The sequence below is a fragment of the Leopardus geoffroyi genome, chromosome D4, assembly GCF_018350155.1.
Source record: "Leopardus geoffroyi isolate Oge1 chromosome D4, O.geoffroyi_Oge1_pat1.0, whole genome shotgun sequence".
NCBI lineage: Eukaryota > Metazoa > Chordata > Mammalia > Carnivora > Felidae > Leopardus > Leopardus geoffroyi.
The window spans coordinates 62,250,251-62,758,532 of record NC_059342.1 but is presented as its reverse complement, the minus strand read 5'-3'; the positions used below and the strand labels follow the sequence as shown (position 1 = coordinate 62,758,532).

The 508,282-nt window shown below is 39.0% G+C and overlaps 5 protein-coding genes, 1 long non-coding RNA gene, 1 other non-coding gene and 1 pseudogene across 18 annotated transcripts; 3 read left to right on the top strand and 5 right to left on the bottom strand.

Moving 5' to 3' along the window:
- Positions 1-5,808: 5,808 nt before the first annotated feature.
- On the bottom strand, positions 5,809-34,597 carry MSANTD3 (Myb/SANT DNA binding domain containing 3). 5 transcript variants are annotated; one of them, XM_045470356.1, is made up of 5 exons: positions 34,180-34,290; positions 33,817-33,958; positions 27,729-27,806; positions 18,708-19,158; positions 5,809-10,931 (listed from the first exon to the last, which is right to left on the bottom strand). In XM_045470356.1, exons 4-5 carry the CDS (start codon positions 19,123-19,125, stop codon positions 10,522-10,524), a joined length of 828 nt encoding a protein of 275 aa, XP_045326312.1. In that variant the 5' UTR covers positions 19,126-19,158; positions 27,729-27,806; positions 33,817-33,958; positions 34,180-34,290; the 3' UTR covers positions 5,809-10,521. The 5 variants fall into 5 exon arrangements, with proteins under 5 accessions (XP_045326312.1, XP_045326309.1, XP_045326308.1 ...); XM_045470353.1 differs by lacking the exons at positions 27,729-27,806; positions 34,180-34,290 and adding an exon at positions 34,343-34,597; XM_045470352.1 differs by lacking the exon at positions 27,729-27,806.
- A 35,068-nt stretch (positions 34,598-69,665) lies between these two features.
- On the bottom strand, positions 69,666-70,431 carry LOC123592721 (annotated as a pseudogene).
- A 31,236-nt stretch (positions 70,432-101,667) lies between these two features.
- TEX10 (testis expressed 10) lies at positions 101,668-163,996 on the top strand. The gene is made up of 15 exons (XM_045467792.1): positions 101,668-101,870; positions 106,393-106,581; positions 108,073-108,785; positions 109,176-109,419; positions 115,653-115,765; positions 135,056-135,294; positions 136,049-136,184; positions 137,725-137,900; positions 139,916-140,093; positions 144,301-144,389; positions 146,239-146,372; positions 155,791-155,871; positions 157,816-157,997; positions 162,098-162,308; positions 163,771-163,996. Exons 2-15 carry the CDS (start codon positions 106,402-106,404, stop codon positions 163,882-163,884), a joined length of 2,790 nt encoding a protein of 929 aa, XP_045323748.1. The 5' UTR covers positions 101,668-101,870; positions 106,393-106,401; the 3' UTR covers positions 163,885-163,996.
- An 814-nt stretch (positions 163,997-164,810) lies between these two features.
- INVS (inversin) lies at positions 164,811-320,536 on the bottom strand. Of its 7 annotated transcripts, XM_045467788.1 has the most exons (21): positions 320,425-320,536; positions 317,543-317,672; positions 300,245-300,411; positions 240,867-241,040; positions 236,561-236,728; positions 232,028-232,208; positions 230,476-230,558; positions 230,299-230,377; positions 229,997-230,122; positions 229,449-229,558; positions 225,950-226,121; positions 221,802-221,957; positions 221,070-221,299; positions 216,746-216,852; positions 209,574-209,786; positions 196,613-196,887; positions 181,128-181,238; positions 180,521-180,617; positions 170,209-170,438; positions 169,400-169,474; positions 164,811-166,236 (listed from the first exon to the last, which is right to left on the bottom strand). In XM_045467788.1, exons 2-21 carry the CDS (start codon positions 317,646-317,648, stop codon positions 166,085-166,087), a joined length of 3,012 nt encoding a protein of 1,003 aa, XP_045323744.1. In that variant the 5' UTR covers positions 317,649-317,672; positions 320,425-320,536; the 3' UTR covers positions 164,811-166,084. The 7 variants fall into 7 exon arrangements, with proteins under 7 accessions (XP_045323744.1, XP_045323740.1, XP_045323745.1 ...); XM_045467784.1 differs by having other exon boundaries at positions 180,521-181,238; XM_045467785.1 differs by lacking the exon at positions 164,811-166,236 and having other exon boundaries at positions 169,465-169,577; positions 180,521-181,238.
- On the top strand, positions 178,889-178,994 carry LOC123593940. Its single transcript, XR_006710615.1, has one exon. It is a non-coding gene; the product is annotated as a U6 spliceosomal RNA (small nuclear RNA).
- Positions 320,537-320,675: 139 nt separating the features above from the next.
- On the top strand, positions 320,676-418,345 carry ERP44 (endoplasmic reticulum protein 44). The gene is made up of 12 exons (XM_045467793.1): positions 320,676-321,039; positions 358,381-358,453; positions 360,419-360,458; positions 364,558-364,673; positions 384,890-385,074; positions 386,280-386,395; positions 389,001-389,058; positions 390,878-390,994; positions 396,438-396,549; positions 397,494-397,635; positions 414,724-414,826; positions 416,943-418,345. Exons 1-12 carry the CDS (start codon positions 320,746-320,748, stop codon positions 417,042-417,044), a joined length of 1,458 nt encoding a protein of 485 aa, XP_045323749.1. The 5' UTR covers positions 320,676-320,745; the 3' UTR covers positions 417,045-418,345.
- A 1,438-nt stretch (positions 418,346-419,783) lies between these two features.
- LOC123592583 lies at positions 419,784-423,096 on the bottom strand. The gene is made up of 2 exons (XR_006709846.1): positions 422,499-423,096; positions 419,784-421,481 (listed from the first exon to the last, which is right to left on the bottom strand). It is a non-coding gene; the product is annotated as an uncharacterized LOC123592583 (long non-coding RNA).
- A 1,228-nt stretch (positions 423,097-424,324) lies between these two features.
- Positions 424,325-498,615, bottom strand: STX17 (syntaxin 17). 2 transcript variants are annotated; one of them, XM_045467794.1, is made up of 8 exons: positions 498,555-498,615; positions 490,130-490,315; positions 477,336-477,401; positions 447,563-447,788; positions 439,615-439,730; positions 439,484-439,534; positions 431,574-431,660; positions 424,325-430,833 (listed from the first exon to the last, which is right to left on the bottom strand). In XM_045467794.1, exons 2-8 carry the CDS (start codon positions 490,250-490,252, stop codon positions 430,594-430,596), a joined length of 909 nt encoding a protein of 302 aa, XP_045323750.1. In that variant the 5' UTR covers positions 490,253-490,315; positions 498,555-498,615; the 3' UTR covers positions 424,325-430,593. The 2 variants fall into 2 exon arrangements, with proteins under 2 accessions (XP_045323750.1, XP_045323751.1); XM_045467795.1 differs by lacking the exon at positions 498,555-498,615 and adding an exon at positions 498,451-498,538.
- Between the last annotated feature and the right edge of the window lie 9,667 nt (positions 498,616-508,282).

Genomic DNA, 508,282 nt, shown 5'->3' with positions numbered 1-508,282 from the left:
TTGAGAAATTTGAATGTAGATTACACATAGATGATATTATTGAGTTAATATCAGTTTTCTTAGGTGTGATAATGGGATCATGGTAATGTAGGAACACGTTCTTAGTGCATGCATGCTGAAGAATTTAGGGGCAAAGTGTCATAATATCTGCAGCATTCAAGTGCTTGAGAGAGAGAAAAGCCATTAACAATTGGTAAATCTAGGTGGAGGGTAAAAAAAAAAGATTTTAAAATACTCAATGCAGTCTATTTCTTCATCAAACTTTTTTTTTTTTTGCCATGACCTTGGGTAGCTTTATGCTTATAAGCATAAACTGTGCTTCTTAATGTGCTAAATTAAATTAGATTGAAATCTTTAAAAGCATCATAGCAAGAAAATTGCTCTGCAAAGCTTTTTAGACATAAAAGAACTTCTAATTTGTGTAGGAGTATAAGTGAAGATATGGTAAAGTGGGAGAGAGAGCCACAAAATAATAAAAAGAACACTTTCCTAGGAGTCAGAAGACCTTTGAGTCCAGCACTTAACCACAGGAGATGTTAGATTCTCTGTCAGCAAAGTGGGGTTAATGGTATTGCCTTCATCATCTTGCTGTAGGTACAGGAGAAACAGAATGTGAAAAGGCTTTATCAACTGGAAAGGAGTATGCAAGTGAAGTGATTTTTATTATCATGCCATGCTGATGTCCTATTAGCAGTGGTTCCAGAACTGTATTATACCTAACAAGCAACTGGAAAGCTTGTTAAAAGTGTAGATCTACAGGGGCACCTGAGTGGCTCAGTCAGGTAAGTGTCTGACTCTTGATCTGGGCTCGGGCCATGATCTCACCTTATGGTTCATGGGTTTGAGCCCTGAGCTGGGCTCTGGGCTAACAGCGTGGAGCCTGCTTGGGATTTTGTCTCTCCCTCTCTCTGAGGCCCCCCTTCTCAAATAAGTGAATAAACTTAAAAAAAAAAAAAAAGTATAGGGGCATCTGGGTGGCTCAGTTGAGCAGCCGACTTCAGCTCGGGTTATGATCTCACAGTTTGTGAGTTTGAGCCCCATGTCAGGCTCTGTGCTGACAGTTTAGAGCCTGGAGCCTATTTGGGATTCTGGGTCTCCCTCTCTCTGCCCCTCCCCTGCTTGCGCTCTGTCTCTCTCTCAAAAATAAACATTTAAAAAATTTATTAAAAAAAAAAAAAAAGTGTGGATTTCCAGTCCGGCCTTCAGGGATTCTGATTCATTAGGTCTGGGTTGGGCCCAGAATTTGCTTTGTGAAAGCACCCTCACTTTCTCTGGTGAGAGGGATCTGAAAACCACACTTCACTGCCGTGGAGGTTACCATGATCTAAAATCCTTGGACTCAATGTTTGGTTCGTGGATCAGCAACATCACCAGCACCTTGGGAGCTTGTTAGGAATGCAAAATCTGGCTCCACCCCAGATTTACTGGACCAGAATCTGCAATTTCAACAAGATGCTCAGGTGACTCCCATGCACACTAATGTTTGAGAAACACTAATCTACATGGCAAAACTGATCGGTGACCTCTCTTCTTCGTCTTGGTCCTGATTCTCCGCTTGTTGTCAGACAGAATTGAGCTACTAGCTTTGCTGTTGCTGACACCCTTAACCTCATTTAGCTCTTCTTTCAGCTTCTCTTTGTTTCTGGCTCCTCAGTGGTGGAAGATATTCGATAAACATAACCAAAGTTGCTTATCTTCTCACATGCTGTAAACGGACAATCAAAGTAAACTGAGTTGGTATCTAAATCTAGTTGAGCTATTTACCAGGTATGTGATTTTTTTTTCTTATAGTGACATAAAATTTACCATTTTAACAATTTTTTAAGCATACAGTTCAGATATGTGATACTGAACAAGTCACTTAACCTCTCTAATCTTCCATTTCATTATCTTTAAAATATAGGTGATATTACCTACTCCTGCAGAGTATTTTAAGCATTAAACGAGATTTAAAAAAAAGAATTAAATGATACACATACAGGCCTAGAACCCACAGAAGATGCTCAATAAATGCTAACTCCCTTCCTTTCATTCTAAGTAGATTTCAGACAGCGCTGATTTTACAACAGATGTCATCTACTGAAATCAACTGATAAGAATTTCAAAGCATATATAAAAATGTACATATTATTACCTTAGAACAGGGCAATTTGTAAAATAAAACCATTCTATAATCTATAGCATTGGTCAGTTTGAAATAGCTAAAGGAGGGGCGCCTGGGTGGCGCAGTCGGTTAAGCGTCCGACTTCAGCCAGGTCACAATCTTGCGGTCCGTGAGTTCGAGCCCCGCGTCAGGCTCTGGGCTGATGGCTCAGAGCCTGGAGCCTGCTTCCGATTCTGTGTCTCCCTCTCTCTCTGACCCTCCCCCGTTCATGCTCTGTCTCTCTCTGTCTCAAAAATAAATAAAAACGATAAAAAAAGAAAAATTAAAAAAAAAAAAAAAAAGAAATAGCTAAAGGAAAGAGTACCCAATTGCATTTTGTTGGGAAAACTACATTTTGGGAAGCAGCAACCCTTTTGTGCCCATTATATAGAAGTTCTTGCACTGACTGTACTTAGATTGCTTTAGAAACAATTCAAGTACAATCATTATCCTAACATCAATAACTTTTACAAGTGGAGCTTTCAACCTTGGGGCTGATCCACTTGGATGCAGTATTTGAATTCCATTTATGTGCACATAATCTTTTAAAGAGATGCTAAATTGAAAACTTGGGTTACATGCAGTAAATTGAAAAGATTAGTTTACCTTGAGAATTAGACTAATTAGAACAGGGGAAGGGAATTTAGAGATTCTCTCCTCCAACAGCCTTATTTTACAAATAAGGAAATTAATATCAAGAAAGACCTAGTAACTTGCCCTCACTCACATGATGAGTTACTAGCAAACCTGGGACAAGAACCCAGGTTCCAGGAGTGTGTCCTGGTGTCACTTGACTTTGAAGAATGGGTGACACTTCAGCAGCATAGGTGATGGGAAGGGGTTATGGAGAGGCCGACAGCACTCCTGGTAGAGGGATCAATGGAAGTAATTTCACAGAGCCAGGCTCTGAAATGGAGAGACTGATGAATGTACTCAGGAAGTGTCAGAGTGGGGAGGCTGGAAGGAGAGATTAAGATGAAGTTTTGTGATGTTAGAAGAAAGTCCCGGATTCTCTTGTAACACGGAATATCAGAAGAGAGTTTTAGGGACTCTTTTTTATAGTTTATATGGCTCTTCCATATTTGTAGTCTCATTATAGCAATCTTGGGAAATTGATATTACACAGATGATGGTCTAATATTCAGAAGGTCATGTTCTTTGCAAAACTAAGATTTGAACTAGGGCTCTGAATAGCAAGGCGGTGTATTATGATCCTTTTTTTGTCTGTTTGCTTGTCTTTGTTTTTTGTTTTTAAGTAATCTCTGCACTCAATGTGGGGCTCAAACTCACAACCCTGAGATCAAGAGTCGCATGCTTTACTGACTAAGCCAGCCAGGTGCCCCATGTGTATTATGATTCTTAAAAGCATAAGTTCCAGAGCCAGGCCACTTGGGTTTAAATCTGTCTGGCCCCATTTAGAAGCCATATAAACTTGAGAGAAAAAAATAATGGCTAAAACTTAGTGTTTATTATGTGCCAGGCTCTGTTCTAAATGCATAGAACTAAATACATATTACTCATTTAATCCAACATCCCTGTTATCTATTATCATCACTACTTTAAAAGCTCTCCTCCAGGAGAAAGAGGAGTGAAAGAAGTAAGGAAGGAGTGCCTCAGTAGAAGATGAAAAACAGGGAAGCATTTCCTCCTAGATTCTCTGTTATTATATGGTCTCAAGTCTGGTATTCCACTGGTTCCCTTCGACTTGTGATACTGTGGTAGATTAAATTATTGTTCAAAATATTCACCTCTTCACTTCACCTTCTTAGGAGGACTCTACTTCCCTCTGCTTGACTTTGCGCCCAGCCATATGACTTGCTCTGGCCAAGGAAATATTAGCAGATTTAACACCAAAATTTGAAATAAAAATGCTTCTACAGTTGGGCTTGTCCTCTTGTACTTCTGCTATCACACTGAGAAGAGCTTCCCCTGAATAGCTTCTGCCCTGCTACTCCCTAGACTTCTCAGTGGTTAAGTGTGAAGTAACCACCCTCCAATCCTACAGAAGATCTAATACTAGCCCATCCAAAGACACTCTTCGAGATTCAAGTATAAGAGGGGCGCCTGGGTGGCTCAGTTGGTTGAATGTCCGACTTCAGCTCAGGTCATGATCTTGGGGTTCATGGGTTCGAGCCTCACCTCAGGCTCTGTACTGACAGCTCAGAGCCTGGAGCCTGCTTCAGATTCTGTGTCTCCCTTTCTCTCTGCCCATCCCCTGCTCATGCTGTCTCTCTCAAAAATAAATAAATGTTAAAAAAAATTAAGAGGTGCCTGGGTGGCTTGGTGACTCTTGATTTCAGTTCAGGACATGCTCTCACGATTCGTGAGTTCGAACCCCATGTCAGGCTCTGCACTGACATGTGGAGCCTGCTTGGATTCTCTCTCTCTCTCCCTCTCTCTGCCCCTCCCTTCCTCTCTCTCTCTCTCTCTCTCTCTCTCTCTCTCTCTCTGTCTCTCGCTCAAAATAAATAAATTAAAAAAATTTTTAATTAAAAAAAAAGACTCAAGGGTAAGAATTTTGAGGCACCTGGGTGGTTCAGTCAGTTAAGCATCTGGCTCTTGGTTTCAGCTCAGGTCATGATTTCAGGGTTCATGGGATCAACCCCCACATTGGGCTCTGTGCTTACAGCACAGAGCCTGCTTAGTGTTCTCTCTCTCTCCCTCTCTGCCCCTTTTCCACACATGAGTGCTTGTGCTTTCTTTCTCTTTCTCAAAATAAAGAAACTTAAACAAACAAACAAACAAAATACTCAAGGATAAGAATCTAGATCCGTATGTATTTCACCAGCAGAGCAACAACCACTGAGCTTCCTTCTTGGTTACTCTGGAAGCTGAACCAGAAGAATGGGACAAAACCTGACACCTTCTACTTCTACTGACTTCTGCTACTTACAGTACTTTCTCTATTAACAAGCATTCTTTTTATCAAAAGTAACCTATCTCTTAAGTAACAGGGTTTGGAATCTCCCCCCCACCTCAATAAACCCACAAAAAGAAAACTCAGAACAGAACCCAATTAAATCTCTTGGCAGTCACCAGGAGAAGGAAGCCCATATTTATGGATGGAGAACCTCCCGCCCTGAGCCCTTTAATAAAGGTACAGGTTAATCTTACACACACATGCGTGCACGCGTGCACACACACATACACACACACACACACACACACACACACACAGTGGCAATGCTGTCAAGGCATCTTGCAAGCAGAACTAGAGCTTCTGATCCTCTCATTCAGAAGTAGTGGATCACCATTCTGTCCATTCCAATGAGTGGCAACAGTGAGGGAACCCTCACACAGAATCTGGGTATCTGGATAATGTAGGAATATAAGTTTTCCACCTAATGATGATAAACTGCACTGTTGGGGTAACAGTCAGCTTGCAATTCTGACAGTTACAGTGGGTTATGGAGGTTCAATAGGTATGTTCTTTAAAAAATTTACTTAAATCACCCTTCTATAAATTGAACCTCATTCTAAATGCACCAAAGGGCTGTTTTAGGAAATGTCATGTTGAAATTTTTCACAAAGAAAATAATCTCACTCTTGTAACTTTATGTAAGTTTTCTACACTGGGTGTTCCTGAACCATAGTCACCTGGGTACTTCCCCTATAAAGGAGTTTCTCTACAGGAGGGCATCCATTCCACAATGACAACAATAATGTTAAAATGCTTTACATCACTCTTTATTTCAAAAGTGCTTTACTAACATAGACTAATCTTCACAACATTTAAGGGAGGTAGATAAGTATTACACCACTTTCACAGATGGAGAAACGGAGGCAAAGATTAGTAAATTGTGTTGAAGGGCATAATATATGGCACAATTAGGAAAATAATTTGTTGCAGTCACGGATCACTGGTGATCTTGCCCCATGACTTCTGAGTCCCACCAACACAAAAGTAGCAGATGCAGCATGGAAGCAGGTTGTCCTCAGTTTGGCTAGTCTAAGGCTACGCTTCTCCTTGTTGACACCAGATGTTGAATGTGCTGCCCTTTGGCCAGTATTTCCCTCACACACATTCTCACATGACTCCACCTCTAAAACAGGGGAGAGTAGGAGCTATGGTGGGTACAGGAGGAGGGGCTGGAGGAACAGGGCTGGGAAGGTGGAAGACAGAAAACACGAACTGGTATCAAAGCAAGGGCGAGGAAGAACAGGAGGAGCCACGGGAGGCAGCCCAACGAAGAAAGCCAGAGCAGAAAAGAAGTGTCACTCCATGTGAAAAGCTCAGACATCCAGAAATGCTACTAAAAGGGTAATTCTTCACAATGACATTACAGAGCCATTCCTCGTGGCTTTGCCAAATATAATTATCAGGTCCTTCTGACATTCCCAGGAGGCAGAGCCATTCCTCTCCCCTGGTCCAAACCAAGTGCTGATGTAATTGACCTGACACTGCAGAGGCTGTTGACAACTCAAATGCACTCTCCCACCATGCTGCCTCTTCTAGTCTCTTTCTTCCAACAACAACAACTACAAAACAACAACAACAAAGTCAATGCCTTTCAAGATTCTCTCTGCAAAATTCCTAAAACGTTCCCTAAAACTTTGATGAGTAGGGTAGAATTCCATGTTTGACTTTCATAAAGGGGCTGTAATAGGCATACATGGGCATGAACAGCCCCTCTCGGCCAATGCCCCTTTATACAATGTGGGACACTAAAGAAAGGACCTTTTCTGATCTTTCTAGGGCAAAGCCATTGTAAGTGATGGTGACATGCACCACCACCTGCATTGGAGGTACTGGTGGCCGAGGCAGCACCAAATGAGGGGGCTGACGAAGACCCCGGGCTAAAGTGTCATCGGAGGGACAGGTGCAAGAAGTCAGAGCAAAGAGAGGCCAGCCACGGCAGAGATGGGTAGAGGTGCTCCCTCCCATTCCATGTTCGAGGCTGCATGGAGGCAACAATGTTAGTTCATCTCTCGGCACCTCCTAGGTTGGGTCAGAGCCAGAAATGCATCCTTTCTTCATTTCAATCGGCAGCATGGTTCTTTCTGGCACATAGCTTTAACACCTCACCCCTCCTCTCCAACAAGAGCAATCAACTGCCAAGCCTGACTGATTCCACCTCTGCAGTGCCCTTCACGTTGGTCTCCCTGTCTGACGACAGCCTCCTGTAGATCCTAGCATCTCATCCTGACCAGGGCAAGACCCTCCTACCTACCTCATCTCCTGCACTCCAGTCTTCCCTAAACTCAGTTGCACCTTCTCATCTTCCTCTTGGAGCACAGCGGTCATGCTGCTGCCCAATTTGGAAATTCACCATGTTCTCACTGCCTCCCAATTATGTGTCTCATCATCTTGAATCTTCAACAGATTGCATCTGTTGCATCTAGCAAAGGTTCTCTTCTTTCTGAACCTCCACCTGTCCAAATGCCAACTCTAAAGACTTAGCTCAGATACCACCTCTCCCAAGAGGTCTTCCTTCCCGGAGGAGGTGGCATTTCCTCTGAGCTACAAATGCACTTGAAGACATGCACTAATGGAGTACATGACAACTGCGTTAAGTCTTACCTCCCCGACTGGGTGTGTCCACGATTTGGCAGGGTGGGGGATGGTGAACTGTCTTAAAATTTGTCTATTCCCTACAGCACCTACCAAGAATTGGTTATTGCATATCCACCTCAGTAAGGAACTGCTCAATGGTGAAATGAACATATACCTGCCCATGAATGAAGACACCAAAGTACACTGCAGGTGTGATCTGACTCTCAGGATAAAACAAATCCATGATATAACTTTGAGGGATGGGATAGGGGCAGGCAGGTGGGACTATCTGTTTTGGAGTCGAGAGACCTAGGACTGAAGTTCTGCTTTGCCATCTACCAGCCACTGGTCTGGTACCAGATGATTCTTCTCTGAGCATCATTTCCTGACTTCTGCATGACCTCACAGGATTAAGGATCAAATGAGACATAACTGAACTCTACACCACTGGTTCTCAATCCCAGTGATGTATCATAACTTCCAATAAACCTTCTGAAAAATGTAGAGAACAAGGCCCCAACCCAAGTCAACTGAACCAGAATCCTCTGGGATTGGGACCAGGTGGGACTAATTATTTATAAAATACTATTTTTATGCATAGCCAAGGTTGAAAACTACTGTTATAAACTCATAAATACCGTTAACAGTAGAGCACGGTACTTTAGGCTTCGGTTTAATTATCCTTTATTTGGTTAGGAATTCATTCTGTTTTTATAATTTCATTATGTGTGTGAGCATGTTTTGTGTTGTTCTGCATTGCTGTTTGTGTGCTTAAGTGATAAATTCTGAGAGAGGATAATGTCCAGCACACTGCTATACACAAAGTGTACCTAACCCAATTTGGGAGAGTCTGGGGAGGATGATAAGTAAAAACTTCACAAAGTCCTCTAAAAAACCTTGCTACGCGGAAGTGTGGGGACCAGACAAGCAGAACTGGCAAAACTGGGGAGCTTGTAAGAAATGCAAAATCTCAGGCCCCACTCTAGAAGCTGCATATTAACAAGATTTCCAGATGGATCAGTAGGTGAAACAAAGGAAAACTTCACTCTGTTCACATCTGTGTTGAGGGCCTGCCATTCCCTGCCCTAATCCTGAGTGGGTAGGAGGGCATGGAGAGTCAAGTTCTGTCTTCCATAAACCATTTAACCTTGGGACTTTACCTAGATGTGTCTTCTCTAAAGGGTCCATTTTGTAAACATGAAATTAAGAATACAAATCCTTACAAAAGGATCCTTTCTTTCAAATCTAGTCTTTATAGCTTTCCTTCAAATAACCAGTGCTTCTAAGATATTTAAAATATGATCAGAGTATAAATTGATATCCATTTAAGTTTTATGTAGTGCGTAAATTAAATAACAAGTATATGTTTATCTTACTCAACTTATAGTCCCCAGGACCCAAATTCAAAACTTAGGAAGGCGGGAAGTTTAGCCAAAGCAGTAATCAATTGTTCCCTAATGACCCAGACCTTCTGGACAATTCGGATGTTAGCAGTACCCATTCAAGACTATGCAGACCACACCACAGTCAAGGAGTTGCAGAAGATTCTAAACATTATCTAAACCAATGCCTTACTTTATTACAGGCACTGATTAAAAGGAGTTACCCCAGGTCACACAGCACTTTGAGGCAGAGCCAAGATCAGAATTCAGGCCGTGGCTTCTCACCCTACACCCCCCTACATAGCCTCTGCCACACATACTTTTCTTTCCCCAGCACGTGGCCTTGAAATTTCATGCTCAGAAATTGCTGACCTGCCTTGACACGTGTCACTTTTCTTGTTCCAGCTACTGCTGTGCCCAACATCCCAGAACTGGTTTTAACACTAGGCTACAGGAGAAGCGATCTCAGAACTAAATCAAAATATCCATTTGCCAATCCATAGTTCCAAATATGCTGGTAACGGGTTCTTAAAAAGCCAATGCTAACTGTGTGATGCAAACTCCACAGCATTACTAATAGCTAGCACCATGAGCATGGTGAGGGAAGGGCCTTTCCCTAGGTGGCCAATGATTAAAAACAGGGCACCCATTAACTCAGTAGCACAAAGTTGGGAGGAAACTACAGAGGGAAAGCAAAAATGAGCACAGTGGGGTTGGCAGCACCTTTAAAAAACATACACAGTGTGACTATAAAATTGCAAGTCTTATCTTTTAATAAAACAAACATGATAGGTTATAGAAATCTAAATGAACATTTGTCCCTCAAAGCAGTTACATCCTTAGTTCCAACAAAGCTACTGCTTTTGGAGCCATTATTTGGAACCCCTCTTTGGGGAAAGGCCTTCAAAGGCAGTTCATGAGCCACATGAGAAAATATCCTTCCAAATGTTGGGTGTTTAAAATCAGAAAAGCCACTCAAAGAATGACACTGCGGGTGGGGGGAAGGAAAAAGGCTCTCATGGAGGTTTCCCTAAAGACCTCCAGCGAGTTCTGAGCAATAGCATCACCCCTGGAGAAACATGTGGCCTCCAGGGACTTTCAGCCACTTTCAACGGGAACGCGTTCACTTGGATAGAAAAGTTCCACTATTAAAAAAAAAAAAAAAAAAATCAGCCACACTCCTTTATAGTCACACTTGCCTCTGATTAAAAAAATACAACAACAACACTCACACGTGGTTCTTGTATGAATTCTAATTAAGAGACATTACATTCAGAATCATAGCACTCATAGTGATAGTTTTCAGGAGACTGGATCAGCTTCTTTGCCAGTGAAGGGGTACATGGGGTGCAGCAGTTTACCTGAATGTATTCTTAAATACGTGACTACTACCGCTCTAATTTTCCTAGTTGTAGCTCTGTTACAAGTTACTGACCGCAAGTTCATGTTCCAGGCTTTCTTTGCCGACACAGATTGGTTACAAGGGAGCCGCCCCCACAGTCTTAGGGTGAATTGGGAAAGGGCCGGTTAAATGAGGAGACAGGCCACTCCTTGGTGAAAGTTTGTAGCTTCCTTTCCCAATACATCTTCTTTTTATTGAGAACTTCCATTTTTATCCTGTGTTCCTCCTCTGCCATCTCACACTCCCGCTCTATCTGCTGGATTTTGGCCACATGCACCTCATTCATCTGTATCAGCTGCAGCTGTAAGATGGACATTTGTTGATGGTGTTCTTCCTCATGCATCTTTTTTAAAGCACCTTCCTGAGAGGTTTTGCTCCTGTAGTGTTTATTGGCTGTTATTCTGACAGCTGAACACGAGGGTTCAGGTTGAGAGGTCCCCTCACACACAGGAAAATGTATGAACTCTTTCTCATCATCGCACAGTTCTCTATTTGAAACAGCAAATGATTCTGAAAAACAGTAGCAGAAAACATACGTTCAAAGATTTTACAGGCAGAGAGTGTATCAATCCTATTCCAAATGACAGGTCCCCCATCACAGGATGTAGCGGAAACAGTGTCTGCTTTGGCCTGCTTTGTCTATGGGTACTCTTGCCACACCTGACTTTTCAAAACCCACAAGTCAAAACCAGTGTTCCCTCCAGAAGCAATGATAAAGGGTTTCGTCATGTGGTTTCTAGAACTGTGAACTATAGGAACAGTGGTCCGAGGCTGTGCTTATCAAGAACTGTTGACCTAAGGTCTAAACCGAAGTGTGCACAACTCCGAATAAGCAGAACACCATGGTACGAGAGCAATGGTGGGTTTTCAGATTAAGTTCTCCGTCAGTTTGACCTCCCTGTCTCAGTTTCTCATCCGGCCATGAACACTTTCCCTAGCCCTTGACAATCCTTCCTGAAATCTCTTTCCTCTGTTAGCTTCCACACCATGGCTGTCTCCTCAGTTTTCAACACCTCCTCTCCGACTGCTCCTTCTCAAGCTTCCTTCCAGGACTCAGACTCTTGCTGCACCTGCAACTCACCTCTTAATATTCCTCTGGGGTTCCCATTTTTGGCTCAGTTTTCACTGCAGCCTAGTAACCCTCATAATCTGGTTTCTGACCTTCCTTTTTCTCGCCTTACTCCAAAATACCCTGGGTGCCCTTCAATCGTACCAAAAACTTCACATTCTTTAAAGGCCATGCTCTTTTTTATAATTCTGTCTCTGTTCCTTCAGCCTGAAGTTGGGCTAACTATTCATCCCTCTTCCCTCCCCACCCAGGACCCCACACTCACTCAAGCATGCACTCTTATTCCAGACTCTCCTTTTCAACCTCCCCACAACCCCCACTTTGTTCAGCATCTGCAAAACCCCAGATCGCTCCTTTCTCTATGAGTACTCCTCTGTAATAGCACTTACCATGTTCTAGTATTACTTTGGGACCATGCCTTATTCATTTCTTTTATCCTTGGGCACCAATTATTTTGCTTGGTACATAGAGGATGCCTAGTAAATATTTATTGACTGAAGCTTTGAACACAGGGGAGAAGAGCTTATGGATACAAAAGGATGCCAGTTTTGCTGGTGCCACATTCATACTAGTATTTTTATAGCGCAATGACATTTTATCAATTAAGGAGTTTCAATATGGAAGACACTAACTCCACTAACCCAATGAGTCTTCCAGCTGTGACTCCAAGGCTTTCTTGGGAAGCTTTATGTTCCCAATAATGAGAATTGTCTCCTTGGAGAAAAATAATATCAATTTATTAACAGAGTTGATTACATTATTACGTCCACTCCATTATTCCAGAAGATGGGATGCCGGGAATGTTAATGGCTACTGGGGGAAACCTAACTCGTAATACTCTGTTAATAAAAGGAAAATGGCTACTGTTTAGATTATTTCACTCCAAGGGGTTAGGTAACAACCATAACTGGTCCCTAATTAAGATTAAAGAGAAAGAAGGTAGAAGTCTCACTTTTGAAAGAGAAGGTTAAAAGTACTTCCGTGTCATCCAGAGATAATGAAAATATCTCCCTAGGAATCTTTCCCAACTCCAAGGGCTATGCCTTAATTAGATGTCCTTCCTTCATGCTCCTGCTGCCTCCTGAGCATACCTCTGGCAGAGCACTTGTTAAAACTGGTGGCTTAACTACCTCCCCATCCGGTCTCTGAATACTCTGAAGATAGAAAGTGTCTCTTATTCATCCTCGTGGAGAATGCATTCCAGGGCCTGGACGATGCTGGCCACATCAGAAATGTGTGGGAATGAACTGGTTGCGGTGGGTCACATCCCTCCCAACACAGCACAACTGTGTAGACAGGACAGTGTTCTGAGTGGAGCCAAGGCACAGGACAAGGAAATGGGAAAGGCTTCACCCTGGGAATAAGATCCCTCGGGTGTGAACAACGGCAAAGAGGTTACTTCATCTGTGTCCCATCTAGCCTTAGATCTGAAAGTATCTTCTCTGAAGACTGGACACATAGGCATTTTTTGGCACTTTTGGCCTCTGTTTTCTTTGATTTCATTCCAGAAGATAGTTCTGTATGCTCCTCTAAGTCTTTAAAGTTCATGCCCTTACAATGCTGCACATCTCTTCCCATTTCTAAATGTTCATTTTTGTCTAAAGGATTCCAAGTTTTAGGGGCCTGATGATGATGATGATGGTGAAGGCAGCTACCATTTTCTGAGTAGCTAACCAGGCACTAGGCTAGTGCTTTGCAGCATCACCTCATTTAATCCTTAAACAACCTTCTGAGGGAGGTATTATTAGAGAAAACCAAATACAATATCCAAAGTCATTTGGCTAGCTAAAAGAGCCAGCACTCTAATCCAGGTCTGCACGACTCCAAAATCCAAGCTCAACCATTACAATGCCCAGCCTCTCCCTCCTTCCTTGCTCAGCTGACCACTTATGCATCTTAAAATGCTGCCTCCAAGTTGTATCCACTACAAACCCCTTTATTATTAAGAATATGGGTGCATATTCCAAATTTTGATCTCCAAATTTGTCTCTATAGAGCTGGGAACATGAAGTCAAGTACGGTCATGTCTGGGAGCAGAGAAATAAATGACTCTACTTTCAAACTGTTCTTTTGTAGTTTAAATGTGTACTAATATATAAATATTTTAAAAAATCCAGGCCTCTTAAGAGGCAGAAGCTCTTAAAAATCCAGGCCTCTTCTGGCAGAAGCTGGAGCTTAAAACTAGAGGAGCCTGATGGAGTAGTTACTTAACTTTCACACAAATATTAGCTCCAATGAATGGAAGCTAGTGTTCAGATGGGGAGAATCTTCTCCTAATTATTAGGAAAAAGACTATGCTGGGAATGGCAACCTGCTAAAAACACACACCATGTAATCTGTCTCCCAGGTAAAACAAAGCCACCCAACATAGAAAACAACTCAGTCTTGTGCAAAATGGATAGGATGGCCTAAGGGCTTTCCTGGGGGCAGAGGACACTGCAAGGAGGTATTCTTCCACTTGGGCAATTTGAGTAAGTTTAATATCAGCAGGAAAATACCTATTATGGCGATAAACGGATGGAAAGGAAACTGTGCACAGGCCAAACCCCAGCTCTTCTCCCCTGTAGAACAAAGGGAATAGACCTGACTAGAAAAATGGATTAATAAGATGCAGTGAGTGCATACTACAGAATGTCATGCATCAACTAAAAGAAACAAATTTATGGGAACAGATCTTAAAAACATTCTAAATGAAAAAAGCAAAAAAAAAAAAAAAAGAAAGAAAGAAAAAGAAAAGAAAAGGAATGTTATCTAAAGCACAATTTTCAATCTATGTAAATTTAAAATATATGCACACAGGAGCCCCTGGGTGGCTCAGTCGATTAAGCATCTGGCTTCGGCTCAGGTCATGATCTCATGGTTTGTGAGCTCGAGCCCCACGTAGGGCTTGCTGCTGTCAGCAGATCCTCTGTCTCCCTCTCTCTGCCCCTCCCCCACGCACATACTCTCAAAAAAAAAATAAAAACATTAAAAAAATTTTTAATAATAAAATAAAATAAATGTACACCAAACACCAACACCTGCTCTCAAGAATATGTGAGAGAACGCACGAGCACATTGTTATGATTAGGGGGCAGAAGAAAAGAATAAATGAGGTGAATGGTGACAAATGACAAGGGAATCAACACATAAGGAACACAAAATAGGGACTTTTCTCAGACCAATGATTGTTAATGTGCCATGACTGGATACGTAACTCAGTCTCTGTACTGGAGTTCCCATCCCCAAAAGAAGGGGATTGGATTAGAAAGTGATAGTAGTGGAATTTATTTGCTTATTTTTAGTGTTTCTTTTTGAGAGAGAAAGACAGAGTGTGAACAGGGGTGGGGGAGGGACAGAGACAGGGAGACCTAGAATCCAAAGCAGGCTCCAGGCTCTGTGCTGTCAGCACAGAGCCCAACACAGGGCCGTAACTCACGAACCGTGAGGTCATGACCTGAGCCAAAGTCTGACGCTTAACTGACGGAGCCACCCAGGCACCCCAATAATAATGGAATTTATTAATAAACATTTGCATTATTTAATTATAGCTTTGTGTACCCATGTTTGCATTATTTGCTTATATAGCTTTACAGTAAATAATAGAATATGAAATTAAGTGGAAGTTCTCTTAAGATAGTTGAGTACTTGAAAGCTTAGTTTTCTTAAATGTATTTGATGTTTAGTCATCCTACCCCCCTGACCACCCCTATAGCACATTTTGTTGGCTCCCTTACTTTGTTCTGCAAACCTGTTCCCGCAAGATAACGGGAGAGAGGTGTCACAGCCAAATGAGCCATATTATAAATCTATAGGGTACAAATTGTTTGAATGTATTGAAGGGGAAAATACTGTTTGTTTGTTTTGTATAAGAAAATACATTCCTTAGTATTAAATCTTAAGACTACTGTGTTCGGGGCGCCTGGGTGGCTCAGTCGGTTAAGCGTCCGACTTCGGCTCAGGTCACGATCTCGTGGTCCACAAGTTCGAGCCCCGCGTCGGGCTCTGGGCTGATGGCTCAGAGCCTGGAGCTTGCTTCCGACTCTGTGTCTCCCTCTCTCTCTATCCCTCCCCCGTTCATGCTGTGTCTCTCTCTGTCTCAAAAATAAATAAACGTTAAAAAAAAAATTAAAAAAAAAAAAAAAGACTACTGTGTTCAAATACAGATGCAGATTTCAAGAAAGTTGTGGACAAAGCTAAGAACATCCAGGGAATGGCGATCAAGATGACACAGCTGAAAGCACCTCGCACAAGCGATAGTTGGAGGGAGGCCTCTAGTGGAATCCTGCCAGGTTCCATCCTGTTCAATGAATTTTCACAAATCTCTAATCACCTAACTCTGTAATAGGCAATGTGTAAGGTGTTAGAACAGCACTGTCCAATGGAAATATAATACTAGCTACATGTGTAATTTAAAATTTTAAAAAGTAAAAGGAGATAAAATTAAAATATTTTAATAACATATTTTTATCAATATATTTAAAGCATTATCATTTGACATGTAATCAAAATATAAATTATTAGTAAGATATTTTACATTCTCTTTTTGGTATAAAGTCTTCTCGAGGGGTGCCTTGGGTGGCTCAGTTGGTTGAGTGTCCGACTCTTGATTTTGGCTTAGGTCAGGATCCCAGGGTCGTGGGATCAAGCCCTGTGCCAGGTTCCACACTGAGAATGAAGCCTGCTTGGGATTCTCTCTCTCTGTCTCTGTCTCTGTCTCTCTCTCCCTCTGCCCTTCTCCCCCACTTGTGCTCTCTCTCCCTCTCTAAAAATAAAAAAATTAAGTTAAATAAATAAAATTTAAAAACAGCATTTCTATTTCAGTGTGAATAGTTAGAGCATATCTCAATTCAGTCTACCTATGTTTCAAGTGCTAAAGAGCCTCCTGTGGCTTGTGACTACTGTATTGGACAGCCCAGGGTTAGAGACACTAACTAAACTAACACACACACACACACACACACACACACACACACACACACACACACCACAGAGTCCACATGTCAAATGAAATACAACAAAATGAAAGCCATACCCTACAGCAAGTTTTCAACTTATTCCCCCAAGACCCTGAAGGGATGACTGACAATTATAGCTTTCTTCTTCTTTCTTGAAAGTAATTTGAAATAAAAAATGAGTAAGGTAAACTCAAGGCTGTTTTAATGTACAAAGAGAGTTCTAGCACCTTAACTACTAGTGTTAACAGATTACTTTGGACACACTCCCCAATTGACAAAGCACCCTGGTTCTCCACGGTGTGACCCAGAAACGGGAATAGTCAGCACAGGCTATACTTTAATAATCACTAGCAAAAAGAGAAGTCTCCTGTGTCATATCAGTACAAACACTCAATTCTAAAATAAATCCCTTTTACAAGTGAGTCTCTAGAAATGTCACTACAGAAAGACACTGAGAATCCACATTCATTCCCTTCTTGCTGGAAATTTAGAAGTTGTGTTTTAAGAGTAAATGAATTACATCAGTTCCTCTGAAAAGAAAGAGAAAGGGTTTTTTGAAGTGCACTTTCTAAATCCTACTCTAGAATTTGAAAATGGGGAAATAAGACTGTCCCCTTAGAATAACCCTATGAAATCAATACCCAGTAATCCAGATCAAAGATCTGCAAAGTTAACTGAAAGTGGTCTACATCAGCATCTTCCTCGGCAACATCTCCCAGGGAATGAAGCTATTTGACAAGCAGCCCCGCTGATTCACCTGCCTCCCTCCCTCAGCACCCACTCCCCTCACCGCCTGCAGAGAATGAATGGCTCTGAGGCCAGCAAGATGGAGAGTAACTGGCTAACTCTAGGGATATCTCCAAAGCATGGACACTGTCAGTTAGCAGTGGGCCCCATCCACCACAGAAGTAACATGGAAGGGAGGAAAGAGAGAATTGGCCGTGTCCATATAAATGCTGTCTGCTGGGAGATACCCAGCTTGGGAACTCAAGAATCAAAACTCACATAAGGTTTCTACACTGGAAAACAGTATGTGAGGTTCATGACACTATGGTCATCTAACTGGTTCCCTGGGCTTAATCTTGGTAAATGATCAGCAAACTTTTGATCACAATGCAGCTTGCCAGGATGATTTGCCTACAGGGCGAAAAAACGTGCTAATCAAAAACATGTATTCAATTCACTTGGTTATTATCTTTTTCACTCCACGTGGATAACATTCTTGGTTTCAGACAGTTTCTTGTGACTTTTAATTAACCACTGCCTCAGAGCTCAATCTACTCTGGGGACGCTAATAAGTGAATTTCTCATCCTGCAAGCCAAGGATCACAGCTTTCCTAGACAAGTGCTTGCTGGGTCCTTGGAGCAGCCCTCTGGCCTCACCAGGAATATTCCTCTGCTTCAAGATGTGCCTTCTGCAAACTGCACTGAATCTTTATATAAATTGGCCGTTTCAATCTTAAAGGAGGCAAGAATTATTGGCAATTTATCTATATGCATTCCCACCCTCCCCTTGCTGAGTCATTTCAATAGCCTTTCCAAGCTATGACACACTATCATAATATCCTCGATTCCATGACAGTCTTTTCCTTCCCTAAGAATTACGTATAACCTATTTTTCTTTTTCAATGAAAGTATATTAAATCTAAGATGAAAAAAAGCTAAAATGAATTTTTCCCAGAATTTCTCAAGTTAGCTGGAGTACCACAAACCAAAACTGTGCATCACAATACTATAATGGGTAGGAAGGCTGGTTTTTAACCCAGATGAATGTTAAATAGATATTTGCTATACTGTTTTCTACTTAATTCTTAAGTCTGAAATAGTTCACTTATTTTAATGTGGCCTCTGAGTGACTTAATGCAGTGCTCTGCACCTAATAGGTCCTAAAAAAATCATTTTCGCGAAAAATAAGATTGAGTGAATAAATACAGATTCTCAAAGAAATTCCCTTTAATATACATGACATAGGCTGAGATAAGCAACAGGGGTCCTTCATTCATAACTATATGACTAGAGCCTCTTATTTTTCCTTATTCTTCAGAATAAAGATGAGAGATCTCAGAGAGAGCGAGAACAAGGATATTAACAAGTCCTTTTGTTTTTTTATGCGCCACACGACTAGGATGTTCCATATAATCTGGAGGTTTTGACTTGGGAAAATCAAGTTTGACGTGAAAGTTTCTCTTTACTAAACTGCCTCAAAATTAAAGATTTTAAAATCACCAAGTCCAGCAGGTACCCAGGGAGGACACGCACACCGGCCTCAAGAACCAGTACCTTGGGCTGCACTGTCAGGGTGGTATTCGGGCTCCTCTTCCGGGGGGCTCTGCAGGAAGTAGAGCTGCTCTGGCAGCATGTTGGCAATCTTCTCCTTCCCTAGGACGTGGGTGCTCAGAAGAGGGCTGACACTCCGTTTCACCTTCTCTCTCCTCTCATGGGCCATAATCTTTTTGGTCCGAGCCTTGATGTTCTCCCAGCACTTCTTTAGCTGTTTGAAATCCCGCAGTGACACACTTGGCTGAGAGTTGTATTCATGGGCAAGCGCCTGCCAGGTACGCTGCTTGAGGGCAATAGTTCGCGCGTCGCTTTTCTTACATTCCAGCACATATTTGTACTTTTCTACCAAAGCAAGCAGGATGCTCTTTTCCAATTCCGAAAAGTATTTGGCAGGTTTTATAATTTCGTTGTTTTGCATTTTCCACTATATTTCTCCTGGCTGCTAGCTATCCTGTAAAAGGAAGTTCAAAACAATAATTACTAACCCCAGCAATAAAAATGTCAGCAAATCACATAATCTTAATCCCTGGCTTGATTCCCTTGCCTGAAATACAGTACTTTCTTTCCCATTAGTATTGAATTATGATATTCTCAGGAAAACATTCAGAAGTTCACTAGGAGTGGGGTTTTACTTCAAAGAAGATTTTCAAGTAGGTCCTTTGTTGTAGTTCTTGGCCATTTTGTGAATATCTTGTATGCCACGGCAAAAAAAGAAAAAAAGAAAAAAGAAAAGAAAGCTTGAACATCTAGGCAGAATTCTTAATTTGTTAATTCATTTCTGCTCAATATCAGGGAACTGATCATTCCCCAAATTCATGTTAGGCAGCTTTTCAACTAAACAGCTTTCTCAAAGTTTTGTCACAGCTGAAAACAAGAAATGCCACCGAGTAACCAAACAGAATGGATAATATAAACATCGAGATTTCAGAATCATCAGGAAATCATCTGAAAAAGAAGTGACATTTCCATCACTTCCATCTGTGACCTTGGATAGGGCCATGCTCCCAATAGGAACCTCAGTTTCTCTTCACCTTTAAAATGAGGGCTTGGAGTCTATGATCCCTAAGGTCTGAGACCACTTTTAAGTATACAGTCCTATGTAAATAATTCACATAATTTCAGAGGTGAAAGGGCCAGTACCCTTCTTTTCTTTCCTTTCTTTAAAAAATTTTTAATGGTTATTTATTTTTGAGGGAGAGAGAGACAGAGACAGAGAGTGAGTGAGCAGGGGAGGGGCAGAGAGAGAGGGAGACAGAGGATCCAAAGCGTACTCTGTGCTGACAGCAGAGAGCCTGATGTGGGGTTCGAACTCACGAACCGTGAGCCGCGTGACCTGAGCCGAACTCAGACACTTTTTTTTTTAGTTTTTTAAAACTTTTTTAAATGTTTTTATTTATTTTTGAAGGAGAGAGAGAGAGACAGAGCATGAGTGGGGGAGGAGCAGAGAAAGAGGGAGACACAGAATCCTAAGCAGGCTCCAGGCTCTGAGCTGTCAACACAGAGCCCGATGTGGGGCTCAAATTCACAAACTGTGAGATCATGACCTGAGCCAAAGTCGGATGCTTAACCGACTGAGCCACCCAGGCACCCCTTTTTAATTTTTTTTAAGCTTTATTTATTTTTGAGAGAGAAAGAGAGAGACAGAGCATGACTGGGGGAGGAGCAGAGAGAGAGGGAGACAGAATCTGAAGCAAGCTCCAGGCTCTGAGCTGTCAGCACAGAGCCCGACATGGGGCTCAAACTTACGAACCGCGGGATTATGACCTCAGCTGAAATCGGATGCCCAAATGACTGAGCCACCCAGGTGCCCCCAAAGTCAGATACTTAATTGACTAAGCCACTCAGGGGCCCCTACCACTCTTTTCAAGTGAAGGAACTAAGGGTGAGTGAACTGGACTGCCCAAGATCACAAAGATGGTACCTTGGGAGGTCAAGAACCTGGACTGTCCTAATAATCTGGTATCCTTTTTTTTTTTTTTTTGAACACACCAAATATCCATTTTATTATGCATATTCCTTTAAAGTCTTTGTTCCATATTATAATTAGTTACAATTATATATTATTTATAATTTTTGAAATATACATTTTCTCCATTATCTTTTAAGAATAAGTCTACATACCTTTTTATGTTTAGTTAAAAAATAGATATTTAACATACATAAATTTTGACAGCCATATACATAATGAAATAATTACAAGCTAATTAACATATCTCACATGGTTACCTTTTTTAAGATCTTATGTATTATATATTTATTTATTTTTAAGTGTTTGTTTATTTTGAAGGAGAGAAGAGAGCAAGTGAGTGGGGGAGAGGGGAAAAGAGAGAGAGGGAGAGAGAGAATCACAACCAGTGCAGAGCATGACACAGGGCTTGATCACACAACCCTGAGATCATGACCTGAGCCAAAGTCAGGAGTTGGATACTTAACTGAGCCACCCAGGTGCACCAAGATTTTATTTTTTAAGTAATCCCTACACCCAACATGGGGTTTGACATTAACAACCCTGACATCAAAAGTCACATGTTCTACAACTGAACCAGCCCAGGTGCCCCAAAATAGCTACCATTTTTGTGTGTATGCCAAGAGCCCTGGAATCTACTCTCTCACGTATCTCCAGTATTCAATACAGTATTAGTAACTTTTGTCATAGACTTATTCATCCTACATAACTGCAACTTTGTACCCTTTGTCTATTATCTTCCCATTTCTCCCACCGCATCCTCAATCCCCGGTAAGGTGTGTTTAAATAGTCTGGTATTGTTTGTGTCATTTCACAACTATCTCTTGGACTCTCACGTTGGATGATTCCAAATTTCTCAACAACCATGATTACCTTAGGTCATCTTACCATCCTCCCCATTACTGAGCCAGGATCTTTCAAACAAAAGGTGCTTAGTAAATGTCTTATTCCCCTGAACTTAGGTGTGTTTTGTGACCCCACACTTTTTCCACTTAAGCTTCCTACAAACTTAATCTCTCAAATACTCAAATACAGTGTTCCTAAGTAACACTGAATACAGCAATTGAGCATTGCATATTTCCCTTTGTGGAAAGAGCCAAGACACCTCAGTCCTTTTATTTTCCAAGCCTCTGATTTTTTCAGAATAACAGGCAAGCATCAAGATTCTGATGATGTAGTCCATTTAAAACCGATCGACTCATGGGGCGCCTGGGTGGCGCAGTCGGTTAAGCGTCCGACTTCAGCCAGGTCACGATCTTGCGGTCCGTGAGTTCGAGCCCCGCGTCAGGCTCTGGGTTGATGGCTCAGAGCCTGGAGCCTGTTTCCGATTCTGTGTCTCCCTCTCTCTCTGCCCCTCCCCCGTTCATGCTCTGTCTCTCTCTGTCCCAAAAATAAACGTTGAAAAAAAAAAAAAAAACAAAAAAAAAACGATCGACTCAAATCAAAAGAATTAGGAATCACTTGAAAAGAGTCCCACTAGCCAAAAAATGGAATATCTGAACATCAACAAGGACGATGGGTACACAAATATTCATTAAATTATATATCTGTGTATGTTTGAAAAGTTCCACAATAAAAAGTTAGGGGGATGTGCCTGGGTGGTTAAGCATCTGACTCTTGGTTTCAGCTTAGGCCATGATCTCATGGTTCATGAGTTCAAGCCCCACATAGGGCCCTGCATTGACAGCGTGGAGCCTACTTGGGATTCTCTCCCTCTCTCTCTCTCTCTCTCTCTCTCTCTTTCTCCCTCTCCTGCTCATGCTCTCTCTCTCTCCCTCTCAAAATAAACTTAAAAATTTTTTTTAAACGTTTATTCATTTTTGAGAGACAGAGCACAAGCACGGGAGGGGCAGAGAGTGAGGGAAACACAGGATCTGAAGCAGGCTCCAGGCTCTAAGCTGTTAGCACAGAGCCCAACGTGGGGCTCAAACTCACAAACTGCAAGATCATGACCTGAGCCGAGGTTGGATGCTTAACCAACTGAGCCACCCAGGCACCCCTCTCAAAATAAACTTAAAAAAAATTTTTTTTTAAGTTAAGGAACAAAGGCAGTGACTTTTAAATACATGGTATACTAATTTAAAATCAAATTATTACAAGCTAGCTATTCACATACTATGCCTGGGGAGAGGTTACTAAGAGAGTTGTGAAGAGCTGAAATCTTAGACCTGAGGCTGGAGGAGATCCTGCCATATCAGAGAGCCTTAAGATTGAGGCCAACGAGCGTGGGCTTTACATGAAGGCAACAGAACCTGATCAGGGTCTCTCACTATGCACCACCTCATCCCAAAAGGTAAGATTAGAATGAAGGACTAGTGTGACTGGCATCTCCACATACCAGATACCCTGCCTCACATTCACTGTGGGCATATCAGTATCACAGATCAAGAGATTCAGATACATGTCAAAGTGCTTTGACCCTCAGGTCTTGGACAAAGCTAAACAAGGAGAAATGTATCTTTGGGGATGTATCACTGAACCCTTAATTTCCCAGGCCTGTATTTTAATGTTGTTCAGGGCGCCTGGGTGGCTCAGTCAGTTAAGCATCCAGCTTCGGTTTGGGTCATGATCTTACAGTTGGTGAGTTCAAGTCCCACATCGGGCTCTGCGCTGACAGCTCAGAGCCTGGAGCCTGCTTCGGATTTTGTGTCTCCCACTCTGCCCCTCCCCCACTCACATTCTGTCTCTCTCAGAAAATAAACATTTAAAAAATTTTTTTTGAAAATCGTGTTGTTCTAATGTCCCCTTCCTCCCCAAAGGTCCAAAACTTTTTGCCTACATCAATATTCCTATTCCCTATTAACCAACATTCCCCAAACGGAAATTTATTAATACACACCTGCTACAATATAACTCTTCTGTAGTATCTCTAACTGCCAAGATATCTATATCCAACTTTATGTAGTTTTTATTATAAAATTAATAGGTATACTGAATGTTCTTAAACTGCACAGCTCCTAGAGCAGACTCTGATTCCCCCCATCCCAGCTTTTCTGCACCAGATGTCAATATGCCTACCTTCCGTCACACTCCCACTTTTTTATTTTAATTTTTTTAATGTTTATTTATTTTTGAGAGAAAGAGAGAGAGACAGCATGAGCAGGGAGGGACAGAGAGATAGAGGGAGACACAGAATCCAAGGCAGGCTCCAGGCTCTAGCTGTCAGCACAGAGCCCGATATGGAGCTGGAAGTCACAAATGGTGAAATCATGAACTGAGCCGAAACCGGACACTCAACCAACTGAGCCACTCAGGTGCCCCCACACTCCCACTCTTTTTAAGAATCATTGCTCTTGGGGTGCCTCGGTGGTTCTGTCGGTTGGGAGACCGACTTCAGGTCAGGTCATGATCTCGAGGTTCATGAGTTTGAGCCCCACGTCGGGCTCTGTGCTGACAGCTCAAGAGCCTGGAGCCTGCTTCAGATTCTGTGTCTCCCTCTCTCTCTGCCCCTCCCCTGCTCATGCTCTGTCTCTGTCTCTCAAAAAATAAATGTTAAAAAAAAATTTAAAAAAAAAGAATCATTGCTCTAAGGATTAAGAAGTCTGATTCACAAATGAAAAAAGACATTGTTCCCTATATTTTTCTAACATAGGTAATGCTATCTTACTTATATGTATCTATATTTTTTCTAAGAAAACATTTTTTAAAATAACTTTATTTCTTCAAGATAAATTCCTAAAAGAGGAATGGCTGCCACAAAAGATGAAAACACTTAAGACTTTTGTTACATTGGGGCACCTGGGTTGCTCAGTCCATTAAGCATCCGACTCTTGGTTTCCACTCAGGTCATGATCTCATGGTTTGTGAACCTGAGCCCTGAATCAGGCTCTGCGTTGGCAGCTGGCAGCACAGTGCCTGCTTGGGATCCTCTCTCTCCTTCTCTCTCTGCTCCTCCCCTGTTCGTGCTCTCTCTCAAAATAAATAAACTTAAAAAAAAAAAAAAGGACTTTTGTTACATCACCAGCTGTCCTCCAGCAATGGTGTACCAATTTACATTCCTACTAATAGCACATGAGCACTTCTGTTTCCCCACCCCATTTACTCTTGCTGTTAACATTTTTTTTATTCTATCTCAGCTGTGGAGGTGCAAAATGTCGCTTCACTGTTTAATGAAATATGAATTCCTGCTCTTAGGCAAATAAGCCACACTCTAAACAAAGTCTCTGTGGTAGTTGGTGGAACTGAAACCCCATAGAATTAATTTCAAGCAATTAAACGATTCCACCTTACAATGTATGCAGTACCGCAAGGTACCACCAGGTGGTGGTGCGTTTGTGGGAAGTCTACTGATGTGTGTGACCACTTGAGTCTCTAATAACTACAATAACAGTGGCAGATAACCATTATTGAGTCCTTACTGTGGGCTAGACACTATACTAAGTGCTTAATATGCACTCTATCATTTAATACTCCCAAAAATAGTCCCTGAGACTACCATTTGTTACACTACAGTATTTTCTGTTAAAAAAAAAAAAGACTTTATTAAAGTACCAGAAGAAATTATACAACTGCTCTCAAAAGCAAACTCAGAATTACCAACACCTGGGGACCATTAATAGCCTATTAACTAAACTGTTATTTAATCACTAGCTAAGTAAATCCAGAGTTACCAATTTACTTTGCTTAATTTTGTAGAACAGCAGGCCTCCCTGGGCCATGTGGTTGCATTCTGCAGGGCTGTAAAGGATTCTGGTACGAGATGGTGTACCCCAAAGGTCCCCTATGGGTTCCCAATAGCTTCATGAAGGAGGCTGTTTATTCCCAGTAACCACTTCCATTTCCCAGATCAGAAAAGTGAGGCTCAGTAACTTGCCTGTGGCCACACAAAAGTGGCAGAACCAGGATTCTGCACTCCACCCTGCTTAGCTCTCCTCTTCAGACCTAGTGACTGCTTGTGTCCCTGCTCGAATTACATGTCAATTAGCAATCTGTTAGCAGGGAAAGGTCCTAGGGTAAAGCTACTCAGGAGATGTTCCCGTCTCTGTCCATTTCCTTTTGGGGCCTCTTCCCCTCCCTCCCATCACCTCTACCTCTATGTCTCAGACCTAGGGCCCACAGCCACCCCGCCCCAGTGTACGGTTCTCTAACCAGAGCTCTGAAATAATTTCTGCTGTTGATCTGATGGGAATGTATGTTTGACACGTAACTGTAGAGATGATATGGAGCTTGCTTTTTAAAATTTTTTTTAAATGTTTATTTATTTATTTATTATTTTTTTTAATTTTTTTTAACGTTTATTTATTTTTGAGACAGAGAGAGACAGAGCATGAATGGGGGAGGGTCAGAGAGAGAGGGAGACACAGAATCTGAAACAGGCTCCAGGCTCTGAGCGGTCAGCACAGAGCCCGACGCGGGGCTCGAACTCATGGACTGCGAGATCATGACCTGAGCCGAAGTCGGACGCTCAACCGACTGAGCCACCCTGGCGCCCCTAAATGTTTATTTATTTTTGAGAAAGACAGAGACAGAGCGTAAGCAGAGGAGGGGAAGAGAGAGAGAGAGAGAGAGAGAGAGAGAGAACAAAGCAGGCTCCAGGCTCTGAGCTGTCAGCACAGAGCCCGATTGGGGCTCGAACTCAAGAGATGATATGGAGCTTTAAAATTGTCTAAGCCCCAGGGGAACATTAATATTTAGCTTAAGCATCTGACAGTCCCAAGTAAACAAACTTCCCAAAGTAAGAAATCTCCAGGCAAAGCTTGTTAATAGAAACGTCAAGGCTAGAAAATACATTCTAGCTTAAAACTACTCAGTAATGTCCATAATTAGTTATAGACGACAACATAACAAGGCTTCTCTGCTGCATCAGCTTTTATTAGAGAAAGATGGGCCTCCCCTGCCCCCCAACTCTGCTCAATATAGATCATCTTTTCTGTCTGCTGTTCTGGAGACAACAGTGCTACTGGTCCTGATGCGTGGTTGTGGTTCAACTAGCAGCCCAGTGACCCTCACAGAGTGGGCCTTCATTAAACATTTAATGAATGAGGGGCACCTCGGTGGCTCAGTTGGTTGAGCATCCAACTCTTGATTTGGCTCAGGTCATGATCTCATGGTTCATGGGTTTGAGCCCCACAATGGGCTCTGCGCTGACAATGCAGAGCCTGCTTGGGATCTTTCTCTCCCCCTCTCTCTGCCCCTTCCCCGCTCAAGCTTGTGCTCTCTCTCTCAAAATAAATAAATAAACTTAAAAACCATTTAATGGATGAATACATTTTGATATAGGCATAAAACTGCCTATGATGCACAGAATGAGTATCATACATAATAGTCTGTACATCAAAAGCTGCATTCAAGTAAAAGTGGTCAAAAAAATAGCAAAATCCAAATGCAATGAAAGTTGCCCTTGGGCCAGGCAAAGACTCATAGACAGGACTAAATAAGAGCATGAATCCAATACCAAAAAAACAAAAACTAAAAAAACCCCCCAAAAAACAGAGAATACAGCACAGTTCTCCAAACACTACCATTGACTAAACCACCAGAAGATTATAATAAGTACATTTAATATCACTTTAAAACAAAAATCCATCTGTTATGGATTGAATGTTTGTAGCCCCCAAATTCATGTGGTGAAGCTCTAACTCCCACAGTGACTGTATTTAGAGACTGGGCCTTTAAGGAAGTAATTAAGGTTAAATAAGGTGATAAACGGGGGGCCCTAGTTCAAGGGGATTTAGTGTCCTTACAAGAGACATCAACATTCTCTTTCCCTTTGCCTTCGTCTCTCCCTCCTTCCCTGTCCCCTTTCTCCCTGTCTTCTCAGGGGCTCACAAAGAGGTCACGTGAGCACACAGAGCGATGGCAGCAGCCTACAAGCCTAGAGAAGAAGGTTCACTCAGAATGAAACTTACTTCGCTGGCACCTTAATCTTGGACTTCCCAGCCTCCAAAACTATGAGAAATACATTTCTGATATTTAAGCCACCTAGCCTGTGGCATTTTCATTATGACAGTTCAAACTAACACACCATCTAATGATATTTTACGTCCACCAAGGGTCAATCTAAGTCCTAAAATTTGAGCCAAGACGAGAGAAACTTGGCCAGATTTTAGTATTACCTTTCATGGAAAAGGGAGTTCTTTGAAGTCAGTACTCAGAATAGGAACCGTGGCTGAAGATCTGTGTAGAGCTGAGACCTGGGAGAGATGTCAGGACCTTTTAAACCTTAATGAGTTGTTGCTCGTGAAGTGACATGAACCAAGACATTGAATGCAGAAAACCTGGGCTCAAATCCTGACTTGAGCACTCACTTAGCTGTGTGGCTCTGGCCAAGTCAATTAATCTCCAGTGTTTCACTGTAAAATGAGGCTAAACCCCTACTCTGTCTCACTCCCTCTGCACAGCTACCCTTCAATGGGTGTAAAGAAGAAACACAGACTAAAGCTGCAATAAATTTTAGTTTCTTCCACCCCTCCCACTCATATTAAGCTGCTTCCAAAAATAGAATAGTGGTCTATATACAAGATATACTCGAATACTTATTGGCTCTTTTATTGCACAGACACACAATTCAACAAATGTAATGAATTCCTGCCAAAGGCTATGTACTGTCCTAGAGCATGCAGGAGACACAAAAACAAGCTGAAGCCTACAGCCTGGAAAGAACGCTGGCATGCCTAAACTGATAACAGACAACAACAATGACACAGACACCACAGAAGAGGACAAAGCACCTTGGGCAGTCAGAGACGGGAAGAGGTTAATTTGCATTCTTCATGAACAAGAGGACTTTGGAGCTAGATCTTTAAGAACGTAGAGGATATGAACACAGAGAGTTGAAGGAGATCATTCAGATAAATAATTGATAAGGGCCTAGACTCTGAGTGGTGACCATGTTAATGGGAAGGAGAAGGTGCACACCAGAGACTGTTTCAAAGTGAGAAATTACTAGGGCATGTGTGTGTGTCTGCACGAGGGTGGGGGGATCAAGAGGAAGCAGAAGCAATGAGGGTACAGGAACCCCCACTCTGTGCAGGCACCAGAAAGAGAGGTATTGTTTAGGATCGAGGAGGTCATACATATTTCAATGAAGACCTAACATAGTACAGCTTATTGTGTGGGGCAGGCTGGTGACAGTGATAAGCACAATGACAGAGATGTGCCTAGGGACCCTACTCCAGGACTAGGGGGGATCTAGATTAAGAACCTTAATTCCTACTAGAATAGACTGGAATTAGAGTTAGCACTGGAGCAAAGGAGGGCCCCGACTTGGGAGAGACTGAAGGAACGCATACAGATGTGTGGGTGAGCGGAGGGGAGGGAGATGTGGCACCCATTCCCTTAAGAGAGGCTTGGCAACACGTTATGCATGATTATTTGGCTCTGAAGAAGACGGATGACAGGCTATTTCCTAACCTGGTCTGTTGCCTCGGTGTCTTCACTCGGCATCCCCACAACACTGATCCTGACATGTTAAAACTAAGTCCAATCCTCTCATTTTACAGATGAGGAAACTGGGGCTCATAGCAAAATAGGGGGCTTCCTGGGATTCTAGCAACAGAGGAGACTAGAAGCGAAGCTTCCTCATTTGTTTTCAACCCCTCCCCCCCACATCTCCTCTTTGGGACCCTCTCATGGTCAAGATGTCCTTTTGTGAGGTGCCCTCAAGCCTTCCCCGCTATCCATCCTATCCGGGAACTTGAAGGAAACTGCTCTCAGCTCTGACATTAAATTTGTGACAATTAGGACAAGTCCACTTTCCTCCTTGTCAATTCCTCATCTCGAAATTATGAAGCTAAAGTGGGTGTTCTCTAAAGCCCCATCCAGTCCTGGCAGTTCGTAGTAACTCTGAGGCTATGATGGGTTTTCTGCAACCTAATTTCCACAGTTCTCTGCCAAATACGCATCAACGGTATCTTCTGATTATTTATGAAGCTGGTGGTGCTACTGGCCAATGAAAGAGAACACTGAAACAACAGAGTAAAGCGATTTCAGCACTTTATGAACACGGGCCAGTGAAGGCCCGTACACAGGTTTAACCTAGATGTTAAGTAGTTCCAGGTGAAACAGGTGATTGGACCTCGTCACTACAGTAGCCCCAGCAACTAGAATGTAGCTGGCGCACAGAAGGCGCCAAATATTGATAAATATTGATAAACATTTGTGGGATATATGTTGAAACCTGCTCGCCATTTGCATTTTTTTTTTACTGATTATATCTAATTGTTCTACTACCTAAAATTTGTCCTTTTATAGAGGATTTATAATAGAAATTACTTCTTTGCTTCTCCCTGTAAATGGTATTGTACTGTATGCCAAATTTCTAAGAGCTGCACTATGACGGTGATGGCTTCATGATTTCATTCTATCCAGAGGTAGGAGTGATCAGACCTTACGGTGCCTGTGCCCACCTCCCCGTATACCTGCTCTCACAAGTCCAGACCTGACCACCCCAGATGGCCACTCACCTGGGCCCTCTCCGCCTCCTTCCTTCAGAGGGCTTTACGGTCTTAAACGTTGCCATGAACTTGCTTCCTCTAATGCTTGCCCTCGTCTTCCCCTTCACTACCCACCCCAGGCGGCCATGTAACTTGGAAGTGTTTATTTTTACCATCTGTGTCTGAGTGTGACTGCGACCAGAACCAGCCTTGTGTTTAAGGCATGAACTTACACCTCCTGTCTTTCCACCCTCACACTTTCCTCTATAGACCAGATGAAGGTTCCTATAAGTCCCTACCCGTACCTTCCCTCCCTCACAGCTCCAACCTAAACCGTCTCCCCACCCCAACCCCAAGCTCCCTGAAATTCCCCGCAAATCATTTTTAAAGTATCGTCTACACAAAGCGCTTTTATAATACAGTAAGTTCCCATTCCAGCCCACTTCTTGCCTGTGGGTACTCGCTCCTCTCCCCCCAACTACTTCAAAACAACCAGGGGCTCTCAGATCTCTGGGACAGGGATCCCAAGTATTTACCCCTCTGCAGCACTCAGAATTACTCAGTACTATGATCTATCCATGTTCTCAAGGGTCACCAATATCTGAGGGTGAACTCTTGAGGCTTGGAACTACATTTTATTTGTATTTTTAGCATACCACAGATTCTCAGTGTTTGTTCAAAAGAAAGTAAGGAGGTCAGGGAGAGCCTCTCTCCCCAGCTCCATTCTCTCCCCTCAGCACCACACACGTCTCCACTTGTCCACCAGCTACCTCTGTCTAGCTGTCCATTGTGGGCACCTCAGAAATCTCCAATTCTCCGTGTACAAAAAGCAATGAACTATTCCCCTACTCCTAAACCTCCTGATCGCCGATGATTTCAGCCACATTAACTTGGGTCAAAGCAGAAAACTCAGCATGTTCTTCCATCACAGGTAACCAATCACTAAGACCTAGTGTACATTTTACCTTAATGTTTATTATCTCCTCTCTCATCCTTATTGCCTTATATTCCTGAGGTCAGGCCCCAGTTCTCAAAACCATCTCCCACCTTCCAGCCCCTCTTCCACACAACTGCCAGAGGGCTCTTCCTAAAACTCAGTGATCATGCCATAACTCCTGCACGTAAACCTCTTACATCTCCCTCACTCCTCAGTGATCAAGTCCAAACTCCACATATAGCATTCGAGGCCTTTTCAGATCTGGCCCCGATTACAGTACCCGCTCCACCCCACCCCTCTTTCCCTATATTTTTCAACCCAGCAGACCAAACTCACCTTCATGCCCTTGAATATGCTGTATTCTCATGACTCTGTACATGGGGCTTCCTCTGGCTGGAATCCAAGGTCCACCAAGAGTTCATTTTCTTTCTTCCCTTTTCTTTTTTAAAGATTTTACTTTTAAGTAATGTCTACACCCAACATGGAGTTCGAACCCACAACCCTGAGATCAAGAGTCAGATGCTCTACCAACTGAGCCAGCAGGTGCCCCACCAAGGGCTAATTTTCATCCCTCAAGATTCAACTCTCATGGCATTTTTATGACATCTTCTTCAACTAAAGTCCAGGCTGTCATGTTAATTTACAATAGTTTCCTTCTAAAAGGAGTTTGAGGTGGCTGACAAACCATGCACAAACTGCAAATATGTATGTGTATATATTTATATATTTGTGTGTGTGTGTATACATATATATATATATATATATATATATATATATATATTTTTTTTTTTTTTTTTTTAAGGGAGAGAATATCAGGGCAAAGATAAGGCAAGGGTTAAAAAAAACCCAGAAGCTAGGGAGTGGTGTAGCATTCAAAACTTCTATCATAATGTCTCATACTTCCCTTGTTAGAGATAATTTGACCCTGAGTTTTCTATCCAAAATGAATTAGTTACTCCTCTGTGAGCTCACTGCCAGTTGTATATGACTATACTGTAGCACTTCCCATATTTTTTTGTAATTTGCTCTTTGTGTCCATCTCCCTCACTGGACTGAGAAATTCATAAGGGAATACATAATTTCTGACTCATCTCTGTATCCCCAGCAGGAAGCATATGACTCAGCAGACAACTGGTACTCAGCAGACATTTGTTGAATGAATGTCACCATGGACAGGGAAGAGGGTACTAGGGTTGGGTGAGCTCCCTACCAGGCATTTGAAAAAACATTGTTTTATCCTCATAAAAAAAAAATTACATGGCTGAGAAATGGCAGAGCCAGGATTTGAACCCCAAACTATCTCTCCAAAGCAACTGCTCTTTCCATTAGCACACTGCTCCCTACCTTCACCATCACTATCTACTCAAATATCCTCTCCTTCAAGGTCTGGTTTAAAAAAAACCCTTCTTGGGGAGCCTGGGTGGCGCAGTCGGTTAAGCGTCCGACTTCAGCCAGGTCACGATCTCGCGGTCCGTGAGTTCGAGCCCCGCGTCGGGCTCTGGGCTGATGGCTCGGAGCCTGGAGCCTGTTTCCGATTCTGTGTCTCCCTCTCTCTCTGCCCCTCCCCCGTTCATGCTCTGTCTCTCTCTGTCCCAGAAATAAATAAACGTTGAAAAAAAAAAAAAAAACACCCTTCTCCAAGAAGTCTTTCCTACTCATTCAGGTCCAGCCCAGACCTTCCACAACACTCAAGTAAGAAACAGCCACAATTCAGGAGAGGAAAGGGCACCTTCTCAGTAGGGGTAGGTGAGAACTGAGCAGGCTGCATAGGTATTCTGCAGATGGTGTTGTGAGGTCCTGGGCTCCCCCTGCCAGTCCCTTTCCCTGGGGTACAGCCACTAGGCCTTCGTGCCTTTCTCTCCAGTCTTCAGGGTCCAAAACCTTCAAGTTCTCCCCATTTCAAACTGAACCCCAAGTGAACCGTGTTCAAAACACACTCCTTCATTACATTGGTCAGACCTTTGTATTTTAAGTGTCTTATCAACCTTTAGCGTCTGTGAGTACCCCAATCTCTTGAAACACATGAAAATAATTTCAGGAATCACAAGAAGGGACAATGACATTTTAGGAAGCCCAATCATCTGGCTCTCAACCCATCTGAATATTTTGGGGTGGCCTGGGTGTAAGAAAAGACAACCTATGATCTCATCCCAGCATCCCTTTCCCCTCCCTGGGAGCAGGATGCCTGGTCTCTAAGGGCAGGATGGAATCTTGGTCCAGAATGCTTCTGGGGTAGTGAACTCTGGTCCCTTCCTCAACATCTTCCAGAGCTTCAGAATTCTTCTCTCTCCCCCTCCCCAGTCCACCCCTTTCTCTCCCTGGTCCCAAACTCCCATAACAGCCCTCAATCTTAACTTAGGAACTATGGTTTTGAATTCATATTCAACAATTCCCTTGGTAACACAAACTCTCATCTGACATGCTGAAATCCACATCACTGGCTCTTGTATTTTTCCACCTGGTTTTAAGTGTGTGACAAATAGAGCTCTGCATCCAACCCCTCTCCTGTACTGCAGGAACGTTTGTAATCTTAAGTGTTACCACATCTAAGAAACAACCAATCTCTCCGATCAGAAGAGGTAGGCTAAGTAAATTCTTCATGGTTTCCTACTCCTAAATAAAGATTATTCGTGCAATTTACAGTATCTACCTCATAGCACTGGTGTGATGATTTAGATAACTCATACCAACTGTTTAGTACCTGGGGCCTGGTACACAAAAAGTGCTCAAAATTTGGCTATGATCATTTATGTACACTATCTCTCACAATAGTATCAGGGGGTGGGTATTATACCACGCATTCCCCAAACCCCAGCACCCCCTCCTCCTTACCCCATTCACAGTAGCAGCAGCCCAGGCTCGGAGTAAAGAAGCTTTCCCAAGGTCAGGCGGGCACCGATATGATGATGCTCGGCCCTCGGCCTCTGACTGAGGGACCCCTCCCATTATACCCTCGGACGGGGCACCGGGGGGCCTTAAAGGACAAGTATGGAAAAGCGCTGAGCACAGTGCCTGGCAAAGAGCAGGGACCCTGGGATGCGAAGACCGCGGCACTGCGGTCGCCTGGACTCCTCCCTAGCTGCTCCCCCGGCCCGGGGGAACCAGAGTCCTCCCACCCCCACCCCGGGTGCGCCGCCGAATCACCCCGAGGTCCGCGCCCTGGGGCTTTGTACGCCGCAGGCCGGCCCCACTCACCGAGTCCCAATCGCGGCGCGCGGAAGCGGCCGCCTGGCCTGCGGGGCTGGGGTCGCGGTGGCTCGGCCCGGAAACCCGCCATGCCGGCCCGCGGCCCCCGCACGCCGGGCCCGCGCCCCCGCCCCCGCCCCGCTGCGGCCCGCCCGGCGGGGGAGCTTCCTACCTGCAGCGGCGGCGCGGCGGCCGAGGCGACCGGGGGAGGGGCCGGCGAGGCGCGAGCGCGGGCGGCCTCGGCTCCTCTCGCAGGCGGGGCGGCCGGGAGGGCCGCGGGCTCCGGAGCACCGGGCAGCGGCGGCGCGCCCCCGGCCGGCCAGGCCCCGCCGCGCGCGCCGCGGCCACAAAGCCCGGGAGCCGCCGCCCCCTCGCGGGCCGGCCGCCGGCTGCGGGTCCGTCGGCGCGGAGCAGGGCGGGAGCGCGGCCCCGCGCAGTCCCCACCTCCCTGAGCTGCGGCCGCCGGGCTCCCCCGAGGCGCGGGGCGGGGCACGGGGTGTCCCCCGCCCACCCGACCGTCTTCCTCCGTGCTGACATCCCAGTGCTGATTGAGTTCCCTCTTCCCACCTCTGCGGAGGGGCTCCTGGAGGCCCCGAGAAACTGTGTTTCATCTCCTTGAACAACAAAAGAATCCATTTGTCACAAGGGATTTGGCGGCCATGGACACGAGTTAGCTCCGTCCAAGTCCTCTGAAAAGGGCCCCCTTTTCCCCTTTTCTTTTGGGACTCCCTGCTACTCGAAACAGCCGGCCCTCGTGTGCTTGGTTCATCACGGAGTTTTGTTTTGTTTTGTTTTTTTATTTGCGGGATGTGTCTCCCCCTAGGCTGCGCGCTCCTAGGGCAAGGACTGTGTGTGCCCTCTGGAGCCCAGGACCTGGTTCAGACACTTTGTGCTGAATAAGTGGAAATTCACGCGCAGATCAATGAATGCACAACAGATCAAAGTGTAGAACAAGGCACGTTTTATTGCACCTCCCACAAGGATGGTGGCTAGGTGTTTCTTATGTCCTGTATCCGTCGAGAAGATTCCAAGCTCAGAAGGGCGGAAAGGGCTGAACTTTTTGTTTTAATTAAGGTGAAATTCACATAACCTAAAATTAACTACTTTAAAATGAATAATTCAGTGGCATTTATTACATTTACAATGTTGAGCAACCAACATGTCTGTCTGGTTCTGAAAATTTTTTATTACCCATCAGTGACTCCCCATTCCCTCCTCACCACCCCCCCCCCCCCCCATCTCTGGGCAGCCACTAATCTATTTTCTGTCTCTCTGGATTTGCCTATCCTGGACATTTCATATACATGGAATCACAATATGTGGGCTTTTATGTCTGGTTTCTTTCACTTAGCTTGATATTTTTAGGGTCATCCATCTTGTAGCATGTATCTATCAGTACTTCATTCCTTTTTAAGGACAAATAATATTCCACTGTATGTATACCACAATTAGTTTATACATCATCCATTGATGGATATTTCCGTTATTTCCATCCTTTGTGAATAGTGCTGCCCTGAACATGCCTGTAATTGTATTTGACTGGGCGCCCGTTTTCAATTCTTTGAGATATACATACCTAGGATTTCCCAGGATCAAAAGCGCCAGTAAAAATGAAGATATTATAAGAGTTTTACTGCTTCTTATTATCATAACAATAATTTGTCTAGTATCCAAGTGGCTTCGAAATTTTCCAGAGAACCTGGAAACTAAGACCAGCCTGAGGGAGTTGCTATTGATAAACAAACTTTATGACAATCACATCCCTGGAACCCAAGGCAAAATACCATTTCTACTATAGTTTTCCACCCCAGTGCCACATTAGACATCCATGAATATTTCCTTCTTAAATAGGGATATGGTCCAGAGAAAACTACTGGGGTGTGAAAATAAGTGTGTCAATTGGGATTAGAAATGTGATTGACGGATGGCACAGAATGGGAAAAACGGTGGATTTAACAGATAGATTCTGGGTTTGAATCCTGGCTTTACTGCCTATATCTTTGTGAACTAAGTTAAACTCCTTGAATCTCAGTTTTCTCATTTCTAAGGTAGGAATAATAATACCTAACTTGGCAGGGTAGATTAACCTACTTGACTTCAGTAAATGACCAGTATCATTATTGTTATTTTTGTTTATTTAAAGTAATGATGATTGACATGAGTCACATGCTGAAATGCTGTTAAGGAAACACAGAAAACTCATATTTAAATTAAAAAATATTTTTGAATGTTTATTTTTAAGAGAGAGAGAGAGAGCGTGAGTGGGGTAGGGACAAAGAGAGACAGAGACACAGAATTTGAAGCAGGCTCCAGGCTCCGAGCTGTCAGCACAGAGCCGTGAGATCATGACCTGAGCCGAAGTTGGACACTTAACCAACTGAGCCACCCAGGTGCCCCAGAAAATTCATATTTAATCATGTGTCTCCTCCCCGAATCAAGAGAGCAAACGTTCTCCAAAACAAACATGACCAGGGAATCTACTCAGACCTGTAATGTGGTCACTGCCCTCCCAGTTCTCTCCGTGTCCCTGAGTTCTCTTCATGTTCCTTTCCCTTGAACAAACTTCTTTAATCTGTCTGAAACTTCTCTGGAAAGTAGAGTAGCAATACCCACTTAACAAGATTGTTTGATGACTCAGTACTGTAACTGTCTCTAAAGGGCTTAGCACAATGCAAGTTTCATAGAAAATACTTAATCAATGTTAGCTGTTATTTCATTATTAATAATAAAGCTGTTATTGGGGTGCCTGGGTGGCTCAGTCTGTTAAGTGTCAGACTTCGGTTCATGAGTTCAAGCCCCACATGGGGCTCTGTGCTGACAGTGCAGAGCCTGGAGCCTGCTTTGGATTCTGTGACTCCCTCTCTCTCTCTCTCTGCCCCTCCCCTGCTCGCTCGTGCTCTCTCTCTCTCAAAAATAAACATTAAAAAAATTTTAATAATAATAATACAGCTGTTATAACTTCTCTGTAGAAAATGTTAACAGAAGGGTAGGGTCCACATATCTAGTAAAAGGAAGTCCTACAGAAAGAACACATCCAGGTGACTCGTCTCTTCCCCAAGAGCATGGGGCTTGCCTCAGATGGTCCATCCCCATGCCGGAGGCACACGATGCACTGCGCTCTGATAGCATGTGGAGAACAACTCTGCAAATGGTCTCCTCTACACTCAGATCCAGTCTCACCAAGCAGTCGACATAGGAGTTGGTTTCTACACAAGTTTCCTTACAGGAGGAAAAATAGACGGATCATCTAACCTGAACACTCTAGAGTTCTGAGAAAGTACAGTTCTCTTGAAAATTAATGCACTGGTATTTCATTTATCCATGTGCCTGTTTTGATTTTGACTGGCCAGATCCAGTCTTCCTAAAATGTAATGAAGTATAGACGTTAGCGACTTCTTTCATCTGGCTCTTTGGGGGGTAAGGAGTAGATTCATTCAAATTTGCTAAAGAAAAAGATGTTTATTGAATTACAGGTGAATTGAAAGACAAGAACCCAAGTTGAGCAGGGCCTCACAGGCACCTAAGAGCCAATAGGAACATTTCTCTCTCTTATTTGAGGTGTATCTTTCTGTCTCTGCCTCTCTTTTTCTTCTTGTCTCTCAGTCCCCTCTCTTTGTCTTGGCCTGCCTTTGTCTCCCTCTGTCCATGTACTCCCCTATCTCCCAGCCTGTTCCTTCTGCTTACTTACCTGCACTTGACCATCATGGGTACCTCGGCCTAGGGTAGAAACCTCCTCCTTGTCTCTTGGTTCATATTTACCCACACAAAAAATGTGATTGGTCTAGCTTATCATTTCACGCCAGGACACAAGCTGGCAGCTTATGAATTGACTAGTTTGGGACTAGAAGTCCATTTCTGACTCAATCGACAGTTGTGGGATATAAGGGAGGTATCATCTAGTACAAAAATAACCACCCAGCACAACGGACACTGGGAGTGGGGGTATTCACTGGATATGGGCGTGGGTGGATAGATGCACCAAAATCATACTTTCTGAGCCAAATATCAGGATAAGTTGTACTAAGAGTATTTGCAATCCATTCTCTGATGGTAGAGGTAATCTAGGAGATATAGTTCTGATGCTAAAATATCAAAACTTCTGAAGCATTTTGAAAGCTAATGACAATAATAAACACAGATTTCTGAACTTGAGACTTTTCTGGAAAATATTAGTTACTCTAAGATGGTGAGTGATTTTATAAAGCAGCATACGTACATCACAGAATTGTTTAGAGGACTGAGGTTTGTATATAAAAATCACTTAAGTAGTTCCCATATAATACAAGCTATTATCACATAGTGGAAGACCTATCTGTAGTGATCCTACTAAGGTGCAACTATACTATCAGGCAATCCCTGACTGTTGGTCCATCTGTCTCTTGGCACATTTCTCTTTAAATACAATATTAAGCACAGATAAGCAGGAAGATAGTTTTTAGGAAGCTTCAGGGATTCCTCCTAGGATCTTACCACTGAGGGCATTGAGTTAATATTCTATCTGAACATCTCCTTCCCTAAGTTAGAGAAAGGTAGGCTATTATTCTTCAATGGCCACATACATCCAAATATCTTTCATAAGACGTAGGCACTGAGATCAACAAAAATGCCTCAGTTTACAGGACCTATCTGTCGAGGGAAGGAATGAGGGGCACAGAGCATGGAGCTGAACAAGAGGCTACAGGAGAAGCTGTTAAGAACAAAAGCCAGTGTTGATGGAACAATCTAGAGGAGTGTCGGATCAGAAAGTGATGGGGGGAGAGGCCAACGTGAAATCCAGGCTGCCTGAAACTTCCAGGACTCAGGGAGTTCAACCTGAGTTGAACACTGCCCTCTACCTTTCCCTAAGACCCACCTTATCTATTTTACTTTATTTATTAAAAAAATTATTTTAATGTTTGTTTATTTTTGAGAAAAAAAGAGACCGAGCAGGGGAGGGGCAGAGAGAGAGAGAGAGAAAGAGAAACAAAATCCAAAGCAGGCTCCAGGCTCTGAGCTGTCAGCACAGAGCCTGATGTGGGGCTCAAACTCACAACCCACAAGACTATGACCTGAGCCAAAGTTGGACACTTAACTGACTGAGCCACCCAGGCACCGACTCCCTCCCCCGCCCCGTCTATTTTATTTATTTATTTATTTATTTATTTATTTATTTATTTATTTATTTTAATGTTTATTTATTTTTGAGAGAGAGGGCTAGGGCAGAGAGAGAGGGAGACACAGAATCTGAAGCAGGTTCCAGACTCTGAGCTGTCTGCACAGAGCCCAATCCAGGTCTTGAACCCACGAACCATGAGATCACAGCCTGAGCTGAAGTAGGATACTTAACTGTATGAGCCACCCAGGAGCCCCACCTTGTCTATTTTAAAGTGGCTGGATTCACAAGCTGCTGGCCACTAAAATTGCTGGTGCCATAGTAATTTGACGTTAACATTGAAGTGGTTTTGGGGAACATGTTGTTGGTACCTAGGTGTATTAGTTATTTATTGCTGTGTAACAAATCACTCCAAAATTTAGAGGCAGAAGCCAACAAACATTTATTATCTCACAGTTTCAGTGGGGCAGGAAGCAGCTTAGCTGAACAGTTCTTCCAGGTCTGTCAGATGGTTTCAGTCAAGATGTCAGCTGGGGCAAGAGGCAGATTCCAATGTTCTTTGTAGACCCGAATTTGTCCTCACAGGTGCTCGTCTGTCCTTCATCTCATCTACATCCAGGCTCAACACTAGACTCGAGGCAACAGCAGCCTGAACACACTGTTCCACAAGCTGTCACAATTACGTCAGGCCTAACCCCTTGAAACTGTCCAAAGACACTGGGGCAAGCCTGCATTACTTTTCATAAAACTGCTTGACACTGTCTTGTATTTCTAGACCTCCTCTGCCACTAATAGGCTGTGAAACCTTGGGAGGGAGGTTTAGTGCCTGAAAAATGAAGAGTTTGGTTTACATCCTTGATGGCTGTTTTGGCATTATTCACCACTCCTGTCTTCCTTTCACTATCCAATTTCTAACACAGCAATTCCACTGCTAGGTGTCTCTTCTAGAAAAATATTTACCTGTGGTTACCAAGAGGCATGTTCACTGCAGCTTTGATGATGGAACGTAAAGGAAGGCATGAGGGAGAGAGGCAGAGAGAGAGAGAGAGATGCAGAAAGGAAGAAGAACAAGGAGGAGGAGAGGAGGAAAGGATGAGGAAAGAAAAGGATAAAGGGAGAAGGAAATTTTGGAAAATACCTAAGGGCCCATCAATAGGAGAATACTTCAATAAACTATGATTTTTTTTATAGGACAACAAAGCATTCTATTGATGTGGGGTTTTTTGTTTGCTTAATTTTGGTTTTGTTTGGTTTTGCCCAGTCATTTTGACTCCACAATTTTAAGCTGGTACATATTTTAGTCTTGGGCATATTTTCACCCAGGACATTGTGATCTAAGGATATTGTGATCCATTTTGATGCAACTAAAAAGTTAGCTTGCTCTTAACTCTACAGCGAATATGAATAGCTGGTCCTGTAAGCAAAGGTAAAAAAGCAATAGACCAACAGAAGATGACAAGGAGATTTTACTCCTCTGGAACACCTGAAAGGATTTCCTTCCATATTCTCACAAATTAAGAATTAGTATAAACTGTCAGTATTTTATCCAATTCATAATAAATATTTCTGGTGGACACAATACAAAATTAAGTTGACAGTGGCTAAAAGTGCACATGGCAGATGTCAGATCTGCCAACTTTGACTTGCAAAAACAGGACTTACTAGAAATACTAATTATAAACTAGAACTCAAATAGCAGAAAAGCTAACCAATTAGATAGAAAATAGAAACTTTTCATAAAGGAATTGATTTTATTAATCCTCTCAGTTATAATTTCAGTAAAATAAAAATGTAAAAATTTGGACAAGGTCAAAAATTTGATGACCAAGTCATTAAAAGAAGGAATATATGAGAAACTTTCATAGCCAAGAGGAGTTGAAGGGGACATGACAATTAAATATAATGTGCTGTGTGGATGAAACCGGGAACCAAAGGGGGGCATTAGGCAAAGGAAATCTGAATAGAGTATAAGCTTTTGTTAATAATAATGTATCAGTGTTCCTTTTCCCAACCTCAGGCTGGACATAGTGGGGAGAATGCTGACTGCAAGATAGAAAACAGATTGGGTTAAAAAAAATAATGATGATAATGATAATAATCAATAATCAATAATCAAATAATAATAATGATGATAATGATGATGATGATATTAATGATGATGTATCAACACTGGTTCATTCATTGTGACAAAGGCCCCATGCTAATATCAAAGGTTAACAATAGGAAAAATTGGGTGTGGGGGGTATATGCAAACACTGTACTATCTTTAGTTTGGAATGACTTTCACGGTTTCAGGAAGTATTAGGTATTTTATAGGATGTCCCTCAGTTTTTCTCAATATTAGATGGGGGTTATGGATTTGGGGGAGGGAAGTAACTATTAGAATTTTTAATTGTGAAATTCTGCGCATCTAGAGAAATACTACTTGCACATATGGGAAAAGGGTACAGACAAGGGTTTTTGGAGCATTATTTGAAAAAAAGTAAAAGGGGCACCTGGGTGGCTCAGTCGGTTAAGCGTCCGACTTCAGCTCAGGTCACGATCTCGCGGTCCGCGAGTTCGAGCCCCGCGTCGGGCTCTGGGCTGATGGCTCAGAGCCTGGAGCCTGCTTCCGATTCTGTGTCTCCCTCTCTCTCTGCCCCTCCCCCGTTCATGCTCTGTCTCTCTCTGTCTCAAAAATAAATAAAACGTTAAAAAAAAAATTAAAAAAGAAGAAAAAAAGTAAAAAACATCTATTGATAGGGAAATGATTAAATAAACTATGGAATAGCCATAGTGTAGAACACCACATTTCATTGACTACAGGCATCATCAATTATAGACATCATTATTTTATGTATCACTAAGAAAAATGCTCCTAATTATGACACACTTATCACTCATATTTTTTTCATACTTATTCAGAAAGCCAACTAAGACTTAAGGCATGGATTTTTTCAAAATTTCATATCATCCTTGTGCATACACTAAAAGGAAAGTATTCACAAAATAAAGACACATCTAAATCTTCTTCTCAGAGCCTGAACCTTCTGAATCATGTTTAGACTCCGAATCATCAATATTCCAGGCTGCTAACATCCATTCTGCAAGTTTTGAAGCATATCCAGCAGGCAATGACGGCTACATCACTATTGCTGCCTAGCTGACAGCAATTGTAAGGTGCATACCAATTTTAAAGATCATAAAATGTGAATGAAAATGTGTGCCTTAGAATAATGAAACAAGGATATCAGGCCACAGCTAAAGGGACTGAGGCAGTTTCATATATGCTACCATGCAAAGCTCTAATTCATATTGCAAAGGAAAAACAGCTAGTTGCAAGAAATATATACACTATGAGCTCATTTATGGAAAAAGCAGAATCAGCCTCTACATTTCTGTAGCAGACACTGAAAAGTTGGTTACCTAAAGGATATTCACAACTTGCTTTTACTGTGCCATTCTATACTTCAGATACTTGCAAGGTAAATTACTTTCCTAGACTCCCTTGTTGATAGACGGGTCATGTGATACAGCTCTGGCCAATGAATTACAGGCAGATGTTCTGGTAGGCTTCCTTTCCTGAATAAAAATAAAAACTTTGCAAGAAGATGACTTTTGTCCTTTCCTGTCTAGTGTGTGGACACATTCTTAGAGGAGCAGCAATCACCTTGTGGCTTGTGAGGACAAAAGCCAAATGCTGTGGATGGTGGAAATGAAAGAAAGAGCCTGGGCTCCTGATGATATCACAGGGCTGTCCTGCATTGCTAGCTCTGCCCTGTCTGCCCCTGAGCTTCTTTCTGGAGACACCAGTGAACTGCCTTCTTTTGTTGGGTATTCAGTTGGCTGAATAGAGTCCTAACTGCCACGAGTCATACAAGTGTGGAGATAGATTTAAAAATATCTGAACAAAGTGTAGACTAAACTGATAAAAGACAACTGGAGGTGGGAGTGGAATGGGGAGGAGATGTTGGGAGGCTTTAGCTTCATTTTCACTTTTTGAATCTCTTACAACATAAAGGTATACACATATTACCTATGTAAGTAAAAAAACATTTTTTGTATAAGACTGATGTCAAATGGAAAGGGACTTGCTGACAGGGAAGGAGCTTACAATGGGGTAGCACCTCAGGCTATTTTTTCAGATGACTTAAGCCCAGGAAGAGAAAAGATTTTCCGCTGAGCTATCAGATTACTCTCCATTCAAAAAGGTTAGTATGGATTGATTTATTCTTTTTTTTTTTTTTTAAATGTTTATTTATTTTTGAGAGACCGAGAGAGCACACTTGCACATGGGAGAGAGGCAGAGAGAGAGAGAGAGGGAGAGGGAGAGAGAGAATCCCAAGCAGGCTCTGCACTGTCAGCATAGAGGCACACAGCAGGACTCCATGTGAGATCATGACCTGAGCTGATAGCTTACTTGACTGAACCACCCACGCACACCTGGATTGATTTATTCTTACTGCAGACTGCTGCATAATGAACACCAGTTCTTTTTCTAAATGCCTACAAATTACCTTTGATATGATCCATTCTGGGTGTGTATGGGTGCTCAGTAAAAGTCAAGATTACTAGATGGCATTTTTCAAGATTACTTTTTTCTCCTTTTTAAAATCAGAACATGTTCCAGTCTTGAATTTCCTGTTACTACACACATACTCTGACATTTTCCAAGGATTACTAGCATAGCAGTGGCAAACAAAAGATCCTGGCACAAAAACCACAATATGATGACTATTATGCTATTAATAATGATAATGATAATAATAGTACTTATCACTTATCGGGGGTTTTCTGTGTGCCAGGCAGAGTGCTAAGCAATTTACACACAGTCTCATTTAATCTTCACAAAAGCCTGTTCAGTCCATGACTATTATCGGTTCCATTTTATCTTATTTTTTAAATAAACATTTTTTTCAACGTTTATTTATTTTTTTGGGACAGAGAGAGACAGAGCATGAACTGGGGAGGGGCAGAGACAGAGGGAGACACAGAATCGGAAACAGGCTCCAGGCTCTGAGCCATCAGCCCAGAGCCCGACGCGGGGCTCGAACTCACGGACAGCGAGATCGTGACCTGGCTGAAGTCGGACGCTTAACCGACTGCGCCACCCAGGCGCCCCTTATCTTATTTTTTAAATGTTTATGTACTTATTTTTGAGAGAGAGAGGGGGGCAGAGAGAGAGGGAGACAGAGAATTCCAAGCAGGCTCCGCACCCTCAGCGCAGAGCCCAACCCAGGACTCAAACCTACCAACTGACATCACAACCTGAGCCAAAATCAAAAGTAGGATGCTCACCTGATTGAGCCAGGTAGTCTCAGGCGATTAACTTGCCCAAAGGCAAGTTATACAGGTAGTCTCAGGCGATTAACTTGCCCAAAGCCACAGTCACACTAAGTCATAAATGGATTGGAACCCACAAAGCACGAGCTCTTGACCATTAAATTTAACTGAAAGGCAAAATCAACAGACTTCTACAGTTAGCGGTAAAAGGCACATCGTGTGCAAACTGAGGTCAATCTCCAACAGGTACTCCGAGGAGCCATAGCCGACTCCTTTTCGGTTCCTATCCGTATTTTCCTTATGACCGCAGGCTGAGTTCCGTAGGCCCCGCCCCCCAGCCGGGGGGGGGGGGGGGCGCCTCCAACGCAAGCGCACTATAGCCCGGAATTTGACTAAGGTTCCGCGCCTCGAGTGCAAGGGACAGGTGCTGAGGGGCGCTTGGTGCGGGGCCACGCCTGGAGGTGGGTGGGGCCTCTGTGTAAACTGCGAGAGGCCCGGGCTTTGGGCTTGCGGAAATAAATGGTGGGGAGTGGGCTTCTTCCCGGGAAGGAACCTCAGGATGTTTCCATGCACAAGAGTTTCATCATCCATCCATTTATTCCAGAAATAAGTCTTAGTGACTACTGTGTGCAGAAGCCCACCTGGCATGAATACTGTCCTCCCTTGGCTCCCGCATTTGACAGATAGAACATGCGAGAGGGACAGACTAGGAAATGTGAAAGATGTTCCTTGAAATCCCCCTCCCCCCTCCCTCCCAACACCCATGCATGACAATATCTAACGCAGTAGGAGGAAATATAGGCCTAAGTCAGGGTTCATATCTACACCTAAGAGGGAGATGGTAGTCAGATTGCTTCTAAAGCCTCCATTACACTCTCTTCTGTTCTCCATGGCACTTGTACTTACTCCGCACTTAATGTCAATCTTGCTTTCTAGAAGCTTACACTCTAGTGGGCTTAGAACACTCCACCACAATATAAGATGAGGAAAGCCTGCACTCAACGGAGGGGCAAACAGCTGGAGAGGGTTTGTAGGAGACACACAATCCTCACACTGGTCCCCAGGATTATCACTGTGGTTCAAAGTAAGTGGGTAAAGACAGGCCTGACATATTCAAAATACTTGAGAAAGTGAGGCGCCTTCCTCAGGAAGCTCACTATCTTTGACAAAAAGAAAAATTAAAGAATGGAAACAGCATGCTGTGCTGTTAACTAGGAGAAAGGAAAATAAATAAGTAATGGATAGAAAAATATGATTTCCCTTGCTTATTTGTATTTTTGTGAAAAACTATTTTTATTGCAGTTCTATTTTGTCCAAAGTTTTAGTTTCTCAAATCTGCAGCAACTTGAGCCATTTTTGCATAAGTTCCTATTTTTTCACTGTCTACTTCATGTCACCCCTCTGCCCTCCCTTCCAGTTCTTCCTCCTCAGGCTATCACATTCCCCTAGTAATTAACAAACCTAAATTGTAGAAATAGTTTCTGCTCCCATTGTTCAGCTCCTAAACTGCCTTACTTTCCAGAATATAGAGGCTTTCACTCATTAAAAAAAGCAGCCAAATCTTTTTTTTTTTTTTTTTTTTTTTTTTTTTACTTATATTGACTTAAAAAATTTTTTTTCAGTGAGCTCTGCACTCAATGTGGGGCTGAAACTCACCATCTGAGATCAAGAGTTGCATACTCTACCTAACCAGTCAGCGGCCCATATTGACTATTTTATAATGTCCCAGTTCCAGAAAGCTTTCCATCTTTCTGGTCTTACAATCAAGAAATCTCAGAATTTTTGTAATTGTCCCCACTCCCACACCACCATGTCAGGTATATTACAAAGTCTTCTCAATTTTATGTCCCCCCATATTTCTCAAACTTTTCTTTGTCTCTCCATCACCATCCACCACCTTAGTCTAACTTCCCACCTGGATTACTGCTATCTCCACCTCCATTTCATTTTTGGCATCCCTGACAATCCATTCTCCCCTGAGGAATTTTCTTTCTTTCTTTCTTTCTTTCTTTCTTTCTTTCTTTCTTTCTTTCTTTCTTCTTTCTTTCTCCCTAATGTTTATGTATTTTGGGGGGGGGGGGAGCAGAGAGAGAAGGGAAAGAATCCCAAGCAGGTTCCACAATCATCTCCCAGCTGTTGTGGGGCTCAATCCCACATCCTGAGATCATGACCTGAGCCTAAACCAAGAGTCAGATGCTCAATTCACTGAGCCACCATGGTACCCCTCCCCTGAAGAATTTTCTTAATTCACAAATCTAATTTGTCATTGAATGCCTAATACCTATCAATGGTTTACTTTATTTTTTAAGGATAAAAACCCAAATCCTTAATGGAACCTACAATGTGCTCCTGCCAAAATCTTCACTCTCTTTGACTCTGTTCTCCCCTTTTGTCTTTCTGGTTCATCCATTGTCCTTCCAATACCTTAAACATGCTCTCCTACCACAGGAACTTTGTACAAGCTATTCCTTCTGTTTAGTATGTTCTTTTTCTTATTCATTACATTCTTTAAAAATTTTTTTTTAGTTTTATAACTTCATTGAAGAATAATTAACAAATATGTATACTTTTAAAGTGTACAACATGATGGTTTGATATACATTGTGGAATGATTACCAAGATAAAGATAACACATCCATCGCCTCACAAAGTTAACTCTTTTGTACACACTCTTTGTGTGTGTGTGTGGGGGGGGGGGGGTGGGTGTGTGTGTGTGTGAGAATACTTAAGATCTACTTAGTAACTTTCAAGTATACAATACCATGTTAAGTGTAGTTGCCATGCTTGCTCTACATTAGATCCTCAGAACGTATTCTTCTTGTAACTGAAAGTTGTACCTTTTGACCTACATTTCCCCATTTCCTCTTCCCCCACAGCCTCTGGCACGACCATCATTCTATTCTCTGATTCTATGAAACTGGCTTTTTTTTCTAGATTCCACACATGAGTGATACCATACAGTATTTATCTTTCTCTGTCTGGCTTATTTGACTTAGCATAGCACCTTCACCTATGTTGTTGCACACGAAGAGATTTTCTTCTTTTTATGACTGAAAAGTATTTATTTTTATATTTATTATGAGAAATAAATATTTATATTTATTATGAGAAATATATATCTCATATTTTATATATATTTATATCTCTGTCACATTTATCTTTTATTACATATTACACATTATTACCTATTATCGTATATTTCATTTACTTGTATATGAGGTATATATATACACATTTTCTTTGTCCATTCATCTACCAGCAACATGTAGGTTGTTTCCATGTCTTGGCTACAGTCAATAATATTGCAATGAATGTGGGAATGCATATATCTCTTTGAGATACTGATTTTATTTCCTTTGAATATATATCCAGAAGTGGCATTGTTAGATCATATAGTAGTTTTATTGTTAATTTTTTGAGGAACCTCCATATTGTTTTCCATGATGGCTATACCAATTTACATTCCCATCAACATAGTATAAGAATTCCTTTTTCTCCACATCCTTGCCAACATGTTACCTTTTGTCTTGATAACAGCTATCCTAACAGGTGTGAGGTGACTTTCCATTGTGGTTTCAATTTGCATTTCCCTGATGATTAGTGATGTTGAGCACCTTTCCATATACCCATTTGCCATTTGAATGTCTTCTTTGGACTCATCACATTCTTAACACCTACACATCCTTTAGATCTCAGATTCAACATAACTTCTTAAGAGAAAACTTCTCTTGGGGTGCTTGGGTGGTTCAGTGGGTTAAGCGTCTGACTTCAGCTCAGGTCATGATCTCACGGCTCATGAGTCTGAGCCCAGCGTCCGGCTCTGTACTGACAGCACAGAGCCTGGGGCCTGCTTTGGATTCTGTGTCTCCCTCTCTCTCCACCCCTCCCCCTCTCACGCTCTGTCTATGTCTCTCTCTCAGAAATAAACAAACATTAAATAATTTTTTTAATTTATTATTATTATTTTTTAAACGTTTATTTATTACTGAGAGACAGAGAGACACAGAGTGTGAGCAGGGGAGGGGTAGAGAGAGGGAGACACAGAATCCAAAGCAGGCTCCAGGCTCCGAGTTGTCAGCACAGAGTCCGACGCGGGGCTCAAACTCACAAACTGTGAGATCATGACCTGAGCCGAAGTCGGTCGCCCAACCAACTGAGCCACCCAGGCACCCCCCCCCCAAAATTTTTTTTGAACAGAAAATTTCTCTGACTCACAGACAAGGCCATTACAGAGAGATTTCCATTTACCCCTCCAGATACATTCTCCACCTTTTCTACCATGCTTTGTTATCTAAGGAGGCCAACCTGTAAGGACCACACCAAAGACTCCCTGGCCCTCTGGCTTATGACTGGGGAAAACAATCTGAGCGGGGAACACAGACAGGCGTTCAGAGCCAGGTGGGGTATTTTGGCATTTATTCCTCTGATCTCTCTTTCAGGATTGCTGCGAGCAGTCTGTTCCCTTAACCAAGTGCCTACTACAGCTTAGACCAGGCAGGGGTCTCCACCAAGTGTTCTTTGTTTCCACATTCCAGTAACTGCCCACTCCTCCCTCCTCTTGCCCAGTGTGTCACATACTGCATTATTACTTGTGATTTCCCTAATCCCTACCCACTCCTTTCTGAATAGATCTTGTGTTAAACACTCTTCAAATTACTCTCTTGAAGTGTGCCATCTGTTTCCCCCTGGGACCCTGACTGAGACATTGCCCCAGGGAATTTTTCGTGTAACTAAAATTTACATCACTGGTGTCAAGACTTTTCTTATAGCCAACAACAATGGATTTTCTAATCAGTTATATTTACAGAAATTGAATGCTATTTGTTTATTGAAAAATTACGTTTTTTAAAAAAAGAAAAAGGATACAAAATATATGTTGAATTTGATCTTAATTTTATAAAACAAAACAAATTAAAAACAGATGTGTATATATACAAAAGATTCAACATATTAATGCTCCAAAATGGTGACAGTCAATTCTGAAGTGACAGGATTATTTTTTCGTTATAATTTTCTATGTTTTCCTTGCTTTTGGCAAAAATGCTATATTATTTTTACAATGGAAAAATATATATAAATGTTATTTTAAAACATTTTATTTGATCCAATCATACAAATTATAAAAATTGCTAATTAATTAAAATGGAAGTTAAATAAGACAATGAAAGTGTATTACCTAGGACATTACTTGGCACAGTAATGTAGACATTCAATATGTCAATAGTAATTTTTTGTTACAAATCAATGTGTTACATACTTTACCTAATGAAACAAAATACAGAGAATAGAAATTAACCTTTTCTGGATGACTCAGGAACGTTAATTATTATATTGTACTTTAATAACATGATGCTCTGAGCTCAGTTCAATCCTATCATTTAAAATGCAAGAAAATCTGTAAAATGGAAGCATCCCTAGAGAGATTAAGTGACTTCCCTGAGGTCATATACAGCTAATTAGTGCTCTGGGCTCACCTTTTCTCTCTAGAGACTTCCTTCAAGATATCCCTCCTTCTCTCTGGAGAAATACTTCTTTCCCTGTATTTGTCACTACCTACAATTTAGTTAATTCTATTAGAGCCTTTTCATTAAGTAATTAAATCTATTTCTATCTTTATCATAGTACATCATGTACAACTTTTTCTTCTCTCTCCTTGTCTCAGTTCTATTTTATTTCTGGAAACGGAACTAACCAGGTGAAATGAGTACTAGTTATAGACACAGGGAAAGGAAATAAAAGAGTTTCTGAGTAAAATTAAATAAAGAGTAAATACCATCAACTTTTAGAGCCCATTGACATGTCCTGTATTCCTCTTCAGAAAACATACAAACGTCCATTCTCCAACTCTTTATCCTAACAGTACTTTAGTGGTGTATGACTTCAGTATTAAAAGATGGACAAGTTAATCAGGTGGTTCAGTCAGTTGAGCTTCCGACTTCCGCTCTGGTCATGATCTCACGGTTCGTGAGTTCGGGCCCCGCATCAGGCTCTGTGCTGACAGCTCAGAGCCTGGAGCCTGCTTCAAATTCTGTGTCCCCCTCTCTCTCTGCCTCTCCCCTGCTCATGCTCTGTCTGTCTCTCCCTCTCTGTCAAAAATAAATAAACATTAAAAAAAAAATTTTTTTTAAGATGGGTAAGTTTAGGGGCACCTGGTGGCTCAGTTGGTTAAGCATCCAACTCTTGATTTCGGTTCAGGTCATGATCTCATGGTTCGTGTGATGGAACCCCAAGTCTGGCTCTGCACTGGCAGTGTGGATCCTGCTTGAGATTCTCTCTCTCTGTCTCCCTGTAGCCTTCCCCTGCTTGTGCTTGAGCTCTCTCTGTCTCAAAAATAAATAAATAAGCATTAAAAAAAAAAAGATGGACAAGTTTTGTGTAAAGCTTTATGAATTTTGACAAACATGTATACTTGTGTGACCATTGTCTAGGTCAAGATAAAGAAATTTCCTTCTCCTCGGAAAATTCCTTCATGTCTCCTCATCCCATGCCCTACAGCCCCCATGCCCTTCCCCTGGCACATTACAATCACTGTTTTTTTGTTTTTTGTTTTTTTTTAAGTAGGCTTCACACTCAGCATGGAGCCCAGTGCAGGGCTTGAACTCACAGCCCTGAGATCAAGGCCTGAGCTGAAATCAAGAATGGTTGTTTAACCAATTGAGCCACCCAGGTGCCCCTGTTCTTGAACTTCTTATAAATGGAATCACACAGTGTTTACTATTATCATTCCTCTATACTGCTGTGCGATATACTACGGTATTCCATTCTTTATTTATTCTTCCTTTGATGGACAGCTGTGTTGTTTCCATTTTGGGCTTCTATGACTAAAGCTGCTATGAATATTCCTGTACAATTTTTTTTGGACACGTGCACTCGTTTCTTCTGGGTACATGCCTAGAAGCGGAATTCCTCTATCATGGAAATTGCTTTATTATGGTGGACATTTTACTGTAAGAAACTAATGGAAGGAAGAAAAATTTCTTCCTCCACCCCTCAAGGTCTTCTAGCCAGACTAAGAATTAAATTTGCATGAAACAGATTAACAGGAGAAAAAAGCCACAGTTTTATTAGGTGAGCACAGAGGCCCAATAATGAAATTGAAACCTGAAGAAATGACCGAGTCAGGCAGTTTTTATACTCTTTAGACAAAGAGACAATAAATCTATGAGGAATTGACAGGACAAAGAAAACCTAGCTTTGGGAGCTACAATTACTTAAAAAGAAACAAGCATTGTTGATACAGCCTTCCTAGCTCTAAATTTCCCACCTCTGGTGATAAGGACATCGCTTTATCTCCTAGTCCAGGGAGGGTAGCTTTCACAGAGGAGACTGATTTCCTGATTTCAGGGGGACAGAGGAGGGTCTGAATGTCCTTGCACAGCTGTCTCTTAAGTAACTTTTATTTAACATAATCAACATGTTAAAGTGGCACATTTTAAGGCAGCCTGCCTTAGGCCCTTACACTAGGAAACAGTTTTCTAAAGTGGTTATTCTCTTTCATATTCTCTCCCATTACCCCACACCCATACCAATACTTTGATTTCCTCGTCTTTTAAATTGTAGCCATTTTGTGAGTATGTTTTTTGTTTGTTTATAGTTTTTAAATATTTTTTAAAATTTTATTTAAATCCAAGTTAGAGTATACAGGTGTCTTACATTATGATTTTAATTTGTTGAGCACATTTGCATGAGTTTAGTAGGTCATTCAGAAATCTTCTGTGAGGCTTTACCTCAAGAGGCCCATCACCTAAGTATAAAAAAATCAACTGAGATTGTGCTACAGAAAGCTGTACTATGTTGTTGAAGCCTCATTAACTGAAGATGATATTCAGAATATCGATCTTTCCAGCCAGGCAGGGTAGGGGAGTAGGGAGACACGTCCCAGAGGAAACAAGAATGACCCTCTATTACAGGAAGGAAGCAGCATTTTTGTAAGGTTGTAGTTCCCACTGAAGGTTTCAAGGACTGTCAGAGGGAAATGGGGACCAGTTCTAGATTGGCTGTTGTTTCTGAGGCTGAATCAAATGTGCGATCGATGAACCAGGGATTGGATGCTATCTGTTGACAGAGTATCCTTCCTGGTCAGTCATGTGAGCACACTGCAAAATGAGCAGACATGGAGGGGGTGGGACCAGACGATAGGAAACAACAAAAAGAAACATCCCACAAGGAGGGCCTGGGTGGCTCAGTCCATTAAATGCCTGACTCTTGGTTTTGGCCCAGGTCAAGATCTCTCGGTTCATGGGATTAGCCCCGCAACATTGGGCTTTGTGCTGACAGCAGGGAGCCTGCTTGGGATTCTGTCCCTTTCTCTCTCTTTGTTTCTCTCTGCCTCTCTCTTCCTGTCTCTCTGCCCTTCTCTCTCTCTCAAAAAAAAAAAAAAAAAAAAAAAAAAAAAATCCACATTAAGAGCTTGCAAACTAAAGTTCAAAGTACAAATGGCAGGGTGGCTGGTTCAATTGATCGAGCATGTGACTCTTGATCTCAGGGTTGTGAGTTCAAGCCCCACACTGGGGGCAGAGATTACTTAAATAAATAAACTAAAGAAAAAAGTACAAATGGAAAATGTACTCCTGAGGAAACAGATGACAAAGAAAAAAGTTTATAATTCTCAAAGAAGTAAATGAAGGACATCCAGAAGAGAACAAAATCATGAAACACTACTGCTGAAAAGGAAAACTGCAGTGAAACAAAAATCTCAGCAAACAAGATAAAGCCTAGAATGAATACTATTAAAAAAAAAAACAATTTGAGAAATAGCGCTGATGAACTCATCTAGGAGCACCACAGAGATGAAAAGATTATTTTGAAAATATGGAAAAGCAGTTAACAAACATGGAGGATAGTTTGACACATTGCAAAATATATTTCACAGTGGATGAATGATTATGTGCGTTATGGGAATTATATGTAAATAAAACTATTTTAAAATCTATCTAGATCTAGGGCGCCTGGGTGGCTCAGTCGGTTGAGTGTCCGACTTCAGCTCAGGTCATGATCTCGCGGTCTGTGAGTTCGAGCCCCACGTTGGGCTCTGTGCTGACAGCTCAGAGCCTGGAGCCTGTTTCAGATTCTGTCTCCCTTGCTCTCTGCCCCTCCCCAACTCATGCTCTGTCTCTCTCTCTCTGTCAAAAATAAATAAACATAAAAAAAATTTTTTTTAATAAATAAAATCTATCTAGATCTAAATCTATGAGGAATTGACAGGACAGGATCTAGATATATCGGAGTTCCAGAGGAGAATAGAGGGAAGCATGGTAAAGAGAGAGCAGCGGATAGTTTTCTAGAACTGAGTAAAGTCTTGAGTTCTTAGAAAGCCCTAGGTACAATAATAAATCTGTAAAGCTGTAATAAATAAGAAAAACTTAAAAAACTACAGTACAGAAGTATAAAGTGTATGCATTTGAAGTCCCTCATCGCTCACCACAGTATCACTTCTCTCTCCGTGACTCATCCCTATTTTTCCTCTTTAAAAATTTTAAAATTTGTTTATTTAGCTATTTATTTATTTTTAAGCAATCTCCATGCCAAACATGGGGCTCCAACTCTCAACCCCAAGGTCAAGAGTCACATGCTCCACCAACTGAGGCAGCCAGGTGTCCCTAATCATCCCTGTTAACCAGCTTGGTGCATCAGTGTACATCTATATCTGTATCTATATCCTTCTGTAGATCTGTATTATACAAGTATTTAGTTCAGTGTGTGTGTTTGTTTTTAATTAATAAAGAGGATCTTATAATACATTTGCTGTATAGCTTTCTCTTCTCAAGTGATAAGTCATAGGGATCTTTGCATACAACTATCAGATTGTTTTATTTTTTATTATGAAATTTTTCTTCCTTTAAATGTTATTTTAAAATGAGTTTTGTTGGGGTACCTGGAAGGATCAGTCAGTTTAGCATCCAACTCTTGATTTCAGCTCAGGCCATGATCTCATGGTTCGTGGGATTGAGTCCTACCTCGGGCTCTGTGCTGACAGCATGGAGCCTACTTGAGATTCTCTCTCTCTCTCTCTCTCTCTCTCTCTCTCTCTCTGCTCCTTTCCCTCTCTGTCTCTCAAAATAAATAAATAAACTTAATAAAAAATAAAAAATAAATAAAATAACATCTGTTATTTTCTTTTCAAATTCAGAGAAAAATAAAGAGGAGCCCATAATCTCACTTCCCATCTATTGACATTTTTAAAATAATGAAAGAAATAAATATTCATGGCTAGAAAATGAACACTCCAGAAAAGAACAAACAACATGATAGTATGTGACTCTTCCCAAAAAATTATGTTTATTAACATATGTCATTTATATAGATTTTTTTAAAAGTTAATACAAAAGGAATCATTATAATCATATGATATATAATGACCATATATCAATGTTGTTCCACACATTGATTTTTCACCTAGTAATATACCTTGATCTACCCATTAACATATATAAAACTATAGTATTATTTCCTTTTTAATGGATTCATAATATTCCATAAAACATAACATATTATACATAAGTACAATATATATGGAATATATCGCATATACATTCTCTAATGTGCCCTTACTATTCCTTTAATGACAATCATTTAGGTTTTTTACAATGTTTTGCTTTTGGTAAACATCCTTGTTTATACATCTTTGTGCATGTGTGTGAATATTACTGTTCCATAGATTTCTAGATTTGGAACTCTGATCTAAGGCACACAGGCACTTAAAATTTTGCTGACTACCGTCCACTTTCCCTCCCCCAAATCTACACAAGTTTACACTTCCTTTAACAAAGTATCTGAGCGATTTTTTCTCTCTTCTTGTTAATACCAAGTGTAACCAATTAAAAAAAATCTTAGTCTGCATGGAAACTAAAAATGCTATCTCATTATTTTACATGGCATTTTCCTAATTACTAGTAAGAAGGACAATGTTTCATAGGGTTAATGATCATTCGAATTTCTTTTTCAAGCCCATTTTTTGGTTAGAGTGAGTGTGTGTGCGTGTGTGTGTGCTGAAATAATCTTGCTTGTCTTTTATCTGTCATGATATCTTTTTACTATCAAAGTTTGAAATTTGAATGTTTGTTTGTTGTTTTTTTTTAATTTTTTTTTCAACGTTTTATTTATTTTTGGGACAGAGAGAGAGACAGAGCATGAACGGGGGAGGGGCAGAGAGAGAGGGAGACACAGAATCGAAAACAGGCTCCAGGCTCTGAGCCATCAGCCCAGAGCCTGACGCGGGGCTCGAACTCACGGACCGCGAGATCGTGACCTGGCTGAAGTCGGATGCTTAACCGACTGCGCCACCCAGGCGCCCCTGAATGTTTGTTTATTTTTGAGAGAGAGAGCACGAACAGGGGAGGGGCAAAGGATCCAAAGCAAGCTCTGTGCTGGCAGCAGAGAGCCCAATGTGTGGCTCAAATTCAATTCATGAGATCATGACCCAACCCAAAGTTGGCCACTTAACCGACTAAGCCACCCAGGCGGCCCTCAAAGCTTGAAATTTTAATAAAACCTAATGGTCAATCTTTTCCTTATGGATTTCAGTTTTAGTTATTTTCTTGTAAAGGCCTTCTACATGCTCAAGATATTTTCTTTTAAGGTTTTTAAAAAAAATATTTAGGGGCACCTGGGTGGCTCAGTTGGTTAAGCGTTTGACTTTGGCTCAGGTCAGGATCTCATAGTTTGTGGGTTCAGGCCCTGCGTTGGGTCCTCTGCTGACAGCTCAGATCCTGGAGCCTGCTTTGGATTCTGTGTGTCCCTCTCTCTCTGCCCCTCTCTTGCTTGCACTCTGTTTCTCTCTCTCTCAAAAATAAACAAACATTAAAAAATTATACAAAAGTATTTAGATGTTAGGTTGGGATATAAATAAAACTTTGCTTTTCAAATCCATAGCCAATCATCCCAGCATTATTACATCATCTTTTTCTTCATTGGCTTGAAATATCATGTTCATCATATACTTCATTCTGATATATATATATATATATATATATATATATATATATATCTCATATATAATTGTGTGTGTGTGTATGGATGCCATATATGGAGACCTCAGATCTCTACTGCACCAGAATAATTACCAGTGGCTCCAGGTCTTACACTCCGAAATCCATCACTGTTTTTGCTCTGAGGTCTCACCTTACAGGGACTGCTCCCAATTAGTGATGAAGATCTGAACTAAAGCACTGATACAATAATTGAGAGGAAGGCATAGCTATGAGAGATATTAAGTTGATAGACTCTAGAATCTACCTGTAGTTCCTGATTGGAGGTGAAGAGTGAATGAAAGCTAGGGATGTGCAATCATTTTGGATTTCTGGCATTGGTCACAGGTGAGGGGTAGGATCATTCAGGGACTATTGGAAGAGATTCAGTTTTGTATATGATAAAATGCAGGGGAAAATCATGACAAAGATCAAGAGATGTGTTGGAGAAGCAGCAATGGAAAGTGCTGGAAAAGTAGGTTGGAGTAAACCTGTGAAAGACCCTGATACTATGTTTTGTAGGTCAGTTCTTACTTTTCAGTCAATGGAGAATTTATTAAAGGACAGCTCCACTCCACTGGCAGCATGCATGATAGACATTTACAGTAAAATTTTTATGATCATAACCACCAGCAAATATTTATTAGGCCCTTGCTATGTATATAAGATTCAGACCCAAGTTTCAGAATATTTACATTCTTTTTGGAGGGTGACAGGAAAAGTGAGAGGTAAATATGATGTAAAGGGAAAATTAGAAGTACAGAAAATCAATGCCACAGAATCCAAAGGAGAAAGAGAACATTATAGGCTGGAGTAGCTGAAGAAACTTATCTTGAAGAATTAAGGTTTGAACTTGATCTTGAAGGACAGGTAGGTCTTAAGTGTGGAACGGGTGGGATGAATTCTGGGAAAAGGGGTTAGCAAAGTGGAAAATCACATCAGGACACCAAAGGAAGAATTAGTAAGAGGTAAGTTAGTTGAATAGGTGGATTGAAACCAATCTATATTATTTTGTAGACAGGTGAAAACACTCAAAGTTTAAAAAATATATTTTTTTTAAATAACACTGGATACTACAAAGTCGTGTTTAACATGATCTTAATTCAACATTGCTTCTGAGAGGCTGCAGATTGATGGCAGAGAGAACAGTCTGGCCTGAATGAGCAATTCATTAAGGAACTATGATTGACCAAATTATTAATTAGGAGTGAGGTTTTGTGTTATTGTACCACCTAACAGAAAAGTCAAGTAATATTGGCTTAAATAACATAGTCTAGAAGAAGTTTCATCTGGGCTGGTGAGCAGCTCAAGGATTTCAAGGCCAACGTGTTTTAGTTCTCTTACCTAAGGTTCCCATGTGCTATAAACTGTGATGTGTCCTTTCCAAAGTCATATGTTGAAGACCTAGCCCCCAATTTGACTATATCTGGAGATAGGAGCTTTAGGAGGTAATTAAAGTTCAATGAAGTCATAAGGGTGGGTCTTAATCCAATAGTACTGTGGAAGAAGGAGAAGGAGAAGGAGGAGGAGGAGGAGAAGGAGAAGAAGAAGGAGAAGGAGAAGGAGAAGGAGAAGGAGAAGGAGAAGGAGAAGGAGAAGGAGTAGGGGAGGAGGAGAAGAGAAGGAAGGGATCAATCTCTATTTCTCTCTGCCATATGAGAACACAATGAGAAGCTGACTGTGTCTCCAACCTGGGAAGGGAGCTCTCACCAGAAAACGACCATGTTGGTATACTGATCTTGGACTTCCAGCCTCTAGAACTGCTAAAAAATAAATTTCTTTTTTTAAAACAATTGTTTAAAAATTTTTTTTAATGTTTATTTAGTTTTGAGAGAGAGAGAGAGAGAGAGAGAGAGACAGAGTGTGAGCAGGGGAGGGGCATAGAGAGAGGGAGACACAGAACTGGAAGCATCTCCAGGCTCTGTGCTGTCAGCACAGAGCCTGACGTGGGGCTTGAACTCATGTACCATGAAATCATAACCTGAGCAGAAGTTAGATGCTTAATCGACTGAGCCACTCAGGCACCCCAGAAAATAAATTTGTTATTTAAGCCAACTAATCTATTGTTTTTTGCTATGGCAGCCCAAGCTAATTAATACACCATGTTTGTTCCCAAGTTAATTCCCATGATTTGTTGTAAATGGATGCTGTAGCTCTAGGTATCATGTCTATATATCAGACAAAAAAAGAAGAAAACATACCAGTGGAGTCTGTTTCCCTTTAAAGATGCCTTTCTGGAAGTTCTACCCAATGACACACACTTAGATCTGATATACAGCCACCCTTATCTGCAAAGAAGGCTGATGAATGTACTTTTTTAGCTAGGCATATCACTGTACCTAATAAAACTGGGATTTCTGTTAATGACAAAGAAAGGAGAATGGATACTGGGTAGGCAACTAGCTATCTCTGACATAGCCAACAAATATATGGGGGAAAAGTACAATCTTGATAAATAAATTCAAATTAAAACAACAATAATTTTTTTTTTAATCCACTAGGGTAGAAAGGATTTTTAAAAGTTTGTACCTAGTTTTGGCAAGGGCACAGAGGAGGCGCATCATTATTGCTGGTGGAGGGGCGAATCTACTCAATGTTACTAGACATATCTTGAAATGTGTATATCCTTTGGCCCATTAGTTTCAATTTCCAGAAATTTACCCAAAATTAATACAAATCTGAATAGAGATTTTTTTCAAAGAAGATATGCAAATGGCCAATAAGCACTCAAAGAGATGCTCATCATTATTAGTGATCAGGGAAATGCAAATCAAAACTGCATTGAGATACCGCATCACACCTGTGAGAATAGCTATAATAAAGAAGACAGATGATAACAAGTATTAGTAAGGATGTGGAGAAATTGAAATTTTCAAACACTCCTGGTGGGAATGTAAAATGATTCAGTGCCTTTGGAAAATAGTTTGGCAATGCCTCAAAAAGTTAAACATAGAGTTACCATCTGATCTAGCATTCTACTCATAGGTATATTCCCAAGAGAAATGAAAACATTTCCACACGAAAACTCGTACATAAATGCTCATAGCAGCATTTCTCATAATAGCCAAAAGTGTAAACAATCTAATGTCCATCAGTTGATAAATGGATAAACAAAGTGGATATTATCTATATGATGGAATATTATCAGTCATGAAAAGGAATTAAGTTCTGATACATGCTACAACATGGATGAACTTAAAAAAATTATACTAAGTGGGAGAAGTAAGTCACAAAAGTCACATATTATATTATTGCATTTATATGCAGTGACTAGAACAGACAACTCTATAGAGACAGAAAGTAGATTAGTGGGTGCCTAGGGCTGGGAAGATAGGGGAATTAAGGGTCATAAATAAAGGGCATAGGGTTTCTTTTTTTTAATGTGTATTTATTTTTGAGAGAGAGAGATAGAGCATGAGTGGGGAAGGGGCAGAGAGAGAGGGAGACACAATCTGAAGCAGTCTCTAGGCTCTGAGCTGCCAGCACAGAGCCTGACGTGGGGCTTGAACACACGAACTGTGAGATCATACCTTCGCTGAAGTGGGCACTTAACCAAGAGCCACCCAGGTGCCTCTAGGGCATGGGGTTTCTATGAGGTATGGAAATGTTCTAAAATTGATTATGGTGATGGTTGCAAAACTCTGTGACTATCCTAAAAACCACTCTATTTTTACACTTTAAATGAATGAATTATATTATGTGTAAATTATATCTCAATATAGTTGTTACAGGAAGAAGAAGGAGAAGGAGAATAAGAAGAAAGAATTATCCTTAAAAAGGAGAAAGAATTCATTAAATTGCGGCCACATTAAAAAAATTAATGTTTATTTATTTTGAGAGAGAGAGGGAGATAGCAGGCAAAGGCATACACAGGGGAGGGGCAGAGAGAGAGGGAGAGAAGGAGAGAGAATCTTCAGCTGGCTCCTTGCTGTCAACACAGAGCCTGACGGGGGCTTAAACTCACGTACCATGAGATCATGACCTGAGTTGAAATCAAGAGTTGGACGCTTAACCAACTGATCCACTGAGGTGTCCAAATTGCAGCCACATTTGATACAAATATCCCTAAGGTCATGTTTCTCCTCTGTACTCCCATGGACCTTCTTACATATAATTTAGTTTCAACTTTCTTCTACGTCAGCTAGAGTCTTGTTATTTTTTATGATAATACTTTCATCTCTGTGAGTCTAGTGTACTTGCTGGAAGCACAGAGTTTGAATTCCACCTTACATTCTAAGCCTCAGTTTCCTTGGCTGCAAAATGGTTTTGTCTGCAGAATAGCTAAACTCTTTTATGCTATGTGAATTTTTACTGGCTTCAGTTCAGAGGTATTGCTTTTCTTTTCTTTTCTTTTCTAAAAATGTTTTTATTTATTTTTGAGAGAGAGAGTGTGCACAGGGGAGGGGCAGAAAGAGAGGGAGACAGAGGATCTGAAGGGGGCTCTGTGCTGACAGCAGAGAGCCCGATGTGGGGCTCAAACTCAGGAACCATGAGATCATGACCTGAGCCAGTCAGACACTTAACTGACTGAGCCACCCAGTTGCCCCAAGACATTGCTTTTCTAAACTTGTTTCTAATTTATAGAATTGTATTACCTTGAGCACCGCTACAGCCACCATTGAGAGTGCATAAAAAAAATAATTGGCAGGGTGCCTGGCTAGCTCAGTTGGAAGAGCATACGACTCTTGATCTTGGGTTTGTGAGTTCAAGCCCCACGATGGTTGTAGAGATTATTTAAATAAGTAAAACTTGTTTTTTAAAAAAAAGATAACTGACAGATAAAAGAATAAAACAATTAATTTCTTAAAGAATAGAAAAGTGTCATGAAGAATATGTACTTTACCATGCCTATCCAGACTTGCATCTTTCTTTAGAACTTGTGGCTTGGCAAGATGCCTGGCTGTCTCAGTCCGTAGAATATGCGATTTTAAATCCTGGGCTTGTGAGTTCAAGCCCTGCATTGATTACTTAAAAATTAAAAAAGATTACTTAAAAATGAAAAAAAAAAACCTTTAAAAACTTCGTGGTTTGGAAAGGAAATGGAAAGGGAAACAGTAAGGATGTTCCAGAACTGGAGATTGGGTCTGAGATAAAACAGCAGTACACTAAAGGCATCCCAGATGCCAGAGGAGGCAGAACTCAGGCAGTTGCCATAGCAGTAGTCAGCACTGAGCAATTGATCACGTTAAATGTGGGTGTTGCTAGATGGAGGCTTTGATAGGTGAAGAACCTTCGTGTTGGGGTTATGAAAACCTTGCAGGTAAGGAAGACTGTGATTAAATGAAGCAATCTCAGAGTCTGAGAAAGGCAGGATATTGATGCATGGCTCTTAGGGAAAGAGAGCTCATGGAATCAAGGATTTCACATGGAACAAGTTTTATTACTCGTTTGTGGTAAGTCCATTTCATGTATATCCTTGCTTCACTTTACACGAGGAGCTCTGAGAAAGGACTGGTTAAGAATCTCATATTATGTGATTGTTTTAGAATAGAAACTAAAATTGGAATCTGTTTCTCATCCTAGCCATTGTCCCCAAAGCATGACCTGTCTTTCTTTGCTGATATCTGGTCCCTCTCTGTGCACCACAAATGACTTCCTTCCATAGTAGGTTAGAGAGAGGAGTAGCTCCTAAATGTCAGTCATTCTTCTTCCACCTTCACAGGGCAGATCCAAAGATTTTGTAAGATCCCAGTATAAAAGTAGGATGTAAATAAAGAAACTATTCAATACCTCTGCTGGGTTATCTGTTGGCAAGAGGAGACCAGATCTTCAGCAGGGCTGTGCGGAAATCACTATGTTCCTGAATGCAGTAACTGGGTAGAACAGAATGTTAGAATGTCCTCTTTGGTTAAGTGTTGAGTGTGTTCTGTGTTGTCAGGGAGACATGATATTTGAAAGAGACTGAGGCTAGCTGGTTGTTTATCAAACTGAAGGGATTAACAGCGTATGAAAATTACTCTAACCTGGAAACATCTCAACAGTCAGCAGCCACAGAAAGAAACATCTAAGCTTAAGCAGAGCCTTCCCAAAATACGGTTGCCATTGACCCTTCTTGAAGAGAGTTTCCCACTTGGAAGAAGACGGACTCTTAGCTCGAGGAAGTATTAATTCAGCTGCCCATAAGTATAAAAAAAAAAAAAGCAGGAGAACCTTCCTTCCATACTTTCCCATTGCAGCCCTAAACCACTCTCTTTTATTTATTTATTTTTAATTTTTTTATCTTTTAATTTTTGAGAGAGACAGAGAGCATGAGTGAGTAAGGGGCAGAGAGAGAGAGAGAGAGAGGGAGAGAGAGAGAATCCCACGAGGTACAGAGAAAGAGGGAGAGAATGCATTGGGATTCTCTTTCTCTCCCTCTCTCTCTACCCTCCCCTCCCTCTCCCTCTCTCTCTGTCTCTCCTTCACTCTTGCTCTCTTTCTGAAAAGAAAAGAAAAGAAAAGAAAAAAAAAAAAAAAAACCAGTGCCTCAGTGCCTTACTTAGCTGGACACACAGATGAATTGTTTCCTGTATTACCCCTGTAGCTGTAGCCATGTGACTGAATACAAGCCATGGAACATGAGTTTTGAGGAAATACTTAAAAATAAATTTCCTGCCAACCCAGAAAACACCTCCACAAAGGTAGATAAGAAAGAAAAAAAAAAGTTTTATTATTGAACACATATTAAACAATAGTGTGATGCCCATCACAGGTAATGGCTAAAGAAAAAAGAAATCTCATCCTTTTATATATGCATGTTAATTGTCCTTATCCAATGGGAAAATAAAACTTCTCATACCTTTTCAACAACCGGGAAGTCACATCTCGGAGTCAAGCATCTGGGCTAGAACAGGTAGATGGGGTGTCAGGCTCCTTGAGGTTCATATTTCAGAAAGGTGGCTGTGAGAAAGAGGTTCCTTAAATGCAAAACTGGCAAGAGGCTCATTGAGCTTTTAAAGAGATTACATACATTTCCGGGAGAAGGGGAAGCATTCAGTTTCAAGTTTTCTAAAGGAAATGCTAAAGAAGAGGGAAATGGGGAAAGTTCTGTCTGTTTCCCATTTAAAATTTTACATTAAAAAAAAATTTTTATTTTCCATCTATTGACCCTTATATGAGCAGAGGTGATGTGCATCTCCTCTAGGCCTTGCCCATGAGGATGTCCCACAAGTGATTCTCCATACCCTCTCTTTCTAACATCTTGATATAATGAAGCTCAGACGCCATATTTACACAGCTCTTCCAGTTGTTTGATGCTAATATATGTAACATTTCTTGTTTATATACAGGTTATATACACACATGGACAAAAATTTCAAATATTAAAGGACTCTGTAGTCAACACCGTTGGTGCCCACGCAGGTCCTCTGCCAGGCCAGCGCACCCATTCGCGGCTGCTGAGTCTTGGCTGCTAGGGCTCACAGCTGCAACCTTCTCCAGAGAATTGCTCTTGGCCAAGTGGGATCTGCTTCCCGGAGTGATTGCCTCCCACCCCCAGGTGCAACCCACAGCCAATAATTGACCCAATGCATGGGTACAAAAAGCTGGCTCTTCTGCCTCAAGGTGGGATCAATACTTGGTGGCAATTTGTGCTCCTGCTTCCACAGTGTGAATAGGTAGAGACAACATCCTCGCTTAGCTACTTCTCCAGCTTTATCCTGCTTTCCTTACTCCCTGGCTCCTGGAAGCATTCCCTCAATCAACCACATGCATGCTATTTCTTGTTTCAGTCTCTGCTTCCAGAGAATTTGACCTCAAGCAGTAATGTGGCTGACCCTTGTTCAACCCAAGTTTGAACTGTGAGGGTCCACTTATACGTGATTTTTTGTGTGTGTGAAAAATACAGTAGAGTACTGCAAATGTATTTTCGCTTCCTTATGATTTTCTTTCTTTTTTAAAAAGTTTTTTTGTTTTAGAGACAGAGACCATGAGCAGAGACAGGAGCAGAGGGACAGAGAGAGAATCTAAAGCAGGCTCCATGCTTAGCACCGAGCCTCAAGTGGGCTCATTCCCACAACCTGGGATCATGACCTGAGCTGAAGTCAAGCTGGACACACTACCAACTGAGCCACCCAGGTACCCCCTTATGATTTTCTTAATAGCTTTTTTCTTAATAGCTTTTTCTTAATAGATTTTCTTTTCTCTAGCTTACTTTAAGAATACAATATTTAATACATGTAACATACAGGGGGGCCTGAGTGGCTCAGTTGGTTAAACGTCTGACTTTACTCAGGTCATAATCTCACAATTCGTGGGTTTGAGCCCCACAATGGAGGCTCTGTGCTGACTGTGTGGAGCTTGCTGCTTGAGATTCTCTCTCTCACTCGCTTTCTCTGCCCCTGTCCTGCTTGCTCGCTCTCTCAAAGTAAATAAATAATGTTTAAAAAAATGCATGTAACATACAAAATGTGTCAGTTGACTGTTTATGTTATCGGTAAGGCTTCTGGTCCACAGTAGGCTGGTTTTGAGAATCAAAAGTTATATGCAGAGCTTTGACTGGGGAGGGGCAGATCGGCGCCCCTAACCCCTGCATTGTTCAATGGTCAACTGTACAATTAAATGGGGATGTCAGTAATGGAAGCAGTGATCTCTCAACTTGTTTTGGACCGGCAAATTTTCTCTAAGATACACTGTGGAAAAAAAGGAAAAAGACTGGAAAGTCACATACACTTGTGTTATATGAAACTGCCTGTTTTAGTGTATTGCTAGACATAGCATACAGGTTTCCTCTTGTGTCCCAACTACCACATATGTTGTACTGAGAGGACCCTGAAGCCTAACCTGGGCTTAGTGTAAAAGAGTGCTGACTGATATTTTTGCTGTAGGCAGAGATAAGGGTGTTCACGAGGAGATGATGAGAGATAATTTTGGTGTTTTGCTGTTAAAACAAATTCTTCTCTTTTCTTAACATGATTACATTTTCAGTCCTAATTTTGGTGCCAAACTGAATGTTGTAAATTCCTCAGTAATTCAGTTTCAAAACAAGTGTGTAAATGCTACTTGAAAGGCGTGTTACAATACTGGTTAAGAACACAGGCTCAAACACAAATGGCCAGGGATGAAATTGTGACTCCTCCACTTACAAACTATGTAATTGAAAGAGGACTTCAACTACCTACCTCTATTTTGACCTCAGTCTTTGATGAGGGGTCATGGAGCCCAACAGTCAAGAAAGAATTCCTAAGACGTTTTTATAGAGCAAAAAGGTGTTTTTACAGGACCCATGGGCAGAAAGAGCCACACTGATTGTGAGGAGTAACTAATTTTATGGGGTTTTCTATCCTATGGGGGTGACAGTGACATTAGGGCTCCAGGAAATGGAGTCTGGGGGTCTATTATTAAGTTTGTGTTTTTCCAGTAAATCATTAAGACAGTTACAAACTATAGTGCAGTTTCATGTCCTACGTGACTTTGATCTTTATCAGTTCACCATTTGTTTCCCCTCGCCTTTGTTCTTAGGCAGTCACTAGTGTCTGAGGAATGTTACACGTGTCTCACCTTAAGTGTGTGTGGTGGGGGAGGTTTCTAGGGGTGTCAGCTTGCGTTTTGCCCTCAGCCTTTGGTCCTCTCCTCAGTCGGTACTTTCTGATTAAGTTCTTTCCAGCTTATCTCTTAATTCAGGCAAAAGACCCTGCAGGCAAAGGATCCTGAGAGGCAAAACTACCCCTCAAGCAATAGGGACCACCGTGGGCCAGCAAGACCCTACTGTGAATGACCCCAAGACACTGATCTGACCAGACCTTTTCTGCCCACCTGCACGTACCCAACGACCCCTGCCCCACATTTTCCTTACATAAACCTGGAAGTATTTTCAGCACTTTGGAGGCAGTCTTTGAGCCTAGTCCCGCTGTCTTCCCAGGTGTTGGCCTCACAGAAAGAAATTCCTTACCGCTGCTGGTATCTCTGCCTTTGGATTTTGTCAGCAGGGAGTGGTGGAACCTGGGACTGTATGGAACCCCAGAGCCAAGTGCTCTTGCACCCTTGAGTCCCAGTTATATAACTTTGACCAAGTTACTTGACTTCAGTTTGAGTCTGTGAAACTACAATAATAGCTTCCTCAAATAATTTTTATCAGAATAATTAAGTTGATTCATGTGAAACTCTTAGAATGGTGCCTGGTACATATGAAGTGCTCAAAAATTGTAAGCTTTTGTTATTATTTATCAGGAATCTCTACACCCAGCATGGGGCTCAAACTCACAACCCTGAGGTCAAGCATCAGTTGGTCCTCTACCAACTGAGCCAGCCAGGCACCCTGCAACTTTTGTTATTTTCACTTAATGATTCCAAAGTAGTACAGGCTTCATCAGTGAGTGATCATTCTTTACTTAAAATATGTGTGTGTGTTTTAATCACATAACTGGTCATTCATGCTAATTTTAAAAATATCTTATATCCTAGAATTATAATTTCTAGGTAATGGAGTACAACTACTTAAGCTTTTAAAAGAAGAAACTGTTTAATAAGGCTGTTTTTTTTTTTTATTTTTTTTAATGTTTATTTATTTTTGAGACAGAGAGAGACAGATCATGAACGGGGGAGAGTCAGAGAGAGGGAGACACAGAATCTGAAACAGGCTCCGGGCTCTGAGCTGTCAGCACAGAGCCCGATGCGGGGCTCGAACTCACGGACCGCGAGATCATGACCTAAGCCGAAGTCGGACACTTAACCGACTGAGCCACCCGGGTGCCCCAATAAGGCTGGTTATTGACCTTATTATCTATGAGTGGTCAGGTTAAGGTTGGGGAACGTGATTACTTCTGTCAGTTACAGATGCTAATCCCCTTAAGGGAAGGCAGTGAAAGAGAAGGTCAAAATGGAAGAGATGTAAAATTAGAGGTAGAAGCTCTTAGAAATATTGATTCGAAAAAGAACTTTTTTTTTTTTTTTTTAATTTTTTTTTCAACGTTTATTTATTTTTGGGACAGAGAGAGACAGAGCATGAACGGGGGAGGGGCAGAGAGAGAGGGAGACACAGAATCGGAAATAGGCTCCAGGCTCTGAGCCATCAGCCCAGAGCCCGACGCGGGGCTCGAACTCGCGAACCGCGAGATCGTGACCTGGCTGAAGTCGGACGCTTAACCGACTGCGCCACCCAGGCGCCCCGAAAAAGAACTTTTTAACAAGTTTCTTTTTCACCTTTGGAAGTTACTTTGTTCATTTCTTTAATTCACTATTTTGGGCTGCCATTTGAATAATATGTATTCATCAGAAAATATTTCCTAGAGGCCTTGAAATCAGGTATTGATAAATATACCAAATATGAATGTTTTGTGAAGATCAAAATCCTACGATTTAGGATAGGTGTCCTCTATTCATTTCATGAACATGTTTGCGCAACGTGCAAGAAACTGGAAATAGTGATGACAATGTGAAAATACTGTAATGTAGGTGGGTTAATGGGTTCCTAAGTGAAACACGAAACTGTAATCCCCAAGAGAAACCAGAAAGAACTCAGGATGCTTCTGTCTCAGAGATGTGCTAACGTGGCTATTATTAGTCTGAGGAGGGAGGCACTGGAAAATTATTGCAGGAATAGTTTATGTTTAGGGGTGGTTGTTTTTCAAGCTACATTTAAATTTTAAATATGGTGAATATTTTAATTGTACCTCGTCCTTTGCAAAAAAAAAAAAAAAAAAAAAAAAAAAAAGGGCTACATTTACATTAGCATAGCCCAGGTAACACTTTACCCAGAAATTTCATTGAAAGGCAACATTCTTAATTTATTAACATACTTGCCATGAGGATTCTGTGATGAAATAATTAAACACATTTCAAACAAGAGTTAGGGGCAGCTGGGTGACTCGGTCAGTTAAGTGGACTGACTTTTGATTTTGACTCCGGTCATGATCTCACAGTTTGTGAGTTGGAGCCCCTTGCTGGGCTGCTCTGTGCTGACAGGGCAGAGCCTGCTTAGGATTCTCTCTCTCCCTCTTTCTCTGCCCTCTTCCCCCCACCCCACCTCTCTCTCTTTCTCTCAAAAATAAATAAGAATTAAAATTTTTTCAAATAATAAGAGTTAATAGATAAGTTTATTGTGCTAGGAGAATTGTGGGTTCAGGAAACAGTCACAGAAAAAAAAGTCAAGTTCTATAATGTGCCGTTTATTAAAAAAAAATTTTTTTAATGTTTATTTATTTTTGAGAGAGAGAGAGACAGTGTGAGTGGAAGAGGGGCAGAGAGAGAGAGAGAGAGAGAGAGGGAGACATAGAATCTGAAGCAGGCCCCAGGCTCTGAGCTGTCAGCACAGAGCCAGACTTGGGGCTCAGACCAACGCACCATGAGATCATGACCTGAGCAAAGTCAGGTGCTTAACCGACTGAGCCACCTGGGCACCTCATGTGCCATTTATTTTTATGTGCATCATAACTGATTTAAAAAGGAATAGAAGTGCCTTTTTCCTTAACTGAAGATAGTCTAAATAGTCCTTTATATTGATTGAGTTAATTATAACCAGATCTATAAAGTCATAGTAGCTAAACATTGCAAGATTAATGAGTATATTTAAGTTTAATTTCCCTTAACATGCACAGGGAACAGATAAAATTTCCTACACCAAACAAGGAAATATGAATTATAATCTTAAGGTTAAGAGTTACTTAACAAATGACTCTTGATATTAAAGTAGACTCCCACATGGGGTTTGGCATGTAATCACTCTTAGCAAATGTCAATTTTTTTCTTTTTGTCTTCTATTATATTGAGTTCTTATTAAATATCCTATGTTTTCAGCTTATCTTTAAATAAGAAGTAAAATTCCAGCAAACACTGGGCACACCTATAAATATCAGCCAGTCTTCTAACCCTCCTGGATGACCCAGGCTGAAGAAAACACAATTTAATGCTTGGGAAAGAGGGAAATAAACCATAGAGTAATAGGTGCAGGCAATTGTCTCAGGTAAATTGCAGGCAAAAGTCAAAAGATCTAAACCCTCCCTCCTGCTCCATTTTAATGTAATTTTATTATTCACACTAGTTGATAGTGTGAGGAGGGAAGAGAAAATATAGCTAAAATTTTACTTTTTTTGTTGTTGGATACAGTATCGTTTATTGATAGTACCTGATAAGGTAGGACTCCCCAAGCCCCTCCCCTTCTTCAGGGGGTCTGGGATGGAAACTGGAGGTCAGGGGATTCTCAGTGTGTTTGGGGATGAGTTGGGACAAGGATTCCCCAGCTGCTGAGGGTCTCTCTCTTCCTCTTGCTGAGGCTGGTAGTCCAGGGGGCTCTTACTCTTTGGAGGCCACGTGGACCATAAATTCCACTACCCAGTTGCTGTAGCCAAATTCATTGTCATACCAGGAAATGAGCTTGACAAGGTGGTCATTGAGAGCAATGCCAGCCCCAGCATCAAAGGTGGAAATAGCAGAAGATGACCCAGTCCTCAGTGTAGTCCAGGATGCCCTTGAGGGGGCATCCCGATGCCTGCTTCACCACCTTCTCGATGTCATTGTATTTGGCAGCTTTCTCCAAGCAACAGGTCAGATCCGTGACTGATACGTTAAGGGTGGGGACACAGAAGGCCATGCCAGTAAGCTTCCCATTCAGTTCAGGGATGACCTTGCCGGCAGCCTTGGCAGCTCCAATAGAAGCAGGGATGATGTTCTGGGAAGCCTGTTGGCCATCACACCACAGCTTCCCAGAGTGGTTGTCCACAGTAGAAGACTGTGGCAGTGATGGCATGAACTGTGGTCCTGAGCCCCTCCACAATGCCAAAGTTGTCATGGATGACCTTGGCCAGAGTAGCCAGGCAGTTGGTAGAAGGCATTGCTGACAATCTTGAAGGAGTTGTCATACTTCTCATGGTTCATGACCATCACAAACATGAGTGAATCAGCAGAAGGGGCAGAGATGATGGCCCTCTTGGCCTCACCCTTAAGGTGAACCACAGTCTTCTCCATGGTGGTGAAGACCCCAGCGGACTCCACAACATACTCTGCACTAGCATTGCTCCCACCCTGCATTAATAAGGATGACTACATTGACAGAAAAAAGTAGACCTCTGAAAGAACAATAAGTTCATTTCTCATCTCATTTCAGAGTAGGTTTCTAAGTCAGCAGGTAACTCTCCTCTATGTAGTGATTCAGGGATCCAAACTCCTCCCATCTTGCGTTTCTGTCAACTGCTAGGAACTTTTCTTTATTTGTGCAGTAGAGGCAGGGTCACCATATGCATATTGCAGCTGCTGGAAAGAGAAAGTAGAAAAAGGTTCAGCCTAATGTGTACTGATGTGGGTTTGGTGCATCTCACATTGCTTTGGATAGAGCATGCTTGCATAACTGTACCTAACTTAATAGCGGCTGGGAACTCTAGTATAGCTGTATTCTCAGGAAGAAAAGGAGACTGGATTTTGATAGATACCTCTCAGCCTTGTTCATCCTCTCCCCTATCAATGCTAGCTATCTAAATCCTAAATATGATCATGTTAGTCCCTCAGTTAAAACAAAAATAGGGGCGCCTGGGTGGCTCAGTCAGTTGAGCATCAGACTCTTGATTTTGGTTCAGGTCATAGTCCTGGGGTCATAGGATCGAGCCCTGCATCGGGCTACATGCTGAGCATAGAGCTTGCTTAAGATTCTTTCTCTCTCTCTCTCTCTCCTACTCTACCCCTCTCCCCTGCTTGTGAGTGTGCCCTCACTCTCTCTAAAATTAAAAACAATTCTAGTAAAAAAATACGTAGTGGTTTTCTACCAGTGAACAACAAATATCTCACACTAAACTATGTGTTGAATACTGTAGATACAAGGATAAAGAAAATAAAGATTTGGTATTTATCTTCTTGGAGCTTATGGAGGAGCTAATATCCTAGGACTCTTATGTGGTTTTTTTTTTCTCTCTCACCCCTACACCGCATCCGTCATGAAGACCTGTGAATTCTACTTCCATCCAAGGTACTACACATCCTTTCTCCTCTGGTTCCCACCAGCATCACCACGCTAGATCTTTTTTAAAAGCTTGAATTGCATAGCTCCTATATAACCAAATTTATAGAGGGTTTTATATCAAATGAGCCATGAATGTGCAGAGTATAGAGAGAAAGGAAGCATTTAATTTTAACTAATTTGTTGACATTATTTTATACTTATTCTCACTCTACTCTTGCTTGAAGCTATGAGGGAAACCTTTTCCAGAAATGCTATTCGATGCTTTTCTTTTGTGTAATGCTTTTCTTTTGTGTAATGACTAGGTTTGTTACCTGTGGTGGTGGTCCATGAGATTTCCTCTGATATTCTTAAAAAAATTTTTTTAAGGTTTATTTATTTTTGAGACAGAGACAGAGCATGAACGGGGGGGAGGGTCAGAGAGAGAGAGGAAGACACAGAATCTGAAGCAGGCTCCAGGCTCCGAGCTATCAGCACAGAGCTCTACGCGGGGCTTGAACTCACGGACCATGATATAATGACTTGAGCCAAAGTCGGACGCTTAACCGACTGAGCCACCCAGTGCCCTTTCTCTGATATTCTTACAACAAACTCCCTTCAATTTGGATTGCTTGAGAGGTGCCTGCGTGACTCAGTTGGTTGAGCATCCGGCTCTTGGTTTCGGCTTAGGTCATGATCTCACAGTTTGTGGGTTTGAACCCTGTGTTGGGCTCTGCACTGACAGTGCAGAACCTGCTTGGGATTCTCTCTCTCCATCTCTCTATGCCCCTCCCCTGCTCACTCTCTCTATTTATTTTTGAGAGAGAGAGAGAATCCCAAGCAGGCTCTGTGTTGTCAGTGCAAAGCCCCATGTGGGGCTTGGACCCACGTACCATGAGATCATGACCTGAGCCAAAGTCAGATGCTCAACTGACCGAACCATCCAGGTGTCCCAATATATAAAGGTTGAAAACATTTGGATTGCTTGAATGACTTTGTGCTTCTAGGTACCAAAAGATCCTTTAGTAAAATATTTTTTTATTTTTCAAAAAGTGTATTTAACATTTAATGGGGATATTGCATGGTGCTAGCTGTTTGAGGGTTACCATATCATCCTGAATGGAAGGGCTTTGGCGGTGGCTGATGCGCAGGCTGAAGAAGAGCCAGACATCTGTATTATTTTTCTATTGCTGCTGTAAGAAAACCACAAACCTAGTGGTTTAATACAATGCCCATTTGTTACCTCATAGTTCTTTAGGTCAGAAGTCTGAAATTATGTCAAGATTAAAAAAATAATTCTTAAAAGTACATGTAATAGTGAACTACAATTAAAACAATTTGTTCTAGGGGCTCTGGATGGCTCAGTCATTTAGGCGGGCGACTTCAGCTCAGGTCATGATCTTGTGGCCTGTGGGTTGGAGCCCCGTGTCAGGCTCTGTGCTGGCAGCTCAGAGCCTGGAGCCTGCTTCTGATTCTGTGTCTCCCTCTCTCTCTGCCCCTCCTCTGCTTGCTCTCTGTCTCTTTCTCAAATAATAAACATTAAAAAATTTTTTTTTTAAAAATGATTTGTCCTAGTTATGGGATTGAATCATAAGCTTGTTCTGAAATAAGGAAGGGAGGAGAGCATTGTAAGTGATAAGACATCTGACCCTAGCAGCATCTTAGTAGCTGTGGGAGTTAGGTTAAGTTACTTAAGCTTTCCCAGCAATATATAATATATTTCTATATAATAATAACACCTAAATCTTAGACTCATTATAAAGTTATAGGAGAATACTTGTAACAAAGCATATGTAAAACTGTTTGGCATAAAATAAATGATCAATAAATGTCAAATAAAAAAAATTTTTAAATAAAGGAGATGATGTAAAATAGAACTCTTCTTAACTTTTACAACTGTGAAATGCTTAGATCTTAAGAATATAGTTTGATGAGGGGCACCTGGGTGGCTTAGTCACTTAAGTATCCAACTCTTGGTTTCAGCTCAGGTCATGAACTTGCAGTTTGTGGGATCAAGCCCTGAATCAGGCCCTGTGCTGACAGTGCAAAGCCTTCTTGGGATTCTGTCTCTCTGCCCCTCCCCTGCTCCTGCTCTTTCTCTCTCTCTCAAAATAAATAAATACACTGAAAAAAAAAAAAAAAAAGAATATGGTTTGACGAGCGTTGATAGATATTTATGTCCCTGTGTAACTCACATCCCAATTAAGCTGTAGACCTTTGCTGTCACCTGTCACCCCTGAAGCTTCCCTGTGGCCCTTTCAGGTCCCTTTTTCCTACTCTACAAGAGGTAACTTCTGTTTTATCTCTAAAAAGTAGTTTGGCCTGTTCTTGAAAGTTATATAAATAGAACTTTACAGTATGTACTTTTCTAGTATCTGGCTTCTTTTTTAATCAGAATAATGTCTGTGGGATTATCTATGCTATTGTGTGCCCCAGGTATTCGTTCCTTCATCTTGCTGAGTAGTATGAACATATCACAATTTATTTATTCCACTCTTGATGGATATTCGGGTTGTTTTCAGTTAAGAATAAAGCCGCTTGGGTTGGTTGAGTGACCGACTTTGGCTCAGGCCGTGATCTCACGGTTCATGGGTTCGAGCCCCCCGACAGGCTCTATGCTGACAGCTCAGAGCCTGGAGCCTGCTTCAGATTCTGTGCCTCCCTGTCTCTCTTCCCCTCCCCTGCTGGCAGTCTCTCTCTCTCTCTCTCTCAAAAATAAATAAACATTTAAAAAAAAAGAATAAAGCTGCTTGGGGTGCCTGGGTTGCTCAGTCAGTTAAACTTCAGCTCAGGTCGTGATCTCAGTTTGTGGGTTTGACCTCCACATCGTGCTCTGTGCTGACAGCTCAGAGCCTGGAGCCTGCTTCCGATTCTGTGTCTCCCTCTCTCCCTGCCCCTCTCCCACGCACGCTCTCTCAAAAATAAATAAACATTGAAAAAATTAAAAAGAATAAAGCTGCTCTAAACCGTAATGAAAACATTTCTGGTGGATAGGAGTTTTCATTTCTCTCAATACCTGGGAGAAGAATTTCTGGGTCATGTAGTAAGTATGTGTTAAATTCAGTAAGAACAGTTTTCAAAAGTGGGCACACCAGCTTATAGTCCTACCAGTAAAAGATAAGAATCTCGTTACTCTACTTCCTTGCCAGCACTTAATCCTGTCCTATTGTATGACAGTGAAGGAAACCAGAATATGTCACCCAAAATATGCCACTTTGGCATATTTGATTATTTTGAATTAAGAGCACTTAAGAGTAGGTGCAAGGACAGTCTGACCCTTCTTTTTCTTGCTGAAAGCAGGAGATAAAACTCCCGTGTGAACCATACCTTCCCTGTACCAGGAGGATAGAAGACCTTCTTGTCAGATCAGAGACTGGAGGAATCTGTGAACAAATCTTACTCCATTGTTCTTCTCTCATATGTTTGTCTTTCTTCAGTTTGCTGACTTGGGAAACCAAAAACTGATTTTCTTTGCCTTTCAGTTATTACCTTTTTTGAAAAAATTTTTTAATGTTTATTTATTTTTGAGAGAGAGAGACAGAGACAGAGACAGAGTGTGAGCAGGGTAGGGGCAGAGAGAGAGGGAGACACAGACTCTGAAACAGGCTCCAGGCTCTGAGCTGTCAGCACAGAGCGAGATGCTGGGTTCAGACTTGGGAAGGGCAAGATCATGACCTGAGCTGAAGTCATAGCTTAACCGAGTGAGCCACCCAGGTGCCCCAGTTATTACCTTTGTTGAAGGTGCTACCTAAGCTGGAAGTCTAAGCTGCCATTTTCAGTTACTTTCCAGTAGAGTTTCTGGAAAGTATGGTAGGCGCCATGCTCGTCCATGTTTTTCTCTTGTTAATCTGTCTTTTTATTAGAGTCTCAGCCAGAAACCTAAGATGGGTAAAATTTTTCCTCCTTTACAACAGGGACTATGCCCGATTCTCTCTCTGTCTCCCCGTGTCAGCCTCACAATGACCCAATAAAACAGGTGCTAATATCACCCAAATTATATAAGATAAGGAAATTGAAGTACAAAAATAAGAACTAATTTGCCCCAAATCACACAACTTTCAAATGGTGGTGCAGGAAATTTCACAGGGTAGCCTGCCTCCAGCACTGCTCTCATTCAGATACTGCCTCTCCAGATACAGCTTAAAGAGAGAGAGCTATAATGTATATCGTTCTCATATTTTATATATAATAGATTACATTTCATTCTTATGTACAAATGAAAAGAGTTGACCTAAGTAGATGATGTTGTGAGTTTATCACTTGTGCCCCCTACTCTTACTAAATTTCCTGGTTATTTTTCAAAGCTTCGATGTTAAGGTGTATTTTTTTCATCCTGGGTCGTGCAAATGATTCCAAGGAGGAAGTCAGGACTAAATTATAGCTGTTGTATGAGAAAGACTATATGGTTAGGCAACAATACTCTTAGGTCTTCTTTCAACATCAAACATCTATTTTACAAAGAAAGTACCTGCTGTATCCATAGGAAATATCTGTAAATCATTTGCTAAGAAGTTAGCTTTTTATTTTGTAATTTTTAGTCCCTGTAATCACATTTCATGCAAAAAGAATAAGTGGTAGAGAAAAGAAAAAACATTAATTTGAAATATTTTTTCCAGTTTTAGGATGCAACTGTTATAAATATAAATGTGTGTATATTTGTAAGTGTATGAATATGTGTGTATTTACTTAAACATATTTTACTCAAAGATTTTCTTAGTCCTTTCCTACACTCTGTGAAGACAAAGGAGAGCATTTCTATTTTCTATTATATGAGGTCCACACTGCAAACAATCAAAATTTAGGATTTAGATATAGTGGTAGTAAAACTTAAAAATCTATTAAAATTCATAAATTGTAAAGATGGTTTTCTTACAAGTCCTCAGCAGTTCTGAGAATGTCTTTTCTTACAATAAAATCAACATTTTTGCCTGAATATTCAAAAAGAAGCTTTTACAGTCCCAATCCTAACTTTATATAATTGTAAAATTAACGGTGATGATCATGTAATAGGGGCAGATTTATATATGTGTGGGCATGATAGGGATGGGGAAACCCAAATACTAATTATAAATAAAGGAAATAAAATTCCATCTTTTGAAGTTAATTAAAAAAACGATATATCCTGATTTCAAATAGGGATGTCACTTAAAAAAAAAAAAGCTTTCAAGGATTGTAAGAGGCTAAACTGAATTCATTAGCTAAAGAACAAATGTCAATCAGAAGCGGAACTGATTATCCTTTAAAACAAGAAAAAGGAAATTCCTAAAGAAAATTTTAGCTGTGCTCATTCGACATTGCTCAGAGAAGAAACTTACTTGCAACGCTTGAGAAATCCCTTCTCTGGGGCAAATCTAACCCATGTTTGAAAGTGAGCTCATCAAGCTCTCTTACTAGCAATCATTCAGCGTATTTAACTTATTCCCTTTGTTCCATTTCCCTGTCCACTATTCAATCTTGTGATCATGATTTTTCTTTCTTCCCATGGAGGTGTGCCCATTGGAAAAGAATGTTCAGGCATGTTAACTTGAGTATCTAGTCTCTGTACAGGTGTATTTTTAAATGTTTATTTTTGAGAGAGAAAGAGTACGAGCAGGGGAGGGGCAGAGTGAAAGGGAGACAGAATCCGAATCAGACTCCAGGCTGTGAGACTTTAGCATAGAGCTGGACGCAGGGCTCGAACTCACAGACTGTGAGATCATGACCTAAGCCAAAGTTGGATGCTCAACCGACTGAGCCACCCAGGTGCCCCAGTGTATTTTTTATTATAAATCCAAACGTTGACACTCAGTCTTTATGCACTAGCCCCCTTGAACTGATTAATCTGAACCTACTTAAGCTAACCTTGAAGTTTTCAGGGCATAAGAGTCAGATTCTGCAGGCATTTGAGTGAAATTATCAAGGTAATGGCACACGTTACCAGCATTTTCCCCCAAAGAACTCTGCGTCACTGAGTGCTGTTTTCTTTCCAAAACGTTGCAGCTCATCTCAAGAATCCACTGAGGCATTGTAAGATAATTGACAGCTTTTCTCTCCTAGAAAAAAAGAAAAGATTGAGGTTTGTTAATTTGCAGAATGGAATTAATAGGAGCACAAATTGTTTTGTTCTGCTGTTTATAAAATACCTTTCTGTCTTGCAGATGGAATGACCTCTAATGATGAAAAGGGAAACCTTATCTCCAAAATGGTCTTAAAATTAGATGAAGACAAGGGTGGGTGGGTGGTTCAGTTGGTAGAGCATCCAACTTTGGCTCAGGTCATGATCTCGCAGTTTGTGAGTTCGAGCCCCGCAGCGGACTCTGTGTTGACAGCTCGGAACCTGGAGCCTGCTTTAGATTCTGTGTCTCCTTCTCTCTCTGCCCCTCCCCTGCTCCTGCTTCTCTCTCTCTCTCTCTCTCTCTCTCTCTCAAAAATAAAAGCATTAAAAAAAATTTTAATTAGATTAAGACAAAACTGACAAAATATTCAAAGTCTTAACTATTTAAATTGATTTCTTTGTCGGCTACTAAAAAGAAAAAACAAAGAAATCAGTTATTTGGGAGGTAAATGGTTTTCAAAAACTTAAGTATTTTGAAAGGAACAGATGAGAAATACCAAAATCAAACTATTTTGCAGTTGCTAAATAGAATTTTTAAAAAACATATTATAAATATCCCTAAGGTTAATATAAGAAGTTGAGTCTTAAAGAACAATCCTATTCTGTGTGAGAACCTATAATAGGTTTGTTCATGGGAGAAAAAGTAAATTTGTCAGAAGTTACTCGGAAGTGCCATGCTAATTTCAGGTAAAATGAAAGAAGTAACGGTAATGTTAATTAACATTTAAAATTAATGCTCTCTCTGTGTCTCAGAAATGTGATCTTGGGCGCCTGGGTGGCTCAGTCGGTTAAGCGTCCGACTTCGGCTCAGGTCATGATCTCACAGTCCGTGAGTTTGAGCCCCGCGTCGGGCTCTGTGCTGACCGTTTAGAGCCTGGAGCCCGTTTCAGATTCTGTGTCTCCTTCTCTCTCTGCTCTGCTCCCTCCCCTGCTCATGCTCTGTCTCTCTCTGTCTCAAAAATAAATAAACGTTAAAAAAAAATAAAAAAAAAAAAAAAGAAATGTGATCTTTCTAATAGTCTTTATCTGTAGATGAGATACCTACTCAAAACTGGTAGAACCACCCGAGCTTAACTCCAGAGCTTTGTTCTCTGATCACTACAGTGTGTCCTGGAACAATTGATATTTACCTTAAAATGCAATCATTTGGGGGCACCTGGGTGGCATCTGACTCTTGATTTCGGTTCAGGTCATGATGTCACGGTTGTGAGATCAAGCCCAGAGTTGCACCAAAGTTGGGCTCAGGCTGGTGTGGAGGCTGCTTAAGATTCTCTCTGATTCTCTCTGTCTCCCTCTCCCTCTGCCCCTCCCCCTGCTCACACTCACATGTGCTCTCTCTCTCAAAAAAAAATGCAGTCATTTGAACCCATGTTTCGGTAGTGTTACATATGAGAATTCTAGGTAAAGAATTGTTGGCTGAGCTGTTAAGTACAGCTAAAATTTCAAGTAGGAACTTGAATACTCTGACAATCCTTATGACTGTTGGTGAATCAATTCAATTCTTTACATTTAATAATACAAATAAATATGTATTTTTTAATGTTTGTTTATTTTTGAGAGAGACAAAGACAGAATGCGAGTGGGTTAGGGGCAGAGAGAGAGGAAGACACAGAATCCAAAGCAGGCCCCAGGCTCCAAGCTGTCAGCACAGAGCCCGATGCAGGGTTCAAACTCACAAGCTATGAGATCATGACCTGAGCTGAAGTCAGATACTCAACCGACTGAGCCACCCAGGCACCCCTACAAATAAATATTTTAAAAAATAAGTTTGAAGTCAGGGCCACCTGGGTGGCTCAGTCGGTTGAGCATCCGATTCTTGATTTGGTCTCCGGTCATGATCCCAGAGTCATGGGATTGAACTCTGCATGAGGCTGCATGCTGAGCCTGGAGCCTGTTTAAGATTCTCTCTTTGTCGGGTGGCATCTGGGTGGCTTACTTAGATGACCGTCTGACTCTTGATTTCGGCTCAGGTCATAATCTCATGATTTGCTGTCAGCACGGAGTCTGCTTGTGATTCTCTCTCCCTCTCTCTCTGTCCCTCCCCATATGCATGCCTTCTCTCTCTCTCTCTCTCTCTCTCTCAAAATAAAAATTCTTTCTCTCTCTCTGCCCCACTCATGCTCTCTCTTAAACAAAACAAAACAAAACAAAACAATCCATGCTCATGGATTAGAAGAACAAATATTGTTAAAATGTCAATGCTACCCAAATCAATCTACATATTTAATGCAACCCCTATCAAAATAACACCAGCATTCTTCAGAGTTAAAACAAACAATCCTAAATTTGTATTGAACCAGAGAAAATCCTGAATAGCCAAAGCAATCCTGAAAAAGAAAACCAAAGCTGGAGGCATCACAATTCCAGACTTCAAGATGTATTACAAAGCTGTAATCATCAAGATAGTGGTACAGGCACAAAAAACAGGCACATAGATCAAAGGAACTGAATAGAGAACCCAGAAATGGACCCACAAACGTATGGTCAACTAATCTTTGACAAAGCAGGAAAGAATACCCAATGGAAAAAAGACATCTCTTCAGCAAATAGTGCTGGGAAAACTGGACAGCGACATGCAGAAGAATGAACCTGGACCACTTTATTATACCATACACAAAAATAAACTCAAAATGGATGAAAGACCCAAATGTAAGGCAGGAAGCCATCAAAATCCTGGAGGAGAAAACAGGTAACAACGTCTTTGACCTCGTCTGCAGCAACTTTTTACTAGACATGTCTCTGGGGGCAAGGGAAACAAAAGCAAAAATGAACTATTGGGACCTCATCAAGATAAAAAGCTTCTGGTTAATGAAGGAAACAATCAGCAAAACTAAAAGGCAACCAACAGAATGGGAGAAGATATTTGCAAATGATGTATCAGACAAAGGGTTTGTATCCAAAATCTATAAAGAAGTTACCAAACTCAACATTCAAAAAACAATCCAGTGAAAAAATGGGCAAAAGACATAGACACTTTTCCAAAGAAAACATCCAGATGGCTAACAGACACATGAAAAAATGCTCAACATCATTTATCATCAGAGAAATACAAGTCAAGACCACAATGAGATACCACCTCACACCTGTCAGAATGGCTCACATTAACAACTCAGACAGTAACAGATGCTGACGGGCATGTGGAGAAAGAGGGACCCTTTTGCTCTGCTGGTGGGAATACAAAGTGGTGCAGCCACTCTGGAAAACAGTAAAATAATTAAAAATAGAGCTACCCTATGAGCCAGCAACTGCACTACTAGCTATTTATCCAAGGGATACAGATGTGCTGTTTTGAAGGGGCACATGCACCCCTATGTTTATAGCAGCACTATCAACAATAGCCAAGGTATGGAAAGAGCCCAAATGTCCATCGACAGATGAATGGATAAAGAAAATATATATGTATCTATGTATGTATGTATATATATATACAGTGGAATATTACTTGGTGATCAAAAATAATGAATTCTTGCCATTTGCACTAACATGGATGGAACTAGAGTGTATTATGCTAAGCGAAATAAGTCAATCAGAGAAAGACAAATATCATGATTTCACTCTTACATGGAATTTAAGATATTAAAAAGATGAACATAAGGGAAGGGAAGGAAAAATAGTATAAAAACAGAGAGGAGACAAACCATAAGAGACTCTTAAATATAGAGAACAAACTGAGAGATGCTGGAGGGGTGTTGGGTGGGGGATGGGCTAAATGGGAAAGGGGCATTAGAGGGGACACTGGTTGGGATGAGCATTGGGTGTTATAAATAAGTGATGAATTACTAGATTCTATTCTTGAAATCATTATTACACCATTTGTTAACTAACTTGGATTTAAATTAAAAAAAAAAGTTTGAAGTCAGAAATCCCAAATGTATTTGCCTACTTTCCTTATTTTTCCCTTGACAGTTAGATTTTTGCCAGAGTATTGGGAAATTCTTTTTTTTTTTTTTTAATACAATGTCTTTTTTTTTTTTTTAATTTTTATTTTTGAGAGAGAGACAGCAGGAACAGGGGAGGGGCAGAGGGAGAGGGAAAGAGAGAATTGAGCCTGACCCTCGGGCTCTGTCTCACGACTGTGAGATCATGACCCGAGCCAAACTCCAGAGTTGGATGCCCAGCTGACTGAGCCACCCAGGCACCCCAAAAGGCATAAAGGTTTTAGAGAAAAAAATATCCTTTCACCCATTTCCTAGCCTCCTAATCCCACTCCATGAAAGAAATGTTTCTAGCTTTGTGTGAATTCCTCCAGAGATATTTTATGCATATGGAGGCAAAAATGTAAAAACATTATCTTCTACTTCCTACCCACCCTCCCAGTACAAATGCTTAAGCTTCCTTATGGAAGGTAGTAAGAGCCTCATAATAAGAAAGACTCTCCTAGTGCTTTTAATTTCTGGGTGTTTGCTGAATCTATTGACACCCACACCAACAGTAAAAAACGAAATAAAACAAAAAAAACCAAAAAAAACCCCCAAAAAACCCTTAATCTCCATTTTTTGAGTTGATTTTATGCCTCAAAATTTTCCTTCCAACCCTAGTTGATTTCAGAATTAACTATTTTCAGGCTAACTACTCCTCACTGCCAGCTCCCATTCTATTTACTCTAGGGATTTTTCTACTGAAAAGAAAAAAACAAACAAACCGTAGTGACTCCCAAAGTAGGAATTTATAACTATTTCCCTAATTGGCTGTGTATGTATACCATTTTTTTTTCTTTCCCATAATCTGCTAGCTATTGTTTGCCCAACACTTAAGGAGTAGGAGGTAGTTGTGTTTTAAAGCAATTAGGTAAGCTGGCAATGACTAGAAAATGATGATTGTAAACCAGTTTCCTCCTTCAAATTAAATTGACTTTATCCAGATTAAATAATTATTTGCTGGGTGTCTGGGTGGCTCCGACTTTGGCTCAGGTCATGATCTCGAGGTTCGTGGGTTTGAGCCCCGCGTCGGTCTATGGGTTGACAGCTCAGAGCTTGGAGCCTGCTTCAGATTCTGTGTCTTTGTCTCTCTCTGCCCCTTTCCTGCTCATACTCTGTCTCTCTCTCTCAAGAACAAACGTTAAAAAAATTATTTGTGCTACTTGCCTCTTTACTTTTCTGTCTTCCCTAGCAGATAATTAATGGACAGGACTGTGCCCCCAAAACCTATCACAGAAGCCTGTCACATTTTAGGGCTTCGTAAGTGTGCATGAAATGAAAGAATAAACAACTCTATCTACCCAGGTGATTCTAAACAGATCCAGAAAATCTGCATTTTTCTTCTTAAACTTGAGTTACTTGGGAGAAAGATTCTAGAGTGAACTAAATGAGGATCATACTTAATTTCTAGAGGAAGACCTTGTTTAAGGCTCTGGACGAGGAATGTTTGGGGTTAGTGCCAATGATTTGGGAAAGATTTGCCTTATATCCTGAGAATGGCAAAGTTTCACAGGCATTAGTCTTTAGTCTTTTCACTTGATCATGGGCATGATTTCTATATTGATGTATTTTTTAAATCCAAATTCATGATATATAACCTGAAAAGGCAATTTTCCCAGTATGTGAATTTGTTTATATCAAAATTTACAGTAGCATAAGAGTTAAATATAGCTATTTATAGGTTGTTTATTTATTACAAGCTATAACAAATATGGTCCAGGAAATCTCCTTACTCTCTCGCAAGTCTACTGGCCTTTTTTTAACTATGAGTCTATAGTACTAGTTTTTTTTTAATAACTGTATTATAGAAGATTACACGTACAAAAAGAGACAATGAATCCTCATATTCCTATCCTCCAGCTTCGATAGTTATCAGCTTGCAGATAAACTTGTTTTATCTAAGCCCCACTCATTCCCCCTTCCTACAGGGATATTGGAAGCAAATCCCAAACCATCACTTCATATCATCATTTTATCCATAAATATTTCAGTATGTTTCTCTAAATAATAGGAATTAAAAAAATAATTGACAATGATACATTAGTTTTAAGTGTACAACATAGTGATTCAACTTCTCTATACGTTATGCTATGCTCGCCACAAATGTAGCTACCATCTGTCACTATAGGGTGCTATTACAATATCATTGACCATATTCCCTATGCTGTGACTTTTATTCCCGTGACTTACTCATTTCATAACTGAAAACCTGTACCTCCCACTCTTCACCCATTTTGCCCATCTCTCCACCCCCTTTTTCTCTGGCAACCATCAGTTTGTTCTCTGTATGTATAGGTCTGATTCTATTTGTTTTGTTTTGTTTATTCTTTGTTTTTTAGACTCCACATATGAGTAAAATTGTATGATATATGTTTGTCTTTCTCAGTGTCATTTATTTCACTTAGCATAATACCTTCTAGGTCCATCCATATTGTTGGAAACGGCAAGATCTCATCCTGTTTTATGGCTGTGCAAGATTATATCATATATACACATATCACATTTTCCTTATTCATTCATCTATCAGTGGACACTTGGATTGCTTCTATACCTTGGCTATTGTAAATAATGTTGCAATAAATATACAGGTGCATGTAACTTTTTTTTTTTTTAAGTTTATTTATTTTTGGGACAGAGAGAGACAGAGCATGAATGGGGGAGGGTCAGAGAGAGAAGGAGACACAGAATCTGAAACAGGCTCCAGGCTCCGAGCTGTCAGCACAGAGCCCAATGCGGGGCTCGAACTCACGGACCGCGAGATCATGACCTGAGCCGAAGTCGGACGCTCAACCGACTGAGCCACCCGGGGGCCCCACATGTAACTTTTTTAAATTGGTGTTTTTATTTCTTTGGGTAAATACCCAGTAGTGAAACTATTGGATTCTATGGTATTTCTATTTTTATGAAAAATGTTTATTTATTTTTGAGAGGGAGAGAGAGAGTGTGCATGTGTGCATGTGTGAGCAGAGCAGGGGCAGAGAGAGAGAGAGACGGAGAGAGAGACTCTCAAGCAGGCTCCATGCTCACCATGGAGCTCGAGGAGGGGCTCTGTCCCACGACAGTGAGATCACGACCTAAGCCAAAATCCAGAGTTGGACACTTAACTGACTGAGCCACCCAGGTGTGCCAATATTTCTATTTTTAATTTTTTGAGAAATCTCTGTAGTGTTTTCCACTACATTGCCAATTTACATTGCCAGCAATAGTGCATGACGTTTCCTTTTTCTCTATATCCTTGCCAATACTTGTCATTTCTTGTCTTTTTTGTTTGTTATTGTTTTAGCCATTCTAACAGGTGTGAGGTGATAGCTCATTGTAGTTTTGATTTGCATTTCTCTGATGATGAGATGATTAGATGATTGCATTCTCTGATTTTGAGCATCTTTTCATGTGTCTGTTGGCCATCAGCATATCTTCTTTTGAAAAATGTCTATTCAGGTCCTCTGCCCATTTTTTAATTGGATTTTGCTTTTTTGGTGTTGAGTTGTATAAGTTCTTTATATTTTGAATATTAACCCCTTATCAGATATATCATTTGCAAATATATTCTCTCATTCAGTTGGTTACCTTTTTGTTTTGTTGATGATTTTTTCACTGTGCAAAAGCTTTTTAGTTTGATGTAGTCCCAGGAGTTTATTTTTGTCTTTGTTTCATTACCTTAGGAGACATACCTAGAGAAGTGTTGCTGTATATGGCCAACGTCAGAGAAATTATTGCCCGTGTTCTCTTCTAAGACTTTTAGGTTTCAGGTCTCATATTTTAGTCTTTAAAATCCAGTTTGAGTTTATTTTTGTGTATGGTGTAACAAAGTGTTCCAGTTTCATTGTTTTGCATGTAGCTGTCCAGTTTTTTCAGCACCATTTGTTGAAGAGACTGCCTCCTTTGTCATGGATAAATTTACCATATAAACCTGGATTTATTTCTGGGCTCTCTATTCTCTTCTATTAATCTATGTGTCTATTTTTGGGCCAATACCATCCTGTTTTAATTACTACAGGTTTGTAGTGTATCTTGAAATCTGGATTTTTGATAATTACAGCTTTGTTTTTCTTTATCAAGATGGCTTTGCCTAGGGGCGCCTGGTTGGCTCAGTTAAGCGTCCTACTCTTGGTTTTGACTCAGGTCATGATCTCATGTTTCATGAGTTTGAGCCCCATGTTAGGCTCTGTGCTGACAGTGCAGAGCCTGCTTGGGATTCTTATCTTCCCCTCTCTGCTTCTTCCCTGTTCGTGCTTGCTCATGCGCTCTGTCTCATTCTCTCTCTCAAATAAATCAACTTAAAAAAAAAATTTTTAAAAGATGGCTTTGACTATTTGGGGTCTTTTGTGGTTCCACACAAATTTTAATATTACTTCTGTTTCTGTGAAAAATGCTGTTGGTATTGTGGTGGGGATTGCACTGAATTTGTAGATTGCTTTGGGTAGTATGGACATTTAAAAACTATTAATTCCTCCAATCAATAAACATGGACTATCTTTCCATTTTTTGGTATCATCTTCAATTTCTTTCATCAGTGTTTTATAATTTTCAAAAAGTACAAGTCTTTCACCTCCTTGGTTAAGTTTATTCCTAAGTATTTTATTCCTTTTGGTGCAATTGTAAATGGAATTGCTTTCTTAATTTCTCTGTTTCTTTGTTATTAGTGTATAGAAATGCTATCAATTTCTGGGTATTAATTTTGCATCCTACAGCTTTACTAAATTCATTTATTGCTTCTAGTAGCTTTTTTTTTTTTTTTTTGGTGGAGTCTTTAGGGTTTTCTATGTATAGTATCATGTCATCTGCAAATAATCAGTTTTATCTCTTCTTTACCAGTAGAGATGTCTCTTATTTCTTTTTCTCTCTGACTTCTATCCCTACAACTACCAACACTATGTTGAATACAAGTGACAAGAGTGGAAATTCTTGTCTTATTCCTATTCCTAGAGGAAAAGCACTCAGTTTTTCACCATTGAGTGTGATGTTAGCTGTGGTTTTGTTTTTTTTTTTTTTTAATGACCTTTATTATGTTGAGGTATGGTCCCTCTAAACCCATTTTGTTGAAAGTTTTTTATCATGAATGGGTGTTGATTTTGTCAACTGCTTTTTCTGCAACGATTGACTTGATCATATGATTTTTATCCTTTATTTTGTTGAACTGGTATATCACACTGGTTGATTTATAAATTGAGCCATTCTTGCATTCCTGGAATAAATCCCACTTAATTGTGGTGAATGATCCTTTTAATGTATTGTTGAATGTGGTTTGCTAATATTTTGTCGAGGATTTTTGAATCTATGTTCAGCAGGGATATTGTCCTGTAGTTTTCTCTTTTTGTGATGTCTTGTCTGGTTTTAGTATAAGGAAAACATTGGCCCTTAGAATGTATTTGGAAGCTTTCCTTCCTCTTCTATTTTTGTAGAATAGTTTGAAGAGAATTGCTCTTAAATCTTCTTTAAATGTTTGGTAGCATTCATCTGTGAATCTATCTGTTCTTGGACTTTTATTTTTTGGTGACCAAAAAAATCTTATCTTTTTACGACCAATTCAATTTCTTTACTCATTGGTCTCTTCAGATTTTCTATTTCCTCCTGATTCAGTTTTGGAAGGTTGTATGTTTTTAGGGATTTATTCATGTCTTCTATGTTGTCCAATTTGTTTGCATACAATTGTTCATGCTATTCTCTTATAATCCTTTGTTTGTCTGTGGTGTCAGTTACTTCTCCTCTTTCATTTCTGATTTTATTTATTTGGGTTCTTTCTCTTTTTTTCTTGATGAGTCTGGCTAACAGTTTATCAATTTTGTTTATCTTTCAAAAGAACCAGCTCTTGGTTTCTTTGATTTTATTTCTTTTTTTTTTTTTTTTTTTTTTTTTGCCTCTAAGTCATTTATTTCTGCTCTGATCTTTATTATTTCCTTCCTTCTACTCACCTTGGGCTTTGTTTGTTCTTTTTCTAGTTCATCTAGGCCTAAGGTTAGATTGTTTATTTGAGCCTTTTTTCTGTTTGTTTCTTGAGATAGGCCTGTATTGTTATATACTTCCCTCTTAGAACTGCTTTCTCTGATTTTGGACCATTTTCATTGGTCAAGATAGAGTTTTTCCCCCCCAAAAATAATTAAAATTCCTTTTTTATTATTCATGATTTCTTAATATTATAAAATATCTACTTTTCATATTTCCCTGATTGCCATATGTATATTTTACAGTTTCTTTATTTGAATCAAGATCCTTGGGAAGTCCACACATTACAATTGGTTGATCTATCACTTAAAATTCTCTTAATCTATAGCTTTCTATTTAGTCTCCTTTTATTCCTTCAAAATGACCTTTTTTAAAAATAGAAACCAGGTTGTTTGTCCCACTGTTTTTCACATCTAGATTGTGCTGATTGCGTTGCCATGGTGGAGTTAATATGCTCCTCTGCTTTTTTTTTTTTTAATTTAAAATGTTGTAATGTTTATTATTTTTGAGAGAGAGAGAGACAAAGCACCATTGTTGGGAGAGGGAGACATAGAATCTGAAGTAGGCTCCAAGCTCTGAGCTGTCAGCACAGAGCCCCATATGGAGCTTGAACCCACAAACTGTGAGATTATGACCTGAGCTGAAGTTGGACACTTAACCAACTGAGCCACCCAGGCACCCCCATTTTTTTTTTTTTATTTTAGAGAGAGACTGTGAAAGCAGGGGAAAGGGGCAGGGGTGGGGAGAGAGAGAGAGAGAGAGAGAGAGAGAGAATCCCAAGCAGGCTCCACACTTAGTGGAGAGGCCCACACAGGGCTCAATCCTACAACCCTGGGATTGACCTGGGATCATGACCCCAAGCTAAAATCAAGAGTCAGATCAACCAACTGAGCCATCCAGACACCCCTCCTCTACTTTTAGTTTCCCTAAATTGTTAGATCTAGGTTTGTTTTTTTTAAGTTTGTTTGTTTATTTGTTTATTTAGAGTGCAAGAGTATGAGCGGGGGGGCGGGGGGGGGGGGGAGAAAGAGAGAGAGAAACCCAAGCAGGTAACACGTTGTCAGTGTAGAGCCCAATGCAAGGCTCTATTCCATGAGCCCCAAGATCATGATCTGAGCTGAAATCAAGAGTTGGAGGCTTAATGAGCTGAGGCATCTTGATAACAGATTCACTTTTGAATTTTTTCTGCAAGACTTTATTTATTTATTTATTTATTTATTTATTTATTTATTTGGAGAGCGCGCACGAACTGGGGGAAGGGTAGAGGGAGAGAGAGACAGAAGATTCCAAGCAGGCTCTGCATTGATAGCAGTGTGTCCAATGCGGGGCTTGAACTCACAAACCATGAAATCATGACCTGATCCAAAGTTCGACACTCAACCGACTGAGTCACCTAGGTGCCTCAGGAGAGAGAGAATCTTAAGCAGGCTCCAAGCCCAGCACAGAGCCTGAAGCGGGGCTTGACTCAGGACCCTGAGATCATGACCTGAGATGAAATTAAGAGTCAGATGTTTAACCAACTGAACCACCCGGTCACCCTGGCAAGACGTTTTAAAAGGTATTATTGTGGACTTTCATATGAAGGTACATAATGTCTGTTTCACTCTCTGTGATTTAAGCAGCTATTGATAATCAATATGCCTAGATCCATCTGTTTACTAAGGGTTGCAAAATGGTGATTTTTCCACTGAAGATTTCCCCTGATCCTTAAAAAAAAATTGTTAATGTTTATTTATTTTTGAGAGAGAGAGAAAGAGAGAGAGAGCATGGCAGAGGGGCAGAGAGATGGAAACACAGAATCCTAAGCAGGCTCCAGGCTCCGAGTTGTCAGCGCAGACACGAGCACACGGGGGCTTGAACTCATAGACCACAATATCATGACCTGAGCCACCCAGGTGCCCCTCCCCCAATCCTTAAATATTCTTTAAAAATAGTGTTGTTGTTGTTGTTATTGTTTTTAAAGATTTTAGTGTATTGTTTCTTAAATATTTGTCATACTTATATACACATTCCCTGACTGCTGGCCATGTAGACTTTCTGAGTTTTCACTCTATAAACACTGATGGGATCACCATTCTTGTACATTTCCTACGCATAACTCATTATTTGCATATCTGGTTATTTCTTCAGAACAGTCTTAGTAGGGGAGGTCCAAGGCATAAACAGCTTTATGGCTTCTTCCTACGTACTTAAGTGTCTTCCTCAAAAGCAGCAGTTCATTCCCTCCACTGATAAGAATGCCTAGTTCCTATATATCTTTACCATTCTCACATATTTAATGTGTTTGTATTCCATGTTTTTTATTAAATGTAAATCGTAATGTGTGCATTAGGAATGTATCTACTATAAATACACTAAGAAAATTCAAGGTTTGTTATTTCATAAAATGCATAGAAGTTAGAAAAAACAGTTGTTCACATATAAGAAAATAAAAAATTAATCTGTAGAAATTTCAAAACTGTGAAAAATTTTTGAAATCCTTTGTGGGCCTCATGTTTATTCACATATTTTTTTTCAGGAATTAATTGTAACTATAGACTAGCTTTGTGTGTGTGTGCAATTTAATGTTCTAAAATTTTCGAAGTAATGTTTTTTAAATAAAAGTAAATTTCTGACTATAAATATAATATGCTAATTGCAAAATGCTGTTCTATGGAATACTATCTTAGAAATAATGCCTTGGGTTTTGTGACTCCTATTTTATAATTAAAAAAAATTTTTATGTTTATTTATTTTTGAGAGAGAGAGAAAGAGAGAGAGAGAGAGAAACAGCATGAGCAGGGGAGGGGCAGAGAGAGAGGGAGACAGAATCCAAAGCAGGCTGCAAGCTCTGACTGTCAGCACAGAGCCCGACGTGGGGCTCGAAGTCAGCAACCGTGAGATCATGACCTGAGCTGAAGTTGGTTGCTCAACCGACTGAGCCACCAGGCACCTTGAACCATTTTATAATTTTAAAGTTTCCTTTAACTGGCTATTATAAGGAAAATTGTCTGATCTCCTCCCCTATAAACAAACTTAGGGGTTTTAAGATGTGGATTCAGAGTTTACCTTTATGATTTACCATATATGTATATCCTTGTGCCTTAGTTTCTTTAGGGCTGATATTCAACTGGGAGGCATTAGGATGGCTATTTCAGTAGGTGAAAGCTGTACCAGTTGTGAAACGTTCTGAACATCATCCCCGAGAATATGAATGTCAACCCGGTAGTTACACCTTCTGACTTTCATTGTGGTCTCAAAGATCCTCATCTGAAATCACAACAGAACCCCTTTTTCACTCTGTACCTATGGAAATTGTTAAACTTTTCCTGCTTAGCAAAATTGCTGAGAGGTGCAAAGTGATAGATACCCTGTGTGGGGAAAGTGTCTGTAGTGACTGTGGATATGTGTCAGATCTGCAAGGTGGTAATTTAACCTCTGCAATGGTCATGTGACTTTTAGCAAACAATTTCTTCAAGGATGACTTCCTTGCATACATGGTCTGGTGTTTTTTAGTCTTTTAGGAAACAAAATTAGTAAGTTCACTGCTTAAGATGAGTCTTCCTCAGGGGGCACCTGGGTTGCTCTGTTGGTTAAGTGTCTAACTTCTGCTCAGGTCAGGAGCTCACAGTTTGTGAGTTTGAACTCTGCATCAGGCTGTCTGCTTTCAGCACAGAGTCTGCTTTGGATCTTCTGTTTCCCTCTCTCTGCACTCCTCCCCTGCTCACACATGCTCTCTCTCAAAAATAAATAAACATGAAAAAGATTTAAAAAAAAGATTAGTCTTCCTCAGAACTTTGTAATGGGACTTATAGGTATGTTATTATAGGGTTTATTAAAGTCTAAAGTTTGAGGAAATGGTGAAGCATGCATTTAAAAATCAATACTTGGACAAATAATGTATGATTCTACTTATACGAGGTCTCCGAAATAGTCAAACTTAGAGAAGCAGAAAAGAGAATGGTGATTGCCAGGGGACGGGGAGATGGAAGTGGATGTTCAATGGGCATAAAGTTATAGTTATACAACATCTGTGAGTTCTAGAGATCTTCTGTGGGATGTATTGTGTGTAATTAGCAATATGGTGTTGTGCACTTAAAAACTTAAGAGAGTTTCCGATTCTGTGTCTCCCTCTCTCTCTGCCCCTCCCCCGTTCATGCTCTGTCTCTCTCTGTCCCAAAAATAAATAAACGTTGAAAAAAAAAAATTAAAAAAAAAAAAAAAACTTAAGAGAGTAAGAGTACCTGGGTACCTCAGCCAGTTGAGCGTGTAACCTCGGCTCAGCTCACGATCTCATCGTTGGTGGGTTTGAGCCCCACACTGGGATCTGCACTGATTGCTCAGAGCCTGGAGCCTGCTTCAGATTCTGTGTCTCCCTCTCTCTGTCCCTCCCCAGCTTGTGCTCTCTTTCTCTGTCAATAATGAAAAAAAAAAAAAAAACCTAAAAAAAATTGTAAAAAGAACCTTAAGAGGGCAGTTTTCATGTTAAATGTTCTATAACAGAAATTTTCTTCTTTTTCTTTTTTTAAAAATTTTTAAAAAATATTTATTCATTTTTTGAGAGACAGAGAGAGACAGAGCATAAGTAAGGGAGGGGCAGAGAGAGAAGAAGACACGATCCAAAGCAGCCTTCAGGCTCTGAGCTTTAAGCACAGAGCCCGATGTGGGGCTTAAACTCATGAACTGCAAGATCACGACCTGAGCTGAAGTCAGACGCTTAACCGACTGAGTCACTGAGGTACCCATCTTTTTTCTTTTTTTTAAGTTAAAAAAAAAAGTTTTTTCTTTTCAGAGAGAGAGAGAGAGTGAGATCACAGGGGCAGAGACAGAGAGAGAGAATCTTAGGCAGGCTCCACTCTCAGCATGGAGCCCCACACCCTGGGTTCATGACCTAGGCCTAAATTAAGAGTCAGACACTCAACCAACTGAACCACCCAGGTACCCTTATTGTTTTTTGTGTTTTTTTGTTTTTGTTTTTTTTAAAGCAAAGGGGCACTGGGAAACTTTTAGAGGTGATGGATGTGTTTATTACCTTGATTTATGGTGATGGTATCATAGGTGCATACATATGTCCAAACATCACGTTGTATACATCAAATATGTGCAGTTTTTTTGTGTATCAATTATACATTAATAAAACTATGAAAAAATCAGTGCTTGTTATAAAAACTGATCAAACCCAAATGTGATCAGCACCTGAGTAAATAGTATTGTACCAAATTCAATTTCCTGGTTGTGAAAATATACAATATTAAGGGGTGCCTGGGTGGCTCAGTCAGTTGAGCCTCTGACTCTTGATTTCGGCTCAGGTCATGATCTCATGGTACATGAGTTCAAGCCCCACATCGGGCTCTACACTGTTAGCAGAGCCTGTTTGGGATTTCCTTTCTCCCTCTCTCTCTGCCCCTCATGTGCGCTCTCTCTCAAAATAGATAAATAAAACTTAAAAAAAAAAAAGAAAATGTACTATGTTAAAATAAAAAAAAAGTTTGACATTAAAGTATTAAATATTTTATTTTAATTTTGATAACCATTCTTTCAATCATCTCTTTATGCTATTTACACATCCCTCTTTGCTTCTGTTCCTTTCAGGTAATTAATAACTTTCTGACCTGTGTTTACATATTTCTCCGTGTTTACATGGCTGCAGACAATACATGGATTTTTGGTTTATTTCATAAATGTGATTACTTTATGTTTACTTTCATGAAGGTTGTTATTTTTACTTGAAAATACATTGGGAAAGAAGTCTCTTCAAACAAACTAACTGATATAGAGGGAACTCAGTCCTTTTTTCTTCTTTCTTTTTGTTTTCTTTTTTTTTTTTTTTTGAGAGAGAGAGCCCTTGCGTGTGAGTGGGGGGAGGGGCAGGGAGAGAGAGAGAGAGACAGACAGACAGAAGGAAGAGAGAGAGACATAGAGTCTTAAGCAAGTTTTAACTTGGTGGGGACTCCGCCGAGAGGCTCAATCTCACAACCCTGGTATCATGACCTGAGCCGAAATCAAGAGTTGGATGCTCAACAAACTGAGCCACCCAGGTGCCCTAGAACTCAGTCCTTTTAGTGGCTTCACAATAGTCAATGTATCGCAGTTTATTAAACTGTCCCCCTACTGATTGATATCCCGTTGTTTTGCTACTCAAATATTGTTGAAATAAATATCTTACAAATACAGTATATACTTTGGACTGATGCTTTTATGTCTATGGGGTAAATTCTTAGGGGATGGGATTACTAGATTTAAAGAATATGAATTTAAAGAAAACTTTGGGGGCGCCTGTCTCTGCACTCAATGTGGAGCCTCCTTGAGATTCTCTCTCTCTCTCTCTCTCTGACTCTCCCCTGTTTTCATTCTCTCTCTCTCTCTAAAAAAGAAATAAAACTTTGTTTAGATATTTCCAGACTTCTTTCCAAAATGGCTGCATTATTTTACATTTTCAGCAGTAAAGGATGAAAATACACTTTTCCTTATATCTCTACCAGCAGTAGGTGTTCGATTGGTTTATAACTGTTGTGAATTTGATAAATTAGAAGTTATATCCCATTGTTATATTAATTTACATTTCCCTGACAGTTGTCTGCTTGAGCAGGCTTATAAAAGTTTATTGATCATTTGGATTTTTGTGTGTTTGAATTGCTATTCATAGCTGTAGGCCTCTTTCTCCATTGGATTGTTTTTGTCATTTTCTCAATAATTTGAAAAAGCTTCTTGTATATTGCAGATATTAATCACTTATCTTTCATATGTGTTACATTTCTTTCCCCTGAGCTACTTTTTTTGCCTTTTGTCTATGTTTATGGTATTTGCCATGTCACATTACATTTTTTTAATGTTGTGAACTCTATATTTTTCTTCAATGGCTTCTAGGTTTCCTAACTTTTCAAAGAAAAGTCTCCTTAACCCCTAAATTACACATGCATTGTACTCTATTCTTTCTGATGCTTTTGTTACTTTGTTTAGTTGTTTACAATTTTTTATTATTTTTTTTTATTTATTATTATTTTTTTTAATTTTTTTTTCAACGTTTATTTATTTTTGGGACAGAGAGAGACAGAGCATGAACGGGGGAGGGGCAGAGAGATAGGGAGACACAGAATCGGAAATAGGCTCCAGGCTCTGAGCCATCAGCCCAGAGCCCGACGCGGGGCTCGAACTCACGGACCGCAAGATCGTGACCTGGCTGAAGTCGGACGCTTAACCGACTGCGCCACCCAGGCGCCCCACAATTTTTTAAAGTTGTAGTGCTGATTATTAAGTAATTCCCTCTTTCTTCAAACTCACCCTTCTATATTCTGCTCTGTGCTTCTGCATCTGGGACTCTGCAAATCTTGTTTGAGCTTTGATAGCTGGCTCCCTGCTAGGCTCTGCCAATGGGAGGCAGGACAGGGAGACTGGAAGGATCCAGGAAGAAGAAGGGACTCCCTTATTCTTTGTTTTTGTTCTTGTCAACAGCACTACAACAATGAGTATTCACCCAGGAGCAACTTGCTTCCAGAGCATTATTCCAGTTTGCAGTTTTTCCAAAATGTACACCAGAAGACTTATTGCACCACCTCAAAGGCATCAGCCAGTTGGTACCCCCCAGTTCTCTGGAGGTCTCACTTATAGCTCTGAGGGCCCCATCTACAACCTTCTAAATTGTACTAATCCCCACTCCTTCCTTTGTTCTTCCAGCCTTTGGGGATAGTGTCTGCTTCCTTCAGTTTTCCCTCTGATATCTCACATCCTCTTTCTGTACTTTTATTTCTTGAGTATGTAGTTAATAATTCTTTCTATTGAATTCTCTCTATAAAAATAACTGACATGGTTTCTGTCTCCTGACTGGACCCCAGAGGTTGCTGTGGAATATTTCAATTCTTTCCTTCCTTCTTTTTTTTTTTTTGTATGTCATGTTTCTGAGGTTAGGAATTTTATGGAGGCCAGTTTCTTATCCCTTCAAATGGCTCACCAATTGTCCTAACAGCATTTATTACCTAATCTATCTTTTTCCTACTGGTTTTGTTTAAAATATTTTTTGATATAAAAATTTAAAAATTTTTACCAATTCATCCCACCAGATCATTCTTCTTTGTTCTTATGCTTTCAAAAGTCCTTTCCACGTAGGTCGGAAGAATAATCATGTCTATTTTCTTCCCGTGTTCTCGTAATATATCATATCACTTCATTTAGTTTTCAAAGTTTAAAAAATTGAGACCCACTAGAAGAATATTTTTGGCTTTGTCAAGGAATATACATATACATGTTTATATAAAATTGAAACAAAAATTTCACAAAATCATCTTTGTGGCAGTGATTTTCAGTACTCACAAAAAGTCTCTTCTGTTTCTCAGTTCTTACACAGTTAGATACAGTCTGTGTTCTGCCAGAAGGATGTGAGCAGAAGTGCCGTATGTAACTTCTAAGAAGTCTCCCCAGATAGAGAGACCATGTCCTCCTCGTTCATTTCTTTTTGCTTGCTGGCTAAAACGTGGGCATGATGGCTGGAGCTACAGCATTCTTGAACCATGAGGTGACTTTGGGAATGGAGCAATGACAGAGAAGCAGCCTGAATGAGAACTTCCTGGAACAGACACCTCATGCTTAGCCTGCCTACACCTTGATTTTAATGTGAGTAATTAACTTCTCAACTTTAATGTCAGAAATTATTTTTTGTGTGTTTTACTGTGACTCCCAGCCAAACTTAATTCTTGCAAATACACCTTCCATAATTTACACTTCTACCAACAGTATGTGAGAGTGCTGCTTCTCCAGTGTCATCAACAGGTATGTTGTCAAAGTTCTGAGTTTTGATAATCTTAAAAATAAGAAAAATAATCTGACTTTTAATTTGCATTTCTCTTATTGTATATCAGGTTTGAAATCTTTTATTTAGGGTGATTTATATTTCTTTTTCTACAAACTCTTTGGAAATAAATATTTTCTTATTAAGTACATGATGTTTTTTATTTGTTTCTAGGAGTTCTTTATATATGAAGAAAATTAATCTTGGGGCACCTGGGTGGCTTAGTCAGTTGGGTGTCCGACTTTGGCTCAGGTTATGATCTCAGTCTGTGAGTTCAAGCCGCACATCAAGCTCTGTGCTGACAGCTCAGAGCCTGGAGCCTGCTTCAGATTCTGTCTCTGTCTCTCTCTGCCCCTCCCCTGCTCTCACTGTGTTTCTCAAAAATAAAATAAAAACATAAAAAAAATAAAAAAAAAAAAGAAAATTAATCCTTTACTTCCTTTTCCTGTGATATGAGTTGCAAATATTTTTCCAAATTTGTTATTTGCCTTGTAACTTTACTTTTTATTTCCTTTTTTTTTTTTTTTTTGGTCTTGCAGAAGATTTCTGAAAGTTTTGGGAAAAGCCTATAATCAAATTTTTGAAACTTTCCCCCCTGGTGTTTAGATTTTAAGTCCTAGGACAAGGTCAAAATCATAAAATAATTTTGTTTTCTGAGACTTTAATGAATTTTTAAAATTTATATCTTTGAAGATAGTATGTAAAGTATGAACCCAACTTTATCTTTTTCCAAATGGCTTCTTATTTGTGCAAACCATTTATCTTTATACTATTGATAGGAGATATTGACCTTATAAGTACTAAATTCTTGTTTTTATTTGGGTTTATTTCTGGACTTTGTATTTTGTTCCATTGATTTGTCTATTCATATGCCAAAATCCATATTTTAAATTATTGAGGTTTTAGAATATGTTTCTATATTTAATAAGACTGCTCCCTTCTTGCTGCTTTTTTTTTTCAAAAATTTCTTGCTATTCTTAGTTGTTGGTTTTTGGTTTTTTTTCATATTCAGATATTAACCAGCCTGTGTAGGTCTAGAAAAAAAAATTCTGTTGACATATTTATTGGGATCTCATTCAATTTACCAATAAATTTTGGGAGAATTGACACCTGTAGGATATTGTATATTTTAATCTGATTTCTTATTCAGTATTAGGAATTTTTTATTAAAAATATTTAAAGTTTATTTATTTGTTTTTTAAAGTTTATTGATTTGAGAGAGAGAGCAGGGGAGGGACAGAGAGAGAGAGAGAGAGAGAGAGAGAGAGAGAGAGAGAATCCCAAGCAGCCTCCTTGCTGTCAACACAGAGCCGGATTCAGGGCTCGAACCCATGAATGGTGAGATCATGACTTGAGCCAAAATCAAAAGTAGGACACTTAACCGGCTGAGCCACCCAGGTGCCTGGGTACTAGGAATTTTTTTTTAAGTTTATTTATTTATTTTGAGAGAGAGAGAGAGAGCGGGCGCACACAGGTGAAAGGGGGAGGAGCAGAGAGTGAGAGGGAGAATCTCAAGCAGGTTCTGCACTATCAATGCTCAGCTGAAACCAAGAGTCAGAGGCTCAACTGACTGAGCCACCCAGGTGCCACTCAGTACTAGGAATTGTATCTGTTTTGATTGCTATTGTAAATGGGACTTCCTTTTCCATTCTATTGTCTAACTGGTTATTGTTTGTATATGTGAAATCTATGGATTTCTGAATGTTAATTTTATACTGACTCACTTTTTCTGAATTCTTGTTTGTAGTAGCTTTACAATTGATTTTTTTTTCCAGGTATACAGTCACATCAGTAAATGGAGATGATTTTATTTCCTCATTTCCAATTCTTATGTCTTGAACTGATTTTTGTGGTACAATGGTGGTTGTATTCTGAGCTCTTAGCTTGTGTTCCTCCTTCCTGTCTTTTTCCAAGTTGTCAGCAGTCTTCCTGGCCATCCTATGTGTTGCCCAGTATCTCAATCAATTCCTTTTAAAGTCAGAACTGGTTTCTTGTTACTTTCCTACCTAGGAGACCTAACTAAAAGTTTCATTTTGCACAATGATACATTGTCAATAACAACATTTGTTGCCATTTATTGCCCTTTAAAATATACCAGGCAAGGACACCTGGGTGGCTCAGGTCATGATCTCACAGTTGGTGACTTTGAGCCCCGCATGGAGCTCTGTGCTGACAGCTCAGAGCTTGGAGCTGCTTCAGATGCTGTGTCTCCCTCTCTTTCTGCCCCTCCCCTGCTCACACTCTGTCTCTCTCTCTCTCTCCTTCAAAAATAAATACACATTTTAAAAAATTAAAAATATATATACCAGGTCGTTACCTGAGTAGTTTGCATATATCCTATAAGTCAATTCCTAGAGAATGTATTTTGAATTTTTGTCTCTGGTTTAGCACCAGATTTGAAGTTCTCCTTTTCAGCTTTCTTCAAAAAGTCTCTGATTTTTGTGTGTTAGCAGTAGCTTTGAAACATAAGGTAAGAGTTTAATATGTTTATGCTTTTATTATTTGCCTCAACATTATAAAGTCAAGTTTATTAAACTTTTTTTTTTTTTTAAGGAGTGGTACCCTATTTCCAAAGCAAACATTAACTGGAAGTCTGGTATAAAAAACAGAGAACCTGAAACGGTTATACAAATTGTGTAGAAGTTACTTAATCTCGGCTTTTGTGATGTGTCTGAGCATAGACAAAAAAAGAGAGGTCGTTCAGATTAAATACAGATATTTCTGGACACAGATCTTCGTGTCCCATATGAGTTGAATTGTGTCCCTCCGAAAAGACATGTTGAAGTCCTAACCCCCAAGCAACCCAGAAGGTGATCTTATTTGGAAACAGGGTCTTTACAGAAGTAATCAAGTTAAAAATGAGGTCATCAGAGAGGGCCCTAATCCAATATGATTGGTGTCCTTATAAAAGAGGAAATTTGGACACAGACACAGATACACATAGAAGGAAGATAGTGTGAAGACACAGAGAAATCATCTACCACCCACTTAGAATTCATCTAAGACCACTAGAAGCTAGGAGAAAGGCATGGAGCAGTCTCCCTCAGAGCCCTCGGGAAGCACCAGCCCTGCCAAACCATGATGTCAGACTTCTAGCCTCCCAAATTAATACATTTCTGTTGTTTAAGCCATCAAATTTGTGGTACTTGGTTACAGAAGCCCCAGGAAACTAATACTGTAGTTTCTGTGGCCAATTGGACAGAATTTTGAAAATGAAATATACCACGGATTCTAGAATGCATGTTCACTGTGTACGTGTTTTTTGGCGTGGGTCCAAGACCTTGATTAGTTATATTATTGTTATTTATCAAAGGTCTGTTCTGGCTGGGCTAAGCAGATGATCCTTGCAGTTGCTGAGTTCATCATTTAGAGTTGGAAAAAGCTAAAATACATTAAAATACATATGGATAAAATAAATACAATGGATAAAATACATTATCCTAATGTATATATTTTTCATGTCTTTAACCAGGGGTTGGAAACTGGCAACCGGCTTGTAAGTATTTTGTTGGCCTACACAGTGTTTTGTTGTTGTTGTTGTTGTTTTAGGTTTTATTTTTAAGTAATCTCCACACCCAACATGGGGCTCAGATTCACAACCCCAAAATCAAGAGTTGCATGCTCTACTGACTGGGCCAGCCAGACACCCCAGTGTTTTAAAAACAGGAAACAATGTTCTTCTTCACCAGTATTTAAAGATCATACTTCTTACAGGGGCACCTGGGTGGCTCAGTCAGTTAAGTGACTGATTTCAGCTCAGGTCATGATCTTACAGTTCGTGGGTTTGAGCCCCACATCATGCTCAGAGAGCTGAGCTCAGACATGCTGACAGCTCAGAGCCTGGAGCCTGCTTCGGATTCTGTGTCTCTCTCTGTCTTTGCCCCTCTCCTGCTTGTGGTCTGTCTGTGTCTCTCTCAAAAATAAATAAAAACATTAAACATTTTCAAAAAAAGGTAATATTTCTCATAAAAATTTCTGGATTTCTGTTTTCCTTTATTCTTGAACATGAGATTTGCATTTCCTCATGGTAATAGTTGGCTGAAGACTGGCTACTTCCTTTAGCCAGGCCAAGCACTTCCATCAGCTACATCACCACCAGCGACACTTTGCTACAGGCAAAGAAGCAAGGGTGGCTGGAGTAGAGTGAAAAAGGAAAGTCATTGGAGTGCCCAGAGGTTCAGTAATAAGTCAGAATATGGCAGATCTTGAGGCCATGATAAGGACTCTGGATTTATTCCAAGTGAAGTGGGGAATTAATGAGGGGTTTTGAGCAAAAGAGTGACCTGATCTGAGATTTGAAATTAATCACACAGTTACTCTGCTGATATTAGAATGTAAGGGGAAGACATGCGAATGCAATGGTGGAAATGGCAAACCTGTTCAGAGGTTTTCTATAATGATCATGAGATGCCTTGGACCATAATGATAGCAAGGGAGGTGATGTTAAGTGGTGGAAACACTTGATGTCAACAGAATCACCTGATGAATTAGATGTGGGATGTGGGAGAAAGAAGACTTTCTTTGGGTTTTTGGCCTGAGTAACTAGAGGGGTGAAGTTGCTATTTGAGATGAAGAAGCTGTAATAGGAATAAGTTTCAGGGGGGAAATAGGGAGATCCATTTTGGACATGTTCACCTTGAGATGTAGATAGGATGTTCAAAGGAAATGTTGAAAAAGCTGTTAGCCAGGAATCTGAAGTTTAGGGGACATGTCTGGCTGGCAATAAATCTTTCCTCTTCTGATCCAGTCTCATAACTTTTAATGTCACGTAATACCATATAATGCTGCTGACTCCCAAATGTTTATGATGGATTCAAGGCAGATTGTGGTAGTATGGCTCTGCTGCCAGGGAAGGGAAAGGTGGGTATTTGAGTCAGCTTTGTCTCTGATCTTAGAACAGGAATGGTTTTAGTCCCTGCGTTTGGGTCTCTGCTCATAAACTGAGGCTCATATGATTGTCAATTTTACTGTTTTATATCTGGTAAGCTGTAGAGGCAAATTTGGATCAAGGTCTCAGGTCCACACCTGGGGTTCTTTTCTCCACTCCACCAGCCAGTCTTTGGCAAGGCTATCTTTCAAAGAACCACTCTCCTTGCTTTCTCAACCCTTTCTAGGCATTCGATTTCTCCCTTAGCTTCCCTGGGCCCACTTAATTTCAGCAGTAGGAATCTTAGTGCTGAGCTATTGAAATATGAGGGAAAATCCTCGAATAAGACTGTTAGGTTCCAGCTACTAGGTGTACTTTGCCCTTGGTCAAGTGATTCTTAACTTCCATCCAGGTTAACGTCCTCAGGAATTCTGTGGTTCTAGCAGCTTGAAACTTTTCCCTTTCCCAATTCAGTTCAACTTCTGTTCTTTGAATGTGGCTGCAGGTCTGGGGAATCGTGGTCTAGCGAAGGGAGAAAAGGCATGCTCTCAGGCAGCTGTAACTAGGATGACACCCCCCAACATGCACGCCCTTGCTGTTCAGGGCTGGACTTAGGGCCAAGCTTTGTCCCCGGATCCTGCGCTCCCCTGCCTGGGCTTCCCGGAGAGCGGGGGGCTTCCGGCGGGCCCCTCCTCCCGGGGGCGGGGCCTACCTCTCCCACTCCCGCCTCCCCGGCTGCGCGCGGCTGCGGGCCGCGGTCACGTGAGCGCGGCGCGGCGGGGGAGGGGCCCTGATTTCCGGGCGGCGGAAGGAGACGCGGCCGCGTGAGGACGAGGCGATTTGAAAACACGCTCCGGGAGCTAGAGGCTGAGGCAGGTGGCGCACGCCGTCGCCTCGTGGGCTTCTGTTCGGACGCTCCTCTCCTCTGTCTCCGCGCCCCGGTCCCGGCGGGCCTTCAGGTGAGCGGCCGCCGCCCGTCGGGCCGGGCCCTCCCGGGGCGTGGGACGGCGCGCGGGGCCGTCGCCCCCCGGTCCGCGGCCCAGGCGGGCCGGACCGGCTGTGGCCGGTCTGCGCGTCCGGAGGCTGTCCCGCGGCGCCGCGGCGGAGCGGGGCCTGGGTGCGGAGATGGGCTGTGCGGGGGCGGGGCGCCCCGCGGGCGTTTGAAGCGCCTCAAGTGACTGGGCGGGTTCGCGCGGTTTCGCGTCCCGGAGACTTTTAGGCCGGGGTGTGTAGGTTGGGCCCCACTTCCCCGACTGTGGCCCTGATCGCCGTCCGTGGGAGTAGAAGGCACGGTAGTTTCTACAGCCCGTCGGCTCTTCACTTGTGGGATGCTGGACCGAAGTGGGGCGGTGGGGATGAGTGGGCGTCTCCTACTCGGCCCCGTCGCCGTCCAGGTGTGGGGGTTTAGCAGTCTTGCGGAGCAGAGTGGGTTCGGCGACTGTCTGGAGGCGCCCCTGTGTGGGGCATTTACTTTCTGGGAAGTCTGGTGTCTCCGATTGTCCCCCTCAGGAGAGTTGGGAGGAACTCGTGAGAGTAAGGGGTTGGCGGGGAAATTACCAAAGGTCGACTGCAGTGTGCATTTTTATTTATTTATCTTTTGGAAAAGAAGCTGGAAATTAAGGTGGTAGACAAAGTAGCTGAAATTTGATTAGGTCGAAATTCTGACACGCTGGAATCTTCGTTTGGTTGAAATTAGAAGACCTGCAACTGGAATGTATGAAATTCACTTCTAAAACTTTAGGGGCTCACCCGCGTAGGAGGTCCAGTGATGTGAGATTTCAACCCCTGACGCCTGAGTTTCTAGCTACTATTCAGTGTTGGCTGCTGTAAAAGTGGCTTATTCAGAATATTTGCTGTGCTATGAAAATCTTTATTTTTGTTTTATTTACTTATTTTTAAAGATTTAATTTTATGTAATCTTCACACCCATGATGGGGCTTGAAATTGGAACCCTGAGATCCAGGATCCAGAGTTACATGCTCTACCGACTAAGCCAGCCAGGTGTCCTTGAAAATCTTTATTTAACTTACTTAAAAAAAAAAAAAAGTTTTTTAAAAAGTTTATTTACTTTGAGAGAGGGAGAGATAGCGTAAGCAGGTGTGGGGCCGAGAGAGAGAGAGAGAGAGAGAGAGAGAGAGAGAGAGAGAGAATGAGAATGAGAATTTCAAGCAGACTCCCTGCTGATAGTGAAGCTTGAACTCACAAACCTGAGATCATTACCTAAGTGGAAATCAAGAGTCAGAGGCTTAACTGACTGGGCCACCCAGGCATCCCCTTTATTATTTTTTTAAGTTTATTTATTTTGAGAGAGAGAGAGAGACAGAATCCCAAGCATTCTCCAAGCTGCCAGTGTGAGCCCATTGTGGGACTTGATCCCATGAGCAGCCAAAATCTAGAGTCTGAGCTTAACTTACTGAGCCAGCCAGGTGCCCCTGAAAATCTTTATTTTATTTTATTTTATTTTATTTTATTTTATTTTATTTTATTTTTAAAAATTTTTTTAACGTTTATTTTTGAGACAGAGAGAGACAGAGCATGAACGGGGGAGGGTCAGAGAGAGAGAGGGAGACACAGAATCTGAAACAGGCTCCAGGCTCAGAGCTGTCAGCACAGAGCCCGACTCGGGGCTCGAACTCATGAACCGCGAGATCATGACCTGAGCTGAAGTCGGATGCTTAACCGGCTGAGCCACCCAGGTGCCCCTGAAAATCCTTATTTTAATGTGAAAGTAACAAATTGGTAATAGGACTTTAAAAATTCCTAGTATATAAATGGTCTTTGTGTACCATAAAATAATATTATTAGCTTTAAAAGTCAAGGAAGGGCCATCAGCCCTCTTAGTTTCTAATAGGGAAATTACTGTGACTAATATAAAGTGATGCATAATATGGTATAAGCTTGACTGACTGTATATTGGACACAGGTCAGGTAGTTAGTGGCTAAAGATAGCCCAGAGGATTGGTGAGTGGGGGTTAATTCATTTTTTGTCTCATACCGTTTATTTTCATCTCTAGTACTAGCTAATAATAAAATTGTAGGGAAAGTTCACAAAGAGTGCTTGCTTAATTAAAAACTTTATGTATTAAAAGAGGCCAGGTGAGGGGCACCTGGGTGGCTCAGTTATTTGAGCGCCCGACTTCAGCTCAGGTCATGATCTCTTGGTCCATGAGTTCAAGCCCCACTTTGGGCTCTGTGCTGACAGCCTGGAGCCTGCTTCGGATTTTGTTTCTCTCTCTCTGCCCCTCCCCACTTGTGCGTGTCCTCTCTCCCTCCCTCCCTCCCTCCCTCCCTCCCTCCCTCCTTCCCTCTCCCTCTCCCTCTATCCCTCCCTCTCTCTCCCTCCCCCCCTTCTCCCCCTCTCAAAAAAGTAAATATTTAAAAAAAATTTTTTTTAAATAAAAAGGCCAGGTGAGTATTCTTTTTAGGTTTTGCTTATCTGTTTTTTAAAACTAGAATAACTAGAGGTGTGGGTGGGGTGAAAACTTGGAATTGGTATAAATGAAATAAGCCATTTTGCCACTCAGGTTTCCAGTCCTCACCTTAATTCCAGTGTGTGTAACATAAAGCTGATTTTGCAGAGCTCTGTTTTGTAAGTCCCTCTTCAACTCCCTAACACAGGACTGACAAATCTTTCTGAGGCTCATCTTTAATTTAGTGCCACCTTCCTCACTTGGTTTTGTGAGAATTGAATGCCAGTGTACATAATGTGTCTCATATTGTGCTTGATAATGTTCTGGTCCTAAGAGTTTGACGAAAATGTACGTGTTGTTATACGTATTGAACAGTGCCAGGTGCAGTTCTCAGTGTTTTACAAATAGGAACTCATTTGCTCCTTATAAATCCTATCCTGTAACAATTATATGAGGTAAGTATTATTATCATCCCTGTTTTGATAAAACAGATAAAAACTGAGGCACAGTTTTAACTACAGCTAGAAAGTGGCAGTCTGAATAAGAACTGAATCAGTCTGGCTCTAGAATCTGCTTTTAACCTATGTTGCCAAATCCTACCTAGCTTAAGGGGCTCTAATGTGGTAAAACCTTGCAATCATGTGAATTTGGATGTAATGTTATAGGGGATTGGCTTCTGGATTCCTGGAACTTGAGCTGCTTGGTCTTGCACAAGCCATTTTATTTCACAATAATGTAAACCTTCATTTTATTCACATTTTTTGTGAAGTCACATTGTTGTGACTTCTAAAAAAAATTCTGGACATAGCATAGTTACGATAGACGAGAAGTTTTATTTCAGAGGTACTTACCTGTTCTAGTGGGTGTATAGTGGTGAGCAGAATTCATTATTTTTGTAGTATGTGGAAAAGTTTTCAAGAAGGGTTGAGCTGATTCCAGGTATAGGAGGCTATATTTTAGATAGATGTTAGCTTATGAGAAGATAAAGCTGGAGGGGAAGTTAGGAAGGACGTGAAATGTCAAGCTATGGAGTTTTTACTGTAAGGGAGTGGAGGAACAGCTGAAAACTCCTGAGCCAGATCTGTGTTTAGAAAGAGCTCTCTCGTGATTCTAGCAAATGGACTGGGGAGTAGACACTAGAAACGAGGCAAGCATACTGATGGGGAAACTAATAACAGTCTGGGGTAGAAGTAAAGGATTTAAGAGGTGGCCTGGGAATGGGTAGGAGGCACAGATCAAAATTTTTGTGTGGGAAGTTTTGGATGTAAACTGAAAGAATGATGAAGAGGGGGAAGTACAAAATGACATATTTGTGCCCAGGTTATGTATTACAACAGTGGCCTAGCTGGTTTTTGTTCCTTACTCCTCTGTTTTACTATACTCCCTTTTATATGGCTTTTATTTCCTGGTTTGGATACTGTTTTCTGTTTAGTCTGAACCTATCCTGGTGTTCAAAATGCTGATACTTCATTTTTGCCTATACCAGGCTTATTCTCTACCCCTGAATCATACGGTGTTTTCCTTACTCAATGAAATGCCCATTAACTCTCCTTGCTACCTATCTCTGAATCTTACACATTTTTCAAGCACCAGTTTAGATTCATGAAACCTTTTCTGGCTGTTAAAGGCTGCGTTAGATAAAAACATTAGTCTTCAGACTTAGTTTTGTTTCATTAGTAGAGGTTCCTCAGGGACTTTGGGGGGCCAGGAACAGATATAAGGTATATTTAGCAATCTGTGTGCCACCCCCTCCCCCAGCCACCCACCCCAAACCTGGACCTGGTTATTTCAAAAGGTTTCCATTCCACAGCTAAAAACGCTTGACAGATTTGTGGCAGGGTTGTTGCCTTATTGTTGATGACTTCTCTTTATATGTGTCTTGACTAAGGTGTACCTGTTGGTAAAGGTATTCTCCATTTAATACTTTGATCCTTTGGCACAGTCACTGTTGGCCTTGATTCTTGATTAGCTTTGAAATAAATTTTAGAGTAATATAAATGTTGGAAAATACCTTCTTTATTCTTTTATAGGTTATTTTCTTTATCCATTTTTAAAATTCTTTTCATTATAGCACTCAAGAATGACCAAAAAAAGAAAACGCCAAGATGATTTTCAAAAAGTAAAACTAAAAGTTGGTAAAAAGAAACCCAAATTAGAAAATGCTACTGTTACAAACTTTAAAACGAAGACTATACATCTGCCTGAGCAACTCAAAGAAGATGGAACTCTTCCAACGAACAATAGAAAACTTAATATAAAGGTAAATCATAAATACTGTTTTGATAAAGTAAGATTTTTCTTTGAAATCATCTAGAATGTTTTTTGTGAAAAGTTGTATTGATTCTCAGGGTTTATTGACGGCTTAAGTTCGGAGTTTGTCCATTAATCAAATCTGAGTTGCCACTGCAGCTTTCCCATCTCCTCCAGAAAGACTTGCTCAACTAAATGCACAGTGATTTCTGTTATATACCTATTTGATGTGTTAATATATGATCTGGAAGAAATTCTGTTTAACTTTTCAATGTAACAAGTTTTTGATGTGACAATTTTCTAGCTGTTTTTATAGTTCATGAAGATGTTTTCTTACTGATTTTTTTTTTTTAAGAGAGAAAGTATACGAACTGGGGGGAGGGAGGGAGAATCTTAAGCAGGCTCCTCACCCAGTGCAGAGCCCGAAGATCTTGTCTTACTCATTTTGAACCCACATAACTTACAGGTTCTCAGTAATTGTGTGAAGTAATTCAAGTTTGAGCAATAGTTTTGTTTAAAATTTTAACAGCTTTATTGAAATGTAATTTATGCATAATAAAATCAACCCATTTAAAGTGTGCAATTCTGTAACTTTTAATGTATTTATAGTTATGCTATTATCCCCACAATCTAATTTTAGAACAGTTTTATCATGCCAGAAAGAAACCCTATATCTATTACAGGTCACTCCCCATTCTTCTCCCCTAGCTCTAGGCAGCCATTAATCTACTTTTTGTCTGTGTAGATATGCTTATTCTGGTCATTTCATATAAATGGAGTAATATGATATGTGGTCTTTTGTTACTGGTCTTTTAGTTAATATGTTTTTGAGGTTCATCTGTGTTACAGCGTATCTGTGAGAACAGTACTTCATTTCTCTGTACTGTTGAATAGAGTTTCAGTGCATCACTCATCAGTCGATGGACATTTGGTTGCCACTTTTTGACTCCCATGTGTAAAGCTGTTATGAGCATTTGTGAACCAGTTTTTGTGAAGATCAACATTTTCTAGTTTTGCTTTTAAGTTCTGAAGTTAAATAAAATTGAAAAGGTACTTGAAGTTACTTTTTTTTCCCCACAGATGGTATAAAGTATTCCACAAATAAAATTGTCAAATGTTATACTCAGAATACACACATATCCTGAAAGACTATTTAAAATAAGGAGAATGCATTTGTTAAATTAAGAGTATATAAACGTACCTACCATATGTTTGGTACATAGTAGGTTTTTCAGTAGTGATGATGATTGTTGTCACTTTAAATGATAGCCTACATGCAGGTTAATTTCAGAAAGAAGATTCTGACCAAGAGTTATGTAATGTTTTTATTAAGCTAAATATATTTTAAAGATAAAACAATCTTAGTAAAAGCTAAATAACATTTCAAAAATACTTACTGAAGTAGTTTCCTCAAGGAGGGTTAATTTATTAGCATAGTTTTAGTTAGCATGTTTATTTGAAAATGTTATAATATAGCTAAATCCTGTATTTTTATTTTTAGGATTTGCTGTCACAGATGCATCACTACAATGCTGGGGTTAAACAAAGTGCTCTTCTTGGACTTAAAGACCTTTTGTCTCAATACCCATTTATAATTGATGCACACCTTTCAAACATATTAAGTGAAGTGACTGCTGTGTTTACAGATAAAGATGCTAATGTACGATTAGCAGCAGTTCAACTTCTTCAATTCCTGGCCCCCAAAATACGAGCTGAACAAATTTCTCCATTTTTTCCTTTGGTAAGTGCCCATCTCTCTAGTGCCATGACTCACATTACTGAAGGAATTCAGGAGGACTCTTTAAAAGTTTTGGACATTCTGCTGGAACAGTACCCAGCCTTAATTACTGGCCGTAGCAGTATATTGCTTAAGAATTTTGTAGAACTTATTTCTCATCAGCAGCTGTCCAAAGGACTGGTAAATAGAGACAGATCCCAGTCCTGGATACTTTCTGTAAATCCTAATCGGAGACTCACTTCTCAGCAGTGGAGGCTGAAAGTCTTAGTGAGACTCAGTAAATTCCTTCAGGCCTTGGCAGATGGATCCAGTAGGTTGAGAGAAAGTGAAGGACTTCAGGAACAAAAAGAAAATCCCCATGCCACTAGCAACTCCATTTTTATCAACTGGAAGGAACATGCCAACGACCAGCAGCACATCCAGGTTTATGAAAATGGGGGTTCACAGCCAAATGTCAGTTCACAGTTCAGGCTACGGTAAGAAGGATTTCAGTTATGTCCACACTCAGTTTTCCTATATTGAATTTTAACTGCTGATCATTGATGGCTAATTGTGGGGAGACATGAAGTTGTCTTTTATAGTTTTCATATAGTTACTCATGATTTGATTTTATTTACTGATGGGAGGAGTCATCTGAAAGTATTAATTTGTTCATTTCTTACAAAGCCTAATAAGAAATAAAACTTGATGGTCTTTTTTGGCTTTGTCATCTTAGAATTTTATTTTCTTACTAGTCTTGATCAATGTAATTGTCAATTCAGGGAACTTCATTTTACTGGTACTTTACATTTAAGATTTAAATTAAACAGGGAGTGATATTTTTTAATCATTAATTTTTATTTTTCATTCTTACCTTTCCTTATTAGGTACCTGGTTGGAGGACTAGGCAGTGTGGATGAAGGCCTGTCATCTACTGAAAACTTGAAAGGATTTATTGAGATAATAATTCCATTGCTAATTGAATGCTGGATTGAAGCTGTGCCTCCACAGCTAGCTGCTTCTGTTGGAAATGGTATAGAAAGAGAACCTCTGCAGGTTATGCAGCAAGTTCTTAATATTATTTCCCTTCTGTGGAAACTCTCCAAACAACATGATGAAACTCATAAATTGGTGAGAACTTAATGGATTCTTTATTTTCTAAGTAATGCCTTTTATCATAAATGGGCAGGTTAGAAATTTACTAATTGCTACTAATTGATTATGCATTTTCCAATTCTAGTGGTGTAACTATAAGCTGGTTTCTTATTTTAGCCTCAAAATGCAAGTCAAGATAGTCTTGTGAGATGATTCTGAAATTTATTTGTTTGTTTATTTAAGACCGCACAAGTGGGAGAGAGGGGCAGAAAGATTTTTTTTTGCGCGCACACGAGGGGTGGGGGGGGGGGGGAGGGAGGGAGAATATCTTAAATAGGCTCCATGCTCAGCTTGATCCTGTGGCCCTGGGATCCTGACCTGAGCCGAAATCAAGAGGCAAGATGCTCAACTGACTGAGCCACTCGTGTGCCCCACTCTGAATATTTTTAATTTAAGTGAAATGTGTAACTGAATGAGCTTGTTTTCATTTGCTTTTATTAGATGTAATCACAGTAGTGTTACCATGTATTGTTTATGGCAGATTGATTACGTAGGAGCATTCTAGTTTCTGGAGGCCTCTTATGGGATTAAAAAAGTTGCTTATTAAGGAGTTTCTTCCAGTGTATGCCACATTGTCAATTTTAGCAGAAATGGACCACAGTGAAGATCTTGTAACTAACCTACTGTGATTTAGAGAAGAAATTACTTACAGACTTGATTAGTGCATGCTGTTTTGTTTTCTCTTGGCAAGGGATATAAGATCAGAACACATTTCTAAAAGTCACCTTTCACTGTAGGTAAGCTGTAGTTCTAGGTATGGTCTGCGTGAAATTAACCTAAGATTCTAAGTTGTGTAGTAGTTTTTTACTAGAAAAGATGATAGTAAAGACGAGTTTCGTGATGATTTATCTGCTGTGTGGGGGAGAGTTGAATATTGGCAGCCTTTTTGAAGTGCTGTGGTATAGAGAATATAATGTATAGTCCATGGTGTAAGTAAGGAAGAACAAGATCTAAGATTAATTGGTATTAAATTAATATGATAGCACACTTAAAGGGCAGCTGCAGGAACAATAAAGCTTAAAGTATCTGGTTTATAGAATTTCTGCAAGGATTTTTGACTAGGCAGGTGTGAATCCTTGAAGTTGCCTGCATGTGTACAAAACTGACAAAGCAGCTTTTTGGTTTTGTTCAATTTTTATTTCAAGCTGGAATTTAGAATGAGTTAATAGACTCCATAAAATAAGATGAAGGATAAACTAAAAAGAGTATTCGATGATCCTGAAAAGCATTGTGGAATCATACTAAGGTGTGTGTTTCTTGTAAGAGCTTGCTCTAGCACTATTAACCCATTATCCATCATCTGTAGGGTTGTTACATGAATTGCTTTTTCAAATAGGATGGCATTTTATTGACTACAGTTTTGAGCCTGTCTCATGATTCATTGCATACATTGGCAAGAAATTGATCAGGGTTGGGGGTAGAGTGTATAATTTTATGAAAGCAAAGCTTACTGTCCTTTATGGCAATTAACCTATGGTGTAAGCTAGTGACTAACAATGCATACAGGTTTTTGGAAAAGCATGTTATTAGCATTCTTGAATGGATTTATCTGAAGCTGGGATAGAAAGTAAAAGTCATGATATCAACATAAACCTTAAGTACCAGTCTTTCCTTCATTTTTAGAAAACTAAGAAAAATTCTAAGCATTTTGGTGTTTGGTGACACACAGGCACTAATTGTTAATCCTTTAGTAATAGTGTTTGTAACCAGATAGAATGGTAGGACCAAATGCAAATTCATTAATTATGCTAATTTTATATTATGCACTATTCAGATAATACTGTGAAAAGATCTAAACACTGCTTTAATTTTATGGATATTTCAAGTTGTATGCCTTAGAACTATTCTGTGCTATTATAATACGACTGTTTATTAACAGTTCATTAACGTAGGACACTATATTCAGAAGACTGTTTTGTATAGATTGTTGAACGCTATGTAGAATACTGAACTGGGATACTATTTAAAATTCAAATAAATTGAAGAAAGTTTAATTCGAATAGAAATAGTATTTAAAAGCATACACTGGTAGAATTCTCTAATTTACCTTGGCAAATTGGTTATGTTGAATTGTAATAACTGGATAAGATAAGAGCTATTATTTTGTTAAAAAATTTTTTTTTAATGTTTATTTTTGAGAGAAAGAGCGTGAGCGGGGGAGGGGCAGAGAGGGAGACACAGAATCTGAAGCAGGCTCCAGGCTCTGAGCTATCAGCACAGAGCCCGGTGGGGAGCTTGAACCCATGGACCACAAGATCGTGACATGAGCTGAAGTCAGAGCTTAACTGACTGAGCCATTCCAGGTGCCCCAAGATTCATTATTTTAGAGACAAAGCATGAATATGTATGCGAGCTGTACAAGGTGACATTAAAATGCGTTAATTTATTTTTTGTTACCATTATGTTTGTCTCACTCATCTTCAGTTATAGCTTAGTAGTTAAGATACTGGATAACCTATAACAGCTCAAACTTTAAAAGAGGAATGAAATGGCATTCCTTGGTCTTAAATGCAAATTGTGTCCCACAACCTAAATTGTAGCTCTTTTCTCTCAGAAAATGTGAAGGTCTTCTGGAGCACCTGGGTGGTTCAGTTGGTTTAGCATCTGACTCTTGATTTCGGCTCAGGTCATGATCCTAGGGTCATGAGATTGAGCCCCGCATTGGGCTCCATGTTGAGCGTGGAGCCTGCTTAAGATTCTTTATCTTTCCCTCTGCCCTTCTACCCTGCTTGTGCGTGTACTGGCTCGCTCTATAAAATTAAAGAAAAGGCGGGGGAGAGGGGGCACCTGGGTGGCTCAGTTGGCTGAGGGTCCTTCTTTGGTTCAGGTCATGATTTCACGGTTCGTGGGTTCGAGCCCCATGTCGGGCTCTGTGCTCACAGAGCCAGGAGCCTGCTTCGGATTCTGTGTCTTCCTGTCTCTCTGCCCCTCCCCCACTCACGCTCTGACTCTCTCACTCAAAAATAAATATATATTAAAAAAAATTTAACAGAAAAAATGTATAGGGCTTCTATTGATAAATTGGCATCTAGATTAGGTGCAGCCTTGGGACACTTGCTTGCTTTTAGGTTTTGCTAAATGTATTTATTTGCTGCATAGTTGAGAAACTTCATTTTAATCCAGGTTTTATTATTTATTAAAGTTTATTTATTTAGAGACAGTGTGCACACATGCATGAGCAGGGAAAGGGCAGAGTGAGAGGGAGAGAGAGAATCCCAATCAGACTCCATGCTCAGCATGGAGCCTGACATGGGGCTTGACTGTGAGATCGTGTCCTGAGCTGAAATCACAAATCGGATGTTCAACCAACTGAGCCACCCAAGTGCCCCTTAGCTTTGTATTTTAATGCTTGCTGTTTTTAGTTTACATACTTCATTGCCCACGTCTTTTTTCCCATGAAGATTGGAATTTGTACAACGTGATGCAATTATGCATCAGGATTTGTTGAGCATCTATAAATATGGCTGTCTAAGTTAATTAAGATTCAGTTCCTTAGTCACACTGCCACATTTCAAGTGCTCAATAGCTACATGTGGCTAGTGGCTGTGGTATTAGAAAACACAGATGAGTAATAATTCCATCACTGCAGAAAGATCTGTTGAATAATGTTGCTGTACAGAGTCTCAGGTGTTGTTCTAGGCTCGGGGAATATAGAGATGAACATGACTGACAAGGTTGCTTGCCCTCCCAGTACTTAACTTTTGGTGAGATTGGTGGATGGTAAACAAATATATAATGTCAATACTAAGAAGAAAGATGAAAGTAAAGCAGGGTAAAGAGAACATGTACTGGAACAGAGTGAGTGGGAGCTGTACTATTATGATGATGATGATGATGATGATGATGATGATGATGATGAAGGTTACTTATTTATTTTGAGAGTGAGAGAAAGAAAGAATCCCAAGGCTATGCACTGTCAGTATAGAGCCCAATGCGGGGCAAACTCATGAACTGTGAGATGACCTGCGCTGAAATCAAGAGTCAGAGGCTTAACAACTGGGCCACCCAGGTGCCTCAAGGGGGAGCTATTCTTTTTTTTTTAATTTTTTTTTTTCAACGTTTATTTATTTTTGGGACAGAGAGAGACAGAGCATGAACGGGGGAGGGGCAGAGAGAGAGGGAGACACAGAATCGGAAACAGGCTCCAGGCTCTGAGCCATCAGCCCAGAGCCTGACGCGGGGCTCGAACTCACGGACTGCGAGATCGTGACCTGGCCGAAGTCGGATGCTTAACCGACTGCGCCACCCAGGCGCCCCAAGGGGGAGCTATTCTAAATAGATAGTCAGGAAATGCTTTCATGGCTTTTAAATGTCACTGAATAAAGTTAAAGGAGCAAGTCTTAGACCTGTGGGAAGAACCTTCCAGGCATAGGGAACAGCAAGTGCAAAGCCCCTGAAGTGAGAACAAATTTGGCATATCTGAGGAATGGCAGGAAAGCCTGTGCAAGTGAGGTACTAAGAGAATGGTGGAAGATAAGGGAAAAAAGTGACAGTGGCCAGATCATGTAGCACCCTATTGTCCATGGTAAGAAGTTTGGATTTTAACCCAAGTGTGGTGAAAAGACATTGGAGAATTTTCAACAGGGAAGTGGCATGATCTGAATTATGTTTATTTAACTTTAATATGACGAATTGGTACATAGAATACTAGTGAACTTCTCTGTGATCAGCATCCAGGTCTAGCAAAACTGTGGAACCCAAACTCACACCATCTTTCTTATGAATGACCAGTCCTGCCCTACATACATACTTACTCCCTTTCTTCTTTCCTGTGTTATTTGGAAGTATGGTTTATGCTTTAAAAGGCCACCTGGGTGGCTCAGTCGCTTAAGCATCCGACTTCAGCTCAGGTCATGTTCTTGCAGTCTGTGGGTTCGAGCCCCACATCAGGCTCTGTTCTGACAGCTCAGAGCCTCAAGCCTGCTTCGGATTCTGTGTCTCCCTCTCTCTCTGGCCCTGCCCTGCTTGCATTCTGTCTCTCTCTCAAAAATAAACATTTTTTTAAAAAATAAAAAGATCACCCTGGCTGCTATGTAGAGAATTGACTTTTGAGAAGGGCAAGAGGAAAAGTAGGGAGACCAGTTGGGAGGCTATTGCAGTAATCTTGGTAAGAGTGGTGGATTAGAATAGAATGGTAGCTAGAGTTGAAGCGATGAGAAGCAGCTGGGTTCTGATAAAGTCAGTGGGACTGCTGATGTGTATAGTGAAGGAAAGAGGAGCAAGAATGGTGCCTGCGTTATGATCCAAATGACAGTGTGACTGCCGGTGGGGAGATCAGTTTATTCATGTTAAATTTAACATGCCTGTTAGAAGTTCAAGAAGACATGTTGAGTATACAGTGATAAATTAGCACAAAGAGAAGAATACAGTAAAGGATACTAAGGAGCTGTAGGGTAACCAGCTAGTCCTACATCCCAAGAAACCTTTTAGTCCCTGGAAAAATGGAATGGTTGGTTCTCTGGATAGGAAAAAATAAGAGTGTTGTAATTTGGAAAAAGTGTTTCAGGTAGGAGAGAGAGATTCATGAGTACTGCAAGAACTTTAGAAAATTGCATTGCTTTTTGACAAATATTTTTTTTTTTTAATTTTTTTTTTTAACGTTTATTTATTTTTGAGACAGAGAGAGACACAGCATGAATGGGGGAGGGGCAGAGAGAGAGGGAGACACAGAATCGGAAGCAGGCTCCAGGCTCTGAGCCATCAGCCCAGAGCCCGACGCGGGGCTCGAACTCGCGGACCGCAAGATCGTGACCTGAGCTGAAGTCTGACGCTCAACCGACTGAGCCACCCAGGCGCCCCACTTTTTGACAAATATTTTTAATGGGAAATAATAGAATTGCTGGGAAGTAGAGTTATTGTGTAACAGAACACTAGTACAAAGACTTTCTGGTATATTTTACAAATATTGCACTAGTGGTTCAAATTCAGAATTTTCTTCTTAATTAGTTTCTCCCTTTTTCTTTTAAACAGTAAATAAAATACAAGTAATGATAATTATTAAACACCAGAAAGATCTGTGGGTGACATTTGGGTGCTCTAATTTATTTTGATTTTAAAATTTATTTGTATCTTCTGTCATAAGCAAAAGATGTATTATAATGGTAAATATATAGTTGAATATTAATAAGTGGTCCCATTTCTGCTTAAAGTTTTATTGGTTATTTTAAATTGTTTCTTGTAGATTTTCTAATTTTTATTTATTTTAATAGGAGTCGTGGCTTCGAAAGAATTATCTTCTTGATTTCAAACACCATTTTATGAGTCATTTTCCGTATGCCTTAAAAGAAATAACCAAGCACAAAAAGAAAGAGACAAATAAAAGGTATTGTGATTCCTTCCACTGTATAGACTTGAAAAAATTTTTAACCTGAAATTACCAGAAGATAATTAGCCTTAAACTGAAACGTTCTAAACTGTGAGGGGTTTGTATCTAAATTTTGTGAGATAAAAGTAAAAGTAGCAGTAGTATGGCTGATCTTGAACAAGTAAGTCACTTTAAGCCTTGAGACTTCCGTTTCTTTTAATGTTTAAAAATCTAAAGTGAATATTTTTCACAGAGTATCAAGTTATATAAATAAGAATATAATAAAATTTGTTGAGGGGCTGATTTATTTAGGAAAGAGGTACTATGTAATCCCTAAGCAAGAAAGTATCTTAAAGGTCATGTAGTTGTGTCATTTATATATGAGGAAACTGGTAATGAAACTATTATCAGTATCAGGAAGAAGGATAATTGGAGAGAAATAACTTTCTAAGACAGAATTTATGGATTAGAAGATGGAATTTAAAATTGTAAGCCTGAAAACGGTTTAAATGTTCACCTCAAGTGAGAGCAAGTAAGCGTAGAAACAAGTTATCTAATAAAATTTGAGAAGCAGGTGCAAGCTAGAACGCTAAAAGTGGCAGTTCCTCAAATGAGTAAATGCCTGAAGGGGTCTTAGTCTGTCAGATGATTGTTATATTTGTCAAAGGGAAGAAACTACCTGGAGAATCAATGAGGCTCTTTGAGCAGGGTTTAGAGGATATGCTTAGAAGTGACAGGGCTGTTGGAGGCCGATAAGGTTTTCATTTCTTCATTAAATATTTTGGTTGCTTACTATAAAAGTATCATAATAGAGATCATCAGATGTTTTCTTGTTCTAAGCAATTCATAAAGTTGTTTAAATCAGTCAAAATACAAAATTGGTAAAAATATGTCGGGGAAGAGTTAGGAGACAGAAACCACCCTAGTGATTTTAACAGCATTTAAAAAAAAAAATTATTTAGTGCACTCAAACAGGGGAGGGGCAGGGGGGGTGCAGAGGATCCAAAGGGGGCTCTGTGCTGACAGCAGTGAGACTGCTGTGGGGCTCAAACTCAGAAACCGTGAGATTGTGACCTGAGCCGAAGTTGGACATTCAACTGACTGAGCTACCCAGGTGCCCCAAAGAACTGAAAAGGCCAAAGGAAACATAATATGGAGATAGCCACTCAGGAAAGTAGGTACTATCTCTAGAAGTGGGAGAAAGAAGAGAGCAAGAAGCTTGGAGGAAATGCTTTGTGGCACCAGAACTCTGACCCCTGGGAAAGTGGTTTTTCCTTAGTGGGCATGAATGTTTTTGAGATCTGAAGAGGGGCCTCGAGCTGGGGCTCAAAACTTTGCTAAGGGAATTTTGGCTGGCTGGTGCTTCTTCGGGTCATGTTGATGCTGGTTTTGTGTCACAAAAACTGCAAACTGGATTCAACTGTGGCTACTAGAATAAACTGCTTCTGGCCTGAGGAAGAGTTGTTGAGTTGAATTGGCAGCAAAAGGAACCAAAAACAGGACTGGGAAGCAAACAGAAAGGAGAGTATCCCATCTTTCTCCTACAGCTTTCTAGTCTCTTACTAGGACCCCTTCATTGGCAGAGCTTAACAAGAAGCCAGCTGCAAAGGAAAAATGTGGCCTAGAGTCCCAGCTGTAGGATGACAAAGCATAGTATAGAAGGGTGGGTTTGAAGCTTAAAAACAATAGTCCAGTAACTGGCAGGAGGAAAATTGAATTGTATGTAGCAGAAGGCAGTTTATTTAAGGGTTATTAGAATTGTATAATTAACAAGCGCTGTAGGAATTTATAAGAAGAGAAAGATCCTTGATGGGATGAACAGATAAAGCTATATTGAAGAGTAGTATTTGAGCATGGGTATGACTTTAGCAGGCATAAATGATGCAAGGGATGAGAGATTATACTAACTAGAAGAGGTAGCATGTGAGAAAACCATAGGATTAGGTAATGGAGAGCATGGGACAGATCTGGGTCAAATCCGATTTCTGCTGTTTACCAGCCTTGATGCTGAGAGACGTTCCTTGTCTGTGAAATTCAGTGCCAAAGGGTCAAAGCTGAAAGATAAATGAAGACTTTTGGTTGGATCAGAACTACGTCTTTGGAAGATTAATTTAGTGAGTTTCTGGAGTTGGAGGGGACAGTCAAATAGGTAGCTACTTTCTTGAGTAAGGTATTAGGTTCCCCACCTCCCATCCCTCAACAAACGTGATTTTTTATTAGAGCAAAACTTTTAAATCTGGTCCATGGATAAACTTCAGAAAGTCCTAGAACTCTTGAAGAGTTTTATGTGTGTGTATTTTTCTTGATAAGAGCTTTCATACATAATTTTCATCAAAATGAGATTAAGTAGTGGTTAGGAAGTTTGGCATTTAGTAGACCATTAAATGCAAGTAAATTATCCAAGAGTGTATGGGTGTGCTGTCATTATTCAAAACATTTATTGAACACTTAACATGTGGAAGGCAGTTACTGTACTGTGTGCTGAGCATTTTGAGGTAAAGGCGTGATGCTTTGGAGTACAAGCTAATGGGGGAGATGTTTATTTCTGATTGTTTAATCTGTGACCAACTGTGATAAAGTTAAGGAACAGTTTAGGGTAATATGAGAGTATATAATAAGGAGCTTGTCCTGATCTTTTAAGAGGGAATAGAGTTGTAGGGAAAGCTGCCCTGATGAAGTGATTTGTACCAAGATATAAAAGGTAAAAAGGAGTTAACTTTATGAAGATGTTGAGGTAATGAAATTGTGGAATTTTTTTAAAAGATTTTATTTTATTAAAAAAAAAATTGTAATGTCTATTTTAGAGAGACAGAGATAGAGCGTGAGCAGGGGAGGGGCAGAGAGAGAGGGAGACACAGGATCTGAAGCGAGCTCCAGGCTCTGAACTGGAGCCTGATGCGGGGCTTGAACTCATGAACTGTGAGATCATGCCCTGTGTTGAAGTTGTACGCTTAACCGACTGAGCTACCCAGGTACCCCCATGTGGAATTTTGAAAATTAAATTGAATTTTATTTCATTACAGTAAGTGTACTCTTTAATCCCCATCCCCTTTTTAACCCATACCTCTACCCAACTCCCCACTGGGAACCGTCAGTTTGTTCTCTATAGTTAAGAGTCTGTTTCTTGGTTTTTCTCTCCCTCCTTTTTTTTTTTTTTTTTTTTGTTGTTCTTTTTTGTTTTTTGAATTTCTCGTAAGTTTCCACATTTGAGTAAAGTCATATGGTATTTGTCTTTCTCTGACCTATTTTGCTTAGCACTATCCTCTTTAGGTCCATCCATGTTGTTGCAAATGGCAAAATTTCATTCTTTTTTATGGCTAAATATTCGTGTGTGTGTGTGTGTGTGTGTATGTACAAACATATGCAGTACCTTCTTTATCCATCCATTCATCTTTCGATGGATACTTGGACTGCTTCCATAGTATGGCCATTATAAGTAATGCTGCAATAAACATATGTGTACATGTATTCCTTTGAATTAATGTTTTTGTATTTTTGGGTAGATACCCAGTAGTGTGATTCTTGGATCATAGGGCAGTTCTATTTTTAACTTTTGTTTTTAAGTAGGCTTCACACCCAATGTGGAGCCCAACGTGGGGCTTGAACTCACAACCCCAAGACCAAGACCTGAGCTGAGATCCAGAGTCTGACACTGACTGAGCCCACCCAGGCACCCCTGTTTTTAATTTTTTGAGGAACCTCCATGCTGTTTTCCACAATGGCTATACCAGTTTGCATTCCCATCAGCAGTGCATGAGTGTTCCTTTTTTTCACATCCTTGCAGCACTTGTGTCTTCTGTTTTTGATTTTAGCCATTCTGACAGGTGGGAAGTGATACCACATTGTAGTTTTGATTTGCGTTTCCTTGATCACGAGTGATGTTGAGCATCTTTTCATGTGTCTGTTGGCCATTGGCCATCTGTATGTCGTCTTTGGAGAAATGTCAGTTCACATATTCTTGTTTTAAATTGAATTATTTGTTTTTTAGGTATTGGGTTGTGTCAGTCTTTTATATATTTTAGCTACTAACCCTTTATTGGATATGTCATTTGCACATATTTTCTCCCATTCTGTAGGGTGGTATTATTTAGTTTTGATGATTGTTTCCTCTCTGTGCAGAAGTCTTTTATTTTGATGAAGTCCTAGTAGTTTACTTTTGTTTTTATTTCCCTTGCCTCAGGAGAACTATCTAGAAAAATGTTGCTATGGCCAGTGTCAGATTACTGCCTGTGCTCTTGTCAAGGATTTTTATGGTTTGAGGTCTCACATTTAGGTCTTGAATACATTTTGAATTTGTTTTTGTATATGGTATGAGAAAGTGGTCCATTTTCATTCTTTTTGTGTATAGCTGTCCAGTTTTCCCAACACCATTTGTTGAGACATTTTTCCATTGTATATTCATTTCTCCTTTGTCCAAGATTAATTGACCATATAATAGTAGGTTTATTTCTGGACTTTCTATCCTACCCCTGTCTGATCTACATGTCTATGCCAGTAGCATATGTTTTAATTGCCACCGCTCTGTAATATAACTTGAAATCTGGAATTGTGATACCTCCAGTTTTGTTTTCCTTTTTCATGATTGATTTGGCTATTGAGGGCTTCTGTGGTTCTATACACATTTTAGGATTGTTCTGTGAAAAATGCTGTTGGCATTTTGATAGGGGTTGCATTAAATGTATAGATTGATTTTGGGTAATATAGACATTTTAACAATATTTATTCTTCCAACCCATGAGCATGGAATGTTTTTCCATTTGTTTGTGTCATCTTCATTTTCTTTCATCAGTTTTTAAAAATTTTTCAGAGTGTAGGTTGTTCACCTCTGGTTAAGTTTATTCCTAGATCTTTTATTGTTTTTGGTGCATTTGTAAATGGGATTGTTGTCTTAATTTCACTTTTTGCTTGTTTCATTATTAGTGTATAAGAATGCAACAGATTTTTGTACATTGATTTTGTATCCTGTGACATTACTGAATTCATTTATCAGTTCTAGTATTTTGGTGGAGAATTTTGGGTTTTCTGTGTATAGTCTCCTGTTATCTGTAAATAGAATTTTACTTCTTCCTTACCAATTTGGATGCCTTTTATTTCTTTATGTTGTCTAATTGCTGGGACTTCCAACATTATGTTGAATAAACGTGGTGAGAATGGACGTCCTTGTCTTGTTCCTGACCTCAAGGGAAAAGCTCTCAGTTTTTCACCACTGAGTAAGATGTTGGCTGTGGGTTTTATTATATTGAGCTATGCTCCTTCTAGACCTACTCTGCAAAGGGTTTTTTATCATGAATGGATGCTGTACTTTGTCAAATGCTTGTTTGCATCTGTGGGACAGAATGCATCATCTATATGGTTTGTATTCTTTTTCTTACTGATGTAACGTATCACATTGATTGTTTTGCGAGTATTATTTTTTGATGTTTATTTTTGAGATAGATCCTGAGTGGGGGAGGGACAGAGAGAGGGAGACACAAAATCCAAAGCAGGTTCGAACCCATGAACCGGGAGATATGACCTGAGCTGAAGTCTGACACTGAAACCAACTGAGCCACCCAGGTGCCCTGTTTTGCACATATTAAACCACCTTTGCATCCTAGAAGTAAATCCCACTTGATCATAGTATATGCTTTTTTAAATATGTTGTTGGATTTGGTTTGCTAATATTTTGTTGAGGATATTTGCATCTGTAAGAGATAATGGCCTATAGTTCTCTTTTTTGTATCTTTATCTGGTTTTGGTATCAGGGTAGTAATTGGCCTCATTGAATGAATTTGGAAGTTTACCTTTTTTTTTTTTGTAATAGTTGGAGAAGGAGTATTAACTCTTCTCTAAATGTTTGCTAGAATCTGCCTGTGAAGCCATCTGGTTCTGGACTTTTGTTTGTTGGGAGTTTTTTGATTACTGATTCAATTTCATTGCTGGTAATTGATGTGATCAGATTTTCTATTTCTTCCTGCTTTAGTTTTGGTAGGTTATGTTTCTAGGAATTTATCCATTTCTTCCAAGTTGTCCAATTTGTTGGCATAGATATTTTCATAATATCCAGTTACAGTTGTTTGTATTTCTAGGGTGTTGGTTATTATTTCTCCTTTTTCATTAATTGCATTTGGGTCTTTCTCTCCCTCTCTTAGGTATTTATTTTATTTTTTAATTTTTCTTTACTTAGTTTTTTGTTGAGTCTTGCAAGAGGTTTATCAGTTTTTGTTGATTTGTTAGAAGAACCAGTTTCTGGTTTCATTGATATGTTCAATTATTTTTTCTAAATTTCTGTATCATTTATTTCTGCTCTAATCTTTTATTATTTTTTTCCTTTTGATGGCTTTGGGTTTTGTTCTTTTTGTGGCTTCTTTAGGTGTAAGGTTAGTTTGCTTATTTGAGGTTTTATTGAGGTTTTTTATTTATTTATTTATTTATTTATTTTTTTTCAACGTTTATTCATTTTTGGGACAGAGAGAGACAGAGCATGAATGGGGGAGGGGCAGAGAGAGAGGGAGATGCAGAATCGGAAACAGGCTCCAGGCTCTGAGCCATCAGCCCAGAGCCTGATGCGGGGCTCGAACCCACGGACCGTGAGATCGTGACCTGGCTGAAGTCGGACGCCTAACCAACTGCGCCACCCAGGCGCCCCAGAGGTTTTTTATTTTTTACATTTATTTATTTTTGAGAGACAGAGACAGACAGCATGAGCAGGGGAGGGGCAGAGAGAGAGGGAGACACAGAATCAGAAGCAGGCTTCAGGCTCCCTGCTGTCAGCTCAGAGCCCAATGCGGGGCTTGAACCCACGAACCATGGGATCATGACCTGAGCCGAAGTCGGACACTTAACCGACTGAGCCACCCAGGCGCCCCTTGAGGTTTTTCTTCTTGAGGTAGGCCTGTGTTACTATAAACTTCTTCCTTAAAAATTTTTTTAAACCATTTGAAAAAAAATTTTTTTAATGCCTGTTAATTTTTTGAGAGAGAGAGAGAATATGAGTGGGGGAAGGGGCAGAGAGAGAGGGCAACACACGAAGCAGGCTCCAGGCTCTGAGCTGTCAGCGCAGAGCCCAATGTGGGGCTTGAACTCACGATCCACGTGATTATGACCTGAGCCCAAGTCAGATGCTTAACCAACTGAGCCACCTATATAAACTTCTTTCTTAAACCACTTTGCTACAGCCCAAAGATTTTGGACTGTTGTGTTTTCATTTTCATGTAATTTTTGATGTTCTCTGATTTCTTGGTTGACCCATTCATTGTTTAATAGCATGTTATTTAACTTAACCTCCATGTATTTGTGCTCTTTTCAGATTTTTTTCTTGTGGTTTAGTTGTAGTTTGATGGCATTGTGGTCAGAAAAGATGCATATAAAACATTGATTTTTTTTTTTTTTTTTAATTTGTTGAGACTTGTTTTGTGGCCTAATATGTGACCTATTCTGGGAAATGTTCTGTGTGCACTTGAAAAGAATTTGTACTCTGCTGTTTTAAGATAGAATGTTCTGAATATGTTCAATCCATGTGGTCCAGGATTTCATTCAAAGCCACTATTTCTTTGTTGATTTTCTGTTTGGATGACCTGTCCATTGATATAAGTGGACTTTTAAAGTCCCCTATTATTATTGTATCACTATCAGTTATTTCTTTTATGTTTGTTATTAACTGTTTTTTGTATTTGGGTGCTCCCATGTTGGATGTGCAAGTACTTACAATTTTTATATCCTCTTGTTTGGAATGCCCCCTTTATTATTACGTAGTGCCCCTTTTTGTCTTTTGTTATAGTCTATAACAAGTCTTTTTAAAGTCTATTTTGTCCAGTATAAGTATTGCCGCCTTGGTTTTCTTTTAACATCCATTTGCATGATAAATATTTTTTCATCCCCTCACTTTCAATCTGCACATGTTGTTAGGTCAGAAACGAGTCTTTTGTAGGCAGCATATAGTTGGGTCTTGTTTTTTTAATCCACTCTGTCACCCTGTGTCTTTTGATTGGATCATTTAGTCCATTTACATTCAAAGTAAATATTGAATAGATATGTATTTACTGCCATTTTGTTACTTGTTTTATGGTTGTTCCTGTAGATTTTCTCTGATCCTTTTTCTTCTCTTGCTCTCTTTCATAGTTAGTTTGCTTTCTCTAGTGATATACTTGGATTCTTTTCTCTTTATTCTTTGCATATCTATTACTGATGTTTGATATGTGGTTATCATTAGGTTTGCACATAACATCTTCTACATGCATATAGCAGTCTATATTAAGTTGATGATCATGTAAGTTTATACTGTTATTATTCACTCCTCTCCCTCCCATGTTTTACGTACATGGTTTCATATTTTACATCCTTCTATTTTATGAATCCCTTAACTGAATATTTACAAATACATTTATTCTTATTGCTTATGTGTTTTCTACTTTTTGTACTCTCACTTATGGTCTTCCTTTTCATTCAGAGTCCCCTTTAAACATTTCTTGTAGGGCTGGTTTAGTGGTCATGCGCTCCTTTAGTTTTTGTCTGAGAAACTCTTTTATCTCTCCTTCTATTCTGGATATTCTTGGCCACAGATTTTTCCCTTTCAGTGTGTTGAATATATCCTGCTGTACTCCTTTCTGGCCTGCAAAGTTTCTGCTGAAAAATCCACTGATACCCCTGTAGGGTTTCACTTGTATGTAACTGTCTTACTTTCTCATGGTCCTTTAAAAATTTTTTATCACTACTTTTTGCCATTTTTTTTTTAATTTTTTTTTAAAGATTTTAATTTTTTTCCCAACGTTTATTTATCTTTGGGACAGAGAGAGACAGAGCATGAACGGGGGAGGGGCAGAGAGAGAGGGAGACACAGAATCGGAAACAGGCTCCAGGCTCTGAGCTGTCAGCACAGAGCCCGACGCGGGGCTCGAACTCACGGACCGCGAGATCGTGACCTGGCTGAAGTTGGACGCTTAACCGACTGCGCCACCCAGGCGCCCCTACTTTTTGCCATTTTAATTACTATGTTTGTTGGTGTGGATGGCCATGGTTTGAATTGGGAGTGGGGGGAGGGTCTCTTTTTCCTGAATCTGGATCTCTGTTCCTTCCCCAGACTAGGGAAGTTTTCAGGTATTATTTCTTCAAATAAATTTTCTTCCCTCTTATCTCCTCTTCTGAGATCCCTATAATGCAGATTGTTACTATACTGGATGGAGTCACTGAGTACCCTAAGACTATTCTCAGTTTCCATAAGTTTCTTTCCTCTTATTTACTCAGCTTGGTTACCTTCCATTACTCTGTCTTCCAGGTCATTAATTCATTCTTTGCTTTGTCTAGCCTGATATTTATTCCATCCAGTGTATCTTAAATTTCATTTTCTGTGTTCTTGATCTCTGATTAGTTCTTTTTATTCTTTGACAGTCTTACTGATGTTCTTCATTCTTTTCTCCAATCCAATGTCTTTTTTTTTTTTTTTTAAGTAAGCTTCGTTTTCAGTGCAGAGCCCAACATGGGGCGTGAACTCAGGACCTTGAGATCAAGGCCCGAGCTGAGATCAAGCGTCAGTTGCTTAACCAACTGAGCCACCCAGGTGCGCCTCTCCTGTATCTTAAATTCTCTATCAGGCATATTACTTATTTTCACTTTGGTCTCTTGCTGTGGCTTGGTCCTGGTCTTTCATTTGGGAGATGTTTCTCTGTCTCCTCATTTTGCCTGACTTCCTGTGTCTGTTTCTGTGTGTTAGGGAAGTCAGCTGTTTCTTTTGCTCTTAACAATAATAGTCTCTTAAAGAAGAGGTCCTGTAGTGCCCGGCAATGCAGTGTCCCATTTCCCAAGGCCTGATGCTTCAAGAGAGTGTCTCCTATGTGTTTTGTGTGTGCTCTCCATTTGTGTCTTGGCCTCTTTTTCCTTTAGTTTACAGAAGCTCTCTTTGCTCATTGTGTACAGTGTTTGATCCTTGGCAGGGGTGGGACACTGTTTATTTGTTTAAATGTTTATTTGTTTGGCGGGGGGGTGGGGGGTGAGTTAGGGACAGAGAGAGAGGGAGACACAGAATCTGAAGCAGGCTCCAGGCTCTGAGCTGTTAGCAAGAGCCTGACATGAGGCTTGAATACATGAACTGTGAGATCATGACCTGAGCCAAAGTTGGACGCACAGCTGGCTGAGCCACCTAGGTGCCCCCAGGTGGAACACATTTTAATAAGTGGTGTAGTGGTCTGCTTATGAAAGGAGACCTGCCACTACTGCTGCCAGAACTGAGGTCCTGCAAAACATGAGTGTCAGGAGATGTGGCATTGGCAGAGTTTGTGCTGGGTTTCTTGGGGAGGGGCCTGCAGCAATAGGACTCAGGCCTGCATGTGACTGGGAAGGGCATATCTGCTGAATCGTCATGGGTTGGGGGGTGTTGGGTATGGTGGAGGGTGTCGGATGTTTTGGCAGGGGTGGGATGTAAGGAGGCTTGGCAAGTTAGGTTAGGAGTGGTAGCACGGGGCTGTTTCCTGTTGGTGGCTATTTATGCTGAAGGGAGAAGAGGGAAATGACCCTTGCCAGGTCCTTTGTTCCTAGAGGGGTCTCCCTGTGACCTCTGCCTCTCTGGGCCATGCTTTGAGATGAGCAAATCGCAAATCACTCTCCCTCTTGTCTGCTCTTGAGTTTTCCAGTTGCTGATACTATGCTGTATTTGCACGGGCTGTTTGTCCTGCTCTCTTTAATTGTGGGAACTCTGCTTCCTAATGTCTTCTGGGCTTTCTCAGAGCCAAGTCTGCCGATTTTTAAAATTTCAGGCTTTAAGTCCCGCTGGTTTTTGAGAACTGCACAATTCAGCCCCTCTCATTTTCAAAGACAAATATTCCAGGGATTCATCCTCCCTGTTCAAGGGCTCCCCTATGTGAAGTCTGTTTTCTGCCCTTCTCTATGCCACCATCTCCCTCTCCATTGTGTCAAATAGCCATGGTCCATTTTGCTTCCAGACTGTCTTTGCCCTTCCTACCTTCTTTAATATGTCCCCTTCCCTGCCTTTAGTTGTGGAATTTGTTCTGCCAGTTTCTGGATGGTTTCCTAGGTAATTTACACTGATACGGGTGTTATCTAGTTGTATCCGTGGGAGGAGGCAAGCTTAGGGTCCTCCTACTAGTACTGCCATTTTCCCAGACAACTTTGCAGTTGTGGGATTTTTAGCAAAAATAGATTGGCAATATAACTGGCTTATTTTTTACAAGATTCCCTAGGGATTCATTTTTAGGGATTTTGGGCTGCTCTTTTACTTCCATAAGGAGCTGCATTGAATACTTAGATAACCTGTGGAGGGCAACACAAGTTAAAGTTGGGGGGACAACGTTGACTTTGGCCAGTGGTCTTCATTCTTATTCATATAACCTCAGTTAATTTTTCACCTGATGTCTAAATTTGTTCATCTTTGGTTCAAATACAAAGGATAGTATTGATTTTTATTGTGGTAAAATATACATAACATGAAATTTGAGCTTTTTAAAAAAATGTTTATTTTGAGAGAGACAAGCGTGCATGCAAGTCAGAGAGGGCAGGGAGAGAAGAAGGTAGAGAATCCCAAGCAGCCTCTGTACTATCAGCACAGAGGCCCTTGTGAGGCTTGATTTCATGAATCATGAGGTCATGACCTGAGCCAAAGTTGGATGCTTACCTGACTGAGCCTCCCAGGTGCCCTTTACCTTTTTAACTTAATCACTTGTATGTGTTCGGTTCAGTAGTATTAAGTATATTCACATTGTTACGCAACCATCACTACCATCCATTTCCAGAAATATTTTCATTTTCCCAACTTGAAAGTGTATCGGTTAAAAAATAACTCACCATTGTCCCCTACCACCAGCTCTTGGGAACCACTGCTCTACTTTTTATCTCTAATTTGACTCTTCTAGGTATCTCATAGAAGTAGAATCATAAAATACTTTTCCTTTTGTATCTGGTGTAATTTCACTTAGGAAAATGTCTTCAAGGTTCATCCGTATTGTAGCATGTACCAGCATTTCATTTCTTGTTTTTTTAAATAGGTTTTATTTTTTGGAGCAGTTTTAGTTTCAAAGTAAAATCGAACAGAAAGTACATACAGAACTGTCGTGTACTCCTCCCAGAAATGCATAGCCTTTCTTCTATCCTGCACCATAGTTTTACATTTGTTAGAATCTATGTACCTGCATGGACACATCTCAAATCTGTCGTTTACCTTAGGGTTTCCTGGTGGTAGTAACATTCTGTGAGTTTTGACAAATGTAAAATGATGTGTATCTGCCTTGTTGGTATCATATAGGATAGTTTCACTGCCCTAAAAATCCTGTTCTCTGTCTATTCATCCCTCCCCATGTTTTTTTCATGACTTGATAGCTCTTTTTATGTTTGTTTATTTTTGAGAGAGTGTGTGAGCATGCACAAGTCAGGGGTGGGGCAGAGAGAGAGGGAGACGCAGAATCTTAAGCAGGCTCCAGGCTGTCAGCGTGGGGCTTGAACCCATGAACCTGGGAGATCTTGACCTGAGTCAGATGCTCGATGAGCCACCCAGGCACCCTGATAGCTCTCTTAAGTGCTAAGTAATGTTTCATTGTATGGGTAGGTCACAGTTTATGTACGCACTCGCCTACTTCCTGAAGGATCTCTTGGTTGCTTCCATGTTTTCCTTCCTTTTTAAGGCTAAATAATACTCCACTGTATGTATATACCATATTTTGTTTATCCATTCATCTGTCAATGCACTTTTGGTTGGTTTCCACCTTTTGGTTATTGGGAATGATGCTGTTGTAAACATTGGTCTTCAAATATCCATTTGAGTTCCTGCTTTCAGTTCTTTCCTGTATATCAAAGGATATAATTTTGTCATTGAAAATACAGACATTTAAAAATGCATTGTAGTCATCTGTAAGAAAACTCTTTTTTTGCTCAAAATGTATGAACCTATGTGGTGATGGTCTTTAACAAGGTAATTCTAATATGTACTGGGAACAGATACTATAACTGAACTAACATGAGTTTATTCCTTGTTGAGTTCTAGAGATGCAGTGGTCACACAAAGAAAACCATTTGCTACAAATAAGGAGATTATGGGGAATAGCTTCCAAATCCATGATTCCCTGAATATGGGTTGAGCAGGTTCTTTTTATTTGGGGTTTAGGATGAATATTCAGAAAGGGGGGCTTTGTCATCCCATGTACAGGCAGGCATAAATTTGCACAGACATACTTAGACTGTTTTTGCATTCCTTTTGTTCCCTTAAAATCCTTAACTACTAAAGTTTTTGCATTTCTTTGTACTTCTGCTAGGAAGTTTTGTAAAAAGTGTCCTTAGGCTTAGTAGAACCAGTGGGGCATAGATCACAGAAACTAGCTGGGGCCTAAATGACTTCTCTTGTGTCCTGAAAACTGTGTCTTTCTTTTACTTGGGACTCCAAATATTTCTGTTCACAACAGCTAAGTCTTGCCTTTGGTGTATGAATCGGCTTGTGAGAGAGCTAGTTGGGATGATTTTCTAGTATGCTGGGAAAATTAGTTTCTTTTTTGAGTGGGAATGGAGAGCTTTGATTTGGCAAGTTGTCATTAAGTGGTGGTTTAGTTGTTGGGAATTTAGTGCAAAGGGTATTAGAAAAAGATTGATTTTCTGCTTATGGCAGTGACAAAGTTTTTTTAGAAATTTTATTTTTTTTAATAGGTGTACTTTTTCCTTTCTCCTTTTTTTTTTTTTTTTTTGTTTAAATTTTATTTATTTTTGAGGGGGGTGCATAGAGAGAGAGAGAGAGAGAGAGAGAGAGAGAGAGAATCCCAAGCAGTCTCCACACTGTCAACACAGAGCCCGACACGGGGCTTGAACTCCTGAACCATGAGATCATGACCTGAGCCGAAATCAAGAGTTGGATGCTTAACCTACTGAGCCACCCAGGCACCCTTATTTGTTTTAAAAAAGTGAGCTATGTTAAAGAAACATAATAAATACTAGTTCAGACTGTATATGAATGATTAAATTTTAGAAAAAGTTACTGGCAAATAAATTTATTTGTGGGACCCTGAAGACAGAATAGAGCCCAGAGAAAGAGTGCAGCAGGAATTGAGTACTTAAAGAAGCAGAATTCAAAAGGAAATTGACTTGCAGTTACATGTATAGAAGAAATCTGAGCCTCCTATAATTAAAACTGAGTAGCAATGCCTGTTAAGGCCAAAAGAAAAGATATTTGGAAGAGTATAAAGTTTATTTGGTAAAAAGGAAGTTTATTGGATGTATTATATGTAGAAAGTTTTCCTAACTAGCTTGTTTGTTTTTTTAAGTTCATCTTTATTTATTTTGTGAGAGATAGAGAGCAAGCGGTATAGGGGAAGAGAGAGAGGGACACAGAATCCCAAGCAGGCTCTGCACTGACAGTGCAGAGCCTGATGTGTGGCGCAAACTCAGAACTGCAAGATCAAGAACCCAACTGAAGTCAGATGCTTAACTGACTGAGCCACCCAGGTACCCCTTCTAAATAGTTTAAATAAGGACTCCCATTGAATATCCAGAATCTGAAATTTTTAGGGGCAGATACTACTTTGGGAGAACCCTGAGATAACAAATTAGGTTGGGAGTGGGAAAGAACCTTACGGGGATATCCTATAAACAGTAGATCATAGTTGCTATTGTGAGACAGTTTGTTATAGTTAGCTGGCTTACTCTTATGTCAGTTATCTAAGACAGCGGTTCTCAAAGTGTAGTCTGTGATCTTTGGGGTCTCCAAGGCCAGAACTATTTTCACAATTATATCATTAAGACATAGTTTGCCTTTTTGATTGTTCTGACATTTGCACTGATGGTACAAAAGCAGTGCTGGATAGGACTGCCGGTGTCTTAGCATGAACTAGGGCAATGGCACCAACTGTACTAGTAAAACATCGTATTCTTCACCACCATGCACTCACTTAAAAATGTCCTTAATGAAGCAGTTAAAACTACTAATTTTGTTAAGTCATGACCCTTGAGAACACATTTTTTTTATATTCAGTGTGACAAAGTGTGTGTAAAGTAATTTGAATGCATACCATGGGATGATGGTTGTCTCAAGGAAGTACACTTTTGTGATTATTCTACTTGGGAGTATTTTTCTGTGATGGACATAATTTTAACTTGAAAGAATGACTACCAGACGAACTGTGGATTCAGACTTGGATATTTGGCAGTTATTTTCTCAAAATGAACAAAGAGCCTATCAATTCCAAGAAAACGGCTGACAGTATTTATGCCAGTGACAAAATTTGAGCTTGTTTCAAACCAAAATCAGTATTTTGGAGAACTTGTATCCATCACCTAAGTTCTGTCCATGTATTTCCTATGTTTATGCTCATTTTTTCATATGTCTGTTTCCATCTATCTGGGACCATTCAGAATCTGCTGGAGGTTATTTTTGCTTAATTGTTTTGTCTAAAAAATATATATACATATTTTTCATTTCTAAAGAGTGTTCGAGCAGAGCATAGTACTCTAGGTTTGGCAGTTTTCTTTAAGCACACTGAGAATAACACTTTACTGTCTGCAGATTTTCATTTTCTGTTAAGAAGTCAGCTATGAGTCTAACTGTTGTTACTTTAAAAGCTTCCTATTCACACTCCCCATGAATTTTCTTTTTGTTTTTTGCAGTTTCACAATGATGTATCCAGGTGGGGTTTTTGTTTTTTATTTTTTTTTATTCTCCTTGGGATTCAGTGAACTTAAATCTGAGATCTTAAATCTTGATTAGAATATCTTTAAACAGATCTGATAAATTCTCATTATCTTAAAAAAAATTGCAGTCACATTTCTCTCCTGTAAAGACTGATTAAACATGTTAACATGTTAGATTTACTTACTGCATCTTTCTTCTTTCTTTTTCTTTCTTTCCTTAAATCTCCTATGTTCTAGCTTTTAATTCTTCAGTTTTGTTCAACTGAGCTCAGACACAAATACATTGAATTTTTGTTTTTCATTTGTAGAATTTTTGTCCATTTGCTCCTAGCACCTTTTGTTGAAAAGACTTCATTCTCCACTGAGTTGCTTTTGGTCTTTTGTCAGAGATGAGTTGATTATATTTTTACGGGTCTATTTTGGAGCTCTTTGTTCCATTAACCTACGTGTGTCTGTTCTTTCACCAATTCCATGCTGTCTTTGTTAGTGTAGTTGTATATGGTAACTCTTGAAATTGGGTAGAATAAGTCCTCCAGCTTTGTTCTACTTCTATCTTGGGTGTTTTAGGTCTTTTGCCTTTCTGTATAAACTTCGGAATCAATTTATTGATAACTACAAGTAGCTTGCTGGGATTTTGATTTGAATTGTGTTGACTCTGTACAGCTAATTGGGAAGAATTGTTACTCAAACCAGTGGTAGAAAGCAAAATTGGGATTACGTTTTATCTAAGAGCTGTTTTTATTTCTGGTTTACCTTTACCCTGGATAACATGAAAGTTCCGGTGTTTGGCAGGCCCTGGGCTTTGACTTTTCCCTGTGAGGCCACTAAAAGGTTACTTCAGTTTTGCAGTTTTTTCTTTGGAATTGGCAGCTGCCCTAAGGACAGAGCCTTGAGTGCTAGTATCTTGCTTTTTTCCTGGTTTTTTGGGCCCAGTAAATGTTTATTATCTTAGCTCGTGAGCTTTTGAGTTTTTTTTAATGTTTATTTATTTTGAGAGAGAGAGAGAGCACAAGTGGGAGAGGGGCAGAGAAAGAGAGGGAGAGGGAGAGGGAGAGGGAGAGAGAGAGAGAGAGAGAGAGAGAGAGAGAATCTCAAGCAGGCTCTGTGCTGTCAGCATGGAGCCCGGCACTGGGTTCGATTCCATGACCACGAGATCACAATGTGAGCCAATATCAGGAGTTGGGCACTTAACTGAGCCATCCAGGTGCCCCTGTTTTTGAGGTTTTTAAAAAATTTCATCTAGTTTTAAAGTTGTTTTCAGGAAGGGGATTACCTACATTTATCATTATTGAAAATTGGAGTATCCCCAGTGGCCTGCCTCCCTCATAGAATTGATGGTTGGTATATTTACTCTTAAAAATTTGTATAAATTATTGGAGGAGCAGAATGAATTCTCCCAAATTTGTAGTGTCCATTGAGACCTTCCAGACAGTAATAAATTATGCTGCTTGAGATAAACTTATGGTAGATCTTGGAAAGCTCTACTTGTGAAGAAATGGGGCAGTTGAGTTTTGAGTGGTCTAATTAATGTTAAAATGTGCCTTGGTTTTAGGCACTGGGCCGTTTGGCGAAAAACCTTGTAGAAATTTTGGGTTTGTGGTACAGACTGCTAGTTGTCTGTCCCAGTTCTCATTCCTTTCTTAATTTCCAGTGTTTAGGAATATGACCGTGCAAAATAAAAACTAGATTTCTCATCCTCTTTTGCAGCTAGGAGTGGTTATGTGAATAATCTGTTAAATAGTTTGTACTTTTCTCTCTGTTGTCAAACTTGTACATTGAGCTGTCTGTTGTCCATCTCTGCCTGGATTTATACCAGAAACACTGCAAGCCCAACATAATCAAAAGCAATATTTATTTTCTGGGGCGCCTGGGTGGCGCAGTCGGTTAAGCGTCCGACTTCAGCCAGGTCACGATCTCGCGGTCCAGGAGTTCGAGCCCTGCGTCAGGCTCTGGGCTGATGGCTCAGAGCCTGGAGCCTGTTTCCGATTCTGTGTCTCCCTCTCTCTCTGCCCCTCCCCTGTTCATGCTCTGTCTCTCTCTGTCCCAAAAATAAATAAACGTTGAAAAAAAAAATTAAAAAAAAAAAGTAATATTTATTTTCTGGATCTCTGCTACTTCATTTATCCAGTCACCAATGCTAGAACTTCTGACTCCTCCAAATCCCACTGTCCCCAAACTCACACACATATATATACTTCAGACTTCAAATCCAGCTAATTTTTATTCTTTCTAAATGTCCTGCCTTCTCCCAGTCTATACCCAGCATTGACCCTGGTTCTTGCACTTGTCATCTCTTGCCTAGATTGCTACAAGAGCCATACAATTGCTTCTTTGTTTATAGTTTTTTAAAATTTATTTTTTTTAATGTTTATTTATTTTGAGAGAGAGCACGTGCACATGCACCCAGGAGAGGGGCAGAGAGAGAGGGAGAGAATCTCAGGCAGACTCTGTGCCGTCAGCACAGAGCCTGACACAAGGCTCCATCTCATGAAGTGTGAGATCATGACCTGAGCCAAAATCAAGAGTAAGATGCTGAACCGACAGCCACCCAGGCGCCCCTGTGTATAGTTTTGTAACTCTCATTTTTCCTTTTCCATCCACAGAATCGCCCATCTGAAATAAGTTTTCAGTCATGCTTGCATAATTAATTTTAGTGCCCTTAGCCTCCCAGACTCTTTGTAATGTGGTTCCATTTTACCTTTCCAGCTCATTTGTCATTCCTAACCCTACATTTGATGCTCTAATAGCACCAGATTTCTTTTTTTTTTTTTAATTTTTTTTAATGTTTATTTCTGAGACAGAGACAGAGCACGAGTGGGGGAGGGGCAGAGAGAGAGAGAGAGAGAGAGAGACAGACAGACAGACACAGAATCAGAAGCAGGATCCAGGCTCTGAGCTGTCAGCACAGAGCCCGATGCAGGGCTTGAACCCATGAACCGCGAGATCATGACCTAAGCTGAAGTCAGACACTTAACCTACTGAGCCACCCAGGCACCCCTAGAGAGATTTTTTACTTTAATTAACTTTACATTTTTCTAAACATGAAATAAATAGGGCCTGCTGTTGAATATACCATATTCTGAAATAGGGATTTATAGTCTAAGTCACAAGTTTTCTTTTTGAAGTACTGTATTTGAGATATCTTTTTTGAAATTTCTTTCAAAGTCTGAAAGAAATGTTTTATTTGGCTGGGAAAAATGATTTTCATATGTGTATCATATACGTTGTTTCAGAACATTGCTTATCTGGACCAGTCTCCTTCTGTCACACATACGGAAATTGTGGCCAGGAGAAATTAGTGATTATGTTGATGAGGTAGAAGCAGAGTCAGGATCTGCCGTGACCTACATCCAAATACAAGTATCTGCTTTAAAAAAATCTTCAAGCATGTTGAGGTTCTCAAGTCTTATCTCCAAATTGCATTTAGGATTACCAAGCATTGTTACAAAGACCTTGACCTTTTGTGTAAAGAGTAACTTGGGTAATTAACTGAGCAGGATACATTGTAATTCGTGTCTTATTAACAACCTTGATTCTATAAGGAATGGTTTATTTACAAAACAATGGCCTAAACCTTGCCTCCATACCTGTCTTGGCAGTTTATTTTAGAAGGAAATATTTTTTGACCCATTGATAGATTATTTTTAAGTATTCTAAGTGAAGCAGGCGTGGTAGATATAACATGTTATAGATGTATTTGTCTTTGTTTGTTTTTAGCATCAAGCATTGCACAATTCTCTCCAATAATGTAGATCATCTCTTACTGAATTTAACGCTGTCTGATATCATGGTCTCCTTGGCAAATGCCTCAACTTTACAGAAGGATTCCAACTGGATAGAAATGATAAGGAAATTTGTGACAAAGACCCTTGAAGATGGCTTTAGGCTAAATAGTAAGCAGCTAAACAGATTGCTTGGAGTATCATGGAGATTAATGCAGATACAACCTAACAGAGGTAGGTGTTCTTGCTTTGTCTTTATTTAAGAGAGGAGCTCTTATGCATGCTATTAGGGTCTAGCTTTGAATTGATGACTTTCACACATTTCATGTAGACAAGTTAATTACATTCAAACCTTGAAAGTTAGCTAGTATAATTATAAATGGACTATCTGCTTGAACACTGAAATGGTTAATACTCAGCGCATCTCTTTCTCAGGTGAGTAGGTCCACTGTGAAGCAATATGATTAAATTTCTAGTAGATTACAGACTTGAGTAAAAGGAGGTAGGTATTCCTTCAGAATGCTATTGAGCCTAATGATAAAGAAATACACTTTTCTGGTCGTTTGATTAGAAATTGAGCACTTTCCCCTTTTATCCATATAGAATGAGTTGAATCCTGCCTGTCTCTACCTTTCTGCTAGCCTGAAGTTATGTCACATAAAGTCTATTTTTAGTGTGATTTACGAATTCTTTCCATTCAAAAACAAAGCTTTCCTGTTTGGTTCCCATCTTATTCATCTTTCTAATATCTTGGTTTTTGTCATCATTACATAGGTTTGTTGTCCCTTACAAAAATTACACTGTAGTCTCAGGTTGCAGTCTGACTTTTATATTAACTCATTACTATTGGACTTCAGTGGTAGTATCAGTTTGTGACTAAGATCTGCTTTGTCATAGGAACAAAGTAAAGTGCTTCTGTGCTTTTAGAGGAATTTGGGAGCTGGTGAAGAAACATTTTTGATTAATATACAGTTGTTTTTGTATTTAGAGGCTACAGAGTCTCTTATCAAGGCAGTTTATACATTGTATCAGCAGAGAGGCCTTCTCCTTCCAGTTCGAACTTTGTTACTAAAGTTTTTCAGTAAAATCTATCAAAAAGAAGAACTGAGATCTTACAGAGTCAGGTAAGGTTTCATATATTTTACCTTTCTTTTTTGGTGGAGTTATTTTGTAGTCTGGTAAAAATCTTTGGAGATGTTCATTCTTTTTATTTTGTTTGGCTGCATATAAGAAAAGATATAAAATTGTATATAGAAACATGCATAGTAGTGCCAGTAATCTTGATGTGCACCACCAGCAGATAAAAGCCTCTTTGAGCTTATATTTCCACTTGTCCACTTACAACTTAAGGTCAGTTGGAGTAACCTATAGCAGCCTCAGCTTTTTCTTTTGCTTTCTGTAAAAACTGTGGAGGTTGAACTATTAGCTATTAGTGGCATATTGGGGCATACGGTGTAAGAATGAAGACAGTAGAAGATGAAAAAGTTTCAGGCTTAGTTTGGTGCTATCAGTTGAGATGGATAACACAAAGTGTAGAACTAAGGAATTAATTTTTTGATATGGTGAATTTGAGATATAGTTTGGAAGTCGGGAAGATATGTTTAGGTGGAAGATAAGGTTTGGGGATACCTGAGCATATGTAGGTAGTTGTTGAAACATATTTGAGTCTTTAGTAGAAGCCGGGTGCTTTTCATAATTTATCTGAATCTCATATTCCTACTTTGAGGTGTAGATACTGTTACTTTCGTTTTGTAGGAGGAAACTGAAGCTTAGTTTAATAAGTTGGTGAGTGTCCTATAATTAATGGGAAACAGAGCTGAGACTTAAGTTTAGGTCTGACAGCAAAGGTCATGCTTAATTCACTAAGCTCTTGGGGTACAGCAAAAGTGATTGCCGTTGCCTGAGTGAAGAGACATTGGAGCTTTAGCAAGTATAAGTACAGTTGATCCTTGAACAGTGTGGGGATTAGGGACACTGACCCCCCTCCCCATTACAGTTGAAAAACTGTAACTTATGACTCCCTCAGAACTTAACTACTAATAGCCTACTGTTGACTAGAAGCCTTACCGATAAGTTGATAAACATATTTTGTATGTTATAAATATTATATATTGTATTCTTACAACAATACCTAGCTTAATGTTTTCAGTGTTTCTAGGGTGTGCAGTTTGTGAGGTTTTCACAAAAAAATTTCCAGTATATTTATTGAAAAAAACCTGCATGTAAGCAGACCCATGCCGTTCAAAACCATATTGTTCAAAGGTCAACTGTATACTGAAGAACTAAAATAACACAGGTTTGAAACCATTTAGTGTGAGAGCACCCTACATTGAATGCATTATTGAGTTAGTATAACAGCTAATACTGTAAGGATAAATAGAACACAAAGAGCAGTAGTAGTGTCTGTTTTTGAAGATAAACATGCAGTTTAGATAGTGCCCCAAATTGCATGCTCTTTTTAAGTGAGTGGTTAAAACCTTGGAAAATGCTACAGCTGAATAAATGATGCATCTGGTCTTATAAACTCTAAAATGTTTAAATGAGTACATGTTGTGTTCTTGGTAGATAATAATGTCACTCTGTGGTATATTTAAGTTAAAAATTTTTTTTGTTTAAACTTATTTCTCTTTATACTTTATTTTGTTCTTCCTTGGTGTTTCTTAGATATCGTAGTAAGGTGTTATCCCGTTGGCTGGCTGGTTTACCATTGCAGCTTGCTCATCTTGGCTCCCGAAATCCTGAGCTCTCAACACAGCTTATTGATATCATCCATACTGCAGCAGCACGAGCAAATAAAGAATTACTAAAAAGTTTACAAGCTTCTGCTCTCCGAATCTATGGTAAGAATTTAACTGTGTAGGTAACCATTGATCTACCCTGCATTAGGAAAGAAGTTTCTTTTTTTTTTTTTTTTTTAATTTTTTTTTTTTTTTTCAACGTTTATTTTTGGGACAGAGAGACAGAGCATGAACGGGGGAGGGGCAGAGAGAGAGGGAGACACAGAATCGGAAACAGGCTCCAGGCTCTGAGCCATCAGCCCAGAGCCCGATGCGGGGCTCGAACTCACAGACTGCGAGATCGTGACCTGGCTGAAGTCGGACGCTCAACCGACTGCGCCACCCAGGCGCCCCAGGAAAGAAGTTTCTTTAAAAAAAAAAAAATTTTTTTTAATGTTTGTTTATTTTTGAAGGAGAGAGAGACAGAATGTGAGCAGGGGTGGGGCAGAGAGAGAGGGAGACAGAATCTGAAGCAGGCTCCAGGCTCTGAGCTTTCAGTATGAAGCCATATGGGGCTCAAACACACAAGCTGTGAGATCATGACCTGAGCCGAAGTCGGCTGCTTAACTGACTGAGCCACCACCCAGGCACCCCTAGGAAAGAAGTTTCTAAGCGGAACTCTTTGGGTTTGCCTTTCCTTTGAATTATTATAAATTATTCACACCATGGTTAAAGTGCCAGAACAGGGGCGCCTGGGTGGCGCAGTCGGTTAAGCGTCCGACTTCAGCCAGGTCACGATCTCGTGGTCCGTGAGTTCGAGTCCCGCGTCAGGCTCTGGGCTGATGGCTCAGAGCCTGGAGCCTGTTTCCGATTCTGTGTCTCCCTCTCTCTCTGCCCCTCCCCCGTTCATGCTCTGTCTCTGTCTGTCCCAAAAATAAATAAACGTTGAAAAAAAAAAAAATTTAAAGTGCCAGAACAAAATATCAAATAGTAAATTCATTTTCAATAGTAAGTATTTTTTATTAGGATACTTTTAGAAGGTTAATGGTTGTAGATGCTTCTTGGATTCTTAAATTGTCTTTTCAGCCACATGCTGTTTACAAATTCAAAACTGATCAGGTATTTAAAAAAATTTCCTTTGAAGCTTTGTCAGCAAATTAATCATAAAGGATATTTTGTATGACTTCTATATATTTATACTTTTTTATTCATCCTTGGAACTATTTTATATTTTAAGCAAAAATACCAATAAAAGCATATTGGGAGGTATTACATATATGTAATATGTATTTATTATTGAGATGTAATTCACAAACCATAAAATTTGCCCTTTTACAATGTATATTTCAGTGTTTTTAACATATTCCCAAAGTTGTGCAGTCACCACTGTCTGATTCCAGAATATTTTTATCACCCCAAAAAGAAATTAAACCCATTAGTAGTCCCCCAGCTCCTGGCAACCACCAATCTACTTTCCTGTCTCTATGGATTTGCCTGTTCCGGACATTTGTTATAAATGGAATTATATAATGTAGAGCCTTTTGAATCTGGATACTTTCACTTAATGTACTGTTGGCAGTATACATGCATATTGTAGTGTGCATGTATCTGTACTTTTTTTTTTTTTTTTTTTTTTTTTGCTGAGTAGTAGTATTCCACTCTATGAATCTGTCACTTATATTTACCCATTCATTAAGTGAGGGACATTTGGTTTGCTTCCATCCTTTTTGGGTTATATTTTTAAGTCTTTTTTTTTCAGTACTGCTTATATGTAGATGTCTTCTGCTTTAAATTAGGTTGATATTGTAATTGTCACTGTTTAGCAAAAGCGCTTGTTTTTTACTGTTTTACTTTGGTTCAATCCCTTTACCCCATCAAAGTTATTCAGACATTGACTCTTGGATGTTGTGGAATTATTACAGTGTTAAATAAATATATCTTTAATAATGTTCATTGTTTTACTTTAGAAAATAGTTTAAGTCCTACATATACTTTATGATAAAACTTTTTTATGTAGATGATAAGTTGAAATTCAGTTTAATACAGTAAAAAGTAAGCAAGCACTCAATCTGCTTTACTAATTTAATCTCTGTATATCTTTTATAGTTGACTTTAATATGTGTTACCTACCCCACTAGATCCACAAGAAGGCACTGTGGTGGTTCTTCCAGCAGACTCTCAGCAGCGTTTGGTCCAGCTTGTATATTTTCTACCAAGTCTGCCTGCTGATTTACTTTCTCGGTTAAGTCGTTGCTGTATTATGGGAAGACTCAGTTCAAGTTTGGCTGCCATGCTTATCGGGATACTGCACATGAGGTAGCATCCTCAAGTGAGCTATATTTTAAGTATATAGTTTTTTCTCCCATGCCTTTTACTGGCAGTGTGTAAATTACAGAAGGCTTATACTGCTACTAACTTCATTTGCTTCATTTGCTCTTAATGCAACATTTAAAACTCTTCATCCTATCATTGCTAGATAAAGTTCACTGGAGTAAGACTGTTTCAAGTTTTTTAGTGATTTGTATAGATAGAAATTATCTATAATTTGTACATAATGTACAGATTTTAAATTCTCAAAAGCCTGTAGTAAGGGTTCAGTGGCAGGTGAGAGTACTATGCTTAAATAAAACCTTTGGTGTTAATGGGATTGTGATACAGACCTTCTTTTCAGGGACCTCCAAATTTAACGTAGCTGGTGAAATAAATATGTTTGTGACTCAGGCGAGGAATCATTTGAAATCTCTTTTTGTGTGTGTGTGGTTAAATGTAGATAACATAAAACTTAACCATTTTAACCGGTTTTAAGTATACAGTTAAAACTGTGCAGTGGCATTAAGTACTTTCACATTGTTGTGCAGCCAGCACCGCTGTCCATCTCCACAACTTTTTTATCCTTCCAAACTGAAACTCTGCATGCGTTAAACAGTAACTCCTCATCTCCCTCTCCCCCGGCCCTTAGTAACCACTGTTCTATCTTCATGATAAAAAAAAAAAATAAATAAATTAATGTTTATTTTTGAGAGAGAGAGAGAGATCACGCGATGGGGAGGGGCAGAGAGAGGGAGATACAGAATCCAAAGCAGGCTCCAGGCTTCAATCTGTCAGCACAGAGTCCAGCGTGGGGCTTGAACTCACAAACTGAACTATGAGATCATGATCTGAGCCAAAGTCAGACTCTTAACCGACTGAGCCACCCAGACACCCCTTCATGATTTAGAGTATTCTAAGTACCTCATGTAAATGGAATCATACTATATATGACCTTTTGTGTCTTGCTTATTTCACTCAGCATAACTCTTCAAGGTACATCCACATCGTATCGTGTATCAGAATTTCCTTTTTAAGGTTGACTTAATGTTCCAGTATATGTATATACTACATTTTTCCCTTGATGGAAACTTGGTTGTTTCCATCTTCTAGCTTTTGTGAATAATGCTGCTGTGATCATTGGTGTCTGTTTGAGTTCTTGCTTTAAATTCTTTTGGCTATATACCCAGAAGTGGAATTGTTGGGTCACATGGTAATTCTCTGTTTAATTCTTCGAGGAACTGCTGTAACATGTCCACAGTGGCTGCATCATTTTACTGTTAAATGTTTTATAACAGTGTTCGTATTGTGGGTATTCAAAGTATCCTTAAACACCTTGTGTTTGTATCGTTAGGCAGAATATTTTTAGTGTTCAGTAAGATTTATTATTGATTGTGGCTCATAGGGTCTAATATGGTTTTAGGGAGAAATTGAAATCTAGGTGGTACCTGAAAAGTTTAAAGACTAATAACTTCCTTGTGACTTGTACAATACAGATCCTCTATCCTGGTTAAATAGGAGTAGCTCACTTTATTGGTAGACTTCCTTTAGCTTGTTTGACAGTCACCTCTTACCATTATAAGACATATCTTGGAATCAGTCACCTAAAGTGTGATTTACCTTTCTTTTTAGCTAGCAGAAGAGAGCTATCGGCAATGTGTTTGTTTATATGTGAAATTCACTCTTATTTCTTCTGTGTGCATGTGCATTAGAGAGACTTGGTCTTACCTTTAAGTGTTTTAAGCATATATTAGTTTCAGTGTTTTTCTTTTTAAGGAAAAAAAATCCTCGTCTAGTAAGCAGTTATTTAGCAGGCCTTTAAAAAAATTAAATGTGGTTTCTTTTTGTTACTGAAGTGGTTTTGTTTATTAACTTCCAGTAGAGGGCACTCTGTTCCTTTGATATAACTGGTGAAGGATCTGTTTTCACGTTGACTTAAAATCAGTTTTTGAACACTTCTTGAAACTAATTCTCTTTGGAAGCTATGTTTATATCTTTATCAATATCAGTTATGATTGACTTGATAACTTTTGCCAAGGATGTTTTCAATTTTTTTTTTCTTTCTGTGGAGATTTGTGGTAACTATTGAGAAAATATATTTACAAATAGTCGGGATTCATAATCACCAAATTAAAAGCATATTGTCAATATAGTTAAAAATCCACCAAGTTAAATTCTGTTTTTTAGCAGAGTCTGTTAGTAGACTTCTGTCTCTGTAGATGTATTGTTCCCATTCAGATGAATCTCTTTTTTTTTTTCAGATGAATCTCTTTTTAAAAAAATAATACAAAATTAGGACTTTTGAACTTTCTTAGGCCAGTGACATCATTATATCACTTCCTAGATTCAGAATTTAACACTGTTTGTTTCCCTCAGACATACACTGGGTTATTTCATATCTGGTTTTTTCAAAATACCCCCTTCTGTCCTCAACTATGACTATACACAAGCCAGTTGCTTTTCATAATCTTCCACCTGTACTGTTATAATATTCCATCTAACTTTTGCACTTTTGCCAGATTAATTTTCCTTAAATATTACTTTAATTCTGATTTTTGTCTGTTACACTAAGTGTATTATGAGATCAGGTTCTTTTAGGTTTTATAGTTCTGATGTCCTGTTTGTCTTTATCCGAGAGAGTTAACCCCAAAGAATAGTTTGTTCCATATGTGAAAAACCCATCAGCTAAAAACTGTTGGTATTCATCTTTTTAAAAGTGCAATTAGAGTTGTTGCCCCTATCTAATTTTTATCACCCACTTAAAGTCTTTTAGAGTTTGACTCCCCCTCCCCCCCATACCATTCTCCTTGCGTTTCCCCCCTTACCTTTGCTCATTCCTTATCCTTTCTGCCCCTAGTTTATTTACAGCTGGATTGGGAAACATAAGACATAAATGTGGAGAGAATCCACACTGTTAGAGAAAAATCTGACAAGGGAGAAACTTGGGACTAAATTTTGCCTGGTTTTTAAGTAGGGTAAATACATGACCTCCTCTGTCAGGAACAGTTTGAGTTTAGTTCTTTTGTCCCAGCTTACCTCAGAAGGGTTCTGGCTTTGACAGTATATATGGTCATCATAATTTTAAGGGCAGTATGATATATTGCTTGTCATTTGTTGAAAGCAGTCTCTTAAATGGATGTTGCTACCTTTTTTAGCCACTGGATGGCACAGTTGTTTTCTGTTTTCACTGGGTTCAAAAGCATATTAGTTTGTTTTCTAATTACCATTTTGTACTCTTTCCCATTGTGCATTTCTGGCTTTTTAAAATAACCTCTCAGTTTTTGTTACTCCTTCCATAAGTCTTTTGCTTATTGTGGGAATAATACTCACAAAAGGGTGTTTCCATTATTTTAACTGCCCAAATTTAAAGAATGGTAATAAATATTAGCTATTTTAACAGTAAATTAAGTGCTTCTAGTTGAATTAGAAACGCCCAATTTTGTCTGACATTTATTCAGATAACTGAAAAAATTTGTAGCCTCAGCTTGTTGGATCTGATCATTCTCAGCACTCCCCCCCCCCCCCCCCTTTTTTTTGGCCATATCTGAGACTAATATTTGTTGTCTTTTCCCTTAGCCTTAACTTGAAGAGAGTTTTTAAAGGAATCACTGGAAACTGATCCCCTACCAGGAACCACATAATCCTCATTTAATGAGAAGCTGCTTTACATTTAGCTATTCCCCTAAGTATACCATGAATACTTAGCTGTGCTATTATGACGTAGACCCACTTACAGCTTTGCACAGTATAGGAACACATGATTATCCTAGAATGACTTTACATGGAATATTCTTTGCCTAACTAAGATACTTTTTGCTTAGTTAGGAAACGAGCTTGTTTAAACTTAGCTCATTTAAGTAAGCAAGGTAAGACTTTATGAAAATCAAGTAGCCGCCAAACCTGCTACTGAAAAGCAAAGCTTCATCTTGGCTCCTTGGAATCTGATTTTCGAATGGCATGGAAATTTTCTAATTTATACCATATATATGGATCAGTTATGCTTTTTCATGGATATTTTGCATAAGTATGTTAGAAGTTGAACTTCCTATATTCTGGTACTTGAGCCCTTATATTTAAAGTGAATATATACTATGGGTTTTTAAGTTATTAGTGCAGATTTGTTTTGAATAAAGAAAAATAGTTATGTATTGTGCTGTTTTTCAAAATCTTCCAAGTTGGTCACCTCTGGTAATAATTCTCCTATTGTTTGTTATAGATCATCATTTTCTGGATGGAAGTATTCAGCTAAAGACTGGTTGATGAGTGATGTGGACTATTTCAGCTTCTTATTTTCAACACTTACAGGTAAAGACATTCACCTGACAAATTAAGGAAAGGAAAAATCTGGTATAAAAGTTCCCCTAAGATTTACTGTCTTATCTGTTTGGTTCTAAGTTTTGAAGATGGTAAATAATCTATTTACCTTGAAATGATTTTTATGGCTAATAAGTGGGGATCTTTGAAGGAATATTTGTATTCTCCAGTGTCAGGCTTTTGAGGCAGGGATATACATGATTCATGTTTTTTTTTGTTTGTTTGTTTTCTTTTTTAATTTTTTTTTAACATTTATTTATTTTTGAGACAGAGACACAGCATGAACGGGGGAGGGGCAGAGAGAGAGAGGGAGACACAGAATCGGAAGCAGGCTCCAGGCTCTGAGCCATCAGCCCAGAGGGCGAGGCGGGGCTCGAACTCGAGGACCGCTAGATCGTGACCTGAGCTGAAGTCGGATGCTTAACCGACTGAGCCACCCAGGCGCCCCACATGATTCATGTTTAAATCTCTCAGAGTACAAATACTCTGGAGATGATTTGAATGTCACATGATTATATTTTCATTTATTTCTAAGTCTGATTTCTCAACTTGATTATCTTGCTTTATAGTGAGTTGGACATACTTGACTCTTTCAGATAGTCAGGTGCAAACCTCATTGCATACTTTAAAAAGTTGATGAGCAGAATATCCATTTTAAAAATGTTTAAAATGTTCAACTTGATAGCAAGTACATCAGATTTCAATTAGCCATTTTCTACATTTCATTGCTCAAAAGCAAAGTTAGTAAAATGAATCTACAAATAAGTTAGATGTGTAAGTATTATTACTTTTGTTTTAAATGATTGTACCGTTTCAACATTTCTGTTGTGTATTTGGAGGATGAAGATGACATTCTTTGACATTTTCTGAAGGCTTAAAATTTAGATTTAATGAATAGGTTAAGATACTCCAGAAAAAACTTGACAAGTGCTGATAATGAGCTGAATCCAAGATACATATTACATACACGGATAAATGAGTGTTTATATGATAGTTTTGGATGTACCCATTTGAGATAGAAGGCAGGGATTTTATGTTTTAATAGTGGTAGGAGTCAAAAGGTTTAGAAATGGTTTTAGAAAGCTCATTAGGAGTCTGTACTGTGATGTGGCCATCAAACTAGATGGTGACTCTTTAGGCTTAATGTCATGGAAATACAGTGATTTGAACATCAAAGCAGGCCACATCGCTGGTATTCTGATCCTTCTGAGCACTGTCAGGAGATACTGTCAAGTTGTCTATGTAGGTCAGACCAAGTGTATGTAATAGGGGTGGTAAGAGGATCAGAAATTTTGCTGTATAAGGTGTAGTTGGAAGAACTACACATGTATTATCAAAAAAAAAAAAAAAATCCAGAAGGGTTTAGGAGGGAGAGTTTTTAAACATTTGAAGGGCTATTAGAGCTCCTGGGTGGCTCAGTTGGTTAAAACATTTGAAGGGCTATTATACAAAAAAATATATAGATAGTATACATATGAAGGAATATATCATTTTACTTGTTGATTTGCTTTTTTAAACCTGCCATTAATGGAAAAGCTTATGCCTTTCACATTTTTTAAAGTAAAAGTGGTATGGTTCCCAGTATAAGGGGTAAAACTTAACTTGTTGCTGCATCATATATTAGGTCAGATCACATCCTTTGTGTACATAATTAATAGGAATTTTACTGCCTCCATTGCTAGCAATTCGTTTTTTAAAATATGTGAAAAGCAGAAACTCAGAGAAAGCAGAGTAGCTAAAGAATTTAAACTTGAAGGTACATGTCTATTTTTTAAAAATAAGAATGTCATTTGTTTTGTGATTTATTTTTTAAAATTAACTTTCTTTGTACCTAAATTAGGGTTTTCAAAAGAGGAGTTGACTTGGCTTCAGAGCCTTCGAGGAGTTCCTCATGTCATCCAGACACAGCTTTCCCCTGTGCTTCTTTACCTTACGGACTTGGATCAGTTTTTACATCATTGGGATGTTACAGAGGTAATAGTGCATTTTAAAAGAAACTTATGATTATTAAAATTCTGTTCATCAACTACCAATAGTTACTATATATTAGGATTGCCTTGTAGGAGATCCTTTCAGAGATAAAGAGTAGTATAAGAAATGATCCACATTTTGAGAGCACTTATCTTGGATAGGAGATACATGTTTCTAAAAGAGGAGTGTTTTTCATTACTGGTTGCACTACTAGAACAGAATAAATTAGCAGTCTGAATGGTGGAGATAAATTTATTTTCTTTTATCTAGTATAGAATGGATAGGATAGATGCTTCTATGAAAAGGGAGAATTTGACTTAAGTCTTGAAGGATGCGTAAAACTACTTGGATTTGGTATCTTTGAAGGTGACGTTTTTTAAAAAAGATTATTCTGCAATTCTTTTGGTTTTGAGTATTAGTACATAGTATATTAAAGATAATGTAAAGCCCTGTTTTTCATTAAGTTTTAAAGTTCAATCTACAAATCTTATTTTTAAGATAAATACAATAACTTTAAGCAGTCTTTTAAAATAGGACTTTGATTATCCTTTTATAAACTTAGTTAAAATTTTAAACCATTTAACCTTTGTTTAAAGTTTGTTTATTTTGAGAGAGAGAGAGCATGAGCACGAGCGGGTGAGGGGCAGAGAGAGAAGGAAAGAGAGAATCCCAAGAGGTTCCGCATCATCGGCGCAGAGCCCAGTGTGGGGCTCGAACTGTGCGCTGTAAGATCATTACCTGAGCGAAATCAAGAGTTAGATGCTTAACCAACTGAGCCACTCTGGTGCCCCATCAAGTAATTCAGTTTTCTGATAAACCTTCACAAATGTTAAAATATTAAATATAGACTAAATTAAGCTTTATAAAATATGATAAACCTTAAAGTTATTTTAATACTTTATTTATTTTGAGAAAGAATGAGTAGGGGCAGGGCAGAGAGAGAAGGAGACAGAGAATTCCAAGCAGGCTGTGCACTGATGGCACAGAGCCTGCCATGGAGCTTGAACTCCTGAACCATGAGACTGAGACCTGTGCCAAAGTCAAGAGTTGGATGCTCAACTGACTGAGCCACCCAGGCGCCCCTATAAATATAATAAATCTTAATAACTTAGGCTTTGGTACTGCTTATAGTAAAAATCAAATTAAAATCATAAGTTTTAAATTGGAATTACTAGGCTGATCTTTTACTGTAACAGAAATAAATTGTGTTAACGTGTTACAGATTTGTAAGCTAAATATGCAAAAACATAAACATTGATACAAGGTTTTGATTCTCTAAAACATTTCTATAATAATTAATTTTTATTATTTATTTTTTCATTTTTTTATTTCCTACATGAAAAATGCTTATGCAGTAAGAATGTACTAATATCATCCCAAGTAATTTTGGTTTGTACCTCTTTTGCAAATTCTCAGGTTATGTTCTCTGCTGGCTAGTTTCTTTTAATGATTTGGAAGGCCCTTGGTGCGAACACTGACTAATACAGTCTTTCCTTAAAGCTTATAATAGCTAGTCCAAAAGCTTTTTTTTTTTTTTTTTTTTTAAAACCTCTTTGTCATTATTCTCAACAGGGTAGTCTCTAGATTCAAGTTACATCCTACTTTTCTATTTTGTGGCTATAACAATTGATTTTACTCAGCTGATCTATTATTTACTTCTTTTATTCTGTTCTCAATATGCTTAATATTTTCCCATCTGTTAGGACAGTACCTTTTATAGATTACTTTTCACTTTGCATTGTTTGACTCTGATCACAATTCTTAGGTATGCCAGTGAATTTATCTTCACTTTATTGCCCTAATGCCTGGTACTATGTTTATATGTATGTTCTCCAACAATACTGGACTTTATTTTTTTTATTATTTTTTTTTTTTCAACGTTTATTTATTTTTGGGACAGAGAGAGACAGAGCATGAACGGGGGAGGGGCAGAGAGAGAGGGAGACACAGAATCGGAAACAGGCTCCAGGCTCTGAGCCATCAGCCCAGAGCCCGATGCGGGGCTCGAACTCACGGACCGCGAGATCGTGACCTGGCTGAAGTCGGACGCTTAACCGACTGCGCCACCCAGGCGCCCCAATACTGGACTTTAAAAAAGTGAAAAGAAATAATGAATTGGTTTAACATCTGAAATTTTATCTTACTTCATAGTAAATGAAGAGAGCTAAGATCTCCTGAGGTTAAGGCCTTGAATATTAGATTGGAGGGATTGGGCTTGCCAACAGTAGTGAGAGTAGTTTTAAAGGACAGACTGTAATTAATGTATGTAAACCATCATGATGTATTGGAGAAAACACTGTATGGGATTATTGGGCTCCAGATTCCAGGCATAGATTTACCAGTGTCTAGTTTGGTAACTTGGACAAGGCATATAGCCTTTATCTGATTATTTAAATTTTTCATAAGCACATCATCTGTGTAAAGCCAAAATAAAATTGTCATGAAAATGTTATCAGCTGTATTTCTGAAGTGAACATTTCTCAAGGACGTGTATTAAACTTCAAGGTTGCTGTCTTTGAAATGTTAAGTCATAATTAGGAAAAATCTGAAAGTCTCATTTTTAGTTTGTGAACTTAAGTGAAGATTCCAGTTTTTTTTTGGATAAATTTTATTATTTAAGTTGGCCTTTTCATGTGAAAATATTTGACATACACATAGTTTTGACATCCTTAATGTAAACATTTATTTTTCTAATTATTTCATTTGAACAAGTTATTAGGACTGGAATTGCTCAGTTGTTTTGTAGTTTCATCTGTTTAAGCCAAAGTGATTCTTTTTCAAATCAGACTTTTTGTTTTTGTTTTTGTTTTTTTGAGTAGGTATTCACAAAATACAATTCATAACAGAGGATAATATTAAAAAAGTCTTCTTCCACTCCCTCTCAACTACCCATTTTTCCTCCCTGGTTTCTAAGTAAACGTGTTCTTTCAGATATCTTCTGTCTTCACAAATGACTAAATATATTGTCTTTTTTTTTTTTTTTTTTTACAGAAGTAATATCCTTTATACGCTAACCTAGACCTTGTCATTTTCACTTATATCTTTGTTATTATTTCTGAGCACTAAAGGAAGAGTTGTATGACCTTCCTGTTAATGATGGAAACTATAGTTAACAGGGAACGATCAAAAAGAGAACAGGAATCTGTGTGCAGAGATACGTTTTAGAAATGGAGATTTCTACTCCAGAGCCAATGAAAGGTTTTAAGGTTAATGTTAATTGTCATTTACAAAATATTGATTAGTTGTAAAAGAATGTTTTTTAACATGGATAAGCTCAGAATAATAATAATTATAATATATAAATTCAGCTTAAGAAATAAAAACATTTTTGTTTTTGAAACCCCTGTGTCCCTTTCCCTTCAGAGTAACACTGTCTTTAATTTTATCATATTTTTGTTTCTTTACAGTTTTATCATAATTAGCATGTAACTCTAAACTATATTGTTGAGTTTTACGTGTTTACAAGTGAAACATTTTTTAGTAATTTTCTTTTTATTCAGTGTATTCTTAAAGGTATCTATGTTAATGTGTAAGCAGTAATTCATTGTTTTCGTTGCTGTATAGTATTCCATTGCAGTAAGATACCATAATTCATTGCTTTTGTAGTTTGAGTATTTTTAGCATTCCATTTTACCTCTACTTTGGCATATTAGCTATGCCTCTTTGTTTTGTTTTTAGGTGTTTGCTCTTTAACTTAATACAGCCTACCTTCAAACTATACTACTTTATACCATAATATAATGTGTAATGATATGTGAGGTCATTCTTACGTTTTTCTGTATGTAATGTTTTTTTTTTTCCTCTATATGCTTTTTTCTTCCTACATGTTGTCAAGATAATCTTTTTTATCACTTTCTTCAGCAGTTTGATTGTATTAATTAATACCTTGGTGTTACTTTCTTAATTTTTTTTTGTTTTTAAGCTTGATATTTGCTGAATGTTTTACTAGGTTTATAGTTTATTGTTTTGGGGAAAAAATGTCATTCATTCCTTCAAAAGATGTTTTGGTTCTCTTCTTTGGGACTTAATTTCCTTGTATGTTAGACCACTTGACATTGTCCTGTAGACCTTTGAGACTCTTTAACCTTTTTTTGCCATCTCTTGAGAAAGTATGCTGTATCTTCAAGTTCACTGATCTTTCCTGCATTATCTAATGTGCTATTTAAATCTTAAAGATTTTTTTAAAATTAAGATTTCTTTTAGAGCAGTTCTAATTTGACAGAAAAATTGAAGGGAAGGAAAAGGTGTTTCCCCTGTATAATCCCTTCCCCCACATTTGCATAATCTTCTCCCTTATCAACATCCCCCACCAGAGTGGTATATTTGTTATAATTAATGATTCTATGTTGATATAATTACCCAAAGTCCACAATATACATTATGGTTTACTCTTGGTGTTACACATTTTATGGATCTGGACAAATGTATAATGCCACATATCCATCATTATGATCTCATGCGAGTGTCTTTATTACCCTGATATCCTCTGTGCTCTGACTGTTCATTCTCCATGTCCCCCAACCCCTGACAACCACAGGTGTTTGTTTGTTTTCACTGTCTGTAGTTTTACCTTTTCCAAAATGTCATACATTTGGGAGTATGCAGTATATTGCCTTTTTTAGATTGGCTTCTTTCACTTCATAATACTCATTTAAGATTCCTTCTTGTTTTTTCGTGGCTTCATAGCTCATTTCTTTTTATTGCTGAATAATATTACATTGGATGTACCAGTTTATCTGTTCACCTGCTGAAGGACATCTTTGTTGCTTCCAAATTTTGATAATTATGCATAAAACTGTGTATATAGGTTTATAAACATCTGTGTGTAGTTTTTGTGTGGACATGTTTTTAACTGCTGTGGGTGAATACCAGGGAGAGCCATTGCTGGATTATATGGTCAGAGTGTGTTTAATTTGTAAGAAATTGTCTTCCAAAGTGGTTATACCATTTTGCAATCTTATCAGCAGTGGATGAGTTTCTGTTGCTCCAGATCCTTGCCAGCATTTGGTGTCAGTGTTTTGAATTCAGCCTATTGTAATAGGTATGTAGCATCTCATTTTTTAATTTTGATTTCCTTGATAACCTGTGATGTGGAGCATCTTTTCATATGTTTATTTGCCATGTCTTCTTTGGTGAGGTATCTGTTATGGTCTTTGGCCCATTTGTTAATTGGGTTGTTTTCTTTTTGAGTTTTAAGTGCTCTTTGAATATTTTGGTTAACAATCCTTTATCAGATATATTTTTGCAAAGATTTTCTCCCAGTCTATGGCTTGTCTTTTCATACTCTTGACATTATCTTTTGCAGAGAAAAATTTTTTAATTTTAATGAAGTCCAGCTTCTTTGTTTCTTTCCTGAATTGTGCCTTCAGTATTGTATCTATAATGTCATCACCATATGTAGGTCGTTTAGGTTTTTCTTCTAAGTCATTACAGTTTTGCATTTTGTATTTTACATTTAGGTCTGTTATGATCCACTCTGAGTTAATTTTTGTGAAGAGTCTAGATTCGTTTATTTGTAGATGGATTGTTAAAGCACCATTTGTTGAAAAGACTCCATTGTCAAAGATCACTTGACTATGTGGGTCTGTCTTGCTGGGCTTTCTGTTTTGTTCCATTCATCTATTTGTCTATTCTTTAACCAATATTGCAGTGTCTTGATTAGTATAGCTTTACTGTAATTTATGAAGCTGTGTAATATCAGTCCTTTAACTTTATTCTTTTCCTTTAATATTGTGTTGGCTATTTTGGGTCTTTTTCCTGTTTAAATAAACTTCAAGATCAATTTGTTGATATCCACAAAATGACTTACTGTTTTTTTGTTTTTTATTTTTAATGTTTGTTTATTTTTGAGAGAGCGAGAGCAAGCAGGGGAGGGACAGAGAAGAGGGAGACAGAGAATCCCAAACAGGCTTCACACTGTCAGCACAGAGCCTAATGCAGGGCTCAAATCCATGAACCATGAGATCATGACCTGAGCCAAAATCACGAGTTGGATGCTTAAGTGACTGAGCCACTCAGGCCCCCCTAACTTACTCATGACACTGATAGCAAGAGTAGTATGTACTGGGGCGCCTGCGTGGTTCAGTCAGTTGAGTGTCTGACTCATGTGGCTCAGGTCATGATCTCACAGTTCATGGGTTTGAGCCCTGCATCGGGCTGTGTGCTGACAGTTCAGAGCCTGGAGCCTGCTAGGGATTTTGTATCTACCTCTCTCTGTCCCTCCCCTGCTTGTTTGTTCTCTCTCTCTCTCTCTCTCTCTCTCTCTCTCAAAAATAAATAAAATTAAAAAAAAAATAGCATGCACTACCAACTGAACCAGCCAGGTGCCCCCTCAACAGTGTTCTTTTTTAAATTAATTGATTTTTAATTTTAGAGCAGGGGAGAGGGGCAGAGAGAGAATCCTAAGCAGCTGACGCAGGGCTTGATTCCACGACCCTGGAATCATGACCTGAGCTGAAATCAAGAGTCAGACCTTCAACTGACTAAGCCACCCAGTACCTCTCAGTAATGTTCTACACACCCCAAATTGTTCATCGTATTTACTTGTAATATCTGTTTTGTTTCCTTCAATTTGGTAAAGTTCCTCAGTCTTTCTTTGTCTTTCATTGACCTTGACACTTTGAAGTACATTGGGACAGTTATTGTGTAAAATTTTCCTCCCATTTGGATTTATGTTCCCTCATGGTTAGATTCAGGCTATATGAATTTGGTAGGAATGTGACACAAGTGATGCTGTGGTTTTCTGACTGCATCCTGTCAGGTGGTGCATGGTTTTGATTTGTCCCATTAGATACTCACTTTGATTACTTGATTAAGTGCTGTCTGTCTACTTTTGCACTGTTTACTTTTTCCCCTTTGTAATTAGTAATGATTTATGAGGAGATACTTTGAAACAGTGTTAATGTCCCAGTCATTTTTATTAGTCTATTTATTAATTTGTGTTAATATGGTTTCCTATTTTATTCAGTGGGTCACTATAGAATATAGTGGTTTCTTTGTTCTTCTGACATGTACTCATTTTTTTCTGAGTACGTCTTTACTTCCTTGTACCACAGATTGTTCTAGATTCATACGTGATTTTCACTGTCCCAGCCCTGCAATCAGGTATTTTTCGAAGAGGCCAATTTTCCTTTAAGTGGAGAATGGTATCTTGAAACCAACTTCAGGACTCGGTGTGGTCATTGCTTTTGGACCCTGGTGCTCCCAGACTGTCGGTGGACAGAAATCAGGAATTTAACACTACAGGGTTCATTCTAGTTGTCTTCTTTTCCTCTTGTACCTGCCTTTTCTGAAGGTTAAGAACCCTGGTTTCCGTTATACTTAATTTACTTGATCAATTTCTTTGTCCATAATTGATCTTTTGGTGCTATCCCTCTCCTATGCAGGCATCTTCTTTGTTTTGTTTTTGTTTTTTTTCCCCCATGCTGGCATCTTCACTCCATTTGAACTCCCAACTCTGTGGGGACAGTCTACTTCTATTTATTCATGAATGGCCTTCTCTGGGCCACTGCAGCTCTCCTACCCATTCCAGTGCTGTTTACCTAACTCAGCCCCACCCAGTGGCTTTAGAACTGAATTGTTCAGGAAGGGAAGGGGTGGTGGAAGGGAAGGGATTAAATCGTTATTTATTGGGAAAGAGCCCTTTTTTTTTTTTTTTTTTTTTTGTTTTTTTTTTAGTTAGTGCTCGTTCATGCATCCATGAGCAGGGTGGGCAGGCCAGAGAGAGAGCTTGCTTGCAAGCAAGCAGAGGACAGTCAGCAGGGGAGAGAGAATCGAAAGCAGGATTTGCTCTGTCAGTGTGGGGCCTGACGTGGGGCTCGAACTCAGGAACCATGAGCTTATGACTTGAGCCGAAACCAGGAGTCAGATGCTCGAGCCACCCAGGCACCCTGAATGGGCCTTCTCAATTGCAATTTACCTTTTATTAATGAAAATATTCACTGCTTGTTTTTGAGTAGGAAGATGGTATTAGAAATACGTTTTTTACATTGTTACTTATAAGCATAAAAGAGAAGAAAAATTGCCATGTCTAAAGTCTGGGTGGTATTAATTTACAAGAGGTTTTCCAGGGAAATAATGCATAGAGCTGTTGATTTTTTTCAGAGTTGACTGACCATTCCCTTAAATTTAGCTGGACTGTCCTCTTTCTAGATTGATATTCTTCTTTTCCACCAGTCTTTTCTTTGTCTTTCCAATGTGATTCTTTTCACATATTTCACTTTTGGCACTCCCCTCAGCTTCTGGAATGGTGTAATGAAGTCTCTGAAGGACTTGATGTTGGCTTCCCTCCTCGTGTTTCCTTGAGAACTTAGAAAATTAAAAATACTAAGGATTTGACTCTCACTTCCCTTATATTTTTCTTCTTTTCCTGTGGACTGTTCTCTTCCTTTTGGGGAATAGGAGGCAGTGTTCTATTAATTTGAACAGGGTATTAGTATTTTCTGGATCATAAGTGTTTTTCTATTGTATGTTTTCTCACCAAATGGAAAAAAGGCTTTTCAGTCCTTTGTTCACATCATTCAGATTTTTCTGTTGTAGCACTTATTAATAGAAATAGTCTTTACTTTGGTAGATTGAAGCTACTCTTTTAGGGCTGTGAGAAGAGTTTCTCAGTCTTTCATTCCTGTACCTGGTACCTAATAGGACTAGTTCAGTGCTTAGTAAATGTTTAAATAATGAGTTGTTTGGAAAATTAGCCCATATATGAGATGTGATTGATTGACCTTTGATACTTGCATCTTCAAAGTCATTATTTTCAAGAAACTAAAATTAGAACTGTGTTATGATCCAGCAATTGCACTATTAGGTATTTATCTAAAGGATACAGAAATACAAATTTGAAGGGTTACATGCACCCCAATGTTTATAGCAGCATTATCAATAGCCAAACTATGGAGAGAGCCCAAAAATGTCCATTGACTGGTGAACAGATAAAGAAGATAGGGAAGAGGTGGTATAGATAAACAATGGAATATTACTCAGCCATTAAAAAGAATGGAATCTTTCCATTTGCAATGATGTGGATGGAGCTGGAATGTATTATGCTAAGCGAAATAATCAGAGAAAGACCAATACCATATGATTTCACTCATGTGTGGAATTTAAGAAACAAAACAGATGAACATATGGGAAGGGGGAAGAAAGAGAGAAGAAAACAAACTGCAGGAGATTCTTTAATGATAGAGAACAAACTATGGGTTGTCAGAGGGAGCGTTAGATGTTGTATGTAAGTGATGAATCACTGAATTCTATTCCTGAAACCAGTGTTGCTCTTGTAAACTAAAATTTAAATTAGGAAGAAAAAGTATTTTTTTTTTTTTTTAAGTGTCCTGTTGTATATAGGGTGAGTAGGTTAAAAAAAAAAAGTCTATAGAACTGATTTGATCCTGATTTGGTTACTGGTTTTCTCCTTTTCTGACAGACAGTTTGTCACAGTTTATTGGTTATCCCTGCCCGAAGCCAGAGTTTTGACATCCTGCAGAGTGCCATCAGTAAGCATTTGGTAAATATACTTAAAAAATTTTTTTTGTTGCTACTTAAAAAAGCGTAGAGAATCTTTGGTTAAAAGTGGGTTTGCCATAGGCAAGGAGAGAGTGTCTAGACTGAGAAGTCTTGATGTTTTTCTTGGCTGTTACTAATTAATTCTGACCTTGGGAAAATCCCCCTTTTCCAGGACCCTACTTTCTACATCTGCAATGAAGGGCCTTTAAAAAAAAAAAAAGTTTATTTGGGAGAGAGCACGCACAAGGGAGGGGCAGAGAGAGAATCCCAAGCAAGCCCCGTGCTGTCAGTTCAGAGCCCGACAAGGGGCTTGATCTTACAAACTACAGGATCATGACCTGAGCCAAAATTGAGTCAGATGTTTAACCAACTGAGCCACCCAGGCACCCCTGCAATGAAGGGCTTTAAAAATATACCTCAGGTTCTTCTGACATATAGTGCTTTAATGAACACAAACCTGGTGTTTGTGTATTGGGAATCCAGCATCCAGACTGGGGTCTGATTTCCACCTTGAATATTTGGGTTCTAAATGAGGGATATAGCCTAACAGGTTCAAGGCCTGGCCACTAGAAGCAGCAAGCTAAGCCTTGCGACTGTTTGGTCTTCTGGCTAGTCGGTGTCTCTTGTTCCCAAAAACCTGGGATTTTGCTTTTTAGCTTCCTCCAATGTTTATGTTTAGATTTTTGGCTTATTATAATTATCCTTAGTGCAGAGGAAACTCCCACAGTTTTATCTTTCAGGCACTGTCACTTTTTTGGTTAATTTTATAGGTACATTCCAACCCCCTTTTCTCCTTTAAAATGTTACTTCCCTTGAGTTGGAAGAGTACTGCTTTGAATTTCCAGTGCTCTTTTCTCTCTGTTGTCAAACTTCTAATCTTTATCCCGTGTGTCTCTAAAGATCTCTACCACTTTTCTTTTCACCTCCACTCTGGATATTTATGCCCTCCTTTGACTACATTCATTATTCTAGTAAAAGATTAACATGCCAGTCTTGGGCACTATTTTCAAACAGCCTGATCAGAGCCTGCAGACTTTTTCATGATGACTTAACAGTAGTTTCCAGGAGATGTAAACCATGCATACATAACAGTTGTAAGTTAGAGTCCACCTTAATGACAGATAGTAGAGTCCAGATGAATACACAAACCATGATGTCCCTTATCGGGGTTTTGAGGCAGTGAAGCAGTCAAGTGTTAAGTATAGTAATGTCTTACTCCAGGGTGTTTTACTTAGTCATGTCTGAATGACTAGCTAAATTAAAGGGCAGGGGTAGGCTAATTGTAAAATGAACTTCGGTTTGTACATTTAATTACCTGGGACGGAGGTGGTGCCAGAAATTAGAGTTTTCTAGTCTGAAGAATCTAAAAATCATGGAAATGTGGTTGGTTGTTATCAAGATTTGGGGCGGGGGGAGGGTGCATAAAGTAATCCTTTCAAATGATATTTCTGACCATCAGAAATTGTAATGTCTTAAATTTTAGTAGACTCATGGAGGGAAGGCAGTAGATTAGGTTAATAGTATTTCTTGAGTTGGCATGTTTTCAAAGTTATTTAACGTAGTAATTAAATTCTTTTTTTTTTAAGTTTATTTTGAGAAAGAGAGTGCGTGTGTGCATGCAGGAGAGGGGCAGAGAAGTGAGGAGAGAAATGCAAGCAGGCTCCATGCTCTAAGTGACACAGAGTTCAATCTTATGGTTTGTGAGATCATGACCTGAGCCGAAATCAAGAGTTGGATGCCTACTTGACTGAGCCACCCAGGCACCCCTAGTAATTAAATTAAGGGAAAACAGGACCTTAAGTTGTGGCAGGTTGTGTGTATAATGTATGCGCTGTTTTTCAGTAGAAGTGATGTTAGGTTAACTCTCCAGTTAATGGGATTTGTTTTTTTCATGGAGAGAAGGACGGTTGTGAAGAGGTCATTAATCTAATTTTTCTCTTCCTAGGTTGGGCTGACTGTAATTCCTGACAGTACAGCTGGCTGTGTTTTGGGTGTTATCTGTAAACTCCTGGATCATACGTGTGTACTTAGTGAGACTCTACTACCATTTCTGGCTTCTTGTTGCTACAGTCTTCTTTATTTTCTGCTCACTTTAGAGAAAGGAGAAGCAGAACATCTAAGAAAAAGGTAATAGTTTTTGTATTCTTGGACTTTAATTTTTTTCTACCTATTCCAGTTTTCCCCACCAAATAAGTAATTAAGAATAAATAAAATCAAAAAATTTTTTAAAGAGGAAAGAGTGAAAGAAAATTAGATTTAATAAATACCCTGAATTGTCTTTCAGAATTTGTATAAACCTTAACTGGATTTCTCTTTATTGTTTCATAAATTCCCTTTGTATTGTAAGAGGATTTTTAGTTTTTGTTTTTCTTTTAAACTACAAATTTGAAAAGTTAGATGGCATTTTAAAATTTCTTGGGAGCTTTTCATTATTAATGTTGCTGTAGGTCTAGCAAGGAAAAAAAAATCTACCTTTACAAGAATGCAATCACTAATAAATACAAGCCTTTATTAAAACTAGCCAGAGTAAAAATCTTTAAATTCTTGGATTTAAGGAAATTTCTAAGATACTGGTGTTTATATTAGTACTTTAGCTCTTACATACTATTCATACTAAAGTTTCTAGCATAGTTTGGAACATTTCACTTTAGTTTAAAAAAGTATTCTCATGCTTATGTTCTTATTGGTAATGCCTGTTAAAATTTTGGGGCGCCTGGATGGCTCAGTCAGTTAAGTGTCTGACTTGGGCTCAGGTCATGATCTCGTGATTTGTGAGTTCAAGCCCCACCTCATGCTCTGTGCTGACAGCTCGGAGCCTGGAGCCTGCTTCGGATTCTGTGACTCCCTCTCTCTCTGTGTCCCCTCCCCTGCTCATGCTCTGTGTCTGTGTCTCAAAAAATAAATAAACGTTAAAATTTTTTGTAGAAGGTTTTTAAAAAAAATCTAACAGATGAACAAAGATCAGAAAATAAAAATTATTCTATTGCCTGTTAACATTTTAATATTTGTCTTTCTAGTTTTTTTAACTTTTATATATCATAAGAATAAACACATATATAAAGAGTAAGTTTAAACTGAATATCCATTTAACCAACTTCCACGTTCAGAAATAGAACATCATCAGCACACTCTCTGTGTAACCTCTAGTTAGATTTCTCTTCTATACCCCCCCACTTTTGCGTGTTAAATAACAAAAATTCAGCCTGGTACATTTTAAACATCTAATTGGGTTTATTAATTGATTCATTAATTGGGCAGCATCCCATTTAGCAAGTAGAGGGGAGCTCTAAAGGACTACAGAATAGGAAAGTTTTTTTTTTTTTTTAATTTTTTTTTAACGTTTATTTATTTTTGAGACAGAGACAGAGCATGAATAGGGGAGGGTCAGAGAGAGAAGGAAACACAGAATCCGAAACGGGCTCCAGGCTCTGACCTGTCAGCACAGAGCCCGATGCGGGGCTCGAACCCACGAACTGCTAGATCGTGACCTGAGCCGAAGTCGGACGCTTAACCGACTGAGCCACCCAGGCGCCCCTAGGAAAGTTTTTTAAAGGTAGACAGGGAGTTGAAAGAAGGAAATTATTAGTAAAGAATCCATTGTTGCGGCAGGGAGACTCTCCGGAATCATAAGGATCTGTCAGTACGTTTTTCCTAGTGCTGATCAAGAAGTTCCCATGTTGACTGGTTAAAGTTTCTTGGGGGGTTGAAACTGCAGTTAGGTTAGGTATTAAGTCTTGGTTTACTGACTTAGGGCTTTCACCTGAGTGATGCCATTTTGGGTCTATAGGTTTTTTGCTTTTGTTTTTTTTCTTAATGTTTGTTTATTTTTGAGAGAGAGAGAGAGAGAAAGAGAGACAGAGAGACAGAGTGTGAGTGGGGGAAAGGCAGAGAGAGAGGGAGACAATCTGAAGTAGGCTCCAGGTTCTGAACTGTCAACCCAGAGCCCGATGTGGGTGGAACGTAACCAACTGTGATACCATGACCTGAGCTGAAGTCAGATGCTTAACTGACTAAGCCACCCAGGTGCCCCTGTAGTTTTCTTGTTAAGTTGCCTTCTAATTAAAAATTTTGTGTGTATCTGTAAACAATATAATTTTTGGCGTTTTTTAAGAATATCCTGTATGTTTTTGTGATTTGATTGTAACCATTGTTGTCATTCATGTTGATTGAAAAACTGATTTCATTTTTGTTTCTCCATACCAGGGCTAAGCAAACTTTTCTGTAAAGAGTCAGATAATAAAATATTTTAGGTTTTTCGTGCCAGTAAGTCTCTTGTCAGAGCTGTTCAACACTGCCCTTGTAACACAAAAGCAGCAACAGATTACATGTAAATGAATGCATGTGACTGTGTTTAAATAAAACTATTTACAAATATGGGCTCTGAGCACAACTGGCTCCAGTACAGGTGCTCTACAGTATTTTGTCATGTGAATGTACCCCAACTTACCAATTTTGCTGTCAAAGATCTTTTATATATACACACACACACGCACACACACACATATACACACACATATATACACATATAAATATGTATATATACACACATATAAATATATATATACACACATATGTACACATAAATATATATAACAATATATTACATATTATAATATATATTAATATAATTGATTAACAATTAATTATGTAATTATATTAATTATAATCAATATTAATATTTATATAATATATAATTATATATATAAATATATACACACATACACACACATATATACACTCTTAGGAAAACCTAGGAATGGCTGTTCGTACGGTATTTCTTCTGTTGCTTGTGGTACCCAGGTCTCTTGTATTTCTCTTTGGCTTGACAGTTTTCTTTAATTGTGTTGTGTGAAGGTGGAGTACTAAACTTTATTGATCCATTCACTGTACTTATATTTAGTATTATGTAGAATCCATGAGCCTTTTTAGCACAGTTTTGATCAGCAGTCCACTCAAGTTAAAGTAGGCAATGAATATATTGGGTCATTACAGGAGTAACTCATAAAACCCAAGGGCTAGGAATTTTGGAGGCAGGAATTGAAACCCATCAGGAACCAAAGTGGTTTTCTCTACTTTTTCTTCTGGATTGTGTAGTCTTTATCTCTGTGCCTTTGCCTCATTATTAGCTATGTCTGCAGACTGGCTTTTTTCTCCTTGCACGTGGCTATCCTAGCTTGGCTGTGCATGAGTCAGTACTCCAAATATAGTCTCCAAAAAGAGGATCTGGTTGGCTTAGAATGGAGTCAGTATCCACCTTTGATGGAGATGCTGCATCATGGAGGTGGAGTTGGGGAGGTTGATCGATTGTGAAAGGGTTGCTGCTTCGACATCTAGAGGTAGTCAGATTCTCTTTGAAGGATCTGGGGACCACTCCTAATACGAAAACTATAACAGACTAAGGTCAGAGCCTCCAGTGGATTCTTTGTCCAAAGGGTATTGCTCCATTTAATGTGGTTGGCTAGCTACAAGTCCATTTACCTTCATCATAAAACGTTTTTGTTCTGCCCTGTAGTGAAACCAAGGGAATGGTGCTTACTAAAATTAGGATTTACCGTTTCTGGCCTTTCGTGATCTAGTAACATGGTAGCAGTCCACTGACTGGCTTCTTTTCTGAAATCCATTTTGGTTCCTTGTGAATACGTCTTTCTCTGCATATCTGCCCTGTTTAAAACATTGAAGAGGCTCAGAATCCAGGGCACAGCATTAAAATTTCATGAAGTTTGTTTTTGTTTTTAAATAAACTACTTTCTAAGTGGGGCTTGAATTCATGACCCCAAGATCAAGAGTCGCATGCCCTACTGACTGAGCCAGGCATCCCAAGTTTTTTTTCTTTCTACCAGTGGGATATTCTGATTTTACCAGTGGGATTTTTGATGGTATGATAGTTGAATAATGTTCATTGGTAGAAAACAGTATGCATATGTAGATTATTGTGTTCTTTGGCTAATTCTGTGTTATATATGATCACCAGAGCTTTAAGAATGTCCTGGTAAGCCCAGGAAAGTTGATTGCTAGGCTTCCTGGAACTTACCAAGTAGGGGAGAACAGCTGATTCTTCATTGGATTTGCTTGTTCAGCTGTGACGAAACCCAGTTGTTAGTTTTGATTTGTGGGGTTTTATCAGAAAACACCACATTTCTTAAAAGGACATTTTCAGTTTTGGAAAATACAGAAAGGGTACTTCTGTGTGTGTTGGCTCACTGACTCATTTTTGTCTGTTACTGTAGGGACAAGCTGTGGGGGGTCTGTGTCTCCATCCTGGCTCTCCTGCCTCGAGTCCTCAGGTTGATGCTGCAGAGCCTGCGGGTGAACAGAGCTGGACCTGAGGAGCTGCCTGTTGTGGGCCAGCTGCTTCGCCTGCTGCTTCAGCATGCACCCCTCAGGACTCATATGTTAACCAATGCCATCTTGGTGCAGCAGATCATCAAGAATATCACGGTAAGCATGGAACAAGGCTTTGTATTATTACTAGAAAAGGGATTCATGAGGAGGGCATGGGTGGGGTTCTCTGGGGAGGCTAGGCCTCCAGTGCATTGACTGACTCCTGGAATGCAGCCCACTGTGGTGATTTCCCAGGTTTTCCCCTGCTGACTAGCACCTGTCACTTAGCCAGAGGGAGGTCTTTGATCCAGAGTCAGTAATAAAAGGCTTAAAATATTCAAATTGAATTGGTAGCAGGCAGCTTAGAACAGGTACAGAGCATCAGAATCACTCCTACCAGGATTCTGGTACATAACTGTGCTTATTCAGCATGTTTTTAAACCTGAGTTGTTTAAAAAAATTTTTTTTTGATGTTTATTCATTTTTGAAAGACAGAAACAGAGCACAAGCAGGGGTGGGGCAGAGAGAGGGGGACACAGAATCTGAAGCAGGCTCCAGGCTCAGAGCTGTCAGCACAGAGCCCGACGCGGGGCTTGAACTCAAGAACTGTGAGATCGTGACCAGAGCCAAAGCCCGACGTGCAACCGACTGAGCCACCCAGGAGCCCCTAAGCTAAGTTGTTTTACTTAGCTGTAGGAATAGCAACTTCATTGAGTTTTGGTAACCATAAAGTGAGATCATTCAGGTAAAGTTTTTAGTGAAACTGACATTAAGTGCTCAACAAATGTTAGTTGTCACTGAAAACATTGTTTAGCAGGAATAGGCTTACGGCCAGTTCCTAGTCACTTAGTTCACTGGAGAATAAGAGGAAGTTAAGAAGTTGCAGGCTTCTGCTTTGTGTAATGGCTGGTTCTGCATTCATCTGTATCTGTTTTGCAGGGGCAGCTCTGTCTAGGATTCCTTTGGTGTTTCTGGTTTGGAAGAGTTAGAGGTTTTTTCTATAGGTATTTGGGGGTTTATTAGTTGATACCTGTAGTAGTACTTCAGAGTAATAGAGCTTATACGTGTATATAACATAAGTTCATGTTCTGAATATTCTCAGTAGGCTTGTAGAAATAAAGAAGCAGCAGAATAATTCAGAAATAGAAGGGAAGAAAAGGCAAGAATTTGGATTGTTCAGAGGTTGGAGAATCCGCTCACCTCTATAAGGAAGAGAATGACAGATTGTCAGTCGGCCTTGCAGAATTATTCTCAGTTGATGTTAATGCAAAGATTGTGAGACTCGAGCATACCAAGGGAAGTCCAGAGTGTGGAGATGGTTGATGGTGAAATGTCATTAGTTCCTGGCAATATTTGAGAAGGAACAGATGAAACGAGAAACTGGTAGCACTTGTACTTGAGGTTGTACCCAGGAATTTTCACTACCTGTGGTAATGCCCAATTAACAAATATCCTGTGGTGATTAATAAATGGAGGAGATAGGATTGCGGTGGTTCTGAGATCTCGTTTGGGTGTGAAAAATACTGTCAGGTAGCGTAACAACTTTGATATAATTCTCAAATTACTTTTTTCTCTGCAGACATTGAAGACTGGAGGTATTCAAGAACAGTGGCTCACAGACTTACATTATTGCTTCAATGTGTATATCACTGGGCATCCCCAGGGGCCCACTGCATTGAGTGCAGTGTATTGAGTACAGTAAGAGGCACCATGGTACCTCCTGTTTGAAATTGTTTATTCACGTCTATCTAATTTTGAAGAGAAACTGATGTAATGTTTGTCATTAAAGCTGAACTTTTAAAGAAGTTGTTTATGAACCTTCCTTTGCACTAAGGTAGGAAAATAACACAGGCTGGCTTCTTGGACCAGGACATTATACTTGGTCACAGGTGGGTAGAGTATTTTGCATTTCATAGAAACTAAATATTTACAAAATATGGAATGATCCAGTACCTTCTGTTATTTACCAAGAACGAATCTTTGTGGTCTCAGTTCTAGTTCATTCATACAGCAACAGAAACCAATTTTTTATTTGGGAATGGTTGCCTTTATCCATCATGACATTCAGCTCCTCACTGTGGAGTTCTGTTATTTACAGAGGTTTTCTAGCTCCTTCTGCAGGAGCAAGATTTCAAGATAGTACTACAGTTGTTTGAGGTTTTCCTCAAATGGTACTTGGTTTGATTTAGATAATTCTTCTTTCAAAATTACTTTCTACTAATGACCATTATAATTCTTCTAAAATTATAAGCCATATATAGTGATTTATGCTGACACCCACACCCCCAGTCAAAAAATCCATGTATAACATTTGACTACCCCAAAATTTTACTACTAATAGCCTACTGTTGACCAGAGGCCTTACTGATAATCAATTTACACATTTTTTTCTGAGTGAGAACGGGGAAAGGGAAGAGGGAGAGAGAGAATCTTCTAAGCATGCTCCACGCTCAGCGTGGAGCCCAACACGAGGCTCAATCTCATGACTGGGAGATCATGACCTGAGCTGAAGTCAAGACTCAGACGCTTAACCAACTGAGCCAGGCGCCTCTACACCTATTTTGTATACGTATTATATACCTAATTCTTATAATAAAGCAAGCTAGAGAAAAGAACACATTTGCAGTACCATGGCTATATTTATTGATACTATATACATTTATTGGAAAAAAATCCATGTTAAGAGGACCCACACAAACCTGGTTGTTCAAGGATTAACTATTTTCATAATTATGAAATAATTAGCAAATTGTAACAAAAATCAAGGTAACTAACACTTTATTGCTGCTTATCTCTACCTGTCAGGACAGGGGTGGCAGTAATCTTAAGAAAATGGAAATGCTCCTACTACAAATATTTGGGCCTAACATGCCACTGTTTATGCCTTCTGTCTACAATCCTATGGTAGCTTTCCTCTTAAAAATGTGAAAAAACTGGGGCACTTGGGTGGCTCCGTTGGTTGAGTATCCGACTTCGGCTAAGGTCATGATCTTGGAGCTTGTGAGGTTGAGCCCCGAATCAAGCTTGCTGTCTGCGCAGAGCCTGCTTCCAATCCTCTGTCCCTTCCTCCCACTCCACTCCCACCCCTTTCCCTGCTTACGCTCTCTCTCAAAAACAATTTTTTTTTTAATTTTTGAGAAGAGAGAGAATCCAAAGGGGAGGAACAGAGAGAGGGAGACACAGAATCCAAAGCAGGCTCCAGGCTCTGAGCTGTCAGAACAGGGGGCTCGAACCCATGAACCATGAGTTCATGACCTGAGCTGAAGTTGGACGCTTAATCGACTGAGCCACCCAGGCACCCCAGATATAAATAAAACTTTTTTAAAAATGTGAAAAAGCCTATAACCACTGAAATTTATGCCAGGTGTTCTTATAGCTTGAATGTATGTAGGTTTAGCAGTTTTCCCTGCCAATAGGAATGGCATTTTGACAAGCTTGCTCACCTATAGGTCAGGCAGAAAATACAAGTGAATTGGTAGGTTATGCATGAATGGTCTGGTCCAACTGATAAAAATGGCTGCTATAGGACAGACTCTTCCCCCTCTCATGTAGGTTCTTCCCTGGAGCCAAAAAACCAGGCTTGCATCAGCTGGCTGGCAGAAATCTCATGTTAGTGCTCATGTTCTTAGTTTGGCTTAGACGTTACTGTTAATTATGTGTTCTACTTTATAGCTATACTGACGAAGTGAGGGCAGACAGCTAGGAAGTTTTGCACGGGTATAGTCTACTGTGGTAGTTGTAGCACAGGCTAACAGTGCTGTATAAGAGCAGAAAGAAAACATCCTGACATTGTCATTCAGTTGTTACCATGTTTTCAGGCTAATAAGGCTTGAGGCATGAATATTAAAGTTTTCTCAAGATGGAAAAGTTAATCAGAGAATTAGAACTCTGCACTAGCTATTCCAGCTCCCCCGGACACGGTCTTCCTCCACAGGTGGTCGAAGCTTTGTTTTGGTTTTTGATTGAGTAGCTGATTGCAGGTTATAAGAAAAATTCTTTGATCTTCCACTATTCTCAAGGAGGTGTATACACTGCAAGTTTCTCACTGTTAAAAGCAAATACCAGAGAGATATTTGTTATTTTTAATACTGAAAAGTTCATTGCTGGTGAGGTAAAGGGTTTAGATATAGACTATCCAGGGAGCTAGGAAGGTGACAGCCAGTTTGTTGTAGAGACAGGTGACTTACCAACCTTGCATTTTACATCATCCTCCAAGATACAGGACATTTTTAAAGATTGAGAGCGAAAGCACAAGTGGGGAAGGTGCAGAGAGAGGAAAAGAGAGAATCCCAAGCAGGCTCTGCACTATCAGTGCAGAGACTGACTCAGGGCTTGGACTCATGAACCATGAGGCAGTGACGTGAGCCGAAGTTGGACACTTCCACCCAGGTGCCCTGATACCTGACAGCTCTTGAAGAACCTTGACTGGGAGAGGCCAGGTACTTGAGCTGGGACTGGGACCTAGGTCTTCAGTCTGTCTAGAATAACTGGTATAGCTTTCTTTATGTAGGTCATACATAACACAAACACATATACACATGTATTTCTCAATTTGCCATGTACCACACACTAGGCTATATAGTACATTCTAGAAAACCATTTCATTTGAAAATTTACTATCTTCAAGGATGACAGACTGATAGGCATATCAACCTTGAAATGGGTATTTTTAGGCCTTTTTATGACTTTGAAGTTACTTATAGGATGAAAACTTTTAAGATGTCACGGTTGGAAAACAGTGATGTATTCAACCCTCTTGCTGAGGCCAAATTGTTCTGTTTTTCCTCTCTGTGGAGCAAAGGAGCAAACATGAAAGGTGAGTAGTTTCAGAAAGTTACAAACATGTCTTCCTTTTTCTCTCCTGGTTTTATTATGGTTATTTAAAGTGAACTGATACTGAATTCTGTTTCTGGCTGCCTTTACTGTATCAAGTCTTGAGTTAATCTGTATACCCATCTGTAGATGGGCAGGAATATTCTGCATTCATACAAAGGGGTTATCATTAGTAGTAATCACTTGAGCCATGGTTATTCCATTCATTGGAATGGGCTTTTTAAAGGTAGTTCTTTTATATTTAAAAAGAAGGGCTCCCAAATTTAGGAGTGTGAGGTGTGAGCCCAAGCAAGGGAGAGAGGCAGAAGGGAGTGGTTGGGGGGGGGGGGGTGGGTAGAGAATGAATAAATCTCAAGCAGGCTTCCATGCTCATCACAGAGCTTAACACAGGGCTTGATCTCACTACCATGAGATCATGACCTGAGCTGAAATCCAGAGTCAGATGCTTAACTGACTGAGCCACCCAGGTGCACCCTGGAGGTTATATATTTATATACATATATAAGTTCTATGTAAATGCTCTCTGACCAATACTATGCTGCTATTTTGTGGGTGGTATACGGGGGTTGCTGTTGAAGGACTAGAGAAAACAGGGATTGTGGAGTCTCCCAAATGCATGTAGAGAAACACAGGCCAAGGAGGCTATATACTTTGCTATATCCAGCTCACTTTGTGCTTCCTCTTTAAAGAGGTAAAGGCACTACTAAAGCCTCTCCTATGCTGGAAGTTGGGAGCAACAATCCTTGCTCAAGTATTTGAGCACCTACTGTGTGCCAAATAATTTCCAAAAAGTGAATAGGACAGTAAGCAAATCAGAAGATCCTTAACCCCATGGAATTCTCAAAGCAAAAAAATGAACTAACATTTTTATTCATGGAGAAGACCAAAATTAATGTTCTCTTTTTGGTTCAGTTGGGCACAACTGACACACAGAAATTTCTGCAATGTGGAATCACAGATGCCCATTTCCATGGAAACTATTTATAGATGCTTTCTGTATGAAACATATATGGGCTCCAGCTACACTAATTAGCAGCTGTGATAATCAGCTCACTGGATAGTGCCTTAATGTACATGTGTAGACTTAACAAAACCTTGTGTTCCCCCATTTAGGGTTAGGAAAAGATTCTCTTAAGACCTTGTCTGTTTTCAAGCCACTTAGAATTACATGTGTGGGACAAACAAGCTACTTGTTCATGTGAAATCCCAAAAAACCACTAAGTATATTTGAGTTTGTTTATTCGTCCCTTAACTGTGAACCCTTTGACTAAAAACCTTTTGTGTTTCTAAACACCTCATTTTTATGATTTCTGATGGTCTCAAGAGAAAAATCCAGGACTAAGTAAAAAAAATGTTTTATTTAAATGCTACTTTCTGGTAGTTCTGTCTGACCACTGTTTTTGAAACTAATTTTCAATTCATTCAAGTAGAACAAAAGCTTTTTTTTTTTTTTAAACATGGAAAGTTTCAAAGGAATCAAGGCCCACAGTTGTAACTACCCTATCCGCTACTCCCTGATCAGCCTGCCTATATTACATGAGTTGCCCAACCCATATTAAAGATTGGGCAGTAATTACACTGTCCCCTACCTCCAGGTTCTCCCCCCCCCCCCCCAATCAAAAACTAAATGAATGTTAAAGTTCACGCTGACAGTCATTGTTCACCTTCCAGCTGCACTCTATTCCTGCAGGATGACTGGATCAGCAAGGGTGGGGTGGGGGGAGCTTGTTGCCATAGCCACCCATGAACAACACTGGATCTGGCATTAACTGCTGACAGCACTGAACTTATCACCCAGATTTAATGCTGGTGTGAATGAAGGGGGCCCAGCGTAAAATACTCTTGTCTTGTGGCTGAAAAGAAAGTTCCCTGAGCATGAGTGAAATTGTGCACGGTGAAGCCTGAGCAGGACATGTTATTAAATATTACATGTCCCCTTCATGGGGCTGTGAAAGGCAAAGGCCAGAATTTGTGGTTAAGGAACCTCTCAAGTTTGGGAAGGAGATGAAGAATCTTAATGTGAAATCAATACAGAACAAGAATTCCCAAGGTATTACTTTGAAGAATGACAGTATTTTCATTTTCCCCCCCTTCATGTGAACAAGTATGTAAAAGTACCATTTATTGTCTCTACTGGAGGTAATGTTAACAATAACTTGTGGTTGTGAAAATAACTTGCCTGTTAGGGAGGCATGTTGGTTGCAGTAATAATTCCACGAAAGGGGAATGAAAAACATGTACACCTCAAAGGAAATGACCATTGGAAATCCCTAGCAATCTCTGTCCTCATGTCTTCCATCTTTGAGGATGAAACAAGGCAAATGCTCAGCACATTGTCTTCCCAATCTGCTTTGCCAGTGCAGTGGCTACCTTACCTGAATTGAGACGCAGCACAGGATGGGCTTTGGAAGATCTTGTGGGATGAGGAACTTTCCCTTCTTGAGAACAACCTGAAATCAACCAACAGTGACTATTCCTCTCTGACCAAGGTTAGCTGTGGCCTCACCAAATTCTAAGTTCCTTTTTGAGGTAAAGGCTTGAGCTTGTTGATATCTGCCAAGAGAAATTAGGTATGGTGTGGAAATACCATGTAGGCCCAGAGTAAAGTCCTGAGATTTTGCTGCCTGGGCTGCAGATCTATTTCTCAAGTACCTTGGCTCAACTTTTTTCTTTTGGGGAGCTATCTAGGCCTCTTCTCTGCTGAGTTTATTTGAATGGGTTCTTTCCAGAGCTGAAAATGTTCCAATTTAAAGCAATTCATCTGCTGAGCAAGTATTTACTGTTGTGCGTGGGTCTGGGGCATTCCCACAGATGGGCAGCCCTGTACTATTTTAGCATAAGGAAGGTCAAAGTGAGGCAGGCAAGGTGTTCCTGCTTCTGGAGCCCTCCAAATGGGTAATATAAGGGGAGGACCCAAGCAGTGGTCTGGAGGGGTTTAAAGGGTAATGAAGGCCAGCAGAAGACCTCTTGATTGAGATGCCAGAATGCATCATCAAACCAGTTCTGAGCTAGAATTGCTGGAGGGGAGGCATTAAATGTGTGTTGAAAATTCTCTTGGTTCTTGGAAGTAAAGTTCCTATCTGAATGGAGGTTTGCCCAGTGTAATTAAATCCCATTTCAGATTCTGATGCAACACTCTGGGGGTGCTTGTTGTCAACTACAACGTGCCCAGAAGGACATTTACCGTAGATTTGCTTGAGTACTAAGTGTCTGGTGGACTTTGTGCCTGAGCTGCCCTTGGATGGACTCTTCGTGGTCCTGCTTACTGCAGTGGTCTTTGGGGGGGTTAGTTCCAGTTCTTTCCTCCAAACTTGGAGCAGCAATGCCAGGCACTCTCGGTTCCATCTGTCCACATCTCTGGTTCCAAGCTGCTTCATGTGCAGAAGGTGGGACAGGTGCTTCCTAAGCTGGTAGCTGGTGAGGTCAGAAGAGAGGAGAGACTTTAAGATCACAGTACTGAGAAAAGAAAGTTTCCTTAGGGTTCCTAGAAGCTATAGGTATAGTTTGCTGAATTGGGAGATTCATTTAAGCTCCCATTCCTAATTTACAGTGGCAGTAGGTTTAATGTTGAAAAAAAAATCATTATTTTTAAAAATCAAACAGTTCCTGAACTAGGAATCAGATGAGTCTGCCCTCAGGGTGGGTTGGGCTAATGTGTAAATAAATGAGAAGTACTATGTAAAACCAAGGAGCTAGATTGCATGAGATCATGTGAGACTGATAATTCCTGGTGGTCTGGTAAGGCTTTATAAGGCTGATACTTGTGCTGGGTTTTAAAGGATGCATAGGAGCTTACTGGGCAGAGAAGGGTACTCTAGGCAGAACTGGCATAAGTGGAGATATGGACATTTGTGCCAGGAAAGTAATGAGAGGTGTACGAAGCATTGTGTATTTTGTGAAGAAGGATGGAAGGCTAGGCTACACTGAAAGGAGCCAACATTTGTTCAGAGCCTGTTACGTGTCAGGCACATTCCTCATGATTAAGGTGAAAATCCATCAAGTAGACAGGGCTGAGTAGATGGCACATCACACCAGGATGACAACATAGGTTGTTCCTTATTCCCTTTACCAAAACAACAACTAACAACTATTCACGGATAAGACACCACTGAGAAAGTCCTAGAACATGGGAGAGAGGCTGCAGCCCCATGCACCACAGGGGCCAAGACAGACTACAATGGGATATGAGGAACAGCTACATGCAGACTGCACTGCCCCTCCATCAGGCTGGTGTAACACCACACCAAAATGACTTTAGCCTATGGTTCCTCAAATGGGAAAAGGGAACCCGGGGTGGAATCCAGCACCCCCAGCATTGTAGGTAGCTTCTTGGGAGCCCCCACTCTGGTCTCATCCCATGGGGATTGCCAGGGAATCTGTGGTGGGGAAGGTAGGGGCTTGCAACAACCAGTATGTGGGTCTTTGCAGACCAAGTTCCTACCTGCAGTGTCCAAGTAGTAGTTCCCATCTTTAATTTGGTTCATCTGCAGAGCCAAAACAGAGGTGCGATCTGACCAGGGAACTCAGCAGGGTGCCTGAGTGGTTCTTAAAAGAGCCTTGTCAACCCTGGAAGTCTGGTCTGCTTCAACTCAGGCAGGGGAGCTGAGGCATAACCTGGCCCACACATGAGTGTTGCTCCTGGCCCTGCCTGACCAAAGCCTGGACAGACCACCTGGAGAGGTATAGCAGGTAGAGCTGGTTATCTGCAAAGCAAAAACCGTGGCCCTGTATAGCCAGGGACCTTGGGGTGCAGGTCAGCTTGAGTCAGCCACAAAACTTTAGGCCTTGGAGCTGGTGCTCATGCTCTCCATAAACAGGGAAAGTGATTCATAGCCCTAGCCATTGCTGAATAGAGCCTTCAGCCCATCTGACCAGGAAACCTAGCCAGATCACACAGGAAGCTGTGTAGCCCTTTCAAAGCCCTTCTTATAGTGGCACTTGATGAGAAAGCACAACCTGGTACTATCCCTGTCTGCACTGAAAAACTGGTGGCCCCACCTGGCCAGGAAACTCCATGCACAATCTTGTCTGACTCGAGTGCCCAGACAACCTGTGCAGGCCCTATGGCCTGTCCTGCTGCTCTGTCAGTTCAGGGAAGTGACTTCATAGCCCCACCTACTAGTAAGCCTGACTAGAAAACCCAGGCAACTGCAGAGCCCATCCTAAAGCCTTGCTTGGGCAGAGAACCAACTCAGCAGTCCTATTCAACTATTCCCAGCTAGCAGCACACCCCACCCCTTGCCCCACCCCAACCTCAGCACTTGCCCTGCCCAAAAACAGACTGCCTTAAAAGCAACCTTCATCTGCCCAAGAATGTTACTAGTAGACATGTCCAGAAACCCAAACTGAGCTGCCTGGTGAAGAACTCTTGGTTAAAGCAAACCTATGAAGTATGGAAGAGTAGACCACTTCTTCAAATGTGGAGATAGCAGCATCAGAAATTAGGAATCACAAAAGAATCAGGTAGACATGACCATGCCATAGGAAACTAATAAAGTTCTGGTAACTGACTCTAAAATAGAGATCTGCGAGGGGCACCTGGGTGGCTCACTTGGTTAAACATCTGACTTTGGCTTAGGTCATGATTTCGTGGTTCATGAGTTCGAGCCGCATACCAGGCTGTGTGCCGACAGTGCAGAGCCTGGAGCCTGCTTCATATTCTGTGTCTCCCTCCCACTCTGCCCCTCCCCCACCTGTGCACGCACGTGTGCTCTCTCTCAAAAAGACAACATTAAAATTTTTAAAAAAGGACATGGAGATCTGTAAACTGTTCTACAAACAATTCAGAATTCTTTAAAAAAGTTTAGTGAATTACAAGAATGCACAGACAACTAAATAAAATTAGCAAAATAATGCATGAACAAAATGAGAAATTCAACAAAGAAAAATGGGGGGGGGGCGGTGCAGAAAAAGAAATCCTAGAGCTGAAAAATAGAACGTCTGAACTGAAGAATTCAATAGAGAACTTGAAAATCAGACTCGACCATGTAGAAGAAAGAATCTGTGACCTAGAAAACAGGGCATTTAAAATTATGTAGTCAGAGGAGCGAAGGAGAAAATGAAAAAGTGAAGAAGGTATATGGGACTTATATAGGACATGCTAAAATGAACTGCATTATGGGAATTTGAGAAGAGAAAAAGAATGGGACAGAAAATATATTTAGGGCAGTAATAGCTGAAAGTTTCTCAAACTTGGAGAGAGAAATGGACATTGAGATCCATGAAGCTGAGACACACTATATTGAGACACACTATATTGTCATGAGTCTAATGTTGAAATAAGCAAAAGAAAAGATATATAACTATGAATGCACTTCTCAACAAAAAATTTTCAGGCCAGGAGAGAATAGGATGATATATTCAAAATATTAAAGGAAAAAACTGTCAAGAATTCTATAGTTGGCAAAACTGTCCTTTAGAAATGAAAGAAAAAACAAACTAAAACTGAAGTAGCTCATAATCTTACTAGACCTTCCTTGTAAGAAATGCTAACGGGAATTCTTTGAAAGTAAAAGATGCTAGTTAACATCATAAATACTTAAGGTAGCCTAAAACTCACTGGTAATAGTAAACATATAGTCAAAATTAGAATTTGTAATATGATAATGGTTGTGCATTATGTACTTTTAAAAGTTTAAAAACTTAAGGGGCACCTGGGTGGCTTAGTTGGTTAAGTGTCCGACTCTTGATTTCAGCTCAGGTTATGGTCTCATGGTTTGTGAGATAGAGGCCTGCATCCAGCTCTGTGCTAACAACATGGAGCCTCCTTGGGATTCTCTTTCTCCCTCTCTCTGACCCTCCCCCGCTTGTGATCTCTCAACGTCTCTCAAAATAAGCTTAAAAAAACGTTAAAAAAGGTAATAAAAGTAACCATAACTACAATGGCATGAAACTAGAAATCAATTCTAGGAAAACTGGGAAATTCACAAATAAATGGAAGTTAACATTTTTCCTGAGCAACCAATGGATCAAAGAATGAATAAAAGGAAAACAAAGTATCTTGAGACCAAAATGAAATACAACACACCAAAACTTATAGAATGCAGCAACAACAGTTTTAAGAGGGAAGTTCAGAGTAATAAATGCCTACATTAAGAATCAAGAAAGATCTGATAACCTACTCTTTAAGAAAGTAGGAAAAGAACAAACTAAGCCCAAAGTTAGCAGAAGGAAGGAAATAATAAAGATTAGAGCAGAAATAAGAGCAGGAAAACAACAGAAGATTAACAAAACTAAGACTTGGTTCTTTGAAAAGAAACAAAATTGACAAAACTTTAGCTAGACTAACCAAGGCAAAAAGAGAGATGATCCAAATCAAAATTATGATTAAAAAAGGAGACATTACAACTGATCCCCAATAGAAAGGCAAAGGACCATAAGATACTACTATGAACTGGAACAACCATAAGATGCTATATGACAAACTGGACAACCTAGAAGTAATGGAAGTTATTAGAAACATGTAAGACTGAATCAAGAAGAAACAAAAAATATGTAGTCAATGTTCTACGTCACGTTAATAAAATCATACGATTATCACAATAGAAGCAGAAAAAGCATTTTTACAAAATTTGACATCTGTTCATGGTAAAAATTTAACAAATTAGGTATATAAGAAATGTACCTCAACATAATAACGGCAACATGACAAGTCCACAGTTAACATCAGTGGTGAAAAGTTGAAAACTTTTCCTCTGAGAATAGGAACAAGACCAGGGTGCCCACTCACAACTCCTATTCAACACAGTACTGGAAGTCCTAGCTAGAGCAGTCGGGCAAGAAAAAGAAATAAAAGGCATCACATAAAGAAAGGAAGAAGTGACTGTGTCTCTATTTGCAGATGATTTTACATATAGAAAAACTTCAGGACTCCAGAAAGTGTTAGAGCTAATGAACTCATTCAGAGTTGTAGGATACAAAGTTAACATACAAAAATAAGTGACATTTCCATACACTAAAAAATTATCTGCAAAACTAATAAAATGACCCCCATTTACAACAGCACCAAAAACAGTAAGATAGGAATAAATTCAACTGAAGAAGTGAAAGATCTCTACTGAAAACTACAAAACACCGATGAAATAAATTGAAGACACAAATAAATAGAAAGATATTCTGTCTTCTCGGATTGCAGGAATATTATAACATCCATAGTACCCAAAGTCATCTATAGATTCAGTGAAATCCCTATTAAGATTGCAGTGGCATTTTTTATAGAAGTAGGAAAAAATTATGAAATTTATATGGAACCATAAAAGTACCCAAATAGCCAAAGCAATCCTGAGAAAGAAGAACAAAGAGAGAAGTATCATACTTCCTGATTTCAAGCTTTATTATAAACTCATAGTAATCAAAACAGTATGGTACCAGCATAAAAATAGATGCATAGACCAATGGAAGAGAACTAAAATCCCAGAAATAAACCCATGCGTATATGGTCAATTATATTTGACAAGGGAGCCAAGCACACTCCATGGAGGAAAGACCATTTGTTTTATAGATGGTGCTGGAAAAACTGGATATTCACACGTAAAAGAATGAAACTAGACCCCTATCTTACACCACTCACAAAAATAGACTTGATATGGATTAAAAAGCCTTAAATGTAAGACCAGAAATTCCTAAAAGAAAACCCAGGAAAAAAGCTCCTTGACAGATACATTGTCAGATTTGTTTTGTTTTTGTTTGTTTGTTTTGGATAGGACACTGAAAGCACAAACAAACAAGCGGGGCTACAAAGTAAAAAGATTCAGCACAGCAAAATAATCAACAAAATTAAAAGACAACTATGGAAGAGGAAAAATATTTACAACTCATGTATCTGATAAGAGGTTATTATCTAAAATATATAAGGAACTCCTACAACTAAATAGCAAAAAACCCCAAATAATCCATTGATAAGAATGGGCAAAGGACCTGAATAGACATTTTTCCAAAGAAGATACATGAATGGACAACAGGTACACAAGAAGGTGCTCAACATCATTAATAATAGGGGAAATACAAATCAAAATCACAATGATATACCACATCATGTCTGTTAGGATAGCAATTATCAAAAGACAAGAGGTAACAAATGTTGGTGAGGGTGTGCAGAAAATGGAAGTCTTGTGCACTGTTGATGGGACAGTAAATTGGTTTGGCCACTATGGAAAGCAGTATGGATTTCCCTCAAAGAGTTAAAAATAGAGCTACCATATGATGCATCAATTCCACTTCTGGGGATTTATATAGAAGGAGATGAAAAACTGTTGAGATACCTGCATCTCCACGTTCACATTAGCATTATTTACAATAGGCAAGACATGGAAGTTTCCACCCATGGGTGAATCAATAAAGAAATGGTGGTGTATATATACAGTAGAATATTATTCAGCCATAAAAAGAAGGAAATGCTGCCATTTGTGGCAACACGGATGGCCCTTGAGGGCATTATGCTAAGTGAAGTCAGAAAGAAATACTGTATGGTTTTACTCTTACGTGTAATCTTAAAAGATCAAATTTGTGGTTACCAGAGGCAAGGGGTGAGGGGAGGAGGAACTGGGTGTAGATGATCCAAAAGATACACACTTACAGTTATGAGATAAATAAGTGCTGGGGATATAATGGACAACATGATAACTATAGTGAACACTGCTTTAAGGTCTCTATGAAAGTTGATGAGAGTAAATCCTAAAAGTTCTCATCACAAGGGGAAAAAAAAAAAAACAATTTAAGTATCTCCCTGAGATAATGGATGTTAACTAAACTTATTGCGGTAATCATTTCATATGAATCATATATGTAAGCCAAGTCATTATGCTGTACACCTTATACATACACAAGGCTGTAGGTCAGTTACAGCTCAATGAAACTGGTGGGGAAAGAGGCTGAGTAACTTGCAGAAGGTCTCACAGCTCGAGCCAGGAGAGACCAACATTCAAACTCGGTGCTGTCTGGTCTAACAGCCAAATAGTGCTAAGGACTTTGATCTGTACTATGTACTTAGTGGGCATCGGCAAAGGGTTTTAAAAAGGATGGCAAAAGTAAGAGCTGTATTTTACTAGGTTCATTCTGTTGCAGGGTGGGGCCTGGAGTGGGAGAAAGGTATGGGACATGGGGATGATGGCTGTCTTTACATCTAACATTGGGTTGATGGGGTCTATCCCACATGCACTCTAAAACTTACTGAACACAGCTGTTTTGGAGCCTCTCAAGGAAACCTGCATCACTGTTCATTATTGGGTTGGTAGCTGATGAGTTACTAGTGAGCTTATAAGGTGCTGCAGAAAGCAACAGGCCCCATGCCTGATTTTACCATACACCAAATGGGAAATGACGTCTTCCTGAAGTCTGCTGAGAAGTCTTTGTGGTACTAGGCGCAAGTACTAGGTACTTCTCTCTTGCCCTAAAGGCCGATTTCACTCAAACTGCATGACTCTTCTTTTTCCTGTAGTATGCCAAACCAGGCACCTCTCTACTAGAGTATAGATCACACTTCCAAAAAGCCAACTATGGAGAAAAGCTGAAGATAACGGGGCAATACTGCTCCATAGTTTGGCTTCTTTGGTTTGTGGGCAGAAAACTCACTGGGAAGCCCAGGTGTTGGCTTTCACTGTGTACAGCTTCCACCTAATCGATAGCGGAATGCAGACTTTTGAGTCTCTGTCCAGATGATAGGATGGTGCCAGGGGTTAGAGTAACAGCCTCTGTTCTTCTATTTTCAAGGAAAATAGCACTTCTGGTTTGTTGAGAGTCCTAAGATGCTCAGTCATCTCTATCAGCCCAGGGCTCACGGCTCTCCTTATGGTCCAGCCCGGCCTTGCTTACTGACCTCACAACATGCTAGAGAAGAGCTGATAGGAAGGTAGTTTACAAATGTTTAGATTAAGACGGAAGTGTTTAACAAAACAACTGCTCTCAGCCACAGCAACTCTCCAGCCTCACTTAGGTCATCCAGTATCCAGTTTCAACATTGAAAATAAAGTCTTGATTGGTAATAAGATTCACACGTTAAGACTAAGCCTCACTCACCGCCTCAGGGCCCAAGCTTCACGCTGCTCGCCCTACCCCTGCCCGTTTCCCAGTCTGCCCGTCTCCGTCCGCAACATGTCTCCTATGATAGTCTGCATTTGTGGAGCATGCGTGTGCCAAGCCCTGTGCTCTACCCCACCCCTCGTTGCTCCTTAGGTTTCGTGTCAGACACCATACCCTGCTCCAGGACAATGCTGTGAGCTCCCGTACTTAAAACAGAAGATGCACAGGCTGTATAACAGAATCAATGGGACTGTTTCTACTGTCACCAGACATGCGACTTCCCACAATGCGCAGCATCCCACAATCCCTTTGGGAGTCAAAGTCCCATCTCAGAATTGCACAATGGTGCAGCCAGAGGGCCTGTGTAATTGCCTCCCCAGATGGGCCTACAGACTATGAGCCCACTGTTCCTGGGGGGATGACTGAAGGCTCATTTGCTGCTATGCACACTTACGGACAGGACCTGTCAGCTTCTGACTCTTCAAAGGAGTCAAAGAAACAGCTTGACTGGAAGGCATTTCAGCTAGGGAGCAGCTGTGGGGCCTGATATGGTACACCTTGTTGGCTTGTTTCGATCCCAAGTTTCAGCTGAAATACTTAAAAAGTTCCTCTGGGACGGTAGCCAGTGCACATCCTGGCAGAACTCCCCAAGGAGGGAGAGCAAGGACCATCCCCATCTATGGCTTCAGAGTCAGACTATCTCCGCTTCAAGCCATTACAGCACTTATTAGCTCTGCAACCTTGGTGGGTTGACTAAGTTCTCTGTGCTTCAGTTTCCTCATCTGTGAAATGGGGGATAAGAACAGTGCCTCACACGGTTATTGGGAAGGATTAAATCCATTAACACAGTGCTCGCTTCGGCAGCACATATACTAAAATTGGAACGACACAGAGAAGATTAGCGTGGCCCCTGCACAAGGATGACACACAATTCATGAAGCGTTCCATATTAAAAAAAAAAAAAACAGTTAACACACATAAAACTACTTAGAACAGCATCTGGCACAAGTGCCTAATAATGCCAAGTACTAGTATTAATGACAGTAATAAAACATCCCCCTGTAACAACATTACCTTGACGAGCGGGAGCACCATCCAGGCAGCCCTTTTCCCCCAGCCTGTTCTAAGGTGAGGAGCGTGAGGCCAGCTTCCGCTGCCGTTATCTTGACCACTGCAAACACTGCCTTTACTGAGAACATATGGGGAAGGCCCTTGAGTCCGAGCTTCAAGTGCCTGATCTGTATCACCAGGACAAGTCATGTTTCCTGAGACCATTTGCTTGCCTGAAAAATGGGAACACTGATCCCTATCGTGATGGCTTCCTGGGATGGCTGGGAGAGCAAAGGGGTTCAGGCAGGAGGTGACTTTATAAGACCAGCAGCTTGAACGGACACGAGGACCCACTGTAGCAAAGGCCGTGCCAGCATGGAGCAGATCGCCCGGCTTCCGGCCAGGCAGTCCTTGGCACCACAGTCCCTGAGGCCTCTCCCTGGATCTCACAAGAACCTCTCCCGCTCTCTCCTCTTTCTCTGCCAACGTTAGGGTCCCTCTGCCCTTTTATCTCCTGACAAGGGTGTTGACATGCGGCACACCTGTGCTCGCAGTGATTTGCTTGCTTTGTTCCCCCCGTCAACCTTCCTCTCTGGCGATGGAGGCCACCTGACCCCCAGCTGTGGGCAGTGGTTCCAGCCCTCCCCCAGACGCTGGTCATTACTAAGGCCTAATGTAGATTTAAGCCTTAGTGGGGCCTGCAGATAGATGGAGGAGACTATGAAATATGTGAAAAACTGGTCGCAAAGGACTCCTCCAGTCCTCCCGAGATTCCTGCCTGGAGAGATCTGTCTCCATATTTCAGGGAGCCTCCACCACTACTCCTAGCACCTACCCAACATTCCGAGCTTGGCAGGTGCTCTCACAGGTTGTTGCAATATGTTTAATACTCAGCCCCTCAACCACACCCTGGCTTAGGTACTTGGGGTGTGACTAATTTGTGGGTAGTAAAAACATAAAAAGAAAAATAAAATATCTTCCACGGGTAGTACTTTAGAAATTACGAAGTGCACACTATGTCACTCAGCAGCCTGCCGTATAAACAGGATGGGTGCAGCGATTACTAAATCCTATTTTACAGGTGAAGAAACTGAGGGTCAGGGAGGCCACGTGATTTGCCCGAGGTCAGATAACTTGTCAGAAACCCAAAACTCAGGCTTCCTGGTTACAAACTGAGGCTTTTTCCCTTGACTCCAGGCTATCCTGGATGCTTCCTACCTTTCTTGGCAAAAACATCTTCCAAATAGCTCCTCCAATGTAAATAACTAGGACCTACACGTGAGTGAATTTTATGGGCGGGTTCAGTAAAATTGGCCTTGTGCCAGCACGTGGAATTCACTAGAAAATGCCACTTGAGCACAGGGCGTGTCATGTTAGGAGCATCAGGACAACCACAGAATCAGAGACTCGTGGCACCCCCATCGTCCTACCTTCTCCAGGCCCGCTGGATGACCGCGGCCGCCTTGTTCTTCTTGCGAAACAGCTCTTTCCTGCTCCTTTCTCTCTGGATTATCTGCAGCCGCAGTTCTACGGGGAGAAGGTCAATATTGACACTCTGCCCAGAGAGGGGACCAGGTGCTGGATCAGTCTCCTTGGATAGCTGGGTGTCCTCAGACAGGGCAGATGTTCCCAGCTTCCTGACTCCCGACCTCAACACCTCTGTGCTCCGTGGCAAATCTGAGTAGATCCCTCCTGCGAGCTTGTCCTGTGTCACTTTGTTTCTTGGTGTCCGATGGTGGAGAGGATGCTGCCCAGCGTGGACCACCTCCCCCTTGGCACTGCCAGGCCGGCTAGAACCAGCCGGGGAGCCCCTTCCTCCTCTGAGCTCTTGAATGCGCCTCTTTTGGGAAGCACACCTGGCCTTGGGTGCTGGGTCCTGCCGCCTGCCGGGCTTCCGGTGGCCATCCTGCTGTGGAAGGCTTGCAGCTGCCCAACCGGGGTCCTCTCCTTCCTCATCAGGCCCAGCCGCCCTGATACAGGAGGGCTGCTTCAAGAAGCCTTTCCCCTTGTCACACCGCCGCTCACCAACTGTCTCACCTCCGGACTTCTCAACAGAGGAGACTCCCGGATGCCTGTTTCCATCCTTGCCTTTACTGGGGCTGAAGTGGACACAGGCAGATCGGCCTTTAGAGTGTTCTCTGGATGATTCTTGGGGAGATAAGGAAAAAAGGAAAGAATATTTATTGTCCCAAACTTACATAGTTGGGCAATTCTGCCCTTTTGTCACATAAAATACTCACGCTCGTCCGATAGCTTCACCATGATAGTAGTGATTCTAATCAGAAAAAAAACGTTCAACTTCTATTTCTAGCAATGGAATGTTAGATAACCTGAAATCCTTCCCATTACAAGAACCTACAAATGCTGGGGCGCCTGGGTGGCTCAGTCGGTTGAGCGTCCGACTTCAGCTCAGGTCATGATCTCGCGGTCTGTGAGTTTGAGCCCCACGTCGGGCTCTGGGCTGACGGCTCGGAGCCTGGAGCCTGCTTCCGATTCTGTGTCTCCCTCTCTCTCTGCCCCTCCCCATCCATGCTTTGTCTCTCTCTGTCTCAAAAATAAATAAACGTTAAAAAAAATTAAAAAAAAAAAAGAACCTACAAATGCTGACTAAAGTACAATAAACACTCTCTTACAAGCACCATAGTGCCTTCAAGAAAATAAAGGAAATCCTTGGGAGGCCAAAAATAAAGAGAAAACTGAAAATCTGGGTGTTAAGCGTGTGAGCTGATCCAGCAGCCGTCTGGGCAGATAGTAGCGGTGGAGGGGCAACAGTTGGTCTTATTAAATATCTGGCTGTGCACATCCTGATAAGGACAGAAAATGAGGGCTTGCAGGCAGATAGTTAGCTAGTACCATGACCCTGCATGAAGCCAGGACTCCTGAGGGGGTAAATCCTTTGGGAAATGATAGTGCAGATTAAAAAAAAAAAACATCTAACTGCCAGCACTGGGAAACAACAAGCAAGGTTGTCTTAGCCTGGGTTCTGGATGGGGGAAAGAGTCTCCTTTGAAAATTCGAAACCCAAGTTCTCTGCCTCACGTGGTTTCATTTTCATTTATTCTTAACCCATAGGAAAAATTCATATAAGAACCAAGATGGTGGTGCAAGATGCTTTGTAGAAGCAAACACAATATTGCTTTAACATGGCATTCCCTCAACTCAGGCCACACAGAGGGGTCCTTCTGAAAAGGACTTCATAATCCGAAATTATAAAATGCATGAGGAAACAATCTACCATGAATGAGTTAACAGACACAATAGCATTATTAGACTGGCAAGAACTTAGCTAATAGAATAGTGCGCGCACACACACACACACACACGCACATGAACTGATTAAACACACAAAAGAATTTAAAAATTAGAGGAAAGAACACGCCTATTTGAAAAATCAATAAATACAACATCTAAAATGAAACATTTTAGACTCAATGTAAAAAGGAATGCAGGAACTTCTATAATGGCAGAATTGAGGCATACTCACCACTGAGGACAATAGAAAAGCCTAACAAAATATTACAAACCACCTGTCTGAAGACATCAAAAGGCTAACAAGTCAGGAAAAATAGGGGGCCAAGACACAGGAGAAACAGGTAACCAATAGAGATGAGCAAGGCATCTGGGGCCATATGTTCCTAGGGGAATCATTTCCTCAAGGTCTAGAGGACAACACTTGGGAGTCCAGAACCTTGCAAGAAGCATTCTTTTGGACTGGAACCCTGGAGGGCTCTATTTTAGGAGAAAAGGGGAATGCGTGGTAAATTGACCCTTGCAGCGACTGAGTGCAGCTTTGCATCATCTCAGTTCTGGAGACTGGGTTAATGTGATCTCGGGTTGTTCATTCTGGAGACCGGATTAAGGTGATCTTGGATTGTTCACACTCCTAAATGCCTGCTGGGAGCCAATGCAAATCCTTTCTGGAGGAATTAATATCATCTTAGGTCTCAAGTTATTTCTATAGTTCTTTATATTAAATGTCTACCACTCAATCAAAGATATGTAGGCAGATAAGAAGACAAGACAACAAAAATGGACACACAGGGTATCCAGATCATGTGTTTTCAGAAACAGACTTTCAAATAACTATTTTGCAGTGCAAAAAAGTATCCAAACTAGCTACTCTTCATGTAAGACAAAAGGGGATATAAGAAAATATCCTTGTATCTCCTCATTTGTGTTTTTTTAAATGTTTAAATATTTATTTTTGAGAGAGAGAGAGAGACAGAACACAAGTGGAGGAGGGGCAGAAAGAGAGGGAGACACAGGATCCGAAGCAGGCTTCAGGCTCTGAGCTGTCAGCACAGAGCCCCATGTGGGGCTCGAACTCATGAGCCCTGAGATCATAATCTGAGCAGAAGTCGAATGCTTAACCAACGGAGCCACCCAGGCGCCCCTTTGTATCTGATATAGAAAGGATAAACCAGAAACTGCAGAGATTGGGTACTTACTGGGATGGGTCAGGAAAGGGATAGAAAGAAGAGGGAAATGGGAATGGGTAGTGGGCCTGGGGGAGAGCAATGCTTCTCTGCTCATATCTTTTTGTACAGCTCTGACTTTTAGAACCATTATAATGGTTCACATACACCAAAAAAAGCCCCAATTAATTAACAAGATGCCACTACACACCTATTAGAATGGTTGAAAACCCAAAAACACGGAAAACACCAAATGCCGAAGAGGCTGTAGAACAACAGGAACTCTTCACTCATTGCTGGTGGGAATGCAAAATGGTGCAACCACTTTGGAAACAGTGTGGCGGTTCCATACACAACCATTCTTACCATACAATCATGTAATTGTGCTCTGTCATTTACCCAAATGAATTTAAAACTTATGCCCACCCAAAAAAACCTGCACGTGGATGTTGAGGGTAGCTTTATTCATAATTTACAAAACGTGGAAGCAACCAAGATGTACTTCAGTAGCTGAATAGATGGTTAAACCGTGATACATTCAGACAATGGAATATTATTCAGCACTTAACAGAAATGAATGGAAAGGAAATAAGTGCGAAACAGGAATGAGCTATCAAGCCATGGAGGATACTCCCAAGTGAAATATTACTTCCCTTGCACGAATATCACTAGTGCATATTAGTAGGCGAAAAAGAAGCCAATCTGAAAAGACTACCTGTTGTGTGATCCCAACTAAATGACCTTTTGGAAACAGGCAAAACTATGGAGATAGTAAATGGATCAGTGGTTGCCAAGGGCTCATGGGAGGGAAGGATACTTAGGCAGAGCACCGGGGATTCATAGGCCAGTGTGATAGTTAATTCTGTGTGTGAACTTGACTGGGATAAGGGACATGCAGACAGCTGGAAAACATTATTTCTGCATGTGTCTGTGAGCGTGTCTCCAAAAGAAATTAGCATTTGAATTGGCAGACTGAGTAAAGGAGACCGACCCCACCAATGCAGGTGGGCAACATCTAGTCTACCGAGGGCCTTAATAGAACAGGAAGTTGGAGGAAGGGGAAATTTGCTCTCTTTGCTTGAGCTGGGACAGTGTCACCTGCCCTTAGACACAGGAGTTCCTGGTTTTCCAGCTTTCAGACTTGCATCAGGACTTTTGCCATCAGCCCACTCATCCCCTTGATTCTCAAGCCTGGGGACTCGGCCTCACACCATCTGCTCCCCTGGTTCTCAAGCTTTCAGATTCACTGAATCATACCGCCCGCTTTCCTGGTTCTCCAGTTTGGAGGTAGCAGATCGTGGGACTTTTCAGCCTCCATAATCAAGCGAGCCAATTTCTATAACAAACCTCCTCTTTTATATATATCCTATTGGTTCTGTTTTTCTGGAGAATCCTGACTAGCACAGGCAGTGAAACTATTCTGTATGACACTGTAATTAATGGTGGATACATTATACATTTGTCAAAGCCTACACCAGGCATGAAGTCTGATGTAATTTGTGGGCTTCATGTGATAAGAATGTATCAATGTAGGTTTATCACTTTTAACAAATGTACCACTCTGGTATAGGATGTTGATAGTGGGGGAGTATGCATGTGTTGGGGGCCAGGAGTGTATGGCCTTTCTGTTTCAATTTTGCTGTAACCTAAAACTGCTCTAAAAAGTAAACTCTATTTTTTAAAAACATTTTTAGTTATTTTATTTATTTTAGTTTTTAAGCTTATTTATTTATTTTGAGAGACAGAGACAGAGAGCAAGCAGGGGAGGGGCAGAGAGAAAGGTAGAGAGAGAATTCCAAGTAGGCTCCATACTGTCAGCACAGAGTCCGATGTGGGACTCGATCTCATGAGCTATGAGATCATGACCTGAGCCGAAATCAAGAGTCAGACGCTTAAGCGACTGAGCCACCCAGGTGCCCCTAAAAAGTAAATTCTATTAAAAGGAAAAAAATTAAGAGGTACAAACTTCCAGTTCTAAAATGGAAAGTACAGCAGAGGAAATATAGTCAATAATATTATAATAGGGTTGTATGGTGACAGATGGTAGCTACCCTTGTGACCAGCACTGCATAAGGTACAGAACTGTCCAATCACTGGGTTGTAACCCTGAAACTAATGTAACATTGTATGTCAACCACACCTCAATACAGAAAAGGAAAAATAATGGAGACAGATGATATTAGATACTATTAACTAGTAATAAAATAATGTGATTTGGGTATTAATATAGATAGATTAGTGAGAAAAAAGACAAAGCTAAAAATATACCCATTTGTAAAAGTATATAATAAACATAGTATTAATTTTTTTTAAATGTTTATTTATTTATTTTTGACAGAGAGGAGAGAGAGAACAAGTGGGGAAGGGTCAGAGAGAGAGGGAGACATAGAATCTGAAGCAGGCTCCAGGCTCCGAGCTGTCAGCACAGAGCCTGATGCGGGGCTCAAACTCACAAACCGTGAGATCATGACCTGAGCCTAAGTCGGACACTCAACCGACTGAGCCACCCATGCACCCTTGATAGCATTTTTAATTTGTGGGTGTGGACCCAGAGAGGGATGCTGTACCCCTCCTGAAGCCGTCATTCACAAAGCCCACTGCCAATTTTGCAGCTGCATGTATATGGCTATTACTCCATGAAGATTATTCCATGTATATGGCTAGAACAACTGCCTATTATCTAAAAAGAAGTCATTAGATTCCATCCCTATGTAAAAAATTAAATTTGAGATAATAAAAATTGCTGTGTTTGTTAGATCTTGAAGTTGGAAAAACCTTTTCTTTTCTTTTTTTTCTTTTTTAATGTTTATTTATTTCGAGGGAGAGAGAGAGACAGAGTGTGAGAAAGGGAGGGGCAGAGAGAGAGGGAGACACAGAATCCGAAGAAGGCTCCAGGCTCCAGCACAGAGCCCGATGTGGGGCTCGAACTCGCCAACCACGAGATCATGACCCGACCCAAAGTCAGACACTTAACTGACTGAGCCACCCAGGAGCCCCATGGGGAAATCCTTTCTTAGCATAAAATCACAAGAAGAAAAATCTCAAAAGAGAAAATTAAACAGAATTAAAAGGTAAAATGAAAAAAGACATTCACTATCTATGATAGACAAAGGTTACTATTTTTATTATGTAACAAACTTTTAGAAATATTAAGAAAATTGGGGCTCCTGGGTGGCTCAGTCGGTTAAGCATCCGACTTCGGCACAGCTCATGATCTCGCGGTTTGTGAGTTCGAGCCCCGCATTGGGCTCTGCGCTGACAGCTCAGAGCCTGGAGCCTGCTTTGGATTCTGTCTCCCTCTCTCTACGCCCCTCCCCTGCTCACGCTCTGTCTCAAAAATAAATAAACATTAAAAAAAAAGGAATATTAAGAAAATGAAAAACCAATATAAAAATTGACAGAGGACATCTGTGAACAGTCCAGAAAATAAATACACAAAGCCAATGAAAATATGACAAAATTCTATCCTGCTAACTAGGATTCAATAAAATCATTATTTGCCTAAATGTGTGGAGAGAGTTTGGTTGTTTTTGTCGTTGTTGTTTCTTTGCTTTTTAAAGGGTATGACTTGGGAATGCAAACTGGTGCAGCCACTCTGGAAAACAGTATGGAGGTTCCTCAAAAAATTAAAAATAGAACTACTCTACGACCCAGCAATTGCACTATGAGGTATTTATCCAAGAGATACAGGTGTGCTGTTTTGAAGGGACACATGCACCCCAATGTTTATAGCAGCACTATCAACAATAGCCAAAGTATGGAAAGAGCCCAAATGTCCATCGATGGATGAATGGATAAAGAAGATGTGGTGTATATATATATATATATATATATATATATGTGTGTGTGTGTGTGTGTATACACACACACACACACACACACACACACACACAATGGAGTATTACTCGGCAATCAAAAAGAATGAAATCTTGCCATTTGCAACTACATGGATGGAACTGGAGGGTATTATGCTAAGTGAAATCGGTCAGTCAGAGAAAGACAAATATCATATTACTTCACTCATATGAGGACTTTAAGAGACAAAACAGATGAACATACAGGAAGGGAAGCAAAAATAATATAAAAACAGGGAGGGGGACAAAACATAAGAGACTCTTAAATGTACAGAACAAACAGAGGATTGCTGGAGGGGTTGTGGGAGGGGGGATGGGCTAAATGGGTAAGGGGCTTAAGGAATCTACTCCTGAAATCATTGTTGCACCATGTGCTAACTAACTTGGATGTAAATTATAAAAAATAAATAAATTACAGGGAAAAAAAAGGGTACGACAACCTTCTGAAACCTTCCCGGAATGAAATTTGACAGGATGTTTAAAGAGCCATAAAAATTAGAGATGTACATAAAAATTTATATGAAAGTCTATTTAACTTATATGTCCTACAACACAGACATGAATAAACAAGTCATGTTGTATTCATAATCTGATATAATACTAAGCAGCTAGTAACATTTTTGTTGAAAATAAGGAGACAATGTAAGAAGATCTCAAAACAGGATGCCCACAGTTTTCTGAATTAAAAAAAGGAAAGTTCTAGGGGTGCCTGGGTGGCTCAGTTGGTTAAGTGACTGACTTCAGCTCGGGTCATGATCTCACAGTCCTTCGTTTGAGCCCCACATCAGGCTCTGTGCTGACAGCTCAGATCCTGGATCCTGCTTCTGATTCTGTGTCTCCCTCTCTCTCTGCCCCTCCTCTGCTCATGCTCTGTCTCTCTTCATCTCTGAAAAGTGCATATATGTTAAAAAAATTAAAAAAAAAAAAAAAGGAAAGTTGTAGTAGATGGAATGGAACCAAAGTTATAAGAGTTGTTAAGATTAAGGAAGATTTTTATTTATTTTTTGTTCTTTTATGTTTCAAAAATTGTTTTGTAATGGACATTAACTAATTTTGTAATTAGGAAAAACATCATTTCCTGTTTAAATAAAAAGTACCCAACTACAAAAAAAAAAGGCCTAACAATTAAAATCAACTAGAATGTGGAAAAGAACTCAAAATGGAATATAAATAATAACAAACAAACCTAACTATCTTACAAATGAATTAGGTAACCACACTAAAAGGTGAAGAAGAAAACTGACCTAAGTAACTTCACAAAAACAGATTTTGGCTGAATACTGTAAAGACAAAAAGGACAAAAAGTAATGTCTGTAAATACCGTGCTCTAGGTAGTAAGTTTGTCTCTTGCAGGGGTATGGGTTAGCAATTCTGAAACTGCTCTGCTGTATACTAGGACTGAACAAATAAACATATACATCATAGATGAAAGGAGCCGATCTTTCACTGCTGGAGGGAGCACTTCAAATAGAAAAAAATAAACTCTGTGGTGTTGAATAGAATTGGAGGTATCATAAATATGAACTCATGGAGTGTGTGTGTGTGTGTGTATGTGTGTGTGTACGTGTGTGTGTAATACACATACACACAGCTAGATGCAGAAACAAATGTAAATAATTTTTAGCTCTGTCTGCTGAAAGGGCTTAGGAGCAATGGTACTCCAGTAGTAATATGCCTACCTAGCACTCAGATCTTGATTTCTTTAAAAAGATTTTTTTTAATGTGTATTTATTTTTTAGAGAGAAAGAGAGAGACAGAAGCAAGAGGGGGAGGGGCAGAGAGAGAGGGAGACACAGAATTAGAAGCAGGCTCCAAGTTCTGAGCTGTCAGCAGAGCCCCATGTGGGGCTCGAACTCACAGGCCATGAGATCATGACCAGAGCTGAAGTCAGCTGCTTAACCCACTGAACCACCGAGGCACCCCCCAGATCTTGATTTCTAATACCATTCTTCAACAAAGGGAACCAGGATTCACTGGAGAAGTGGTTAATTCCAGGGCTTTAAGGCGGGGGTAGAGATATGATGAGGTTTCATTTCTGAAGAGACCAATCTGTTCACAGAGAGGAAAATGGATTAGGGGAGCCAGAGCCGATAAGTAAAACCAGTTAGGAAGCTACTATAATAGTCCAAGTTAGAGATGAAGGTAAGAAGATGCCAGGCAGAATATATGGTGGTAGATGAGAGAGAGAAAATGGGTTTGAAAGATATTTAGGAAGTAAATGAGTTAAGACCTGGTGACAGATGGGGCATGGGTGGTAAAGGAAAAGGAGATAAGGATTACTCCTGGACTGAACGTACAGATGGACGAGTATATCGTTAACTAGTACACAGAGCAGGTTTGCATACAATTTTCATCTGTCCTGTCTTGGATGGGTTGGGTTTGCGACGCCTTTGAGACATCCAAGTGAAGACATAAGTCAATCGGAACAAGGAGAAGAGGTCAGGGAGTCTTTGGCATATAGGTGGTAACTGACATTTCTGCCTTACCCATTGTACACGTGCCGAATGTAAGGGCCCACGTACTCCCACCAGTCATACCCACTAGCTCGGCAGCCCATATGGTGAGAAATAAGATAACACCAGGCATGGCCCTTAAAACAGTGAGTTTCTCCTCCACTAGACTCTCCTGAAAACCACACTGACTCAAAGACAACTTTATCTTACCACCTCCCACAGGCCATCTGCTGTCAAGTCCTCTCAATTCTACTCTCCAGACCATCCTCTACTCTTCACCCTTCTGCTACTGTGTCTTAGTTAGGCCCTCTAAACCCAGCCTCCGCTCAGTGATCTTCCTAAATATTATGTCTCCTTCCTTCCCTACCTTTTATTTGAAATAATAATGAGGTTAATTATAATAACAGCTCATATTTATAGAGTGCTTTAGGCACTGTGTTTAAATCTTTTCATGGGTTATCTCATCAATGTTCACAAATTTCTAAGACAGGCAGTATTATCATCTATTATTATTATTATTATTATTATTATTATTATTATTTTTACAAATAAAGAAATGGATGCTTCAAGAGGTTAAGTAACTTGATCAAGATTATATAGCTAGTAAGTGGTAGGGTCTAAATGTGAACCTAGTTTATTTGGTTCTAAAGCTCATGCACTTAGCCATGATGCTCTACACACTCTGTAAACAAGAGAGGAAGAATTACTATGTGAGAGAAAAAAGAAATCACTTACTAAGAGACCTTGGGCAAACTCCTCTTCCATGGCCTCAGTTTCCTGACTTGTGTTGAGAAGGCTGTACTAGATGCTTTCTAACAACCCTCAATCTCTAACATCGTCTATTTCTATGAGACAGGATGAAGGAGAAAAAGAAGTGGCCCACATTTCCCATCTCTGGGATCCTAGTGGGATGCCCACCTCTCAAGGTCTACACTGTGTGAGTACTGATTGGCTGAAGCAGCTGAGACCCTTCTTCATGACCCTTCTTAGCCAAACACAAAGTAGCTCGGGGTGCCATCTGCCCAATTATGTTGGGGTTTCCCAGGAATACTGTGCTAGAGAAGCTCCAGTCCAATGGCCAGTCCCGATTCCTAGATGTATCTCCCAATTTTCCTTTGCACTCTGGCCTCTTAGGCAGGTAAAGGAGGGCAAAGGCTGCCCGTGAAACTGCAGCTCCCTCTCCTTACACCTGAATCAGGCTCACTGGCCTCCATTCCTCTTACTTTTCCCCCAAGTTTGGATGCTGGGCTTCTCTGAGGCACTGTCCATATATTTGAATCTGGCTCTTCCCAAAGGTTCTTTATTCAGGACACCAGTTCCTGCCCTCAGATAAATGAGGAGCTCCCCTGCTTCAGAAGTGCTAGGTACACACAGAAATAAGAGACACATTGCTCCTTGTGGCCAAAGATTCTTTCCATCCCAGTGTAGAATGTGATTTTGCAACATCTTCAAACCAGAGATGGAGTCTATGCCTCCATCCCCTTGAATGTGGACTGGCCTTGTGAGTTGATTAACAGAAGGTGGCAGAAGTGATGCGAAAGTTTTGGAACCTAGGCCTCAAGAGAGCTTGTCACTTCTGGCTTTCTCTCTCTTAGAGCACTGCCCTGAGAAGGATATGCAAGGAAGATGGTCTAACCTCCTGGAGGCTGAAAGGGCATGAGAAGGGAACTGAGACACCTTAGCCAACAGCCAGCACCAATGGGAAGGATGCCATCTTGGACTTTCTGGCCCAGCCAACCTTCCACCAGCCACATGAGTGAGCCATAGCAATCTAGGAGAGGAACTGCTCAGACAACCCACAGAATTGTGACAAATAATAAATTGTTGTTTTAAGTCACTCAGTTTTTGGGGTCTTGTTATGTCACTAGAGATAACGAACACAGAAACCAACAGCCTAACAAGAAAGAACCCATACATGGACTCGGACTGGTTAGTGAACAGAAGCTGGAAAGGCAGTGAAGAGACTATTAGCACAGGCTGAAAGAGCAAAGAGGAAATCACTACTGGAGTCTGGAGAATGGTCCATTGTATTATTCAGTGGCAGAATAAAGGGCAAAATTGGCATAAGTCACCTGTAGTAACTTAGAAGACAGAAAACATACCTAATGAATTTATAAACATGGTTGAGGAGATTTCCAGTTTCAATCACCAAAGAAAATGTCAACTGGCCTTTTTAGCTGTGTATGATAAGGTGTGGGGAGAAAGAAAGAAAATTAGGAAAGAACTTCTCAGTTTGCATGTGGAATCTAGAGGAAATATACAGAGCCTAAAATGTGCCGGGTTAGAAACTGTTTCCCATTTTCATTCTTTCCAGCCAGTGAAAGAGTCTCGTAGTAAAATACAACTTATGGATAAAGATCAAATCAAGAGAATTACTGTGCAACCCTGTATTAAGACCTCAAAAATATCTAAGATGGTGTGTTGTAGGCACTCTAAACTAAACAAAAGGACTTTAAGAACTTCAAGGGCATTTTACTACAGCAGCCTGAGCCACCCAAAATAGAGAGAGGCCTGTCTGGGAAATAATTATGGATGTAGTTTTTTTTTAATTAAAAAAATTTTTTTGTAATATTTATTTATTTGTTCGTTCGTTCATTCATTCATTTATTCTGAGAGAGTGCATGAGCGAGAGGGGTGCAGAGAGAGAGGGAGAGACAGAGAGAGAGAATCCGAAGCAGGCTCCACACGGTCAGTGTGTGGAGCCCTACATGGGGCTCAAACTCACAAACTGTAAGATTATGACCTGGGTCAAAGCCAAGAGTCATATGCTTAACCGACTAAGCCACCCAGGCACCCCTGGATGTAGTTTTAGAACATGGAGTGAACCCAATCAGATTCATAGGAAATCCAGAAAGTTTCTGGGGTAATTGCATCACAAAGAGTATCACCAGCTTGAACTGCTGAGGCAGTTCAAAACAAACAGGAGCCTTTGGAACCTCAACCTCCTATTGATCAGAAATAGGCTGAGAAAGCTATTTAACTGCAAACATGGGCTATGTCTTATGGAAAGGAAGATGTCTCAGAGAGCAGAACTGAAAGCCCAGGTGGAAGAGCCAAGTGACAAGGAGAATAATGGACTAGGAAACCACACACAGGGGTAAAACCATAGCCTAATCAAGGAACATTCCATACATACTTCAGAGTAGGGGACCTGCTAAGGTATAGCCAGCTGGCTTTCAGAATTGCTATGGACTAGTGACTGTTATGTGCCTCTCATTTCTCCCCTTTTGCAGCAAGGGTGTCTACTATGGTTATTTTGTCCCTGCCTCACCATTGCTTGTTGGGTGTGTTTGGGGGTTGATAATGTGTGTGTTTGGTTGACTAGTCCCTGAACTGGAATGATTCACACCTGGGGAAACTTGACAACATCTGGACATGACATATGTCTCAAGAGCCCAAACTTCAAGCTTCATGTGGTGACTGAGATGACATTTTTGGGTCCTGAGAAAACAGTGAGAATATTGTGCCTGCGGGAGGAATGTGAATAATCTGTGGCCATAAAGGACCTGTGCTAGAGTGTTCAATAGTCGAAAACTGCTTCCATCTTAGTGTGCACAAAAGTAGAGTACATTTCTAAATCACATTTAGTGTCAGGCTGGTCATATAACTTGCTTTGATCAATAGAATGCAGCATGCAAATTTTAGAGCCTATTCCTGAAGAGGTCCTGTAGCTTCTGCCTTTGCTTTCTTAGAATGATGCCCTGTGACCACTGTGTGACGAAGCCAGTCTAGCCTAATGGAGGATGAAAGACCACGTAAAGCAGAGTCAAGGAATCCCAGCTGATAGCCAGCATCAACTGCCAGACATTCAAGTCAGTCTATCGTAGACTGCCCAATTCAAGTGACCGTCCGCCTGTATATAGTCACATGAGTGACACCAGGTGAAACTGTAGAGGAACTGCAGTTCCAACCCACAGAGTCATGAGAAATAATAAATTGTGGTCCTAAGCCACTTAATTTTAGTGTAGTTTTTGTTTGTTTTTTTACATAGCAGCAGATAAATGAAACAACCCTGATCTTAAGATCTTATAATCTATAGGAAAAAATAGACAAATAAGCCAGTAATAATCACAATAAAAGGTGATGATCTTTCTAATATGGAGGTGCAGAAGGCCTATGGGAGCATATAGCAGGAAAATGAAGGCTTGTTTAGTGGGGAAGTATGGCTGTATAGAGGGAGGAACATTCATCCTGAGATCTGAAAAATAAGAGGCATTTTTATCCATAGGGATGGAGGGAATGTAATATGCAGTGACCTCAAGCTAAGAAGGCATTTACTCAAATTCAGCATGGTTGTTACATCATGGGAGTCTAGTTAACACTACCTGAATGAATATATAACAAGGCATCAGACCTCCTTAAAGTATACCTTGCTGATGCATTATCACTACAAAGTGGGTTATGGAATTATATTCTGGGTATGTTTATGATAATTCATGTGTGCTTTTATGTAGTTGTTTTTGGCTAGATCATCAGTGTGGTTTAATAATAGTAGTTACTGAAGACCTACGATGAGTCGTGGGCTATGATACATTTTCTACATTAATTATTTTATTTCCATTTATAACTGCCTTGCAGGGTGGAGTATGCCCTCATTTTCTTTCTTTTTCAAAATTGAAGTATAGCTGATACACAACATTACCTTAGTTTCAGGTGTACAACACAGTAATTCTGTCATGCTATGCTCACCACAAATAGCTGCCATCTGTCACCATACGGCACTATGACAATACCATTGAGTATATTCCTTATGTTGTACTTTTCTTTCCCATGACTTACTCATTCCATAACTGGAAACCTGTACCTTCCACTCCCCTTCACCCGTTTTGCCCATTGTTCCACTCCCCTCTTCTCTGGCAACTATCAGTTTGTTCTCTGTATTTATGAGTTTATTTCTGCTTTTTTTGTTTATCCGTTTGCTGGTTTTTGAGTATGCCTCCCCATTTTATAGCTAAGGAAATTAAGGTTCAGAGAGATAGAATGAATTGTCCAAGCCCTGAATCGGGTCACCATGAGATCTAATAGACTTGTTCTGGGGTCCACAAAGTCAGAACTATGTTTATAATAATACTAAGACATTAATTGCCTTTTTCACTATGTTGGCATTTGCACTTAGATTCCTGGAGGGCTCTCACTGTTCCCTAATTTATAAGATTGGCTCAATATACTTAAATTGCTTCGTGTAAATATTATAATATACACCGAATACCTGTCTTCCTTCTGGGAAGTTGGAGTCGCAGTATATGCTAGAGATGTATGGTACCTATATCCCTGACCCCATAAAATTCCTGGAGTCCTAAGTTTAGGTTTGCTTTCCTGGTAGATAAAAGGCTAACTGGTTGTCACAATTCATTGCTGGAGGAAGAACTGAGCATGTCTTATGTGTGATTCCACTGGGAGAAGACTCTTGGAAGTTTGTACCTGGTTTCTTCCAGACTTTGCTCCATGTCCCTTTTCCCTTTGTTGATCTTGATTTATAGCCCTTTGTTATGATAGATCCCACCTGTGAGTACAAACGCATGCTGAGTCTTGTGAGTGCTCTTAGCAAATTACTAAACCGGGTGGGGGCGGGGCGGGGTCTTGGGGACGCCCAACACACTAAGTGAAATCTAAACAGGATAAACTCCCCAAAATCCATCTCAAGACACATCTTATTAAACTACTCAAAACTAAAGATAAAGAAAAATCTTGAAAGCAGCCAGAGAGCAGGGACACGTTACCTGGAAACATTACCGAAGAACACCCATTCGAAAGACTGGATTTCTCATCTGACACCATGGGGCCTAGAAGAAGGGGCACGGCCCCTTTCAAGTGTACATTCTGGATCTGGCTCACCAACTTGTCAGGAATGAGACAAAAACCTCCTCAAAGGAAAACTCAAAGAATTTGTTGGTAACAGAGCTATCCTTAAATACTGACTAAAGAAGTTTCTTCAGACAGAAAAGAAATGATAAAAGAAGGAATCTGGAGCACGAGGAAGGAAGATGAAACAAGAGGAAAACAGAACCCTGGGTACAAAGAAGAGAGTGTCCTTTTCCTCATGGCTTTTATAAATTATATGTGATGACTGAGACAAAAATTAGAATGCCATCTGATAATCAATGATATTTAAAAGTGGGGAAGGTAAAGGTACCTAAATGGATGTAAGGTTTCCACATTTCACTCAAAGTGGTAAAATGTCAGGGCGCCTGGGTGGCTCAGGTGGGTGAGCATGCGACTTTGGCTCAGGTCATGATCTTGTGGTTTGTGGGTTTGAGCCCTGTGTTGAGCTCCACACTGAGTGCAGACCCTGCTTGGGATTCTCTCTATCTCTCCTCCCTCTTTCTCCCACTCTCCCACTTGCACACACATGTGCTCGCTCTCTCTCTCTCGCTCAAATTAAATAAAAAAATAAACTTTAAAAAGTGGTAAAGTGTTATTAGTTATAAGCCATATATATATATAGTTATAAGCCATATATATATATATATATACACACATATATATATACACATATGTATATATATGACACATGTAAGTATATGGTAATACTCAGAGCAACCACCACAAAAACTGTAGAAAGAAATACACTCAAAAACACTATAAATTAATCAAGATGGAATCCTAATAGATGTTCAAGTAGTCCACAGGAAGGGGAAAAAAGAAACACAGGAATGAGAATCAGAGGAAATAAATGGAAAATATATAATAAAATTGCAGTCTTAGGTGCTGCCATAATTACCTTAAATGAATTGGAATAAATACATCAATCAAGAGAGCCCACAGTCCACGGGTTGGCATCAGATAACAAGGGTACCTACCATTTGGCTTTCTGGGCTCTGTTCCCTGCACATCTGGGGGGCTGTTCCCAGCCTCCCTCTGGGGGGCTCTGCCTGGAGATCCTCGACAGGCTCTACCCTCAGGGTCCTGGGCTGCGCTGCTGGTGGGATGCTGTTTGCTGGGGGTCCAGCTCTGCCTGTGGGGCTCAGCCTGGGTGCTGGCCACACAGGGAGGGGCTTGGGATCTGCAGGAATCTGGGCTCAGCCTTCCCTTCTGCTGTTCTGCCTCTCTTCGTTTGTTTTCTTCCTCTCGCTTCCTGGAAGCAAAGCCAAGGGGAAAGAGGAAAAAATTAGAAGAGCGTGACCCATTCAAATATTCCTGAGTGTGATTTAAATTTTATGAGGAGCTACCACATCACAGGAGGGATTTGGAAATTCATGATTACCACAATGTCACAATTTTCAGTCTTTTCTGCAGACCTTAGAGCTCAACAGAAGATGAAGCGGAGAAGAATCTTATAGATCAGCCTTTGCCCAGCTGGGGCACACATGATGGAAAACTATGTTTGTGAGATATGACAATCCTAAGGTGTGTGCGCCCAAGCTTGTGTGGGATCCCTGCCTGTGACTCCACGCCTTTTTCTCCTATTCCAGAAAGCACATCAGAATGCTGCTGAGAGTGCCAGTCACAGGGATGACCTTTAATCTTCTCTATTTCTTAAAAAAGACCATCGGCAAACCTTAGGATTATATGAAACGATTACTTACAAAGCCCCTCATAACTGATGATAATACACCTGTGAGTTGCCACATGGCTATCCAGAGCTCCAGCTAAGGAGGCAAAGCCACTCATTTTGCAGATGAGGTCCAGAAGGCAGAAGGATTTTCAAAAAGTCATACACAAGTCGTGGTGGCGAGGCTGGCACCTGTGGATAGCAACGGACTAGAAGAGGGCTGGCCAGGAGAGGCCAGGAGGAGAAACGAGAGGCAATGGGAAGAGGATGGGTCTGTGACAGCCCAGTTCCAGAAAGGGGCAAAGGATGAAGGAGCTGAGTTAAGGACAAGGTTTGTGTGACCAATAGCATCAACTGGTAGGGATTTCCAGGGGAAAGAAAGGGGGAAGAAAACTAACATTTATTGAGCATCTTCTGTACTGGGTACTGAGGACCATGGGGTTCGAGCGTCCCTAGAGGAAACTTCGATTCAGAAGGGACACTGAAGAAACAAAGACCTAACAAATAATGGAGGAAGTGCTCTGCTAGTGTGCTTGCACAGAGCAAGTAGCGATTAGTTTTGTCTGGAGGAGTCCGGAAGCTCCCAGCTGGGGCTTCTCAAAGATGTGAAGTCTGCTGGGGCACATTGGATGGGAATGAGGAGTTCCGGTGGGAGGGAGCAGTTCGGGCGAAGGCAAGTAGTGTGGAAAACTGGGTCTGTTTTGCCTCTTCTCATCTTTGAACGATGCTTGCTATACCCAGCAGGCACTCAATGCAGATTTGCTGCCCAGATGACTCAGTTATTGCTCAGGAAGAGAATTAGGTGGCCACATAAGGTTCAGGTTCAAGTAGAATGAATGATTCGGTGTAGTGGAGAGAAGCCCACGCTGGGAAGTATGAGAAATGTTCTAGTCCTGCCCCTGCCAATAACTACATTGAGCCGGTCACTTTCCTGTTCCTGAGACTCAGTTTCCCCAGGTCTGACACTTGTGTGATAGTTTATAACCTGGAATTGATTTAGGGGTCTGTTTAGAAGCCAGATGTCTTTATAAAACCTGGGCTATCTTTTGTAACGAGAGAGATGTCTTTTATTGTTATAGTTGGTATCAGAGTCCCTCTTGGGGGAGGGAGGACCTTGTTTAGACAAATATTGCAATCAGCTTCAGAACAGACCTGAGTGCTGGCAGCAGGTGAGACGTTTGGGACCTAGGTGGTGAGTGGCCCTGAGGCTCCAGGGTAGGGATATTCTGTGGTGACGACAAAAAAAAAAAAAAAAAAAAAAAAAAAGAATGTTTGAAGCTCCTGACAGGAGGGAGGAGATGAAAGAACCAGAGAGAGAGAGAAAGGAGGGGGAAGAAAGAGAAGATGGAAGTCTTAGCATTGTGTAGAGCAAGGGCCAGGCCAAAGAGAATCCTCCATGGTGAGATGATGGAGAAGGACTTTACATCTGTGCTCGTCACACTTTAACCCACAGAGTCTCCTGACATCTCATTAAAATCTAGGTTCTGATTTAGCAAGCCTGGAGTGGGGCTCAAGATTCTGCATTTCTAGGGGCATCTGGGTGGCTCATTTGGTTGAACTTCTGATTCTTGGTTTCAACTCAGGTCATATCTCCTGGTTTGTGAGTTCAAGCCCCGCATCAGGCTCTGCATTGACAGTGCAGAGCCTGTTTGGGATTCTCTCTCTCTCCCTCTCTCTCTGCCCCTCCCCTGCTCACATGTTCTGTCTCTCTCTCAAAATAAATAAATAAACTTTAAAAGAACAAAAAAAGGCTCTGCATTTCCAACAAGCACTCAGGTTATACAGATGCTGCGGGTCCCTTGAACCACACCTTGTGTAACAAGGCTTAAGAGAATGGAAAAGTGTCATATGGACTGTGAACTATATCAAGATGGGCTAGGAAGTGCGTTTCTCCTCAGTGATGCAACTTTTTGTAAGGTCTACTAGGCTCATACCACTTTTTTATAAGCACCCTGACAAGCTGCAGAGCTAAGATACCAGACATGGAAGCAAGAAGCAAGAGTGAGGCAGAGGCACTAAGCCTCTGCAAAGTCACAGAATTCAGATTTCCATAGGCTGTGGGATTTGAAGCAATGCTTGTTTAGATCTCAAGGGACAGAGAAGACCCAGATGTAACCCGCTATCTGGGTTACACTCTGATATAAAGCCTTGTCCACTTAACTTCCCCTTCTGAAGGTTTTTTGTCCTGTGGTGAAAGCTCCCTATCTGGGGTCCACGCTTGCTTATCTAATGGGTTCCCACCGGCTCCCATCTGAGCAGAAGTGGCCAGATGGGTTGTGCTAACTCCTGTGTCGCTCTGATGTTTTCACTTGACTCTGGTTTTGTTCCACGCTTTGCCAACTGCTGACGCCCGAGTGTGCGGCCCTGCAATCGACAGGCTGGCTGGACGGCCTGTCATCATCAGTGCCTGAGATTCGTATGGATGCTAGCAGGTGCCAGTTCAGTGTGAGCTGTGTGGGAGAAGGCTGCTTTTCAGAAGGTGGAAGCATCTGGGTGGCTGAAGTGCCGCTAATTGATCTAACAGCCTTGCTCCTGGCAGGCAGGGGGACGGCCTCTCTGTTTATGAGCACCGATGAAGAGAACTGCTCTAGGAGAATATTGGTCATTTCGACAGACACACACGTGCGGTTGTCTGGCTTGGCAGCCACATGGATCTCACTGCCATTAAGAAGGGCTTTGAGGTGATAAATTAGACTTTGTTGTTTGAGCGGTCATTTCTCTTTCTTTGGGGAAAGCAAACAGCTTTCCTTTTCAATTCCAAGAAGCCACTTACAATCAGCCCCTGGGCAACCCTTGTTACTGCACACCTTTCTGGGCCTCCAACAGAGACAGCCACAGGGCACACAAGGGATCCGGCCTTTTAGAGTGATCAGGATGTCCAGAAAGCAGGGGCGCTGGGCCTTCTGAAGACTTCTTTGGAAGGGGAGGTTTGCAGGAGGGTGTTGTTTTGTTTTGTTTTGTTTTCATTTTGGTAGAACCAAGTAAAGCAGATTTGGAAGAAAGAATGCAATTATCAGAATATATCATTAGACCCTCAGTCTGTGAATAGAAATTAATGTTTAAAAAATTTGACTCATTAACAAAAAAAAAATCTTCCGGGCGGCACACCGCCCACAACTGTGCAGTTCTCCAGAGCTGTGGCCCTTGATGTAAAAGTAGTGATCGCTGGGGAAAAGGGGGGCGGTGGGATTAGAGCTGGGAACGATGCATAACCTGCATCCTATTTATATACCTGCTGCCTTAAAACAAAAGCAACAACATGGGGTGCCTGGGTGGCTCGGTCAGTTAAGTGGCTGACTTCAGCTCAGGTTATGATCTCACGGTTTGTGAGCTTGAGCCCCACGTGGGGCTCTGTGCTGACAGCTCAGAGCCTGGAGCTTTCTTCGGATTCTGTGTCTCCCTCTCTCTCTGCCCCTCCCCCCACTCACATTTCATCTCCCTCTCCAAAAAGATTAAAACAAACAGAAGCAATGACAGCAACACATATGCACACACAGGATACAGCCCGAGAGGAGAACATGAGCCTATGCATATCCCTGGGGAATAAGGTCCAGCGCCACTGTTCATGGCCCAAGTTCAAAGGAATTTCAGGTGATTCATTTTTATTTGGTAGATAAGGGAAATGAGGCAGAGAGGTAAGTGATTTACCTATGACTACATGGCAAACTACATACAGCTGAGCTGGAACTCAGCTTTTTCACCCCTCCCTGTACAATTTACCTCTGTGACTGAGTCGTTTTTTTTAACATTTCACTTCACCTTTTTCTATCATTTAAAAAATGAACTGGGTCATAAGAAGAAACTGCTAATATTGCATCAGAGTAGCCATTAACAGCATTTCAACCTAGCCCCGGATGTAGCCTTTCATCCTAAAACTCTCAGATGCAGTAATTGTCCTGAAATTTAAGTGTTTTTTCTCCAACTAATTTGTTACAGAATGTGTAAGTTCTAGTAATCTTCGTGGGGATTATGTTATAAACTCGACCTATTTTGGTCCAATTTAGCAAACAAACACTAGAAAAAGAATCAGTGCTATTCTAGTTTATATGAAAAACTGAAGAAAAAAAAAATCCTGTCTATGACACAGCAAGTAACATTTTAGCAGGAGATTTATTAACATGGCGGAATGTTCACGCACAAAATAGTCCTACCTTGTCCTCTCCTTTTTTCTATTATCTTAAGGGAAACTGACCAGACAGCAGTTTTCGAAGGACTGCCGATTAGTCTGGTTTGTACAGTCTTTTCTAGAGCAATGCTTATAGCTCCCCAGAGGCTCAGAGTATAAAAAAGGGAGAAAGTCAACTGAAGATGACATCATTGGCAATGTCCATTTTGGGTCCTGTGCACCACAGAGCAAAGAAAGTCTCCCAACTGTAGGCTGAAGGACCTGGGGCTGTTTCCCCCAGGGCAGAAAAGATTTAAGGGACACATTGCTGCTGCAGATCTCTGAGGTGCTATTGTGAGGCACTGGCGTGCCCTGCAAACCCTCCAGATCACACCTAAGTCCCAAGGATGGGGATTTCTCCAAATTAGTGGCCTAGATGGCAACTGCAGAAATGGGCCAATAAGAAACTCAGTAATCAAAAGATTGCCTGATGTGCAGAGAATCAGATCAAGGGCAATCATTTAAATGACTTGGCCATCCAATGGCTTAGTATCTCAGGACTGGGAGTGTTTGTTTGCAGTGTGGCACAGATCTGCCTCTGGACCTGGACAGTTTGAGTCCTGGGAGGAGATGATTTTTTTTCTACCCTCCTATGTGGCTTCCATAGAGAGCTGCATTTGCCCAGTTTTTTTTTAAATATATATTTAAAAAAATTTTTTTTTCAACGTTTATTTATTTTTGGGACAGAGAGAGACAGAGCATGAACGGGGGAGGGGCAGAGAGAGAGGGAGACACAGAATCGGAAACAGGCTCCAGGCTCTGAGCCATCAGCCCAGAGCCCGACGCGGGGCTCGAACTCACGGACCGCGAGATCGTGACCTGGCCGAAGTCGGATGCTTAACCGACTGCGCCACCCAGGCGCCCCTGCATTTGCCCACTTTTGACAAGAAGAAACTAGTTCTGTCAGACACCGCAGAAAGAAGCAGGGTCTTTCCCATTCGAGTGGAGTATTCAAGTTTCCATTGCCATGGATGTAGGGCCTATGAGGGGCTTAAAAGATGTGATTAGAATGGCTTCACAAAAAGGCACATCTAGTTTGTTTCGACGTCCTGTTGTTGGACCAATTCAACTGGGCTTTGCCCTAATGACATTCTTGATTATAGTCTTGGTGTAGGCTTGCAACCAACTAATCTTCTTAATTTTCTCAAAAATTTAGGAAGAATTTGATGTGCTCTGCCATGATAGTTAGCTTTGAGAGTAATAGGAAGAATTTTTTTATTAAACTATGTTGCAGAATTGTGATGGTGGCTTGGCACCATTTTTTTTTTTTTTTTTTTTTTTGAGAGAGAGTGAGAGTGGGGTAGGGTAGAGAGAGAGAGAGGGACAGAGGGAGAATCCCAAGCAGGCTCCATGCTGTCAGCCCAGAGCCTGATGCCAGGCTCGAACCCATGAAGTGTGAGATCATGACCTGAGACAAAATCAAGAGTTGGACGCTTACCAACTGAGCTACCAAGTTGCCCTAATACCATTATTTTTTTAGTTTTTAATTTTTTAAAAATGTTTATTTATTCTTGAGAGACAGTGAGAGCAGGGGAGAAGCAGAGAGAGAGAGAGGGGGAGACACAGAATCCAAAGCAGGCTCCAGGCTCTGAGCTGTCAGCACAGAGCCCAACACAGGGCTTGAACCCACAAGCTGGGAGATCATGACCTGAGCCAAAGTCGGACGCTTAACCGACTGAGCCACCCAGGTGCCCCACAACACCATTCTTTTAACAACAACACTGGAACAACTGAACAAATACTGGGTTAAGAGAAAAACTGATTTAGGGCCTGATTCTGGTTACACTTATAAGTATAAGAAAGAAAGAAAGAAAGAAAGAAAGAAAGAAAGAAAGAAAGAAAAAGAAAGAAAGAAAGAGAAAGAAAGAAAGAAAGAAAGAAAGAAAGAAAGAAAAAAAAGAAAGAAAAAAAAGAAAAGAAAAGAAAGAAAGGAGAAAGGGAGGAAGGGACGGAGGAAGGGACAGAGGAAGGGAGGGAGGGAGGAAGGAGGGGAGGGAAGGAAGGAAGGGAGGGTGGGGGGCGGGGGGTGGGGGGAAGCAGGGCTGATGCACGCTGGCCTGTCCCAACGGATGCTGGCACCTGGAGACAGCCTGCAGCCTAAGTGTGGTTGGTAGGAGTCCTAGCTTAGGGCAGGACTGAGATTCCTGTGCCATCTTTCTCCTTTACTAGCTGTGTAATTTCAGGACAGTTAACCTCTATGTGGTATTTTCCTTATCTATGAAATGAGATTAAAGATAGTTGCCCTGTGTCTACCTTACTGAATGACTGGATGGACTTAATGAACCAATATGTAAGAACTTTGTAAGCTGTAAAGTACTATATAAATGTAATTGGTCATTACTGCTTTTTAGGGAAAGCTGTTAAGATAAAGCTGCCCCGTGACAGGATCTGGTTAGAAGTGAAGAAATCAGTGTCTGTCATGGGGTCCTTGCAGTCTAAGAGCCACAGGGCTTGGCCTGATGATACTTTCAGAGATGCTCATTGATGAAACCACACAACTCCCTTTCCTACAAGAGCCGCTTTAATCATCTCTCTCCAACCTCTTGTGGGTCCTGCATTCATGGCAATGGAAATCTAAATACTCCACTGGAATGGGAAGGAGCCTGTTCACTGTTCTGCAGTGTCTGACAGAATTTTCCTTTCTTCAGCACTGGGCAAACACAACCCTTTGTGGAAGCGACACAGTGGTTTCATGTTCAAATACATGCAGTGGTGAGCCCCTTTGCTCTTACGTTTCTTTTAAGAATCAGAATAAAGAACTGTCATAAACCTGTCAAATGGTAATTGGCTCATGAGAAATATCGAGGGAGCTAGGAAGCCAAAGGCACAGATACAGAAGCACCAGTGTGTGTTGTGAGGATAAATGGTATGTAAACATAGTTCCTGCCTGAGTAGGGCAAACAATTAAAGTGGTACTCTTACAGAGATCCACAGAATTGAAGGAGACCTAAGAGAGTATCTGGCCCAAGCTTCCCACTTGGCTGAGGGGGACACTAAGGCCGAGAATGAAAAATGATACATGTAAGGTTTCAGACCCACTGTAGGGGCAGCTATTAAACATTTAGGATTTTATGATTAAATGCTTATTAAATCTCAGGTATTTTAAGAGACTGGACATATGGAGACACACAATATAATCCCTGTTCCCAAGGAGTTGACAGTCTAGTGGGGGAATGAGGCCCATTCACTCCTGCAGATGGTTCTGCGTATAATGGCTTCTGGATGTGATGAGGGCCAACATGGAGGGATCTACACGGAACTATGGGGGGTGTGGGAGGCAGTGACTACACTGGAAGAAAAAACAAACACCTAGAAAGGGTGTCAAATGAGAAAGAGGGAAAGAACTGAGAGGTTATAAGAGCGTGAGCGAGGACATGCAACCCAGGTCTCAGAGAATCTTTGACTCAGAAGAAATCTCAAAGACTGGCTCTTCATACAGCTGAAAGAAATTCCTTGTATATCACCCCGGCGAGATGATAATTCAGTTTCTGCTGGAATATTTCCAGAGAGAGGAAGCTGATTACCTCACAAGGCATAAAAGGTTCCGCTCTAACCTTTTCAGTTGGTGTTGTGTGGTATGTAATGGGGTCTTCTGTACGATTCTGTCTCTTCATTGTCACTGAATAACAGGCTGAGTAATATCTGGTCTCTGACTTCCTCTCAAGGGAAGAAGAAAATGTCACGTGTCTTAGGACCTTTGACTTATAGAATGTTAGAGCTGAGGAGCGGGGAGCTCAGATATCACTTAGTCTAATGGTTTTTAAAAGTCTCTTTGTGACTCATGGACTTTTTTTGACATTGTGATAAAAATATGTAGGTCTCCTCCCCCAAAATGTCCATATGCTCATGATATACAAACCGTTGCATACAGTTTCAGGGCATTCATGGAGCCCCAGAGCCCATCCTGGATTAAGAAATCTTTTCATTTCTTGGGAAATGGGAAACTGAGGCTCAGAGAAGTGGGATGAAATGGAGTGGAATCATAGGAGTGATTTCCCATGGGTCAGACGACAACGTGAGCAGAGGAGTCGGGCTTATGGATCAACCCTGGAGAAACTCATTGCCAGACTGAAGATGTTAAGGGAAGCAGGCAGTAAGCGGATCTATTATAAATTGAAAAGGAGACTTGGGGTAGGAGTGGGGGTGCCAGGAGCACTTTCTTTATCTGAAAGTTGGTTTATGGAAAAGGGTGTAGACTTTTCTCTTTTGCTTTAAGGGGTATCTCAAGACCAAAAGGTAGAAAAGAACTTCTGACAGAATTGCACTCTACCGGAATGTGCTGTTTGAATTCTTTGTCACTTGACTTTTTTGAGGACACAGAACAACCTCCTTAGAAGGGACTTCAGCATCACAAGAGTTTGAACTGGATGACTCAAACTGGACTTGATTATGTTAACTCTAGGAGACATATGCAATCTCATAGAGTAGCCAGAAGGCAGCTCAGGTCTCCCAAAGAGTATGGTAAATTAAGGAAAGGGAAATGTGAGGAAGTGAGGGAAGTTTAGGATGGCGGAGCCCTCAAGTGTGAGGGTGTGGGAGGGAGGCAGTCATGGAGAGAAATAGGACTTGGAGACAGAAGCGGAAGCAGAATGATGAAGGGTCTTATGTGGGACCATGGATGGTATTCAAGAACAATGGCCCGTGTAGCATGGTGGGACATGAGAATGGAGGCAAGAGGACATTTCAAGAGGAATTAACAGAATCAATGGTGGCATCACTAGCAGGGAAATCAGGAGGCGAGAAGAAAGGCTGTGCTGATGAGGTGTAGGTTTCACAGTGAGTCTGAAGTGACAGTGACAACAAGACACAAAAATGGAAAGTGTTGGCAAGTCACAAAAGGACAGCAAAGTGGAAATGCCCACTAGGCAACTGATGATGTGGAATCAGAGTTCCAGGAGGTCAGGATGTGAGACAGATTAATGGGCTATCTACAGAGATGAAGTCACTGAGGTTTCATGAGTAGACACCTTTCCAATGGAAAAAATGTATAGCATGAGTAGAAGTCTAAGGAGCGAGTCTGCAGAGCTGACCTCAGTGTGGAGATGGTATAATTAAAAAGCTGTGAGAAGGAAGAGATGGAGAGATAGAAGAGAGCTGGGATTAGAGAGTGAAATAAAAACCCAGCAAAACGGAAGCTTCCGGGGACAAGAGTGATCAACATAAATACAGTCTTGTCTAGTGTGCATTCAACTGTGTGCTATGGCAGGTAAATTATAGCAATGTTCCTTTTGGCAACAACATAGGTGGTGCAGTGTGAGTTATAAAGTGCTTTTAAGTGGATTATAGGTATTTCTTAAATAGTATTTTCTGAAAGACATGCCTTGGAAAGCATGACTAAAACTTTGCTCTCTCCCAATTTCTCTATCAGTAAATGAGAAGTCATTTGAAGTTTAATAAGTTCTTTTCACATCGTTGCTTTAAGGATGGTGATCTGTGCCATCTCGATGTGCTATGCTGGGAAAGGTAGACCGAGGCGGTGCCATGTGCCTGGGTCACCTTGGCCAGCGAGGCGGTAGCAGCGAGGACTGAAGTCAGCATTCTGATTTTTGTTCCCTAAAGCCCAAACCACATCCAAAGTTAAACACTGACTCAGATCTTAAGAAATAACTTTTGAGAAATAAAATTAAAACAAATGAAATCAGTTTCTTCTCCCTTTAAATATTTCTCTTGGAGTCCTATGCCCACAAGCACCGTAGGAGGTGATGGTTAGACTGTAAGAAATTTGTTTACTTCCAATAATGACACCTAATAGAGGAAAGATTGTGACTGAGAAAAAGGAAAGAGGTTACCGTTCCCAGTTTGGGCCATTTCAGATATTATCTCAGTAAGCACAGCTCCCACATAACAGGTTTTTAAAAATGACCTTCAGGGGTGCTGGGGGGCTTAGCTGGTTGAGCATATGACTCTTGATTTCAGGTCAGGTCATGATCCCAGGGGCGTGAGATTGAGCCCTACATTAGGCTCCGTGCTGAGCGTGGAGCCTGCTTAAGATTCTCTCTTTCCCTCCGCCCTTCCCCACTTGCTCTCCCTCTCTCTCTCTCAAAAAAAGTAATAAAAAAGTTTTTTAAATGAACTTCAGAAACTAAGAACTAAGAAGAAAGAGGACCCATTGTCCATAGCTGTGAAACCAACCAGGATAACAACGAAGGGGGGGTTGGGCTAGATGGTCCCTTAATCCCCCTACCTTTTCAAACCCTCAGGACTTGGAGTCACAAAAGGCCTGGTTAGGAAAAAAAAATATTCTAAGGCTCTATTTATGCATGTCCTGAAGTGAAAGCCCTTCCTCTCTATAGGAGATCTTCTGACAAATGGATTCTTCGTTCTCGGCTCTATGCTGACTCAGCAGTGCCTGTCCAAACTCTTGGCCCCCAGGGTATACGGCCACTAGGCAGCACTGCAGGCAAAGGAGAGAAGGGGCTGAGATCATTAACAGAGAAGACTGGGGCGGAGGTTCCACAGAACTGGAGAGTGCCTACAAGTCAGCTGGTCTAGTTTGTCATGTTTCATAGATGAAAAAACTGAGGCTCAGAGGACGGATGCTGTGTTACCCTACAACCCCTCTATTCTCCTGGAAAGGGAGTTTGGGGACTTCAGGGCCCCCTCTCTATGCTAATGAAGTAGAATGTATTTGGACTAATACACTCCTTTTTCTTTTTTAATTTTTTTGGTGGGGGGGGGGTGTGCAGGGTGGGGAGGATATACAAAGTCGTTGCCTTTGTACAGTCCCACCAACATATTCAGGTAGGTGTGACTTCAGATTCTGAAAACAGATTCTCACCCATAAAAACCTGAGTTTATGGAAACATCAGATGGAAGGAAATATAGCATTCCATCCCTTACAGAGAATATTTAACTTACGACTCAGGATAATTTGCCATGTGTATTAAGTAATATCTACTTAACAGTTGTCATTCTCATGCAAGGAAATTTCCTAATAAGGATAGAAGAAGAGGCACGTAGAGAGGCCTCAGGTTAAACTGGATTCTTTGGCAAAAGCGAAGAGAAGAGAACTTCATAAAGAGAACCGTGCAAGATAGTATTTCCTAGGATGCCACCAACTGCGGTAGCTTCAGTCACAGAAAATGATGTCTTCCTGTCAATCTCATCTACCAAAGGCCACCATTATGGTTAGCATCCCAGTTCACAGTGGCATTTAACTTCTCACTAAAATGGCTTATCCTGCCTTTTATTATTATTTCAAATTATTATTTATTACACACATGCTTCCCCCTTGTGGGCAAGAAATGGAAGGATTCAAGATTTAGAAACATTCACGATCCAGCCAGGAAGTTAAGATTCTGCCTGTTATCTTCCGCATCAGAGGTTTGGGGACATATACCTCCTGATGCAATAGTCCCCTGATAAATAAAGCATCCCAACAAAGGTATCCAAGAAAAGGTAAACCAAGGCATAATCTAAAATCAGTCACTTCTGGTAAAATAATCACACTGTGTATGTAATAGGCACACATGACTATTTTACATAGTCTATAAAAATAGTGTGAGGTCCTTGAGGCAAAATCACTATTTTCTCTAAAGGCTCTAGCCAAGAGTTTTGTATGTACAGTAAGAACCCGGTCAGTATTTCGTGAACACATCACATGAGTTAGTACAGATTTGATAAGGAATAGGTGGGGAGGGCAAGTTATTCACACAACTTGGTCGCTTTAATCAAATCAAAACTAGACGCTTCTCATGAAGTAGGTTAGATACTGGTGTTGGTTTCCTGTGGAAAGGCAGGAAAGGAAGGAGGAGGAGCAGTTATCTCTCTGTAGCTTCCTGTAGGTAAGCTCCTGCCCCCCACTCCTTGCCATCGTGGCTGTGGGAGTGGTTTGTCCCTGGGTTGGAACCAGAGGGGCTAACCTAGACGAACAGCCAGCCACCAAGTAGAGACTGGGCCTTGGTCCTTCCCTGTAGCCTCAGTGCCCTGTAGGCCTGGTGGGCAAAAGGGGGTGGGGTGTGACACAGGGACAGGGATCAAAATTATTTCTTTCTGATCCTCTTCGGATTCCTCCTCCTGGCCACTGCCCACCCCCCCACCCCACGTGCCCCCTTCCACCCTGATTCTGGGCTGTGAGAACATAATGTCCACAGCTCTCACTTACTTGGCAGCAGCATCTTTTCTCAACTGTTCGTGCTTCATGAGGAGATTTTTCCGATCTCGAAAAGCTTTTCTGACCTTGTACCCTTTGTAGACCGCCTGGATTTTGAAGGCAGCGATGTCTTGTATGGCTGCGATGGACAGGGCGCCGTGCTCCAACATGAACTGGATCACTTCATGGCGCTCACCGAGCAAGGCATAGTCAAGGGGAGTGTACCTGAAGAAGGAAGGTATTTTGTAAGTGTTGGCATGTAACCTGAGGTACAGTTCAGCTGGCAACATTATGCAGCAAAGGAAACTTCATTCTGAGATGTGGACTCTTCCTCAGGCAAGGCTATCTTGTGTACTCCAGGGCTGTTCCTTTTTTTTCTGAGGGGACAAAACAAGGCAGGAGCTGGGGTCAGGTGCTTTGTGTCACTGACCATTATGGTTCCTGGGTCTTGCTTGCTGGCTCACAAACTGGGGGCTATAGGAACACATGATCATTTTTCTTCTTCCCCATGTGCCAAATAATACCCTGCTCCTCTCTGAAAAAGTACTGCAGATAATTTCCTGTGGGACTCATAAGTTTAAGCCTGGGACTACTGATAGTTAATGCTTGTGAAATAAAAAATACATCTCCAAATGGACAGATTTAGTATATGAAGAGGATGGCCCTTTAAATCAGAAAGCATTTATTAAGTAGTTTTGGGACAGCTGCATAGCCATCTGGAAAAAAAAAGAAAGGTTCTTATATCACATTTTACATGAAAATGAGTCCTGGATGAAGCAAAGACCTAAATATAGAAAAAGAAACTGTGGAAGTACTAGAAGAAACCAGGGAAGACTTTTTAAAAAATTAGAGTGGGAAGGTCTTTTCTAATAAAAATAGTACAAAACTCAAAACTGTAAGAGAAGATTGACAAATCCAACTATATAAAAATAACAAAATTTTGCAGGGCAAAAAACACCAAAAACAAAGATAAAAGAGAGTCCTCAGAACAGGAAACACTGATGGCTCCTAAATATATAAAAATATGTGCAGCTTCACTCATTTAAGAGAAATATAAATTAAGACTAACAAGGAGAGTTAGGTTAGCTAACCAATGAGCAGGTTAGCAAAGATTAGAAAGTTTAATAACCCACTGTGCTGGTAAGGATGCAAAGACAGGCTCCCTATGTACTACTTTAATCTTCAGAGAGAACAATTGGGCAGTATCTATCAAAATTGTTCCCACGTCTGCCCTATGGCATTTCACTTGCAGGCATATATCCCAGAGACCTGCTCTCGTGCATGCGTGTGTGTGTGTGTGTGTGTGTGTGTGTGTGTGTGTGTGTGTGATGCTTTCTATGTAAGGATATTTATAGAGGCACAGTTTGAAATAGTTAAAGAATGGAAACAACCTCAGGATCCATCAACAGAATACTGCTTACATAAAGTACAGGCCATTTGTGTAACAAAGTCATTTCTATAATGCAGCCATTACTGTGGCATATGAATAAAATAAAGAACAATGTCCAGGATGTCTTGTTAAATGAAGAAAAAGAAAAACAATTAAGCAACAGAACAGTATTATGGCATGCTCCTTTTGAATAAAAAAAGAGAACATATCCCTGTATTCTTATTGATGTAAAATATATCTCTAGAAGTTTACCAAGAAACTGGTTGACAGCGACATCTCTGGGGAGGAAACCGGTTGTCTCAGAGGCAGGGGTAGGAGGGACATTTAGTTTGAACTGAATGCTTTTTTATGCCTTTTATTTATTTATTTTTAATGTTTATTTATTTTTGAGAGAGAGAGAGAGACAGAGTGTGAGTGGGGAGGGGCAGAGAGAGAGGGAGACACAGAATCTGAAACAGGTTCCAGGCTCTGAGCTGTCAGCACAGAGCCCAACACGGGGATCGAACCCACAAACCATGGGATCATGACCTGAGCCGAAATCAAGAGTTGGATGCTTAACCAACTGAGCCACCCAGGTGCCCCTTTTATGCCTTTTTATACCTTTTAAATTCTGTACACTGTGCGTACCTTTTTGATAAATAACATTATTTAGAAAAGATGGGTTTTATTGTCATATAGCTATATATTTGAATCTCAACTGGTTACTTTCTAGATGTATAATTTTGGGCAAATTCCTTTCTTAAAATATATCCTTTCTATTTCTGGAAATATAAAATAATTGGATAAATACACAGAAGAAAATAACAGTCATCTATATTCCCCCCCCCCCCCCCTTAGAATTAATCAGTGTTATCTCGGCAGGTATGTTTTTTAAATGATTACTTTGTAATAATGACACGTATTTTAAGTATTAAAATAATGCAAAAAAATACAAAAATTGAAGTAAAATAAAATCCCAACTCCACCTTCCAACAATGGTAATGCTGACTGTCACTTCTTAACCAACTTACCTCTCCTCACTACAGATTTGGAATGAAGAATAAATGAAATGATAAATCCAAAGAATATAACACTGTGCCTGGCATAAAAGAAGCAATTAATAAATGTCAGCTGTTGTCGTTATTATTATAGGATATGCACTGCATCAGGGTTTGTGATACCATGGTCACATGTCATCGATATTGTTCCCACAGGACCCAAGCTAGGAGTTATGGCCACCTAACGACTGCTACTGATATGATTCCTCTCTGGGAGACTGTTACTAATCCAACACAATCAGAGGTGTTAGGAAGAAATGATCAGCTGATTTATGAGGTGGAAAAACTGATGATTATCTGGATGCATGATTAGACACAGAAAATCATCCAGTGATTATAGAGATTTTCTCTCTTCAAAATTCACCTGACAGTATAGTCAGACGTCAATGGAGGAGATTTTTCAGGATAAGCAAAGGGTAGTTTGGTCACTTTTATAAGGAAACTGAATTCAGAAGCAAGTCTGTATGTTAAAATTAAGAAACTCTCATTTTTAGGACATCTTGATCTGTCTTCGCTGTTCAGGGACCAGAAGGCCCTATGGTAGAGGTGCCAACATAAACTTTAAAAACATTATCTATAAGTAGGTAGCGTCTTGTAAATTCAGAAGAACTTTAAAATTTTTCACTATATATTCTATTTAAAAATTTTATTATTTTAAAAAATTTTAATTCTAGTATAGTTAACATACTGTACTGACTCAGTTTCAGGTGCACAATACAGTGATGAAGTGATCAAGATAAGTGTAATCACTACGTATTCTAAAATATCTTTCACGACCGTACTCTCTCCCAATGGAAAAAATGATCAGAGTCACAGAACTCTATGACAGTAGAGCTAAACTGAATTTTGGAGGTCTTTTGGCTTAACAGCTTCATTTCATAAATGAGTAAATAGATTCAGAAAGTTTAGGCAACTTGCTGAAGGTTATGTAACTAGTTCCCTGCAGAACCCAGACCTGAACTCAGACTGTATGACTCCCTGTTCAGTAATCCTTCCATAGCACATCTATCAGTCCTGGAATATAATCCTCGTACAGGATGAAGCTGCTTCTCAAACCAACGTGCAAATTACGTATGCATTTAGTAGGTTTGATCATCTTTTCTAGAATTACTAATAGGAGTGTCTTTTTCACACAGTATACAAGCAGGATTATCAAAATCTGGTGTGTGAAAGTAAGGCCCAACCTCTGCCTTTGCTATATCTCTCAGGCCACTTGTGGATGGAAAATTATATTTTAAATATCTTTATCATGAAAACTGTATTTTTATTATGAGAAACTTCAAGCATAAAAATAGCATAATAACCATTTATATGCTCATTACCCAAATTTAACAATTAGCAAGATTTCTGCCACATTTGCTTCCTCCAACTCCTTTCTTATTATTTTTGCTGAAGTGTTTTAAAGCAAATCCTAGACCTCCTATTATTTAATCATTCTGCACTGCGGTATTGATCCATAAATAATGTGGACATGAGCACAACGTCATTACGGTATTCAGCAAAATTAACAGGAATTCCTTAGCAAAATCTAGTACCCACTCCAAACACAGATTTCCCCAATTTTCTAAAAAAATGCCTTCTTTATAATTGGCTTATTCAAATTAGGATTCTTGGTCAATATTTGACTCATGGAAACACAGTCCAAACATCCAGAAATATTTTAAGACCGAAGTCTATGCCTAGTGTTTGGGCACTGACCATATTGCAAATTACTACTATTGAATCTTTCTTCACCCCAAATTCAATTTAGAAACACTCAAGTGCTGTGAATATTCCCATCGATGCCGGAGGGTGGCTGTCAGATAGTTATTGACTGAAAGTCAGCGGTAGTTGGCAAAAATTATGTCTATACAGTACACATCAAGTGCTTGGTGTCAGTGCATGAGAAGTAAAAATTAGCACCACGTTGATGGTAACCAGTCAAGAAACAATGTAGATAAAGCCAAGAGACAAGATACAATTGGCCTTGCCTGTGCAGGAATGGTCTGATGGGATGAGTGGAAGGCCTAAACTGGAATGTCAATAAACATCAAAGGCAGAGCCGGGTTCTGACATTTGCACGTCAAGGTGCACTGCTGATGAAACATTAAAGGAGACTGGGATATTGCCACTGTCTCTTTTCATCTAAAGATTGGCAAGTACAGTTAGGAGGATTTTTCCTTCGGTCTTTTGGTCTGTAATTAACATATGTTTACTCGAGGAGGCAGTAAGCACCTTAATTCATACTCTTACTTAGGCCTGAAACTTAAGGCTTCCCCTAAAAACGGGAACTGAGTTACAACAACAAATGTTTTTACTGTTTCCTAAGAAAACAGCAGTCAGGCAGTAAATACTGTTATAGAATAAATCCTTTCTAATGGACCTAATAAATCACCACAAATTCCTTAGGATTCTTAACCTTTCCCTTTTGCCTTTATGGGATTTCTAAGAGCGAAATCTTCTCTCTCACATATCTGCTTTCATGTCAAAACCTCAGCCTTGAGGATTCTGCTTGGCTTTCCAGCTTCCTTCAATGTCTAAACCCCTAAATCTTCGAGTCTTCTTGGTTTTGCAGTTGTCATTTGACTATAATAGAGACAGTGAGTTCTTTATACAACCCCTTCCAAAGTAAGACATACTAGTCTGATTTACCTAATACTGTATGTACTCAAAGAATTCCAGAGTTTCTTTCTTTCTTTTTTGTTTTTTTTTTTAAAGTTCATTTATTTTGAGAGAGACTGACACAGCACAAGTAGGGGAGGGGCAGAGACAGAGGGAGAGAGAATCTCAAGCAGGCTCCACACTGCTAACGCAGAGCCTGATGTGGGGCTTGAATCCATGAAGCTGCGAGATCATGACCTGAGCCAAAACCAAGAGTTGGATGCTTAACCAACTGAGCCACCTGGGTGCTTTAAAGAATTCCAGAAATTTCTAATGCAGGTGTGAGGCAGGGGAAGCTACTGGGAGCCTGAAAGCATCAACTCAGCAATGCAACAGTTATTTACTGAGCACTTACTTCCTGAAAAGCACTGTGAGCAACACAGAGATGACGATTCTCTTCAGGAGTTCTCTGCTAACACGGAAAAAGGATTACATAAAATTATCAGATAAACTGAAGTGTGCTAAGTGCTATACAAACACACAGTGTGGGGGAGAGCTTTGTTTGGAACACCTGCCTCGGGGATCAGAACAATCTTCTTAGATGGGACTGCATTTGAATGGAGGAATGACGTGACTGACAATTATATTAGAAATATGATTTAGGGAGGCTACTTGGGAAGCAAATGAACTGAAGGAGGGAAATTTCAAAGGGTGCAGAACAGCAAGGAGGCATTGCGATAGTCCCGGGAATGAGTCAAAGAGGGCAAGATTTAGACAATGGTGCTGGTAATAAAAAGGAAATGACAGTGTGAACCAAGGAGAGACACTGAGTCTGAAAGACGGATTTAGAACTCACTGGCACCCAGGTGATTACTGAAGCCTCCGTGGAGATGGGCTGAAAGGAAAGATCTAATCCTTGAAGAATGTTTATATTTAAAAAATTAAAAAATGGAAAAGGAGCCAAAATAAATGGAGAAGGAGCAGACACAATTGCAAGACAATCAGGAAACTAAACTGTCACAGAAACTTGGAGAAGATAGTCTCAGTAAAGGTAAAGAAGAGGGGTCAGCAGAACCAGGCAATGCAGAAAGGCCAATGAGAGTAGACAGGGGGACCAACATATGATTTCTCAATGAGGAGTCTGTCAGAGACCACTCAGACACTGTTTCAGCGTAAATGTGAGGCTAGAAGGCAGACAGCAAAGGCGGGAACTGTGAGTAAGGGTAAACGGAGCAGTGCAGGCACTCTGAGAGCAGGAGGGCTTTATAGGCAGAGAAGACAAACTTCAGAAAAGAAATAAATTGGAAAATAATAGGCGGAGGCTATCTTTAATGGGGAGGGGTTCTGAAAGTAGTGGGAGAGATGAAGGGGTTCACCCCAGAAAGGAGGAGCAGTTTTCCTGACACAAACAGGTGGCCTAGAAAAAGTCCCCCCTTCTCCACAAAATCTCCCACAGAACTGGCAGTGGTTATGGAGGTGGGGCTGGTGTCATGGCAGGAAGCACTGCAGTTATAGCATCCGTGAACAATGGTTCCAAAACACAGACCTGGCCAGGCAGAGCTCAGGTGTGGAAGTCACATGTTCAGAATCTTCGCAGATCCAAGATGGCCAACACTGTCTCCTGCTTAGACTTCACACTGTGTCTGCTCCTTTTTATTGGGCCTGGGCCCTGGGGCATAACTCCAGCCTAACTCTGTGAATCTTACATTATTCAATCCTCTCACCTTCTCGTTATTTTTCATGCCACATGATGGCACCTCTGTCCACTAACTGATAATAACCTCTTTATCAGGAGAAATTTCTTGAACATAAGACACATTCTACTGTCCTGACCAAATTCCTAGGTCTGGTCAGTCAGGACTCCCCTGACTTTATGCCAGCTACAAGCCGCAAGAACCTAAGTGTCCTCATCTGTAGAATGTGAGCTTGCCAGAAGTAATATCTAAAGTTCTGAATAATTTTAAGATCCCATGATTCTAAATCAACACTTTTCTTTAGGTTTAGGATTTCTTACTGTAGTGTGGTGTTTCTTTTTGAGTATACTTATTACTTCCGAACTAGTATCCAAATTTTTTTTATATAAATTTTTTTAATATATTTTTTTATATAGAGATTTTTTCATATAGCAGAAAGGATGTGAGTTGAACAACGATATATTCTTTTCATCAACAGCTTACCTTTCTTCATTATTTTCCATCTGATTAGGAAAAGCAGCAAAGTCTAACAGTAATTTAATGGCATCAAGATATCCGTTGTTACAGGACCAGTGCAAAGCTGTTCTTCCCTATAAGCATAAACAAAAATCAGGTATATCTGGAGTAGGTATTTTTGGACACATACTTAATTATGAAAAGGGAAAATATTAAATATACAGTGGAGAAAATGGATGGTATCTTAACCAAGTGATCAAAATTAATACTATGTTAAAAGGAACGATATGTTTCTAGAGGTGATACCCTGAGAAGGATTCAATATCACTTGTATAATATTCTAACCAAAAATGTAAAACTTAAGTCTAATTATGAGGAATCATAAGGCAAACTCCAAATGAGCGAGATTCTACAAAATAAATGACCTGTATTCTTAAAAAAAAATTTAATACCATGAAAAATAAAGAAGGCATGAAGCATTGCCAGAGATACAAGGGGGATATTTCATAGTTTTAAAGAAGTCAAAGAGGAAGATATCACAACCCTAAATCTGTATGCCACAGCTATTAAATATATAGAACAAAAAATGACAAAATTAAAAGGGGAGATGGTCAAATCCATAATCACGGTGAGAGATTTTTAACCCATCCTTTATAATAGTTCATAGAACAAATAAATAAAAGAGCAGTGGGGCGCCTGGATGGCACAGTCGGTTAAGCGTCCGACTTCAGCCAGGTCACGATCTCACGGTCCGTGAGTTCAAGCCCCGCGTCAGGCTCTGGGCTGATGGCTCAGAGCCTGGAGCCTGTTTCCGATTCTGTGTCTCCCTCTCTCTCTGCCCCTCCCCCGTTCATGCTCTGTCTCTCTCTGTCCCAAAAAATAAATAAACGTTGAAAAAAAAAATAAAAAATAAAAGAGCAGTAAAGATATAGAAGACCTGAACCATACAGTAAAAAACTTTGATCTAAGTGATATATAACATTGCATCCAACTATGACACAATTAGTATTCTTTTCAAGTGTACATAGAACGGTTACCAAAATCGATCATAGGCTGGGCCACAAAGAAAGCCTCAAAGGACTTTGAAGGATTAAAATAATTCTGAAATAAAGTAAAGTAAAATAAAATAAAATAAAATAAAATAAAATAAAATAAAATAATTGTGTTATTCTGATTGCTTTCTGACCACAGTAGAACTGAAGTTACAAATCAGTGTGGTAGACAGAATAAATGCATGCTTTTGCAAAGATGTCTACATCCTAATCTCTGGAATCTGTAACTATGTTATGATATTGGAGAGGGGGAATTGAGGTTGTAGATGGAATTAAGGTTGCTAATCAGCTGAATTTGAGATGGGGAGATTATCCTGGATGATCTGAGCAGGCCCAATGTAATCATACGGGTCCTTGTAACTGAAGGAGGGAGATGGCAGGGTGAGTGTCAGAGTGATGCAGTGTGAGGGTGACTCAGCTAGTCATTGCTAGCTTTGAGGATGGAGGAAGGGGGCCACAAGCCAACAAAGGAGGGCAGCATCTAGAAGCTGGAAAAATTAAGGAAACAGATTCTTTCCTAGAGCCTTCAAAAGGAATGCAATCTTGCCCACACTTTGATTTTTAGCCCCATGAGACCCATTTTGGACTTCTGACATCCAGAACAGTAAGATAATACATTTGCGCTGTTCTAAGCCACTAAGTTTGCGGTAATTTTTTTTTAGCAGCCAGGAAGAAACCAACATAATCAATAATCGAAAGATAATGAGAAAATGCCAAACTGCCTAGATATTAAACAATATGCTTCTACATGATCTATGGGCCAAACAATAATCAAAATAAAAATTAGAAAATGTTTGAACCCGAGTATAGTGATGGTGCAACTTTGTGTGTGTGTGTGTGTGTGTGTGTGTGAGAGAGAGAGAGAGAGAGAGAGAGAGAGAGAGAATCCGAAGCAGGCTCCATGCTCAGAGTGGAGCCGGATGCAGGGCTCAATTCCACGCTGTGATCATGATCTAAGCCAAAAATCAAGAGTTGGATGCTCAATTGACTGAGCCACCCATGTGCCCCAGTGATGGTACAACTTATCCAAACTTTCAGGATAAAGCTAACGCAGGCTTAGAATAAGAATCATGCGTAAATACATACATTGGAAGTGAATACTAAAAAAAAAATCAATGATTTAAACTTTCACCAAAAGAATCTTTAAAAAAATAGTAAATCAAACCTGAGGAAAGTAGATGGCAGGAAATAATAAAGATAAGAGTAAACACCAATGAAATAATAAATAACTTCAAATATGGAAAATTAACAAAGACAGTAAGTCCTTTGAAAAGATGAATAAGATGAAAAAATTTTTTAAAAAAGAAAAGAGACAACACACATTACCAATATATGAAATGAATAAGAGGAAATTACTATAGGTCCTATAGTCATAAAAAAGGTAAGAGAATATGTGACCAACCTTATGCAAGACATTTGATATTTTTAATAAAATGGATCAATTTCTCAAAAAATGCAACTTACCGTGGCTGAAAAGAAAATAATTAGAAATCTGAATAGTCTTGTATTTATTAGTGATGCTGAGTCAGTTATTAACACCTTTTACACAGAGAATACCTCTAGATAAGATGGCTTCACCAGGGAATTTTTCTGAACATTTAAAAGGAAGTAATACCAGTATTACACAAATTCTTTAGGAGAATAAGAGGAACTACTTCCTAACTCCTTTTAATTCACCATGTAAACAGCAAAGAGGTAAAAAAAAACATGTTGAAAGATGCAGAAATAGTATCTAACAAAAATTAAATGGCTAATTGTGAATAAAAAACCCCCAATTCTTGGCAACTAGAAATACAAGGAAACCTATAGCAAACACCGTATTCAATGGTGAAACAGTTAAAGCTTTCCCCTTGAAAAGCCAGAATGAATTAAGGGTGCTAACTATCACCAATTCTATTCAACATTGTATTGGAGGTCACAGTTCAATAAGGCATGATATTCACAGATGATATGGCTGTATATGCACATAATCCAAAACAGTACATAAGACCTAAAAACACTAGAAAGTAGCTTGGTATACTACTTATGTAAGAAACCAGCAACTTGTAAAAAAAAATGTAGAAGATACTATAGATTGCAAAAGATGCATTTCTAATAACATAGGTACAAGAACCATTTTTTACATATTTTTCATTATGTCACTTTCACATATAGGAACATTCCTGATAAATATATATTGAGTGAATTAATAGAAATTATATTTTCTGGCTTGGAAAAACATAATATGCCAGTATTTTTGAAGACTTAATGCAATTAAACTAGCAAAAAAAGTCCATAGTGGCAAAACTGAGAGAAGTCAATACAATCCTATATGGCTAGGGAAGTGGATATTAACCCACATGGGTTAGAAAGCAGTTTGGCAGTAATATATAAGAGCTGAATCATATTCATATATCAATAATAAATAATCTCACTTAGGGGAAATTATTCTAAGGATACAATTAAAAAAAAGTTAAATGCACTTTGATGATTAATGAAATGTGATTTATACTATCACGAAAAACTATCCAGCAATAGGAAGTTACTTATTTAATTTTAAAATTGGGGTTACAAACATAGTTTGGATCCTGACTCTCCACAACAACGCTGGCCCTGTTGTCACCTTAGGGTAATTATTTAAGCTCTATGAGCTTCGATTTTCTACCCTGCAAATGGGAATAATAATAGCAACTCCTTTAGAAAGTTGCTGTGAAAGAAAGCCAAAGCATAAGAGACTCTTAAAAACTGAGAACAAACTGAGGGTTGATGGCGGGTGGGAGTGTGGGGAGGGTGGGTGATGGGTATTGAGGAGGGCACCTTTTGGGATGAGCACTGGGTGTTGTATGGAAACCAATTTGACAATAAACTTTCATATACTGAAAAAAAAAAAGAAAGTTGCTGTGAGAATTGAATGAGTTATGAAACATAAAGCTCTTAGAACTTTGGAATATTCAGCATCTATGATTATGTGGAAAATTATATACCAAAGGAGAAAATGCTGGTGATAATTTTAAGTGAACAAAACAAAAATGTGGTTTATGAAGTATCATATATGTATGTATACACATACACCATGTATGTTTATTTTAAGAAGTTATGAAATTATTCCCATTCTGTATTATGACTTTATTAAATTTTATATGGCTATAGAGACAAGAACTAGAAGGAAAACAGGGAAAAATAAGACTCATTTTTAATTAACACATAAATTTATAAGTGATCTCTTTACTTGGTAAAATGTTGTTTTACTTTATTTTAGTTAATGAAGAATAAATAAACACCTTGGAGCAAACAATACAGAAAAGACTTAGAATTTCTACCTCTTTGTCTTGAATGTTAGGGTCTGCATTGTTTTCCATGAGCACTGCCATGCAGTTGATGTAGCCGCCATAGGCAGCGCACTGCAGAGGGGTTCTTCCCGCGTAATCTTGCACATTTGGATTGATCTTATTTTCTATCAAGATCTGGCAAACATCAGCATTTCCTCCCAGTGCTGCCCAATGTAGGAGAGAGTGTCCATCTTGATCCACTAGATCTACCCTTGCTCCACCTGAAAAAGCAAAAATATCAGTAAAATGTTGAACATAGAGAGCACTGATCAAAAAGGAGTCTGAAAACAGCAGTCCCTTAAATGCTTTGCTCTTAGCATTGTATACTATCTGCTTTGGATTTTTACAACAAGCCTGTAAGTTGGTCAGGGTAGGAGTCATTTTCCGTTTAAACGAAATCAAACTGAGGATCAGGCAGGTGAAGTGGTTTTTCCAAAATCACACGACTACCAACAGGTGGAACTAGGAGTGGCCCTCAGGTTTCCTGATGCTTGTGTGTGCATGCATGCGTGCGCGCCTGTGTGTGTGTGTGTGTGTGTGTGTGTGTGTGTGTGTGTGTGTAGGTGCGCATGCATGTGTGCATGCATGCGTGTATGCGTACGTGTGGGCACTCCTCCCTCCATCTGTCCACCCGGGTGGCCTTCTGCCTATAAGCTGTTTCAGCGAATGCAACAATTCCTACCTTCTGAGAGAGACTTAGTAGGAGCACTCTCAATAACTAACCTTTAATAAGTGTCTGGATCACATCTTTGTGTCCCATCTCACAGGCTCGGAAAAGTGGAGTGTGCTTCATGACATCAGTGGCATCTACTTGAGCATTATTTTCCAACAATAACTTCACGGTGCTGACGTGGCCAGAAAGGGCCGCGGCATGTAATGCTGGAAAGGGAGCAAAAGAAAGCAAAGAACTCTTTGATAACAACGTCACCTTTTTCTTATTCTGTGTATCTTTTCCTCTTCTGATGTCTTCATTTTGGCTAAATGCAATTTAATCTTAAGGATTCTCTATTGTTCACTTCTACAGATTTGAATCTTCCTTTCTATTCATATGTACTACTCACATTTCCCCCCTTCCTGTCTATCTTTCTCATCTCATGGTTTCTTCCTTTCCATCCTGTTGCTCTGAAATGCCTTCCTTTCCTCAGTTACGACTTTATTATCTTTTCCTCCCTCTTAGAGGGGAAGGGAACAAAAACATGACAAAAGAGAAATGATTTAAACGAGGCAGGCAATTCTGCCCACCAACCCACTCAATAAACATCTGCCCCTGAGGGTTGGTGTGATGGGAGGTGTCAATCTACCAGCCCTTCAGTGGCTTAGCCGTGCTATTCCTGCCATCGGTCTGCATACCCATGTGGTACAGAGGGTATGTGCATCCCACTGTATTCAGTGCATTTTTCATACAACATGGCTCCAAATGCAAGCCATTGATTTCCTCAGGGCCCAATTTAAGAAGCAGCAACTTGTTTCAACATTGGAGAAAACACCTGAGAAGGAATGGGGTCTGCCTTCAAATGGGATTTGAAAGAGTCATTTTGACTATATATAAGTTTCATGTTATGCTGACCTGTGCCTATGTTACTTCATTCTAGCACTTGACTTATGTCATTACTCTTTGGATTACTCTTTAAATTCTATTTAAATACACCACTGCTTAAGTTCTGAGTTTGCCAGCATAAGTGCCTAGAGGTCTGGGCCAGTTCTTCCTAAGTATCATGGCTCTATAATGCCTAGAACAATGTTTCTTTCATAAGGAGTGATCCATGGACCAAACCTAGGATGCCTATAAAAACACAGATTCCCGGGCATTTACTGAGAACCTGCTACGGGCTGGGTATTAACGTAAGGGTGGGAATTCAGCAGAGAACAAAATACATAAGGTTACGTTCTAGTAGGAGAAGCAAAATAAAAATGGAATGGATAAGCAAGAAAGTGTCAGATGGTGACAGATGGTATAATGGGAGTATTAAAAGGTACCTTGATATGCAGAGTGACTAGGAGACCACTTTAACGGATGGTGATGGAAAGCCTTGCTAAGGAGCTGATATTGAAGTTGAGACCTGAATCATAAAGAAAGAGGGAGCAATGTAGAGATCTCGAGAGGGAGGAGTTTGGGCAAAGAGAACAGTTGGTCCAAGGGCAGGAGTGAATCTATGTGTTTAAGGAAGGCTAGGAAGCTGCAGCACAACGAATAAAGGCAAGTAAGTCGGAAAGGTAGAGAAGGCCAGGTATAAGTGGCCACATAGGGCCCAGTGATGAAGATACTGACGGACTTTACATAGGTGAGTGATAGTATTTGACTTGTGCTTTAATCAGATTGCTCTAGCTGCTCTGAAGAGAAGGCACTGTAGTAGGTTAGAATGAAAGCAGGGAGACCAGCTAACATTATTGAAGAAGACTCAGTAAAAAATGATGGTGGCTTGAGCTAGGGTGGCAGGAGTGGAGATGAAGAGAAGCAGAAAGATTTAAAATATAATTTAGGGACACTTGGGTGGCTCACTTGGCTGAGCATTGGACTCGATTTTGGCTCAGATTATGATCTCACGGTTTGTGAGGTTGAGACCTGCTTCCGGCTCTGCGCTTACAATGCCTAGCCTGCTTGGGATTCTCTCTCTCCCTCTCTCTGCGCCCCCGCCCCCCCCCCAACCCCCGGCTTGTGAGCACATGTGTTAGCTATGGATTGAAGAACTGAAAAAGCAAAAAGGAAACACTGAGGTATCACAGAGGTAGTAAATGCAGAAGACAGCCAGCAATTCTAGGACTAGGGGAACATAAAGAAGAAGATGGAATTGTTAAAACCTATAAGCCTAGAAGAGGAGCCCTGTGGAGTGGAAACTCAGACCTCTGAGCAGGGCTCTGCTTGACTGGTTTTGGTGCTCTGGGGCTGGTACTGTGAGTGTTGGAGAAATTGGAAGAAATTAACCATCACCACTGGAACAAACTATCACTGCTGTGTTGAAGAAGACTGACTAGGGTGATGCTGACAGGAACGGGAAACCAAAACAAGAATAGTAAGCAAACAGGAAGGTGTAATCCCATTCTTCTAGCTTCCAGTTTCTCTCCACTGCCCCCTATGGGTGGATTCTAGCAGGGCACCTGCTGGCAAAGGGGAAAATGTGGTCTGCAGAGCCCCGGCCCTGGCATGTCAAAGACAGGAGAGTCCCGTTATCATATCTAAAAAACATTAGCAAAAATTCCGCCATATTGAATACACAGATAATGCCCATATTTTCCTGATGGTTTTACATATTTTTTTTTCAGTTTATTTGAATGAAGATCCAAATAATGTCTGTATGTGGCTGTTGATGAGAACTCTTCTTTCATGGGAAGCAAAAACAACCCTGTAGAGGGATGATGGAGACAAACTACTCTCGTAGAAGAGAAATGGCAGGAAGGCATGTCTGACATATAATAAAATCCCCTTAAGAGAAAGAGCCAGGGAACTGACGAATCTGAGAAGAAGTTATGTCTGAACTCGAACCATGGGGCACGTCAGAAAGACACCTTTGGTCAAAAGGATGGAAGTATCCTTGCCCATACTTTATTAAAATACACGACAAAGTTAAACTAAAAGCAAAGCTAGTGATGGAGTGAAGGCCTGCATACTATTGGGAGTCTGACAAAAAATGAAACATTCAGACCATTTATAAACTCAATGTCCCACATATCATGTCTGCAATATACCCTTCTTTAAGAAGCTTAAGGTCAAGAGACTCATAAATACGGAGAACAAACGGGTTCTCCCGTTACGGGAGAGGTTGTGGGAGGGGGGAGGGGCTAAATGGGTCAGGGGCACTAAGGAATCTACTCCTGAAATCATTGTTGCACTAGATGCTAATTCATTTGGATGGAAATTTAAAAAAATAAAAAATAAAACAAGTTAAAAAGTAAAAAAAGAAGAAGCTTAAGGTCTACTGCGAAGCACTGATAAAGAAATACTCTTGACAAAGTCTTTGTTAAAATTGATATTACCTAAAATTCTTTAAAAAACAGTTTAGAAGGGGTGGTGGCATAGGGATAGAGAGGGAGATTGTTAGGTATAACCCTGCCTCCCCACCAAATGCCACATCAGTAGTTCTGGTGGGTGCAAACAGCTCTACTGTGTTTCCACAAGTAAGAAAACACTGAGAAGCTTGTAGCTGAGTTTTTATTCTGGTCTGTGTTGTGCTAATGTGAGATTTTCTTTCTTTTTCTGACTTGTAATTAGGATATAGTACCCAAGGTAGAGACTTCCAAGTTGAAAACGAAAGCTAAAAAATTCATACCTTTCTTATTAGCCAAAACACAGTTAAAGGGGCCTCTTCTTAGAAAAAGAGAGCGTAAGAAGGATCTACTGAAAGCTTTGGATGCAAATCTAACATGAAGCTCTGAAGCTTCAAGAGTCATGTGGGGGTTATCTCTAAAATGGGAGATTTGGGAGGAGGTGATGCTCTTCAAATCTGAGAAAAGAGCACATTAAATGAGACATACATAGATATGTGCATTCCTTAAAATAGAATCCTGTATTTTTGAAGTATGATCGATAACTACTAAATATGCATAGTTTAAGTACAGGTTTATTTATTTATTTTTTTATACCAAGATAAACGACATGAAGAGTTCTCATAATCATGTTTAAGGGGCAACCAGGCTTTTAAACCAAATGCCACCATTCACCTAGTAGAAACATAGGCTAATGTGAGCCATCAAACTTGGAGAAAATAAAACTTTTGGAGTGATATCCTGGTAACCCAAACTTAAAATGTGCCAATGGAAGTCAAACAATATTAGATTAGGAACAATGATTTCAGGCATTACTGTACAACTTGTAGGGCACCTATACACTTTGGAACCCTAAAGAAAGCAAATGGAACAAGTCTCCCAGTTCTTACCTGTACCTCCGTATTTGTCTGCCATGTTAATATCAATGTCAGATTTTAAACTCAGCATAGTCCTAAGGACATCATCACTGCCTTTTCCAGCAGCCCACATAAAGGATGTTCTTCCTTCCAGGTCTGAATCATCTTTCACTGAAGGATGTTTTAAAAATACTTTAACTGTTTCCTGTAAGAAAACTTGATTAAAAAAAATTGAGACAAGAGGGTAGCATTTTCTATGGTAATAAAGCCAGTGTTATATGTGACTTCCTCTAAGATGCGAAGTATTTTTTCCCTGCTTTCGAATCAAATGAAATTATCTTTTTATGAATAATGAAACTACAATTTCCATTGAAAGTAACAATCCTCTTTCTTTACATATTAGTTTTAGTTTCCATGCATTTCAAACACACAACCTAACTCTCTCATTAAACATCCTCATAATTGAGGATGAACATCCACAATCAAGTTTGAAAACTTTATAGGTCACTCTTTGAGAGATGAAGTGATGGTTAAAAGACTCATGGGGTGCCTGGGTGGCTCAGTCAGTTAAGCGTCTGACTTCAGCTCAGGTCATGATCTCACAGTTCTTGCGTTCGAGCCCCGCGTTGGGCTCTGTGCTCCAGCTCAGAGCCTGGAGCCTGCTTTGGATTCTGTGTCTTCCTCTCTCTCTCTGCTCCTCCTCCACTCATGCTCTGTCTCACTGTCTCTCAAAAAATGAACAAATGTTAAAAAAAAAATTAAAACACTCAAATATTCAGTGTCATGACCAACATTAAAACGGAGGTTTTTCTTGGACATTTTACATGCAGAGACCTGTATACTCAGCCATGCCTCATACATTCTCTTGTTGTGTGTTTTGCCACTATAATTAAAAAAATATTTAATGCACTTACTGAATAATGATGTGTAACTACTGACAAATAAATGCAGTGTTCAGTTCATTTAAACAGATATTTATTTATCAAGTCCTATATTCCAGGTCCTTCCTCTATGGAATCACACTAAAATTAGGACCTGCAATAATCCTAACAGGGCCTGACAATTTTAATGGGGGTTAATATTCACAGCTTTCTAAATTGCGTCTTTCCTTAAGCCTCAGATGTTTACACACATTTAGGGAGATCATAGAAACTTTAGCTTGAATGGAAGTAAAATAGTTTCAGGAAAAAAAAAATTATGAAGGTTGTGAGCTGGCCAAAAGTGTCTAAGTGTTGATGCTCAATATTCTAAAGCAAGATGAAATTCAAGGGCAGCCCTTCATTCCCAGATGAAGAAATTTAGGTTCAAGGTCATACAAAGGTGGTAGATATAGGAGTGGAGTCCAGAGCTAAATCACAGCACCCTTTCCACTGTATACACCGTATGCCACTGTATACACCACTTCCTAGTGTTAAAACTCACTGAGCTACTGAGGTGTTAGAGTGGAGTGCTCTTAGGATCTACTGTGTATGCTTAGTACACACAAGATTGGAATAAACAAATGGATTTTAAAACGTGGTAGTTTTTTGGTCTGTTTTCTTTTACTAATTTGTAAACATTTCCTTGTTGAGTATGTTTTCTTAATGATGAATGTTCACAGAGGTTTATGGATTTTTGTTATTATTTTCTAAAAAGGGACTTATAGCCTCCTGTGGGTTAACAGAGTCCAAGGAGATCAACGGGCTTGAAACTGAGCTTAGAAGATTTGCATAATTATTAAAAAATCATCTCCGTAATTGGCAGATTATCCAGAGCAAGTATTTCTTTGGATAAACACCCATAATGTTCTGCCATTCTTCCTTATTCCCAGTAGCTTAGTCACTTAATTGCTGGTATCTGTGCACATGTTAAATTTGGAGTCTAAGATGTGGGTTCAAGATCTTGGGCAAGTCATTTAATCTCTTGAAACCGTGGTTTCTTCCTCTTTAAGTTAGGGATACCACGTCCTCTCACAGGCTTGTGTTGAAATATGAATCGAGTTCTGATTTCCATAGGTTTAATAGGCTGGGCCAATGAATTTCTTATCTATCTGTAACAAGAAAGGGCTCCTCTTCAAAATATACTTTGTCTTTTTCTGAGACAATAGAATAATGGGAGACAATAGAAGATAATGGCTTGCCAAAAGTCTAGGTGATACATTTATAGAAATGCCAGGAAGGAGAGACCATAGCTATAGTTGCTCTAGGTACCAGAGACAAAGAACGATGGGAAAATAAGATATTTTAGGAATCTGAGCATTAAATTTATTCAGTGGTGCATTTGGGAAGGTCAGGAAGATGGGATTACACTATGCTGATGATGGCATTCTTATAACGTTTTTAGGTTTGTTTATTTTGAGAGAGAGAAAAAGAGAGAGAGAGAGCGAGCGAGCAGGGGAGGGGCAGAGAGAGAGGGAGAGAGAATCCGAAGTAGGTTCTGCACCATCAGTGCAGAGCCTAATGTGGGGCTCGAACCCACCAACTGTGAGATCATGACCTGAGCAGAAATCAGGAGTCGGACACTTAAGTGACTGAGCCACTCAGATGCCCACATTCTTATAATTGAATGTAACCAAAGTTTCCACTACACACACCCATGCAGAATACAGTAAAATAAACTCTGACTGCTTTGACATGTGCCTTTTTGGATAAGTCTCTAGTTCTTGGAGGCCACTTACTCAGGAAAGCTGAAACAGCCTAGCTGCTATGTTACTGGCTGGACTGAGGGACATAAAGGATGCAAAAGTGCTTTGTAAAACTGTAAGGGTGGCAAGGGAAGAATTATTAATAATATTCAATATCTTTAGAAATAATTCACATTTTTGCTTTCTCAGCTATATAATACACAAAATTATTAGCACTAGCAATAGAAGGAATGCATCGCATTTCTTGAGTCCCTGCTCTGTACCAAGAACCACATTAGGCACTGGGCACAAATTTTCTCTGATTCTTACAACAATCCTGAAAGGAAAGGTATAATTATCCTCATTTTACATGTGAAGAAACTAAGGCTTAGGAAGCTAAGAAACTTGTTCCAGGTCATACAGCCAGCCGATGGCAGAGTCAGGATCCCAGCCAAGGTTAGACCAGTTGTAAGGCCTTGCCACACAAAGAAAATACTTGAACACTAAATGCATATAAAACCTTAGTGCCATAAAATTAACCAGAAGATGAAACATACTTACATAGAACAAAATGTTACACTGAACAGTTAATATAAAAACTGTGTTAAAATTTCCCATGACTTACAACTATCCCTCGCTTTACAGTCAGAGTTAACAGTGTGCGCAATTGTTAAAATATAATCGCTACACAAACACAAACACTAGTACGTGTAAAACTGAAATGTGAATAAGGTGAGTGGATTGTAGGAATATCAATTTCCTGTTTATGATACTGTTTCATACTTTTGTAAGCTGTTACCAATGGGGTAAATGTGGCTGAAGGGTACATGGGATCTGGCTGTTTTATTTCTTATGACTGCATATGAATTTGTAATTATGTCAAAATAAACATGTAATTACGCAAAAAGATAACTGTCACATTTTACTTACGGCAAAGTTACTCTGAGCTGCATAGTGCAAGGGTGTTGCTCCTTGGCTGTCGGATGGGATGGTTCCAGATTTATTTCTTTCTAAAAGGAGATGGACAATCTGTGCATGGCCTGAAAATAGACACAAGGCAGTTATCACGTAAAAGGACTAGTTAATTTATAATCTATTTTAAGGAAAGTTTTCTGAATAGTGGCCCCCAGTATAGCTTCTTCTAACTTCTCACTAAAATACTATGATCACGTAGAACAAAGGTGAACACTTACAACACTGAAATCTTAATGATTCAATCAGAAAGGAAATGATATGAATTACAATTGCTAGATTGAGAAAGAGTATATTAGGTATCAGCCCACTGCATTCCCTCGCTCTGTTTTATAAAACTGTCCATTAAAAACAGGAGGGAAGCCACCCTGTCAGCCATCAGGGTCCTTAGTATCCAGGTCCCACTGTACAGCTGATCAGAACCGCACAGCTTTTTGGGAGGACAAAGTATAATAGAGCCTCTTGTAACCTCTGAGGCCTCCTATCAGTCCGCTCTACCCTCCCACCTCCACTTTTTTCACAGTAGGTGGTGATTTCAAATCCCAGAAAACGTGTGGCAGGAATGATGAGGTGGTGGCAGAGAAAATACTCCGCAGCGCATTCTGGGGGATGTGGTTTCCGCAAGTGAAGAGCTGTAGAAAGGATCAAAGAATGAACAAACATGGTAGCGGCATATTAGGGAGGCCTGAATATCATGCATTCTATTGCTTCCGTGTTCTGGGGACCCGGGCAGCTGAAGAACATGGACACACCGCAGGAGAAAAGCAGGCAGAAAAGGGGAATGTGGGTGGGAGTTGTGCTCATAGACCTGCTCCCAGGTATGACGCAGATGGAGTTCTCTGAGGTGGGCAAAGTGAGATCACAGGCAGACTACTGAGACATGTCATCTTGTTTGAAAGATAAGGAGAAAAATTCTGTAAAGGCAGTATGAAAATACACTATAGGACAGGGAACTAGGAACACCATCAGGAGACGAAACGCATACCTCAGAACATGATCTAGAGAAGGGTCCAGAGGAAAAGCTCAGGAAACTGTTTGGCATCCTTGACTTGGGCAAAGAGATGTCCTCTATGGAATGAAACAGAATATCCTAAGAAGGAAATAATCTGAAACGTAAAGGTGATGGAAGGAGGCGAAAAGGAAAAAAGCCGAGATACAAAGAAATTGGGATGTGGGAAGGGAATCAAAATACAGCCTAAAATACAATCTATGAGAGTCAGAAAGAAAACAGAACTAGGGAACAAAAAGTCACTTTAGTGACCTGGAGACGAATTTGCGAAGTCCTCCCAGAATGCACCAGGCAAAGAGAGAGGGATGAAACTGCACATTGAAGTGAAATCTAAATAATAATTATAAATCTGATAATAAGACAGAATGCAAATGCAAAAAGTATTCTGAAAAGACACAACGTGTAATTTAAAAACGAAGCCTGCAATAATAACTGGGGAAAACTTCAGATCATGTTAACAAATACTAAAAAAGCGATAAGTAAAGGCGTGCTAAACTCCTCATTTTAAATTCGGTGGAAATCAATAGATGCAGTTTTGCTTTTAACTCTTGACTTATGTTTTAAAAAGTTTTCGATAAATTTAAAAGTAAACACTAATAGAACCTGAAACTCTCCTAAAACACTAGGCAATTCAAAACCAAGTAACAACAAACCTAATCTATATACCAAAAGGCAGGGGAAAAAAAAACCCAAAACATCAATAATACTCAAAGAACAGAATAGCAGAAAAAAGACCAAATCATATATCTTATAATAGTGACTATTAATGGGTAAAACTCCTTCACTGAAAGAGAAAGACTCTCAGATTACACGCCCTCCAAAGCCAGACACAGACACATTTTTGCATTCTCTCATCTAACAAAGTGATCCCCAAAAAGGTTAAGTAAAAGGCATATCAGGAAAATATGAATAAAAAAAAAATCACATATCATAGTATTGGCACAAACATAAAATTAAAGCCCTCCTCCCCAAATACACAAACATTGAATGTGAAGATTATTTTATATTTACATTTGTCAATGAATGTACATTACTCTTAAAATAAAAACATGTTAAGATACGATGTTGAAATTAAAACCGATATATAACAGAGAATACATTTATATTACTAAAATTTAAGCATACAACAGAGGGATAGAAGATGCCACATATCAACTAAAAATTAAATTAAGGGCACCTGGGTGGCTCAGTCAGTTAAACACGCAACTCTTGATTTCAGCTCAGGTCATGATTTCAGGGTTCAGGGATTCGAGCCCAGCGTGGGCTCTGCGCTGACGGGCAGAGACTGCTGGAGATGGTCTCTGCTCCTCCCGTTTGTGCGCATGTGCAAGTGCGCACGTGCAGATGCGCATGCGTGCGTGTGCCCGCGCGCTCTCTCAAAAGAAATAAATGAACTTAAAAATTAAAAAAAAAAAACCTTAAATTAATTAAACAGGAGGTGGAAGCTGACAGGTGAAGGGAAGCCATGGAAAGTTTCTGGTACTCATTGCAGTTCCTCCTACCGTTGATCCTTTGACTGACAGCTCACCTAGCAAAGCTGCCCAGTGAAGTGGGGTTCGAAATAAGTTGTCGTAAGACGTTATATTGCAGCTTTCATATGAGGTCAAGACATCAACCACTGTCACATTCCCATCAGCGACCGCAAAGTGAAGAGGTGTCCGACCCTCGTAGTCTTGCCAGTTCAGTAAGGACTCCGTGGGAGCAGCGTCCTATTTTGAAGAAACCAGAGACTTCAGACACACGTGGAATTCTCAGTAAATCACATTTGACATAAGCATGAGCTGAGCCATTTTCTAAACCTGTATATTCATTCTCTGTTAGTACAAGTGATAAAACTCAGAAAAAAAGTATACGTTCTAAACCTTTAAAAATTTCTTGTCATGTTTAACTATAAAAAATGCAGAAAAGATATAATAAGTACCATTACTCACTATCCAGATTAAATAGGTGTCAATATATTGTCTAATGCGCTTTTGTACCTGTTATGGATTCGGCTAAAGCTGTATGTTTTATACTTTTGTTCCATATGTATGCATCCATAAACAATATGTAAATTATATATGTGTGCTTTCAATATTTATACCTCTGAGTTTATACTATGTATATCCTTTGGCAGTTTTTTTCCTTCAACACTATACTTTTGGGTGTCCATGTTGATACTAGTTCATTTGTTAAGCCACAATTTACTTATCCATTCTCCTTGTGAGGGACAGTTAGGTTATTTACAGTTGTTCCATTATTAACAATAATGCTGCAATGAACATGCTTCCTTTACATGTCCCTTTGTAGCAAATGTGTGAGATTTTCCTCTAGCCCAGACACCTAGAAGGGGAATTTCTGGGTACAAGGATATTTACATTATCAATTACGTATTATCAAACTGCTCTCCAAATGGTTACACTAATTAACACATCCAGGACAACGTGTAAAAGTTTTTATTTCCCCACATGCTGGCACAAATTAACCCTTTGGTATTATCAAGCTTACTACATTTTCCCCCCTTACAGGAATGAAAGCATTTTGCTGATGTTGTAATTTTATTTATTTTATGAATGAGGTTGTGTTTTATCATATGCTTATTGGCTGCTCTGTTTGAATTGACAGTTCACATTTACTCATTTTTCTCCTCGGTCTTTGTATCTACTGCGAGGTCCCCTTTCAAGAATAAAGGATGTATTTCCCTAGCTGCTGTGAGTGCTGCCAGCAGATGACCCTCAACTGTCACACTTTTACAATTGCTTCAGCTAAAGACAGTTGCTTCACTCAAGGTCATATCCCTTCTTAGATTAGGTCACAGCCAAAGCCAAGCCTTCCTGCCCCAACCTGAGAACTCTCTGAAAGGCCACACAAGTTTAGAGTTGCCTGTGTGGTCATCCTATTTTATATAAAAAAAAGTATGAAAGGTATTTTAAACACTTCAAAAAAAGTAGTAGAATTTTACCATGGTGGCATTTTAGGCCTTTGAGTCTCCAAAGGACTGAGATGTGTTTACAAGGAAAAAAAAAAAAAAAAGCCAAATCTGTGAGGAAACAAGATACGAAGAGTGACAAGTCTCCTCCAAGGACTCCAGATATTGGAGTTGACACATAAAGAATATAAAATAACTATCTATGAACATGTAAAAAAATTAAAAATGAAATAAAAGGTGAATAAGGTAAAAAAAACTATCAAAATGATGAGGCAGACTTAAAAAAAAAGAAACAACAAAAAGAACTTTTAGATGTAAAAATATCGGATTGAGCAATGAATAGGGCAAACGAGAGAGTGGACTCAGGTGAAGAAAGGCTGAGTAAACTGGAAGGCGTGTTTGATGTAATTACCCAGAACATGGCAAGAAGATGGAAGGTAAAACAGACAAGACATGGAGAATAAAAGAAAAATGCCTAAAATATGTGTAACTGGGACCATAAAGGCAAGAGTGTAGAGAATGAAAGAGAGGTAATATTTAATTTTTTTTAACGTTTATCCATTTTTTCAGAGTGAGAGCGTGAGTGGGGGAAGGGCAGAGAGAGAGGGAGACACAGAATCCGAAGCAGCTCCAGGCTCTGAGCTGTCAGCACAGAGCCCGATGTGGGGCTCGAACTCACGAACCACGAGATCATGACCTGGCTGAAGTCGGATGCTTAACCATCTGAGCCACCGAGGTGTCCCAAGAGAAGTAATATTGGAAGAGATAATACCTGTATATTTTCCGGAATGGACATGAATTGATAGTATACACCAAACATGACAAAAAACACCCCAAAACCAAAAACCAAAATAATGCACCAAAAAACAAACAAAAAAACCACCCCCAAACAAAAGAACCTCCCCCCGCCCCCACCGGACACACTGTAGTGAAACTGCAGAATGCCACACAGACAAGAATGTAAAAGCAGCCTGTGAGAAAAGATAAATCATCTCTAAAGCAATGACATTTACACCAATACAGAATGCTCCACAGGAACAATGACAGGCAGAAAGCAGCAGAAAAGCCTGAAAGAGTAGAGAAAAAGAAGTACTTAGAAGCGTGTATACAAAAAAACTATATATTCAAGAGCATGGTAGAAATGTAGACATTCCTTTTTTAAAAAATGTTTATTTATTTGTGTTGAGAGAGAGAGAGAGAGAGAGAGAGAGAGAGAGAGCATGCATACAAGCAGGGGAGAGGCAGGAAGAGAGGGAGAGAGAGAACCCTAAGCAGGCTTTCTCTTTCAGCGCAGAGCCTGACATGGGGCTCAATCTTACAAACCCTGAGATCATGACCTGAGCCCAAATCAAGAGTCAGACGCTTAACTTACTGAGTCACCCAGACGCACTGAAATGTAGATATTCTTAAGAGCAGAGAGCATTCACCACCAATACATCTACCCTAAAGGTAGATCCCTAAAGGGAGTTCTTAGAATTATATTTCAGGAAGTAAGATATTAACTCCAGAAGGAAAACTTGAGATTCAAGGAGAAATGCAGAGCAAAGGAATCAGTTAATGTGCAGGTAGAAATAACTATTGCATATACAAAAGAATATTATCTTTTAAAGTCCAATTTGTGTGTTACAAGCAATTAGGACTAAATACTAGACTACCATAGCTTATAAGCTGGAATTTGAGAAGCACTGATTAGAAACCTCAAAGAATCCACTGATAAATATTCAAAATTAATAAGAAAGTAATAAAAATTAATAAGCAAGTTGGTTAGATTCATATTCAATAAACAAAATATCAACTGCATTTCCATGTGCCTGCAACTACCAGTTAAACATACATCTTAGGTACAGTAACAAAAAATAATAAAAGTTCAGGGGCACCTGACTGCTCAGTCGATAGAGCACTCGACCCTTGATCTCCCTTGAACTCACGTTCAAGCCCCATGCTGGCTATAGAAATCACTTTAAATAAAAGCAGTACTATTTTTATTTTTTTAAGTTTATTTATTTATTTTGAGAGAAAAAGAGACAGCATGAGTCGGAGAAGAGCAGAGAGAGAGGAAGAGAGAGATAATCCCAAGCAGGCTCTGCACTGCCAGCACAGAGCCAGACATGGGGCTTGAACTCACGAAACTGTGAGATCATGACCTGAACCGAAACCAAGAATTTGATGCTCAACTGACTGAGTCACCCACGCACCCCATAAAGCAGCACTATTTTTAAGTAGCAAAAAAAAAAAAAAATAGAAATAGTTCCAAATGTCTGTGAATAACTGAATAATGTATGGCTTGTTCAGAAAATATAGAATACTACATAATGGCAAAAAATAATATGTTACAGGTATACACAGCAACATAGATAAAATCACCAGCATAATATTGAGCAAGAAAAGCATGTTGCAAAAGAATACATTCAATGTGATTCCATGTATACAGAATTCAAAAGCATCAAAAATGAAACAATGTAGTGTTTAGGGATACGAATATATGTGGTAAAACTATAATGAAAATCAGGAATATAAACACATCATTGAGGATTGTGGCTGCCTCTCAGAAAGGGGAAGAACAGAATGGTGTTGGGAGGTACCCAGGGAACTTCAAAGGTAACGGTTAATGTACTTGTTCTTACGCTCAGAGATGAGTACATGAATATTTGTGGTTTCTATATTCTTTACAACTTTTTTGTTTTTTAAGTAGGCTCCATGCCCAACAGAGGGCTTGAACTCATGACCCTGAGATCAAGAGTTGGGCGCTCCATGGACTGAGCTACCCAGGTGCCCCTTGTATTCTTTATGTCTTACAAGCATTTTACAGATATCTCTACGCAGTGTTTAATAGGCGCAAGTATAAAACAGAGCCAGGGAAGGATAAATACAAATTCAGGAAAGTAGTTGATGGAGGACAGGGCAAGTGTGGCTTAAGTAGAGAGGATGTGTTTGGAAACCGGCATGTCAGAAATTCTGTGTGGTCTTAAATAGCAGCATAGCAGCACTACCGTGTTCTATTTCTTGAGTGATGGGTTCACGTGTCTGTTTTGTTTCTTCTGGTTCATAATTTGTTTGTGTGTCGTATATACGCTTTCGTATCCTGGCTATTTCATAACAAAAAAGCTGTTTGTCAGCAAGGCTGCCCGGGGCCAGCAGCACCACCGTACTCACCAGGATGCATCGCACCGTATGAACAGCACTGGGATCTTTGTGGTTAGCTGCCCAGTGAAGTGGGATCTTGCCTTCGACGTCAGGGATTCCGATGTTGGAATCGTGCTTAATGAGCAGCTTCACGTGCTCCGGGTTATTGTAATAGGCACTCCAATGCAGAGCCGTTTGCTGCAAAATCGCGAGAGGCTCAGAAACACAGCAACAGTAACACAACAGATTTCCCCCAAGCTTTTATCGTGTGACGGGCACTGTTGTAAGAGCTTTCTGTATTTTACCTCATAGAGTCATCGTGATAACTCTAGGCAATGAGTACTCTTGATTCTGCATGTGATTGATGAGGAAAGGGAGCGCAAGGTGGATGAGTGCTCTGCTCAGGGGTATGAAGGTAGTAAGCGGCCGGATCGAGATTTAAATCCAAGCAGTCTGAAGAGGCAGTCTGACCTCTTAATCATGACAGGCATTTAGGTCATCAGGTACTAATCAGTGGTAATACTGAGAAAAAGAAAAGCAGGCCGGTGGTTTATGAATAATTACCAACAAAGTAAGTAACAATCTTGATATCGCACCAAGCATTTTAAGAATTTGATAGAATGTTTTGAATTTCAGTATCTATCAAAAAGAAGATCCATGCATAGGAAATCATGGATTTGGAATCCATTTCTTATATCAAAGTACAAATTTAAATTTAACTATAATTTTATAGGATAAATCGTTAGACTTACTACTGATGTTAAGATACATGTTGCAAATGCAGTGATATTGGCTATATTTTGGATAAAAGTTAAAAGTGAACATCCTGTTGGGGCACCTGGCGGGCTCAGCAGGAAGAGCATGCAACTCTTAATCTTGGGTCATGACCTCGAGCTCCGCACTGGGCGTGGAGCTTCCTTAGAGAAAGAAATAAGGGCACCTGGGTGGCTCAGTTGGTTGGGCTTATGACATGATCTCACGGTTTGTGGGTTCAAGCCCTGCATCAGGCTCTGTGCTGACAGCTCAGAGCCTGGAGCCTGCTGCGGATTCTGACTCCCCCTCTCTCTGCCCCTCCTCCACTCATGCACTCACACACTCTCTCTCTCTCTCAAAAATACATAAACGTGGAAAAAAAAATTTTTTTTAAATGAATATCCTGAACTTGTTGGCATTGCTTTAAAATCCCCTCTGCCGTTCTCATCAACAAACCACAGTAAGACTGGTCTCTGTATTAAAAGAGTCACTGAGCAAACACAAAGAAATTGTTGGGCTGTACATTATCTCTTATGAACAGCAGTATCATCAATCCAGTCTAGAATCAGATCATTCGCCAGTAGGAACCAAGCTCACTTGCTACACTAAAAACTTTAACTGTTGACATATGTGGAATTTACGTACAGTGCACCTACAGGCATTTAATACGAAGAGTCACTCATTACTTTTTATTTAGTAATGACTGTAGAACAAAAACAGTCACAAATATAATAGAAAATAATTTCCTACAGCTACATTTTCTTCCTTCTTCCTCTTCTTCTTTTTCTTCTTCTTCTTTTTAATTGTTTTAAATGCTTATTTATTTTTGAGAGAGAGACAGAGTGTGAGAGGGAGAGGGGCAGACAGAGAGGGAGACACAGAACCAGAAGCGGGCTCCAGGCTCTGAGCTGTCAGCGCAGAGCCTGACACAGGGCTCAAATTCACGAACTGTGAGATCATGACTTGAGCTGAAGTTGGACGCTCAACTGACTGAGCCACTCAGGTGCCCCTCTTATTTTTTTAAAGTAGGCTCTATGCCCAATGTGGGGCCTGAACTCACAACCCCAAGACCAAAAGTCTCATGCTCTACTCACTGAGCCAGGCAGGTGCCCCTATAGCCACATTTTCAATAAACAACATATACAGTTTCTGTAATTCTTTTGTTATATTATGTTTGCTCTGAATATGTTTACTGAAAGGTAACACTAGATCTATTGGATCTAATAGTACAAACTTTGGGATTGTACTTTCTACATCTTTAAGCAATTTTTTCTAGTAATTATTATTTTTTTACTTTGATAAAATGTACATAACACAATTTATCATTTTAACTGTTTTTAAATGTACAGTGCAATGGCATTAAGCACATTCCCAAAGCTGTGCAACTTCGGCGCCTTCCACCCCCAGAACCTTTTCATCTTCCTAAACTACACTCCATACCCATTTAACAGTAATTCCCAATTTCCACCTGTTCCCAGCCTTTCACTTAGCATAATGTCTTCAAAAGTCATCCATGTTGTAGTGTGTGTCAGAATTTTGTTCCTTTTTAAGGCTGAATAATATTCCCTTGCATGGACTGCATTTTGTTTCTCTAACCATCCATCAACGGACATTGGGATTGTGGTCATCATTCTCCTACTGTGAATAATGCTGCTATGAACATGGGTGTATAAATATCTGCTCACATTTTTGATTTCAGCTCTTCTGGGTTGATACCCAGAAGTGGAACTGTTGGATCATGGGGTAGTTCCATGTTTAATTTTTTGAGAAATTGCCATCCTTTTTTCCATGGTGGCTGCACCATCTTACATTCCTACCAGCACTGCACAGGGTTCAAATTTCTCCACATCCTCACCAACGCTTGTTATGTTCTGTTTTGGTAATGACAGTCCATCCGAAAGCGTGTAAAGTGTTATCTCATGGGGGTTTTACGTTGTTCAGTTTAAATACATGATACAAAACTTTGGGTCTGTGAAGAGTGTAAATTAGAAAAACAAACAAACAACGTATCCTTCCTGTCAGTTTGAGAATCGTTGCTTTGGGCTTTTGTCCTGTTCTCGTCTCTGTGCCTGCCTGGACCTTGCAGATCTGTTTTCCATCTGTCTGGCCGGATAACCTCCCATTCCTGTTCAGTAACAGAACAGAAAAGTACTGGACAATAGCAGGGAGTTCCTAGAAGATTCTGAGGAAGACATCATGGTGCCTGAAGACATCTGTGCCTTGGTAAGTGATTCATGGGGCTTTGTGGACTGATCAAAGTGCTTTTTCAGTGAAATATTAGCACTACAAACATGGTATGAGTTAGGAATAATACTGGTTTACAGTAGTTGTAAAATAAGGTCAGAGTTGATTTCAGAATGCAGGGTTATGTGAGTCATGGGTAAACAAATTCTGAAAACTACAGGAAGAGCCTGTGAAGGGCAGTGTAAGGGTCACTGGACATGAGCCCAGCGGGTTTAATCCCAAGAGTTTTAGTCACATATGGGCGTGCTGAAGGTAGCAAGAACTCCATGATTCGGTGCCTCGTGGAAAGGAAGAGGATTTTTGCACTTGTCTAACTGAACACCACATTTTTATTTCCTGTAAAGAATGATCAAAGCATTGGTCAAAACAGTGGCTGGCGTGTTCAGTATGTTAAAATTCAAGATCCGGGAGGATAACTGATCCTGGCAACAAGTGCCAGAGCAGATGTCAGAGCCAAAATGAAACGAATAATATTTATTGTATAGCTAACATTTATTGAGAGTTATTTTATGACGATGCTATGGGAATTGTGTTAAACCCTATTTATATGGGTTTAACCCTGTATATATTTATATACCTCATTTTATCTTCAACAACCCTATCATCTCCTTTTCACATATGAGAAAATGGAAGAGCAGAGGAGTTAAGAAAATTTGCCCAAAGGCACAGAACAAGTAAGTAGTGGCTTCTAGACTGAAACCCAAGAAGTCTGATGCTAAAGCCCAGACCATTATACCACTGTGCACTTACTACATTGCCCCAGGCATTTGGCCACAAGGAAACTCACCCTTGGTAACTATCGCTACTAGCTGTCAAATATTGGGGTTTGGAGATAGACCTGGGTTGAATTCTAGTCTTGCCTCTTGGATCTCGGACAGAATTTAAATCTTCCTGAGCTTCAGTTTCCCCATCTGTGAAAAGGAGATGATACTACCTACCACACACGGTTCGTAGGAGGATAAAATGGCACAATTTAAATGAAATTTTTCACTGGGGAGTATGAAGACCAGAACACATTCCACCATGTGTAGGAGCAGTAGTTCTTCCTTGAGCTTTCACATCATAAAAGGATGTGAATTTGCTTTTTGCTCTTAATTTGCCTCCTGATTTTGGCAGTCCCTTACCTTTTTTTTTTTTAATTTAAGTTTATTTATTTATTTTGAGAGAGGGAGAGACAGAGAGGGAGGGAGGAAGAAACTCCTGAGCAGGTGCCGCACCATCAGCACAGAGCCCGATGCGGGGCTTGAACTCACGCAATCATTAGATCATGACCGAAGCTGAAACCAAGAGTTGGGCCCTTAACCGAATGAAGCACCCAGGCGCACCCCCTCTCCCTTACCTTGTTTTTATCCTGTGTATCCACTTCTCCTGGTGCCATAAACTTCAGCAGAAGCGCCAAACACTTGGGGCTCTTGTGCCGAGTGGTCAAGTGCAAAGGGGTCATCTCTTCCAGATCCTTTTGCATCCAGTTTGCTCTGCGTGTAAGTAAGAGTTTCATGAAACGATAATTTCCCTAAATAAATAAATAAATAAATAAATAAATAAATAAATAAATAAATAAATAGAAACAGTAAGAAGAAATTTAGTTTGGGGCCAAGGCATTTTCTAAATTTTAAAATGTTTTAAGTAGTTTAATTATTCTGCTAGAGTAAAAATATTCAGATATATCAATTGATCAAAGGAAAAATACTTAAAATCCCACTACTCTATCAATTGTTTTACTATGAAAGTTCCCTTCCAACCACTTCCTATATGCATATAATTTACACTGCATGCATATAGTTTACAATAGTTTAAATAGCTGGTCAACGTTTCATTTATTGAACCATTCTAATTTCCAGTATTTTCTTTTATAGAATATGATACAATGTACATTTATTTCCACATAGTTTTCCTTAATTTTTTCATAAGAATAAATGATCAGGAATCAATTTAGTGTGCCAAAGGAGTTTATACAGTTTTTGGTGTATTTTCCAAATTGCTATCCAGTAGCAGCAAAGTATATACTAGCACATTCTGATCCATACAGCACCTATTATTTATATTCAAAGTATAATAACCTTGAGAAATGATCAGAGATTTAAAATCCCAATTTACAGGTGAGGGAGGTGAGATTCACAGTGGTTGAACATTTTGTTCACGGTCATCTGGTTACTAAAGTATAAAGTAGGTGGTTAGTTTTCTTGCAGAGCTACGTAGAGGTACAACTGAGAGAGATGAATCTTGTTTGGAGTTTGGGTCCCAGACGCATCTGGTCACCTAAACACCAACCTAGAAGTCACTGGAGGCCATCCACTTGCAGGCAGTACTCTCCACAGCAGTTAAACCCTCCAATCTGGTAGAATCAACCCATTCAGAAAAAGCAGCTTAGCTACAGGGGTTAGAGCAATCCACTGGTGGGGATCCAGGTCAACCGTGTGTGTGTGTAATATGGTAGCTTTGAAACCAAACAAAACCCTCAAAAAATTGTTCTTTGGAGCTCCTTCCTGAGATATAGTTCCATATTTCCAATTCTTGTTGGAGCCTTCAGTTTGCTTGGTACCACAGATATTTGAAAGTCAATATAACGAAACTGTACGACATAGTCAAGTTCTCTGCCTGCTTCATGCCTGTTTATCTCTCCCTATTCAAAGCAGAATGGCAGTCAGGGTTATCTGTCCTTTTCATCTTCTGAGATCCTCTACATCCTTAATATTGTTGGAAATGTGGGGTTTTTTTTAGCATTATAATGTATTGATATTCTACCTTGAGTGGCTATGAGTATTAGTAAGAAAATATTTAGGAGTTAAGCAGCCCCTCCCCCCATTGTGATGAATGTGAGGCTCTAAGGCAAAGGGACCGTCTAGGGAGACAATGAAGTGCAGAAGGATGATGGTTCCCTGCTCATACCCACAGGGACAGAGATAGGAGTCAACTCAGCTCAAGGGCCGGGCCACAGATAAGAATCAGAGGCTAAAAAAGTGTCCATCAGGCTGTCTATATTAGATGGGCAGACTTGGAATGGACCAAAAAGCAAAGTGACTCAGCTCAATTATTTCCTTTCAGAGAGGCTTTCCTTGACCACCCTAATGGACTTATTTTGTTGTGCTTTATTCTAGTAACTTTCCATTTCCTTCATAGTACTTTGCTAAGTTTGTAGTTACTTATATTTGTTTATTTCCCTTCCCTGTGATCTCCTTCATGAGCTATAAGCTTCATGAAGGCAGAGACTGTGTTTTACTGGGCATGGTGTTTGGCTAGCTGCTGGCACAACATAGGTGATTACTTGAAGGACTGAGTAAATGACAGGAAATAAAGTGGGTGGGGGGATGGGCTAAATGGGTGAGGGGCATTAAGGAAGACACTTGTTGGGATGAGTACTGGGTGTTATACCTAGGTGATGAATCACTGGAATCTACTGCTGAAATCATTATTGCACTATATGCTAACTAACTTGGATGTAAATTAAAAAATTAATTAATTAATTAAAAAAATACCTTCCAGAGGTTTCTCTTTTTGTTTACAAATTCTTAATGTTGCTGTATTAGATCATAACAGTTAAGAATCTTAATTCTCAGATGTCTGGTATTTGGTTACTCTTCCTTTTTAATGTTTTGTTTATTTGAGCATCATTCATCGGGCTTTCTCATGTCATCCAGTGCCAGCTTTTGAGAAAGTAAGGTGCTAAAACTTCCTCAAGAGGGCACCCTGCTCTAAATCTCTTGCCATCTTTTCTTTGAAAAAAGAAATGGTGCCCAGGAGAAACAAATCTATGTGGTACTTCTTACCAAAAAATAAAGCATGACCTTTCTGAGTATAACATTTCAAATATTACAGAATAATTCATCACGACCTTTTAAAGATATTCAATCAGACAATCATCTTGATTCTGGAATCCAGAGGAAAGGGGAAGGAAAAAGAAAGAAACAAGAATATATTGGTGAGGGTGACTACTGACTTACAGACACAGTGCTTCGTGTATTTACACCTTACATTGTTCTGGGGATTCTACCTATAGAAAACATGATGCACTAGGTAACAACATTTATTTATTCACCCCTCAAAAAACATTCATTGAGTCTTGTTATAAAGCAGGCAAGAGTGAAACGTTTACACTAAGCTTTATTTATGACAAAGCTCTAGGATGTATTTGCTCCTCACAGAAGTATAATGGAAAGGTTTTACAGATGAAATAAAGTATCTTCCTGTGCCTCTATTTCCTCATCTGCAAAACAGGGATGGAGTACCTGAGATTATTGTGCATATGAAATGATAAAGATCATATTTGTACTCAGTGCACAAAGTAAATGCTTAGTAAATGTTTGCTGGTTTTATTATGAACAGTTTTCCAATGTGGAGGAGGCAACAAAATGTAGCTAATCAAGTAGAAACAAGAATGGCCCATGATTGACAGCATATAGATAGAAAGATCTGACCACACATAGCATATACACTTCAGCTAGAGAAGTGTGGAGAAAACCAAGGTTAGGGACAAGTAAAAGTGGAAATAATTGGGATGTCATAAATAGTGATCTTCTGATTTTTTTTTTTTTTTACATTGAGAAAGATGCCTGTACTCTGCCTACAGAGAATGATGACACAGGACCAATAAGGGTGTACCCAGTAGGAAATCTGCGGGAACCCTGGGGAGATGTCAGCTTCTCTTCCCAAAGGCAGAGACACAACAGATATTATCTATAAATGCTGGGACTGGAAACACTATAATCCATTTGGACCACCTCAACTTCCTGGTCTCATGAACAAGCATTTATTAGATGCCCAGGGCATGCAAACTCAATTCTGAGGATGAGCAGAGGCGGCAGAGAACTCTAAGAACTAAAATCAGGAGAATATTTCTAGTGTCAGTGGAAAAGGGGAAGATACCAGTTCGAAACAGGAAGCTAATTTGATAACCTTCTGAAGGTTGTTATGACTGGGGACCCCTATCCTAGACAACTTTGCTTCCTATAAAGCCCTCTCAATAAAAAACAAACAAACACAATGTTTAAATGTTTCCTTAATATTGCTTAAAATTCAGACTTCTTAAGTTTTCAGGTTTATTCGTAAATGCAAGAATAAGGAGGATTTGGAGTTAATCATTTAGCACCATCTCTTAGGGGCACACAGAACTTAATCCTCAGGTGAACACTGTTTTGGGATCTGTTTTTATAATTTCCGACTGAATGGGAAATAGTATAAGAGTGCAGGAGATAATAGAGTATATGTTCCTAAGAAAACTCATGGTAGGGGGGCGCCTGGGTGGCTCAGTCAGTTAAGTATCCAACTTGATTTTGGCTCAGGTCATGATCTCATGGTTCGTAAGATCGAGCCCCATGTCGGGCTCTGTGCTGACAGTGCGGAACCTGCTTGGAATTCTCTCTATCCTCTCTTTCTGCCCCTTCCCTTTGCTTGTGTGCGCGTTCTTTCTCTCTCTCTCTCTCTCTCTCTCTCTCTCTCTCTCAAAATAAATAAATATTAAAAAAAAAAAAACACTGATGGTAGTGAGCACAAGTTGAGAGAGCTGAAGTTAGAGAATGTCCTGATTTAGTCACCAAAAGGACATTAGCCCTGATCTGATCTGATGTTATGCCACCGAAGTGAGAAAACATTTACTAATGTCTCTGAAACATTGAATAAGATGTTTTGTTTTGCTATGTAGCCATAATCCTCATCTTAACCTTCCCATAATTAACAGGAGCTTCTTTTGTCTGTGATGTAAATGATTATGACATTTGGATTTCCCCCAAATGCAGGAAAAGGACTACAATATCTAAAAGGGTAAAAGAGGATAAAAAAGTTCTCTGACCTGGAGAACACACTTAAAAGGAATCTGGGAAATAAATCAATCCAAAATGTGACTTTTAACCTTATATATATTTTTTTGTCTGTCCAGTTCTCTAAAATAGGCTCCATTTTTAGAAAAAGCATATAGTCAGTTAATCTTAATAACAATAATATGGGAGTTTTGAGTGAAATGCCTTGATATTTTCCTTCAGATTCTCAATTTATTATTATTTTTTAAGGTTCACATTTGAGAGAGAGAGAGAGAGAGAGAGAGAGAGAGAGAGAGAGAATGAATGGGGGAGTGGGCAGGGAGAGAGGGGAGAGTTTCCAAAGTGGGCTCCGTACTGACAGCAGAGAGCCTGATATGGGGCTTGAACTCATGAACTGTGAGATCACGGCCTGAGCCAAAGTTGCATGCTCTCCTACTGAGCCACCCGGGTATCCCTAGATTTTTTATTTTTAAGAAATAAAACAGAACCAATATGGTTCATGATCCCTCTGTGGCCCTCTCCAATTCTCCCTTTTTAGAGACTACTATCCTGAATTTGGAGTTTTTCATTCCAATGAATGCTTTAATACATTTGTTTCTTACACATATATGTACCCATAAGCTACATAGTATTGTTTTACATATTTTTAGTCTTTATATAAATAGAACTGTATGATCGCTTGCCACCTTTTTACTCAAAGCAGTGCTTTTTTGAGATTTATCCAAGTGGCTCCGGTTCATACATTTTCACCGGAGAAAGTATTTTGATATGAAAATAACTGTATTTCTTTATTCTCTAGAGGAATATTTAGCATGTTTCCCATTTTTCACTATTGTCGACAATACTGTCTGGACAATTTTCTTCTACATGTCTCCTGGTAAATGTGCATGAATTTCTGTAATGCTGGGTTGAAAGTGCTCTTTAAAGCAGCTAGTCCAATTTATATTCCCACCAAGAATGTATGAGAATTTTTATTTCTTCACATCCTCGCCACACTTGGTTTTGTCACACTTGCTAACTTTTGCTAGTAAAATGGATACACAATTGTGTTTTGCCATGGATTTAATTTTCATTTCCCTGACTGAGGTGGAATGTTTTTATATGTTTATTGGCCATTTGCTTCTTTTTCTGTGAATAGCCTTTTTGTGTTGTTTACTCATTCCCCAATTTAGCTCTTTGTCTTTTTCTTAATGATCTGTAGGAGTTATTTACATATTCTGTATACTAATTCTTGGTTGGTTTTGCAAATATCTTCTCTTTGTGTGGATTGTCTTTTTGCTTTGTTTATGCTCTTCAGCTAGGAATGAATTCATGATCTGAATAATGATATTGCTAGCTTTCTTAGCATTAGAGTTCTTCATTTATTTTGGAATTTTTGTTTGCAGGCTCATTCATTCATTCATTCATTCAATCATAAAAAATGTTTAGGGTTTCCTGGGTGGTTCAGCCAGTTAAGTGTCTGACTTCAGCTCAGGTCATGATCTTGTGGTTTGTGAGTCCAGGCCCCACATCAGGCTCTGTACTGACAGCTCAGACCCTGGAACCTGCTTTGGATTCTGTGTCTCCCTCTCTCTCTGCCTCACCCCTGCTTGTGTGCTGTCTCTCTCTGTGTCTCAAAAAGGAATAAACATTAAAAAAAAATTTTTTTTAATGTTTGTTTGTTTTAAGAGAGAGAGCGTGTGCACTAGCAGGGGAGGGGCAGCGAGCGAAGGAGTGAGAACCCCAAGCAGGCTCTGTGCTGTCAGCACATAGCCCAGCAGGGGGCTCCATCTCATGGTTGGTGAGATCATGACATGAGCCAAAATCAAGAGTTAAACACTTAACCAACTGCACCACCCAGGTGCCCCTGCAGGTTCATTTTAAAGAGAAGATTGTTTGCTGTGTTTTTCTTTTTTCTCCCTCTCTCTTCCTCTCTCTCTCCTTTCTCACCCTTACAGCTGCTAACACCTGCTCCTAACGCACTAAGAATCTGTTCTTAGAATGCTCTTTTGCAGCCTCATCTCCAGCGATATGAGGGATGTCTTCCTGGTCCTGAGGCTTGATCTTTGTCCTGCTCCTGCCACTTCTCTAGACTAAGAGCTTCCTCTAAAGCTATAGCTTCATATTAAGGTAAACAATACCCCCCAATTCTAAGTACTTTCTTGGCTTTAATGTGACCACTTTTCACTCACTTAGTGGGGAAAAAAGGGAGTACCTTCCTGAGCCAGAAGTATTTGAAATATTCTCCAAGATGGCTCCCTGTTCCTGGTAAGTGCCTTAATCGTTAACTTCTAGACTACTGGCAGCTGAGCTTCAAAACATTCTGAATCCCTACCTCTACATTTCTTCTCCAAATGGCTACCATATTTTCTATATCTGGCTCCTTGGAACCTTTGCTATTTCCTTCCTCTTCAGTTGAAACAATTACTTTAATAGACTCCAATGCTTAAGACTTGGCTAACCCTGCCTGTAGCTGCCCCGTTCCCTACTGAAACACCAAAGAGAACAGATAATTTCCCCAAACCAATACAGTAGTTTGGGACCTACATGTTTCTCAATTATGATCTTTGCATTCTTGTTCCATGTCCTTAGCATTTATATTTACTTTCAGTGTAGTTGAATCGAAAACAATTGTTCACTATGTATACAAATGTTCACTACATTTTTCTGTTCATTTATAGGTTTGTATATAATTTTGTCCTGGAAAATATTACAACTATATATGTGTATATAAAATAGCACATACAGATGCAAGGTAGGCATTCTGCCATATTTCATTCTAAATCTAATCATATTATGTACCAAAATATATATTATTTACAATCGAAATGGAAATAATAGAAACATGAGTTGTTATTAAGTCCAATGATGTCTCTATAATTATATATTTATAAACCCTCAAGGCATTTAAAATATTAATTTTTAAAAAGAATCACTATCCTTGGGAAGTATTTAGGTCACAAATATCACTGATCTCATTACATCAAACTTTTCTGTAATGGTTGCAGACATAAATGAGTCTTGGAAATAACACAAGAGTGCTGGGAGAAGCAATCTGCCATGGGTCCTGAGTGTCCCTGCATGTATTTACTGGGTATGCTAAGAATGCAAAGTCTTGACTCCTCTTTACTTAGGCTGTCCCTCAGAGTTGGGTTTGCAGCAAGCAATCTTAAAGGACATTAATGTCCTCCAGGACATTAGACAAGGAGCAGGCTTCTTAGCACACACTAAAGTCTGGGGATTCCCAAAACTCAGCATTTCTCAGATGTCATGCAAACCCACTGTGCACCCAGGATCCACCTAGGTCCTCTGTGTTCCTCCCACAGTCCTTGGGGGCAAGAGAAACTGATGTAAGCATGCAAATGCTCATGTTACTGTGGCATCAGTAATAAAGCTTTTTTGTCTCTTTTGGTAGTCTTGTGTCTTCTGCTGGTACGTATGGGCAACTTACTGCCTTGTAATGAGTTAGGGCACATTAAAGGAAAAAGTAGGGCAAAATTAAATCCAAGCCTCAACAGTACAGGCAATGAGGAAGGGATGCTGACAAAGATACATTTTGCTTGAAAAGTAAGGACAAGGGCCCTGCAGGCCAGGTTCAGGTACAAGAAGACTCTCTGAGATGGTACCCAAGTGATGGGCAAGGTGGGGGAGGTAAGAGATCCCACTGTCCTATCTGTTAACACATCTCAGTGGTGGCAAGTAGAACTAAAACAAGCTGCCCAAATGGTGCCTTGGTCTCTGGTCACTGTCCTCTGGGCAGGCAGAGGAAGAGATGTTAGCATGACAATGCGACAGTGAGCTGAAGGCAACGTGGTTGTGGCTGCTGAGCCAAGGACTCCCTAAAGTGGAAACTAATGGTGAGAACAACGAGGAATGAGCAGCTGTTCAAAAGTGAAAGTAAATGCAAAGACTTGTCTAATAGCACAGAGCCAAGTGCACCATGTACCTGATCCTGGCTGTAGCTGTATTTATCTGGCAATGAGGATAAAGGACTAGGTATAGAGGTAGTCACTGTCTGAAGCAAAGCTCCTGGCTTAATGGTGCCCTTGATGCATGGAGGTTCCTCTGAATGCCTTGGCCTGGTTTACTGATAATTTGGCTAAGTTAAAACCTGATGGTGTCCATTGGGAGACAGTCCAACCTCAATGCTGACTCTGGAAGACTGACTATGGTAAGGGCAAGTCAGCCCAGGGGGCTGAAATGAAAGCCGTCATTCTTACCTGAGACAATACTCCTAAGGAAGGGGCATGCTTTTACTACCCCTTGGGTTGTTGCCAATGTTCCAGTCATCTGATCTGCCACCTGGAAGACTATATATGGAGGTGGATTAAAAACACCCCTCTTTGTGGCTACAAATTATGGAAACAACTGTGGCTGCCGACTAAACAGCTTGGGTCACTCATGTAGATGCCCATAGTAAGGGCTCATTCTCTTATAAGACCAACTGGAATCAGGTTGCTGAATAAGGCTGCTTTGCCCAGGTTATTGGCCATTTACCATCTGTATCCATCACCACACTAAACATGGCGATGAATCCATCATCCTAGACTAGGCTCAAAGTAAAAGGTAGGTGTTTGATGTAGAAACTACCACTGCACACCAGACTTGTATATTCCCCTATGTAGGCCTACTTTTGTGTGTGTGATGAAGGAGGTCACGTTAACAGGGCATTGCTCCTGCCTATTCCTTGCAAGGACTTTTGATAACTCCTTCTCATGGTCACCTCATGCTTCACCATTGCTGACATTTTTCAGGTTATAGTATTGTTGTTCCAGTCTGATCAGCTTATACCAGCCACACCACTGAGGCACTGAAACTAAATTATTTCATGCTTTGGTATTTCCAGACCATCTGACTGTCATAGTCTCGTTACAGTGTACCTTTTGTTACAAAGACTACCCAACAATGTGCCACTAGTTAAGGTATTTGATGGGCATTCTATGCTCTCTACCACCCTTAAGAATTTGAAATTGTTGACAGCAGGCATGGCCTCCTTCAAAATAAACTCTAAAAGATTTCTGACTCTACCTGTTACCTCCTCCTGGTCCACACACCTAAGAGAGGCAATTAGGCTACTGAATGTGGCCACCCCTAGAAAGAGCTCATATCCTCAGGACAGTCACCTGGTAAATAATCAGAACAAAAGGAGTGGGGACTATATACACCTATTTTGAATATTTGGTTTTCTTCCTTGCCCCTCCTGGTTATGATGCTTATTTCTTTTCCCTAAGAGCCATCTCAGGCTGGCTTTGGTACAGCCCCTGGATGGCAGTCCACCCAAAAGGGGGCTTGGAGATTCAAATTTAATTCTAGCTCAGCCACCTAGATTTGTTTGATGGACAACATTGATAGATCATCAACGTACAAAATGACCACTTGATTGAGTACACTGTTTACCAAGTCTTCCTTACAGTGCCCACATGGGCCAAGATGGGGGATATAATGAGTCTCTGTAAATTTGTTCCGTATCTACCCTTCTAGATGAAGGACATGAGTGCAAGCAGTAGATAATTAGATAAAAGGCGAAGAGTTATAGATATTTGAATGGGGTACCCTAATTTTACAGCTATTTGGATGAGATAACACTTCAGCACCTGGGAAGGGGATACGTTAGATCTTGGTAGATGCAAGGAGGGAGAGGATAATTAATGCTCTTTTTGTCCTCTGGATCCAGCACTGCATCCTGGATATTGTTTGTTGCCTGAATCAAAGAGCAGCTGAGGATAGCAATCTGATCTGCTTCTTGTGTTTGTCATTGCCATTCATGTGCTATGAAATAGAAAAATCCAAGTGGACATGGATGGTCCTGAAGTCTTTTGCTGTGCTTGACACCATCAACGGCAGCTCCTGAATGTGGATCCCCTTGTACATGTAGAAACACAGGGACTGGCTCAACCTTATTTTAACCTAATGGATACAAATTCATAGGTCTCTCCTGATGTGTGAGAAGCTTTGGGTTATGCCATGTATGACAATCAACTACTTGGTGATACTGCCCATGTGGCTTAGCCAAGTCATAGTAATGGTGATCCAAGTTTAACAGCAAATCCTAGCCTAAAGTGACTTGTGTCTTTTCAGGTTTTATGTTTGTATGTAGTGGGAGAAAGGGCCATGAAATATTCCTCCATTAGTCCGTCTGGTGCTTCCTATACTTATTGGTAATCACACCAAAGATCAGCAGGTCAAACCCCCTTGCTTAAGTCATAATAGATAATAGACTAGTCTTAGAGTACATCCTGGTTGTGTAAGGTAAGACCTATTGTTTCCCCTGGTCCTTACTAACAGTTGACTTAATCCAGGACACTGAGGGGGCATAGTTGAATTAATACTGCAGGTTGTTCTCATACTGCTGCTTTGAGTCCTATTAATTAAATGTCATATGAGACATATTAAACAGATTTGTTTTCAGGCTCTGTTGGTCAGATTAATCAGAGTAACTGATGGAATAGCATGCTTATGTCAGGAACATGTAGGACTAAGTGATGGATTGTTGGGAGAGGCAATTCACCATGGACCCTAATCATCTCTGCATGTTCTTATGCCAAAAGTCCAAAGTCCTGATCATTTTTGACTTACACAAGTTCTCAGGGGTGTGTTAGCAACAATCAACTTGAGAGATGAGGTCATTATTTTCCTTTGTGCTTAATTACTGCTTACTATAAAAGCAGTAGATCCCTCAGTTCTGATGGAAACCTACTATGTGTATATCATCCATCTGGGCCTTCTGAAACTCCCTCATTATTCTTAGGGGTAAGGGAAATCAATGTAAATGTATAGGTGCTGATGCTTTTTGCTATGCTGTGAATAACAAACTTCTTTGTCTCTGGCCCTGGAATCTCTTGTCTATTGTCAGCATCCATGAAACAGTAATAGACCAACTTCTTACCTTGTGTAAAATTTCAGACGCTGAAAATAATTCTATGTTATTGTAATATGAAATGAGGTATAAGAAGGACTGAAACAGGATTGGAGAGGTGGGCAGGGGATAGAAAATGGAAAGCCTAATACAGCAGGAGAAAGAGTCTAAAACTTCTTGTGTAGGTGATGGGGAGCCAATGAAGAGTTTAAGAAAGAAATGACATGAGTGGATTTGTGTTTTTTAAAAAATACTCTGGAGGCCATGTGAAGCATCAACTTGAGGGGGGCAGATCTTTAATGATACCAGTCAGAAGGTTACTACAGCAATTGAGAATAGAAATGTTGAGAGCTAAATGAAAATAAGAGGACAGATTAGTGAAATATATAAGGACTCATGCATGGGTACAAGATGGAGAGTAGTGTCAGCAATGGAAAAGATGGAAAGAAAAATAGGGTTAGGAATGAAGATTTTGAGTTCCATTTTTCTTTAACGTGGGGTTTGGGGCTTCTGAGGGATAGCTACATAAAGATGTCTAGCAAAAAATGAAACGGATATATATGGCTCTAAATATTGGAAGAGATGGCTAGATTCAAGATATAGGGTTATGAATCATCCATATTAATAGCTGCTTCCACTGTTCTCCAAAGCAATAATTCCTAGCATAAACTACATAAAATTAGAAAAATGAAACTCTACATATAACTGAAATGTAAACATAATTTAAATATCCACATAAATAGCTCAGTACAATGCAATCCAATACTGTTCTTTTTTCTAGACCATAAAAAACAACTACCACATCAAATATAGAGTATAAGTGGATTGGAAAAGAATGGCCCTTCCATATTATTCTTGTTCGCTTGGCTCATTTTCTAATTTCAGTTGATGTAGGTATCTTGTTGTACTCTGGTTTCTTGGTCTTTCATTTAACCTGACTCTATAGGAAAGCAAACAGTTACAAAAACCAAGTTTTTGAACGACATGAATTCACTGAGTGTTAGAACTGAAATTAAACCTGCAACTGCTTTTCTCCAGTTTCGGATATTCTCCCTCTTTCCGTAAATTTCTGATAGTCCAGTCTAAACACTGCGCTTTATAGCTAAGAATTTCTAATTATTCAACAACTATGATGGTAACATCACTAACCTGTCACCTTCAGCAAAACTTTAAAACATTTTTAAAAAGCTATTTGAGAATTCTCTGAGCAAAGTCTAAGAATGGCACTTCGAAGACAGAATAGGAGCTGTATTTGTTGTTTTTCCAGTTTAAGATGTTCATCCATCTGGCAGAGCAGCTAGACAATACATCAGCCAAGAACATCTCCCTGGCTTGAAACAGATTCTGGCTCTCAAAGACGATTTGACTGAAGGAAAGGCAACATCTTTAGTTGCTCTGTGGCTGAACTCTTCTAATATTTCTCCCCAGTGCCTCCTCCAAGCTTGGCTCCATCCACTAACTTGGTTTCCATAGGAATAGACAGAGCTATCAAGTGGCACACAGTCAAACAGCATAACAGAAAGAGAAAACGTTGCTGTCAAACACACACATACACACACACACACACACACACACACACACACACACACACACACATCCTTGACTCTGAGGCTTCCTTATCCAGTGCTGGATTCATCAGGTGCTTCTTCTGTCTATTATAGCCTATTTTTTAAATGAGTCCCTTCAGTACTGAGCATGTCATACCAAAAATAAATGTTAAAAAACAGTTATAAAAAGTTGTGATGCATGTTTCCACAAGTACAATTCTGTTGGGCTTGTGAGGTACCCTTCTGTATTTAGAGTGGTGCTTTAAATTAGCACAACCTTTTGGGATGATTGTAAAATGCATTTTGTTTCCCATAATTGATATTGTTTGTAGGAAAACATTAATTTTTTCATAAATCAGTAGTTCTAACTCTAGCATGTACCAGGATCACTGGAGAACTTGAAAACACAGATTGCTAAGGTCTTCCCTCAGAGTTTTCATTTACTAGGTCTGGTGTGCGGCCTAAGAATTTGCATTTCAGACAAGTTTCTGGGAGATACTGGTGCTGCCAGTCTAGAATTTCACACTTTAAACCATTGTTTAAAAGAAGAATGTAATGTTGAAGTTCTCAACTCTGAGAAGCTTAAACAACAAACAATAGAAAAACCCAAATGAAAACAGAACATCTGTTCTATCCCAGATCAATGCAACCAGAATTTCTGGGACTTTGGAATTATTACTTCTTCAATACTTTGCAGGTGATTAAAAAAATGATATCAAGATTAAGAAATGCTGACCTGATCCAATCATTTGTTCAATATTAGTTATGTACTATATGAATGTTCTGTATCCAACACTGAGTAAGAGGTTTGGAAGTTTTAATTTTTGTGTTTTTTTGAATCATATTTGGTACACAATGCTACATTAGTTTCAGGTGTACAACATGGTGGTCCAACAACTCTATGTATTATGCTGTGCTCACCATGGGTACCTATCACATGTCACCCTACAACCCAACCTCAATACCAGGGACTTTATTCCCTAGGCTGTACCTTTTACTTCCATGACTTATTCATTCCATAACTGGAAGACTGTATCTCCCACTTCCCTTCGTTTGGTCCATTTGTCCATTCCTCCACCTCCTTCCACTCTGGCAACCATCAGTTTATTCTCTGTATTTGTAGGTTTCATTCTGCTTTTTGTTTGTTTATTCACTTGTTTTTTAGATTCCACATATGAGTGAAATCGTATGATGTTTGTCTTTCTCTGAACTACTTCACTTGTGGTAAATGGCAAGATCTCACCATTTTTTATGGTTGTGCAATATTCCATTGTGTGTATATGTGTGTGTTTACCACTTCTTTATCCATTCATCTATCAATGGACACTTGTGTTGTTTCAGTATCTTGGCTGTTGTGAACACTTTTTATTTCTTGCCTGTTTGATTTTAGCCAATCTAACAAGTATAAGGTGATATCTCATTGTGGTTTTGGTTTGCATTTCCCTGATAATGAGTGATGTGAGCATCTTTTCATGTGTCTGTTGGCCATCTGTATGTCTTCTTTGGAAAACTGTCTATTCAGGTCCTCTGTCCATTTTTTAAAAAGATTGTTTGTTTTTTTGTGTTGAGGTATAAAAGTTCTTTATATATTTTGGATATTAACCCCTTATCAGATAGATCATTTGCAAATATCTTCTCGCATTCAGTAGGTTGCCTTTTTGTTTTGTTGATGGTTTTCTTCACCGTGCAAAAGTTTTTTATTTTGAAGTCTCAATAGCTTATTTTTGCTTCTGTTTCCCTTACCTCAGGAGACATATCTAGAAAAATGCTGCTAGAGCTGATGTCAGAGAGATTACGGTCTGTGCTCTCTTCTAAGAGTTTTATGGTTTCAGGTAGAGTTTTGGAAGTTTAAAAAAATAATTAAAACACACATGTACACTCATATACAATATAAAAAGTATAAGCAAGGAAGGGTAAGTACATAAAGAGTAATAAAACAGACCACAGAGGCAGGCTGGATAGAGGATGTACTTTCAGCCCTTTGTGGGGAGGGGGAAGGGTTAGATCAGGAAAGACTTCATGAAGGAGATGACAGTTGAGCTGGATCTTGACTTAGGAGCATCAATACTTTAGCACTTCTCCGTGTCTCCATTTCATTCCCCTTGCCCATTTCTTTGATGTGGACAATAGGTATTTTCTTTTTCCCTTTTTTAAATTTAAATTTTACTTAGTTAACAGAGAATGCCATATTGGTTTCAGGAGTAGAATTCAGTGATTCGTCACTTACATACAATACCCACTGCTCATCACAAGTGCCCTCCTTACTACCCATTACCCATCTGGCCCATCTCCCAACCACATCCTTCTGTCAAACCATAGTTTGTTCTCTATCATTAAGAATCTCTTGTGGGGGCGCCTGGGTGGCGCAGTCAGTTAAGCGTCCGACTTCAGCCAGGTCACGATCTCACGGTCCGTGAGTTCGAGCCCCGCGTCAGGCTCTGGGCTGATGGCTCAGAGCCTGGAGCCTGTTTCCGATTCTGTGTCTCCCTCTCTCTCTGCCCCTCCCCCGTTCATGCTCTGTCTCTCTCTGTCCCAAAAATAAATAAAAAAATAAAAACTTTAAAAAAAAAAAAAAAAAAAAAAAAAAAAAAAAGAATCTCTTGTGGTTTGTTTCCTTCTCTTCTCTTCCCCCCCACCCTTCCCACGAGTTCATCTGTTTTGTTTCTTAAGTTCCACATATGAGTAAAATCATATGGTATTTTTCTTTCTCTGCTTGACTTATTTCACTTAGCTTAATATATTCTAGCTCCATCCACATCATTGCAAATGGCAAGATTTCATTCTTTTTAATGGCTGAGTAATATTCCATTATATATATATATATATAATATATAATATATATATATATATATTTATATAAAATGATATATATAATGATATGTGTCCATTCTCAGTCAATGGACATTTTGTCTCTCTCCATAGTTTGGCTATTGTTGATAGTGCTGCTATAAACACTGGGGTGCATGTACCCTTTCAAATCTGTATTTTTTTGTATCCTTTGGATAAATAATAGTGAAATTGCTGAATTGTAGGGTAATTCTATTTTTAGTTTTTTGAGGAGCCTCCGTATTGCTCTCCACAGTGGCTGCACCAGTTTGCATTCCCATCAACAGTGCAAGAGGGTTTCCCCTTCTCTATATCCTCACTACCACCTGTGGTTTCTTGTGTTGTTGATTTTAGCCATTCTTACAGGTGTGAAGTGGCATCTCATCATGGTATTGATTTGTATTTCCCTGATGATGAGTGATGTTGAGAGCATCTTTTCATGCATCTGTTGGCCATCTGGATATCTTCTTTGGAAAAGTGTCTATTCATGTCTTCTGCCTATTTCTTAACTGGGTTATTTGTTTTTTGGGTATTGAGTTGGATAAGTTCTTTATAGATTTTGGATACTAACCCTTTACCAGATATGTCATTTGCAAATATCTTCTCCCATCTGTAGACTGCCTTTTAGTTTTGTTGATTGTTTCCTTCACTGTGCAGTTTTTGATCTTTTTTAAAAAAATGTTTATTTATTTTGAGAGAGAAAGAGGCCAACAGAGAGAGAGGGAGAGAATCCCAAGCAGGCTCCAGGCTGAGCATGAGATCAATATGGGGTTTGATCTCATTACCACAAGATCATGACCTAAGCTGAAATCAGGAGTTGGATGCTTAACTGACTGAGCCACCTAGGTGCCCCCAGAAGCTTTTTATCTTGATGAAGTCTCAATGATTCATGTTTGCTTTTGTTTCTCTTGCCTTCAGTGACATGCCTAGTAAGAAGTTGCTCTGGCTGAGGTCAAAAAGGTTGCTGCCAGTGTTCTCTTCTAGGATTTTGAGTTTTCCTGTCTCCCATTTAGGTCTTTCATCCATTTTGAATTTATTTTCTGTATGGTATGAGAAAGTGGTCCAGTTTCATTCTTCTGCATGTTGCTGTCCAGTTTTCCCAACACCATTTGCTGAAGAGACTGTCTTTTTTCCACTGGATATTCTTTACTGCTTTGTCAAAGATGAGTTGACCATACAGCTGTGGGTTCATTTCTAGGACTTCTCTTCTGTCCCATTGATCTATGTGTCTGTTTTTGTGCCAGTACCATACTGTCTTGATGACTACAGCTTTGTAATATAACTTGAAATCTGGAATTGTGACGCCTCCAGTTTTTTCTTTTTCATGATTGCTTTGGCTATTTGGGGTCTTTTGTGGTTCCATACACATTTTAGGATTGTTTGTTCTAGCTCTGTGAAAAATGCTGGTGGTATTTTGATAAGGATTGCATTAAATGTGTAGATTGCTTTGGGTAGGATAGACATTTTAACAATGTTTGTTCTTTCAATCCATGTGTAGGGAATGCTTTTCCATTTCTTTGTGACCCTTCAATTTCTTTCTTAAGTGTTCTGTAGTTTTCAGAGTACACATCTTTTACCTCCTTGGTTAGGTTTCTTCCTAGGTATCTTAGTGTTTTTGGTGAAATTGTAAATGGGATCAATTCCTTGATTTCTTTCTGTTGCTTCATTATTGGTATATAGAAATGCAACAGATTTCTGTACATTAATTTTATATCACGTGCCTTTGCTGAATTCATGTAATAGTTCTAGCAATTTTTTGGTGGAGTCTTTTGGGTTTTCTACATGGAGTATCATGTCATCTGCAAATAGTGAAGTTTGACTTGCTGATTTGGATGCAGTTTATTTCTTTTTGTTGTCTGACAGCTGAGACTAAGACTTCCAGTACTATGTTAAATAGTAATGGTGAGAGTGGACATTCTTGTCTTGTTCTTGACCATAGGGGAAAGGTTCTCATTTTCCCCACTGAGGATGATATTAGCTGTGGGTCTTTTGTATATGGCCTTTCTGATGTTAAGGTATGTTCCATCTATCCCTATTTTGTTGAGGGTTTTTATCAAGAATGGATGCTGTATTTTGTCAAATGCTTTTTCTGCATCTATTGATAGGATCATATGGCTCTTACCCTTTCTTTTAATAATGTTGTGTATCACATTGATTGATTTGTGAATATTGAACCAGCTCTGCAGCATAGGAATAAATCTCACTTGATCATGGTGAATATCTTTTAATGTACTGTTGAATTCAATTTGCTAGTATCTTGTTGAGAGTTTTTGCATCCATGTTCATGAGGGATATTGACCTGTAATTCTCCTTTTTGTGTGGTCTTGTCTGGTTTTAGAATCAAGGTAATGCTGGCTTCATAGAATGAGTTTGAAAGTTTCCCTTCTGTTTCTGTTTTTTGTTTTTTTGGGTTTTTTTGGAACAGTTTGAGAAGAATAGGTAGTAAATCTTCTTTAAATGTCTGATAGAAATCCCCTGGGAAGCAATCTGGCCCTGGACTCTTGTTTTTTGGAAGATTTTTGATTACTAATTCAATTTCTTTACTGGTTATGGCTTTGTTCAAATTTTCTATTTCTTCACATTTCAGTGTTGGTAGTTTGTGAGTTTCTAGGAATTTGTCCATTTCTTCCAGATTGCCCAGCTGGTTGGCATATAATTTTTCATAGTATTCTCTTATAATTGTTTGTATTTCTGTGGTGTTGGTTGTGATCTCTCCTCTTTCAATCATGATTTTATCTATTTGGGTCCTTTCTCTTTTCCTTTTGATAAGTCTGGCTAGGGGTTTATCAATTTTGTTAATTCTTTCGAAGAACCAGCTGTTAGTTTTGTTGATCTGTTCTATTTGTTTGTTTCTACATCCCTTATATCTGCTCTAATCTGTATTATTTCGCTTCTGCTGGCTTTGGCTTTATTTGCTGTTCCTTTTCTAGCTCCTTTAGGGGTAAGGTTAGGTTGTACATTTGAGACCTTTCTTGCTTCTTGACATAGGCCTGAATTGCAATATACTTAGGACTGCTTTTGCTGCATCCCAAAGGTTTTGGACTATTGTGTCTTCATTTTCATTGGCTTCCATGTTTTTCGTTTTTTTTTAATTTCTTCTTTAATTTCCTGGTTAACTAATTCATTCTTTAATAGGATGTTCCTTAACCTCCATGTATTTGAGGGCTATCTAAATTTTTTCTTGTGGTTGACTTCAAGTTTCATAGTGGTGTGATCTGAAAATATGCATGGTATGATCTTGATCTTTTTGTACTTATTGAGGGCTAATTTGTGACCCCATATGTGATCTATTCTGGAGAATGTTCCATGTGCACTGGAGAAGAATGTATATGCCACTGCTTTAGGATGAAATGTTCTGAATATATCTGTTAAGTCCATCTGGTCCAGTGTATCATTCAAAGCCATTGTTTCCTTGATGATTTTCTGCTTAGGTGATCCATCCATTGTTGTAAGTGAGGTGTTAAAGTCCCCTACTATTATGGTATTATTATCAGTGAGTTTATGTTTGTGATTAATTGATTTATATATTTGGGTGTCTCAAGTTGGGGCCATAAATATTTACAAACTTCAGATTCTGCACTCTAATTTTCATAGAAAACTGGTGGTATTGAAACCCTCTCCTCCCTCCCTCCCCATCAATGGTTTTGGGGAACAGGTTTCTAGTGCATCCCCTGTGTGTGTTTTCACTCTTTCTCTCTAGCTGCTTTCAGGAGGAGTGCTTTCTCGTGCAAATCCAGTGCCCTGCTCTCTCTCCTGCTCTGTCTTTCTCCTCTCCATGAAAACAGCTCCCTTCTCTTTGGCACCATGGCTCTTCTCTCCCTTAATTCACCTTTCTGCAACAGGTGCCTTCTGCCTTCTCTCCCTCTAATTATGCAGATCATTTTGTTAATCCTCATATCAATTTCCTAGGTGTTCAAAATGGTTTGATGTTGATGTAGCTGTATTCAAGGGATGAGACAAGCCCAGGATCCCCTTACTACTCTGCCATCTTAAATCCTCCTCCACAATAGGTATTTTCTGAATTTTATGTAGTCTTACATAAAAATAATAGCTTTCGATCTTACTCCCACCCCTTCCAATCTGACTCAGAAGCTCCTCCTATGCTGAACTTTTGAAGCCAACATTAGTTAACTTGCATAGATCATGTCTTTTGTATTTGCTTATTACATGGTGCAGTAATTCCCACACTATCCCTTAATCTGGTCATAATAGTGAAGTCATATGTATATGTTATTCACTACTGTAATATGGCAAATGAGATCAGTCCCATATAAGGCCAGACAATAGTAAGAACTCTAAAAAGGGGCACCTAACTTGGCCTTGAGCGGCCAGTAAAGCCTTCTTGGAGAAATGGTACCTGAGCTGCATATATACAATTAAATTTGTTTAAGTGGTAAGGAAGCTGAATGCAAGGGCACTATGCATGCAGAATGAGGGTGAGGAAAAAGTAACTAGAATAAAAGTTTTAAGTAGTTCATATGCCTGAGGATACAGTAGACAGGGGGACATAGGAAGTAGAAGCCAGAAAGGTAAGTAAGGCCTAGAAAGATGATGAAAAGTGTCAGACCAAGGCATTTGGACTTTTCCCGTTGGGTTTCTGAAGCAGTACCAAAGGATTTAAGTAAGGCAAATCAACTTCACATCTGAAGGCAAATCACTGAATTTCTCCTAGACTCAGTTTCCTCCCAAGTGAAAAATACGAAGGTCAAATAATAATCTACGGGCTCATCCAGCTTTATAGTCTTTGGCTATGATTCTAAGAAGCAGAAAACCCACACTGCATAGCTACTTCAAAACTCAAGTGTTTGTTTTTTTTTTTTTATTCAAGCTGCCTCAATAACAACTTAATTTCTAATAAGGTCTATTTTTCCTGGCCACAGGGTATAATTTTTGAGTCTATTTCCTTTTTCCTGATATGAAAATTAATTTTCCTAGCATACTGAAGCTTTAGGGAACCCCCTGGGAGTCAGCATGGTATAATTAAATGAGAATATATTTTGGAGCCAGTCAAATCTGGGTACTTCACTGGTTATATTAACTGTGAGCATGTTGCTTCTCAAAACCTCAGATTTCCCATTGGTATAAGAGAAAACAACAACAACAACAACAACAACAACAACAACAACAACAACATAGTGACCAGGTCACAGAAACTGCCCAATAAATACTGGTTTCTTTCTCAGATACCATTATTGTTCTCTTCTCATCATAAAAGTAGTCTTTGAAAACAAAACATCTTTTATTTGGCCATGTTTGTTTCGAATACAGGAAAATAAGAAAGTATTTGCTTCTAGTGTTCTCATTGTTTGATGTCCATTATAACCTGCCTGGACTGTTCTCACTGTTCCTTCAGCTTTCTGAGTTATACTGCAAGTAGTTACCTAAAAAATCATATTTTAATATTAAATTCAAAAGCTAAATGCAACAAATCTTATTTACCTCCTGGTTCCTTTGAAGCACCCCAGATCTTGTGGTAGCCTCTAACTTTAGTTTTCCAAGAATGTACCTTAGTTTTATTGATTCTAACATGCAGTTTAAAAAAATCAATTCATCTACTCGGCTAAGATATGTGCCTTGGGGGAAACTGTTTCAAACAACTGATTGAATCCATCTGTTGACTTTTCTACTTTAGTCCCACCCTATGAATGGGATTTCTTGACAGTGGAAAAAGCAAATGTGCAGATAAATGTATAAAAAATTCAATTAAACTCAAAAATCTTTAATGAACCTACACATTAAAGGTTTTCATTAAATGTACTAACTAGTAATCTGACTCAGGAACTATGACCCATTTTCAAAATGGTAGCCAAGGTCCTCACAGTGATGATGCTTGGATTCAAGCCTGTATCCTCTACTCTCAACTACAGCCATCTCTTAAAAATCATATCACAACCTACCCTCTATCTGCTAATCAATCCCTTAACTCTGTACTGTTCCTTACCTTTCTGCCACTATTCTAGACCTTTTCTCTTTGAAACTAAGACAGAGGAAATGGAATTGGTAAAGACGAGTGCCCCAGTTTAGTGGTAGGAGTAGGGAAGAAAGGTTGGGAGATCAAAGGCTAGTTTAAAGGCACCATTTTATAACTGAGCTCAGGTAGGTGTCCTGTTTGCCACAGCTCTGTTTTTAATTCTAACCTAAAGTTTTTCTTTTTCTTTTTTATTTTTTAAATGTTTATTTCTTTTGAGAGAGAGACTGTGAGCAGGGGAGGGGAGGGGCAGAGAATCCCAAGCAGTCTCCAAGCTGTCAACAAGGAGTCTGATGCAGAGCTTGGATCTCCAACTGTGAGATCATGACTTGAGCCTGAATTAAGAGGCAAAGGCTTAGCTGACTGAGCCAAGCAGGTGCCCTCCTAACAGTTTTTCTAATTCAAGAATATCACAATTCTTAAATCAACATTTTAGTATTTCCTGCAAGCCCTTTGTGGATAATTCAGAAATAATCATCCATTATAGAAAGCCATTCAAAAAGTATGAAATATATATTTTAGATGCATTGAGAAATTTGGAAAATTATTGAAAATTGTGAAAATAAAGTATAAATTACCCAAAGCCTAAGATAAACTCTGTTAGCATTTTGGCACAATCTCTTCTACTTCCTTTTAGCTTATTTGTTTAACATGGGAGGTGATTTTTACAGTTTCCATCAACCTATATACATTTAATTTTATATGAGGAAGAAGCAATGATTTAAACAATTTTTTCATCTTATTTATTTTAGAGAGAGAGAGAATGCGAGAGGGGGAGAGGGGTAGAGGGAGAGAGAAAGAAAATCCTAAGCAGGCTCCATGCTCAGTGCAAAGGGCTCCATCCCACAACCCTGGGATCGTGACCTGAGATGAAATCAAGAGTCGGCGCTCAGACAGTTGAGCCACTCAGGCACTCCTGGAAGGAGCAATGGTTTTAAAAATAACTTCTACCATTTGGCATCCATCATAATAATAAGTAATTCAGGTGGGAGTGGTCAAAGGATGCTAACAATAGTGGGTGAAAGTTTGAGGAGCAACAGGATATTTACATAGTTTAAAATCTAAAAGCTTTCCACAAAATGCTTACCAATTACAAAGGAGAAAAATAACATTATAGTGAAGCAACCTGGCAGTTGCCACTTTATCCAAGTGATCAATGTGACTATCACCAGTAATGGGACAAATCAACAGCATGTGCTTTCTGATATGACGTACTGAGAAGAGCACAACACCACTGCTGTGGTATTCTTACCGGAAGTGCATAATCTGAATCTAATTATCAGCAAACATCAGACAAATCCAAAGTAAAAGACGATATAGCCCACCTCTTCAAAAATGTAAATGTCATGACATGTGCATGTGTGTGCACACACACACAACTGAGGAACTACTGCAGTGATGGAAGACTAAAAAGACAGAATTGGATACAAGGGTTGAGCCTGGGGTTTTTATATGGATGACATCAATGGGACAACTGGGACATCTAAATAAGGTTAGGGGATTAGATAATAATATTTATGTTAATTGCTTGATTTTGCTCATTGAACTGTGGTTATATAATGTCCTTGTTTTTAGGAAATTACACTAGAGATTTGGGGGCAAAGGAGTATCATGTCTGCAATTTACTTCAGATGGTTCAGAACACAATATCTACACACATATACGAGAGACGAGGGTCAAGCACAATGTGATTAAAAGTGCACATTTGGGGAATTTGGGTGAAGGGTACATTCTTGCAACTTTTCTGTAAATCTAAAATTATGCCAACATATAAAGTTAGAAGAAAAAGAAAGAAACCCTTAACTTTCATTATAAAAGTAATACTATATTCATTAAAGAAATTTCAAAAATAGGGGCACCTGGCTAGCTCAGTGGGTAGAGCATGAGACTCTTGATCTCAGGGTCATGAGTTTAAGCCCCAAGTTGGGTGTAGAGCTTACTTAAAAAAAAAAAAAAAAAGACATTTCCAAAACAAAAAAATATATAAAGAAGAAAACAATAACCAGCTTTCAATGCACAAACGTGAGGTAACCATGTTGACATTTTGATATACTCTCTTTCTGTCTCTTATCTATCAGGAATGTTTCTTATCCTCAGATTGCACTTAAATTTTGAATTTCTCTGTAATCATGCCTTAGTTAATATTCACAATACCCCTGTTGTAAAAGCTGGAATTACTGTCACTTCACAGAGGAGAAAACACAAATTCAACAAGATTAAACTATGGGTTTACTTTAAAAAGATTATCAGATAACATATATAGCAGGAAAAAAAAAGTCACTATATAGCTGGTTGACTTAGTTTCATGAACTGTCAGTTAGTTTCCTATAAAAAGATAAGTGTGGAGATGATTTTTGGAATTCTTTCTAATACTAAAATGTTATAATTCTAACCTTTTCTATTATCATCAACATTTTCTTTTGTATACAGACTGCAGTGCTTAGTGAAGTACCTCATATATAGCAGGCAGTAGATAAATATTTTTAAATGAATAACAAATGCATTACAAATTATAAAATGGATAGCTATGTCATGGAGGCTATGAAGTTAAAAAACATAAAGTGGTTTGTAAAGTATCACACAATTATAATTGATTGTTATCGGTTACTTGTAATAGAAAACAATATAAAAGTAACTATTCATTCTAAAATAGAGATTAAAGTTAAGAGATGCCAGCTTTAAAAACAAAGATGTCACCTTTTTGTAGGAATCTAAGAAATTTACTATGAAGTTTATTTCTGTATTACTCTTTGTTCAAGTATAATTCACCTGATTCGCATCAATAACCAATTTAACTGACTGTTTACAGACAGATGGAGAGACAAATGACAAATTAGTACTCCCCAGGTTTGTGGCATGGACATAAAAAGTGAATTTATTTTTCAAATACCTTTTATAGCCATAGCCTTGCAAGTAGAAGACATCTTATCTGGTTTGCTATTGATCCAGATGACAAGGCTGAGCATCAGATTAAGGATATGTCAGAAACCTGAAAGAAGGACTACCAACGGATGCAGCAGGATATGGTAGCTTCTTTCAAAATGATCTATTAAGGCGACGGTGTTTACAAAGGCAGTTGAGAAAACACAGCACAATACACTGGGTCATACCAAGGAACCCACAGAGTGCCCATAAAAATTTCAGATACGAATGTGAACCCCCACACACCAATCATGACACATGTTTATTTCCAGCAATAAAAACTATGCACAGATTTCTGATGGCAAAAGATACCAGGCTTTTCCTTCACTCTACGTCCTTTTTCTGTTGCCACTGTTTCTTTCTTGACAAAGAGTGGCATTCCTAAGAGATGATATCTGTTTTAAGATAAGGGTAGATATTATCTAACTTAAACTGTCTACCAACTAGAGAGGTTAAACGCAATTCAAGAATTTAATTCTGGGGCGCGTGGGTGGCTCGGTCAGTTAAGCCCCAACTTAGGCTCAGCTCATGATCTCACAGCTCGTGGGTTTGAGCCCCACGTCGGGCTCTGTGCTGACGGCTCAGAGCCTGGAGCCTGCTTCGGATTCTGTGTCTCCCTCTCTTTCTGCCCCTGCCTCAAAAAGAAATAAACATTAAAAACATTTTTTTTAAATAATTTAATTCTAAGATATCTTTGGTGATAGTGCAATATGACTTGCTAAATGTGGTAATGACCAAAAAATATCATGCTAAAATGGAGTCCTGAAAAATAAAAATTTCAAGAGTGTTTCTTATATATAATATGATATTTTGTGTAAAAAGAAATGTCCTGAGGATAAAATACCAAGCACGCTAAAAAACAATGTAGCAGAACAAAAAAAGAAATCTGATCAGAGGTGGGAAAATCTGTCTTTTATGATCACCTTGGGATTAGCACTTCTTTAAGGAAGATCCATTACTTTCTAGACTAGAATGAATTGAAGAATTTTGTGAGAATCATGGGAATAGAAAAAGCTTCAGAAAATTCCCCTTTCAGATGACTTTAGACAGACTTGAACTGGTTTTTCAAAACCCAGAGTGCTCTAACCAATTTCAAGAGACCAACATTTGACATTGTTATAGACTAAAGACAGAGCGAGCTCTGACCTAAACTATTTAAAACATCAGCAAATCACTCAACTTTTTAGTTAGCATGTAACACCTTTTGTAACAATAATAAAATATGTTTGTATTTATTACCAGATTAAAAAGTAGTGAATACGAGTTTCACTGCATTATCATTATTAAATGTTATAGATTATTAAATGTTATAGTTGTTACTCTAAGAACAACTGCATTTTGGTCCTGGCTCTAACTAGTTACCTAAACATGAGCATATCATTACTAAGCAACTACTCTGTGTAATATAAGGCATTGTTTTTATTTTTTAATTTTTACTTTTTTAAAGATTTTAGTTTTAAGTAATATTTATACCCAATATGAAGCTTGAATTTACAATCCCAAGATCAAGAGTCTCAGGCTCTACTGACTAAGCCAGCCAAGTGCCCCACGGTATTGTTTTTAGATGTGATGGAAACAACTTTCCAATTTCCAAAGTGTGTTTTTTTTTTTCTTTTCAAATTTTTATTTAAATTCTAGTTACTTAACATACAATGCAATATTGGTTTCAGGATCCAAAGTGTTTTACCAATCACCAGTTCCTTATGATGTTACTAGTTAATGCATAAAAAAAAAAAAGTATTGAGATCAAACAGTTATGAGAAATCCTGGCTTAAACAAAACAAAAAAAAACAGTCTTCATTGTATGTCTTCTCAGAGCCTTTAAGATGCTAATATGCATTGTCAATTTCCAAGAAGGAGCACGCAGTATTTCCCAAACTTATTTGGAACCCACGGGACCCATTTGTCACACAACATTTCGTGAGAATATTGTTCTAAGGAAGAAGCTTTGGGAAATGCTACACAGAATGATTTTCAAGGTCCTGTTAAGCTTTTATAATTTTTATTTATTTTTTTAATAAGAAACATAAAGCTGCTTAATACCTAACTTCATTTTTCTTGGGTAGAATAAACTTGGGAAAATATGCTTGGAAAAAAAAATCTCACAAAGCCAAGGAGAAAGTTACATGAGACTATAGCTATCAAAAAAAAAAAAAAAAAAAAAAAACAAAAAACAAAAAAAAAAACCACAACAAGCTAGGGTAATAGGTAATATAAAACACTGAGAATGGATGCCAGAAAATGTGGCAGGATAACAAAATTGCAAAAAATTACAAAACAAAACAAAACAAAAATACCTCCAGCCACGATTCTTTCCAATCAAGCCTTCTTTCAATCTACCTTATCAAGAGTAACCAGTATATACTTCGCAATGGCTAACCAAATGCTATAGGTGCTAAACATCAACTATATATTGGACTTTATGTTTTGCACCTTAGGATATATGATTTGCCTATAGCTATGCTTCACCATAGCTTATTACCTCCCACATGCCTTGCATTTAGCCTCTTCAAGCCCACCACATTACTTTTATGCTCAAACTCCCAATCACATCCTTAACTCTCCTCTGCCAATGGATAAGAAATATTGCTCTGGTTAGTACCAGGTGACAGTAAAAGCTCAGAGCTTCCAAGTGCAGTCATGCACAACTGAGGAGGATTTCTGGTAGCCTACAATAAATCTAGTTAGTCCAAGGAGACTAGATTTATGAATGACTCTGCTCAGTAATAGAGCCGAGTTCAAGAATGACTCTGCTGACCCAATAGTGGAATAGTCAATGGAAAGGACAAAACTTTAGAGATGTAGCAACTTCTTTAACTCTGAAGGCCACCAAAATAAGTAAGCAATGTCTGTAGATGGGACTGTGAGAAACTGAAAGATCTAAGCTATAGACGAGTTACATGGGGAGAGAAAGGACAGGGAAGAGAGAGAAAGATAGGAAGTGAAATAGGAAAGGAGAAATGAAAAGAATTAGGATTGGACAGGAAAGAAAAGTTTGTATGAGGGAAACACTAATCCATCTCTCATTCTTTTTTGTAATGAACTTCTTCAGTGTTTCTAAAAAATGCCATGGCCATTCCGCCTTTCAACCCTTGCTCACTCTATTCCCTCTGCCTGAAATTCTATCTCCCACTCCCATTCTTTGTCTAAATTTGACCATTTCATTAGAGCCCACCTGAAATTTCAATTCCACCATGTATTAGGCAGGTTTAACAGGGAACATTAGCTATTTTAGGTATTCTAGGCAGGAAGAATTGTAATACAGGGAATTATATGCTTATAAAATAATCAGAAGCATTCTAGCTAGGCTTTGAGGAATGACTCCCTGAAAAATGCAAAGTCACCATTGTGATTACAATATAAGTTCAATGCAGGCCTGTAGCTGCGTCAGGAAGTTAGAATTTAAGCTGCTGTAGTAACTGCCCCTCAGCACCTAGGAGGAAGAAGAATAGACACTAGAATGGCCCATAAAAGCTTCCCTTGATGACTGTTCCCACCTGAGAAGCACTTACAAGCCCAACTTGCTTGTAAAGGACACTCAGCATACTAACACTGTCTTGTAAGATTAAAACATAGGCCCATTCTTGTTATCTTGGGTATAATACCCTTGCAGCAAGAATTACAGTGTATATCTCTAGTCTCTTTCTCCTCTGATCAAATCTAACTCAATTTCTTTGGATAGTTGTTCAAGGTATCAATAAGTTGCTAATTATGACAGATAATGCCTTTGCAGACCAGACCTTTCCAGTTTAGTGTAAAGGAGTATAAGTCCAAGACTTTCAATTATGATTTTCAGCCTTATGTCTGGTTGTGGGCTGAAAGGTTTAAAATCTATTATAGAAAATTAAGACTATAATTAGCTTGTAGTTTTTCCTTTGTAGATGGAAAGGAGAAGCACAAAATGACATTTCTGGTATCTCTAAAATCACTCTCAAAGCTTGACCAAAGGTAAGTTTGATTTTATCTTTTACTTCTTTGGAGGGATTCTCTGTAGTGTTTCTACATGTCTATTAACTTGGACATCTTTTCAAGGAAATCTGCACAGTAAGTGGCCTTGGAAGCTAAGGATATTATCTCCCTTCAGGTTGGAGGATAGATTTGTTTGCTGGCCAGGATGATAAAGATAATAGGGCCAAAGTTTGGGCCAGTTTGCTCCAAGTCCTGATGTAAGATTGGGGGTTTTTGAAGTTCAGGTTTCCTCAGGTGTGACACAGGTCTACTTCCTGCGCAGAATCTACCTGGACCTGTCTCTACAACACCCCTATAGGACTTGGGGGCAAGGAGAACCAATGCAAACATAAAGCTCATGCTGCCTGCTGTACCACAAGTAACGCACTATCTAAATAAATTGGGTCTTGTGGTCTCTTTACCAGCTGAATTCGTGTGGCAAGCCAAACTAATAGCTACAACAGCTTGACTGCTTGACAGGATTGCCTTTTGGGTGAGTACTCATCAACTATTTGCCAAATGAATAAATGAGTGAATGAAATCTGGCTGTGGCATGGAGAATGGTTTGAAGAGAAAAAGACTTGAATCAGGAAGACTGATAAACTAGTTCAATTCTTTAGAAAATAGATTATGATGGACTGGGTTAGAATAATGCAATAATAAAGATGGAAAAAAGAGCGAGAGCAGGAGACCTCAACTATGCATATAGACTCCTCTAAAACCCTCAGCTGACTCATGAATTGCAAACACATGGGAGACTCCAAAAAATCTGTAGAAACCAATAAATGGAAGGTTGAAAAAATTGGTAAGATATTGCAGCTACTACCCAATACAGAGGAGACAAAATTTGGAGTTTGAGTCCCACCTAGAGGACTTGACACTTTTGGTTGAAATCTCAGAAGAGCCGGGGTGCCTGGGTGGCTCAGTTGGTTAAGCGGCCGACTTCGGCTCGGGTTATGATCTCGAGATCCGTGAGTTCGAGCCCCGCGTCGGGCTCTGTGCTGACAGCTCAGAGCCTGGAGCCTGTTTCGGATTCTGTGTCTCCCTCTCTCTGACCCTCCCCCGTTCATGCTCTGTCTCTCTCTGTCTCAAAAATAAATGTTAAAAAAAAAAATCTCAGAAGAGCCATTCCTTAAAAGAATAGACAAACAAGGTATAACAGACTCAACTAAAGACTATGGGAAAAACTGAAACATTCAACAAATTCAGTGTGATTAACCAGTTTTAATTGCCTGATAAAACAACAACACAAAAAAAATCAACATTCCTGAGAGGAAGATAACAAAATGAAGACTCTCTATGATATATAATCTGAAATTATGAGTCTCCAATAAAAAATGACTACATGTGGAAAAAAATAGAAAAATTAGAGTCAGTATTATGAGAAATACAATTAATATAAACAGACCTCAAGGTGACTCAATGTTGGAATTAGCACACAAGGACTTTAGAGCAGCTATCATAACAGCTTAACTGAAAAGATGATTATAATGATCAAACAGATGAGGGAACCTCAGAAGAGAAAATGAACATATAAAAAGAACCAAGTAAAATTATAGAACTGGAAAGTACATCTGAAATGTAAAAATCACAGACTACACTTAATACTAGCCTAGAGAGCAAAAAAAAAAAAAAAAAAAAAAAAAGTCAGTTAATTTCAACACAGATCACAGAAATTATCTAATTTGAAGAATAAAAGTAAAAGATTTTTTTTAAAAAAACAAAAGAACTGTACTGACCTAGAGGACAATGTAAAAAAATCTAATGTATGTATATTTGTCCCATGTGAAGACAAGAATGAGATAAAGTATTTCTCAAAGGCATGCTTGATAAAGTTAATATAAGGAAATATTAGGCAAATTTAGTTGACAGTGGTGTTCAAATCTTTTATGGACAAATTGACTTTAATAATATTTTTGAAACATGTCACACTTACAGAAAAATTGCAAGTTTGGTACAACTAACATTTTCCTGAACCACTTAAGAGTAAATTGCTGACTTGATCCCTTACCACCTCTAAGTATTTTTGTGTGTATTTTCTAAAAATTAAGGACATTCTTCAGCACTATCATAAGTGCATATATAAACATCAAAATCAGATAATTGACACTGATACAGTACTACCATCAAATTTTCAGATTCCATTATTTTCCAATAATATCCTTAAGGATTAAGTTCAGAATCATATATTGCATTTAATACAAAGAAAACTACTGCTAGGCACATAATAGGCAAACTGCTGAAAAACCAAAATTAAAAGTAAAATACTGAAAGAAAAAAGAACAACAATAAAAGCCATTACACACATGAGAAGAACAGGAATGATGGTAGATCAGAAACAGTGGAGGCCAGAAGACAATGGAATGACATATCTAACTTACGTCTTATGAGAAATAGTATACTATACCAATGTGATAAGTAAAGGATGCATAAGGTCAACCCTAGAGCAACTTCTTAAAAATAATACATAGATGTAGTTAAAAATCTAATGAAGGAACTAAAATGAAATATTAAAAAAATATTTGATTCCAAAAAACTACAAGAAAACAGGTTGAGAGGAACAAAACCATATGGCTCAAACATAAAATGAAAATAATAAAATGGAAGACTGAAACTCAGCCATATCAATAATTCATTAAATGTAAATGGACTAACATTACAACCAAAATACAGGTATTGTGTGAGTAGATTAAAAAAAGCAAGAAACAACTTTATGGTGTCTATAAGTAGTGTATGTTAACTCTAAAGACACAGATAGGGTCAAAATAATAGGATGTAAAAACTTATGCCTGAAACAATAATCATAACAAAGTTGGAGTGGTTACTTTAATATCAGATATAGTACACAATAAGATACATGGTTTAAAAATATCCCCCCACAAAATATTCATTAATTACAAAGATGAAAGGGTACATCTAGAGTAGAGAAAAAGCAAACGCTACCTTAACCAACAATAAGTGAATATCATCAGGAATGGGCAAATTAAAAATTGTGTGATACCTGATAGAATTCAATGAGAAGAACACAGAATCACTTCTATGGTATCTCTGCCAAGATGAATAACACAAATTTAATTATGAGAACATATCTAACATATCCAAATTGAGGAATAAAATAAAATATCTAGCCATAAATTTTCAAATGTATCAATACCATTGAAGTTGAGAAAAGATTAGGAATTTTTCCAGATTGAAGGAGATTAAAGAAACTAGACAACTAAATGCAACGTGTGATTCTGAACTTAATCTTTACGGATATTATTGGAACAATAATGGAAACTGAAAATTTGATGGTAGTACTATATTAATGTCAATTATCTGATTTTATGTTTATATTAAGGTATATATATATATATATATAGGTATATATATACACACGAATGTATAAGGTACGAATGTCCTTGTTTTTAGAAAATACACACAAAAACACTTAGAAGTGGTGAGGGATCAAGTCAGCAATTCACTCTCAAGTGGCTCAGCAAATACAAGTTTGTTGTACCAAACTTGCAATTTTTCTGTAAGTGTGACACATTTCAAATAAAATTATTAAAATCAATTTGTTCATAAAATTTGTGAACACCAGGGTCAACAACGTTTGACTAATATTTTATAGAATACCACACCCAACAACTGCAGAATACAATTGCACATGAAATGTTCACAGAATAGAACATATCCTGGGCTGAAAAATAAATCTTAACAAATTTAGAAAGATTGAAATCTTACAACACATTCATCACAACAGAGTAAAATTAGATAATACAATATCTATAGGAAAGCTCAAAATATTTGCAAATTTAAAAAGTGTTTATTTATTTTGAGAGAGACAGAAAGAGAAATCATGAGTGGGGGAAGTACAGAGAGAGAGGGAGAGGGAATCCCAAACAGCCTCCATGCTGTCAGCGCAGAGCTGACGCAGGACTCAAATCTCAAGAATCGTGAGATCCCGACCTGAGCTGAAATCTAGAGTTGGACGCTTAACCGTCTGAGCCACCCAGGCACCCCAAAATATTTGTAAATTAAATAGTACTTTAGAAAATAATCATTGGTTCAGAGAAGAAATCATTATGGAAATTAGAAAGTATTTCAGATTTAAGGACAACAAAAATACAAAACATCAAAATTTGTGAGTTGTAGCTAAAGCAGTACTTGGGGAAATTTCATAGCCTTAAATAAGTATATTTATATATTTAATTAAATCACATATATACATGCTTAAGTAATTATATATATCATATATAAATACTTAATAATATTTTACTATAATTTGACAGTAATTATTATTCTATAAAATCATTGGCCTAAGATTCCAGGATAAAATGTTAGAAAAAGATGAAAAATTAAACCCAAAGCAAGTAAAAGTAAGGAAAAGTGAATAGAAATGAAGAAAATTAATTGGAATAGGAAACTGACAAATTATGGAGAAAACAAACATAGCTAAAGTTGGCTTTTTGCAAAGATTAACAAAATTAATGTCTACTTAATCGATGATGAAAGAGAAAAACCCCACAAGTTACTAATATCAGCTATATTCATTTTCGACTGCTGCTGTAACAAATTATAACAAATTTGGGGGCTTAAAATGACACAAATTTATAATAATTACAGTTTTGTAGATCAGAAGTCTAACAAGGGTCTCAAGGGCCTAAAATTAAAGGTTCTCTAATAAATTAGAGGTTCTAAGGGAGAAACTGTTTTCCTGCCTTTTCCAGCTTCTACAGGATGCCCATATTCCTTGGCATGTGGCCCTCTTGCAGCCATCAATATCCTCATTCCAAGCTTCTGTCATCACATACCCTTTGGTGAGTCTCCTGCCTTCTTCTTTCCCTTGTAAGGACCCTTTTGGTTATACAGGCCCCACCCAAATAACCCAGGATGATCTTCCAATAACAACAATATTAACTTAATTACATTTGCCAAGTCCTTTCTGCCAAGTAAGGAAACAGATTCACAGGATCTGAGGATTAGGAAATAGACATCTTTGGGGAGTCAATAATCTGCCTACCATATCAGGAATGAAAAGAGGGGATATCACTACAAACATTAAAAGGATAATAGGAATAAATGGAGAACAACTACATTTTAATAAATTTGTCTGGCTACTCAGATAAAATGGACAAATCACTGAAAAAGACAAGGTATCAAAATGGACATAAGAAGAAATATAAAATCTGAATAGCCTAAATCTATTAAAGAAATTAAAACTTTCCCACCAAAATTAGGAAGTTAAAAACCATGAGGTCTAAGTGGGTTTACTGGTGAATTCTATACAAAACTTGATAAAGAAAAAAATACCATTTTCTCAAGTCTTCAAATAGAAGAGAATGAAACAGTTCCCAACTTATTTTATAAACACTACATAATCCTGATGCCCAAACCTGACAAAGACATCAGAAGAAAAAAAAAAACCAACTAAACTATAGATCAAAATTTTTTAGGGGCATCTGGGTGGCCCAGTCAGGTAATTGTTTGACTTCTGCTCATGCCATGATCTCATGGTTTGTGAGTACAAGCCCTACATTGGGCTCTCTGCTGTCATTGGGGATCCCACTTCAGATCCTCTGTCTCCCCGTCTCTGCATCTCCCCTGCTTCTGCACACTCTTTTTCTCTCTCAAAAATAAACATTAAAAAATTATACATATAAAAATTCTTTAACATTGTTACAAAAATCCTCAAAATATTAACAAATTAAATGGACCAATATATAAAAAGCATAATACTTCATGACTAAGTGGGACTTAACCCCTGGAATGCAAAGTTGGTTTCACACTTACAAATCAATTGATGTAATGAGTAAAATTGATCAAAAATAAGGAGAAAAATCATATGATCATCCCCAACAGATGTAGAAAATGCATTTGACAATGTTTAATGCATACTCTTGGTATACATTTTCAGCAAACTAGAATCAAAAGAAAATTTTCTGCATCAGTGTACCAATTATCAATTATTTGACTTTCAACTTCAAATCAATCCTTTTTTACCCTGTTTTGTGGTGCTGGAGTTAGTAACCATTTCTCCTTTACCAGCTGCCCCCAAATTTGGCTTTATCAGTACAAGGTGCAGCAGGAACACTGTAAGTTTCCATCTGGTATGATTTCCTTTCAGCCTGAGGAACTTTCTTTGGTTTTTCTTATAATGTAGGATTTTTTTGAGATAAATTATCTTAGTTTTATTTGTCCTTATTTTAATTTCATTATGGAAAGATAGTTTTACTACATATAGAATTGTAGGTTGTTTCTTTTAGCATTTCAAATTCTACTGTCTGTGTCTATTGTTTTTGCGAAGTATGCAGTCCTCTGAATTCATGGTTTATCTTATTAGATTGTGTCTTTTTCTTTGGCTGCTTTCAAGATTTTCTCTTTTATTTTTGGTCTTCAATAATTTGACTACGGTACTTCTAAGTGGAGTTTTATGTCTCTTTATCTTTTTGGGGATCGCCAAGTCTCTTGAATCTTTAAATTTAGGTCTTTACCAAGTTTGGGCAACTTTTGGTCATTATTTTCTCAACTGTTTTTCTGCTCCATTGCCTCTTGTTTCTCCTATTAATCTCATTGCAAGTATTTTGCCTCTTTCAATATTGTCCTACAAACCAGTTTTGAGCAAGTCCCTGGCTGTGATTTCGTTTTGACCTTTCTTTTAGGGAGAATGCTTCCATCTTGTCATTTTGGCTAAGTTTCTGTCTTTTGTGTATTTTGAAAGCTTATTATGTTTCCTGCACCTGGGAGTAATGCTGTATTTGAAAGGGGTTATGCACTGTCCAGGGCCTGGCACTTCACGAAATGTTTCTGGTATATGCTGTGTATGTTCTGCTGTTGAGTTTTGGTTGCTCTTTCCCCCAGGTCAGTCCTCTGTAGAGCTCCTCCTTGCTTGCAGTGGGGAGTGTTTGGACCTATATCTAGGTGCACTTCGATTTGTTTGTTAAAATAAGCCTTGCAGCACTTGCCACATTGTCTCCCTCCAACCTTGAAGATCCTTCTGCTAATTAGTCCTCAGATCGATTTCCTGGGCGTTCCAAGTGATCTGACCTGAAAACAGCTGTGTTTGAGGAACAAGAAAAGCCTAGGGTTCCTCTACTCTTCTCTGCCATTTGAACTCCTCTAATGTCCCACAAATCAGTGAAACATCATTCTTTTTTTTTTTTCCTCTTAATACATTCTTCTTTTTTTTAGGTTGGATAATTTCTATTGGTCTATCCTTTAAATTCATTCACTCTTTTGTCATCTCCAGTCTGCCAATAAGCCCTTCCAATGAAATTTTTATTTAGATAATCTACTTTTCAGTTCTAGAATTTCCATTTAGTTTTTTTATAGTTTCTATTTTTCTGTGAGACTTTCTATTGGTTTATTCATTTAATTATACTTTTCTTTGTATCTTTGAGCAGAGTTAAAATCGCTGCTTTAAAATCTTTGTCTGCTAATTATAACATCTGGATAACCTTGAAAGTTGTTCTCCAAGATTTCCTTTTCTCTTGAGTATGCATCACAGTTCCCTGTTTGTCCACATGTCCAATAATTTTGGATAATATTTTGGACATTGTAAACAAGAGTCTGGATTCTGTATGTTACACTGAAGAGTAATTTGTTTGTTTGTTTGTTTGTTTGTTTGTTTTAGAAGGTAGTTCATTTGGCCGAACTCAGATTCCAAAATTTGTTTCTCTCACATAGGCAGGCAGCTGCTAAAATCTCTGCCTAAAAACTTTGATGAGTTATTTTAGCTTTAGCTTGGCTCCCTGAAGTTTTCTGTATGTATGTTTGGGTAAGGGATCAGGCAGAGATTTTGGCAATTTATATGTAGAATTTGGGGCTTCCCTTCTGTGGGTCCTTCTATTTGGGAATATCTCTCTTGACTTTTGGCCATTGGCCAAAATGCTGTCCTCTGACTTTTCAACTAGTGAGTATAGATTTCTCTTCAATTTTCCTCCCCCTTGAAGAACTGACTAGACTCTACCATAAAAGCAGAAATTCAACCAATGCCATTTCTTTTCTTTTTTTCTTCTAAGAAGTGATTACTCCCTAATTTCTGCCTGCCGTTGGCTACTCTTCAGTTCCTCTAGATAGCTGTTTTTATATTTTGCCCAGAGTTGAAAATGTCATTTGTTGGAGGTTGATCCAATATGAGCTAGTTCGCCATTACCAAAAGGCATTGTTATTTTTAGAAAGCTCTCTAGATAGTTAAGAACCACTGTACTAACCCTGGTGATGGAAGGAGTATTTAGGTAGTCTCCACCATCCTCATAAGTACCACTTGACTGTCTATTTTGGATGTCATGCTGCCAATAGCTGTCCTTAATTAGTGGCCAACTATAATCTTTTACACAATTCAACATTCCTTCCTACTGAGCTCCTATAACCAGCTGGGTAACATATATTCTCTCGGAGTTTTCCTTGTAGAAGCAGGTGGGACCAGTATCAAGCTTCTGTCCTTTTTCACCATTAGTCAAATGCTATACTTCACTAATAAATCCTAAAATTAGAATAAAAGGGTTTCTACAATGAGTGGTGTTTCTCTGCAGAACTGAAAAGAATAGATTGATTCAAGAATGTTATTAATTCAGAGCTAATTCTGACAATACCAGCATAAGAATTCACTGTTTCATGTCCCCAAACACACAAATATTTACTTAGCACCTATTATTTATATTTGTACTTAGCAATGAATTACAAGGGGATACAAAAATAAATTTGAAGGGACTCTGCACTCTTGGAGCTCACAGAACACCAGGAGCGGATTTGTTCATGAATAGCCATAATATAAGATAAAAAGTGCTAAGATCCATAACAGAGAGTCTAACGGTATTCTCAGAACTGTTACTGATTGCCTTGGTCACTGAGGCATTACAAAGCGTTACAAACACTGTACAAAGTGTTACAAGAGCAAAGATTTTGATTATAGGTTATAGACAGTATGTTCTATTCAAAGACCTCAATGCAAATCCAGCTATTTAAACTTTGAACTTCTTTTCCCAGGATATCAAGTTTGTCTCTATCATTTCCTGTGAACAATTTTGCTTAAGAAAATGTGGTCATAATTTCACAGATACAGTTCTAGAAGAATTACATCAAATCTGAGAGAAGATTTCTGCAACCGTGGATAGGTGTTTTGAAACTTTAAATTTTTCTTGTTTAGATCAAGCAAAACAAGTACTTTAAATAACCACAATGCAAACGTTTAGTCTGCAGTACTGAGACTTGTGTGTATCTTCATTGTGGACTACAAAGTGAATAAGATAGAATCTTCAAACCAGCTGTGAAATAGGGAGAACTTAATGAAATATTTGTAATGGTAATGAATCTTAGAATTTGAAGGGCGCAAGGTCACTGGGCTCATCCATCCAGTATCTAGTTTGTACATCCATTCAGTTCTTTTGGAGTACTTTCTTGAGTCATTTCAAATTGGTTGGCTGGGTTTTTCTAAATGGCTATAGAAAGGAGACCGTATGGATATAGAGATGGGCTGAATGCATAATCCATAACCTAGGAATGCTTATTCACACACTCTGAACATTACTGTCAACTCACCTTTATTCAAAGTATTCATTAAAATATACTTACCTAGCTATACATAGATGATGCTTATAAGTGCTCTCTGTGCCTGGTATATTTTTATGCGTTTTTTTTTTTTTAATTTTTTTTTCAACGTTTATTTATTTTTGGGACAGAGAGAGACAGAGCATGAACGGGGGAGGGGCAGAGAGGAGGGAGGCACAGAATCGGAAACAGGCTCCAGGCTCTGAGCCATCAGCCCAGAGCCCGACGCGGGGCTCGAACTCACGGACCGCGAGATGGTGACCTGGCTGAAGTCGGACGCTTAACCGACTGCGCCACCCAGGCGCCCCTATGCGTTTTTTTTTAAGTGTGTTTTTTTTTGAGAGAAAGAGAGAATGCGTGTGCGTGTAAGCATGAGTGGGGGAGGGGCAGAAAGAGAGTGAGAGAGAGAATCCCAAGCAGGCTCCATACTATCAGCACAGGGCCTGACTTGGGGCTCAAACCAAGAGATCATGACCTGAGCTGAAATTGAGAGCCAGACCCTTAACCAACTGAGCCATCCAGGTGCCCCTGTACCTAGAGTATTTTAACAGCATGTCAAAAATTATATATGCTTTTGGATAACAGCAATGCATTAAATTAAATTAAATTAAATTAGTACATAGAGACCGGATATATAAGGAAAATCATAAATGTTGCTTATAACATCATATTTAGCATTTATCATTGTTAACTTTGTTCCATAGAATTTAGTGGAATTTAAAATCATATACTTGGCCATGAAGAGGTGGTATTAAGAGCTCTGAACACTGGAGAATAAGTCAGCTGAGTTTTTCCAAATATCTTCTCCATTCATACTCCAAATGATCGCATTGTAATATAAGTATATACAGGAGTACATAGAGAATAGCATAAGTATGTGTGGGGATGGAGGAAGAGATTTTGAGACTGCACTGGATACGATAGCACTGGTATAATTTAAATCCAATCCTGTTACTTGCTCTAATTTGCTAAAGAAAAAAAATTAAGGCATTCCTTGGAAGAAACAACTTAGCCAGTGTATAATAATTCTTTAGGTTAGCAGGAATAAATGAAAGATTTTGTTTTATAAGGAACCATATTTCTAAATGGGTATGGGAGAAAAATATCATCAAATATCCACACTTCATTATTAATTCATCTATCCTTTTAATTTAATGTCTCACTATTTTTTTTTTCTAATAATAGTGTTAAAGATGCTTACCACTTGTTAATTGTGACAACGAGATGGTAACTTAGGCCATTTCTCCCCTACAGTTTCATTTTTAATCTCCATTTAAGTGGTTTACCTTCTAGCATGACCAGAGGCAAAAGGAACCAATCTGGATTTGCACTGTGTGTATATACATGTGTGTGTTTTGCACATCCAGGCTTGAAGATACCATTTAGAGTTACACAGATTTATTATCCAAAGGGGTATCTAATTAAATAAAGAAGGGAGCATATGTTAGCTGCGTTGACTTCAGGATCTGTTCCTTTGTATAAAAGGGCTCTCGCATGCCTTCCTCCTCAATTCTGAAAGCACACGGTTCCTTATTCCCTTCACCATGAATAAGGCCGACATTTGACAGCTTCACAAGGCTGACAGGGTTACCCAACAGCCCACCCTCCCTATTCTCAATCCAATTAGACCTCTAATCCTCCAGATGAAAGGCCCAACTGCTCACGTTCCTCATGACAACGACAGCTATTGATTATTTGTCACTGCAGCTAACACCTTCCCTGTCGAGGCTGCTCTGACAGAAGCAAACCTACCAAATTAGACAGCACTTTATCTGCCCTGGAGGCCAAATGGCACAACAAGTAAAGGCTAATAAATGGTATAAAAATGAACAAATCATAACATTATGACAGGCTGATCGTTGCCAGCAGCCTCCCAGCTCAAGTTTGATGTTCTGTTAGACTTGCTCCTTCTCTTTCCCCTCTGCTCTAGCTCCAACTTTGACTGAATTAAAGGCCAGAACAATTAAGGCATTTGACCAGCAAAGATAAGCCAATTGAAGTATCACCAAGGGACATAAATGTCAATAACTGACTGCCATTTGTCAATACAAACATTCTGGAGATGCAAATGCTCAGGCCTCTGCTCTCCACTAGCCTGCACTGACTCGCTTTCCAACGAGAGTCAGCTCAAATGGCCAGTCTGTGGCTATTTAACCAGAAGGGGGGAAAAAAAAGAAAAGAAAAAGAAAAATACAGTCCCAAGTGAGGAAGGATTCTATGAAGAACAAGCAGGAGTCATTGGGTAGGGGTGGAGAGTTGCATGAGAAAAAGAGAGATAGCAAAGCAGAGCTATCCTTCCTTAAAAATACATCTAGTATTAGAGTATCATCATATGTTTTTAGGCAAGAATACATGCAGAATGTGAGAAGTGCTAGACCACCTGGGAGAATTAATAAAGCTGTAACTTCAGAAGTAGACTCATTAATTTAATAAATATATATGTTTTTTATTAATTTTTTTTTAATTTGAGAGAGAGAGAGAGCGTGAGCAGGGGAGAGGGAGAGAGGCAGAGGGAGAGAGAGGCAGAATCTTAAGCAGACTCCACACTTAGTGTGGAGTCTGTAGTGGGGCTTGATTCCATGACCCTAGGATCATGACCTGAGCTGAAATCAAGAGTCAGATGCTCAACTGACTGAGCTACCCAGGCACCTCAATTTAATGAATATTTTTTGAGCACCAACTGTGCACCAGGCACTGTTCTAAGCAATGGGGAGAAATATTGGGGGGAAGGACCCCCAAATCCCTGACTTTATGAAGTTTACATTGTAGTGGGGCAAAAGACAATAAGCAAGGCAAACAAGTAAAACATAAAGTATTTTGGATGGTGTTAAGTGCTAAGGAAAAAAAGAAAGTAGAGTAGGGGGAATAAAATGTGTGAAATGAGGGACTATCAGGAGAGCCAGGGATGGCTTCACTGCGACAATAACCTTTAAGTAAGAACTGAGGAAAGTGAGGGAGTTCAACACAGAGATAGCTAATGGAACAGTATTCCTAGCAAAGGGAAAAGCAAATGCAAAATAACCTTGAGGCAAGGCCATTCTTTTCCTTTTAGAGGAACAGCACAGAGGCTAGAGCAGGCTTATACTGAGAAAACAAGGGTAAGATTAAAGATAAGGTCATATAGGTAACTGGAGATTTAAAACATATGGGGCTTTATAAGGCATAGGAAGTGCTTGGGCTTTTACTCTGAGATAAAGAAAAAAAACAACCCTTAGAGGGTGTGGCGTGGAGAGTGACATGATTTGACTTGAGTTTAAAAGGCTCATGCTGGGGCACCTGGGTGGCGCAGTCGGTTAAGCGTCCGACTTCAGCCAGGTCACGATCTCGCAGCCCGTGAGTTCGAGCCCCGCGTCAGGCTCTGGGCTGATGGCTCAGAGCCTGGAGCCTGTTTCCGATTCTGTGTCTCCCTCTCTCTCTGCCCCTCCCCCGTTCATGCTCTGTCTCTCTCTGTCCCAAAAATAAATAAACGTTGAAAAAAAAAAAAATTAAAAAAAAAAATAAATAAAAGGCTCATGCTAGCTGATGTCATGAGCACAGACTTCAGGCGGCAAGAGTAGAAGCCAGAAGGCCAGTTTGGAGGCCACTGCAATAATCCAAACAAGGCTCCCACATGAATCCAAGATGCTGGTTGTTATGACCAGGGTAGTAGCAAAGTGGGGTGTTGAGAAATGGGTATGTAGAGTTGACAAGACTTGCTGATGGACGTCAGTCTCACACGAGACAACAGGACTTTGAATAAAAATGGGTGCCCGATACGTGTTAGTTAAACCGAATTCTCCACCTGGCAGTTCAATGTAAAATTCTATGCTTTGAAGCAAGGGAACTGTGTCAAGTCAAAATTTTAAAAACCAGTGTAAGCAAAGACTTTGGAATCAGACAGATCTATGTATTGCCTTCTTCTGACACTTAATGAAAAATTACTCAAGCTCTTTGAGTCTTGGTTTCTTCATCTAGATGATCTGGTATTCTATTATTCTCAGCTGGGTGAGAAAAAGGAGTAGAGATGTAAGATAGAGGAGGTTAAGTTAAAAACAACAATATCTTAGTCCTGAATTAGAATAGGAAGTGACAAAATGACATTTTTATTAAAAAATGATTCCAAGCAGTGACCACAGTAAAGACTTAGAAACAATCACCAACCCTGTAAATACTTTGACTGTGGCCTCCAAATACTTTTTCCTGCTATCAAGCACCATGGGTCCTTGGAGGAAAGGTGGATGCCAGGTCTGGAGTAAAAAATACAGAAGTTATGAAACTAATGTAACACTGTATGTTAACTATACTGGAATTGAAAAACTTAATAAAAATGCTGAAATGAACCTGGAATATTTAGTCACAGCAGAGAGCAAGGAAGGTATCAAATAATAGGATCATGTCAAAAGGATCCAGGAACCAACTTGAAGGACTTCTCATAACCAAAGATGGAGTAATTTGAATATCAATTAGGGATAATAATGTCAATGAACGGATACAGTAAATATAAAGTGATAGCAAAAATCCTATGCCTTGTTCATAATGATACCAATAAGGAAAAAAGGAAAATATTAATTGGTCATCATGGGAGGACACAGGAAACCAACTCCTTAATTTGAAAACTGGTAAAGAAAGAATTAAGGATTAATTTTCTTTTTCTGTATCTGTGAGTAATCAAATAGTAGATAAGTGGAAATTTCTCTTTAATCAATTATTCCAGCAAATAATTGTAGAAGGGATGGCAGAATTCGAATATTACTATTTTGCAACTCCCAATAACAAACTGGCTTTAGGCCCTGGATGGCAGTAACTTTGAACGTTAAAAAAAAAAAGGAGACAATGGAACGTTACATATCTTCTGATGAAAAATATAGCAAACCAATGAAGTAGTTTAGCCAAAAAAAAAAAAAAAAAAAAAAAAAAAAAAAAAGGAACCTGAATCAGATCAAGTCTATAGATCCAATAACTAACTTACAGGAAATTACAGAAGACAGAGAAACAAGTTAATTATGCTCAGAGAGAGAATCAACGTAATTTATAGACTGAGACCATTAGTTTGGACTGAGACAGCAAATTGGTTTAGAAGTTAAGCCACAATTACAAAAAATTGCAAGAAAAAAAGAGAGACGGGGGAGGAATCTATAGATTTAAAAAGGCTTAAAAGACATAAACCAATGTCATATATAGTCCTTATTTGGATCCTGATTCCTGATTCAAACAAATGTAAATAACCAAACAAAAACATTAAGGAGGCAATTTATAATTTGAACATTGATGGGCTATTTTATGAGATCATATTAAGTAATTCTTGTCAATTTTTACAATAAGTTACAATTGCTATATTTTAAAGGAGTCATCTTCTTTTTCTTTTTCTTTCTTTCTAAAGGTTTTATTTTTAAGTAATCTCTGCATCCATTGTGGGGCTCAAACTCACAACCCAGAGATCAAAAGTTGCATGCTCTACCGACTGAGCCAGCCAGGCGTTCCACGAGTCATTTTTTTTTTTTAAGAAATAAATATTGATGTGATGGTATAATATCTGGGATTTCCTTCAACATGGGAAGGAGAGAAGTTCTCCCTAATAAAATGTTTAAAAAGATATGAGGCTTTAAAAAAATCTAGGGTCAGATTCATTGGCTTCTCTTCTTTTCATAACTATAATCCAACAGGAAATTCAAAATACCTTTAAAATTGGACCCCATCTTACCACCACCACCACCACCACCACTCTGGTCCAACCCAACAGTGTCTCTCAGCTTCCTAATTAGTCTCCCTCCTTCTGCCCTCACCCTTTTGACAGTCTCTCAGCACGGCAGTTAAAATGAGCCTTTTGAAATATAAACCAGATCATATTTTCTGTGCTTAAACCCTTCAACAACCTTGTCCTCATGTGCACAGTAAAAGCTGAATCGTTCAAAATCCTGTATGCCCTACAAGATCTCTGATCTCATCCTCACCCCAGAGTTACAGGGGCCTTCCTGCTGACTGTTCCTTGTAAATACCATGCATGCTCCCGTCTCAGAGTCTTTGCACTTGGCATTCTGTCACCCTGCAAGCTTTGTTCTCTCATTACCTTTAGGTCAAATGTTAAATGTTAGCTCAGTTTTACTTCTTTAAGTGAGACTTATCAGGATCACTCTATAATGTGCAACCCCTCGGCTCCCCATCTCTTTCACCTGCTTTATTTTTTCCACAGCATGTATCCTCATCTGACATAATACTATATATATTTTATAATCTTTTTCATTTGTTGGTTTGTTTTCTACCAAAATGTAAGCTCTGTGAAGGCAGGGATTTTTGTTTCATTTTGTCATTGTTATATCCCAAACATAGGACAGTGCCTTAGGATTTGTAGGTACTCCATAAATAAGTATCTGTTGACTAAATGAATTTTTTGATTTTCAGACCAGTGCTCTTTACAACTATACTTCTCAATTAAGTTTGAAAGGTGAAGGGTGGGGTAACATCCCACATTTGTGATTGACAAAACCAAGTGATCTGACCATTCCCTTATTTAAAGGCATTTGGAAGGAGATGTCCGTATTTGCTAAAAAATAGAAAGAACACGCAGGTAGGTTAAGTGTTAGGCTGTCCTGTCAACCACTGTCAACAGTGTTGACAACAGTGTTGACTCTGTCAACAGAGTTGGTATATCTGGGTTTTTTGTAGGCTCGAGCTGCAGGGCAGTGCCACAGGAGGTGGCCTATGGTCATTGATTTAGATAGTAGTTACCAAGCTCTGTAAGTGTCCAAAGGACACAGTGGCCAACACTACAGAGTGCCTACCTAACATCTATGGCCATCTACTTCTGGGCTAACAGAACCCTGATTTTTGTTGATCTTCCTTTAAGTGATTATGTCCTTCAGGGAAGGCTGGGCTGTCACCAAATCCAGTGGCTTTGACTGATCTGAACAATCATGGTGGTTTCATTTTTGCCAAGAGAGTGGATTAGGTCTGGGAGTCCAAGAGACGGAAGGAAAGTCTGCCACAGAGCTTCTAGGAAGGTTTTTCTTGCTATTCAAAAGGTAAACAAGATAAGGGTATCCAATTTTTCTGCTTCCAGATACTGTGGTCTGCATGCTATCCTTCCCCCAGCTTGGGACTTACCTTGACCCTAATTAAGGAAATATTTAAGTCTAGCTTGTTACGGAGATCAGTGAGGGTTAAGTCGACCTGGATGCCTTCACGTTGTGATCCAGACAGTGTAACTCAGTTTTCTGCCTTGCTCCTATAATCTAGTCTCAATCTTGTACCTTAATGTCTAGAAAATTGATGCCTATTTATCCATCCATCCATCCATTCATCTCTCCACTCTACAGTATAATGGTCTTAGGCATTGAGGCCCTAATTCTGTTCTTTCAGTGCTAACTTAAAAACCCACCTAGTATCCAAATTTCTTCCAGCTTGTCTTTTGTGATTCTCCCATGGAATGGTGTCCTATCATTCCTTATCTGCTCTTTCAACTTTGTGGCTGAGGTCTCACTGACAGATTACCTCCTTCCCTCATCCCCACAACTCAGCATGTTTTGTACTCCAGGTTGCCTTTAGCTCCAGTGGCTGTGATACCGCCCATGATTTCTGGCTGGGCTTTCTTTCATTTTCTGCCCATCCTAGGGATGTTCTCAGCCCCAGGCACTCCAAGTCTAGCTTGTCCACTGTCACCTGCATTATAAGTTCCACTTCTGATGGACCGTGCATAAAATTCCACGCTTTTCACTCCAGGAGGTCGTTTTAAAATATTATATAGAGGGGCACCGGGGTGGCTCACTTGGTTAAATGCCTGACTCTTTGATTTCAGCTCAGGTCATGATCTCACAGTTTGTGAGATCGAACCCCACATCGGACTCTGTGCTGACAGTGTGGAGCCTGCTTGGGATTCTCTTTCTCTCCCTGCCTCTCTACCCTTCCCCCACTCGCTCTCTCTCCCAAAATAAATAAATAAAATTACAAAATATATTATATAGAAATATTTTTCATTACTCTTTACAGCTGCATAGCATTACATTGTGTGGTCCTCCTCTTTTTTCCCTTCATGCGTTCTCTATTACAAATAACGCTGCAATTAAATAGCCTTGCGCAGACATCACTTCTTATTTTTACCGGTGTATTTTTCTAGAAGTGGAAATGTTGGGTCAAAGGTAAGTGCATACTCTAGTTACTTTTGCTGGATATTGTTACCTTTCCCTTCACAGAGGTTGTACTGTTTTGTTCCCTCCAGGAACAGCTTTCATCAGAGTACTCTGTCAAACTTTTCGACTTTTGCCAACCTGACACATGAAAAACACCTCATAATTTTAACTTGCGTTTCCCTTAGGATGAACAACGTTGAGCATCTTTTCACATGTGTAAGGGCTACTCAAACTCTTTTTCTTGTGAACTATCTATACATATCTCTTGCTCATTTTTTATAGAGTCATTGGTCTTTTTTCCCCATTGTATATATGAGGGATATTAACCCTCTGTTAGTGACATAACTTGCAAATATTGTTTCCCGGTTTGTCTTTCTCCTTTTTCTTTGCTTACGATATTTTCTGGGAGAGAAAAGTCTTTCTTATTTCTATGTGGCCATATTTATTCATCCTTTCCTATCGCTTCTGTGTTTTGATTTACAGATAGAAGCTTTGCCCTGCTCTTAGATTATGCACTGTAAATCTTCATGGTATATTTAATTTTGTAATACGTATACACATTACCATTCAATGAAATAACAATTTAAAGCACGCACCTCTGTGCACATATATATGTACACACACAAACTCCCACAGATTGTATTAGTTTACAATCTGCACAACATTGAAAATGACCAGTTACATGCATAGTTAGAAATTTACAGTCAGTACTTCAAAGTATAGTCTGAATTTTCCTCAAATTCCTAACAAATGCTTTGCAAAGAATCAGTCTGATAAATGACAGAGATTGAAAGGGTTTGAATAAGACATTTTACAGAATACAGTGTCTTCTGAAATCTAAAATTGTTTGAGATAAATGGAGTATACTCAATAAATTTCTTAAAAATGAGTTTTATTGGTGAAATGTTAACTTTATGATGATTCAGAATCTGAAAGACTTTAAATATTTAGACACAAGTTGAATTTAAATATTTCAAGATATATAATGCAACACGATACAGATTAAACACTCAAACTGTATTTGTTGAACAAATGAATGAGTGAATTATTCATCAGAATTGGAATGGCGAACAAGTTGACTCTGATAGAGTAAATAAAAATTTTCAAGAAGCCTAATTACCACAGATGACACAATTTAGACAAGTAGAAAGAAAGAACACAACAAGCCTTTACACTGAAGTTAATTTTAGTAGTAGTGTTTCAGTGATTAAGCTTTTCCGCGCACAGGATCTATTTTGATATCAAAGATTAGGATGAGACTTCTGGTGACTCATTTGGAGCAGAAGTGACAACTATACTGAATGACACACTCAAGAATCAAGAGGACCTCAACAAGTTGTATGATGAACCCAATTCAATTCACCAGCCATTAACTGAGTATTTATTAAGTACAAGGCACTGGTAATAAAAAATATGACTATCACACTCTTGCTGATATGAAGATGTGCATTGTTGGTGAGGAAATAAAATGTGTAAACAAATAAATATCTTTCGGTGGGATAGGTGACATAACAGTGGGTGAGTATACAAGGTACTGGAGGAACAGAGAAAGGAATGGTAAACTCTACCTAAATAAGTCTGGGAAGTTCCAAGGAATGATTAAATATGGATACAATAAAATGCTACATTTGGGTCCAAAAACCACAGGATTAGTTTATGCAATAGTAAGCATAAAGCAAAGTTAGAGGTTTTGAGACATTGACTGCATTTGGTTGTTAAAATGTCAACGATGAAAATCATGGCATACTCTGTGCTCATCAGACTGGCATTGTATTCTATTCTAGGTGTCTTATTTTCAGGGGGATTTAGGCACCTGTGTGCATATATGGTAAAAGGGATCAGGATGGGAAGGAGACTTGAAGGCATATATGAAGAAGGACTAAAGGAATGGATAATAGTTAAGTCTGCAGAAAATTATTTGGGCCAGGATGATTATTTCATTAATATATAAGTCAGATCAGGTCACTCCTTTCCCCAAAACCCTCCAATGCCTCCTCATCTCATCCAGAGTAAAAACATATTCCTGACAATGGCCCAAAGGCCCTGTAAGATCTGGCTACCATTTCTCCATGTCCTCATTACCTACTGCTTTCCCACCTAGCTCACTCATTACAATCATGCTAGCCCCCATGGTATTCGTTAAACATCCCAGGCATATTCCTGTTTTAAGGCTTTGTTCCTTCTGCCAGGAACAAAAGAAAGTTCCCTCAGCCATTCACATGGCTAACTTCCTCACCTCCTTCAAGTCTGGTTTCAAATGTCACCACCTTAATGATAACTATTTTGATTACCTTACTTAGATTTACACCCTACTCTCCCCAGTCACCTCCTCCTTGGCTTTCCTGATCCCCCTTACTTTGGCATTTTGGTTATATATCTGTTATCATATTAGTAAGTGATTATTTGGACTTTGTAAAAGCTTAACAGTCAAATAAGGTATAAAGAGCCCTACAATTGGTTATAGGGAAAATGCTGTGCCCAGGGGCTGACAATATTCATACTGTAGGAATAACAGACCCCCTGATTCCCTCTCATTCTCTTCTGAACAGTAAAATATAAGAAGGAAAAAAAACAAAAAGAGAGAATTATATGAGCAAATATAATCCTATGACATAAGGAGGCAATTATCAAATTAATGCTCAAATTTTCTTTGGAATTGATGTTATATAGAAAATTAATTTTTAAAAGTTTAAATGAAAGTAAATGGATCTGAAGTTCCTTTTTATCAGCTGTAAAAATATTCACTGGCCCTGTGCCCAGAGTTTAAAAGAAATCAGCATGAGTCTAATGAAAAACAAGCTGTAGGTCTCAGGGAAATTCAATATATACTCTTTCTTTTCCTTTTAGTTTTTGATTGGTTTCCATGGGAATCTAGGCTTGTGGGGATCTCTAATCTATTCATAGAAAGCAGATGCTTGTATTTTCATGACTTAGTAAAACTGGGGGTCAGTGAAGAGATAAAGATGATTAGAAAATGACCATGGTTGTAGGAGACAGGAACACGTTCAAAACAAAATTCGGCAAGCCACAGAGATTTAAAATACAATCTGCAAGGCTGCCCTGCTGTGTTTGAGGGGTGTCATAACATTGAGGGAAAATGCTGCACTGAAAAGTGGAAGTTCTGGGTTAAATTCTGAATCTGGCCCATGAGAGGGAAAACCTTAGGCACTTCTTTGGGGGTTTGACTGGGAAACTAGATTTGGAAATGACTCCAGGTCAGAAGAACCAGAAGTCTGAGAAAGTAAGCTTCAGAAAAGTACGTAAGTTATCTTCCCATGGAACATTATCAGGAACACGAAGCTGGGAATCAGAAAAACAAAGTAATTCCTGACTCTACAAGTATCAGAGTGAACTAGAAGAATTCAATCAAACTATACCTCAGTTTACTTATATAGAAAAATAGAGGGGTGCCTGGGTGGCTCAGTCAGTTGAGCGTCTGACTCTTGATATTGGCTCAGGTCATGATCTCGTGGTTTGTGAGTTTAAGACCTGCATCGGGCTCTGTGCTGAGCGTGGAGCCTGCTCGGAATTCTTTCTCTGCCCGTCCCTGTTTGCGTGCATGCTTTCTCTCTCAAAATAAATTTTTAAAAAACTTAAAAAAAAGAAAAATAGATAATATTTAACTATTCTGACTGCTATAAAGCCACCATGAAACTAAATGAATTTTTTTTCTCATTAGAATTATGTTAGAAAAATTCAAAGTAGTGATTTCAATCAAGATTTGTTGATGTGCTGTTCCTTATGACTACAAATATCATCCATGCAAGGAGACGTACATTAAGGATAGTCAACGTATTAAAGGACAGATAGGTTTTAATTTCAGTTCTCAGATTTGTTTAAAAGCAGACCAACTCTGAATTTGGTTGGAATGCTCTTGAGTGTATGATCCTAAATATCTAAAATCAGTTTCTAAACTGGAACACCAGAAGGCAGGTTCAGAGATAGTGTCTAAATACTCCGAGGAAGATGAGCTTGAAGTGTGTTTGGAAACCTCAGAAGTTGGAATAGACTGAAGCAAAGATTCTTCAGACTGGGACTTTCTGCCTGCCTGGAAAAGGCCGCCTAGCTAGGGGTGAAGTCAAATGGGGTAAACTACGAGAATTGTCTAACATCACTCATCTCAGCCCAGAGATCTTGAGAGATCATTAGGATTCCAGAATATAAGGGCTTCATACACTCAGACTTACTACATTCCTAAGTAATGCGGGCATCACAGATGTCTTTTGGTGCCTTCTTCCAGAAGCATCCCAATGGCCAAAACCTCATTTGCTTACTCTTCAGGTATCTACTGACTACATAATGTGTGGTAGAGTGGGCACTTAGTAAATTATGTTAAGATGAGCTAATGAGTGAATACAACTACAGAGAAGCATCCAGGTCATTTTGATACATGTTCAAATTTGAGAACCACTGGGTTAGAGTCTAGATACAGGGCTTTCATAGAGCTTCTGAAGCTAAGGTTGGGGAAATGTGGCCAGAGTGCTTCAAAGTTTATATCAGGAACTATTCTTGATTCCATTCTTCTTTATCCCACATAATATATGCTATAAATAATACATGCTGTAAATAACACTCATCAAGTTCTGGACATCTTTCCATTTTCAAAAATAATTTTTAAATCGAGGCAGAACATATAAACAATAAAGTAGATAAATCTTAAGTATACAGACTGAGAACTTTTTATGTAATGAACACACAGATCAAGATATAGATCATTTCCAGTATCCCTGGAAGCTTCCTTTATGCCCCTTTTCAGTCAATATCTATATCTTGGGTAACCATGAATCTGATTTGAATCACCATAAAGTATTGCCTGTTCTTAAAATTCATAAAAATACATGACTTCTTTCACTCAACATGATATCTGTGAAATTTATTCACATGGTGCAATGTATCAGTAGTTCATTATTTTTGTTGTGTAGTACTCCATTGTAGGAATACGTCAGTTTATTTACCCATTCGTCTGTTGCTAGGCATTTGGGAGGTTTGTACTACTAAGAATGTTTGCTACTGTATATAAAGCTGTCACATACATTCTCATACATGCCTTCTGGTAGAATGAGGTGCTTATTTCTCTTCGGTATTACTGGGATCGGAATGTGAATTGCGGTGACTGTGTGTGTGTGTGTGTGTGTGTGTGTGTTCAGGTTTGTCAAACCATTTTCTAGGGTAGATTAATCAATTTGCATTCTCACTAAAAATGTTTGTGAGTTCCACCTGTTCCATATCCTCTCCACCAACTGGTATTATCAGACTTTTTCATTTTAGACATTCAATGATTGTGTAGTATCTCACAGTGGCTCTAATTTGCGCTTATCTAATTAGTAATGATGTTGGACACATTTTCACGTGTCTTTCAGAATCTGCATATAATCTTTTGTGAACAGAGCTACGTGTTTCAACATATACCTCAAAATCATTAGCATAAATGTTAAAAGAGCAAGTTGGGGAATGACACATATCATATAATACCACTTATATAAAGATTTTAAACATGTGAAATAATATTGATTATGGGTATATCCCTATAAAGAAAAGGTAGAAAAATATGCATGGGGATTGAAACCACCAAAATTAAGATAGACCGAGGAGACATGAAAAGAGGGGAATGGGATTTGGGTGGATAAACAGAAAACCTCAAGTGAATCTATAATGTTTTATTTCATTAAAGAAAATCTGGAGCAAAAACAAAAAATATTCAGTTTTATCTCTTCTGGGTATTAGGTTACCTGAGTATTTTTATATGATTCTCTATTCTTATCTGTAAGTTTAAAATAATTAATTTGGGGCACCTGGGTGGCTCAGTCAGTTAACCGTCCGACTTCGGCTCAGGTCACGATCTTGTGGTTCGTGAGTTCAAGGCCTGCATCAGGACTCTGTGCTGATAGTGCAGAGCTTGGAGCCTGCTTCAGATTCTGTGTCTCCCTCTCTCATTCTCTCTGCCCCTCCCCTCCCCCTCTTTCTCTCAAAAGTAAAATACATTAAAAATTTTTTTAAATAATTAATTTACACTTTGGGGTACATGTATCCCTTTGAATTAGTATTTTTTTATTCTTTGGGTAAATACCTAGTATTGCAATTGCTGGGTCATAGGGTAGTTCTAACTTTTTGAAGAACCTCCACACTGTTCTCCAGAGTGGCTGTACCAGTTTGCTTTCCCACCAACAGTGGAAGAGGGTTCTCCTTTCTCCACATCCTTGCCAACATCTGTTTTTCTTGTGTTGTCAATTTTAGCTATTTTGACAGGTGTGAGGTGATAACTCACTGTAATTTTGATTTGCATTTCCCTGATGATGACTGATGTTGAGCATCTTTTCATGAGTCTGTTGGCACCTTGACGTTTATAACAGCATTATCTATAACAGTCAAACTATGGAAACAGCCCAAATATCCACTGACTGATGAATGGATAAAGAAGATATCACGAAAAAAAAAAAGAAAAAATATATATATAATGGAATATTACTCAGCCATAATATATGATGGTTAGTCATAATATATAACTGATGGTTACCAGAGGGAGGTGGGTGGGGGGATGGGTGAAATAGGTATGGGGATTAAGGAGTGCACTTGTGATGAGCACCAGGTGATGTATGGAAGTGTTGAATCACTATATTGTACACCTGAAGCTAGTATTACACTGTATGTCAACTATACTGTAATTTAAATAAAAACTTTTAAAAAGTAGCTTAAAAATAAGACAAAAAACATTCGGGTATATGCAAAGGCAAAGAGAATGATGAGTAATTTGTTAAAAAAGAGAATTGAAAGGAAAGTTGACCCGATTTCTTCGTCCAATAACAGATTGGGACTAGAAGATCCTGAAGGACCTTTTTATCTCTGACATCTACTGATTCCTAAAGAGTACTATGAAGTTTATACCTATATTGCAGTATGACCAATAGCGATAATATTGATAACCTACAGTCTTAGTATATTTCTCTACCAACCAAAATGCTTTCTATCTAAGAACACATCATTCCTATAAAGCAGACAGGGAGAAGTATATTATCCCATTTTATAGATGAAGAAATTGAGGCATACCAGAGTGATATTTGATGGGAAGTTAAGCTCACAGAGTCTTGTAAAATACCACTAACAAAATTATATGGGGTTGAGGTGGATAATGAAAAGGAATAAACATAACAACCAGTTTAAATTTCAACAGTTTTGAAGATCATACCATTCATAATAAATTTATCTGGCATTCGAATTTATCGATTCATTCCTTCATTCATAAATTCATTACACAAACATTAACTGAATCTTTTTTAAATGGCAGGAATTGTGCTAAGACAGGAACTAACAGCATTAGTTGGGTGAAAATAGGTAAGTGAAATTTATGATGATCGGTGGTAGGCATGGAGTTAAGCAGAAGTATGTATATGTATGTGTATGTACACGCACACACAGGGATACGGAGTTCCAGGAGACTGGGAGATGGACTGTTCGGTGTGTTTGTGTATTAAATGAGTGTGTATAAAGTAAGGGAATCTAATATCTTAATATTGTTACTTGGTATTAAGTTTTCCTGAAAAGTTTCAGAGGTATTCTACTCTTCTCCTTTAATTATTTTAAGTCATTAACCTGGAAACAGCCTATCTTGAAAACAGAAAATTAATATTCAGTTTTCAAGGATGAATTGAGAATTATGTGGTGAATTAAAAAAACGCACATATACGTACACAACACAACCACAGTGTGAAGCTTCTTTAGTTTTTGTGTTTAACATGATATATTTTTCAGTGGGTAGTCTTAATCTTCTCGAAACCAAACTAATAACCTCCTGGAAGATTAAAAATGCATAACTATTAACATTTAATAAGATTGCCAAGACTTTTTTTATCCTTATTAACAAACAAATGTATCTGTGGAAGTGAGAGAAATAGCAGATTCCCTGGAGGAAAACATTTCTAACAATTAGGTATCTTTTGTGAGAAACCCAGAAAAGGTATGACTGATTGCCTTCTTGGATTAAGCTGAGGGTACAAATGAAAAATAAATTAGGTACAGATGTTCAGTATATTGAGATTAATTTTATTCTTGTGGGTACCATTTTCTTAGCTGCTTGGACAAACAGCAATTTGTTTCCAGAGAAGTGAGTATGTGTCAAAGTAAGTAAGCCAATCAGCACGGTTCAATAAGTTTTTCCCACATATGTGTTCTGAAACCGGATAAATGTTTCTAATAAACAAAATGTCTGGCATTTGTATTAATAATGACTTTCTATATAAGTAACCCAAAGTGTATTCATTCATTTGGCCAAGACAGGTCAGACACTGTGTTAGGTTCTAGGGGATTCAAAAACAAAGAAAACAAAGTTCTTGCCTGGAGATCCAGTCCAGTGGGAAAGAGACAAGTGAGCAATTATTACAGTACAAGATAATGGGGCTCTAATGGAGACATGAACAAAATGCTACGGGACCAAGAGTTTTTCCTACTAATCAACCTAATGAAAGATACATAATTAGGTCACTATCACAAAAAAAGCAAAAAGATAGTAAATAACATATGAGAATGGTTGATCTTCAGGTCAGTAGTAATAAATGACTATTTACATGGCATGGCTGTTGATACTTCATAAAATGCTTAGATATAAAAGGTAGATACCTTTATATCTATATCTAAGGCTTTATATCTAAGGCCAGCTTTAATTATCACTTGGTATCTTTATTAACGATCTTTGTAGACAACTTATGAGCAGGAATCATGTCTTTCATCTTTGTATTCCAAAGCCTTAGCACAGCACCTGTTACACAGTAACAGTTTGAATATATTTTGAATGAATGCATTCATGCACATATACATGAATACTGATGATTATGCAAATAGCACACTTCTGAGTTCACAGATAACAGAATCGAATGGGATAGACAAGCCTTGAGAAGAATATTTGATATCTGATAGATCAGAGAGGGTGACTAAACAAAGACAAATGAAGTTTAATAGGTATCAGTATGGAGAGTACTTTTTCACCACAGACATATGTGATTCATTTTTTTATATTCTCTCTAGATGCATAATCATGACTACATAGTAGACATTTGGCAACTATGGAATGGATGAACAGTTCTACCTCCACAATATATCTCTTAGACCAAACTCCTCCTCTCTATTGGCCTGAACTGTAATAACTTTCTATGTACCTCCTATCTCCTCTTCCAAAAGAGCTTTAGTTGTCGTATTTGTCTCCCTAAAGTACTATTATGGTGTAACTTTTATTTTTAAATTTTCTAAGTAGCTCCCTCGTATTCAGGACCCTTTATTTATTTATTTATTTATTTAATTTTTGAGAGAGGGAGAGAGAGGACGTGAGCAGGGGAAGAGCAGAGAGAGAGAGAGAGAGAGAGAGAGAGAGAGGGAGACAGAGAATCCCAAGTGGGCTTCATGCTGTCAGTGCAGAGCCTGACGTGGGGCTTGCTCCTGTGAACCATGAGATCATGACCTGAGCCAAAATCAAGAGTTGGATGTTCAACTGACTGAGCCACCCAGGTGCCCTAAGACTCTTTATTTAAAAACCATAATTAAAAACAAAACAAAAAAAGGATTGGAGGTACACAGTATAAAAGCCTGGCACTGGAACACAGCAGACACTAATTGGCTAAAAATTAATAAGCTAGCTTGTCCTGGGACAATTAGTTATTCATATGTTTTAAAATGAGAATAGATCCCTATACAAAAATCAACTTGTTATGTATTAAAGACTTACACAGGAAAGAAAACATAGGACAGTTTTAAAACAATCTCTGCTTAGCTCTTTGGTCTCCCAGCTGCTGTTTACTGCTGGGTTTCTTTGAGCCTCGCCCAGCACAAGCACAGATTAGGAATCTGCTAACAATTAGCAAAAAATTTGTACCCAGATGTTCAAGTTCTTTCTCTGCAGTTCCCTCCTCTCCAGGATTTTGCCCTTTCACCTTCCAGCAACTGCTAACTCCAGACTCTACCTGTCGTTTCTCAGCCTCATAAGATAATCACTTCCTGCTAGGGTTGTATTCTTTTGTGTCCTACTTTGGAAGATGCCTTGAAGGAGATAAATGTGGTGTTCATTTCCCATGATTCTCTTCTCCGAATGATTGTAATTTCTTAGATCCTGCTTATGCTGACTGCTCACAATGCCTTCAAACTATGTACATATATTTTGTTCAGTTTTTATAAATGTTTTTGGTGGATAGGTTATTCTAAAATAAGTGGTCATGGCAAGAACTGATGCCTAGTCATGAGAGTCTCTTACTGATTGTTCATTTTTCTGATTTCTTCTATCTTTAACCATTCCATCAATGGTTATTTTACATGGTGTTTCTAATGATGCCAATATCGGTTTCTGAGGGAATAAATCTGTTTATCATTTCTGCTGACTCTCATTCATGGTAGATTCCTTCCTCAAATGTTTGGTGATCTTTCACTGTGAGATCTTGTTTGGTCTATGCAATATGGGAGAATCCTGGTTTGGGGTGAAGATGTTTGCTCTAAAGAAAATTTGTGTTTGTATCTGCTCAGAGGCAGGGTGTCCCAGGTGTGACGTGGGTCATGTCATCTCCAACTATTCTTTGAAAATTATTTCTAGATCCTTCACATTCTTATTCCTGCCTGATCTACACTAGCTCTGATTTTGAAAAATAATGGTGCTTTTGCATAAAGCACAAAATCAAACACAAAACCCAGTTTTGATCTGGACAGAGCAGAATATTAAAGAATTATGACCACTCTTGTTCTGGAAATTCTACCAGTGTTAGTATAGCCTAAAGATACATTTCCGCTTTTGACAAATATGCAAAAACAAACTGCAACACAGAGAAAGGGGGAAAAGGAGGAAATGTATAATTATCAGATAGTCAAAAGACCACGAAACTGGCTATTTCTGAAATCAGCTATGTAAATTGTGACGTAAATATAGTTCTATTTATTCTTTGATGCTGTAGAAAGTCACAATTTAAAAAATAAAGGAGTGGGGTGCCTGGCTGGCTCAGTTTGGCATCCAACTCTTGATTTTAGCTCATGTCACGATCTCACAGTTGTGAACTTGAGCCCCACCTCTAGCTCCGCACTAGGCATGGAGCCTGCTTAAGATTCTCTCTTCCAGGGGCGCCTGGGTGGCGCAGTCGGTTAAGCGTCCGACTTCAGCCAGGTCACGATCTCGCGGTCCGTGAGTTCGAGCCACGTGTCGGGCTCTGGGCTGATGGCTCGGAGCCTGGAGCCTGTTTCCGATTCTGTGTCTCCTTCTCTCTCTGCCCCTCCCCCGTTCATGCTCTGTCTCTCTCTATCCCAAAAATAAATAAACGTTGAAAAAAAAAAAATTAAAAAAAAAAAAAAAAAGATTCTCTCTTCCTGTCCCTCTGCCTCTCCCCCGTGCTTGCTCTTTCCCTCTCTCTGTCAAAATAAACAAACAAACAAAGAAAAAATAAAGGAGAAACAAAAAGCAAAAGAAAACAATGCACTGTACCTTGTGAAAACTTATAACTAACCCAATTTCTCAGCCTTTTTTTGTCACGCTACACCTCTACAAAGATGACATGGCTGTAGGCTCATTGACTCAAACCCCCAGTTTTTTCACATGACCCACTTGATGTGAAGCTACCTACATTTTTGAAGTTGGGTTTTAAAAAAATTTTTTTTTTCAACGTTTATTTATTTTTGGGACAGAGAGAGACAGAGCATGAACGGGGGAGGGGCAGAGAGAGAGGGAGACACAGAATCGGAAACAGGCTCCAGGCTCTGAGCCATCAGCCCAGAGCCTGACGCGGGTCTCGAACTCCCGGACCGGGAGATCGTGACCTGGCTGAAGTCGGACGCTTAACCGACTGCGCCACCCAGGCGCCCCTGAAGTTGGGTTTTAAATCTACATGAACCACAGTGAAAAATCTAAAGTGTATCAAATTCTTAATACTAGGGCTATTTCCAATCTGAAATGTTTACTTTTTTATGATAACAAGTTAAATGGAGTCACCCCTCCTGAGTGAATAATTTTTACAGCTGACAAGCCTAGGTGAAAGGTTACAAATACCTGAACAGTAGTTAAAACAGAAATTGAAAATGAGGGAGATTTTTAAAAAAATTACTATAATGAAAAGCAAATTCAAGAGCAATAACTTTGGGAATAACCTGACAGACCTAACTGATCACAGCATATAACTAGCATATTCAGTAGTATCTCTTAATGTCAGTCTCTTTTTATGTAGTCAACTAATGAAAAAGGTATTTTTCTAACCCCTCAATTAATCAGCTATATCTGGTTCACATTTTTTAATGGGAAATAACTCTAATAGTTTCTGCTGGATCTAGCTAATTTTTATTGCTTTTTATTCCAAAAATATATGTCTAAAATAACAAAAAGAAGAATATCAGGCACTGGAAATATATCTTATACACCATAATTTTACAGAGGGAAAAATCATTTTCAGATAAAGAAGTCTTTAAATAAATTTATAAGCTTCCCATTTTAATTTTTTGATATGTTTAATCTCAAAAATCTCAGCTCTTGACAATGTCTTTAACAAACCTGAAATTATTTATACTGGCAATACAGTTTTAGATTTTTAAAAAGGTGAAATACATTTAGAAAATAAATTTCTTTTATGCTTAATGCCTATACTTTAAGAGAGACTGCAACTTTTTGTTGTAAAAGATAATTAATAGTTGTGAGGGGGAAATTTTTAAACAGTAAAAAGTACCAAAATTCATACATATTACCAATGTTAAAACTCAACCACTATTAATATCTTAGTGTTTTTTAAAAAATATTTTAATGTTTATTTATTTTTGAGAGAGACAGAGCGCGAGCAGGAGAGGGGCAGAGAGAGAGGGAGACACAGAGTCCAAAACAGGCTCCAGGCTCTGAGCTGTCAGCACAGAACCCATCATGGGGCTCGAACTCACAAACTGCGAGGTCATAACTTGAGCTGAAGTTGGTCGCTTAACTGACTGAGCCACCAAGGCACCCTCTTAGTGTTTTTCTTTTTGGTCTTTGCTTTTTGCTTTTTCCCTATGCATAAATCGATTTGTAATGTGGTCTGTCATAGTATACATACAATTTTTATTACTTTTCCCTGACTTAATCTTAGATCATAAAATGAATTCCATTGCTTAAGGAATGCGGATAAGTGAATAGGGTCACTCATGCTTATCTGTGCTTTATTCTCTGCAGTATAGACTGCTTCCAGAGAGAACAAATGGAACTAAGAGTCACATACTTGTGATTTCTTTACTATCTGTCTATTCCATAGTCCCATTAATCAATGTACAAATATCTCACAAAAGGTTTACACTTCAAAGGAATTTAACTTCTCACCTTTTGAGCTGCAAGATGGAGGGCCGTTCTCTGGCTGTGGTCAGTTTTATTAACATCTGCTCCTGCCTTCAGGAGAGCATCTGCACAATCCAGTCTGTCAGCCAACACACAGTACATGAGTGGTGTCCTCCCAAATTGATCTTCTTTGTCTTTAAGGGCAGAGTTTCCTATGAGTATAAGAAAACAGTGGTCTTTGGTAATTGTTGTTGTTATTACTAGTATAACTAGGAATACATTTGTCAACTTTATTATCAAGCTTTGTGTTAAAAGCATGAAATATATGCCATTTTTACTTACCCGATGAGACAGATACCACTACCCCCATATTATAGGAAACTGAGACTCTGAGAAGTTAAGAAACCAGTTTATATTATACTGAAAGTAGGTAGAGCTAAAACTCAAACTGATAATTGATTCTGAAGGCCATATTCTTGGGGCTTCTGAATAACTCAGTCAGTTAAGCATCCAACTTTTATTCAGGTCATGATCTCACAGTTTGTGGGTTCAAGCCCTGCATCGGGCTCTGTGCTGACGGAGCCTGGAGCCTTCTTTGGATTCTGTGTCTCCCTTTCTCTCTGCCCCTCCCCTGCTTGTGCTCACTCTCTCTTTCTCTCTCTCTCTCTTTCAGAAATAAAAAAATAAATATTAAAAAAATAAAGACCATATTCTTAACTACCATGTTATGCTGAATTACCATTGTGAGATACGGAGCTACTTATTTTCCCCTCTCACTCCTTTCTTTTGTGTAGACCATACACTACACGTTGTGGTATGCATTTACAAGGGATACAAAACTGAATCATGGTTGGCTTCCCATTACAATATGGAGCAAGTGCATACTACCCTGATCCTTCCTCTAATGACAACTAAAAACCCAGGCAAAATACATGAAAGGTTGAGAAAAGGAGACAAACTAGGGACTGTGGAACTCAGGGAACAACCTAATGGTGAGTTCCCTGTATTCCTTTCCCTTTCTTTCTTTCTTTCCTTTTTTTTTTTTTTTTTCCCTTCTAAAGACAGCCTGGGTGCTAAAGTAACCCACAACCAGAAACACCAATGGGTAGATACAAAATTCCCCAGGAAGCCTGCTCTCTCCAAGATTGGGAATAGGGTAGCCCTGGGAGACTCAACCCTGTTGATTATACTTGCTCTACTTAAAGCACATACATGCCCCCCACTAGGCATGGCAGAGACTGTGGAGAGGAGCCCTATAAACCATCATGCCCTGCATTAAGAAAAGGATAGCAATGACATAGTATCTTAGCCCTTTCCAACTAGATAAGTGGGGAGGATTATGGAGAGGAAGAGGCTGGAGAAAGCAATTTTTTAAATTGGTGCATGAAGTCATAAACAACTCTGGGCAGTCCATGTGTCAAACTAACCAGAATCAAAGTAGCCAAAGTTTTGAGAAGTGAACTCTGGGTAGAATACTGTCGAAGTTCTAAATTAGCTTGGGTAGCACACACATAGGGCAGACCAGAAGATCCCTGTAAGAGCTATGGAAACTAACATGACATTTGAACCATAGTCCACAATTTTGGAACAGAAAGTTCATTCTAAACCAAAACAGACTGTCAGTCTATTAAAATAGGAGATTATTAAATACGATCCGGAGTCTCATAACAAAATACACAAAATGTCCAGGATATAATCCAAAATTATTAGATAAACCAAGAGCCAGAAAAACATTAAACAAAAAGAGACAATCAATAGGCACAAATACTGTGATGATATAGATACTAGAATTATCGGACAAGGATTTTAAAGTAACTATGATAAAAATGCTCCAACAAGAAATTGTGAACATTCTTGAAACAAATGGAAAAATACAAAGTCACAGCAAAGAAAGACAGAATATAAAGATGAACCAAATGAAAATTTCGGAATAATAAACAGTTTAATAAACAAGTAAATAACAAAATAAAATAACTAAAATAAAAACCTCACTGAATGGAGATGACAGAGGAAAGAATCACTGAACTTGATGACAGACCAATAAATATTATGCAATCTGAAGAAATGATAGAAAAGACAGAAACAAAAACAATCAGTGAGTGTCAGGGCTCCATGGGACAATAACAAAGTACCTACCATTCATATCACCAGAGTTCCAGAAAGAGAGGAAAAAGAATGAAGTGCTAAAAACATACTTGAAGGAGTAATGGCTGGAAATAGCCCAAATTTGATGAAAGACACATACCTACAGATTTAAAAAGCTGAGCAAAACTCAAACAGAATAAACCCCAAGAAATCCATGCTGAGTCAATCATAATCAAAACTTGAAAACTAAAGAAGAAAAAAATCATGACAGCAGCCAGAGAGAAGAACATATTATAAGGGAAAAACTATTCAAGTCACAATGTATTTCTCATGAGAAACTATTGACAGAACATTTTTCAAGTGTTGGGGGTAAGGGTGGAGATGAGCTGTCAAACAAGAATTCTATAGCCAGTGCTTGCTTGGGCTGAGGAATAAATAAGGCAGGCATTTGAGGGGTCATAGCTAAAGGGTATACAGGGTTTCTTTGGGGAGTAATAAAGTTGTTCTAAAATTAATCATGGTGATGTTTGTACAACTCTGAATATACAAACTCACTGAATTGTACTTTAAATTGGTGAATTGCATGGTATGGATGTATGCCAAATTTCAATAAAGCTGTTACAAATAGCCCCACTACATATAAATTAAAATTGAAAACTAAAAACATTTAAGAAATTCAGAGGAAGACAGGAAAGGGGAAAAAACAGGAATGGAAAACAGTGTTTACAAACAGTAAAGACATAATAAACTAGAAATCTTAAATCTTAACACCAATAATTACATTAAAGGTAAATGACAAAAAATACACCAATAAAAAAAGAGGTGGATATAAAACAAAGACCCAACTATATGCTATTTATAAAAAAACTCATTTGAAATATAATAAGTAGATTAAAAGTAAAACAATGAGCACAGATATGCTATATAAGTGCTAATTAAAAGAAAGCTGATTAATATCAGATATTAAATCTGATAAAATAGACTTCAAAGCAAAGACAATTACCAGGGGCAAACAGAAACATTATATAATGATAAAGGGATCAATTCACCAAGAATACATAACAATTGGTACTAAATGTGTATGTACCAAATCACAGAGCTTCAAAGTAGAAGCACCAAAAACTGATAGATGTGAATGAAACATTTGAAAAATTTACAATTATAATGGATAACTTCAATACCCTTCTCTCTCTCAATAATTGGTTGAACTACTAAAATGAAAAGCAGTGATGACAGAAAAAAAACTGAATACCATTAAAGCAGCAGGATATAACTGATATTTATTGATCATGTCACTTAACAGCCACATATACAACCTTTTAAAACACCAAAAAACCCCGCAAAAAAACAAAAAAACAACCCACCGATGGGACCATTAACCAAAATAGACCATATAGTGGGTCATAAAACAAACATTAACAGATTTAAAGAAGTGAAGTCATACAGGGGTGCCTGGGTCACTCAGTCAGTTGGGTGTCCGACTCTTGATTTTGGCTCAGGTCATGATCGAACTCAGGTTCAGGAGTTTGAGCCCCACTCTGGGATTCTCTCTGTCTCTCTGCCCCTCCCCCTCTTGTGCTTGCTCTCTCTCTCTCTCTCTCTCTCTCTCAAAATAAATAAATAGACTTTAAAGAAAGAAGTGAAATCATACAAAGCATATTCTTTGACAATATAATTAAATTACAAATCAATAACAGAAATATAATGGGAAATCACTGAATATTTGGGAATTAAACATCACACAGATATTCCATGAGTTAAAGAGAGTATCTCAAGGGAAATTAAAAAACATAATTAAATGAATGAAAATAAAAGTACTGTTGTAACGTTCATACTCTACACATGAGGGGACTTAGAAGAAAATATACGGCATTGAATACTTGTATTACAATAGAACAATAGGTTCAAATCAATTATCTATACTTCTACCTTAGGGCACTAAAAAAATAAGACCCAATTTAATCCAAATCAAGCAGAGGAAGTACATAATAAGATAAGAGCAGAGATCAATGAAATTAAAATTAGAAAAACACTAGAAAAAAAATCAATGAAACTAAAAGTTGGCTCTTGGAAAACACTGAAATTGATAAATCTCTGATCAGAGTGATCATTAAAAACAGAGCAGACAGAAATTTCCAATATCAGAAATGAAAGCAGGTACAACACTACAGAGCCTGAAGTCATTAAATGGAAAATAGGGAAATATTATGAATGATTTTATGCCCATAAATTCAAATTTAAGTTAAATGGCCGAAAAAGGACACTTAGATCAATAGGACAGAATTGAGAGTACTGAACAGACTCATATATGTATATGATCAGTTGATTTTTGGCAAAGGTGCAAAGGCAAACCAATGGATAATCTTAAATAAATGGTGCTGGGAAAACCTGGACATCCATACACAAAACTAAAAAAATGAACAAACCAAAAACTTTCCCTATATTTTTCACCATATACAAAAATTATCTCAAAGTGAATCATAATCTTAAATGTAACACCTTTATAACTATATAAAACTCTTAGAAGTAAACAAAAATGACAATCTCTGTGACCTTGAGTTAGACGAAGATTTCTTAGACACGATACTAAAGAACAATCCATTAAAAAAAATCAATAAATTGGATTTCACCCAAATTAAAAATGCTGTTTGAAAGGCACTGTTAAGAAAACGGAAAGACAAGCCACAAATTGGGAGAAAATATTTGCAAAACACATATCTGATAAAGTCTTCTACCTAGAATAAACCAACAAAACTAAAAGGCAATCTATGGAAGGGGAGAAGATATTTGCAAATGACATATCTGATAAAGGGTTAGTATCCAAAAAATATAAAGAACTTATAAAGTTCAACACCCCCCCAAGAAAGAGTTCTTACAACTGAATAATAAAAAAATACAACTGAATAATAAAAAGGCAGATAAAGAAATTAAAAGATGGGTAAAAGTTTTAAAGAAAAATTTCACCGAATACACATGTAGAAAGATGCCAAACATCATTAATACACAGGGAAATATAAATTCAAACCATGATATGATGCCATTACACATCTATTAGAATGGTTAAAACAAAACCAAAACTAAAAACAAACCTGACAATACCAAACACTGGTGAGGATACAGAACAATGAGAACTCTCAGCCATCACTGGTAGGAGTTCAAAATGGTATAGCCACTACAGAAAACTGCCAGTTTCTCATTAAGTTAAACATAGACTTACTACATGGCCCAATAATCTCTTTCCTAGGTGTTTACTCAGGAGAAACAAAAGCATGAAAGCTGATGTTCACATAAAAACTTGTATTTGGGGGCGCCTGGGTGGCGCAGTTGGTTAAGCGTCCGACTTCAGCCAGGTCACGATCTCGTGGTCTGTGAGTTCGAGCCCCGTGTCGGGCTCTGGGCTGATGGCTCAGAGCCTGGAGCCTGTTTCCGATTCTGTGTCTCCCTCTCTCTCTGCCCCTCCCCCGTTCATGCTCTGTCTCTCTCTGTCGCAAAATTAAATAAACGTTGAAAAAAATTTTTTAAATTAAAAAAAAACTTGTATTTGGACATTTAAGGAAGTCTCATTCATAATTGCTAAAAACTGGAAATAATCCCAATTGCCCTTCTAGTGGAGAATGACAAAAGAACTGTAGTCATCCATACAGTAGGATACTTCCCAGTAATAAAAAGGCATGAACTACTGACCTACTCAACCAGGAAAAAAATCTCAAATGTATTATACTAAGTGGAAGAACTCTGTTTCAAAGGATCCATATGGTATTCATTTACACCGCATACTTGGAAAGATAAAACTGTAGGGAGAGAAAACAGACCAGTGGTTACAAGGGCTGGGATGTGAAGACGGATTGATTATAAAGGGACACAGGGAAATTTTGGGGTGAGATGGAACTTGCCTATATCTTGATGGTGATGATTACCTGACTACATATTTGTTAAAATTAAGTAACTCTAGAGTAGCAAGGATTGGGGTTACTGTATTTAGTGTATTATGCCTCAATAAAGTTTACTTTAAAACAACAACAAAAGATACTTCCTGACATGTACTTTAAGTGAAAAAAAAAATTTCCTACTTTCATCACAGACAACGATCAGGTATTCATATATAAGTTGAGGGTAACCACATACAAGTTGAAAATGAGGGAAGCCAGTTACTTTTAAGGTGCTTTGGCATAAACTCTGCTAAAGCTGTTCCAATGAAATATTTTTGAAGGGAAATATAAATGCTAGGAGAAGAAAGAGAAGGTGTCACACTTCTGTTTTACTTGTTTTGTGCCTGAGATTAAGCTACTGTGTTAGCTCTAAATATTTCAGTATAGGGGCACCTGGATGGCTCAGTTGGTTAAGTGCCCAATTTCAGCTCAGGTCATGATCTCGTGGTTTGTCAGTTCGAGTCCTGCGTCAGGCTCCGTGCTGACAGCTCAGAGCCTGGAGCGTGCTTCAGATTCTCTGTCTCCCTCTCTGCCCCTCCTCCGCTCACACTCTGTCTGTCTGTCTGTCTCTCTCTCAAAAATGAATAAAAATAAATAAATAAATAAATAAATAAATAAATAAATAAATAATATATTTCAATATATATTTAAATCTTGGATGTGTTAGGACCCAGAAGTACTTCATAGTTTCTTAGATAACTCGTTTTGCTGATTCACGTTTCCATGTATCCTGATAATAAAGCAAGAGAGGTCATCGCTTTTGAGATCTGAAAGAGACTTGCAATTTGTGTATAACTCCTAGAGGAGGTAGGTGTTCTTTTTCAGAATCTCAGTTTGGGAGACAGAGGCAACTTCTGCATCTGATTCACCGTATCTGATAAAAGAAGCCCCTGTGCTGAGTGGTAACACAGTGCTGGGTGTTATTCCCTCCACAATGTCTAATGTCTAATCCAGAAGTTTCCAGAGAGTCTATCACTGCATTTATAAATAAGGACTCGCTTAAACCCAAACTCATTAATAAAACTAAACCATATTATAGGTAGAGCATGTTCCTTTTATCATTTGAGCCCTGGTGGAGTTAAAATGATACTTCTAGAGAATACGCAAACAAGACCAGTCTCTACCTGGTCTTTCATGATGGAAGGGCATTCTCTGCCACTGTATTGGCTTCCAGTGGTAAGCAAAGACAGCAGTATGTAGGATTAGCAAGATGATGGTAATTCAGGTTTAATTTCTCATTGGACATGTTACTGAGGGAGAAGATTTGGGAACTGTGGTCACAAGAACACATGTTCAGAAACGGAGGCAATCATCATGTACTGGGATAATGCTACTTGACTAGGCTTCTTAGGGCCAAAGTGAAGTCAACACCATGGGGTTAATAGGTAACTGTACCTCCTAGGATATAGAACTTTAGGCCAATTGCTATGCTTTTCCCAAGTCTTCTGTAAGGTACAGGGAAACTTCAAGCCTCCTCTTCAATCCCTGAAATACTTGTTTTTGCGTGACTGGTTATTACACTTGCTGACAGAGAAGATTTAATTGGGTTGTGTGGCCACCATCCAGTATGTTGTGCCTGCCTATGTGGCAGAATTTGTGTATTTGAGGAGTCTGAAAGCATGTATCCCCTATTCCTGATTAGAAAAGCAGCATTCAGCTTCATTTAGGTCCTGTTTTGAGTTGCTTTAGGGGACAGCGGCTCTATGGCTAGTTTCTGAGTAACGGGAATCCTATCAGGTTCTGAGCTTCCTGGCTAAAAGGGAATAATAACCAAGAGAGGCCTGCGCCTTTATTGACCTACCATCCCCCCCTTCTTTAGTTCTCTCAATTATAGCATTCAGCCAATACCCGTCCAGTCTGCACAACAGCTTATTTTGATGTTTGAGTGAAATAATTTCCTGTTTGGAAGTGTTTGGTAACTGCAATACGTTGCACACATGTAGGGTTTGGGATGTAAACTCATATTCACTCTACAGCAGTGCACTTAAATTTGAATTGCTGCCAGGAGCAGCTAATATAGAAAGCAGCTGGCTAGTGTGCTCTGTTGTTTTAATTACTCTGGCGACTGTGGAGATAGCCTCTAATCCATGACCAAATGGTGCTTGCTTACCGGGGGCTGGCATTCTGCATGTGCTCAGCCTGAACATAGCTCAGAAAGCTGAGATGGGACCGTGACTGGAAGGCCACTGTTCCACAGCATGCAGTTATTTTAAGGCTAGCTGAAGCAGAAGAGTCTGGATGGTTAATGGGTTGGTACGTGCAGAAACCAGAGCTCCAACTTAGCAGTTAGAAGATATGACTGTCACTTACAGTGATAGCTGCTACCTAATAGCTACTGTGCCACACTGTCCAACACGAGCAAATCCAGCATTCTTTTTTTTTTTAAGTTTATTTATTTTTGACAGAGAGAGAGAGAGAGAGAGAGAGTGCAAGCGTGACCTAAGGAGGGGCAGAAAGAGGAGACACAGAATCCGAAGCAGGCTCCAGGCTCTGAGCTATCAGCACAGAGCCTGATGCGGGGCTTGAACTCATGAACCATGAGATCATGACCTGGGCTGAAGTCGAACGCTTAACCGACTGAGCCAACCAGACACCCCCAGCATTCTTTATTAACCTTTTATTTGCTTGTTGTAAAATGTTACCTGCGTGTGGCATCAAAGATGCGTTTCATCTGCTTTCGCCCACTTCATACATTACACCTTTTGTATAGCTACAATCTTGGGAAGGCGTTTGTGGTCATTTAAAAACCAAGGGCACCTGGGTGGCTCAGTTGGTTAAGCATCCGACTTCAGCTCAGGTCGTGATCTCATGGTTTGTGGGTTTGAGCCCCGCGTCGGGTTCTGTGCTGACAGCTCAGAGCCTGGAGCCTGCTTCAGATTCTGTGTCTCCCTCTGTCTCTGCCCCTCCCCAGCTCATGCTCGATCTCTCTCTCAAAAATAAATAAACACTAGGGCACCTGGGTGGCTCAGTCGGTTAGGTGTCTGACTTCAGCTCAGGTCATGATCTCACAGTCTGTGAGTTCAAGCCCCGTGTCACGCTCTGTGCTGACAGCTCAGAGCCTGGAGCCTGCTTCCAATTCTGTGTCTCCCTCTGTCTCTGCCCCTCCCCAGCTCCTGCTCTATCTCTCTCTCTCTCAAAAATAAATAAACACTGGGGCAACTGGGTGGCTCAGTCGGTTAGGCGTCTGACTTCAGCTCAGGTCATGATCTCACAGTCTGTGAGTTCGAGCCCCGTGTCACGCTCTGTGCTGGTAGCTCGGAGCCTGGAGCCTGCTTCGGATTCTGTGTCTCCCTCTCTCTCTGCCCCTCCCCTGCTCATACTCTGTCTCAGAAATTAGTAAAAACATTAAAAAAAATTTTTTTAATAAATATTAAAAAAATAAAAAAAAACTATTTGCTTAGGGGCACTTGGGTGGCTCAGTTGGTTAAGCGTCTGACTCATGATTTTGGCTCAGGGCATGATCTCACGGTTCATGGGTTCGGGCAATGTGGAGCTTGCTTGGGGTTCTCTCTTTGTCCCTTTCTCTCTCTCTCAAAATAAATAAATGTAAAAAAATAAAAACTATACGCTTATTGTTATAAAGGCAACATGGAAACAATAGAGAGAACATAGGATTCAAAATCAAATAAATTGGTTTGAGTCTCAGCTGTGCAGTTATTAACCTTACAACTAAATTTCTTAACTTCTGAGTCTCAGTGTCCTAACATATAAAATGAGAATTATAATAATAATAAGGGACATATTACATTTTGAGATCACTTGAGATTTTATAAAATATTATCACATATTATCTCATTATAGTTGTTGTGGTATCTTAAAATAGCATTTAAACTCATTGCTATTTTGAAATTATACTTGTTAGATCTTCCATTAGACCTTGCTATTTAATGTATCAATAAAATATGATTGTAGGTATACTGCAATATCATAATTTTAAAATAGTTTGATAACTGTACTTCAACATAGCTACTTTACTTTGGATCCCTATATACCATGCATAAGCTCTTAAAAACATATTTTTGAGAAGGGGTACATAAGCTTTACCAGATTGCCAAAAAGGTTAGGAAAAGTCCTATTTAGATAACCATTCAGTTCGTCAGTCAAGGTTTAGACCTAATCAGCTCTTCCTGTCTTGTGTTTCTCATTCTCTCTGTATCCATACATTTGAATGTGCATGTGTACACAGAGATATCTCCACGTCTGGAGGATCCATAGTTTAGTAGTTAAAAGCATGAGCTTTGGAATCAGACTTCCAGGCTCTAATCTAAGTTCTGCTACTTACAGACAAGTCACTAAATCTCTCTACACCTCGGTTTCCTCACCTATAAAAGGAGGGTAATAAGAATATTCAAAACTCTGTAGTGTTTTGCTGTTAAATGAGTTATTGAGTTGCAAAACACTTATATAGTGTCTGGCACATAGAACATGACTTTATGAAATGCTGGCTAATTTTATTACTATTATGAGTATGAGTACATACAAATGTAGGCTGATAAACACACACACACACACACACACACACACACACACACACACACGAGCTAACATACATAAAACATTTAGTGACCCTAAAGTTTAAGGTCAAGGTTGAGGTAAAGTAAGATGTTAACCTGAAATAATGTCACTGGTCTGCTACTTATGAGACTCCTTGCCATACCAAACTACTGTGCTGGGAGAGGTCATAGTCAAAAAGAGAAAATAACTCAAGAGGTTTACACTTGTTTAGAACATGGATGGGGCATCAAAAGTTGTGGTATAATCAGAATGGTGTTGTCTTGTCACTTGACCACTCAACCCCAAACGCTATTAGCAGTGATGGTTCGATCAATCATTACGCACTATGCATATCTACAAATTATTCCGTTCAGTCTTCACAAAGAAAACAGTACTATTCTTCATTGCATTTAGTAATTTTTCATTTTGAGACATTTCTAAAACCATGTAAGCCTGGATCATTTTACTGTTAAGTCCAACCTGATAAAATAATAACAGTAACAAGGTCTTTTTATTGTCTACTATGTGTCAAGTATGATGCTGGATTTTTTTTTTTTTTTGAGACATACTCAGCATATATCATTATGTTAGTTTCAGGTCGACTATATAATAATTTAATATTTGTATCTACTGCAAAATGATCACCACAGTGAGTCTAGTTAACATCTGTCACCACATAGTTACAAGTTTTTCTTGTGATGAGAACTTTTAAGATCTACTCTCTTAAAAACTTTCTTTTTTTACTCTCAGAAATTTTCAAATAAATGCTACAGTATTATTAACTATAGTTACCCTTGATGTTTTACAGTCATTACCCCATTGAACGCTCACATAAAGCATTATGGTCTATGGTTTTCAGATGAGGATATGGAGGCTCAAAAAGATTAAGTGGCTTGGGGCGCCTGGGTGGCGCAGTCGGTTAAGCGTCCGACTTCAGCCAGGTCACGATCTCGCTGTCTGTGAGTTCGAGCCCCGCATCAGGCTCTGGGCTGATGGCTCAGAGCCTGGAGCCTGTTTCCGATTCTGTGTCTCCCTCTCTCTCTGCCCCTCCCCCGTTCATGCTCTGTCTCTCTCTGTCCCAAAAATAAATAAACGTTAAAAGCTTCTCTTTAAAAAAAAAAAAAAAAAAGATTAAGTGGCTTACCCAAGGTAATACAGTGAAGCAATGACAAAGCCAGAACTCAAAACTCAGATTTATGTGACTCTAAAATCCACACACATCTTTTCTACAATACTACATTGTATAGTATTAATATGAATCTACTAAATTTTATTATCAACTATATCACTGGTATTCATCCAAATTATCTGAATTTAATGTTAAGAGAAAAAGCTACATATCTACAAATGACAACCATGATACATAAGGATTTTGCTATGTATGTTTATGCTTTTGGGGCCCAAGATTGAGCCCTAAATCATCTGAATCGAGGACATAATGTTATGTTAAGACATTAATCCGTTGTATTAGGTTAAACACTAAAAATCGCTTCTAAAATGATGTCTCATTCAGAGAAAGCCTCCTCAGTCCTTCTCCAGAACAATGGACAGTATAGAAAGTGTTCGATTTAATTAGTTGTGTATGTAGAAAGAGATGCTCATCTGTTTCCATGGAGTCGAACACATCACTGACATACTTCTCCATGGAAACAGAGAAGGGAAAACAGAAAATGCTAAAGTGAATGAGTTTAGTGAGCAGTTGGTGAGCAAAGATTCAAGAAAAAAAATTATTCATCTGTAGTACTATATTATGAGTTTGGGAAAGAGAAAAAGCAGCTATTCAGAGATCGTCAAAATGCACTAAATAAAAGCATACATAAGATACACTGAAATGTGAGATGAAACAGTTATTACTTTGATAGAGATATACAAATATGGGGAAATGCCAGGAGCACAGGTATGACGGTCTTTTCACAGAAGACATGACAGCAGAATTCTGAAAAGATGAGCAGTGTTAACAGCTCAAACTTGGTAATGAAGCAAGATGATAGAACACAGAAGGAACTCATTTATAAAATAAATTTATCAGCTCTATGCTGGTTTCACAGAATTTTGTCCTTCTTTGTTTTCAAGGACCTTTTTTTCCTTTGGGATTTAAAGTTATAAGAATATTTCAAGTTTTGTTATGCAACACTTAGTTAATTTGTATGACTGAGTCTGTATAACCGTTTTTAATTTATAAAACACTGTGTGTTTTGTTTCCTTTGAAGGTTATTTTTCATTAAAATAATAAAGAGTTCCTTTTATTTTAAAATTTTTTTTAACGTTTTATTTATTTTTGAGACAGGGAGAGACAGCATGAACAGGGGAGGGTCAGAGAGAGGGAGACACAGAATCTGAAACAGGCTCCAGGCTCTGAGCTGTCAGCACAGAGCCCAACACGGTGCTCGAACTCACGGACTGCGAGATCATGACCTGAGCTGAAGTCGGACGCTCAACCGACTGAGCCACCCAGGCGCCCCAAGAGTTCCTTTTATAAGACATTTTTTTTCTTGAGGTATTCTGAGTTACAAAAAAAAATTTCCAATGGAATTTTGTCCTAACCTGCCTCTCAAATCAGTTTAATTTAATTCAATTTGATTAAACTTGATTCACCATTAATCCTGGCCCTCAAAATGATTATAGGCCTCTTAGGAGGAAAGGTACTTAAAAGAATGATTGTAACATTTATTCACTCCTTCAACAAATATATCTCATGTCTCTATTATGTGTCCAGAACCGTGCTGGGTTTTGCAAATAAAGTGATGGATTAAACAGACACAGTCTATACTCACGGAGGCTCCTAGCTTATGGGAGAGAGATATTAAGATAGTCATATGTATAAATACACAAGTTCAATGAAGAAAACCCTGCAGAGTTCTAAGAACACAACAAAAAAATTTCACTGAGACTGGATGTTGAGGGCAGTCCTCTTTGGAGAAATGACCTAAAATCTGAGGACTGAAGGATGAGTAAGAGTTGGTCAGAGAGAAAATGGGGAGAACAGTATTTCCAGCAAAAGCCGTGAGACAGAAAAGGGCTTGGTGGGTTTGCGAAAATGAAAGAGCAAGTTTTTCTCGGAACAGAGTGGATAAAGGTGAAGCTGGAGAGGGAAAGAGGAACAGGTGCACTTTTAAGTTTTATTCCACGTATAATGGGAAGCAAAGAATTTTGAGCAGGAAAATGACAAAACTGTATACGTAACTTTCAGTACAAGAAAACATGGAACACTTAAAAAAAGTTCAAAAAGGCAAAACTAGACTATAGTGTTTAAGATCTATACCTAGGTGGTAAAATTACAATGTAATTATTATTGTAAAAGTCAAAAAAGCAAATTACTCCAAGGAGTAGGGTAGAAGGTATTAGGGGTTTCTAGGGGAACAATGTTCTCTGTCTCTTGACCTAATGGCAGTTACATAGATGTTTGCTTTATATTTATTTATTAACATTACATGTAAGTTGCATGTACTTCTCTCTATATATACTTCTTTTTTATTTATTTGTTTAAAAAAATTTTTTTTAATGTTTATTTATTTTTGAGACAGAGAGAGACAGAGCATAAACAGGGGAGGGGCAGAGAGAGAGGGAGACACAGAATCTGAAACAGGCTCCAGGCTCTGAGCTGTCAGCACAGAGCCCGACGCGGGGCTCGAACTCACGGACCGTGAGATTATGACCTGAGCCGAAATCGGACGCTTAACCAATCAAGCCACCTAGGCGCCCCTATATTTACTTCTAAATAAGTATGTTTTGTCTTCTTTTAATAAAAGAGTGGATTGAGGTAATGAAGTGGAGTGCAGATAGCTCAAGAAGCCTGGTTTTGGTGACTGAGAGTGACAGTTGTCACCCCTCACCCATATCCATTCTCTGATTATTTTCTTTCCTAAGAATTGAGCACTCTGAGCTTTAGCTGGGCATGATGTCATCAAAGGAGAGATACCTTAGCCTCCTTTGTCCTAGGTGTGGCTCTGTGTCTAAGTCCAGTCCGCCTCCTAAGTGACAAATGGCTTTTCTGAACTCTCTCCACCCCTGCTGGCTGGGCTATGGCTACAACAGAAGTATCTGCCTTTGACCCAAGATGGAAGCCACATGTTGACGAGACAGCCACGTCCTAGCAGCCTCCCTGGATGGTTTTGTGAAGTGGAAGTGTCTATCCACCATAGACTGCCCACTTATCTTTGTACTATGATGAGAATAAAATATACTTCTATCTTTCTTAAGTAACTGCCAGAGCAGTTCAGGCTATGACTGATACAGCTATGAGGGAAGTCGAGAGATATGGAGAGCTATGGCAGCTCCTCGAGGGGGGTGAAGGAATAGGGAAAGGATTAAAAAAAAATTTTTTTTTAATGTTTACCACTTATTTTTAAGAGAGAGAGAGAGAGTGTGAGCAAGTCGGGGGGGGGGTGCAGAGAGAGAGGGAGACACAGAATCTGAAGCAGGCTCCAGCATCTATCAGCACAGAGCCTGATGCAGGGCTCGAACTCACCAACCGTGAGATCATGACCTGAGCCAAAGTTGGATGCTTAACCGACTGAGCCAATCAGGCTCCCTGGGAAGGGATTTTTAAGTAATGGAGACATTAGAGCATGTTTACATGTTGATGGGAAGAATATAGAAGAAAAGATTGAAGGGGTGGTAATCAGAAGTTTATACACAAAATGGAGCAAGGTCCCTGAGAAGATAGGAAGGGATGGAATACAGAACATATGTGGATGAACTGACCTTTGACAGAAGGGGATATTTGGTCTGTTTGAGAGAAGAGAAGAGAAGAGAAGAGAAGAGAAGAGAAGAGAAGAGAAGAGAAAAGAGAAGAGAAAAGAAGATGGATGCAGATGTAGGTTGATTTCTAGATATGCTGGAAGGTGAGGGAGTTCCTTCTTAAAGTTCATTTTCTGTAGGGAACATAAAGCATTGGATGAGAGCGGAGGGAGGGAGGATTGGTGGCCAGAGATTTCAGGAGACTGAGAAGGTATGAAACACTCTTTATGGAGAAATGTGGTATAATGAGTAGAAAGTGTTGGGTGCCTATCTGAGGTAGGTAACCACATTAGGGTGCTACCAATCTTTGTGACCTGTTAAATTGTTCGGGGGTTGGCATTAGGTCCATTTATAGCTGGGGTTGCAACAGCCAGGTGCAACAGAAGGTGAGGAGAAAAGACAATTTTTCTTAGGTACGAATTTGAACAGTAGACTATGGGATCAGCGCTCAATGGCAGGAGGGGGAAAGACAAAAGGAGACAGATGGTTGAAACTGCAGAAGATAATGGACTGCAAGTCTTAATGACTTGAAAAACTATTGTTCTCATTAGTGGGTGAACTGGAAGTAAGCGTTTTAATTGAATGGTGGAATGTTTGAATGAGTGGCTCAGAGGCAGTGGAAGATGTCTCATTCCAGGAAATAACTGTGGATGCGGTAGCTGACATGAAGCTGAGGTATTAGGAGGGAACGTCTCTGATAGAAAAGAGAAGCCTGCACAGGGTATGTAGTAAAAGAATTTTGTCTTTAAAGATAAGTAGGAGTGTAGTAGAAAAGAGAATGAGGAGGTAGAAAAGAGGAGACAGATAAAATTCATGGCATTTAGGGAATGGAACCCCTAGTCAGGGGTTAGGGTGCATGGATAGAAGTTTTTCGAGAAACTGGAAAGGTAGGGCAAAAATAAATTCTGAAGGAACCTGTATGGAATTGAAGTAGTGTGAACTTTATTTTACAGTCCAAGTCGTCAATCACGTCACTAGACACTGGTGTGTGAGAAGATTTTAAAAATATACATTTGGGGGCACCTGGGTTGCTCAGTCGGTTAAGCATCCAACTTTGGCTCAGGTCATGATCTCACAGTTTGTGGGTTCGAGCCCCGCTTCGGGCTCTGTGCTGACAGCTCAGAACCTGGAGCCTGCTTTGGATTCTGTGTCTCCCTCTCTCTCTGCCCCTCTCCCGCTCGGTCTCTCTCTGTCTCTCAAAAATAAATTAAAATGTTAATTAAAAATTTTTTTAATATTAAAAAAAATTTTAATATACATTTTTATTTATTTTCTTTAAATAAATAGGGGCGCCTGGGTGGCACAGTCGGTTAAGCGTCCGACTTCAGCCAGGTCACGATCTCGCGGTCCGTGAGTTCGAGCCCCGCGTCGGGCTCTGGGCTGATGGCTCAGGGCCTGGAGCCTGTTTCCGATTCTGTGTCTCCCTCTCTCTCTGCCCCTCCCCCGTTCATGCTCTGTCTCTCTCTGTCCCAAAAATAAATAAACGTTGAAATAAATAAATAAATAAATAAATGACTTCTGATTAGGTGGAAATGAGGTTTTTACAATATCTGAAAAATCCTTACCCATTTTTGTCCCTGAATACTCTCTCTCCTACTCACTTTGCTCTCTCCCTTTAGCATTTTTATATGGACCTCTATGTATATGATAGGGAGAACATTGAATCTATTTCAATCAATTGACTCAATGATAGGGAGAACACTTAATCAATTTTAAGTCATTACAATTTAAGTTATTTGCAAGCTTTAGTACTTTGGGTATATACTAAATTTTGAAGATCATTATCCACTATCTCATTCTAGATCTCTGTTATTATAAAGATGAATTAATTCTCTTGGCACCTTTGAGTACATATCCAGATTTAGTGTCAAACATACAGATATTTCTCAAGTACTTTTTACCTAATCCTAAACTTTTTTTTTTTTTTTTAAGTTTTAGGACTTAATTACTTTCTTGTTCAAGTTCTGGTATGAAATATAAATAATGATACATTGCCATTAAAATGTATAAGTACACTGCAACTAAGAGTAAGATTAACACACTCCCCTAGGACAGAGTTATTTTTAAAGGTTCTGTATTTATGGGGACCACTTACCTATGATGAGCCTGTGAAGAGCACCCTTATCTCCATTAATGGCAGCAGCATGAACTTGGGATGCTAATGAGGAGCCAGTAAAGAACAAGTTCTCTGACCTGTTCATAGTCTTCTCCACAACTGGAGCACCCTGAAACAATGATTTAAACCATGAGTATATGCAGGAAACATTTCTGAAAGCTGTCTCATCCATACTGAGTGGGTATGTGATAAACATGGCTGAATCGAAATAGTTGACTAGGATTCAAAAAGCCTGCAGTCCTGGTCCTAGAATTGCCACAATGTTGGCCAAATAAATGACCCTTTGTATGAGTTGGTCATCTGGAAAATGAGAGGGATGGATGCTTCCAAGACTCTTCTCAGGGGCTACCCGAGGGAAAAAAGGGGGGCTCAGTATTTAACCTTAGGCACAGGGCTCAAAAGCCACAGTGACTTCTGTTGTGATTCCACATGATAATAAACATCAGATTTGATATTGGGATTAAAGGTGATGATCAAGCCACACAATGGGTATGATGTGAATTTATTGTCAGGTCAGAATTAACTAGATCTAAGTGCTAAATTAGAAAGCACTTAGTTCTTTCTCTCATGCTGCCGAAAGGGACAATTTTTATTTGTCCTTGCCTTCTGCCCATCAAGGAAATATACCTAGCTTGAGATCTCAACCTCAGGATTTTACTTGGAAAAACCACATCATTAGGATCAATCATATTTCATTTAGAAAAATTTTGTTCTGGCTGGTAACCCGATATGTTTTGCTAGAACCTTCTAGAAACTCAGCTGCATAGAAAAATAGTGAGTTCTCTAGCATAAGACTGTTGAAGCAGAGGCTGGATTATGTCAGAAATGCAACATGAAGAATTCAAGGACAAAGGGGTAGTTGCATCTATGATTTTAAACTTCCTTCCTAAATGTAAGATGCTATATCAAAGTTCCCCAGTTGAATGCCTGCAAGGACCAGGAAAGTAAACTGTGTAAGACCCAGCGGGAGTCATGGTGAGCATGGGAAACTGAAGCATACACGCCTATCTAAAGAAAGCAGCTGCTAATCATCCATTTAATACCTGCCAAAGGGGCAGACAAACCCTCTTCTGATTTCACCAAAGTGTCACTCCAATCTCTGTGACTCCTAAGGATCCGGGAGTTTTGTAGGAGAAATTTATCACTACTGATGAGCTAGTACTTGCATTGTCATTGACAAGGATTGTTGGTTCAAATTCTGCCTCAAAGTGAAAGTGTTTTCTTAATTTTGGTAAAGGTCAGCTCTTCATGTCTTTATTTTGCTGACAATTTGAGTTAACATGCTGGCAGAAAATATGGGCTTTGTGAGACACTTCTGTCATGTCTGTCATGTCAGAAAGACCACTGTCATAGACAGGATTATATTAAAATGACTTGAAAGAAGCTACAAAATGGATGGAGGCGGGAACACAGTAAAAGAGGAATTGCACTTGGGCTCTAGGCCTGATTCTGTTAATAATAAATAGCATCTCCTTAGGCTACCGCAGCTCTCTGATTTCCTGTAAAATACGAACAATGAAAAAGGTAGACTGTTGATCCATTCAATAAGTTGAGTGCTGTGTACTAGGCACTGCTCTGAACTCTAATACGTATCATTTTAGATTCTAAATGATCACTTTTAGGCATATCAGAATCACACACACAGACAAGCTTCTTCATATGCCTTTTGAAAAATACACTGTTTAGATCTCAGTTAAATATATTTTTTATATATTTCACCTCGTAATTGTTAGCACTTATCATAGTAACAGGTACATAGCTGGTGTTCAGTCAGTGTTTGTTGAATGAAAAGTCAGAGGCTGGGTGCTAAGTCCAGAGGGTGAGCAGGATCAAAGTTTAATTTCTTGGACTAAAGAGGTTATACTCATGAGCGTCTGATCTTTTTTTAATTCCTCATTTCTCTTTTGTCAGACAGGTAGGGAGTGGTATAAGGATAAGAACACAGGACTAGGAGAGAGGAGACCTAACTAAAAGTCTTGGCTCTGCCACCATCTAATAATGTCACCCTGGGAAAAGCATTCTCTAGGGTCCTTTTTTAGTTACACACACACACACACACACACACACGTTTAGTACTCATGTCTTTTGTAAATAATTTTTATAAATGAACATCAAAACTACTTTGTCAGTTATAATGTACAGGTATCATTAATTATAAAACCAGCCAGTGTAATAAATGCTTCTAATAATATAACTGTACAAGACTAGTGGTGCTGCACAGTCACAAGCAAAGACTCATTTTGATCAGGACTAAAGGGTTGGTGTTTTGGCAAGTTCTCAGAGATGGTGACATTTGAGATGGCATTCCAGATAGAGAAGGGGCTGAGGCCATTCCAAAGCAGAGGAAAGCTGGAGTACAGGCAAGGAGTAGGGAGAACCACAAAAAAGCAGAATGCCTCCCAGGTACTTAGTACTGATTGTGTAGCTATCAGGTGGGACACGGGGACCTGGCTTGGTATTTACAGGTGAGGCTGAGGAGCTAACTTGGGCCAGGTTAAGATCCTGAACGGCTGGGCTGACGAAATTCGTAACTGTCCTGTAGGTAGGGATCCATGCATTAGTAGCGATCACAGTTACGCTTTTCAGTTTACAACGTGCTTTCCCATTTTGTCCCGGATCTACTCCTTCTACGAGCCCACAGACAATTAGAGATGCGGCATCCACTCATTCAACGGAGGCCCTGATAGGCGGCTCCGACTTTATAATGCAGTAATTAGCGCAGAAAGAAAAGGCAGCAGGCGAGGAGGCTAGTGATGAAAGATCAGGCCAAAGCCGAGGCCAGGAGGGCCTTGAGCTTGAGGTAGGGGCCAAGGCGATGCAGATCGATCGGAGCTTCCCCAGCCAGGCCCCTTCCTACTCACCCTCGCCTCCTCCAGGACTCACGTCCCGGGGGCGGCTCCAGGAGGCACGACCCGCAGTGGGCCGCCCCTCCCGCCAGGACTGTACACTACAGCCGACTGGGACAGACCCCACCGCGCTGAAACTAGCAGAACCCCTCCGAAGGCCGCCCGAGGCGTTCCCTCGCACTGCCCTCTGGGAATTGTAGTTCCCATCCTCTTAAAAACAGAGGTTCGCCGCCCTCGGCTCTTTGTATCCCACAGGGCCCCGCGCGCGGAGAACTCGGTGGACCTAGGCGGAGAGTCTGATGGGAAAGAAGTTCTGGATGCCCAGTGACGTGCTCGATGAGAGCGGTGCAGGACTACATTTCCCAATATGCTCCGAGGTGGGCAGGACCCGGAAGTGAGGGTGTGCGAGGCCTCTCTGGAAGTTGTCCCGGGTGTTCGCCGCTGGAGCTCCGGGTCCAGAGGACGAGGAGCCGCTGCCGGGACGATCGTCCGCTGCCGCCGGCTCCCGGAGCCCAGCCCTTTCCTAACCCAACCCAACCCTGCCCAGTCCCAGCCGCGGATCCCGACGTTACCATGAATCCTGCCGTCTTCCTATCATTACCCGACCTTAGATGCTCCCTGCTGCTCCTGGTGAGTGAAGGAATGACAGACCCTTCGACAGACGCTCGGGCGGCCTCCCGCCCTAGCTAAGGGGGAACACCGCTGCCCCCACCCTTGCCTTCCTATCTTTTCCTCTGGTGGCGAAGAGTGCACCTTCCCCCGTTGTCTTCACTCTCCGCGTGCGTCTTTACGCTTCCCAGGCCCGGGGTACCCGAGGCCTGAGAAACCACAGTCGGAGGTTGGGTTCTGTAAATTGGAGAGTTAGCGGTGGGGGAAGGATACGTGGGAGGGTCACGGGCGAGGAGCTCTCCCTTCCCCCAGGCTAACGGAGGTTGTTTCAGTCTCGAGGGCTTTTGGACCTGGTGGTAGGTGGAATCGAAGAGGACGGGGTTGGGGGGGAAGACCTACTGTTCCCTCCCGTCCCCTCTTGGGAAGGTCGACAGGTGCTGGGGTCGTGTGAATCTCACACTAAGAGCCCTGAAACGGTGCCCGGGTAGGCAGAGCCCTCTGTTGTGGCTTGATGCGATTGGTTGGGAACCCGGAACTGGAGGCAGATTTGGAGTCTTCCAGGAGAATAAATGTTTGAAGGGTGGAGACAGTGATTATCTGAAAACCTCAGCTCAAGGCCTCCCTCAGATTTTGTCACACACACCCCCACCCCGAAATTTAAGCAGAAGTCTTTTTCAGTGCTCCTAGTTTGAGAATGACCAGGTTTTCTGCATACATTTGCACTCATTCCTAAACTCTCCCTCACCTGCTTGGCTCCATCCCATCGTATAAAGGAATCTTTCCCCAGTCCGTCTTTCTCCAAAGTACATCTTGAATGTGCAACCTAAGTAATACAGGCTGCAAGTCAAATAGAGACAGAAGTGAAAGCGGACTCCATATGGCAAAATGACGTGCCTTTCATCGAGCCGTTATTACAATACAATATTTGAAAATACTTTAATTGTAGATTTTTAAAAAGCCGAATTTAAGATAAACATTAAATCAAAAATCACTTTTTCCTTTTCTTTAGCAACTTAAAAAGCATAATTAAGTGACTCAGAGGCGTATAGCTGGTTCCTGGCAAAACTGGGACCTGAAGCAGGTCTCTTGACTTACAGTGCTTACTCCACCATATCACGTTACATTTTTAATATTTGTATTTGAAGTTCGCTTAATTTCTGTCTCCTCTCCCTGTTTTTTCTTTCTGATTTAAAATTCATATTCAAAAGCCATATATTTGGATCTTTTCAGAGAAAAAGCACTATGAAAATCTAAAGGGGATGTTAAAGTACTTTTGAGAACTAAAAGTTGGATATAAACATGTAATATTAAATGATGAAGTGTCTTATTGTCACTTCTTATACAGCAGTGAGTGACTTCTGTATAGAGGACAATATTCTGTATAGAGCTTTTTTTAAAATACGAAATTTATTGTCAAATTTCCATTTGTCCATACAACACCCAGTGCTCATCCCAACAGGTGCCCTCCTCAATGCCCATCACCCACCCCTCATCAGTTTATTCTCAGTTTTTAAGAGTCTCTTAGGATTTGGCTCCCTCCCTCTCTAACTTTTTTTTTCTTCCCCTCCCCCATGGTCTCCTGTTAAGTTTCTCAGGATCCACATAAGAGTGAAAACATATGGTATCTGTCCTTCTTTGTATGACTTATTTCACTTAGCATAACACTCTCCAGTTCCATCCACATTGCTACAAAAGGCCATATTTCTGTATAGAGCTATTTTTGATAATTTCATTATACACTGTGCTTCTCTTTTTCCTTCTAGAAGTACTGGATTAAAGCTCATTGTTACTAGAGATTGCTCTCCTAGATACTAACCTTTTCCCTATTCATAAAATGTCTGAATTATGAGTTGTCTGCTAGAAATTACTCTTAGGCTACTAAAAAAACAAGAAACAAACAAAGACCAAAAAGATACAAGTCTTAAGACATTAGAAAGAAAAGTTGAAATACTGAATAGGAAGATTACATCAGATGCACTTTCCTGGAATGTTATGTTTGGTTGTAGGACTAAGTTTAAGAAGGAGAAAGTATTTATTTTGAAATAATTCCTGCTTTTAATGTAAAATCTCCAAGTCCTATTAAGTATAAAAAGACTTTTTTTCCCCTAATAATACTAAAGTCTAGTTAACATTTTGTATATTTAAGTAAATGTAGAGAAATAGAAACTTAGAAGACATATTGGAGAATACCTAGAAAATTAATGCTCTGGAAAATAAAGCCCAAGAAAAGGCTTAATAAAACTAGAATTACAAGTCAAGCTAGATTCAGTTTGAACACAGTGTTTACCAAATAGTTTTAATAATCATATACTAGTTAGCAAATATTTATAAAACATCTGTTTAATCACTGCTTGAGTTACTTATCTAACTGGTAGTTCTGTTCTAGTGATGGAACCTGCTTACTCAGCATCCCACCTGTCTAAAAATATGTCCTTTATCTTCCCCAGTGTACTTTTTTCCTCTTCCCTCCAACTTCCTCTCTCAGACTTCAAGTTATTCCCTCCCACATACAGTCATTGAATATCCAAGTTCTCACCTAGCTGAGGTCATCATTTTTCCCTCAAATAGCCTGCCCTAAAAAGCTGTATGTTCCCTTACTACAATTTTTTTTTTTTTTTAAGGAAACTATGTACTTCAGCCCTAAAGAACTAGATCTATTCAGATTTAGTGGTGTTCATAAGGTAATAGCTGAAACATAAATCTAAACTTAAAAAAATTTTTTTTAATGTTTATTTTTGAGACACACACACACACACACACACACACACACACACACAGAGTGTGAGTGGGGGAGGGGCAGAGAGAGAGGGACACACAGAATCTGAAGCAGGCTCCAGGCTCTGAGCTGTCAGCACAGAGCCCAGTGCCCTGAGATCATGTCCTGGGCCGAAGTCGGATGCTCAACCGACTGAGCCACCCAGGTGCCCCTTATAATCCTAAACTTATGTAGAAAAATATTTTTCTTTTCCCTGATCTCAAAAACATTTTGGAATATCATCACTGTATGCCTAAAAGCCTTTCTTGGATGGGTAACTTAAAGCATAAGCTCAATGTGATAACTTTTTTCCTGGGCTTTCATACGTATTTTGCATTTGTATTTATATATTATATATACAACTTTTTAAACATATATGTGTATATTTAAAATCGAGGTCTTAGAGAATGAATTCTTCCCCCCCCCCCCGCCCCCCAGGGTTGCTTTAGGAAATCCCCCCATTGCCTTTAAATTATTTTTAAACTCCACTGAATTTGCAGTATGCCTTAGACAAAGTGAGGTATTCTAGATGCACCGATTTGGGACAAATCAGAAGAGAAATTTGAGTCACCTGGAAAATGCAGTGAGCGCTTCATCCTCCTGATATCTTCTCTATCCCTCACTGTTTATTTTGTTTCTGTTATGGTTTAGATTGTTCCAGTTGTGTATTTATAACTTTAGTTCTGAACTGTATGTAATCTGTGCCCCCGTAACTGTTCATCATATTTTGTGGATGATTTGAATGCTGGAGATAGCAATGATTATCTGCTGCAGACCCATGGATGTAATATCTACATGGATATATAGATATCTACAAGGATTAGGAAATTGCTTCCAGGTGTGTGTGCTTTTAAGGCGCTCTACTTGAATCAGAGAAAAGCACCTGGCCAGATATAGCATGGCATCATGTTTTCACTTTGTTATGTGACAGTCATTACATAGCAGCTCACAGGATATTATTTCATTTGTCATCCTAGTAAAAAAGTCAGTACCTTTTTTCTGCTTATCTTTCTGTCTGGGATGGATGTATTCAGGACTGAAAGTGATTATTTTCCCCTTAATTATTTCTTAGCAGTTGTTCTTGCTGCATTGGTTGTGTATGAGTTCTGGAAAGGTGAAATAAGAGAAATAAGACTAAATTGGGATGAAGTTCTTTGATTTATTCTAAGTAGCCTCTTCTGTGGTTCAGAGATTTGGAACACTCCAGTGGCTTTATTGAAGATGTTTTCTCTTGGGTTTCTTGATAATTGTGTTTATAGATCATAAGTTCTTACCAGTTCTAATTGCATCGTGCCTGGACATGAAGGCTTTTGACATTGTTCCTGGTTTGTTCAATAGGTATAGGAAGCCAGGAAAAAAAAATATTTTTAAGTTTATTGATTTTGAGAGAGAGGCAGAGAGCCAGTCAGGGAGGGACAGAGAGAGGGAGAGAGAGAATCCCAAGCAGACTCTGTGTTGACAGAACCCCCAGTGACCATGAGATCATGACTTGAATCAAAATCAAGAATTGGATGCTTAACTGACTGAGCCATCCAGGCACCCCAAGAAAAATTTGTTTAAGTTAGAAAGCTAAGTAAATCAGAGAGCTAAGTAAACATTTGTTTAATTATAAGTAATAATTTATATATAATAAATAATTGTAATTTATAAGTATCTTAAAAATAGGTACAGTAGAATTCAGAGATGTCATTATTGCCATTAATACCAATAATAAATACAGATTACAGTCTTCAAGAAGAGTACTTTGGGTACTTGTAGTTTCATTCATAACTAGGTGAGTTATTTATTTGGTTGATATTACTTGCTCTAGATTAGTGGTGTACAAAACCTGGTTGCTGGTTAGAATCACCTGGGGCAATTTTAAATTATTTTTTTTTCAATGTTTATTTATTTTTGGGACAGAGAGAGACAGAGCATGAATGGGGGAGGGGCAGAGAGAGAGGGAGACACAGAATCGGAAACAGGCTCCAGGCTCTGAGCCATCAGCCCAGAGCCCGACGCGGGGCTCGAACTCAGGGACCGCGAGATCGTGACCTGGCTGAAGTCGGACGCTTAACCGACTGCGCCACCCAGGCGCCCCATCCTGGGGCAATTTTAATAAAATAATGCCTAGCCCTTTACCCCACCAGTTATATCTGTGGGACTCAAACATTGTTTTGTTAAAGAAAAAAATGTCCCTGGTGATTTTTTTTTTCTTTAGTATGTCTTTTTAAAAGATAAGAACTAAACAACGAAACAAAACCCAGAATAGCATTATCAATCTGGAAAAATAAACAGAAATTTCTTTGTATCATAAAATATATAGTCAATGTTCAGATTTTCCTGATTGCTTCAAAAAATTTTTTTAAACAAATTGGAAGCAGGAGCCAAATAAAGTCCATACATGGCAATTGGTTCATGTGTCTCTTAAAAAATTTTTACATATCTTTATGTTCTCTCTCCTCATTTTTTTCCTTGTAATTTATTGTTGAGGAAACTGGATCCTTTGTCCTGCAGAATTTCCCATATTCAGATACTGCTAATATCCTTGTGCATAGTTTTATGTTTCTCTATTCCTTGTGTTTCCTATAAATTTGTAATTTATGTGGTACCAGCCACCAACTCTGTTTAGTTAAATTCATTTGTTTCATTTAGCTTTCATTTTTTTAGCTTCTAAAAACCTACCTTCTAGTGTATAATTATGTAAAATTTACTGCTTCCAAAAACCAAACCTATAAAGCAAACTATATTTGGACAAATCTAACTTCTATTCCTGTCTGTATGCTTTTCTCTCTCCTGATATAAGAAACCTTTAAAAATTTTTCAATTTTTAATTGCTTTTTTTTTTAAGAGTAGGCAGTCTGAGTCTATGTTTGTGTATATGTTTCTCCCTCCCCTTTGATAAATCATAGCATATACTTTACTTTTTTTTCCCTTTTAAACTTAAAAGTAGATGTAAGTGTTGAATCACTAAACTATACACCTGAAACTAATACATACTACACTGTATGTTAACTAACTGGAATTTAAATAATAATAAAAAAAAGTGTATCCTAGAGATCAGGATAGAGATATCCCTTATTTCTTTTTAAACTTACTGTTCCACTTGGTAGATGTGCCACATCCACTCTTGTTTCCATTCTTCTGTTGTAACAAATAGTTCTGCAAAGATTAGTTGGTACATACATATTTTTGCTAGTGTATCTTTGGGGTAGACTCCTGTAATTAAGTCGCTAAGGCCCACAGTAGATGTATATGTAACTTTGTAGCTGTTGCTAGATTCTGTGAAATTCCTCTCCACAGGAGTTTTGCCAGTTTGTGGTCTCACCAGCAGTGTAACAGAATTTCCCTGTATCCTTGTCAACAGAGGTATGATGTTGACAGATTGGGTGTTTGTCCGTCTGATAGGTGAGAAATGGTATCTCAATGCATTTCAATTTGATTCTCCTTCAATGTGTGTGACTGAGCTTTTTTTATGGGTAAAGTCCATTTGCATTCAAGTTCTTAACTCATGATTTCCTTACGTGATTCTATGATGCAGCTAGAATGAGAGGCACTGGAAAGTACTACCCTCTCTGAATTCAGTAATATTTGTGATGGGTTAAAACTTGAAAAGCCTTGGGGAAGATTTCTGATTGCTGCAGTTATTGAAAACTTTTTCTATACTGTAAACCATGATTTTTAATAGCTTTATGATAATTTAGCTTTTAGATGCACTATCATTTACTTCATCTTTTGTGAAGACATTTGGATCTTGGTTATTTCCAATTTTTCACAGAAAAATATATACAAAAGATACATATATGATGTTTACTGCATATCTCCAAATACATCCTCAGGATACTTTTCTAGAATTATATTTCTTGGGTCATATGGCATGTCTGTTCTTTGGCATTTCTGATACATTGTACCAAATTGTCCTTTCAGTGAGTTGTTTACTCTTCCTCTAGTAAATCAGAATGGGAATACTCACAAGATATAGTCTAGGAATAATGGAATGTGGTATTCCTTCGTCTATTCATTTAATGTCTGTTCAAAAGGTAGCAGAGTGCAAAGAATTCTGGACTTCATGTCAGGGCATTTATGTACAAGTTCTGTCTGTTCCATGTACTTAACATCATAATCTTGGATAAATCACCTAACTAGATTTTTTAGTGTATAAGGTAAGGACATTGGAATCAGTGATTCAAGGATTCTTTAGTCTCTTTTGTTTTTCAGAAAGGAGTTCAACTCCCCTAATTAGTATACTTACAATGTAATTGGATATCTTCTCAAAAAATCTACCTTTCGACAAGTTGCGGGCCTGTACCTCCTCTCATCCAGTGCAAGGAAAAGCATGCTTTGGTCACAACTTTTCTGATTTTGACCATTGCTGTGCTCCATTTCATTTAACCAAGGAAGTGATTACAAAGTTTGATTTTTCATAGCATTTATTGATCTTTAGCCTACCCTTGATTCCATAGAGAGGAACTATCTGTGGCCCAGGCTGCAGGAACTTTATGGCATTGGTATTATTCTTTCCTTGCTTCCTGTCATTTGAATGCCTTTTGCTATCTGCTGTGGAAGAGAAAAATATAACTCAGATGCATATCATGCTTCCAAGAAATTTATAATTCAGTTGGGAAGAGAAGATGTGTATGTAAATAATTAAAATTCCAAAAGGAAAGTGATAGGTGCCTGTAAGGTATTTGTAGAAGTGGTTCATAGATCTCCTACCCAGAAGTGTGGTTGTAAGGCTAGGCATCTACATCAACTGGGAGTTTCTTCCAATGCCCCCACCCCTGGCTGAATCAATCTGCACTTTAACAGTGTACCCAGCTGATTCATATATGACCATTAAAGTCTGAGAAGTACAGCTGTAGATGTTTGAAGAAAAAAATTACTTCTCAGTGGAAGAATCCGAGAAGTCTTCTTGAAAGATAAGTACGGCCTTGAAGAGTGAAATTGATGGGCTGATTTTCAGTCCTGAATACAATGAATAGAAAGGGTTGTGCCTTTGAATAACTTAATAGATCTTTTACATGAAATACCTGTGGTGGTGTTTATTTGTTTGTTTTTGTTTTTAAGAAATCTTGCTGTCTTGCTGACATGGCCAGATGTCAGAATTGGCCCTCAAGAAGTTGGCAAACCCTTTGGCCAGTTTCCTTTAAAACAGCTCATTATTACCTTGGCCAAAGTAAAAATCATGGTCTTCAGTGGATTCTCACTGCATTCCAATTACTCCATTCAAGATGGAGGGAAAATGCCACTTAGGAAAAGTTTCTTCTGTATTGCTGTGATTCTCAGGTCTTGGTTACGTTATTGTAAAGATTGAACTCAAATTCTAACTGCTTTGATTCCCTCAGTGATACTGTGGTCAAGATCTCTATGATTCCTCCAGACCTGTGATTTTCTCATTGTGCAAAACCTTGAGCATTACATTTAACTCTAGGTCATCCGAGTTTGTAGACATGAAAATTGCTAATATAACAGAGAAAAGAGATGAAAGAGAAGAAGGAAATCATCTCAGACAAGCATTCTAGTAGTATATTGAGCTAAAGAAAACTGTTGAATGAATAGGAGAGTATGAATACCTTTTCATTTCTTCCTTAAAATTATCATAGTCTAGTAGTGGGAAATTTGGTGATTGGATTTAAGAGGTTTTAGGAAAAGTTCTTTAGGAATCAGAAGAGTTTTTGACCCTGGAAGAAAGGAATTGGATATCTCTCTTATTTCTGTGGTATATTGTACCGTTAGTGTCTTGCTTGCTTCAGTAGGCGAGAAGCGATATAAAAACCATGAGTGGATCACATGCAGTAATAATGACTGAAGGTATAGTTGTCTAGAGTTTTGCTGTAGATTTAAGTTCATCAAAATTAAGTAAAATATAAATTCCATTCCTCAGCTGTGGTGGTTCTATTTCAAGTGCACGAAAGACAGAAGTGACTAGTGGCTACTCTATGAAACAGTGCAGATAATTGAATGTTTCCATTGTTGCAGAAAGTGCTATTGGATAGTACTGTTCAGGTCTTGTTGTTGCTGTCCACCTCAGAAATCAAGACGAATTGAGATAAAGAATGAGGAAAATGTCTCAAATAGTGTTTCACAGCTTGTGAGCAACATATGTCTTGCCTGGAGAGCGACAGTGGTAACCTGGAAAATGTCAGTAATCTTATCAGTGAGCACAGATTTGGCTTTTGGTTGCTTGCTAACAGATTTCAGTTAAACTAGAAAGTAAGAGTTTATGTGTTAGTATTGATTCTTTCACCAGTTCACAGTCGCTTAGGGCAAGTCATTTTTTTTCTTGATGCCTTAGTTTTTCAACTGAATATTGAGTAGGATTGAATAGCCCGTTCTGGGAATCTAATGGGCATTCTGATGGACTCTAACTGTGATTTTGGAATTTGAGGGCTTGCAGTTTGAGGGCTGTGGTAAAATCCCTTTTGAGGGCTACATTTTAGAAATCCCTTTTGAGGCCTGTAAAAAGTTGGCCTGTTGATACCTTTTGTTTGTTTCAGGTATCAGAAGGATACCCTTGCCAGGAGCCTAATGTTCTAATTTGATTAAATCCACAAATTAATGTGAATCTCTTTCTGCCTGTTTCAGAATGGCCAGAAATTATATGAACTCATGAAGATAGACTAATATTTAATACTTATATTAAAAGGAGTTAAAATTTGTCAGTCCTTTGGACAAGATACTCTCATGTTTACATGCCTATTTTTGAGCTGTTTTGTTGTATTTGAAGGTTTGGAAAATGTAGAGGGGAAATGCCAACGTTTAAAAAATTAGCACCACATTGAAGTCTATCTCTTTGCTTGAAAGAACAGTTTCAAGTGTCAGATAACTTGTGATTTTAGAGTTATCTTGAGAAAAGAAAATTTGGACATTCTTAGTTCCTTTGACTTTTATTACTATGGTTTTGGCCCAAGTGCAGTAAAATCTTAGCTAGCTGGTGAGAAGCATACACTTTGTAATGATTTCACATCTGAAAGAGCTAGGAAGAAAGAACTACTTTTTTTTTGTAGTCAGCATAATTTTTTATTTTTTTTTTAAGTTTATTTATTTATTTTTAGAGGGAAGGAGGGAGGTACAGAGAGAGAGGGACAGAGAGAAGCCCAAGGAGACTCCATGCTGTCAGCAGGGAGCTCAGTCCTGCTTGATCTCATGAGTAGAGAACTGTAAGATCATGACCTGAGCCGAAATCAAGAGTTGGATACTTAGCCAACTGAGTCACCCAGGTTCCCTATAGTCAAAATATTTTTTTAGAAAACAGCTATTCAAATGGACTCATTCCTTAAGCCTTCTTGATAGCACCAGTTTTTACTAAGAATGGATACTGATTCTAATAGGAAGTCTCACGATCTCACAAGACTCACAAGTAACAAAAGTACCGCAGTGTCGCAAAAATATTTGGTTCTTTTAATTGTCCCTGTGCTCATATCTTCCAGAAATAATTTGAAGAATGTTTCCCTTAATGGTAACTTGAAAGTATATTGGCTAAGGAGAAAGCTTTTAGAAGAATGTTCAGTTTAGGAGTCAGAGACTTGGGCTCAAATCTTGGATCTGCTACTTTATCTTGCCTATTCTAAGGAATAATATAGGGTATTATGTCTGACTCGTAGGAGCTGTTATTATTTACATGTTTTCTATTATGATTTTATAGAACAAAAAGTAGTAGAAAGTATCACATTCTCTTATTATTAGATCTCACTTTCTAGTATAATACCTTATGCAAGTTGTGCTCAATAATTTTGTTAAGTGTATGGAAAAAGGTAGAGTTAGGGTAGTAAGGAAGCTCATGAATGCATAGAGGACTTGTAGTTGGTAAGCTTCATGAAGGTGAGCCTTAACCTAGGTGAGGGAGTTAGTCATTTGGATTTCTTTTTTTTTTTTTTTAATGGTTTTATTTATTTTTGAGAGAGAGAGTGAGAGACAGACAGACAGAGACAGAGCGTGAGCAGGGGATGGGCAGAGAGAGAGGGAGACACAGAATCCGAAGCAGGCTCCAGGCTCTGAGCTGTCAACACAGAGCCTAACGTGGGGCTTGAACTCGTGAACTGCAAGATCATGACCTGAGCTGAAGTCAGCTGCTTAACTGACTGAGGTACCCAGGTGACCCAGTCATTTGGATTTCTTGAGGAAGAAAGCAGGGGTAGAGTCCCAAATGTGGGAGTGTCCCAAGCATATCCAAGGACCAGCCAGGAGGACGGCGTGGTGGTCATACTATGCATAAGATATGGTATGTTAGAAGATGAAGTCATGTGGCTAAAACACATTTTGCAAAGTTGTGCTTACTCTTACTGTGTATGTTTACTGATTCTTTCTTTTTCTGTGCTTTATTTTATTAAAAAAAGAATTGCTGACCTGACCCCAATAAGGTGGAACTTCCTAATAGTGTTGCTGGAAATAGTGATCTCCTCAGCCCTGGCCCAGTTGCTCCTGCTGGGAGTAGCCTAATGTGCCAGTATTTATCCCAGTGGGCCCCCATGCTAAATTAAAAATATTCTCTCTATATGACAGGGTGGGTCACAACCTACAGTTGTAGTAACTTCAAATGTTAAAAGTTTTCCTACCATATTTTTTGATTCCCGAAAGCAGTATGCTGCTTGGTACAGAAAAGTGTAATGAAAATAAAAAGCTCAGATCCTACCCACTGATGGCATTTTAATATATATGTCCTTCCAGTTTCTTCCTTTGCATATTTGGAAGGACTTTTAACAGTAACATGTATGTTTTGAAAAAGTAGGTTTGTGTTGCTCTCTTTTGACCCTGGTGTAGAGTGGTAGAGCACTGTTGATGTGGGACCACAGAAGATGGCCCTGTGTGTGTGCGCCTCTGCTTGGGTTCATGTAACTTGGAAGTAACTCCTACCTTGACCATTTAACTTTAAGAAGTTACTCAACCTTTCTGAGTTTCCATTTTCTCACCTATCAAAATGGGGATAAAGACCTCTTCTGCAGAGTTCTGAAAAGACAAATAAGACTATTTGTGAATGTGTCCATGGTATATAATAGGCACTTCAACTTTCCTGGTTTCTTTCACATAGTAGGTGCTCAACAAATATTGCTTGATAAGGGAATCCATGAGTGATGAATGATTGAATACATTTCCTTTTTTGGGTAACTTTCAAGTTGTCTGTCCAGTGGTATTAAAATTGTGTGCACTGAAGTAATGAGCTGGCATGACTGGCTTCCAGCTCCTGTGGTCTTCTGATGCTGATAATTACACTGTCATTATTATACTCACAAAAGCGGCTTAAAAGTGTGACTATTAAATGAGTAAGTTATCTGCTTACCTCTTTTTTATAACTGTACTTAGTCTGCATATAAATTCAGCATATAATGATGATAGCAGTTAATGGAGACAGTTGCATTTTGTTGTACAGGCCATTGGTTTTATAACTGAGGTATTAACTTGAACCCTATTCTGCCACTAGTTTGGAGAGGTCACTTAACCTATTCGAGTCTTCATCATTTAACAAGTGTTTGTATATAGTGTATACCAGATACTGTAAAGTTTCAGTTCCTCATTTATAGTATATGTGCTGCCGAAGCGAGCACAAGTTCCTCATTTATAAAATAGGAATAATATAATTACTACTTCAGCTTCAGAGTTGTTATAATGACGTAAAAGAGATAATATATGGGTTTGTAAATACAGGTTGTTAGACTGAAATATTTTTGAGTGCTTCAGACATGTTTTCTACTTGGTTTCTCTCCCTAGAAGCCTTGATATGCAATGTATATCCCTTTCAGGGAAAGTTGATGAATTATGGAAATAGTTCTAGGGGTGGATTTCCAGGATAACTGACAATACCAGAAGGTAGAGTGACTTTGATGCTGCAAAGACCTAGCCCTTTCCCAGCTCTAACCCTTTGTAGCTGTGTGATTGATATTAAGCAAAGTTCCTTGACTTTCTGATCCTTACATTTTCTATTTTAAAAGTAGGGATGATTATTTTGCAAAGTTGTCAGATATATGGTATATAAAGTACTTTGCATCATGTCTGGCATACAGGCGATATTTTTGTTTTGTAAGGTGATGAATAGAGAGGGAAAGCCTGTCAAGTGGATGGAGTCATTATTATGAAATGGAGAAAGTACCTTGTAGGAGGACAGCACATGTGCTAATCATCTTTCTGTGCTTGTACTACCTTTTTTTTGACCCTCAGAAATGAGTAAATGGATGACCTTTTTATTCTAAAAGTCTAATTCTAGATATTAGTGGTTTCTTAAAGTACTTATCAACTTGTCTCTTTCCCCTGGTGAGTTATGCAGTAGTCTTATCAAAATAGTGACAAATGTAACTGTGATTGATAGAAATAAAAATCTAACCTGATATGCATTTCTGCTTTTAATACAAAAGCAAACAAATTCCTGTAAGTGGGAGAAATGGAAGTGGAGAAACATGCTTTATGCTTTGCGGTTTGAAAGGTATCATTTGCTCCACAAGGAAAGGCATCATTTCTGTTACTTTGTACACTCAAAATCATTAAAAAAATATATCCTTGACTGCTGTAATTGACTAAATATTTGGAAAATGATGATGATTCTTTGGAAATATATAATCTTCTTGTTGAATTCAGTAAGGGAAGAGACGATTATGATAGCATATTTTTGGTCACTGAAAAGATAGAAAAATAAAAATCCTATTTTCTGAAGATGTGGAAGATTCAAATTGCTGGTTATACAGTTTCATTCGTTCCTATGAGCCTAACTTACTTGTATGATAGTTATCCCTTAAATATTGCTTCCAGTGGGAAGTAAAGTTATTTACACATAAGCATGTATAATATCTAATACTCTTAGTAAGTTTTGGCTCAACACTTTTAGTAAGTTATACATATGATGGAAACTGAGGGTATAATAAATATTTTTTAATTTGGATGCTCTGATGAAGGTATTTGCTGAGAACCAGTGGCATATAAGATAGTGTAGGATGGGTATTTCAACTTGGATCAAGAAAAGCTCATCATATAATATTGCTTTTCCTATCTCATTGATACATCTAAAAATCCTTCCAATTGGGAAGATGAGTACTTGGTTAGAAGAGGAGGGCAAATTGTATTTCCTAGTTCTACAACACTTGCGTAAAGACCTCCTTGATATATACCAGTTATTATCTTGAACAAAAGAGTGATTTAAGGTATATAATAAGATGAACCCTCAAGAAATAGCTTTTAATTCTGAGAAGTATCCAATATTCTGTAGGAAAATAATCAAGAGTTTCAGTCTTTCTCATTTGACCCATGAGGCAAGAGAAACCACCTGACTAGGTATGACTGAAGCAACTGTTATGTTTGATGCCTCAGTGAAAAGTCTTTCTTGACTCCTTTATTTGGGGAATTTTGATTTATACAGTAGTACTAATTTCCCTGGACCAATTTTAGCTGTTCTAATACAGAAAGGATGGTGATATTTGAGTTAATTAGCAGACAGCATGTCTGTATGAGAAGATTTTCCAAGTATCACTTATTTTGGAATATTACTTTGAAGTGCTAAGTTAATACCCTTATTGTAAAGATGGGATAGGAAATATTTTCTTAATGGCTTAAAAGGCACCTTTATTCAGGTTGTTGAAAAGAGTTTTAGCTTAAAGAATGAATGAGGGTGTCTTCAGGGCACTTTTCTTTCTTTTTTCTTTTTAATTAAATTTTTTTTTTTTTTTTTTTTTTTTTTTACCATTTCTTTGCTATTGAGAGACAGAGACAGAGCACAAGCATGGGAGGGGAAGAGAAAGGAGGGGACACAGAATATGTAGCAGGCTCCAGGTTCTGAGCTGTCAGCACAGAACCTGGCACAGGGCTTGAACTCACAAACCACGAGATCTTGACCTGAGCCGAAGTCGGATGCCCAACCGACTGAGCCACCCAGGCGCCCCAGGGCACATTTTCTTCTAAAAGAAATACAGGACACTTGTATTATTAGTAAAGGTTATCCACCCATCATCAGAACTGAAGCAATTCATGTCAGTAAGGTATTTTAGTAATTAAAACCAATGCCATGCAAACACTATTTTTTCACTGGAAATTATTCAAAAAACATAAAGAAGCATTTATGTTTAGGTTCTGAAATGATGTTTGTTAATGGCCTTGTTCATAAGTCCAGAGTGACATTCCATATAAGGCATGACTGATTTCTTTCATCTGTTGGTGGCAGGCAGAATCTACGTGGTTTTATTTGATTTGCATCTGTGGAAACTTCTAAATTTGTAGATTGAAAGTTTATAAATAGAGGAGCCGATGTCTGCCTTCCTAGAGGCTAACAAATATGATTTGGCTCTTTAAAACTGGTGATTGTGACGTCTTCCCTAGTTCACACCAGCCCCTTAATTGGGAATTGCCCTACTCTTTGGCAAGTCTGCTGCTCATCACCCTTTGAGCATTTCATACTGTCAACTACCCCATTTCTTCTTGAAGTGCTGTTCTCCCTGCTCGGTCCATGCTCTAGGAGTTCTTTCTTTCTCTCTACCCCTCCCCTTCCCCCACTGACCAGTTGGGGAAAGGGGGAAGGGCCTACATCCTAGCAACAGCAGGCGATCAGGAAGTAAACGGGGATGTTCTTGAATGTACAAGAGTCGCTTTCCTCCCTTCCCATCCATCTTGTCATCCAGTCATTTTACCTCTCAGCTTTATTACTGCTCTGAAGTTTGCAGTGGCCGAGGAGTCTGTCAGTGTCTTGGTTAGTGCCTTGGGCTCAGTTATTCCCTTAGTGCTTTAGTCCTGGTTATAAAATGTAGTCAAGTGCCATTTCTAGCCTCTTTATGCTGGTGGGTAGAAGGCACCTCATCTTCTGTCAGCTGTTTTCTTACTGGCTGAACAAGGCAGATAAGTAGTGACATTGAGGTAGATCAGTAACTGCACAGAAGTTCTTTCTCTAAGACAGTCTTCCTCTCCTTTGAGTTATGTCAGTCACCTAGGTTTATAGCTTTGGCTCATTGAATGTTTCTACCTTTTAGTGTGTCATCGTGACCAATTTACTTTCTTTTAAAAGTCTCCAAAATTTCCCCCACCCTGGGTTAGGCCTTTGTATCCCTCCCCTATATTATGTGTCACTCTTGAACTGTGTAGTTTTACCTCATAGAATATGGACCTCTAACCTTAGTCTTGATGAAATGGTGCTCCTCACTGACAAGAAGTCTTCCATGCTCCCTTCTTTTCTGCTACAGCAGAGATCAACCCCTCTATTTGGCTTTCAAGGGTATTATACTTACTCTCCTTTACCCTGTTTTCGTTGTTGTTAACAGTCCGGCCCCAGCCTAACCTTCCAGTGTATCTATCAATACCGCACTGTGTGAAAAGCCAGGCTTTGCTACTCCCTCGCTTTACCCATAGAAACTACTCTGCTCATCTAACCCATGGCAGTGCTCTCTGCCACTTTTCTGCTCTCTCTAAATTTTTCTAGGATACTTGGTGTAAGCCTTGCAGTACTTGCATCATGTATCTTGTGTGCTAACTTTGCACACATGGTCACGAAGCTCTTGAAGGACAGAATGTGCTCTTCAGTTCCCCACAGGCCATACCTGCTTCAGTGCTTCCGTCCCCACCGGTTCTCATCCAGGGACTGCCAGGAGCTTGTGGGTGTGTTCTTGATGAGCTGTACGTGGTAGAATTGTGAGGAATGTGTAGAAGTGAAAGGTGAGCAGATGTGCCTCCCAGTAAAGGTAAAAGTTTCTAGTGGTGCTATGTCATAATGGGTTGGTTTGCCGTGTCAAAAGCTTTCTCTCAGAGCAGGTGTTCCCGTGGGAGGCCAAATGGCTATTCTGCCAGGGATGCTGTCAGGGAGAGTCCTGCACAAGATGGGAGGGGAGGTATTATGCAGTTAGATAGACGTGGGCCTCTTCGGCTTTGTAATTCTAAATAACTATTATTTTGACCTAGTGAAGTACAGGTTAGAGAGGCTGATTAAGGTGATGCTAAGAAGTAATTTACAGCTGAGTAATTATTATAGTTTATGGTCCTCTTTCAGTGCTGTCTTTATATTTTATGATGTTGAAAACAAAATTCAAAATTATGGAGTATGTTTTGGGGGTGCCTGGGTGGCTCAATTGGTTGAGCGTCCATCTTCGGCTCAGTTCATGATCTCACAGTTTGTGGGTTTGAGCCCCACATCGGCCTCTGCACTGACAGTGTGGAGCCTGCTTGGGATCCTCTGTCCCCTTCTCTCTCTGCTTCTTCCCAGTTCTCTCTCTCTCTCTCTAAAAAATAAATAAACATTAAAAAATTTTTTTTAAAGTATGTTTTCGTGACTTTTGCATATGATCATTTATTTGACTACTGGGGGAGTTTGATTTAGAAGACTGCTTAGCCTACATAGACCCGTGATTGGACGACTTTCTTGATTACTAAAAACAAAATGCTCATTGGGATTGCTGTAGTCACTTTGCTTCCTGGTAAATAGGAGAATTATGCTTATAATTTCCACAGCGATAGAAGATGTAAACTCCAGCTGATTAAAATTTGCTTTTTTCCCCCCTCCCTCTTTAAATTAAATCCAAGATGAATGTGGTATTTTTTTGATTTGTCACTTTTTTACTTGCTAGTTTGTCCTGAGGCAGGCCAAGTATTTTTCTTAAAATACTTGAGGGAAGGGAGTCTCTAGAATTCCTGCTTTATGGTGAAGCACATGTTTGTTTGTTTGTTTGTTTTCCCTATTTAAAAGTGATCCTTTCACTGTCATAATTGAGTACTAGTCCTCAAGCAAAGATTTCAGAAAATGCTTCCTAGTCTGATTGCAAAACAAATGTTATTCATGGCCTCTCCCAGGTTTAAGTAGATAGGTTTCTTTTGTGGTCTTATAGAATTGTAGAATGTCTGAAAATGGAAGAACTTTATTTAGTTCAGTCTGCTCATTTAGCAGGCATTGTGGAGTCTCTACTGTTTGTCAAGCATCATACCAGGTACTAAGGAAACAAATGAGTACAAGAGCATAAAACCACCTCCTTGACAAAAGTAAAATAAAGCAAGAAGAGAGGCATTTCCATAGTGAAATAACGTTTTCATTATTTTATAACAGTCTTAGGTTTTTAAATGCAAGGTCATTATCATATGAAAGGATTCTAATGACGAAGACTTCTTGCTAGTGGTGTATTTGCTTTGCCAAATACATGTATGAGTGGTCATGACTTCTTTGCTTTTTGTACTTAGTTCTTAAATGTAAACTAACATGATTTTGCTTTTGTATTGGTTTCCTACGGTTGCTGCAATGAACTAACACAAACTTGATGGCTTAAAACAAATTTATTCTCTCACTGTTCTGGGAACCAGAAGCCTGAAATCAAGGTACTAACTAGTAGGGCTGCTGCCCCTCTCAATCTTCTCTGGGAGAATCCTTCTTTGCCTCTTCTAGCTTCCAGTGGCTCCAGGCATTCCTTGGCTTATAGATGGATCACACCAAGTCTCTACCTCCATCTTTACATCATCTTTTCCTCTCTGTGTCTCTATGGTCTCTTCTCTTCTTGCAAGGACATCAGCCATTTGATACAGGGCCCACCCTAAATCCTAAATCCAGGATGATTTCATCTTGTGATCATCATATCCGCAAGAGTCCTATTTCTAAGTAAGGTCACAGTCTGAAGCTCTGGGTGACATGAATTTTGGGGGTGCCCTGTTCAACCCACTGCAGCCTCTGTGGTCCTTTTTGACCCCAAATCTATATTTATATAGATCCATAGACAGAAAGAAATAAACTATTCATGTGCATGTGTATATATCTCAGATGTTATTCTTTAGGCTTGAAAATAGAAGTAATGGAGCCCCCGGGTGGCTCAGTCGATTAAGTGTCCAACTTCGGCTCAGGTCATGATCTCAGTATTTGTGGGTTTGAGCCCTGCATTGGGCTCTGTACTGATGGCTCAGAGCCTGGAGCCTGCTTCAGATTTTGTGTCTCCCTCTCCCTCTGCCCCTCCCCTTGCACTCTGTCTCTCTCTCTCTCTCTCAAAAAATAAACAAACATGAAAAAAAAAATTAAAAAAGATAAAAGTAGTGAATTAAATAGTTTTTCACATTAAAGATATTTAGGAAAATAACTTTAATTTGCATTAATAATGGAATAAGGGATAACTTTTTCTTTTTAATGTGTATTCATTTTTGAATGAATAGTTTCTTTTTTGAAGAACAGTTTCAGGTTCGCAGCTATATTAAGCAGAAGGTACAGAGATTTCCTGTGTACTCCCTGCCCTCACATGTGCTTAGCCTCCCTCATTATCAACATCCCCCACCAAAGTGGCATGTTTATTATAGTTGTTGAACCTACCTTGACACATCATTATCACGCAAAGCCTGGAGGTTACATTAGGATTTACTCTTGGTTTTTGTACATTCTGTGGGTTTGTACAAATGTGTGATGACATGTATCTACCATCATAGTATTATACAAAGTAGTGTCACTGCCCTAAAAATCCTCTGTGCTCTACTGATTTATCCATCTCTCCCTTCTAAACTCTGGCTACTGATATTTTTACTATCTTGATAGCTTTGCTTTTTCTTGCCTTATACTTCATAATGTCATATGGTGGGAAATAAACATAGTGTAGTTTTTTTTTAGATTGTCTTCTTTCACTTAGTAGTATGCATTTAAGTTTCCTGTATATTTGTTCACGGCTTAATAGCTTATTCCTTTTTTTTTTTTTTTTTTTTTTTTTTTTTAAGCACCGTATAGTATTCCTTCATCTGGATGTACCACAGTTAATCAGTTCACCTACTGAAGGACATCTTGGTCACTTCCAAGTTTTGACAGTTATAAAATCTTTTGTAAACATCCATGGGTAGGTTTTGAGCGAACATAAGTTCTCACTTCCTTTGAGTAGATACCAAGGAGCATGGATTGCTGGATTACATGTTAAGGGGATGTTTAGCTTTGCAACAAACAGCCAAAGTATCTTCCAAAGTGGCTGTACCATTTTGCATTTTCATCAACAATGAATGAGAATTTCTGTTGCTCCGCATCCTTGCCAACATTTGATATTGTCAGCACTGTGGATTTTGGCCATTCTAATAGGTGTGTAGTGGTATCTCATCCTTTTAATTTGCATTTTCCTGAGGATATATGATGAAAAGTATGTTTTTAAATTTTTTTAATGTTTCTTTAATTTAGAGAGAGAGAGACAGAGACAGAGAGCAAGCAGGGGAGGGGCAGAGAGAGACAGAGACACAGAATCTGAAGTAGGCCCCGGGCTCTTAGCTGTCAGCGCAAAGCCCAAGACAGGGCTCGAACTCATGAACCATGAGCTCATGACCTGAGCCGAAGTTGGACGCGTAACCAGCTGAGCCACCCAGGCGCCCTGCAAAGCATGTTTTTATATGCTTATTCGCCATCTGTATGGCTTGTGTCTGTTAGGGTTTTGGGCCCACTTCTTAAACAGATTGTTTTTTTATTGTTGAGTTTTCAGAATTCTTTGTATATTTTAGATAAAAGTTCTTTGTCAGTTGTGTCTTTTGTAAATACTTTCTCCCAATGTATGGCTTATAATCTTATTCTCTTGACAGTGCCTTTTGCAGAGCAGAAAATCTTAATTTTAATGAAATCCAGCTTATCAATTCATTCTTTTATGGATCATGCCTTTGGTGTTATATCTAAAAAGTCATCACCAAACCCAAGATGATCTAAATTTATTGCCTTTGGGAGTTGTATAGTTTTTTGTTTTACATTTAGATCTGTGATCCATTTTGAAGTAATTTTTGTGAAAGGTATAAGGTCTGTGTCTAGGTTCATTTTTTTGCATGTGGATGCTCAGGTGTTATAGCATCATTGTTGAAAAGGCTGTCTTTTTTCTATCGTATTGCTTTTGCTTCTTTGTCAGAGATCAGTTGATTCTATTTATGAGTCTATGAGCCTTCTTTTCCATTGGTCTATCTGTGTATTCTTTTGCTAGTGTCACACTGTCTTGTTCATTGTAGCTTTAGAGTGCGTCTTTAAATCAGATAGTGTCAATCTTCCAATTTTGTTCTTGCCCTTCAATTGTTGTCTATTCTGGATCTTTTGCCTTTCTGTATGAAATTTAGAAACAGTTTCTTAATATCCACAAAATAAGTTGCTGAGATTTGTATTGAGTTTGCACTGAATCCATAGATCAAGTTGGGAAGAACTGACCTCTTAACAATTTTGAGTTTTCTTATCCATGAACATAGAATAACTCTCCATGTATTTAGTTCTTTGATTTCATTCATCAGAGTTTCATAGTTTTCCTCATGTAGGTCTTATACATATTTTGTTAGATTAATACTACGTGTTTCATTTTGGAGGATGCCAATGTAAATGATATTGATAGAAAAGCAATTGACTTTTGTTTATTCATGTCGTATGCTGCAACCTTGCTATAATTGTTTATTAGTTCCAGGAGGTTTCTTTTTTGTTGTTGTTGTTATTGCTTTTGGATTTGCATAGATTATCTATCATCTGCAAACAAAAGCAGTTGTGTTGCTTCCTTCCCAATCTGTGTATGTTTTATTTCCTTTTTTTGTGTCTTATTGCATTAGCTAGGATGTCCAGTATGGTCTTGAAAAACAAACATCTTTGCTTTGTACCTGATCTTAATTGGAAAGCTTCAAGTGTCTCACCACTAAGTATGATAGTAGAGGTAGAGGTTCATTAACTAGTTGTGGAAGTTCACTTCTATTCCTAGGTTACTGAGAGTTTTTATCATGAAAGGGTATTATATTTTGTCAAATGCTTTTTCTGCATGTATCAATGTGATCATAATGATTTTTCTTCTATAGCCTGTTGATATAATGGATTATATTGAATGATTTTCACATATTGAATTGGCTTTGCATTCCTTGGATAAATCCCCATTTGGTCATGGTATATAATTCTTTTTATCAATTTTGGATTTAGTTTGCTAATATCTTTTTGCATTTATGAGAGAAATTGGTCTATAGTTTTCTTGTAATGTCTTTGTCTGATTTTGGTATTAGAGTAACACTGGCTTCTAGAATGACTTAGGATGTATTTCCTCTGCTTCTGTCTTCTCAAAGAGATTATAAAGAATTATAATTTCTTAAGTGTGTGGTAAAGTTCCCCAGTGAACCTATCTGGGCCTGGTGCCTTCTCTCTTGGAAGGTTGTTGATTTTTGATTGAATTTCTTTAATAGATATAGGCCTATGTAGATAGTCGTCTTCTCCTTGTGTGAGTTTTGGCAGATCGTGTCATTCAAGGAATTGTTCTATTTCCTAGGTTATCAAATTTGTGGACCGAGAGTTGTTCATAGTATTTCTTGATTATCCTTTTAATGTCCATGGGATCTGTAGTGTGATGTCCTCTCTTTCATTTCTGATATTAGTAATTTCTGATTATTGATCAGTAATTACTGATTAGCCATTACTGATTGTTCATTCCTTCCCACCAATATATGGGAAAGGATTTAATATGGGGAACTGGTTACATAGATGTTGGGGGCTGAAAGAGCAAAAAACAAAGACAGTAATAACACTGGGAAGTAGTTCTATGCCTAGATTGAGGGAGATAAGAGATTATCGTCATCAAAAGGTAGGAATTTGAAAGGAAGATCCACAGAGCTGGTGTTCAGAGCTCTGGGGAGGGCAAAGTCAGCTACTGCTTCATGTGAGAAATGTGGAGGAAGGGTCTCCAGAGTTGAGGGAAGTCTAATGCCCATGTTCTCTTCTTGAAAAATCTGCTCATAGACATAATCCACTCAACTGAGATGTAAAGTATGAGTAATCACTGTGTTGAATAAATATAGGTGTTGGAATGTACTCATAAAACACTAAATTCTAGCTATCAAAAATAAGGATAATAGCGAAAACAGGAGGAAGGAATTATTCAAGACCAAAACATCTGTAGAGAGTTATAAAAAACAAAAGGGGCACTCTGATAAGAATATGGAAATATTTGCTAAAATTGATCCACGTGTGCTTAGACATAGCAATTTAACTCCTAGTTATAGACCCTCAAAAAAATGCTTCTAATATGCATAAAGAAACACATGAATGTTGATGCAGCATCGTTTGTAATAATAAAATCTAGAAATATCCCAAATGTCTATCAGTAGAAATAGATAAATAGTAGTGCTATAGTATGTCCAATAGCAGTTCAATCTATATGTATCACTATGTCTACATAGAAAAGTTACAAAGCGGTACCCTCCCCAGAAGCACCTGGCTCAGACGATTTCATGGATGAATGCTTACAAATACGTAAGAACTTATGAATGCTTGCTCTGTGCTGTATATGCATTCTCAAAATAACACTGTGAAATCATATCACCATCATCATCATCATCACCCCTTTTTTATAGATGAGGACACTGTGGCACAAAATGATTAATTTGCCCAATGTCAACCACTAGGAAGTGACATATCTAGGATGCAAATCCAGGCAGTCTGCCTCCAAAGGCTCTACTCAACCACTCATCCCTGTGTTATCAAAACTGTTTCAACTCACTGTGAAAGGTGAAGCATATCCAATTTTTGTTTGAAGACCTACATATCTAGTAAAATATCTAAATATCTAGTAAAAGCAGTACCCAAAAGGAGAACTACAGAACAATCTCAACCATTATATTAACACAAATATCCTAGTAAAATATTAGCATATAGAATTTAGTAGAATATTAAATAAATCTGCAACTTGAGCAGATGGAGTTATTCTAAGAAGATAAGGATTATTCACTGTTAGGAAATCTGTTTAAAAATCTTACCATACTGGGGCGCCTGGATGGCTGAGTCGGTTAAGCGTCCAACTTCAGCTCAGGTCATGATCTCATGGTTCGTTCCAGCCCCGCGTCGGGCTCTGTGCTGACATCTCAGAGTCTGGAGTCTGCTTTGGATTCTGTGTCTCTCTCTCTCTGTCTGCCCCTCCCCCGCTCACATTCTCTCTCTCTCTCTCTCTCTCTCTCTCTCTCTCAAGAATAAATAAACATTAAAAAAAATTTAAAAAAAATCTTAACCTCACTGATCAAAGGAGTAAAAACAAATTATATTGCTTAATTAGTAATTTTTCAAATGATATAGGAAAACATTCTAGAGTAAACAATTTAATATAGAAAGAAAAATAAATATAATAAGTGGAATAAAAAAGAAAACTTGTGTCCCTTTACCTCTTCCCATTCCTAACTTCTTTCCCCCTTTCTAGATGTAACCCCTTTGGTGAATATCTGGTAACTCAGATAAAAATTTTTAATGTATTATGTAGGTCATCTTATAGCCTTACTTAGCTGAAAAGTAAATAAAAGTTATGTTATTATATACATAATGTTTATTGTCCTTTCAGAGGACTGTAAACTATTTAGTATCATGTGGACTTGCTTTTTTGGGTTGGGGTTGTATAGCTGTCACATAATGTTCCATTAGTTTTATGTGTACAACATAGTGATTCAGCATCTCTGTACATTATGCTGTGCTCACCACAAGTATAGCTACCATCACCATACAACACTATCACAATACCACTGACTATGTTCTCTATGCTGTACCTTTTATTCCGGTGACTTACTCATTCCATAACTGGAAGCCTCTTTCTCCCACTCCCCTTCACCCATTTTGCCCACCCCCAACCTCCTTGTACTCTGGCAACTATCAGTTTAAACTTCTCTGTGTTTGTAGGTCTGATTCTACTTTTTGTTTGTTTGTTCATTTGTTTTTTAGATTCATTTTTGGGCAAAATCATATGGTATTTGTTTTTCTCTATCTGGTTTATTTCACTTAGCCTCATATCCTCTAGGTCCATCCTTGTTCCTTCTTTATCTCATGGCAACTAAGAAAAGGGAGACAGAAGTGCACAAGTGAGATAGAGTCCTAAATTTGGATTTCCCTTTAATAAACCATGGTCATTCCCTGATTACTTTTGGTCATATTGCTTAGAAAGCTAAAACACTACATGGTAGTGATGGAGATCATGAAGTAATGATCCTTAATATTTATGAAAGCTTTGAGACAATCATGGGGGGGAGGGGGAGGGAATTTAGACCAAAGGGGAAAGGACAAATCCATTTGCTTTGCAGACTTAATTTTTTTTTTTAATGTTTATTTATTTTTGAGACAGAGAAAGACAGAGCATGAATGGGGGAGGGTCAGAGAGAGAGGGAGACACAGAATCCAAAGCAGGCTCCAGGCTGTGAGCTGTCAGCACAGAGCCCAACGCAGGGCTTGAACTCACAGACTGTGAGATCATGACCTGAGCTGAAGTTGGATGCTTAACTGACTGAGCCATCCAGGTACCCCTTTGCAGACTTAATTAAAACAGTATATGGGCTATGGGGCAGCCAATGATTCTTTCATCTGGTGATTGAATTACTACAGGTATCCCAGCAATCATGTGGCCTTTCAAAGATTAGTTCTGATTGACATTTAGAATTGGTTTGATCTGAAGGAACAGTACAATTTTGAAGATACAGATTTTTAAGCAGTGGATTAACACATTAAGCCTATATAAAAATGGAATCATTCTTGGGTGGTGCCTGGGTGGCTCAGTCAGTTAAGCATCCGACTCTTGGTTTCCAGTTAGGTCATGATCTTACGGTTGGTGAGTTCAAGCCCCACACCAGGCTCTGTGCTTACAGTGCAGAGCCTGCTTGGGATTCTCTCTCTCCCCTCTCTCTCTGCCCTTACCCCACTTGTGCATGTGCTCTCTCTCTCTCCCCCTCAAAATAAATAAACTTAAAAAAAATGGAATCATTCTTGGATTTGTTAATGAAAATATTTTTTATCGTAGAACATAGTACTCAGGGAAAGGAAACCAAAAAGCCAGAGAGTCATTCCAGAAATAGTGAATATGGAAAACAAGAAACTGAAGGTTTTACCAAAGAACAGTTCTTCATTGAAGGTTGTTGACTCACCAAGAAGGGTCAGGGTCATATGTTTAGTAGTGAAATACAGACATTGTTTGATGTATATAGGAGGCATTTTCTTCACTTTGTGCAGTTTAGAAATAAATATGCCACCAGCAGAAATCGGTAAATAAGACAGTTAAAGGGTTTAAATTATACAGTTTAGGATATATCAGGGCCTATATGGTATAAACCTTGAAATTTGTTTAAAAAGTAAAAACATTGGCATTTAGTTCACTGTATTATGTTGTATAGTGGCTATCTTCCCCATCCTTCTTCCCCATTTCTTTATGGGTACTTCCTTCCTTTTTCTTCCAAATAAACTGCTTGTATTGGACTACTTGTCTTGGGATCTGCTTTGGGGGGAGCCCCGGTGAAGATAAGCTGTCATTTTTCCTATAAAATTTCCTCTCTCTCTCTTTTTTTAAGTAGGCTTCATGCCCAGCGTGGAGCCCAGCATGGGGCTTGAACTCACTCACAATCCTGAGATTAAGACCTGAGTTGAGATCAAGAATGTGAGACGCTTAACTGCCTGAGTCACCTGGGTGCCCTTAAAATTTCCTATCTCTTGACATGGCTTCTTGGATCCCCATGGTGTCATTTTGTGTTTTACTCTGTATTCATTGTTTCCTTGTACTAGTTCTTGGGCTTGATGAGATTGAGGTCAGGTTCAGTTTTTTGGGTTAATACTTCGTAAGTGATGCCTTTTATTTCCTATTGTATCCTATAAAGAAGCATTAATATCTGGTTGTTCCACTTTTGGTAATGTTAAGATTGTTCAGTAACAGTGTCAGTGTAGTTGTCTGCATTAAGATTAACTCAAAGCTTCTCGAAAGCCTAAGCAAAAAGAGCCTATGACATACTGTGTAATTCTCATTGTTTGGTGCCCAGCAGTTGTCTTTTGAGAATGACTTTGCCAGGAACTATGGATGACTTTTCAATTAAAATACTTCAGACAGAGAGAATCTTCTCTTTCTCTTTTTTCAATGTGAAAGAGAATTTAAGTTTGATGATCTTGCTAGATGTTTGTATATATATGCATATATATAATGTTATTCACAACCCTACCCCTAGTGCCTAGTATGGTGCCTAGCATGTATACAGTAGATGACTCAGTGAAATATTTATGGAGTGAATGATCTAACAAAAAAATATATGTACCAACATGTATGTAGATTCCATTAAGGGAACTTGGTTTCCTGAGGCATCCTGCGTGAGAATTACAATGTAGCACAAGAAGAGTAGTCATAATTTTCTCTCGGCATATATTTGCAAGTATTTGTTCTGGAGACAGTGATGAATGGGATGTTGTCTCACACCACCCTCCCTCTTCCTCCCCCACCCCCTACCTCTGGTTCCAGACTGTGTACAGAAAAAGAAGACAATTCTCATCTTAACTTTTCTCCCAATTCCCATGCTTTGTTAGTACCACCATTGCTAGAATTTTAGGTTTTAGAGGAGGGGTATGGAGTGATTTTAAGAGAAAAACCCTTTCCACACATTGAGAAGATCAATCCCATTTCTGAAAAGCTTTGGACTTTTCTGTGAAGGTCAGACTACTACATTGTCTATTCTAGGTAAATTAGTTGATCCCTTCCTTTTTTTGTTTTTTGTTTTAATTCCAGTACAGTTAACATATCGTCTTGTATTGGGCTCTCATCCCGTTTTTAGAATACAATGGGGAACGAAACACACAGATGACATCGACTTTTTAATTATTTATTTATTGTTTGTTTGTTTATTTAGAGAGTGCGAGTGGGGGAGGGGCAGAGACAAAGGGAGAAGCTCCATCCAGCAGGCTCCGTGTGGTCAGTGCGAGGCTCGAGCTCCCGAAACTGCGAGACCATGACCTGAGCCAAAATCAAGAGTTGGACACTTAACCAACTGAGCCACCAAGGCAGCCCATCAATTTTTTAAAAATGTTTATTTATTTATGTTGATAGAGTAGGGGAAGGACAGAGAGAGAGAATCCCAGGGAGGCTCTGCACTGTCAGCACCCCCATTTTTTTTTCTTTTAGTATAGTTGACATAAAATGTTAGTTTCAGGGGTACAACATAGTGGTGGGAAAAGTTCATACATTATGCTGTGTTCACCACAAGTGTAGCCACTACCTGTTACTATACAACGCGATTCCAGTGCCGTTGACTGTGCTCCCTATGCTGCGCCTCTTCTGTGACATTCTCATTCCATAACTGGAAGCTGTGTAGCTCCCACTCTCCTTCACCCATTTCCCCCATCCACCTACCCCGTCTCTGATGATAACCATCATTTCTCTCTTTTTATGGGTCTGTTTCTGCTTTTTATTTATTTTGATCTTTAGGTTCCACATATAAGTGAAGTCACATGATACTTATCTTTCTCTGACTCATGTCACTTAACATAATACCTTCTAGGTTCATCCATGTTGTCACAAATGGCAAGATCTCATCTTTTTTTTTTTTTTTAATAGCTGAGTAATGTTCTGTTGTGTGTGTGTGTGTGTACACGTACTGTACCTTCTTTATTCCTTCATCTATGATGGACACTTGGGTTGCTTCAGTATCGTGGCTATTGTAAATAATGCTGCAATAAACATAGAAATGCATATATTTTTTTGAATTGGTGTTTTTTTTTTTAATTTTTTTTTTTTAACGTTTATTTATCTTTGAGACAGAGAGAGACAGAGCATGCATGAACAGGGGAAGGGCAGAGTGAGAGGGAGACACAGAATCTGAAACAGGCCCCAGGCTCTGAGCTGTCAACCCAGAGCCCGACGCGGGGCTCGAACTCACGGACCGCGAGATCATGACCTGAGCCGAAGTTGGCCGCCCAACTGACCAAGCCACCCAGGCGCCCCTGAATTGGTGTTTTTGTTTTCTTTGGGTAAATACCCGGTAGTGAAACTAATGGATCATACGACATTTCTGCTTTTAATTTTTGAGGCACCTCCATACTGTGTTCTACGGGGACCGCAGCAGCATACATGCTCACCAACAGTGCACGAGGGTTCCTTTTTATCCACATCCTCACCAGTACTTGTTATTTCTTGTCTTTTTTATTTTAGGCATTCTGACAGTATGCGGAGATATCTCATTGTTTTGATTTGCATTTTCCTGATCATTAGTGATAGTGATCATCTTTTCATATGTCTTTTGGAAAATGTCTGTTCAGGTCCTCTGCCCTTTTCTTTTGAGCTGCAGTCAAGAGTTGGACACTTGACTGGCTGAGCCACCCAGGCACCCCTGACCATTTTTAATCAGATTATTTGGTGTTGGTTTGTTCTGTTTGTTTGTGGGTGTTTTTTTGTTTGTTTTTGTTTGTTTGTTTCTTTTTGGTGTTGAGTTGTATAAATTCTTTATATTTTTTGGATATTAACCCCTGACCAGATATATAATTTTTAAATATCTTCTCCTATTTAGTAGGTTGCCTTTTGTTTTGTTGACTGTTTCCTTCCCTGTGCATAAGCTTTTTATTTTGATGTAGTCCCAATAGTTTGTTTTTGTTTCCCTTGCCTTAGGGAAAAATGTTGCAAAGGCCAGTGTGAGAAATTACTGCCTGTGCTCTCTTCTAGGATTTTTATGGTTTTGGGTCTCACATTTAGGTCTTTAATCCATTTTGAGTTTATTTTTGTGTATATTGTAAGAAAGTGGTTCAATCGCATTATTTTGCATGTAGCTGTCCAATTCTTCCCAGCACCATTTATTGGAGAGACTGTCTTTTCCCCATTGTATACTCTTGTCCCCTTAGTCATAGGTTAATTGGCCATGTACTTGTGGGTTTATTTCTCAGCTCTCTATTCTGTTCCATTGATCTATGTCTATTTTTGTGTCAGTACCATACTGTTTTGATTAGTGAAGCTTTGTAGTACATTGTGAAATGACATCAGTTTTTTTTTTTTTTAATGTTTATTTATTTTTGAGACAGAGAGAGACAGAGCATGAACAGGGGAGGGTCAGAGAGAGGGAGACACAGAATCTGAAGCAGCCTCCAGGCTCTGAGCTGTCAGCACAGAGCCCAACGTGGGGCTCGAACTCACGGACCACGAGATCATGACCTGAGCCAAAGTCGGACACTTAACCGACTGAGCCACCCAGGTGCCCCGAAATGACATCAGTTTTAATGGAAACCCATGCTTGATCAAATAACTAATGTGCAAGAAAAAATACGAATTGCAACAATGTATTTTTATTTTCTATCGTTGTTTCTACTGGCAGAATTTGAGTTTAGGGATTATATTACCTACATTTGAATTATTCTTTGGGTATAGAATTTATTTTCCCAAACATGTCTGCACCCACCATATTTTAACTTATTTAATGAGGAATGGTATAATTTTTCTAATGTTTCTTTATAAAAGCAGACTGGTTCTGACTTGTCCAAAATTTGTGTCATTTGGCCAAAGGTTGTATCACTGAGCAGTTGAGGGTTAAAGTAGCTTACCAGGGTTATTCTATACTTAGTTCTATTTTTCCCCTCTCTTTGAACTTCTAGTTCATTATAATGCTTCTGGGAATACTAACAGTGAGATGTGCCTCAATTGATACACAGCTTCAAGGCTCTTACAGTGCTTGTCAGCCTCAGTCTTTTCTCTCTGGGGACCTTTCATATCTCTTAGCTCCTTGCAGCCGACTGAAAAATCTCTATGCTTCTGTTGCCTGCCAGCTTAATGCAAAACTGAGAGTCAGAGAAGTGGCCCCAGGGAGGAGAAGCAGCCTGGGTCCCATGGCATCAGGACTTCAGGTAGTAGGCTGGTTTGTCAATTTGGATTAGAATGGAAGAGAGCTGTTGCCTTGTACATTACTTATTTCTTGCTATAGGAGAGACATAGTGTGTAAAGGGCTTTGAGAGTCTCCTAACAGAAAGGCAGGAAAATGAAAGATTTAGCAAAAATACACCGAGCTATTACTGCAGAATGCCTAGCAGATGTAATGTCAATTGAGAACGGTAATGCCACATGGAAGGAAACATTCTCTATTAAAGCTTCCATTTTATGCCAGTAATTTTCATGCAGAAATCTCTATTCAAGCAGAAGGCACTTTAAAAAATTAACATCTTTGTAAATTTCTAATAAGATTACAGATTCCACATTTTTCTAAAATCACAGTAATTTGCATGTCAATACAGACTTTTCACAAATGAGTCTTACTTGTTCTTGTGTTCATATTTGAGGACCATAAACATTGTACAGAGTTTAAAATGGGTTTACATACTTGCTTGGAGAGTTGGAGCCTTTGCTATCTAAAGCAGTGCTGCTTTGTCCAGCTTCAGCTCAGGTCATAATCTCGCAGTTTGTGAGTTCGAACCCCGCATTGGGCTCTGTGCTGACAGCTCAGAGCCTGGAGCCTGCTTTAGATTCTGTGTCTCTCTCTCTCTCTCTCTGCCCCTCCCCCGCTCACTCCCTCCCACCCTCCCCCCTCAAAAATAAAATAAACATTAAAAAAATTTTTTTTTAAAGCTGTGCTTCTTAAACTTTGTGCATAGGAATCACTTGGGGATCTTGTTAAAGTGGAGATTCTGATTCAGTAGGTCTGGGGCCTGATAGTCTGCATTTCTCACAAGCTCCCAACTGATGCCAGTGCTCCTGGTTCAGGAACTATTTGAATAGCAAGGTTTTAAGGTATTCAGCTTTAAAAGAAACACTTCTTGTTTTCTAAACTCATCAAATTATGGTAATAAAACATTTAAGGCAAAGCCTAGCAAATGCTTTGTGACTATAAATCTTGCTAACAGAAATAATACCCAATCACCTCTTCTGCCTGATAGTTTATTAGATTCTGGTCCTAAAATAAGACAATATAAGAAATATTAGAAGTTTATCCACTAATGTAACATGGCTGTTCTTGTTTATTTTTGAGAGAGAGAGTGTTCATGCGTGCAAGCATGAGTTGGGGAGGGCGGGGAGAGGGAAAGAGAGAATCCCAAGCAGGCTCCATGCTGTCAGCGCAGAGCCCAAGGCAGGGCTCGATCTCATGAACTGTCAGATCATGACCTGAGCTGAAATCAAGAGTCGGACACTTAACCAACTAAGCCACCCAGGTGCCCTTGCTATTCTTAAATGAGGGTGCTGAAGGGCTATGTGCTGAAGTGTCTAGAAATCACATCAGAGTATACCTGTAGGGGAACCTGAAGAAGGTATGCCTAGGAACTCAGGACAGCACTTAGTGATGTAGAGGGCTTTCTGCAGGAGGCAGGAAGATCACTTCTGAGGTTCACTCTAAATTTGGGTCTAAATAATTACCTAGTAGTGTGCTCTTCACCATTACATAATTAAAAACAAATTTTAATAGGCTTCATTCTTATTTGATAACCTTATTATCCTCAAACATGTTAAAAATGTTGGCTGTTCCCATTTCTGAACTTCTTTCCCCCATTTCTCACCTCCAGCACCCTGCCTCTAAATTCTTAGTGTATTAACATCATCTATCTTCTCATTCACTTTGTATGTATTTGAGTACTCACTGTATACAAATAGGGTGTCGTAGTAAATGGATCTGTGGTATACAAAGGTGCAGTCTCTTTTTCAAGGTACTCAGTCTCCTGAAGGAGGTATGATAGCACAAGTAATCAGTGTGAATAATAATCTGTTAGCACCCTCCAGAAAGTGCTCTGTGGGTTCAGAAGAGAAATGAATCACTGGGTTCTGGGATCATCAGGAAAGCCCTCATAGAAAAGATAGCTTTTGAATTAGGTCTTGAGAACTAGATAGCCCTTCCTAGCTGTTCCAGGCAGGACATTGTAAGAAGAAACTGCACAAGGAAAGTATGGATGCAAGAGAATAAGGAGACACATTTTAGTAATTGCATGTACTATAGACCCCTTGCATTTTGGATTCATAACTTCAGGATTTGTATTGTCCGTTTGTGAGTGACCATTGAAGGGTTTTCCTGAGCTACTGATTTTATTCCTTGTGAAGAGCCTCGTATATCAAGTCCGTGGGTGAGGTTAGTAATTGGTTCAACAGCATTTGTATCTGCATCCATCTTTATTCTTTTCTCTTATTTCCTTTTACTGTATATCGTGTGGGAAGACATTACATACTTATTAATAATTTGGGATTTGCGAGGAGCTTGTTATAATTCCTTTCCATTGCCAAAGGTCTCCTGCCAGAATTTATTGCCCAAACTGGGACCCACTTGAAAGGAATTGTGCTGTTAGTGATATTCCACAGCAACCAGGCATAAACTGGGTTTGTCTCAAGCAAGCGAGAGTATATGGCCAACTAGAACATTCCTGTTAGTTGGAGGATGGGATATGAATGGGGAGCAGTAGGATGTTATTTAGGAAAGCAAGTTTGTGGATGGTCCTAAATGCCAGGTTCAAGGTTTAGGCTTTTATACTGTAGGCAGAGAAAAACCCTTGGAGGTTTTTTTGTTTGGTTGGTTTTGTTCTTGTATTCTTTTGGCAGAAGGTTTGATATATGCAAAGCAGCTTTTGGAAGGAGGAGTCTGGCCTCTGTGGGCAGGTTAGATTGAAGGGAAATGCTCGATTTAGGGAGTGCCATAGTATTCCCTTTAAGGATATATTTGAACAGTAGCCACTCAAATGGTCTTCATGTATAAGGAAAAATTGGTAATTTATATTTATTTGTATAATTATGAACAGAGAAGCTTTAATAATTCACTTCCAATATGTGTTATTACTGATGTTAGCTCATACTTCTAAAGAAGATCCTGTGGGATTAGCATCTTGTTCAGTTAATGTTTTCTCAAAAGAGGAACAGTACTGGGTTTAGCAGTGAGCACTAGAACATTTTGTCTGCACTAGTGTTATGCATATATTTACCTTAATATTGTAACAATTAAAATTTTACTTAACACTAAGAGTGCTTAATAAAAATATCTTCACAAAATTAATTTCTAAAAAACTATCTTTTGTCATGTAACCAATCTTTTATTGTATCTTGTTTCAACCTGATATCTAATCCAGAGAAGGTTTTAATTTCCACTAGCATGCATCTCTCCTTTTTCTATCCCCACCCCATGGAATGGGTGAAACTTTTGAGAAAGGAAAGTTTTTTTTTTTAAGTTTATTTTACTTTTTAATTTATTTAATTTTGAGAGAGAGTGCAAGCAGGGGAGGGGCAGGGAGAGAGGGAGACAGAAGATCCAAAGCGGGCTCTGCACTGACAACAGCTAGCCCAATGAGGGGCTCACATTCACAAGCCGTGAGATCATGACCTGAGCCAAAGTCAGACGCTCACTCTACTGAATCACCAAGGTACCCCGAAAAGGAAAGTTATTTTTTACCAGGAGAATCAGACAGCTATTCATGGAAGAGGAAGTCAGTCTTTGAAGGATTGATTCTGCAGTAGTGGAGAAGAGAACTTTCCAGGTAGAGGAAACTATGTATGCAAAGAACAGGAAGCAGAAAAATTGTGGGGTGTGTTTGGGGAAAAGCAACTGACTGCTGGGTGGCTTCAGAAATGCTATGGAAATAACAGCTGGCACACTGGCATCACTAGCCAGTTATGTGGTCATGGAGGACAGAGGGAAATTGAAGAAAAGGAATGCTTTTTTTTATTCTTTTTTAAATCTTCTTTAATGTTTATTTTTGAGAGACAGAGACAGAGTGCTGGTGGGGGAGGGGCAAAGAGAGCAGTAGACATGGATTCAAAAACAGGCTCCAGGCTCTGAGCTGTCAGCAGAGAGCTGGGTGTGGGGCTCGAACTCACAAGCTGTGAGATCATGACCTGAGCTGAAGTTGGACACTTAACCAACTGAGCCACCCAGGTGCCCCAGGAAAGGAAAGCTTTTTAATTCCCAAGGATTTCTTAACTTTTGGAAACCTTTTTTTTTTTTTTTAAGTTTATTTATTTTGAGAGAAAGAGCACAAGTCGAGCAGAGAGATAGGGAGAGAGAGAGAATCTCAAGCAGGCTCCATGCTGTCAGCACAGAGCCGGGCATGGGGCTCTATCTCACCATGAGATCCTGACCTGCGCCGAAATCAAGAGTCGGATGCTTAACCAACTGTGCCACCCAGACACCTCTTAAAAAACCTGCTAAGGGTAGAAAATACTCTTTACTTGTTGAAGAAGCTTCTATTTAAAGGTAGCCTATCACTCTTTTTTTTTTTTTTTTTTGATGAATTAAGGTGCAATACCATTTTTTACCGATGGGCCTTTTATGTAATAAGATCATGTCACTAGACACATCTCAGAGTGAAATGTTTAATAATTGGTACTTATTGCATGTGGATGGAGTTATGTAGTGACTTCTAGATGATTGGAGATTCTTCTCTGTTGGCAAGAAAAAGAGGTAATGAACTGAAGAGAATGACCAACTTGTAAAGTATTTCCTAAGTTTATGTCTGTGTATTTACATATGTTGTCTAAATATTTCATCATTAGAGGGTAATATTCTCCATGTCTGTTAAGATCTTCCATATTCAAAATGTCTTTGTAGGTTTTTGCCGTTTCTTTGAAAGAAAATACATTTAAAAGCTTACTTCAAGTCTTAACTTTTAGATGAATGATTACCCTCCTCTCTTCCTGGTTTAGAGCCACTTGTCTTTATTTTACTTAAGCACTATAGAATTTGACACATGAAGATGTTTCCCTGGAAGAATTCTGTTTAGGCTTAGGGCTGACATGAAAAGAAACAATTTGTCAGACTAGTGGAGCTTGCTAACAATTCAAATAAACAGCCTGTCTTTTCCTTTACACTGCATATTAATAAAAATGTTAATGATAAAACACCTCCTTTACACCCTACAGGGTGCAGAGATGATTGGGTCAGAGACTGTTTTCTTGCTTTGGGCCCTCTTAAACACAGCTGCTAGCTGAATGTGGCTTATCAGTTGCATGGTTATTGGTGCCATGTTTCTAAAGTAACAGGTATTTAACGCAGCCAGGTTGAGTGTTGCCTCGATTTTTTTATTATCTGGCATTTAAATACTTTTGCCATGTAAATATTTCAAAGTAGAAAGCAGTTAAATTTAGAATATACTTCTTTATAAACGTACTTTGATGGATGAGTAACTCTTCAAAAATGGGGTTACTTAGATCATACAACTGAAGACTGTTATCTGTATTTAACATTTTTCTCCCCTCCTTACTACCACAATTTTGAGAGCTCCTGATGGTAGAGCATACCATGCCTTATGCATTTGTGCCCTTGGTACCTAGTAGATACTTCATAAATGTCAAGTTATTTAATGATGACTTTGATAAAGACCAACTTTGTTGCTTAATTGTATATTTTTGCTTCACCTTCTTGAATTTTTCTTCAACACACAATTCACTCTAAAATCTTGTATCAGTATATCTGGATTTCTTAAACACAAAACAGGCTCAAATGGAGTTACTTATGCTAAGCCCCATGCTACCAAACTAAGACTTAATTACAGTTTTAGCTCTCCCAGAAATGGAATTGTAAACCAGTCAGCCAAGAAATACCTGATCAGCACTAGTTAGGTAATATGCCTAATAGACTTCTGCCATCCCCAAAAGGAAAGTGACTTTCAATGACCAACCCACTTTTTTTTTTTGTTGTTGTTGTTGTTGCCTAGTAAAACTTCCTTCTTCCCACTCCTTTTTTTTTTTTTTTTTTTTTAAACTTTATTTTTGAGAGCGACGGAAAGAGTGAGAGTAGGGGAGGAGCAGAGAAAGAGGGAGAATCTTAAGCAGGCCCCGTGCTGGCAGCGCAGAACCCAACATGGGGCTCAATCTCACAAACCATGAGATCACTCAACTGATTGAGGTACCCAGGCATGCCTCCAGTTAATTTTTAAGGTGTTAAAAATGATGCAACTAGTTATATATGTCAAACATTCAGCGGTTTTAACTTACGTAGCTTACTTTTAGTAGAGTATAATTTATTGGTTGCTAGCAGAAATAGTAGTCCACTGTTGGCTACTCAATTTTGGTAACTCGAGAATAAGGCTAGTGCTGTTTGGCTTTTTCTAAGAAAATAATGAATGTATAGAGATATTTCAAATAATTAGCTGGGCTTGTTTGCATATCAGCATCAACATGGCTCTTTGTACCATTCAGAAATTGAATTGTTGGTGAAGTAAAAATTTTTCGAGTGGTAACTGTAGTGATTACTACAGCATCTGTGAAATGGGTGGGCAGGGGAGTAGCCATCAGTGCCTTACCCCTGACATTAGCTGTCATTCAATAGCTGTGGTTCAGTGAATGGATTTCCTTAAACACAAGGTGTATTAAAGATGGAACCTAAAAATAAAATACACTAAGTGTACTGCCTTTTAAACTAAGTGAACAGTTGCTAGTTTAAAGTTGAATCTTGTATTTATTTTGCAGATGGCAAGCTAATACTGTCTTTGATAAACTTGAAATTTGGTTTAATGTTTTGGAAGCAGAAAATTCTTACTCTCTTTTAATAGCCTGTCCCTTGACACATTGTTATCACCAGTATGTGAGATGAGGCAAGAAAGGCTTCTGGTTCACAACTTAAAAGTCTTTCTTGAATTCTTATCTTTATCATTTTCTTTTATCTTAGAAACATGGTAGGGATAGAGTCAGCAAACTTAGCTTTAGTTTGTATTCTTTCAAAATTGATAGTAAGCCAGTACATTTTTTTCTTGTTGCTCCGTAAAGTTCTTGAAATATTAATTTAAGAGAATGAAAAAATTCTTAATTTCTCAATTGTTTAGAAACAACTGCTTTTGTGTTTTTGGATGTATAGGAAGTCTTATTTATTTGATCAGTTTCTAGGCTTAAGAAGTTAGTATTTCCCCTGTTTCACTGACCTAGTGAAGGGTTAAAATAAAAATAAAGATAATAAAAATTAAAACCAATTGATCGATGATTTTTTAAATAACAAGTGGAACCAACTTTATGCATAAATTTTCTTTTTATTAGACTTTCTGCAATATTTACCTTTTGTGGAAACATTTATTAATTTCACATTTTTAAAATTTCCAGGTAACTTGGGTTTTTACTCCTGTAACAACTGAAATAACAAGTCTTGATACAGAAAATATAGATGACATTTTAAGTAAGTACCTTGATATTTTTAAAGTACACTTTTCTTCTTTATAAAGAGTTAGTTTATATACAAAAACAAAGTTAAATCCCAATTACTAGAACAGTTTGAGGAGCTGGCATTCTGATTATTTCCATGGTTTACTGAATTAAAACACTTTTGGTTTTGATTTTCAGTAAAATTTCTTAAAATGTGCATGTCTCCTTTATGTGTTACAAATAAACTTTAATCTCATTTTATTTCTTTGTCTTGTCATAAATGCCACCTTAACAATTCGTATTTTGCTAGAGCCTACTTAGATTAGAGGCCAGGAGTCTCCACTGTGCAGTACTAAAAGTTTGTGGTCTTAGGACACAGTCTAGACATCTTTCGTCTTTTTTAACTTTTGACTAATTCACTGACTCTGATATCTTTTATTGTCATTGCTCCAATTAAGTGTTTTACTGACTGCTTGTTTGCTGACAGTGTGATTGTGGATACAATTAACTTGCAGGGAAAAGATTTCTGTTTTTAAAAGTAGTAGAGGGAAGGTGAACACATGGTTGATGGAAAAATAACAATTTAGGAGATTTAAGAAAATGTACAATGCATAAATGATTTCTACCTTCTTCTTTTTAAAAGCCCTCCACTGGTTTAAGCAGAACAAAACCAAAAATAATAAAAGTGAAAAGAGTTATTCTTGAGCCTCATATGCTGTTTTGTGTTCTTGGAACTGGTTTTAAATGCTAAAATGTCTATTCCTACACTGTGGGATCTCTTTAGAGCAATGGTCTGTAACCTTTAGCATGCATGAGTTACCTGGAGGACTTAATAATATCCGGACTGCTAGGCCTGGCTCCAAGTTTCTAATAGAAACTGCTAGACCCCACCTGAGAATTTGCATTTCTGTAAGTTTCTACATGCTGCAGGTGCTTCTGGTCCAGGGAGTGCAGTTTGTGAACCACTGCTTTAGATGAAGAAGCAAGTGGATAAAAAGTGCTTTGAAGGTAAAAAAGGAAGAAGAGAATTGAAACTTACAAAAAATTCTCCTTTCATTTTTCAAATTCTAGAATAACTTTTATTTTTGTGAGTGAATTTATCTAAGTTTCTCTGTAGTACGTTTAGTCTCCTGTCTTCACATCCTCATATGCAGATGATACGTTTAGTCTCCTGTCTTCACATCCTCATATGCAGATGATACTAAGATGATACTATTTTGGCAACAGAGAAGAGCTGTTAAATGGATTGGAAATAGAACATGTACATGTTTTGCAACTTTATTGGTTGTAGATTTCTTGTTGCAACTAGGTGGGACATCTGAGCTGTACAAGAGCTTTACACATAGCTTAGTTACACAGGTCTTTTCTGTGAAATAGAATTTTCTTGCAGAGTCACTTCTTGGTTTATTCATGTATATGGGAGATCAAAAACTAGGTTGTTAAAGCCCAGATCATTCCACTTCACTTTTTTAAATGTTTATTTATTTTTGAGAGGGAGGGAGAGAGAGAGACAGACGAAGAGACAGAGAGAGCACAAGTGGGGAGGGGCAGAGAGAGAGAGGGATACAGAATCCGTAGCAGGCTCCAAGTTCTGAGCTGTCAGTACAGAGCCCGATGTGGGGCTCGAACCCACGAACTGTGAGATCATGACCTGAGCCGAAGTTGGCCACTTAACTGACTGAGTCACCCAGGTGCCCCTCCATTTCACTTTTAATGAGTTAGTGGCTTACTTGCCTGATCTGGGTTTGATTCTTCTTTTGCTTTATATTCATTCAGTGAAGGTATAAAGATGGAGAATATAGAGAAAAGGATCAGGGATTCCCACAAATTATGTAACCTATCCATGACCCTGTGTGCGGGTTTCTTAATTGTTATTGTGTATTTTTAGTGGGCCTTTACATAAATGGGAAGAAGACCATGAGGAAAACCAAATCTTGGATTATGTCAGTTACAAAGACATAATTAACTTAGGTTGTTTGGTTTTGTTTTTCAATTTCAGACAATGCTGATGTTGCTTTAGTAAATTTTTATGCTGACTGGTAAGTAATAATCTTATTTTTGTTTTTTGCGGGGGGAGGGGTAATGAAGTTGCATCTTTTAGTTTTTTTCTTTCGTCTTGCTACGGGTGTATTTTTCTTTGCTAGAAAGGGGTGAGTGGGGAAGCCTTTTTCATATGTGAGATAGTATTGCATACACAAAGTCAATTAAGGTTCATTCACAAAGGGAACAGCTTAATTTGCTGATCGTTTGTATTTTAAGAGAAAAATATATCTGATTCCATTATCCCACATCTTAAAAGTAGTAGCAAAAACTCAAATCCCTCCCTCCTTTTCTCTCTTTCTCTCTTTCACACCCCGCCCCCCCAACACACACAGTACTGCAGTTCTGTATTTTTCCTGTACGGCGGTGTTTGGAGGTGAGGGTGTGGGTGTGGCAAGTTTAGAAGGAAAAATCATGTTGACACTTTTTAAACATGTATTGCCTACTACTTCTAGGAAGCCTTTATTCCGCCCCCTGTCTAAATCAGATTCTTGTCTTTTGTGTTTCTGTAGTACTGGACACCACTTTTTTTTTCTTACTACATTATTTTGTTTTTTATATTTGTGCGCCAGGAAGAAACATTGAGGATGGAAATAATGTCTTACTCAGCATTCGTGGCATTTAAAACCAGGGCATACTATGTAGTAGATGTTAAAGAATATGTCAAGTGGGGAGCTTGAGCCAGAGAGGTTTGAAACACTCACATAATCTTTATTCCTAGACCATCTGTATTTTATTTGACCCTTTTACGCTTATTACTGCCTACTGGTTGCCACTGCCCTACTTATGGCCACAGTCCAGTTTACCCAGATTCCTGTGACAGTCTCCTAATTTGTTTTCTGTGCCTCAGGTCCTACGTGTGTCCATTCTGTTCTCTAAAAAGTAAGCCAGAGTGGTCTTTCCTAAAGTACACACTGAATAAGGTTACACTTCATCTTAAAACCCATAAATGATGTTCCATTAACTCTAGGTCTAAAGTCCTTTACCTTGACCTAGAAAGCCCCCAATGACCTGCTCCCTTTCTACCTCTACATCTGTGTATCTTGCCTCTCTCCACTCCCACATTCTGTACCCGTTATACTGAACGTCTTTCAGTTTCTGTAATATTCTATATTCTTTAGTCACTGGACCTTTAGTCATGGTATTTTTTCTGCCTAGGTGGGTCACTCTTCTCTCATTTAATTTAAGTATTTATCATCTTTCGAGTCTTAGATTAAATGCCACTTTCTCCAGGTCACCTTCCTAGATCAATATTCCTACCCTTATCCCAACCCTTTTTTATGTCTTTCCATAATACTACATGCTCACCTCATTGGGAACACTTGTATGCTGTAGTTTATTTGGTGGCACCTACTACAGCTTTAGCTTTAAGTTACTGTATCTGTCTTTTCTCAGTATTCGTCCCCAGGCTCTCTGCATAATACTTGGCAGATAATAAGTACATAATAGATATTTACTGAGTGAATAACATATAGTGTAGTTATTTAAAGAACTTCAGTAAAATGTTGAAGATATACAGAGAAAATGCCATTTATAAAATGCATAACCAAGGTAGCATTTTCCATGGTAAATTAGGATTGTCCACATGTAGCAATAGCTGTAAAATTTGGTATACGATTTTCTAGTCCAATCCACTTTAGCAATGAAACTGAGACCCAGAGGAGCAAAGTGTCTTCCCAGGGTTACCTGGCAGAGTTGTGGCAGAGTTAAAACTAGAACGCAGTTCTCTTATTTGAGGTATTTTGTGTGTTGTAAGAGAGGGAAATAAAACGTGCCATTGACCTTGTCCTAGAAACTGAATTGGAAATGTGGGCTAATTGCAGTTATTTGGGAAAACATATTACCCAAAGAATACCTTGAGTTGTTCATGAATTAGTACTCTTTATTCAATTGAAAAAAACTTGGGCAATTGGCCACAGGACATAGATTTATATTATATGGTCTCACAGGCTCCATTCTGAGTTCTGTCTGGAAGTTATTAATGTGGCACAGTTTAAGGAAGAATTCTCTAATAGAGCTGCCTAAAAATACGGATATGCCTCGGAGGGTAATGAACCATAGTAGGTCCCTGATAATGCTGTTTTGTGCCAGTCTTTTTATATACATTGTTTTTAATGCTAAGAACTACCTTGCAGGTAGGTATTATAATTTCCATTTTAGGTTGAGGAAATTGAGAAAGGTCATACGGCTAGTAAGTGGTGGAACTGGGATTTAAACTCAGGTATGTCTGACTCCAAAGCTTTTTTTCCCCCCTACTAGGTCATACTAGTAAGTACCCCCAAATTGTCCCTGCAAGGACTCTTACCCATTCGGTTGATTTGTAAAGGGTTGATTCAAGCACTAGATTGAAGATTGGATTCAGGTGACCCATAAGGCCTTTGTAATAGATCTGTTGCTTTTGTTATGTTACTTTTATAAATGTAACTTTCCATGTGAATTGGATACATGTGGATGAAGGTATAATATTGTTGATCGACTTTTATTTCATCCTTCCCTTCCACCTGCTGGTATTAAAATTGATCCTGTTTTAAGCATGAACCTGTGCTTAAATGCTTACTGGGCAGCAAACTGGACAGTCTGGAAAGAAGGAGCCCCTAATGTATGTCTTTTCCTTGCCCTTAAGCCAGGAGCCTGTCCAGTAATTGTTTACTAGGCCATATCCTAATTCTTCAAGAAACCATCTATCAGCCTTTGCCTCCCCTGCCCTCCAGCACCATATTTTCAGCAAACTATAAGAAACTAAAAACTTGTGGACCTAGCCTTTCCAGTTCCTCCATTCTATCAATTTAATCATTTAACAGACATACTGAAATGCTTACTAGAATACATAGTCAAATAAGACACGGTCCCTGATGTCCACAGACCCCACCCACCTATCCCAGATGGGAGAGATTTAAGAATGCTAAAAGAGGAAAGAGCCACTTGAAAGCAAGAGATTGAAGATACAGATTGTGTCTCCTTGCTATATTCTAGGACATCTCCTTAGGAAGTCAGGTGAGTGGGCCAGAGGAGGTATCTACAGAAAGAAATAGGGAGGAGTATAAGAATTTGCATCCTTTTACAGGCTTTACCAGACTTGCATTGAATTGTAGTTCATATGTATGACCTAATCATGTGGATTAAAGAGTTCACAGGCTTCATTTAAGTAAATCTCTTAGTGGAAAAGGGCTCTGGAAGCAATAGTAATAGCAGTTATAGTTTTTTTGTTTTTTGGTTTTTTTGTTAACAAACACTTAATACCTTTTTCATACCAGAATAACTATTCTAACCCATCTGGCTGTGTGCTCATTTTGATTCTTCTTCTCTTTCTTATCAGGTCCCTTTAATAACCTATAGCATGTTTGTGAAGTAGTTGGCCTGATTAAGGGACAGTCAGAATTAGAAGAAACAAGTTTCTGAAATACTGTAGGGTTTGTGTCCCTTTGTAAAAGTAAGAACAAAACAAATGACAAAGGAAACATGAATAAGAAATCTTGTTTAGGAATTTAGCACTTTTGCTCCTGAATTTAATATATTTGTTTATAGACATGAAAGCCTATTTTAACCAGGGGTTAATTTTGAGGGTGAAGAGTTTAATATACACTATATATCCTTTTCATGCCACTTGTTTATCTAGTATGCTGACTTGCATATGAGATTTGATTGACCTAGTCAAGCGAATCAGTCTAGTATTTGAAATAAACTTACCATCTTAAGGATTTTGTATAGTAGTCTCAAAATATGTTCATTATTTAGAGAAAGCTAATTTCTTCTCTAAATGCCCAAGTCTTAATAGTTATAAGTCCAAGTGGATACATCTTAGAGGGCTTATATCAGACTTGTTTCTGGCCTCTTTGAGAGATCCTTAGCTGTGTGCTTCATTATAGTGGCCATTTTCTTAAGCTGCAGAACACCAAAATCTTTAAATTGGAACAGGCTTTGAGTTCAAACTTGTCTTCATCTTTAATGAATGACATTCAGGTCCATGACTAAATTAACTATGTGATTGTCTCAAAAGCTGTTTATTGTACATACACTAAATAACAATAGATGATAACTGAAATAAGATTTTATTGCTTCTGCTTTTCAGTTTTAATTGGTATCCTTCTTTGTGCATAGGTGTCGTTTCAGCCAAATGTTGCATCCAATTTTTGAGGAAGCTTCTAATGTCATTAAGGAAGAATATCCAAATGAAAATCAAGTAGTGTTTGCCAGAGTTGATTGTGATCAGCACTGTAAGTACCTCAATAGGAATTCTGGAACAAATCGTCTCATTCCCTTCTCTACACACACATACACACACACACACACACACACACACACACACACACTCTCTCTCTCTCTCCCTCTCTCTCTCTCTCCTTTTTTAATGCTCAAAAAAAATGTTCTACTTTAGATGGAAGGTTCTAGTGACTTTGGTTAAATGTTAATATTTAATCTTTATGTACTTACAATACTAGTTTGTATTTTGCCTGAGAAGTAATTAATTTTTTAATTAAAATATAGTAGAATAAGCATATAGGTAGTAAGTAATAACCAGCAATGTTTTCTGCCAAAGTGAATACCAAAATAATTAATAAAATTGAAATAAAGTTTTAGGAAAAAATGGATTTCTGTTAGTTTTAGAACCTACAAAAATACCATTTGTAGTCATTGCAAATAAAACTCTCAGATTTTTGTGTGTTTTTGTTATTTAAAAGGTTCCACTAAAATTGGCTGAGACTGTCTTCGAGGTGTAATTAACTGTAGTTATGGATTATAAATATTGAAAGTGTTGAGAAACTTAGGTTAGACTCACTTACAGTCCAGCGTCTTGCATTTCACTTCTCCCAGCAGAGCATTCTCTGTAAAATTCTCTTGGTTTTCTGTGTACATGACCAATCTTGCTAACTTGAGCTAGTGAGCCTGCAGTGGTGTTCCCTCCTTAGTGTGTACAGCAGGTGTGAAGTTCTCCTCTCTCATAGTACTAGACTCACTGTGTTTGTAGCTCTGGTTCATTCTGTGTTAGTTGTCTCAACCGTTGCAGTGTCCGTTCTTCAAAGGCAGGAACTTTTTCTTTTCATGCTTTTTTTTTTTTTTTTTTAATGTTTATTTTTGAGAGGAAGAGAGAGAGGAAAGAAAGAGAGAGAGAGAGAGAAGGAAGGAAGGAAGGAAGGAAAGAAAGAAAGAAAGAAAGAAAGAAAGAAAGAAAGAAAGAAAGAAAGAGAAAGAAAGAAAGAAAGAAAGAAGAAAGAAAAAGAAAGAAAGAAAGAAAGAGCATGTAAGCAGGGGTGGGGGTTGCAGAGAGAGAGGGAGACACAGAATCCCAAGCAGACTCTACTGACAGTTAAGCGTCTGACTTTGGCTCATGTCATGATCTCACAGTTCATGAGTTCAGGCCCCACATTGAACTTGCTGCTGTCAGCCCAGAGCTCGCTTCAGATCCTCTGTCCCTGTCTCTGCCCCTCTCCCAATTGCGCTCTCTCAAAAATAAATGACACGTTAAAAAAAAAAAGCTTGTTGCCTCGTGTTACTGGCAAGTTGGTCTGAGTACAGAACACTCCATTCTGCAAATTTCCTGTCATTTGCCCTTAGCCTGACAATTAGAATTTGTGTGTGTGTGTGTGTACACTAACTTTTCATTTTACTGATGAGGAAATGGAAGTCAAGTGACTTACTCAGTATCATAGAGCTTAATGTCTAGTCAGGCCAGATTTAGAATCCAGATCTGACCAAATACTTTTACAGACCTGTTAGCTTTATTAGCGTCTTTCTATTCAGTTTAACAAACACTTTGGGGATTTACTGGTGGAGAAATGGCTAACGGCAAAGTATTTCAGTATTTTATAAACCATACCCCAAATTTCTGTCTATTGAGATTCGTAACTAGATAGGATGAAGGGAGCAGTAAAAGATTGTCAGTACAGGTGTGGACTGCATTTTCACACTGCTTTCTGGATCTTTCCTCCTACTTTTCGCTGACAGATATGATGTTTTTGGTATGGGTTCTCATTTTAAATCTTTCTATTTTTTATGTATTTAATTAGACATTACAGTACAGACAGTAGTTCCTACTTTCACTGAATTTGGACCATAAAATCTGAACTTGTGTTTTTAAACTTAAAGTCATTGGGAAGAAAAATGAACTATTGTTGAACCATAAATATTATTTATTCTGTTTTTTAAACTAAGATTAACTTACTTTTGAGATAAACCTACATTACTACTATTGATCAGGCTTTCTTTTTATGGGAGTAAACAGCCATAATTCAGATGCTTTTTGATCTACCAAATAGAGCTACAAAGTCAATTTTTTACCAATGAAAGTTATATCTGAGACATTGTGTATTCTCTCTAAATATTTTTTTTCTGTGCAATTCTTCACTTTTTAAAAGTGATGTTATGAAATCCTTATTGATGATTTATTCACATTTTCCACTTTCCCTTTAGAGATTATAAGATAGACTGTGCCCTGGGTCACTTCTCATGCACCAGCTATAATGTAGAGTTTCTGAACTGGAAGGACCTTAAGAATCCCGTGGTATCGGGAGAAATGTCTGTTAGGTAGATTGTTCTTTGGTAGGATTGGTTTTGTTTTTAAGAGATTTATTCAGATATAATTAAGGTAAAATAAACTGCACAAGTTTAAATTACAAAATTTAATGTTTTGACACATGCATACACCTATGAAACCATCACCACAATCAAAATATCAGCATATCTGTCATTCCCCAAATTTTTCTTGTTTCCTTTTGTGGTGCCTTTCTTCCCCCATCAATCTCAGGGGACCATGGAACTGCTTTTGTTAATAAGAGATTAGTTTGCATTTTCTGGATTATGTATAAGTGGGATCATACATTGTATTGTGTGTGTGTGTTTGTATGTGTGTGTTGTTGTTGTTTTACTCAGCCTGGTTATTTTGAGATTGTTGCATTTATCATTCATTTTTATTACTGTTATTATTTTTTTATGTTTATTTTTTTTTTGAGAGAGAGAGAGCATGAGCAGGGGAGGGGCAGAGAGAGAGGGAGACACAGAATCCGAAGCAGGCTTCAGGCTCTGATCTGTCAGCACAGAGCCCGATGTGGGGCTCGAACCCACAAACTATGAGATCACGACCTGAGCCAAAGTCAGACACTTAACCAGCTGAGCCACCCAGGCGCTGCTGGAAGTTACAGATTTTGATGTCAAATTTATCGGTTTTTACATTTGTTGCCTGTGCTTTTGGGGCAATAGCTAAGAAATCATTGCAAACCCAGTGTTCTGGAACTCTTCTACATTTATTTCCAAGAGTATTACAGTGTAGATTGTGTGATTAGGCCTTTATCAGTTTTGAGTTAATTTTTGTATAGAGTGTAAGGTAGGGATCCAATTTCATTTTTTTGCATGTGGACATCCAGTTTCCTAACACCATTTGTTGATGACCCTGTCCTTTCCCCACTGAATGATGTGGTACCCTTCATCAAAAAACATTTGACTGTATGTGTGAGGGTTTGTTTCTGCACTCTCTGTTCCATCTGTCTATATATCTATCTCTATACCAGTACCACACTTTTTTGATGACTGTAGCTTTATAATAAGTTTTGAAATCAGGAAGTGTGAGACCTCCAATAATGTTTGAGAGTATCTTTTGAAGGGTATATATTCTTTTTTTTTTTTTTTTAAGTTTGTTTATTTATTTTGAGAGAGCACAAGTGGGGAGGAACAAAGAGAGAGGGAGGGAGAGAGAATCCCAAGCAGACTCTGTGATATCTGTGCAGAGCCTGATGCAGGGCTCGAACTCACAAACTGTGAGATCATGATCTGAGTCAAAATCAAGAGTTGGATGCTTAACTGACTGAGCCACCCAGGTGCCCCTGAAGGGTATATATTCTTAATTTGATGAACTCCAATTTATCCATTTTAAAAATGGATTATACTTTTGAAGCTGTATCTAAGAAGTCTTTGTCTCACCCAGGATAACAAAGATTTTCTGGTATGTTTTCTTTCATAAATTTCTTAGCATGAAGTTTTACATTTAGCTCTATGATCCATAGATCATACATTTCCTTTTAGCTCTGTGATCCAAATTTGGAGATAATTTTTACATGTGGCACAATGTGTGGGTTAGAGTTCATTTTTTTGCCTATAGTTATCAAGCTGTTGTGATATTATTTGATGAAAGGACTGTCCTTTCTTCATTGACTTTGCATCTTTGCCAAAATCAACTGACCATATATGTGTGGCTCTGTTTCTCATTTGTCAATTCTGTGCTGTTGAGGTGTTTGTCTATGATTTATTTGTCTATGCTTATGCCGGTACCACACTTTCTAGATTACTGTAGTTTTATAATAAGTCTTGAAGGCAGTAGTGTATAAATCTTCCAACTTTGTACTTTTTTTCAAAGTGGTTTTACTATTTTAGTTGCTTTGGATTTCTGTATGACTTTTAGAATCAGCTTGTTAATTTCTAACCAAAGTGAGGGGGAAAAGTTGCCAAGATAATACAGAGAGTTCCCTGATAGTCCTTACCCAGTTTACCCAAATGTTGACATATTACATTAAGATTAAGATTACATTTGTCAAAAGTAAGAAACTAACACTGGTGTATTACCATCAGTAAACTATAGACTTTATTCAGATTTTATCAGTTGTTTTACTCATGTTCTTTTTCTGTTCCAAGATTAAGGATATTGCATTTAGACCTCAGGTCTTCTTGACAGTTGATCATTTTGAGGAACATTGGTTAGCTGTTTTGTAAAATATCCCTCATTTGGGTTTGTCTGATGTTTTTTCTTAGGTCTCACACATCTTTATTTTTTGGTGCTATTATAAGTGGCATTGATTTTTAAATTTTAATTTCTGATTGTTGCTAGAAATACAACTCATTTTTTGTGTATTGATCTTATAAACTGGTACTTAATAGTTCTAATGGGTTTTATGTAGATACAATAGGATTTTCTATTTAGACAATTATTGTATGTGACTAAAAGCAGTTTTACTTTATGTGGTCTGTATGTCCTTCCAGTATTCTTTCTAGCCAGGTGTACCTACTTGCTGCTTCAGGATTAATTTCTGTGAGGCAGAAGATCTCTAGAAAGCTTTCTTAGCAAAGGCAGAAGGTGACCTCAGAATGCAGCTATCATCCCGCCCACATATGTCTCATTCTCATTAATCACCTTCTGGCATCATGGCAGCCTACTCTGTCCTGCCCTCTGATACTTTAGTCTGTCTGCCTTGCTTCTGATGCACTGTGTCACCCAGACTTCCCAGCCGAAGTAAGAGTGTTATTTCTTGGAAAAGTTCCTGTCAAAAGTTTCTAGTCAAATTGCCGGAAAAAAACAGTTGATGTAGCGTCTACTTGGATTTAGGTGTGCTTTCACATGCGTTATTCCGGTTCTCTTCCCCACAGCCCCTTGAGTCAGATAGTGTTATTCCTTCACCCAGCAGAAATGTTTACATATATACCCTTTGTCATGCGGCATGCGTAGGTTCTAGAGATACAGCAATGAACCACATCTACCCAGAAAGCAAGAGTAGCAAATACACAGTTGCTCGTTGTGATAGCTGCTCTGAGGAGAGGTGTTGGATGCTGTGAGGTAATGCGAATGCTTTCTGAGACAGACCTACAAGACCTGAGGGAAGAGTAGAAATTCTTAAGGGAAATAGGGGAAGAAGAGTATTTCAGACAGAAGGAGGAGCAGGTGTGAAGTTTCTGAGGTGGGAATGAACGTGAGACTTTGAGAGAGCGGGAGTGTGCCATCACTGTACAGATGAAGGCGCTGAAAGACTTGGAGGGGCTGAGCGACTTGCCAGAGGGTTCCACAGTAAGTGGAAGGGCCAGACCGGAGCCCAGGAGCACACAGTGCGTCCCAGGCAACTCTAGAGGTCAAAATAAAGTCAGTTAAATTGGATTTCTCATCGAAGCTGAGAATTCACCCAATTTCTATATAAAAATTACTAAAAATGTCTGTAACAAATTATATCATAGTCTGTTTAAATTCTTTATAATGGGTCAATGTAGAAACAAAAATGAAATTACTCATATGTGGTATTGTTGTTTCTGTTATTATTGTTTTATACTGTGGGGCCCAGCCCTCCAGTAAGATAAGAATTCTTTGGGGGCATCTGGGTGGCTCAGTCGGTTAAGCATCCTACTCTTGGTTTCCGCTCAGGTCATGATCTCATGGTTCGTGGGTTTGAGCCCTGTGTCAGGCTCTAGTGTGGAGCCTGCTTGGGATTCTCTCTCTCTGTCTCTCTGTCTCTGTCTCTCTCTTCCCCTCCCTCTCTCTCTCTCTCCTCTTCTCCCCTCCTCCCCTGGTCCTTCTCTCTCTCAAAATAAATAAATAAAACTTAAAAAAACAAAAAGGTAAGAACTCTCTGTTCTAATACCAGAAGCCCACCACTTATAAAAGTTACATGTACATGTACAAGTGACTTAAAAATCACTGAACTTGAGACAGCATTTGCCATAAAAGGCGTGAGTGCATGTGTGTAGCAAGAGAGAAATGTGGTAACCAAACGTGATAAAATGTTACCTCTAGGTCAGGGTATACAGGTGCTCATTCTATTACTTTTTCATATTTTCTGTAAGTTTTAAAATGTTCAGAATAAGAAGTTGGTATAAAAAGTCTCTGAACTTGTAATTTGTCTTTGGTTAAGAAGCAGGAAGGAGGGTCTTGTTGCCTGAGAATTTTTGAGAAAATGTGTTTGGAAGAAGCTTGAAATCTATTCTGTACAGGTGTATTGTGATATTGTTAATTGCGTTTTCTGCTTATTTTCACTGTGATAAATGACCTTCCGGAGGGTCATTGAATGTAAAAAGAATTTTCTTGAATAGACTTTTGCTGACATCTTGAGGGCTACTTAGAGTCACTCGATGACTTTTGGAAACTGACGCACGGTTCCCTCTGTGGCTGTCTGAATTTTTCAGTGAAACCTCCCGTGAGCAGGTATGGCAGTTGAGGCCATTTTATTGGTCCCAAAACTACCTTCTTTCTTAAGTTGCCATCTCCTGGACATTAGCATGTCTGCCTTACCACTGGGTATCATGGAAGGTAGATATGCTTTTGTGAATATTCTCCCATTACCAAGTGGCATGTATGCCCATAATACAAAGATGGGTTAATATTAAGAGATAGAAATCCCCACCACTAGCTAAAATTAAAGGAAACCGGCTTATCTTATCAGTTAATTCTGAGAGACTTGATAAAACCCAGTATAGGTTCTTGGAAGAAATTAATGAGGCAGAGTGTATGAATCAGCCGTTGCTTGCACTGAATTTTTTAAATCTTTAATGACTATTCATTGCTTCATAATGTGTTGCAAGCTCAAATTGAGGTGTGACCCATGTCTGAATTGAGTTGTGAAATCTGTCTAAGCCATAAATTTTGTATATTGTCTTGCATTTGGGAATTTCCACCAATGCTGTGTTACTGGTGTCTTTCTTTTGTCAGCCCTGTTTAAGAATTAAGGATGAGGTGAGACCATAAAGTCAGAAAACAAACAACATAATTATATGACGATATAAAAATGTAATGGCTCTAATTTTCAAAAAAACATTCCAAGTGAGTATTTTCAAAGTAGCTCCTTAGGGAGGCAATGCATGTACTCATTCCTTAGAACGTGTTGGGAATTCCTTGGGAGTTGTCCTCTGCGCCACTTTACTAGTCCACCAGGAAAACCCATCTCCGTGCAGTCACAGGACAGCCTTCTTCAGTTTGCTGCCTGTATTTTTCCTTCTCTCTCCCTCTTCCACCCATCAGCATCCTGTGGAGTGCTTTCTGCCCTATCTTGACTTCACTTCTTTATATGCCCTTCTTAGGACTTTGTGTTCAAAGGTTCAGCTAACTAGGTTGAGAACTTAGAACTGGAGAAAGGAAGAAGGCAAAAGGTAGGTATAACAGGCTGATTTCACCCAGTCAGCCCTTTTGTTTCTGTGTGTGAGCTAGATGCGTCAGCTTTGATCTCCCCCAACCTGTCTCGCCACCAAAACAAACAAACCAAAAAATAGGTTGGGGGAGGTTGGGAACTTTGGAAGCAGAATTTTGAACTCAGACTAACACTAAAGTGTCATCAGGAAGTTTCCAACGTTTTAAGTTGAGGTATGTTTTTTGAAACCCCAGCGTAAAACTTGTAGCTTAAATGACCCTCATCTAGGGTTAAAATTTAGTTCACTTCCAAAGTACCTGAATTCTTCACTGTTGCATTTATTTAAAAAAAATTTTTTTTTTTTTAACATGTATTCATTTTTGAGAGAAAGAGAGACAGCGTGAGCCAGGAAGGGGTGGAGAGAGAGGGAGACACAGAATCTGAAGCAGGCCCCAGGCTCTGAGCTGTCAGTACAGAGCCCGACGCGGGGCTCAAACCCACAAACCGTGAGATCGTCACCTGAGCTGAAGTTGGACGCCTAACTGACACACAGGCACCCCTCCATATGTTGCATTTAACAAAGGGAACAAAGTAGGAGGAAGAGAAAAAAGAAAAGGAGGTCGAGGCAATTAAAGAGACAGAATCAAGGAGTAAAGTGTGGAACAACCTCTTCTTTACCCACTGGGCATTTATGTCCTGTGATGGCAGCAGAACAGGTGTCCTCCCTCATCCTGAATAGGACTAAGATGCCAAGTTTCATCCATGTCACAGAGTTCACAATCACCCTTTTAGTTTGTCCCATCTGGAAGGTCCATGAAAGGAATCTCTACATCTCTGGTATACAGTATAAGAGAAGTACACTAAGTATACTAAGTATGCTAAGTACAGTATAAGAGAAACCCTCTATAGTAAGTCACCAATAACTATAGAGGGTTTCTCTTATACTGTACTTACGGAATCCACACATCTTTTTGCTACATGTATTTTGTATTACAAGTTTTTACAGATTTCATTTAAGATTCTAGCCTGTGGAAACAAAGTAGCAGCAGTAATAGTAATAGTGATGATAATAATATAAAATAATAATAATAATAATAAATGTAAATTTTATAAACTCCATAAAATAAAACTCTATAATAATAAATGTAAACTCTATAATAGCAAGGACCTTGTCTTTTTACCCTTGTGTCCCCAGCACTGGAATGATGCCTAGCACATAGGAGGTGCATGATTATAGTTATTGAATAGATGGATGGATAAATGTAATGAGTAGTAGCCAGCTTTTATGAACTATTAGTTTTGTAGGTATTCCATTAAGTACTTCAAATAAGTTATCTCATTATCTCCCAACAGTACGATTAAGTATTTTCTGCAGTATTTCATCAAATCTAACTTGGCATTGATTACAAGGCACACTTTTATCTGTAACTGAAAAAAAAAACCCCACAGAAATATTATACAACACAGTGCTTTCCTATCACTTAGAATTTTTTTTATGATAAGAGCTATTTTAGACTTAAAGATTTTTTTTGTCATATCAATAGTGTGTATACCCAAAAAGGAAAATAAATTTGTTTAAGTAATCCTGAAACAATTTCACATTCAGAATCTGACTGTTATATACCACTTTTCAATTCTGAGTCATCGATTTTTGTGTTTTTCCACACAATATTGACTTCTGTGCCATTAAGAGTGTTGGTAATGCTCTTGATTAAAGAGTGTTATCCTGCTTTTTCTAGGATTTTCTTCCAAGCTGCTGATACCCATTCTGGAAGTGTTGATGCTGGCACTTAACTCTTTGAATACCTTAGAGGTTTTTGTTTTTGTTTTTTTTTCCATTGAAACATGTCACTGCTTGTTAAGCAACTTTAATCAAAGTCAGCAAGATATAATCAAAATGTTAACAGTGGTTTTCCTCGGTGGTGGTTGGATTACAAATTGTTCCTGTTTTATTCTTTGTAATTGTCTTTCTTTTCCAAAATTTCTACACATATACACAGTTCAAACTTGCCTTTGCTTCACCTGTCGTTCATGGTCTCCCTTTGTCTCATCTTCTGCATCCTCCTTGTCTGGGGAGTTTGGAAGTTAAATTCATCACTCTCCCTGGTGGTGCTGCTGCTTTAGATGGAGAAAGTCCCATCAATCTGCCCCTGGTGGGACCAGGATCTCTGCTGACCTCTAGTGGCTGTAGGGTGCATGGCACTCAGCAAGAGCCATTTCATACATTATCTGTTGGGAGGTGCAGAACATTCAGACTCTTGCTAGCTAGCATTTTTAGGAAAGTACTTTGTAACTGACCTTGAACTAAGCAGCACATGTTCCCAAATACCAGAGTTATTCTTACCTGTGTGCCTTCCCATACAATTTGAACTTTCCACAATGGAAATTGGGAAGCGTTTGTTAGACCAATATGTAAATGAGTCATTAAGAATAAGAAAATTATAAACATTAAAGAATTATAAACAGCAATATTGGAATATTAAAAACATCAGACTTGCTAAGATCAGACTAGATCTTAATTCTCATCACAAAAAACGTTAGTTACGTGAAGTGATAGAGGTGCAAGCTAATACTACAGTGACAATCATACTACAGTATATATATTTATTAATGTATCAGATCACCATGTTGTATGCCTTAAGCTACACAGTGTTATATATCAAATATATTTCCATTAAAAAAGTAAAAGGAAGAAGATGAAGAAAATATCCACCGAAGAATTCATGTGCACAAAACAGAATTTGGATGCCCAGTGGCAGCCTGAATCCAGAGTAAGCCTGTAGGCTTTGTTTGTAATCTTTCTGTTTAGGGTTTTATTTTGTTGTGGTGTTTCATTCCTTTTGTTTTTCCCTCCATGTGGGGAGGGCATGGTTTGGGAATGGAAAAAATACAGAGGCAGCAGTGGTCCTCCTCCCTGAACCAGAAGAACAGTAAGACCTTCCTGTTGAAGTCATTGCCAGGGGTAATCACAGCAGGGAGACACATTGCGGAGATAAGAGCTGAGGCACTTTTCCCATGTGGAACCCTGCTGGGCCTGAGTGAGCAAGGTGGTGGGCGGGCAGGCAGGCAGAGCCTTTCAAGGAAAAGTGACCACTGAAGCAAAAATACATGCTAATTTTCTAATCAGCGAGCTGTTAACCTTCTGAAATTTATAATTCCTTTGACATGCATTTTAACATTTGATCCATCCAGTTAATTAAAAAAAACATTTATTATACCCCTTAAATCATTCTTTGTTATATTGTCAAAATGTCACATTATAATTATCTTAAAATCATTTTTGACCAAAGCTTGTAAAAAGTCACCTTTATGTCTGAGATTATTGATTAATGTAATTTTAAGGTTTTTGCTCCTTAATAATTAAAAGCCACCTCATTATGCAGCGTACCTGCTACCATGATGTTGTTTGAGAATTAAGCAGGCAAGTGTCTGTTCTTCCAGTAGTCTTCAAGTCTTATTCGATCTTTTTCTATCCATAACTAGAATTTTAAGGCAACCTAGAGGTTGTAATGTTGACGTTTGTAAACAGACTCTTGGTACACCTGCCAGGTCTGTTGCAGTAGTTTCCTTACTGGTCTCCCTGATTCTCCCAGATTTACTGTCAGGTGAATATTTTTACAGCCCGCTTCTACTGCTCACTGGCTGCTTTGTACATGTCAGGTAACACTCAGACTCCATTAGCCTAGAATTTAAGTCTGTCTGGAGTACACCTATAGCCTTATTTATTTTACTTCTGGTTTTTGCATGTTTGCTGTCAGCACACTACTTGCCCATTATGCCCACTAATTTAAGAACGTTAATGACTCCAGCAGTGCCTCTTGGCTGTTTTCATACTGACCTTTAGGCCACAAATAGAAAATGGATGTTTCCAATTAGACTAGTCCCTTTCTTAATAGGTCTGTGTCATAAACTTTCTGCCAAGTCCTTTGGGGATTAGAAAAAGTCCTTGGCTTTCTACTGGCAAATTAGGCACCAGCTAGGCGAGTTTGGCCTTATTAACACTATGTACCTAAATTGGACTTAGTGGGAATATTTTCCCTTTGTGGAGCTTGATATTAATGAATTTAAAAACTTTTAATTATTATTTTGCCAATAGGATGGGCAAAATGTTTTCTGGTGGTTTTCATTTGTAACCTCTTGATTACAGGTGAGCATGTTTTTACATGTTTACTGTGTTTCTTTTATAAATCAACTGATACAGGGGCGCCTGGGTAGCACAGTTGGTTTAGCCTCTGACTTTGGCTCAGGTCATGATCTCACAGTCTGTGAGTTCGAACCCCGCGTTGGGCTCTGTGCTGACAGAGCAGAGCCTGGAGCCTGCTTCAAATTCTGTCTCTGTCTCTCTCTGCCCCTTCCCCTGCTAACGCTCTCTCTCTCTCTCAAAAATAAACATTAAAAAAAAATTTTTATAAATCAACTAATACCTTTAGCCCGGTTATCTTTCTGGTGGTCCTTTTGTTAATTTTGTTATGTATTCTGAATATTATTGTCTCTAATATATGTCACAGAAATCTTCCAATTTTTCTTAAAAATTCATGGTGTTCTTCATCATCTAGATGCTTCCTAGCCTACGCAGCTTCAAAATCTGCAAATGTCTTGGTTATATGTTTGATGCTGATGTAGGCCCTCTCTACAAATAGACCTTATTTCCTAAGCACCACAAGGCCATAGGGATGTTACTCTGCTTTTCTGTTCCAGCCTTCAGCTTCCTGTGCCTCCCACGTGCTCAGTAAATATCCTCTGGGGGAAACTTGCTGTGTGTTTCAGGGTCCTTATCATCCACCATTCCAGCCCAGGTGACTATGAAAAGCTTCACTGAGTTCTCTTGCTGTCTGTGCACGCATAATCCTCGGCCCTAAATCTGCACCAATGCAGATTTATTTTTTTTACGTAGTTTATTGTCAACTTGGCTAACATACGGTGTGAAAAGTGTGCTCTTGGTTTTTGGGGTAGATTCCCATGGTTCATCGCTTACATACAACAGCCATTGCTCATCCCAACAGGTGCCCTCCTCAATGCCCATCACGCATTTTCCCCTCTCCCCCGCATCCCCATCCACTCTCAGTTTGTTCTCTGTACTTAAGAGTCTCTTATGGTTTGCCTCTCTCCCTCTCTGTTTGTAACTATTTTTTCCCCTTCTCCTCCCTCATGGTCTTCTGTTAAATTTCTCAAGATCCAAATATGAGTGAAAACATATGATGTTTCCTTCTCTGCCTGACTTATTTCACTCAGCATAATAGCTTCCAGTTCCATCCACATTGCTGCAAATGGCAGATTTAATTTCTAAGAGGAATTGCGTAGTAAACGTATAGGAAAGAAAATAGCCAGTGGGTGATTTTTGCTCACTTAGGAATGGTCCCTTCCTTCCTAGAATTTTAATTCATGTAGTCTTCATTGGTTTCATGGTGTCTGATGTCTGTAAAAATGTGATTTTTAAAAAATCTGTTTTTCCCTAGTTGTCACAGCAGGAGCAGTAGATTTCTGCTACCTACTACATCCCACTTGGAAATGGAAATTCTTTAGTAGATTCCCTTTTGAATTTTCTGTGAATCCAATAAGATTGCCTGCAAATAATAACATTTTTATTTCTTTTCCAATATATGTATGCTTTCTTATTAAATGACTGAGAACTCCACTACAGTGTTCTTACAGAAGGGATAGCAGGCATCTGTATTCCTTTCTTGATCTCAGCAGGACAGCTTTCAGTATTTTACTGTCAAGTTGTTTGGTAGTTGTTTATTTAGATATCCTTTATCAGATTACGGAAGTTCCCTTCTGTTGCTAGTTTGCCAAAAACCTTTAAGTCTGGATGGATGTTGAATTTTATCCAATGTTTCTCTGCTTCTTTTGAGAGGCACAGTAGTCCTCCTTGTCTGTGGTTTTGCTTTCTGTGGTTTCAGTTCACGGTCAAGTACAGTTCCAAAGCTGATGAATTGTCAGAAGGTCAGTAGTAGCCTAGCATTACATCACAACAGCTACGTCATTCATCTCATTTCATCTCATCACATAGTCATGTTATCTCACATCACCACAAGAAGGGTAAATATAGTACAAGAAGATATTTTGAGAGAGAGAGAGACCACATTCATGTAACTTTTATTACAGTGTATTGTTATAATTGTTCCATTTTATTATTGTTGTTGTTAATCTCCTTACTGTGCCTAACTCATAAATTAAACTTTATCATAGGTCTGTATGTATAGGAAAAGACCATAGTATATAAAGGGTTCGGTATTACCCATGGTTTCAGGCATCCACTGGGGGCCTGAGAACATATCCCTTGTGGATAAGGGCGTGGGGGGGGGCACTTAGTGCAATTTTCCTCTTTTATCCTGTTAATGTCATGAATTACATCAATTGATTTTCAAACATTAAACTGAAGTGCCAGACCAAATCTAGCTTGTGATGTATTATCCTTTGTACACAGTGCCAAATTTAGTTTAATATTTTCGAGTTTTGCATCTGTGTTCTTGAGTAAGACTAACATATACTTTACTTTTCTCATCATTTCCTTGTCAGATTTGGCAGAAGGATTATGCTGACCTCATAAAGTTAGTCAGGAAATGTTCACTCTTTTTGTATTTTCTGGAACATTTGTATAAACAGCATTATTGGCTGCTTAAATGTTTGGTAAAACTTGATGGTGAAGCTTTCTAGAAATGGAGTTTTCTTTGTGGGAAGGCTTTGGATTATGGATTCGATTTACCTAATAATTTTAGGACCACTTATGTTTTCTATTTATTCTGGTGTCAGTTTGGTAAGTTGTGCTTTAATGGGAATTTTTTTAATTAAGTTTTTAATTTTAATTCCAGTATAGTTAATATACAGTGTTATATTCATTTCAGGTGGACAGTAAAGTGATTGAACAACACTATACATTGCTCAGTACTCATGATGATGAGTATGCTCTTAATCTCCATCTGCTATTTCACCCATCTCCACCCCCCTTGTACCCATCGGTTTGTTCTCTGTAGTTAAGAGTCTCTTTCTCGGTTTGTCTCTCTCTCTTTTTTCTCTTTGCTTGTTGGTTTTGTTTCTTAATTTCCACGTATGAGTGAGATCTTAGCTGACTGACTTATTTCACTTGGTATTATACCCTCTGGCTCCATCCGTGTTGTTGCAAATGGCAAGATTTCATTCCTTTTTTAGTGGCTGAATAATATTCCGTTGTACATATATACCCCATCTTTATCCCTTTGTTTGTCAGTGGACACCTGGGCTGATTCCATAATTTGGCTGTTGTAAATAATACTGCAACAAACATAGGGGTGCATACATCCTTTCAAATTAGTGTTTTTGTATTCTTTGGGTAAATGCCCAGTAGTGTGATTACTGGATCATAGAGTAGTTCTGTTGAAAAATTTTTGAGGAACCTCCATATTGTCTTCCACAGTGGCTGCACCAGTTTGCATTCCTGCCAACAGTGCAAGAGGGTTCCCCTTCTTCCACATCCTTGCCAGCACCTGTTGTTTCTTGTGTTGTTGATTTTAGCCATTCTGACAGGTATGGCGTGATATCTCATTGTGGTTTTGATTTGCATTTCTCTGATGGTGAGTAGTGTTGAGCATCTGTCCATGTGTCTGTTGGCCATCTGGATGTCTTTGTAGAAATAATGGAAATATTAAAACTTTATCTAAATCTCCAAACTTATTGTCATTATGTTATTGATAATATTCTCTTAATATCCAAGTTAAATATTCCTGCTACATTCCTTAAATTGTTTTCTCTCTCATTTTTTTTCTTGATCAGTCTCTCTAGTGGTTTATCAACTTTTTTAGTCTTAACAAAAACCAAATTTTGGCTTTTTTGATCTTTTCTATTGTATATTTGTTTTCCACCTCATTAATTTTTGCTTTTATCTTTCTCATTCACTTCTCAATTCCTTGTTTTTAATTTGTTCTCTTTATAAATTTTTAAGATTAATGCTTAGCTCTGTTTTTCAGCCCTTTCCTCTAACATCCATTTTAATGTCATAAATTTACTCTGCGTATCACTTTGGCTACATGCGGCAAATTCTGATATGTATTTTCATTATCATTCAGTTTCTCTTTGTGGTTTCATCTCTGATCAATGTCTGTATAGTTTTTTAATTCTCATAGGTTGAATCATTTGAAAGTTGTTGAGAATTTTTTCGTGACTCATCGTGTTGATTTTTTACATGGTGTGCACACCTGCAAAGAATTTGTATTCCACAGCCTCGGGGTAGTTTGTCCTCTATGTGCCAGTTTAGTCAAGTTTCTTGGTTGCATTGTTCAAATTCTCTTTATTTTTATTTATCAGTTGCTGAGAGAAATGTGTTAAAAATTTGATTATAGATTGATCTTTGTAGTTCTGTAAGTTTTTATTTTATATATTTTTAGGCTGTTACTTGATGTATACAAATCAGAATTGTATCTGCCTGTGGAATTGAATTTTTTATTATGAAGGGTCCCTCTTGGTCTGTAGCACTGGTTTTTGCCGTAATATCTGCGTATTTACCATTAGTATAGCTATACAAGATTTCTTTTGATCAGTTTTTGCACAGGATATTTTTCCTCAGCCTTTTTCTTTCAAGCTTTGAGCATCCCTATGTTTAGATGTGTATTTTATAACTAGTATATAGTTAGATTTTACTTCTGCACGTTTGTCAAAGATCACTTCTATATGTATATGTAGGTCGATTTCTGGTTTCTATTCCATTGATCTGTTTATCTTTATGCCAGTAACACACTGTCTAGATTCCTGCAGGTTTACAGTAAGTGTTGAAATCCACTGGTTTAAGCTCTCTAGTTTTGTTTATCAGGGATATTGGTAATTTTCTTACAGTGTCTTTGGTTTTAGAAAAAGGGTAATGCTGGTATCATAGAATGAATTGGGAAGTAAACCTTTCCATTCAGTTTTTGGGAAAACTTTGTGCAGAAATGGGATTATTTATTCCTTAAATATTTGGTAGCTTTGGCCAGTTCTCATCATGGCTTTTTGCTGGTAGTTCCAATTCAAATTAAATATTACAGGGCTTTTACTTAATTTTCTTAGTTTTCTCTTTGTATCTTTTTTTTCTCTTATGCTGAAAATCTTGACTCTTAGTGGCATTAGCATAATTGCTCGTGTGCTTTATCTATAATATGTGTGTTTATTTCAAAATAACAATGCTAGTATTACAATTTTTTAAAACTAATTTTACTATTAAAAACATTTCCATAGTTCCAAAATCAAAAGTATAAATCTAAGGTATAGCCAGGGAAAACTAAATTCTATCTGTGACCTTTTCTTGCTTTTTCTCCCATTGATGGTATTTGGGGGGGTGGGGGGTGGGGCCAAAGATTATATGTACTTGCTTTTATCTCATATACTCATATCTCACATACTTGCTTATATATATCTCATATACTTGTTTTTTTTTTTTTTTTTTTTTGACTTAACAGTGTATCTGGGAGATTGCTCTTTAGCAATACAGAGCGATGTTTTTTGTTCCTTTATGTAAGATCCTACTACTTCATTGTATGGGTGTACCATACCTTATTTAAGTAGTCCTTTATTGATGGATATTTAGGGGAAACGGTAACTTTTATTTTTTATTTTATTTAAAAATATTTTTTTTAATGTTTATTTATGTTTGAGAGAGAGAGAGAGAGACCAAGTGCAAGTGGGGGAGCTCAGAGAGAGGGAGACACAGAATCCGAAGCAGGCTCCAGGCTCTGAGCTGTCAGCACAGAGCCCAGTGTGGGACTCAAATTCACGGACCGTGAGATCATGACCTGAGCCAAAGTCAGACGCTCAACCGACTGAGCCACCCAGGCGCCCTGAAACAGTAACTTTTAAAAAGACATTTTCCATATTCCAGAGCAGAGCATTGTGGCATTCTAAATAGTAGAACTATTTAACCTAATTTTAACAACATTTTATATTCTCATTTCTCCATCACTGTAAGCATTCATTTTATGATATGCTAGGTTTCACCATATAGTGTGCTAGGGACTGAATGTGTTTTTTCATTAGGAGGTTAAAGTTTCTTTTTATTATTCCCTGGGCTGGTTTTCTTGTAAGTAGGGTAACCCTAAGCCTTTGTGGCCTTTGCCTAATAAAAAGCGCCTCTGTTTATCTTTTTAAAAAAAAATTTTTTTTTCAACGTTTATTTATTTTTGGGACAGAGAGAGACAGAGCATGAACGGGGGAGGGGCAGAGAGAGAGGGAGACACAGAATCGGAAACAGGCTCCAGGCTCTGAGCCATCAGCCCAGAGCCCGACGTGGGGCTCGAACTCATGGACCGCGAGATCGTGACCTGGCTGAAGTCGGACGCTTAACCGACTGCGCCACCCAGGCGCCCCACGCCTCTGTTTATCTTAAAAGACTTTCGCTTGCTTGTGAAAGCACTCTTACTCTCAATTTGTAGCACCTATTTAAGTAAGTTAATTCCTTGCTCAGGTGATAGAACCCACCATTCTCACGACAGCTCAAAGGTGTGTTTTCTCATTATAACTTATCAGGTTGAAAAAGGGCTGGTAGTGGTGTATCCACTAGTCTTCCGTTCAAGAAGTACCAGCTTCGAATCCAAACAGATTAGTGTCTATATTAAATATGTGTATATTACCATATCTTACTATTATTTCAGATTTCTGTGATCTGGTGAATAAAATACTCTCCTTGGCCCCATATGTAACCAGTAGTTCCCTTTGTTTGCTTGTATTTGTCTTTGTTCAAAGGATTTTAGTAGTAAAGCGTGATACCCTCCTTTGTAAATCCTCCACGGAGTTCACAAGAGTGTTATGTGATCTAACGTAGCCTTCTTTCTTTGAGAACCCATATTCCCTACTTAACCTCTAATACATCATTTTAACTTTCTCTGGTGGTTTATCATAGAGAAAACAGAATACAACCTTGACTGACCAGGTATTATAAGTACTTTCCCCTCTTCCTGGGCAGTGCAAAGCCTTAAAACACTTAGAGTCATTAGCCTCCTTCTCACCTCCTCTATCCCAGCTTATATGTTGCCGGTGTCATCGTGTATTTTAGCTTGTGCCAAACCCCACAAGGCATAACTGATACTGTTTTGTATAGTCAGTATTCATTTAGATTTTTAAAACCGCTTTATTGAGGTATAATTGACATATAGAAAACTCACATATTTAAAATGTACAAATTGGTAAGTTTGAGCCGTGTATACACCCATGAAACGGTCAGCACACATGTATGTGCATACGCTCTAGTACACTTGTTTCTACCATAGAACCTCTTAGAAAATGAAGGGGGTCAGCACAGCCGTATTGCAGTTCTGTTGGGTTTTATAGTCACTAGAATGGGAGGCAGGGTAAGAGAATTTCCATGGTTTGTTGTGCCACCATTTTAGGATTCTCTCATTTTATGTATTTATTTATTTTAAGTTTATTTATTTTGGGAGAGATAGAGCACACGTGACTCTGAGTGGGGGAGGGGCAGAGAGAGTGGGAGAGAGAATCCCAAGCAGGTTCCACGCTGTCAGCTGGGAGCCGGATGTGGCGCTCAATCCCACAAACTGTGAGATCATGACCTCAGCTGACATCAGGAGTTGGGCACTTAACTGACTGAGCCACCCAGGTGCCCCTGCCTTCAGGCTTTCCGTTAAAAACTCAGTTAATAAAAAAAAAAATGTCACCTGTTTTAGGCCACTTCACTGCCCTCTCAGGTCCCCTTCATTTAAAAAATTCAGTGCATCTTTTATCATTTTCACATATGTGAGTAGTATGGTATTTGAGCTTCTCTAGTGCCTAGAAGATACTGATTTCTTGTATTTGCCACCTCTTGGAAATAACAGCAGAAATACTTTTTTTTACATTCTGATTTGGTCTATATCTTAGTAATTGTGATTTCTGCAAATGAGATCAGTATACCTTTTGATGTAGATTCTTATTTTGAGACTTATAAACACTCATAATTTTAAGGATGTGTGTGTGTGTGTGTGTGTGTGTGTGTGTGTGTGTGTGTGCTTTTTAAAATCTCCACTGCCTAGGAATATACCCATAGGTCATAATAAAGGGACTTTTCTTTTAGTGTATACTGTTGACTTTGGGGTTTTATTGCATTAGCTAACACAAAATTTGTGGATTTGGGATTATGAGTAATTCTTCTAGCAAAGAATCTAATATTTTTAGCTTTGAAAGTAGTTTAAATTTAACTTTAGTTTTCTTTTATTAAATGCTGTAAGAGATTCTCACATGTACAAAGTAAGGTGAGTAACTGTTTTCAAAATAGGAATTTTGCACATTCTGATTACTTTCTGGAATCTATAATGTTTACTAACACTAAGAGTTTACTGTGTCATGCATTTGTATTATCTCATTTAATCCTTAAAACTACCCTATGTGGTAGAAATTATTATCCTTACGTAACAGATGAGAAACTAAGGCATGGAGAGTTGATACAACTTACAAATTCACACAACTAATAAATAGCAGATTTGGGATTTAAACCAGGCAATATATGTCCAGAGCCTGGCTCTTAATCAATATAAATTTGCCATGATTAATTTTTTTCTCTAACACTGAAAAATAATGATATGAACCAAAATATTCTCACTAAATAATTTTAAGGTTTTTGACTGTTGGGCTAATGCGCTTACCCAGACCAAGTACGAAGGTGAAGTTAATTTTTTTTTTCATTCTTTTAGCTGATATAGCCCAGAGATACAGGATAAGCAAATACCCAACCCTCAAATTATTTCGTAATGGGATGATGATGAAGAGAGAATACAGGGGTCAGCGATCAGTGAAAGCACTTGCAGATTACATCAGGCAACAAAAAAGCGACCCCGTTCAAGAACTTCATGACTTAGCAGAAATCACCACTCTTGATGTAAGTTGTTAACTTTTACTGGATCAAATGAACATTGCCTGTTTAGTTGATGTAAACAGATTCTTATGCAATCAAAGAATCTGAACATTTTCTTATATTTTATTGCAGTGAATTTGACATATACATACTTAGCGAGTTGAATTTTCCTTGAATCAATTCTAGAGGGAAATGCCAATGTTTTACTGAGCCTTTGGATAAAATATATAGCATCCAGTAGAGCTGTACTAATTTAAATTAATTGAGGGCAAAGAGTAGCCTGGGTTATGAAACCTAGAAGTTAACCTCAGGTATACGGGTATATGCAACCAGAGTTTCCAGATTTTCCTTAGTGGAGACCCTCAGGCTATCTGCTCTAATTACTTCTGTGTCGGTTCTTTGTATAACTTAGTGTCATCTAAAATAGCCTTCCCTTAATAAAAACCCTTTCCATTATATACTAAGTAGTGTTAAAAAAAAATGAGTTGGGGCTTTAGGCTGTCAGGGTGGGGTTTGAGATTTGACTTTTACGTGCTGGTGAGCTAGGCAGGTAGTTACCCTTTCATGGATGCTTTCAGAAAACACAAGGCCCCTGCGTCAGAGACAAAGGACATTATTGCTCACATCCCGGCAAACAATGGGACCAGGTTTGCATTTGTGTCCTTGCCCTCCAAGTCCTGTGGAGGGGACAGGGAGGGTCCAGACCGGTGCCTGCACATGCTGTGGATTCTGTTGCAGAACTCCTGTTTCAGAGCCAGCAGTAAGCCTGCTGCTTGTCCTGGAGGGAGACATTACCTCACACTCCCGTGTTGCTTGCTGCAAATGCAAGCCTGAGAAATGGCCTGGATAAAGGGTGGACAGGATCTTGCATGTGGCTGTGCCTAAATGTGTAGGAATATGACAGACCCGTGAAGAAGACTCTACCAACTGTAATATGTTGTGAACTGGTGTCCTATTTTAAGAATAGTCACCCTGTTTAGGAATAGATTATCACTGATTAGTTAAAATGAACTGCTAGAAGGAAATGTTTACGATTACATTAGATGGCAGTTAAGATTGTTTTCAACCTTAATGTCATCTTCAGTAGTTTTGGACTAGGTGTTAAAATCAAAATATGCATTTATAGTCCTACTCCGTTTATACGTAATTGAACAACAGCTGGGTGAATGAAATAATATGTTTATAGCACTATATATGTTTGCAAAATAATCACATACTTTATTTTACAGCGCAGCAAAAGAAGTATCATTGGATATTTTGAGCAAAAGGATTCAGAAAACTATAGAGTTTTTGAAAGAGTAGCAAATATTTTGCACGACGATTGTGCCTTTCTTTCTGCATTTGGGTAAGTATCTTAATGGAGAGTGTGTCAGTGGGTCAGCTTGGCTGCCATGTTAGATTCTTGTTGTGTGTGGTCATTTTCTGAAGATGAACTCTCCGGAGATGATCTCAGTTCCCATAAAGTCACCAACCAGTTTTCCTTACACCTGTCTGACCTCTTTAAGAGTTCTGTTTATTCTTCTTTCTGTACCATCTTCTGCTTCAGAATATGGGTGAGCAGAAAAGAATGGACAAGTTAACGACTACCTCTCGTGCTCCATTTACTAACACAAAACGCTAACTTGTGGGGTTTCCAAACTGAAACAACTCCCAGTCTTTCTCATTAAGAAGACTGGGTTTTGTTGTCTTGGTTAATCTCAGGTTCTCCACCACCTTTTCTTCTCCCTTCCCTGTCCTAGAGGAAGAGTCCTCCTTCCCAAGGTTAACTTCTTTACTTGTGTCTTTGTAACCATCCCTTCAGGAACCTCTGTGGCTTTCATCCATCAGTTGTCCTTGCTTTCTCATGTTTTCACCCTGACCCTTTTCATGAACTACTTTCTTTTTCCAAAAAGCATGATTCTCTCTTTCCAGACCTTGAGCTATAATCCTGTCTCTTTCTTTTCATTCCCAAATGTTTTCAAAGACTAGTTTATGTTAGGCTACCTTGAATTTCTTAAACTCTAACCAGTGAAAAATCCTTACTCTTTTGGAAGCCGACTTTACCTTCATTACTCTTGTGAAACTTCCCTCCACACAGTCACAAAATGCTTCTTAATTCCCAAGTCCAGTGGGCTTCTTTTCCATCTTTAATCCTCTTCAGTTTCTCTGAAGGATGTGACACTCAACTACCCTGTTTTTTTTCTGCTATGTCTGCACTGTGTTACCTTGAATCCCCCTGGTTTGCTCCTTATCATTCTGATTTCTCTGACTTTCCTATTTTTTTTTTCTTTCTCTCAATGGAATCATTCATTAGTTCTTCCCCTTTCTTTTCATTGGGGGTGTTCTCCACCATACTTTGACTTTTTGGAGTACTCTTTCTCTTTTCCTTGGCCAATAACTGTTAGACTTAATTTTGGTGCCTATCTTGAGTAGAGCCCAGGTTTCTGGCACAGTGTGTCCTTTCCATTTTGTGACCTTCATCCTTGTTTTAATGCTTCTGTAGATTTTGTGTGTGTGTTTTGTTGTAAACACTATCAGTGATTTTTGGAGATCAACGTAGGAGTAAATAACAAAGGAACTCCTCCCTGCCTTGCTTTTCGCATGACTGCTTTCCAGCTGTACGGGCTGTTTGCTTGCGTCCTCACACACTGCAGGCACACTGAAGGCAGCAGAGCCCTCGCCCTTCCTCTTCTCCTAGACACCAGCTCCCCAGAGCTTTCCTGACAACTTTATATAAAAGAACACTGCCAGGAAGCCTGGGTGGCTCAGTTGGCTAAGCTTCCAACTCTTGATTTCGGCTCAGGTCACCATCTCACGGTTCATGGGTTCGAGCCCCTTGAAGGGCTCTACACTGACCATGCAGAGCCTGCTTGGGATTCTCTCTCTCTCTCTCTCTCTCTCTCTCTCTCTCTCTCTCTACCGTTACCTGCTTGGGTGTGCTCGCTCTCTCAAAATAAATAAACATTAAAAAATAAAATAACACTGCCGTCATCCAGCTTATTAGCCTTTATCCACCTAGTTTTCTTCAGATCACTTTTTTTTTTTTTTTGGTTTCAATCACCCAAAATAAATGTATCTATTTGCTTGTCTCTCTTCCTACCAAAACGTAAGCTTCGCAAGAGCACAGGCACTGTCAGTTTTGTTCACTGCTGTGTACCTAGTGCCAAGACCATACCTGATACAAAGGAAGCACATAGTGAATAGGGAATGAATGAATGAATGAACGAATGAGTGAGTGAAGTGTGTTCTTCCTTTTTGTTCCATTGGCATCAGTCTCAGCTAGCATCCCTTGCACGTCTCTCCTGTACTACTCTAGTTAGAAAATGGAGATAAATCTGTTCAAGTAATCCAAATATAATTTAGAAAAAAAGTTAACCATTTGACTTGGAATTTGTTGTAGAATTCAATCACCAAATATTGATGGACACATTTTATGTGCCAGAGTATATACAGTACAAGGCATAGGAAAAAACAGGAACACATAAAAAATTTGGTTGTCGTGGAACTAAATAACTAGGTTATTTCAGTTCATCTACTTTTTTTTTTTTTTTTATAAGTTTTGGTTTTAAAAAGAATTCATGATTGTCTGACTTGCAAGCAAATAATGTGTTTTTGTGATTGATTGATCTATGTGACCACATCAATGACCTTGACCCCAAGTTACTGGAAACAGGCTGGTGTCAAAAATAGCTTTTTAGTGCTAAAACTGCCATTCTACATTTATAAAATATCGAGTCACAAAAACAGCTAACTAAAATTTTCCTTTAAAAAAATGTGCCTTGGATTAAAGTTTTCCTTTAAATATATGGTTTTGTTGGTATTGCACAGTCTTATAAGTAGGAAAGATGACGGACAAGTGTATATTTCAAGTCATTATAATACATGGCAAAACAGCTAGCCAATTCTGTTTCATTCAAGTATATTACTGCTATTATTTTTCTTGAGTATCGCTACTTCTCTCTTCCTATCAGAGCTGTTTCAAAACCAGAAAGATATAGTGGAGACAACATAATCTACAAACCACCAGGGGTAAGTTGCTATTTCTTAGTGTGTATAATTTTAAGTGTAATTTAAATGTATAGTATGATCTATATTTTTTATAATCTATAATTCATATTTTTTAATTCACAGAATCACAGACTTTGAGTATAAAAGGAACCTTAAGGCATCTTCTTTTTTTTTTTTTTTTTTTTTTTAAAGTTTATTTATTTTTGGGACAGAGAGAGATAGAGCATGAACGGGGGAGGGGCAGAGAGAGAGGGAGACACAGAATCGGAAACAGGCTCCAGGCTCTGAGCCATCAGCCCAGAGCCCGACGCGGGGCTCGAACTCACGGACCGCGAGATTGTGACCTGGCTGAAGTCGGACGCTTAACCGACTGCGCCACCCAGGCGCCCCGAGGCATCTTCTATTAATCCAAACTTTTTAAAGATGGGGACATATAGGCTGAAAGTCAGATAGGGATTTAGTAGCCGAGCTGAGACTAGAGATCTCCTATCCCCAGGCCAGATCTACCTCTCTGTTTTGCATTCGTTTTAAGACCCAAATGCAAAACAATGTTTCAGTGGTCTGTGATCACCACTCCTACCTGAGTCAGACCAGCCAAGCTCCTAGGTCTTCTGGGGTGTAAATTAACCTGATACTTGCCAGATAATAAGGAGCGGCTAGGTGGCTCTTAGCCCTTGGCTCAGAAGTTAAGTGTCTAAACTTAGAAGTAGCTGCTTAAGTCCAGATGATGGTAACCACAACCAAGAGGCAAAAATCACAGTCTGTGTCATCTCGTGTCCTTTCGTTTGACTTACCAGTATGTCACTGCCGTTTTCACACATGTGCAAATAGAAAATTGTTGGTATTTTTTTGGTTCATGGTTTTTATTTTAATGTTGTTTGTAGTGTCTTGATACAGTGAAGTTTTTAATTTTCATGTAGTCATATGAATGAAATTTTTGCTTAGAAAGATCATTTCCTCTTCCAAATTCAGAGAAGTATTTGCCTGTTATTTCATTAGTAGCAGGTTCCATAGTGTGACCATCTCTAGGTTATCAGAATCCAGTGCAGTGTTTCACTGTGTATTTTGGTTGTTAAGCGCACAGGCTCTGGAATGAGATTCAGGTTTAACGTGTCAAATCTGCCACCTTCCTAGGTGTATAACTCTGGGAAAGTTCCTTAGCTTCTCTGACCTTCAGTTTGTTCATTAATAAAAATAGCCATGATAATAATAGTCCTTGCCTTTGGGGGATGTTTCAAGGATTAAATGAGTCAACACATATAAGGTGCTTACAACAAACAGTGCTTTGACACAGTAAGTTTACTCAGTTAATGGTAGCTATTGTTTTTGTCGTCATTTTAAACACTTCATAAATATGGATTTTGAGTGAATGTGGAAAGAGATATTGTAGGTAATATTAGAGATAGCTATGCCTTAGATTTATATAGTATCTTGTATTTCTTAAGGCCTTTTTCCTGGAAGTTTCCACATTTCCTTCTAACATTTTCAACTCTAAGGGATAGCTAAATCAATTCATTTGGGCGATTCTTTTTCACAATGCCTGCCTGCCGTTGGTAAAAATAAATAGTTAATTGACTCAAATCGGAGGAAAAGCAGAAGGCTTAGACATCACAGGTTGGGTAATTAGGTCTCTGATAAATACAGACTTACCAGCTTTTTTACACAGCTCTCTTCCTTGGAAGTTTCATGATTTTTCGTTTTGGGGTTTTTTTTTGTTTTGTTTTGTTTTTCTTTTTTGTATACCCTGTAGATTTTCTGGGTCATAGATGGCTTAGAGAGTGCATTTTTACTAACACAGGTTAGATTCATTTAATTTTTTTTCCCCCTGCTTTTGTAACAGCATTCTGCTCCAGATATGGTCTACTTGGGATCTATGACAAATTTCGATGGGACTTACAATTGGATTCAAGATAAATGTGTTCCTCTTGTTCGAGAAATAACGTTTGAAAATGGAGAGGTATGGCTTTCTAATGTGTGTTATCTTGAATTCAGATTTCTGAAAGAGCCAAGGTTCCTCCAGACATCTTACTGTTTTACTACAGACTTACCAATTGTAAAAAATCGTACAGTGAACAGAACTATATTGTAGCCATTTCCGAAAAGAGGCCAGTGGTTCTTTGCCTTTACTGTCCCAGAACCCCTCTGTTGCATTTCCTGCCGTAGCAATGGTTGACTACAGCCTTGAAAATAAGTTTGACCATGGCCTCTCAGGTGATTCTGATACTCCCTCTTGGTTAAGGGGGTGCCTTTAGAAGCAGTGCGCTGCAGATTTCGGTTACAATTAATTATATACAGTGAGTAATCCTTTGCCATAAAAAGGTTTTTCTGATTCCTGTCTACCCTAAAAGAATGAACTTGTGTCCTCTTTCATCGTAATCATGACAGCGGTTATCAGTTATCATGTAACTGACCTCAGTGATCCCATGCTCCTGATCTAAGTCCATCTAAAGTCTTATAACTCTCACAGAAACAAAACACAAAAGCCTAAGATTGGAGGAGCAAATAACAAAGGCCTAGGTGTGTGACGTACATAGAGAGCTGTGCATTGCATGTTAAAGAATTAGAATTGTATAGGTCGGATTTTAAATATACAGCTCAAGAAATTATCAAGTGTGAACACACCCATACAACCACCACTTAGAGATTGGCAATTCTGTAAAGGCTCAGCTGGTAAATATTTTAGGCTTTGCAGTTTGTACGCTGTCTTGTCCCAAGTGCTTCAGCTCTGCAGTGGTGGCACAGAAGCAGCCTCGGACAATACCTGCCCCAGGGAAGTGACGTTCAGTAAAGCTCGCTCGCGCTCTTTCCTAGTTTATCCTATGAGCACCTCTGCTACTTTGCTCAGTTCTCTAGGCTTCGGGTTTGTTTAGCTGAATACAATTTTTTATTGCATTAGTTTATTTACTCCTCAGAGGCTTAGAAAGAGTTAGTAACTTGTCCCGATTATTCACCTGCTCTCGTTGTTCTTGTAGGAATTGTTTCCAAAAGAGTTGAAAGGTGTAGACCTGGAAAACCTTAAACAACAAATAGGGGTTCCTCTCCCCACCTCCACAGTAGTTGACACATTTAAAAGTCTTTAGATTTTTATTACATGTTGTAACCAATCACCCCAAATTATTTAAACTATGAGGAAAGATTTGTTAGCCTCTAAAACTGGTTGTCTTGGTATCCCTCTCCTGAATCTTTTGATATCTGTTTCATAAAGAATGTGTTGGTGGGGACACAGGTGAACAGGGAAGCCTAGACAGCATAAACTACCGGCTACTATGTTAATGTATGTAAATTGGCATAGCAACCTAAGTGACATGGATGTATTCAAACTGCTTGTCTATTCATTATTTCTCTCCTCATGGTCGTTGGTACATCCACCTCTTGCTTAGTGTTACAAAGCCGCATGTTATATTTGTTTTTACTTTTAACCTCCTCTCTCTTAACTTTTCTAAAAGGTGACCGCTGAGTCTTATTTCACTAGTACTTATTCAACAACATGTGTCTTCATTTATGCAGTCATAGGCTGATCGCACGTTACCGTGTACAGTAATCTGTGAGCAAAAGAGAAGCAAAATGAGAGTCTCTGTTTTTAAGATGTTTTCAGTCCAGGAGCTAGCACGTACAGATAATGTAACATTAAAGACATGCCGCATGCCGCATGAGGGGCACTGGGAGGTGTTCTGGGAATTCAGAGGACAGTGTTCATTTCTACCTTTGGCGGAAATGGAGTAGAAATCCAGGATGACTTTCTAGAAGAGGCTTTTCAGTTCTGTAACAAAAGGGCTAAAAGAGAAATAGAAGGGCCCACGGAAATGGTGAAGTAAGAGGAGGGGCCTGTGCGTTAATGTTGAGTGTTGAGGGCACTGGTTAGACTTTACAGTGTAGATAATAAAGAGGTGGGTGGGAATCCAGACTTGGATGGAGGACTGGAACTGGGCTTGGAAATAAAAGGGACCAAATATAGTGGTGCTTGAGGTTGTTGAACTAGTTGAAGTGGCCAGGCTAGAGCAGAGAAGTCCAAAGATGGAACTGTGGGAGTAGTAGAAGCAATGAATGGGTTGGGGAAAGAAAGAAAGAAAGAAAGAAAGAAAGAAAGAAAGAGAGAGAGAGAGACAGAGAGACAGAAAGAAAGAAAGAGAGACAGAAAGAAAGAAAGAGAGACAGAAAGAAAGAAAGAGAGACAGAAAGAGAGAAAGAGAGACAGAAAGAGAGACAGAAAGACAGAAAGAAAGAAAGACAGAAAGAAAGAAAGACAGAAAGAAAGAAAGACAGAAAGAAAGAAAGACAGAAAGAAAGAAAGAAAGAAAGACAGAAAGAAAGAAAGAAAGACAGAAAGAAAGAAAGAAAGACAGAAAGACAGAAAGAAAGAAAGACAGAAAGAAAGACAGAAAGAAAGAAAGAAAGAAAGACAGAAAGAAAGACAGAAAGACAGAAAGACAGAAAGAAAGACAGAAAGAAAGAAAGACAGAAAGACAGAAAGAAAGACAGAAAGACAGAAAGAAAGACAGAAAGAAAGAAAGACAGAAAGAAAGAAAGACAGAAAGAAAGAAAGACAGAAAGAAAGAAAGACAGAAAGAAAGAAAGAAAGACAGAAAGACAGAAAGAAAGAAAGACAGAAAGAAAGAAAGACAGAAAGAAAGACAGAAAGAAAGAAAGACAGAAAGAAAGAAAGACAGAAAGAAAGACAGAAAGAAAGAAAGACAGAAAGACAGAAAGAAAGACAGAAAGAAAGAAAGACAGAAAGAAAGAAAGACAGAAAGACAGAAAGACAGAAAGAAAGACAGAAAGACAGAAAGAAAGACAGAAAGACAGAAAGAAAGACAGAAAGAAAGACAGAAAGAAAGAAAGACAGAAAGAAAGACAGAAAGAAAGAAAGAAAGAAAGACAGAAAGAAAGAAAGAAAGACAGAAAGAAAGAAAGAAAGACAGAAAGACAGAAAGAAAGACAGAAAGACAGAAAGAAAGACAGAAAGAAAGACAGAAAGAAAGAAAGACAGAAAGAAAGAAAGAAAGAAAGACAGAAAGAAAGAAAGACAGAAAGAAAGAAAGAGAGACAGAAAGAAAGAAAGAGAGACAGAAAGAAAGAAAGAAAGAAAGAAAGAAAGAAAGACAGAAAGAAAGAAAGAAAGACAGAAAGAAAGAAAGAAAGACAGAAAGAAAGAAAGAAAGACAGAAAGAAAGAAAGACAGAAAGAAAGAAAGACAGAAAGAAAGAAAGAAAGACAGAAAGAAAGAAAGACAGAAAGAAAGAAAGACAGAAAGAAAGAAAGAAAGACAGAAAGAAAGAAAGACAGAAAGAAAGAAAGACAGAAAGAAAGAAAGAAAGACAGAAAGAAAGAAAGAAAGACAGAAAGAAAGAAAGAAAGAAAGACAGAAAGAAAGAAAGAAAGACAGAAAGACAGAAAGACAGAAAGAAAGACAGAAAGAAAGACAGAAAGAAAGACAGAAAGAAAGAAAGACAGAAAGAAAGAAAGACAGACAGAAAGAAAGAAAGACAGACAGAAAGAAAGAAAGACAGAAAGAAAGAAAGAAAGAAAGACAGAAAGAAAGAAAGACAGAAAGACAGGAAGGAAGGAGGGAAGGAGGGAAGGAGGGAAGGAGGGAAGGAGGGAAGGAAGGAAGGAAGGAAGGAAGGAAGGACCAAAAAAATGTGAGCTAAAGAGATAAAAAGTGAGGAAGAAATTGTAAATCAGCTTGCTGAAAGATCACTGCAGTGCCCGGGGCCAGGGGCTGGGGGGCAAGAGAAGTAGACAGGGACTGCCAGTGATTGAGCGTGGAGTTTCTTCTTGGAGCGATGCAAACGTTCTGGAATCAGGTACTGTCGATGTTTGAAAACCTTGTAATAAAATAAAACCTACCAAATTGTACACTTTAAAATGATGAACTTTTATGGTATGTGAATTACATCTCAATTTTTATTTATTTATTTATTTTTTTTAAAATTTTTTTTTTCAACGTTTATTTATTTTTGGGACAGAGAGAGACAGAGCATGAACGGGGGAGGGGCAGAGAGAGAGGGAGACACAGAATCGGAAACAGGCTCCAGGCTCTGAGCCATCAGCCCAGAGCCCGACGCGGGGCTCGAACTCACGGACCGCGAGATCGTGACCTGGCTGAAGTCGGACGCTTAACCGACTGCGCCACCCAGGCGCCCCTACATCTCAATTTTTAAAAGGTAAACATAGGGCTCCTGGGTGGCTCAGGCAGTTGAGTGACTTTGGCTCAGGTCACGATCTCGCAGTCTGTGAGTTCGAGCCCCATGTCTGGCTCTGTGGTGACAGCTCAGAGCCTGGAGCCTGCTTCAGAATTTGTGTCTCCCTCTCTCTCTTTTCCTCCCCTGCTCGTGTTCTGTCTCTGTCTCAAAAATAAATAAACATTAAAAAAATGTTTTTAAATATAAAGGTATATGTGACAGGAAGCTTAATTATTCTGTGTACAAGTGTAACAGGCTTAAAGACGGAGATAGAAACCACGAGCAAACTCTTGTCCTAGAAGATAGGTTCCAGTTTCAGTGTTTTTAGGATAAAGGATGTTTGTGTTTTCTACTGTTGCAATTTCTAAATGACAGAGAGACACGCAAAAGGATAGTTGATAGAAATAATTTTATTATAATAATTTTATTATGAGGCCCTTTCTGGACTTATCAGTCCAAACTTAGCATTTGTCAGAGAGAATAAGTGATGAAAATATGCTGTCTACTTACCACATTTCTCTTGATTATTCTCAATAACAATAATAAAAGTTCTTAAAGCACTCAGTAATTTTCAAGGCGTTTTTGCATACGTGCGTATACAAGGTACAAAACATACACATACATAGCGGTGTTAATAATGTCGATACATTGTGTATTGAAAACTGGCTGTCTTGTGGGGGTTTTTGTCTTTTACTCTGAATCAAACACTTTTCAGCTTAGGGTCGTTCTCTTGTGAGTGGAGTGGATTTTGCAACAGACCTTAAAATAAATGTGTGTTTGCCAATTAGATTTGTTGCTGGTATACCCACTTAGTTTTTCAGTGTTATTTTTGAAGACTGAAAATACCAATCCTGTTTCCCCCACCCTAAAGTCCACATCTTGTTGAAGAACCAGCATACTTCCTCCTTTGGTCGGCTCATTTTTAAAATGTCCTGGTTTCAGCCAAAGGGAACTGATAGACCAGCCCAGTGGTTACTTTAAGTCAGATGAGTTCCAGCACTAGAGCAGGACATGTTTGTCCTCTGAGTGCCTGGGAACTTCAGGTAGAAGGCAGAAGGCTTCCTTCCTCCATCGAGGCTAATGTTTCTTTACACCACTGGACCCTCTTTTCCTGGGAAGTTGCAGCTGTTACACATGTTACTTGGGTTGGGTTCAAATTGTTCCTACCTAGAATAATGGAGAGGCCTGATCATTCTTATTGAATACTTCTGTATACAGGAATTGACAGAAGAAGGACTGCCTTTTCTCATACTCTTCCACATGAAAGAAGATACGGAAAGTTTAGAAATATTCCAGAATGAAGTAGCCCGACAATTAATAAGTGAAAAAGGTAGACAGATTAAGGTGTTTATTTTCAGCCTTTCTTCTATCCCTCCCCTCCCCCATTACATTCATATCAATGTAAACGTATTTGGGTTAAGAGTTTAATAAGTAATGTTAACTCTACTTATCCCCTGAATTTACATGTAAACATGGGGGTGGGAGGCATTAGTGGAGCTAATATGAAGCAGTGGCTTTTTTTTTTTTTAAACCATGACTCTATTAGCTCCCTAAAATAGCATGAAAAGTGGGGTCATGGGTGGACAACATTAGTTTTATGTACTTTATTCCAGCGTCTTCATACTCTTCTGGTCCCTTTCTGATGGATAGTTCCAGAGATGTAAGTTCGAGACTTACACGGTCTAACATTTATTTCTAAATGAAAGAGAATTGAGTAGTTCTCTGTGGACTTCTTCAAACCATCAGAAAAGAGTATGAAATTATCACCTACTTTCCCTCTGTAGTTAGAGAAGAAAGTCAGAACAAAGTAAAGTTAGGGCATTGTATACAGCCATGCCCTTACTGGTCACATAGTAAATATTTTGGGGTTGAATTACATTAAATATCAACCAGTAGGGACTGGAAGGGCATCCTTGATGAAATGAAGATGGCTCCTTGAGAAGGGCTTGTATGTCAATTTCATGAACTTGCTGAAAACCCAGATGGGTAGGTGATTGCCCATTCAAGGGAAAAAAAAAGGTCACCATAGCATTTATATTCAGGTTCAGTTCATATAATTTCTAAGGAAATTCTACTCTGCCCTAAGCACTAAAATTCTGCCTTTTTAAAATGTTGTAATATTTAGGTTGTAGTTTTGGTGATCTATAATACTCTAAAGCATATTGATTTTTCATTTCATTATTTATTTATTTGTCACTTTTCATGAACTTGTAATCTTATGAGAATATGATCAAGAAAATTCTAATCTGTCTCCAAATTCTATTTCTTATAAAGGTACCATAAACTTTTTACATGCTGACTGTGACAAATTTAGACATCCTCTTCTGCACATACAGAAAACTCCAGCTGATTGCCCTGTCATAGCTATTGACAGCTTTAGGCATATGTATGTGTTTGGAGACTTCAGGGATGTATTGTAAGTATTCTCTTTTTCCCCCTTTTTTAATTACTGATCTGTGTCTCAAAAATGAACTTAAAACCATTGTTTGAATATTTTAAATAATCCTATGTTGAACCAGTAATACTTTGTTATTTGGATAGCTGGGGTTTTATTTTTCACTCTAGAGTGTAGTATGATTGACTGAGAATTATGATATATTCCTATAGAAATGCAGCATTACATGATCTTAATGCTTGGGAAAAGAAAATTTTTGCTTTTCCAGAAATTAGTTCTGAATGTTGTTTGGTGTTTGTCAGCATGTCAAAGAAAGTAGATTATAATCCTAGGTCATCTTAAAGGTACTTGGTAAAATTGCTGCTTGTTTGTGGTATTTAAAGACCTTGAAGATGGCTATGACTAGGCATTTCTATGGGTATACGGCTATGAAACTTTCCAAGAACAGATAAGCTTTCTGAATCCATTCTCAGCTATTCATAGTATTAATAAACATATAAACCTGTAACTACCATAGATTTCAAATTTTTATGAGCTTTCTGAGATGTTAAATATAGTGGTTAAAAATGGACACATTTCTTCATATTTGAAAATTTTAAGCAACACAGGTATTAATTCAAATTAGACCTTTTCTTTTAAATTTATTTAAATACCCTTTTTTTATGTCCAAAGATTAAAATTGCATAGTTAGAGGATGATCTGAAATCCTCTATTTATTGCAGAATAAACTACCTCACTCACTACTAAATATTTCATTAGAGATGTGATTGATAGAAGATTCTCAGCCTTACCATATAGCCTAGATTTGAGTCCTGACTTGAGCAAGTCACTTAACTTCTCTGTTCTTGTTTCTTTACACTTAAAATATGGTTGGTGGTACAACCTACCTGTTGAGATTGTTATGAAAATTAACGAGAGGGGATGGTTGTGTTATGAAGCATAAAGTACTAATAAATATTTGTCGTTTTTACTTTACCTACACTCAAAAGGATACCATTTAGCCTATTAACTCATTACATATTTATCCACATCTTGTATATGACAATCTTTGTGTAATACAAACCAAGTCATATAAACCAGTGGTTTAAGGTTTACTAAGTCTGGGCCCTTGCCCTCAAAGAACTCACACCCGAGTAGAGAAAGGAGACAATAGGGTAATAGGCAGTTGTGTTTTATGATATGATAAGGACTCTGACAGAGTTCAACAGAGAGGTACTTGATCCAAGATCTAGAGGTGTGGATGCCTAAGGCAGGCCCTAAGGTTCTGGAGAAGCTTATCCTGGAGGGAAAAGGAGACAGGGCTTGGAGAAGGGGGACATTGGTAGAACCAAGCACAAGACTATGGCTGAATAAGTGGGAGTCGGGATGCTGAGGGATAAGGCCATGAGAAGCAAGCAGCAGCTAGCTCGTGAAATCTCTGTGATGTGTTAGGGAAATTTGACATTATCTTCAAAACTCTGAAGTCAATGAAGGGTTTGAATCAGGAGGTTTTTAAATGTTTTCATTTTTTATTTTTTAAAGCTTATTATTCGAGAGAGAGAGAGGAAGTGCACGCACAAGCACACGCACAGGATGGGCAGAGAGAGAAGGAGAGAGAGAGAGAGAGAGAGAGAGAGACAGAGAGAGAGAGAAAATCCCAAGCAGGTTCTGTACTGTCAGAACAGAGTCTGATGCGGGGCTCGAACTCATGAAACGTGAGATCATGACCTGAGCAAAATCAAGAGGTGGAGCCACCCAGGTGCCCCCAGGAGGTTGTTTTTTAAAAATCACTCATGCAAACTGGAGAATAAATTAGAGTGAGTAGAAACAGAATCCAGGAGACTATTCAGTAATCCGGGCAAGAGTTGATGAGAGACAACAAGTTGATTCCTGAATGAACAAATTGCCTAAATAAATTTCAGCAGTAGCACTAAGGCAAGACAGAAGCAGGAATCTTGAGATATTTTGTAGGTGGAATAGGAGGACTCGGTATCTTAATAAATGGGGGAAGGGAGCTGTGAGTGATGGCCAGGAATCTGACTGGCACTGCTAAGTGGGTTAGCCATTAACTGAGCTGGGAGCTCAGTAGAGGAGCAGCCTTGTGGTAAAGGTATTGGGTTCTCTTTCTTGGCATATTGATTTTGAGGTGCCTGTGGGCCACAAAGGAGGAGATTCCAGTAGGGAGTTTGCGTGGCTCCAGGATTCAAGAGGGAGATAAGGGTGGGGTCTTGAACACATAAGGATATAGCTGAACTTATTGAAACAGATGAGATGACTTAGCACAGGATTGAAAATGGAACCCTGAGGAGTAGCAACACTGAAGGGGAGGACAGATGAAGGAACATGTGTAAAAGACTAAGGGGGAGGAGGAATCACGGAAGTGAAAGAAAACCAGAAAGGAGTGTTATGGTAATTGAGGGAGGAACACTTTCAGCAGGAAGGAATGCTCAATCCAAAGATAAGGATGAAGGATCCGTTAGATTTGCCCCCCAAAAAGACAGTATTGTAGTGCATCGAAGAGTACCGTTTGGTGAGGAAATGAAGATTTGACAATGAAAGTTGTTGCAAGAAGCCAGCCTCTAAAGGGAAGGAGAAATAGGGGGACAGATCCAGAGACACATAAGATGAAGTGAGGTTTTAGCTTTTCTTTTCTTTTTTAACCCCTTTAGGGTACAAGAACTAATCATGACTAAATGCTTGTGGGAAGGGGGGCGCCTGGATGGCTCAGTCGGTTAAGCGTCCGACTTCGGCTCAGGTCATGATCTCGCAGTCCGTGAGTTCGAGCCCTGCGTCGGGCTCTGTGCTGACAGCTCAGAGCCTGGAGCCTGTTTCAGATTCTGTGTCTCCCTCTCTCTCTCACCCTCCCCTGTTCATGCTCTGTCTCTCTCTGTCTCAAAAATAAATAAAACGGTAAAAAAAAAATTTTTTTAAAAAATGCTCGTGGGAAGGAATCAATGGATTGAAGGGTTATTGAACAGATAGGAGACAGAGGGGCTAATTGATCAAGCAGAGCCATAGGAGGAATGAGAAGGGAATGAGAAGCATCCTTCTTCCTTTCCCGTGAGAAAGAGGGGAAAGGGGGTGTTTAGCGATTATGGTGGTAGTGACAGCAGCAGAAGACTGCAGAGGTTCGTGTCCAGTTCTTGTTTTTAACTATGACTAAGGAAGCAAGATCATTTACTGAGAGTGGGAGGTAGCGGAGAATGAGAGGGTAGGACTATACTGGATTTTGAAAGGAGGAGTAGTTGTACGCAGAAATCCACCTGAAAGGTCCAGATCTTCCTAGCATCTCGGCATTTATTTAGAAATCGGAACTCATAGTGGCGCCTGGGTGGCTCAGTCGGTTGAGCGTCCAACTCTTGATTTTGGCTCAGGTCATGATCCTAGGGTTGTGGGATCGAGCCCCATGTAGGGCTCTATGCTGAGTGAGCATGGAGCCTGCTTAAGATTCTCTCTCTCTCTCTCTCTCTCTCTCTCTCTCTCTCTCTCTTTCTCTCTCTCTCTCATAAGTAATAAAATAAAAATTGGAACTTGTGTAGTCCCCTTAGCAAGCGTGTGAACATTGACGGTTAGGCTAGATGGAAATGTCTTACCTGGTTGGGTGTCCTCTTCCTCTCACTCCTTAGGCTTGCTCCCGGAAGCTCTTAGCTCAAGCTAAAGTGAGATTTTTAAGAGAGGGTAGTTCTGGTGTCTGGGCTTGCGGCAGGCGCCTCCAGCAGAGAGACAGTGCTCGGCATTACAAATACTGCCTTCTTCGTGGGTTATTTATGTGAAGTTTTTATCAGCACATTTCCCTACTTCTCATAGCGGATAAATCTCCAGTTTATTGACCTCTTCGTTTTCACTGCAGACTTACAGCCCTAATTATAAAGTCTCAAATTAGTGGAAGTCGACAGGACACTGACTCGGATTAGGTTTACTACCTGTCAGCAACCAAACTATGCCCAACTTCGGCTTTTATTCCTAGGAAATTGTGTTACACATCAAGAGACATCTGTGAGGAATTCTGTCTTGGCTATCTTAAGTTTTCTCCTCCAGTTCTGAAGACAGATTTAAAGCACTAGTCTGACTAAGCACTTCTGATCCCACCTCTGTTGGTCAGAGAACCCAAACTAACACAAGTAGGTGTATTCTTTATCACGTGACCTAGCGCCTCTATTCCCCAGCCATGGTTTACTGCACCAAGGGGTGGGCACCTGACCAAGAAAGACTAATCTCTTAGTTGGCATTATTCTACTTATGCCCTGGTGCAAAAAGAAACCGCACCAGTGAGGTGGTTTCCGAAGAAATCTGGAAATAGGAAATAGTGCTCTCCCATCCTTCAAGTGTACAGTCCTGTGAGGAGGGAGGGAGATAAGAGAAGTGACTATACTTGAAACTCTTTGAAATAAATTACTTCTTTAATTTCTCCCTTAGGTGCCTGATTTTCCCTCCCAGGCACTGTTCGCTCTAATAGTTTTTTAATTGTAAGGAGGCACATGCTGCGTGTGCTACAGACTGAGCCTCTGTGAATAGATGTTAGTGTTAAAAATCAAATAAAATATGTGGCAAAATGAATCTGACACACTTAACGGCTTGCATAATTGTTATTGTGCTGCATGGTAAGTAAGGCTTCAATGATAAACAGTTTCCATAAATTACTGTAATTATTACTTTCAGTAACTCAGCATTTCTGGGGTCAGTTGGAGGAAGTGTGGTTGTGGTAAGGGCAAGAATGCAGATTTATAGTGCACAGTCTCCCCCGCCACGCCCCCCATGCCAGAGGTAGGCATGGGGTTGTGGGAGGAGGGTATGCTACCAGTGTTCTAGTCACCTCTCCCTTATTTCAGAGAAACCGGGGCTAAGGGAGGTGATGTAACCAGCAAGGGCACACGGCTAATTAGCAGCAGGCCTAGGATTCACACCCGAGCATACTGAACCCAAAGTCTCAAACTCATAACACTTAATATCAAAGCAGTTACATTTTCAGTACATATAAAAAGCAATGTAAGTGTGAATGCGAAAGATGTTTGGAGAAAGGTACTTACTTGTATCTGAAACTAAATCACAGATCTGAGTCTTTCTTTTTTTCCTATAGGTTGACCAGATTGGTTTCTTGCCAAATGTAAAAGAATAGATTTTATATGTGGAGGAAAAGAATGGGGTGGGGAGGGGCGGTAATTTAGGAACCTAAGAGCACCTAAGGGCAGGTCTAGGAAATGTTCTGTAATCTACAGGAGAAGAAAGTAGGTGGTGGCATAGGGCATAGGGCTGTTGAAGGACTTTCCAGAAAGACTCGCCTTCCAAAAACTGTGGCCAGGAAATACCATAGCATCTGTGCCCCTGCTGGAGTGTGCTTAGGTACTGCTGCGGGGGCCCCGGTGATGGGGAGAAGCCGGACAGGCTCCAGGGCACTTAGGAAAATGGAACAGGCTACGCTAATGCACAGTGCCCTGACTGTGGGCACCAGGTCTTTTACCCCAGATCACTAAATCACGGAGAGTGATCGTAATTCCTTAAACTGCTAGGGCTGATTGGCTGCATTGGTGTCAGGGGAGGGGCGGCTGTGGCGTGGAGATGAGAGGCAGGGCCGAACTAAAACTGGGAGGCGGGTGTCGCACTAATTTAGCAGTTTGGTCGCCTGCTGACCAATTAGCCTGTCTCCTCGAGCTTGGAGGGGCAAACCAGGAATTGGGTGAAATGATAAAGAACTTGGAAAGATAGGTACAAGAAAAAATTTAAAACCAGGTCACCGTTAGGTCCCTTTAAAGTCTGAGAATTTGTTTTGTTCTTCATTATCTAGGGGCTCTATTTTTAAAAAACCCAAATGAGGCTTTTTTTTTTTTAAGTGGAAAAAATTGGTACTGGGAAAGCTTCTTAAAAGGCAGATTTAGTTTTTATTATCTCTTGCTATAGCAACTTTGTGGCAGCATTAGTAGATGTTCAAGAAGTGTTTTGATTAACTTGCTCTTAGTTTTAACCTTTCTGTTATACATTTAAGAGTTTGACTACTTTGGATATATATCTTCACATCTGGGATATAGCCTGGTATTTACCAACTAGCCGTTTGCCCTGTTGTTCCCCTCCTCCCTGAGTCACCTCTGTGGTTGTGATTTCTCTCTGTGTGTCCCTCCTGTCCGCCACTGGGCAGTGTACACACTGGCCTGGATCCCTGAACACCACTGTCATTGTCACTCTCATGTAATGTACTTACCATATAACTGACATTGGTTATCTCCTTATAAGCACTTTATATTTTACAAATCATTGCACTGTATTTTGCCTTATTTGGTCCTGCCAGCAAAATAGACATGAAACTCTGGCAGAGGCAGGCTCTGTACCCGCTCCATTTTATACTTTATGTATGTTCTCAGTTTCTGTAACAGGCTTCTAAGACCGGTATGATTTCTACTTTTACAATAAAGAAGTTAAGCTCCAAGAGATTTAGTAACCTTACCAAATTAAAGTCAAATCACTAAGGAGGCAAATAGTTAGCAGTTAGGTGCTCAGACTCTAGTTTCTAATCCCAGTCTGTTACCTACTAGTTGTATCACTCTGAGCAGTTTCTTACCACCTCTCTGTCTCAGTTTCCTCATCTGTAAAACGGGAAATGATAGTATCTGCTTCGTAGGGTTGTTGTGGGCATTAAATGAATGTGTGTATCTATAGCTCTTAGAACAGTATCTGATACATGAGTATGATCAGGCTATGTTGCCTGTTATTATAGGAAATCATATATTCACATTCAAATCTAAGTTATTAGACTATAAAAACAATACAATTAAGTTAAATAAGCGGTGTTTTCATTTTACATATTAGAAAGCTGAAGCTCAAAGAGGTTAAGTAATTTAAATGGCAAAATACAGTTTTCTTAATACTATAATACATTAAATCAGTTTGTACTACATTATTGTATAAGTTAAGTTAAAGAGTAGTTACAAGGGACGTTTGGGTGGCTCAGTTGGTTGAGCGTCCTACTTCGGCTCAGGTCATGATCTCACAATTCGTGAGTTTGAGCCCCGCATCCAGCTCTGTGCTGACAGCGCAGTCTGCTTCAGATCCTCTCCTCTCCTGCTACTCCTGCTACTCCTGCTACTCCTGCTACTCCTCCTTCTCCTCTCCTGCCACTCCCCATGCACACGCATGCTTGAGCACGCGTGCTCTCTTCCTCTCAAAAATAAACATTTAAAAAATAAAGAGTAGTAAACAATATTAGGAAATTGAATCCAGCAATATAGAAAAAAAGAATAATGTACAACTAAGTGGGCTTTATCCCAAGTGTGCAACGCTAGTTTAGCGCTCAAAAACCAGTCAGTGTAGAGGCACCTGGGTGGCCCAGTCCGTTGAGCATCTGACTCTTGATTTCAACTCAGGTCATGATCCCAGGGTTGCTGGGTTGAGCCCAGTATCAGGCTCCGTGCTGAGCATAGATCCTGCTTAAGATTCTCCTCTCTTTCCCCCGCCCCACCCCGCCTCCCTCTTTCCCTTGCACTCTTTCTCTAAAATGAAAACAAAGGGGTGCCTGGGTGGCTCAGTCGGTTAAGGTTAAGCCGCCGACTTGGGCTCAGGTCATGATCTCGCGGTCCGTGAGTTCAAGCCCCGCGTCGGGCTCTGTGCTGACTGCTCAGAGCCTGGAGCCTGTTTCGGATTCTGTGTCTCCCTCTCTCTCTGACCCTCCCCCGTTCATGCTCTGTCTCTCTCTGTCTCAAAAATAAATAAACGTTAAAAAAAAAAAATTAAAATTAAAACAAAAACCAAAAAAAACCCAGTGTAATTTAGCATATTAATGAATAAACAACAACAAAAAAACTGATCCCAATTATCCATGCAGAAGCATTTGACAAAATTCAACATCCTTTCATGACAAAAATGCTTAACAAACTAGCATATGTGGAAACTTCCTCAATCTGATAAAGGACGTTTATAAAGAACCTACAGCTAGTATCATGTTTAATGGTGAAAGATTGACTACTTTCTCCTTAAGATCAGGAACCAGGCAAAGATATTTACTGTTTTTATGCATATGTGCATTAAACATATCATTCGTTCCTTTATTTCTGATTATAAAAAATTTATATTCTTTGTGGATAATTCCGAAAGTTAACAAAGTGCCAAAGAATTAAAAATGACTCATAAATCCACAAGCCAGATATCTAGACACACATGTGTGTTATAAATGTAATCAGGGCCATGCCAGTTTATGAATTTTCTTTTTAATTTATCCACACATTGTAAGCATCTTCCCGTATGATTAAATTTTTTCCTTTTACTTTTAATGGCTAGTGTGCCTTTGGCTTGTTCCATGATTTAACCCGCTGTCTGAATCCAGGTTTTCCCATGACAAAATTCATAACACACTGCTACTAACGGGGCTTTACCAAACTCGTCCTTTAGGACGAACACCCTCTACTTGAGTTCTAGGACATCATTGTGGTCTTCTTTTTTCTGGCTCTTCCATTAGCTTTTACTGATTGTGCGTCTTGTCTTTGACCCCTTGTGATAATCGTAAAGCTGTGCTAATATGACAGCTACTAGCCATGTATGAATACTGAAGTTTTAATTAAAATGATGTACAATTTAAACGTCCGTTTCTTAGGTGCTCTCAGTGCTCGGTGGCCACATGTGGGTAGTGGCTACTGTATTTGGCAGCACAGATAACAGCGTTTTCCATTTTCACAGAAAGGTCTGTTGGATAGTTCTGTTGCTGTCAGAGGACATGCCGTTGTAAGGAACAGAAACTCACTCCACGGAGCTCAAAACAAGGGGCTTGTGCTGAAAAACTACAGGAAAAGGACAAGGATGAGAACTGTAGGAGGTGCAGCTACTCTCTGCCCTTCTTCGGGCCCAAAAGCTTCTCTTGCTCCTTCACATCTGCTCCATCCTTCTCTCTGGATACCGGCTTCTTCCTCTGCTCTGCCATGACTTCTGCATGGAGGTGGTTCTGATTTATCATGACAAATGTGGCCTCAACTCTGACTTTATAACTCTAATCAACTGACTGGTCTCCTTATATCTCTTAGTTCACATTCCCCAGATATCTGGCTCAAACCACATAGATTGGTTCCTCGTCTACCCCAGGTTCTATGTCTGTCTTCTCTTTTGTCTTCCCTCTCCTTTTTTTCAGCTTTATTAAGGTATAGCGGACAAAAATTGCTCACATTTGAGGTGTGCAACATGATATTTTGATATATTTATACACTGAAATAACTACCATAGTCAAACAAATTAATGTATCCATTTCTTCACATACTTTTTTTTTTGAGAACAATTAAGATTTACTTAGAAAATTCCAAGTATATAATACAGTATTAGTAACTATAGTCACCATTTTGTACATTTGATCTCTAGAACATACTTTTCCTGTAGCTGAAACTTTGTATCCTTTGACCAACATTTCCCCGTTCTCTCCCAGTCCCGCTCCAGTCCCTCTTAACTACCTGTCTACCCTCTGCTTCTATGAGTTCTGCTTTTTTAGATTCTACGTATAAATGAGATCGTGCAGTGTTTATCTTTCTGTGTCTGGCTTATTTCACTTAGCATAATGTCCTTCAGGTTCATCAGTGTTGTTGTAAATGACAGGATTTCCTTCTTTATTAAGGCTGAATAATATTCCTGTGTGTGTGTGTGTGTGTGTGTGTGTGTGTGTGTACACATTTTCCTTATCCATTCATCAACTGATGGATGCTGGTTGTTTCTCTATCTTGGCTTTTAAGAATAGTGCTACATTGAACATGGGAGTGCAGATAACCATTCAAGACAATGCTTTGATCTCCTTTGAGTAAATACCCATAAGCAGGATTGTTGGGTCATATAGTAGTTCTAGTTTTAATTTTTTGGGTAACCTTCATATCTTTTTCTGTAATGGCTATACCAGTTTACATTCCCAGGGAGAAGGATTCCCTCTTCTCCACATCCTTGCCAACACTTATTTTTTGTCTTTTTGATAAAAGCCATTCTAACAGGTGTGAGGCGATGGCACATTCTGGTTTTGATTTCCATTTTCCTGATGATTAGTGATATGAGCATCTTTTCATGTACCTGTTGGCTGTGTGTATGTTTTCTTTTCAGAAATGTCTTTTCAAGTCCTTTGCCCTTTTTAAAATCGGGTTGTTTTCTTGCTCTCGAATTGTTTTAGTTCCTTATATTTTTTGGATATTAATCCCTTATCTACGGTTTACGTACCCATTTTGTAGGTTGTCTCTTCACTCTTGATTGTTTCCTTTGCTGTGCACAAGCTTTTTAGTTTGATGCAGTCACATTCGTCTGTCTTTGCTTTTGTTGCCTGTGCTTTTGGAATTATATCCAAAAATTTACTGCCCAGACCAAGATCAAGAAGCTTTTCTCCTAGGTTTTCTTCTAGGAGTTTTACAGTTTGTCAGGTCTTATATTTAAGTTTTTAATCCATTTTGCGTTGAATTTATATATGATGTGAAATAATGATCCAATTTAATTTTTCTGCCAATGGCTATCCAATTTTCCCAGCACCATTTAAAAGGCCATCCTTTCTGCATTGTGTATTCTTGGTACCTTTGTCAAACATCAGTTGACTGTGAGTGTGTGGATTTATTTCTGGGTGCTCTATTATGATCCATTGGTCTATGTCTTTTTATACCAGTACTATACTGTTTTGATTACTAAAGCTTTGCAGTATATTCTAAAATCACACAATGTGAGGGGCCTGGGTGGCTCAGTCGGTTAAGCATCCAACTTCAGCTCAAGTCATGATCTTATGGTTTGTGAGTTTGAGCCCTTCGTTGGGCTCTGTGCTGACAGCTCAGAGCCTAGAGCCTGCTTCAGATTCCTTATCTCCCTCTCTCTCTGCCCCCTCCCCTGCTCATACTCTCTCTCTCTCTCTCAAAAATAATAAACATTAAAAAAAAAATTCCTGGAGGGGCGCCTGGGTGGCTCAGTCGGTTGAGCGTCCGACTTCAGCTCAGGTCATGATCTCAGGGTTTGTGAGTTCAAGCCCCATGTCGGGCTCTGTACTGACAGCTTGGAGCCTGGAGCCTGCTTCGGATTCTGTGTCTCCTTCTCTCTCTGCCCCTCCCCCACTTGTGTGCTCTCTCTCGCTCTCTCTCTGTCAAAAATAAATAAATGTAAAAAAAAAAAGAAAAATTAAAAAAACTCCTGGGACGCATGGGTGGCTCAGTTGGTTAAGCTTCCACCTCTGGCTTAGGTGACAATCTCACGGTTCATGGGTTTGAGCCCCATGTTGGGCTCTGTGCTGACACCTCAGAGCCTGGAGCCTGCTTTGGATCCTGGGTCTCCCTATCTGCCCTCTCCCCTGGTTGTGCTCTCTTAAAAATAAATGTTAAAATTGTGTTGTTTTTTTTTTTTAAATAACACAGTGATGCCTTCATCTTTTTTCTTCTTGCTTGAGATTGATTTTGCTTTGGCTATGTAGGGTCCTTTGTGATTCCATATGAATTTTAGGGTTTTTTCTGTTTCTATGAAAAATGCCATTGGAATTTTGATAGGGATTCCACTGAATATGTAGATTTCTGTAGATAGTATGGACATTTTAACAATATTAATTCTTCCAACCTATGAATTCAGGATATCTTTCCATTTATTTGTGTCTTCTTCCATCAGTGTTGTATAGTTTTCAGTATACAGATATTTTCCCTCCTTGGCTAAATTTATTCCGAAGTATTTTATTGTCTTTGATAAAGATGTCCATTTTCACCAGTTGTATTTAGTATGGTACTAGAAGTCCTAGCAAGTTCCATATACCAAAAAATAAACATGAAATGTTTGGACTAGAAAGAAATTTTCTTCGTAGATGACATGATTATCTACCTATGTAGAAATGCCCAATATATGTACAAGAAAGCTCCTAGAACTAATGAATGATTTCAGCAGGACACAAAGTCACCTTTTAAAAAATCACTTTTATTTCTATGTATATGTTAACAATGAACATTAGGAAATCACAAAACGTTTTAAAGTACCATTCATAATAGCTCCAAAAGCAAAAAAAAATAAAAACTGCCTAAATATACACCTAGCAAAATATATGTAGGATCTGTTTGCTGAAAACTACAAAACACTGATAAAAAAAATCAAAGATGACCAAAATAAATGAAGAAATACTGTGTGGATTGGAAGACTTAATACTGTTTAGATGTGAATTCTCCTCAAATTGACCTATGGATTTAATGCAATTTCAATCAAAATCTAACTAGATTTTTTTATAGATGTAGCTGATTCCAAAATTTACATCGAAAGCTAAAATGAGAATAACTGAAACAAAATTCAAAAAGAAACAAAGCTAAAGGACTCAAAATACCCAACTTTGAGACCTAATTACTATATAGCTAAAATATTTAAAACAGCCTCATATTGGTGAAAAAAATAGGCATGTATTGCTGTAGAATAGAATGGAGAGTCTAGAAATAGGCACACAGTGATTTTTTTTAAGATGCAAAGATAATTTAGTGGAAAGGCTAATCTTTTCAATAAATGGTGCTGTCCCACCTGAACATCTTCATACCATAAAAAAATAACTTCTATAAAAAAATTAACTCAGGGACACCTGGGTAGTTCAGTCAGTTAAGTGTCCACCTCTTGATTTCAGCTCAGGTCATAATCTCATGATTGGTGAGATCAAGCCCTGCATCAGGCTCTGCACGGACAGCATGAAGCCTGCTTGGGATTCTCTATCTCTGCCCCTCCTCTCTCTCTTTTTTTCTCTCTCTCAAAATAAATAATAAACTTTAAAAAAATTAACTCAGAATTGATTGTAGACCTGAATGTGAAAGGTAAAACTATGGAACTCTTAGAAGTAAATGTAGAAGAAACTCTTTCTGTCCTAAGGTTAGATAAAGAGATCTTAGTACACCCAAAGCACCATGCCCCCCACCAAAAAAAATTCATAAATAGGCTTTCATCAAATTAAACACTTTTGCTCCATAAAGGATATTGTTTGAATGTAAAGAAGGTAAACAAATGGCAAATAAGCACATGAAGAGGTGCTCAACACCATTATCCATTAGAGAACTGGAAATTAAAACCACATTGAGACCCTATGACACATTTTTTAGAATGGCTGAATTTAAATACTGATATACCAGATGTTTGTGAGGATATGGAGCAGGTGGAACTCAAAAAAATGTTTACTTTGAGAGAGAGAGTGCATGCGAGGTGGGGGGATGATGCTGCAGAGAGAGAGGGAGAGACAGTGGGTCCCAAGCAGGCTCGACGATTGGGGAGAGCAGAGCCCAAGGCAGGGCTCGATCTCATGAACCTTAAGATCATGACCTGAGAGCCAGAATTAGAATTGGACACTTAACCAGCTGAGCCACCCGGGTGCCCCTAGAGCAAGCGAACTCTTACACATTGCAGTTAGAATACTGGACAATTAGGCAGTTTTTAAAAAAAAAAGTAAACATTTTACACCTTGCATGTAATATATCAGTATTTTTCCTGGAGAAACAAACTCACATTCACACAAAAACCTGTGTACAAATGTTTGTAGTAGCATTGTTCAGAATAACCAAAATCTTGAAAGAACCCAAATGCTCTTCAGTGGGTAAAAGGAAGACTAAGTATGGTATATCCACTCATTGGAGTAGATATTCAATAAAGGAACAAATAGTTGTATACATGCAACACAATGGAGGAATCTCAAAAGAAGTAAGCTAAATAAAAGAAGCCAGTCTCATGGTTACATGCTGCATGATTCCAAGTACAAGACATTTCAGAAAAGGCAAATTATAGGAACAGAGAACAGATCAGTGGTTGGCAGGAGTTAGGGGGAAGTGGAAGGTCTGACCAAAAAAAGCATGTTGGAATTGTTATGTATCCTATTTGTGGAGATAGTAACTAGATGCTATATGCATATGTTAAAACTCATAGAACTGTAAGCCTAGAAGAGTGAATTCTACTGTATGTAAGGTTTTAAAAAAATAAAAATGCTTCTCACTGTGATACATATGTCAAAGTTCATTTAGTGATACTTACCATTTGTGCATTTCCCAGTTTCTAAATTTTGCATCACCTAAAAATAAAAATTGAAAACAAACAAAACTGTTTGGAAGGTGGGAGAGAAACACTTAGGTGTTCTAATTAGAAAAACGGTACCCTAAAGTGTGAAAATATAATTGAATTTATTATGGCAAGAATCCGTTTATTTTCCTTTTTAGCACATAACCAAGTTGTCTGTTTTCTTGACAATATACTGTTGATTCAGTGTTTCTTACTTAATAATGATGGATAGTTTCTAGCCACAAGCTAGATAAGAGCTCTTTTGTAATCTTTTTTTCCTCCCACATCAGTTCAGGTTCATTGTATCTCCCTTGTCTTTGCCTTTTGCTCACAATTCTTTCTCTCATCTGTTGACAAGGGGAATCAAGTTAGGAAAAAATCTGTTTTGAGTGTTCTCTATGAATTTGTTATATTTAAGATTTAATTATAAATTATTTTTTGACGAGCAGAAGCTAGTCACATTGTATTGGTTGCGATCATCTTTGGACTTTATAAAATAACAAACTTAACGGGGTTTTGTCTTAAACATTAGAGACCATTTGTGATTCTTTGATTTGAATGGATATATTTTAGCACTTTGCTCTGCATGACAGCATAGTAGATGATGTCATATTAAATTTAAATTGATCTCCTCTCAGTGTTTATCTTTAGCGCCTGTGCAATTTCTTCAGCACCAGAGAACCTTTCAGAGGCATTCTGTCAATACAGCTACCTGACAGTCATTTGTATTTGTAAACTGTGCATTTGACACCTGCTGGTCTCTGTTGCATTGGAGCCAGTGGGGAGCCAAAATGGGTGTACAATGAAGTTATTGGTTGGTACATCTCAGTGGGAGTTATTGAAGGGAAGAAACAACACTTGCAGGACCTCGGGAGAGGATAAAAAGAAACTAGCAGCTATTCTTGGCCACCAAAAAATTGAGTCAATTCTACTGAAGTAAAGTGTTTATGGACCTACATTGCAATTCTTGTAAGGGATATGAAGAAAGGTTTCTGTTTAAAATATGTAATGAATTTTTAAAACACCAATATTTCAGTAAAAGACTGACAATTCATATAAGGAGAAATATTAATGAAAACAAGGAAAATGCTTAATTTCTGAAAAAATAGAAATTAAAATGCAGGTGTCTTTTATTTGTCAAAGTAGCAAAACAAATTTTAATAAAAAAAACACATTGGCAAGCCTTCAAAAAACAGGCAAGTAGCAAAAATTGATGTTTTGTAGGTATAATTTGCCTACACTTTATCAAAAGTTCTTATTAACTCAACAGATTGTCCTCAACTTATGATGGTTTGACTTGGTTTTTTGCGTTATGGTGGTGCAAAATCAATACATTAAGTAGAAAGTGTACTTTGAATTTGGTCTTTTCTCAGGCCAGTGATCTGCACTCAGATACTCTTACGGTGCTGGCGATCAGCAGTGAGCTACACCTCCCAGTAAGCCTCATGATCCCAGATGTCAACAACTGACACACTTACATTCTGTACCCATACAACCATTGTTTATCACTTTCAGTATAGAATTCAATAAGTTATATGAGATTTAAATACTTTGGTACAAAACAGGCTTTGTGTTAGATGATTTTGCTCAAGTAGGGTAATTTAAGTGTTCTAAACACATTTAAGGTAGGCTGGGTATATTAAATGTGTTCTCCATTTAGGATTTTTCAATTTAGGATAGGTTTATTGTGCTGTATCCCCCTTGTAAGTCAAGGAAGATCTGTATTCCTGCTTTATTTGCTACAACCCAAGGAAATAATTACAAAGGAAAAGGGTAGGGGCGCCTGGATGGCTCAATCGGTTAAGCCTCTGACTCTCGGTTTCGGCTTAGGTCATGATCTTGTGGTTTCATGAGTTCAAGCCCCACATCAGGCTCTGTGCCAACAGTGCAGGGCCTGCTTGGGATTCTCTCTCCCCCCCTTCTCACCTCCCCTCTCCCCCTCTCCACGCTGTCTCCGTGTCTCTTAAAAATTTTTTAAAAACAGGAAAAAGGTGGATACATGAATCTGCTTAGCCTTGTAATCTGTTTTGCTACAATGCATGTTTTTGTACTGCAAATTTGCTTATAACGTGACTGGTAATTAGGAAAAGGATGTTAATATAAGTAAGTTGTGTTCACATTATTTTCCTCAGAATGTTTTGAAGCCATCAAAGTTTTATTTTTTTTATTTTTTTTACCACTAAATATAATGTTTTAGTGGTATACAAAGACGTCCGCCCAACCCAAAAAGAGGAGAGGGGACAGTTTTATGACCTTGAGAAGTACTTTGCTTTTCACAATGTTAAGCTATCCAGTGAAGCTGCTGGTGTGGTTGAAGAAGTTGTGAAATTTTCCTTTGTGCTTAAGGAAGAAAAAACTCGAAAAAACTATACCCTGATTTAGATTATTTTGATAAAGTTGGTTCTACTGGCAGTGAATGCCTTCAAGGACTCAGTTAATATCTCAAAAAAGGACTTATAAGTTCCAGGTTAAAGCTACAGAGGATCCACCTGGCCGACACAGTGATAGAGGCTGAACAGTGCTAGTAATTTTCTTTTTTCTTTTTGAGGGAGAGCATACTCTCTGGATTGGGCAGGGGACGGGAAGGGGCAGAGGGAGGGAGAGAGAGCATCCTAAGCGTAAGGAGGCTCCATGCCCAGTCCAATAATGCCAGCCTCTATGTCACCACTATGAGATCATGACCTGAACCGAAATCAAGAGTCAGACACTTAACTAACTGAGCCACCCAGGCGCCCCAATACAAAACTACGTAGTTGTAAGTGGTTACCACCTAACACTATTTTTCCCTTAAGACTTGTTATTTTTAGTGATTCTGCAGAACATGAGCTTTTTTAGTTATATAGATTAAGGAAAATATATAAATGTCCAACAATAAGGGATGGTTAAGTAAGTTTTAGGACAGCATCTTGATAGACTAATGCATCTGTTAAAATAAGCATCGGAAAATTTCTGTGAAACAAGTACAAGAATTAGAACACAAAACAGAGTATCCATATTTCATGATTACACTGTATAAAAATGTTTGCAGTATACCTGGCTTCTGATAGTTATGGTAAAATGATGGGGTTGTAGGTAAAATTTAAATAAAAAACGGGGAAGTTGGTAAAATATAGGTAAGTCCATTTTAACAGTTTAAGCTGAATTTTTATTTTACTTTGGTTTTAGAATTCCTGGAAAACTCAAGCAGTTTGTATTTGACTTACATTCTGGAAAATTGCACAGAGAATTCCATCATGGTCCAGATCCAACCGATATTGCCCCAGGACAGGTAGGACTATTGTTTCTCAGTGGGAACTCTTTTTTTCTTTTTCAGTTAGGCTTGAAGAGGAACTAACCCTCTTGCACAGGCTTGAGTGTGTGCTTCTGAAAATCTTTATAAAGAAATTCTGAACAGACTGTAGATAATATATAAATTATATTCCTTTCAAAATTAATTTTTAAAATTGTGAAACTTCAGAAAAGTTGCAACGTGGACGGAACTGGAGAGTGTTATGCTAAGTGAAATAAGCCATACAGAGAAAGACAGATACCATATGGTTTCACTCTTATGTGGATCCTGAGAAACTTAACAGGAACCCATGGGGGAGGGGAAGGAAACAAAAAAAAAGAGAGGTTACAGTGGGAGAGAGCCAAAGCATAAGAGACTCTTAAAAATTGAGAACAAACTAAGGGCTGATGGGGGGTGGGAGGGAGGGGAGGGTGGGTGATGGGTATTGAAGAGGGCATCTTTTGGGATGAGCACTGGAAACCAATTTGACAATAAATTTCATATATTTAAAAAAAAACAACTTAAAAAACTTAAAAAAAAAAAGTTGCAAGAATGGTACATAATTTCTTGATAAAGTGGTCTAGAGTACCTCCTTTATGGAATAGGAGTAAAAGGGTTAAATACAGTTGGCTTCAAATACAGAAGTTGGAGGTAAGAATTGGAAGTAGGTGGATCAGTGAAGAAATCAGTGGATTCCATTAACTGGTTAAGTCTTCCTCTGTGGCCAGGAGATTGACCACAATACAAAGAAAATAATGATTTGGTATTGTTGCTAAACCATCCTAAGCACCCTCACCAATATAGTATTCATAATTGCTCAAAACTTAAGGTTTAATGCAGCTTTTCATGTGAGATTTAGAATGCTTCACAGCTATTTATGAAAGTTTTTTATTTGCTTTTTATTGTGAAAATTTGACTATTTCTATGTTTCTGCTTTGTTAAGCACCCCTAAAATTGCATTTTTGATTCATTATTGATTTATATCATGTCTATTACCACTATGATACATAACAAAACTCACATTTCATATGCCCAGAACTTCACTATTTTGCCCAAGGAGCCTCCACATAGAAAAATAAAAGCTAAGTCAATTTTTCTTAAAGAGTCAAATTACGTTCAGTGTCAAGAGTTCCCTGTAAGAATCCAATGATATGCTTTTTCCTTGAAGTCTGAGGTCAGATTTTATTTTGATAATTAAACAACTGTAGAAGCAAATGGTTTCTTGGCAATAACCCAAAGGCAATTATTTTCCTCAGGAAAGTAAGCCTGCTTAATATTTTATCAGATTAGGAAAAGATGTTACTTACCATTATTGTATACTTCTCCATTAGACAGTGAACCTACATTTTATAGTAATATAAGTATGGCTTAAACCAAACATATCTCAGTAAAAATATAAATAAAAAAGGTATTGGAGAAGGGGAACATGACAAAATAAAATGGGAACTTTGCAGATGTTGCTTTCCCAATTTAATGAGAATGAGTCCGTATCCAGAGCGTGTAACACAGGCATTATGTGCCTCTGTTAACTACAGGGGATATTAAAACAAGGACTACATGTTTGTTCTTGAGGAGCTCATAATGTGGAGATAAAGGATAGTCTTAGATATCTGAAATTCTTAGAAGTCACACAGTTCCACTGTGCATTTTTGTCTACTGTTGGTGCACAAGTATGGAGCATTTTCCTTCTTATGTCACCTAATTTCTGGCATCCAGGTAATTGTTAAAAGCTCTATGAACAGAGTGGGTGCCTTTAATCCTCTTAGTGGTCATTTGTAGGACAGAGGGGTTTGGGACATAGTCACAGCTGTGTGGCCTCTCCAGAATATTCTAGGAAAGCCCCTAGGTGGCAGGTATTGTGTTTCCTTCCAGTACACTCCAAGAACTGTCAACAGGTCCACAGTTAAGGGTTGTGTGGCACCCTTGCCCTGGGGAATCTGATGAGTAAGGGCATTTGAAATGGGGAAAGTAAGATTTCAAGCTTAACTCTGGTCTTTTGTACATAGTGATTATTGAGCAAATAATTATAAAACAACTACCATTCATCTACTCTTATTAAAATAGTGTAATTCCATAAAATATATTGCTATAAAATGTTTTATTCTTTCTCTTGTAGCAAGTCCAAGATGTAGCAAGCAGTCCACCTGAGAGCTCCTTCCAGAAATTAGCACCCAGCGAATATAGGTATACTTTATTGAGGGATCGAGATGAGCTTTAAAAACTTGAAAAACGATTTGCAAGCCTTTCAAACAGCAGCATCAACTTACGTGGTGGAAATAGTAAACCTATATTTTCATAATTCTATGTGTATTTTTATTTTGAATAAACTGAAAGAAGTTTTGGGTTTTTAATTTTTTTTTCTCCCCTGACTCAAAAGGCATTGTCATTTAATATAGCCTCTTTTTAAAAATCTGTTAGGGATAAAAAAATAATAATAAAAATAAAAACCAGAGGCCTATCTTTGCTTTAAATCTGTCCTGTAAAATTTTTATAAATCAAGTGAAAGATGACATCGCCAGAAACATACCGTGAACTCGCACTACTAGGTTAGGCAGGACTTAGGGATGTTTCCTGTGTGGTATGTGCTTTTCTTTACATATGATCAGTTCTGTTGGTATTTCATTATCACATTTCTCAAAGCTAAGAGGGTCTATATTCTGGATACGGGGAAGGGAATAAATGAAAATTTTCACACTGTGTACTGCGTTTTACTGATTGGTCGGATATTGCTTATGAAAATTCCATAGTGGTATTTTTTGGATTCTTAATATGTAACTTAAACATACTATGAAGAGGAGGAGAGCCATAAGCCAGAACATTTGGCAGGAACTGTCCTTACAAATTAAGAAAAAGAAAATGAAAAGTGTTATTAAATTTCTGTGTGTTTGTCTAACAAAATGGCATGTGGATGGCATTTAAAACTTTGAATTCTACCTAAATCTGAGCTACTAGTGGAGCAGGCAGGTTACCACTGTTGAACCAGATCCCTTTTAAGGCTCCTCCTATCGTGACATGTTCATTTCCAATGACAAAAACCAGCAGAGAAATTGTACTTCAATAATTCTAACCACCTTCTATCTTGTAGAGTCTTGTTCTGGATGTATAGATCAAAAACAAAGACAATAAGGCACATATGTTTTTAATTTTTTCCATTGTAAAATCGTTAGAGGACCTCCCCACTCTAGATTCCCTGATTTCCCAGGCCTGCAGTGTATATAGTCAAATGGGTCCCTGTGCCAGGCCTCAATACTGCTAGGGAACAAAACCAGAGGGAGAGGCCCCTCAGTGTCATATCAGGAAGCCCAATGCCAGAGGACAGACAGGTTCAAAATTGGCTTTCCTCTTGGCCTGGGTTGGTGCTATAGGCCAACAGTCATTTTATACTTGGAGTCTAGTCAATCCCAGTTTGGGGAAAGATTATTTTTAAGCTTACAAGGCTGACATGTGCCATTATATGTAGTGTGTAATATATGTAACATCTTCCAGTTCTTTTAAAATAAAGTGAATATTTATAATGCATATTTAATGATTGTTATTTTAAAAAAGCCTAGAATTCCTAGTTATGCATGACTTATCCATCATTTCATTCAGAATAGTAAACGTTAATAAGCTGATAAGGGGCATGTTTAGTATATCTTACCAGGTTGTTAACTAGAAAAGCAGGACAGAGCTTCCTCAAGGTCGGGTCTTAGTTCTGTTCAATTCCTTGCTTTTAATCAGTACCTTTGAAATCAAATTTGTAGCCTTCAGGTCAGAGAACAGACCAAATCTAAGGCAGTGAGAATGAAAATTCATAAACATTCAACAAGGCAGCACACAACACTGAAAGCAGCATATGCAGCTAACTGGAATAAATTTATAATCCGGTAATTAGCTTTAAAAATATTGTAAATAAAAGATAACACTCAAATATTGGATTGCAGAGAGCTGACTTGAGAGTAGTTCTTAGGAGAAAGGCCTCAAGGAACACATGTTCAATGTGATCGAATATAACTGAATGGCTGTTAAAAAAGATTTGAGGCTGCATTATTTACCTTTTATGCGTATTGGGACTCAAATGTCTATTGAATGAGGGAGATGCAAAGTGATGTTGGATAAGTTTTGTACCCCTTAAGGGCTGAACATTCATCAGGACTTGGTGCCCAATTTTATTTAAAAGGAAAAAAAAAATGCAAAACACCAAAATGCATTAGGGAAAATAAGTTTTTGCCATAGGGCTAGTGCATGGGGTGGGGAAGGGGGGAGTGCTGCGGCTAAGAAAATGAGAAAGGAAGTTCAAGAATGGGAGCTGATTGTGCGGGGCCTTGAATGCCAAGCTAAAGGGTTTGTACTAGATCTTATGGGCAGTAGAGATGCACTAACAAATTTTAAGCCAGAAGTATGCTCATATTCAAGTTTGAGAGGGAATACTGTGGCTGCAGGTCTAGATACAATAAAATGGGCCACCGCAGGAGAGAGAATAGCCTGAACTAAGAGTGATGGCAGAGATAGGAACAGATCCAATAGATGGCAAACATGTAGATTCCACAGGGATTTGTCACCAGCTGGATGTACAGAGAGAACTTGCAGGAATCTAGAACTCACAACTTACCCATCTTCCCATCTGAACTCTGCGTCAGAGGATATTACATTTATCGAATCGACTTTGGGCCTGAGGCTCCTCAGCTGGGGAAGGGTGGGGGGAGGATCCAAGACTAAAGAACGGCTGAATCGCAAAACCAGAAAACTAGAAGCAGTCCCTTCTTGTCAACCTGCTACCTTTTCAAGTTTTTCAAAAATTGGTCTAGTACTGAGGGGGACCATAAAAGGATGAAAACTTCCTTTAGAGGAAATTCTAAACATTTTTTAAATAGTTAAATGAACGTAGAGAGGAAGATAGAGAATAGGCATCTAAGCATCTCCTAGAGCTCCAGGATGAAGTTGCCAAAGGTCACATACAAAAGAAGGAAAAACTGGCATGATAGAGGCCAAAAAGAGTGAAATATAAAAGTGTTTTGAAATATTAAATCTCAGGATGAGCTTAAATTTGCAGAAAGTGCTAAAGTTGCCAAGAAGCCATTAAAAAAAAAGAGAAAAACCTGGGGGCAAAAAGAATAGATGAGTTTAATGGATTAATAATCAAGAAAAGCAGAATAACTCACTATTTTTTCTCTGATGAGATATAGGCTAGCGGGGCCAAACTAAAATGACATAAACAAAAAAGCAAAAATGAGAAATAAAAACAATCTTGCCACCTTAACTAAAAAATGTCAGGGCTCTTAAGACCAAACTTCAGTGTCCCAAAGAGCTGCTGGAAGTTACAAGTGCTTTCTTTTAGCAACTACTGGAGATTTTTGAGAAATCATGCAGAATGTATAGGTGACAGAAGACTGGAAATGAATAGTATTACAGTTTTCAAAATAATTGTAGTTAAATGGCTTTAGCTATTTTTCTAAATAAAACATCTCACTGAACCAAACAAATGTTTAAATAGTCTATATTTGGAGAAAAGATTTAAATAGGTGATAAGAAAACAGTAGTCAATTTTTAAACTCAATATTTACAGACTCTGAAGACAGTAAGTTGTTTCAGAACTTAAATTGTTTTATGCTGATGACAACTGTTTTATGTGTTCATTAAAACAGGTTGGATAGGACCTCTGCTTGGCCACTGTTTTTTAGCTGTGTTTGAATTTTTGTATGTATTTCCAAGTAATAAAACTATATTTATAAAATATTTCTATATTTTAGACTTCTTACTAATTCAATTTGTCATAAATATCATAGTGTGAACATTTTACTCTGAATCCAGATGACCAGTAACAAGCTTTTCCAGTTTTAATGTTATTTTTTAGGTTACTTAATTGTACTTGAATCAGAATGAGAAGATACATGAATCCATATGCTGACAGCTCAAGCCTGGCCTTTAGTTGAAGTGTCAAAAGCTCCCTCTCACAGAGCACACTGGGGAGGACTCGCCTGCCCTTAGGCTTTGGAGAGGAAGAGGAAAAGCACAGCTTACAAATTGCTTTTCTAAAATGTCCTCTTCTCTCCTCCTCCCCCCTACCTTGCCTAATAAATTCTTTCTATGCATCCTCCAATGCCCAGGACAGTTCTCACCCACTGTGGTCCCACAAACCTTTGTTTATGTATTTTAGAATACCCAGTCTAGTACACACTGTTGGAAGTACATGTATCCCTTTGTCTTATCACCATGTGAATGCCATGAAGGTAGGAACTCATGTCTTTGTATTCCCAGCAACCTGGAGCACTGTAAGATCAGTAATTCTATGATGAAAAAAAAAAAAAAAAAGCCAAATTCCATAATAAATGAACAAAGGACAAGAAAACATCATAACTAGAATGGACTCTGCCAAGAGAATTAATAGAAGCTGTCCTTTTTCTCTATTAATATCTTACTGTAATAGCAAAGCATTGCTAGGTATTGCTAACCTGTTGTTTCCCAGGTCTGGGCCACTCAGGTAAAAGACCATGTACTTGCCTATCTTGTGCTGTGTCTCATATTACTTACTGGGGTGGGTGATAGGAAGCTGTATGGCCACTCTTGATGCCATGTATAAAGTTGCACATGCCATAGGGAGGATCAGATCAGTCTTGGAAGCCTGGTACTATGACTGTTTTCTTGCCGTAACCACTGCCCAAGAGGGCATCCCTAGCTGTCACACAGAGAGGGAAATAGAACAGGGCATTTATTCTGACTTATCAATTCTTCCTATCTTCAATAATGAGCATGACTTTCTGATTTAACACACTGCTTAACAGTCTATTTCAGAATTTTTCTAGATTATAAAGTAAATTACCTGGTCTGTGGCTTCTGAAATAGAACTTTACCTCTTAAATTTTAGAATTTTGCCTGAGTTCAGTGTTCTGGCACCTTTTCTATTTTCTGGTTCCCCCAAGATTACTGGTAGTACTTTATAATCACATCCACAGTTCCCACAAACCTCAGGAGGATGTTTTTTAAAATCTAAGCCTAGAAACAACAAATTATTTTAAAACAGTTTTTTTTTTTTTTTTTTTGAGGGGGAGGGAGGGAATAACCTTGCACTTACTTTCATTGCCTTTATTAATAGGGTGACCATGTAAGTTTATCATCCAAACCAGGACATGTGAGAGTGAAAGGAAGGACTAGTAATAATTTCACCACGACAACAGATGCAAATCAAGACTGTCCCAGGTAAACTGGGATGTATCATCACCGTATCATGTTTGGATATCATTCTTATCAGAGATGAAAAAGATTTATTCCCAACCAGTCACCTGTCATCATTATGCCACATTCTTTTTTTTTTTTTTTTTAGTATTTATTTTTGAGAGAGAGAGTGAGAGCAGGGGAGGGGCAGAGAGAGAGGGAGACACAGAATCTGAAGCAGGCTCCAGGCTCTGAGCTGTCAGCACAGAGCCTGATGCAAGGCTCCAACTCATAAACCGTGAGATCATGACCTGAACCGAAGTCAGACGCTTAACCAACTGACTGAGCCACCCAGGTGCCCACACCATATTCTTTTTTTAGAAAGTCCTTTTAAGAATTCCTGGTATTTCCATCAAGTTTCCACTCATTTTAGGTGGCTCCCTAACACTATTCTTACAGGTCCATGATACTTTTTCATTCATGTGCTGTTCCTTTAAACTTTGGTTAAAAATAACAATTACAATTAACACTTGCCACTTACATTTGTGCAGTTATGATGAGCCAAGCTCCATTCTAGGCACTTAAGATGTACTAATACTTTTAATCTTCATGACCACCCTGTAGGATAGGCAAGGTATCAACAGGGAAGGGGAGATTCAAGAAGGGAAGGCTAAAGAAGTCCCAAGTTGTTGACCTTCACTCTAACCCAAATAACAGGCCACTGTTATGAACAATAAAACCTAGGGAGGAAAGAAAGGGAATTAATGTCCATGGGGAATTAGTAAGTGCCAAGCACTTTATTCCTTTTCTTCCCTATCAACTCACTGAGAGGCTGTTTGGTGGGTAAAGTACAAGAACTTGGGTATTAGAGACCTTGGTCAAAATCCTGTCACATGCCTACCTCTTTTCAGTTCTGCCCTTTTTGAATTCCAATCTCTGCCTCACAGCAATTAAAATCTTGCTTCTACTTTGTCTCAATACTAGGCCATCAGATTATAAATCCTTCTTGGGTGCCTACTATTCTGACCCCATCAATCCTACGGTAAGAAAGAAGATAAACCCAACTTTTCTACACCATTTCTTCAGTGATTCAGGTCCTATATCCTAAGTCGTGACTTTTAATTAGAAAAATAGAAACACCTTTACCTCCAAATTCTGAAATTTTCAGTTCATGGCTCCCACGTGCTGGAGGTATTTTCCAGATTTCTTCTGTTGCATCCCTCATTCCTATGTTAATATACAAAAGTGGTACTGAGCAAAGGTTTGAAAGGTCTTAGAAGGCTTTTTCACATTTCCATACATATCCCTGAAAGATGGAGCAGCACACGTACTATGAGCCCATCATTTGTCATCTGGAAGTCACTACTGGTGTGTGTGTGTGTATCATTTCTTCCTTCTCATCACTGTATTTCATGCCATGAAATACTCCAAGAAGTAGGTGATAAAGTCCCTGCCCTGAAAGCAGCTTACAGTCTAGCTGGGGAGATCCAACAACCATGGACAATAGATGTTTACAACTATGAAGTTGTAGAACATCGCAGAATTAGCCCCAAGTGAAAGTGGGAGCCAATGAACTGCAGTGATCAAGAAATAGAGATGGAAAACTGGACCTTGAAAGTCTTGGACAGTCAAAGGTAAATTTCGTGACTATTTCTCCGTGGGTTTTCAATAAATATTTATGGAATGAATAGCAGGACAGGAAGAAAGCAGGCATTCAATATGAAGCAGGGGATCTCACAGCAGAGAGGCAAGAAAGCACAAATCACTTCTTGCATGTGGGAAAGAAAAGCAAATAGGCTGCATACACTGAGAACCCTGGCAAAGGTGAGGTTTATTACCAACTTCACTGGCCAGGAAGGCAAAACGAGGAACTCTGAGGGTTGTAACAGTCTTGATCTGAATCAAGGCAACCCATTGATTCCTTTAAACAAAGAATTATTAAGTTAAAAACACATATAATACCACTCTCTCTGTATTTCCATCCTACCAGCTTCATCGCTCACATTTAACTCCTTGGTTTTCTGTAAGCACACTATGCTCTTTCATGTTTTCAGCCTTACGTACATGCAATTCCTCTGCCACTTCAAAGGCCACAACTCTGTCTTCAGTTAGGCATATCTTTCCCGCAGGTACTGTTCAGGTAACACATGTCCCACCAAGCCTTTCCTGTTTCCAGGCAGAGCAAATCACTCCATCTTAACTTTGTTCATTCCTCTTTTAAGGTACTTACCATGTGTTACTGTGACTTCTTGCTTTATGTATCTGAATTCATTAGCCAGAATGGTTTACAAGGGTAGATTCTACAGGTCTAATATTTTTCTATATATGGCCCTGGTACTCAACACATAACAGGCATTCAGTCCAATCTTTGTTGAATGAATTTTATTGCATGTTTCCTTATACAAGCACCACTCAACAACATAATGAATTCAGTAAGCTTTACAGAATTTGTAGAAATTCTCACCATTGGGCCTTTTCTTGTGCTGACCCTTGCTAACATCAAGGGTTTAACAATAAAATGGAAACTATGTTTAGGAGATTTAATAAAACCCAGGTAAACATCTTTTTAATGATTAACCATAATACAAGAAAATCTCAAGTACTTGAGAAATGTATGAATAACATGTACTCTTGAGTTGTTTTTCTCAAATATTTATTAGTCAAGTTTCTCAAAGGAGCTGGACAATGGTCCATTCAAGCCTGGAGTATCTATGTTGCTGAAGAAAACCCCCCCACTTTGGCTATGACATACACAGGCAACAGGACTGACATTGTTTTGGAGGTTAAGAAACTGAATATAATTCCTTCTGGGGGGACAAAAGGTTTTCCTTAAGAAACAACTTTTGGGTTAACTAGTTCTGTAAAATGTAGTATTACAGAAATTATTTCCGTCTGGACAAATGTAAACAGTTTATTGCCAGTTTGTAACTTCACAGAAAAACTTTAAAATCATTTTTGTGGAATGTCTGATTCTCAGTGGCACTGTCAGATGGGGAGTAGTTGAGTTTGAAGAGATAAAGCTGGGGCCGGAAATATGGCAAGCTGTGAATGCCAACCTAAGGGGTCTGAACTTTATCAAGTATTCAGTGGAGCCACTGACAATCAGCAGAAAAATGGAAGACGGACCTAGTTCTCACTCTTGTGGCAGTGATGTGAGGAATGGCTTAAAGTTGGGGAAAATGAGGTAGGGGGTGTATGGAAATACAGTTTTTTACAAATAGATGACCATGAATATATTTATAAGTAGATGCAACTAACATTCAAAGTAGAATTGACAAGACTCAGTAAGTGGCTATATATAAAGAATGCAGAGAGTCAAGTTACTAACCCCTAAGGTTTATGGTTGGCGAATCCCTGGCTGGAGCAGGAGAAGGCAGGCACCCCTGAGAAAAAGCTTACTATGCAAGAGACAAAGCCAAAACTAGCCTCTGATCTCCTGATTCCCCACCCAATTTCCTTTTCACTATTGCTATTGCCTGATTTGGAATGTTAAAGCTGGTCTGAAAGTCCATAAGCCTCAGCAGGCAACTTAATATGACATAACAAAACCTCAGTTAAATTACTTTGAGGATTTTTTTTCTTAGACCTTGGTTATAATTCTAGCTGTGGTGCTAACTAGCTTTGATCTTGGGTAAATCATTTGCCTCTGACACCTTTTTACATTTTTATTCAATTTATTTCTTTTGTTAAATTTGCACATAAATATTTTTTATCCCCAAAAATAAATAATTTCTTCGAGGGTGGCAATGTGGATAACATATGGACATTTTGCCACTGATTGTTTATAATACCCAAGAAGTTTCTCTGTAAAATGGTGTCAAATTAATGAATATAAATAGTGAGAACCACTTGCTAGAAACAAAACGAAGTGTTGTTTAAAAACACAAACAGAACCTCAATTGTTTACATTATCTTAGGCTACTGGGGAAGCTTTACTACCTTTTATGAGTCCTCTGACTACTTACGAACATTGTCTAACATTCATAAGTACCTGAGAGCCAAAGCCATGTTATGCTTGATTACAGGAGAAAAACATGTCCATTTCACAGGAGAACCCTTTTCCCAAGCTTTTCATCATTCTTCCTCCCAGATTTCAAGTGGCAGCAATGAAGGGCAAAGGGGGCCCTGAGAAAGACCTTTCAGTTTTAAGTTAACACAAAGCATAGGTTGGTTTGGTTTCTGTTTTTCACTGGAGGAAAATGTTATACATGATTTATGTATATTTCAGGCTTCCTCAACTTCCTGTGATTGATATTACCAGTATTCAGTCCTTACTCCTGTGCAAACTACGTAGGACACTTACAGGCAGGCAGGCAGCCCACAGAGAAAGGTTTTTGGACTCATAGGATTCTCCCTTTGCAGCATTCAGCATCAATATAAACTAAAAGTTCTTGCTCCAGGAACTCTGGCCAGCACACCCCCTTTCTGGGCATCCTTAGGTTACTAGCTCCAGAATAGGTGGGTAGGAGAGCTAAGCCAGTAGAAGAAAAGCAAAACTGAGAAAGGGAGAGAGGAAAGGTCATAAGGACAAGGGAGTGTAATTTGTGACTAATAAACACCGAGGTGGCTTTTCTATGTGTTTGATAAAATGTCTTTGGAGATGATTTCAAAAGAAAAGTTTCAAAAATGTTCTAAGTAATACTAGTGTCACTACAGTAAGTGCGTGGCCTCCCAAGGGTACCATTTTAAAATTTTTTTTTTTTTTCAACGTTTATTTATTTTTGGGACAGAGAGAGACAGAGCATGAACGGGAGAGGGGCAGAGAGAGAGGGAGACACAGAATCAGAAACAGGCTCCAGGCTCTGAGCCATCAGCCCAGAGCCTGACGCGGGGCTCAAACTCACGGACCGCGAGATCGTGACCTGGCTGAAGTCGGACGCTTAACCGACTGCGCCACCCAGGCGCCCCCCAAGGGTACCATTTTAAAGGAGAGTAATCATTTGATTCTATGAGTTATGATAGATTTTGCAGTAGAGTTCATTGTTAATATCAAAAAGCACTGCTTAAGAGATGGCTCTAACCCATGGAATACAAGAAAATTTGTAGGATGTGCAGGTGGAATGGAAACATTTTTAATTTCATAGTCTAAGGACCAAATTCGGCACTGGGTACTTCTGCATCAGCCACTATTGAAAACTCTGAGGATGTGGGACACTTTGTGACAAAAGATTAGGAAAAAAAAAAAAACCCACTGCAAACGAATGGCATATGTAAATTCACAGCAAGCCTGCCTTACAGAATAAATTGGGTTTGGCTGAAGCAGGACGAATGGCCCACCTCAATTTTATATACAGAAGTAGCATAGTAGGAGAGTAATAGAAATTTTTGTAGTTCAAGAGACCTAGTGAACATCCTGGCTTCAACTTTTTACAGCTGAATACCCCCCTACAAATCATGTAACATCTCTAAGACTCAGTGTCCTTACCTGTAAAATGCCTAGTGAAGTGCCTGGAAAACAAAAGATATTCAATAAATATCAGTTCCTCCATTAGGTGTTTTCTTCTTTTCAAACTAAGGGTCACAATCCATTGGTAGATTATGAAATCAATTTGGTAGGTTGCAACCAGCATATTTTAAAGACTGAAATAATAAAAAGCATCAGAGTACCCTACACATAATGTCGTTCCATTATGCATATGCTGAGTTTTGATATAAATGCATTTTTTACTGTGAGTTACAACCAAAAAGTTTCAAAGTCTCTGCTCTACAGAGAAATTCTCAAATTATTACATCACAGAAGTCTTCAGGAAAAACAGTCTTTAGGAGCACTGCCTTTATCCAAATGAGCCTCAGTACATTCTCCCCACCCCCATTCTGTACTTTTCACCCGTGACTTCTTTATTTTATAACTGGAAGTTGGTACCTCTGTAAATTTTAAGAACTTTAAGTGCCCCTTATCTTCTAATGTGATCTAGTAAAAATAAGACATGAATCACAGAGAAGATGAACTTAATCTGATACTGTAGGGCATTAAATTCAGTTTAAGATTGGTTTCTGTGTCATATTGTCTAATTTATACCTCTAAACACTTTATAGGTTGATTAAACACTTCCAAAAAATTTCTACAAAAAGTTAGCTATTAAGTTCTATTATGGGGAAATTAGATACAATTTCTAAATAATTTTAAATTGTAAAACTTTTTAAAAGGGCTGTAACTTGCCTGAACATGAAGACTGCTAGAGTAATATTCCGATCCTGACGACTACTGAAAACCAAAGGCCTATATGGGAACATGCAGTGGGAGTATAAATGAGATCCCCAGACGAAATGTGAGCTTCAGTTACAGGCCTCCTTCCTCCTCCAGCTCCAGTGTAAAACTAGTCCCTGGTGCTGTTCAGCAGGTGGGCTTAAAACACATAGCCAAGTGCGGGTTGGCAGAGTGGGAGTAATATGTCGAGATGAAGACTGGGCCAAAATGAAGGGCAGAATACTAGAAATTACAGAACTCAATGATACAGCTCAATCTTGATGTAACTCTACCTTAAATTTGTAATTTTGGCTGGCCAGGCCAGATTGGCCATTATTAGAAGTACCTATGGGACTGAAGTTTAGCAATCTTGTTTTAAACAAGGACCCTGGGTGATTCTGATCCTCCTTCTGGTTTGAATACCCTCTGTTAAAGGGACAGCGAGGATCAGAAAATATTTAAAAAGGTGGAGTTCCAAATATCCCAACCTTACAGGAATCCAATATCAAATACTGGATTAGAATCCAACACTTATTCAAAGCATTTCCTTCTTGGCATTATACTAAAGATACAAGTCAACAGTTAGCAATACTTGATATTTTCCAGTTGTTGAATGACAGTAAGAAATGGTGCTTTCTCTTCATTAGAATTCATTGGTGAGTGAGATGTAAAGTGATGAATCACTAATTCTACTGAACCATTATTACACTATATGTTAACTAACTTGCATTTAAATAAAAGGGAAAAAAAAAGATTCATTAGTGACCGTCAAGAAAGTGGGAGAGAGAAAGGTCTGTTTAGATTAGACAAAGAAGTGAAAGGTAGAATTAATAAAAATTATTAAGAGTAAACTCAACAAGAGAGAAGTGATAAACCATTCAACCACCTGAGGAATCTGGTTCCCGAGCTCACACATTTGGTGGTATAGGTGCCCATTCCTCTGCTCTCAGAAAACAGTAAAAATTAAGGCAAAAGGAAGTTCTTTCCTATTTAAATGAGTTGGGGGTGCAGAATGAGGCTACCTGTGATTTTGAATTCTTTTCTCCCAATTTTAAAATCTCTTTGCTATTTGATAAGACAGACACTAGGTTAGGCTGGGCCATGCTTGCTCTTTTGGGATTAGCACCACAAATCCTTCGTGAGGACTGAGTCTTGGCACCAGGCTTTGTCTATCATCTTGAATGTGAGAAAAGGCAGGCAAGAACGCCATTCTTGGGAAGAAATAGCAGCTGTGAAAAGTAAAGGAAAGCACAGGAGACAGCAGAGCCTGGGGAAAAGGATGGCAGTAACAGAAGTGAGGTAGAAAGCCCTCCTCCAAGGGCCAGCTAGAAAGACTTAGGGTCAGAGAGTCCCTGTGTGGCAGGGACATCAGTCTCTTGAAATTGTAAGACGTCCCTAAGAAATGATCTGGTGTCCCCCTACCTTCTGATTTTTTTTTTTTTTTTTTTTTTTTTTACCTCAAACTCTAACAATGTTGGAAATATTTGGAGATTTCTCTTCCCTTTTTTTCTCTCTTTCACCTAGAGGTTACAAGTAAGGATGATTGGAAGGAAACAGAGATGGGAGACAGTACAAGAAAGCAGATTATGAGAAAAGTCCTCATTACACATGGGTAGAATTCACCCCACAAGTCAAAGAACTGTTCAAAATTACAAGGGAGGGAAGGCAGAGGCCACTGGATCTTTGAGGTGTTAAGAGACTGACAGAGCAAGCTCAGTGACTGGCTTAATAGTCTCCTACCACTTGAGATTCTGTGTTCTTTATTTAAAGAGAGACAGAAAGAAGAGTTCAGAGAAGAAGCCAGTGTCACAAATTAAGTTACCTGAAAGAGAAATTGCACCTCTCTTTCCATTTTCTGACACTATTAGTGTCCGTCACCAGAAAATACAGGTGACCAAACTGCAATAAGGTTCACCAAATGGACTCCACCATGTAGCTCACCTGTTCCCCCTCGTGAGATCCCGACTTCCTTATTTGATAAGAAAGGCTCCTAAACTCCCCATTCTTTTCTTTGTTAATGGGCCAAATAATCTCCTATGTTTGGGAGATAAACAAACATATTTATAAGATACTTAACCTTAGGGTCTCCAAGTCAGGGTTATAGAATAAACTAGTCTTCCATAACCCATCATGTCCATACATCTCAAGTCCTTATCAGAGTTGTAAGCTCAATTTTCACATTTCCAGGCAGAAAATCTGCTCCTTGGCAGTCTTTAAACTTTACCCGACAACACTACACACCCTCATCCCAGGCTCCTCAATCTCTAACATCTCCATTAACACTCCAGCAAACAACAAAATATATCCACTTATCACAGTTCAATCCCACTTGAACATCTACAGCCACTATCTTGATATAATCATGTTCCAAAACTGACTGAGTGTCCAACAGCAGCAAAGGTCCTCATTAGGATAGACATGTTGGCGCCAATAAGACTGAAGTTGGGTTTTAACTGCATTTTTTGTCAGTTTGGCTGGGGAGATCTGGACAGCTGGAAGTGAGCTTCTCCATCATTTTCTGTTTCTTTCTTTGTATCAGTTTTCCACCTGTGAAGCCCAACACCCCACCACCAAGTGCAGCTGCAATTCCTGCCACTTTGAAGCCTGCAAGGAGGCCAATCGGACCCCCCACCACTCCTCCGATGAGTGCACCTGCCACAGGCAGAGCTGCCAGCTTGTATTTTGCAGCCTGTAAAAAAAAAAAAAAAAAAAAAAAAAAAATTCAATTTAGAAATTGAGTTGAGAATATCTGCCTGTGGTGATGTGCATTTTCCTCTCATTACTCCTGGCAATGCCTCTTTAACTCCTGGTACATAATTAACCCTAGAGATTGGGGAGTGGGGGGAAGTATTCCACAGGTACTACAATTGCTCCTGATCTCAGAACTCAGAGAGATGAGCTACAAAAAGTGGACTGCTACAAATTGATTTTACTTGCAAAACAATCAATCCACTAACTATCTAGCAGGCTTATTTCAACAGTTTCAGCTGCTATAGATACCCCCAAAGCTTTTATGCTGCACAGAGATTATTCCATGCTGTATACCTGGGGTTAAAAGCAATATTCTATGGAAAACAGATGGTCCCATTCTACCCATACGGTCACATCCTTACACTTTTGCCCCTACCAGATTCTGGCAACCCTCTACTTCATTCCCTGCACTTCTGCAAATATGCCCTTATAACACCAAAATGCCTTCTAGTGGGGCTTTGGTTTATTCTCTGAAAAATTTCTCTCCCGACAGAATGAATCTTGAGAGTAAAATATTACAACAGTCATTGATTTCTTGCACTACCTATGTGTCATTTGTTCCTTATTTCCTTAATTGCTGGTTCCCTCCACATTAAAGAGAGCAGATCAATTGGGTTAATACTGGAGATTCCTGGGAGCCAGAGTACCATTGATTTGTCAGCAGGAGCAGAATCTTACCTTCCCCAAGTTTTTGGTTCCCTCTTCAACATTCACAGCAGCTCTGTTGACATGGTCTTCAATGCTGTCAATCTTCTCCTGCTGAGACTAGATGCAAAGGAATTATGAGTGAGCAGTCCTGCTGGGGAGCAGCAGTCAGCCAATACACAGTACTTTAATTCCTGTAATCAGGGTCCCGTGTACTGCAGCCTTGCTGTCTGAATAGTGGTTCATTAATAGTGTCTGATAAACTATGCTGAAAGTACAAATTCACTTGTATTAAAAAAAAAAAAAAGGGCGACTTAATTATTAGGTAATAAAAGGGTGGCACCTTTATAGGAAAAAGGATCTCACACTAAAATCCATTCAAACATACAAACATATTATTCTCCAAATGAACTACTTTGTAAGAGAAGAAAAATCCAAATAAGCATTTACGTGTCATGTGGAGGTTGATGAAAAACAAAACAAAACAAAATGAAACAAAAAACCTTCCTCCTAAGTTACCTTTTTTGAAGATTCAAAGATTTAAAACAGGAAAATTTCCCTTAGGAGTAAAACATGCTTAGATCCAATGAATACAAATGATTACATTTTAGGAACGAGAAGACAATATGGTTTGATCTGTCATGAAATCTTTCCACTTGTGATATGCAGTAGGGGGCTGCGGATGAATTCACTGTCCTGAGTCTCACACCTGTACACTTTAATACATTTTAAAATCATGACAAGTTAAAATATTTCCGATCAAATATATTAATAAGGCATTCTATGAAACACGGCAGCACCTGCTCTGACACGGCAACCTTGTGACTCATGGAATCTCTGGGCACAAGGAATGATTTTTCCCTGAGAGGTGTGAAGCCCCACTACATTTCTCACAAGTGGTTACTGAACTTCAGCTCAAACACCTCCAGTGACAGGAACTCATTACCTGCCACAGGAGCACATGCCCACTTTTTAAAAAGCTTTATTTAGACAATTCACCTACAATATGTGCCCATTTTAAGGGTATAGGATGATGAGTTCTGACGAATGTATAAACACCTGTAACCACCATCACATCAATATAGACTGTTCAGGTGCTTTTTCAATTCACTGAAAAAAAGAAGAGAATCCCTCTTTGATCCCAGGTAAATCCTACTTCTACAATGACTGTGAAATAATTCAACTTTAATCCTGAAGTATTTGCCCGCTTAACTTACACCGAATCAGATGTAACACTCTTCTAACTCCAACTGTCATTCAAGAACATGAAATGCAATCAGCTGATTTTTCCCCACAGTTGCTTCCTGTTAGCATTACTGACATTCCTTCCCTTCCCATACACCAAGTGGGTACCTTTTCACTGTCAGACCTTTCACGGTATCCCTTCATTCCTGTGTTCTCCACTGCTATCTTGACATCTCTAACACAATCCCTGAAAAAGTCCCTTATCAGTTTTCCTTTTCACATTTCTGTCGGACACAAGTACAGCAATGGTTCTCATGTGTTCGAGAGCATGCCTGCGTCGTCTGGAAGACTTCTGAAGGCACGGACTGATGGGGCCGCTCCCTGAGTTTCTGATTCAGTAGACTTCGGGTGAAGCCTGAGAATTTGCATTTCTCATGAGTGCTGCAAGTCCATGATTCTCACACTTTAAAACCTACTAATGTATGTACATAACTGGTAAGGGCACAACCTTTGGCCAGATGTCCTGTGTTCAAATCACAGCACTGTGTGCCCATGGACAGATTACTCCAGCTATCCAAGGTGTCAATATTCTCATCTCTCAAGAAGGATAATGATATACCCCATGGAGTTGAAGTGAGGATAAATGAGATAGTGACTGTGTGAGGAGAAAAATTTACAAAGTCATTCTCATCTTCTCAAGAAACCTTAACTCCCATCTTTCTTTTCTAAAAAGCATATTAAACTCTTTTCTATGAAGCTTGAAAATTCTTGGGCATGAAAACCTTAGATCTCTCCTAGCCATTCATTCATTCAGTTTTTATTTTCCTCAGACAAAACTTTTTTAATGTTAGCTTTCTTCTTCCAACCCATAGAAGCATAAGTGCCAGCATTCATAACATCCAACCTGTAGGGATTTCTGACACTGGATTTCTATCACTGTTTCTGTTTGGGACATCCTCAACACTTTCCATTCTTGCCTGAAAGTCTGGGCCAGCAGATAAATCACATGTGTGATCATCAACCTCCACATCCTGATGAGCTGATGGGGTAGAGGGAAAATAGCCAACATGTCTCCTTTCTCTCAGTCTCCAAATGATTCCATCAAGATGATGGAGCCTGCTAGGACTACTGTCATTTCTATACCCCAAGTGTGATCCCAAATCTTCAGGGAAATATTTTTTTAATGCTCCTTCCAAAAAAGGTTGGACACTGCAGCTCTATGATTGTTTTCTTTTAAAATAAAGTAAAATTTAAAAATTAAAAATACTTTAAAAAAACTGGGGCACCTGGGTGGTTCAGTCACTTAAGTGCCTGACTGTTGATTTAGGCTCAGGTCATGATCTCACGGTTTGTGGGATTGAGCTCTGCCTCTGGCTCTGTGCTAACGCTGCGGAGCCTGCTTTGGATTCTCTCTCTCCCTCTCTCTCCCTGACCCTCCCCTGCTTGAGTGCTCATGCACACTTTCTCTCTCTCCAAATAAGATAAAATTTAAAAAATTTTAAACAAAATTTTAGTATTTTTTCACAAAAATATTTTGGTATAATTGGAGAAAAGACCACAAGACAGAACTAAGCGTGAGACCACTGATGCTCCCCTATCACTGCAATCGCCAGTACTCGATGAGGTCTGTCTGACCCTGGGGAGTAGCCCAAACCTGTCAGTACTTATTCACTACATCAGGAAGCTTGCTTAAATATGGACATGGAGATAAGGCAGAGGGTGATCAGCAACTATCCTGGAATCAACAACTGTCCCTCAGTTGTACAGACCTGCCCCTCTCCCCTTTTCTTCTTAGTTTGAATCCCAAACTTCTCCTGTATCTTCAAATTCTGCTTCGTAAGTAAAGAGGACTCAATGACACCATCACAATTAGGCAGCAAATTAGTGTCAGTTGTCAATCACTGTCTATACACAATGCCAAACTAGATCCCATCAGAGCTGAATTTGGTCACTAGTCCACCATGCCCTTGGCTCTTTATGTTGGGCTAAACGATACAACTACACAACCTTACCCCAGTACAGGAAATCAAGCCCCTAATAATGATGGCTTAGAAGTCTCCTCACCTCTACCTACCGACCTCCCCGTTTTGCTTCTGATTTGCTTATGTCTGCTTTCATCTGCCTGGGCCTCCCACATTTAACAATCTTGAAACTCCTTTCTTGACATTTTATACTTTGGCCCCTCATATAAGTTCTTGGCATCCCTTTAAAAGGAGTTAGACTCCTCTTTTTAAAGGGAAAGACGTCTCAAAATACTCTGAGAATGTGTCTGTGGATTTCATTTTAAGAAACATTGAATTAGGTCTCCTTATTTACCTGAAAAAAATAACTGAATCTTAGTGAGCAGTTAGAGGAGCACTTAAGAGTCTTTAAAAAAAATGTGATTAAGTGAATATTTGTCACTTGTACACTCAGCATCCTCTATATCCACCAATAGTAATACATTCAACAAATCCATCGCCAAATCTATTTACATCAATAAAAATGCCCTGCCTTGGACAGCCTTGCTAGTAGTTGTGCAGTTTTATTAATGTGCTAAAAGCTATGGGTTTAAGAAACTATTGTCAAAACTGTGGTTATTTTCCTTTATTCCTGACTCAATTCTAGGCATCTTTCAAGGCTAGCTCTAGTCTTAGATATTGGTTAATCCAGGGAACACTGAGCTATCCTGGTTCTGAATTCCAAAAGTATATAATCTATAATTCTTTTTTTTTTTTGTAGTCTATAATTCTTAACCATATGCAATAAATAATACACAGAAAAGCTCAGAAACATACAAAGACTACTATATACAGAAATTCAGGATTATATTGGCCTAGATAGAGTAGGCAATAAACAGAGCAGAAGTAGGATGTTGATATCATGGGATTCAGCAATTAGGAAAGAGGTGGTGGCAAAAATGTAACTCTAAGGAAGGAGCCAACGAGGGAATCATGTAAGCAGGGACAAAAGCAGGAATGCAGTTGGGGTCAGTAGAAGGGAAGGGGATATTACTTCAGTTAGTCCTCCCATCAATTTTACAAAACTCACTATTGTCAAACAACACCCTGAAGGTCAAACAGGTAATAAATCTGATTAATCTGATATAATTCATTACATCCCAGTTTTTATGCATCCAGAGTAAAAGCCATAGGGAATAAAGTAGAAGGTAGAGACCATATTGGACCAGCAGCAAGGGTGACATGCCATTGTGTGACAGGCCCAGAGTTCTTTAAATTTCCCTTGACAAGAACTAGGGCAAGTTCCACAGTTATAGGAACAGAAGGCACTTGAGCAATTAAATGCTGAAGAAAAATGAAGGGTGCTTAGTAGATACTAATTTATTATTGGAGCACACCTGGATTTCTCAATGGTTTTGTAGGTTCATTTTTCATTATGGTAAAAAAAATGTATGTATGTGTGTGTATGTGTATACACACACACACACACAAAAACACACACATATATATAATATATACTTATATATTATATATATATGTATACATAAAGCTTACAATTTTAACCATTTTTAAGCGTGAAATTCAGTGGCATTTAGTACATTCACAATGTTGTGCAATTATCATGACTATCCTATAGGTTTTTTTCTTTTTTTTTAACTATTCTCTATTCTTCATTGAGCTTAGCACAGTACTATGCACATAGAAAGTGCTCCAAAAACACATGGTTCATTTGTCTAGATACTATCATGTCCATGTGATGATAATGAAAGGGATGTGGTCACTCTGCTTATGTTCCCAAGTCATTAGGTGCCTAAATGGAGCTTCTGTGAGTCCCTGACCATGTGGTCATGAGAACTCAACCACCCTGGGAAGAGTCATCAGGGGTTCTCCTTTGAGCTTGTGCCTAATAGCATTTTGTCCCATGTCCTCACACAGATTATTATAAATAGGACATTTGTATAGAACTATGGCTATAGCCAAAGTCTTTCTACACGAACCTTCCTTGATTATGGGTTAGGAGCTTCTTACGTAACCTAATCGGATGTATAATTGTTAAATGGCCACAAACTCTCAATTTTCCTTTCATGTGCCTATTCCACTGGAAGGGAAATATATTTGTCTGGAATGAGAAGACTTTGTACATGTTTAGTTTGTTTTTTAAATCAACTGTATTGAGGTATAATTTATATAATAACAGATTTTAATATGTAGATACCAATGACTTTTGGCAAATGTATGTTTGTGTAACCATACATGCACAGATTTTAGAAACTGCATTAGATCAGATATTATGAGTTACAATAATTGAATTAATTCTGAAACAACAAATATTTTGGGATTCTTGTATCATTACCTTTGATATGCAAGTATATCGATAGATTGTACAGATATCTAATCAAAAAACTTCAAGCATTTTGCTTCTTCTGATTTAGAAGCATCAAAAAAGGAAAATGCTTTAAACAATCTACTGACGTTCAATTTGAGGCATTAGATGCCAAGAAAAAAATACAAAAACTAGAAAACAAGCAAAGGAAGGGACTGGCACTAAAAAGCCCAGAAATCATATTCTAGAAGGAACATATTAGAGAATCAAGAACACTTAAAAGAAAAAAATATGATGAGGTGGGATAGGGTGAGGAAGGAGAGTATTGGTCTCAAGAAGATGAATAATTTTATATGGAAAAATTACCAAAGTTGTTCAGTCTATGGCTCCAAGAGGGCAAAAGTACCAGAGGGAAGTTATTATAGGGCAGAGCTTACACAGGGAAGAACTTCTAAGAGGTAGTCTTCAAATAGAATGGCTGAAATAGAAAGTATCCCCACGCTGTAATTGTTCAAAAAAAGCGAAAAACCATCTATATGGGAAGCTGGGGCAAGAACAGAATTGGATTAGCTGACCTTGTAAATCCTTTCCAATTCCAGTTCTGAGACTGTGTAATCTAGGGACTTTTATCCTTAAAAAGCCAGGCATCAGGGAAACCATAACTCACAGATGTAAAACCCCCAAATCACAGTTTGATCAAAAACAAAGAACTAGGGGTGCCTGGGTGGCTAGTTGGTTAAGCGTCCAACTCTTGATTTCAGTTCAAGTCATGATCTCATGGTTCATGGTTCGTGAGATAGAGCCCCACACAGGACTCTGCGTTGACAGCACTGTGCCTGCTTGAGATTCTCTCTCCCTCTGTGTCCCTCCCCTGTATGCATGCTCTCTCATTAAAAAAAACAAAACAAAACAAAAAAAAAAAAACAAACCTAAACCTAGACAAAAGCATAAGCAGACACTGGTTTGTTCCTCTGTGTGCACACAGACATATACACACATACTCATATAGCCAACCTTCCCATACTTCCTGGGAAGGAAAAATAAGAATAATTAGAAAAATAATGACAGAATCTATTGTCTTTCCCGCCAAATCCACTTTATGTTCCCTGATCTGTGTTAACAATGTCACTGGCTACTCAATTATGCACAATAAAGCCTGATGTTTTGAGTCTTCCATCTTCCTTCAATTTCTGCTAAGCCTACCCCAGAAATACCTCTCAGCTGGCCTTTACCTTTATATTATACTGCCATTGCTCTTGGTAAAACTCTTGCTATTGATCCTTAACTAGTCATCCGCCTATTATACCCCCCTTCCTGAGGTCATTATTCACACTGCTAATGGTAATCTTAACCGTTAGCAGTGTGAACCTGCTTATCACTCTAACCTGCTTAAACATTTATATTTGCCAGGGGAGAGGGGAAAATGGGCAAAGGGCATTGAGGAGGACACTTGTTGGGATGAGCACTGGGTGTTGTATGGAAGCGATGAATCACGGGAATCTACCCCCAAAACCAAGAGCACACTGTATACGTTGTATGTTAGCCAACTTGACAGTAAATTGTATTTAAAAAATTTTTTTAACATTGGCTCCTTAATGCCTACAAATTAAAGTTAAAATTCTTTGGTGTGGCCCGCAATACCATCTCAATCTGGCTCTCACACTCCCTGCTTTGCTTGCCCATAGTATCTCATCCTTTGGTTTTATTGCAATCCTGGTCATTCTTGAAAGGCCACACACTTCTCTATTCCATCCCCACTCCCATCTATGGACATTGTACTCAATTTTCAAGGCTCAAGCAAATGCTACCTATCTTGTGAAGATATCCTTATTTATTTTTTTTTTTCAACGTTTATTTATTTTTGGGACAGAGAGAGACAGAGCATGAACGGGGGAGGGGCAGAGAGAGAGGGAGACACAGAATTGGAAACAGGCTCCAGGCTCTGAGCCATCAGCCCAGAGCCTGACGCGGGGCTCGAACTCACGGACCGCGACATCGTGACCTGGCTGAAGTCGGACACTTAACCGACTGCGCCACCCAGGCGCCCCGTGAAGATATCCTTAATACTTCTACCTCACAACCCCTGCCTCCCTCCCTTGGAATTAAATGCTTCTCTTAGAGCTGATAACACTTCCCTTCAATCTCATTTTTGCACTTAACAATCATGTTTGAAATTTCAGTTTTTGGGGTCCAAGCTTATCTCCACCCACTGTAAATCCTTGAAAGCAGAGAACAGGTTTCATCTATTTCTATAGCTAACCTTGTCAGACCCCTCGTGCCAAGGATCTAACACAATACCTTCTATATAACAAATCTCAGACAAATGCTTATTAAATTGATTTGGAAGCTGAGGACTGTTAGACTTTTACCCAGGGCTCAATACCAGTCTTGAAAATTGTAACTTCTATTAAAATTCTAATAAAAAGCCTAGTAATTGATAAAAGCCTCTTATCATACTAATCTAACATTTCTAAGACAAAAACTATTATACTTACATTCACTAGGAGAGAGAAATCAGTGACCAGTTGGCTAAGTTCAATTAAGTCCTTAAAAAGAGAGAGAGAAAAAAAAAGTTACTTATTTTTATGCCTCACAGCTACCAAAATGAAAATAATTTTTTACATACCGCTTCTAAGCTTTCCCATGATTCTGCAGCATTTTGATCTCGAGGAATTTCAGGCAACGCATATACCTGAGTCATATTCTGAGGATCATCTTCAGCCTCAGCAGTATGAAATGTTCCTGAATGAACATAGCCTCATGTTTAGGGTTTATGTGCTTTGTTAGAAAGTGGATAGCATAAATCAATTTCATAAAACAATTTCCATGTAAAATGCTAACTGAATTCAGACTAAAAGTAAATTGATTGTTCTATAAAAATAGATTTATCTATGGCAGATTGTTCAAAAGTTAACTTTTTTCTTTCATTGTTCTACAAAATCACCTCGAAAAAAAATGGCTACAACAAATGCCATCTACCCAATCTGAATAATTAGAGCTAGATGTGGAAGAAGCACTGAAGAAGAACTATTCTCTTTGGCCAACATTCCACACAGAGATACTCAGTAGAAATAGGTTTCACATTTTCAATGCTAAATCATTAACCCTTTCTTTGGGTATTTTAGTAATAAATACCAGATTCATAAGGTGTTAAAAGTAGGAAAGTGATGTGTTTTTTTGCAATGAAAATCATTTTGGGTAACAAATTTGTCATCAAATGAACACCACGTGGATCTTTTCATACATATTGTGTATCCTTCTCCTCATTTTTCTAGGCCATGTCCTAGAAAGACATTGCTTTTGTCTTTTCTGAGTCTTAAAAAGTCACCAGGGCACTTGGGTGGCTCAACTGCTTAAGCAACTGACTCTTGGTTTCAGCTGGGTCATGATCTCACATTCGTGAGTTCAAGCCCCACATCAGGCTCCATGCTAACAGCATGGAGATTTCTTTTTCCCTCTCTCTCTGCCCTTCCCCAGCTTTCTCTCTCTCTTTTCCTTCTCTCTCTCTCTCTCTCTCTCTCTCAAAAAATAAACATAAAAAGTCATCGACCCACTAAGGCCTTCCTCATTAAAACTGCTATGATGATGAATTAATTTACACTCCAAACTCTACCATCAAGTCTTTATTTCCTTGTATTGGTTTTGCCAATCATTCATGCGTTAAACTGATATGTACAGAATGTCTACTAAATGCCAATCAGTGTGCTAGGGTACTACAGACACAATGGTAAACAATAAAAACAGTTCTAGGGAGTCAACATAGTATAGTGGTTAAGAGCATGGACCTAGTCGAAAAGACCTAGTTTAGAATCCAGGTTTCGCTATTTATTAGCTCTTTGACTCATTTTCCTCATTTTAATTTTTTTTTTAATTTATATGTTTTTGAGAGACAGAGCATGCATGTGCATGCACGCAGGGGAGGGGCAGAGAGAGAGGGAAGAGAGAATCCCAAGCAGGCTCCACACTGTCAGCATGGACCCCAACGTAGGGCCTGAACCCACAAACCATGAGATCATAACCTGAGCCTAAATCAAGAGTCGGATGCTTAACTGATTGAGCCACCCAGGAACCACTCCTCATTTTTAAAATGAGGTGAATGAAAGGGGTGCCTGGCTGGCTCAGTTCAAGAGCATGCGACTCTTCATCTTGGAGTTGTGAGTTTGAGCCCCACGCTGGGTATAGAGGTTACTTAAATGAATAAATAAAAACTTCAAAATATTAAACAATAAAAATAAAAATAAGGTGATAGATATTTACTTTGCACTGCGCCTGGCTTAAATATTCAGTACAGATGGGTTAATAAATAGTTACTACTAAAATAAATAGCCATTGCTACTGTTGCTATTATTAATGGAGCTTACCATATTATGTACAATACAGACATGTTAACAGGCAAGTTCAGTATAGTCTGAAAAGACCTATGGTACGAGTAGATATGGAATGCTATGTGAGCACAAAAGAGAGGTATTTAACCTAGACTTAGGGAGGGAAGACTAGTTGGAGGTTTTGAAGCTGAAGGCTGAGGATGAACAGAAATGACATAGGTGAACCCAGGCAAAGGTGGAGGGAGAAGCAGAGACTATTCAGGTCAGGGAGAATAATATGTGCATAGGTTTGGGAACTGAAAAGAATTCAACTGAAGGGCAGACTATTAAAGAGAAAAGCAAAGGATGAGGAAAAAAATCTAAGGTGACATTATTCATGGCATTATAAATTATGTTAAAGAATTTTGTTTATCTCATAAGATCAATATGGAACTATTAAAAGGAGTTGGAGACTACTGGGAAGCTGGAGGATGCCATAATCAGATTTCAGATTTAGAAAGCGAACCATAGCTATAGCGTGAAGAATAGATTAAGGATGAAGTTGAAAGGTAAAAAAAATTAGAGAGCAGAAAAACCAATTGGGAGACTTTGCAGTAAGTCCAGTGCAAAATGATGATGCTCTAGGACAGTGGCAGTGGAAATGGAAAGAAGAGATCTGAAGGTCTAATTTCCTTTTGTCCCCCTTACTTCAAGCTCAAAATACCTACCACTTTAATGTTATCTGACCACCTACTGTGTTGGGTACCAGAGATAAAAAAGTAATACAAAGTAGATGCTCTTAAGGAACATATTCTAGAAGAGTTACACATACAAAGAGATAATCCTAAAACAATAAAAGAGTACAATGGCATTTAGATAGAGGGATATAGATACATACAGTATTTTGAGAGTTCCAAGTCTGGGATGGCATCTGACCCAGCTTGGTGTGGGTGTGCAGTTTATGAAATAGCTTCCTAAAAAAGGTGATCTTACAAGACAAAGAAAAAAGGTCTTCAAAAGAACAAACAATATAGCTTAACATAAAAATCTTGCCAAAGGATAAAGCAGAAAGCACAGAGTTACAAACACAGAACATTAAGTAGATGTTTAGGAGGGGCCTTGCAGGCCAGTTAAAGGCTTTGGACTTTATCTGACAGACAGTGGAGAGCTACTGAAGTGTTATAAGCAAGGACATGACATAGTGACACGTGATACCTGATCCACTCCTAAAAGTCATTATAACTCTTTAAATTCACCTTCTCGATTTCTTTTTTCATCTTAGTCAATAATTGATGGCATGTTATAAAACAGCATTACTATTTTACTTTTGAAACTTATGAATGTTTTACCTCTTGAGGAAAATAATCTGAATTGTTTAGGAAGGGCATAGTAGTTGATTAAAAAATATTTTGTAGGCTTATCAGAATTGACAGTGTTCTTTAAAAAAAAATTTTTTTTTTTAATGTTTGTTTATTTTTGAGACAGAGACAGAATGTGAACAGGGGAGGGGCAGAGAGAGAGGGAGACACAGAATCCGAAACAGGCTCCAGGCTCCGAGCTGTCAGCACAGAGCCTGACGCGGGGCTCGAACCCATGAACTGTGAGATCATGACCTGAGCCGAAGTCGGACACTTAACCAACTGAGCCACCCAGGCGCCCCACAGTGTTCTTTTAATTTTGAATTTTAACTTCTCTGAATACATTTCCTTATCTTACAGGAAGAGCAAAAACATCAGATACGGAGTAGATTTTACATTACAACATTATGACAACTATCCAATATTTTAAAAGCTCTCTGATTTTTACAAATGTTTAAAAGAGTTACTTACCCTATGTCCTAACATAGCACATAAAGACACTTTCATTTTCATGTCAATCAAGATAAATGAATTACCCTAAGACCGCTCTTCCACTTAATATTTCTATTGTAATAAGAACTCCACTTCTTTAATAAGATGATGAATAATGATAACTTTGTTATCATTAACAGACCAAATGTAAAGCAGAACTTTATAAATAGAACATCCACTCTAAGGATTTTTATAAGCCATAACCCTTATTCTATTACAGAGGATTTAAATGAAACTGCCAGGGTATACAACAAAACGAGGGGAGATTGTCATACATAAATTCTTGACCTAAAAATTGAAGGGGTGGGAAATGTTTGGTATTTTAAGCAAACATAAAAGATTCCCCTTTGTAAAAAATAAGAAATGTTTAAGTCACTTACGTCTCACTTGAAACCAAACTGCGTATGCATCTTAGTTCAAATGGAGTCTGAGAACAAAGAAATCTGTTCTATTCCGGGGAAAATCCTGCTGTAAACTTACAACTCTGAACATCACTAATCAATGTGAGGCATAACTAACAATTAAGAAAGAAACCCTTTAATATCTACAACTTCTGTAATTCATTTATTCCAGCTTATATTAGAAATCAGTACCTCAGTGAATATTTATTGACTTTGAACTTTCAGAAATTACTACAGACATGATGAGGGAAAACACTGAGACAGATTATAGCTGCAGGAAAGAAGGATGAAGAATTTATCCTGTCCACAGAAGTGAAAATTGCTATTGTTTTTATGATGAAATAATCTAAGATCGTTCCACCCACATGACAACTCCAAGTGTAAAGGGCAGGTAGAATACATACACATCGCACCACTGTTTTTCAAACTCCAGTTTTAAGACCGTATTATTTACTACAAAACCTTATTATTTACTACATTATTTATTATTTGTAGTAAAAATATTAACATATTTTTAGTTGTTAATAACACAGACATAAGATCTTTCCCTTCTCTTTATACGTCCAAACATTCTTTGTTTCTCTCCATATTTCATTGAAAGGCAAAGATTCTACTAAGAATTACAACACAACATATAAAAAGTTTCCACTAAACTTCACTATGTTTGGGAAAGTTTCATTATAAATCTAAATTAATTTAAAAGCATTTCCTGAATTTTTCATTTTCTGACAGATTAAAAATAGTGAAATTAATCTACTGATCATCTATATCAACTTATCTATCAAAATAAAATGACTTCTAAGTCATGGCTTAACTTAGTGGTAAAGGAGGATTTTTAAGAAAATTAAAGCCAATAGAAAATATATCTTCTGAATAATATACAAAACTATCCACGTGTTTCGCAAAACTGTTCACCACATGTATATATACCTGTGATAAAATCTGATATTTCATCAAATTCAATATGCAGTCTGAAGTTCCCAGCAGTTTTAAGATTGGATTCTTTTCTTTTGTGAATATTTGTTTAAAATGTAATAAGATTCTGTTCCTATTGCACTGGTGAGCTGCATGTGCCGGATGGGGAGTAAGAAAGACAATGATTGAGAGAAGCACTGATTCACTCTGTATGACCTGATACACCTTTCTAAATACAAATCAAATTTGTAGGCTCATCACTTCTCTTGGTGGGAAGCAATGCTAAAAATGAAAGTAGACACACAAGTGAAACAGAAGGGAGTTTCTCAGATCAAGCAAGATTGGCAGAGAAGATTTGCTTTAGGAACTCTCAGAATCTGGACAAAAGAAACAGCAAAATCATCACAGCTTCCTCCTAAACTTAATAAGCTTCTTTTACTCTCCAGAGAACATAAAACATCCTATTCTACTTGTTATTTCTATCTGTAAATGAAAAAACTATTTTTGTATTTCGATCTCACTCATGGAAATGTGGCAACATTGCTCCTGAATCTCTGCTGATATTTCCAACCAATTTATTTAGAATCAGATTGAATTTTTAAAGGAAGAAGTATTTTAAGGCACTTAACTTCTATGCAAATCACATTTTTCTGTATAGGCTGTCACTACTATAATGAGTATCTAAAGCAAAAACAAAGAAAAACCAGAAAGCACAGATAAAAACATGCAGGATGACAGAAAAGAGTCCACAGCCAGAAGACCACACATGGAGTGAACCGAGTTCCTACCCCACTATTAAGGTCTTATGTAAATTAGTTCCTTTGTTTTCATTATTCTCCACCTTTCCCATTCTTTCAATTATTTGTTAATAATATTTCTGGATTTAAGGCAACCTAGTACAAACTCTCACAGTTGGTGAAATACTCAGGCATTTGGTGAGATAGTTCATTTAACTGCTTAATGTTGGCAATGGATTCAAAGTCAAAGCGCAATCTGACCATTTGGAATTTGACATTCTACTATTGTTTTAGGCACAAATTAGGTATTTTTTTTTTTTATATAAATGGGTTGTCTCAATTTTTTTTTTTTTTTTTATAAATGCTACAGAGGTTTAATTGTGTAGTTTCTCCTGGTGGCAAGTGATTAGGTCTTTAGCTAATTTGATGTTCCATGAAATGAGAAGTTTGAGAATCATTACAGATGGAAAATCCTCTGTCTCTGCCCCAATCTTTTTCATTTTCTCTGTACACATGTTTCCTCAAATTTTGCCAATATATAATATATAGTTTTAACACCAGTTTCATACAGAGATATTTAATTACCAGCAAACTGGGTAAACTGCCTTTTTCTAATAATCACCCAGTTTCTCTGATGATATTTAAATCCAAGTCTGTCGAGCCCAAACAGTCCTGACAGAAACCCAAATAATGCAATAAAAAAATGCAAATGAAAGCAAGTATTAGAATAGTATCATATTGTGAGAAACTGTCAGAACACAAAATTTTTGTTTCCTAGGTAATTGCTAGTGATGGGCAACTCAAAACTAAACAGCAAAAGAAACTGATGTCAGCAACTCTTTCCAGAAAATCCAACATATCTTCACTGTTGTTACCGCCATCACAACTGTCACAATGTCTAAGTGGGTAAGCTAGCTGCTTAATCACATGGAAGCCCAATTTCTCTAAGGCAAATAAAGTATCAGTTCACGCTAAATGATATGAACAGCATTTAGCCTCATCAATACAGTGGTGATAAATATATATGGACAGAATAATGTAAACAGTAACCGGTTAAAAACTATCAAAAAGCATTCTTCCCAAATACTCTTCAAGCAAGGGGCTGAGTGTTAACACTTCCTTCTCTCCAAAACAACACTTTAGGTACTGGTTATCACAGAGTATAGTGAGTATGGCACATCTGAAATTATAAAATTGTCTCCAAAAACACATTTATTTATTCACATTTATGAAACATTTATTAATGGCCCGCTATGTGCCAAGCACTACTATATGCTATGTATTGAGGATACAATAAAAGTAAGATTACCAAGAATGTCTGGATGATGGCCTAAATGTTTCCTCTAATTTCTAAATTTGGACTTCCCTGTAAATTATTGGGTCATTAGTACTGAAAATATAACATTAAAAATAATCTAATTTTGGACACAGGGAATGGTACAGGAGCCTCCTCCATAAATGAAAAGGGGAAAACTCAGCAGGTATAATATCCTTCAGATTCTATTCTGATTTGTAATTTATTTATATTCCACTTTTTCCACTAAGATTTAAGGCAACTTAGAACATATGTAAAATGTAACAAGATAGCATAATTAAAGGGAAACAAAGAAGGAAAAATGAAGGAAGCAATTATAAAACAAAGCCAGGAGCTAAAAAATTGGCTTTTGGTAGTTAAAAAAAATTCAGATTTAAGCTTTCCAGTAAATAACTCAAGTAGAGAAACCTTATCAGTTATGCCATCCAGTACCCATAGGATTAAAAAAAAAAAAAAAAAAAAGACCAACTGCTTTCAAGTACTACTACATATTAAACCAAGATTTTTTTTTTTTAGTGGTCTTTATAATTACATCCTTAAAAGAGATATAATGACAAGTTTTACCGGACTGTTTCTTAAAGTATCACCTCATAAAAGCTGATAGCATGACCCCCAATGCAGATTTTCTTTAATGTCATTAAACTCAGAAAACTGAGCTGGGAGATAGATCTAACATCCACTATGAAAGAAAGTCAGAACGCCAAAGAAAGAGGTGTGCCTAATCAGGCTACTCCTGCACCAGGAGATGAAAGGGGCATACTCTGCAATCCAGGATGACATTCTCCTTAGGAAATATTATAACATTTATTTTCATTATATGGACAAATAGGTACTTGAAGCCTCGAAGTTCCACTCTATACAGCACAGTCTTAAAATTTTTATCCTGCAAAACTTCTAGGGTATGCATTTCTAGGCACACTCAGGGTTCAACAATTCAGCAGACTGAAATAGAAGGTGATCCCTGGAGACTCACATATCTGCAACAGCTATACAAGGTGGTGAACTTTAACTAAATGCATTACTATGATCAAAAATAAGACTTAGTACATTACCACCAACAGTCATGGATCTGGTCAAAGAAGGTTGTAATAAAGTTTCTTCATCATTAAATTGTTTCTTAAGTTCTTCTACAGATTCCAGATGGAGTTGAAGAAATTCTGCTGTTGCTGTTGATGCTTCTTCTTTAACAGGGTCTATCATTCTCTTCAGAAGTACTAGGTCATCCTTTCGGACTTTCAAACAAAGTTTCTCCATTTCTCGGATATTGGAACGGAGTTGCTACAAAAGAAAAAAAAATCATTAAAGCCACCATCTATTAATATGAAATATCTTTATTGTCAAAAGTAATCTGTGATAATGCTTGTAAATGGAAATAATACAAGTATTCTCTACGGCAGAAAGTATACCTTTTTAAAAATTTTTTGTATCTCTAGCCAAATTGAACTTCATGAGAACTCACATCCAGGTACTTTGAGTTTGTTTAGCATTCTTTTCCTTCATTAAATGTGATTATTATAAAGATAACACATGCTCTTCATAATAAATCAAACACTGTAGAACATATCTAGACAAACTTAATGATGCCTGCCTTCACTGATCCCACCACCTCTCTTTACCCAGTCCTTCCACACATTTCCCACTGCTCATGCAAACATTAACATATATAGCCTTTCTTTTCACACAAAAAAAAGGATTACACTGTGCATAATAATCCATAATTTGTTATTCCTCACCCCAATAATATAACAATACCACCATGGATATCCTTCCATGGGTGTACCATATTCCACAGTATAGATGGAAAATAACTTATTCAATGACTCCTCCAAGTGATCAATAGTCATTCATGTTGTTTCCAAAACAGAAGTCCTTGAATATAATCCTAATATACCGTAACAGTATATATCACTATTATAGTATATCCTATTATACTATATTTTGTAGGAATGATTTCCTGGGTGCCTGGGTAGCTCAGTTGGTTAAGCATCCGACTTCGGCTCAGATCATGATCTCACAGTTCTTGAGTTTGAGTCCTGCTCTGGGCTCTGTGCTGACAGCTCAGAGCCTGGAGCCTGCTTCAGATTCTGTGTCTCCCTCTCTCTGCTCCTCCCCCACTCGTGCTCTGTCGCTGTCTCTCAAAAATAAATGTTAAAAAAATTTAAAAAAAAATGATTCCCAAAAGTGAGAGTACTTAAAGGATAATGTGCATTCTTATTTCAATAACTATTAACAGTGTTTTCCTACCAGTAACAAATTATACTACCACCAAAGTATGAATGCCCATTTCCCTACATACTGCCAGTTGTACATGTTATCTCACTGTTGTTTTAATTCGCATTTCTGAGTGTTGCCAGATTTTTATCCAATGATTTCCCTCTCTTTTTAAAACCATCTACTGACATAATCATGGGGCACCTGGGTGGCACAGTCGGTTAAGCACCTGGCTGTTGATTTTGTCTCAGGTCATGAACTCACGGTTATGAGACTGAACCCCACATCTGGCTCTGTGCTGTGAGTGTGTGGAGCCTGCTTAAGATTCTCTCTCTCTCCCTATGACCCTCTCACATGCTCGCTCTCAAAAAAAAAAAATCATCTACTGACATAATCATAAATTTTCCTCTAAGGTGCTGATATAACGAGCTACGGGCAGGTTTCATGGTATAGAGCCATCTTTATACTTCTGAGATAAACTCTTTCTAATCACATATATAATTTTTTTGATTCAATTTGCTAATAACTTATTTGGACTTTTAACACATCTGTTTGTGTGTGCATGCATGTGCACACATAAACGGTGTGTCTGTATTATCTCTCTCAGACTTAAGGTCACTTTAACAAATTTAAGGTTGTGCTAGTTTCACAGAATGAACTATGGAGCTTTCCATTTTTTCCAATAGTCTATACTTCTGAAAAACATAAAATCCAACTATTCTTTGACAATTAAATACAACTAACTTGCAAGAATGATCTGAGTATGATGCTTTTAAAAATTATAGATCTCTACATTATATAATTTATAATATATATTAATATAACAATTTTCATATAACATTTTATTATTTTTTTTTAATATATGAAATTTATTGTCAAATTGGTTTCCATACAACACCCAGTGCTCATCCCAAAAGGTGCCCTCCTCAATACCCATCACCCACCCTCCCCTCCCTCCCACCCCCCATCAACCCTCAGTTTGTTCTCAGTTTTTAACAGTCTCTTATGTTTTGGCTCTCTCCCATTCTAACCTCATTTTTTTTTTTTTTCCTTCCCTTCCCCCATGGGTTTCTGTTAAGTTTCTTAGGATCCACATAAGAGTGAAACCATTGGTATCTGTCTTTCTCTGTATGGCTTATTTCACTTAGCATCACACTCTCCAGTTCCATCCACGTTGCTACAAAAGGCCATATTTCATTCTTTCTCATTGCCACATAGTATTCCATTGTGTATATAAACCACAATTTCTTTATCCATTCATCAGTTGATGGACATTTAGGCTCTTTCCATAATTTGGCTATTGTTGAGAGTGCTGCTATAAACATTGGGGTACAAGTGCCCCTAGGCATCAGTACTCCTGTATCCCTTGGATAAATTCCTAGCAGTGCTATTGCTGGGTCGTAGGGTAGGTCTATTTTTAATTTTCTGAGGAACCTCCACACTGCTTTCCAGAGCGGCTGCACCAATTTGCATTCCCACCAACAGTGCAAGAGGGTTCCCGTTTCTCCACATCCTCTCCAGCATCTATAGTCTCCTGATTTGTTCATTTTGGCCACTCTGACTGGCGTGAGGTGATATCTGAGTGTGGTTTTGATTTGTATTTCCCTGATAAGGAGCGACGTTGAACATCTTTTCATGTGCCTGTTGGCCATCCGGATGTCTTCTTTAGAGAAGTGTCTTTTCATGTTTTCTGCCCATTTCTTCACTGGGTTATTTGTTTTTCGGGTGTGGAGTTTGGTGAGCTCTTTATAGATTTTGGATACTAGCCCTCTGTCCGATATGTCATTTGCAAATATCTTTTCCCATTCCGTTGGTTGCCTTTTAGTTTTGTTGGTTGTTTCCTTTGCTGTGCAGAAGCTTTTTATCTTCATAAGGTCCCAGTAATTCACTTTTGCTTTTAATCCCCTTGCCTTTGGGGATGTGTCGAGTAAGAGATTGCTACGGCTGAGGTCAGAGAGGTCTTTTCCTGCTTTCTCCTCTAAGGTTTTGATGGTTTCCTATCTCACATTCAGGTCCTTTATCCATTTTGAGTTTATTTTTGTGAATGGTGTGAGAAAGTGGTCTAGTTTCAACCTTCTGCATGTTGCTGTCCAGTTCTCCCAGCACCATTTGTTAAAGAGACTGTCTTTTTTCCATTGGATGTTCTTTCCTGCTTTGTCAAAGATGAGTTGGCCATACGTTTGTGGGTCTAGTTCTGGGGTTTCTATTCTATTCCATTGGTCTATGTGTCTGTTTTTGTGCCAATACCATGCTGTCTTGATGATGACAGCTTTGTAGTAGAGGCTAAAGTCTGGGATTGTGATGCCTCCTGCTTTGGTCTTCTTCAGAATTACTTTGGCTATTCAGGGCCTTTTGTGGTTCCATATGAATTTTAGGATGGCTTGTTCTGGTTTTGAGAAGAATGCTGGTGCAATTTTGATTGGGATTGCATTGAATGTGTAGATAGCTTTGGGTAGTATTGACATTTTGACAATATTTATTTTTCCAATCCATGAGCAGGAAATGTCTTTCCATTTCTTTATATCTTCTTCAATTACCTTCATAAGCTTTCTATAGTTTTCAGCATACAGATCTTTTACATCTTTGGTTAGATTTATTCCTAGGTATTTTATGCTTCTTGGTGCAATTGTGAATGGGATCAGTTTCTTTATTTGTCTTTCTGTTGCTTCATTGTTAGTGTATAAGAATGCAACAGATTTCTGTACATTGATTTTGTATCCTGCAACTTTGCTGAATTCATGTATCAGTTCTAGCAGACTTTTGGTGGAGTCTATCGGATTTTCCATGTATAATATCATGTCATCTGCAAAAAGCGAAAGCTTGACTTCATCTTTGCCAATTTTGATGCCTTTGATTTCCTTTTGTTGTCTGATTGCTGATGCTAGAACTTCCAGCACTATGTTAAACAAGAGCGGTGAGAGTGGGCATCCCTGTCGTGTTCCTGATCTCAGGGAAAAAGCTCTCAGTTTTTCCCCACTGAGGATGATGTTAGCTGTGGGCTTTTCATAAATGGCTTTTATGATCTTTAAGTATGTTCCTTCTATCCCGACTTTCTCAAGGGTTTTTATTAAGAAAGGGTGCTGGATTTTGTCGAAGGCCTTTTCTGCATCGATTGACAGGATCATATGGTTCTTCTCTTTTTTTTTGTTAATGTGATGGATCACGTTGATGGATTTGCGAATGTTGAACCAGCCCTGCATCCCAGGAATGAATCCCACTTGATCATGGTGAATAATTCTTTTTATATGCCGTTGAATTCGATTTGCTAGTATCTTATTGAGAATTTTTGCATCCATATTCATCAGGGATATTGGCCTGTAGTTCTCTTTTTTTTACTGGGTCTCTGTCTGGTTTAGGAATCAAAGTAATACTGGCTTCATAGAATGAGTCTGGAAGTTTTCCTTCCCTTTCTATTTCTTGGAATAGCTTGAGAAGGATAGGTATTATCTCTGCTTTAAACGTCTGGTAGAACTCCCCTGGGAAGCCATCTGGTCCTGGACTCTTATTTGTTGGGAGATTTTTGATAACCGATTCAATTTCTTCGCTGGTTATGGGTCTGTTCAAGCTTTCTATTTCCTCCTGATTGAGTTTTGGAAGAGTGTGGGTGTTTAGGAATTTGTCCATTTCTTCCAGGTTGTCCAATTTGTTGGCATATAATTTTTCATAGTATTCCCTGATAATTGTTTGTATCTCTGAGGGATTGGTTGTAATAATTCCATTTTCATTCATGATTTTATCTATTTGGGTCATCTCCCTTTTCTTTTTGAGAAGCCTGGCTAGAGGTTTGTCAATTTTGTTTATTTTTTCAAAAAACCAACTCTTGGTTTCGTTGGTCTGCTCTACAGTTTTTTTAGATTCTATATTGTTTATTTCTGCTCTGATCTTTATTATTTCTCTTCTTCTGCTGGGTTAGGCTGCCTTTGCTGTTCTGCTTCTATTTCCTTTAGGTGTGCTGTTAGATTTTGTATTTGGGATTTTTCTTGTTTCTTGAGATAGGCCTGGATGGCAATGTATTTTCCTCTCGGGACTGCCTTCGCTGCGTCCCAAAGCGTTTGGATTGTTCTATTTTCATTTTCGTTTGTTTCCATATATTTTTTAATTTCTTCTCTAATTGCCTGGTTGACCCACTCATTCGTTAGTAGGGTGTTTTTTAACCTCCATGCTTTTGGAGGTTTTCCAGACTTTTTCCTGTGGTTGATTTCAAGCTTCATAGCATTGTGGTCTGAAAGTATGCATGGTATAATTTCAATTCTTGTAAACTTATGAAGGGCTGTTTTGTGACCCAGTATATGATCTATCTTGGAGAATGTTCCATGTGCACTCGAGAAGAAAGTATATTCTGTTGCTTTGGGATGCAGAGTTCTAAATATATCTGTCAAGTCCATCTGATCCAATGTATCATTCAGGGCCCTTGTTTCTTTATTGACCGTGTGTCTAGATGATCTATCCATTTCTGTAAGTGGGGTGTTAAGGTCCCCTGCAGTTACCACATTCTTATCAATAAGGTTGCTTATGTTTATGAGTAATTGTTTTACATATTTGGGGGCTCCGGTATTCGGCGCATAGACATTTATAATTGTTAGCTCTTCCTGATGGATAGACCCTGTAATTATTATATAATGCCCTTCTTCATCTCTTGTTACAGCCTTTAATTTAAAGTCTAGTTTGTCTGATATAAGTATGGCTACTCCAGCTTTCTTTTGGCTTCCAGTAGCATGATAAATAGTTCTCCATCCCCTCACTCTCAATCTAAAGGTGTCCTGAGGTCTAAAATGAGTCTCTTGTAGACAGCAAATAGATGGGTCTTGTTTTTTTATCCATTCTGATACCCTATGTCTTTTGGTTGGCGCATTTAATCCATTTACATTCAGTGTTATTATAGAAAGATACGGGTTTAGAGTCATTGTGATGTCTGTATGTTTTATGCTTGTAGTGATGTCTCTGTTACTTTGTCTCACAGGATCCCCCTTAGGATCTCTTGTAGGGCTGGTTTATGGTGACAAATTCCTTCAGTTTTTGTTTGTTTGGGAAGACCTTTATCTCTCCTTCTATTCTAAATGACAGACTTGCTGGATAAAGGATTCTCGGCTGCATATTTTTCCTGTTTAGCACACTGAAAATATCGTGCCAATCCTTTCTGGCCTGCCAAGTTTCAAAAGAGAGATCAGTCACGAGTCTTATAGGTCTCCCTTTATATGTGAGGGCACGTTTACCCCTTGCTGCTTTCAGAATTTTCTCTTTATCCTTGTATTTTGCCAGTTTCACTATGATATGTCGTGCAGAAGATCGATTCAAGTTACGTCTGAAGGGAGTTCTCTGTGCCTCTTGGATTTCAATGCCTTTTTCCTTCCCCAGTTCAGGGAAGTTCTCAGCTATTATTTCTTCAAGTACCCCTTCAGCACCTTTCCCTCTCTCTTCCTCCTCTGGGATACCAATTATGCGTATATTATTTCTTTTTAGTGTATCACTTAGTTCTCTAATTTTCCCCTCATACTCCTGGATTTTTTTATCTCTCTTTCTCTCAGCTTCCTCTTTTTCCATAACTTTATCTTCTAGTTCACCTATTCTCTCCTCTGCCTCTTCAATCTGAGCTGTCGTCGTTTCCATTTTGTTTTGCATTTCGTTTAAAGAGCTTTTCAGCTCCTCGTGACTGTTCCTTAGTCCCTTGATCTCTGTAGCAAGAGATTCTCTGCTGTCCTCTATACTGTTTTCAAGCCCAGCGATTAATTTTATGACTATTATTCTAAATTCACTCTCTGTTATATTATTTAAATCCTTTTTGATCAGTTCATTAGCTGTTGTTATTTCCTGGAGATTCTTCTGAGGGGAATTCTTCCGTTTGGTCATTTTGGATAGTCCCTGGCGTGGTGAGGACCTGCAGGGCACTTCCCCTGTGCTGTGGTGTATAACTGGAGTTGGTGGGCGGGGCCGCAGTCAGTCCTGATGTCTGCCCCCGGCCCACCGCTGGGGCCACAGTCAGACTGGTGTGTGCCTTCTCTTCCCCTCTCCTAGGGGCGGGATTCACTGTGGGGTGGCGTGGCCCGTCTGGGCTACTTGCACACTGCCAGGCTTGTGGTGCTGGGGATCTGGCGTATTAGCTGGGGTGGGTAGGCAAGGTGCACGGGGGCAGGAGGGGCAGGCTTAGCTTGCTTCTCCTTAGGTGATCCACTTCAGGAGGGGCCCTGTGGCAGCGGGAGGGAGTCAGATCCGCTGCCGGAGGTTTGGCTCCACAGAAGCACAGAGTTGGGTGTTTGCACAGAGAGAGCAAGTTCCCTGGCAGGAACTGGTTCCCTTTGGGATTTTGGCTGGGGGATGGGCGGGGGAGATGGCGCTGGCGAGCGCCTTTGTTCCCCACCAAACTGAGCTCTGTCGTCCGGGGGGCTCAGCAGCTCTCCCTCCCTTTGTCCTCCAGCCTTCCCGCTTTCTGAGCAGAGCTGTTAACTTATGACCTCCCAGACGCTAAGTCGCGCTTGCTGTCGGAACACACTCCGTCCTTCCGGCCCCTCCGCTTTTGCAAGCCAGACTCGGGGGCTCTGCTTGGCCGGCGAGCCGCCCCTCCGCCCCGGCTCCCTCCCGCCAGTCCGTGGAGCGCGCACCGCCTTGCCGCCCTTCCTACCCTCTTCCGTGGGCCTCTTGTCTGCGCTTGGCTCCGGAGACTCCGTTCTGCTAATCCTCTGGCGGTTTTCTGGGTTATTTAGGCAGGTGTAGGTGGAATCTAAGTGATCAGCAGGACGCGCGGTGAGCCCAGCGTCCTCCTACGCCGCCATCTTCTTCCTTCCTCTCATATAACATTTTAAATTCTTCTCCCCTGTTGTACTTCCACAGATACTAATGCAAATTCTGTATAGTAGGACAAAATGTACTAATTTCTTTAATTTCTCAAGTACTTACTCTGAGTGAAGTGTTACATTCCATATTACTACATTCCACATTATTACATTATAGGAAAATCAGAACAAAGATAACTTGTTTAGGATTTACTTAATTATCTTGCAGCAAAGTGCAGTTAAAACCGAGGTTTTTTTTAATTAAGTTTTTATTTTAATGCCAGCATAGTCAATACAGTGTTAGTTTCAGGTAAACAATATAGTGATTCAACAATTCCATATTACACCCAGCACTCATCACAACAACTGCACTCTTTAATCCCCATCACCTTTTTCACCCATCCTCCCAACCCACTTCCCCTCTGGTAACTATCAGTTTGTTCTCTATAGTTAATAGTCTTTCTTGGTTTCTCTTTCTCTCTCTCTTTTTCCTTTGACCATTTGTTTTGTTTCTTAAATTCCACATGAGTGAGATTATATGGTATTTGTCTTTCTCTAACTTATTTCACTCATCATTAATCTCTCTAACTCCATCCATGTTGCTGCAAATGACAAGATTTCATTCTTTTTTATAGGTGAATAATATTCCTCTGTGTGTGTGTGTGTATCACATCTTCTTTATTCATCTATCCATGGATACCTGGGTTGGTTCCATAATCTGGCTATTGTAAATAATACTGGTATAAACACAGAGGTAAATGTATCCCTTTGAAATAGTGGGTTTTTTAAATTTTTTTTCTAATGTTTGTTTATCTTTAGGAGAGAACAAGCATGAGTGGGGGAGGGGCAGAGAGAGGGAGGCAAAGGATCCAAAGTGGGCTCTGCACTGACAGAGAGCCCGATGTGGGACACAAACTCATGAACCATGAGAACGTGACCTGAGCCAAAGTTGGACGCTCGATGGACTGAGCCACCCAGGTGCCCCTGAATTTGCATTTTTGTATTTTGGGGTAAATACCCAGTTTGCATTCCCACCAACAGTGCACAAGGCTTCCCTTTCCTCTACATCCTCATCAACACTTGTTGTTTCTTGTGTTTTGATTTTAGTCATTCTGACAAGTATGAGGTGATATCTCACTGTTGTTTTGATTTCCATTTCCCTGAGGATGAGTGACATTCAGCATCTTTTCATGTGTCTGTTAGCCATCTGGAGATCTTCGTTAGACAAATGTCTGTTCATGTCTTCTGCCCATTTTTTAATTGGATCATTTGTTTTTTGGGGTGTTAAGTTGTATCAGTTCTTTATATTTTGGATATGTCATTTGCAAATACCTTCTTGTATTCAGTAGGTTGCCTTTTAGTTTTGATGACTGTTTCTTTCGCTGTGCAGAAGCTTTTTATTTTGATGTAGTCCCAACAGTTCATGTCTTTTATTTCCCTTGCCTCAGGAGACATATCTAGAAAAATGTTGCTCTGGCCAATGTCAGAAAAATTACTGCCTGTGCTCTCTTCTAGGATTCAATGAAAACCCCGGTATTCTTAAAAGTCCAACAATCTTTCCATTAAACTATAACCACAATCCCTATCTATATGGTACCTTAATATAATCTAAACTATCCATTTTATTCTAGTAAAATGAAAAACAATTCTGAAGGGGTGTTGGGGTGGCTCAGTTGGTTGAGTGTCTGACTCCTGATTTCATCTTAGGTCATGATCCCAGGGTCATGGGATCCAGCCCTGTGTAAAGCTCCTCTCTGAATGTGGAACCTGCTTAAGATTCTCTCTCTTCCTCCCTCCCTCCCTCTCACTCCCTCCCTCCCCCCCTTGCCCCTCTCCCCCCACTCATGCTCTTCCTCTCTAAAATACATTTTTTAACAAGTTAAAAAAAAGCAGGGGTGGGGCGCCTGGGTGGCGCAGTCAGTTAAGCGTCCGACTTCAGCCAGGTCACGATCTCGCGGTCCGGGAGTTCGAGCCCCGCGTCAGGCTCTGGGCTGATGGCTTAGAGCCTGGAGCCTGTTTCCGATTCTGTGTCTCCCTTTCTCGCTGCCCCTCCCCCGTTCATGCTCTGTCTCTCTCTGTCCCAAAAATAAATAAACGTTGAAAAAAAAATTAAAAAAAAAAAAAAAAAAAAAAGCAGGGGCACTTGGGTGGCTCAGTCGGCTAAGTATCTGACTTCAGCTCAGGTCATGATCTCGCAGTTCGTGGGTTCAAGTACAGCGTTGGGCTATGTGCTAACAGCTCAGAGCCTGGAGTCTGGTTCCAATTCTGTGTCTCCCTTTCTCTCTGCCCCCCTCTCACTCCAGCTCTGTCTCTCTCTCAAAAATAAATAAACATTAAAAAAATTTTTTTTAATTCAAAACAAATCCAGAAAAAATAGTTTAGCTGCAACCTAATGTATCTTGTAAGATTTTCTGGGTGAATCAAAAAGTTGTGTCTCTATCCTGTCATGATTCTATACTTCCTTTAACTTTATGTCACTCTCACCATCCCAATGTGAACTGCAAAACCTAAGGATAACTGAACTATAAATTAAAAATATGTGACCTGCAATCATTAACATGGAGAAATCATAGAACATACAGGCCTATGTTATCATCTAGTACAACCTTATGATTTTACAAGAGAGAAACTGGACTCCAGATGAGCACAGTGGCAGAATTAGGTCTAGAGCAAGTCCTGGAACAATATTATTGCTAACACACCACCATCTCTTGGCAATACAATTCTTTTTTTTTTTTTTTTTTTTAATTTTAGAGAGCACAAGCAGGGGAGAGGGGCAGAGAGAGGGAGAGAGAATCGTAAGCGGGCTCCACACTGAGCACAGAGCCCAATGCAGGGCTCGATCCCACAACCCTGGGGATCATGACCCGAGCCAAAATCAAGAATGGTATGTGCAACCGACTGAGCCACCCAGACACCAACGGCTGTACAATTCTCTTCCGAACTACAGTTGTAAAGCTTGGTTACATACTTGCCACATAGTCCATAAAAATATTTTAGGCAAAATTATCTTGGAGAAGCATTAAAAAGTTTCTGCAGCTAATGACTATTTGCCTATGACATAGTCTTACTCTCTTACAGAATTTGTGCATCTGTTTATGCCCCAGTCAAATTATAGTGTCCAGAATTCTATTACTATGGGTGGAGGAGAAAATGTTAAGAGAAAGAAAGAAAATGTCCATTGAACTATATTTCTGATACTATACTAACAAAAACACAATGGCTGAATTTTTTATCAACACTTACTATAAGTTGTCTGTTGTACTAAGTATTTACCTTCTTCATCTTGTTTTACCTTCACAACTTACTTTTAAAACAGGTATTACTATCATTCTCATTTTAAAGAAGAGGAAATTAAAACATGAAAAAATTTTTGAAAGCCCAGGATTACACTTCTAATAAAAAGTACAGCCAGGAATCAAATCCAGGCTGCAGAGCATGTGTTCTCAACAACTTTTGTACATAGCTATAATATCCAACAGAAATATAATGCAAACCACAAATGTAAGCCATATATGTAATTTAAAATTTTCTGACAGTCACATTAAAAAGTAAAAAGAAACAGTTGAAGTTAATTTTAATGTTTGTATTTAACTCAACATATCCAAAATATTATCAACATGTAATCAATATAAAAACTATTAATGAAATATTTTACATTTACAGCACGTCTCAATTCAAACTAGCCACATTTTAAGTGCTCAACAATTACATGTGGCTAGGAGCTAACATATTGGACAATATAGTTATAGAGTCTCTCCAAAATCAAATAAAAGTAACAGGATGGCAAAACCATATGTGAAAAATATAAAATGGGTCTTTCTGCTTCTGGGTATAACAAACTAGATAATTCAAAGTAACCCTCCCACCAATGACTAATTAAAAAGCTGAAAATCACAAACAAAATTCAAAGGCATCAAAAAGCAAAGAAGACAGTAAGAAATGTATAGGTCTAGAATTAGACAAAAGTGGAAATCCAGAGAGGTGAGTCCTAAACTCAAGGCCACATTTGCTTGGGGGTACTTGCTTACCAGAGTGTTTGACAGGCTCACAAATTTCTTTTTTTTTTTTTTTTTTTTAATTTTCTTTTTTCTTTTTTAAAATTTACATCCAAATTAGTTAGCATATAGTGCAACAATGATTTCAGGAGTAGATTCCTTAGTGTCCCTTACCCCATCCCCCTTCCCACAACCCCTCCAGTAACCCTCAGTTTGTTCTCCATATTTATGAGTCTCTTCTGTTTTGTCCCCCTCGCTGGTTTTATATTAGTTTTGTTTCCTTCCCTTATGTTCATCTGTTTTCTCTCTTAAAGTCCTCATACGAGTGAAGTCATAGGATTTCTGTCTTTCTCTGACTAATTTCACTTAGCAAATACCCTCTAGTTCCATCCACGTAGCTGCACGTGGCAAGATTTCATTCTTTTTGACTGCCAAGTAATACTCCATTGCATATATACACCACATCTTCTTTATCCATTCATCCACCGATGGACATTTGGGCTCTTTCCATACTTTGGCTATTGTTGATAGTGCTATAAATATGGGGGTGTATGTGTCCCTTCGAAACAGCACACCTGTATCCCGTGGATAAATGTCTAGTAGTGCAATTGCTGGGTCGTAGGGTAGTTCTATTTTTAGTTTTTTCAGGAGCCTCCATACCGTTTTCCAGAGTGGCTACACCAACTTGCATTCCCATCACAAATTTCTGAGTAAAATACTCAGTGCTGGGGCCTGCTAAGTATAAGCACTATGGTGCTTTGAGCTGGGATCTGAAAGAGCTGTACCCTGAGAGTACAGGTGATCCTAAAATCAATCAGCCCTCAGGTGAGCTACAGTTTGGCTTCCAGTCTTTTGGGTAGTGTATAAAAACTTCAATGCCTGAAACCATACACAGACAAGCATGGAAAATTAGTACCCTACTCTCACTCTCAAAATAAACTTTAAGAAAAAAATAAACTTTTTATTTAAGCAAAAATAAATAAATAAATAAATAAATAAATAAATAAATAAATAAAAGTGTGGGTAAATCTAGATGACCAGTAACTATTCTAAAACAGTAATAATCATAATGGTAATAATAGTAACTTGAGGATTTTAAATATATGTATAAAATTAAAATATATAAAAATAGCATTTAATTTGGGGGGCACACAAACAACTAAAATATTCCAAGGTACCTGTATAATCTATATTGTTTATGGATGTTGTTGTAATTTCCAGTAAAAGAGTATATAATTCCAAAACCAACAAGAACAGTTGGATCAATAAAAAATACAAGAAAGTGAAAATGGAGATGAAAAAGAACACAAAATACATGGAAGAAGTAGAAAGCAAACAAGAGAGTATAAGTTTTAAACCTAAATACATCAATAATTACATAAAACATAAATGGAATAAATGTTCCAGTTAAAAGATAAAAATTTTCAGACTGGAAAATATATTTAAATACATCTAAAACATATAGGCAGTTCAAAGTAAAAGGATAAAAAAATAAACCCTGTACAGCTGAACAACCTTGAACAATATAGGTTTGAATCTATAGATTCAATAAATTAGAATAAATTTGAAAAAGATTTTTTGGTTTGGTGGAGCTTGACAAGCGGATTCTCAAATGTATGTGGAATTGCAAGGGAGCCTGGGTGGCTCAGTCAGTTGAGCATCCAACTCTTGACTTCAGCTTAGGTCATGATCTTGCGGTTCGTGAGATCCAGCCCCACACAAGGCTCTGCATTGACAGCATGGAGCCTGCTTGGGATTCTGTCTCTCCCCACCCCCTTCCCCCCACTCCCCTGCCCTCCCCCAGCTCGCGGGCACACACACACTGTTTCCCAAAATAAATAAACTTTTAAAAGAATGTATATGAAATTGTATATACAGGGCTGAGACTAGCCTTGAAGAAGGTAGGAGAACTTCCTCTATTATATACTGACTGATTATAAAGCCACAGTAACTAAGACAGTGTGCTATTAGTTTAAGAACAGAGACAAATACACCAATGAAACAGATAGCCAAGAAGCAACCCAAACATATATGCACTGAATTCATAACAAAGGTTCCACCGCAGGGAAGCATGATCTTTCCAAAACTCAGTGCTTGGTCATTTGGGTATGCCTGTGGGAAAAAGATAAAACTGGACACACCACTTCACACCATACACAATAATCAACCCAATGGACTGCAGACCTAAATGTGAAAGGCAAAACAATAGAATATCTTTATGACATTAGGGTAGGAAATACTTCTTAAATGTTACATAAGAAAGCAACAAGAGGGGCACCTGGGTGGCTCAGTCGGTTAAGCATCCGACTTCAGCTCAGGTCACGATCTCGCGGTCCATGAGTTCAAGCCCCGCGTCGGGCTCTGGGCTGATGGCTCAGAGCCTGGAGCCTGCTTCCGATTCTGTGCCTCCCTCTCTCTCTGCCCCTTCCCCGTTCATGCTCTGTCTCTCTCTGTCTCAAAAATAAATAAACGTTAAAAAAAAAAAAAAAAGAAAGCAACAAGAGGGGTGCCTGGGTGGCGCAGTCGGTTAAGCGTCCGACTTCAGCCAGGTCACAATCTCGCGGTCCGTGAGTTCGAGCCCCGCGTCGGGCTCTGGGCTGATGGCTCAGAGCCTGGAGCCTGTTTCCGATTCTGTGTCTCCCTCTCTCTCTGCCCCTCCCCCGTTCATGCTCTGTCTCTCTCTGTCCCAAAAAATAAATAAACGTTGAAAAAAAAAAAAAGAAAGCAACAAGAAAAAAATTGATAACCTTGACTATATTAAATTAAATGAACTTCTAAGTCATTGAAGAACACAACTAAGACAATGAAAAGGTTAACCACTGAGTGAAAGAAGATAATTGCAACAAATATACTGATAAAGTGGTCACAGGCAGAATAAAGAGCTCTTATAGAGAGTAAGAAAAAGACAAAAAACCCATAGAAATGTGGGCAAGAACCCAAAATGGCACTTCTCATAAACAATAAGTTACTCAATCTCATTTATAGTCAGGTAAATGTAATAAATTAAACCATAATTAACTACCCACTAGAAAGCTAAAATTAAACTCTGACTTTACTGAAGAGTGGTGAGGATGTGTAGACCACAGGAACTCACATTCATTGCTGGAAGGAGTGTAAAATTAGTACAACTATTTTGGTAAATAGTTTGGTACTATACTACAGTGAAAATAAGGATGCCCAATGTCCTAAAAATATACTCAACAGAAATGTATGCACATGTGTATCAGTAAAAATATACAAGAATGCTAATCACATTTGTAATAGAAACTGAAAACCCAAATGACCATCAACATATCATAGTATATATTTACCATACACTATGGTAAACTCATACAATGGACTACACACAATAATGAAAATGACTGAATACTGCTATAGGCAAGAACACAGATAAGTCTCAAGCTAGACACAAAAGACATATTCTGTTTAATTCAATTTATATAATGTTCAAGAATAGACTAAATTAATTTATAACTTAATGATACATTCTGGTGGTAAAATTATACAGAGAGACTAAGAAACAGTTACCATATAAATCAAGATAGTAATTACTTTTGGTGGGAGAAAGGTGATTGTTATAGGGAAGAGACTATGAGGGGTTTCTAGGATGCTGGCAATTTTCTATTTTTGATCTGAGTAGTAGTTACTTGAGTGTTCCCAGTGTAACAATTTGTTTAGGTGTATATTTATGTTATGTGCATGGCACACATGTTATGTTTCACAGTAAAAAGTTTTAGTAACATTTTTAGAAAAGCACATTATATTAACCTGATGGTCAATTAAGTTAAGGATAGAAACAAGTCAAGTTTGAAAGCATTTCGGTAGGGGTAAAAATGAGTATCAATCTCACTGTGGAAGTATATTGCCAACCATCTTCCAGGATAAAAGATAAATTCATTCATTTGACTAGATTATGATTTACCTAATTTCTTTACCATTGTATCCTCAAGGCTATATGTGATCCCTCATATACGCTTTGATTCAATAAACATAGTAAATGAATGAATTCTTTCTTAATATTTTCCACAAAGGGCAAAGCAGTAGTCCAACAACAACAGAGATCTCCAACTATCAAGAATGTAACTAAATCAGTTCCCTAGGAATGCATAATATAAGTCACTAAGCATATGAAATGTATCATCTTTCATTAGCTGGAAGAAATAATGAACGGAACCACTTTTTGGGAATTAATTCTGACATACAAGGATAAAACAGTGAAGTGGGAATGAAACGCATGAGAAAAAGCAACCATTCCATCTTGGAGCTCTTAATAGTTAAAAAAGAATAATGGAAACACTGATACTTTAGGGAACTGAATCAAGTTTTTCTGGAGAAAATAGTTGTGTGATGCCACAGAAATTATACTGTGATAGGAAGATCTTTTTTGAAAGACAGAGTTTCTAAAAGGTGATATCCTGACACTAGAAACAAAAAAGCTAATCTGATAAGAAAGAAAAGAGGTATCTGAAGAATCCAATATGGTTGTATATGGTGTGCTATGGTAAGTTCAGAATTTTAAGAGACCTGTTTTTAAAGAAAAAGAAAGGCATGTGAACAAGGATGAATACAAAAGAGTGATCTGAAACAAGGAGAATCACGTAAGTAAAGTAGGAGCCCAGAATGAGCGGAGGCTGATGAAAAATGTTAAGAACAATAGAAAGGATTTAAAAAATACATGTAGAGCAAGAACAAGAAAGGAGGATTAGGTCTACCGCTTAGGGCAGATGGTATAATGTTAACAGATGATGCAGAAAAAGCAGAGCTACCAAACTCCTATTTTGCTTTTGATTCTCTATTAAGAAGATATATTCAAAATTGAAAGGGGCATAAGAAACATGCTCAAAGGAAACTTGAAACATCTTACTATAAGAATCTAGACAGGCTTCATGAAGGAAGTGAGATTTGAGCTTACCCTAAAGAACACTAGGAAAACAGAACATACTAAATAGACTACACTGGGGAAAGACAGAGGTGGAGGACAAGGATAGAAGTCTTCTAAATACCACACTTCATCAATTTTAAGACACAATATCTTTCCCACATTCTAACATCTCTGAAATTGGAATGCACCTTAAAATAGATTCAAAAAAGCACAATGTGCCATTCTCTGGCAGCACTTTTTCTTTCTTGGAGGTACACAAAACAATGCTGTGTCTTACAACAGATGGTACCTTAGATTTAATTTCCTCCTTGAGGTTCTATAGGACCTATGCTAATCAGAGTAGAGGTCAAAAATCCTAAATCCTGATTATTAAACTCATAAATATTTCAAGGCAAAACTAAAATTTAAATTCAATTGAAGCTCAAAATAATCTGCAATAATTTACCTTCTAATAGCATTCATTTTGGAATCTACTGTATCCTCTTTTCCATTCCCTACCAGGCCTTGACTCTCTTTAATCTTTTCTTCTCTAAGTTCTGTCTACTATCCTCACTTCTCTTTCTTCCCCCCTCATCCCCTCTTTTCTATTGCTTCTCCCTTTCAAAATCTCTTAAAAATTTAAAAAGTACATAGCTCAACTGTTCCATATTTCTGACAGTAAAATTATGAAAGTTAAGTTTTACTCCTAGAAGTTCCATGGCTGATATTTATTTATTTATTTATTTATTTATTTATTTTCATCACCTACAGAACTAGCACAGACTCTCTGTAGAGCAGTATCTTTCTAAATGTGGTCTGAAATCTACTATCTCAGAATCTCTAAAGTGAGTCCCAGAAATCTGTGTTCTCAACAAGTTCTGTATCACCACTGCTATGGAGACTAGGCTGATCAAGTTTCTTCTACAGAATCCAAGTTAACGTTCTTCAGTGAATTATTACAGTAGTAATAATTTCCAACTTTTTAACTTAATTCCAAAATTTGATCACAAAATCTTTCTTAATGCTAATGTTTTCTTATCCCACAGAAGAAAACTAGTAAACTTATTCCACTTGCAGTTTCAAAACATAATAATGGACTTCTGCTTCTGCAGAGTGTGTAGAACAGAGCACTGAAGTACTAGAGAGAGCTGCATAGAAAGAGAATCCTGCACATATGCAGGGGTACAATTCTCAAGTATGTAGCAGAGAAATGATCAGAACATGTATGTGGGAAAACTACTTGAGGCTAGGGGAAAAAAATCATCCAAAAAGATTAGAGGGAACAGTGCCTAGTACTCAAAGCTTTAAACAGTGTCTGTTCCCACCAGCTAAACTGGAAAAACTCTGAATTCCCTAGGCAGTGGGTAGAGCACTCAGAAAGGTTTTACTGCAATAGTGGGGAAATAATTAGCCCTAGACTGAGCACTGTTCCAATGAAGCCTAATAAATCATAAAAGTTAGACCCAAAAGAATCAAACTGTTTCCAAGTATTTTAACTGTATTCCAGAACAAAGCTCAGTAAGATTTATAGGAACATAAAAATATCTAGCACTCAAAAAAAAAAAAAAAAAAAAAAAAAAAAATCTAGCACTCCGCCAAGTAAAGGCCTCCCAATCAAATATCACCAGACACACAAAGAAATAGGAAAATATGACCCAAAATGAGGAGAATAATCACTTGATTGAAACTGACCCAGAGTTGACATAGATATTAGAATTAGCAGAGAAGGATATTAAAAGTTATTATAATTGTATTTAATATGTTTAAAAAGTTAAGGAGAGACATGAAAAATATAAAGAGAGACCCAAATCAGGGTGCCTGTCTGGCTCAGTTGGTAGAACATGTGACTCTTGATCTCAGGGTCATGAATTCAAGCCCCATGTAGGGTGTGGAGCCTACTTAATTAAAATTAAAAAAAAAAAAAAAAAAAAAAAGGAAGGAAGGAAGGAAGGAAGGAAGAAGGGGGTTAGGAAGGAACCCAAATCAAAGTTCTAGAGTTGAAAACTACAGTGTGTGTGATGAAAAATGCACTGAATGTATTAACAGCAGATTGGACACCACTGCTGCTAAGACTAGTAAACACGAAGCATGAAGGCACAGAAATAAAACTATCCAAAATGAAACACAAAGAGAAAGAGGAATCCAAAAAATTGTAAGATAACTTCAAGAAGCCTAATATACGTGTAATTGGAGTCTCTGAAGAAAAGAGATGGGAGGGGACAGAAAACATATGAAGAAATATGGCCCCAAATTTTTCAAATTGGATGCAAACTATAAACCTAGAGATCCAAGACACTCTACAAATTGAGAGCACAAGAAATGTGAAGAAAATGTCACACAAGCTCATCATGATCAAAGTATTCAGAGCCACTGTGATAAAGGGAAAATTGTAAAAGCAGCCAGAGAATAAAGACATACTACATACTGAGAACAAAAATAAGAATGAAACAGATTTCTTATTGAAAAAAAATGCAAGTGAAAAAAAGTTGAAAACACCTCTAAGGTACTGAAAGAAAAAAGTTAATATAGAATCTTATATACAGCAAAATTCCTTTTAAAAACAAAGGCCAAATAAAGGCTTTTTATATATACAAAAGCAGAACTCTTCATCACCAGCAGAACTGTGCTCCAAAAAATGTTAAAGGAAATCTTTTAGGCAAAAGGAAAATTATACCAGATGGAAATATGGTTATACACAAATGCATTAAGCACACCAGAAATAGAAATGCCATTATATAAGTTTTTTTTCCCTTAATATCTAAATCACTTGAAAAAGAGAATAGAGAGTTTACATTATGGAGTATATAACATATATATATATATATAAGTAAACATACAACAACAATTATATAAAGACTGGAGGGGATAAATAAAGGTATATTTAAGTTTATTAAACATATGTGAAATAGTATATCACTTAAAGATAAACTGTAATAAGATGTATACTATAAACCCTAAAGCAACCACTAAAATAACAAAACCAAAAGGTATAGTTAGCGTGACAAAGACATACAATGAAATAAAAAATAATTCAAAATAAAACAGAAACATCATTAATCAAATGAAAATTAAAATCATAGGGGCGCCTGGGTGGCGCAGTCGGTTAAGCGTCCGACTTCAGCCAGGTCACGATCTCGCGGTCCGGGAGTTCGAGCCCCGCGTCAGGCTCTGGGCTGATGGCTCGGAGCCTGGAGCCTGTTTCCGATTCTGTGTCTCCCTCTCTCTCTGCCCCTCCCCCGTTCAGGCTCTGTCTCTCTCTGTCCCAAAAATAAATAAACGTTGAAAAAAAAATTTTTTTTTTAAAAATCACAGTGAGATACCACTAGAGACCTATTATAATGGCTAAAATTAATAAGACTAACCATATCAAGTGTTGACAATGATATGGAAGAATATGAAATGGTACAACCATCTCATAAAACAGCTTGGCAGTTTCAAATAATTAAGGAATAAAAACTATATGATCCAGCTATTCCCATTCATAAGTATTTATCCAAGAGAAACGAAATCCTTTGTTCATACAAAGTCCTGTACTCAAATGTTCACAGCAGCTTTATTTGTAATAACCTCAAACTGGAAATAACCCAAATGTCCATCACAAATGAACAGATAAACAAGCTGCGGTATATTTATACAACAGAATACCTACTCAACAGTGAAGAGGAATGAAATACTGATACACATTGTAACAATGAATGAACCCCCAAAATATTTATGTAGAGTGAAGGAAGCCGGACAGAAAAAGAAGTTCATATTTCATGATTCTATTTATATAAACTTCTAGGAAATCCAAACTACTGCACAGTGGCAGAAAGCAGGTCAGTGGTTGCTGGGGGTATCCAGGGTGTGTGCGTGTGTGTGTGTGTGTGTAGAATGGGAAGGGGTGCAGAGGGATGTGGGAGGGAGAATCCAGAAGGAGAGTTACAATGAGGTTTGAAGGAACTTTTTGGGGCAATGGATATATTCACTATTTTGACTGTAGTGACAGTGTCATGGCATACACATATGTCAAAACTTATCAAATTATGTACTTTATTGTATATCAATTGACACCTCAAGAAAATTGTTTAGGGTGAAAAAGCAGAAAGAAAATGCAAAACGATGTATTATTTATGTATAGCCACATGCACAGAAATGATAAATACTTGGTGCCTGGCTGGCTCGGTCAGGGGAGTGCACAACTCTTGACCTTGGGGGGTTGGAGTTCAGGCCCCATGCTGGGTGTAGAGCTTACTTAAAAAAATAAAAAAGAATGAAAAACTAAAAAGAAAAAAGAAATGATAAATACTTAAATCAGGAGAAAATATTTCCTTCAGATAAAGATAGGAACAAGGAAAATGCAACCAAGGAAAATGGAACCAAGGAAAGGCACACAAGGGATTTCAATGGTATTTCTAAAATTTTCTTTTAAAAAAGGAACAGGGGCACCTGGGTAGCTCAGTCGGTTAAGTGACCAACTCTTGATTCAGGTCAGGTCATGATATCATGGTTCATGAGTTCAAGCCTCACATGAGGCTCTGCACTGACAGTATAGAACTTGCTTAGGATTCTCTCTCTCCCTCTCTGCCCTACTCCCTCCCTCCCCCTCTCTCAAAATAAATAAATAAACTTTCAAAATTTTTTAAAAAGAAGAAATAGCGACAAAATGTTACTATGTTACTTTGACAAAGTAGTGACAAAATGTTACTTCGACAAAGTTGGGTGATGAGTACATAAGTGTTACACTATTTTTAGTATTTTCTATATTTCATGTTTGAAGTTGTGTGTGTGTGTGTGTGATTTGTCAAAAAGTTATTTCATCATTAGGTTGATGTAAGGTAGTTCCTAATTCCTATGTCAAGCATGTAAGTTCAGAATCATTTACTAGGGCTACAAAGAGAGTAGGTAAAAAGCTAACGTATTAGGTCTCTGCCATTCTACACAAAATTGTTTACACATGTATCTGCATTTTTCTAAAAAGTAAACCCACGGTATCTTGATTATTACATCAGCCATCTAACTGGTACTCTTATATCCATCCTTGCTCCCTTAGAATCTATCCTTTTCATGATAGTTAAGGTGATCTTTTAAAGTTGTATCAGGTCATCATCTGCTTAGATCCTTCCAAACACTTTCTACCCAACTTCAAATTATCATATTCTGCAAGGCCTTCCATCATCAGACTGAACTGATCTCCCTGATCTCACCTCCTATATTCTTCTCACACCAGCCACACTGACCTCCTCACTACCCCCTTGAATATTCCACACATCCTCTCATCTCAGTCTTCACACTTGATTTCCTATCACCCAAGGTTTATATTTTAACTTCCTTCAAGTCTCTGCTCAGATGTCATCAGAATCTTTCCACAACCACCGTATATATAAGTTCATCACCTTCTGTGATTTTTTTGTTCCCTTTAACCTGCTTTACTTTTATTTCACGGTACTTATAACCATCTATTTTTAAAAATTTTTTTTAACGTTTATTTATTTTTGAGACAGAGAGAGACAGAGCATGAACAGGGGAGGGTCAGAGAGAGAGGGAGACACAGAATCCGAAACAGGCTCCAGGCTCTGAGCGGTCAACACAGAGCCCAACGCGGGGCTCGAACTCACGGACCGTGAAATCATGACCTGAGCCGAAGTCAGACGCTTCACCGACTGAGCCACCCAGGCGCCCCAACCATCTAAATATTACAGTTTATTAGAGATGCCTGGGTGGCTCAGTTGGGTAAGCATCTGACTTCAGCTCAGGTCATGATCCCGTGGTTCAGGAGTTTGAGCCCTGCATCGGGCTCTCTGCTGTCAGTGCAGAGCCCACTCAGATCCTCTGTCCACCTCCCTCCTCTTACAAAAATAAATAAATGTTTAGTAAATAAGTAAATATTATATATTTATTTTAAAAATTATGTCTCTGCTTTTTCCACTCACCATCCCAGAATATAAGTTCAATGACAACAAGATTTTTCTTGTTTTGCTCACAGCTATATCCTCAGTGTCTAGACTAGTATCTAGAACATAGTGAAAGTTCAAATGTTTCTGCTCTTCTAATAATAATCAGACCAGAAAGGCTATTATTATGCCAAGTTTTGAAAATTTACAGCAATATCCACAAGTTAGACAAATGGGGCTACAGTCAATGAAGTAAGTTTAAAAACAACAAAGCATACTAACTCAGTAATTAAGAAGCTTGCGGTATGCAAGAAGTAAACTGAAAACTATGGCCAAACTCTCAGGAAAATGAAGGTGACATATCTCTCTCTTTAGCTCCATAACTAAATTTAATAACTAGTTATGGTTTTCCCCTCCTTCTTTCAGAAATATCCTGAAGTTTCTGTCTAAAGATTAAAAGATATGTTTAAACATATACTTATCTATACTGATCATTGTAAAAAGTAATTATTCTGAGTTAATTGAAATTCTGAAAAATGGCTAATTATGTATTTAATGATTAAAAGAGTGGCTATGCATATATTTGCCTTTGTTAAATATTGATTTAAGGATTCCTAATGTGTTTTTACGACATGTAATTTTGAGAGCAAATTGTGTACAGCTAAAAACATTTGGTATCATAATAATCTGATTTCCTTACAAACACAGAGCTCAAGTCCACGGGTAAACATTTAAACAACTTAGAGTAAATACATTCGAGACATCTCATTTATTATTAAAGGCTCCAGAGTCATAACTGTTTAATTATAATAAGTCTGGACTATTCATGTTTTACCTAACTACTACACAACAACTTTACACTTATTTCAACATCAAAAGGCACCAAAAAGAACATATACATAGCTTTAAATATATTAACTGAACCACCAAAAGCAATAAAACTCAAACAAGAAAAAGGTCTCCATTCATTTACTCAACACATATCTACTATATAGGTATTAAGTGCGGCACTCCACTTTCTATCCACCTGAGTTAATATTAATTCCAGATTGGATTCCTGCACTAACACTTATTAAGACCTTGTGCACTTAATACACTAAGTTTCTCTATTCTTCAGTCTTCTTTATCTAAAAAAATGAGGATAACACCCCTTACCCAGCATCCAGACAACTGGCACTGTATCACTTACTGATCTCTATAATATATTTGACAATTAATTATAGATTGACTTACTTCTCTTACTAAAGCCTTAAGCTATTATTTAAATATTTTATTTAATTTTTTATGAATTCCCACCTACGTTAAGTTTCTTCAAAGCAGAAACTGTGATATATTTTTCATAATCCTCTATCACCAGCTAGTATTATATGTTAAGTACTCGGGGAGGGTAGCAGGAAAAACTAAGCTTTTTAAAATACACATTTTGGGGGCACCTGGGTGGCTCAGCTGGTTAAGCGTCCGACTTCAGCTCAGGTCATGATCTCATGGTTCGTGAGTTCAAGCCTCATGTCAAGCTCTGTGCTGACAGCTTGGAGCCTGGAGCCTGCTTCTAATTCTGTCTCCCTCTCTCTCTGCCCCTCCCCTGCTCATGCGTGCACGCTCTCTCTCAAGAATAAACATTAAAAATTAAAAAAAAAAATAAAATATACATTTTGTACTTTTATATGACAAGCCAAACAAAATGGGGAAAAGTGAAGCAATTACAATGTGTTTTACATTAAACTAACAAAAAGCCAACACTCATGTTTAGCTTCATCTAGCAGCTAAATGTGAAAGCATGAAATCAAGCTTATTCCAATTCTTCTTACTAACTGAATACCTACTATATGACAGGGGCTGTTTAAGCACTTGGTACACATGATTAACAATCATTATAATCATCCTGGAATACAGCAGAATGAATGAGATTTTACTTTCTGAAAAAACATTATGTATAAATTAAGAATTATTTTGCAGAGGGATCTGTTGTTATTTATAAGATCTTTTTCTAAAAAGTAAATTTGAACAAGCTTATTTATAACCATTTCTTGTAATAACTAGAAAGCTGGACTAAAAAACAAAACAAAACACAAGAAATCAAAACAAGAAAGAAATCAGGAAAAAGGGGTAATCTTACAAGAGAAGAAAAATATTACTCAAAAAAATAAACTATAAATAGAAAGCCCAAAGGGATTTAGACTGTTCAAACTAATAAGAGAACTTAAAGATAATCAGCAACAGATCTATGAATGAAAATTAATTATATTTCTATATACACCATCATGGTAGAAAGCATAATTAAAAAGGACAACATTTAAACCTCTCCTAAACAGGGGCGCCTGGGTGGCGCAGTCGGTTAAGCGTCCGGCTTCAGCCAGGTCACGATCTCGCGGTCCGTGAGTTCGAGCCCCGCGTCAGGCTCTGGGCTGATGGCTCAGAGCCTGGAGCCTGTTTCCGATTCTGTGTCTCCCTCTCTCTCTGCCCCTCCCCCGTTCATGCTCTGTCTCTCTCTGTCCCAAAAATAAATAAACGTTGAAAAAAAAAAATTTTTTTTTTAAAAATAAACCTCTCCTAAACACACACACACTGTAAAACTGTAAAGTACTTAAGAATAGATAAGTGAAATAGATAAACAAAATAACTATAAGCCCTGTATTCCAGTCATTTGTTGCTGCATAACAAATTCATCCAAAACTTAAGGATCTAAAACCACCATCTGATTTTGCTAACGATTTTGCAGACCAGAAATTAAGGACATCCTCAGTCGGGCAGTTCTCACTCGGAGTCATCCATGTGGTTGAGTCAGGCACCCGCCGAGACTATAGTCATCCGAAAGCTCTAATGTCTGAGATGGCTCACATATGTGTGGCTGGCACTTGAGGCTGCAAGTTCCTAACAGCTCAGCTGTGGCTGTGGCTATCTCCCACAAGGGGATCTCAGGATAGCTGGACATTTCACATGATGCTGAGGTTTCCGCAGAGCAAGCACCCTCAGAGAACCAGGGGAATCTATCTGACCTTTCTGACTTAGCCTCAGAAATCAGGCATTATTTCTGCCTCAGCCCAGATTCAACAGGAAGGGAATCAGACTCTACCTGCTGGTTGGGGAATAGCAAGGTCATTGTGTAAAATTCCAAATAGAATGGAAACATTTTGCAGGTATTTTTTAAAAGTATAATCTATCATTATCTGTATGCAGAATATTAAAAAAGACATAAAAAGTGCAAGAACCTCCCATATTCATAGGTAGGAAAACTGGACATTGTGAACATGTCAATTTTCTCTAAATACATGGATAAAGCCAATGCAATTTCCAAATTCCCAACAACATTGTATATGGACTTTGACAAGCAGATTCCAAATCTTATACGGAAGACTAAAAGTATACATATAGCCAAATCAGTCCTGAAAAGGAAGAGTAAGATGGAAACACTGTCCTACCAGATATCAAGCCTTATCATAAGGCTGTCATAATTAAGATGGTGTGGAACTTGATGGAGAAATAGGCAAACTGACCAGTGGAACAGAAACACCAGAGACAGGGGTGCCTGGGTGGCTCAGTCAGTTGAGTCCGACTTCAGCTCAGGTCATGATCTCAAGGTTCATGGGTTTGAGTCCCACATTGGACTCTGTGCTGACAGCTCAGAGCCTGGAGCCTGCTTCAGATTCTGTGTCTCCCTCTCTCTCTGCCCCTCCCCCACTCATTCTGTCTGTCTGTCTCTCTCTCAAAAATAAACATTAAACATTTTTTTTACATAAAAAAACGACCAGAGACAGACTCATACATATATGGAATTGTGATATGTAAATAGCACTGCAGAAATCAGTTAATAGTGAGAGAACTGGTTTTCCAAAAGGAATAAAGGAGATTTATTTGTATCTACTTCATAGCACCAATTTCAGATGGATTCAAGACATAAGTGTTAAAAGTAAAACATTGAAAACATTCAATAGAAAATATAAGAAAATATATTCTTGATCTCAGGATAGAGAGTATTCCTTGAATAAGACACCCAAAGCAAGACCACAAAAGACTGACAAATTAGACTATGTTTAAATTAAGAATTCCTTTCAACAAAGACACTATAATGAAAGTGAGCAGATAGTTCTTACTATACATAATAATGAGAAACTTATAAACTCTATTATAACTGTTCATGAAATTGTCCAAAAATCAGTTTTATAAAAACTAGCCAAGAACTAGTCTATACACAAAATTCAGAGCATATATGAATAAAACTAAGCAAATACTTACATCTAAAAACAGTTTCAATCTCATTCTTTTTATGGCACACATAAATCTTTTGTGCCAGATGGAGGTCATTAATGGAGGTCAATATATTCTTTAATCAGTAAACACTCTGACCATAAGCACTGTCTCAAGAAAATAAGTGATTTTTACTAACATATTAAACAGTGAAGATGGCAAGAAATCCTAGTCATAATAATCTCATTGACATTTACGTGCTTAGCACCATTCAATAAATACTGAATCTTGATGAACAGCAGGTACTGTGATATACACAAATAGCAGAGACACAATCCCTGATCTTCAGGCTTATAATCTAGTTGGCAAGCAGTAAAATACATATATAGAGAGGTAGGTCAAATTTCTACTAGACCTCCAGTCAATCCGTTTTTCTCTATCTCCACTATCTCTGTAATCTCTCCTAAATGATCTCTTGCAATCATTTCATTCTATCCCAATCTATTCACAACACTGCAGCTACAGTAACCTTTTTGAAATCCAAGAAGATCAGAGATGCATTCTTTGGAAAAACAGACTTTAGATTCAGAAACACCAGGCACAGGGCTAAAAGAAGGGATTTATGTGAAAGTGTGTACTGAACAATAAAGCCCAGCATCCTTCACCTACCCTGCTTTTATGACTGAAAAATAAGTGCCTACTTGCCCTGGGAGGAGGAGGAAGAGGAGAAGGATTCTTCTTTAGAAAACTGAACCAGAGCAAACCTCCAGCTACTGATGTCTGGAGGGTCATCCAAGGAAAATGCCATCATTTGCCAATTCTTGCCATTAAAGATTAAAAAAAAAAAAAAAGCAAAGAAAAAACACAGAGTAATAACATATTGAATAATTTAAATTTCCCAGAACTAAAGAACATAAATTTTTTGACTGAAAGAGTCCAACACAAAGCACATCATCATCAAATTTGAGAACACCAGGGATAAACAGACTACGAAAGCTTCCAAAGAGGGGAAAAAAAAAAATAGATCTCATACAAAAATTGAGAAATCAGACGATATCAGCTTCATTAAGAGCAACACTAAACTAGAGAACCCTCAAATCTGAAAGAATACCAGCTAGAATTCTATACCTACTGAAATTAGCAGTCACATGTGAGGGGAGAAAAGGGGTATATTTTAGACTCATAATAACTTAAAAATTTACCTCCAATGTAAATTTAGAGAGCTTATTTAGAGGGCTACTGAGAGATGTACTCCAACAAAACAATGGAGTAAACCAAAAATGAGGAAGACATGATACCCAGGAAGACAGGGACCCAACACATAAGAGCAGCTGAAGGAAGTCCCAGAACAGCACCTGTGCAAGAAGCCTAGAAAGGAAGTCCAGATTGGAACTGGGAAGAGGGATAGAGGAGGGAGTGTGCTCAGGATAAAGAATGGAAGTAGAATATTTGGACATATGAAAATTATTACTGATAGCACATAGCAAAGATGTGGAGCATTTAGAAAAAAATTACAAATACACAGAAAGCTAGGAAATTAAAAAAAAGACAAAAAGCAAAAACTATATTGTATTTCACTATTTGGCTTAGAAGAAAACAGTATTTTTATAATCAAAATAATAAAATAATGATTTATAATTTAACCAAAAATTATAATGCATGTATTTGTATAGGCGGAAAGAAAGTACCAGAGCTGGGCAGAACGCTAGATCACCACCTATTATGGTAAGAAGAGGTAATGTCTGAACCTGATTAATTAAGAAATAGCATTCTCACATTATATTAAGGAATAAAGAGCTACATACCAGGGAAAATGGCCAAAAGGATTAAAAGTGGTTTCTTCCAAGTAGGACACAGAGATGGAGAAGGGTAAGGTAAAGCTTTTACTTTTATTTCACTTTTAACTATGTAAATATAGGACTTTTAAAAATTAAACATTTTTTTTACATTTATATTTATTTATTTTTGATATAGAGACAGAGCACAAGTGGGGAGGGGCAGAGAGAGAGAGAGGGAGACACAGAATCCAAAGCAGGCTCCAAGCTCTGAGCTGTCAGCACAGAGCCCCACGCGGGGCTCAAACTCACAAACCACGAGATCATGACCTGAGCCGAAGTCGGACACTTAACCGACTGAGCCACCCAGGTGCCCCAGGATTTTTAAAAATTTAAATAATTAACATTTATTTATTAAAAAGACAATAACTGCAAAGAATACTTGTAATAAATACTATGTTACTGTAACAGTATCGTTTTGAAGTTCTTTTAAAAAAATTTTTTTTTAAGTTTATTTATTTTGAGAGACAGAGAGAGAAAAAAATGCATGTGTCAGGGAAGGAGCAGAGAGAAAGAGCAGGAGAGAGAACCCTAAGAAAGCTCCATGCTGACAGCACAGAGCCTGCTTGGGATTCTCTCTCCCACTCTCTGCCCCTCCCCCACTTGCACATGTGCACACTCTCTTAAGATAAATCAACTTTTTTTTTTTAAAGACAACAACATAATATATGCAGGGGACATGAACAGGTGATTTACAAAAGAAATATTACTATCCAAGACACATATGAAGAAAACTTTTACCATTCAAAGCAATAAAAACTCCAGATTAGAACAACAAAAGCAACATTATTTTAACTTAATAGTAGGCAAAATTTTGAGAAACTGATAATACTAATGTTCATAAGGTTTTTGGAAAATGCGTTGATTTTGAGTATAAGTTGATACTTTGTTCCTGGAGGAAATTTTGGTATTATGAATCAAAATCTTAAAAATATGTATGACATTTGATTCAGTGACTCCTGCTAAAAATGCACCCTTAAAGAAATAGTTACAAATACACATAAAAAGATTCAGCCACAAGACTATTTAGTTTAGCAAAATATTCTTAAGACTGTCTTTCATATTGATTTACTAGAAACAATGTAATAGACTTACCTGAACTGTACGGCCTGCGTTGATATGCTCTTCATGCAACTTATCCCAGATTCGGCACCTTTGATACTACATAAAAGAGAGGAAAGGTACTGAATTCTTGTTTAATCACTAAACTGATTATTTCTACTTATCCACAAAAATCCCCACTCACCTACCCAAACTTAAACATACCAGCTAAAAGTTATGGACTTTATAGTTGCAGTTAATGGTTCAATGACAATACAAGTAGGAAATTTTCAAAAACATTACACACAAAATTCTGGCAAATGGTAAAACAAATAAAAATCACTAGATACAATTCATTTTACTGAAGAAAAAAACAAAAAAACAGTGTACTTTGTCTTAAAATAAAGAATGAGAATGTAAAAGTGTGAAAAATAAAAAGATTAAGGGTACTCATCAGATAGTCTCACTATTCATGAAGAATTTTAAAAGTTTGTCAATGATAGTGTCAACTGTTAAAAACCAAAATCTGACCTTGAGAAAAAGTTACATTGATAGTGCAGACTAGAAAGTATACAAAAATGAGAATGAACATTTAATATACATGCTTCAGTTTTTATCAAGACAATGTTTAGTTCTCAGAGTTTCACCGAAGAAACTTTATGCGTATGATAATGGCAAATTTTTCATCTGACAGGAACCACAGCAAAATGTGGTAACATTACAGCACAACTTACGTAACATATAAACATCAACATCAAACATCACATATTATGTTTGGTTGAAATGAAAAATCCAAATAATATGTTAGCAGTTGTGAATAATGACATTAAACATATTTCTGGTATACTACAACACTAAAAGAAAGAAAATCCAATGTAGAAATACAATGAAAGGACAGAAACATGAAAATGTCCCATATATGCATGAAAGGTGTAACAGATTACAAAAGAGCACTAAAAAAGTTTCTAGGGCATTTTCATATTCCTTATTCTGCATATTCTTTAAATTTGGCAGTGAATAATGCAGCAAAAAGCTCTTTAGATACTCCTAAATGTTTTTACCTCATCTAAGAACTAAACAATAACTACTAAGTTTAAAAATAATATAGAAAATATATTCACCAAACAAATTTAAAACCACTATCAAACTACTTTTATTTATAAGAAAAATTAAACTGATACCATCAGATCTGGTATGAATGCTCTTCTATTTCTTTCCCCAGGTTTTAAAACTTCTAATTTGTATTAAAGGCTCTTTTAGATAGTGTTATTGTATTAATAAAAAGATGAGAAGAGAAGCCAAAAATAGGGGTGCCTGGATGGCTCAGTCAGTTAAGTGTCCAACTCCTGGCTCCAGCTCAGATATGATCTCATAGTTCTTGAGTTTGAGCTTCGCATCGGGCTCTGGGCTGGCAGCACAGAGCCTGCTTGGGATCCTCTCTCTCCCTCTCTCTTTCTACCCTCCTCTACTAGTCATGCTGTCTCTGTCTCAAAAATAAATAAACTTAAAACTCAAAAATACATGTTTGAAAATAAGTCACTTTTATTTATTTTTATGATTATTTTTAACATATATCTATTTTTGAGAGACAGAGTGCGAGCGGGGGAGGGGCAGAGAGATGGAGACAGAATCTGAAGCAGGCTTCAGGCTCTGAGCTATCAGCACAGAGCTAGATGTGGGGCTTGAACTCACAAGCCATGAGCTCATGACCTGAGCCAACTGAGCCACCCAGGCACCCCTGAAAATTAGACACTTTATTATTATTTTTTAATGTTTATTTATTTTTGAGAGAGACAGAGACAGAATGTGAGTGGGTTGGGGCAGAAAGGGAGGCACAGAATCCGAAGCAGGCTCCAGGCTCTGAGCTGTCGGCACAGAGCCCGATGTGGGGCTCATGTTCACGAGCTGTGAGATCATGGCATGAGCCGAAGTCGCACGTTCAACCGACTGAGCTACCCAGGCACCCCAAAAACTAACCCACTTTTAAATTTATTACTCAACACTAATCTGTCCTGATATTTTAAGAAAAATTAATGTTAAAGAAAATGTTTATGAAAAATGAAAATGAATATGAAATAAGAATGTTTATGAAAAATGAAAATGAGAGGCGCCTGGGTGGCGCAGTCGGTTGAGCGTCCGACTTCAGCCAGGTCACGATCTCGCGGTCCGGGAGTTCGAGCCCCGCGTCGGGCTCTGGGCTGATGGCTCAGAGCCTGGAGCCTGTTTCCGATTCTGTGTCTCCCTCTCTCTCTGCCCCTCCCCCGTTCATGCTCTGTCTCTCTCTGTCTCAAAAATAAATAAACGTTAAAAAAAAAAAGAAAAATGAAAATGAAAATGTTAATGAAAACAGAGTTAAGAATTTTTGGAGGCCATGTCTGCTAGAATTCATGGACCAGAGTATCAGAGAGGAGAGAGCTGCATGTGAAGAGACAGTTGCAATGGGAGGAGATGACTACACTGAGAGAGACAGCTCCAGAGACCTGCAGGGTTCTCCTTTTGAGTCTTCAGCCAAGTATAAGTCAGCACATTCACACAAGGAAAACTACCTGAAGTCAGAAAAAGAACCACTGAAAAGTTTCCTTTTCCTTTGGTGGACTAATTTCCAGAGATCACACAGCCAGAAGCAGTGCATGTGAGCCCCAAGTCAGAGTGGAGTGGGAAAACCTTGCAATAAACTGCACATCAGGTATGATACTCCAAAGTGTTGCCCTTCATGGGGAAAAATTAACCCTGGAAGAAAGAATATTTTAATCCTTCACGATAAAGCTTCAAAGAATGACTCAAAAGGATCAAACTGCTCCCCAAATAACTAAGTTTGTCTCACACATCTTAAAGCTCAAAAATACTTGAAGTTTAAAATGTTCAGTATCCAACAAGGTAAAGTTCATCATGTCCGGCATCCAGTAAACAATTACCATGCATACAAAAGAGCAAGAAAAATGAATCAATAGAAACAGACTCCTATGATAGAGATAATGAAATTAATAGACAAGGATATTAGAAATTATGATATTAGATAAATGAATAAAGATGTGGTATATATACAGTGGAATATTAGCCATAAAAATAAAATCTTGCCAGTAGCAACGACATGGATGGATCTAGAGGATATAATACCAAGTGAAATAAGTCAGAGAAAGACATACACCATACAATGTCACTCATATGTGGAATTTAAGAAACGAAACAAACAAAGAAAAACAGAGACAAAAAAAAAATCTTAAATATGGAGAACAAACTGGTGGTTTCCAGAGGATGGGTGAAATGGGTGAAGAGGATTAAGAGTATATTTACTGGGATGAACACCGAGTAATGTATAGAATTGTTGAATCATTATTTTGTACAACTGAAACTAATGTAACACTGGAGATTAATCATACCTGAATTAAAAAAAAAAAATGACAGGGCACCTTGGTGGCTTAGTCGGTTAAGAGTCAGACTCTTGATTTCAGTTCAAGTCATGATCTCATGATTCGTGAGACTGAGCCCCACATTGCGCTCTGCACTGAAGCATGGAGACTGCTTGGGATTCTCTCTCTCCCTCTCTCTCTGCCCTTACCCTGTGTGCACATGCTCAATCTCTTTCTGTCTCTCAAAATAAATAAATGAATATTTAAAACAAAAGAATGACTAGTTGTGTGAGGTTTGTAAACTTGGGCAAATCAGTAACTTGGACCTCAGTTCACTATTCTATAAAAAGAGCAGGTTGAATTAAGTCATCACTAACTTTATTTCAGTTTTAAAGTTTTATAGTTTTAGGGTTTATCTGTTCATATATATTAAATATTCATGACCATGTAAAAAATTCATTATAATAATACTTTATGAGTAGAGAGAGGGGAAACTGAGAGAAAGCAACATTGCTTCCAGGGCCAAAAGAAAAATGTGGGCTTGGGCTGTAGAATACTTTCACACCAGAGGAATCCCTTGTAACAGTCCAGGTGGTTATCATTACCTTTTCTCTCTAAGCATACTCCCATTTTTTGGCTAATATTTTCCACCCACTATTTCATGAAACACTTCCATGGTGCAAGGCATTGGGTTTCTAGGACAAAACAGCAAAAACTTCTTACATTATTCCCTCAAGCCTTTACTAAAACATATATCCAGTAGGCAATGCATTAAGATATTTACCATGAATAACAGGCAATTAAAGTAACTGCAGAAACAGACTCATAAATACAGAGAACAAATTGGTGGTTGCCAGAGGAGAGGGGGTAGGGTAAGGGGCAAAATAGGTGAAGAGGATTAAGAGGTACAAACTCCCAGTTATAAAATAAATAAGTCATAGGGATGAAAAGTACAGCATAGGGAATATAGTAAATAATACTGTAATAGTATTATAATAACATTGTATGGTAACATTGTAATGGGGCTACACTTAGGGTGAGTGTTGAGTAACATACAAAACTGTTGAATCAATATGTAGCATACCTGAAACAAATGTAACATTGTATGTCAATTACACTGCAATAAAAATTTTAATGTTTTTAACTAATACAAATAAGTAACTACAAAAAAAGTTATGTAGTTCCTGTGTTCAAGAAAGTAGAAGAAAATATGAGCACACTAAGACATGAAAGATATTTTTAAAAATTTAATTCCTAGAGTTAAAAAAGTCATCTGAAATGAAAAATGCAATGGATGGGATTAATAGATAAGACAATGCAAAGAAAAGAATAGCAATAGAAACAATCCAAAATAGAGCACAGGAAGAAAAAAGATGGACAATAAATGAACAGGGCATCAGCAGGTCTTAGGCCAAGTGAAAGCATCATAGTATATATGTAATTGCACTCCCAAGAGAAAAGAGAGAGGGCAGAAAAAATATTTGAAAAATGAATAACCAGAGCTTTTCAAAACTTGATAAAAACTATAAATCCATAAGATCTGAGAAACTCCAGAAATGCCAGAAATATGAAAAATGAAGAAAACTATAAAACACATGACAATAAAATTTCCCAAAATAAATGATAGAAAAGTCATAAAAGCAGCTACAGACAAAAGGTACATAAAGTACAAACGAACAAAGACAAGAATGACAGAAAACTTCTTTTGAGAAACAATGCAAGCCAGAAGACAACGGAGCAACATCTTGAAAACAATCTAAAACGTAACGTGGAATTCTATACCCAGAGAAATATTTTTTCTAATGAAAGCAAAATAGGGGCACCTGGGTGGCTCGGTTGGTCTCTCTCTGCCCCTCCCCCACTCACGCTCTGTCTCTCTCTCAAAAACAAAGGGAAAAAAAAAGAAAGGAAAATAAAGACCTTTTTTCCAACATAAAAAAATTGACAGTGTTCATCACTAGCAGACCTGTACTGCAATAAAAAGGAAGTCCTTCAGGCTGATGGAAAAATGATACCAGAGAGAAACCTGGCTCTACACAAAGTAATGAGCACTGAAAATGGTAAATATATAGGTAAATATAAAACATTTTTTCTTATGTCTAAAATCTCTTTGGAAGGTAACTGTTTAAAACAAAAATAACAATGTATTGTGGGGCTAATAATATACACAGAAGCAAAATATATGACAATAATACTATAAAGATCATGAGACAGGAAATAGAAGTACATTGTTATGAGGTTCTTATAATATACATGAAGTGATTTATATATATATATATATGTGTGTGTGTGTGTATATATACACACATATATATAATTATTTGAAGGTAGACTGTGAAAAGTTAAAGATGGATACTTTGAATTATAAAACAAGCACTAAAACCCAGAAATAAAAACAAAGAGGGATAACTAATAAGCTAACAAAAGAGAAAAATGGAATTTCTTTTTTTTTTTTTTTTTTTTTTTTTTTAATTTTTTTTTTTCAACGTTTATTTATTTTTGGGACAGAGAGAGACAGAGCATGAACGGGGGAGGGGCAGAGAGAGAGGGAGACACAGAATCGGAAACAGGCTCCAGGCTCCGAGCCATCAGCCCAGAGCCCGACGCGGGGCTCGAACTCACGGACCGCGAGATCGCGACCTGGCTGAAGTCGGACGCTCAACCGACTGCGCCACCCAGGCGCCCCTGAAAAATGGAATTTCTAAAAAAACATGCAATTAATCCAAAAGGGAGTAAAAGAAGAAAAAGGGGACAAAGAACAGATGGGGCAAACATACAAAAATAGCAAGATGGTAAATGTAAAGACAACCATTTGACAAATGTCTATTCATTATAAAAACTCTTACCAAACTAAAAATAGAAGTTAATGTCCTCAACCTGATAGAGGCATCTACGTAAACACTACAGTTAATATCATGCTTAGTGGTAAAAGGCCATTCCTTAATACTGGGAACAAAATAAGGAGGTCTGATCTTACCACTCCTATTCAACATCACACCAGAGGCCCTAGCCAGTGCAGGAAGGAAGGACACAGTCGGAGAAAGAAGAAATAAAATAGTTTGTCTTCACAGGTGACATAATTGTCAACACAGAAAATATCAAACACTGTAACAGAAATGCTGCATAATATTAGCAGACATCCCAATGATCGAAAGCCATAAACTGAATATTACTCATGTAATGAAGATAAATAATGATACCTACCCCATAGTGAAAAATAATTCATTGTGCCTACAAAATATCAAAAATAACACCCCCCAAAACAAAGCACAAAGCCTACCTCCCAGGAGTGTGAATCTCCTAATGCATTATTACCATTTGCTCACGTGTCAAGCAAGCTGTAGAAGAGATTAGTGTCTTAGGTGGAGGTTGAACTAAATGACCTTATCTCTTATAACAATAAAATTCTTTAAAAAATTTTTTGAATGTTTATTTATTTTTGAGGGAGGCGGAGACAGAGTGCAAGCGGGGGAGGGGCAGAGAGAGAGAGAGAGAGAGAGAGGGAGACACAATCCGAAACAGGCTCCAGGCTCTGAGTTGTCAGTACAGGGCCCGACACGGGGCTAGAGCCCACGAACCATGAGATCATGACCTGAGCTGAAGTCAGATGCTTAACCAACTGAGCCACCCAGGCAACCCAGTAAAATTCTAAGAAAAATAAGGAGTAAGATAGTTCGGATTTCCTATTATTCGCTACAAGCTATACCTAAAATTATATTACATTATTAAAATCTATCATTGCAAATTTTTGGAGAAGCGGAAGAAGCTAAAGTGATTTAGTATGTGTGAAAAAAAATTACAAGAAGTAAATCCTTTAAAATTTAGTTGTGAGAACTACTGACAAGCGTTTTTGAACTGTGCTGTTTTTACAAAACATTGTTGTCCATCTACACAGCAGCACTAGAGACCAGTGAAAACAATGCTGTAACTTGAAGCAATTAGGATGTGTTTGGTTGCAAATAACAGAAAACTCAAAAATCTTAAATTGCTTTAATAAGGACATTTATTATCTCCCCTCAGAAGCAGCCTAGAAGGTAGTTTAGTTCAGAAGCTTACAAGCTCACTAACTGCCTAAGTTCTATCTTTCTTCTTTACCACTCTCAATAGAAAGTTTTTGTCCTCAGATTTGTCCCCTACTAGCTATTGTTCCAGATACAACAGGGAGACACAAGGCCAGGAGAAGCAGAACTGTTTCCTCTCATGTGTATCTTTCTACCAGTAGGAAAATCTTTTCCGGAAGTTTCCATATCCCAAACAGGCTTTCCCTCCAGTCTCATTAACCACAACTCTAGGATACAGTTGCTATTCACACACTGACAAGAATGTAATTACTACCATTAGAAACATTATTCACCACCTGTGCTGAAGATTTCCTACTCTGAAGGAGTAGGTTCTGAATCAAGTTTCTGTCAGGAAGAAAAAAATGGGGCAGGGGGTGGGGGGGGACGGAGAGATTAAAAGACTGAAATAAACATTCTCAGATTAAAAAGAGAAATGGAAAATTTTTGGTTGTAATCACAGGTTTAAAAACAAATCAAAACAAATCAGTAAATAACAAATCAATGAGACTGATGTTTGATTTTGCACCATGTAGTTTGTGCTTCATACTGCCAGAACAGTTCATACCACTCATTTTCACAATTATATGTCACCTATTATTCTCTGAATATTTCCTATTTTCTTAACTGCACTGTAAACTTCTTCAGGATTAGAAAACTAATTTTTTATGAACTTTTCAGAGCTACCAATAAAAGAAATAGCAAACAGGGGCGCCTGGGTGGCTGTCAGTTGAGCATCCGACTTTGGCTCACGTCATGATCTCACATTTCGTGGGTTCGAGCCCCACATCAGGCTCTGTGCTGACCGCTTGCTCAGGGCCTGGAGCCTGCTTCATGTTCTGTGTCTCCTTCTCTATCTGCCCCTCCCCCGCTCACGCTTTGTCTCACTCTGTTTCTAAAAAATAAATAAATGTAAAAAAAATTAAAAAAAAAAAGAAATAGCAAACACCAACACTTATGAAAACCTAACATATATTTATTTCTTGCAATTAATAATTTTCCTCCTCATTAAACCTGGAAGATTGAACACAAGCATGTATCTCTGCTCTTTTCTAAAACACAACTAAAATGACAATAAAGGACTTTAAAAGGTATACATTCATAAGAATAATGAGAATATAACAGAAGATATCAGTGGACATGAAATTTTAACCAAATTTGAGAAAATTGAAAGATTACAGACATGTTGCAGACTCAGAAGACCCGAGAAAGCTGAAACATGAGTCTGCAGAAGGGGTGAATGGTGTGGGAGAGGCAGTGAGTGACAAGCCAACGGGCACATCACTACTACCGAAAGGCTCGGTAACCAGACGTACCAGCTACCAGGCAGCCAGGAGGATGTGTACAGTAGGGCAGAAGGATTGGTTCAAAGCTTAGGGAAGGAACAGGTAGTCCATCTACTACACGCCCTCTCCGCAGGCCCAAGCGACTACACTGCCCTGGTCACCACAGAAGACAACATTCCACAAGAGTGTCTGGTAGTTCCCCATGAAAACTGATCTTTCACTTGCTCCCCCTCCAAGTTACAAGACCTTTCCTACTCCCTGCTACACACACACACCTTCTGATTAGCACTCTTAAATATCAACAGCTGGCCAAGGAAAGCAAAGTCCATAATATTGTAGGCTGACACAGAAAAGAAAGGGAGAGAGTGAGTGAGTTGTGGAGAAGATAAGAATTAAGTTTAAAAAGAAGAAAGAACAAAGAAACTCAGGAAAAACAGACAAAGAGGCAGATAAAACTTATATAATAATAATACCCCATGGATGATACTGCATCCATGAAACAAGAACAGGAGGATTCTCTTTAAAAGAAAAAAAGAGAGAACTGACAGAAAAAAGAACACAGTTAGCAACAATATGATTCTCTTTATTTCATCTTAGGTGGAACGTAATAGCTGATGTGATAGCTGAAGCTGCAGCTGCCATTTTACATGCAAGATAGAAACCAGCTGAGGATCCCAGAGCAAGATAAGAAGAGCCAGAGTCTTTAATGACCGCTGAGCTGCCACTGCAGCCCTGGAGTGCTCCCTAACTGTGAGAGGTTCAAAATAAAAGCAAAAACGAAAAACGCCTATCTGATATGATACGCTACTTGGGGCTTTTCTGCCACTTGTACTTTAACCATATACTAACACAGTACGTGCTACGCAGTAAGTTTCCTCCCAACCCTGCAACCTGAAACAAAGAAAATTATGTTCCAAGCATATAATCATGTTGTTTCTATCCGCTGTGCTTAGGTCTATCTTACGTTAGCCAAGAAAGCTGGATGCTAATACTTGATTTCAGCATCACAATCTAATCACATCTACCACGTGCAATACAGTGTAGTGCTGAAGGACCCGTGGCAGAGCGTCACAGGTGCCCACGGCACACTGCACCCATTGTGTTCGGGTGTTGCAGCGTCACTCCACTAAGGCTGACCTTCAATTTCCCTTCAGTGTGACTTTCTTCTTTTAAATTCATACTGGATGACGGATGGCTAACATAATAAATATGTGATCTGTCTACACCGTTCCCCCAGGAAGAATATGCCTTTTTTAAAATAAGGCACTGTCACACACCTGGAGCCCAAACCTAGCTCTTAACTCTTTTGTCCATGGTGAACACTGCAGCTTTTAAATGTTTTTACGTTACCATAAACTATTAAAATATGCTATTCAATCATACACAGACACACACACACACACACACACACACACGTCACTTTCACGCAAAACTAGAAATCCTAGAGACAGTATTATGATCAAGAATACAGAATAAAACACAGAGCAGTAGGAGTTTGCTTAGCTGCAGATATCCCCTACACTGTGAATTATAATTATTCCAACATTGTCTAAAACTTTCACGTTAAGTAAAGATTTCACAAAATGCTAAAGTAAAAATGTTATGGTAGACAAAGAGGAATATACCTCTGGAATAATTTTCTTAGGAAGTCTGGCACAACTAATCAAACCGATAATAAATCCTTCCTATCCCTACCTCCCTTGTTCCCAGGGTTCTGGCTTTTCCATTGATGACTGACTGGGTAGTACATGTGGCTAGGACCTGAGGGAATGATGGCAGGCACTTTCATACAGAATAAGTATAAGAAAAGGGAAATGAAAGACACGCCGAACCTCAAAGGTAACCTACGACAACATTCCACCTATTTCTGCCTTTCAGAATCAACTTATCTGCTAAATTCTTGTCCTCTTTGTAACTGAGCACTTTGACATGAGCTCAGGACTTCAAAACACACCTTATCAACCTCCCACCCAGGTATGATCAATCAAAAGTAAACAACCCTACTTCTATATTATTATAGTGCTAAAAGAATGAGCTCTCCTCAGGGCGCGTGGGTGGCTCAGTCGGTTAAGTGTCGGACTCTCGGTTTCTGCTCAGGTCATGACCTCACAATTTCGTGGGTTCAAGCCCTGAATCAGACTCTGCGCTGGCAGTGAGGAGCCTACTTGAGATTCTCTCTCTTTCTCTCTCTCTCTCTCTGTCTCTCTGTCTCTGATCCTCCCCTGCTCATGCTGTCTCTCTCTCTCAAAATAAATATATAAACTTAAAAAAAAATTAAAAAGAAAAAAACAATGAGCCCTCCTCATTAATGAAAGCATGGAACCCTATTAATTTGTTTTTGCTCATAACAAGAATAACCAGTTTACCAGAAAACTCCTCCACCCTAAAAAGTCACAGTACTTATTGTTTACAGATAAAGAAATTAAAAGATGACAAAATACTAATCTTGAATTCTAGATAGCTTCATATTTGCATTGAAATTTCCATCTTCATATTCTTGGCACTTATTATCTATACTTTTTAAAAAGATTTAAATACTAGGAAGACAGATGGTATCTACTGGGGAAAAAAACTGACACTCTTCTTAGTTGTATAATGTGCTCAGGTGAGGGTGATAAATATTGTTTACACTGAAAGGCTTAATGACCACTTCCACACCGCCCCCCACCACAAAAAATTAACACAAAGTGACACAGCTTAAAATGCGTGGTGGGGGAGGGGCACCTGGGTGGCTCAGTCAGTTGAGCTACGGACTTCGGCTCAGGTCATCATTTTACAGTTGGTGAGTTGAAACCCCACACAGGGCTCTGTGCTGTCAGTGCAGGGCCCACTTCAGATCCTCTGTCCCCTTGTCTCTCTGTTCCTCCCCTGCTCTCTGTCTCTCAAAAAAAAAAACATTCAAAAAAATAAATAAGTAAGGGCACCTGGGTGGTTCAGTTGGTTAAGCATCCAACTTTGGCTCAGGTCATGATCTTGAGGTTCATGGATTCCAGACTCATATCCGGCTGTGTGCTGACAGCTCAGAGCCTGGAGCCTGCTTCGGATTCTGTGTCTCCCTCTCTCTCTGCCCCTCCCCCACTCGTGCTCTGTCTGTCTCTCTCTCTCTCTCTCTCTCTCAAAAATAAACATTAGAAAACAAATTAAAAAGATAAGCTAAAAAATAAAAATTAAAAATAAAAAAATTTACACTGGGAGAGATCATTTTTAAGGAGCAAATCCCACTGACCTGTCCTATAGCAAATGAAACCACATAAACTGCCAAACAACGCTCAGTACTCAGTAAACCTGATGCTCCCATGAATGCCACAACTCTTCCACCAGACACTGACCTGTCCAGGTTCTATGCAACCTTCACCACAGTCCCTGAGACTGGTGCTTCCCTCTACCTATTTCCTAAACTGATCTCTAGGTGCTATTTCTTTTTTTTAAAAAAAAAAATTTTTTTTTTTTCAATGTTTATTTATTTTTGGGACAGAGAGAGACAGAGCATGAATGGGGGAGGGGCAGAGAGAGAGGGAGACACAGAATCGGAAACAGGCTCCAGGCTCTGAGCCATCAGCCCAGAGCCTGACGCGGGGCTCGAACTCACGGACCGCGAGATCGTGACCTGGCTGAAGTCGGACGCTCAACCGACTGCGCCACCCAGGCGCCCCTCTAGGTGCTATTTCTTAATTTGGGGCTTTCCTCAATGGGAAGAAGTCAATTTGGGAAATTCCCTCATATCACACAATGATTTACCTCTTTATGTTACATGCACCTAAAGAGGATAGGAGTTACTGATAGACCCCAAAGTTCAAAAAACTTGCCATAAGGTGAATGAAATTAAGGCAGGCCCCTTAGCCAAAGTTCACTGTCTTTACATTATGGTACACTATCAAACAATTTGTTGTATGTTAATTATTAACTACTTAATATGTCAGCATGTACAACTTAAAAGGCATAGTTTCTATTCTAATATTCCTCCCTAAAAAATGAAGAATATGAGAGGTATATTTGTAAAACAAAACCCAGATGAAAAAATGAATATTGTTAAATCAATAGGAGATGGATATTTTAGCAAAGCCTCTTATCTAATATTCTAAATTTAGCTGAAATGCACAAGTATAAATCAGAATATGTAACTGTTTCTCGTGGCAGAAAATGAAAAAACTCACCTTTTCAATATTTATCTGGTGTTTTCTTAGCCTCTCCAGGTCTGTTGGGATTACTATCTTAATGAATTTCTGGATAGCTGGTTCAAGACGGCGTAATTTCACTTTTTCTTCATCTTCAGACATTCTAGAAAAATGTTATGTCACTTCTACTTGCAGCAACTGTCTTCCCCACTCACATGGAAAAACCTAAAAGGGAAATATTTAAGAATGTTTTTAATCAGTTTCTATTATTTTCAAAAGCCAACAACTAGGTAATTTTATGATTTATTCTAAATATATATTCAACTTAGTTCTGAACTTGAATGACTTGTTTTTTCTTGAAGAAATCTTTTATTTTAGGGGCACCTGGGTAGCTCAGTTGGTTCAGCGACCAACTCTTGATTTCAATTCAAGTCATAATGTCACAGTTCATGAGATCAAGCCCCGCACTGGGCTGTGCGCTGACAGCATAGAGCTTGCTTGGGATTCTTGCTCTGTGTCTCTCTCTGCCCCTCCCCTGCTCATGCTCTCTTTCTCTCTCTTCAAAATAAGTAAACTTAAAAAAATTTTTATTTTGAAACTCTCTTCTCTCCACAAAAGTAATGTATATTCACTTTAAGAGAATATGAAAAAGAAAAAATACAAAAAAGAGAATAAAGTAAAATCAATCAGGGGCGCCTGGGTGGCTCAGTTAAGCATCCGACTTTAGCTCAGGTCATGATCTTGCAGTTCATGGGTTCAAGCCCATGTCGGGCTCTGTGCTGACAACTCAGAGCCTGGAGCCTGCCTCAGGTTCTGTGTCTCCCTCTCTCTGCCCTTCCCCTGCTCATGCTCTGTCTCTCAAAAATACATAAAGATTTTTTAAAATTTTTAAATAAAATAAAATCAATCATTTCCTCACCCATAGTTAACTAAGCTTTCCATTTTCTTTCTCCCGTTCTTTCCATTTTTTTATTTTTTAATGTTTTTATTTATTTTTGAGACAGAGAGACAGAGCATGAGCAGGGGAGGGGCAGAGAGAGAGGGAGACACAGAATCTGAAGCAGGCTCCAGGCTCCGAGCTGTCAGCACAGAGCCCAACGTGGGGCTCAAACTCACAGAGTGAGTAAGATCGTGACCTGAGCCGAGGTCGGAAGCTGAACCGACTGAGCCACCCAGGTGCCCCTCTTTCCATTTTGATGTCTGTTTTTTTCCATATAAGAATGTATATGCTTAAATACCTTTTTTTAAAAAAAGCTATGAATTTACTGCCAAGTTTTCATTTCCCAGTATATCTTGCACAAGACTAACCTTTTTAAAAAAAGATGTCAAATGGCAAATTAGAAAAAAATTCATAACATTTCTGCTTGTATCAAACTTCATTTCTTTTTTTTAAAAAAATGTTTGTTTATTTACTTATTCTAAGAGAGAGAGTGGGGCCAAAATCAAGAGTCATGACCTAGGCCAAAATCAAGAGTCAGCCTTAACCAACTGAGCCACCCAGGGGCCCCCAAACTCCATTTCTAACCTCGTCATAATGTAACTATGTAATTACATACTTTAAATATAACATCATATGCAACTCTTTTTTCATTGAATTCCTTTAAACTGCCTCTTCCCTTTCTTACAATGTAGACAATGATGAGCATTGTCTACAACCAATACAAATAGCCAGTAACAGAGCTGGAATAAGAAAGAATTCCTGAGAGTACTATCAAATGTTCTTTCTAATTCACCAGTAGTCTTCTACCAGTGTTGCAGAATGTCAAAGGGTATACTTTTGGCCCCAGAATAGGTGAGGGCAGAGGCTGGCAAGTGAGCAGGCTCCAGGATCCCATGCCTGCTTCAACTGGAGAAAATTTACTTATATATATTTCATAAATTTGAGCTTATTAGATTTTACATCAGTAAAGGACTCCACAGCTTAACTAAACTTGAGAACCACTGTTGTGCAACCTTGCTTTCATGCCATCTCATTAGCCCACAACCTCTCCTATATTTAAAAAAATTTTAAGCTATGTTAATCCCAATGGGTTAAGGTGTCTTAAACCAGGGTCCATTATCGACAGAGGTTCCCAAATATACTTTATGGAGTCCCTGAATCTTTATGAATAATTATTAATGTATTTTTTAGTTATTTCAGAGGACAGAGTCCATTGTTTTATGATATTAAAAAAAAAGAGATCACTCCAGAAGCATTAAGAACTATGAATAATGTTGTTTCTCTCCTTTCCTTCACAGTTGAAAATCCTGAAGTGTTGGTTATATAGACTATCTCATCGACTTAGTAACTTGGTTTTTATGTCTAAGCTTGAAAGCAAAAAAAGGAAAATCTCCACACATCAAAAATAAAGAGAGTTCAACAGCTACAGTAGTTAAGTGGGAATTGGAGATATACAGATAAGTTCATTGCCAAAAGAGTCCACAGAGCCAACAGGAAAATTCATAGCTAAGGGACTAGACATAATAATCTAAAAAGGAAATTAAAGGGCATCTGGGTGGCTCAGTCAGTTAAGTAGCCCACTCCTGATTTCAGCTCAGGTCATGATCTCACAGTTCAAGAGTTTGAACCCCACATCGGGTTCTGCACTCACTGCACAAAGCCTGCTTTGGATACTCTGTCTCCCTCTTTCTGTCCCGCCCCCGCTCTCTTGCTCTCTCTCTTTCTCAAAATAAACATTAATTTTTTTTTAAAGAAAATTAAAATAGCTACAGTTAAAAATATTCAAAGATACAAAGGAAGGAATAAAATATTTTTACAAGTTAGGTAATACTATGAGATCATATCAGGCTAACCTGAAAAACCAAGTACAAATTTGAAAAATAAAAACCTAAAATTAGGTTAAATAGTAAACTATGTAGCTGAAGAGAGAATTATTGATTGGAAAATATCAGTCAGAGGAATAAAGAGATGGAAAACATAAAAGATAAAATGAGAAGCTCAGTAACAAATAGGAGTCCCATAAAGGAAAAATAAAGAAAGTGGTGAAAATATTATTCAAAGCGAATATGCTGAAAGAAAACAAAAAGAGGGAATATGTTGAGAATTAAGATGCAAAACCTCAAACTGAAAATGTACATAAGCCCCAAGAAGCATAAATTAAAAAAAAAAAAAAAAAATTGCCCCTTCCTCGCTCGCTCACTCTCTTAAAATAAAAAAATAATTTTTTTTTTTAAAAAAAGAACTACTAAAAGGCACACTTTAATAATAAACCTAAAGGAGATGAATGGTGAGGAGCTATGATTATAATAAAGTATACTGTTACTGGGTGGATAAATGAATGAATGAAAGAAAAAAGGATTTATTTTGAATAATAAAAATCTTTGCATGTAAATTATTATTTTTCTATAATGCATCTTTTATAGAAGCATAGTGTTACATTACATAGATGCTCCATAATTTAATCATCTGTTGCTGGCTACTTAGGTTGTTCCAATTTTCCACTATTGTAAACTACACAACAGCATAAGTACCCTTCTTACACATAAATCCATACTACCATCTATGATGGTTCTTCAAAATAACTAGAAATAGAATATGTGCACAAATTTTTTTTAAGTTTTGATACCACATGTCCCAAAGGTTGTGCCTATTTACATTCCCATTAGCAACATATCAAAATGCCCATTTATCCATATTCCCACCAATACATGGTATGGTTCTCCTTAGACATTCAAAAATGGTAGGATTCATTTATTAGCCATTTGCACTCTTATGAATTGCCTACTAGTGCTATGTATCTATTTTACTACAGGGGATGTCTTTTTCTTATTATATTTAACATATAATAGACTCATAAATTATCAATTATTTGTCTCACAATGTTCCCAGTTTATCACATTGCTTGTGTTTTTTTCTACCATGCAGATTATATACTATAGGAAGAAATCTTTACATCTACCACCATTCCTATTTTCTTACCATACCTGATACTCAATATATGCTGATGGAATAAAATATTTTTTCACATGTCTCTTCTTCACCATTTCTAGTTCCATCACTCCAACAATGCAATATGCATAGCACCTTACAAGTGTCTTAACTGGCCTGCCTTTAAACTCTTTCCCCTCTTACAGGTTTTTCCTCAGACTATCACCAATTAATAGAACTCAAACACCAACTGCAACATGCTACTCCTCTGAACAAAAAATTCCAAGAGTTCCCTATTATTTGAACAAAAAAATACAATGTTCATAAGAAGATAAACCCAATCTAAGTATTATCACCCAACCTCTACTTTTGGCATTGCAGTGATGCTCCCTCTGTCTAGATGTTCTTTTATATTCCACCTGCCTCTAAAATTTATGTATCATTTGATACACAACTCTAATGTTTCTGCTTTCCCTTCCACTAACCAGCTTATGGTGTACATAACAACCCTAATTATTAAATATTTGACTTGTTGGCACTGTTCCCCGATGCTATGATGTTTTTTTTTTTTCAGTTCCAAAAGTGATATTTCCAGGTTAGAGTTGTGCATGATTCTACCCTCAGCTTTCTGTGTCCAAGGAAAATCTGGTGCCTTATTAAAGCCATCTATCAGGGAAGACATTCTGCCCCAAGAACCTCCCGAGAGACTTTTCTAACTCTTGGTCTCCCTCTGGCCAGTCTTTTTTTCCTTCTCGCCACCATTTCCATTTTTATAAAATTATAATAAAATGCTTATATAACACTAAAATGAGAATACAGTATAAACTTGGTTTGCAAGCACAATGCATTCCAGAAACATGCTTGGAGTCCAAAGCACTCCTATCAAAGCAAATTTCAAGAAACATTGGCTCAGTTGTGATCATGTGACATTCGGCACCATGTAGAAGTACTACTCCTATGGCAAAACACCAATCATTTATCAAGTCAACATTTGTTAGAAATGTTTGCTCATCTTGCAGAACACTCGCAGACCAAGTTACTTGCAATCCAAGGTTTTACTGTATAACATTCAAATAATTGCATAAATCATGATGTTACTAAAACAGAAAGTTGTCCAGCAGTGGCTCCAATCATAAAATAGCTCAAATAATCTTTGTAAGCTGTTAAAGGAAGGTCTTCATCCAATATACAAAATGTGGGTTTATTTTTTATTTTTATTTTATCTCTACGCTCAATGTGGGGCTCAAACTCACAACCCCGAGATCAAGAGTCACAGGCTCTACCAACGAAGCCAGCCAGGTACCCCCAAAATGTGGTTTTAAAATATAATTGAATAACAGGTAAAGTGTATTTCAACATTTCTTGATGATCTCACAGTTCATGAGTTCAAGTCCCACATCTGGCTCTCTGCTGTCAGCACAGAGCCCACTTGGCATCCTCGGTACCTCCCTCCTCCCTGCCCCCCCCCGGCTTGCTCTCTCTCTCTCTCAAAAGTAAACACGCGGGATGTTTGGGTGGCTCAGTTAGTAGGGTGTCTGACTTTGGCTCAGGTCATGATCTTGTGGTTCTGTGGGTTCAGCCCCACATCAGGCTCTCTCCTGTCAACATGGAGCCCACTTCAGATCCTCTGTCTCCCTCTCTGCCCTTCCCTTGATCATACATGGCTCTCTCTCTCTCTCTGAAAAATAAACAAACAATAAAATAAACACTAAAAATACATTTAAAAAATTGGAACGTATTTCCAATTAAGCCACAAAAATAAAAAATACATTTACATTCACATCACAACTGTGTAAAATATGCCTATAAGAGAGACAAAACACACAAAAATGCCTAACCTCCTGAACTTCTGTACAGTTGATTTCCTTGTAACATTTTTTAAAAAATGTAATGAAATATTTGGGGTGATAGAATTGTTCTGTATCATGAAGGTGGTGGTAGATATATAATTACATGCATTTGTCAAATTTCACAGAACTATACACTACAAAGAATGAAACTTTGAAAATTAAAAAAAGAACACAAAATGTGGAGGAACACAAAATGGAACACATGCTATAAAAAAACAAAACTATTACCAACGAATAGCATAACCACACTGAAAGAAGTGGGGGAAGAAAATAATCTAGGTAACTGGACAACAATTTTTTTTAAGTTTTATTTATTTATTTATTTATTTATTTATTTGAGACAGAGAAAGAGAGAGAGAGAGAGAGAGAGAGAATCCCAAGCAGGCTCTGTGCTGCCAGTGCAGAGCCTTACGCAGTGCTCGATCCCACAAACTATGAGATCATGACCTGAGCAGAAATCAAGAGTCGGATGCTTAACCAACTGAGCTACCCAGCTGCCCATGGAAAAATATATTTTAAGAGGATACTAAAAGGCTGAAGACAAAAAGAACTACACACAACTATACTGTATGCTAATCAGCAAATTTGTTTTTTTATAGGAGTATGAGTAAGAAATCCTGAAAATCCTTGATGTGTATACTAGGACTGAACAAAGAAGAGAATATTTTGTAGAACATGAAAGACACATGTCTGTCAAAGAAAGAATAGGGGCGCCTGGGCAGCTCAGTTGGCTGAGCATCCTACTTCAGCTCAGGTCATGATCCCCCAGTTTGTGAGTTTGAGCCCCACGTCGGGCTCTGTGCTAATGGCTCAGAGCCTGGATCCTGCTTCCGATTCTGTGTCTCCCTCTCTCTCTGCCCCTCCCCTGCTCATACTCTGTCTCTCTCTCAAAAATAAGTAAATATTTTTAAAAACGCTTTAAAAAAATCACAGTAATAATCAATGAAGGCAACTTCCATCAATGGATGGTAAAGTCAGCAAGTGAAAAGTCTGAGGAGAAACAAGATACCTGCATAGTTTAGAAACTTTCCCATTACAAGGGAAAAGTAGTAAATTTACGTTAGAGAATCATAGCAGTCACCATCTTAACCAAGTGATCAATAATATCAAAAGCAGTGTCTCATAACATGAACCTCTCATATGAGGAACTGAGAAGGTACACCCACTTCCACGGCATCAACAAAAAATGCACAGCTGTAATCTAATCATAAGAATATATCAGACAAAATTCAATTGAGGGACACTACAAAATAACTGACCAGGATTTTTCAAAAGTATCAAGATGTGGAAAAACAAGAAAAGACTAATGAGCCACTCTGATTAAAAGCAATGTGGGATCTTATACTGGATCCCAGAACAGAAACAAAGTCCATTAGTATAAAAAAATTATGAAATCTGAAAAAAAAAAAAAAGTGGTAGTTTGGTTAACAGAATTGTACTAATGATAACTTTTAAAATTTTGATTACTGTATTATAATTATATAAGGTGTTAACATTTTTTTTAAAAAAGTTGTAAAGAACTTTTTATTTATTTATTTATTTAAAAAAAAATTTTTTTTTAAGAGACCACAAGCGGGGTAGGTGCAGAGAGGTGGGGTGGGGGTAGAGGGACAAAGGATCCTAAGCTGGCTCTGTGCTAACAGCAGAGAGCCCCATGCGAGGGCTCGAACTCACTAACCCTGAGACCACGACCTGAGGCTCAACTGACTGAGCCGCCCAGGCGCCCTGAAAACTCTATTCTTTTGAAACTTCTAATTGTAAAATTATTTCAAAATAAAGAGACTTTTAAAAAAATCTATTAACTGATGTTTCACATGGGTCAACTGACATTTATAAGTCAAGAGCTGCCCTAATACTTGTGGAGGCGGGGGTGCCAGGTGCTCTGCAACCGATCCTTGGGTGCTTACAACTATTATTACCTGCGTACCCTTAACACTCAGGTTTCCCGTGAGGAAAGAGTACTGGGAGATTCACTAAATTACTTAAGAGGTTATTTAAAAGTGAAACAGCCCCAATTATCAAAAAAACTCCAAACTGCCGGCAACCTTCCGCCCCCCAAAAGCGATGAACACCGTCCTAGAGATCCCACAGGTCTTCCCACTGGTGGCCCCGAATGTTCTCAGGCACGTCCCCCCGAGACGGGGCAGTGACTTGGGAAAGAAAAGTCATGGCCCCAAGTCCTCCCATATGGTCTCTTCTCTAAGCCCTCTGATTCTGAATTTATAAAGGAGGGAGTGAGGTGCGGGACCTTCCAGAACCACCTTCCGATGTGGCTGACAGGAGGCTCCGATTTCTGGCTCCCCAGTCCTCCCCTCATTGCCCCCGAGCCTGGAGTCGCCTCTCGCTCGCTGTGTCGCCCCCGGCACCCCTGGGCCACAAACACCAGACGCCGCCACCTGGGAACAGATGCACGAGCGGTCTCGGGACCAAGGCGCCGGCGACCCTGCGACCCTGACGACCTAGGGCCCACACTGCGTCACGGGCAGATCAGGCGCAGGAAACTTTCCCACCCCGCGACCCCGGGAGGCCGCCAAGCTCGCCCTGTCGGCCGCCTCCCAACACCCGCTTCGAAGAGAGCTTCCAAAAACGAAACCGCCACTTCGTGGAGCCAGGAGGACCCCCAAAGCGCTTGCACTCCGGACCTGATGCCGGGCTTCCCACCCGGCGCCTCTCGCGCGCGCGCGGGTTCAGCGCCCAGCCGGTCAGGGCCTGACGCCCCCGAAGCAGCCTCCCGCAAACCCCTTACCTCCCGCCGGGGCGCTCGAGGCCGGTTGGTGTGCACGGCGCAGGCGCGGGCGCGACGGGGCGGGGCGTCGTGATGGGCTGGCTGGGCTGGGCCACGCCCCCTCCCGGCCCTTTTGGGCCCAGTGGGGCGTGGCAAGGTCTCTGTAGCTGCTCCCAGCCGCAGGAATGATTTAAAAGAGTGGTCTTGGTTTACGTTGGGGGTTGTAACATTGGAGCCGGAACGAGAGAACCACAGTCGTTTTTTTAGGTCTCTTTGTTGTGTTATCAGTACGAGATAATTCATACTGCACAGCCTTCTACATTTTGCAAAGTTTTTCCGTCCATTTTCCTGTTTTAACACGGATTTTGGTGGGCTAGCCGTGTGTTCTAAGCTTTTTACACATGTAGAAACTGAAGCTCCTCCGAAAGGTTGTGCCTTCTCCCACTCATCCCCAAAACCCCTGTGAGGTGGACAGGACACGGTCTTAAAAAAACTGTAACAGGGGGCGCCTGGGTGGCGCAGTCGGTTAAGCGTCCGACTTCAGCCAGGTCACGATCTCGCGCTCCGTGAGTTCGAGCCCCGCGTCAGGCTCTGGGCTGATGGCTCAGAGCCTGGAGCCTGTTTCCGATTCTGTGTCTCCCTCTCTCTCTGCCCCTCCCCCGTTCATGCTCTGTCTCTCTCTGTCCCAAAAATAAATAAACGTTGAAAAATTTAAAAAAAAAAAAAAAACTGTAACAGGCACAGAAATTGAAGCTCAGACAAGTTGTGATTCCCTTCCCCCCCAAAGCTGGTGGCGATCCTTATCCCAATTTCACAGATATGACGCTGAGGTTAAAGAGTTTTGAGTGACTCAATTCCAGTTCAGCCAGTTAGTGGCAGAGCTGGGACGCCCAACTTCGTTTCCCAATTACCCTCTCAAGCTTTTCCAGTTACCAGCTGCTACCAATGACCACGCAGATGGCTGGCTTTGAAGCCTGTCCGGGTCACATGCTCTGACTTCCAGACCCCGCCTCTTTTATGTGTTTGTGAATGTTCAGATGACTTGTTTAGAATGTATCCGCTGATAATTTCCTTAGAAGACATAAGGATGTTCAAGCCACAGCTCAGGAAACTCAGGTCTTACCGTCTTCCAGAGGAGTGGGAGTAGAGGTAGAATTTGTAGACAAAGGAAGATTAGGGGCCAGTGAGAAAGCCTTGAACTAAACTAGAACAAAAAAAACTAAGCAATTTAGAGATTCTTTGTGGGTATAATGAATTCTGATGTTTGTTTGCTTTACTCTAGGAATGAAAGGCTTATAAAATTTTAATTCTAAGGAGAAATATTAAAGTATTAAGCAATGCCATGGGAAAATGTTTTTCCAGCAAGGGTCAATTAAACAAGATCTTTTGAAGTAAACGTCGTTCAAAACAAAATAAGTCCTGAAAACCAACCTCAACCAGGGTAGGGAGATGTGGCATTCAAGGATTCTGTATTTGAAACTTATGGGTTATTTTATGTATGTTTGCTAGAACATAGGTGTGTCAAGGTAGCAGGATAAAGCTTTTTAATCTAACAGCTTGTTAGTTTGATTTATAATCTCTAAAAATTTAAACATACAGTGTGTGGAATTCTTTGTGTTCATTTAAAAGACTAAGAAAGTAATATATATTCACGATATGAACTAAGAAATCATTTTTTTAGTATCATAGAGCAAGTATATGGAGAACCTGAGAATCAGATTTGGGGTAACAATATAGACTTCTGAGGTTATCTTCCCAGCCCAGTCCTTTCCTGGGAACTGCCTCTCCACCCCACCCCCACAGATCTACAAGCTGTCACTTATGAGCCTCTGGTAGCCATTTTGTACAAGCCTGAACCCATGCCCCTGACCATAGTGAATTGTTCTAGGAGCAGACATCTGACTCAAGCTGGAGCAGTAAGATACCTTTCCCAGGAATTTGGGTTTGGGACTAGGATTCTAGCCTCAGTCTGACTGGTTTCTAGAAAGGAGAAGATGCTCACAGCAGAGCTCCTGGTGGCTGTGTTTTTCACTCTATAGACTGGTGAATCAGAGGAAGCCATGATGCTCTTAGATACCATTTGTAATTGTGGAGAAATGAGTATAGGTATGTCCCAGTTAGTGGTATTAAAAAAAAAAGTTTTTTTGCTTTTTGGTTTTTGTTTTTGTTTGTTTTTTCTCAAACCATGAATTATTGAAACATCTGTTGCAGTTTTGAATGCGTTCTATTTCTTTGTGCATTCTACATTCCAATATCGTTTATGATACCAATATCATTTGGAACTGAGACAAAGAAAGGTTAAAAATAAAATAATAGTAGTTACCTTTGGGATGGCATTAACTGGGAGAGGGCATAAAGTAGCTTTCTGAAGTACTGGAAATGTTCTATATATTGACACGGTGTGACTACATATGTGAAAATTCATCAAGCTGTACACCTAAGATCTATGTACTTTATGTAAGTTATCCCATAATAAAAAAGGAAAATAAAGAGCTAGCAAGTCTTGATATAAAACAAACAAAACCTCTTAGTAAACAAGGAAATCTATACTTTCTTAATATTATTTCTATTACCTCTCTGAGATAGTGGTGAATTAGCAACAGTAATCTCTACCCTTGTTAAAGCTGTTCATCCCTTTGAAAAGAAAATAAAAAGCCATGAAAGAGATAGAGAGGGGAGGGAGGTGAAAGTGTCTAGATGTACAAAAAAGAAACAGAGTTTGGAGCACTTTCAAATCCCTCGTTCCAGGTGACTTTACTTTCTGTTTTACTGTCACCTGCCACTCCTGCCCCCCCCCCCCCACCATCACCAGTCTGTTCGCTAGTCTATAATGTGTATTTTAGTTATAGAGACCTTGTATCAAACCAAAAGGAGTAAACTCTGCAGGCAAACAGTAACTCTGGAATTCACTCATCAACTATTCACCATTTAGAAAATTGATAATCATTTTACATGTAGAATATCTTAAATGCCCAGACATCTGCCTAGAAACTTCCCTACCCCACTTTTTGTTCTTTTAAAATTACCTTAATTATTCTCAAAACTTGATGTGCCCAAGAATTATTGCATAAGGTAGTATTCATAAAACCACGCTTAATGGACCTTGTGGGCAATTTAAACAATTTTCAAGGGTAATTTTGACTCTAATTTTTGCTTTATTCACTGACTTTCATTCTTCATAGCCATACCCCTCTTTATCCAACCCACTCACCCTCCAAAGATGCAAATTTACATTTGCAATGAAAACTCAGTAAACATACTTAGCATTAGAATCATATTAAATGTTATTTAAACTTCAGCAATTTGCAAGGCACCTTGAATTTTATGGTACCTTACTTAATTATTATCATGAATGTCAGTTAATATCACACGGTAGATACACAGACAAGCAAATTGACACATATTCTGCATGGACCCAACCTTGCTTTCTGTCTCTCATTACTCCCCTTCACACATCCTGTGTTCTAACCAAATTAAACTCCTCAGTATTCTTCATCCCAGTCCTTTCCGCAGTCCTACACTGTGCCTTTCACCGGAGGTATTCTCCACCAATCGCCCCTCCCTCTTTGCACATCCAAATCCAACTCATCTTTCCATGTTCATCCCAAATGTGACCCCTCTCAATATTTCTAGAATTTTTATTTTTATTTATTTTTTATAAGACTACTTTTTTAAAAGTTTATTTATTTTAAGAGCAAGAGAGAGAAAGAACAGAGGAGGGGCAGAGAGAAAGCGAGAGAGAGACAGAATCCCAAGTAGGCTCTGCACTGTCAGCACAGAGCCTGATGCAGGGCGTGATCTCACACATGACCTAAGCCAAAATCAAGAGTTGGACTGAGCCACCCAGGTGCCCCTAGAATTTTTAGATTTAATGCCTGCTTCCTCCAAATATCTACCTTATAATCTGATCCTTTTTTTTTTTTGACACATCACTGTCTACCTTTTATTACAGTAATTTAGTATGTATCTTGTTACCACCTCCAATGCTTTTCAACCTTTTCCTTATTGTGGCACAAATAGAAAATGGTATTTATAAAGCAAAAATAAGAAAGTTGCTCTTAGCTTCTGCCACTGGCCCAGCTGCAGTGGGAGCTGGGGAAGTTAATGCCTCTACACACCTAAAACACATTTAAGCACAGGGGGTGAGAAGTTGTCTTGTACCATTCCATGTTAGGACATAAGCTCCCTGATTCCACATTTGAGTGAAATCATTTGGTATTTGTCTTTCTCAGTCTGATTTATTTCACTTAGCATAATACCCTCTAGGTCCAAAACAAATGAATGAACAAACAAAGCAAAAGCAGACCTACAAATAGAGAACAAACTGACATTAGCCAGAGGGAAGGGGAAGGTGGAGGAATGGGCAAAATGGGTGAAAAGAAATGTGAGATATAGCTTCTAGTTATGGAATGAGTAGGTCACTGGGATAAGAAGCATAGCATAGGGAATATAGTCAGTGATATTATAACAGTGTTGTGTGGTAATAGATGGTTACTACACTGTGGTGAGCAAAGCATAATCTATAGAGATGTTGAATCACTATGTTGTACACCTGAAACTAATATAGCATTGTGTTTTGTGTAATGTAACATTGTGTCAACAATATTCAAATTAAAAATTTTTTGTAATTTTTTAAATTTTTTAAATATTTATTTTTGAGGAAGAGAGAGAGACACAATGCAAGCAGGGGAGGGGCAGAGAGAGGGAGACACAGAATCCAAAGCAGGCTTGAGGCTCTGAACTGTCAGCACAGAGCCCAATGCAGGGCTCAAACCCACGGACCGCAAGATCATGACCTGAAATAAAGTCAGAACACTTAACTGACTGAGCCACCCAGGTGCCACCAAAACAATCTTTTTTTTTTTTTTTTTTTTTTTTTTAAAGAATGTAAGCTCGCCAAGGGGAGGATCCATGTTTGCTTATCTACCCATATCTACCCATGGTATCTACCCATAGTTCCTAGTTCAATGCCTTGTACCTATAAGTGAATAATTGAATAAATAAATGACAATGCTCTTTAAGTTTGCTTTTACAGAGTTCTGAGGGCTTCCAGTTGTGTCAAGAACTTGAAAGTCATCACTCCTATCCTTAAAATAAGAACAAAGTGGAACAAACATAAACATCAGTGACTTTTCTTGGACTCATCAGAGAACTGAGGTTGCAGGGCATTTGCCTGCCAAAATCTGGAGAGAGACAGGTAAGTACAGAGAATCACAGGCAACATCAGCTTACCTGGGATGGAAGCCTTGGAACATCTGAAGCTGGTAGGAACCTCTAAATGGTAACTTCAACAAAATGTTAGTAGTGACATGTGGACTTGTGTGACAGTGAGAAACTCCTGGGGGCTGCAGTCTTTGGGGAAACCAATACTTTCATGGGTTTTACCTCTATGAACATCACCAAGTTCTAAAGGGGAAGAGAGAGCCAAGAAAAAAAAATCTTCATGTTTCTGGCAGAAGAGAGGAAAATAAATCATTTTGAAATATACCCAGGGCCTTCTACATAAGAAAGCCCTACTCTGCACAGGAAAAGACTTAGCTAGAGACATATTTATGGGAGGGGTGGGGTGGAGGGGAGGGAAGGAATGAGAAGTTACCTAGCCCCACTTCTCTTAGCCTTCAAGTCTCTCCTAAGGGGGTGGAGGGGTGGGGGAGGGGTTAAGAAACACTTGTGAAAGTCATAGCCCACCAAAAGATGAAACTTAATCATAGGACTATAGGATGTTTCCCTTCCCCGTGCTCCTCACCACCACCCTAACACTCCAATATAATAACAGTGGACTATAGTTGAAAGAACTGCAAGGTACATTCTCTATATAAGAAGTTTTTAGAAAAATCTGAAAAACAAAACTACTGGAAGAAATTGAAGCCTCTGATACCTACTGGTACAGCAGACATTAAACAGAGCTCAGTCCTAGCCAGATTAACACAAAGCCTCACACTAACTGCCTATTCACCTCAGTTCCTATTACCTGATACATTGTGTCTGGCTTTCAACAAAAAATTACAAAGCCTGTTAATAGGCAAAAAGAGAGAGACATAGTCTGAAGAGATAAAGCAAGGATCAGAACCAGACTCAGATATGACATAGATCTTGTAATTATCAGATAGGGAATTTAAAATAAGTATGATTTTTAAAAGTGTATTCATTTATTTATTTTGAGAGAGAGAAAGAAAAAGCATGAGCAGGGGAGGGGCAGAGAGACAGAGAGAAACCCAAGCGGGCTCCATGCTGTCAGCTTAACCGGCTGAGCCACCCAGGTTGCCCCTAAAGTAAGTATGATTATTATGGCAAGGGGTTTAATGGTAAAAGCTGACAACACGAAAGAACAGATGGGTAATGTAACCAGGGAGATGGAAACTCTAGGAAAGAATAAAAAGAAAATGCCAGGAATAAAAAACACTGTAATGTAGATGACAAATGCCTTTGATGGGCTTGTCAGTAGACTGGACATGGTCCCGAGGAAAGAATCAGTGAGTATGAAAATGTATCAATAGAAACCTCCCAAACTGAAATGCAAAGAAAAAAAAATGAAAAAAAAAAAAGAACAGAATAAATTTGTGAGTCAATTTGAAAAGATGTAACATATATGTAATTGGAATGGCACAAGGAAAGGAGAAAGAGAATAAAGCAGAAGAAATATTTGAAGTAATAATGGCTTTTCCCAAAATTAGTGACAGACACTAACCCACAGATTTCAAGGAAGCTCAAAGAAAACCAAGCAAAATAAATGCCAAAAAGTTGACACCTAGGTATATCCAATTCCAAAAAAAAAAAAAAGGATAATGAGAAAATCTTGAAAGAAACCAGACAGAAAAAAAAAAACACCAACCTGTAGAGAACTGTTCTGTGAAAGGGAGGTGTATGCAAAATGACCTCCAAAGGCAGAAGGAGCCTAAAACAGAAGAAAGAGACCAAGTCCAACTTTATGAGAAATGTTTTATTAAGGAGACTTAGAACAGAAGCCTGTATTGAGTGCCCACAAGACAGGTGGATCTCAGCAACTCCACCTCCCTTGAAACTTCTTCTGACTTTGACTCAGGTCATGATCTCATGGTTTGTGGGTTCCAGTCCCGTATCGGGCTCTGTACTGACAGCTAAGAGCATGGAGCCTGCTTCAGATTCTGTGTCTCCCTCTCTCTCTGCCCCTCCCCCACTCACACTCTGTCTCTCTCTCTCTCTCTCTCTCTCTCTCTCTCAAAAATAAATGAACATTAAAAAAATCAAAACAAAACAAGCATCACGGAGGATTTGTGCAAGATGGCATTAGTTTGGTTCACACAAGGACCAAGGAAAAGTTACATCAGAATTCTCAACAAAAACCAAACACGTAAGAAGAGTGGAGTGAAATATCTTAAGTGTGGGAGGGGGGAAAAAAAACAAACACAAACCTAGAATTTGATATTCAGCTAAATTATCCTTTACAAGTGAAGGAAAAATACTTCCTCACACCAAAAAAAGAAGGAATTCAGTTCTAGCAGACCTGCTCCACAAGAAATGTTAAAAGAAGTTCTCCAGGGAGAAGGAAAATGATATAGATCATAAATTTGGATATACATAAAGAGAGAAGAGCCCAGGAGAAGGAATAAATTAAGTTAAAATAAAATCTTTGACTTTTCTTATTCTTCATGAGCTAATAGTTCAAAGTAATAGTAACAATGTATTGGGTAAAACCAATGGTAGCAATATTTCAAGGGGCAGGAGGGAGGAATTGGGAATACTCTTGTTGGAAGGTACCTGCACTCTTCATAAAATGGTAATGAGGGAGCACAAGGCAAGCTGAGGGCAAAGTACAGGCTAGCATACTGCCCTCTCCCACCCCTCCCAGGTGGGATATGTGTGATATTCCCCAGGCTTTCCTGGCTGCCCAAGAACGAAGGAAAGGAAAGAAAACAAATGGTTAACTGAGAGAGATCACAGTCATCTATCAGTTTACAAATACCTTAGTAAATTACAAGAAAAAGGCAATTTTATGAATAGCCTAATCTCCAGACACCTATACACTCCGTTTCTTGGAGCTCTTAATATTACCCTCCCTTCCATAGTTATGTGGGGAACAAAGGCAAGAAGGAAATGGCAGGTAAAATTAAATTTCCTTATAACCTGCAGCCCATTGACAAATACTTGAGGCAAATACAGAGTATAACACTTCTCCAGGAACCCCCTACCATCTTAAAGTTAATGCCTTACTAGAGGGAAAACAACCTTAGCTTGACAATAGCAAGACCTCAGGTATCTTAAGAGTCCTCTTTAGCATTCCAAAGTCCTTCGGGAGGTCTGCCTTTTGCCTTTACCTCTCCCAACTCCATAGTATATAATCAGTCACTCTTCACACCACCAGTGCAGCTATTCCTTCCGCCAGTCCTGTCCCCATGTTTTAATAAAATCACCTTTTTCCACCAAAGACATATTCAAGAATTCTTTCTCGGCCGTCAGCTCTGAACTCCCACCGTCACCCAAAACCTCATCAGCGGTATAGTGTTATTTGAAAGTATACTTAGATTAGTTGTGAATATACATTATAAACTCTAAACAAATCACTAAAAGAAGTTTAAAAAGAAATATTATGGATATACTAGAGAAGGCAGGAAGGGGTTAGGGGAGAAATAACAAAAGCAACAAATAGAAAATAGTTACAAACATGGGTAAATATCAAATCAACTGTATCAGTAACCACTTTAATATTAATGCTCTGGCTACACCATTTTTTTTTTTGTCAACGTGATAGTCAAAGTGAACAAGAAACAAGCCCCCACCATATGTTTTCTACACAAAACCCATCTTAAAATAAAGACACAGAAAGGTTAAAAGTAAAGGGATGGAGAAAGATGTACCATGCTAACACTAATGAAAAGAAACCAGGAGTAACTATATTAATTTCAGACAAAGCAGATTTTGCAGCAAGGAAAATTAACAGTGATAAAAAGGATCACACTACATAATGATAAAGAGGTTAATTTTCCAAAAAGACATAACAATCCTTAATGTGCGCACGAAACAACACAGCATCGAAATTCACGAGGCAAAAGATGATAGACTGCAGGGAGAAAAAAGTGCCTCACAAATAGAGTATGAGAACAACATGCGTTAGGTTCATGAAAGTTGCTATTTCTTCCAGGGGCAGCAGGATCGTCATAGAAGAACTAAGAGAATTTAACAATAGGGCAGAATGATTTCCAAGATACCAAATATTTCTAGATTCCTGATAGAGAAACTGCCGGGGCTCTCTTTTACAGGATTATAGAATCTATCTTCAAACCTTTGACAACTGACACTCTCACCAGTAAACCTTTTAATCCTCCAACTAGTGAAATACATTTAAGGAATTGGAAATCAACAAAATTCACAAAGAGCCCCACCCTCCCTCTTCTCTGCCCAGCAAGCCCCCAAATCCCATTGTCACAGCCTGCAGGGGATTTTTCCCCCTTCTGTAGGCCTCCATGGACTGCAGGGGCTTTTGAGTGGTATTTATATTTCCTCCAGCCAAAGACAAATTAACTTTAATATTTCTTTGGCAGATTATTACCAAAGAAAGAAATATTGCTTCCTTCATGGAAATAAATTGATAGGTTCAGCAACTCATTTTGCTTGCATAAGTGAGCACTTCAGAAGAGAAATGTTTAAAACCTGAGTGAAATGGGTTTAAATATGGAAAAAATTTCCTGAGTCCCTGTACTTAAACCTTAAAGGACATGATTGCTAAGTTTAAATCTTTCCAACATCTGGTAAGTGCTTTCCCATTCATTCAA

What these genes read in the sequence shown, in the direction of transcription:
- STX17 (XM_045467794.1), bottom strand. Translation starts at nt 490,252, where the DNA reads ATGTCTGAAGATGAAGAAAAAGTGAAATTACGCCGTCTTGAACCAGCT. An exon ending in ACCAGATAAATATTGAAAAG is followed by an intron (nt 477,402 to 490,129) that starts GTGAGTTTTTTC and finishes TCTTTTATGTAG; the next exon opens with TATCAAAGGTGCCGAATCTG. An exon ending in GAACCAAAAACTTGGGGAAG is followed by an intron (nt 430,834 to 431,573) that starts GTAAGATTCTGC and finishes TTTTTTTTACAG; the next exon opens with GCTGCAAAATACAAGCTGGC.
- TEX10 (XM_045467792.1), top strand. Translation starts at nt 106,402, where the DNA reads ATGACCAAAAAAAGAAAACGCCAAGATGATTTTCAAAAAGTAAAACTA. An exon ending in ATAGAAAACTTAATATAAAG is followed by an intron (nt 106,582 to 108,072) that starts GTAAATCATAAA and finishes TTTTATTTTTAG; the next exon opens with GATTTGCTGTCACAGATGCA. An exon ending in ATCATTGGGATGTTACAGAG is followed by an intron (nt 146,373 to 155,790) that starts GTAATAGTGCAT and finishes CTTTTCTGACAG; the next exon opens with ACAGTTTGTCACAGTTTATT.
- ERP44 (XM_045467793.1), top strand. Translation starts at nt 320,746, where the DNA reads ATGAGAGCGGTGCAGGACTACATTTCCCAATATGCTCCGAGGTGGGCA. An exon ending in AGTTGATTGTGATCAGCACT is followed by an intron (nt 364,674 to 384,889) that starts GTAAGTACCTCA and finishes TCATTCTTTTAG; the next exon opens with CTGATATAGCCCAGAGATAC. An exon ending in TAACGTTTGAAAATGGAGAG is followed by an intron (nt 390,995 to 396,437) that starts GTATGGCTTTCT and finishes TTCTGTATACAG; the next exon opens with GAATTGACAGAAGAAGGACT.
- INVS (XM_045467784.1), bottom strand. Translation starts at nt 317,648, where the DNA reads ATGAACAGGTCAGAGAACTTGTTCTTTACTGGCTCCTCATTAGCATCC. An exon ending in TGCGTCATACCTGGGAGCAG is followed by an intron (nt 230,123 to 230,298) that starts GTCTATGAGCAC and finishes TCCTTTCTACAG; the next exon opens with CTCTTCACTTGCGGAAACCA. An exon ending in AGTACTCAAGCAAATCTACG is followed by an intron (nt 169,475 to 170,208) that starts GTAAATGTCCTT and finishes GGTTGATTTCAG; the next exon opens with GTTGTTCTCAAGAAGGGAAA.
- MSANTD3 (XM_045470354.1), bottom strand. Translation starts at nt 19,125, where the DNA reads ATGCAAAACAACGAAATTATAAAACCTGCCAAATACTTTTCGGAATTG. An exon ending in CCCTGACAGTGCAGCCCAAG is followed by an intron (nt 10,932 to 18,707) that starts GTACTGGTTCTT and finishes ACTGTTTTTCAG; the next exon opens with AATCATTTGCTGTTTCAAAT.